The 576,716-nt window shown below is 41.7% G+C and overlaps 6 protein-coding genes across 9 annotated transcripts in view; 3 read left to right on the top strand and 3 right to left on the bottom strand.

The window, feature by feature from the left end:
- Nucleotides 1–18,100: 18,100 nt before the first annotated feature.
- HSPBAP1 (HSPB1 associated protein 1) lies at nucleotides 18,101–57,994 on the bottom strand (the record flags this gene model as incomplete). The annotated part of the gene is made up of 8 exons (XM_079310513.1): nucleotides 18,101–22,463; nucleotides 22,675–22,785; nucleotides 25,728–25,811; nucleotides 33,112–33,283; nucleotides 36,392–36,528; nucleotides 39,973–40,157; nucleotides 45,681–45,866; nucleotides 57,592–57,994. 8 exons carry the CDS (start codon nucleotides 57,992–57,994, stop codon nucleotides 21,903–21,905), a joined length of 1,839 nt encoding a protein of 612 aa, XP_079166639.1. The 3' UTR covers nucleotides 18,101–21,902.
- Nucleotides 57,995–58,107: 113 nt separating this feature from the next.
- Nucleotides 58,108–119,273, top strand: SLC49A4 (solute carrier family 49 member 4; the record flags this gene model as incomplete). Its single annotated transcript, XM_079310514.1, has 9 exons — nucleotides 58,108–58,444; nucleotides 76,413–76,506; nucleotides 88,563–88,825; nucleotides 94,202–94,331; nucleotides 99,356–99,464; nucleotides 100,085–100,152; nucleotides 105,009–105,136; nucleotides 114,463–114,645; nucleotides 117,766–119,273. 9 exons carry the CDS (start codon nucleotides 58,108–58,110, stop codon nucleotides 117,879–117,881), a joined length of 1,428 nt encoding a protein of 475 aa, XP_079166640.1. The 3' UTR covers nucleotides 117,882–119,273.
- A 16,298-nt stretch (nucleotides 119,274–135,571) lies between these two features.
- Nucleotides 135,572–395,595, bottom strand: SEMA5B (semaphorin 5B; the record flags this gene model as incomplete). 4 transcript variants are annotated; one of them, XM_079310512.1, is made up of 25 exons in its annotated part: nucleotides 395,287–395,595; nucleotides 322,801–323,024; nucleotides 313,424–313,484; nucleotides 262,573–262,778; nucleotides 248,016–248,115; nucleotides 234,309–234,354; nucleotides 211,445–211,507; nucleotides 202,268–202,366; nucleotides 201,329–201,542; nucleotides 198,485–198,770; nucleotides 194,149–194,284; nucleotides 190,449–190,656; nucleotides 188,089–188,296; nucleotides 173,593–173,710; nucleotides 167,939–168,120; nucleotides 164,574–164,717; nucleotides 162,949–163,096; nucleotides 161,470–161,695; nucleotides 160,626–160,844; nucleotides 158,570–158,740; nucleotides 157,530–157,679; nucleotides 156,579–156,623; nucleotides 153,264–153,469; nucleotides 137,483–137,552; nucleotides 135,572–137,037 (listed from the first exon to the last, which is right to left on the bottom strand). In XM_079310512.1, the coding sequence occupies exons 4-25, from the start codon at nucleotides 262,724–262,726 to the stop codon at nucleotides 137,030–137,032; spliced, it is 3,201 nt and encodes a 1,066-aa protein (XP_079166638.1). In that variant the 5' UTR covers nucleotides 262,727–262,778; nucleotides 313,424–313,484; nucleotides 322,801–323,024; nucleotides 395,287–395,595. The 4 variants fall into 4 exon arrangements, with proteins under 4 accessions (XP_079166638.1, XP_079166635.1, XP_079166636.1 ...); XM_079310509.1 differs by lacking the exon at nucleotides 137,483–137,552 and having other exon boundaries at nucleotides 136,882–137,037; XM_079310510.1 differs by lacking the exon at nucleotides 137,483–137,552 and having other exon boundaries at nucleotides 136,882–137,037; nucleotides 395,253–395,595.
- A 26,384-nt stretch (nucleotides 395,596–421,979) lies between these two features.
- PDIA5 (protein disulfide isomerase family A member 5) lies at nucleotides 421,980–518,627 on the top strand. Its single transcript, XM_079311026.1, is given in 18 exon segments — nucleotides 421,980–422,151; nucleotides 422,153–422,194; nucleotides 433,602–433,728; nucleotides 436,718–436,805; nucleotides 450,133–450,216; nucleotides 450,970–451,015; nucleotides 456,602–456,694; nucleotides 457,950–458,010; nucleotides 461,575–461,642; nucleotides 466,049–466,140; nucleotides 466,245–466,316; nucleotides 470,672–470,808; nucleotides 487,543–487,613; nucleotides 488,917–489,080; nucleotides 491,325–491,455; nucleotides 506,024–506,094; nucleotides 514,792–514,926; nucleotides 517,370–518,627. Coding segments are annotated over 18 exon segments (1,710 nt in total). The 5' UTR covers nucleotides 421,980–422,004; the 3' UTR covers nucleotides 517,451–518,627.
- A 12,487-nt stretch (nucleotides 518,628–531,114) lies between these two features.
- Nucleotides 531,115–550,793, top strand: SEC22A (SEC22 homolog A, vesicle trafficking protein). The gene is made up of 8 exons (XM_079311028.1): nucleotides 531,115–531,192; nucleotides 534,543–534,775; nucleotides 536,238–536,441; nucleotides 537,431–537,594; nucleotides 538,663–538,857; nucleotides 543,356–543,474; nucleotides 546,434–546,499; nucleotides 549,945–550,793. Exons 3-8 carry the CDS (start codon nucleotides 536,260–536,262, stop codon nucleotides 550,143–550,145), a joined length of 927 nt encoding a protein of 308 aa, XP_079167154.1. The 5' UTR covers nucleotides 531,115–531,192; nucleotides 534,543–534,775; nucleotides 536,238–536,259; the 3' UTR covers nucleotides 550,146–550,793.
- A 4,328-nt stretch (nucleotides 550,794–555,121) lies between these two features.
- ADCY5 (adenylate cyclase 5) overlaps nucleotides 555,122–576,716 on the bottom strand; it is a 200,060-nt gene continuing 178,465 nt past the window's right edge. Inside the window, exons 12-21 of the mRNA XM_079311027.1 lie at nucleotides 575,839–575,926; nucleotides 569,516–569,632; nucleotides 568,622–568,786; nucleotides 566,287–566,462; nucleotides 562,011–562,037; nucleotides 561,072–561,204; nucleotides 559,687–559,950; nucleotides 559,198–559,402; nucleotides 558,376–558,500; nucleotides 555,122–557,026 (exon numbers count right to left, since the gene is read on the bottom strand). Of these exons, the coding sequence (XP_079167153.1) occupies nucleotides 556,898–557,026; nucleotides 558,376–558,500; nucleotides 559,198–559,402; nucleotides 559,687–559,950; nucleotides 561,072–561,204; nucleotides 562,011–562,037; nucleotides 566,287–566,462; nucleotides 568,622–568,786; nucleotides 569,516–569,632; nucleotides 575,839–575,926 (1,429 nt within the window). The 3' untranslated portion in view covers nucleotides 555,122–556,897. The remainder of the gene's footprint in view (nucleotides 557,027–558,375; nucleotides 558,501–559,197; nucleotides 559,403–559,686; nucleotides 559,951–561,071; nucleotides 561,205–562,010; nucleotides 562,038–566,286; nucleotides 566,463–568,621; nucleotides 568,787–569,515; nucleotides 569,633–575,838; nucleotides 575,927–576,716) is intronic.

The raw sequence follows: 576,716 nt of genomic DNA on the forward strand, positions 1-576,716 counted from the left end.
TGCATGTGAAGTTTTTAATTCAGTAGGTGGTGACTCTGATCCAGTATATGGAGTGTGACAGAAGAGTTGATAAATTTGATTCCAAGGGTGATGCATCAACTTCAGTGTGAAGTGCATCAAATTTATCACATGGCACATTGGTTTCAGTGCATGACACCCCAGCAATGGCAGTGCCAGGACAGTTGAGTGCATAACCAGTGGTCCCCCACATCCACCACCTCCTCAGAAGAAAATAGCCCTCACTGTTTGTCTTTCATTTGATCTTTCAGGACTTGAAAAAAACCAGAACGATGCCCCATTAGGTGCTGGTCAAAATATTTGTCTTTAATATAATACATGCACCATGTAAGGGCTTTTGATATCCCATCTGATTTCAGGTCTCAGGAAGATGCTGTGCTCTGGGGAACCTCAGCACCAACCAGCAGATTGGCTTAATTTTAAGTTAATTTTATGACTCAGTATCTTTGCTTTTAGCTCAACATCTGGCTGATCCACACTGCTGAATAGGAATGTGGAGGTTGAGTCCTCTCTGGGAAGAGCTCATTTGGCTCTTCAACATCTGTAACTTCAGACAAATGTTAAAAAAAAAACCCTGGAGTAAACCCTTCTTTCCTCACTCCTCACTGGGGATGCTTTTGGGTTAAGACTTGCTGGCTGAAATACATCCATGTCTTGGTTAGGAGTTCCTAATGCCATTCAAGCAGCAGTTGTTTGGGACTTAGTGCACACAATCTGGAGAGCCCAGGGTGTGCTGGTACTTGTGGTACCCAACTCCTTCCCCATCCTCACACTCCACTACACCAACACCACTGAATCCAGCTGGGCACTGCAGAGCATGGCAAATCACTGAGGCAGCCAAGAAAGACATGAGAGGGCTGATGAGAGGATTTGGTGACAGTCTGAGCAAGAAGTAATTACTTTTCTTCTTCTCTCATCCATTTGCTGCCACAGCCTCTGTGGCAGTGAGGATAAATGCAATGTGTTAGCAGCAGTGAGTGGCAGATTCACTGGGCTGCAATTTATAACATTGTCCTCCCCAAAACCCCACTGAAGAGTATTATGAAGTTAGCTAAATAATGGGGGATAAAATTATGAGAGAGTCACTGTGGAAAAGTGTTTGGAAACCCTCAGAAGAGAGTCTGTTCTTCTCTCCAACTGTCTTGTTGAGCTCTGAGGGAGGGTTAGTGCTCATACACCCGATATTAAATTCAATCCAGTGAGAAGGAGCAGATGTTGGTGTGCCAAGCCTGTCTGTCACCATGTCTAATGCATAAGGATGGCTGAAAAATCTTCCATCAAAATGTTTTGATTTTTCTTGGAGCAAAAATAAACTTCTGCTGGAAAAAAACAACAACGAACCTCCAGGGCAGAAAACTTCTGGCTGAGAAAACTTTGTCTTCAGACTGTTGATAAAGGGTTGCTGCTGTCAGAGGGGATAAAGAGGAGGATGTTTTTCATCAGTCATGTTAATCTGATCTCTCCCTGCATGCAGGCTTGTGCAGACAGATAAAACAGATCCTGATACGCTGATGAGCCAAACTCTATCAGTTTCCAAGGGACTTTGAGCTGTCTGGATGGAGAAGCTGGGGATGGATTTGCTTTGAACTTATTCCCTGGTGAAGGGTGTTAAGCACTGGGAAAGGCACTCAGGTGCATCAGGTTTGCCTGGAGGGAGCTGTTTGCAGACCTGGCCTGTGCTCTGTGCTCCCAACACCTCTATAGCAAACAGGTCATGCTGCTCCTGCTGCTCACAGCCCAGTCCCTCCAGGAAGAGGAAGCTTTAGTCCCAGTCTTCCATTCTCTAGAAGGGTTAAAAATCCCACACAAACATGGTTTAAATGGTTTAAATAGTACAGGGGAAGGGAAACACTAGAAATCACTCCTTTCAATGAGGAGCCTCCATGGAGGAGCCTCCCAGCTGCAGAACGTGTTTAAGCTGGGGAGAGAATTTATTTCTTCATTTATTTGCTTTGTATGGGAGACAAGGCTGCTGGATTAATGTGGAACAATCATTTTAACTGCCTGAAGTCAGTCCTATAAATCAATTGCCCTCTCCAGAGCATTAAACCAGACCCAGGAATCAGCAGGTTTATCACAACTTTCCATGTTACTCTGAGTAGATTCTGGGCCAAAGTCTCAGCTGGTGTAACTTGGCATCACTCTCCAAATCCAGGTGATTTACATTGTCTAAAGCTGCTATGAACTTCTACAAGTTTGACAGTCTCAGGTGCCCTAGTTTTTACTGAAGAGTTCATATGTTGTTTTAAGGTGTTTTAAAATGCATTTGACTGAGAGAGAGCACACAGGTCAAACTGTATATCCCAAACAAATGTGTTTGTCACTTCAAAATTAGTCCAGACCAAAGCACTGGAAGAAAGGAGGTTCCTCTCCAGTAGTATGTACTCCAAAGGCCACTGGTCCCAGTTAGGCCTCCTGGAGGCTCAATTCCCTCCTCTTTCCATTGCTGAGGCTCTCAGCAGATCTGATAGTTTTCCTCCAAACCCTTTGACTATCATCAACAATGAGGCTGCTGGCACTGCAGGCTGATAGGATGGCTCCTGCCTCCTTGGTTCACTCTTGCCCAGTATTTCCATCCATCCATCCATCCATCCATCCATCCATCCATCCATCCATCCATCCATCCATCCATCCATCCACCCATCATCTTCTATTCAGAGTGCAAGATCCTGGGACAGGCACTGTCTTTCCTTTTTCTCTTTCATCCCATTCCTTGAGTGGCAGGTTTTCATTGACTCACAAATACACATAAAGGGAATTTCTGCCCATGATCAAAAGGATATGGTTGAGTTAATCTTGTTCCAAGCTGCTTAAGGGTGAGCCCTCACTTCTGATTTAAGCTGTAGTTTTTAATATCTGATGGCTAAAATGAGGAGTTGGGCACCCATATGGCATCTCCACAACAGGATGGGCATCACCACTGAGGAATCTCTCATGATCAGATGGTCTCTCTGTGCCAGTGGATTTCCTGGAGATATTCAAGACCTGGGTGATTTGCACCATTTTGTCTCTCCCTATTTTCCCACACTGCTCTGCTATTAATTTTTTTTATACAGAGAAGAGGAAAAGAAGATCTGAGGACTCTGGGCAATATTCATCCTCTGCAAACAGACTACAATGCACACTCAGATGGACATGGGCCTGTCCTGGCTTTTGACATGTTTTCTGTGCAGATAAAGCTAAGCTTAGTTTCACCTATAAAATTTCCCATTCACATGAGAGGTTGTTTCAGTTAACTGATAATCCATGATGATGAGTTTTCTGTGAACCTTAGGTCCCAGGAGGTTTGAGGAGAGTGTCTGTCTCTCCCTTTGACATGGGGCATTTGGGAATGGCTGAGTCTCAGGCTGTTTTCTGTACCTCAGCTCTAAATGAATAGAAGTTATGAAATTTGGGAAGTTCCTTATTTGTTTTGAATCAGCTTTCCCCAGTTTCCACCACCAGCATCTGGCTTTGGCATATTTTTAATGTACAGCTTCAGCTTGCACACAGAATTGAAATTTTCACCCACACAGTGCAAGCTTTGTAAATGGTAATTGCATCAACTTAGGATCAATGGAGCAGAATAATATCTGCCCGCTATTAACGGCTTAATAAAATTAATAGTGCAGGCTCTGCCATGAATTACTTTAAAATAGAGATTGTAGGATAGTAATGTAAACAATCATTGATTTTTCTTGGGAGAGTACTGTGAGTTAGATATGACTCTCTTCAGTGTGCAGTTGATACCAGACAATGCAGAAAGTGTATCTGAGTACCTTTAAGGTGGGTGGAGTGGGATAAAGTGAAAGGGCCCCTGTGGCACTGGGAGGTGATGAGATAAATGAAACTAGCCCAAAGCAGATGAAAGCTCAGAGCCTCCTGGCACTCGATATTGCTGCCATCCAACCTGACCCAATTAATAACACATTAGTGCAGGACAGGTCTGTTCAATGGTTCAGGTCTGTTAATTGAAACAGTGTGATTAATGGCATTGGAGGGGATGAGGAATACTTAGAAAAATGACAGGAGTCTGCAACCCTGCAATGCAGTTGATGCATTACTCAGGGGTGAGGGAGATGGGAGGTGGCTTTTGTTCCTGCTGAGATCCTGCCAGCATCCCAGCACTGAGCTCAGTGTCAGTGCCAGAGCTGGAGAGCTGGCAGCTGGGAGAGCCAAATCCCCCCTCAGCCTTGCCCACGGGCACAGGGGAACTGGGTGGGCTCAGGGGCACTGTGGGGTTTCCACGCTGGTCTGGCTGCATCTGGACCTGGGCCACATGAATCTGGAGTGAAGGTTGGGCTGGAGTCCCCCACCTCATGGGGACAGCCCCCACTGCCTCCCCTGGGGGACTGAGGGGCCCTGGCAGCAGCATGGCTCTTTTCCCACTGCTCACACACAGCCTGCATCCGCCTTCCTCCTTCCAGAGGCCAATTTTCCTGTCGATTCCAATTAACCCCAGCACTGACATCTCAAGGACAGCTCTGGAGGCGGCTTTGCAGAGGAACTGCAATTTGGAAATGTCTTGTGGGGTGGAGATGGCACTTTAGAGCCCAGCCTTAATTACATCAAATGGCCAGAAAGAGCTGTGCAGTGGTTTGAGCTATTGCCATTTGCAGAATGATTCTGCTGCAAGATTCCCTTCTGTCCTGTTCTTTTCTTTCCTTTATATCAGTGCCTGTGCTTGAACTCTGGGCTCAGCACAGGGGCAGGTGTGTGTGATGCACACACACACACATGGGGTATTTCCCTGGCAAAAACAAGCTTTCCCTTTCTTCTCCCTGTTAAACATGCACCCTGCAGCTGGTGTGTGTGAGGGAGGGGGCCAGCAGGTTTTTCTTGCAGGGAGGCAGGGCAAGCTAGCACCTCATCCCAAACAATTGCCCTTGACTGTAAGTAGTGAAGCATCATTTCTTCAAAATTTGCTCTGCCCTGGTCCTTTCTGCTGTTTCCATCAAGCCCATGAAAGCTGGGGGATGAGCTCTCCCCCTGTGTTTGGGCCAGTTGTGCTCCCACACCTCCCTCCTGGATGCATGTGTTGCCCTGAGAATTCACACCCTCTTTGAAGTACCGAAATCCATCAGTTTTTGAAGGACAGCCTGCCTAATGGGGACAGTTTGGGCACCTTCATTCCTGGCAGAGGCTGCAAGAGCAGCAGACACTCTGTGTTTGTTTTCCAGTCCTCAAAGGGAAGGGGACAGAACTTCAAGAGCAGCAGCAGCACCAGGGAGAAGCAGGTTCAGAAGGACGAGCCAAAGCACAGCTTTTAACATGGGGAATAATAAATGAAAAGAAAGACCCAGAGCGCTGCAATAAAACATCCCTTAAATCCTTTGTTTTCGTTTTGGATGATAAAGGAAAATCATTAGGGCTCAATTAGTCATGAGAGACAGGGGTCCTTCTGCATTGCACTGGCTGGAGAAACTGCCTCCTGCTCGGGAGCACACCCTCCCCATGCAGAGGGGGATCATTAAATATCAAACACTTTATTTGTGCCATTTGCATTGCTTATTGTGCCCTTGTGCAGGAGGGGAACTCGGCGGCGATAATTGATGTGCAGGGATTTAAAGGAGCCTGGATCTCTTAGAACAGGCAGGGAAGTGAGGGAGAAACTCTGAGTGGTGGCTGCTGGTTCTGCTTCAGCAGCATGGCAGGATAAAAGAGGAAATAGAAAGTGAAGGAGTGGCAGGTGAGTTTAGGTGACCCTGACACGAGGATATAAGGGTTTGGGGTACATTACCTTTCACCTGGGAGAGGAGGAGACCAGGTGGGTGACAGCCACTGCTGGACATGGTGAGACACAACTGGTCTCAACTTGTCACTGGGGTGAACTGGTGCTTCCTCCCTGCTGTGCTGGGGGGAAGCTTTGCTGCAGCAGGCCATGCACGTGAGTACGAGGCCTTTAAATATTTATAATGCAACAGATGATGTTGAGATGCTGGGCAAGAGACAGAGAAGGCTCCCAAAGCTCTCTGCACACTGGCCCTGCTGCAAACTATTGTTTAGTGGCTGCTGGAACTCTTGGCAATGTCAGCATGGGGCTATGGCTTGCACTGAGCAGACAGAGGACACCCCAAGAGGAAATAAACTAAACAGTCCATTAAAAAATCCTCCACATCAGAACAAGCTCCCCAAACCCCTCTCTCTTCCCAGAAGTGACCGTGCTGCACGGAGGCTGTGATTTGTTGTTGTCACCATGGGAAATGTAAAGCACAGCAGCAGAGCATCACTTACTGCTTTATTACCCTCCCTGCTCCCTTCATTTCTTTGCCAAGACTGCAAATAAAAGAGCAGACAAGTGCCCTGTGCCCTGTCCCTGTGCTCAAAAGCAGGGTGGGCAGAGGTGGCAGACAGGCAGAGCCCCAGGGTGTGCCCCAGGGAGGAGCTGCTGCCAGCACAGGGCACAGGGTGGGACAAGCACACAGGGCTGTGCCTGGATTTGGCACACAGAGCCTGTGATGGGGCAGAGAGAGCAGCTCCAAGCAGCTCCCTCAGGGACAGTGACACCCTGGGGACAGGCTCTGGCACAGGGTCACAGCAGGAGCAGGTCGGGCACGGCGTGGGCTCAGGTACCAGAAGGAAGATGTTTGTGCTGCCACAGGCACATGGACAGCTCTGGAAGGAAAAGCCTGACTGAACCTGCCCAGCCTAAAGCAGAAGGGATCTGCTTTGGCTCTGGGACTCAGGGATTTAATTTTCTCCTCTCTGTGCAATTTTCTTCCTCCCTGCAAGCAGAGACTGCAGCAGGCTAAACAAATAAGGGCCTGTAATGTAATCTTAGACATATGCTCTTGAATTCACATTTAGAGTGCAAACCATAATATTTTGGTTTATTATTTAATTACAGGGCTTGTAAATGTAAATGGATTTAGACCTTTAATTTTAGGAAGCTTGAATTACCTTCCATTCCTTGTTTAATATTCAGGTGGAGAATTTCCATGTCTGGCTGCAGCATGTTTGGAGTGTGCAACAGAGCTGGGTGAGCCAGGCATTTTCACCACTCTCTCTTCTCATTTGTAGGAGTTGGGCCAAATTATGTTTTGCTGTAAAGTGTCTAAAATTAATTAAGTGGCAGAGCATAAGGAGTTGGTTTCAGTCCTTTTTCCCCCAGTAGCACTTTGCAAATTGTGATAACCTCCCTGGTGAAAACCAGGAGGAAATTGAGCCCCCACTCACCGATTTTTCTTATGCACCTGAAAAGAAAAATCCTTTATTTTTGGAAATGTTCCCCTATTAACATTTTTTTTTTGCCTAATATTAATTGTGTCAGACAAACCCCTGATGACACAAGGCCTTCCCAACTTGAAATGTGAGCTCTGTTCCTGCCCAGAGCTGGGAGCACAAGTCCCATTCTGAAATTAGTCAAAAGGCTTGAGCACATGTGTGGGACTAGTGCTGGAGTACGCCAAAGAACTGCTCCTGTTCAGGGTCACTGGGGCTTCAAACCACAAAATCTGAGCAGAAACTGCTTTAGAGGGCTTGAGTCTGAGCCCCCTGCTCCTGGGACAGCTCCTGCAGGGGTTGGTGGGGTCACCCCCCAGCAGGAGAGCAGCACACACATGGCCACATGTCCCTGGCCATGCTGCTGGACCTGCCACCAACCAACAGGAATGGTCATTGGGAACTGATTCCTGGCCTAAGGAAGGTGCCAGCAGGAGCACTGCCACCTGGGAATGAAGTGATTATTTGGAAAACTCCATGGCTGGGTGTTTGCATCCCCCTCCCTGCTGAGCTGTTCCAGTCAGGTCTCTTGAAGCCCCTGCTGTGCAGCTCCTCCCCAGGATCCCTGCACTGCTCTGAGGGTTTGGGGTGGGTCCTGGAGGTCCCTGGTGACCCCCTGGTGTCTCCACAATGGGACCCAGGCAGTTTTAGGGATGCTTTGCTTGTACCCCGTGAGAAGGGGTCTGAAAGCAAGGTGCATCCTTTCCTGGTACAACCAGAGGGAGAAAGTCATTAATTTACCTGTTTGGAACTGTATTTAACTGAGGCTCCTCATCCCGTGCAATTGCCATCTCCTAGGCTGCCTCCCAGCACAGTGATGTCTGCAGCAGCTGCTCAGAGCTGACTCCACAGAGACACTGCACATGGACACATCCAAACCTCTTATTTACTGTGCAGGCAGACCCCAGCCAAAATCAGTGAGGGGAGCTGCAATCACATCCATACCTTATCAGACATCTGCCCACTCCCACCTGGCTTTTGAGCAGCAAGTTATGGATAGTGTAACCTCCAGGTCAGCTCTTGTACACAAAACTCCTGCTTGTTCCATGCTGAGTAAATCATTTCTCCATGAGAAGAGTCTGTGGAGGGCCATGCCAAGATCAGTAGCATTCTCTGGATGTACACTCAGAAATAAGAGTGCAACTGTTCTCCCTCATGGACATCATGTTTTAGCAAAGCCTGGTGGTGGGTTTTTTTTTCCTTTGTAATGTCATTTGATTTTAAACTCCATTCAAGGAGTTGTACATTTGGCATCTGGATAGACAATACAACATAAAGTAACAACCATCTAATTCCTATCCATCTGGATCCACCATATAAATAATCAGATCAAAGCACCTGGAGAAGGGAGGTGAGGGGGCTGAGCCCATCAGCAGCAATGTGCTGTAAACAGAATAAGAAGATGTCAGACTCACACCAGGGTCAGTCTTGAGCCCTCACTACAATTCAGTAACATAAACATACTCCCTGTTTGAGTCTGGACTGTTTGCACAGCTGGAGCATAAATATTTAGATTTGCAGGAGAAACGCTTGCTCAGCTGAAATGGCTGTGAGATCTCTGGAGTCAGCAGTGGGGGTGCAGAGAGGGACAGCATTTCCTTGGAAAAAAGAAAATCGATAATAATTAAAGCAGGGAGCTCTGTTTCCAGAGAGAGCCCAGCACTTATGTAAAACTGACTGGGCTCGTGTTCTTGGGGGTGTGAGGCTCCCCACGAGGGTGGGCTGTGACAAAGCTGCACAGGGTCACATCTGGGACCTCATGGACACAGGGGCTGGGCACCTGGGGGGGTGGGGAGGGTGCAGATGTCACTCTGAGGACTGCAGCTCCCCCAGGCACCTGCAGGGAACAATCCAGCATGTGGGACAGCAAGGAGCCTGTGCAGTGCATCTTCTGTGTGTCGGGTGCTCTGTGAGTGAGGGATGCCATTGCCTGGCCAGCAACCATTGCATTGCCATTAATTGCTCTTTTCCCCTTGCATTGTGCTATCATAAAGTTGGCTGTGGACCCAAGATCTTCTTTTGCCCCTCTTGCCAGGGAAAAGGAAGGCTTTCACTGCTCCTCAGTATTACACAGACAGGTAAAGCATCCCTCACCCCAGGGAGGGGAGGGAGAACCAAGTTGGCTCCTTCCCACAGAATCATGACAGCCTCCTTTCTAGAAAAAAATGTTTAAGTGGATTTTTCATCAGGTAAACCCTCACTTTAGGAAAACTATAAGGTATAGTAGTTATTAAAAAGATGATTTCTACTAATGCATCTGCTGTGTCTTCATTATGTCGGGGCATCTCCATGAAGAGATTTGCAGAGGAACCCAGCCATTCATTTCCACACATAATTCCTCAATAGCCCATTTGCTTCAAAGACTTTTATAGACTTTTACTACTACATGAATCCTCAGATACTTATTTTTTTAGGCTCCAGGGGATCCACTGAAAAGAAATTAGTTTTCTGAAGTTTTATGACAAAGGCTTTGCTCTGGATAAAAGCTTCCCTTTATTTCCATCTTCTGTTCTCCACAAAGATGACTTTGGCAGGTCTGTTCCTATGGCTGCCACAGGGTGTGAGACATGGGTAGAATTTAGGTCCCAAAAATAAATAATATATTTCCTTACCCTCACCACTTCCAGTAGTGTGGACATTCTCCTACAGATTTACAAACACACATGAACATCTGGGAGTGGGAGCCCTGCTTGTTTCCATGTTGTTCCCATCACCACCATCCACCTTGTCACAGCTGGACACAGGCCAGCCCCACCAGGGATGGCCAAAAATGCTCTTATAGATCCCCCATGTGCCCCCAATCCTGCCTGAGCAGTGGTGCTGGGGGAACAGCAGTGAGCAGTGGCTGGTAAAACCTGGGGGTAGGTGGGATGTTGGCCCCTAACCAGCAAGATCCCACCTGGACAGAGAGGTGATGGTGAAACTTAATAAGAAACGGGCAAAGCTAGTAATAATAAAAACCTCCCTCACCATTTCCATGATCCTAGTGCAACATTTAAGCTACACAAGGGCAAGGCAAACTCCCAACACTCAAGGAACATTTCATACATCAAGGTTTTTTTTTGGGAAGGAGCCAAGTCTCTTCTCATTTTGCTTTCCTAAGGACTGGGAATTTCCAAAAGCAAATCATATGCCTTGAAAAATAAGCTAATGTGAGTGTGGGGATGTCACACACATCCACTAGCAAAACAGGCATCGAGGGAGTCCAGCAGTCCAGGTGTTCCTGGCTTGTGCAGCTCCAGGATAATGGTGATCTGTGTAAGCAATGGGGTGATCTAGAGCAGTCAATGTGCCTTGTTTAATCAAAATATAAACTGTTGGGTGCAATTCTACTCCTGCTGAAGTCTGTCAAGGTGGCATTTCTCTGCCCCAGCCTTCAATGAGACACTGAGTGAGGTGAGGTGATGGAGATGAGGCCAACAGAGGGTGAGAAGGGAGGATTAGAGGAGAGCAAACATGGCCACACCAGCCAGGCTGCAGAGGGAAAGCCAGAAGGTCACACTGCAGCAGCACTGACACAGCTAAAGGAGATGCTGAGCTGGGCTCATTTGCCATGAGGGCATAAAGAACCAACATGTCCCTCAAAGAAAGGGGTGCAGCCAGCACTGGTTTATAGGGGGATAAACCACACTCCAGGGAGTGAGCAGCCATGTCAGAGGGAGGGGAGGAGGAAAGATGCTGTGGCAGTTTCTGGCTTTCTCCATGGAAGGATGAGCTGGCAGAAGCCACACTGGGTTAGGTGTTAGTCTGCCCTTGCAGTGCCATGGCAATGCACCAAGGATCACTGCTGGAAACTTATGGAGCTCCTTGTGGAGCTTCACATCAAACCAAGCTTCCTCCTCCATCCTGCTGCCTTCTGCCAGGGCTGTGTCCCTCTGCTTGCCCTGTTCCAAACATCCTGACAGCTCCATGAGCAGCAGTGGGACCACAATGAGTCCCATGGAAAACTGGGCAGCCACCTCACCCTCCCCACAGCCACCCAAAGGACATCTCCAGACCTTCACAGCCCGATAGTTCTGCCTCAGAAACTGCAACTGGCAGCAAAACAGGGCAATTAGCTCTAATCACCCTGAATTATCACAAGTCCTCCTCCATCCTGGCTTTTCTGCCTCTCCTCTCCCCAGAACTTTGCTCTCTCATTAATTGAAACAGAACCTTTCTGTCACCACTGATTGCAGCGTCCAACATCAGCTGCCTGGAAGGATAAAAATAAAAGATGGAAAGTGGTACAAATTTTGGTACAAATAAATAGGTGCCAGAAGAGGTAATTTAATTATGCAGTGATTGAATTAGGTAGAAGAAGCTGCATTATGCCCACAAAATATCTGTCCTGATGATGGATTTGAGGCATGGTCCCTGTTTGGGCAAGCAGAGGGGTTTGGCTGGGAGGAGCAGCTCCCATCTGAGCTGTCTGGAGCAGCATGCCATTGGGACCATTGTGGATGCCTCATCCCCCTTCTTGGCAAATTTGGCTGCTGGCAGAGTCAGGCTGGCATTAAAATGCTCTTTTTGTTCACTCCAGATTTTCTGTGCAAGGAGAAATTACTTTAGGGCAGATGAACCTGATGACTGGGCTGTGTCACTCCATTACTGCACCTTCCGTGGAATTAAAAGGAACAAAATGGAGCAATTAATGGACAAAAAGGAAATGCTCACCATGCATGTGTGTTACTGGAAAGAAAAAGGTATGAGGAGCTTATGTGGGAGGGAAAAAAATTGGATTTATAGCCAATAAAGGGTTTCAGGGAGGTCCCAGAGCCAAGTACTCTCAGGATGTGCCACAGCCCCAGCACACCTCTAATTAGGATGAATTTCCCTTCTGCTGGAGTTAATGCATTATATATTGAAATAATTTGTGTTCATTTGTAGCAAATAATTGCTTTAAAATGTTATCATTCATTTGGATTATTTGACTTCTCTATTAATTCTATAAATAATTGTTTAAAAGGTTGTGTTGAGGTTGGTGGAAAGCATTCCTACTGTGTTGTTGATGTGGTGGAGCAGCTCCCTCTGGTAGGACCAGCTGGTGGATGTGTGTTGGCACCAGCAGAGACCCAGCCTGAGCCCTCCCTCCCCAAGAGCTTCCCAGTGCCCCTTGGTGACTAGGAGCACACACCAGATCAATACTGAAAATCATCATGTGCCTCGAACTTAATTGTTAGGAAATGCTCTGATTTCTATGTAAAGCTGTACCTGTCCTTGCTTCCCCTTGCTGTAAATTTTCTGTCCCATGACACCTAAAAGCAAAAGCAATCTTCTTAATCACAGCACTTGTGAGCAAAAGCAGAGGTACAAGGTAAGAGGTGCAGGGCAACGAGCTCCTCTGTTGTGTGCCCTTCAATCTGGCTTGATAAATGGAGATTTTGCTGGGAGATTTTTCATGCATGAGCATTATAAGGGGAGCAAGGCTATTTTCTTTCCCTGCAAGGCGAGACAAAAGAGCTGTGCTTTCCAACTCAGCAACATTAGTCTTTATTTCAATGGGGGAAATTAAATAAATGAATCTGAAAGCGGGAAAGAGGGAAAAGCCTTCAGAGCAGGATTTAAAAGAATTATTTCTGGGGTTCTTCGTGTCCTCCTGCTGTTTCAGCCAAATCCCTAAAGCATTAGGGAAGCACATGGACCCTGTAGGCATCCCACCAGCAGCCCCTGGCTGGGCACCTGATGTTCCAACCCAGCAAGCTGCCAACATTTTTAAAAAGTAACTTGTCAATTAGCAGGTTCTCTCTGAAGAATTTAATCTGGCTAACTTAAAGCATAAGTGAACTTAAAAGCTCACTATATTTAATTTGATCAAGGCTTTGATAACCCCTGGCTGGATGAGTATGTGCTGTGCTCCCAGCAGTGGGGCTGGAAGTGGCTCCCAGCACCCTTTTGCTGTGCTTGGGGCATTTCCCCACCAAGCTCACGTGTTTGCAAGTTAGGAGGATGTTGGTGGGTTCAGTGGCTGCTCTGGGGGCTGGGGTGCTGCCAGCACCTTCCCACTGGTGCTGAGAGGTGTGGGAAGGTGGAGAAGCCAATCCTGGCAGAGGCACTGTCCTGGGCTGGGGCAGGAGGGGCTCAGTGGGGTCAGGGCAGGGCTGGGGGCTCAGCCCCTCCTGTGCCATCACACTGCCCTTCTGTAGAGGAGCCTCTCCTGGGAAGGCATCACACACCTTGCAGCAGGGAGGGATTTCACCCTCCCTTAAATCATGGGAAGATGATTTAAGGAACTGAAAGCTTCAAGCCAGGGCTTCTAACTGAAAAGACACATTGATTTTCTGTAGCTGATGGAATAAAAGAATTACTGTGACAGGAAAAAAACCCCCAAAAAACAAGGAAGCCAGCTTTGTTCAAAAAGCCACCTTGGCACGTGCTGTGCATCAGTGGGATGGGATCCTGGGACAGGATCCTTCTGCAGCCCCACCTGAACAGACAAGTTGCCAAGGATTTGGGTGCCCTGTGGTGGGAGCAGAGGAAAGCTGGGCAATGATGGGGAGCCAGGCTCCTTTTTTTGGGAGTGCAGAGTCTCTACCCCACTGTGGGGTTTGGGGACCAAACTGCATCGTTTAAAAAGGGGCACAAATGCCATGGACTGAGCAGGGGTCCCCTGCTCCTGGCAGGATGCTGGAAGGTTTTGTTCTCTCTGCTGTGGGAGCTGCTCCCTGGGTGTGAATGATTGTTCTCCCCCTCTCCCGTGCCCCAGTCACTCCCCTCCTCGCTTTTCCCCAGGAAAGCCCAAAACAGGAGCTGGGAGGATCTGGCAGTGCTCCCTCCACAAAAGCACTTGTTAATTCTCTGTTCTCCCTTAATTACAGGAGAGCAATAACCATTCCATCATCACTTTACAACGCTTCGCTTTAAATCCACTATTAAGGCAGGAGTGTTGTGGCTCAGACACTTTAATTAACATGAATGATCTCACCTTTGTCCACAGCATCTTTTTACATGTTATTATATCAGGTAATTGTTAAACTATTCACTGGTTTGGAGAGGTCTATGCTTTCATTAAAAAGTCTTGCTTTTTCTGACCCGGCAGATTACCCACATTTTTACACTTAGAATTTTCAGGTGATTTGAGTTAAATCAATCTGCAAGAAAGCAGATGAATTATTTAAAGCACTAGTGGTCTCACACTAGGAAATGGGATTTGGTCAATGCTTCTCCAAATTTTAGAAGTTTCAAGGTGCTCCCAGAGCTGGCTGGGAAATCAAGTCCCTATTGACCAAAGCCATCAAAAGAACGAACTGAATAGTTTAAATTCATTTGAAAACTCCCCACACTTGTGGGGGGGAAAAAAGGCATTCATTAATTTTTAACATACTCTTTCTTGTTTCCTCTCTCACCAGAAAAAAAAGGCTGGGAGAAAAACCAGGGGCTCTTCCCTCAGGAAACAAAAGCCCTTCCAACTTTTTTTAGCTTTTCAGAAATGCTACTCATGGGGTTTCTTTAAGTGAAATTATACTGAAAATGTGGAAGAATTAAATAAAACCCAGCCCAAACCCCCAGCTGATAAGTCTTTTCAGGGCACAGTCTGACATGGATGAAACTTACTTCAGACCAATTGCAACCCCTTGAAAATGTCTGTTCTCTAAAATCAGGGAAAAACTGAAATAATTTTTGTGCAAATAATCAGAACTGGCTAAAGCATCTTTCTTGCACCCTGTGTCAGCCCTGAAGGTGGGAAGTGATTATGCTTCTCTGCTAAAACATGGCCCAGGAGGCTGCAGGAGGCTTGGTCCTTCCCAAGAGCATCTCCAGTCCCTGATTCCAGCATTTGGAGAACGATCAGGGGAGAGCAAGACTGGGATGCAGGCACAGGATGAGACTTTTGCCTCAACTCAAGCACTGGGTAAATCCTGAAGTTTGGTCTCAACACCTGAACCTTCATTTCCTCCTCTTCCTCACCCTGAGTGGCTCCTTAAAAGCAGCAGCAGCAAAGCTGAGTTAGACAAAGGAGAAAATCCCACTGCCATGACTTTCCCCATCAGCAGCAGGAGCATCACCTGTCCCCAGCCCATGGCAATCACAGGTACCACAGCAGCACCTGGGGGCTCTCATGGGCTTGCCCAGCCTCAGCTGGGCACACTCCTGCCCATGGGCATGGAGCCTCTAGCAGCTCAACCCTTCAGCCTCCCTTCACAAGGGGCCTTGCATTGCATCATCCCATTTCTCCAGCCTGGAATCCGTTTGCCCTATCTGCTGGGCTCTGGCTCTTGTTCACATCTCTGTGTGTGGAGGTGTAGAAGGATGCTGGTCCAGCCCTGCAGGACTGCCCCCATGGGGAGGATGGCCCCTGACTCCCAGCTGGACCTGCTGCTCCCCAACAGTGAGTGTTGTGCTCTGGGTGGTGGTGAAGGCAGAGCTGTGTGTGAGCCACATCATTATGCTGGAATCAACCTGGGAAAAGGGCTGGAGGGCACCCTGAATTCAGGGACTGCCTTAATCTTGCCATGTGTCTGACCACCAGAGGCATGCACCTTTCCCAGGGCTGGGGCAGGTCTGCTCACTGCTTTGGAGAAGTGCACCTGAGTCTTGGGAACCATATTGGCTCTCAGGGTTCTTGTGCAGTCCTGCACAAGGACAGCCTCTGGCACTGCTGGGCTGGGGACCACATCTGTGCTCCCAAAGCCACCCCTGAGGGGAGAGAATGGGGAGTGCTCTGCCCCTCAGCCCTGAGGATGTGACTGGGGACAGGGCAGGGAGGCTCCTCTGAGAGCAAGGGCAGCTTGGTGTGGCAGTGATGAGAGTTGTGGTTAACTGGGTTAATTATATTCATGTTGCTAGGAGCACGGTGAATTATGTTAATAGCAGCATCTGGGGAAATTACATCTTCATTAATTGGTCCTGATTGCTGTTTGGCAGATGCGAGATGTTTCTGACTTTAACATGCAGGACAAAATTTATTGTAATCAGCACATGCAGTAACTGCACAAGTACTGTCACCATGCCTTGCTAATTGACCCTCTGAAGAGGAAGGGATGGCAAAGACCTGCAGCCACCTCATCCTTGTTCTCCTGCCCCAGCCAGGACAGGCTTGTCTTCCACTGATTGCTGCTCTAGTGCTGCTTCTGATAGAGCTCTGAGCATTGTTTTGAGTTAGTAATGGTGGTAATATGGTGGACAGACACAGCAGAGCAGTCATGGGGCTGAGGATGCTTCTGCTGGTGTTGTACCCTTGCTCTGGCCCTGGTGTGCCCACAGGGCTCCTTCTCATGGATGTCACCTGGGGCAATCAGGTCTGTCCACATGCTTGGAGTCAAATCGTTGGTGATTTGGAGACCTTTGATCCCATCAGTGCCCAGCAGGAGGGAGAGGAGGCTGACCCAGGCCAGGCTGTCCTAGGGCAGCCCCCCTGGGTGGGAGTGGGGCTGCTGGCCCGTGTGACAGACACCAGCCACAGCCACAGCTGGGTGAGCTTGGGGGGCACTGACCCCTGCAATGTGCAGCCCTCAGTCAGGAAACAAACCCCACTGCAGTGAGCTACCCCACCGTGGCACAGAGCTCCACTCTTCACCATGGCAGAGATGCTGATCCCTTTGGATAAAGCCCCAAAGCCCCAAGCAGATGCAGGGTGATCCATTACCACCTCCCTGGGGGCAGGGGCTGGAGCTCAGCGAGGCACTGAGTCCCTCATAACTTATGAGCTCCTCTGGGAACAGCAATAAGTTGTGTTATGGCCTTGCCTGCTCTGCCTTCTTTTTATACAACACCATCTTTCATTTTAATAGTGGGTTTTCAGCCAGCTTTGTTAGGGCTGCTGCTAATTGGGCTGGATTCATGTGTCCCACCAGAGCACAGGACAAGCCTGGCACTGCTCTGAAGGGAAGGGTTTTACTGCCTGGTGCTTTCAGAGGGCATAGCCCAGGCTTTGGGGAACAGAGGAGGGGACATGACAGGGGTGAGAGAGGAATTCAGGAACAATTTTAACTTTTTACCTATCTTTGAAGCTCATACACCCTCCCTGAGGCGGTGATGGGACAGAGAGTGACTCTACATTATTGAAATATCTCCCAGGGAGATGAAAGCCTGTTTTACAATGGACCTTTCTGATCTGGGAAGATGTGGGGCCACCTCTTTTGCTCTGAAATTGAATTTAAAAGTTCTTCAGTGCTGAAAGTATCAGATTCAGATCTTCACAAAGTTTCACAGGTCATCACAAGGAATGAGAACTGATGGCTGGGACAATTCCACCAGGACTTTGGAAGCAGCAAAGTTTGCACCCTCAAAACTTGGAGCTGTAAGAATCTGTAAAAGGTGCTGATGGGGGAGCCATCTTTTCCACACGACTGCCCCTGTAAATAAATACAAGGACAGGAGAGCTGGGGTGCATGTGAGATTTGGTGCAAAGCAATGTTTCTGGCTTGTGAGACACCAGCTCCAGGGCTCCCCAGGTCCCTCAGCCCAGGGGCACTGGGAGGTCAGAGAGCTCCAGGGTTTCTGCTTGTGTTCTCAGAGCCTCTGGGAGATCACAAAAATCCTCTCCCCACCACTGCTGCACAGCACTTGCCACTCTGTCCTCACTGCCCTACAGTCCTCCCTGGAGCCCTGGGTGCTGTGGTCCTGCCAAACTGGCTGTTCCAAGGTCACCAGAACTTCCAGCTCCCAGTCATCCCCCTAAGATGGACAAACCCCACTAATTAGATGGAGAAATTAATGTTTTGTGGGAGCATCCACTTGGGATGTCTCCAAAAACACAGCTCTGAAATGTGTGCCTCTTTAATCAGAGATGCCACCATCCCACTGGCCCCTCAGCCAGTGTGGCAAAGTGTGTCCCCATCTAGCTGTGGGTCAGACCTCTTTGTCTGGAGGACAGAAGAATGTGGTACAGGAGATCTAGGATCCTTTTTTTCCCCATCTGGATGAACCAGGCCACTTGTTTCCTCATCAGCCATACTGGAAATGTCAGGGAACTCCTGTGAGTGGAAGCCTGCTCATGCCAAACACCAAAGCAGTTCACATTTGTAGCTGAGAAACACAGCAAGGAGCTTACTAGCTGGCAAACAGACTGAATTGTAGCACTGCTTTTATTTTAAAGGGCAATTAGTGCTTTGAAAGGATTCTCTGTGCCTCTTCAATATGCCATGTTTGTTAGTTAAAAGCTCAATTTATGGTTAATGTTATATGATCACATATGTCACAGCTCTGCAGTTGAGCTGCTCTGTGGCATCAAGAAAACTGTGCCACAGCAGAGGTTCTGAAGGAGGCAAATGGGGGCAGTAGCACTGTGAAACTCAGTGGTACCCACAGAAATGTAGTGGGGAGGTTTTCCAGAGAACACTGAAACGCTGGAAGATGTTACTGTTTGGGATTTTCTCCTCCTGCTCACTTGAGAGCTGAGAGTGTCAGACCTGGGTGTGGTTTCTGCAGATTCCCTTTAGTGAGGGTGGTGCTCAGGGCCAGCAGAGGCAATGTCAGACAGTCCAGGAGAGAGAATCCAGGCTGGGCCAAGAGCCACCCTGTAAACCTGGAACTGGGAACACGCAGGGGATCCACCAGCCAAGCAGGACAGCCTGGGTGTGTGTGGGGACATGAATGTGCTGGCCCATCCTGCTGCTTGCACTGGCCCTGGGCTGGAGCAAGGCTTGAGCTTCAGCACCAGGCACTGCAGAGTCCATCTCTTAGTCACTCAGCCAAAGCAGAGATGACAAGCATGTCACCACTGTGACCACCCTAGTGATGGCTCCAGGCTATGATCTCAACTGCTGCCATGCCCACTGCTGACACTGAGTGGGAAATACTTTCTTGGGGGAGAAAGTTTCTATTAACAGTTGCAGAGGGCTAGCACTGGCTTGCTGCTCTTCTTGGAGACAGGCTGTCACAGAGAGATCAGAAATCATTTATTTTTAACGCTATGAATATGTAGAAACTTGTCTGAGCTTCTGCAGGCAGTGGCCATGAATCCAGGGATGGTGGCATTCGGCATCCTGCGAATCAGGTCACAGCCATAAATTTCTCTTTCTGGTGCACAAGCCATTTGCCATACGTGACTTGCTGAATTTGTGGTCATTTCTCTCTCTGCCCCTGCGTGCAGAGTGTATGACTGAGATTTTATATTGCACCTTTGAGACACAAAGTCCTTCTGGTGCTTTTGCCTTGCATCCTAAACAGCCTCACTCGCTCTTCTCCCCGTCCCCTTGGCTTAATGGCTCCTGGCCACAGCCTGGCCCTTAAATCATGGGCTGCACCTGGACAGGCATAAACTGCAACTGTCCCCAGACACAGAGGGTTTGACTGGAGTGCTGAGGGATGTGACTGAACACGGTTCAGCCTTGGGAGAGTGCTGCTCCTACACTGAGCCCCAGATGGGTCCTCTGGCACAGGCACAGAAGGTGATTGGGGCAAGTCCTACAGAGACCCCTGACATGTTCAGTGAGCCTTCCCAAGGACACTCATTTGGAATACAGAGGGATGAAATGTTCAGTGTGGATTTTGTGGAGTGTGTTAAGATGATCTGTGTGTTGGGAGGAAAGCTTAAGCTAAGCAAGTTCACACTGTGGGGACTGGAAGATGATGCTGCCATCCTCCTCCACTTTACTGCCTCTGCTTCTCCTCCCCCACCTCTATCTGTTATAGACATAAAAGCTTTTTTATTGCAAGACTATTTTTGCTCACTGAATTAAAATGAAGCATTTGCAACCCCTCCTTCCCAGTGCAGCTGCTCCCAGCAGCAGTGCTTTCTATCTGGTCCCAGCCCCCTGGTCAGTATGGGAAAGGCAAGCCCAGCAGCAGGACATGAGTAGGGTGTTGCTAAACCCAGCTCTGCTGAGGTGTGCCTGTGCCTCAGGATGGCTCTGCCCTGTTCCACAGCCTGCTCCCTACGAGCCTGGTGAATCACTAAAGGCAGCAGAGGTGACCAAGATGTTTCCTAACTGAATCCCTTCGTAGCAGCAGTACCATCACAAACAGGAACTGTATCAACAGGATTGTTTATTAAATTCTGGTCTGGTTGCAAGGGTGCAACCCCACTGAGACCCTTTGCTGTAGAAACATGAAACAAGAACAGGGGATTTTCTCACGTTGCTGAGAATTGTATCTCATTTGCAGGTTGCCCTTGAGGATCTTGCAAAGGTGTTACCAGGGTCTGAGCCAAATTACCAGGGCAGAGCAGGACACTGGAAACTGCACTTTCATGGGTCAGAGATTATGCCTTTGCTACCAACTCAGAGCCACTCTTCAAAGCCAGGGTCTCCAGCAAACTACACACACAGCTGTTTCCATCAGGGTAGGGTTTCTGTGCTTGTTAAATGTGAACCTTTGAGTCTTTTCAACTTAATCCTCTTCCAAGTGTATTAGGTTTTTGGGGAGATTTTTGAAATAGCAAGGTTTCCTGAATTTCTGATCTATTGGTGCATATCTAAAGCCCTTACCATAATTCATCAGGGCCCTGCCAACATGCAATCTCAATAAAAGCAGAAAAGCACCTTTGCTATCAGGATTTTTCAACAATAAATTAATGGAAGGTGATCCTTGTGAAAACAGCACTAGCTTCATGTATTTAGCAGGGAACACACACTAAGCAGGGGAAATACCAGCTGGAGGGCTGGTGGTGCAAGGTTATGGATATGGGAACAGGTTGATGATAGAAACTGGTTTCTTGGTCTCTAGCAAACACAAGCAAAGAGACATTTTAAAAGCAAAGGTTCCACAGGAGCTGCCCCTGAAGCTGTCTCTGGAAACTGTGGTTCAGGAAAATGCCTCTGTTGCCAGCACAGACAGAAATCAGAGGAGGTGAGAGCATCCTGGGAGATGCCAGCAGCTTTCTTTCCAGGTTTTGTTCAAGCCTCCATGCTCAGCTTCAGAGTTAACAAACCTTCTTGCCCATATTTCATGTTCCCTAACTTTTCAATGAAAGAACAACCCAGCCTTCAAAAACAAATCCAAGGACCACTATCCTTTGAAGAAGGGATGATCTTGTACAGCACTCATTTACAACCAAAAAAAAAAAATACATTTTGATTGTTATGGTAAAGAGAAGGACAGAGGTAAAAAGTCATAGCTGTTTTGCTTTGTTTTCAAGAGATAGGGGACTGTGCACATCTGGTTTTAAAGAAATAACAACAGCAACTTCCCAATGGCCCTTAATCTCCCAGCTTCAAGAGTTTCTGATCTAGCTAAAGGCTACTTTCTTGCTAAGGGCTTTTGTCTCACTCCAATCTAGAGCTTTGTGACAAAACTGATTTAGTGGAAGGGAAGAAGTAGATGCATTAGTGAATGCATTGTCTCTTGGCTGAGGTTTGGGTGTACCTGAATTTATTATTTTTGATGTAATCAACTGCATACTGACCATTTTACTTTAAATGTGGTCAAGGGCTGCAGTCTGCAGTCAGTTAATCTATCTGCTCCCACTCTTGGGCCCCCTCTGCTATGTGACCATGTCCCAGCACTCTCTCTGTTGTCCATCATCAAGCCATATTTGTTTTCCAGCTCAGAGCTGAAGAACACTGTGAAGATCTCACATGCACAGCATGTGTGTGTGCTCTCTCTTGCTCATAACACTGAGCAGCTCCCTGATTAAACACACCTTTCTCTTCCCAGCCATCACCAACCAGCTATTTTTCTTTCAGCTCAATTTCAACCATTAACTTTGTCTATCTGTACCTAAACATTATTTGAAATGGAACATTCAATTATTACAGATCTTAAACATGCAGAACAAGGCTGCTGTTTGATTTCTGTTTCAGAAATGATAAAGCACTCCAGCATCACACTCTCATTCTCTCCAACAGCAGCTGAGCCACTAAGCTGATGACACGAGGATTAACCAGACAGTCTAACAAGTCATTGGTAGAAAGGGCTGTCTGTGAGGTGCATGGACTGCAGTCTGAATCCATTTGATGTGCAGCTGTCTCACAGTCATTACTCATTAGCAATCTCTCCCTCTTGCAGTGTAATTTTCCAAAATGTTCTCCTTCATTTTTATGGAGAAGATCTCCACCATCACTTTCAATGGTGACTGCACCCATCACACTTGTGTTGTGAGATTGTGGTAAAACCTGAATAAGATGAGGCCCAAAAGGTATTTCCTGCAGCTCTTCTGCTTTGGGTGTTGGACAGTCACATTCCTGGGTTAGTAATGTGCAGCTCCCTGGTTCACAGTCATCTTCCCTTCTCTTCCTCTTGCATGAGGTGTTTGTCCTCTGGTTTGCACCAGTGCTGCTGAAATGCTGTGCCTGTCCTGACACACTTGTCTCCTGACACTTGAGGTATGCAGACACTGCTTTATTCAGGTACTGAAGATTGACTTCATGGGATGTTGCCTCAACCTAGGAAAACACCCAGAATACACTCAGTTAAAAGGAGACATGTTTAAATCCAGCCTTGTGTGACTATCTTCCATTAATTACTTTTGCTACATGAAGGGATGGAACTTAAAAGTTCTTTTTCTCAAAGCAGCGTAAAGACTCAGGGGAAGCTAAGCAAAATGTCAGTAATTCTTTGTTATTGCTGCTGTAATGGGAGCAGGAGAGGGCTTACCTCTGTGGGATTTAGCCAGAGATCTCCATCACTGGGATTTTCTGCTGATTTTATGGCGCATACCAGCATCCGAGTTATTGCCTCTTCTACACGGGCTTCATGATCTGCATCCTGCCTCAAGAGAACAGAAGGTTTCAGGAGACAGATTAGCTCATGGGTCTCTGCAGAAAGCTGAAAGTACCCCAGGAAAAACATAGATGGCCTCATTTTGAAAGCCACACTCGTATGTGAAGTCAATGGAAGGTTTCAGGCTCTCTTCCTGGGTAGGGCCCCCAGACAGGTGACAGCACAGGCTTTGGTGTGACTGCTCATCTGAATAAGGATTTGCAAAAAATACTATGTGTGTCTAATCTTTTCCCTTATTAGTGTTTTGTTAATTGAATCTGGTGCTTCAAATTACAATGCAATATTAGCATTTAATTAATGTATGCATTTAAACAGCTCTTTAGGACTAGAAGAGCCATAGAAGTACATAGCACATTTTTATATCTACATATTATATCTAATTTAAGTAATTAAAACACACAGGATGTTATAGCAAGGCAGCAGCTATTTAGGGTCTACACAAGCACAAAACTGAATATTAAGGAAATCTAGGAAATATTTTATGATGTAACAGCAGCTGACAAACTGCTGCACTTTTGAACATCACCAGAAGGAAAAGCATATTTGCTCTGAAAGCTCTTCTGCAAAAGTAAAAACTTACTTAGTAACAGGCTCTTTGTTTCAGGCCTTCACTTCCTGCATCAGCCCCTTGGACAGCTGGATACTAGCTAGGTTAGGACAGCAGAACAAAATTTTACAGGATCTTAGCTTTCTTTCCCATTTGAGTTTCTTGTATGTGGAAGGAAATGGTAGACTCAAACACGATGGTGGTTTGGTTATCTCAATGACAAATAGATGCATAAATTTGCTTTAATTGAGCTGCTTAGATATATTCATTTTGGAGGGAAGATGTAAGATGGTCAACCCACAGCTCTGATCAGTCTAACTGTGGCTCCAAGAAACCTGTCAAGCAAACCACACATCTGGCCACTATGAGTGCTGAAGGCAGCAAATTGTCCTGGAACCCTAAGCAGAATTTGGGATAGAAACAAAGGGAAGTGCTCTTGGCATTTCATGGGGTTGGATGCTTGGCTTTTTAATGGCCTGGTATGAAAAACCCACCAAAATACAGACTTTGGTATCTACATATGGAAATTATTTAAGGTATTGCATTCTTGGTATTCATCCTGGCCTGCTGAGTAACAGGGCTCTACTGATTGCATGACAGTATGTTAGAAAGCAAGGAATACTTTTGGGTAGCTCAGATCCAGCTGAAAACAAATTAAATTTCCACTCTAAACTCTTGCCAATATAATTAATGGTTTCACTGGGACTGTAATTGTTGGTGTGATTCACATCTGTCAATATGAAAGCAGCTGGTAACAGCTGCGAGCAAGAACTGCTTGGTTTGGTAATGCAAATGTTCTTAGAATTGTCTTTTAGAATCCATGTCAGAATTTATTTTACAGATGGATTGCCCAACACCTAACAAACAATGCTACATCATCAGCTGCAGGAATGATTTCTGTAAGGAACTTTCACCTGGGCTGAAATAGCCACATTTGCTCCTGGCAGATACTGATATTTGGGGAGGATGTGTGTCATCTATCAGCAAGACCAGCAAACACTCCTCTGCTTATGATGCCACACAGCCACTGACTCTTGCTGTCATCAAACAGGATCTTGATGACTTCTGCAAGACCTTTATGACAGAAAAGGACATAGAGTTCCACTTTTAGCTCCAATTTTTTTTTTTTTTTTTTTTTACATTGCAACACATAAGAACAGCTAGAAATGCTCAGGCCCCACCTGGGAGCTCCCAGCCAAGCTGATCCCATCACAGCCTGCTCCTCCAGAGGGGAACAACTTGTGAGACCCAGATCAGGGCACAAGTGTGTGGTGACATCAGGGCCTTCCCAAGCCCAGGGCACACAGCCAGTTCCTCTGAATTACCTCAAAGGCTCAAATTCCAGGCAGGCTTAAGTGGCTGCTCTACAGTGTAATTGGTGCTTTCTCTGGCACTGGAAACAGCCTGACTGCACTTAGGGCTATGTAAGAACCTGGCCTGGGCTTTGGTCTGCTCTCCTTGCTAAATACACAAGTTTCATCTCAAAAACTTCTCCATGAGGGAAATACCCAAGTGAGTTCCTCTGCTCTGCTTGGTTTGATGTTGGTATGAGAAATGCATCGTGTGGTCTCAGAATAGCATGTGTTCTTTCCCTTGCAGACTTTCAGTCTAATATAGGTCTTAGAAGTAGGAAAAAATATAAGGCAGTGAGTATTTTAGTGAGGCAGCTTTCACAGGATATTTCAAAAGGTCTTTTTTTTTTCCCTTTTCTTTAGTATTAACCTAGGATTAATAATAATGTCAATCAGAAAACCTCCTGGAGTATTGAGATGATCTAATGGAAGATGTCCCTGCTCCCTGCAGAGTGATTGTATTAGACAACCTTTAAATGTCCCTTCCAATCCAAACTATTCCATGATATCCCTGGAATCATCCCATACATACTGGTTAACATGAGCAAGAAAAATCAAAGCCCGGGGAGAAGAAAATTAATTAAGTACATGAGGAAATCCAACTTCAGCCAAATCAAAACTATCACAGAGGAATGAAAATTCAAAATTCTTCTTCCCCTCCCTTCCTATTCACATTAATCTGATTTAAATTCTAATTTAGCTTTGCACATAAGCTTGTCCTTGAGGTGAAGTTGCTGTATTTTTGTTCTCTACTCTGCACAAAGTTGGCTGGCCCTTAAGAAACTAGGCATGAAAATTTAGCTTGTGTTTAATTGTTTACCTGATTGAAGTAAACTTGAAAGGGGATTTCTGCATGACTGGGACTTCAGATCTGGAACCTTGAAAGGTTCTTCCAAAAAAACTGTATCCATAAGGGCTCTTCCCTTCCCAGCCTCTGAACACAACACACCCAATAGGACTGAACCCGCCAGGCAAGGGACAGAAATCCCTTGGAAGTGCTACATCCCCAGAAGATTAAAGGAAAATACCAGCTCAATCCAAGAGTTTATGCTGACAGTGACAGGATCAATGGATTCCACATAGTGCCACCAGTGCCTTGGAACAAGCAGGACCTGGAATGGGAGACATTACATTAAGGTACAAGCAGAAGCATGAAGAAAGACACAGTTTGTAAATTTAGGTGATGTGGGCTGTAGAGACAGAACTGAGGCAAGGACACAGGTGAGAGGTGGTATTTATTTCTCTCTTTTAAGGAGTCTTTTTTCAAGACTTAAATGCCCACTCTACCAATTCTGTCTGTAAGAAATGGACATGATCCAGAACTACCTTTCATCCCAACTCCTTCCATACAGTCCCAAGCAGGACTATAACCTTTAACTGTTCTAGGTAAGCAAAGTCCAGCAGTACAGAGGGGGTACAGTTGGTGCAGCAGTGCATCAGGGCTTCAGAAAGTCTCAGCCAAGCAGGAATTCTTTTGTGACTCTCTAGCTGAGCAGACATCCCAGTTCCTTTAGGACTGCCAGCTGGTTTCCCTAAAAAACAGGCATCCCTATGCTCACCTAGGTGACTAGGTGACAAAACATAGCTTTAGTTCTGGTAAATATTCATCAGTATTAAATTTGTCACTTTTAGTAGACAGACTTTTAAAAGAAAATGTCATGATTTCTGGGACAATCTAGTTTAGATCAGAGCTTTATAACAATATCAGGATGGTAACTGTGACATAAAATTGATTCCAACCCATGGTTTTTATGGTACATGATACTGATGTTGTTTTGATGATAGAGGACAAGCTTTGCAGATTACTGAACATTAGATTAGCATGGAGCTATCAAGGAAAGCATAAAAGATATTTTTTGGCAAGTTATAAAAATGGTCAGAGACAGATAAAAATATGCACTTCACAATGGGGAAAGTGAAGCAATGATCTGTATCTGACTTGCAGACAATTCTTTCTCTTGGTAGACACAAATTACTTAGAAGAATGTTCTGCTCTCCAGATAGCCCTGTGCTTCATTATATCAAAACATGGCTAATGAGAAAATGTCTGTGGAGGAAACAATGGCACCAGCTCTGCAAACACTTACAGGACACTTGGAACACTCTCATTTTTTGGACAAAATGTTCTCCACAGGCTTCAATTTAAATCAAACAAAAAAAAGGCATGGCTCTCCAAAGGTCAAAAACATTTGGAAATTATTCTTTATTCCAGTACAGCATACAGAACAGAAAAGGAAGTCAATCAGTGGAGGGTCATTATTTTAAAAATATCACTAGTTAGTCCTGACATATAAGTGTATGAAACCCTACAGACTGCAGCCAAAACATGTTTTCTACACTGAACAAGTTTCAGAGTTTTATTTTTATCCAGAAAACATCCACTTTAAATGAACAGTGCAGTTGCATTAGCAGCAATGGGTTTATCTGTAAGGAAGTGTTTGCCAGTTTTGCTGACTGCAAAATCACACAAATCTCCCTACCTCCAAATGCTCATCTGCTGTATAGGGGATCTGACACTGAGCTCTGCTAAAGAATCTGGGTGCCCTCCAAGTGACTGGATGTAATGATGAACCCTGGAAAACTTTGTTTTACAGCAGAAGAAAGCAGAGCTCCTGTGAGCAGCAACAACAGGATCCTTCCTGTGAGACCTGTGTAGGAACAGAGAGCTTCCAACGTGCTGGAGAACTGGATGGAGACACTGGGGAATTGGTGCAGAGGGACTTTGTAGCAAGGAAACACAAGCAAGAGACAAGGGAAGTGTATAAATGTTTCAGGAAGAGATGCTGCCTGGAAAACCAAGAAGGAAATTAGGCATGGAACGTGCTGGCTCCACATGACTCACAAAATGGAGACAGAATTGCTCTGGAGAGAGGAGGCATAGCCAGAAGGAAAATGCAATCCCCCCAACTTGACCTGTGTTTTCAAACCAAAGAGGTGGAACTTGGTCCTTTAGAGACTAATCAGATTTTCCTTGCCAACAAGTTAAGGGTAATAACTGCAGTTGTGTCTTTCTGCAGCTGGCACTGTTTGCTGATGCAGTTTATAGAAGAGCTGCAGAGCTGTGACTCCAATAGGCAAAAGAGGTCCATAAAGACACTTGCTCTCTTTTATTGTTGAAAAAGCTTATGCTGGTTAAAATAAGGATTTATAGCAACAAGAAAATTGAAATTATCAAAAAGCAAAACTACTAAAACTTTAAGGAAGATGAAAAAATGGAAAAAAGTAATTTAAACCAAAAAATACAGCTGGCAAGAGAGCAGAACTAACAAGACAAAACAAAACAACAAAAAACACCCCCAAAATGCCAACAACCCAGAAAAGAAAGAGGTAGGATTCTTCTATGTTTACACACTAGTATTCTTCTAGGTTTTCAAATTAGAAACAAACATACACACAACAAAATGAAAAGGAACAGAAAAACCACCGCTCCCACCTCTAACAATCAATTCCACAACAGAATAAAGCAGACTTCCATATGTTTATGAATATTGGACACAGATTTAGTTACATTCCCGTAAGAAATGTGAAAGTAAGCCACAGTGAAACAACACATACAAATGCAGCAAACATTTTACGGGGAAAATGTAAAGTGCAACAGCAAGACAGAACTACTCCAGACTAAGAGATAATCTTTTGCTAGCCTGCTTTCTACAGAATTTATCTAACTTTATTAGTGCTGGGAAGATACTGATCTAAACAGTAACCAATCAGATAATTTCAATATTTAGGCTAGTGACATCCAAATATAGCAAATGAAGTTAAAGTAGGACAGAAGTCCCAGAAAAGATAAAATGAGATGCTGTAATGGGAGGAAAGAAACCAAAGAAACAGTTGGGAGAGCAAGTGGAGCAATGCTGAAGATTTGTACAGCACAGAGAACAGAGCAGGTTTGAATTCTCAGTGGACATGATTAACTTGATACAGTGCAAAGGTAGGGCAAAGGTGGAATTGCTTCAAAAAGAGAGCATACCCTGAAGTGAAATATTATACCAAGACATTTCTGTTCATTAGAAAAAGATATTTAGGTAAATGCACACAAAAAGGAAGCCAGTGTGATGGGAAGATAAAGACACCGAGCCATGGGGGGACCCAAGGAAATCCCAGAAGTGTTTGCAACCATGGCAATGGAAAATCAAATGAAGTAGGTGCAGGCATAGTGAATTCTGTGGGAACACCACCTGAGGACTCTGTGAGAGCTGCTGCCCCAGCCTATGGCTCATCCCAGCTGGTGCCTGGCTGTCCTGCTGCTTGGAAGGTGCTTCCCATCCTGCCTCCCTCCTCCCTCCTGGTGGCTTCCAAGGAGTGACTGGAGTCAGAAACATGGGCACAGCCCTGGGGAAAAGCACAGTGAAGGGGGAGGGAGTGGGGCAGTGTCAGGCCATGCCCATAGTGACCCAGGTGAAGCTCAGAGAAGAGATGGAGAAGTAGAGTCCAGAACTTGCAGCTTTGACCTTTAGTTTGCCTGGCTTGGGAAGCATTAATGGGGTTCTCCATATGCTGCAGGTTGAGCAGTGTTTTTATCACTAATCCTAGCATAAATTCAGCTCCTGGATTCTTCTTCTTCTGTGATGGAGATGATAGTTCTGGTGTCTTGAGGTTGGGTTGGACTGTCTGACTTCTCTATGGGGTGACTTGGGGCCAGCTCTACATAGGAAAACTCTTAATTCCTTCCCCAGAACAGAATTATCAACCATCTATCATAATGCTGTGGCCAACTCTGAATTCTCTTTTAGTAAAATCACTTAAATCCTTCTCCAACAAAAGTAGTTTTTTTCCCTGTAACCCCTTTTTAAAAAGTCTTTTGTATACTTTCAGTTGGAACATTACACTACCTGTGAATTACTACATTTCTTGACTTACTAAAACACTTTGGTATTAACTATATTTTTTTTGGCAATCTGGACTGTGTGTTCTGCTGTTCTGCACTTTAAGCCCAATCTGATGTTCTTACACCCTTTCTTTAAAGGCAGCACAGGGAAATCCCTCCTTGACTTCATGAAGATTTCTTTTTGCTCAGGCTTAGGTCACAAGTCAGAGGTTTGCCTGTGCTGGTGGCAGTTCTGCTGCTGAGCAGGATCCCATGGTGTGTTAGATTCTGCAGCAGAAGCACAGAAAGAGAAAATACTGCAGCTAAACACAGGGGCTGAGTGACAACTGTATTTGTGGCCACACAAATGTGTTTCTTTAGACTTTGAGAAAGCAGGAAGCAGAAGCAGGGGAGGGGAGCTTCTGAGCAGCAGAGCATGGTAAGAACCAGCAAGCAGTAATGTTCATCTTTTTCTAGAATAGTTTTTTCCCATACAGTGACAGTATTTTTCAAGGCTGGAGGGAGGGCATCCTTCTCAGACTCAATGTGCCTCTTAGACTACTTGAATTAGGCCTTTCCTTGCACTTCTGCACTGGGGCACAGGGCCAGGCCACAGGGCAGGCAAGCACTGCCTCTAACAGCACCTGTCTGGGGTAGCAAGAGAGGGAATGGGATTGCTCATGGCAGCCCAGAGTGGCAGCTGCTTGCTCTCCATACCTTCAGATAAACTCAGGTGCACTTTGTAGTCTCTCTACCATTGTCTAGTTATGTGGATATGGATTAACAGGGAGATGGATTAAGAGCAATTACATTAGTGAGCAGGAAGGAAGCCAGAAGTCAGTGAGGAGTGGGGCAGAGGAAAGAATGATCGATGACTTTATGCTTATACAGCATCTCAGCTTTTTGTAGCCTTTTCAGGTGGCATTCATCTCTCCTATTTTTAATGATCAAAAAAGTTAAGCATCTCTGTGCATAGGCTCCTTCTATAGCCTGTGCTGAAGGACAAGGTGGGATCAATGTTCCTGCAGGACTGTAATTGTGTAAGACAGGAAGGATGAACCACCTTGTTGAGGTTCCAGGAGACACTGATGGCAGACAGGACACCTGTCCTGAACAGGATTTAAGCTGAGGGTGACAGATCCCTAATTCTTTTAACAATTGTCCCAGAACATGGGTAGAAGATACTAGAACAGATATGTTTTGTCCTATTTCTGGTATTTTAGGGAATATTTATATATTTAAGAAAAGCATAAAGGTGTTACTAGAAATGCTGCTCAATACTTAGTCCTCAGCTTTGCAACCATCACATAGGTGACCAGGTCCAAACATTTATAAGGAACCTCTACATTTGTGTGACACAACTTCATGTATACTTCATGGATATAGTGGATATAGTCATGTACTGCTGCAAGCCCTTCAACTGCTCAGCTGCATATTTGAGTAACCTTGACATCTCAATGTTTTTATCATTTATTTCAGAACAGATCATTAATGTATAACCAGAAGTTATGCCTGTTGAGCCAATGGTTAGGTAAAGGATGAAACCTTATAAAACCTTAAGTCTCAGTCAGCTACCAAAATTCATAGCAGAGGTTCACCTCTGAACAGTACAATGGAAGGGAACAAAGGATCTAACTGAAGCACACTCTGTGCACTGGCACAATGTTACATGCAGAATTCTGCTTTCAGGCAGAAAGGGTGTAGAAAAATGGCTGGTAGCAAACATCGACCAGAAGGTGGCATTAGACACATTAAGTTTTTGATATTCAAAGCTGCACTCACCCTCCATGCAGCTGCTCTCCTGAATACCTAAGAACACCTTTGTCTTCAATTTTTCAGTCTTTTATTGTTACAATAATCCAAAATGTTCTGCATACCCTCTGGGAATGAGTGGAGATGCTACATATTATCACAAAATAAAGATGCCTACAAATTCTGCAGTAATTGGGCTAATTCTATGTGAAAACCACTGTTAAGCACATATCAAGACATTATTTAGGAATACTCCCCCTTGTTAATAAAGGAGTTCTTCTAGGTCATTCCTTTCCTCTCCATCAAATGGCAGCAGTTCCCAGCCACCTGCCCCAAAAGCTTCTGGGTGAGATGCTGGCAAGCACCACACAGAAGGCATTGATAAAATGGACAAAGGCAATACCTCACTGCTCCATCATTGCTTCTACACTGCTTTCCCCAACAAAGAAATCCAAAGTATCTCGTTCATGGCAATACAGACAAATTGTATTACTGAGCTGGCTCAAGATCTTTATTCCTAGCAAGATTAATTTGTAATTGCTTTAAACCTAATTAAAATTAAGATCATATTAAAGGTTCACTAGTACACTTGATCATTGCAAAGGAGATTATAAATTCAAATAGTATTGGGGATCAGGGATAACACAGTACTGAATGGATGTGACATTTTTATCAATAGTAAAAATTTGTTCTTTGTGCTTTAAATTACTGCTGCAACCTTACAAAGTGCTGAATGTGAAACTAATGATTTGCTTTAGGAGTTTGAGTACAAGCTAATGTAGTGCAAACAGTAAAGGCTGATCATAGATTCCCCATTTGCATCTGTACCAACTGGAGAATATACACTTCCAGTAGATGGGTATCACTCTTTTTGGAAGCTACTATCCTATCCCACTCTGCCTTCTAAAAATTAACTTAATTAGCAAAAATCCATTCTTTAAATTGATGAAGGCAGCTGGGTTTGCCAGTTAGGGATGGGGGAATGCTCATACAAGTTGTTGAGCTGGCAGGTCAAAAGAGGACAATATCTGGTAGGATTATGGCAGAAGGGCTCCAGAAGCAGCAACTCACTGCCTGAGTTGCACTGTCTGAGCAATGACCATTGCAAAATTCCTTTGGAAGGTCCTGACAGTTTGAGATGCACAGCAGTGCATTACAAGGACATGCATGGCTGAACAAAGGAAAAAGGGAAATTCAGTCTCCAAATACACACCTTGTTGATTAAATAAAGAAGGACACTATTTACAGCAGGAGACTGGGAATCAAGAGTCCTGAGCCTTACTCTCATGCTGCTGCTGCCTGCCTGTGTGACTGTAAGCCAGGCACTTACAGCTGAACCTGCTTAGCAAAGCAGGATTAAAAACATCCTCACAGCCCAATAAAGCACCAGGAAACCTGTGAATGGGTTGCACTCTAAATGCAAGTATCATCATTAAATTATTTACTAAAGCAACATGTGAAGGCTATTCACTACCAAAATATGGGTTCCTTTGCTAGCTCTATATACTCATTAACCAAATGTGTTTTATGGAACATACTGCTGTCAGAGTAGACAGCTCAGAGCTCAAGAAAGTTTTGAAGTAGACAGATTTGAGGTGGTTGCAAGAAAGGTGGTTGTATGGAATCAAGCAGCTGATTGAACAAGCTCTCCAATTGTCTGCAGTTTTTGTACAAAAAAGTCTAGGTTAAATAACTGTCAGCAAAGAAAGCTCCTGGGCTGAGAGAAATCTATAGTCTGAATGAGGAGTGAAGGAAGAGGGAAGTTCTACAATCATTTTGTTAAGATTTCCTAGCCCTTAATCAGCCAGTTAAATAGAATATTAAGTAATGTAAAACTTGTATGTAAGTGGTACCTGTCCTGGATTGAGTGTAACAACATGGGCTGTTGAGTTCCTAAACTCAGGAAAGCGTTTCAGATCAGGGTTGGCAACGTTGACTTTGCTGAATATGCTGGATTCCTCATAAGGGATCCTAGTAGGATAAAGGAAACTGGTGTCACCAGGTGGGAAGAGGTGCCATCTCTTCCTGAAAATAGAGAGAAGATAAAAATGTATTCAGTGCATGTCACTTGCAGCAAAGAACTAAAGGCAGTAGCAAGGTTTTCAATAAAACATAAATCTGCCTCGCTGTGTGAATCTCCTACGCAGTGAGAACACAGACAGTGCTTACAGGCTGTCTCCTGAAAGTGTATTTAAAATATTCCACTTTTTAATTTTTTAACTGAAAAGATTTACAGCTTCTCACCAATCATTTTTTAAAGCAGATAAAATTTAAAAAACCTCTCCCATCTGGTTTCTTTTTCCTCCTTTTTACATGCAGCATTTACAGATGCTCAGAGCATTAAAAATTGCTCTATAAACTAGAGGAAATAGTTTTGTTACAGACAATGTATTTTTGTTCACCAAATGAAAAGCTTTCAGAGTCTGTATTTGTTTTGAAAGGAGGGCATTGTGTGTTTAGGATGACAACAGTAAAAAGATATAGATATTATCTTCTGTTTCCTGCAGTTCTTACATGGCTTAGTAAAAATCACCTTGATGCTCCCATGCCAAAGATGGCATAAATAAAAAACAGATACATCCACAGACATAAGCATCCTTAAATATCTGTATTTTTTTGTGTTATCAGTACCACATGATGAAAATGTGTCTGGTTGTGCATTTAAGATTTTTCTGGTGTGACTAAATGCCAGATAGAGGAGGACAGGGTTGCTCTGCTCATGAGGGCACTCATGTGCCAGGTTGCTCTCTACATGCCCAAAGAAGCAAATGAATGCACCACAGTACAAGACTAAGCAGAGCTGAGACCACCCTTTGTCCTCAGGAGCTAATGTCTGTTTCACTTATACTGACCCAAGAGAAAAAAAAGAATATGCCAGAACTGCTGGTGCCAATTTTATGGGTATTATAAATGAAATATCTTAGCAGGCACACAGGGGATTTAGAAATAGAAGTTTTATATGGCAGTACTTTAGGTGATAGAAAAAACCAGGAGGAATACACAAAGAGAATTGATCACATTTAAGAGGTGCCAGACAAACAGAAGAACATGACCAATGCACTAAGCAATGGAAAAGTACAGGCAGCACTTTACAGCACAGCTGGAGAGCTTGTGTAGCTCTTCTCTTTGTTTTGGACTCTAGCAAGGGCTTTTCTTTGTGTCCTTTCCCTTGGCACTCACTTCTTGAATTTTGTCTACTGCTTCTGGTTGTCAGTTCTAAGTCACAGATCTGAAAATGTGAGCAAAGCAATCAAATGGCACAAAACCAAAAGGGACAGGAACAGAATAGAAAGGAATAGCAGGATAGTCAGAACTACAGATACCAGCATAGATGCAAGTGACACAGGCTGCTGATATTTCTTGGTAATTACCAAAGCAACTGCTGGATGCAAGCATAAAACCACTTGTGAAACTCAAGACTTATTGCAACTTTATTTTGCCCTCTAAGCTGGATCCTCTGAGGGGGCAGAGAATGACTAGGTTAGGAGGCTCAGGGTTAATCCTGCAGACTGACGACAAAGCAATATCATAAAGCAAAAAATTAAGAAGCCTGAGGGATGCAAGGAGGAAATTCAAGATAGCAACAAAGGGCTAAGGAGTTGTCCCTGGCTTTCCTGCAAAGGCAAATCTATTTAAGTTTAGCATAAGCTTATATTCTGTTACAAAGCCTGTCTTGTTTGTGAGTCTCAAAAGGGAATCTTTCTGCTCTGAAGAAGCCCAGGATTCACAAGCTTGTGGAACTTTGCAATCTATTTAAAGGCTTTGCTCTGAAGAGGAAAACAACTTTGTCTTTTCAGGCTGTGCAAAGGCTTTGGATTTCTTTCACTAAGAGGAACAAGGATTTTGGTCTACTTGAGGGGGAGGAAGTGCCTTGGGAAGGTGGACAAAATTGCTACATGATGCTGGAACTCTGCCTTGAGTTCAACATCTGAAGGTAGATATCAAAGAGGCTTGGCAGGTATTGTGACTGCTACATCACTGTATTTATTTAGTACATCCAGTAGTTAAGTGGGCCCTTAGAATTATGGCATTTAAGTCTGGTTTTCATTGAGATTTCTGGTTCTTGAATACACTAAAGTGTCTGGACTTCAACATACAATTCTTACTGATGTGGTCTGAAGTCTACAGGATTGGCTGCAGTGTTGAGGGAGGCTTCTAGAGTGTCTCTGCTGCATATCCACCCAAGGACCTCAAGGCTGTTTATAAATATGAATGAAAACCCTACACAGAGTTACCTTTCTTAGGGATAAGATGATGACTAACTCATTTACCTCAGGCCTTAAAACCAGTCAGCATGTGGCACTGCCCAGCTAAAATGCAACACCTGACTTCCAATCCTGCACCTTAATCACACTACCACCACCACCATGATCTTACTGTTCTATAAAATGGCAGAGTAATTCCACTGAAACTCCCTAGCAAGTTATTCCTTCCCCTCTATACTACCAAACCTAAAAAGTGCATGCAACCTGTTCTGTTACTCTAACACTACTACAGCAGTAATAGATAAAAGCCCAAAACCAAAGAAGAAACAAAAAACCAAATCCCAAAAACAAAACAAACCCCACCACCAACCCTGAGGCCAGTATGCAAGGAAAGGAGAAATAAAAGAATGGAAAAAAAAACCCCAAAAAACATGCAAACAGACAGAAAGGTACAGCAACAGCCACATGCTCCCAAATGAGTTTGGAGCCTCAAATGTCCCTTTCAACTTTGCTCACAGCTGGCTGCTCCCATCATGATGGTCCCCTTTCAAATTAATTCTAGCAGGCTATTAGAGCCTCTTGCACAGACAATATTGTACAAGTCTAAAGTAGTTTATTTCTATTTTGTTTGGGGCCTTTTTAACTCTTTAATCTCCAAATTCCAAATTCCTGAATTCATACTACTAGGAAGATTAAAGTGTTTATAATTGAACCACATGACACACAGTCTAGAAAATAAAATCATTTTAATTCCAGAACACCCTGAAGTTTTGCCATTTCCTGTAGAACGGTTATTATGCTCTTCAGTCATCCAGAACTCAGAATGCTAAAATAATCAGGACCTAGCATTAATACTAAAAGAGTCCAAAACTAACTTTATGCACAATATAACTCCCCTGTATTTGCTGTATGTATGTGCACTTGTTACCTTCCTTGTACTTGCAACACTAAGTTGCAGCCGTAGGAGTCCAAATGGCAGGGGGTGTTTGCTCCTTCAGAACCAATCCACAGTGTGCTCTCTTTTCCACTCCTTCCAGGAAAGCCAAAGTCAGACCACCTAACATCCTACAGCAACAAAAAGGTTTATTTAAGTAAGCTGTTGAACTGATTCACTTCCAATCCTTAGTTTGAGAGTCTCCTGTCTTCTCGTTCCACTCTATTCACTGCAGCTGTTTTGCCTTGGTTGGTCTCTGGAACACACATGGTCTGTTCCCCTTCCTCCAAAATTCTCATCCCCACCTTTCTCATCACTCAAGTTACTCCTTTGCTCTTCAGAAGGGCTGCCCAAATTCTCATGGCCACATGTGGATTCTTTTCCTTTTAAATACTTTTTAATCTTTCTCCACCCTTAACCATCCGCCCAAGCTCAGGATTGCTTTCAGAAAAATTCCAATATAGGGCATCTAAGGAGATAACGAAAGGAAAGAAAAATCCCCATTCCCTTTTCAAACAATTGATAATGTATGTGGAATTTTTGCTCTCTCTTTGCTCCTATTTCAGCTTTCTCCCCACAATCTGGGAACACAGATTTTACCCCATCTGTGACCCAGTGTTGTGCCAGGTTAAGTTCCTGATTATTTAATGGACACATTTGCAACTGCAGAGGCAGTGAACTTAACTTGATGACAGGGTGAGAGAGGGCAGAACAGGTGTGCATGTATTATGAACACAGTTCTGGATCTTTCCAGTCTGTTGATCCTCCCACAAGCAATACCTTGGGGCTGACACTTGGAAAGAGGCACTGTGAGGTATTTTTCTGACAATCCAAGGGTTTTGCAGAATGGTTCTGTGTAGCTTGGATAAAGCTTTTCCATATATCTACAGCTCTCCCTGCCACCTGCAGGGCCTGATCATTTGTTTATTGGAAAGCACTTGAGGAATACTGGCCAGAGATACTGGTACCTTTTGGCTGGAGCCCCAGACTGAGGCTTAAGAAACAGAGATTAAATTTCTGGCTTCCTGATGGTCTTGGGCAAATCGCTTCATCTCTGAGTTTTATTTTTCCCATCTTGAAAAAGAAGATAATGGTATTTGTTCCATTTCAGTAAAACATTTTGGGGCCATTCACATTACCTAACTTTAGGAACCTAATTTAAGCTTGGCTCCTGCTCTAGTCTAAGCACTCTCAATCAAGCCTTGGAAAAGCCTCTCTCTCTCTGCTGTCTATAAAGAGAAAATAGGGGTCTAGGAGTCCTAATTTAAGTATGTAAGCTTGCTGCCTGCAGACAGGTGGATGACTATTCTTTTTTAAGATCTATGGATGAGGAAAACTACAGCTAGACATTATAAGGATGACTTCACCATTACTCTGTATCAGGAAACCCTCAAAATGAGCAATAGCCTTTCCAAAAATTAGGTGTTGCTAAAGATTCTGAATTTCAGACTTATTGATTTTAAAGATATCATTTGAAAAAAAATGCAGAAGTGTAATATAAACATTTGTCAAAGACAGCAAAAGATCAAAACGAAAAAGTTGCTCCTATAGATTTCAGCAGGCATAAAATTTGAAATTCAATACAACTATTTCAGTGAAAAAGTTAAGCGTAACACCATTTCTACACTTTAATCTCACACCTAAATAGTTTTTATATTTTGTTACAATTTAAGTGAAAGGAAAGCACACATAATCAATATTAGATTTAAAAGAACTTTTTGAAAATGCTGCTGCTGTAGTAAATAGTTGAAGCGATTATGGGTAAAATAGTTTTTAACCAATGAACTGAAAAGGAACTGGTAGTATTACTGAAATCTTGTCACAATGGGTTCCTTTTCTACAATAAAAAGCCACAGTTAGAAGAAATGCACTAAAAGGTGCTCCAACCATAACAGATGGCACATTACTTGTGATATATATTTATTTCATTTGCTGCTTATAATGAAGTTAATCTGTACCCGTATGTCACTTTAAAAGGTCTCATTTCTATTTAAACTTCATGCATGTATCTTGCTCCTGATTTATATCTCAAATTCTGTAATGAAATATCAACTGAACAAAAAATGTAAGATGCTAGATATTGCTCATAGATTAGAATAATGGAATCATTACCTTAGCCCACACAACTGTAAATGATAAACAGTGCAATCTAAATTTCAAACAACTTTTAAATGGCCCTATTAATCACTATAAATAACAGTGCAGTTGGCCTTCTTTTCCCCTTCAAATAACCTTATGTAAATCTAAATAAAATCTAGAAATAAAAAAAGGAGTTATCATCAAATTCAACAAGAATGGAAGATAATTTCTACAAAAAACTCCTTTGGCTGGTGTAATAGTGTTTCAAAAGCCATGAGAGGGTGGAACTGATGGATGTATTTCTCTCCCAGGCCTGTGAAAATGGCAGATGACACACACCATATTTGCTTGCATAACACCACCAATTTTTTTCCTTCCCAGATTCTTCCTTTCAAAAAAAATCCATGGCATAACCATTGCATGTGTGTATTCTAAAACTGCAGTACAATCTGTTGTGTGTTAGGTCAGGTGATCAGGTTGTGGCATGATACCTGCACAGAAATGCAACTCCTGGAGCATCAACTTTGTTCTTGAATGGGGGCAAGGCAAATAAAGGGGTAGAAAAATGGTTGTTTCCTTCAAGTGTGAAGGAAGCAGCAGGATATTCAGGGCTTCTGGGCTGCTGTTGGCTTGTGCTGGATACATTTAATGAGCACAGGAAATGTTTTCTGAGGAAATAATTAATTTGAGGGGGATTATCAGTTCATGATCATTGTCACCCCAGTGACACAGTGATTTTACAGAGAATTAATATTCCATTTTCACCTTCCAACGTTTAGAAATGAATGAGGCTTTACTTACTCTATATCTTTTGAAGAAGTACACCTTTTGGATAGCTATCCTTAATTTTGCACTCTTACAATTTGTAAGGAGAAGTAGCAGGAATGTAGATGAAGCAAGACATTGAAACAGGAGATAGATATAGAGAAAATAAAAAGAAATACCTTGGGTAGTTGTCCTACTGTGTATGGTAATTACCACAGATTATGTATTTCCATGGGCAGGTTACTTCCTGCATTTTACTGCCTCCACAGAATCTGTCCTCCTCACAAACAGTTAATCAAATTATATTAAGGGAAGGAGCTGAGCTACTTAAGAAAATGAGCCACAAGTCAAAATGTGGAGCAAAGCCATATTACAGCCTTGTTACTACAAGGAAATACAAGCCATCAATCCTCCCTCCTGAGTGGAGCTGTTAATTTGGGCACCATTTGGGTGCAAGGTGGATCTGACCTAAATGGGAAGGAAAGTGATGCCAACCTGGTAGGGTTTTTTTTTTGTCACTTGGGGTGGTGTTTCTAAATTTATATGGAGACCCAGAATTTTGATGGCTGCCACTTGGCAGATTTCAGTTAGCCTGAGAGCCAATAGCTTTTATTTCAGAATTTTAAAATAAGTAGCCAAAAGACCAGAGAGGGATAGCAGGAGAGGTTTCAGAAACTACATTAGATAATTTGCAATGGTTCAACTAGGAAGAGATAATATTAATGTTTCACCTGGAAAATTTCTGGCTTGTCTTCAAATATCCTGGCAATGTACTTGTAGTCAGCATAAGCCCAGTATTTGGAATAATCATAACAACTGAATGGTCCAGAGAGACAAGAAGGCTGCCCACAACTCCAAGCCAAAAACTCCTCAAGTGTAGCTTCCACATAGCTGCAACTGGTTTCAAACTGGGGAGCTAGAGCAACAAAAGAAAAATCAAATATTACATGAGCATTGAGCATAGAACCAGTAAGAATAATACAATTTCTCTCAGCTCTGGTTAAACACAAGATACAAATCTGACTGGGTAGCTTGACACTGTCAATAAAACGGTTCTCATGACCTAACTCATAAGTAAAGTCTGAGCCTATTGCTTTTTCATTAAGGTTTAATTGAACACCTTGAACTTGCTGTGAGACAAAAGCAGACCAATAGTTAGTGTTGCTCTTCAGCACAGTAACACAATAACTCACCCAATTCGCTAAACAACTTTGCTTCATCTCCCTTCCTAAGTGTGAGTTGCAAATGTGCACATCAAGTATTTCTGTATCCTTTATTTTGTCTCCATAGATTTATGCAGATGGATATGTTGATCTTACCCTTTCCCTAAAGCAATAACCAAACCAGTGTGGCCATGCATAGAAAGTGAGGTGTGGAACCACACACATGCTGCCAATGATGCATCTAAATTCCGTGTACCCTTATTTTTCATTTGGGACTGACAAAAGCATATTGCAGTGTTCCTTGGCAGGCACAGAAAGTGCACACCAGCAGGGTTTTGCTCCCAGCACACTTTGGTCAGGCTGACTGATGCAGCCTTTCAGCTCAAGGTCAGGTCACTTGGAAGATCTATAAGATAACCCACATCACATTATACTTTAATTGCAGTTAATCAGAGATCTTCATTTCCCACCGCCACTAATTATGCCATCTTCAAAGAGACTTATCCAGTGTTAAAAAAAATATTACTTTACTGTAACTACTACTGGGAAAAAATTACTGCAGTCTGCATGAATGACAATGACAGAGCTGCAATTTAATCTTGTGTAACTTGCACAGAGCTGCACAGAAATGGGATCCTTTCACTGTTGTGCAGCAGCAGCTCTTCGTTCTTTACCACTTTCATTTTGTTGCTGCAGCAATTCTCACAGAGTCCCATACAGCTTTTACAAATCTTTATCACTATTATTTTGCTATTTTCCATTGTAGTAGGATAGGTAGTGGTTTCCTTCCCACTTCTATCAAATCATTAACTAAAAATGCCAGAGAAGCCTCATTATTCAGCAGTCTGTAACCTGGGTCTGTGCAGTGGATGGGCTCCCTACCTAAGGACTGCATACAAGACATATAAATCACTTGCACTCCACAAAATCACAACCAAACCCTTTCTATTTGATCCCATACCTGTGCTGCAGTCCCTCTCCTGATACCCAGTTTTTAATGCAATATATATAATTTTACTAAAAGGTGGTCTGACAGAAAAATTTGACAGAAGATACAACCATCACTGAGGGCACTTCAATATCTGTATTACTTTTATGAGAACAAAGAGTGCTTAGAACACTGCCTATTTTCCAAGATAACTCATAAGCAAATGTTTTAAAGGCAAGAAATATGCTTTTTCTACCTCTCAGCATATTTCACTCTGAGTTTCATTAAAAAAAAAAATCCAACTATGAAAGGCAAGACTATCTTATAGAATACAATCTCCTCAGGGCAGGGTTCTTGGTTTGATTTATACCTTGTTCAGTACCAAGGTGTGGTGCTTATGGAAAAATAAATAGTAATAAAAAACATATTTGGGCAATATAGACAGTTTGCTTAGCTCAGTTTGTAGGCTGCAACGAGGGTGAAAATGTTAGCAATGAGCAGCTGAAAGCAAGAAGATTATTAACCAGTTTGCTAATACTTAATGACTTAAAGAGGAGGGTGTTTTGTAACTGACCAATTGCAGATTAAGCCATGCAAGTCTAAAGTAGGCTGCCAGTTCTGTCTGATGACATGGTACCTGAAGGCATAACAGGCCTCCTCTTTCCCCTAATACCAGATTGAAATTGGAGGGAAGGAGTAAGGGGAAAAGTGGGTTTTGAAAAAGCATCTCTCTTCCTTAGTTAAGGTCTAGTTCTGACAGTTGCCAAAATCTGTTCTTCTCAGAGTGTTTGCAATGTGCACTAAGGAAAATGTTAAAAAAAAAGGTGTAATAGCCTTAGAAAACACTTAAAGCTCCATTAAGAATGCAAGTGAAATGTCTTCTGCATTTCTTTAAAGAAAACCAAACCCCCATTCACAGCTGCTGGGGAATTAAACAAATAATCCAAGCAAAGAATAGACATTTCACACTACAACAAAGCACAGGCATACTTACAAACAAAACAACCTGGCCATATACATCCAGCTCCCATAACCACTTTAGATTTCAGCTTTATGCAACATTTAATCAGTATACAATATTTGTAGTGTATTTTCAGCCTCTGATTCAACTACTGATTCTATAGTCACCTTTGCAGTCTCTCTCTACATCAAACCTCAGAGACCTGAATTCTTTTGCCATTCTTAGTGGTAAAATCTCTTGGCAAGATGGTCAAGCTGCAGCCCTTTCCTATCCAACTGCACATCTGACAGCAGCAGCTCTATCCAGCATTAGTAAGCAAAACATCCTCCAGAGATCTTGTGACTCAGAAATGGATCAGCATGACAGTTTTTTGTTCTCTCCAGCTTCTTTACAATAAATTCATTGTTGATTGATTTTACTATGCAACCACCATAAATGGTCAAAACAAGAAATTACTGTATATGGAAGTCAGTTCTCTGTAAGTTTTCTTCTTATTTTGTACTGGTGTGCTCCAGGCAGCCATCAGACACAATGGCTATAATGCTGTATTTTCTCTGTCAGAAGCAAGACTTCTGTAGCTTTGGCCTACATCAGAAAAATAAATCTTTTAGTGTGGCTGGAACCAGATGGGTAGGGATTTCCTGATTAATAGCACCTTCACTGTTCTTGTAATGAACTCTGGTACTCTCTTTGAAGGTATCTTTTGTCAATGCTTAGTCCTCTGACTGTATTTTTTCCCCCTTCTTATGGACACAAACTGTTTAACTTGTGTAATCAGACAGAATACTATCAGACAAAATGCTATCAAACACACAGGTACAAATAATATGCACAAATAATACTGCTAGCTCTCACATTTTTCCATGTTTCAAATGTGCCATCCACATTGATATGCCTCAGGAAGTCACAAACTAGAAAGAAAAGCAAACACAAAATCCATGCAACTCCCACCAAGTTGCCCCATTTTCAATTCTCACTTTTGTACATTAAGGAATCAGCTTGGGAAACCCATCCAGGCTGCAGATGTGGCCTAAAGAAAGATGAGGAGTTGCTGTAGTTAAGAGGTCTCCATTAATTTTGAGTCTTCCAGATGAACTTCACAGCTTAAATAACCTCAGAAACTCTGAAGCTGCCATTTCAGAGTGTCACTAAAATGAGCCTTTAAGCAGAGAGTAGATTTTTTCTTCTAAATTTCCAATTCCATAGTAGGAGTGGTCCCACCTAGTTTTAAGACAATAAACCTCTTGAGAACACGGAAGGAATATTCAGAGAGAGATCAATACAATTTAACTTGCATTCTAAAATACTAATTTTGTTCTCTCTCTAAGCACATGACTGGCTCCATTTCCCCTAGGAAAGTTAGCAGGAACATGAGAGGCCCTCATTAAAAGTAGTTTTAAGCATGCAAGAGTGAGATCAACCATCTTCCAAATGGCAGTGGCACATGGAATGTATTACATTATTTCAGACTCTGAGATGGCTTGGATAATAGCTTCACTAATATATTCTCCCATTGAAATTTTTTTATGGCATCACAGGTGCCATTCAGTTACAATATAACCCCTGAAGGCTATACCCATCTCCTTGAAGCCAATTCTAACCAACATTACCACATAATGGAGGTTCCTGGAGACAAACTGATTGCTGCACAGGGATAAACACCTTAGGAAAAAGCAAAATGCAGATAGATGTTTCAAGATATAAACTGCAATTTAAATCCACTCTGTATCTCTAGTGACTATAAGTTATTGTTAAGTGATGACTCTTATCTACTCAGTTGGTAGCATCAATCTGTGACTTAGCTACATAACACTCCATCAGTCCCATCAGAAACTCTGCCAGTTGGAACATCCATCTGGCTCACTCACAAGAGTGCCTACTAATTAATGGAGAGTAGGACCAAATCTACTCTTATACCTGGCAGGCCTTGAGTGTTACAACTCAGATATATTAACAACGTATCAAGGAAAGTGTCATACATATATATATATATGTATATATATATGTGTGTGTGTGTGTGTGTGTGTATATATGCTACAGCTTCTCTATTGGCAATGGGATGCATTTCACACTTAGTGCAAGAATTAGGTGGTACCACACTGAAGCAAGGTTTTAATTCTACACCTCAGTTTTCCTATCTGTATAAAGTGAGTAAATAATATGTGTTCCCCTCAGAAATGGCACAGAAATCATTCATCCATGCTGGTAAAATGCTTTGAAATGGTAACACACCAAGCATTTTCCCTCTAACACTTTTGTTTCATCATTTCTCTTGCAAAAATTGAACATGAAATAACATGGTCATGATGCTGTGAAGAAAGCAAATTTCACAGTATTAAGTAAGATAGTATGATGCAATCCTACCACTTTCCCTGGAACTGGCAGACCCTCTTCTGGAGTCTGTGCAGACTCTACATTCCAAGAAAGAGGAAGTCCAAGTGGAAAAGATTAGAAAACATAAGAAAGAATAGTTATGTGGGATCTAAAATACCATGACTATTAAATATTTTTAAAGTGGATTTTTCTGGCCTAAGTGTTAAAAAAACAATCCTAAATATAGTCAGGGTACTTTATAGGCAAAAAGGAGAAAGTACATGGCAAAATGTATTTTGGTAAGTTATTGGGAGGGCAAAGGATGTAAAGGGCAGGAAGAAAGCAGTGCATACATAACCTTTCAAGTGGATAGCAGATTGCCACCTTGGAATATGTTTCTCCTGTCTTCCTGCCATGGTATGAAACTCAGTCTGTCCATGGACACACTACTGTGTGGCTACAGACAGAGATGAAGTTGTAGGATTTAAAATCAAGTTGGAAAATTGTCTTTCCCCCACAGCATGTTCCAAGACGTATGACTAAATCTGGAGGGTTAGCAGTGAAATTATTGCACTGGTGTCAAATGATTTCCTTAATGCTTAAATTTCTATCTTGTCCTTCACCATAGGACCTTAAAATACTGAAAATCACCTAAGTCTTAAAAACCTCTAGAGGAAGGTGAGAACTACCACTGCTACAGATAAAAAGCCCAAGCCAGGCTAATTATTGAGCTAATTCCTTAACACAGTCAGGCTAATGAATATGGCAGCTCAGCTCACATGAACAATCTGATCATGTGTAAGACCAGGACCAAACACACACTACAAAGAAAGGAAGGAAAACTGAGAGGCTTGGCTCTTAAATGCTGGTGTTAACCACCAGACCTCCTACTAAGAATAAATACATGAGAAAGAGAAGGGAGAGTTCTACTGCTGGCCAAATCCCATTCCTAAAAACAAAGCCTGCAATAAAAAGCAATACATTAAAGAAAGAACACTTATAATGAAAAGGCAGACAACTGCAGGACCTAAAAAAGAGACTTGTGACATTAATGCCTGTCCACCTCATTCTCACCTAAATCCACAGTTTTCAGACCCAGCCTAAACTGGATTGTCTTTCCCTCCAAGACAGCAGAAAGGTAATTCACATTCCAGTGCAGGGCTGGCCAGTTGCCAACCATGTTACAGAAGACTGCAGGTTGCTGTAGAGACATCACAATTTCCTTGGTTTTCTCAGGAGTAAATGGTTTGACATCTTCACCTATGTAAAGAAAAAAAAACAGATGGAGAGAGATGATTTATCATACATGAAGTGTTACCTACCATCTTCCATGGGACAGAAATCAAGAACTAAGACCTCCTTTGTTTATGACTTATTGTTTTATTATATTTGTAGATTTTTCAAAAATCCAAGTTGTACTGCAAACACTGGAAGAACTAAAAGTTTAAAGTGGTGTATTAGCACATAAAGTGTAAAGAAAAAAATAAAAATACAAGGCACTTGTATTTTTCTATGCTTAGAATTTTCACTTCTATCTTAGGCAATAAGGCACTGTAGCCAAACTGCTTAGAAATAGGCTAACAATAAAATAAACTTGCAAATAACATTCAGAGTTTAGAGAACATAAATTTCATGAGTAACAGTCTTCCTGCATGGGATTCTATCCAAAATTGTAGTGTATTGTCAGAGATAGCAAACCAGCTCCCCATGTGTTCACTTTAAACAAAGGAAGAGTAGCACAACCAACCAGCAGGTATTTTTGAAGTGTTTTAAAATTTCATCAACAGAATTTCAGAAAAAGGAAATTATGCTGATCCAAGAACTAAACTAACCCAAGATTTCCATTTATTCCTTTGCTGTTTAGAGATTTATATGCCCCACTGAAACTGTCAAGCTGAAATGCTGGCAATCTTGAATTAACTCAGCACTATCAGAACAACTTTTCTTCAGGAACATATTCAGTGGTTTTTTTAAAGGAATGGCATCTCCATAGAGTGGAAGAGGTGGATTACAGCTTCAGATCATAAAAAACCCCATTCATTATTTTAACCTCTATTGAAGTTAACTCATGCAGAATTTGTATCTGTGTAATGGCTAAGATTTAACATATTGAATTGATACACATGGCTCCCCGTGACTTCCAGCAGTTTATTTAAAACAAACAAACCAATTCAATTCAATCATTGTATTTAGGGGTCAAATGATGGTCTGGCATACACAATGAGTTAAATAAACACAAACCAAGAAAGTTTCCTTCAGAGATAGCAGAGAGCCACCCACTCACACATGGGGCAACCCTGTGGAGCCAGCTGGGGGAAACAAAAGATGACCCTTTGGGAACAATGTCACTGAGAAAAGCTCTTCAGGATTAATTTAAACGCAACAAAAATCCAAAATAAATCTATGAATGCTGAAGTGGGAATGGCAGCAATAAGAGGTGTCCTGTGCATGCTGTGTGCTGTATCTTGTTGGTAATTTTTGTGAGTCCCTTTACTTTTGGCAGGGTTTGTATTCCCACATAGCTGTGCTTTTTTGTTTTCTAAATTAAGCTAAATTTTCTAAATTATCTTCACACAAAGTCAGTCAGAGGTTTTGGGGCTGGGATTTTCTAGAGTCAATGGGTCTCTTATTCCACAGACTTCCACGAAAACCAAATCCCTCACTTGTCACTCATGAAAACTCCACTGTGACGCTTTAAAACGAAAGACCTCTGGTATTTTATCTTCATGGAACATACATTTTGAAAATGGCTTCTCTTTCCTAAGGCAGATGACAGCAGTGAGCTTGGATTTCAGTTTGTTTTCCACATTTCCTCTCGTACGCAGAGCAACACTCGACAGGATGGTGTTGCTGTGACACAGGGATGTCTCTGACACTTGCCCTTCAGTCTCACACTCCAGCAACTCACACAACCAGGACATAAGGAGGCCTCGTGGGGAGCGTATGTTTTACCATATGGAATTCCCTGCCCCCGGGAGGAGCTCCGGGGCTTCCCAAGGGAGAGGTGAGCACACCTAGGGGGAGGCACAAAGACCATCTGCAGACACAAGGGCACGAGCTGCTGCCAGAGCTGGCTGCAGCCATGGAACAGGGGGAACTCAGCATGTTCCACAGGGACTCTGCTCAAGAGCTAAAGCAAGACTTGGTCCAGATCTGAACACTCTCAAGGGGTTTATAAAACTCCTGTCTTTCACCAGTGCAGTGATAATATTGTATACAGGTGGCTTTCACCATGTGGGAGCTCACAGGCCTTACCTACCTTTCAGATTTTCCAGCTCATAAAAATGAAATTACTTCTGCTTAGGCCATGTTTATCCCTGCATGGATGTCTTTTTGACTACTCAGGGATTTTTTTTTTTGCTTTAAGGGCACTACATTTAAGTATTTTAGAGGATATAGACCCAAATAAATGCAAGAAACTGGTGACACTTTTTTGGAGGATTTTGTAAAGCTGGCTTTTATTGCAAAAGCTTCAGGTTTATCCTGTAACTTCAGTCAACAGTTGGTTTGTGCTACAAAAGCAGAAATTTTACTGGAAGAGACAGGAAGGCTCTTTGAAGCCAACAGTTGATTCTGTGTGGCTTTCTAATGTGATTTCCACATGCACATCATGCTTTTGCAAGGTGTGGTTTGAAGCACAGTGCATACACACTCAGTGGGAACTACAATTAGGCTAAACAGCCTCTCCTCTACTGAATGACTGTCATGTCACCATGTTCAGTTGTAAAATATTCCCCTATAAAATTAACAAAAAATGAAAGAGGACAGTCTGTCTGTATGCCAATAATTCCTATCTTCAAACAGTATTAAAATTTTGTTAAATAAGTATATATCTTCTCCTGATGTAGATAATCACATACAATACATATAATGCACAATGCCATTTAAAATATTTTAGAAAATTTAAAGACTTAAATAAATATAGATTGGGGACTTTTGCAAAGACAAATGCAGATTCTTATTAGATCTGTGTGAAGAATCTGTGTCTTGATTTGCCTTTATGTATTCCTTGGTGAGAACAGAGTCAGCTAAAGATAATTCTTTCCTTTTAACACTTGTCATGCATATTTAAGTGCCTGCTAGAGAAAAGACACATGATAAAAGGTAAACACCATATACCACAGCAAATAGATATTATAATAATTTGGAGAACTTTGCTCAAGACCAACAGAGATTTCTGATGGAACCATATGCTGTAGGAGTGGGAAAAAGTAATTAAAAGAGATATCTGGAGATAGAAGACCTGAAGAGAGATTAGCAGTATTACAGTTTAAAATAATCTTTTCCTCAGTTATTGTTATCATAGTTTCACAAAAACCTTATAAACTGGGCTGTTGCTTCTTGGTATTTTATAGCCTGAGATTGATGGTAATTGAATCCAAGACAAAACCTGAGGTTGTGTAGCATATATAAGCACATACAGTTTGGATAAAGATGTGCACAAGTAAAAGGGGAATAAATAAAATGTGTAGCAAAGAAGAAAAATATCCATTGCACATCTTAGGTATTAAATATCAAATTCCCAGGGGAGATTGGGTAGCAAGAGAGAATAGAAATGCATATTCCCTTGAAAAAGAAAAGCTCTGTGGGAGTCTTCATTTTCTCAGTTGTACTCTGATCCACAAGAGAAAAGGAATACTTCAGCTTAGTTCTTTCTATCAGGCTCAACAAATGCTGGGACTTCACAGCACAAAAGGAAGCAGGAATAATTTGTCTCATGTTTTGATTTTACCCAAGGCATGTACAGAATCCAACCAGGAACTGAAAAAATGAACCAAGTTTTAGCTCAAGTTTTGTAACTGTGGCAGCTTATATAATTGGGAAAAAACATAGGTGTTCTTTAGAAAGGCAACACCTTGCAAAATAGAGATCTCCCAATTAAAAAAAAGAAAGCTCTCCAGTTGTCTTTACACAAAGTATTGTCAAACACTAAGCCTCATCCAGACTTAGCACTGAGAGCAGGTAAAAGAAAAGTAATGAATTGGCCAAGTACTCTCCAGCACAAAGAGAAAATAATTTAATGTTTCTGATTAATGATTTTTCTGAATAACTGAGTGGGATTTGGGAATTAAGAGTTTAGCACAGCAGGCAGTCTAACTAAAAGTGGACTTGATCAAAGTTGTTCAGAACTTAAATGTAGTGTCATTAAAAAGCTAAATGTACTGTCATTCATTTAAAATAATTTAGCAAATTATAAGAGTTCATTAGTGCGTGGCAGTTGGCTTCTGCCAAAACACCCTGCTGCTTAAATATGAGATTTAATTGAGAGGTATTAAAATTATTTTCTAAAATAGGGAGTACAAGGAAATCCTGGTAATGTATTTGGTGCATGCATCATCAAATTGTTTTTCTTGCAAATCTGTAATGCTCCCTTCCTTCTTTTATTAAAAAAAATGTAAAAAATAAAAAAGATATATAAATTTGTAATACATTAGTACAGAGCAGTGAAGTGAGTAAAAAAAAATCACCTAACCTCCAGAATCTCAACTATTCAACAACCAGGAATGGGAAAAGAGAAGGTATGGGGGAGGATGAGCAAGCTCCCCAAACCAAATATAAGTGACTTGGTTTGGAGGTCAGACTTAATGGTTTCACAGTACATTAACTCTGTAAATTAAAAAAACAACTTTGAATAATCTGCATGTGATTACAACACTATGCACTATAATCAGCCTCCTCTGGGCAAACAGAATGCCTCTAAATATACATGAGCAGTTTTCAGGATAGGCTGCACCAACATCTAGGTATTACTTCCTAGCCAGCTACTGCTGTTGCTATTAGTTTTGACTCTGGGAATGCTAATACTGTAAATGCACAGAGCCAGCAGGCAGCTACCCCAGATTTACAGATGTTTTGGTCACTGAAGGAGAGGTGGTCTCTCAGGATAAACCAGTCTGCACAGGTAAGACTGGCACCTGCAGCTCACCCTGGCAGCCAACACACCCTTCCTACCGCAGAGGAGGGCAGCCAAAGAAAGAAGAGGCTAAAAGAAGAATTTGGACTCACTTTCCTGTGCTTCTGTGGCAGGGCTGAGCATCTTACAGTTTTTCTCACAGAAGTCGAAGTGACTTCAGACATGAAATAAGATAGGAGTGGGGCCATGCCCAAACCTTCCGATAAAGAATGGGAATTGCTGCCAGACTCCTTCGGGGAGCAGAGGCTGAGCCCAGCACGCAGCTCAGGGAGGCACTGCTGCTGTAAATGACAGCGCTTCATCGCAAGCATAGGTTGAGGAAATTCTTCCCCTAAATCCCCTGAGGCTCTTCCTTTAAAGCTCCTCCTGAACCCCTGGCAGCTTCTGCCTGATGTGTCCCCTCCATCCTGCAGTGCAGGTTTAGAATGCAGTCGTGCCAGTTTCCAGCTAATGAACGGAACGCCGAATGACCTCAGCTCCTCTGGCCTCCTCCAGCAGAAGAAATGCTTGGAGGAAAATACCCTGGTCTTTGACCAAAAACTTCCACCAGGTATGAAAAGATACATAATTCTTCCTTAAGCTAGGCTGCCAAAATTCCACCCTTCTGTTAGTCTGTGGGGTGTAAATTACACACACCTGCTACTGAGGAAATTCAGTAGCCAAACTATGTCTTCCCAGTAGCCCACTGGCACTGATACACATTTCTGGCATTTCCTAAGAAACAGAAAATTTAATAGAAAATTCAATACTAATACAACATTATAACTGAAGGTAAGGGAACTGGCATGTCAGGAAGTTAATCTGTTTATTTCTAAGAAAGAAAAGAATTTGTCCATAATTTTGTAAACAAATTTATTTGTATTTCTCCTTTCTATTCCATGTCAGTGGTAAATATGAAAGCACTGCTCTTAAATAGATGAATACATGGTGTAAAATTCACTGTCAGAAACTGTAACCAATTGTGACTTTATTTTTGTTCAGTCCTGCAAATTTGACAGACAAGAACTCCAAAATGGCAACAACAAAAGAATCTAAATCTTCTCATTTATAATATTTTCCCATAAGCTATTGTAGTACATATTCAATAGTATTCTCAAAATACATATTTTTTCCTACAAGCTATTGTAATAAATAGTAATTAATACAATGGAGCCTTTTGAATTTGGTCCACAAAGGGGTTGTGATGGCAGTATACATGATCTTGTTCACTATTATATTGCACAGGATAAAAATTATGATTAATGACTGAGACAATTAGAGGTATAATTAATTGTCAGAATGAAATTATACTTTAAAAGAGTAAAAGAAGTTTTTGAATTATATAAATCATGAACTTGAAAGAGACCCATCATGTGAACCTCAAGAGAAGTTTCTGAAATGCACAATAAGGGTATTAGATTCAGGGATTGCCATTATTATAGGAATACTAAAGAAAATGCATAGCTATTATTCCACTGTTTACATCATTCCATTTCTTTCAGCATGGGCAAAACAACCAGAAGTGCCTTTATTTTTACTTCAAATTGCCATTTTTCTTTATAAAGGTTCTCATGCTTCAACATGAATTTTGTAGGTGAAAAAATGTTAACAGAGTATGTTTTGAATCCTGGGGTTCATACAGACTGTAAAAATATTGCTTTGACATGTCATCAAAAATACAGTTGACCAAAACAACCCACAAAAATGTGAACTACCAAGGTTTTCTGATTTAATTTTCGTCCTTAACATCTAGTTCATGTTAGTTCTGTTTCTTAATATAACTATTAAACATAAAATAATTTTTTAGCTGAAAAAGCACAGCCTTCTTACATAGAAGCTCATATTTCACAATTTTGTAATACAACAAACTGCTGCTAGTGATGTCAATATACCTTCAGCATTTTCCCTCCAGAGATTTCCTTTCTCTTTTTCAAATAACAACTGCCTGCAGAGTTTCTTTATTTGTAAACCCCAAGACTAAATATCAGAGAAGATCAAGGACTGCAGGTCCAAGTCTCTACTCAGATCTCCATGAACTCCTGTTATAATCAGCTGCATCTGCATTTTTGGAGACTGAAGGTGACCTTTAATTATGCAATGAACTATGACAGTGCTACTGCTTTGAATTTTGGAAGTTTCTTGCAATAAGCAAAATCTACCAAAACTCAGTATTTTTCAACCTATCAGTAAATATGGAAAACTCCTTTCAGTAGCAGAGCCTCCATATTTTCATATTCTTTTTAAAAATTAACATCCCTCTATTCACCATTGTCTGATAAAATACTAGTATTAGAGGGAATTATGTCTTTTATGTCTGGTGTTCAAAAGCACATGGTACATAGTATTTCAAGATAACCCCCTGAACATTAACAAAATAGTAAAACTGTGCAAGATTAAAGTTGTACTTTTATACCAAGACATCCAAACTACCTTAACATTGCTCTTTTAAAAAATACTTTTACAGAAGCTAAAATCTCATGCTACTGTATAAACTCCCAACAATTTCATTGTGTCTATGATCACAAAGCATAGAATACTTTAAACTTTATTCATATATGTACCTGCTGAAAAAAGCACAGACAAAGAAATAATCAATTCAGCCTCTTCTTTCTATATGGAACTACATTACAGGGTCACATTTCCAAAGAGACAAACAACATTTTGTGAGCTTTATGTCCTCAAAATGGGTTTGATCCCAAACACCTACCCAGACCATCAGGTCTTCAGAAAACTCATTTGCAGAGCTCACAGCATACTTATTGTATGACAGCTGAACATGACTACACCAACAGAAACAAACTCCCTAATGTCTACATTGTTAATTATAGCAGAGAGGTAATTAAGTTACCCCTTGCTGCTTCAATGTAAGACAACAGGAGAACAATGGCACAGTCTGATAAGAAATGAGAAACACACGCACCAGAGACACAATGGACAGAGCAGTACCAGAGCACCCTATCTCTCCTTGCTGGCATTACAGACAACGAGAGCTGCACTGAGGCACTCCTAGCACAAGGAGACAGTGGAGATTTTCACCCTGTAATTCCCAATTCAAGCCTAACGTCCTCCACCATCCCTGAGACAGCTCACTTGCATAATTCTCAGGTTTCTAGGAAGAGAGGAAATCATCAGTCTTTGAACTGAACTTCTTTAACATAACTTCAGGGTGTAAAATACTCCATTGATGTAATTTGTGGTTACTAGCACATGGTGGCCCCAAATAAAATGAGACAATATAGAGGCAGTAGTCTGCTGAAGCTGGAGTTCCAAGATAAACTCCCTAAAATGTCTAAAACATGGAGCCTGAAGGCTAAGTGAGGTAGGGAAGTAGCCAACAAAATTACCTTGATGAAAGACATCATGTAGCTTCCACCTCCCCCTCAAAGAATATGCATTCATCACTTACATGGTCATCATTAAGCAGGTGATGAATGGCAGAACAAGCAGAAATGGAGCCCAAAATGCTGTAAACATGCTCAAAGACCAAGTCAGATATGACTTTTGCATATTTCTTTTGAGAGCTGCAGTAAAGAACCTACAGAGTGGTGTGTAGTGAATCTAGTGACATGTCTTTCATTAGCCAGCCACAAAGGGAACTCCAAAATAAAAAGGAGCTATCCCACATCTCCCTGGAGAATCTTACAATGGGCTTTGGCTCACCACAAAACTGGAATCATCTACACTGCAATGGTCACTCTGCAGTGGGAATATACACAGCCTGCAATCAAAAGGTATAAATGAATTATCACTGAAAAACACTAAAGTTTGAATTTAAGAATAAAACGAATCAGCTTTCATATGCCAAAGATGTGTCTGGTCTGGATTTTTTCTTCTTGTTGAAACTAGAAAAAAGGAAGCACTGTAATACCTGAAGGACGAGGAAATCGTATGATGTTAGAGCTGGAGTTTACATACTTCTCAATAAAGAAGAAACACAAGAAAATCTGCTGAATGAATACACAGATTGGAAGGTGCCCAAACCAAGCCCAAGACAGAGCAGATTTCAACCAACCTGTTCCTGAGCAACTAGAAGAAAAAGATGTCAAAACTAAAGGAAGGAAGAACGGGATTTGCTCACACCTCACGGGCTCACCTTCAGAGGTGTTTTTCAAGATGGGGTGTAAAGAACACACCCATTACAGCTCCCTGCTACACCAGTGCTGTTTTATGGCAGCTCTGAAACTGCACTGTCACAATTCCTGCTGAAGTCTGGAATTGAGGGAAATCCCTGGTAAAGAGAACTTTTTTTAGATTCTGGAAGTAATTTTCAGAATCTGTTAAATATCATATTTCAATCTTTGAGTTCATTTTGGGTTCTGGCCATTTTGTGCCAAAATGCTTCTAACCTTTACAGGGTATGCAATCACTTGCTGCTTGTCACATTGCAAGATACAGGTTGACACAAGAAAGGACAATGCTGTTTATATACACGACATTAGGAGCTGTTGGGAGAGAGTGTAGGGGGACTCTGAAGTTCATCAAATCTCTTTGAAGAATGCCACATAGAGAGCAAATCTGTCAAAACCATGGTGACAGGAACGAGCAAATGGCACTTCCTACTGTGCAAGGAACTGGGGTGGAGCCATGGGGGATGCTCTCCTGCACTGCTGAGCACAATCATTACATGATAGATGTGTTTTAGCTCAACGAGACTCTCCAGATGCCTCACGGCTGTAACAAACCCATCAAAGCCTCAGTTTATATTAATAAGCCAACCTTAAATTGGCACACTGCAGGTGCCAACTTGTAAGCAGATCCACCAGGCCAGCCTCAGGGATGGGAAGAGCATTTGGAAGCAAAAACAGCCTTAGCCATGTAATTTTAGTCTGTCACCACTAGTCTATCAGAGCTCCAGGCGATCCACTCCTCCTAAGATGAATTCCAGAATGTTTTAGGTCAGACATGGGGAGAGAGGCATGAATATGGTCACACAACCAGCTCAGAGCTTGCAGGCTGGAAATGATGCACTTTCCAAAGGACACACTATTGTGCTTAGGCAATTATACCTGCATGGGCATCTGTATCACAGTTTTGGATCTAGGTGTCATTCTGTCCATGCAAGACCTGCTATAGACATGAAAGTTATGGACCAGGAGAGAAAATAACCTTTCTGCTTGACCAAATATATGTGCATTTCATCTGATAATATTCAAATCTCTTTAGCTACATTATAATGAGGTTAAAGCAAGAAAAATTTCCCCACCTCAAATATTACAAATGTCAGTAATGAGAACAGTAAAAATGTCACCACACGGAGAAAAGAGTGAAATTAGCATTTTCAGAGGAGTATTATACCCATGAGTGAAATAATGCAATCAGCTAGCTGCAAGATAAAGCTAATTTGGTTTCTAACAGTTTATCAACAATACACTGCTCCTTTACATTTACAAATTTAACCGATACCATATCCTGCAAACAAGAATAATTCACACAGAATATTACACTGTGTTAATTAAATAGCTGGAATAGAAAAGGTCAGGCCATGACTGAAAGATGCGCATATGGGTTGTGAAAAGATGGAGTGATTTCAAACCAAGCAATTAAAATAAATTATTTAAATCATCATTAAGTCAATAATAAATACACCTAGATATTATTGAGTCTATTTCGACAGCCCCTTTAAGTTTATTGCTGTTTCTTAGAAAGTTCTCTTTCTTTCTTGACCCATGAAAGTCAAAATATCTTGAAACCCATCATAAGATGAAATGTCTTGGATAAGTTATCAGAGTTATCCTGCTCATATTCAAGTTTTCATTTGACCATGTAGATAATAGGAGGCATGAGACAAGTTTTGCAGATAAAAGGACACCACAAAGCCCCATTTGCCTTATTTCTGCATGGGTTTCCTGCCACTAGAACCATGAAACCTCCACAATTACTACAGTTAATTGAAAAATGTTCAAAGAGAGGAGTACTTTTTCACATTGTTTACTTCTGCAAATAGCAGCACTTTGTCTCTGGATGAATGCCAGCAAATCACTTAAATTATAGTAGTAACATACACTTTTTAAATTGAAAGACATTTTGGCATGGGCTAAGCTATGCTGAGGTGGTAAAGTATGAAAAAGACTTAGTAAAATGGGGAATTAATCTTATTTGGAGCCCCAAAAGATCTACCAGAATATACATCAATCACAAGCAAGTCCAAATCTCATCCTATGTTTTTACTGTACTTTTGTCACTGTACACAGCAGCCTCAAATCTGAGTTTGCTGTATGTCCCCCCATTATTTAACTGTGTGCGAATTTTATTTTTCCTGGGACAAATTTTTCTTTTGATTATAGTTCTGCTGATTTCAGTCATCACATACTTCATTTTTACACTATCAGTCTAGGCAACTGAGCTATGTGGACTAAACAAAACGCAATGTCTGTTATGTCCTGAGAAGAATTTCATGGGAGTTTGTGGTTTTGGCTGCAAAATTGCGGGATGATGGCCACGTGTGAAATTCAGCTGCTCACTGCCCATCACCAGTTATGACACTGACACTGGACCTAAAACCAGTCTGTGGGGATGCCACTGTTCAGCTCTCCCCATTTAATTACACGGGCCTTCATCAAGCCGACTTCCAGACTTTGTGACAGAATGCCTAATCAAGCCACACTGAAATATCCCATTTTTTAGGGAAGATGAAGCACTGTGGAGCATATGAGCCATTAATTTTATGACAAGTGCAGATGGTTGATATACGGATAAATTCGCACATAACCTAATCTAATGAATATATACTTCAATCTATTTAAATGATAATACTAATGAGCATGGTGTTGCCCACATAATGATATATTTATTAACCCGAATTATTTTGAAATGGGTTTCAGTGCATTTGTGTCTGAAACCTGCTCTTTTTTTTCCCCTCCCAATTCGGACCGCGGTTGATTCGTTTCCACCAAAGCAGCACGATTTCCTTCTCCCTTTAAAAGGATCGATACCGAGGGATGCCCTGTGCAGCATCTCGGTGCGCGAGGGGCCGAGCGGGAGGAGCAGCTGATGGGGAGCTCGGCGGGCCCGGTCACGGCTCCGCTTCAGCCGCCGCTGCGCCCTCCCCATGCCCGCCCTCGGCCCGGCCCGGGGCCGCGCTGGGGCACCTACCCGGCACGGGGGGACGGCAGCTCGGCGCCCCGGCCATGCTCCGGCGGCTCTGCCTGCGGGGCGGCTCGGCCGGGCCTCGTTCGGCACCGCCTTGGGCGGCGGAAGGGGCAGCGCGGCCCGGGAGCCGCGGCGGGGCGGAGCGTGAGGGCCGGAGCTCCGCGGCCCTGCCGGTGACACGCGGGCGGCTGTGCCTGGGGCCCGCCGCGCTCTGCCCCGGGCTCCTCTCCCCCGCTCCCCGCGGGGAGCCGGCCCGCTGTCTTTCCCGTCCCGCACGCCCCCGCTGCCCGCCGGCGCGGCTCCCTTCCCGCGGGCGGCGGGCCCGGCTCTCCTCCGCGGCGCCGGTTCCCTCCTCCCCTCGCCGGCGGAGGAAGGAGGCGGCCGCCGGCCCTGCCCGACCGCGCATGCGGCAGTGCCGGGCCGGGGCAGCGCTGCCGCGCTCGGGGGCTGAAGTGTGGGTGTCCCTTCCCCCGGCCCCGTCCCCTCCTCCCCCGCGGGCCTCCGGCAGCGCCCCCGCAGATGGGCTTGGGCTGGAGCAGCGCGGAGGAGCGGCGGCCCCTGCTGCCGCCGCCGCCGCAGCCGCCGCCGCCGCAGCCGCGGGGGCCGGCGGGGGCCCCGGCGGGGCGGCTGCCGCCGCTGCTGTCGGGCCGCGTCTACGGGCGGCGGTGGCTGGTGCTGCTGCTGTTCTCGCTGCTGGGCTTCGCGCAGGGCCTGGTGTGGAACACCTGGGGCCCTATCCAGAACTCGGCCCGCCTGGCCTTCGGCTTCAGCGGCTGGGACATCGCCCTGCTCGTCTTTTGGGGGCCCATCGGCTTCGCGCCCTGCTTCTTCTTCATGTGGCTCATGGACAAGAAGGGTGAGCGGGGCCGGGGGCGGCGGGGCCGGGGGTGCGGGACTCCCCGACCCGCTCCTGTGGCTTCCCCGGGCCCGGCGGGGCCGTGTCCGTGTCCGTGTCCCTGCGGCCGGTGAAGGGGACGCTGCCAGACCGGGGACACTCGGGCCCAGTGGCCTCGGCCTTTAAAAGGGTTGACTAATACCCAAAAGGCATCATGACTGCTGTGTTCAGTACTGTGCCCAAACGAAGGCACATCAAAGTCCATTCACGAGGAAGATACTTAAGCTAAGCGGAATTAGGGCATCTGACGTCGCAGGTGAGGTGTGGGTCTGGAGCGCGCTCCAGTCTGTCATTGCTGCCCGGCTGTTTGACCTGGAGCTGTGATTTCAGCTGTGAAACAAACACACGTTTCTGTTTGCTTCGAGTAATGTCATCGCTCAGGGTGGCCATTGCATCCTGAAAGAAGTTCTTCATTTTCAAAAGCGGGCTGGACATGAAGTCTGTGGTTTTCTTTGCGTTGTGCTAGGGAGATACAAAGACAGGAAACACAGAGAAGTTGGGTTTCAGTGTTCAGGCCATTGCATCTTCAAAGCAAACTTACAGAAATGGTGTTTGTCTCGGGAGAGCTTCTCCAAAGTCTGTGTGGTTCCTCTGTGGACACCCAGGGGACCATTCCACTGAGGTCAAGTACCTGTGTTTGCAGATTTCAGCTTTTGGGCCTAAATTCACTGAAGGGATTTCTTTTAATTCCTGTTTAAACAGACCTCTAAACAGGAGATAGGCACCAGTGGACCCTTGTGGCTCCTGATCCTAAGTGCTACTTATTCCATTTATTTAGGAATTAATAGCTCATTTGTGGGAAGGGATGGGAAGAGGAAGGGAAAGTGAAAGCAGGCAGGGAGAGAAGTTGTATGTGAGAAGGCCTGTGTCAAAATTGAAATGATTTTTCCTAAAACTGAAGAGGCACTGGGGAAATAAAATTTACTGGGCTGAAAGTCATTCTCAAAATGAGTCCATGGTGGCTGTACATCCAGTTTTCTCTCAAGTAGTTTAGACTTAAGTTGGCAATATCTGTCTCGACTGATATATCATAGTGTTGTTAATTATCTTAAAATTAAAGTAAGTTATTTTGATTTGTACAGCTAAGGCTGAACTGCTCATGGCATGAAGGACATAAAGGTAAATGTGGACCTGTGCTTAAGGAGCTGAGTCTGTGTTTTTATTTCTACATTTTCTGTGAAGTTGATTCTGAAGAATGCAAGATAAGTCTGGAAAAGTTTTGAAGTAATTCATGGGAAAAGAAACTTTAGTATTTTGTTCTTCTATACTGTGATTAGTAGTGTAGTTGTGGGATTTCTTGGTTTAACGTATTGATTGTTTTGATGAGAGTATGTATACAGATATTCTCATTTTGTTAACTGATTGCTTTGGAGTTTTTTTGGTTTATTTGTTTTGTTTTGTTTGTTTTGGGGGTTTTTATTTGGTTGGTTTTGGTTGGTTTTTTTAAAAATTCCCACATTCATTGGAAGTGCAGATAAACACCCCCTTTGCTCTTGGTCTGTTGCTCTCCTTATTGAGAGAATGTTGGTAGACCTGAACAGAGCATCTCTGCTCATTTGACTGTGTGCATAAGGAGTGCACGTGGGCACTGGAACAAGTTCTTTCCAGATCAGCAGATTTTCTGAGGGCCCTGATTGCTTCCTGATATTTGTTACATGCTGCTTTGTGAGTCTGGGTGATTCCCACAGAGAATGTGGTGCTGTTCACTTTGGAAGTGATGGTTCATCATGGAGCAGAGAGGAGAGCTACTGAGCCTTGAGTCAGCCATGGGGTACACTTCCACTGGAGGCACGCTGAGGGGAGTTACCTGTTCTTTGGAGTCCTTGTGTTCCAGGAGGATCTTGACTCTACTGCTGTGAAGCTGTAAAGTTGGTTGAATCTGATCTTACAAGGGTAGTATTTCACTTGCTGTTACACTGGCTTTATTTTGGAGAAGCTATACCATTTACTCTTTGTCTTCAATCATGTCACTGGAGTTGGCTAGTATAGAAGCTGTCAGGGAAAAATGTATTTGTGAAGTGTCAACATGTAAAACCTGGCAAGTATCAGAAATATGACACTGTAGATGAGGCATGTCAGAATCTGAGAGGAGATTGTGCTGTTAGATAGTCCTATACTTCACAGTCAGAGGTAAATCTAACTGAAAAGTAGCTGCCTGCTGTCACTTAAGTCTGATTTTGTGTTATAATGCTTCAGAAGAAGTTCAGAATTGTTGGTCTTTTTGGTTTTAGTTGTGCATTCACAACACGTAGTTCACAGCATAAATCTGCATTTGTCCTAGACCTGTTAAGCATTTTGTGCACCTACTCCTTGTTTCAGTACTGGTTGTAAAGGTTTGGCCACTTTTTTTTTTTTAATGTTTTTCACTTCTTTACTAATTGGAAGTTGAAAGAATAAATATTTGTGAATAGGCATGTTGCAAGAAGCATTTTTTGGGTTCTGTGATCCAGTTCCATTATAGTTTCTCAGAGAAATGTGGGGCCCTCTGAGAAAAGACAACAGCAGTGTTTTTTTTTAGTGAAAGGTGTACTAAATAAGCTCTGTTCTTCAGTTCTGTACAGAAGGGTTCTAGGAGGGAGGAATTACAATTTTTTTGGCTTTCTAGCCTCAAAAGATTTTTTGGGCTTTATCTTTTTTCTGCTGGCCTGCTGAGGGTCTCTTCTGGATTCTTTCTGAAGGCCTGGTTGCAGGCAACCCAGGCAAGGCAGCTGGGGAATAGCAGGAATACTGGGAAGGGTATGGATGGTGTTGCTTCTGGCTCCCCAGGGAATCCTGCTGGCATCTGTACACCTCCCCAGAGGATGACCCAAAGGGGTCTTGGTGCCAGAAGCAGCATGGCAAAAAGTCTTGGTTGACTTAAGCCTGTGTTCCTATGGAACTATAGGGATATCGTGTTTTTTACAAAGTTGAGGGTGATTTTTCGTCAGGAAGGTAGTGATGGTCTTCACAAGGCTTCACAAAGAATATTCACAAAGAATGTCTTACTTGAATATCTGAACAGACTCAGAGAAGCCATTTTTTGAAGGGTGTTCAACACTGTTTTAAAGGGTCTCTGAGGTGCTGGAGGAAGCCTGGTTTTAGCCTGTCTCTGTAAGGTGTGTGAATTGAAAGCTATTTTGTATTTTTGCTGAGCTCTTGTCCTTCTCAAAAATACATTTATTTTCAGATGCCTAGTGAAGTTCACATATCACAGCTGAAAGTTCTTTGGGGAATGAGCTCTGTTCCTGTTCCTGCCTCCCAACTTCCTCTGGCTGAATGGATTCTTGTGCCAGCCCTTGGGGGTTTGCATGCTCCTTGGCTGGGTGCTGGATAAGGACACTGGTGACATCTGTCATGTTTCTTGGTCCTGTTCTGGGATGAGTGGATGTTGAAAATCAGGAATTATATTTGCATGTCATTTTTGAGTATGTGCCATTTTGAGTGAGTTTGATAACTCGTCTCCATTTATAGGATTAGAGGTGTTGTCTTGGTTGGTTTTGTAGTGAAGAAAGGTGAAAAGATAGAGGGTGCCATGGAGCTACATGTGTCTTATATGGTGCATTTTCTTTAGCAGTAAGATTAGAGAGTTCTTGTTAAAATTCCAATTATCTTTAGAGATTTAATAAGACTGAAATTAAATGGGAAATTACTTCAGTGTGCTATTGGATGGACCCTTGTTGTTTACATGATTAAAATTAGTTACAATTTGTCACATGGTGCTTGAGTGTTTATGTACATTTTGTGCCTTGAGAGTGTTTCATTTCCCGAGAACTGTAAATACAAGCACACATGACTGTTAGGATGTTTATATATCTAACTTAAAATCAAAAGCTTGCATACTTCCCTGGATCTGGTTCACCAAGGGGGTTTTATTAAGCTCCTAGTTACAAGGTGAGACCTAGAAGCAATGTATGTCAGTCTTCATTATGTTCCCATATAAGCAAGAAGAGGCAATGAAGAATGAAATATTTTACAATAGTTTAGATTAAACAAGATGAATAGAATGGTGATACTTTTCATTAATTTTTGGAATACATTGAACAGTTTTATATTGAATTTGAAGATGAGACATATTGTAAAAGTGGAATGTAATCTATTTCTTGGTCCTTTATTATAAAATTATATATGCTTATGTGGATTGCATAGACAATCTAAGTAACTTTATTTTGCTGGAATTAAATTTAAACGGCGATGTTATTCTAGTGATTACATTATGAAGTAGAGAGAAGATTTCAATAATCAGATTTTGTTTTTAATCAAGATTGGCTTGTCCACTGACACCATGAAGGTTTTTGTTTGTAAGAGTAGTTATTCTTTTCCTGAATACCATACTCTTTATTTTATTGCTGTCTCCTAAATCATGCATTATGGTTTCCTTCTCTGAAACATTTCATAGTTCTTTCTCTTCCACCTGGGAATTTAGAGATTAAATCCTTTAATGCAGTCTGACAAAATTGTCATGAATATTGAGTACAAGTACTAAATTGGACCTTACTAATATAAAAGTATCTGAATAACTGTTCTCCATATAGAATAAGCTACACATGATGTGTAATTGTGTTTGGCAGCTTTCATATTTGGAGTTCCTGGATTGTCACTTGGAGCTGTGTGCCTATGCTGGTTTTGCTTTCAGGTGACCTTTGGATATCTCTACTTCACACAGAGGGTCACTGGGACGGAAGGGAGGTGACTCCAAGTGAACTCCAACGAGCAGCAAGAAGCTCTTTCAGATTGAATCAAAGTTAAATGTGAACTTGGGGCTTCAGCTAAGAAAGGAGTTGGGGGAGAATGTCTTGACTCCTAAGAAGTGAAAGGTGCATGTATTTGATGAAAAGGCAAGTGGTTGGTGCACTTTAACCAAATACAAAAGAAGTTTGAAGGAAAATACCTGCGTAACTGCAGTCTGTCTCTCTCATCTGTAGACAGCTACCACATGCTTTTAATGATGCATATATCATTATCTTGTAAGTGATACTGATCCACACCTATGAAACCCTGTGAAAGGGATTAATTTTCCTAAGCTAACAAATCTTGGAAGAAATGAGAGGAAATGTTGCTTTTCATGTGGAGAGATGAAAGAAGCAATTAGCTGAATATAGGTAAATCCCACTAGAGCAGGTGTTTGATCAGCTTGGTTTTACAAAATTTATTTTTATGAGTGCTGGTGTGCATTTTTGTATAGACATACTTTTCCTCTATTTCATCAGAAGAAAAGAAAAAGGAAGACAGAACCAAACTTTGCTTTTTTGTTGCTTAATTTTGTATACTGTGGTTACATGAATGTCCACAGTGTGTTTGTGCAAGTGCTTCTAGAAGTGGAGACTCGTTAGAGAATTAATTGGCCCACCCTCCTTGGGTGCTTTGCATGCTGCAAAAGACCACTTGAGACAGAGTGATTAGCAACACAGAGTGCTTTAATTACCGGTGGTGAGTTTTATTAACATGATGCTGCTGGGGTTCATCATAGCAATGCTAGCTTGATTCTTAGTAGCACTTCCCTGACCTTCTGCTGGGCCAGCTTGAGTTGGAAAGCATCATTCTAGGTTGTAGATAGCTGTCTTCTACTGGAGCTAGATCTTTCTGTTGGGTGGATTCCACCCCAGCTCTGATGGCTGCTGTATTTCCATACATTCTCTTTATGCTGCTGTACTATGCAGCTGCTGTACCCTTTGCACTTTTCACTCAGGTCTTTGCAGATGTGGAGGGGTACTAGGACAGCTGTTTAAATACCATGTATTGAAGCATATCAGGAAGCTGTGTGATTGATTTAAATGAACCTTTCCATGGTGGAAAGTAAAGTAAAGTAACTATGTTTGCATATAGCTCATGTGACAGTAGTAATGGCCATGTTATCTGCAGATAATGCCCCTAGGCTTTGGTACACTGCACATACAAGCACAGTGAGCATGGGGTGGTGGCCATAAACTAAAACACAAGGAAATCCACCTCAGCATGAGAAAGAATTTTAGGTTGTGGGTGGCAGAGCACGGGAACATGATGCCCAGGAAGGTCGTGGAGATGTCTCCTCACTGGAGACACTGAAAATCCATCTGGATGCATTTCTGTGTAACCTGCTCCAGGTGACCCTCAGGGATTGGACTAGAGGGTCTCAAGAGGCCCCTTCCGACTCTAACAATTCTGTGATTCTGTATGTAACTATATACCTTGATGTTGGGAAATTGATGAATAGGGAAATAGTTTACCTCTGTAAAATATGATTCCTTGCTTTTCTTATGCAGCTGCTAACACAAGCAGAATTAAAGCACTGAAACATCCCTGGACTAGGTCAGGACACAGGTCCAGATAGGAAGATATTTTGTCAACAGCAGCTTTTAGAAGTTGACTATAGATGGTGCAATACCAGGGCAGCTGTGCACTCCTATCTTCCTTATTGTATGCTCACATGTTTTTGCTGCTCCTCATAACCTTCTCTTGACCCAAGTTCTTTCTAATATAACTGCTTCTTCTCTATTTCCTAACTAAGCTGAGTTGGGATATTCCTATCTTGTCCTCCTGTTTTCCTCTGTTCTCCACTCCTGTTGGTTGTTGACAAGTAGGAGAGGTTGGATGCAAGAAGCTCAAAGGAGTTAGAAAAGCCTGTGAATAGATGAGAAGAGGGAGAGAAGGGGAGAGTGTGGAGCAAGGTAGTGGGTGAAGTATGGGAGGTATAGATGCAGAAGTAAGATCTGGAGCCAGAGCGCAAGAAATGCTGGGAATGGGAAAGGTGGAAGAACGAGTTGAGTAGAAGGCACAGGGAAATGGATACTGGGAGGGGCAGAAGGAAATGGGACTGAGGTAGGCAGCAGCAAATGGGGAGGGGGCTGATGCCTGCACAGCCGTGTAGGTCAGCAGCATGGCTTGAGTGATGTGTCTTGAGAAGCGCTTTTGAAACCAGGAGCTGGGAATCTCTTGGGACACAATTGACCTTTTTGCATTTTCTTATTTCCAACAAAATCTTGGTGTTCTGCCTGTTCACAGCCAAACCTCTGAACTCTGCCTGGCCCTCTGTTGTCAGCCAGAGGGTGAACTGGCCCTTCCTTCAGCCCTGCCTGCCCTGCGGAGCTCTCGGGGCGCTGCTGACGCACGGGGCCGTGGCTGTTCCTTCTGTGTGGCTTTGGTGGTGAGGATGTCTGGCCTCGTGATGGAGGCACCAAAGGGATGAAGAAAAGGATGTGGCCCCTCTGGCTGGTATCTCTCCCCTTCTGGAAAGCCTTGTGGAATGGGACAAAAAGTGTTAAAATACCATTTTGTTTTGCACTGCCTTGCTGCATTTTAAAAACATTGAAATTTTGGCAGTCTCCTCTTCTGGGAGTTTTGGTAGGGTGGCAGCATAAAGGTAGCTGGTACAAACTTTTATAATATGCACAACAACAATAATTTCTCTATTATCAAAGTCCCCTGGGCTTTCTCATAGATTCTTAATATGGAAGTAGTTAAGTACTCGGGAAAGTTGTATGGCATTCATTTTGCTAGCTCTATGTTTATACTGTATTTATAATTCCAAGCTATTAGTTTAGAATTCTATTAAAGAGAAAAAGAGTAGATCAGCTGTTGTTCTGGAAAAGCTGAATCGATTGCCTTTAAAGAAAACAGAGACTTTTCTTCAAAGAGTTAACATGATATTTATTTTTTTCATCAGAAGAAATTAAGTATGAACAAAGAAAGACCATTTTCACTTGGTAATGCTGAACTAACCCCACTTTACTGTTTTATGAATTCTAGTAAAAGCATTACACGACTGCATAAACAAAATCATTTTTATTCATTATTTTCAGCAGGTGTTGTTTTTACACGTTAGTTTTGTGTTATGTTTTAGGAGTGAGAAACAAGTCTGAAGCAAACAAAAAAAAGAGGTTCATTACTTGTTAATAAAGTTTGGGTATTTTCTGCATTGCTGATGTTTCACCTGTGACTTTTTTTTCCTTCTGGTAAGAAATGCCTTGCTTGTGGGAAAGGAGTCATGTAAAACAGGGGGATTTGCTTGCCTTTTCAGATTGATGAAACAGTGTATAACACAGGTCCTGAAATAATCTTCCCTGTTGTGAAAATCTGTAGTCTGACATTGCAAAAAAAAAAAAAAAAAAATTGGTTTATATAAAACATTTGTTTAAAAACACCCAAACCCCCAAAACCATGGTAAGTGCTGAGAAGAGCAGAAGTAAATTGAAGAAATACAGTGTTTTGGCAGCTGTTCAATTATTTTAGAATTTTTTTCGGAGAGTATGTGAATTCTTCCACTGTCAGCGTGTTATAGCCTTACCTGAGAGCAGACCAAAGACCTGATAAAATTCTTTAAGAAGTTTTTTTTGTTACAATTATATTATTATATATTATAAACAATCTATGCCCAGCACCAGGGAAATTGTTGCTTGCCCTGCCTTTCTCCTGCTGGTGACATTCAGAGCTATTGCATCACTTCCTGCCATAACTCTGGTTTTTTAATGCTTCTCTCATGCACGTACTATTGCAGCTCTGTAGCTATGGTGTAGCTGTAATTGTGCTGCAGGAGCTTCTGATCAGTGCTCCAGCTTCCTCAAAAGCTGTAAATTAAGCTTTCTCATGCAGATTTTTTAGTAGAGAGGATTTTTTAGATGTTTCCTCTTTTTGGAGCTGGAGATCTGTGACTAAGCCAGAGGGAGTGACATATTTTGAAAGTGAGAGGTCTTCTGCTTTTTGCAAAGAATGCTGGTGTTTTTCTAGAATACAGGACATCAAGTATGACCACAGAAACTTTTTACTTTTTTATTTGTTGATGAGAGCCATCCCTTTTGAATACTTGAGAAAGGTGATAGTGTTATAATTTTAATTAATCACATGAACCTAAAGAATTGATCAGGACCCTTAAAAAATACGATGGGTTTAGGACTCATTATGGTACTGCAAAAAATGTCTTTTAGAGTGAACTATGTACCTTAAATAGTGCCTGATGCATTTTAATGTTAAAGTAACACTGAAACTGTTCACGCAGAGAAAATTTGAAAGCTCACTCCAGTGACCTTTCATATAAGTCACAAGACCTGCATGGATATTACATCAGTAAAGCTCTTCCAGCTCTTTATTTCCCCCACTTGCAGCAGGGATAATAAAAAGGAGAAGCCTTGCACTTAGTGTCCTGCTTAGTGGATGCACTAGACAGTATTTAATGTAGCTGCCAATCCTTGCTGCATGGTTGCTTCTTGATACTCTCTTGATGCAAAGAAAAATGCCTCTGTGCTTTTTAAAAAGAAGAATTTCATGCATCATTGAGTGGTGTGAGCAAGTACTATCAAAGTAACAACAGAATATCTTCCCTGGTAGATGTGTGTAAGAGAGATTGTTTTTGCTCTTTGTTGTCACAGGTAAAGCTCTGTAGTTAGTGATAGTTGAGCCTGCTGTGCAATTGGGAGTTCTTGAAAGGAGTGGAAAGAGAAAAGAAAGTGCTTCCCTCCCCTTGTGTGATGGTGTAAGCACTTAAGTTGTTGGTGTTCTTTCAGGAGAGCTACAGTGTAGGCTTCTTGTTGTGTACTTTGTCAACTTGTTAGTGACATGCTTTCTTTAGCTTCAGAATTAGTGAGGAGGTTTAGCCTCCAGCTGCATTACTGGCCATTTTTGTCAATTGCTCTGCATCTCTATGTATACACTAGCACGTGACATTATGTAGATTTAATTTTATCAAATGGCAAAGACAGATTCAATGATTCACCTGAATTTTCATGTTTTATTAGATACTGGTGTTGAGAGTAGAAAGGAACTACCTGTGGTGAGAGAAGAAAGAACAATTCATACAAGTGTTTGTTAATGTCACAGATTTAGGAAGTACTTAAATAGCTCTTTTTTGTTGTATCCCAGCACTGCATTGGTGGTGAGGTACACCTCAGGTGAAGAGAAAACCTGATTTAACAGACTTTCTAATACCAATGGTGAGATTGGCTCATGTTTCCCTGTGTTCATAGCCTGAATAAACAAGGCAGAGGGCAGGGGAAAGAGAGGAAAGGGAAGCAGAAGTGGCCTGCACAATTTCATAAGGCATGTTGAGAGATGCAGGTCCTGCTGCCCCAGGCCAGTGCTCTCTTCTCTCAGAGATGCTCTGCAAGCATTAGGAGGGGTTCATTGCACTTGGATTAGTTGCAGATGAAATGGGTGCTTTTTTCACTAAAATGTATAATAATAATAATTGGCTAAAATAATTGGTCTCCTTTGAGACAAGAAACACATTATTAAAGAATAGAAGATATTCTAATGAAGGGTCTAAAACATTCTAAAATCATCGTTTTGATCTTCAGGCAAATACCATTCAGTTCAGCACTTTGTTTATCTGTTCAGGCAAAATGTCAGTCTCTGGATTGCTGAATAGAATTTACAACACTTGTATAAACTTGCAATGCAGATTTCTGATTTACATATTTTGCCATTTTTTCCCATTGTTGATGTTGAACTGTTAGAATGCTTCAAAATCCTTCTCTGCCATATGGAAGGAAGCTTTGTTACTTGTAAGCTACCTTTTTGTATATATGAAAGCTTAGATTAAGCCTGTTCAGTTCTTAAAAGCAGGACTATTTTATTTATAGTACAGACTTATAAATCGCTGCCCAAACTCTGAAATACTTGCTTTGTATTTGCAGGTGTAATGTCACCAGCTGTGGTTAAATCCGTGGTAGTGGAGCCAATTCTGTAAAGAATTTGGATCATTAAATCTGTAATAACTAAATGTAGAGGAGTAGAGCACTGGAGAATTAAGTGATAGTTTCCTTGACATATTTTAGAGATTGATTATGTGCTTGCCTAATACGCTGGGATAATCTTAAAAACAGTATAGGTCCACTGTTGACATGGGCTTGGCTTCATCCATGGAAATGAGATAAAAGCACCCTGCAGCCTCTTGACGTGGTTGTTTCAGCTTGTTCTTTCTCATAGGTGCATTCAAGTTCTTGGATCTAGAGTAAACAAAAAACTAAGGACTTTAATACACTTTAATAAGTGTTGGGGAGGGGTGTGTGTGTGTAAGAATAAAAATAACTTACAAACAGGAGCAGTATTTACAATACAAACCAGAAGTGAGCTGTGCAATTAGAGTGTGTATTTAAGTGTCTTGGTTTCCTTACAGTTGGAGTGCACATAAAAAAAAGATGCAGCAGCTCAGGAATTGTGGAGTGGTTGTGTGATTGTCGTAATAACTCTCAATTGCATTCTGTTTAGTTTCTTTCTCACAATTATGTTCTGTCAGCTTTCTTTTCTGTTTCTGTGGTTATATGTGTTCAATCATTTCCCTCAGGATGAGTGTCTTCTCTGTGAAACACTTGACAGGCTTAATTTTGTGCTTTGAGTCTCTGAGCTATATTGTGTTTTCTTGCGAAGTTCTTAACCTCAGAATTTGGGAGGGATACTCTCCTTACAAGGGTGCACATGACAGTGTTTATGCAGAGAATGCATGTTCTTCATCTGGGAGGTACACTGGAAAAAAGAAAGCATGTGTATTGGCCCTCATGCTTTCAGTTTGCACACAGCCTTGCTATGTGTCCAACAAGTGCAAGCAGCAGAGATGACCTTATCTGTGGGTCAGATCTGGTTGTTGGCACCCTGATTTGGCAGGGACTTCCCTGTGGGTTCCCCCATCAGTGGTGATGACACTTCTGGGACGTTGGCTCTACTGAAATTCTGACCCCGAGGAGAAAGTTTCTCCAAATCACAGGAACTATTTTACTTCAACTTGTGTTTGTGTACAGAGTTTGCTTTCTCAAATTTAAAATTTTGCAAGGAAATCAATTTATATAGACATATCAAACTCTTGCTGATAGCCTTGCTGTTAACTGGCAGCAATTGCTGATAGATTCTGTTGCAACAGCTGTAAGATACTGTAAAGAGAAATTGCCCCTCTGAAGATCATTACCTCCTACATCTACATTTCAAGAAGTTTCTAGTACATATTTCATATGGGCATCTCAATCTGCCAACTGTTTGTCAGACAGAAATTGGAGCAGTGTCAGCTGGAACCTGCCCTGCAACCCTTCACTGAAAGGTGGAACTGGGCTGTGTTGTGGATTAGTTCAGGAAAAGATCTTGTGCCCTAGACAACACTGAGGGTTGAAATGTTGCTCTGGGTTTAATTTATTTCAGACAGGTTTTGTATGATAGAGTTTGATTCTTACATTTTGATGCCAGAAGGGTGCTGTCACCTGTCTTGCAGAATGTTTAAATTGAGTTAGCTTCATTTTCAATCAGGAAAAAAGTAGTCCAGTCCTAAATCTTTCCAGTTGAGATTGGGATGCTGTCTTGGCAGTGCCACATAAAGCCAGGGGAAGGAATGGAAACACTTGGCTTCAGCTTATTTTAAAAACAGAGGTTTGAAATGGGGCAATAACAGAAGCATCAGCATCAAGTATTCAGGGAGAAAGGGGCTGTGCTTAATAGCACCTAGTGATAGAAGCAGCAAATAATAGCACCAGTGATACCCTGGCCATCAAACTAGGACTAGAGCCTGGTGGTAATGGTGCTGATAACACCATGGTGATGGGCTCAATCACTGTATGGGCCATTCATTGAACAGCTGGATTCAACCCTTTTGGGTCTCTTCCACCTCAGAATTATACTTGAATCTGTAATTTTGGATTAGCTACATATGACCTGGTAGTTGTTCTTTCATGCTTGCAATGTTTGTATTTGATTCTCAGTTTTTATTGATGCTATTCTTGAGATTGTGTTTCTTTTCTTTTGAGTTTCCAAACACAATTTATGCCACTCTGCAATCAAGTGCCTTTGTGGAATCCAAGGCAGTCCCAATATACTGACTTTTCAAGTTTATTCTGTGTGTTTGCAGAAAGACTGGGAGCACATCTCAGCTATGAAGTATTTTTACATCGATGAAAAGGTTGTTTTCTTTTGAAAATTGTATTGCTTGATGCAAGGATGCCTCTTCTGAAAGAGGATTGCCACTTATCCTCCTTAATGACTGTAGTCAATTTGGCAAAGAGCAGGCACAATGCAAGTTTTCTTCACCGTGTTTTAGTACAAAGAAATCTTTTGGGGGTATTTTAATCATGCCAAAAATAATTGATGTTATGAGAGTAAATGTTGCAGTTATTAGTGTTTTGTTAGAATTACGTTAAAAATCCAAAGATTTCTGGAGGATGGTGTGTGTGGGCAGTGCTTTCAGGATTCCCAGATAAAAGGGAGCTGTTTAATTGAGCCTTTTTTTAAATTATAGCTAAATGTATAGGAATATATTAAGAAGGGAGGAAAGCAAATTCATCATATGAAACAGAGAACTGGTATCCAGCAAAGAAACCCATTTAAAAATAATGCTTGACCAGTAAGGAGGACATTTAAACAAGACATAAAAACAATTCTATGTCCAAAGAAAAATTGTGGAAGACCTGGAGCTCAGTACTTTACTTGCTGAACATAAATGTAAAAGTTGTTTTTATAGGTTAATTTCATAGAAGGAAGCATGCAGGGACTGTGGTTTGTTTTGTCAAGAAAGGCAAAACAAGAACTTCTTTGAATTTGCTTTAAATTGGGAGGAAAAGCATGATTTAACAGTGAATTGTTGAAACAGCTGGTGCCATTGGTGAGTTTTTAATTTCTTATTTTTTCTATTTTCTCTGAGCTAGATATATTTTATTCAGAATGATAGAAGTTAAGCAAATGCTCTCAGTTCAGTGTGAGAAGGGGACCATTCACACTTTCAGCCTGGTCTTTAAAAACTGTGAAAAAGTGCAGGAGACTGGTGTCACTTGTTTCTACTCAGAGCCTTGTTGTACTTGGTATTTGTGAGAACTGATTTTAGTATCTGCAGGGGAAGTTAGGAATGTTACTGCATTAAGAGCAGGGTGTATGAGCCGTATGATGGAAATCACTGCTGCTGTGCCAAGGGAAGGGCTGAATCTAGCAGCTTTTCCTCTGACCAAACTTCTGTTTAAAAAAGGAGAAAGGTGAAAACTTCTCTGTTCTGCCCATCCAGCTGGGATTTCCCTTAGGATGCTTCATTGTAGGGGGAAAACCAAACTCAAGCAATGTCTGCCATGTGTGTGATGCTCTGAGCTGGAAGAGGCTGCTGGCAGTGCTCTGTAGCACTGGTGGGGAACTGAGGGAGCTGCTGTGCTGGGCTCTGCTAGGGGATGCACAGGAATGAGTTAATCACATTCTCCTTCTGAATGACAAACTCTAATGTATAAATAGTTGGAATGAGGACAACAGCATCTTTTTGTTAAGTTTCTTATTAAACTGGGCATAATAATTCAGTCATTGGGTTACATGTCAGTAACGTAGGGGGTGAGGGAATGCATTTTCTTTTCATATACCTTGAAAAGCATCTTGAAAGTAAGGCATGCTGGAGGATTTGTGGGAGATCAGCACCCACGTCCTGGCTGCTCTTGCTTGATGTTGCTGTGAGGGAGCTGAAGAGCAGCTGGGTGCCTCTGGCAGCTGCTGCCCCCACTTTCCAGCATGGTGGGGTTCTTCTTGTGCTGTGTTGGGCTGTGGGTGGTGGGGGATTGTGACTTGAGAGTAATAGTGGCCAGAGTTTGGAGACAGTAGTTATGAAAAGAAATATGAAACAGCAAATGCAGCACTGGCTGCTGAAGTCATAAAGCAGATGGTGTTATGAGCCACAGGAGGGTTAAACAGTTGAACAGTATCGACTGTTACACTCATAAATGATAATTAATACGTCTTTTTTATTACTGACTCCACTTCTGCTGCTTGCTTGGACTTTTCTGTTGCTGTCAATGAGGTTTGGCTGTTCTGAGTGTGGCCACAGTTTGCTCAAGAGCCACCTGAGGGGCCCAGAAACCTCCTGCAAGAACAGGATGGGAAGGAGCAGCTAAGGAGACAAGGTGTAAAGAACACAAAACTTCATCCATTGGCAGAAAATCTTGCTTAAAAGAATTTCTTTCCCTTCCATCCATGTCAGAAACCTCTGATAGAAAGGGAGAGTAACTGAATGATGGGTTTTAAGAAGCTGTGCCCTCCTCCCTCCCTCCAATTATAGCTTGCATTTACAGGGTAGAATTAATGAAGTTAATTACATCTACACAAAATCTCTTGGTTGAGTGAATTACTTAGATCTTTTAAAGTAGAGACATAATTTTCTGCAAGATTCACAGGCTGTTTTTTAAGCTTGGTTGGTTACTTTGGTTTATAGTCTCTATGATGCATGGTTGCTATCTTAAGCACTCTGGGGTGCACCTTTTAGAGTAATACAAGATGCCAAATTCAATGTAACAACAACTGCAGCATTCAAAACAAAAATACTGAAATAAATAAAAAGACATTTCTAACAATGATGGAAAAACGTTAAAATGTAAAGCAAAATAACAGGGTGAGGTGCTTAGAGGGTAAAACTATATTGTGTAATTAGCAAAGAAAATGTCTAATATGCTGCTTGTCTCATAGTCTTTTGTTCACTTTGGTGTCATCATTTTCAACATGCAGCATTAACCAAATGATTTTTCAGGGGTGTGTTTGCATGTTATGGTGGAAACAGAAAAAAAGGACAAAGAATAATTTGGGCAATCAAAACATTTTAAAGGGATACCTTACAGTAAATAGTATTCAAGATTAGGACTTCAGAAATGAGAAGATCAGGCATACATGATTGTGAAGCTTTAAGAAATAATTTTACTTTAAAATTATCTAACATGTGAGCTTGACATCAAGAATAAAGCCTGCATTTAGGGCTGGAGGCCAACTTCAGTGTCTAATTAATTTTTCACCAAATTGCATGTTGGGTATTTTTTAAGGAAATTTTTGTCCAGATTTAATGTAAAACTTTTTTTGTTTGTATATATTTTGCTTTAGAGATTTTCTTAAAAATTAAAACTCATAGGAGTTTTTTTATATGGGAGGGCTCATTTTGGGTCTGGTGGTGATTTAAACCTGAATTTCTGTTTCTCATTTACAGCTCTGTCCTGGGCTTGCCCCCAGCTTGTACTTCAAGCAGGGCCCCATGAGCAGCACCTTCCATGCTGTCCTTGTCCTTGCATCTCTTGAAAGGCAGAATGCACTGGGTTTCATGAAATGTAGTTCAAAAAGAGCCTAGTTTACATGGAAAATATGGTGGTGTGTGCATTGCTAGAGCTTTTCAGAAAAATGTCTGTAGCATTTCCTAATGGAAAACTTCAGATTTTTCAGATAAAAGATTTGTATTTCAATTTTCCTTCAATAAAATTCCAGTCCTTACTGCATACAGATTTTTATTATACACAAAAGCAGTGCTAACAGAGATTAATTTCCAAGAAGAAAAAGCAGAAGCGTCTTGTATGCAATCCAGATACACATAATTGCCCCCAGGCCAGCACAGGCAGTATGGTAACATGGAAATGGATGGTGCATGAAGACTCGTGGTGGCCCAGCAAACAGGAACAGGAAGGTCTTGAACAGCCCTATTAAATAAGCATTTGTTTAGGGCTCTCTGAACACGCTTGAAAAACCAGTTTAACAGCAGCATTTGCTGTGAACACAGAGTCAAGGAACTAATTTGGGGGAGGTATTGGGAAATCCTAACCAGGAAAGAAATATTTTTGGCTGATGATGCTTCTCCATGGCATTAGGAATTTGAGGTGTCCTTTGGAGTCACATCACTGCAGCTGGCATTCCTTGTGTTGATGACTGAGCCTTAGCAAAGGAAGTCTCACTTCCATGTTAGAAAACTGTTACTTACTGACTTATTTTTGTGTGGGTTGTTTTGGGCTATGCTGATTGATAGAGGAGCTTGTCTTTGGTTTGGTTTGTGCAGTGTCCAGCGCCAGGAGTTGCATACCCATGAGTGAGGTTCACTAAGAAATGTCACAATATGAGCAAAATTTTGTCTCGCCCAGTAAAATCACATCTTAGTAAGATACGTGGAGACAAAATATTTAATGCAACTATTGCTTGAATTGCATTGATTACAGGAGTCAGAGGGAGCACTCCTCTGAAAATAAGCACTTTTAGAAAGAATCAGTAATTTGTTTGATAGGTGACTTATCACAGGACAGGTTCTTTTACCATCTGTATTTTGGGTAATTACTAGTTTTACCTAAATGTTAGAAGTATTACATGTTTGTAATCATTAATAATTTTTATTATATTGTACTAAGAATGTGAAGGCTCTTTATTTTCTATTTCTTGCTGTGAAATTGTTTCAAAATTTACAACTTCACATATGCAGACTCTCTCTGTGGTTTTTAATTATGAGTATTTATGATTTTGGTGTTTTGGAGCTGTCACTGTTGTCTGCTCCTGATGGAAACACCTTAACAGCAGCAAACAAACTGCTGGCAAAAGGAATTGCAGCACAAAGATAAGGTTGTTTCTGATCTAAGCACTTCTCAGTTGAAAATCGCACGAGGAAAAAACATATTCAAGGAATCAGTCAATTGTGGCTTTTTTCTAATGTATGATATTTACAACCTCTGACAATTTGAGCTGAGAACAGCAAAAATCTGCCCTAATTGCAAGGACTGCAAAAAAATACTTGCACTTTTTTTCCCCTGAATAAATGGTTGTTTCTTTGGGATGAAATGCATATCTGCTTTATGAAAGAAAACAGTAACAGTGCTGTGTCTGTGCTCATTAAATGGTTGGAGAAGAATGAACAAGTCCAGATTTTTCTTTGTGTCTGCCTAGATTTCAGATAACACAGTAAAGCATGTTCCCCAATGCCTCTAATTCTGAAGGGAATATTGTACAGTTTGATGATACTTTTATTACCACTTCTCACTTTGAAGAGTGTCTGTAAAGATTTTGGATACAGTCCTGTATGTTACTATGCCAAGAGTAAGCCTTCGTAATTCTGGAGTGTAAGTGTAGAAAATAACTCCCAATTTCATAATGTGTCTGGAATTTATATCAGCACCAAAGTGCTTATGATTTGAAAGAAATAGGTGTTATTTTTGTGAGACTGCATTTAAATATATATATGTATATTTAAGCAACATTTCTTTTGCAACATTACTGATTTAACTTGTAAAATATTGTTGTTTTTTCATCTTAGGTCTGAGGGTAACAGTGCTACTAACATCATCCCTCATGGTATTGGGAGCTGGCCTGAGATGTGTTCCAGTTTCAGACCTAGAAATTAGGAAGAAGTAAGTGAATTAATTATTTTTAATATACATATTTTATTCCTTCTGCTAATACAATTTTTGCTGCTACTACAAAGAAATGTTAGTACAAATTTTCTGTATGAAGTTGATATACCAAATCTTTTGTGTGTGGCCATGGGTTTACATGCTGCTTTGCTTTTTAAATGGATTTTTCTAGTCCTTCTTCTCCGTAGTATCTGAAGATCAGAAAGCCCTTTACAAGCTTGAGTCAATTTAATCTCACCCCATTCTGCCTAATTAATATTAATCTGCTTTGCAAATAAGGAACCAGAGATTTAGCAAGGTTCAGAAACTGGCCCAAGATCACACAGAGAGCCATACCTCAACCCCCCAAAATAAGTCATTTGTATGCAAATATTAAATAATTAGTTCATTTTCTCATATTGAATGTATGGGATCATGCCGTGAGACAGACGAATTTGTGCAAAATGGATTTTTTCATGTAGTCTCTTCCAGTCCATGTTCCAAAGTAACCTTGTACTTTTTCTGCCATTAAATGGTTGTCTGCTGTACACATGCACTTTAAAAATTTGTGAAAGAAACAGATTCCTTCCTAAAAATCCCACAAGCCAAACAATTTAATTGCTCTGTCAACATATCCTGAATATGGGAATCCTCATTAAGGACTAGTGCTCATTTTGTACAGCCAGGGAATGTGGATCACTTGTTCACTTAACTTTCTTTTGCCTCTTACTGGGAAAGAGGTGGGAGTATGCAGGCATTACTACTCTTTCCTGCTACTTAAAAAAAGCAGTAGCACTGGTTCTTTGCTAGTTATACTTGCATAATATGTAAATGCTAAGAAAAGATCTTACAAATAAAATATTTTATGTGGATTGGGTTTTTCCCCCTTGAATTCTAGTCAGCTTGAATTCTACCACGCAGTTGTGGTATTACTTCAGCAAGTTGTTTGGAATATTTTTTTTTTTTTTTAATCCCCTTAGTATTGCTTAACCTGAAAATCAGGTTGGGAACCTTTTAAGCTGAGAAAGAAAATGTTTGGTGTGAAGTTAAAAGCCAATGACTGAGTACAATGCATAAAACAAAGAAAGAGGTTCAGAGAGAGAACTAGAGAACTGAGAATGTAAAAACCCCATGAATTGTAAAACTAGCTCTGGTAAGTAAACTGAGGGCAGAATGTCAGGTGAGGGGATGCAGCTTCACTAATGTGAGCATATAAGGAAGCACTCAAGGTGCTCCTGGTGTTGGTTGCCCATTGTTGGCCATTTTGACAGGGTGCTCAGAGACTGTGTGAGCAGAGCAGGCTGAACTAACCTTATTGTGCTACCCTTCACAGTGACCCTTCTGAGGAAAATGCACTCTTTGGGTGGCCAGAAAGATTGTCATCCTTTTACCTTCTGTTTACATTTTCTTAAAATGTCAAGGGGCGCTCAACATTCAGTTTGTTCATTCTCATCAGTTTTGGGTTAAATATCAATAGCTTTAAAATGGGACAGGTAGCTTAAATGCCATGAAATGTGTTGTTATATGTAGCTTTTCATTTATGATGTATGCCAGAAGACATGCAAGGATGAAGACTGTAAATACCTGAGAAGGTGAAAATTTCCAGGTGGGATTTAGATGTGTGATATCGTTTCAGGAGTGGGAAGGAGAGTTTCTACAAATTCTTACCACCTTTAGACAAGGTTTTCCAGTGTAGCAGAAAGTGGGCCTAGGAAAACAATGGAATACATAACTAAGGAGAAACTTTCAAGGAGCAAAGAAAGGCTTTGGACTCTATATAGAGTCTGATGAGTGAGTATAAAACATGATGTTAAAATTTATTGAAAACTATATAGGGGAAAAAAAGAGTATGAGCAGAATACTGATGGAAAAGGTTAATAATTTCATATATTCATGCTGTGAAAATATGTATCATCTCCAGCTGAAACTGATAAATTTGCCTACTTATCCTACTCCAAAAAAAGAAATTTTCAAGAGTTGTAGCTCTGCATGAGGAAGAAACTTGATCTTTTACACAGTTTGATTAAAAAATCTACCAAGAATTAATTATGACAAACTGTGTGAAGCAAAAGAATGGTTTTCAGTGAAGTTCCTTAAGACTTTATAAATAATTGTACAGACAGTGTGATGTTATATTCCATAACTTGCATTGTTTCGTGGGTTAAGGCTTAAGGCCAGTTTTCATCCATTATTTGAAGTGTGATACCAAATAAAATAATATTTTTGAGATGAGCATTATTGCTTAATACATTAGCCACAACTGGCTAAGCACCAAATTATGCACTTACTCTAAATGTGTATATGCATTAATACAACAATTTGAATTTGAGAGCCTGTCAGAGGGACAAGATCACATGCAAGCTAATGGGAAGAATTTCAGAGGCCAGTGTAACTGGAATTTCTTTAAATGCTTTTGTGTGTTTGATAGTGTGTTCCTTCAGTCTCTGAGTAATCTGTGGGAATATGCTGAAGATTTCCATGGAGCAATTCTGTGAAAGTTAATATACATAAAATTATAATAATGTTCATAAGGTTTGTAAGGCTTAAATTGGGGGTTTTGTAGTTTGTAGCAGTCTCTGCTCCCTAAGCTCTTGTGATTAGCATTAAGGAGAGCTGCTAAAGCCCACCACCTATCAGAGCAGTCATAGACATAAGGAGATCACTGTTAAGACTGACATTTAATCCTGGCTGCTTTATGCTCCTTATCTCAAACAGACCTGTAATATCCAGGTGTATTCTTAAGCCCCTTTCTAGTCTACTCTTTTTGGTTGTAGCATGCAATATCAGACTAAGACCATCCCCAGTCCTCAGAGTCATGTTTTAAACATGGAGCTTAACCTCTCTTTTCAGTATATTTGATGCATATGAGGGAAAATTCAAATTGCATATTTCAGTGTGTCTCTTGAAGCAGCTATGAATTTTCTATGGTGAGTTTTTCTTCTCTGCTAGTGTGTGGCCTAAAATTTTACTGGAAATCCATGCCAGAACTGCATAAATTCAGTGCAGGCTGAAGTGGGAGTACATGGTGAAAATGTTGAAGTTTGATGGAAGATCCATCCTTTACATGGACTAATAAAGTCACTCTCATGTACCATATGCTTTCTCCTGTTTTCCTCCCCAGCCCAGTAACCTGTGAGCTTAATGAGTCTATCATACAGACAAGCATGTTAAAAAGAATTTTTCTTATGTAGCATGTGCTTATGGGTCTGTCAGATGTGCCATATATATGACAGCAAATTGACCCCAAATTTATTATTCCTTTCTCAGTGTTATGAAAACTTCATTTGCCACACATGTTTATTTAGTTCACAGTTAATATACATTATATAGAACATAAAGGAAAAAAAGATGTTACCAAATTGTACCTTTGAATCTTCTTCCCTTCCCTGGAGGTTGCAAGAACATCACTAATGCTTTTTTGCCTGCATTTTGTCCAGTCCTTTCCTTTCTGGCACCTTCTTGTCACTGAGTAAATAAGTAAATATTTTAATTGGACTCTTTTAGGATTTAGTATTTTATCCTGAACAATAACATTACTGAGAGGCCATTTTTTTGTAGACCAAATCAGAGTTGTTTTTTTCCCTCCACATTGCACTTCATATTTACCTTGCATTCTGTGTTTAGGAATAGATTTGCATACATCTTAGATCTTAAATCTAGACAAAAAGCTGTATGAGCTGAAGCGTGCAAAAATGAAGGAAATAAAATGATGAAATCAGCCCACAGCCATAAATCTTTGGCTTTTAAAACTGACTGTGTGATGTAAGACTTCTTAAAATGTTTTGAAAGACAGGATAATTAAAGACATGGAAGTAAAGGATGTAACATAATTTGTCATTTGTATTGAACACATTAATTAAGCAATTTATTAGAACTTGTTATGCTGTGGGCTGGTAGTGTTTGTCCTTCACATTAGATTTCACAACAGATAAGTAGTTATTGAGGACCTTGAATCATGGCAGTGAGAGGATGCTCCTTGGCAGCAAGTACTATTAAAATGTTTGTTGGGAATCCAGCAAAATAGCAGAGAGAATTACAGTGGAAACAGAGTGGTTGTTTACACAGTTGTTTATAGGAGACACACCATTAGCTGGTAGATCCTGTAAAGGAGTCTTTTTGTTAATATTACCAGTTTTTAGGATTTTGAATATTTATCTTACTCTTAGATATATTGTTGTGAACTCTTTCCTTTACTGTATTTGATGATTCACTCTTAGCACATCTTTGGTTCATTTTGGCTCTATTAGCTAGTTGCAACCTATTTTGTATTTTATTCTTGTTAGACTTTCCCTTTAATAATTCCACCTTTTCCCCTTTTCAGTTTCTGAAAGCCTAAAGAATTAATGGGATCACCTCATTATTTGTCTTTTCTGATCCTAAGACTGCTATTCATCATGCATACTCTTAGGCATGAAAAATGCAAAGGGGCATCTTGGAAGAGGTTATTTCAGTAAAGACATACTAAGATTCCCTTATTCCCTGGTAATACTGAACACACTTCTGTGCTCAAAAAACTCCAAACAACCCAAACTGGAGCATATGTGGGGAAGAGGAATTAAAGTGTTCTAGGGATTGAGAATAGCCTGTTAGGAGAGGATGGTAGACAAATCAGCCTGTAAGAAATAAAGACAGAGTGTGCTGAGTGTTTTGTGCTCCCTACCTCACTGGGGAAGGGAAATGAAAAAAGGATTTAATCTAAAGTGAGGGTCTGGGAGTAGAAAGATAAATAAACATACCTGTTTATGTGCTTTAGCTTAGCAAGCAGAGGGGGAAAACGTTAAGATTGAGCACTTGCCAGGTGCTGATGGTGCTGGTTTGTGCTGCAGTGCTGGGGGAAGCTGAGCTGGGTTAATCCATGGCATCAGAAAAATAGGGGAAAAAAAGAAACAGGTCATTCATAAGTAGGTTTGCTTGGGGAATACTTATTTTTATGCCCCTGTAACTTAACATTTTATCTTTATATTGCTTCTACCAAGAGCTTCATCTTGTACACAGGGTTTATTTTTTAACCTCTGCTCCAAAGCATTTGTTTTAGATTAGAGGTTCTGTGTTCTTAAGTGGTTATTATTTTTTCCAGCTTTGCTTATTTGTTGATGGTAGTGGGGGGTGATTTAGTGTCCCTCTGGCTGCCCAGTGCTCCTGCACGTCCTGTGAGGGACCAGCAGCTCCTGATCAGCACTGCCACTCCAGGGGCAGCCAAAGTGGCTTCTCCTTCAGCTGCATCTGCCTTAGTGGAAAAGGGAGGTGATTTGACAGTTCTGGTCATAAACACTCTTTTCCTTTTGCTCCTGTGCTGGACTTTGGCCATGGCACAGTGTGTGTCATCCACCTGCAGCCAGCGTGGCTGCTGAATTAGCAATTTACAGACCCGTGTGAATTCTTGGGGAACATTAAAAGAAACTCAGGAAGGGCTTGGTATTGCAGCAGTGTTTAGTGGGCAGCACTTCTATGGCCTCAGTTAGTGCAAGCCTGTTCTGGAAGGGTAGGGAATTTATATTCTCTGTGGGATATTTAGCTTCATCTCATATAATGGCAGGTTGTGTCCTTAACTGTAGAACGCTTTTAATTTTTTAATCATACTAAGTTCTTTGCCTTGGTTTGTGACTCATATTATGGTGGCTAATTTCTGTCCTTAAAGAAATCGTATTAATCAAATTTATATTGAAGTTGCTGCATTATAACAAAAACACCCTCTTCCTCTTTCACTCACTTAAGAAAAATTATTAAGGAATATTTAAATAGGTCTTGTTTATCTCATTCCTTAATTTGCTGCTCTCTTGTACCCTCCTACTCTTTTACTAAAAAAATCCTACTTAGGACCTCTTTTGTATTAAATATTCTTAATCAGCTTTCTCCCACAGCAGCCCAAATAGCAGCCAGTCCTGGTGCACTTCCCTGATAATTTTTTTCAGTATGTTTTGCCTCATTAGCCCATAATGTAATTGCCTACTTGATGTTTACAATGTTGTATACTTCGGGTCTGTTCATATTTGATGAGTATGTCCTCTGTTAGTGTTGCTTTAAATATTTATTCTTTTAGTAATGGATTTGTGGAGTTGGTTAGTTAAAAAAACCAGAAAACAGAAGTTTTGATAAAAAAACCCCAGCTTTGACTTTATATGCCCTTATCTTTCAAACCTGGATAAAGTGAAGAACCACCCCCCCACACAAGGCTGTGTGACAAGTGTGATGGCTGCACAATAACACAGTGAGGATGCAAAGGAATTTGTCACCCCAATGCCAGGGGGTCTCACTGTACATCCACCTCATCCCTCTCCTCTGTCAGGATGTCTGATGGACACCTCAGGCTCTTGGCCTGAGATTGCTGCTTCCTCTCCCTGCAAATGCTTGTCTCTCTTGGCAGGCTCTCAGTAATGAGTGCTGGAGTAACTCTGGTTTTCTAGTCTGTTAAATTTAATTCCAACACTCACTATCTTTTAGACCATTGTAAATGTGTTTGCTGTTTTAAGTGTGGGAGAAGAGACATGAGGCTGGGATGCTTGGGATGGAGATGCTCTGGTCCCTTCCAAGTCCACTCCCATAATGATCTGACTGTGTTGAGGCCATGGTTCATGCAGGGGTAAAACATGAGCCTAATTCCTGATGAAAATGGCTAAATGTGCATTTCTAAGTTTTTCTCTTTTCTTTTTCATTCTATTCCTGGAGATAATGTACCAAAGAGTGACTCAGGCTTTCTGCTTGTAATAATATTTCTTACTGATGGGGGAAAAACAGCTTTAAATTATTCCACATATCAGTGGTCGCATGCATCAAAAACAAGCTAAAAAATGCTAATGGCCTCAATCCATGAATATCCAGAAGGCAGAAAGCTTTTGTAGTATAAATATATAATTTAATGAAAATATTGAAAGGAAGTGCATTTCCATGAAATTCATCTATCAGAATGTTATTTTTAATAGATGAATTCGTTGCTTTACCCAGTGGTTTTTTTTCCAGTCTTTTTCCAGACACAGTGTCTTACTGTGCTCTCTTTGGGGTATAAACAAAACATAATTTGCATTGTTTCTCCTCATACTCTGTAGCAGTGAATTGCAGTAAAGCATGAATTTGGCCTCCCTAATTCTCTTTGCCTTAAAAGTGCCTGAAAAAGTTCCACTTACTAGGAGGTTCTTTTGTTGTATTTATTTTTGTGAGTTTAAAGGAGAAGCTCTTTCCCCTTCTGATTTTTTTTTTGGGTTTTTTTTTTTTTTTGGTTTTTTTTGTTTTGTTTTGTTTTGTTTTTTGTTTTTTTTTGTTGTATTTTCATAGAAGTTTGAAAATGATTAAGTGGTCAGTTCTCATGGCAGTGAGTGGGAAAAGCATGGTGGAACTTTTGTGAAAAAGCCTGCACCAGAATCACATCTTCTCAGGGCTCTTCAAATGAGTTCTACTTCCTCCTAAGATGCAAAGGAATGAGTTTTCCAGTCAGCTGGGGTCATTGTGTTTAGAGAGTCAGAGCAACATGCTGGGGTTGAGCTGCCCTGCTCTTCACTGTGTTGTTTGGCAAAGGAAAGGTGAAAATACGTTTTCCACCCTGTGAATCAGTTAAAATACTGATCCAACTTCTCCAGTCTTAGTCTTCCCATAAAAAGTTCACTTAGTGTACCTTAAAACTGAACTTTGGATATGTATTTTAGTATTGTGGGCTTTAAATCCATTGTATCAAAAGTAATTTTAAGTAAGTAGTTCTCCCTCCTGTGTTGCCTTTTTCCCCCCATTGGAGTACAAAAACATTATAATGAGATTTTCTTTAATTTAAAATTCTCCTAAGTCCAGGCATTAGACACACAGTGGTAGGAACACTAAATGTCTGGATTTTTTATGTAGAAATAGCATTTATGTAACACACAGCTTTTAAATAGCTTAACAAATTCACTACCTGATGTGACTGTGACCATGCATGCAAAGTTTCAACTTTTACAAGGATAAAAAGAAAAATAAAGCTGACTGTAAATGGAAGTGCTTTCCCATCTTAACTCTATGGTATTATCAGTCACTAGAACCTTTTTCCTGTGTAATCTCACTTTTTTCATACCCAGTTTGTTCAGTGATATTGTAATTCCAGCATTTATAGCCTTAGTCAGTTTTCTTTGTTGCTGCCTGTTAGGATATTGCAACATTGACTGCAAGAAGTGAATAAGGTAGGTATAACCAGGTCAGTTCTAGTACTAGTAACAAGTCTTCTCAGGGAGGTGATGAAAACTGCATAATTAAATATTTATAACAGGACTTGATGAAAAAATTGGGGAAGAGGTGACAGTATAGTAGAATAAGTTTTTATCCTCTAATTTCTGTATTTGCCCCTTGTATAATATTTTTACAGTTCAGAGGCCAGTTTAGGAACAAAGTGATCATTATTTTGTGCAAAAATATGTGTGTGTGTGTGTATATGTGTATTTTCTTAGATCAATAGATACAGTATGTAAATGTCTAAGTTACTGATTACTGTGATGCTTTGGCATGTGATATTTCACACTACCATTTACTATCAGTCCTCAAATAATTTTTTTTTTCTTTAAGAGAGCTCATAAAGAGCTCATGTTGAATTGCAAGTTACAAGTTTGGCAGGGCACATAAATTCATTAGCAGGGAGGTCAGGTGTACAAAAACCTTGACATATCAAAATGAGTCCTGACCTGGCTACTGAGACAGTTAGAAACAAAATATTTTAGATAGCTATTTACTTCCCCAATTTTGCTTTATTGCTACAGTCATCAATTATTTTGTGAGTTGAGAATGAATTTCTGGTGTAACTTTTTTCCAATTTTCTCTTTCATGATTGTGATTAAAAAGCCTTCTGCTCATGTTATTTTCTGTCATTTGACCTCAATAGCTTTCTACTTTTTGATACATGAAAATAATTAAATGATGATTGGATAAATAACACATCTGAAAGCAGTGCTGGGTAAATAACAGATGAACATTACACTTGGTAGTGTAATGAGACTGAAAAATATTTTTCCATCTGGGTAAGAACCTGAGCTAAAGTTATCTTTTCATCCCTTTCCTCAGGAAAGAGAAAACTTGTGCAGAATGAAATTGGAATAGTGGTGGGGGAAATCCAGTTCTTTGTACCTTTTCAGTAGCAGAAACAATAAGAAAATCAGAGGATAACAGAAGCAAACATGTCTTGGTCTTGGAGCAGTTTTTAGCTCTGATGGTGTATGAGGGGAGACTCACAGGCTGTGAGAGCAAAATCTAGTGCAGTGCTGATAAGATGTTGTAACAAACAGCAAAAAGCCACCAATACTGTTGTGTTCATATTTCTCTGTCAGGTGGAGCAGCTGCTACATACATCTCCCAGAGCAGCAGCCTAGTAAATGCTCTGAATTGCATTTTGAATCTCTCATCCCTGCCTCTCTGGGGAAATGAGTTAAGGACATGCAGAAGAACCATGCAAATAATCTTTTTCTCAGGAAAAAGTAGCTTAATTCAGGCGGTATTGAAAAAGAGATAAAATAGGGTTTAAGCTGTTATCATTTGCAGAGATATTTGAGGTAGTAGTCTGTATATTGATGGCAATTTAGTCTAAAAATGGTGTTTATTAACTCATATATGTGGGACTTGAGAAATTAAACAATATGAAGATAAGAGATGCTCTACCCTGGATGATAATGTCAGGCGTGATAAATGCCATAAATGCAAATCCATGTGAACAGAGCACACCAGCCAGGACAGGGCTGGAGAGAGAGCAGCCAGGAAAACACCAGCAGAAGACACCTTGAGAGGGACAATATTGGCTCACCCTTTGGGGAAAAAAAAAAAAAACAAACCCAAAACCAAATCCAAAACAACAAAGACAAAAAGCTAATATAGAATTAAAATTCTGGATAAAGTTGCTACTTTCTCCCTTGGGATCTGCAAAGTAAAATTAACATTTGTTGTTTTCTTTGAGGAGAGAGATTGATTATAGAGCCTTATTCAGATTATGGACATTGATAGACATAATCTAAATCTGAAGGGCATAGTAAGAATATGTGTGTGTAATTTTAACAATATATAAGTTGGGGGTTTTTGTTTGATAGTTTGTTCAGGGTTTTTTTTTTTTCACAAAACTTTTCTTCTATCAGATGAAGTGCCTACATGACCACAGATGCTGCAGAACTATTGTACTTTTTTCTGATTTTACTGTGTTTTATTTGCCTTTAGGATGACTACAGATAAGCATATTTGAATTGAAACAAACCAGAGTGGTGTCAGAAGTGGTAGTATGGCACCCAAAGCTATAAAGGTTATTTTGTGTGACACAGTTTTCCAAACAAGAACGCAGTTTAAGCTTTAAATTTACTTTGGAGCAGGAGGAAATACTAAAGTAAAATCATTATATGTTGCAGTGGTTACCTCACTTGCTACTGAAATGCAGTTGTTTCCGGGGATGTGCTGTACCTTTTCAAATACCCTGAACATTTTAGAAGTTTGAGAATAACTTACTGTAGTGAAATAAGTAGGATGAAAATACCAAAGTGCACAAGAAGGTTTGTCCAGAGTACACTGGGGAGTAACCACAGGGGATTGATGTAATGTGTCCTCCAGAAAAATACCAGAGCATTGTTTGTATAATAGTTTTCCTTTATTTAAAACTATTTCATTTTGGATTAGTGTGTGTGACAGTTTAACAAGCATTGACAAGGCCTGACCATGCCTTGGTGATGTCCATCTGAAGCACATTGTCAACACCAGTAATGAAATCTGTCATTCCTGTGTGAGGATTTTAAAAAACCTCCTAAATTATTGAATTGCTTATAAGTAAGAATGGATATTATTTGTCACAGCTCAGAAAGAGTTTCCTTTAGATATATAATAGTGCTTCTTTTTTTGTATATTTTTATAAATTTGGTTAAAAATTTTATTTTCAATCCACTGAGAATCAGTAGCATCATTCCTTTCTATTACAGTCTATCTTGTTAATTCAGTAAAGAGTCTGTAGGCTTTTTTTTTGCATATTGCGTTCCTTTGTGTGCTTTAAAAAACTCCTGCTACACTGTATATTATTCAGCCATTTGTGGCTTGAAGCATTGCCTAAATGCTGGCTTATGTTTCCCCATTTTCAGGCCGTAGCTTTTTATGTCTCACAACTCAAGTCTTGCAGCAATAACACCGAGTTCCTGCTATGGTTAGAAAAACACCACCCATTTGAAAATATCATCTGTCACCACTTTATTGCACAATGAATAGATTTACTTTGGAGGGTTGAAATATCTCATGTGACTCTCTAGCTGTTTTTTAGACGTGAAGTTTTTATATAAATTCCAAAATAGTTTTGCCTTCCATGGCCGATTACTTTTTGGAAAAATCAAAGTGCAAGATTTCTGACTGAATTCCACATGTAGGAGAGCCTTCAAAAAGTCCTTTTTGTATTTGTTCATTGTAGTAATATTAAGCCAAACTTTGCAGAGATTTCACTGCTTGGAAGTACTATCTCTGTTCTGTCACCAGCCTTATCTGTTAAATCCCAACGAGTGTGAAAAACGAGAAAAATCTGGATTTACTTGGCTGTTTGAGCAGTATGCTGAGAATGGGCAGATTGCTGGAGAAGATGACACTCTTGGAAACCCTAACAGCCCAGCCTTCTCATCTGCAGGCACATGGAGCTCCTCTGAGTGTGTAAATAAAAATAAATAATGCAGTGAAAAAATATGCAGAGTATTTTGCTGAAGTGTTTCAATTTTGGATGTGCCATAACTAATTTAAATCTTAGGTTGGGATTTATGCAGGCAGGAGGGTCAGGTTTGCAATGTTTGTAATTTAAAGCTTTTCTGCTGCTACACCTTTTCTACTTTTATATCCTGTCATGATACATTTTTGCTGCAAAGAAGGTCCCTTTTATTCCCTTTCCTGCTTTGAAGAGAACATTTGCTTCTCCTTTTGTATGAGTTAATGAGATCAGAGTAGCTCCGGATCCTTTAAATCAATCTAATTTGGCTTCTTTCAGTATACAGAATATCCTTCTTTTGCACTGCCTTTCTTTGTGCGGTATCTCCATCTCCAGCGCTTGGTCTCTCAGGTGCCGTTTTGCTGGAAGAAGCCGGTGAGGCGATGGTCACCCACAGGGCGGTGTGTGTTGTGTCTTTCAGGCTGATTCACGGCGGGCAGCTGCTGAACGGCCTGGCGGGTCCCACGGTGATGAACGCGGCTCCCTTCCTCTCCACCACCTGGTTTTCTCCGGACGAGCGCGCCACGGCCACGGCCATCGCCTCGCTGCTCAACTACCTGGGCTGTGCCGCCGCCTTCCTGGTGGGGCCGCTGGTGGTGCCGCCTCCCAACGGCACGGCCCAGCTGCTGTGGCTGGGCAGCGCCCCGCGCATCAAGGACCGCATCGAGGCCGTGCTCTATGCAGGTGCGCCCGCTCCGGAGAACACCCTGCGTGCTTGGTGCTTGAGAACCACTACCCTCTAGCGGCTGCTTTGCACGCTCTGGCTGAGGGAAAATCATTCACTCAAGAGCCTTAATTTTTTTTTTGCTTTTGTGTAAGAAAAATTTTAAAAGTAGCCTTTTGTAAAGACTGACTCGAAAAGAAGTAATTTGGTTGCTTGTATCGGCCGGTCTTGGGAGAAATATCTTATTAGAGTTTTTCCTGAGCTTCAAACCTGCTTTTCACTTATTGAATTTTCATTAAAAATATGTTTCCGTGACAGGTTTGGTTTCTTCTACTCTTTCTGTAAGGATGGAAATTCAATAGTCTTTTAGTATTAAATTCTCTTTTGCATTAACTGAGGCTTAATTTATGACCTGCACGTGCCTTTCAAATGTGATTACATCATTAGTATTTCAGAATCTACAGAATCAGAAACGCTGAAATTAAAACACAATAGATCTTATTTTTAGCTAAAACCACGTAATTCCTACTGGTGAGCAATTTCAATGAAGTGGCAGCAGTTTAATGGAAAAAATCACTGATATAAAATTCTCCTGATAAAACTTGCATTTTATGTCCTTGCTCTTTTTATTGCAATGGCTTCTGTGCCTCTTCCTGTCACTTAGAAAAATTAGCAGCAAACTTTAAGGAAACAGAATTGGTTAAGTGGTTTAAGTGTCTACATTTTGATTTTTAGTGGATATAAATTGGTACAGCATTAAGAGTTGCACATCTTACAGGGGTTTTACCCTCTTATAATTGCATCCTCTGAAATTCAGCCAGGATTGAGTCCTAAGTGTTCCAGAAGTCCTAACATATATACAGTGTGTAGTTTATATGGAGGTTTAGGGGATTGAGTTAGCTGTTTGTGATCATTTATTTCTGGACATTATTCTTGTGGAAATTTGTCAAGTTAATATTATTGTTGGGTGAGGGCCACTTTAATGTTTGTTTCAAAGAAAGTGTAATAGAATTTGGATCATGACTTTGGCAAGTATTTTTGAGTAACCTACTTTTTACCGGATTCAGATGAAACAACAAGGAAATTCAGGCTTGGCTAAGACTTTTTCACAAGTAGATATGGTGTAAGGCTCTGAAAATCGTGTGGCAGATGGACATGGCTAGTGTGAAAGAAGGAAAAATGAAAGCAAGTCAGGTTTTTTCCTGAGGAGCAGTAGATAAAGAGAGGAAGAACCCTAGCAATTACAGCAGTGCTTTAGCTCTCCCTCTGCAGATTTTCCATGGAGAGGGAAGAATTCATCTGCCTAAGGAAATGCCATGTTGTGCTTGAAACCACTGTTTTGAGTCTGGTAGCACTAGAAATGTTGCCTTCAGCAGTGCATTCGACTCACATTCTCTTCTGTTCTCTTTCTGGAGGTTTTCCTAAGCATTTTCCTCAGAAATGGGGATGGATGTTGCCACCAAGGTTCAGATCTTGCCTGCCTCACATCTCAGCATGGCTCTTTCTACCTTTCTGAGTTGGCAAGGATGTGGGAGCACCCTCGTGGTTTCTTTGTGCTGGTGTTTGTGTCCTATGGGATGTGTATTTTCAGGAGCTGCAAACCCTGTAGCTGTTCAGACAATGACAGAGAGCTTCTTTGTGAATATTGCTGGCCTGCAGTGAATCACAGTAATGATGGAAAACCTCCAACTGGTTTAAAATGGCAAAGAACTGTCAAAGAGGAGTTTGCTTTGAATCCCTTATGGGATTTGTTCTGTCTCAGCTTAGCCCTGTTTCCCTGAAGAGCTGAATGCACAAGGTTCCTTCAGACTGTTCCCTGTACTCTCTTGTGCCCCATGGGCTCCAGAGGTGGGAAGGACAGCTGCTTCATGGTGGGTTGACAGTGAACAGACAGCTCTGTTCACCTATGGGGCAAAAAATACCTGGTAGGTATGGTAGGCTACTATCTGTCCACTTTAACAGCTGTGCAGAAAACTAGGCTCAAACTAACTTCACAGATCAGTAGTAAAGGTTTTGCAGAATGTAGAAGAACAAGAAGCTGGATCCAAATGTCCCACTTCTTCAGTGTGGTCAGGTGTGGTATGATTTGTCCTTCCAGATACTATGGGAAAGCCGGTTTCACAGGGTAGGCACTCTGCATTTCTAATGAGCTTGTTGCTTTTGTTGAGCTAGCGTTAAATAAGCAGCCTCCAAAAGTTAGATGATGTCTTTTAAAAGACAGTAACTATGTGAATTGTTAACTTGGGATCAGTAGTGTGCCAAGAGTGTGCAAATTTTCCAAAGACTTAAGCTCAAACATGATTACGAAGCAATTGCTTATAAGCCCATTCTGAAATTGCTCTGTTAACTCCAGTCTCTTCTGTTTTTTAATAAATTGCTGTTCCTTTATCTCAAACACGGACTAAGAGCTCAGCTGAATTACCACAGCCTCTTTCTGTGTCGTCTGTGTCGCTGCACATTCTGGGTCACAGCTCAAGTAATATGAATGTAGCAAGCCAGGATTGCAATGTACTACCTGAATCATGTTAGAAAGCATGAATTATTCTGGACTGCAGCCAGAGCTTTTAGCCTTGTGCTTTCTTAAATATCCATGTAAAATCATTATTTGTTTAAAAAAAAAGTGTGTGTGTGTGTGTAAGGGGCCCTCATGCCCCCTGGAATGTTCCCACAAAATAAGGTGGGGAGGAAGGGTTTTGGGATTGAACAGGTTGTTGTGCTGTGAGTAGCCTGTCTGAAGGAAAAATACTTTGTTATCAAGGCTTGTGACTCTATAAACATATTTTTCTTTTTTTTTTTTTTTTTTTTTTTTTTTTTTTTTTTTTGTCTGTTTGGGGTTTACACAAGTATCAGGGTGCCTGCTTCCTAGGCTAAGATTCAGGCATCTCTCACGTCACAAGTCCCTGTGGTGTGGTGCCCAGCTTTTATGAAGCATTCCAGTTTCACTCCTCAACAAATACAGATATGTTCATGTCTGTGTCTCTGCACACTAATTTATGAGTTGCCCCATTCCATGTGCTTTGCTCTGTATTAGAGCATCCATCACTTTTGAGAAGCTGGCAGATTCTAAAGAAGAGCCTCTCTCTTGTGGCTGCAGTTCCCTCGCTTTCAGCATTGACCTAGTTCTTACCTTCTAAATTTTGCTTCCTTATACTCACTACTTACTGACCAGGAAAAGTTTTAGATTGTACTCCTCTTCCTCTAGTCTGGTAAAGGATGGAGATAAGAGTGTGGGTTTCCTATTGAGGAAGGGTTTCAATATGTAAGGAATCAGATGTGTTTGGCAGTACCTGGATTTTTGATAGAGGGGTATTGTTTATGAAGCTAAGATGGCACTAAAACCTCATCTTCCTCAACAGAAGGAGATACTTTTGTTTCCACAGTGAATTTGTCACTTTTCATTTGTGCATGAGAGCAGAGCTATCTCAGCAAATTTTTTAGCCTGCAAAGTATAAGACTGGGAAACACTGATGAGTTGCAAGAAGGTACTATTACAAGGTTAGCTTGCTGAACTTAGTAATTAAAAAAAAAAAAAAAAAAAAAAAAAAAAAAAAAAAAAAAAAGAAAGAGGGTTACTATACTGCTCCTAGTACAGCAATTTGACTGGTAGAAATCTTGAGACAGTGCATAGATGAGGCTCCAGATGGGCACCTATTATGAAATGTTTGTATGATTTAAAAAAATTACTGGTGTGTTTTATTGTTCAGAAAAAAATGTGACCTTTCCCCTTACAGTATTGCAGTATAACAGCGTTAAATAATGAGTACCTTGGCCAAAATTTATAGGATTGTGTGATCACATTCTTGATTGGCTATACCTGTCTGTAGTCTTAAATCTTCCTTAATATGTGCTTAAAATGTGTGTATGCATGTAATACATGTGCCTGTAAACCTATATGTGGAATAGAGGCAGGAGGGGGGATAAACAGCTTTTACTAAAGAGCTCTGTAGAATCATCCAGTAGTGACAGAGCATCTCATCATTTCTTAGGTCTGGGATGATCAGTTACAGCCAGTTCTTTATTCAGTACTCGTGTTCTCCAAAACAATATGCACAAAGATAGAAGTTAATCTATTTTCTGAAGAGCAAAGGAGTGAAAAGGTCTGGTTAAAGTGCCCTTGGCCCTCAAAACATGCAGTTACACCACAGCAGGAAAAGGGACACCACATAATTCAAAATGAGTCCTTTAGTATTTGATCATGAAAAACGGCATTGTCACACTCCCAAAATGCCTTTTTTCCCATATGCCAAATAGAAGCATTCATTTCCCTTCTCCATCTCCATTTGATCCATTTAGACTCTGAGTGTTATTTACTTTTCAGTTTCCTGAATTTATTTTCTTCTAGTTTAGCAGAAGACCTGGCGAAGTGCCATGTTCATATTGATTTATTAAAAAAGAGAAGAAGAAAGAAAATTAAGGCAACTGAGTATCTAGCTCTGCTGGAATTTATTTGTGGTGTCAGTGAACACTTCTTTGTTATAACATCACAAATTCTTTTAAGATAACACACTTCAGCTATACATTTTTCTCTCTATCAGCAAAGAATCTTGTTTTCAAAGGGGATAGGAGAAATACCAGGATTGAGGACTGTGGAGAACATGATATATATACACTGTAAAACAAATTAATTAGACTGACTATGGGTAGAGTTGTTTCTTTTCAGAATGTCTGCTCATGGGACTTACTGTTTTCTGTGAAGTGCTCATCACTTTTCAAGCTCAGGTCCAAACTTCTGCTATGAAATTTTTCAAAGGTTTGGAGTACCTGCTGCTAAACAAGCAGAGCATCCACAAACAGCTATATTCTTTCTTTTTTCCCCCCTCTTACCTGCACTTTTTCTATTCATGAGCCATGGCTGCTTCTGCACTTTGCTCTTTATATTCTGTTGCCATGTAGTACTGTTTGTGTTGGAACTGCTGCCTTGCTTGACCTTTTGTTTGCCTTCATCATCTTGTGCAATGAATAATTGTTATTCCATGCCCTGGGGCTCCCGAGTCCCATCTGTTTAAAGTCTCTAGCATGCTGTTACCTGCACTGAGTTACTTCCATCGCAAGGAAACGTGGCCAAATCCTCATATTGCAGTTCTCTCTGAAGAGAAAAAGCAAAAGCTTTCCTTTTGCTTCACTGAGTTCCCTGTGTGTGAGCCTGACTCTCTGCAGCACCTATCACTGGAATGGACTGCCAGTCTCATTGATTCTCCATCTCAATTTGAAATCTTGTTTGGGGAAGGAGAAAGAAATTTCTCGTTCAAGTTACGGAATTCTGTTGTCAGGAGCAGTCAAGCACTTGTGGTGGGATTTATGTCTCAGAGGCTGGCTGATAACAGCACAGTAGTGAAATAAGTCTTTCAACGCTAACATCTGTTCTTGGTTTTGTTTTTCTTTGCCCTCTTGTTTAGAATTTGGAATGGTTTCCCTGATATTTTCTGCAGCGTTGGCCTACTTCCCCTCGCGCCCTCCATTCCCCCCCAGCGTGGCTGCAGCGAGCCAGCGGCTCAGCTACAGGAGAAGTTTTTGCAGACTCTTAAGGTAGGACCTCTTTGGGTTTCCACTTCAAAGCAGATCAGTGCCTAAGTAAATAAAAACAAGTGTGCTTTAATCTTCTCATTGAGCAAACAAGTTGGTTTTAAACAAAATAAAATTAAATATTAATGTCAAGACATAAAAGGATGTTAACTGCTAAAGAGCAGACATTAAATTTTAAACCACTCTGTGTATCTCTAGTCTTCATGCCAGTCCTTCAGCAATAGCAGTGCTTTAGTCATCCTGTTAGCATGGCTTTTCTTATGCAGTGCTTCTGTTACATCAGATTATACAAGATAGCTAAAAGTGAGCAGTGAGAAAACAGTGAACAACACTGGGCAAAACTAACTTCTAAGTTGGTTTCTTCTGTGCTTATTACATTGGAATGAATTTGGGGTTTACTTGTCTCTTGAAGGCTTATTCTGCTGCTTTCATTCAGCCATGGAAGCAAAACATGAACCATTCTAAAACTATCATATGACCAATTAAATCTCATTAATTGTACATCAAAATATGAAGTGGGAATAGAAAAAGTGTCTCCAGGTGTGTTTCTGGATAGGCTCAAAGGTAAGCTAGCTTCCTTTGAATTTTTAGGTTAAAAAGAAGAGGTTATAAAGAAAGTGACAGTATTGCAGCTTCTCCCTCTTGGGTTCTTTTAGTGAGACACAATCTCACTTCTCCCCAGTGTTTTTATGGTGTCTTGTGTAATGGAAATATGATCTCAGAGGAGCAGCTAAAGCAAGTGTAATATTAATGGTGAATAATTGTGAGGGCCCATGCCCTGTAGATGATACTGCACAGAGGAGCTTCCCAGGGCAAAGGAGAGCTGCTCCCCTGGTACAGAATAGGACTGACTTCACTGGGAGGCTTCTGACTCTTGCTGTAATTGTTTGTTGAGTGATGTAGGAGCTGAATCTGCATATAAAGGGCTGCTTGAAGCTTGGTAACTGTGCAGCTTTAGACATTTAGTTACTACAGACCTATTGTGGGCTGTACTTTCAATAATTGTATTTAGAGGCAGCAAAAACAACTCATCCCTTGCTTTCACTGGGTTTTCTTTTCTTTTGTTTTTGAAGGCTTTATTGTTGTTGTTGTTATTTGGGGGAGTAAATAGTTGGCAAAATGCTTAATCCTGTGTGTTCATCCTTGAGCAGAGTGGCACTCAGGAGGTGTGAGTACAGCTGCGTGGTTAGTCTGCAAAGTGACCTAATCAGGGTATTAAAAAATAGCAGTTCCCTTAAGGACACTTAGCACACACAATAATGCTGTTCTGCACCCAAGCTAATGTGCTGTTAGACCCTGCCTGAGGCCTTGTTGTAAAAATGTTGCTGTTGAACAGAAATTCAAACAGCAACTGGCTCCTCAGGTGAAATATAAAATTTCAGTTGACAGTGCTCCATTTGGGAGTTTTATAACCATTAGATTCCATGTTCAAAGTGTTGTAAACAGTGGACCTGAGATACTGGTAAGGTCAGGGTGTAAACAGCAAAGCTGGCTTACTATTAAGAATAACCAGTGAAACTTAAAAAAACAAACTGGGCTCTTAAATAATGAGTCTAGTTTACAGTGTCTCCAAGAACCAAGAGGGCTTTTTTAAAATGTGGACAGGTAGATAATTATATCTCTCATCCCTCAGGTCTTGCATTCTTCCATGCTTCCCTTTATCAAAGGCACTTCATTCCTCTGTACATGAACCAATCAACAGTTCATCATTAAACCCACTTATCTTGGGGAGCTGTTCAGTAACAATCTGTCTTGCAAGGGAGTTTTATAAAAGAAATGCATGATATCTGCCATGCTTCAAGAGAAATCCATCATCTGGTTCATTAGGCTTCTGAGCTCTGTTGTCTGCCTAATCTAGGCTTTATCTTGGCTCAGAGAGTCTTTCTTTAGACTTGGTGGTGTAGAGTGAAGGTAACCAGCAGATGAGTACCTGGAAATCATGACTTCCTTTTATTGTAGATTACCCTTTGGTGTAAGAACTGTGTGTAAGGCATTTAGGATGTGTGTGAGCTGGTGGGGTGATCCAGCTATGCACCAGATACACTCAGGAGAACTGAGATGTTCATCATTTCCCTGTCTTCTCTGCCAGGCTGCAGTTTTATTACATCAAAATAAAGCAACATAGCATAACTTTACCATTCAAGTCACTGACCTTTTTTGTTTGAACACCAAGGGGATCTATCACATCCTTGCAACTCCCACACTCCTTCATGCCTTCGGGTCCTTGGGCAATCATCTACATGAGCTGCTTCTTGCAGAGTTATTACACCATCAGCAGAGGTCAGCCATCCCCTGTGGGCCCTTTTTGGGGGACGTTCTTAGGAACTTGGTTCTTCCTTCTGATTTGGAGGATTCCTCCTTCTGACAGATTGTAACAATTAGTTGATGTCTGATTATCTCCTGATACCAACTCTGCCTGCAGTGGGAGACAACAGATTGGTCATGGTTTGGGAGCTAAGCCCAAATCTTTTAACAGTCTATCACACACTGACAAGTGTAGTTTGAATTTTCATTAGAAAATTTATGGTGCTCTGTCTCAGTTTATTGGGTAAAGCAAATATGACTTGTTTTTATTTCCCCAGTTCAGGAAACTTCATTTCATTCAGGAAAATTTCACAAACTTCAATGGAAAAAAATCCTAATACAAGTAAATAGTTGTTAAGTCTTAAAACCTGTGATTTTGTTTTGTGATTTTTGTTTTGAAGTAACTTTTAGCCAGTTACATGGCTTTTATATTTTCTAGGGACTATGTAAGCAATTTGGAAATTTTGTATCAGGGGTTTTGTGCATCATTATTGCTTTAATGACACTTTCATCAACATCACCATCCAGTAATGGAATCTGTGCAGAATGTGCCTGATGTTAATAGGCACTGTCAAAGTTACTCTGAAAATGATGACAGACTTTGATGGGGCTCCCCTCTGAACCAGCCTGTCTTACAGATTCTAGTGGTGTTAGGTTTCTGAAAAAAACAGAAGAAAAAATCAATCCATATTCCAGCAGAATGGTATAACAGAGAGGCTAATGCTGATATCCTGTCATTGCTGATAGGATGGAAAACAGTGTGGGTTCAACAGCTGATGGTGTGACAGACAGCACATTTTTCTGCTTTCAGTGGAGCAATTGCAAAATTGCAAAACTGTACACAAGTGAGTGGAGCCATGAAAAGTGGAGCTGCTCCTAAAGATGCGTGTTTTGAATGGCTTTAGCCAGTATGAGTGAGGAATTGCTGGGCAAGGGGGCAGAATGACACCTGGTGATCAGTGTCTCTGTCACTGCCATGCTCCCTTTTCATGGTCACCTTCCTTGTTGTGGAGACTAGGCAGGGGAGCAGGCTCTGTCCCTGGAGGTTGTCATCATGCAGAGCTGGTACTGTGGAATTGGTTCTAGGGGTTGGATGTGGCACAGAGCAGCTATCCCACATCACAGTTGCTTGAGTTACAGAAAACAAATACACCACAGGAAATGCTGATCAAGTAAAGGACAAAGTTCTCCCTCAAAAGTAGCTCTTTAATGAAATTGAGGTCCAGGTGGCCAAAGATTTTGAATATTCAGCAGGTGTTATTTCAGAACACTGCATTCAGACTTGTTTCCTCTTAGCAATCTACAGTATGGCTCTATAAGGTCCATGCAAAATTCCCTTTTATTATGTTGCAATGCTTTCACATGGATAGTATTAAATAGCATCAAATGCCAAGGTGATACAAGGTAGATTGGGATAAGAGTATGTCATTCTTAAGAAAGAAAAAAGAAGTTGTCAGGCAGACAGTAGCATTCAGAGAAATACATATCTAATGTATAAAAGAGCTGAAAGTTGGAGAGTTGTTTTTCTTTGCATTAAAAGATAAATCTGACGAGTGATATGGAAAGCAGAGGATATGTTCATGGGATGGAAATGTGTTATTCAAGAAGAGGATGTGTGAAAAAGAACAGTGCAAAAAGCACTGGCTGGTGTGTGGTGTGTGGAGCATCTAAGGGAGTAAAACAGTGTAAGCTGCAAACTTACAAATGTTTTGGAGAGTAATTGAATCTCTCTCTCCCTCTTGGCTTTCGTAACTGTGTGCTATCAAATTGCCACTGCTTGCCAAGAAGCTGGTACTGATCAGGATCAATTTTATGTAAATTGTTTGAGACTAGAGGGAGCCACGTTTGGGTTTACACAGATATCCCATGGAATAACTAACCTTGGAATCACCCTGAAATCTTTTTAATATCTTTTAAAATATCGCTGTTTCAGATTCCAAAGTACATTTTCTTTCTCATTTAAAACATTTTTGAGGAAAACTTGGATGTCTCTTAGTAAGTTGCTTTCACTTATGGTGAGTGGAGGAAATTGTTGGTTGTTTAGCTCTATACATTGAAGATGATGATGCAGCTTTGACTGTTTCACCTTCACTGAATACTAAAGGTTAGATAACTGGGGGGAAAAGCAAACATGTTGACTATGTAGAGTATTATATCTGTCTCTGGTTTTTGCCATTTCAAATTGTCAAAATTTTCCACTCTTGCAAATGTATCTGCCTCATTTCCAGACATTTCCTTGCTTTTCACCAAAATAGAGGATTAAAACAGGTTTAGGATATTTTGATTTTTTTAATTACAGTTCAAGAGGGATGAATCTCTGATTTTATTTTTGAAATAAGTTTTTAATCTTTTAAATTGGAGCTTATTATTCCTAACATACACTTAAGCAAAGTAGGTTGCCCATGCCAATCACACGGAAGAATTCCTTGCAGAAATGAGAAACATATGAGTCCAGCATAAATCTTACAGAAATCTTTGAACTATGTAGAGAAATTGGCTTTTTCTATTACCACAGTGCTAAGGTAGTACCATATCAGCCATGAGAAATTCAGTGACGTGGCTGGATACCTTTCTTGTTTTCCCTGCCTTACTCCTCCTTCAGACCTTTGCTGTTTTTCTTGTTGAGCAGAATATAGATTCTAGGATGTGATCTACTCCCCTAGCTAATCTTGGTGCAGTTTTTAACACAAGCTGAGGCTAATGGCAATGTTTTATCTTCACAGCAATTTCCGATTCCTGATGATTGCTTTAGCCTATGCGATACCACTGGGTGTTTTCTCTGGCTGGTCTGGTGTTCTGGACTTGATACTAACACCCATTCATGTAAGCCAGGTAAGTATCTGCTGACTGATAATCAGCAGCTATTTTGTAAGTGGCATGTTTTTATTTTGCACTAGCATGCAGTTTTATCAGGTTTTTATGTTTAAAATGCTATTAATACATATGTACCACTTTACTCCCTGAAATTTAAAACTAAATGAACTGTAGCTTTGGCATCTCAAACTGTCACAATTCTCCCTGCTGACTCCATCCATGGTGTTTTCAGAACTGTACATACCTTTTGACAAGAAGGAAGAAGGAGGTAAACAAATGGAAGTATTGTTGGCTGCTGCATCTCTAGTGAAAGAAAATAATGTATGCCTGGTGGAAAAGATGAAGTGGAGAGAAGATGATTTCTAAGCTTTTGATAGAGTATTAGAAAAAACCAGAGGCCATTACTCAGATTCCATAAAGAGAGGTCACATTTAGGGCATAGACTACTTAGTCATACTTTCTTGTGGTGAATTTATTTTGTTTCTTAGGAAAAGCCTTGCACTTCAGACTATTGTAGAGAGCTGTTGTTAGCAGTTTGGAGCTCCTGCACAACATTTGTTTTAAAAGTAACACAATCTTATTTTCTCAGCTTTAACATATTTCTTTGTGTTTTGTTTTGGTTTTTTTTCCCCTGCCAGGTGGATGCAGGCTGGATTGGATTTTGGTCTGTAGTTGGAGGTTGTGTTGTTGGCATAGCAATGGCAAGGTAGGAATAATTGCAGGTCCTTCTCTGTTTCTTCAACTGTGATTATCATTCGGTTTATCCTCTTAACAAGAACAGAACTTATTTTCTCTCATCTTCAGAAACTTGAAATGGAGAATTCCTTTTGAGGTTAGTTATAATGTGTTTCTAGTAAAGTAATAATTTGTACCATATTGCTGAGGATTGAGAACTCCACATGCATATACCTGCACTTGGAAGTGAGACTCTTGCTCCTGACAATGGCATCCTGTATGCTGCTTTTGAAGACAGCTCTGATCAATTCAGCTGCCTGATAAGAGGGAGAACCTCATTGTAGCACATTTGGAAAGCATTGAAGGAATTATTGTCTGTCTCCTTCCATAAACACTTTTGGGCATATTGATTCCCAAAGGGATATAGGGAATGTTACACAGGCAGCCTACTACAATAATATTATGCTCCTCCACAGAGGAATTAGTCTGGGCTCGTTTTGGGCAGGTTGCTGGATTCCTGCATAGCCTAACTATTTTCTCCTGTATCCTATGGGCTACAGTATGGGTGTATGTATGGTTTTTATAAATCAGACACAGCTGTCTCTGGCTGTTGTGAATGGTGATGACACGGGGAGTGGAACAACAAGAAATGGATTGCCCTTCCAAAAGGCTGCTCCTTCTCCATTGATGTCCTCTTTAGGAAAAGGGATAGTGGGAGGGAAGAAAAGTTATCACATGTTCCCCTTGCTTTGGGATAATATCTAAGCATTGTCCTGGCTTCTCTGTGTCCACTCTTTGGACTCCAGTTCTGCAGTGAATTTACCACATATGCCAAAATCTGCAACTGTTGCATTGTCGCGGTGTTGTGGATGAAGAGTGATCTTTTTAGGACTCTCTTTTCTTTCTTTTTGAAGCTCTCTTTTTTTTCACTTGCTGTGCTTCATCAGTGTACACAATGCATAAAGAAATGTGAGGTTTCACATCCTGACATTTTGCAGGCTGCCTAGCAACTGCAGCAGGGAGAGGAAAAAAACTCCTGACCTAGGGAAAAGAAACAAGCTCTTCTCTCCCATCTACTCCAGATGCAGGCCAAAGGACTTCATCTAGCCAAACAAAGTTCATGCCCTGGTTTCCTCTAAAAAGAGTTGCTTTTGATTAGCCAATCTCAGATGCAATGTTTTCTCTGTAAGAGAATAGATGTTTAAAAGCAACTGCTGTAAATGACACAGATGCCATAGGTTGCATTTTGAAGCAGGTAGACTGCCAGTTTAATATTTTTCATCATGAATTAATCTCTAGTATATTTGCAACACTTCAGTAGTAGAGCTTAGAAGCTCACTTAACTTTATTAGGAGAGAATCTGCAGATTCTATACCAGCATGCAAATCTCAGTCTTTATGGTAGATTAATTTATTTAATGTATTGCCTGGGTTAAGTTTTAGGAAATGCTGGCAGTCCCTTTAACTACATCAAAATTGATTTCAAACCTTGTCAAATACGTGTATTTTGTAGCATTTAGTAAATTGAAGAGATACCAACAGTCTCTCTCCAAATATGTCTTTGTGATTTGGGCGATGCACAGTTCAGATGGGAGGGTTTGCATACAGAAAGGGAGGGAGGAGGTGATTTGTCACTTCTGATGGATGACTCTCCCTCCTAGGCCTATTCAGCATTTATCTGTGTAGGGTTGAATCAATGACGAGTCTGACTGTAATCTGCTGAAAGTTGTAATTAGGAAAATTAAGTAATGATTCTTGTCAAAGCTGACAAGTTGATATATTTCAGTGTCAGAACTGTGATTTGCCAAGCAAGCAGCTCTCTCCCTTAACCACCTCTCAAGAAGCTGTTAGTTTTAGGGTGTTTTTTTTTTCTTTTTTCTTCTGCTATTTTGTCAAAGCAAAATTGGTGCATCTTAGGAATTTGTTCCTTCCATTTTTATCAATGCAAATTCTGTAATTTAGAATTTTTAACAACCTGAGCCTTGTCCGGGAGCATTAGGTCTTGTACATCACAGTAGGTGTTAAATCATCTGTATTTAAAGTAATGCCCAGTTTGGAAATTTGTTTATGTATCTCATTTTCAGAATGGTGCAAGTTTTCCTCAGCATTATACATAAATCCTTCTACTCTCCACCCACTGCTGTCCTGATAGCCATGAACTTACATGTTTAGCTAATGTGTTTGATACATTTTTATAATTGAAAAGCCTGGCCTATTTTGGGCAGCTGGTAGGTGCTGTACCCTTTGCTGGCAGCTTTCAAATGCTACTAGTTTGAAGAAAAGCAGTGTCAAAGAGCAGCATTCATATAATTGCATGGAAACATAAATCTATTCCCTTTTCTCAGATTTTTTTAAAACTTTTTTTCCCCACATTTGCCAAGGATCATAGATATTTCTTAGGTTTTGTCCTCTGCGGCTCAATTTCAGTTCCTGCTTCTAACCTTCAGTGTAGTCAAAATGCTGAAACTTTATGGCATGGTGCTAATTTCCTTAGCAACAGACAGTGTTGTCAGCAGTGTGGGTTTGTGATTTTAACTGTAGGATACAGCCTGGGGCTGCATCTGCTGGGAGGCTGGAGACTGTTACCAGCAGTAGGCTCAGAGGTCTGTGTCTGGCAAAGTACACACCTTCTCTCCTGTTGTGCCTGCTTTTTTAGCAGCTGCACACAGTCTCTTACATGCTAGATGATGAAGAAGGATTTATACAGAACAAAGGTTTGAAATCAGGTACAGAGCCTGAGGATAAAAGTAATTTCTCATATTTTTTGATTGAAGCAAGTATTATGAAGAGTAGACTAGATCTACAGTTCTTTATTGTCCCCTAACTGGACAAGAAACAGAAGTCCTTCAATTACCAAGTTTAGGCTAGGTTATTATGTAATTTTTTTTTTTCTATTATTTCTATTGCTGGCTGAATCCAGTAGCTGAATAAACCTTTATTTTGGGGTACATTTGATCCTTTTGGAGTTCTGTGATATCTGAGAGCTCTTTGGAGCACACTGCTACCCAGACTGGGATATTTGTGTCAGGAAGAGTTGCAGGTGCTTGGTAAAGGTAGGTATATTCTCCATTCAGCTGTCATGAATGGCCTAGATGCATATCAACCTCCCATCCCCACATACCCTGGTAGTGGGATAGAGGCCAAGGATCCCCTAGAGATCAGCCCCAGACCTGTAGTCCCTGAATGTCCCTCCCAGAAGGCTGATATTTCTCACATTGTTTCATTGGACAGGATCTATGTCACTGCCCTTGCCTGTAAGGACAGTGATGCTGTCTGCCAGCAGGCAAAGCAGGAGTCTCTATGGAATAAGCTGGAAGTTTACACTTTGAGATGCTTCTGCAAAGCTTTTAAAATTGCTGATTTTGACCCTAGTGATCCCACAGAATAATTAAAGAAACTGGCAAACCAGTGAGGCAATCCTGACTCCTCAATTGGGTTGTCAGAAAAAAAATCCAGTAATAGTTGACCTCTGGCTATTGGAGATGAATGCATAAGCCACTTGAACACTGCAGTCATAAACTTCTCAGATTATATGCAGCATTGATCTCCCACTACTGCTTATTGAATTACTGCTAAATTCACTGTGGAATTTAGGCATGGGGAGAATCAAAATACAAGGAAAGAAGTTGGTTAGGGGGAGCGGAGAGTGTTTGCCTGCATTACTCCTGCATCTCTTACGGTATATTTGGAAGTTCTCAGAATGTTGGTAGCATTTCCTTTTTTATCAAGTAAGTATAAGGTATCTGGCTATAGAGTGATCTTTGTCAGGGCAGAGAAGACAGCTGATGGACAGACAAATTCCATCATGGACCAGTCTAGGTGGATTATGCTGCCATTAGCCTGATCAAGGTAGGAGCCTGTGGGGGCAGAAGATATGCTTTAGAAATACATACCTAACCTGTCCGTCCCAAAATCACATCTCTAAGCAGGAGATTATAGACAATTACTGACGAATAAATGACATTGCCTTTTCTAATATATCTTTCCCAGTAGTTAGGTTGACATCCCTTTTGAAAAGAGCAGTCGCACTGATAATTATGCTGCACGAACACTGCTCAAAAGCATTCTGTCTCCTTGAAAGAAAAAGGGGAAAAAAAAGATGAAAAATGCAATTGTACCATCAGGTGGTATAAAGATCATAATTCCCTCTATATAACAGCCAGACTGCCCAAGGACTTTTGAGGCTATCCTCTCCCAGTCTGTCAGCAGGGTCTGGTAGAAGAGAAGTAGCACCAAGCTTGTGGTTTCTGGAACTTTTCAACCCAAAACAGCCACTGGCAGAGTGACCCCCTGTGTAACCCCTGAGTGACCTTCCTTGCCTAAGCCACCACGAGCTGCATCACCAATGCATCCAAGGGTTCAGAAGCTGTTCCTTGTCATCTTCAACTAGGGATTCTTTCGAATTTTTTGGAGTTTTTCCATTTCCCACAGGAATGAATCTTGACACTTAACTGTGCCTTGAATGAAACACGGCAGCCTCCTCATATGCTAATGGAGCTCTGTGTCTGCCAAGGGAGACTGGCAAATGCTGACAAAACAGCGATGGAAGTAGTGGTGAGATATTGTGTCCAACAAATGCAGAAGAAAAAAAAAAACTTTGCTCCAGTGTTTTCATTTGATGCATTGAGAATTGCTTGAGAATTGTTCTAGTTTGGTTGTTACTTCGTGACAGCTAAAAAATTCATGGCTTTTCAGTTTGACAGCTAGAAATATCACTGTTCTATAAAAATACCTTTTTTCTATTTCTGAAAATGAGAAATGACTTTTAAATTGTTTTTATAGTCTCCAAAATGTTTAATGAGAATATGCTGAATTAATTGTCAAGCATCACATTTAAATAATATGAAAATCAGCATTTGTACTGTTCTGATGTGTGCTTTTATTTTAGATTTGCAGATTTTATCAGGGGCATGCTGAAGTTCATACTGCTGCTGCTTTTATCTGGAGCAACATTAGCATCAACCTGGTTCACTCTCACCTGTCTAACTACTGTCACTCATCTGCCTTTAACCACAGGTATTGACAATTATTTTAATTTCTACTCTTTATAATTGATATTACAGGGAAATATTTGCAGTCTTCACTATCTTATTACCTGGTTTAGTATCTTTAGTAATACAGTACTTTCACTAAGACAAAGAATTGTTTAGAAAGTCTATTGAACCTGAAATATCTTCACTGGCTTGGAATAACTTCATCACAAGATTTAAAACTTGAGAAATCCAATACTGAGAACCCCAAATACACATTTGAATATGATTTGGGGACTAAGTGTTTTTCTCTTTTGAATCCTTTGGAATAACTGAAGTGAGAAATGAATCAAGAAAAATCAGATGAATGAGAATAGTGTTGCATATAAGCAACAATGACATGTCTGGGAATTTAGGAGTTTGAAACTTATATTAGTTATTGGAAACACATGGTGCATTTCAAATCAAGGTGACCCATAGTGTTTCAGCCATCTAAATCTGTCCCTGCACAGTGCTGTCCTCTTTTTTTGCACCTGCATGCAGGTTCAGGGAACTCTTCCAGCCCAAAATTAACTCAGCCTGCACCTCAAAAGGACAGGGAAAAAAAAGCTGTTGGCAGGAGTGGGGGTAAAAGCTCGGAGTTCTAGTTGGGCTGCAAGCAGGCTGTACCTTCAGTTGAAATCTAGCACTGCTTAGTTCTTAAAAATCTGTCCTTCACCTTATTATCTGCACCAGTGGACTGATCCACCTGTGATACCAAGACCTTCAACAGAGCAGCAAGTTACAGTAAAACCTGAGCCATCAAGGTTCAAAAATATATTTATTGAGTAAAGAATCCTATAAATCTATTTTAAATAAAGTGCCATCTTTGTCACAAGCAGTTTATGCATTCTAGGAGAAATGAAAACTTTTTTTGCTCATTTTTAATAAACGAGTTTGGTGGGGAAAGTGGTATATAGAGTAGTGTTTTACTCAAATGAAGTTTGAGTTTCAGTAAGTGTCCTTGGTGCACTGCAAATGTCACAACTATAAACGAAAGTGGGTACAGCAAATTGAAATACATGATCAATTCAGGAGCAACACCATCTGGATAGATAGGTCAAATTTGTGCTTTATCTTGAAATTTCAGTGCTTTCAAAAATTCTGTTTAAATAAAACATAATTTAATCAATAAACAAATCAAATTTCATGATGGCTGTTGTCAGACTAAATGACTACACATTTCCATCAAATCTAAAATAAAAGCAATAAAAGCTTTTTCCCCGTGCTTGCCTGTTTCATCACTACAAGCCTGCAGTAATGTAAATTTTTACAGTAACTCTATCCTCTAAATTGATGCAACAAGCCAAACACATAAATGACCCTTCAAGTCTATGCATAAGAATGAAGCAGAGACGTTTCAAGAGGGGAAAGTCATTATGTACGTACTCGCCAGTGCTCCAAAACAAAACTGATGGAGCTCTCTGATTTTATTTTATTGGGATTTTTTGTAAAGAATTTGGCATGCAACATGGGTTCTATATTTGTTTGTAGCATGTAGGTGCATTGTGCTGGTCTTTTTGGAAAGGTGTCAGGACATAAAAGTAGGTAAGGTATTTGAGGTTTGATGTATAGTCTCCTAAACTACCATCCCTTGATTCAAATAAAGGGATTGGGTTGTACTTTTTATGCAATTACCATTTATCTTAAAATGGATGATTCCTTAGATTGTTGTAATTTATATATCAGTGTTTTCTGTCAGTGCTTCTCTTATATATGTCACTGTAAATACTGAGCCCTTTTTAAAATACAAGCTTGTTTTGAATAGAAGTGCCTGTAATGTGGTGCATTCCTCAAAACAATAAAAAAGGTAATCTAAAGCATCAGAGTGCAGCCAGAAAATAAGATCTCTTTTTTCTTTTGTTTAAATTTCATAGATATGTGGTGGGGGAAGGTTTGTATCAGGCATTTCTCATTAAAGTTCTTAGGAAATAGATGTAATGTGCGTGTTCAATTTAGTTCCTTGTACACAGAAAAGCAGTGCTATATCTTTATGAAATATGCTGTTATGGATGAAAACACACAAGCTATTTAAGCTAATTTATAGGACTTCATGCTAGATTATTCCTCAATGTAATGATGCAACATGATGATGACCTCTGCATTCACAGTAATTGGGAGAAACGGTACATTTGAATTGATTTGGATGAACTTCCTTTTTTTCTTCTCCTTTTAATTAAAAGTTTGAGATGTAGAGTGTATTGGAGTACAAATCTAGGAGGTCAAATGCAGGCTGTGGGCTACCAGCTTTTGGAAGTGATTAGTGGTAGCTGGTAAAGGTAGAAGTCACTCTGCATATCAGTGGGCAGGTGTTGACAGTGGACTTCCAAGTAGTTATTCTCTGTGCTTTTTGTAGCAATGGAAGATGTGCAAAACAAAACCAGACATCATTGTGGGGCTTTTCCCCATTCATCTTTTAAAATTTTAAGAAAAAATCTCTTAAATATTTGTTTTTAAAATAAAAGCAAACCAAACCCCTCTTTTAACGGATGTTCTTTGTATCAGTTTTAATAATATCTGGTTTAAATAATGAGGAAGGGAAGGTATTTGAAAAAATGGTCACAGCAAAATATATTTTCCTCACCTTGTTTGTATAATATTCTCCTAATTCCTTTCAAATAGGCACAACATAATTTAAAGATATTTCCTACAAAATGTAATTACTTAGAATGGAGACCTTTAATGCAGATATTAAAAATCAATGACTGCATTTGTGGTTTTAAATTGTACTGTTTAGCATTGTTTGTGTTGAGTAATGCCTGCGCTGCTTTGTATTTGCATAATACCCTCAATTTTTCCTCCTGCCATGGAGAAAGACAAGTTTTGTGTCATTTGCTGACTTCTTAATTTATATTCAAAAGACTTTTTAAAAACTGCATTCAGAGTTGTATATATGAATTATAACAGTCAGTGTGGGGTGAAAAAGAAAGCAAGGCAATAATGATACAGTGCCAGCTACTGTATCATCTGTCTGAAACACCTCTCATCAGCTAATCACAGCTGTCCAAAAACCTTGATTCTGGAATTCATTTATATTTTATGCAAGCCTGAATTTTATTTTAAGAAATTTTAATTTTAATGTATATTACTTGCATTTCAGTTTCAAAGACAATTTTATGTACACATTGAGCATTAAAATAGGTTTCTCCATTGAATTCCCAGTGCAGCTGCTGATCTGTTTCTCTTTGCCAAGTTCATTGTTAGTTTGCTTTGTACTGAACTTCATTATGTGAATTTATGTACAATGGATACTTCGACCCAAAGTAATTGTGTAAGGCATTGTATTGCCAGTTTCAGTATCTTGCCATTTTGTATTGCTGGTAGGATCTCTGGATACAAATAGTAGCATTTTCCAAAAATTGATATGCAACACTAGTTGCTCGCAGCTCAGATTGAATGTTTTCAGTGTAGCATATCAAGAATATTCTAATATTTATGAGCACATGCAGCAGAAGTTTGCTTTACAAAATCTTTTCTAGTGCTGCATGGCACTAGACACTGAATACAGAGGCAACTCCACAAGTTGATGACTATATTTAGGTTAAGCAGCCCACACTTTTATTTTCAGGTTCAGCAGATTGGATATTATAAACACGTGTCTCTCTGTCCTCATTTACAAAGCACAGAAAAAAAGAGGTGTTAATAATATAGGAGTGATTGGTTTATTATTTGTTTAATTTCTTTACTGTAAACAAGATGTGCTTGCTAAGTGTGTAAGGCTGGGAAGCCCAGAGGATAAAACAGTGGCCTGAAAACATTAACCTGCTTAGGGCTGTGGGCAAAACATTACCCTGACTCCTGCTGTGCTTTGCCCACTCATACAATGGGAATAATGACCTTTGTTTTACTGACATCTTCTTTAACATCACAGATAGAAAAGTATTTGAAGAAGAACTAATTTAGGGGGTTAGTTTATGTTAAAAAACAGTGTTCAATAGTATACAATACTTGAAATTAGGGAAGAGCATTTCAGGGATGAGCATCTATTAATCTGGGCACTTTAAATATCCATTGATAGCAAACCTCAATTATTGTGTCATTTCCAGCCCTCTCCTCTTTCATTTCTTGAGGCTTACTCAGTAATTTTTTCACTTCTTAGTTCTCCAACTGCTCTGCTTTCAAAGCAGTTCCACTTGCTTTTCTCATGAGAAGAATGTCAACTAAATCAAAGTTGATCAGATTTTTACTTTCAAAACTATATCATGAGATAGCAATTTGATCAGTGCATGCTGGAATGGAAATCCAGGCAGTGAAACATATTGGTCTTATAAATGTGCACTACAGAGACATCTTTCTTCTATTGTGTTTTTTCATTCCCATAAGTGAATTGCAGTAAAATTTACCGTCTTACCTTAAGGGAGTCACATTTCTCATGGAAGAATTAAAGGTTACTTCTTCCATGACTTTTCTTACCACGACCAGTAGCAAGAGTTAGATCATAGGAAGATTTCATTCTACTTTAATGGACTTCAGATTTTGGCTGAAACTAACTTGAATTGTTCAAATTGGTCATGGGGATACTGAAGCACTAAAGTCAACAAAGCCTGCATTCACATGAGGCATTATCCTTTCACTTTACTGTTTGGGCTGTGGTTATAATGGGCAATAACAAAGTGCCCTAGATCTCCATATGTTTTGCCTTAAATTGTGTGCTGCTCCCAAGAGAATATATTCCATTGTATTTACTCTCCTGTTTATCTGTATAAAATTTGTGTGAGTTTTGGCTGAGAGTGTCTCAGAAGAGAACTGTTACAAAATGTACAGAGTTCAAGAGATTCTGGCAGAGGACTTTGGAAGGAGATACTGTACCACTTGCTTGCACTTGATACAGCATTTCCTGTGCAATTTGACCTGAAAACTATTTTTTTAAAAATTGTAGTATTTCATATTCTTTGTTAAAAGTCAGCCAAGATACATGTGCCAATGATTGATAAGAACTGGTCATATCAGCTGAGGTCCTTCCATCAATTTCATTTGGGTTTGGATCAGGCTCTGTAGTTATACATTTAGTGATTGTATAATTTAAGAGTAAATTGCTAAACATGTTGCAGAACATCCTGGAAAATTCTGGGAAATTTTATGTCAGAGATAGTTGAGTCTCCTGCTGCATTGCAAGCTCATCTGAGGACACCAAGAGAAGGCTGTTATTGAAATCACTTCCCTGCTTGAATTCCTATCTTCCCTCCCCCTCCCTTTTTTTTTTTTTTTTTTTTTTTTTTTTTTTTTTTTTTTTTTTTTGTATTAGTAGAAAGCTTTTGCCACAGCTTGTGGCTGAGAGGAGAGAAAGTCTTTTTCTGGGATATGGGCATGTGTTTGCCATCCAGTCACTGAAGGCCTGTAGGAGATAAGCCAGATAAACCTTCCTTCTTTCCACTTTTTCTCTTCTTTCTGCTAAGGTGCTGTATCACCATCAGTCCCAAGTCTTTGAACTGGTAACATCTCCTGTGCTATTACCAAGGCAGGTTTATTCCTGTGCTATTACCAAGGCAGGTTTATTCCCTGCTTCCTTCCTGGCCAGCACAGTGAATGCTGAGGGAATAGCAAGGGTTACATCACACCTCAAGCATGAACATGACGTGATGAAACATGGCTTGGGCCTCCTGCTGCAGCAGCTCCTGGCCAGTTTCTCAAACAGCTGTGCTTTGGATGGGTTTTTTGCCTTTGCTGATCTTTTTGGAGTGATCAATCTGAGAAATAGCTGCTTAATGCACAAACATATTTTAAACCATTTCAATTAATGTCGTATTTTAAGAAACCTATCCCAGTTCCATTGTTGATGTCCATAACTGCCATTGTCTTGGATATGCAACTTTGCATGTAAATTCACAGGTAATTAAATAATTCCTTTTCCTAAGAAAAAGTGATTTTTTTTTTTTGTAGCAGTAGCACGACACACTTCTCCAGTGTATGCCTATCCAAGTTAGTTGTTATTCTTTAGGACATGTTAGCTTCTTGGTGAATCATCTCTCTTTTTTTTTTTTTTTTTTTTTTTTTGTTTTTGTCAGTGCTTTCAGATCCTGGTATTCATTTCCAATGACTGTCATTAAGATTGTCTTAATTGAAAGAACATTTGCTGTAACTTCAGCAGCTGTTCTTCTGCAGTATAAAATCATGGTAATTGTTTGTGTTCATTCAGCACAAGGTCTCTGTGATGGAAAGCAAATGGTCCCTGTTAATAGATAGATGGTATCTCCCTACTATGCTGTCACTCACAAGTTGGAATATGAGATACACTATTTAGTATGAGAAATAAAAAACAAAAACTTCTGATCTCTGAATTTACTTGTTTCTGCAACTTGTTTTTCTAAAACTGCATATCTTTTCTTTGAGTTCCTGCCTCTTGACCATTGATTAGTGACTCAGTTACCAAGTTACTGGAATAAGCTCATTTGTATAAGGATAACCCTGGGTGATTTAGAGATGCACGAAATAAAAAGCAGTTTCCCATCACTACAATATATACCATTTAAAGAAGACTTTCAGATGTGCACATTTCTCTCATTTTCAGAGCTGCTTCTTGTGGTTTCCCAGTTGAAAGCTATCATTTCCATTTGATCTTAGAACTTAAATTGGCATCTACTGGATCCTATATTCTGTCTGGCCTTTTGCTGTGGTATTTCTGCTTATTAATTCCTAAGATGTGCCTACCTGTATCTGTACACACAGACCTTGTTTTATCAGTGATCTCAGAGTTTTACCTGTGATCTCAGCTGAGGTGCTGTCACTGGTATTCAGCTGGCAGCTCTTGGTGTGCACACAAGGCAGGCAATACTTTGGGGCAGCCAAGGGGTGATGCTGAAGCTGCTTTGCTGCTCTCAGTGTGGAAGTGTGAGGTGTGTTTGTGTGAGTGTCATGACAAGGAAAGGTGAGTTACTGCCCTTGTTCAATTGTGCTCTGGTCATCTTAATACCTTTCAGTGAGTGGTGAGCAATGATGTAATTCAACTGGCTTATTTTAAACTAGCAAATCTGGTTTAAAGGCTTCTGCTCCTTTATGGAAACCTTGGCACCTGCTGTGTTAAACAAAATCTGAAGTCTTTAAATGGCTGCTAATTTTTGCCTTCATCTCAGTGACTCTAGGTTTCTGACAATTATATGTCTAGACATTTTCTGTGTTCAGAGGCATGATTTCCCAAGATGTTTTAGGCCTCTTGTAGAGGTGTTGCTTCTGACACTGTTCACTGCTCCACTTTCAATGGTCCTGTTATGGCTTTCAGCAGCTTCTCAACTATTTCCACTGTTTGAGTTTCTGATACAGAATTAGAGCTGGGTGCCACCTTCTCTTCTTTGGAAGAGGTTCTGAAAATGTTCTCTAGAAGTTACAAGTCTATCTTACAGACATCTTCAGCTGAGTGTGATAAGGGGCAGATGTTCATTTCTCTTAAGAGATTCTTCTATTTCATTTATGTGTTGGTCTCTCAAGCCAATACAAAAATTTCAAACCACTGAGTGTGATATTCTGGCTACAATCAGCAGCAGTTAGAGAGAGTTAGAGCATTATGCAGCAGTGTTTGAAGTAAATGGGAGTTCAAAGAGTGGCTCATGAAACTTTAAATACTGGTGAGGAATTCCAGAAAAAATCTATGGATCTTTTAACTAGGGAATCAGGTCTTCAGTGTTAGCTAGAGGAGTGCATTAGGAAGAACATCCTAATACTACATGGGGTTTTTTCTTTCCTCTCTGACAACTCCTGGACATGTCTTGCATCAATTTGTTTGCTTTATTCTGCAGTTTATGACAGGAAAATTCAAGAGTAGGAAAAGCTACCATGTTTGGTTGTTTTTTTTTTTTTTTCAGAGGGTTGGTTTATTTGATTTTCTTAACAGCTCAGAGTACTATGGTGTATTCAAAACAGCAGGGCCAGCTCTCCCTCCTTTTTCCTGCCCAGACAAGTCCTCTGTTGAGAAAGAAATGTCCTAGTGCCTTGGAAACAAACCACATGAAGTGGAGGACATGATAGATAGCCCTTTCTGTTTCTTAATGCCTTTATTTCTTTTACTATGACTTTTTCTGTTTTAAAAAGCTGTTTTTTAATTTTTTGTTAAGCTGAACACTTCCTGCTTCTTAACAGTTCTCAGTTGAAAGCTTGAGCAGTGCTTAACAAAAGATGAAGCAGAGCTATTTCCATTCTCTCCTTTCTAAGACAAAAGAGTGAAAATTAAACTGAAATGTGTACACATATATTTATATGAAAAAAATTCTAAGGATTTTGTACCATATAATCTTTTCACTGCAGTGAAAAGACTATAAATAATTTACCTGTGACTTAATAACACTTTTGAATCTGAAATTTTTTTCTTTAGGTTTTCTTTGTATTTTGGTGGAACCTAAGAAATTATTCCATAGTTTTCTGGTTATTTAAACCCTTCTGATAATTTTCTTCTTCTTTTTATTTGGTCAGTAACCTCAAGCTAATGAGGTTGCAAGTCAGGAAATCTTCTCTGTCCAAGACAGCACTAAGAAAAAACTTACTTAAATTTCTAAATATATACTAAATTTTTGTTAAGTTTTATGAAGTTGATTTTTTGTCCAGAAATAGCTATAATATGTTTATTAAATGATAATATAGGTATTGAAAGCTTCTGTATTAAGAACTGTGAAATATTTGGCAGAAATTGTAGAACAAAATAGCTGAGGCTGCTGAAGAAATGTCACAATTTTCTCTTGGTTTGTCCAAGGAAAACAATTTGTTGTACAGCAGCAAATAATCTGCATTATCAAATCTGTCCCGTTCCTGTCAGGAGCTGGGTGCCCTTCATTTCCTTTTGAAGCCAGGAGGGATTCAACATGTTACAGCTCAGGCTGTGCTGAATACTAATGTCTTGATAGCTGGTAGATCATTAGTATTTATTTGTAAAATGGAAGCAAAATTAGTTTTGACCTTTAGAGCTAAGTCAAAAGATTAATCCATGTCCATTTCCAGTTTGGTGCATTAATTGCTCCCTATCCTAATTGTGTGTAGGACAGTATTTTCTGTTTGTTTCAGAGGTAAATCAAACTGTAGGTGATGCTTTGCATTCATAATTTTGTTGTTTGTTTTACTTACAAGTGAAGTCCAAATCACTGAATGTATCTTCATGGATTCTGTTTAAATAGATAAATAAATCAATCAGTATTTCTGATTTTTTTAATTTTTTTTTTTTTTTTTTTTTTCACAAATCAACACATGCATTCTTCCTAAAGCTAGTGGAGTGTGATGTTGGTTTTGATACACAGAGGATAAAAATAAGATTATGCATATTTTGGTCATTCAGATATTAGTATTCTTGGCAGCTCTGAATAGGGGGGAGAAACACCATCATGAAATTAATAACTGTTTTTGTTTCTGTCATAGCTACACTGTACACATCCTGCATTTTGCTGGGTATATTCCTCAACAGCAGCGTACCAATATTCTTTGAGCTCTTTGTGGAGACAGTCTACCCCGTTCCAGAAGGAATAAGCTGTGGAGTTGTCACCTTTTTGAGTAATGTGTTCATGGGAGTGCTTTTGTTTTTCCTCACATTTTACCATACAGGTAAGAAATATAAGCCACTTGAAAGATTTAATTCTCCTTAAGGACATACCTTTGTCAGTAAAAGGAAGGATTTGCACATACAATTTCTGTTAATAACCAAATGTTTGAATCTAATCAAGGGAAGCAAGGAAGGAGAATTTTAATTATTCTTTTCTATATGCATGCTTATAAAAATGAAATCTCTTAGATACAAGATAATTCTACTTGAATTTGCTGTAGCTAGACACCACCAAGGTACACAGTGTCACCATATTTTATAAAGGCCTGGGCAATGTGGCCATTAATAATGTTTGTACTGTGGGTGCTCAGAACCACAGTAAAGCTCACCAGACCTCATGCTCTTGGGTAGAACTGTGCTGCCCAGGAGGGGCAGGGCAGAAATTCCCCATTTAAAGCCAGCTGTTCAGTGGGTCAGAGATCTGAGCACTGCTTAAAGACAGAATAGGCTTTCCTCTGGGTAATCCCATGGCCTAATCCAGTTCAACAGGATTTCACTTCATGGTTTTGTCAATTTATTCAGACTTTCTTGTCTCTCAAGTATTATTTGCGTCCTCCTAACTTATAATCATAACTAACAACTTGGTGTTTAGTAGACTATAATACATATTATTACTCTAAGTGTACAATAAGAACCCAGCATGCTTTCAAAGGGAAGTGATCCTTATTAATGCCTTTCTTTGTATTTTATCATTATGGTAAACATTTGCTTCGTGGTGTTACACTTGTAAACCTTTAGAAAATGTGAGTTTTAATGTATTATTCCTTCCTAAGATTTGTATTTTATAGCTAAGAGGAGAGTGACAAATTTGAGATTGAATTCTGCTAGAAGTTATCAAGGTTTCAACCTGGGGCAATTTTTCAGCATGGTTTGTCTTTCTGCCAGGAAATTGTAGACAGGCTGACAACCGTGTTCCAAATTGTGGCTTGTGAACACAAATGGAGAGAAATAATTTAATTTTTTCATACTGGTGCTGAATCATTGTAAAATCTGAATGTCATGTGGGCTAGCCTTGGGTGGTGTGAGAGCTAGTCTTTACATTTTAAAGTATGCTTTTGATAATTGATTGGAACTCTGTTCACACATACTATTGTTTCTGACATCTGTACCTGAGCCAGATGACACAGAATATTCTGAAAATTTTTTCAGAGTTTGGCATTACATAATAAATGAGGATGGGGATATGGTGTCTCACTTCTGATGAAAGAACTACAGTAAAATAGACTCATTCCCCCATAAATAGGGTATTTGGGACCATTTTTTGTCTCTCATATTTCTTTCCCTATGAGATATCAGTAAATGCAGGTTAGGATAAATCTGAAATTGATATACCCATACACTTAAAATATTTTCCCTATTTCTTCAAAAGCAAAGAAAATAAAGTAATTTGTGCATAGGAAAATCCATTCTTTGATAGAAAGTAGGAAAGAGTGTGTGGTCACTGGGGGGGATCATTGCCGGGGTGCTATTGGCTTCTCTGATTTAAAAAATCCATTAGAAGGTAGATAATGATCTTAATCATTTGCTTTCATTTGATTCAAATACATCCTCTAATGACATTTAAGAAGCTTACAGATAAATCAGAACTCAGTCAAATTCTGAGTCTTGTTCCCTTGGATTTTCCTTTCAAGCCAAATAATCTTCAGTAGTTTTCATTCCAATTTCTCTTTTTCTCTTTGTACTGATACTGCAAATTCTGTAAAGGACCCAAACCCTGGAAGCTTTCCAGTGCACTGAAGATTTTGGTTCAGCCAGCAGAGTGGGGGTGCAAACCTTCCTAAAGCTCAGCCTTGCTGCTCATGCTGTGCCCCAAAGCTGCAGCCTCTGGATGAGGTTTTGCCTTTTCTGCAGGGACTTCCAAGGGAAACCAAAAGGAACCTGAGCTTTGGCTTCACATGAGTGATGCATTCCCTGCATCACCAGTGCTGTCACAAATTCCAGATTAAAAAAGACATGAAGGATTCCCAAGTTAAATTTCATTTTTTAGGATATTTTAGTTAAAGTCTGTTTAATCCAATTAAGGAAGAATGTTATAAGGAAAATAATAGCAAAGCATTTGCCTGTTGAATTCTGGCATCACATAACACCACAACAGTCTTCTCCAAGCCTAGGAAAATTTTACTATGATTTTAATAATATTACTGCCTTAACAAATCCATAAAGATTTTTGGTGAATCAGGGAGAGTGTTGTTGAAAGTTACTGGTTTTGGAAGGTTGATTTTGCAGGATTTCTGACTGGTGTCCTTTGCATTGTTCAAAATAAATCATACTTTTTCTTTCAGCAATATAAATTACAGATTTAAGAAAGTAGCAGTGATGAAGCCTTGATTTTGATTAACTCAGACCTGGAGGGAGAGCTTAGATTCTGTAAAATTAAATTAATAATAATAAGAGAAAATACTACTACTAATAATAATAACAATGGAAATTTAAAAAAAAAATAAGTAAAATTAATATTTCTTTAGTAAATTAACACATTAAAAAAGAAAATTGTGTTGTACTTGTTTGAAAAAAAATGTTAATCCATCTGATAATATTAGTCAAATCTCAGATTAAAGGGTTTCTTGAGTCCAGAACACAGGCTTTTAAGAGCAGCACATTAGCTGTTTCAGAGCAGCTGAAAAGAGGCTTCTGAGAACCTGTTTTTGCAATGACTTTTAAATTGAATTGATCGTATTATGCACAAGTTTCTTCTGAGGAATTGGTTTTCCCTCCTTATACGATGTAGCAGTTTGATTCAAAATCAAACCCAGTTTCTTCCTATGCTTTTAATTTTAGTTCTCAATCCATAGAAATCAAGGGACTAATGAGCAGAGTCTTTGGAAGTGGTTTATTCTCCATTAGCAATGATAGATTTTATTTTTTCCCCTGTTCTCTACATTGGCAGGTTGAGTAAGAAGGATTTACATTAGCTGGAGGCATTGGTTATAAATATATAAATATGGATAATTAAGGTGTCCATGGAGAAGGCTCACAGACCATGTTAACCACTGATCGATCAAGAGCTGTCAGGATTCTGTCAGAACACAGCAATTTCCTTCAAAGCTGCCATCAGTCCAAGCTTTGGTCACTCCAAGCACAGAGCACGTTTGGTAACTGAGTGGGTCTGTTGTGCTTCACAGAGTTTTCCTGGTTCAACTGGTGCCTGCCAGGGTCGTGTCTGCTGAGCCTGCTGCTCATCCTGTGCTTCCGCGAGTCCTACGACAGACTCTACCTCGACGTCGTCGTCTCCGTGTGATCACCCCGCACTGCTGAGGGCTTGGAAGAGACTGAAGTCGGCTTTGCAGTCTGCACATCTGCCTGGATTTGCACAGCTGAACAGCAGAAAAACAAAGAAATTTCAAGACTTAATCGTGGCTTTATTTAGAGAGGGTGAGGGCTGGGCTGTTCTTACGTTCAAGACCATCTTGATTTGCCATAAATGTGGAACTGGAGTGGTGATGGTGACACCGAAATGCACAAAGAGAATCTCTCTGCTGTCCAGGTCCCTGTGCCAGGGCTGGGGCTCTCTGTTGAGGAGGCTCTTGATGTAGCAGTGAGATGTGTGTGTGTGTGTGTGTGTGTGTGTGTGTGTGTGTGTGTGTGCCTGTGTGCTGACTCACGGTTATACACACCAAGGTACCAGTAATCTTCAGAGTCTTCTATCAGAATAAAAATAGGGAATAATCTTAACAAAAGGAAAAAAAAAAATCTTTCATTCAAGATATCTTTAAAATCACTAGTCATTTATATAGTGAATGTCCATTAAACAGTTAAGCTAAAATGATTTGGTGTTTGTACACTACATTTACATTCTAATAAAGTGAGTTCTGATACAAGACGCTGGTACCAGGGTTTTTACCATTCTAAATATCCCAAATAATCCTTGCAGTGTTTTTAGAGGTGTTTGTTACCACCCTGGAGCACAAGTAAACAATAGCTTTAGCTGCCACTGAATCCCAAACTACACCCACAGTCATCTCTGAAATGCCACCATGGTTCCATATCTCCTGAATATGGAGCATCTGTGGTGTACTGGAGTGTCACTCTAGGTAAATGTTGCTGTTCTAAAGGCCACCACTGTGTCACCTTCCCATCCTCCATCTCCAGTACTGCCTTTTTTACTGTTTGTGCCACTGAATACTGTGGGTGTGGATGTCTAAGTCCTGCTAGTTCTCTCCTGATACTCTAAGTGTGTGTGGTTTTTAGGATTAGTTTATGACTGAGGGTGCCTAAACAATACTGCTTGTAACCCAAGTCTTGAGAAATCACTGTTTCCTAAAATAACCCTTTCTAGATGGGGAGGTGCATTGATGGCGAAATGACAATGAGTTTGACAATGAGGAGTAACTCATGAGTTCTGGCATAATATGGGAAATTAATGCCAGCTCTTTTTATCAGTACTAATCTGTGGTCATTCTGGCCCTTACTTGAACTTAAGTATTAAAGACACTTTAAATAGTTTTTTAACTCAATTTTTAAACCTTCTAATGATTTCTTAATTATATTCTTAGATTTCAGTTCAGCATAATTTGAAATGTTTCTGTATGTGTGTGTGTGTTCTGTGCTTTGTGTTACAGGGGTGTGTGTGTGTATGGGGGCGTGCTTATTTATATCAATGTATACACAAATAAAACTTATATATATAAGAGATACATATATATATATAAGTTGTGCAAGGGTCTGTGTTTCCCTAGGTTTACTGCAGGTGATCCTGTCTGGGGAAGGTGATGTGCCCTTGTTTGTAACCTAGCCAGTCACTGCCATGAGTGGGACAGGGATTCTTTTCAGGGGTGAATGATTTCCTGCCCTGGCAGTTCTATGGCAGGGGGTGGGTGCACGTGTTGAAGGAGGCTCTGCATCTCTAGAAGCTGAATCAAGAACCCTCTGCTCCTGTGTGGGGCTCTTCTTTGCCCCTGGGATGACACTGACCTGGTAAGCTCACAAACCCAGAACTACCTTTCAGATATGGATCTGTTCCTCCTGCCTGCTCTCCTTTTGCAGAGAGAATACACCTCTAAGACTTAACTCAGGAGTGTATCTGTGCAGTAAAATAAAACAAGCTGTTCCCTGCTTTTATGCTTTCAGAGCAATTGATGTACTTACTGTAGTAACTGAAAATGGATTTAGCTCAGCTCTAAATGATCTTTCCTGTCTTGAAGCAGGCTCTTTGTGGTAGTGGAGCTTACCTGCATAGGGAAAATGAAATCAGTCCAACCAGCACATTCAGATCCACTGGCATCATCCCTTACTTTTAGATGAGTGGTGGTAACTGTCCAGCTTCTTTTTACTATGTTTTAGTGCCTGGATTAGTTTCAATATCCAGTAGCTGCTGCTACCTATTGTCTTCTGAAACCAAGGATTGCTTGCCAAGATTCTGGAGTTGCATTGTCATGGCAGAACTGCAAGCTTGGATGTCTCTTCAGAGCTCTGTTTCTGCAATTTACTGTAGCTATATAAAGATTAAAATTGCTCAGCTCAGGCACTGTCCTGAGTGACAGAAATTTCTAATAATTTCACTGTTTTAACAGGGAGAAACATTTTGAACAGAATTCAGACTATAACCTATTCTTCCTCTGTTCCAGAAGGCATCAAACAATTCAAAATACTTGTCACTGCTTCCAGATGCAGGCATTCCATAGTCAGGGGAGAAGAGTGAACCTCTTGTTTCAAACCCTGTTGATTGTTTTTCTGAGTCAGTGTGAATGACTGTGATTCTTGATGCTTTGGTAGCTGATTCTCTCTGGTGGGTTGACTGTGGGTGGGACGCCACGTGCCCACCAAAGCCACTCTGTCATTGCTCTCCTCAGCTGGGCAGGGGACACAAAATATAATGGAAAGCTCATGAGTTGAGGTAAGAACAGGGAGAGATCACTCACCAGTTATCATCATGGACAAGACAGACTCAATTTGGGGAAACTAGTTTAATTTACTAACAGTCATATCACAGTAGGATAATGAGAAATAAAACCTTGATCTTGAAAACACTTTACCCCAATCCCTCCCTTCTTTCCAGCCTTAGCTTTACTTGTGGTTTTCTCTCCCTTCTCCCCTCAGTAGCACAGGAGGAAAGGAATGGGGGCTGTGGCCAGACCATCCCCTGAGGACTCCTCACCTTCTTCCACTGCTCCAGCATGGGGTCCCTCCCAGGGGAGACAATCCTCCACGAGTTTCACCAGCGTGGGCACAGACCTTTGGGAACAATCCTGCTAGCAAACCTGCTCCAGCCTGGGCTCCTCTCTGCATTGTGCCACAGGTCCTGCCAGGACTCTGCTCCAGCAGGTTTCCCACAGCCCACAGATCCTTTGGGCATCCAGCTGCATGGCATGGGGCTCTCTCTCCCCAGGCTGCAGGTGGGTCTCTGCTCCCCATGGGCTGCAGGGACACAGCTGCCTCACCATGCTCTGCATCACAGGCTGCAGGGGAATCTCTGCTCCAGTGCCTGGAGCAGCTCCTGCCCCTCCTCTCTGCACTGACCTGGGTACCTGCAGAGCTACTCCTCTCTCCTGCAATGGCTGAGGTGTTATCACCATGGCTGAAGGGCTCAGCCTTGGCCAGTGCCCCATTTGGAGCCTGGCTGCTGTTGGCTCTGTCACTCACGGGGAAGCTCCCAGCTGCTTCTCACGGACACCAGCCCTGCAGCCCCTCACTGCAGCATGGTCTGAACTGCAGCCACCAGTGCCTGCACCAAAGCAGGACCCTTCCCCAGGGCTGGGCAGCCCAGCCAGGCCCCACTGAAACCTGCACTGGGTTCACAGGCAGCACTGCAGTCAGGGCTCAACCTGAGTTCCCAGCAACTCTGATGGAAATCTGCCCAAGTGAAAGTCAAAGGATTGCTCCCAAATCACTTGAAGTTGTGCAGGACATGGCTGCATTCCACACACACAGTCTTCAGGCTTAGGATTTTATTCATTAGCAAGTCTGGCTCAGGATGGAGGTGAGGATTTTAAATGTGTTTGCTGAGATTTCTGAAAAACACTTTATCCCCATCTGTGCCCCACAGCAGCATCTATCTGTGGAGGAGCAGTCAATTTCATGTGAGTAACACAGCTAAACCCATAGAAATATTTTTTTGGATAAGCATTATCGCTTGGTCCACCCTTGTTTGGATTTAGCAAGAGTCCAAGCTGCCAGGCTACCTGCAAGTTTGAGTTTGAAGTGCAGGGAGAGCCCTTAGCAGGCAGATGAAATTAGCAGTAGTGCAGAACAGGCTCAAAACAGTTAATGTTTTTCTTAGTAGTGGAAGTTCAAAGTCTCTCTCACTTGGAGCAGTCACAGCATTGGCTGCTGTGTGGTCTGTCACCTGCCAGCAGAGGAAGGTGCCCTGAGAAGCCCTGGAATTTCCTTCTCTTGGTGGCCCGTAAGTTGATGACCCTGAAGGATGTCTTCCCCAGCAGGGCCGAGCCCCTGAACACAGGTAATTGTGGTTTGTACTGGGAATGCTGGCAAGGAGCTCCATAGTAGCTGCTCTCTCCCAATTGTCCATTTTAACCTCCTCAGGTTTGTTTGGCTCAGTGACACCCTTGGTGCAGCTTCCAGAGCTGCTGGCTCTCCTCCTCCTGAGCTCTGGAGCTGTGCAAGCTCCTGTGCTGCTCATGGGAGCCTCAGGACTAGGAAATGTAGGCTCCACTTGGAGCAGTTCCTGCCTCTGGTCACTGCTGTTACCCATTAACTCTGGAATCCTCTGGTGTGGAGAAGAGCTTCCTTGCCTCCAGAGGAATTTTACAGGGAAGGCTTGGCTGACCATGTACTTAATGTACATAGAGATTTTTAGAAAATCATGCCAGTTGGAAGAAAGTGCAGACCCAAAGGATTCTGCACATATTGTGAACAGATGATCTGTTACAAGCAGACTGTAATTTACCTGAAACCTATGATTTTAGCTCCCACACCTAGAGAGGCCAAGCAGATGGGCACTGTGTGTGTCAGGTGTTCAAGCTCACAGCATCACAGTTATTCCCAGTCATCTGACAGAGCTGAAATGAGTGAGAGTGGGATGACTTGAATCTTGGAGTGGGTTGGAAAATCCCAGACTCTGTCAGTGTTTGTAGTGGTAACTTGGGGAGAGCAACAGGTTAGATTGAGTAACAAAAAGTGCCCAGTTCCAGGGGGCATTTCAGCACCAAAATATTGCATTGGACTGATCAAGTCCATACAAAATTTGAAATTTTGTGGTGACAGGGATGTTAATGCTGGGCTTGTTCTACAGTACACTGAGCAAGTGACTGCATGGCCTTGCAGCATAAACAAGCTGCATGGATAAACGTGCATGTATTGGCTGTTAAAAGAAAGGGAAATGGGATTTAATTGTCAGGAGTGACTGAAATATGAACGGGAATTACATAGTTTGCACAGTGGATAAAACTGCTCTGTAATGGTGTGACAGCAGGGCTCTAATTTCTTCTGTTGGGTCACTTGCAAATTAGTAAGTGTCTTTGACAAAGGCATTTTTCTGTTTCATTAGTTTTGAGGAGGTTCCTTTTATACTAAGTACAGACCATTGTAATAACTTGTGGGAACCTACACCAGTTCTGGGGATTGATTTGGTATTTGATGTTGGTGCTGCCATTCTCAGGGTTGTTAAAGCACCACATGGGAAGAGCAGGGATGTGAGGTGTGCAAGGAGCTTGCAGTTGTGCAAGGGCAGATGCCAACCCTGCCAAAACACACAATAATTTTGTCACCTTCCATGTGTCCCAGCATTCCAGCTGTGGGGGGACAAGAGGGAAATCCTGCCTTGTGGCTGCTGCCTCCTTTCCACCAGAGACAGCCAGGCAGCCTCCAGGCTTGCTGCTTCACATGAGGGGATCATAACCATCACCAGACTCCATTCACTCCCCTGCTGCCAGGTGGGTTGTGGGTGCACAGGAATATCTGCCTTGATTCCTGCAGGACTGTCACTTCAGCTGGCAGAGAATTGCCCCAGAGCAGGCACAGCCCTAGTGAAGTCAGAAGAAGATGTCAATCTGCTTGCAATTTTTGCAGTTTGTGCTTCAAGCCAGATGAAACTAATAAATAAAGAAAGAAATGTAACTCTGTCCAAAGTTTTGACAAGTAAAAGCAAATATTTGCACAGATGTGCTGGCTCCTGCCAATTACTTGGGACTGCAATGTTTTTGGATCAATTCATGCCCCCCACAGCCCTGTTTCTTTGCTGTTTCTTTGCTGCTCAGCCCCAGCAGCACCGTGGGAAGCTTCGAGCCCTGGTGGAGGGCAGGGACTGCAGCACAGGGAGAAGGGAAGTGCTGAGCCATGGTGCCTGCGAGGGGGATGTTGGGCACCTGGGTCTTTGCACAGGAGGGCTGTCTACTTCAGCCCAGTTGTTTCAGAGCCTCATTTTTCCCTTCCTCAAGGATGAGGTTTTGACCTTCATTTTCTGTTTGTGATGGGATTTGTGCTGCAGGGACAGGGGCAGCCATGGTGGTGGCACACGATGTAGAGTTGCTGGTTTTCCAAGGTGCAGCAGGGAAGGCAGGGGGGACTTGCTCTCTGCAGCAACAGCTTCTCTCTGCATGCTCTCTCTCCCCACTGGCTTCCTCCATGTGATTTATCTGCTTGCTGCATCTGGACAGACTCACTGCACTCACTTTGCACTGCTACAAGAAGACAATGCCACCAGAAAAACCTTTATTCTTTATGGGAGGATTTTCCCTTCAGGCTGAGGCCAGTTCTCCAACTTCAGTCTATGTATTTGTCAAAGCCACAACAACCCCAAGCCCATGTTTTCCTTCAGAGAGGGGATGTGCAGGTTTGTGTGGGACAAGTCAGAGGGCTTGGGGAAGGGCTGCTTGGGGCTTGGGGTGCCCACTCATGCCAGGGAGGGGGATGCTCCCCAGCAGGGACACCCTGAATGTGCAATATAAACTAGAGCTGTGTTCCCTGCCCCATTTCTGCCCCCAGCTCCCCTGTGTGCTCTGACCTTTCTGCTGTCACCTGGGCTGAGCCAGCCCAGCAGAGCTGCAGGATGTCCCCACGGGCAGCCTGCCATCAGCTCCTGCTCCCGTGGGACAGTGATGCATTTTCCAGACATATTTATTTTCTCTGCCTATGATATTTGCTAGATTAAAATCTCTTTTTCCCCTACCATGTTTAATGTCTTCCGCTGTGCATTTTAGAAAGAAGTACTTGATAAGGTCATAGAAACAGCTTTTAATTATGGGATACACCTAGCAATTGGGGTTTTTTTAATTGCATGAACATATGGAGAAGGAAGAGGGTTTTACATGTTGGAGAGCATCTTTGTAAACTATCCTCGACTTGTAAGACTGTTCAGTTTTACTGCAGTTGTTTGTATGCATTTTACTTTTGTAATTTTTTAAGTGATTTGATAGAATTTTATTTTAGGGCAAATTCTACATTTTGTATGCGATACTCCAATGTGGTGTATTTTTATTTTTGAGAAAATAATGTTGAAACCACTAAATATTTGTCAATGTAACATATCCACTGTGTAATTTCTATTTAAAACTGGACTCTGACCATGAAGTGCGTGTTATTTTACGTACTGGTTGTTGCACATTAAAGAGATTACTCAGTTTGCTGCCATCACTGTTCATCACTTCCAAGAAAGCACAAGGGAGTCGTTTATTTCTGCCATAATGCTGCCAAAACCCACTGCAGATACTGCTATGAAATGGGGGTTGTTTAGTCTAAATGAATGTAGCCTCATCCAATCTCCTGACCCAGCCAATGAAAGATTCCCATGGCTTTTAGTGAGGTTTGGGGTGGCACTGCTGGTGTGCTCCGAGGGAGGGGAAGGGGCTGGCAGTGGTGCAGCCTCTGCAGCCCCACCACACCATCAAACTCTGATTTCACACCCTGATTCCTCCAGGCTCAGGGCTCAGGATGCTGCAGGCCAGCTAAAGACCCTTGGTAATAACCTTCCTTGTGTTTATCCTGCACTTAATTGAAGTGGGTCCAACCCAGCATCTCTTGATCTATGTTTATTTTCTAGGACCAGCTCTTCAAGAACACCCTGACTACTTACCAGGGCAAGTTTAAAATAGCCTTACATCCTATTAGTGCTGGGAAGAAATCTGTCAACTCTCATGTCGTGGAATATCTGGGCCCCACTATTCTTAGCAACAGTCTCTTTCCAGGCTATATATGGGAGCTTAAAGTGCCTCTAATGATACAGTTCCCAGTTGTATTTATCTTTGCAGTGTTACAGAAATCTCCATCCTTAGGGGGATGAGAACTGAGGCTCTGTCTCAGAGCCCTGATGTAGTTTTGTGTGTTGGTGAAGTCCCTGTGCTCGTTCTCTCTCAGGCTTTTTTTCCATTTTCTGTTTCATCTTTGCTGTTGTTGAAGTCTGCTGTTTCCCTGGCACATAAATGACATTTATTCTGCTTTCCTGAGAGAGTGCTGGGTGCTGGCATCTCCCTCTTCAGCTGTGCTGCAGCTGGGCTGGAGCCAACTGGTTGAAAGCTCTTGGTGCAGTGCCCAGATGTGCCCAGATGTGGGTGAGCTCTCACAGAGCCCCTCATGTCTAAGGGCCGTGGGACCAGCAGAGGCTGGGGAAAAGGTTGGGGCCACTTGTAAATGCTGGATCTGTTTGTTTTGGCATCTTTGGGCTGCAGCCCAGCACCAAGGATGCTGGTGCTGGGAAACATGAGCAGCAGCCCTCAAGGCAGGTGGAGCTGCCTTTACCCTCTGGCCATGGGCCATGAGAACTGAGGAGCTGCAGGGCTTCACCTGCTCCAGGAGCATGATTTGGGCCCTCATCAGGGACTTGGGACCCAAGGCATTCACCTTTACCTTGGCACATGCCATGATGTTACTCTGTACCCATCACCACGTGAACACAAATTTCCAACAAGGGATTTTTTTTCAATTTTTTTGTTTTGTTTTGTTTTGTTTTTCCACAGCCTGAGTTTGAGCTGACAGAGGGGACAGTCCAGAGTGTGCACCATGCCAGGATTCCTCATGCCAGCTGCCAGGAGCAGCACACTCTCCCAGTGCAGGCCAGCCACCCACTGAAGTTATCCTTGGCCAAGGGCTGCAAAAAACACCTTAACTCTTCAGGAGTCAAATGAGCCTGGGAGCAGAGCCCCACAGCCCCAGGAGGCTCTGCAGGTCCCATGGCCACAGTGAGGTGTCTCTGGGAACTTTCTTGCTTTGCTCCATTTCTTAGCTCTGTATCTGCAGGCAGGTCCAGGGCTGGAGAAGCTCTGCCAGAGCCTATGGCAAGCACTGGAGCTCATCCCACCCTTTACACCCAGTGTATTAGAGATGGTTTTATCCTGGCTGGGGTGGGGTGTGGGGCGTGCAGAAGTGATGCTGAGCACAACTTTGTACCTGTTCACTCCAGCCCCTCCTTGGCTCCAGCAGCTCCTGGCACAGTGGGGCCTGCCAGGGGCTGAGTGCTCCCCAGGACAGGCAGCTCTGCCAGGAAGGGAGGTTCATCTCCTCCAGAGCCAAAGGAGTGATGGATCAGCAGAAGACAGCAGAAATTGCCAGGAGGCTTTCAGGCAGAAAGCAAAGCTCGAGGACAGGCTGATGTAAGTCAGCATGTAAACTGGGGACAACATAAAAATAATTCCAGCCAAGCTCCTAGGAAGAAACCTATGAAAAAAAACCAAACTGTTGTTGCTAAGAAATGTGAAAACAGAAAACAATAATGTGGCTCCTGGCAGGGTAATAAAAGTGCATCAGCGTTGTGCCTGCTCTCTCGTACCGATCACTTGCTCGTGACAGTAAATTAAGTACTGCCAAAATGGACACAGTTTTCTCTGTGGCCATTGATGCTTCACATCATGGAAATATCAAATGTTTCTGATGGCTGTTCATTACCCTGTGCTTGAGAGGGGAGCAATCCTTTGCTGGCTCCATTATTTCTATGACAGCAAGGAAATGACTATGGGAGGTTTAAAAACGAAGGAATACAGCAAAGTTAGATGGATGGAACCTCAGCAGCCTGTTGCTGTTCACCATGGTGGATGCTAACCCTGACTCTGGACACACCTCTCTGTCTCCAGAGTGATGGAAAGCCATGACTACTTTTTGCTTCCAGTTAATTGCCAGCTCACAAACTGTGAAGTTTGACCTTGAGAATTTCCAGAGATGTTATTTTGAAGGGTGACAATGCTGCAGCACAGCTGCTCAGCCAGAAGGCACTTTCCACAGCTCCCCCACAGCCAGGAGGAGCTTTAAGTGGTTGCTGGATTCCAGATCTGCCACAGCTGGTGTGAGGACCCAAAGAGTTGCACCTTCCATATTCTGAAGAGATCCACACCATGGAGCTGACAGATGAGTGTGGCTGGTGTGCAGCATGACAAGGTTTCCTTGTCATCTCAGTAGTTTTAAAATGCAAGGCAGCTGCCCTTACACATGTTGGAGTTGCTGTGAGGTGTCAACACAAGGCCAGTCGGAACAAAAAAAAGGTGATAAAACTCTGGGTCACAAAATAAACCTGGCCTGTGATCACACCAGGGCAAGCAGGAAAAGGTGAGAGCCTGCCCAGCTGCCAAGAGCCAGCTTTGCATTTCTGTCACAGCTCCAAAATCACCTTCACCCACTTCAGTCCTTACCCCAGAGGAGAATGGTTTGGTTTAGAGATATTGTCAGCAGGTTGAAAGGTTGAAATCTCACCAAGACAGGGGATGTGTGCATGTTGTTGGGCTTTTCCCTTTGGGCACAGCTGAACTCTGTCACCTTCTTGATTAATTTGAACCTCCCTTTTTTTTTTTTTTTTTTAAACAGAAAGTGCAATGACAACTCCATCGTTCTTTGTTTTTTTACGAATGAACACAACAAACCATGTCAAAATGCATTTCAACTGTTAGCAAAACAGTTTATGATAAGTCTCTAAAGCTTTTGGTAACTGTGTGTGGTCCCCTGGCTGTGCCCTCGAGGGAGAAGCACAGGAGGTACCCAGGGGAGCAGAGTTTTGCAGTGGAGGGTTAACTGTCTCACACACTGAGGTGCTTGCTCTGCTTGCTCTGTGCTGATTTCTTCAGGATTGAGCTGATTTTGGCCAACACAGGGAATGTGGCTGAGCTTGGGGACTGTCCCCCTGCCTGGTTGCAGCAGCACAACCACAGGGGCTCTCACAGAGGAGTGAAATGGGAAATCCAGGAGTCAGAGCCAGGCCAAGTGACCACATTGTGATGGGGGACACTGGTGCCTGGGGGACACTGGTGGGGGGTGGCAGAAGGGGATTCACCTGAGGCTCCTTTTACTGCTGCAGCCTGACTGCTCTCCAAGGAGTGTGTCTGTCTGCACCAGGCTCTGCCTGGCCACTGCTCCTGGCAGCACACGAGGCTCATGTCTGAGAGAGTCAACAGCCTGGCTAAAATCAGGCTGCAGGATATTTCTTATTTCCATGCTATCTGCACCATGTGGTGCCTGCTCAGAGGAGGAAATTAGCTGGTTCTGCACAATGCCCAAGCACATCTGCTCAGCTGCTCTGTGGTGGTTACAGCTCATCCATCCAAGTCCCTGCTCCAGCATTTCCATGAGCAGGGGCTGGGCTGGGCTGCTCTTCCCTGCCCTCCTCACCTCCACAGCACCCAGTGTTGGCTGTGCCCTTGCCCCAGCAATCATGGACATTTCCATCCCTTAACAGAGAGGAAAACACCAGCAAACAGGCTTCATGTGGAGGGAAGGGACAGGTTTGTCACTGCAGCATCTGGCCCAGCATGTCCCCAAAGCCCCTCTTGCAGGAACTGGGAGAAAACAGGGAGTCCAGACCTGAGTCATGATGAAACTTCTGCTTTTTCCTGCATTTTTTTATATTGAACCTCTGAGCACTACCAGAGGCAGGTTGGAGGGGTCAGTGGGGCTGCAGCTGTTGCTGTGGCCCCCCCAGACAGCTCCACAGCCTGGCCTGGGTCCCTGCTTTGCCCATGCTGCTGGGGGTGCTCCCACACCTCATGGGGAACCCACAGGGTAACAAAACTCTCTCTGTTTTCTACACAATTAGGAATTAAAGAGAGAAAACGGTGCAGTTGAGATGCACAGTGAAGGTGAAGAACAAAATTTATTGAGGCTACAAGTGAAACTGTTATGTTAATGAATCAAATTAGCAAGTAGAAAAAAAAAAGTGGTGGTAGACAGATTTAAGGGAAATTGGAAATTGGTTCCAACGTAATACTTTGCTCTAATTGTATGCAGAGGTGTCTTGATGCAAAACAAAACTGTTCAAAAATGACCTCCCTGTGTTATCGTGCAAACTAACTGGGAAAAAAAAAAATCCATCTTATTCACAGTAAGTTTGTTTTTACTGATCTTGTGCCTCTCAATTACTTTTTAATGGTCTGCATTGAAAAGAAATTCCTGTATGCACACTTGAGAATATGAAAACACCCAAATGATAGCTTATGATTTAGTAGGATTAAAGTATTATGTATGCAGGTGTAGCATGTTTCAGGTTATTAGCAATCCAATCTATTTTTTACGACATTATGGTGTAATTTTCTGTATGGAACTTCAATATAAGTCTTAAGCTGTATCGGAACATAAACTAAAATGTTCCTGACTCTGTCACTTTTCATGGTCTTTACTTTGATTAATAAATGCAACAAGAGCTATAACGTTCTTCAACACGAGGCTACGATCATCCTTCAATCAAAACGTGTCCCTCAGCTTTTTATAACTTTTTGCATCAATATGTAGGGCTTGAGCAGCAGCAGCAGCAGCAGCAGTGACAGGATTTCATTGCAGCTGAGCATGTACAGCTGAAAGGCTCTGCAGAGGATGAATGTCTTTCTGCTGGCTTGGCACAGAGAGCAGTTGTGCCCTTGGGGGCTCAGTGTCACCTGCGCAGAGCTGAGTAGCAGAAGGGAGACATTTACTGCAGATCTGGAAAATTTCATATTCAACCTTCCCTCAGTGGGCACCTCACTCAGAAACACCTTTTCTGAAAGGTACCCCAGGTTTGGTGTGGAGTTTGTGATGTGGAGAAGGGAGCCTCACATTCAGTAACACAATTTGGTGTCCACAGAGGCTACAGCTCTTGACAAATGTAATCCAGACCTGGGCCTCACGATGTGGCCAAAGTGCAGACAGGGGGGAAGGATGGATGTTGCAATTCCCCATCCCCACTCAGGCAGCTGAGTGGATTTTGCATGGGCACTGGCCACCAAGATCAGGAGGAAGCCCCTCCTCATTCCTGCTGGCCCATCCTGCCAGCACTGTCAGGAGCCCCAGCCCCGCCACGTGTTGGCACCCAGGAGAAATAACTCACAGTCTTGTCAGGTTGGTCTGTTTTATTTCTGAATTATTCTTTACATTGTACAATATATAAAAATACAGAGTACCCAAAAAAAATTCACAGTGTCTAAGGCAGTGATTATAGTCTAGGTCACCTTTATGCTAAAGTACCATCAAGTTCGATTGCATAGGAAAGGTGATGTGCCTTCACAACAGAGTCCAATAATACTCTCCAGTCGTTTTGGGGCAAGCATTCTGTGTTACTTAATTGTTTCCCGTGTACCCAAGATCCAATATTGCATCTGTCACTCTCCCACCTCAACCACAGGCTAAATCCTGTCATTTCCATCTCACATACCATGCGTCCTCCCTAAAGCTTCCTCTGTGGGAATGCTCCTAATTAAGCACATGGCTTTTAGGTGTGGGCAGGTCTGGATGCTGTCTAAGGAGGGGTGTGGAAAGAGAGCACACTGCTGTGCAGCTGGCTGGCTTTCACATTGTTTGACATTTTGGTACTAATAACATTTTTGCTCCAGTTATTAATGGCCCATCCACACTGACCTCTGCTTGACTCTGTGGCCTGAGAATCAGCAGCATCCTGCCGACAGAGGCGTCAGAACCAGAGTGCAGTGTAAATCCTTCTCGTGGCCAGATTTGTTTAAAACCAAATCATGGCTGGGGTGTGCAGGAAGCCAAATACTGCTCCTATAGCACTGAATCCTCTTGAATAGCAGGGGGGAGTTTGCAGCTGAGGCTGGAGGCAGAATGGAAAAGGAACAGGTTCAAGACCCAAACTTACACTGAATGCTCTTGAGCACTTAAGTTTGTGGAAATAGTGGGTTGCTGGTTTTGCTCCTCCAGCCAGGATTAATACAGACATTAATTTTTCCCAAAGGTTCTAAAGAAGGTATTTCCAGACAGAACAGCTGAGACTGGGTAAGCCCCACAAGGACCCAGCTCCAGAGGGATTTCTGCCCAGTTTTGAAGGCTCTGGCAACCAGGCAAAACAAAGTTGGACAGAAAGCTCTCTCAGCTACCCCAAACTGCTCTTGAAGCCACCTGAAGCTTCCTTCTAAAAAGCTTAAGGGAAAGATTCATGTGTTGGGAGTTCAGGCCTTGATCAAGAAGGCATTTAAGTGATTTGTTGGAGAAGAAGGAATGCTTCACACCTGGTTTGTTGGGTATTTCTCTGCCATGCCAGACAGCTCTGAGGGTGCTGTGCCCTGCCTGTGTCAGGGCTGGCTCCTGGGGCAGAGCCTTGGCCACTGACACAGAAAGCTCCAGAGACACCCATGGCACCAGGTGCCTCCTGCCTGGTGGGTTTTTTTGGACCCTTCTGAGAAACAAAAGGCATGGGTTCACAGGGCTTCTTTTCCTACATTTCAGATAAAGCCTCCTGGTGTGACTGTAAGGCAAGGCTTGTAAAGCTGATCAATAACTCAGAAGGCAGTTACTGACTGCTTTAACACAGAAGATGACATTTTCCCTGTTCTAACAGATGATGTCTTTTGCTCTAATGGTACAAGACTTGTTACTCCTACTTGCTATTTTTAATTTTCTTTGCACAATTACTCCCTACTTATAATTACAAAAACAATAGAGTGATACACATGAGAAATTTAGGAGGCTTATTATGAAAATATAAACAGTATAAAGTATATCTTTCTTAATAACTCTTAACCAGAATGATTTAGGGGAGAATCAGCATTTCTAACTAGAAAAATCAATTTATTTTTCAATTAAAAAATTATATTTCATTTACCTCAAAAGCGGGTTTTTAAACCTAATGAAAAGGGTACTAGATTTTTATAGGGCTTTTTCTTCAGTTTGTCCCTGTGGAATTTGAATACCAGAACTGCCTTTCTTATTGTAAGTTTCCTCTGCAGGCATTTTGCTAAATATATATATTGCGTGTGTATATATTATAAATATATACTGTATCTATCCACTGATAGATGTATACACTGTTACAAAAAGAAGAGTAAGTTGTTACACAAACTTTACATTTACATTTTTATATATATATTTATATTTATATATATATATATATAAAACTCTCCCCCACTACATTTGGTACAAAGAATAAATCAATCTCAATGAACAGCAGTTTTCTCTCCAGGTGGGATGAACAGCAGATTATCACCAGAGGCATCAAATTGTCTGTGTCAGACACGGGCTCCATTCCTCTCTCTGTTTATTGCAAAGCAAACTCTTCATTTTCTGAACACAAGGCAGTAGGAACAGTGGTGGTTAGACAATAAATGTTATTCTCCTATAGTATCTGTACAGGTCACACATTTAAGAGCAGCCCTGGCCCATTTGCTGAACATTCAAGTGAACCTTGGGAGCAACAGCACCTCTTATGTGAGGGTTGATCCTCGAGTGGTTTGTCTGTCAGTGAGCTGAGTCACTGGCAACTGCTCCAGGAGTGGCACAACATCCCTGGAAAACAGCACCAGGCACACCCCCCTGCTGGAAGAAAGGCAGCTTCCATGGAAAAAGAGAGCATGGCCTAATTACAGATGTTTCCACTACATACTTGGCTGCAAGATTTCCATCATATTTCACGTCCTGTACACCTGAATCCTATCCAAAGGGCTTGCAGAGACACAGTGTCTCCAGACCTACAGAGGAACCACCCAGGGTTCCTTTTCTCTGTCTTAGAAGTAAAGGGAAAAAGAATTATACATACAGCATAATGAACTTTCTGGAAAGCAATGCTCCCAAAGGAAATGCATTTCCACTCCCATTTAAGATGGTGTTAGGAATAGGAAAATTTAGCAAGTTTAGCATCCAGCTGCAGGAGCAACTCAGACTTTTACAGATGTCACAGACCTGATGCTCAAGGTGCCAAATCACCTGGACTGCAAGAATATCCCTGCACATGGTGTCATTAACCTGCCACACATTAGAGAGCTCATAAAAAAATGCAACTCTCACACAGCATTAACACTGTCCTCAAAGAACTGCACTCTCCTGCAAACATTAATTGAGTAATACAGTGTTCTGATTTCTTTTTTTCACTCTCTCCTGGATTCTGCTTTCTGCTCGAATGGAGACTACAGCCCCTTGCTGTGATTGCCAATTATATGAAAAAGGGCTGAATCCATTTGGATGGCTGATAAGAAGGAATGTCTTGATGAAACTATATCCACATGCACCACCCTCAAAGCATCTGCCCTCCAATAGCCTACAAAATATCCACCTCCTGAGCACAATGGCAGTAATCACCCATCTTGGTGACTTGAACATTTAAATAATTTCATACGGTACTCTGAGAAAAAGAAATCAGTTTACATCATGTTATTATGTGAAGGCAAAAATGGAAAAAAAATTAAAAGGGGAGAGGGGAAGAGAGAAAGGAAAAACAGAAAATTGAGATAATTGCAAGGTTTGACTTGCTTGCATCCCCTCGAACTCCAGCTGCAATCTTGCCACGTGCATGGTAATTGCAGAGTGTGTTAATACAGGGAATCTTCTGATGGGGAAGCTCAGAGACAGCTTTGATTTTACAATGGCTGGAATGATCTTGGGAGCCAGTGTTTTCTCCTGAATCACATAAATTAAAGCTGGGAAATCCCATCTTGATAGTCTAATGTAATAATTTCCAACCCTTGGGCTACATACTTGTTAGAACTACTTTAAGTCAGGATTTTAAATATTGCTGAGGGGCATCTGGAAATTCAGTGAGACAGGGTGAACTCGTTATGGCACAAGGCACACAGTCATCACTCCTCAGATGGGATTTAGGGAAGAGCCTCCCTGAAGGCTGCCTGCCACCAGCACTATCCTGCTTCCCTGGTGATCCTGCTCTGTCCCAGCTGCTCTTGCCTGCCTGTGCTGCTGGGGGTTCAGGGCTGCTGAACCACTGTGCCAACTTGGAGCACAGCAGGTGCTTCAGACAGGCTGCTAGGTCTGCATCAGCTCCTGACTCTGCTGTTTAAAATCTCTTTAAGGGCATCTCCCCTCTGCCCATCTATTTCACCTGGTGAGACCAGGGCAGAAACAGGATGAGCTGCTAAATAAGCAAAGCAGCTGCTGAAAATGATGGGCACTGCTGAGCCTAAGGTGCCCTCGTGGCAGTGCTAATAACCCCACTTTATTACAAATATCCCTACAGTTTTCAATCACTGCAAACTGAAGTCAAACAAAGTAATTTAAAAATGGGAGGCTATTTTATTCTTGCCCTCTGGTCAAACCGCTGTAACACACAGGCTTGCAGAGTCACGCTGGCTCTTCCTTGCAGGAAAAGCAATATACTTGTCACGAGCAATAGAGGCTTTCTTCATTTCCTACCAGCTGCCTACGTGAAAGAGCTGAGTACACGGCCCAAGCTGGGCTTCCAAACAAGCAACTGCAAAGGAACAGCACTGAGAAACAACCGGTGTCAGCTCACAGCGAAATCCGAAACCAAGCGGGGACAGACAGGACAGGGACAGACCGAGCCGGGGCACAGCACTGCCCGGGGAAGGTGCAGACACAAAGCCAAGCTCAGCACCACGTGGAGCTCATGCGGATTTCAGGGTGTACTTTTATCTCATGCTCAGTATTGCGACATTCTAAAATACTTAGCGTCAGGAGTTCATCATAAATATTTAGAAACACTGAATGATAACAGCGGTGAACTTGCTCACGTTGCTAACACACTGGATGTAGTTGTACATTAAGCACCAGCAATAAGTTTCCTTTTTGCCAAACAGTTATGTCAGACAAACATCTGGCTGTAGACAACATGGCTTCTGCATCAGACTAATACAGTTCTTATAGACACAGTCACACACATACACAAAATTACATTTCAAGGCTGGATATACTGTTTAATAATGCTACCACTCCAATTTACTTCAATAGCTGCAGCAGCATTTGTTTGTTGGGTTGTTTTTTCTCAGAAAAATTAAAGAAATATTGGCAAACAATGCACATTACTCAGCTGTGTTACTATTTCAGAGAGTACTGACTGGAAGACACTATAAGAATGTGCAGTAAACTTTCTGGGTCATGTCAGACTATGGAAACATTCCTTAAAAAATACTTTCCTCCTGCAAAGTCAGAATCACTCATTTTTTGAAAGTATATGAACCCAATAATAAAACAAGAGGAAATATTAGCCCAAAGCATGGTGATTTCCCACAAGAAGAGCATGGCCTCTAAAGTTGCCTCTCATGGCAGACACAATCAGGATCAAAGCTAGAACAAAAAGAGTTAACACTGTCTAGGAAAAAAAGAAAAGAGAAGAAAGAAAAAAAGCCCATGGCTCTTGTGCGGCAATCATCACATCTCTTTTTCCAGTGATATAAACATCTTTGTTTGTTAGGCACTCCAAGTTCATGTCTCCAATGTTATTCCAACATTTACTTTTCTCAATGTCTCACTGCCTGTATAATTTTCTTTTAATTAAGATTGGAAACATTCTGGAAAGCTTCTTTGGATAATGCACTTCGTTTGTGTGTTGTTTCTCATCAGCTGAACTGCATATTACCAAAGAAGGCTGCAGAGAGTATTTCCTGTAATATGAAAAGATTCTGTTGAAGATACAGGGAACACTGCCCTAGAAAGTTACTACTTTTTCTTTTTCTCAGAAACATAAAAAAAAAATCAAAAAATAAAAAAAAAAGGAAAAACAAAATGTTCTTTGTGTTGTTGGCATGATGGAGTCCTGTTCGGCCTGTCCCATGAGCTGGGTGTTATCCAGTGCACCACTGTTGTCCTGGCTCAGGAAGGATGCATCCAGCCCTGCTCCAGGAGCCACCTCTTGCCGTGCTTGGAGTGCTCCATGTGTTGTGTGTGGCTGCTCAATGGCCACCAAGCCCAGCACACAGCCCCTTCCTCAACAACTGCTGCCTTGGACAGCCATGAACAGTTGCAGTAGAAGAGCCATCTCCAGACAAACATCCACAAAAGCTCTGCAGAATGGTCCATTTGAATTTTTGTCCTTGTAAGGAGATGTGCTGTTTACAAGAAACACAATTAACCAAATGAAAAAAAAAAAAAGACCCTACTGTACAATATTTACATCTAGAAGCTGGGCCGGTATTTGGTCCGTAAAATCAATTAAAAAAAAAAAAATCATATAGGAAGTTATCCAGTCCCATAGGATCTGTCCATCATCAGCTGTTGGTAAAGGTCCTTCCAGGGGAGGCCTCGGGCCTGTAATCATATTTATTCAGTGTACTGGGATAATAGGTTGTTGTGTACACATTGGTTTGCTGCAGCGGGTAGAAGTTGGTCCTGTCGTCTGGAATCAAGTTGTTCTTGTTAAGTGTCTGTAAAAGAGAAGAGGAGATGACAGGCATGGCCACAGTGCCACACAATTTCTTTTTTACTCCTTTCTACCTGCAGGCACCTCCCTCTCACCTGCCTTCTCCAGCACGGACTCTGCCACCACCTTCCCTCCGGCTGGGAGAGCAAGCCGGCACCTCGCGCTCGCCACGGGCTGGGCTCGGGGACCACAGCTCTGCCAGTGTCCCTCACTGCCCTGAGCCCAGCCACTGCTGGGATGGACCCCGAGCCAGGGAGGCTCCTGGTGGAGGGCGTGCTGTCAGAACACCACTGTCACACAAAGCCATGCTGGGCCTACCAAGGCTGGCATTAATGGCAGCGCTCAGTTCTAACCTCGTCCAAAACGCTCCTGGTACAGCCGGTGGCTGCCTCTCAAACCAGGTGCCAAAGGGCAGCTTTTCCTCTTTGGAAGAGCAGGTGTGCATTTACCTGATCTCCATCTCCATTGGTAGATATCCAGGTTTGGACCCCCCGATATTAAGTGTGTCACTTCTGTAAGCTACAGTATAAGTAACAAATCATGGTCACTTTTGGAAAATCTAAAATTACTTCAAAAAATTTAACAACCACGTAACAATTGTCGGAAACAATAACATAAAAAAATGAGAATGACAAATGCCCGTTTTACCAAAAAAAAATTTAGAAAACATTTTTTTCCTCCCTCCCCTCTTCCCACCAACAAGCAGATGTCCCCCTCTCCCCAGATTAAAGCCCATTGCTATGCCAGCTGTTACCTATGTACAAGGATAAAATCACACATTGTGTGTGAATGTGCAGTAATTCTATGGAACTTTCTCCTACCTCACAGTCATCTGATTTCTGTGAATTTGTCTGAGATACCTTTATCACAGTTTTTTTCACCAAATCCCTGGCTTAAATTTCTTATGCCTATCTCTGGTCTAAGTCACTCCAAAGTGCACCTCTAATGGCTGCTGTGCAGGGAACTCACTCCTTTGATCTGGGAGTGAACACTAGGCATGCTGCTGCAGCATCCTTATCTTCAGGGAACATTTAATTAACAGCACATTTAAAGAGAGTGTGAGCATCTCTCCTGTCAGGAGCAGAGATGGAGAGGTCTAATGAGCCAGCTAGTCCTGGGCCCTAATAGTTGTTCTGGGCCCTAATGGTTGTTCAGGCATGATCTGATGCTCCTGTAGTGATGAACCACTTCGCCTCAGTTCCCCCTTGAGACAAACACCTCATGCCTGACCCAGCTCAGGGCAAGGTGAGAACTAATTAACTAATGCTCGAGTCCATGAACTACCCAGCTCCTTCAGCTTTACTCGACTTGTTGAACTTCAGGCAAAGTGGCTCTGTCAGCAAGGTGAGAAATCTCTGTTCTGCCTGAGAGCAGGTGCAGATGGAGATTTCTGGGGAAGGAAATTTCTCTGTAGCCCCCAGCCCCAGCAGCAGCAGGGTGACCTGACAGCAGTGGGTCAGATAGGGAGCAGGGTCTCACCCTGTGCAGGTGCCCACTGCAGAGTCAGGGTTTATCCACATCCCAGCTGTGACCACTGAAAGCACCAGCTACCCTGGGCTCAAAGACAAGACCACAGGCAGTATGTTTATCTCCCTACTTCTTTGTAATCAAATCACTTTACTGCATGGGGAGGGGGAGAGGAGGAGGAAGAAAAGAAAATGTTTTCTTCTAATCAGCAGATTGACAGCTATGGCTACCCTGGGAGCTAATGACTCCCAGTTTCATACAAGATGTTAGGAGGAAAAGCTGTTCTGTGACAAAGCTACAACAGCTAAGAAAGTTCCCTAAGTTTTTCAGAAATGAGCACTGCCTGAAATACCTCATACATGAAAACTGAAGGAGACCCAGCCCCTCCTGGTCTGACTGCAACCCCCTCCTGCATGGAGTCCCTCAATTGATCCCACAGCACAACACCTGTAGGAACCAAGGAGGGAATTTGTATAGGCATGTTCTAAGGGACGAACATTTTCAAGAAATGAGAATCTGTGCCTTTCAATATGAAAGTAAAAAAGGAAACATCATGCTTTCCTCCCAGTCACCCCAAGAAATATTAAAGTAGTGTGGCCAACAGTCTGCTGCTTTGTGCTGGAGGCTGGGAAACAAGGAAATCAGCCTCAGCCCTCCAGTGCTTGCTATGCTTCCCTGGGAAATCCAATTAACTGCTCTGTGCTTCCGTGTCTTCTGACCCAGCTTGAGAAAAACAAGTTTGAGATTCCCTGTAAAAAGGCACTTTACTAAGTGCTACCAGTATTTGGGAGAGTTGCTCTCTGGTGAGCCTCACAGGTGTTCACACTGGCTGGACAGGATGGCTGCTGTTTCCTACTGATGTTCCTAGTCCAGGACACCCACTGCTGGCACTGTAACCCCATGGCCACAGCAGGGAGGAAGATGAAGAGGCTGAGTCCTACTGCCACAGCCTCTCTGGACTCTCTGGTCCAGCCCTCAGGCCTTATCCTGACCTGCAACAGTTCAGAACCATCTTGATCTGAGGACAAAGACCTCAGGATTCAACTTCTTTGGCTTTGAGATGGAAAATCTGTATGAGTTTTAACATGTTCCACAGTATTTAAAACCAGCCCATTACAATACATTTAGCAATTAATTAAGATGATTTTCATTTTTCCTTCTCTCTCATGTTCATATCATACTTACTTAGGAAAAACCCCACAACTGGTCATTTGCTCTTCTTGGTTTTATTTTTGATGGAGGGCTTATATCTTAGGGAAATACCTCATAAAATGGTTTAGTGGAATTTACAATGCAATTAGCTGCAATGAATTTGTCTCTGGAAATGCTGTGATGGCAGTACTGTCCTAAATCAGCATGATCAATGTGCACTGCCTTAGCATTTCCCCCCACAAACTTATTGTCTGTCTCATTTTAATAAACAGATGATTAGGTTTCTTGGCACTAGAAATTGGTTGATATTTTGTAGAAGGGAAATTAGGCAGCAGTGAAATTTAGAGATGTACACAGACACACTCATGCATTCCCTGCAGGAGAAGATGTTGCATTTAGTCTCTCATGGTCAATTCCTGTGCTGCTTTACTCAGAGTTTTAACCCTCAGCCTGTATCTTACTCTTTTTGTCTGCTTCCTCCCATATCAAACACTACTGACTGTCCTTGCCAGCAACTACAACCTTTTACAACTGTCTGCTCAGTAAGCAGAAAGAACCAAAAGCATGATCAATACTTACTGCTGAAAATGACTTGTGGCAAAATCTCTGTGCCATGCACACGATGGATTCCAAACACCAAGGAAAATGCATTTCAGGCCCTCAATTTGGTCCTATCCTGACTTGAGAAGAAAGAAGCTTCTGGTATTTGTGCAAGCATAATATTCCACAGAAAAAGTGAGGCCAAACTAGCTAATATGAAAACCTGTGGAATGTGCTCCATTCAACTAACAATTGCTTCTTTTACTTGGTCCCTCCCTTACAGTATGAGCCATGCCATCCTGGAACAGCTGATATAATTTGTTTCTTTTGGTCTGTTGACCACTAACCTCAATTCAAAGGCCTGTTAGCAGAAGGAAAACCACCAGCATGCTCTAACCTAGCCAAGTAAATCACTCAAAAGCAGACCCAACTTTTAACTGCTTTCTGTAAACAACACTTTACTGGGATGCATTGGCATATTATTAATAAAATTTTAAAGAATCTCTGATCCAGAAACTCTGCTTTGTCAAGCAGGGACGTTTTAGATGGACTAAGATGGTTATGTCTTTAACAGAATAACATTAAAAGAGCAGCAGCTTGCTCCATTATATTGATCTGTCAGCTTACCAAGAGATTCAGTCTTGCTGTTGGTGAATTGCATGTCCATGCCAATCACAACAGAATCCTGAGTATTTCAATATCTATGGAATTATATGAACAATCTGATCACTCATGCCAGTTTGTTGGCAGTTGGAAGTGGAGGAGTCTGAGGGGAAGGGTCACAGATCCCTGCCCTGTTTGGGGCTCTGCCCCAGCTCACACCAGAGGCACCCACAGGCTGCTTCTCCCAGGTACAGCACAGTGTTAAACACGACCCTGTCGTACCATATGCATACATTTAACTTTGTTCAGCTTTCTACATTGATATTTTTAGCCTAAGTCATCATTCAAATTTTCCATTTGCTCCTTTTTCTCCAGCAAGGCCTTGCCACTACTTCCCCAAATTCTGCCTCTGCTCCAAATCATTAAGTCATTATCCACTGACCTACTTGCTTACATTCTCCCAGATGTATCAAAACATCTTTACATGTAACAGGATGGGACTTCCAGTACTACTCCCAACTCCCATCCTACAGCTGCAAGTACAAGCTGTGTAAACATTTCTTACACACATGAACTGAGCAAATGTTTCAATTTTCAATATACAGTCTTGAAAATTTCAAAACTTGATTTAAAAAGTAGATGGGCATCTCCCCACCCCTAATTAAAAGGAAGTCCATATATTTTTGAGAAGCTAAAGTGAAAATTATAAAAGCACCTGATACTCGTACAACTAATACCAAAATTAGGGCCATAATGTAGTTCCCACAGGGTAACATATGATGGCAAGATTTCCTTAATCTGCTCATGTAGAAAGCACTCAGCTTTTCAGAGCTCAGCACTCTCTCTGAGCTCCAGATCTTCCTTTCTATTTTGGGCTTGTGGAGGAAGAGTCAGCAAGTTTCCCAGGAATTTTGTAGGTTAATCTTCACCAGCTATGTAGCACCACAATCCCAGTGAAGTCAGTGAGCAATGACAACTTCCCCCAACCTCACAGTTTCTCCACTATTTCTTTGTGAACAGGTATAATTTCACTTCTACTTCCCACCCATGTCACTTTCCTCCTTTAAAAAGGTAAAAAAGAAAAAAAAGTTGGGTCACCTTCCCTGGGCAGCATCAAACCCATCGTATTTTTCAATGTTTATGGTTACCACCACTTCACTCTCTGAAGAGGCTGAATAATGCAGTGCACACATTTCCATGGCTCATCAGAGATGTGCTGCCTGTGCCAGAGCTGCACACGTTTAAGTTTCTACCTTGAAAATCTGTAATGTTGAATGTCCCAGTGTACTACAGAGAAAAACTTCCCCCTTTCTTCACCACAGAGTGAGTGCAGGCATGAAGGAACCAGGGGTAACAACTCCAATCACTGCTAACCCTGGTCATCCACTGTGAACACAGGAAAAGGTCTAAAATCAGGGGCCAGGGAGCAGCCAGCAACTTCATAGCCAGCCCATTCCTCTTAGGATTCCAGATGAAGCCCATGTGCATCCCTCATCCTTCCGCTGCAGAAATCAGGGACAACACTCCTGCTGAACTCAGTCACACAATTATCCCTGAAAAAAGTGAGGCAGCCTTTCCAACTTTCCATGGAACAGCATCCAACAGACCTCCTGTAGCAAAGTGGGATGGCCTTTACGCCCCCTCATTCCCCAGGAAAATGGAGGGATAAGGGAATTGTGCAATGATGCAATGAAACCAAGATCCAACATTTAGGTTCTTTTGTGCTCCTTTTAAGCCATTTGCTTCTTGCAGTGAAATCAGATTGAGCAAAATGCCTTTTTGATGCAGATCAGCTGTTTCATGGAGCTAGCCATGCCTTGTTGTTAAAGGATGTTACTTTTTGCATTGTAGGAGCATTAGCCAAATGACTCAGGGTTGTGAAAATATATTAATTTTATGAAACATTTCCAAAAGCTTGTACATCTCTGGAAGCACCAGGGCAGAGACCTCTGAATTATAATTAACCAGTAATTTTGGGAATAATTAGCATAATAATCACGTTTCAACAAAATAAAACATACAACTAAAATAACCTCTTTTGGCAATAACTGACACCAAGAAAATACATGACGTCTGGCCCACCCACATGCTCCCTTTCTTCTGATCAACTGGATGCCACAACACTGCTGTGCCTCTTGAGCTAAGAATTACAAATAACCCTGGAAAGATGGAAAGTTGCCAGGAAGACCTTATGAGACCCGTGTATTTACTCCAAGCTAGGAGTGATTTTTAAGACTTGAATGTTTTCTCTTTCTGATTTTTCTTTAAAATTTGTTTAGTGTCTTACGCCAAGCAAAGTATCTCACCTGATGCTTTTATAAAACCTCTTAAGCTCTGCCTACATGAAATCAAAGGAAGCAGTGGCCAGGGTTTATATATTGAGTTTTTTCCTGATGAATTCAATAAGGCTGTTTGCAGGATTTACAGTGAAGTGTAGATGTACAGATGAGAAACCTATTTTCTATATAAGGAGGTTATTCATCTCAAAAAGAGATACAAAAAAAGTCCCACAGGCACTCTAAACTTATGATTGCATGTTCTTTTTGGATGGAAACTTACCATATTTTTAGACTGGAGAGTCTTTGTTCACTATTATTGGTAAATAAATTAAACAATCCCCAAATGACAGCAGCATCTGTAGATGTGCTCAGGTTGACAATAGAACTAACATCCAATTATCAGAAAATGAATAGCTGAAGTTATCTATGGCTGTTTGAAAATAGCTATTTTATCCTTGCACTTAGGAGGGAGTGAAGTTATATTACTGCCATTGTAAACTTATAAAACCCTTCAGAGTTGGCAACATAAAGGACCATTGTCAGAAGGATGCTTGGGCACATCTCTGACTTCAAGCACATGAGTAAGACAGCAGAACAAACTGCATGCAATAGTAAGGCAAACCAAAGTATTTTTCTGAACTGGAAACTGAAGTCTGAGGAGGTCATGGAAATCTTCCCACTGGCAAGGGCAGGTGTCTAGCCTGAAGCTTGTGATTAGTCCTGGATAGCCTATGATTTGGTGATGGCAACACCCATGACAGGGTGCCCAGACACAAAAGAGGAATTCAAGGCTGCCCCAGCTGCTTCCCAATATAGCTGGTGCACAGGATATAGCAGACATGATCTCAGCTGTGTGGGAAGGTGTAAACTGTCTCCTTGCTGCACTCCTGTGCCTTGGTGAATGCCCCACGCACACAGAGTGTTACTAGAGAGGATCAGCACCTCAGCTACAGCACCTGAGCCTGCTCATGCTCCAGTACTCAAATTCACCAGAGACATAATCATGGCCCTGTAAATCTGGCATTAATAGTCACTCTGGGTGCAGATGATGGTTGGGAGCACTGGGCTCTGCTGGGTTCAGCTGATGGTGACTAGTCTGGGGCTATCTGGGGGGGCAGCTCCCACTGCCTTGCTGTGCTCATACTGGAGCAAGCAGCCTGGAGCTTTTGGATGGCCTCAGAGCTGCTTCTTCTGGTGAATCACCAGCACAAGTCGTGCAGCTTCATGCCAGCCCACAGTGCTGCATTTAAACTGAGAATTGCAAAGGTGTAACTGCAGTGGTAAAAAAAAGAAGTAGTAAAAATAAAAATGAAAGTAAAAACTGGGCCCAATTTGCCATCTGCTAACTTCATTCAGTCTCTTATAGTCTTACTGCTTTCCAAATTCTCCTACTCTCTAAATAGCTGCTTTTTTATTATTTTCCCCAGGATTGCTTTGTTTTCTCCCCATGTTGCCTTTCACCTTGTTATTTCCTCTCTACATTTGTAACCTCCTCAGGTCATTTTCCATTATTTCTATACCAGTGGCTGTTTTCTGGACACACCTCCCAGTTTAATATCTTCTGCTCATTTAATTAACACACTGACTGCACTCTCTCCAAGCTCGTTAATGAAGATATTAAAAAAAGCCAAACCTTGCATTACTGCTTGCAGTGCCCCAAACAACTCCTCCCCATAGCCCTGTTTGTTCCCATCAACAATTGCCCGATCTTCACAGTCCATTAGCCAGGTTTCAATCTCTACAGCAGCCTTCCTGTCCAAGCCAATTTCTATTTACACATCACAAGATTATTTAAGACACCGATGCCACCCTCTTTTCTGTAAATGTATGGAGAAGTGAAGCTACATTTTTAACCAGCTGAGAATCTGCAGCTCAAACTCTGTGCAAAAAGTGATTATGTTTGATTTCTCCCTGCTCAGCATTAAGTCTTGGCTCAGCTGTCAACTCAGCTGAACCACCTTTCATTTCATCAGGATATGTGATATGTTGCCTCTCAAATATTAATTCAGATCTTCCTGCATATTAATACTGACACATATTTGTTTCAATGAGTTTCCACTGCTGTAACTGAAAGCACAGTCAAGTCAATCCCATTTGTTTCTCCTGGTTTCACTCTCTATTTGGCCCTGACTGCCAAATTTTACAGACAGAGCAGGATTTAACACCCCATTGATGTGCTTGGTTGAATGGGGAAGGTCCAGGCTTTCTCTAGCCCATATGCTCACAGATGTTTTGTCTTATCCCCAAATCCAACTGACATTTCCCACACAGACTTACTGGAGCTACTTGTGTGACTTTAGTGCATTGGACTTCTGTAGCTTAACAGTGACTCAATTAGCAGGGCAGAAATTGGCCTGCTTTCTCACTAACACTTTTGTATTACCTCTGCAATTCAGGGCACTGGGGGTTTGCCTAAGGTCCATGATATTTATAAAGGTAATTGGAGTTGTTCATTAGCTGGTTCTCAGAGACTCTGGGATACAGTCCATCTAGATTCCTTCATCCACAGATTTTCAGTTCTTTCCTTTATTCACATGCTTTGTGCCAAATCTCAGGATGATATTAGAGCTGACTTAATGAGGATTCCCCCAGCTGTCAAAGAGCGTGGGCAGAGTTACTCCTACTTCCCCTATGCCAAACCTCTCATGCACATATAAATGATGCACCAAGGAAAGTGGCCGTGGCTGTAGTGTTGCCCCAGCCTGTGCAGCCCATGCTGTGACAGCAGCCAGTGCATCCTGAGCAGCCCTGAGCTCTCAATGACTCTTCAGGAGTGGATGGTCATGGTCCAGAAAAAAAAAAAGAAGCTCAGGTATTTAATCTGTCCTCACTCAGAGCTGCCAAACACTCTGGAAACTGAGTCATGAATATTCATTCTAGTTATGAATACTGACACAGCTATCTTTATTTTGTATGCGTATAACTCAATTTCTTTATAACTCTACTTAAGAATCCATTATTTGCAAGTGGAACTATTCAAGAAGAATAGCAAGGCAGCTTGTCTCCAAGCGTAGCACAAAGGTTATATGTTTTCTTTTATTTATTGTTTGTCTAATATTACCCTCTCCCTTTACTTTAGCTCCCTGCCTCTTTCATGGCTCCCTTTAAAGTCTTCTGCAAACACATAACTAATTCCTCCTGCACATCTTGGTGGCACTGAGGATTTCCTGATTCAGCTAATACACATAACACTTCTAGCCAGAGATTTGAGCAACCAAAGGAGAGAAGCACCTGGACCATGGGAGAACCATTAACTTCTAGAAAATGAGGGAAGGGTATATTTGAAATATTCCTCTGCTGACCAGTAGAGGGAAGTCATGTAAGTAAGCAGCAGCAAGTCCAGTGCAATTTTATTATGCCCATTCCTGTAGTTCTTCAATTAATTGTTCTTCCAGCACAGCTGAGTGGGTGCAGACATGTACATGCCAACCTCAGAGAAATTAGGAAAGGGGAAAACTGCAAGAAAAAGGTAGTATCAGTCATTAGATCAATTAGTGTAGCTGGAAAAATCAGATAAGCTTTAGAAGACATCTGTCTGTCTTCAGTTCCGAAGCAGCAGCTCACATGTTCAAAAACCTGCCAGATTTTCCAGCTACACTCATTGATCTAATTAAAAACAAACCAAAACTTGTCTGCCTACAAACACATTATCACAGCTGCAGTAATACAACTCCAAAGAAAGGCTCATGTGAGAATCCATGATGATCAAGCCTGTGAGAAGGCAGAGCATGGATCATATCCCTAACCTGGCTGTAGAGGAGATTTGCCTGGTTCTAAAGAGGGAGCAGAGAATGCTCCATCTATAAAGAGAAAAACATGACAGGATTACTATGAAGCACCTACCCACAGTGCATAAACTTTTTAATATGGCTTAAAAACAAAAAGTCATCCCAAATGCCAGACTCTCTTAAAAATGGTGGGGAAAAGGGAACAGTGAGGATTCCCACCCTATAGGGAACAGCAAGGGTTTGCATGAAAAGCAGATGGAACGGGGACTCAGTTCCTATTGGGGGACTGATGTGAGCAGCTGCTTAGTATCCCAGAGGGATCAGGAGCAAGGCAACACTCAGATCTGAACTGGCAGTCTCCCCTACTCTTAAATACTTCATCCGTGCGAGTGCAGTATCTGTGACTCACACACAGCAACCCGCTGAGCCCCGGCTGCCACGGGGTGGGGACAGCCCAGGAGAGGCACCATCATCCCAGGACAGCCACACCTCCAGGCATGCTTGACTGCTCAATTTGACTCGAGCCAATGATATAAAGGGAGAAAAGACACTAATAGATTTTGACTGAGACGCACCACTTAATCCTTTTTTCCCCATCAGTAAGCTCTCTTGCTTTCCCTTCATAGTAGGCATTATGCAAATCAAGAGTCCCCTGAAGTGATATTTGCAACTGCGGGATCATACAAGAAAGGGCACAATGCTTCTTTGCCAATTCAACCCCCTGCCCCTACTATTCTATTTCAAATAATACTATACTCATGGTAAGTACTAAAAATACGTACTCTGCCATTCAAGCACTTAATGTTCTTAAATGCCACTTTGTTCAAGGGAAATAGCCTTTGTTAAACATGAAATTCACTGGGAACAGAATTTATATTTCAATCTGATTTACTATATATATGTGTGTGTTTATATATATGTGTATACATATATCTGGCTTTTTTCCCCCAGCTGATTACAACAGCTAACACCATGCAGCTAAAGCAAATACTTGGGGGAGACTGTTGATAACTTCTTGATAACATTGGGTATCATCAACTACTGCTTTATATGTGCACTTTACAGCCACTTCCTGGGGCTTGAACGATGCACAGTGAAAGGGTCACTGGGAAAAGAAAAAAGCTTATATCACAGTGCTATCAATGTATGTGCAGTGATCACAAAAAATAAATGGGTTAGCCAATTTTAGTTGAAGTAGCAACACATCAAATTAAGTGGCAGGACATTGAAACACAAAGTTTTCCGTGGAGAAGCAAACATCCTCACAGACCAAAGGCTGACTTTGACAAACATTCCTCTAGGGCACTTGACAGCAGTTTAAATAGCTTTAACTTAAACCACTGGCTGCCTCCTCTCTATAAAAAAGGTGTGATTTTCAGCAGCAATGAAAATGACCATCACCAAAAGAGAGACATTTGAAATCCATACAGAGATTCACTTTCCTATACCCTAAGCTCTACTTCGTTTTCACAGAATAAAATCACAGAAGGACCCACAAGGATCATCCACTCCATCTCTCAAGAGAATGGCCCTTACAGAATAACCTTAGCATTATTAGTACCATGCTTGAACCAACTGAACTAATCTTCTTTTTGCTAATTTTTTCAAGGTTGAAAGCCATACCAAACACCCAGCTTGTTGTTTTATTCAGAAGGATTCATCTTCCAAAGACAAAATTGGTTTCTGTGTCTCAGCTCTCCATGTTAGTATTTTATTGCCATGAATTATTTGGCATTAGTAATGAAGTGTGGATCACAGGGCCCGGAGTCCTTCACAGGGGGTTTCTGCTCTGCACTCTGTCATTTGTTTCCCAACAGCATTGTTCTCATTTCATTAGAAAATATTCATTGCAGCTTTTAATTTATACAGAGTCCAAGTGATGTATTCCCCCCCATTTTCTGATAACTGCATCTATATTTGCTGTATAATTTCAGGCAAGTGGAGGACTCACAGTTCTACTGAAGTTAACATGTATTGTTCTAATGTCCTAGAAAATTCAGATATCAAGCGATACATCAAACACTTCAGTTTCCCTCTTTCATTGCCATATCCTGCAATCTCACTCAGTTCTCACCTCATCTGTTCCCACAATAAATTTAATGCTTGACATAAATGACTGTTTTGCTTCAGTTTTTGGCCCTCAGTTCCTACAACAGCAGTGCTGGTGCCAGAGAAGATGCAATGCTCAGGTGCTTCCTCAGCTTATTTGACACATCACTACAGAGTTTTACTGCATGACTCATGACTGAAGCTGTGTTGAAGGAAGGAAGGACAGAGGGAGCTCTGCCCAGCACAATCACAAAGAAAATCTGCAGAATCATCATGAAAACCATCCTGCAAACTCACATTTCTCACTGATCCCATCTGGCCTGATCCAAAGGCCATTGAATTTTGGATTTGGACCAATATGCAGAGGTCTTTGTCCAAATCCCGTGTAGAATAAAATGCTGGCTTTCTTTACTGGCAGAGGATTTAGCAATAGGAAGAAGTTCAGTCCAAACCCTTTCTCCATGTGCGGCTGTTCCAAGAGATCCTAATTCACAAGGGCTCAATCTTGACCCTACATCCTCCTGCTTCTACTGCAGGATCATCTGGCTTTCCATCAGCACAGCTCTGGTAAGTAACTCACTCAAGGCATGGAGCAGCTGTAGCAAGATGCTCAAAAGGGAATCTCCTTGCTGCTTTGATAGTCAGTTATTATCTAATCAGCATGGCACTACTGGGAAGGTTGTAGGTGGTTCTGTAACCCGTCATGCCAAAATGTGAAGAGCAGATAATTTTTATTTCATTATGCTTTTGTTCTGCACAGTCTTCAATATTGTCAGAGTGTTGTTTGAACTTCAACCAATTAATGAAACATGAACTGCTTATTAGGTGACCCAAAAGGTCTCTCCCCTACGAACTGTGAATACCAAATCAAAATCAACGTGTTGCTGGTAAATGCATATGCATGAAATCTTTCAAGACATCCTGGCTAAAATAGCTAATAATAACCTCACATCATTCTTGAGAAAACAGTACAGGAAGGGAAAAGGAGCCAACAAAAATAAAACATGCTTCTGCAAAACACTGCCTGTGCAAGTTAGCATCAGCTACATGATCAATAGGTCACCATTATGTATGGTATTTACATCTGATCTGCATTACTGCACTGCTGTGCTGAAATGGCCAACAAGGCTCATATCAGCTAGCACTTCCTTCATTAAAATCTGCCTTCATACAAAATTTACCTTGATTTATGAGTTTGCATTCAGTACTGTACATTTGAATTTAACACTGCCAAAGTTTCTACAGTGTTCACCTGCTGGTTGCAAAGCTGAGAAATTTCAAGATGAAAACAAACTAAAGATGGTTGCAGAAGGCTTATTATTATCAAAGAATGGAAAATAATAGACTTGTGCATATGGCCAGCCTTCTGCTACCATCATGTCACTGTATATTATCATTTTCTGTTACTGAAAAGTAGTGTACACACCCTCTACTTCTTTAATCCTGGATTTATTAACTCTTTCACACAGACATGCACACACATTCAAACCTAAAATTATTCTTTTGGTTTCAATGAAAAATGTGGAGGGTGGTTTTCTTGGTATCTGCTGAATAGAAATTTATTTGGGTTTAGAATCTGGAATCTCAGGTGCTTCCTCTTTCTTTCACAGGCACACATTTGATATTCAGATAGGTCCATATCCAAGCTCAGTCGAGCCCTCCTTTTCAGAAAGGCAAAGTTTAGCTTCTCCATCATTTTAATGTTAATTGTGTGGCATCACAATAAAACCACACATGCTCCTTGAAGGCACAAAAAACTCCCTCCTGACCCTTAAAAAATCTGTCAGTTATTCCTAAATATAAACTCGGCTAATAACAAGTTTCATAAGTAATTACACAGCACAGAGCACACAGAGCCTTTCCTTTTACTTCATTAATGCTATATGCTTCAAGGGAACACTGAGGACTGACAGATTTGTAGTATGAAATGAGAAATTTTCAGCCAAGAGCTTAGAAAAGGAGGGGCAATAGAGAAGGTGAGCAGAAGGAAATACTAAACAGGAATGGAGAAAAGGAGGCTTCAATAGACTTGACAAATAGATTTTACCCTTTCTGTAAATTTCTTTGCCTCGTTCACCACTCTGAAGTGTATGACTTTGAGTTCTTCTCAGCAAGTAGCCCCTTGCTCCTAAACATTTAGCTTTGGTCTGTCCAATGACTGCAGATTTATGCACTTGAACTCTTTCACTTCCTAACATTCTGTAAATAAGCCCCATCTGGTCTATCTCTCCTTGTGTCCAAGTCTCTTCTCCCCCCAAAGCAAGTCATACAGTCTCAGTTAGCTAATGCCTTCCTTTAAATAAAACAGACTTTTCAAAACTTGATCTAATGCCTAAGCTCTTTATGTCCCTCGAAAGAAGACTCTAACAGCTGCTCACTGTTACTACACACTAGATCAAGTATTCAGAGATGGATCTATCAAAAAGGTCAACTCCCTCCTGACACTACATTAACTAATCTGCTGCTATTTTAAACTTTGCTTAGCTTTGTTATTACTTCTACTTCACTACACCACTTGACATAGACATAGTGTATTTCATAACCCATTTACCCGATTGATCAAGATCGTTCTGTGAACAACCTCATCCTTCTAAATTTTAACCACTCTGCCTATTTCAGCATCACCTGATAACACATGGTAGCACAATATAAATCATGAAGAAAATGTTAGCACAAATCCACCTCTCTAACTACCTGCTTTTGGCCACAAAAATAAATTTGTCTCTTTTCTTTATTGCTTGCTATATAAGAAACAAGGGAATACTCTTGCTCATTTCTTTATTCCTGCAAGCCTTTTTAATCTGGGTCTTCCTATTGACTTTGCCACAGCAGCTCCCATAACTGAAAAGATTACAGGGAAGTTTGATGCTTTCAAGATCAAGTCCCTGTTCTTTACCTGTCTTAATAATTTATTACTGAACCTGTATATGCAGAGTGTGTAGAATAATACATCCCGTGAAACTTTGATAGAAGTCTCTGAAAATCCCGATATGTCTGCTGCTTCCCTCCTATCTAGATCAATATTTATTTAATTTAAAAAAGGAATCCAATTTGCTTGACATGATTTACTTTCCACAAATCTATGCTGACTTGCATTATGATGCTGGACTCTTATTAAACTGTATGCAACTGTAGCCTTAAGCTTGCTAGCAAATGTGTTTTTGAGACTGTATTTATAGGCAGCAGGATCCTCTGAGAGGTTGCAATGCCCAACAAGGATTTCACCACATTCTTATTACCATACTGGTCAGTTATTTGCCAGCTCAAACTGACTTCCTTTAAAACAGCAAAACACTGACCCTTTTCAAATTATTTGATGCAAACTCTTATTTCTGATGTGCATTCACACTGCAGATCATAGCTATGTATCAGGAGTCGTCCTGTGCCCAGCATTACACAATTCCTATGCAGAAATAGTCCCCAACACCCAGGGAGTTTACACTGTGGCAACAGTCCCACCACTGATCTTATTGTTGGGTCTCAGTGAGAAGCTGGGCCAGACCAGCAGAAGCAGACTATCAAAATGTCAACAGCACGTAGCTGTAGGAAGAACGAGCAGCTGCAGGGCTCCCTTCTGGTTTGTGTTCATGTCCCAAATAACCCTCCATGCTGTCCCAGTGACCCTGGCTGTTCCTCCTGTGGTGACATGAAGCCCCTCCACCCCTGCCACTGCTCACTGCTGTGATCTCACGCTTCACCAGGAGACTGAAGCACAAATCCAAAGAAGTGCTGCTGTCTCAGGGTATTGTCTGCAGCACCCTGGGTCCTATCTGCTCTGATAATGGACAGTGCTCACTTTGGCAAGTCAACATGCCAGCAGCACATACCACTTCAGCACTCATCTTGTAAGGCTTCAGCTTCCCACTCTGCTACTGTCACTGAATTCTGCACAGCTGCCTGGGGTAAGTTCTGTCCAGTACTGATAGAAGGGGGCAGAACCCTCTCTGCTTTCTCATTCACTCCAATTTGGCAGTTACCAAAGAATTTCCAAAATCTCATCCTACCAATGCACATTTTCCCAGCTATTTGTGCAATGAAGTTTCCATTTTTATTCTTCCTCCCCTCCATTTCCTCTTACCACGCACTAACAATGCACTGAACTGAGCTCTCACTGATTTTTTTTTAGAGGACAATTTGTATACATTCAATAGTCAGAATGGGCTGGAGTATCTTGGTATGTACTTGCCAGGCTGGCATTCATCAGGACTGTGAAACAGAACAAAATCCCACTGCAGTAATGAGGCTTTTTAACCCCTTTGTGACAGCACAGCTAAATGCCCTTTCAACCCCATGTATAATGCCATCAGCTGGGCACAGAAACACAGACCTACCCAGTTCCAACCATGACATGAATACAGAATTTATTTAGGCAGTATCAAGCTGTTTGTGGCATTTCTCCTCAAGTACCCTACCTTGAACTCCATAGGGGTGTACTTCTCATTCTTGGGGGTTGTATTGCCCTTGTAATGGAGATGGTTGGGAGTGGTTGGGTGGATGACAGTGGACTCCTGGGACTGCCTCTGGCAGCGCTGGCAGTACACGTAAATCACAAACGTTAACAGGCTGGAGCCGAAGAAACAGGACACCCCAGTGGCAATCAGATGGATGAGACTAAAACCTGCAAGGGAAATGACAAGAGATGCTATTTTTAAAAAACAGCCCTTTTCCCTCCCCTGACAAGACCACAGGTGCAAATCAGAGCAGTGACATCTCGGGATCAACATTAATAAGCTGTTGAAGCCAGAGCCTTGCGTTCTAACATAAACTGACATAATCTCCCTGCAAATCGGTCTCCCCACTGCAGCTCTGCCTTGTGCAGTTTAACAGGTTCATGCATTGTTTTCTCAAAGCTCCCTCCCTGTCTATCCTCTCTCCCCTCTATTGATATTGAAACTAAACATTATGTTAAGCTGACAGCTAAAGAAATGAGCCATACAAACAATGCACATTAATGGATTCCAAAGCATGTGCGTGTCATGGAAATAAGGGGATAAAAATGCTCAGTGTTTCTCTGAAGGGGAAAGAAGGGAGGGAAAAGCCCTTTTTGTTGGCTGCCCAAAATGCCTATGGGACTGTGTGTGGGGTGGGGGAGATACACATTCCTCCCCCTTGTAATCCAAGTGTACTCAGCATTCTTGCTTATTCATGGGATGCCATTGCCTTGGTCATGTCTGCGCTACCTCTGAGGTGTATTTGTAGTGCTAACAGTGAAATAGGGGTTCTCTGGGGAATGGGAAAGATAAAGTGGACAAAGGAAAGGGGGGCAGTGCTTGCAAAACACTGTTGGCTTTCTCTGCAAATTGCAGAGATAGGAAATCAGTTGCAAGCAGGATAGCTACAATGCAAGCACTTCAAACAGAAAAGCTCTTGGACTATGAAAGCCTCCTGCAGAGATCTCTCCATGTGGGATTGCACAGCACCCTTCAAGTCCAGCACTGACCTCTGGAAGGAACTGCAGCTGGGCATCCCACACACTGGGAAGTGCCCAACTCACAGCTCTGAGTGGTGGGGACGACAAAGTCCAACAGCACTCCTCATTCCTGCCTCACCTCCCTGAGTCTCACCCCCCAGGGTAAAACCCAGCACCACCAGATCGACAACAGAACCAAAAGAAGTGACCCTTAGAGCCACCAAGTTATCAAAGCAACCAGAGGCATTATGGGATGGCTGTATTTTGCTATGTGCAGGGGGACTATCCAGAAAAGAAACAGCTATTTGACTCCAAATGCTTCTGCCTCTCCTCTGCCTTTGCTCTGTCATCTTTCAAATAGGAATGACAGAGCCCCTAGAGCCTGGGGGGACCCCCTGCCTGCTGGCCCCAGGCAGCTGTCCCAGGGGTCATTCACATCCCCTCAGTGGCGACTGCAGTGGTAAATTTCCCATAATATTAAACAGCCAATTCATTTGGACAGACTGCTGCTTGACTTGACTGTGTGCAGGGAAATGGGGCTACTCAGAGAGTGGCTTTAAATGAGGCTCATTCTTAGTCTGATCACGGTGTGCAGTTTTTTGGTGCCATCTTATATTTTAAGTGATATGCTTTTCAAATAGCAGATTCTGCCCATTAGTCAATGGCTCTTGTCTAATCTTTAGTTAAAAAATATTATACTGATTTTAAAAAGAACAAAACCAATAGAGTTCTACAGCAAAGTAATGCACTTCAATCATAATTACAATATGGAACATTTATTAAACTGATGAGATATATTTATTTTTCAAACCACAATATAAAATTCCATTGCAAGATTGCCATTTTCTATTGTTTTGGATGATGGTCCGAAAAAAACCCAGCAGAAATACTAAAATTTCCTACTAAATATCACAAGACTTTTAAAAAAATAGTTTTCCTTTTTAAAAATCTCTTCCTGTTTTTGCATCACTCATGAGACCTAAAACATAGAATATGCAACTGTGTTCAGTAAAGCCACATGACATGCTGCTCCTGCCCAGCTTTGCTTATACTGCAGTGAATGTTTCATTTCACTGCCACATTTGCAAGTCACAACATAAAGCTCTCTTCTATTTCACTCTCACCTTTAAAACACCCATCTGATTTTTCAAATGAGTTTTGGCTGAATCTTAGGGGGAAAAAACCCATATTATTTTGTTTGTAGCATGTGAGTCCCCAGGGGGGGAAGCTTTCTGGTTCATCACTTTGAAAATATAGATTTTCTGAGACGCATCAACAGAATTTCTATTGATTGGCTTCTTTGCCAAATATTGTAGAACATTACATTAACAAATAATATTAGCTATGGCAAAATGTAGATAGCAACAGCAAATACAGTGGTAGTGGAAAAAGAAGGAGATAAGGGCACAGTGCTTAACAGTAGAGTGCAAGCTATGGCAAAGGGTCCAGGCATCAAAGCAGAACCATTGCACCCTCTGAGGGAGAAGGAGTGATGCAGGAAGCCAAATGTTACATGGCAGGGGCTGAAATCTTAATTCCATTGATTGCCCTCAGTTGCAAACTGAGAAGCCACATTTCCATGCCACAGGTGGCATGCCTGTTTTTGCCATGATCACTACAGAGAGAAATTTTGGCAGCCTGAAGATCATTTAGATTTCAGGAAAGCAGGGATGTGATGCTAGCAGGAATTGGCACGGCCATTAGTATGAAACTAGCATTTTAAAACGTTAAAGGAAGCTGCCATTTTCTTCAGTCTGCATTTTTATTATATGGGCTCCCAGGGCAGTGGAAAAGTGACACTAATGACTGGATCTTTCCAAGTTACATGCAGAAAAGAGACATAGTTTCTGTGAGAGGTGAAAACTTGAATGAAAGGAAGTGCTTGGAGGACAAGTATAAACCTCTAATCTCATCCTTTATCAGCAAAGGATCTAAGAGACGTTGTTCACTGAAATCTTTATAGGTAATTTAAAAACACCTGCCTCCAAACAGCTGCAGGCTTACAGTGGTGAATGGGGAATAAACCTTTCTTCCATCTGAACCATTTACCCTGGAGGTAGAGAGACACAAGCAATTGCTCTGTGTTAATTAATGACCCTCAGTGGCCAACCAAACTTCCAAACAAATAAAAATCTTGGAGCTGACAAGTGGACATGCAATACATTCCTCCAGTCTTACTCAGACAGCAAGACTCCAGTGGAATTAAGGCTATCAGTGGGATATGAGCTACATAGATTAATGGTTTGGTTGATATTACACAGGGAGAAAAGAAGTCAGGTTAAGATAAAAATAAGATATATAGTTAGTTGTAACCTACCTCCACAGTTCGTGCTCTCATCGATGCTGGAGGCTGGCAGGATCACTAAACAAAGAAAAGAAGATTGGAGAAAGTTGTCATTTTGCCATCCCTTTACTTCTTCAAGTAATTAAACCTTCTGTGCTCCAGACACGAGAAGGTGTTTGTATGTTCTGCAGGAAGCTGAGTCTCTTTCTAAATTGAATTATAAGCTCATGGTTTGAAACACATGCAACGAAACCTCTCCAAAGATCTTATAATTCCAGTACTGTTACCTGATCACTCTTTAGCTTCTTCAATTTAGGGAAAAGATGGTAGCTGAGAAAACCATGAAAAAGAATACCATTTTGCCTAGAGATGTCAGATTTTTAAGTCAGTGCACTGTAATCCAAAAAAAGAACATGTGGAAAGCCATTATTAGGTCTAGACCTAGATCAGATATTTGCGTGAGAGATTCAATTTCCAGAAAGCACAGGATGGAATATGCTGATGACCATCTGTCACCAACAGTGTCGCTCTGTTAGACCCCGGATTAATCTCCCACCTTCACACCCCAATTTTCTGCATCTGCCTCACCTTAATTCTTCACTCTTTTGGGATGCTTTTTGGATACCTGAAATCAACGACCTTCTGTTGCCCATATGCAATACTGAGAACAGAGACAATTTTTATAGCCCAGCCTAAGACAAACTATATAAGTTTAAAAGCTTCAGTTCAGGTGAAGCAATACTAGTTATTTGTTACAGATCAAAGGAACTCTGTTTAAAAGAAATGTTAATCTGCTCAAGGAAGAGCCATTTACCCTGTGCCTGCCACAAGGGAAGATATACCGTTTGTCCATTTCCTTGTTTTTTCTAGAAGCATCCAAGCCAAGTTTATAATAGAGAAAATCTCAGCCTAGTTTGGCATTCCAGGCACGAGCTGCTGTCCCGAACTGTCCCACCCTCTCCTCCTGGATGAGCTGGTACGTACCAGGAATTTCATTGTACAGGCAGTCCTGGAACTGAGTGCTGTTCCCGAGGCACTGGGAGGGGTCGGGGCTGTGCACCTCGCAGTAGCGGCTGCGGTACTGGATCCCCTCCTCACTGCACAGGCTCCACTCCGACCACTCTGACCAGCCACCTGGAATCCAGGGCAGGAAAACACACACAGCGTCACCAAGCAGGAAAAGGAGGCTTTGTAGATACCAGACTTCTCCCATGCTCAAGGATCCTGGCCTGGGCTTCTCTCACATATCTATTCCACGGGTCCTTAGTGCATTTAATTTTCTCAGTGCAAGCATCACACTCTACTTGTCAGGTTGTAGTTTTCTTAATATGGACTAAACCAAGCCTCGGTGGAGCACTGAACAGAACAAAGTTGTCTTACAAGCTCCTGTATCATCACTCTGGTTAAAGATCGACAAGGAGCAGGGTGGGGCACTGTTGCACCAGGACCTCCAAGCTTTGATGTGGCCTCCCAGGGAAACCTCAAGCAGCCAGCACAAATTAGAGCACTCACAGAGTTTTGCTGAGGTTCCTAAAGGTGTCACCTAAAGAACTGACTCCTAAAGGAGTCACCCTGCACTGGATCATAAATACGCAAAGGTAGCTCAAAATCAGCACAGATCTAAACTCTATCCTCTGAGCTGTAGCACGTGCTGATCTGTTTTCTGTGAAACAAAAAGGAAGGACTGTCCCTTCAGACAGATTGCTGCCTTATGTCTCCATTTGTTTGTTGGGTCAGCTTCCACATTGAAGAACCAAGCTCCTGCTTTTTCAGTTACTTGAAAGGGATCAACCATTAGCAAAATTTTCCAGCACCAAAATGCCAGGGCAAGGCCAGTGAACAGGCAGAGAAAGGGGTTGCACTGCACTTAACACTGGGTTGTCTCCTTATCCGCTGGCTCAACACACATCGAATACATGACCAAAAATCTTGTAACTGGTGGTGTTTCTGATTTGCTTTTTAAACATTTTGCAGCTGTGCCTTGCAGCACGAAGGCAGCTGGAGCAGGGATGAGGAGCAGCTACCTTGGCAGGGGTGTGTGTTGCAGAGGGCCTCCTCGGTGTGCAGCCCGATGCAGATGTCCTCCCCGCTGGACGGAGCTGGGTTGGTGCAGGTCCGTGTGCGCTGGTAGTGCCCACCCCCACAGGTGGCTGAGCAGTGAGACCAGGGAGTCCAGCAGGACCACGAGCCTTTCACTGCAGGACATTCAAAAGCAAGCACAGGCAGGTTATTGGTTACTCCTCTCACTGTGACAAAGCTGGAGAGCCCCCATGTCTCACCTTGCACATCCACCCTCCCCATACTAGCTAGCAGTTTCCTACGCCCCAGGACATTTGGGCCTGACAACAAGAACTTCACATCAAGAGAGGGTACAAATCCACTTCACTCTATGGATGCAGAATGAAATCTATGCAGAAAAAGACTCTGCATCACAAAGTGCCAAAACCAGAAACTATTCTTTGTTGTAATCATTACCATTCACTGAAATATTCTAATCCATTCTATTCCTTTCCTTTTTATAAAACAGCATTGCTGCTATTATTATTATTATTATTATTATTGTTATTATTATTATTATCATTATTATTATTATTACTACTACTACTACAATGACTCCTAAGTTGTCTCCTGAAACTTCATAGCAACAGCAGATTTACTTGGGGAAAAAGCGCTGTAGCACTGAAGTGGAGCTTATATGGCACCTTTCTGTGGGAGGCCCAAGACCTCTAGTTCCAGCCTTCAGGAAACAAAACTCAGCAGCTTTATTTATTGACCCTGCTCATTGCAGGGGCATTGGACTAGATGACCTTTAAAGGTCCCTTCCAACCCAAACCACTCTGTGATCTAAGTGTAACCCCATAAGAGGTCAATAATAAAACTAGGGAGGAATTTGGGATCCCTAAATCCTTTCCCCCCGCCCCACCCACTAAACTGCCTGTTTTGCAGGTCCACATGCCATTAATTCAGAAGATAATAACCTGATGACTTAGAGCAAAATAAACCCAGGATTTGTGTATACACACTGAGTGAGGCAGGGAGGGAGGGAAACACAGAGAAATAGTAATCATGCACTCAGAACAGATTGTAAAACATCAGTGTCCGAGGGGAGAAAACAGCACAGAAAAAGGGCACAGACATTAGTGAAAAGCCACTGAGAGCTTCCAAAATAGTACTAATAGCTGCCTTTATAGTGCTAGAGTTATTTCCTTTTTATAGGCCATAGAGTGCAATATTTGACACTCCTGCTACGCTCTTGCTTCACATTCTGATCATATCTGCATTTGAATTTTATCTTTGTATTGAATTTTAGAATCATAATGGTACTACTATAATAGAGCATTTTCAAGTGTAGGCCACAAACTGTATTGCCAGAGGTAGATAATTGCTGGAAAGAGGCAAGGTAATTTGTGTAAGATCACTTAAATTTAGCTTAGACAGTTATTACAGAGCAAGGAGAAGGATAAGTGAGACAGAATACAGTAGTCAATGGTCTATTACTACTATTCTGGACCAGGAGTGCAACATAAACATGAGGACAAACTCGAAAACCAGGAAACCAGGCAAGAATACTCCCTGCTGGCTGTGCAGGAAATGGTAACTGATGTCAAGAGTAGATGCCCATCGCAAGAACAATACGTAAGCAGGAGAGGGGGAAGAAATAAGTGTTCACAAGAAGAACTGCCACATCAAGCATCTCTATACAGTATTAAGCCACATTTATTAAGCCTGTCTCCTCATCACAGAGCAGATGCACCGTGGTGCCCTCCACTGGACGGAGCATCAAACCTTCCTCAAGCTAAGGATTGCTACAAGCCACCATGCTACTTTCTGTAGAGGATGTGGCTGTATTACCCTCTGAGCCAGGTGAAATCTAAGTCAGCACTAAAGATAACTTATGTGGGTCATTACAATAGCTTTAAAAACATAAGGAAAATCCCCCAAATTAAAAACTAACCAAAAAAAAAAAAAAAAAGGCAGCTTAGAAATACTGATTTTGTGATTGTTGTTGTTGTTGTTGCTCTACGGTTAAGATTTGGGAAAACACCTCTGAATTTCATGCGGGAAGATGATCATGGTTACCTGGGCAGGGGTGAGGATTGCAGTCTTGGTACTCCATCGCTGACCCCACACAGGGCAAGCCACCATTTTTAGGTTCAGGGTTTGTGCATGTTCTCTTCCTAATCCTAAAGCCCAGCTCACAGTCCCTGGAGCAGGAAGACCAGGCCCCCCAAAAGGACCAGCCCCCATTGATAATCCGGGCAGAGGTCTTACCAGTCTTGAGGAGGTCATCAACAAGAGCTTCAAGGAAAACAAAAAAGACACCATAAGATCACAAATTAATAATTTGTTGGGCTTTAAAAAGGGGTCATTATTCAGCTCATTAATATAATCAGGATCTATGTACCCTGCAGAATAGCTTCTGTTGAAAGCCCTTGGCAAGAGTTTTTTTTTTTCACAGAGCTACAGCTAAGCAAGACAGAAAAAGAAATTTGGACCCGTAAAAACTGAGTCTGCTGGTAACCTTGATAAATTACCTTCCTGGGCAGCAAATTGTGACAGTCCAGGCTGTGCCCTCAAGATGCTGCCTTGTATCACAGCAGTCCTGCAGGGAGCAACCTGAGACACACTGCACAAGGGGAGCTCCAGGGAGAAAGAAATGACACACCCTCCTGAGAAGAGCTCTTCTCTTCCTTACACCCTCATTACTCGCCTGTTGTCTTTGGGGCAGCCTAGCAGGAGCAAGAACAAATCTATACACTGCCATAAGCACAGAGCTCCCCATTGTGTGTCTGTGCCACAGGGCTCTCCCCATCCCTGCCACTCTGCAGTGACACCAGTCACACGTGTCAACACTACCGCAGGCACTTCTTGTTGTGAGAGCACCCCCGTTGCCCCCGACCCAGGTCCCCGGGGCAGCACGTACAGTCGGTGTCGCACAGCGCGGAGCCGTCGCTGGGGCAGAAGCGGCTCTCGGTTTTCCTCCTGCCGAGCTGCAGCTCGTGCGGGTCGGGGAGCTGCGCTCGGCAGGTGTAGCGGAACCGCTGCTCCTGGCGGGCGCCGCTCTGCGTGATGTTCACGGGCATCCACGGCGTCCAGGGCGTGTTCCTGCGCACCTCCGGGCAGCTCTCCGGATTGCACGTCTTATATTCCTGCCAGGAAGGAAAAGCACTCCCTCCTTACTTATTAAACAGCGGCAGCCGAACTGGCAGAGGCTTGTTTGCACTTCAGAAAATAAGGGATCTCTCTGGATCTCAAACAATCCCCATGCACCTTGTCTGACCTCACAGGAACGAGTCAGTGCTGGGCACAGCACAAAATGTGGTGACTCTGGAGGCACTGGTGGTGCATAGGTGGACCTCAAGGGTAAACTGTGCTTCCTATTTTTATGCTCAGGTTTGTGTTTCTTTGCTGACTCAAAGTCCTATGGGGCTTCAACAGCTTGGTTCATTATGGGCAGGAGAATAATTCAGGCAACAGATAATAATGACAGTAAATAAGTTTTCTGCTCTGACCCTGAGATGCTGTTCTCAGGTCAGCCTAGAGGAGCCTCAAGAGGACAAAATGTCAGTAAGGTTTATTCCATGAAAGTTTATAATTTTATTTTTAATATGGGTTTAGAGTCGATCTTTTTACAGCTAATTTTGTTCGGTTGGCTTTTCAAACTCTGTAGTGAAGGTTATGAACCATTTGCCATCCTAGGTCTAGAGCAGCCATTAAGCACAGACAATATTCTGGCTGGCTGGGAATGAGGATTTGAGGCTTTTAGAATTCTCATCACTAATGGGAGGAATTCCAGTGACAAACATTTGTGTTCTTGATTTAAAATAACTCAATAAACAAGTCTTTTCTGGAAGAGGGGAAGAAAAGTAATGCTTCAGGACTTCAGGATTCTAGTGTAAATTCCAAACAGCTTGTGAAGAAATGGGAGGTTCCAGATCAAGTCTGGTTACACTGAAATGAAACCCCACAAAATCAATTAAAATGGCTGTATGAAACAGCTGCCAGAACAGGAAAGGGGAAGTAAGAGACCAAATGGGGTGTTGGATCTGTTGTTTACCCAAGTATGACAGTGCAACTCATTTCTGATGTGTGTGTGGCCTCCTTGACTCTACAGGATCATCCTTAGGAGTGGGACAGAAGGAAGGAACATATACAGAGTTTTCAGGCAAAGGACTTGATATCAGACTACAGAGGCCTAAGGAAGAACTTTGCAGTCTGTCCCTGAATTTGCCACCCCTCTGTTTCCAAATTCATTTCAGCATCCATTGCAGCAAAAACTTAGGACAGCATTTTCTTCTTGTTTGAGAAATAAAACCACAATGGAGAGGAAAGCTAAATACCCCATTCCTTGATGCTACTGTCAATAGGTGCCTCTCGTGCAATGTCAGTAAATAATACATACCACAGCACAGCCTGGACATGTGTTTCCATTTTCACAGGATCTCTGTCTTGAGTGAATCCCTCCTCCACAATTCATGCTACATTTATTCCAAGGTCCCCATGAAGACCAAAAAATCGGTAATGGACAGGGACTGTTCTCATTACAGAATCTGAAAGAAGAAAGTGCATTGCTCAAAAATCTCCATGTCAGCACATCTGAGGGATGAAACGGTGTGGGACACAAGACTGCACACTGCATTTGGGTGCAACTGAAGCATGCACAGAGAGCCAGCAGAGGCTGACAGAACGTCAGTGTAGCAATATTCCTGTCCATGGAGGGAAATGAAGCCTTTGTAATAAATGGGTGTGGTTAATCAGGCTGAGCTTGGTGAGACCGTTGGAGTAAATGGTTGAGATCAGGTTTTCTGAAGTGCCCTGTCTCAAAACTTTTCCACAAATACTGAGTCCACAAAAGAGCTCATAAATTGAAGCCCAAGTGTGACAAAGAGAGTGGACAGTAAATATTCTAAATAATATTCTAAATGGGATGGCTGGTGGGAGCACAACTCAACAGTGATCTGTCACTAATGGCAGGTGCTAAACATTTGACAATCTTCTCTTCACACAATCTGGCTTTTACTGCTGCCTGGACCCTAACAAGCTAGAGTTTGGAACTGGATCCTATATGCATCTAGAAGCAGGCCCTAAGTGAATGCTAGTTCATGTTCTCTGTCAAAAGTAACTGTAATTTTGTTCAGATTTTTAATCAATATTGTTATCAAATTTAATCACATAGAACAACAACTGACTCAGAGGTAGTCTTTAAACCCAAAAAAGACCATTGTGAATGAACACAAACCAAACCAAACGTTAAAATGTCTTGAAACATGGAAGGTAAATGAATTGCTCTTTTTATTCTGAGAAATGCAGAGACATATGTCTTAGTGACCACCCAAGGGACAGGCAACAGCTTTTTGCCATGTAGAGGTGGCCTTTAATGAAATGTCATGCCTGGAAAGAAGCTGGGATGCCTTGAAGCGTGTATTTCATGAGGGGCCAAGCTTGAAGAAGCGTTATAGTGCAGATGGCTCTGTAGGTTCAGAAAGCACTGGGTTTTAGTAATTTTGTGTGAAATTTTCATAGTTTAGAGCGGAAAAAAGATATTTTTCTGATATCATGTTCTGCAAAACTCACGTCTGAATCTGTGACTTAAGCTGTATTTTGCCTTAAACTGCTTTTGGAGTTTCAGCACAAGTAACAGAGACTTGGGAATGGTGCAACTGGCAGTGAAAGCTGCACATACTCAGCTGCCACTCCAGGGATGGATCAGAATGGAGTAACTGTGTCCATAAACTCTACAGTGCCAACAGCAGGCACAGCTTCTCCCTTTGGGGAGGTCAGCCCTTGGTGTGGGACAGGAATTCTTGTGAAGTTCTGAAGGGTCCTGTTTGGGAGTGAGGGCAGCTCTGAAGTGTCTGATGTTCACAGGCTCATGGTTAGAGTGTCCATGCACACAGATACTGCATCCCTCCTGGGCTCTGGGACTGCTTCTGCTCTGTGCACTGAGCCCAATCTGCCTTCCCAGCCACCACTTCCAGCTGCCAGCACTGCAGCCACAGAAATGAGCACATCGTGGGCAGCCCTTACCTCTCCTCCCTGCTCTGTCCAACGCAGACCCTGCCCCCGTAGCGCGGGGCGGGATTGCTGCAGGATCGCTGCCGCACCTGGAAGCCGATCCCACAGGACGTGCTGCATGGGGCCCAGGAAGACCACGGTGTCCAAGCACCATTTCTAGCAAGAAGGGGGAGAGAGAACACAGTATGGGAGAAGTGTTGAACTCATGGGAGAATGGATTACTCGTTTCAATCAGTCTTTGTATCAGGGGAGTTTATAAAAGGGAGTTTCAAAGGTGCAAGTGGTCTAACTATCCACCCTTTGAAGTCTCTAAGAATTAGAAAGGAGGACAACTAAGCCAGTGCTGAATGATTTTGAGAATGACTCCTAGGATTTATTGGACAATAGAGTAGTTGGGTAATTTTTATTGACTATTCCCCCACCACCTTCCCCATGTATCACAGCCCTGCTCTTCTGACCCAATGGCTGATCCCAAAATTGTATATCCTGAACTGATCCCAAAATTGTATATCCTGAACTCTTCTGCACAAAGACTTCCGATTTTGAGGATCATGAATGCCACTTGTGCTGGAGGATGTAAAAAACCCACCCTGTGCTAATTCAGTAGGTACTGATGCTTTAAATCTTTCACAGCGACATCACTGCCAGCTTCCATGTTTTCATCACAAACCTCATAATATTTTGTGTTTTCCTAAAGCCTTCAGCATTGAATCCTATTAAGTGGAAATCTCAAATTTCATTAAAAATAACAATAATTGCTTCTAGCTTTCATGGCAGCCTGCAGACGTCACTGTAGTGTGACCTCAAATCTGTAGAAACCAGAGGCAATTAAGAGCTCAGAGGCAGGATCAAGTTTCATGGTTTAATGAGTGATCACATCTCTGCTGAACAGTGGTAACACAGCCTGAAGCCAGTGTGTTGTAAAACCCCCTAGTTCACACCTCAGTGCTGGAGACATTGGCAAAGCTCCTGTGCGAGGCTGAACACATGCAGGTGCCTAAAATGTGTGCTTACTCAGAAGCCAACATTTTCATCTTTAAAATCTTGCATCTATTTAAGCTCACTTTCCTCTGATTTGGCAGCACTGGACCTTGAAGCAGGAGAGGAGGAACCATATCTCATCTATTCTGTGCTGCAAGTTTCATTTCATATGGAGCCAGTGGTAATGCTCTGTCTTATAAAACTGCCTAATCTTGACACTTCAGTGCCTTAAGCCAAAAAAATATCTTTTCTGGGGTGTGTTTTTATATAAAGAAAAACCTTTCTAAAAAGTCTAGTCAAAAAACAACTCAGGTGCTCTCTGACTCTTGAAAGCTAAGCTTGAAAACAGATGTTAATTTTCAAAGCATTTACTGAACAAATAACACTGCTGGCAAGAAATATATTCTGGCATACCACCAATCAGGGCAGAGGATGAAAGTTAAAACCCACATTGCCCTTCACAGTTTTTGTATTTTTTATCAACTCTTGCCTGTTCTTGGCAGCTTTATTTCAGAACTCTGTTAGATCTTTCCCCCTTCCTCTTCTTGTTCTCTCATCTCTCTCCCTCTCTCCCTTCCCATCTCCCACCATAAACAAGGTCAAAGAACAAGAAATCCACTCACATAAAAATCCTACTATTCCATATTATTCTGCTATGTTTTAAACCACCTACTACCTCCCCACTCTTTAAGCCAAAAGAATGATTATATGTTAAAACATGAAAAGAAAAAAAAAAATCAAATGGAAGGTTGCTGTTACTGCTGCAAAAAGGGCAAGTAATTTCTACTAAAGATATCCTCAAAACCCCAACAATTCTCGACATCTATTTGTGTTCCAGGATTTGTAACAGAAGTAAAGACACCTTCCACTTTCAGATCTCCAGCTTTTTAATAGAACTCATCTTTAAACATCCTACTCCCTCTTTGCAGAAAGAAATCTCAATGACATATGAAGTCAATTAAAGGAAATTTGAGGGCTGAAGCGGATGTAGGATGACCAGATGTCCCTATTTTTCAAACCATGCTGTTTTTGTATGTCTTAAGATTGAATAATCTGTTTTTCATCCCCTTCTTAGAAGCTGTTCCTGCCTCTTTTGCCATCAGAGCAGTGCTGAGAAATCCATCCCACTGGCATGTTTTCCATTTGCCACTGACAGAAAAAGCCTGCTTGGGAAGGCTTTGCTCAGCCCACGGTGGCAGCACAGGGGCAGGAATGACTGCACACCTTTTGGGCAACACAGCCACTGAAAGGAGAGATGCCAATTGAAACATGAGTCTTGCTGAATTTTTGGTGCAAAGGCCAGCACTGATCTCCAGGGATGAGTCAAGAGGCAGCTGTCCTTAATGGAATGAATGTTTATGGAGAAGATAAAGTAGATAAAAACAGTATTGACCCAATATTTACCAAAATCCTGGCTGCCTCCACCCTGATTAAATAGCGGTTACACTACTGCATCATGTTCCCTTGAGTCATGACATGATGTAGGCTGAGGGTGGTGGGGTACCACAGACACGAACACCATGGCTATGTTTGGGCACCCTACAGGAGGACATTCAGCTTCCATAGTGCCAAAGCTGAGTTCCAGGCTCCTGTGGCAGGCAGCCCTTGAGCCTGAGCTGAGCTGCCTATGCTGTTCCTGTGCTGTTCCTGTGCTGTTCTGTGCTATTCTGTGCTGTTCTGTGCTGTCCTGTGCTATTCTGTGCTGTTCCTGTGCTGTTCCTGTGCTGTTCTGTGCTATTCTGTGCTGTTCTGTGCTGTTCCTGTGCTATTCTGTGCTGTTCTGTGCTGTTCCTGTGCTGTTCTGTGCTGTTCTGTGCTGTTCCTGTGCTATTCTGTGCTGTTCCTGTGCTGTTCTGTGCTGTTCCAGCACCGTCCCAGCTGCCAGAGGATGGCTCTGCTCTCACCTGCCCAGCAGACAGCCTGTGCTGCAGACAGGTCACACACTCACAGAGCAAGGCAAACAAGCCTTGCCTGGAGCTAGGCTCAGCCCTGTCCTTACAAGTGTTGCTCTGAAGGAGCTCTGCTTGGTTTTGGCAATGTGGCCTTGGAACCAAAAGTCTGAACAGTTATGAGCTTATTGATTTTTTTAGTCTGCTGTTCAGCTGTCTGACAACTACCTCTGCCTTACCTCCTCTGATAGGTCACTACTCACTGTACAGCTGAGGGAAACCAAGGCATAGTGTAGTGTACATTAATTTGGGGTGCTCATCTTCCAAGAGCCTTGGCTGAGGGCCCTTCACTCAGAGTCCTTGGGTTTCTTCATTTTATCCTGACTTCAAGCTGGACCTCACACACCTCACTTTGGCTGGGATACAATGACCTGGTCACAGGAAAGAGCTAAGCTGTGGACAGACACAACTCTTGTTTCCTTAGGAAGCACAAAGACGCTGAGGTACCTTGAACAATTTGCGACCTCAATCCTGGCCCCTTCACAGCTGCGACCTCCACAGCGAGGACGAGGGCTGTCACACGAACGAGACCTACACATGCAGGAGCCTGTGCTGTCCCCATCTGAATGCTCACACAGTTGCCATGGGGACCAAGGCCCCAGTCTTCCATTTGTTGTCAGGTTTTTCACCTAATTTTAAGAGGAGAAAAAGTCATTAATAGCAAGTTTACATTTCTGGAGACAGGCCCACGAGAGAAATGCCAAGCAAAGCTGCCGGGGGGATTAGGATGCATCTTAGATGGGAGCTGTCTGTGCTTGCAAGCAGGATTCAAACAGAGGGTTGTTTTCAGACAATGCCACATCAATATTTACCCTCCAAATTCCACACCACATACCTAACATGTGCACACAGGCACTGAGCCGACCCAGCCAGCACCACACCAGGAGGGAGCATCCATCTGCCACACTCACAACCACCAGCCACACTCCCTGTTCCACACTGCACAGCTTCAGCTCTCAAGCAACACCATGGCCAGTACTGACTGACCCCACTCCATCATATCCCAGCCTCTGCAGGGCTGCCTGCAGAGTATTTTCCAAGTTAATGTTCATATAACCATAGTGACCAGCTGAGGCTGGGGTCTCACTGATTTTGGCCCTGTCCAAACCTGCAGTAAGAACTGTTTCCCTTTCTAAACTGGGCTGTGGCCATGGCCATGTGGATGAAGAACAAAAAGTAAAGGACATGATGGTGACTAGCATTAATACTGAGGATCACACAGTCACCTAAAGAGCACAAATTCATCTCAAGACAATTAATAGACCAGACCATGCTGCTATCTGTTCCCTCTGCCCTTTGCTTCATGCCTGCACAGCCCTGAACACGTTGGGACTTGACAGCTGTACAGTATAAGGAAGGAAAAATACAGTAGTCCTGGCAGACCAAGAGCTCAAGAAACAGAACTATTTCAGGGCAGGTGTAGACAGGGTGTCAGATCTTGCTGTCCTGTGCCCTGTTTTAACCAGTGCTTCCAAGGTAGCCCTAAGCCAAGGTCTGGGGACCAGGTTGCTGGGGCCCTTGCCTCCAAGGCTGTCTGTAGACAATGTGTGCAACCTGCTTCTCCTGGAGTCGCTCCTGGCCACTACTGCCTTCTTGTGCCCACATCACCATTACTGCAAAATCCTGCAGCCCAAAACCATGCCTTGAAGGATTCCCTGAACATCCCTGTCCTGGCATCCCCTCTGCTGCTGATTTGAGAAACACAATGCAGAAAGGGATTAGTGCTGGTCCTGCCTGTGTACAGCTACTCCCTGGTAGCAGCACAGCACCATGATGCACTTCTGCCCTGGTGGCTCCCTCTGTGTTCCCCATCCCATCCCAAAGTGCCAGGCCTTGCAGGCAGATGGCACAGATGGTGCCTGTGGGGTGACCCATGCAATGCTGGGGTGCTCAGCAGCTTTGCTAAAGCCTCTGGCAAAGGCAACACTGGGTTTGGCCTCATTGCACACAATGAAAGGTGAAGGAAGGAAGAGGCTGAGCCCCTGGCAAGCAGCCCTGGCCCCAAATCTGAGCCAGCTAGGCTGACAAACCCCACGGTGCCATGCTTCACTGAGCTCTGCTGCCAGCAGGATCAGTCTCCTGGGCTGTCCCAGAGGGGGAGTGATTGTTCCTGCTTTACAGACAAGTGAATTGAGGCACAGAGGGGCTGTGAGCCTGCTCAGGAGCCATACAGACAGCCAACCACAGCCATGGGAAGAGTGCTTTCCAGCACTCATCCTCTGAAACATGCTGCTCTCTGCTTATTCTCCACGACTGGCACTACATTCAACCCTCACAATGTACCTCTGGTGGGTTGTCATCTTCCCCTCTCACCCATCTACAGCAGCATCAAAAATATTCAGCAGTGGCATGGAAGCAATTTAGATCTGATACTGCACTCATCAGGCTGCAGCTGGAGGTTTCAGGCATCTGCTGTAAGCCTTTGTTTGCCATAGATTATCATGTAGTTGTAAAAATTTGCTCTGGGCTGCAGGTTTCAAGGCAAGATGCCCACAGAGGAGATGACTGAGTTTTGTTGTTGTTGAATTTGCTGTTTTAAACATTGTTTAAAAATCAATGCAGTTGGGTTTCTAGAAGTTGGAGGGCGGGGGTGTCAAAATAAGTACTTTGAGATATTTAATACTAGATTTTTATCTCCTTTTTCCTCCTTCCTTACCAAAGTCATAATCCAAGTATTGGATCATTTCTATTAATTTTTGAGCCAGAAAGCCTTGCTGATTCCAGCAGGGAGTTCTGTTCAGAAATCAATGGTATTATATGGCCCGTGGCATTAATTAAAAAAAAAAAAAAAAAAAAAGCTAACAAATAATTATTGGCTCATAAGTGATACTGGGAAACAAACCAAAAATTAAACAAATAAGCAACCATAACAAAAATGCTGAGATTTATAAACATGTCACACTGTGAGTGTGGGAAGTTTTTACACTTAAGAAATTACATATGGATTATTATTCCATCTTTAAATTCACAAAAATATCTTCAAAAGAGCAAACTTGGAAAGTGGGATAAAAACCCATATGCACTGATCTTTTTCAGGAATACCTTTACAAGGTAAATCCTTTGAAGCCTATACAGTGCCCATCAGACAGGGACATCTTTAAGAACACATCTAATGAAATTCCCTTCTCTCACCTGACAACATTGCCAATTCTGGAATTCTTGTCCTTTATAAACTGCCATACTCACACCAAAGGCCTCATCTTTTTTCTTTCTTCCTTGTAGAATCTAAAAGCTCAAGTGCAGGATCTAAAAATTCAGACTGACCACTCCTAATCCCTGCTGCCAGGATATTTTCCATGCAAGAGTGGAAGCATTCCTTGTTCTTTCAATTAATCTATTCTTTATCTTAGGATTCAGATATCAACTGCTTTCAATTTTGCCAAGTTTTATTTACTTAATCTGGAAGTTTCCATGTTAACTGTTTGATGAAAGCTGAAATTTTTTGCAAAGTTTCCAGTCAAACTGCTTAAATCATTTATAAAATCAAATCTAGAGGAAAAGACTGTCCATAAGTAGTAATATTTTCCTTGAAACCAACTAGTGTTCAGAGCAAGGAACTGAACTTTATGTCACTATAACACCTTTTTGCAATTCCCATGAAAAGACATTCAAAACTGTTTGGGGTATTAAAATCCTTGGGACATGGTAAAAATTCATTTTTCAGAGATTCATGGATTTTAATCTCAGCACCCAAAGATTTTTCTGTGCACTGGAGATGCTTCAGTGTGGGCTACAGCAGGATCAGCCTGGGCACTGCAGCTCTGAGCAGCTGAGTCCCCATGAATCGACAGCAGGATACAAGACACCCTAAAACAGAGTGGGGAAACTGCCACTGATTAGTACAAAAATGAGGCAGCATGGAACAGATGCAATATGACTAAGATAGGGCTTTGCTGGAAACACAGAGTGGGACTGGGATGAAAACCTGGAAGGAAGATCATTGTTTGGCTCAGGATAAGGAGGGCAGTACACTTTACTGGGAATACTCAATTCCTGACTTGCCAACCACCCTCAGCAGTGACACCATGAGCTTGGCTCATAGTTTATTAGCTAAAGCTAAAGTTCCTTTCCTGCCAGTGGCTCATGTTGGCATCAGGAAGATACCACAAAATAGGATGTGTCTGTTTTTCTAAAATCAAACTTCACCTCACTCCCTTCTCCCAAGAAAGCACATACAATCCTGTATCAGAGTCTGATAAAGCATGGGCACTGAGCAGTGTAGCTTTTGGAATTTGTGTGCTACCATTTTTCAATGTTAAAATGGTTTACATTGCAACCTCAGTAATGAGCCCTTAGAAGATTCTGGATGTTTTCTAGTAATATATAGTAATATATAGTAACCATTACCCAATGTATTATGTTAACACTGCATGATTAAGCCTCTATCTAAAGTCCCTTAATATTAAAACTGGAGAGTGGGAATCTGTGCCACGATGTAGTGCTGTACAAAGATGTTCAGACTAGCTCTGAACAAGCCTGTTTGCACAAGAGCAGCAGTCAAGTTGTGTTAGTGTTGTGGTTGACTCATGCAAATGCCTGGCCCATGTAGGATATAATTCAATAATATGCCAGTTCTGGCTTTAAAAGTTGCTGAATGCCAGTCTCTCAGCTGTGCCAGGACATCTGTTTGTGGGCTAGGCTGCAGAAGAACTCACTGACACTAGCTGGGTTAGGAAAAGTTTATTTGGGAGGGGTGCTTTTAATCTACACCATTTCACACTTGACTGTGATCTCACATACAGCTGTACCAGCACAGCTGAGTGCCTGGTGCTCAGCCCAGAAAAGTAGGGTGGGAAAAGCCAGGACTTCTTATGACAGTAACTCATCCAACTAAACTCACAGACAGGTCTTTTGCAGGAATGAAGTTTGGCATTGGGTCAGTTACATTCCCCTTCCCTTTCAGTGCTCATCTGCACATGCTATTCTAGACCCTTGCTTCTGTTGACCATGACCTTTGTCCTGCACTGAATACAAGGAAATACTTGGATATTGCTGATGTGGGTGCTTAAATGAGCCATCCCACTCCACACCAGTGTGAATTCATTCCAGTGAGTGGCAGGGGTTAAAGAAAAAGAAAACATTTGCATGTGGATTTTAAACAGCTTGGCAGCCTGTCAGTCAAAGAGCACAAGGCTGATATATGTAACAGAATAGGAACATCTACACAGAAAATAATCTACAATGGAATGTTAAAAGAAATGTAAAACTAGCACACCAAGAACAGCCAGAACTCCTGAATATTCTGTGCTGGATTTTTATGACCTTGAAACAATGATCTGGAGTAGTTTGTTCCCTAGTGTGCACCACAGCAGACATGCTCAAACTAGAGGATTAACACCTCACACACCTATCAACAGACACAGGCATTAAGCAGGACGAGATAACAGCGTGGGCAATCAAGAAGCACTGCATCCCAGTTCAGCACAGGAGGGTTATAAACACACAAGCCTCTGAATCCAGCAGTGAAAAACTTAAGCCTGCCAAGCTGAGGATGGATTGAAGTAATGACTAATATTTCCTGGGAAAATATCTGAGGAGTAAGGAAGATAAGAGGAATAAACATCCCAGCACCTCCAGACAGAAACAGCATACTGAAGATATAACCCATGCAGTACTCTCTTCCTATCTACTGGACTTAGCAGTATTAACATGCTAATTGACATTAGATAATAACAATGAACATTAATGACAATTTCTCCTCCACCCTCAATTTATTTAACAAGACTGGCTTTTCCTCCCCAGCCAGCTTGCAGGTAGAGTTCAAGCAGCAGAAATTATACTCAGCCAGACAGCTTCTGGGAATCACAGCCAGGAACTGGATATTGTTGTCAGAAAAGGGTGGATGGCTGGGAAAGGAGCTGGAGAGTCAACTCCAACTGATTCAAGAAGAGACACTTCTTTTCTACATGCATCTCTTGAAGACCAGGGCCAGGAAAAAAGGCCATCTCCTTCCAATGAAGTGCTGAGATTTGCTCTCAGGTCTGCTGGAGTCAGATTAGAACAGCCAGACCTCTTCAGACTGTCACACACTCACCTTCTCTTCTCCCTTCTACACATACATACATCAATATATATCAAATATTTTCACTCCTTCCACTTACTGGGCACTCAGTAATATTTTGGATCCAGAGGCTCATGTTGGAGCTGTCCTCAATGGTGGTGCATTGCTTCTGCTTGCTATCCCAGCCACAGTAAGGGTCTCTGGCTCCCAGGCATTCCCTGCATGTGCAAAGACAAAAGATTAAAGCCCTTTAAGAGTGTCTAGCTCTAAAGACACATTTTCAAATACAGTCCTCGTATATGACAGCTGTCAACCACACGGAGGCTCAGCAGAAGAAACAATTTCTTTAAACAGAGGTTTACCTGCTTGGAAGGGGGGGAAAATGAATCAGAGGGTGATAGGACACAAAGCAAATATCACTCATAGAAGCTGTAGATTAAAAATCAGTTCACTCTTCTCCAAGGCCTAGGGAAAGAAAATTACTTTACAAATTTTAGTCAAAGAACACTTGTCATTGAGATATCTTTGTGCCTCCATGTAATCACACAGCAGGCCAAATCTCACACAAAGCAACCTCTGTGACTATGTTTTCTGACACTGTGTCCATCCAAAGGGGTTAGACAAGCAGAATTAGCCAATGGACCGGTAATAAAGGCTTTCTATTAGTCGTGGTCTTTGCTGGAACAATGGTTTCATTTATAATCCCAGCATCAAGATGTCAGTTTAGAAAAGTCACAGCAGAACATTATTTCTAAGCTTTTGACTGCTTTGAACACTGCCGTATTCATTTTTCTCCTGAATCCATATTTACAGGCTGAGTGTGTGTTCCCAACATGTGAGCTGCTAAAGAAAAATATCTAGGGCTACTGGTGCCACTAAACAGAGAAGATCAGTCACAGAAGTAGTCTGTACCAATAAAATTCAGCTGTATTGGTGGTTCCCACAAGTTGCTTTCAAATCATTAATTTTCATTAAGAAAACATAAAGGTACAAGCCACATCATGCATGTATTAGTGAAAGACAAAGAGAGGACTAAACCTAAAAAGATTCACAACACTATTTTTAATCTCTGTGATCCATTCTTTTCTATCACACACAAGGCTGATAAGATCTTTCAAAAAATCCCAAATGACTTGAAAACTGCCAATTAGACAGCAGCAAGGGACTGAGGAAAAAGATTCAGTTCAAGAAATTAAACAGGAGAGTAATAAAATGTGTTCTAAGGCAAGGTATCAGTATGATTAGTGACACATCAAAAAAACCCCTCCCTCAAATGCAATGAGATGTGAACTGTTCCCTCCCACAAATCTTTGAAATCCTATTAGCCTGTAATCAGCTGCAAATGAAAAAGCAAGTCCCTCACCCACAGCCGAGAATAATCTATTAGTCTGTACTGACTCCACAGTGATTTGTCCCAAAGCAAACCCCATATTGTTTTAATGTCTAGCATCCATTGCTTTATATATATATATATATATATATGTATGTATACACAGACACATTTGTATTTTAATTATGAGCATCCAGTTTCCTCTGCTAAAGATTTCACACACAGAGTTGTAAGGAAACATGACTTCTTTTTCATGCTTTAGGAAGGTAGTTACAATGACTGTCTCTACTGTATTTTTCCTTCAGTTGCTCCAGCACACTCAGGGAAAAGGCAAAGATGATTTTATGCTAGCCCCAGGCAACAGAACATCAAATATTTACCTTGAAAATGGCTTGGAATCCTCAGTCCAAGGACACAGAAGGGACATGTGCTGCTTTGCTTGTTACTTTGGCTAAAGAGCCCTGTCCTGCTGTTCTGGCAACCCACACCACCCTCACCCATGAAGTGGGGCTGCTGCCACATCCAGAGCTGCCTTTGCTGTCCCACAGCCCATCCAACACAGAGCAGACCCTGGGGCATCTGCCCACTCTCTTGACAACTTGGCACCAGGAGGAAATTGGGCAGTTTCTCAAAAGCAGAAAGAGAGAAGCAATAGAGAGGGGGGAGGGGGATGAGGCCCTGTTTTCATCAGAGAGCCTTTTGGTCAGGCTTTCAGACCCTGACACTGCATACACTATTGTTTCCAATTGCATGAAGCCATTTCACTGGGCACCCAGAGAGCTGAGAGAGGTCATTGTGATTCATAACAGGGAAGGCTGATGCGAGCATCACCCTATTATGATACACATTTTCTCTGAATTTAATTTATAGGAAAACATGTGCTGCATAAATTCAGGAAATAATCTCCATATGTTCTGTGCTGCATCCCTCAGCCACTCTGCAGGCTGTAGCACACCCCAGTTGGGCACTGACCACTTTGCTGGCACTACGATAATGTATGTCATGGAGCTAATGTGCTGCTCTTGGCCAGCTCTGGGTTCCTAACAGAGCACTCACTGAATCACAGCTCCCCTGCCTCTGCTGTGACCCCCATGAGGAACTGAGCTGCACCAGCAGGCTCTGCTGATGGGCTCTGGGAAATGCCTGGTGTGGCACAGACCCTAGGGATGGGCTCTGGGCACGGCACAGACCCTGGGGATGGGCTCTGGGCATGGCACAGACCCTGGGGATGGGCTCTGGGAAATGCCTGGTGTGGCACAGACCCTGGGGATGGGCTCTGGGCATGGCACAGACCCTGGTGATGGGCTCTGGTTTATGGCACAGACCCTGGGGATGGGCTCTGGGCATGGCACAGACCCTGGGGATGGGCTCTGGGTACGGCACAGACCCTGGGGATGGGCTCTGGTTTATGGCACAGACCCTGGGGATGGGCTCTGGGAAATGCCTGGTGTGGCACAGACCCTGGTGATGGGCTCTGATTTATGGCACAGACCCTGGGGATGGGCTCTGGGCATGGCACAGACCCTGGGGATGGGCTCTGGTTTATGGCACAGACCCTGGGGATGGGCTCTGGGAAGTGCCTGGCACAGCATTGTTGGCTGGGAGCTGCAGCCAGCCTCACACTCTGCATCTGGGGTGTAACGAGTTCCTACCCAGCCTGGGCTCTGCTGGGCTGTCAAAACACACACACTGTAATTTAACAACCATCACAGCCCAGGACTTCTCATCTCATGGCAGGCCCTCAAAACCATTTGAACTCTAAAAACAAAATAGCTGTGCTGTCTGCCTCCCTTCAGGACTCAGAGCACACTCCTCTGCCTCAACTCTGGTGAGAAACCTATTATATCAGCTGACAGCAGTGCACTTAGGGGTGAGGAGAAATGTATTTACTCTCACAAAATTTAGCCCATTTTTTCTCTTTTTTTAAGCAGGAAAAACATTACAATATATGTAACGCAAGAAAATGACATTTCTAGCAAACGCTTCCAGTGAACACTTCAAAAGTCACTTTAATTTATATCCTTACAGTATCTTTAGAATATATATATGCCTATTTATGTCATTAAAAGATATAACCACATCAGCAAACACATACCAAAAGATAAATATTTGCAAGCACACATGCATACCCTAATCAAAAGGCTTCAGAAGTACACTGTCATTCTTAGTAGATCAGGCACCATGGTGTGGAAAATGCAAAGATATCATAGCATTTCCCCGTGCTCATAAGACAAAATAAATTGAAACGTTTACATGTAAATACCATTTTGTATTATGATACTGCTGAAAAATCTCACAGAGGCCACAGGGCCTGCAGTCTGGCAGGACTGTATGTAAATACTGTGAAATAAGGAACAAAGGAAAGGAGTTTACATACAACAATGAAATTCTGATTTTTCAAAGGCAATGGGACTTCTGCCATGGGCTCGGTTGCCCAGATTTTATCTTGTACATAAAGGGAACATTTCATTTAAGTCTCCTCAGTAGCAGGCTGGGAATACCTCAAGGAACTAATGACACACTATCCTGTTGTCTCCCACCACAATTCCCCACCCATTATCCCAGAAGACTACCTGAGCATAACAGGTTAACACCGACTCTCTTACTGCTAATGACTTAGCTAATGAAATCCTACAAACTGTGATGCTTGTGAAAGTAAAATGATGATGATGATGATACCACAACCTCAGTCTCCCTCCAGCCAATTAGTAATCTCACACTCAGCAAGGACTTGGAACATCCTGATAGGTATCTAAAAGGTTGGATTTATTTTGATAGGGCATTACTATCAATAGTGATGCATTTTAATTCATTGCCTCACAATAAATGTCTTGTGTGAGGCATAAAGGCATACACTGAAAAGTTCAATTGAAAAACAATTCCATTTGTGTTTCCTCTTCAAGGTGGTTTTTTTTTTTCCCCTTCAGTTCCTCATCTTCACTTACTAAGGTCATTTGCATGAAAATAAGATCTTGCTCATAAGAGCTCACCTGCTGCCTGCTGTTGGGAGCTGTAAACCTCCCAGTTGTTGGCTGGTGCAATCATTTCTACAGCAGTGATCTGGGATAACACAAAGGATTAAGACTGCAAGAGGGACACTCCACAACCCACTAAAGTCAATGGAAATTCTTACCTATGACTCAAAACAGTTTTTGCATGGTCTTTGACACCTGGTGTGCTGAGCCTTCACTAATGATATGTGCTGTAAAAAGGCTTCCAGTGTGCTGATGCTGGCCAAGATCCCTTTTTTGTAATGTCCTGAATGACATCTTCTTTCAGAATTTTCATTAAAGCTTAAACATCTGTATTTCAAAAGTTTTTCATTCCCGCTTTAATTTGTTCTGGGTCTAGACAACCTCATCTTTTGGTCATTTTCCCCTGAGAGTTAAAACTTTAGACTGTATAATAAATGAATCATCGAATCAATGGAACCAGACCCAAGAGGTTAGGCTTTGACAGACCAAAGGAAAGAAGGAATTACTATAGTCTCTTCCCATTCTTACTACCAGACAGAAGACACATAAAAATGCCATTTTGTACCAAGAGCCACAAAACTAATTTGAAATATTCACAACGAAGAACTCTGCTCCTTTCATCCTCCAGGCATGCTTAGTTTCTCATTTTCATTTCCTCCCTTTCATTTAACTTTTTATCACTCCTTTTTTATGAGTAACAGCAAATAGGAATGGAATGGCAGGACATGATGATGTGCAGAGGCAGGACTCTGGACCCAAAGGCTGAGAAGTTGCTTCCCAAATTGTGTTTGCTCACATAACCCTGTCACTGCACCAGGAGACAGTTTTGCATTTTTGCTCATGAGCTTGAAACCTGCAGAGAAGGTCCCATTTGTCAAGAGACATAAGAACTGCCTCTGTAGCTGGTCCTTTAGACCCCATGGGCATCACCAGTCAGTCCATCAGAGGCACATCCCCTGGTGCAGTCAAACATTTATAACCCTGATCCTGCAAAGCACTAAGCAATGCTCAGCATCCCTGCTCAGCATCTCAGGAGCGTGGGCAGCACACGAGTGCCCCTTGCTCTTTTGGGGAATATGACTTCCAATAAGAAATCCAATTCCACACTGGTTTGTTGCACTCTTGGAATGGTTACTTGCAAGGGAATAGCCCTTTGCAAGCAAAAATAAAGGGGTTTTAGCAGTGTTAGTTGTTAGCATGAGGCTATGTTTGGCAGACAGGCATTTTCTGACAAGGTCCCATTGCTAGCAACCTGCAGAGGGGATGAACTAAAGAAATAACCATATTAGCTTCCAGCCAACTGAATTATAATTACTGATAATCTCAATAGCCCATGCAAGGAAGAGTGGACCTCTGTCTTCCCTAAAGCCAGATGGCATGAAAAGAGAAGAATGAGAATCAAAAGGATGATTGTGGTTTAAGAAAATAAGATTCTAAAAATAATTCTAACAATCCCTCTAATTTTGATACCTTTAAAAACTCAAACTGCAGAAATGAGTTAGTGATCTGTACAAATCCATTATCTTTCCCCATGATCAGAGAAGCCAAGTGGAACTGAGCTGCTTTAGTCAGATGCTGGTCAAGTAGCAGCTCCATTTCTCAGTTGGTGAAAATAACATATTCCATGAGATAGTGTGCCCTTGCCTCAAGACCAGTAGCCACATACTAGATAAGGAATTCACAGGGCTATTTGTGGAGCAGGGTCGTGCTTGGGAAGAGCACACTACAGCTCACAGGTACCACCACTGTGAGGGGTGCAGTTGATGTTAATCTGGACAGACAAGGTTTGGTATTTTGGCACACGATTTTGGATGCAGAGGCAGAGAAGATGAAGTGTGCATGTGTCATTTATCACCCACACATGCTTAGCATCAGTGATTGCTGCTTTGCACATGATTTGTTTTGAATGCATAAATTAAGCCATGGTGTAAAACAACCTCCAAAATTGAAGTCCGTTTATGAGTCAAACACATGTTACTTATTAGAAAAAAAAGCAGTGCACCAGCAGAGGATTTTCACAGGCAGTTTCATCTCATTTTCTTTTCCACATCAGGGGCTTGGGCTTGCTAGAGTTCACCTTCTGGGCTCCCATTTTCAATATCATTTTAATCGATTGAGGTTTATAGATTATGACCTCGCACAAGCTACACAACTATTCAATTTCTTACTTTCTGACATCCCATTCCATCATCTTCTAGCAACAGTGACTTCTTTATTGGATAGGAATTTATTTTTATTTTTAAAGCTGTGAAATAAAACAACATTCCATTTATTCAAACATGAAGATTAATGCAGTCTCTGATTAAATCTGGATTTATGTTTACATTAGTAAAACAGATTAGTAACAAAAAAAAAAAAAAAAAGTGTTCCTTCACTAACACTTTTAGAAACTGTTGTCACTGTGCCAAACAAAACTGACCTCTAATAATAACAAAAGTACAGAGGGTCTCTGACTACTAGTGACAGGATCATTCATCCACAAGAAAACTCAGATACTATTGAAATCCTAATGAAAGGAATAGCCAGAAGGAATTCCTGAATGTGGGGCATGTTTGTCTGGGTTGTGAAGCACCACCGTTTCCAAGCCTGAGCAGGCTTTGGAGCCTTCAGAAGACATGATCCCAGGGCTGCACATGGGAGGAGGCAGAGGGGACCAGGCATCCTTTTGGAAAGGCAGCTTGGGCAGATCAGTGCACTCGAGTGTTACTCCTCCCTGTCTCTGCCCTGTGTCAGTCCGTGTCTGGGGGCAGCTGTCAGATTTCAGACCTGCTCTGCTTCTGCTCCGTGGCTGCACATCTGAGACCTCACTGTGAGCATGGCAAATTGCTGCAGTTTGGTGGTGTGGGTGGAGACAAGGAAAGAGTGGCTTAGGAAGGAGCAAATCCACTGCAAGGGATGCAGACAGGCACTTCATGTAGTCTCTGCAAGATGCTGATGATTTAAGAACACAAGTTACGCTAAAATGGGAACTTTGGATGGGAAAGAAAATTGCTAAGGCAGAAAACTTAGAAAGCAGTGTGAACGATGATAAAGAAACCTGAAAATAGCCTACAGTTGTCACCTAGGCTGCACAAAGTAATCCATATTCAAGCAGCTCCTTTGTGAAAGTTGGATTTTGTTAAGATCTGGGTAATTATTTTTTGCTCAACAAGATGCAGATTAAACTAGATAGAGCCTTTGTAGATTAATGTATCTTGGAAAAGTCAAATAAATATTAGACCATGCATTACAGTCTGAAGATCAAACACATCTCCCTTCTAATGCAGGGATATTTTAACACTGTATAAGGGGCAAAATGGTCCTGCTACATCATCAATGTCCATTCCTCTTTTTAACAAGAGAATATCACTTAAGTAAATGGATATTCTCAAAATCCAGCTTTGCCTCTTGCAAACTGGAGTGTTCCCATAGTTCTACAATACTTGGGTATTTCAATAGAAGATACCAAACTGTACAATGTTATAGTTTTCTATAACCCATACATATTTTATGTATTTATATGTACTTAAATTTTAAACTTGAACCAGCAAAACCAAATTTGCTCTGACTTCAGATACTTCCTCTTCCCCAAACAGGTAAAACAGCACATCTCCTGATAAAAAGTTAATGATGCACCTGTAGCAATACATTAATTCTATATTAACATTTGACACATTTGTATTTTACCCTGCAAATTCTGCCTGAAGCTTGAGACATGAAGAAAATCAGCCACAGCAGCAGTAAGACTGCAGACCCTTTCATCAGGAGCCACATTACTGAATGTGACCATTGCTTAGAATACAAATCTTATGACATAATAGTAGCAAATGGCAAGAATTGACAGATGCAATGGGTATATGCCCTGGGGCTTGCTGGTAGCTTTAGTTATTAATCTTGTTTGTATAACAATAGCATCAATGTCATCCTAACATAACATATTCCAAGAAAACTACATGCTTTCCTGTCAGTTGCCGCTGTGTTGAAAGTAATTCACACAGCCCACCTAGCAGGCATCAGATGGTAATGACTTTTAGACAGCATTGATCTGAGCTGGCCTAAAGCCAACCTCCTAGAGGTAAAAGGATCCATACACTAAACTGTTCCTAAGTCATGTTGGCAGGATGCTTTAAAAATAGGGAGCAAACAAAAGCCTTGGCATGTTCAACCAATGTCCTCCCTCCTGGCAAACCCAAAATGAATTGGCAACCTAGTCATGATGGGAAGGAGAAAAAAGGAAGTGAGTCCTGAAATCAGCTGATTTTGTTTGGCTTTTTCTGAAGTGAGCCTAGAAGTGTACAGGCTGTTTAAAATTAATGTAATGCACATCATTGGTTTGAGCATTTAGTAGGAATGAGAAAACCTAAAATAATTCATCTGGTTGGGAGCAGAGCCCCTTCCTATTTTGTATCTTCTCTCTTTTTCAGCAACACATGCACCAGAAATCTCAGCACAGGCTTATTCCTCAAACCCAGCCTCTTGCTGGTTTCCCTGCTGGCCCTGCACTGCATTTCTCTCCTCACTGTTATTTGTGATTCCTTCATACTTAAATGCCATCTACAAAGTATGCTATTTTCTTTCTTCCATGCCATTAAAGATAATGTCAAATAAGATGAAACTGAAAACCAATCTCTCTGGCATCTTACAGGAAACATGCCCCAGCTCACTACCTCACTGCTTATCCTTGTCTGCTTTTTATTTTCAATTTCAGACACATCCCTTTCACAGACCATTCAAGTCAACTCTCCAACTGCTGCTCTGAAAGCCACACTGCTTAGACCTTACCATCCCTTCAAATCTTAGAGGTCCATATCCTGCAAATAGTATGGATGCACTTAACTTTACATATATAAACAGCTACATTAAAGAAAATGGGAGTAATTGCCTGCTACAGCAGATGCAAATGTGTTGTCAGGCTAGAGAAAATGGTATAATTTTGTACTTCTATTTAAAGAACACAGATCCATTTCATCTACAAACTTCATTCTTTCCAAGAGCTTTAGTGATCATGGTTCTGTTTGATGTCTTCATTCTCCGTCAGTGGGAGTCTCACTATTTTCTTAAATGCAACTAGAATGTCAAACCAGATGTTTAAGTGATTTATTCTGATGTATTATTGGATACTGTAGATGACAAAACATTGGGCTGAGCACTCTCCTTTCTGCCTATGAAGTCTTCCAAAGCTTTGCAGCATTACTCGTGATACAATAATTAGCTAATTCCCTTAATTGTGGAGAGGCCATATCAGCCAGAACAGATGGAAATTAATGATTAAGCTTTATCACAACATTTTTGTAGTCTGCTACCTTTCCTTTTGCCTCTATTTTTAAATGGATATTCAATGTGCTGAATTTTTTTTAAAACTTTCAGGGAAAAGCTCTTCAAATCAAAATCTGGGCCAGATTTTCAACAGCCTCAGCTAAGAAAAAGGTGTTGGATTTTCAAGATCTTTGATGAACAATCTGGCCATCAGTGTTACCTCAGCGACCTGCTGGATGCTGGGCTCCACTGAACAAGTGTCTCTGTTGTTCCCTCCCCTATTTGTTGAAACATTTTTCTTTTTACCCAACAATAGTTCATTGTTTGTCCTTCAAGGAACTCTCATCGTTCTGATGAAGAAGTCAGAGGATTTCCAGCCCGTATTCAATTAAATCCTTCCCCAAATCTAGAAAATTTTTAGACGTCGTCCCAGTCTGTATTATTTCTCAAAATAAATTCCCCAATATTTCCCTCCTGAAATACAGTAATAGGTTTTAGAATCCTGCATTCAAGTGCTTCACTCCTTTGTTACAGAGGATTTTCTATCATATAAGGCTTTTTTAAAAAAAGAAGAACATAACATTCAGCTCCACAGCAATCCTCTATATGATATCTCAACTCCGTCAAAGGTGGACTTGGTACAGTGATTGTGCTTGGAGCTATAGCTCCACTTTGGAGAGAGACAGAGGGCAGAAAACTCTCTGCTGTTTTAGTGTAGTTGCTGACCCTTTTCTACCAAAAACTCCCTGGAGCCATTTCAGGACTTACTCACCTATATGTACTTAGTTTGTCTGATCACTGGCCCAGAGCTATTTAGAGGTGAGCTGTGCTTCTCTCACAGATATCAAGTCAGCAAATAAGAGTCCTTGTCAGCTGAGTCATTTCTGTCAGCTTTGCATTAAGTACCATGGCTGGAGGGGATGTGCAGCAGAATTTAGGCCAAGCAAGAGGGCAAAAACCATCACACAGCAGCAAATTCCTTGCAATCAGGTCAAAAAGCAGGCAAGGACTCAGGTAAGAACATCTCATAGCTGTGTGCAAGAGGAGCTGGCTCTGGAAGCAGCAGGATCCACCCTGGCATGAAGGTAACCTGAGGAGGCACTGACAGCCTGGGAGATGCACACAGCACAGCAGGGAGAGCACAGGCAAGGCAAACTATCCCCAGAACCACGGTGTACATCCAGAATTGCAACTTGCATCATGTTAACTGCAAGTTTTATGCAGAAAAAAATTATGGAAGGAGAAAAAGGAAGGAAGGAAAGAATATCAAGATAAAGTGCATTAAAATAAACTGCTCAGGACAGGGACAGGAGAAGGGGTGGGTATTCAAGAGACCATCTGGTCTTATTTCCAAACATTTTCTTTTCCTCCTTTAAATGTGCAGTCAAAATCTTTGGCCCACCTCAGGGTTTCTGTATGCTCAGAGGCCCATGGTTCTGATGCTGCAAAGAGTCAACAAAAAGAGATCATAAACTATACCCTGTAACAACCAGCTTCATTTTCCTATCTGTCTGAATGCAATTCTAAAAATTAATAACTGCACCTCAGCCTTTGGAAAAATTACTGAACTATGCCTTACAGATACATCCCACCTGAAAATAATGCTGCAGATCTGAGGTCCTCAGCTCTCTGAAATTCAGATTTGGGATTTTGTTCAGGCACATTTTAAAGATACCGTGGTGTCAGTGATAAAGCTGCAGTACTGGTTCTTCAAATATTCCTCACCAAAGCTTGGGGGCAACTTGAGGTAAAAAAAAAAAAAAATCGAAGCTCATTTGAAAATTGCAGGGAAGTTACAAAGATTTCAAAGCCATGCAAAATTCAGCAGCAAGCACAGCCAAACTACCACCCAGCAAAGCAGCCTTCAGAACATTCTGCATATTCAAAGGGCTTGTAGGCTTTGCTCGTGTTGGACATTTTCCTAGGAATCTCCAGTGAGTGGAGTACAACACTCAAGAGAGCAGGAAAGACAAACAGCAGGAACACAAAGGCACAAGAGAAGGTCCCTGCAGCCAAGTCCAGCCTGTAAATTCGGGCAGCTGACATTACAGATGTCCTCCCGCTGTCCTGTTGCTGAGAGTGGCTGTGCTGAAAGGACGGACTGAGACAGGTCAGTGGGCACACACAAAACGCCGCTCAGACACCCACTGCATCAAGACCAGGGGCTGAGTTACCGGCACCATTTAAGAGATTAAATCGGTGCCGTGTCAGTAAACAAACAGTAAAGGAGGTGGCAGGGATCCTTATCCCTTTCCATCTCTTCCGTTCGCTGCTGTTTTTCCCTTTGCCCCAGTTCTCAGCCTCAGTACCGAGCCCCGATGTTTTAGAGCAGCAGAGCAGCAAAGATCTCTGCTCGGGATCAATGCTAGGGTCAATTTTCTCTCGATACACGATTGCCTGTTCCAGGCAGGAGGGGGAAGGCAAGTTGAAGGCAACAGCTCTGTATCAGCAATTACAAACCCACATCAGCCCCCAGGGTCTAGAAGGCTGAAAAGTTCCTGATAACAGAAGGCAGAGCCAACAACTAACAATGTGGTATTCCTGCCTGGGAGGCACGAATTCTCTCCATCACCTCCAAGCTTCCCGAGTCGCCCCACCAAAACAATTACATTATAAAAGCTGCTGAAACCAGAGCTTTTTGAGGAGGCCAGTCACGAAGTCACAGCACAACAAAAAAGTAAGCTGGGAGTGTTGTAGGGGCGGGAGCCCTTCTTCCCATAGTGGCTGAATATTGGCGTGTATTAAATATAGACACAACAATAAGCAATAAATCACAGCCCAGGAGAAGTGCCAGGTGGAATGCACTGAAGGAAATTAAAATATCCTTCTTGATACTGTTCAGGATTGAAAGAAACACAAAGGAGGTCAAATTGACTTATCACCTACATAGCCGGGATGCTAAGGGGAGAAAAGGTTTCAACACCTGCAGATGAAAAAAACTTGCAGTTGAATAATTTCCTAGGAATAAACCCAAAAGCAAAACAAAAACCCAGAAAAATCCCCAAGCCCCCCCAAAACAATCAAACAAACAAACAAAAAACCCCAACCCCACAACAAAAACAAACAAACAAAAAACTCCCCAAAAAACCAGCTTAGCCTAAAATGTTATAATAGTATCATAAACATCCTCTCAAACAAATAAATAAATTATGGAATTTCTTGGCTTTCCTACATTTTCTTCTTTCTTCCTTCCTTTTTCCAAATTCACAGTCCCTCCACAAGACTCATGTACAGGGCAAAGGATTATTTGCAATGTACACAATGGTCAGCACTCAAATTCAGCAAATTCTGCCCTCCCACATCACATCCCACCATGCCATCAGGAGATCCTATCTCATGAACCATGCTATTGCCTTATGGCTGGGTTTTGCTGATTTCTATCATGAAAGTAGCCCAGCAGAGGCAAAATTTAAGTCTTCCTACCCTGAAAAACTCAGCTGTTTTCTTGTTTCACTCAAAATTGCCTCCAGAAAGTTTGTTTTAGGAAAAAAAAAAAAAACAGCACTGGTACACAAAGTTCACAGTAATTTCAGCCAGGACTCAGGATCATACAGTTCATGAAACTGAGGCTGCTTTGGTCACCAGCAGACAAGGGAAGCTCTGTGAGGATTGGTTTTTGTTTTGCTGGGATAAGCTTATACAAGGCTGCTCTGCAGCCTCCAGGACCTAAATATGGTGGTACCCCACCCATCTGCTCTCCAGTCACTGTTTTTTTCATGCTGGCCCCATTTTGAGGCAATGCAACAAAACTCCAACATTTGAATTTTAATGGAAGTGTCATACAAAGTACTTGGGCAGGATGAAAACTGGACAGCATCTATAAATTACTGGAAAGCTGAACTCGAGATTAGAGAAGGAAAGGAAGAACTCATTTATCTTGAAACTGGATCATATATATGTATACAGACATAAATATTCTCAGACTGAGACTACACAGGACAGCCTGAAAAGGACAGCTGTTATGTTCTACCTTTTAAAATCTCTGCTTTTAAGGGCTAAGGACAGGATGGCATTTTCCAGCTGTGGTTTTCTCTTACTAAACACTTGTGTGTCTGTCTGTTTTAGACACACGTGGATTTAGTACAAGCTGATAGACAAACTCTACTTGTTGAAAATAAGATTATGATGACATTTTCTTTATCAGTTTTTTTGGCAAGAGAAGAGGGACATCTTGCAGTAGGCCATGGAAGAGGGAATCCGTTTAAATGTTGCTAACAAAATCCTTCCTCTTGTCTAGCACAGAGGACATCAGTTTCACACAAAACTCTCACAGAGAAAAGCAAGGCAAAAGCATGAGAAGAGAAGGAAAAGTATTTTCAAGAGATGTAAACAAGCAAATACCCACAGCACACAGTGAGATTATTTGAGCATCTGTCTCAAACAGTTGCTATCACACTTTTTCACCTGCTTAAATGATGGAGAGGCACCATTTGGATGCAAAAACCTTCTACAGTTCTGTGTGGAAAACTGCTCTGGAGCCAAGGCAGACAATTAGGAAAAGTCATTTTTCCTACTCTCCCTAGAAGGTACAATCAAGGCACAGAATCTATCCAGGTGTAAGAGGTGTCACAAATAGTTGAGATGAACTATTGATTTCCAAAAGCAATAACAAGTTGCCACACAGCCCAGCCCTGCCTCATCATATGTTTGAGAGGTGATCACTCAGATAAGCAAGGAAAGGTTGGCTGCAACCCAAACTCAGAAACCTTCAGCCATACCACCAATATGAACCACCAGGAAAACACATGGACTTAATAAAGCCAACACTATAATATGAAATTAAAAAAAAAAAAAGTAAATATTGTTAGCCCTTCCTTAGTAAACATCTGATTAATTTCTGAGGAGGACCAATTAACATTTACAAAACAAAATTAAAAATTGCTTGTCCTCCTTGCTCCTGGCATGCATGCATCTATCAGGAGATGCACTTCAGCAGTGTTTTTTTGTTTCTCACTGATGAAACAAAAATCTAAACTGAATCAGACTGGAACATGCTACCCTGGTGCTTTTTTCTTTAACCAGAAGTGGGATATATTAGAGCTGTAAATTTACTTACCCTTCTGTTCTGTACATGGAGCATCTCTCCAAAGGAATTTTTAGCACTCCATTATTTAGACCCACAAAGAGTGACCTGTCACTGTGTAGGATTTGGAGACTCTTGATTGCTTCCTGTTGTCCATCAGGGAGGATCTGCATTTCCTCTAAATAACAACTCCTCAGACTCCTGTTAGTGGTAGAAAGGGCCTTCAAGATGGTGCCATACTCTAATAGAAAAAGAAACAAGGCACAAATAAATCTTGGAGGCAATGACTTCATTTCATACCTGCCTAAAGAGTGAAATATTAATGTTATCTTTACAGAGCTTGTTTAACCTAGTCCTGGGTGACCTGCTGCCCATGTAGAAAGCTTCAACCACATCATTACAATCCTCAGCAGAAACCATCTGAGAATGCACTTAAATGGGAATTCAGAAGGATGTGAACCATCTGGACAGTGAGTACCTGGCAGTTTTTCCCAGTTGGAGCACTGAGGCAGAGAAGTCTGGTCCCATTAGCAGTGAGTTACAGAGCAAGGTGACCCAGGATGGCAGGAATAATTTCTGGTGCCTGGAGTCTGTATTTCTATTGGTTTATGGAGCAGATCAGTGTGATTTGATGTCATGACAAATGGTAACAGATGTAGCAGCCCTGCTGGAAATCTCTGAGGTCTCCATAATGACTGCATGGGTCACAGACCTAATTGATCCTCTTCCTGGAAGAAGCCAGTTTGACAAGGGGATGTTACAGCATGAGGTGTGCATACACAGAAACATACATGTTTGTGCTCACAGTGCTCTTGCCTAAACAATTTAAAGATCTGCTAAGATGTGGGAGATTAATGCACACCACTTTTCATTGAAATCTCCTGAGATGTCTGTCCACCTGATTGTTCCTGATACTTAATCCTTCTGTTCCAGTAACTTCTGCATTGGTGCCAAAGCCCAGCAATTTATAGTGGTGAGATTGGCTGCTACGTGAAGTTTTCCTTTCACTTACATGCGAAACAAGACTTAATTTTGGGCCCAGTCTCAGGACTGGGTTTGTGTTCAGGGCTGCCTCTGGGCAGAGCTGACCCTGAGATCAGCTCAGGTGGTTAGGGCATGTTGCTGGTATGGGCACTGAAGCATTTCACAGGCTTAAACATTTCCAGCAGATCTTACTCTTCAGCCACCACTAACCAAGGACACAAAGCAAACATGAGTAAACAGTTAAGGTTATGGCATTGGACCTTTCTACACTAGTGATACAAGGCAGGAAGTATTCAAACTTTCTATATGGCTTTGTAGCTTGAACTCCTCACTTGAAATATCAAGATATCATATTGGCAGAACCATGCTGTATTTCCATTTAAGTACAATCTTCTCATCATAATCAATGTTCATGGAGTTCCCATACTGGGAGTGTTGCTAGAACATATGAATAATAAACCAAGATGATCACTTTTGAAATAGGTGGTGGTAAAAGTTAGATAAATTATGACACAGTCTTAAAAGTCCATTCTCCTGAACACGAGAATGAGGCAATGACTCTGCATTCAGATGTGAGATTAAATTAACACTTATGGAAGCAATCCATCTTATTCTAAAGTCAAAGCTTCTGCAGTAGAGGATAACAACATTATACCCATGAGGCTGGCCATATGGTCTGATTAATCAAACTATTTAATTTAACCTCTATCATTAGTATGAATATGGGCTAAGACAACAATTTGTAACATTTTGTCCTTCTTCAGCATCTTCACTTATCCAAGATACTTGTGCTTTTCAGAAAAGGCAACATGTCCTGCTAATTAGAAGATGGAAGTCAAAATCAAGAGACTAAATCATACACTTAATTCTACCACTGTCTTGCTATGCTCCCACAAAAAAGCACTTGCCTTAGCTTCCCTATCTGCTTTAAACTTCAGTGCATGCCCATTCCTGAAAGCACTGGGAGTCACACTCCAGTAGGGATGTGGAAGTGCAGAGAAAGACATAATTAAATCCCTGGGCAGGCCTGGGGGTTATTAATGCTTATTCAGAGACAGGTCTGTCATAGCACCGAGGCAACTGACGTGCATGAAGCCACAGAGAATTCCAGCGACCTCTGCTCTTCCCTGTGGTTATTTATTAGCCTGATTAGTTGAAACATATTTTTATAGGGAGGGAGAAAAGTATTATTGTTCTTTTCAAACACAATAGAGATTTATAGTTTGATCACTTGGGACTCTGCCTCAAGTCCTTCATCCTGCTTTGAATTTACTCAGACAAACAACTTCCATGAGGTTTTGTACCAAAATCATGTTGAATGACAACTGTGTAAGGACTTCACAACTGTGGTCTCAGGGCTTCTAGGTCTACAAGCAATGAGGAGGAACTGCTTCAAGCCCTGTTCTTACCTGTTCCAATATACATAACATGGTAGAGAGTGTCCTTCCCCTGAACAATATCCACCACCAGTTTGGAGAAGCGGACGCTGTCCTGAGTCACGTAGGGGTCCACAGTCACCGGCTGCACCACGTCGTTCATCAGGAACAGGCGCTGCGCGTCCTGCAGGACTCTCTCCGTCAGGTTCTCGTTGGGGCTGTCATCGTTCAGCGTCCCACACTGCGTACACAAGACTCAGTTTCACAATTTCTCCCCAGCCCAGCATGGAAACTCATGTCCTGTTGGTTTCCTGGGGAGGTGGGTCTGTGGGAGGGTCACAGGATCAGGCATGTAGCCTGATCATATGTCTTTAGCCTACATTTGGCCAGTAGCCCACTCTTTTGAAAACTTTTCTCCTGGATGGTCCACTGACCAGCAATGTCGAGCTTCATTCCCTTGTGATACCCTCAACCAGCACAGCAGAAGGGCAAAAGGTCTTAACAAACAGTGGAGAAAAAGAAAGAATTAATACTAGCTGTGGGGAGATTTAAAGATAGCAGCGGAGAAAAAGTTTTTGTGGTGATAAATCCTTGAAACATTTCTGACAATCTTCGGACTCTACCTGCCATCTCAGTCTGTACAATGAACAAAACCTGGAGTTTAAATAACCTGAAAATGGACTAGTTTTGCATCAAAGAACCAAACTTGCCACACTCCTTTTCTCTGATGTTTTCCCCTGTGGACAGGCCCCCCAGCTGCCTCTGAAGCAGGGCAGGTTAACAATGAACACCACACCCCACACTCTTCTCTCCTGACAACAAAAGGCAGATAAAGCCATGACTACTCATCCTCCAGCACTGAGGGAGGCACTGAAACGGGACTCAATTCCTTGTCCAGTGAGAACAGGGGAGAAAAAGAGCTCATCTGATGTCTTTTAAACACTGCAAGTCCTACCAGATGGATAATGCATTTTGAGGCCTGAGTTTCCATCTTAAATTAATCACTAGAACTCAGTATTTTCAAAAGTCAGTGCTAGTTTTTTGGTCCATGCCATTAGCCGGGGTTGGATCTCACTCTTCCCCACAGTATCATGTATGGAGGGCAGAAAATGTACTACTCCAAAAGATGGCAGGGTGACTGGTTATTTATCTTTTCAAGACCATGGGAGACAGTGGTACAATTAATTCTGCCAAGTCCCATATTCAGTCTATGAACAACTTCACTACTCACTAAATGAAACTCACACCTGAGCAATTTCACTAGAAATAAAATCCCACACATTTCTTTTTCTTCATTTTGGGTCCAGGTGTTTTGGCTTTCCTTGAAGAAAAGTCAGAATAGTGAGAAATAGGATGTTGATTTACAGCAGTTGAGCTGCAGTGTACAAATTTCCCATGTGCACACTCTTGACATGCATCACAGCAACTCTTGGTGGTACTGCTGTTTTTCTGTGTGCACCATGCAGCCCTTCTCCTACTATGTACTAAAATGGGTTGTCAGGGATTTAACACACATTCACACAGTAAATATGGATTCCAGTGGCTGGGGTACTAAGCCTTACACAAGAGGTTGTGTGAACTAGAACACAGTTATGTTAATTCTCACATAACCTATGATCATGGTCACTTTTTAATCAAAACATCTTCCTGAACACCCGGACAAAGGAAACATCAGTGGGTTTTTAATGTGCCCTCAGGTGGGTTTGAATGCTTTTTTTCTATTGCAATGGCTTTTTTTTTTTTTTTTTTAGTTCATGACTCATCCCACATTCTAAAGATTACATCCTTAGATCTCTCTCTTTTGTTGTATCCTCTACTCCTGGTTCACACCACTGTCTTCCTTTGGACACTTTTCTTCCCATTCACTTTCCCTTCTAGAGCATCACCTAAAAGGAGTCCCAGTGGCAGGAATGTCATTGTTGGTTTTGTTTTCTGTTCTCAGCATGTCACGGATAATTCTTTTGGTCTATTGGCAACTCATGTGCTGACACAGCATCCCTCTGGTTTGCTTTAATGTTGTTTTGCTCTAATTTCCTGATTATCTGTACTGTCCTGGTCCTCTGCATCCTTCAGTATTTCTCCCTCCTCTCTGAAAGAAAAAAAACTTCTGGCACGCTTCCCTCATCTTTCTTTGTGAACACTGAGGCAAAAAAATTAATTTAATGTTTTTGCAATATCTGCCTCTTCTGTCACTAAATTACCCTTGTCGTCTCCTTAAGGTTCCTCACTGACCTCTTGTTCCTTCTGTACTTGAAAAACATCTTAATCTCTTCTTGCAATCTTCCTTTTGTCTACCACATACCTCTTTCCTTATTTTCCTCTCAACCTTTTCTTTCATCTTGATGTTGCAATCTTTACACTCCACATTTTATCTGATACTTTTCACTACTTGGAAATGCCTTCCAAAGTCCTTTACTATTCCTTTCCAAAGTCCTGGGTTAACCTAGCAAGGGACAGAAAGCTCTTGATTCTCAGTTTGCCTTAATATTCCCTTTAAATTAAAAAAAAAAAAAAAAAAAGAAAAACATCCAAGAACAACAAAAACCTGTCATGACTGGACATTCAGTGAGGCTTTGTGTCTTGGTTTTGAGTGCATCAAGCTGAGAGGGTGATCAAGAGGCCAAGCCTGTTCCCCCTTGCATGGGCAGGAGTCCTCAGTCAGGTGCCAAGAGGGAATTCAGGAAGAGAAATCAGGTTCCTCAGCAGGAAGATGAGGCTGTCCCTGCCTGCAGCAGAGACCTGTCTCCCATCTGCTCTTGCTGTGATTTCAGGCGACTGTAGAGTTCTTTTTGGAAGCTCCTTCACCAGTTTGAAGGCAGATGGCACTTGCAGGCAGCCTCAGCACATTTGCCATAAGAAAGGAGAGCCAGATTCAGAAAATCAGGCTGAAGGAATTTGCCATGGGGAAGCAAGGACAGGAAGACAAGTCCATGCTCCCCAGGATTGCCCTGCTGAGAAGGGGCTGAGCAGTAAAATGAGCTGATGCTTTGGAAGGTTTGACGGGGCTGTCACACACATACTCTGCCCCACACTGACTGGATCTGGTGATAAAGCAACTGAAGCTGTTTTATAATTTTCAAAATTGCTGTAACTGATAATCCTGGAAAGTTGCTAATTTATAAACTCCAAGGTTTTTAAAAAGGAGAAGGAACCCCTGTGGCAATCCTCATGTGTCTCCTTACACCAGTTACTGTGGCAACATGTCCATGGCTTCTGGCTGAGCTACCACATGTTAGAAAGTCATCCATCTTCCACTGGTAGCCTTAGAGGCCCTATCAAGTGATGGAAAATTCATCACTTCCTTACAGACTCACAGTGGTTAATTACCTTTCTTGTTTAAAAATATAGATTGTCTTCATTCTAGTTTGACTTTGTCCAGCTTCAGCTTTCAGTCCTTCCCAGTTCTAGCAGGGATATGTCTTATGTCCTCTTGTGAGAATCACATCCTCACATAACATGTTACAGAGTACACATCAGTGATAAGTGCAACAGAGATTTAAACAATCCCTTATAATTAAAAACCCAGAACTTTCTTATTATTCCTTAAACCATTCAATTATTGCCATGAATTCTGTGGCAAGGAGTTTCACAGGCTAAAACACTCATAAATGTGGAGAAGTACAATTTATCTGTAGTGTGGGTCTACCTGGAAAAATGAGCCCTACACAAATGAACCCACTGAAGTAACAGAATATCAAAGGGACTGCAGTAAACTGAAAGGCAAGAGCAGTACCTGGAAATTAGGGATGGGGTTTAACGTTGGCAGCCAGGCTGATCTTGGGTTTTCTTGGTAGCGGAAGGGGCCATTAAATGCCTGAGTAATGGCACTCAGATTGAAGGCACACACTGCTGAGGCAGCTATGCTGTTTCTGGAAAAGGGGAGGGGAAAAAAAAATCAATTTAATCATTAGAACATTGACATTTTCATCATAACAGACATCAAACTCCACTCAAATAAAATACATGTAAATTGCTAGGTAGATGTACAGTGATACCAATCTCACAGGGAGTAAAAATAAATATATAAATAAAGTGTAAAATGCAGATGGCTTGCGTGACAATTTTGAGAATTAATTTTAAGTTTGATTTTAAAATGTCAGAGATTTAAGGGCCACAGAAGCAGTTCTGACAAGAAAGATGAATACAGTTTAATTTGCATGGATTATTTGTGTCTGGTTTTGTTTTTATTTTTTTAATGACCCATCTACTTTTATTGATTACAAACCAACAAATTTTTGATCTCTTGTTGTTTCTCAAGGTGAAATTATGTTTCTACAGGTTTTTGAAATCTTCAGCTATAAAATATATCACCTAATATATATTTATATACATGCAGTGGAAGGGAAAAGGTGACAGTGACAAACCAGCTGGTTCTGACAGCAGCTCAGCAGGCAGGAAGATCATGGTAATTCATGAAAACCTCTGTTTTCAATGACCACAGTTCACTTCTGTGTGCTCCCAGGTGGGAACAGATCTGTCTGGGGCAGGCTGTTCACCAAGCACACCCAGCCAGGAGAGGCACAGCACAGTGAGGGAAATGCTGCTGTGGGAAGGACTCTTTGTGTGTTTTAAGGGTGCTGGGCTGCCCAGTCACACTGCACACAGATCAGTTGGTTTTGCTGTTCCATTTTGGTCCTGGAGAACCCATTTCTGCAGGGTCTTGAGCCAGCTCCTCTCCTCCTGTCTCAGGAGTGTTGGAGGGCACTAACTACATGGTGACCTCAACAAAACTGACCCAAGGGACATTTGATAAGTGATGACCTGAAATTCAAACCTGCTCCCAGTTCTTCCCTTCCCTCACTCCTTTTTCTTTTTTTTTTTTTTTTAAAGAAAAACTGCAAAGTTTAGAGAAAAAGATATCAAAATAAAACTAAAAATAGGGCCAGCATGAGAGACTGATTTGTCATGGTGCCTTTTAAATAACCCAAGCCCTGCTGTATGTATCTTTCTGCTAATTAAGGCAATTTGAATTCCCTGAAAAGAACTTTTTTTTTTTTTTTTTTTTAACTAAACCAATAATTACACTCTCTTGCACACACAAAAAAAGCCTTTCTAGGCTGGAAAGCAGAAGAACAGATTCTTTCACAGCATATTTCTTCCTAGCAATATAACATCAGGAAGAACTTCCTGCTTTGCTTTCCTATTCTCTGCTCCCCCCTGCCCCTTGCATCCCCAGAATGATGGAGTAGCTCACTTTGAACATGTCAAAGCAACGCCAGGCAAACCTTTCTCCACTTTTGTCTGAACACTGCTGATGCAGTGCATGCTCACAGACAGCAGCTCTTAAGACAAACCTAATGATGGATGACAAGTGAATGCCTTGAGGCACACACAGGAAAAAAAAGACAATGAGGGAGAAAATGAAAAAGGAAAAGAAAGAATAAAATTCCACTAGGCTAATGAAAATACTCAAGAAAAAAAAAAAAAAAGAACATTTTTAGGGTCCTACTAAGGGCTTCATAGTTTAGCCTTTTCTCTTTGCTGGAAAGGAGAAAGGAAAGAGGTTTTCCATTAAATCTGTGGACCATTTTCTTTTCCATCTGTGGCCTGGCATATTTCCCATCCCTCCTTATGAAAAGTTTGACCCCAGTCTCAAGCCAGTGACATCAACTGGTACAGCTGGCCCCTGTGTTTTGGCGTGAAGTGCAATTTCCTTTATTCCCACCTCCTACCTCCTGTGACTAACTAGCTGGTTTAAAGAATGGGTTAAGTTCAAAGAGGTTTTAACATTGTCTCTATTACCTCCCAGAAAATTTTAATAAAAACATCCTAAATATTTCATCAGCAGCTTCCCCCAAAAGCTCTCTTTCCCACTGATTCAGCTGGTATAACATAACATGAAGCAATAAATCTATACATGGGTATTACCACCACCACTAATTCCCCTTTGTTATAAGATGACCCTAAATTCATTAGGCGTGAACCTTTTAAAGTAAAAAGTACATGTAAACAACAGCAACAAAAAAAAAATCATAGTTTTGTGTTGCATTGGCATTTTATCACAAAGAAACTCAGAATGGTGCATAAATTAACCCTCTTTGGTATGCAGATCTCATACAGCATGATATAAGTCCCAGTGAAAGTTAAAAGAATAATTACCATTATTTCTCTAGTTGGATGACAAATTGGAACATTTTCTCTTTGAACTTTTAAAAGAACACCATGTTGTAGACCCAAAATGCTATTTGATCTAACTTCAGCTGTTATCAATTACTAATTTCTTCAATTACACAAATGTTGCATATTATATTATCTTCAGAAGATACAAGGGAGATTTTACATCCCTGCTCAAGTGTACCCAGAGGAGACAGGCAACACTTATCACACATCATGTTAAACTTGGGAGAAGAGAACAGTCCCAGCCAGACCTAGTCTGTATCCCACTTGATTGTCCAAAAACATCACCAATTTGATAAATAAATACAGTTATTAATGGTTTTCTCATTTCCAACTTCCATTCTTGGCTGGATGAATGGACAAATGGATAGATAAAACATCACTGTGGGTACAGAAGTCCTCTCCAACTGCAAAAACAAAAAAGGGTCAGCTCAAGTGCTCAAAGCAGTAGCCAGATTTCCTTTTAATGTTCAGGAAGTTTGGCTAATATCCTCTAAATGTTTTTAAAGAATGACTCATGTGGCTTTCAATCTGAGGAAAGATCTTCCCCTAGTCCACAGTCAAGGTACAGTGCTCAATCATGTTTAATTTTTCTAGTTGCTTCTCTGCTGGCTCACTTTTGTGTGACACTGGCAATGGTGTTAGAGAAACAAAACATGGAAGAGGGATGAGGGTGGCCAAAACTTACCTATTTCTTGGAATTTACAGAGGGGGAAGAACATTCAGGCCCTGTTGACTCACAGTGAGGCTCCCAACATCGCTTTAGCTCAAGAAGTTGGGGCTGATGCTTTGTGATTTTGAGGGCTGAAGTTCAAGCCCTGTCACAGCAGCAGGTGACACATTAAAACAGGAGGGTTTGTACTGCAGTGGGGCTTCCCTGCTTTGGTTTTCTGTGGACTCCCTGGGAACAGGCCCCTATTCATACTGGACAGTACAGCAGTGCACACAAAAGCCCCAAAGAAACTGGCTGCCCTGCATGAGGAAGGCACTTAGAGCATTTGCCATATGGAGTAACTACTCAGATTTTCATTCTCTAGTTTACACGTCAGGCTAACACCCCCCTGGAGAACATGTATTATTGAAACTCAATACCATGCAGACTGGTTATAGCTTGAAACTTATCATCCTAGCCTTAGGCATCAGAGAAAAAGTTATTTGAGTTTTCCTGACTTAAAAATATACATTATGAGTTTTTTAATATATTTTTTAATTAACTCCTCTTCTCCTTTCTGCTTTCACAGCTATACTAAATCATTCCAATTACAAGTTTTTTCAATATCAAGCCAAGAAGAGGTGATTATGAAGTATCAGCAATCATACCTTCCCCTCAGAGTTCCAATGCTGCTTTTGATTTGTGGACCCCAAACAGTCTGGCAGAGGTAAAGTCCCCCCAGCCTTGGAAATGCTAAATGCCTCATGACCTTGCTATTACAGTGTTGTTCAAAAATAGATGTTGTTTTCAATCTAGGCTGTTGTGATCCTATATGCCTCATTCTTCTCCTTCCAGCCCCTTTTTCCCAACTGTATGCACCTGTCCATCTCATGGGCCACCTCCAGTGTTCACACAATTGTGTCAGATTGTCCAGGCAATTAGCCTGGCTGGAAATTAATGCATTTCTGTTGGGTCATTTTTAGACCATCTCTCTAAACTACACAAGTTGCACTGTCCCTACAAAAGTCTGAAGTCTGTCAATGCCCAGGTTGGTATCAAATTAAGTTACCCTAAAACTGCACAGTCACCTTTTATGGACTCCAGGAATCTGTGAACTATGGATTAAAAACACTGTCCTAGAGGCTCTGTTGTCATGATGGATAACACAGACCTATCTATTCTTTCACATTTACCAAACAATCTTTCAAAAATGATTGCTCAGACTGTCTCAGAAATCAATACATTGTCAGTCTCAGACTGCTGGGGATAAAGGAAGGGCAGGAGAGACAGTGCAACTTACACATTAGTAGTGAAGACACCGTAGATCAGATCTTGCTCAGGAAGGTAGAAGGTGCTTTGCAATTCATTGTAATAGAAAGGGATTTCTCCAGCACGGGAGCAGTTCAGTCTGGCCTTCATGAAAGTTGTCCATGTGTCCTCCAGCAAAAATCTCCCTCCAATATCATTTTTGCAGACTCTTGCCACACGAGAATACACTGTTTTCCCACAGTCATGTTCCACTGCATTCTCACGGAAGAAGAAGTAGGTGAACAAGCCGATGTCGTAGGCAGCAATAAAGTTAGGCTCTGAAAAACAAACATTTGTAGAGGTTTATATAGGTTAGAAATCAATCCATGCTCACTGACTTGCTCGATGCATTGCACTGCCAGCTCCATTTATGCAGCCTGTCAAAGCTGGGACCACAGGGAGTTTGGAGTCAGCAGAGGACATAAAACAGTAGATGGGAATAATGATATATGAGGATATAGGTCTAGTACCTATTTCAGATTTTGGAAAGGTCTCATTGTTTCTCCATTTTATTGGCAAAGCTGCTACTGATTTCAGTGAAAGCAGAGTTCAACACTTTGCATATGCATGACTATTCTCTGTACCTATACTCATATTACAAGATAAAGCCTTCCCATTGGGCTGCTTCACCTATTCACTTTTGAAGTGGACCTTATGATGTGTTAAATATGCTGCATGCATCCGCCCAATTCCCCAGGCAGCTGCACTGAAAACATTAAAGCTACTCTCCCAGCACTGTCACATCTGGCTTTTATCATGAAACCTTTCCAATTTCTAGGCACAAAAGATTATCTTATGCCCATAAAATAAAACAATGCCAGAGACTGACAGTAGTGAAATGTATTCTCCTTAATGCTTTTTCTACCAAAATTTTCAGTGTTATTTTCACAAGAATTGAAAAGAACCTTGAGTTTAGTAGGTTTAGTAATAAATATTTTAATTGAAGATATAACAAAGCTTTAAAGCATATAGTCTTTCATCCTGAAAGTTTCTTTGGTAAAAGGAAAAGTTTGGCCAATGAATAATATTTCACCAATCAACCAACCAAACAAAACCACCTTCCCCAAACTTGTTGGTTTTATAGGGTGTTTTTACAATGTTCATTTCTCAGTAGTCCTCAAAGGAAGATGAAAAAAGGGAAGTACAGAATTCCTTTAAAGCTGCAGCCCAGGAGTGAAAGGAGAACAGAGAAAGGCAGGCATTGCTGCTGCAAGGCAAATTTGGGAGGCAGATGATGGTACAGAGGGAAGGGCATTGAAAATCATCTCCTGTCAAACTCTCTCCTTCAAACTTACCATGAGCCTTAAAGGAGCATTGTGATCCCCAGTCTGACCTTCTGTCTAACACAAACCAGAGCATTTCACCCTGTAATTCCACCATCAGATCCTGTAACTAACAGGACAATTAGATCACATCTTTTGAAGGAGATCTGATCTTAGTGGACATTATCACCTGGCTTTACATCAATCACTTCCCTCAGTGACTTGTTCCAATGCCAAAGACTGACCCAGCTGCAACCTGGACTTCTTTTCCCATTTGACATTATCTGGTTTCAGCTTCCAGGTTCTTCTCATGACTTGTCTGCTAGATTAAAGAACTTTATCCTTTCCAAAATCTTCTCCTGATGTAAGTACTTCCACATCATGAACAACACACCTTTTATCTCCTTTACAGAAAGATAAATAAATTGAGCTCCTTAAGTCTCTCACTGTGACGCAGGCTTTCCAAATTTCAAATCACTGAATGGCTCTTCTCTGAATCACCTTCAGGTTTTCTGTTTCTCATTGTAAAGTGACGAGAACAGGAAAAAATTGCTCTGATGTCATGAATGCTGCACAAGGTTATAAATCCAAGAGTCACATTAGTTTTTCCAGTCACATACAAGAACTTCAGTTATTGTCTTTCTTAAACTCCCCTGTGTGTTCCAATGTGGCTTCCTTCTGAATCTTGCATTTATGCACAGACAAGAGGAACATTTCCAATGAGTGTATATGGGCTATGATTCTTCTTGGTCCTAATTTGCAGTCTTTCCTCATGACATCCTTTTCCTTTCACTCCAGGTCTTCATACTGACTTCAGTATGCCTGCAGAAGCCTAGTTCAGTCTTATAAAGCTCCAAAGAGTGCACACGCCCACTGCTCTTATCTTTAATTGAAAGGTCCTGAAATCTAATAGAAAAATTTCAAATATCTGGTCAATTTACCTGGGTAAAAGGAGATAGGGAGAATATTGGGATCTCCATCAGTACAGTCTGCTTAGACTAAAAGTGTTTTGTCCCAGTTGGAAGGTGTGGACTCAGTGCAGGGATTACTGGTTGAAATTCTGTAGCTTGCTTGATGCAGGGTATTATCACACTGGGGCAAGAGCTGCTTTTAATAACTATAAATCCATATCAGCATGGACTCACATGGAACATAATGTGCTGTGAAATTTTTGGAGTGATCATGTACTGAAACCATGCATCTTCAGCTGAGTCAGTGTAAGTAAAGAGCCTATCACTCTGCAGAACTGGGTCAACAATATGATGTTTTAGGTTGATTTTGGTCTTCAAATCTTTGAGTGGTTTTCTTGTTAAAATAATGTATTTGGTCATCTCACAAGACAGAGACCCATATAGACGTTAGGTAGCCTGTAAGACCCACTTTCTATATTCTAAATCAACTTTTCTGAAATAATTCCAGGCTCTTTTAAAATGTTTTCTAAGCCGATTATTGCTTCAGAAGCCCTTCCCCATCATAACTCTGGATCTCAATACAAAAAGAGAGAGCAAGATTTATAAGCCTGTCAAGCTGACTTTAATGCATCTCGTGCTCAGATGTGACCCACATGACTTTACCATTGAGCCATTTGGAGTTGTATTGTGCTGTCCTCAGTGGGGGAACGTTTCCAAGGCTGCGGTAAATGGCAGGATCCCGTCCAGAAAAATCAATCACAGTCGCAGCGTAGAGTTCTCCTCGTGATGTGATCACAGCTGTCGAGTTGTGCCGAGGGTCGTATGGGCACCGAGCCACTCCATTAATTCTGTCAATGATTTTGCTGAGATTTCCTACCTGTATTTAAAAGGAGAGGGAAGAAAATTTAAAGAGCATCTGTCTTTCTTAATGGTATAAAGGATTTGGTTTGCCCATGAGTGCCTATGAGCAAATCCTTGATTTTTAAAAATCAGGTAGCTATGAGAATGTAATCTTAGTGATGACTGAAAATGGATCTTTACAGCCAACATTTTCCAATGTAAGAAGTTGTGTCTGAGCCTCACTGATCCTATTGCTTTGTACAAAAGGTGATTCCCCAGCCAATAAAGCCCAAGACCTTGGTGTAATCAGGTGCTCCTGGTGCAAGCACAGGTTTTTAATCTTCTGTAGACACTTCCTGAATGCATACTGGCCTTAAAAAACATACAAATAAACATTTCTCTGGACCTGCTCCTGCCTCCCTTGAATCCAAGGGGAGTTTTGCCATTTATTTTAAAGAAACTTTAAAATGTTCAGCTCAGGAGGTACCCACAGCTAAGCTTGTCTATATTCCCCATTTTCAGTGCCATACCCAAGGTTTACATGAGCAGTATTTTGTCCAGACCAAACTTACCCATAGCATGAACTTTGCTTCCCAACTGCAGACACATTAATTGCCCCAAAGCAGCCCAAAGAAGAAAACCAACACAATTTCAGTGAGCTACATTTATAACATATTTTGTGCAGCAATGATAGCCTGCCAAATGACTTCCCCAGAGCATGCATCCAACCCTCTCCATCACTGCAAAAGAGGCAAAACAGACCTGTCGACTGGAACACACGGGTGAAAAGGCATTGGTACCACAGGTAAAAACCTTCTTGCCATAAACAATCAGCACTCGGACATAGTTCTGGCACTCTTCCTACAGGGAGACAAGACAGAGACAAAGGATTTTTGAAAATGTTAGGACAGTAAAAAAATACCTGTATTGCAACAGGAATGCCCCTTCCTTAGCTCTAACTTGGGCTGTTTGCTGCCTCAAGCAGTGCACAGCTGTAGGGAGCCAGAAGTCTACGTGAGCAAGCCAAATTTGCTGGTTTTTTCTTTAACTGTAGCCCTGCACAGATGTGGAATATGATGTTATCCATCAGGTCAATTTTGTCACAGCTACAAGGGGATCTTTCTGTGCTCTACTTAGATTGGAGGAGAAATTCGCCCTCTTTCCATGATGATACTTCTGACCTATTTTCCCAGTAATGCTGCAGCTTTCAAAACATTAGCCAGACACCAACTCCAGTGAAGGACAGCAGGTCTGTCTGCACTATAATTCAAACCACTGCCAGCAGGAAAACAGCAGGAACTTTTCTTTAATAGACCAGGCTGGTCAGAGAATCTCGTGCTTCCACAAGCTCTTACTTCCTGCCTCCCAGAGGATTGTGTGCTCAGGATTTTCCATGGTAGAAGGAGTTTCTCTTTCGAGCCAGGTCAGTAGAAACAGCAAGTTCCCAGTCCCAGTTGCTTGACCACTTGCTGGTACCAATAGGCAACTCCCTCCACATGAGGTGTGGGGGTCCTGCTGTCCCACGCTGTGCTGGGGTGGCAGCACAAGGCTGCAGTTGCTGTTTTGTTCAGAAAATCACCTTCATGTTATTAGAGAGAGAGATGGTTTGTCTTTCTCCCCACAGCCTCATATCCAGAGACCTGTGGAGTGCAGATCAGGCTAACTGAGCATCTCTTGGAGGAGGCCACATAAGGCAGGAACTTGCTCACAATACACACTGGAAAAGGAAGGTGAGAGACTAGTGTGCAATTCCCAGAGGCAATGCAAGAGGCTGCAGAGCCACCTGCCCCAAGGATCACCCAAAGAGCCCCAGTGAGCCACGTGCACCAGCCTGCCTGCCCTGGACCACCTCAGAGGAGAGGACATGAGCAATGACTGGCACCCACTGGACTCCAAGGGAAGAAAGTCTATTATATTATAACATAAACAGAAAAAGGAAACTTGTTAAAAAAATAGCAACCTCAGCTGGGTTAACCAGGCTGCTTTGCTTTCTTCCCTCTAATAGATCATCATTTGCCACTAAGTTGAGCCTACAGCTGCAGACACCACTTCTCCCTCCTGTAAGCAGCAATCATTCAGCAAGCTCCTATCTCACAGCACTCCATGCTGTTGATCATTTCCCTGAAGACTTCATTTGCAAGATTCAGCAGTGTAAAAACACCCCCTATCATCTGGAAAGGAAGGGGCTTGCTCAGCTGGATTACACACAATCTTATTTCATTTGCTGTACAGAAAGGATTCAACCCTGCCAGTGTTAGCCATAGATGGCAGTTGCATGGACATGGTATGTGATCCTCACTTTTGAATGGCACAGACTGCACTCCAGAGCCAGCCCAGGAGCACTTGCCCAGCCTGGAAAGAGGCTACTGAGACACACAGAGCACATGCTGCCAGTCTTGAAGGGCAGCAGGAATCAGATACCCAATGCCTGGCACCCAAAAATGAGAGCTTAGATTCATAGCTGGGTCAACTCTTTTTATTTCAGAAGCAGATCAGTCACAGTGACTATGCATCAGTCTATCAAACAGGACCTTGAGCAGCACTGTCCCACCTGCTGTGTGCTGAGAATAGTGGTCTCATTGCTTCCTTTTAAAAGACAAAGGGCTTGCCAGCCTCTCTGCTCTCCCCTGTCATTGCTGCATGGTGCTGGGAGCCCTGTCAGTTCCTTCCTGCCCTAGAGATGTCTGCATTTCATGACTGGGTTAGGTAATTCCTCTTTCTGTAGAGTACAGTTATTCAATCCCACATAATTTTAGGACCACTATATATTTGACTGCAAAGTACTAAAATTTCTTGAACGAATGCTGTTAAAAAAAAGTATTAGGTCGTCTCCCAAGAGAGTGTTGTTTTCAGAATATGATTGATTTGCCATCTAACCTACAGAATGCAGTTCAAATTTCACACAATAAGAGAGTACCCACCTGATCTCCCTCCACTGCCACCATTCTCTGCTTTGTGCAAGGTGTGGACACAGCTTATGACCTAAAACAGCTAAAACCAGTTATGTTGCTGGACCCTTTCCTGCCTAGTTACAGAATTACATTCCTTACCAAAGTCCTATCTAGTAAAAATCTGAAATCCTAATTTGGAGAATTTCTTTTATTTGGACAGAGCTGCACTACATATTATCAAATTTCAATTTCTATAAAAATCTTCCCAGCTGATAAGATAGCACACAAAAAGAATTTCTGTGAAAGGTCATGTGCTGCAGTCTACTGGCAGTGATGAATCTGTTGCACACTTTTACTCCATTTTTACTGCTTAAAAAATAATGCTGCTAGGTGTGGGCCATGTGCACATGTAGTTGTTCCTATGAGTTAACTGAGCAGGTATTTTCCCTAGACTTGCCTTACTGATGATGGTAGCACCACTCCATGCTCCTGGAGGAAGAACAATGATATGCACATTTCACTGGTCTCAAAGCAATTTAGACACTTTAAGTAAAGCTCTGAAACAGACACACATTGTCTGCACTGCTATCTCAGCTGGGGGAATAGAAACAATGCTAAACTTGCTGTGGTGACACACTGGGCTAGAGGACACACACAAAGGTCCAACCACCAGACCACATTTCCAACCTGCCTGGCCCAAAGCAGAATACAGTGCTCACCCTGTGTTTCTTATTGCTGTACCCATGGCCATTCACATCAGACTGTGAAGCTTCCAGCAAAAGCAAAGAAACAAAACCACTTAAATGCTCCAGTTTGCAGAATTTTTCTCAAGACAGGGAGATTTAATTAGATCCTCTTAGTACCCCATTCTCAAAATAAATAGCAAGAAACAGCCTCCTCTCTATGTTCTTTAAACCAGCCTAGATTTGCTCTGAAAAGTCATTCAATACAGTGCTCTCTGCACAAGTCATAGCTGAGGCAACTGGTCAGAAAAACGATATCACAAATCCCTACAGAAAATAGGAGCTATTTAATGCAGTTTCTTCCATGTGTCTGGAAAACTCTAGGCACACAGGAAGCAAAAATCAGATGGGCTGTAACATAAGCAGAAAATTTGGCAAGTTTGAACCCACCTCTGTCCAGACAAGTCAATATTTGGATCCTGCTCTCACATTATGGAGCAGACAGTTAAATCTGTGCATGATCAGTCTGCAAATCTCATCACCAGAAGATATTACCGGGATCAAGAGATTAGGGTTTTAAATAAAGGGGGAAGACTGCACATTTATGTGGTTAACAACAATAACTCAGTTATATTAGTTAGGATTATTATTAAATATATGGCAGAGCTGATAAAAACCTGTGGCTCACCACCAAAGAATTAAGCATATTTCTGATTTTCCTATGAATTGTATGTTACACTCTTTGAGATTCTTGGTCCTTTCCCCAAACTACCTGGTACTCATCCCTTTATTGAGACAGGGCCATAAAGTTAGAAGGTATCACTTTTCTCCTAATGACCCTTGTTTTCCTAGAAAAGGACCCGACTCCTAATGCTCAACACTACAGGCCACAGGATCTCAGAGTCAGAACAAGCTGAACTGAAGCCCCTTCCTCAGTTTAAGCCTATTCTCATTTATTTAATTTTTTGTAGCATTCAGAATTACTGTTCATGCATTGTCTGTGAATGCTGTATGTCCACGACTGTGGACAGGACCAGGTCTCATTCTAGCTCACAGAGACATCAGGTTGCTTTGAGAGCACAGTTCAAACCTGAGGAGCAAGAGTGGTGCCCTGTCACTGCCTTCATTCGTGTGGACAGATCAGCAAAGGGAGGGGCTGACCTCCTGCAGCTTCCATTTGAGGTGAAATTCAGAAAGTTTCAGGCTGCTGCACATAAGACAACTGTAGATACTTCTTAGTTGTTTATTCATCTCTTAACACCAGAGTTCTAAAATGTTATAAACCCTTAATCTCATTGTACAGATCCATTTTTCTTTGAAAGCATAGCTATATATAGGCACTACTTTAATGGCTTTCTAGTTTAAATAAACTACTCAAGCCCTGTTGTCAGAGATCTCCTTTTTAATTACTGGTTTACACTATTTCATCACATACTGATATATTTTACAGTTATACACTATATGAGAAAAATAGTTGTTGCAGACAATCTGCTATGCTCAGTAGAGAAACACAGACTCCTGGAGCACAACCTGGAGTTCAGAGAATCAGACAGCAGAACTCCAAGTTATCCCTTCTGTGACATTTTTGAATGCAGCAAACATTTATTTATCAGTTGCAGTTTCTCCCAATTTATTAAAAATTAATCAAGACTCAATTTGGTTCTTGAGCACTGCTGTTGATACACTCTCACATATCTGTATTTACTTCTTTGGACAAGCAATTCTGTTGCTCAGTTTAAGCCAAGGCCCCAAACAAACTACCCTTCTCCTCTGAGTGGAACAGATAGCAAAGAGAATTGCTAATGATTTTTCCAGCCAAATGTTCTTTAATAGACTTCTAATCAAATTTATTTGGGGGCTGATTCTGCATTGATAGACTAGAAGAAGCAATTGGAATGTAGGTTCAGGTATCTAGGAACAGTTACAAAAGGGATAAAAATAGTTGATGGCCTCCCAGTTATTTCTGTTTCCCTTGGGATTTCTATGGTGCCTCATCTACCTGGATTCCTATTATTCTTAAGTGGTGTGGAGTTTCCCTGTTCCACCAGATAAGCAAATAAGCATCCTCTGTGTGACACATAGCCACTGGAAGGCCTGAAATAGCTCATTTCTCCTTTAGCTCAGCAATTTCTATGCACCAGTCCCACTCCACTGGGCTGAGGCCTTGGGCTAGGATTTCCCTGTAACCTTGTGCATCCACAGGAACAGGACACCATACCAAAATTAAAAAAAAAAAAAAGAAGCTATACTGACAATGCAGTGGGACAACCCAGCTGGATGCCTATCAGATATTACTCTCACTTCTTTCTTGCTCCAAAATGTTATTAGTGCATCATCTTCCTCCTGCTACACAAAGCTCTTAGGGCAGATTGTAAGAGCAGCCATTTTTCACTCTCATTTTCACAAATGGTTTCTTTACACAGTTTAAAATGATGGTGTGCTGCTTTTGGACCATTAACAAATAATGTGGTGCTTAGACAGAAAAAAAACCAAAGTTGTAATGTTTAAAAAGCCACAATTTTCCATGTTAGGCAAAATTCCTTAGATGTGGTGTATAGTGACTGTTATGCAGAGACAAACCAATTACAAACTAGGAACTGAGCAACTCCTAATGAAATTAAATATACCTCTTCCCCTTCTGCTCTATCCATCATTCATTTTAACTACAACCTCTGGATGATTTCATTTGGAAGATACAAACAAAGGCAACATAACACTGACTTTGTTCTCTGCACTGTCTCAGTAATGTGGATGTTTTCCAGGGGACAGTTTAAAGATATTGATCATGCTACACTTTGTAAATGCTGCAAAAATAAGAATGATTACTTGTGGAAGCCAGTGTGGCTCTCCAGAGACATGGCAAGCAAAGCATGTACATTTCTTTGGAGAAATCATAAGTTTTTAGTTGATAAAAATAACATCAATGAAAGAGACTTTTCTGAGGTGTTTGTTTTAATTCTGCATGATATATTGCAGAGAGTTAATCTTAAAATCAGGTTCAAGAACTTGTACATTATGTGATTAAAATCTGATAAATTACCGTAAAGAAAAAAATCCTCAAAGTGAAATCACTCGTAAACTTGATGTTTTAGTGGAGCCCCAGCTGGGGTGGTACGAGCCCAGTATCAATATTTTTCTTAACAACATTTCATCTAAAGATGGCAAAAGTTGCAACTCTCATTGGGGCCAATGCTTTACTATATATATATATACTTATAGTGATATGTGCCAGGATGGTTGGTGAGCTGGACCTGACAAAAAAAAAGTATATTTTTAAAAGATATTATGCATTAAAGAAAGAGGAACAAAAGAGCTTCATGTATAAGCATGGAGATTACATCCCAAGAATAGTAACTGTGAAAAGGATTTAGTGGTCACAGTGGCCAGGCAATTCTGCTTGATCTCTTGTGGCAGAGGAGCTTACAAAACTGCCATGTATATGAACAGAGGAGGATGGAAGGCTGTTTTAATCACACTCAGGCATTAGAGAGATTGACAAGGGAATACAGGTGAAAAATTGGAGTGTGCAGAAAACAGACAAAATGTATTCAAGGGCAGTAGAAAAATGACTTAGAGAAAGAGGCTTGGAGAACTCATCTTTTTACTTTATCAAAAATCCAAAGTACTGCATTGAAAGGAGCATATAAGTGCCTCTGTAAAATATAAACATTGGTAACTAGAGGGCTCTTTAATCTAACAGAGAAGGGCAAAATGAAACCCACCCACTCCAAACTGAAGCCAGATCCAAATCAAAAATAAAGTACATGTCACCAGGGAAGGTGATCCACCATTAGAACAATCCAGCAAAGCACAGGGAGCACATTTACTTCAAGCCTTCTGTGCAAAACTTCCCATCTTTTTCAAGAAGGTACAGCAGACAAACACGGGTAATGAGCTCAATTTAGGAATAAGCAAGTGAAATTCATGGCCAGAGGTGTTAGAAAAAATGGTACCTTTTAGCCTTGTATCTGAGACCCAGATTTTTCATCTGCCTCTTCTCTAGATAATAGGCACTCAAATGGGAAGTAAGTATTATATCATAATAATTACAATTCTGTGATATGCATTTTGTGGCTTTTATTTTTGTGCTTCTTATTTTTCTTAGGGTACAGCTCTGTGCATTTTAGGAAAAGAGTTTCTAAGCAGCAGGAAGAATCTTACTTAGATACTCAACAGGCACAATAAAAAAAAAGCATTTTAATGCATGAGCCAGTTTTGAAAGCGTCACCTAAGATACATACATTATTAAATGGGCAAGTAAAATGCACCAGTCATATAACTTAGGCAAACTGCACTGTGAATTAATGTAAGATCCAAAGGTTCTCCTTATTTCTAGCCCCTATCACCACAATATCTAGGTGCCTGACAATCCATGACATATTTGTCATCAAATCATCTGAGCTGGGTAGAAAGCTGCCATTAGTCAAGTTTTGGCAAAGCAGAGCTGATGCAGACAGAGCTCTGCACATTGTACCACCATTGCACAGCTCACAGTAGTGCTGCCCTCATCTGCTGCATCTGCAAGGGCAGAGAGCCTGGGTCAGATCTGGGCTTAGCTGGAGCAGAGCACTTTATCAGCTGCCAACACTGACCTTGGTGTTTTTGAGCTGGTGCTGAGTCATTCTCAGCAGTGTAAGTAACAATGAATGTACAGGGGGACTCAGCTGTGAACACACGGGTTAGAATAGATACAGACCTGGGAGATCAGTGTTAGCTTAGCTACTGCAGAATCCTTCTGCCATTGTAGCTTCCTGTCTTCTTGTAGAGTCTTAGTCAACAGCTTTGTTTGCCATTAATTGTATGTCAAAAAGTGCCTAACAATCTGCTTAACTGCTGTTCCTCCAAACTCCACTCATGGTTACCACACCTACTAAACTATTTCAAACTCCATGTCATACTCAGCATAAACCCAGCTGTACTCATGAAAATTTTTTGCAAACCCTTTGCAGTGTGAAAAGGCAGCAGTGAAGATATTCATACCATTGCTTACTTTTGGCATAACTAACAAAGACAGATTGAAATTACCCTAGAATTTGTTCAGTCACATGTATGGCTTTATCCAGGGGTTCATAAAATATTTCTGGGTTATAAATACAAATTCTTCATGAACAACAGGATACAACTTAAATCTCACAGACTTTACAATGGAAGAAAAGAGGAAAACCTTTCTTTGCACATCTGAAGTGCAAATACCAGAAATTCAAAAATTCCTCATGTCTTGGATTTTGGAGTATTTAAATTTTGTCCTACTTGTTCTCATTGCTGGCCATGTTTGGTGTTTGCCCATCCCAACCCATTTTGCCTCCGTGCTGATTTCCTGCATTATGTAGTTTCTACTTGAAACTCTTAACAGGTGTTCTAGGATACCCACACACCTGTTCTCTACAGCTACATAAAGCAAATTGTTGCCTATCTGGCTAATTTTTTTTTTTTTGGTGTATGTACAAGTTGATACAGTAAACACTTTATTATATAAAAATAATATTGTCAATGAAAGATCAGATAATACTGTGTTTAAAGCAAACTGGAATGTGGCATATTCCAGTATTTTGGGCCAGCCACACAATCACTCTGCTCGATTGTCTGTGTCTAAGCAAAGACTGTGCTTATTCTGTCTTATCTTTTGTCCAGCTCCTCTGGTTTGGACTGAGAATTCTTTGCAATGTTGTATTAAAGATAATGGACACCCTCTCAGTTGAGGACTAAAGATTTTTGAAAAGCACAAATATCACATTTGAAAAATCAAAAATTTCCTGCTTTTAGATAGGTGCCTTCATTTTAGCTTCTCAGAAGAAGGGTGGAAAGGCTCCATGGCTGGATCAGTAATGCCTGCAAACTCTGAACTTGGGTGACCAGCCTGTGCAAGTTCAAGCAATTCCTACTTCAAAGTGCAGTTTAACAGAGTACACCTGCCTCCCAAGCAGCTCTGTGATATTCAACCTGAACAGATTGCAGTGTGTGAGCAGATTCAATTCTCACCTTCCAGGGAATTGTACAACTATGCACTCCAACTGCAAGCAAACACTGAATCCCATTGCTGAGGACATGGGCTAAGCCACCTGCCTAGCCTCACACCCCTCTGCAGGATGCTACCCCTGGCTTGCCACCACTCCACTCCCTGATGTGTCACAAATTGTGTCCTCTCCAGCAGTGAAATCACCTTTCAATTTCATGCAGAGCAAGTGTAATAACTTGGACAGGGGGCCTTTGAAGTGGCTTGCTTGGTGATGCTTATACCCATGTGGCAGTACAGCTAAACTGCTGCAAATTTGCAAGCTCGAACTGGTGTCAGACATTCTCTGTGTGGATTTCATATGTTGCAAATACATTTACCCATAACATCATTGTAACAAAGCAAAACTTACCTCTGTTTTCCCCTTACTTTGACAGGACCTCCTGGTGTCCTCATCTGAACCCCATGCTGTTGCCTGAAAAACCAAAATGCCAAGTCACACAAGAATGCCACCAACCACCATGTCTGGAGACTCCCAAAACAAAAGCAAGCATCTCCAGCCAATTTACACAGCCCAATTTAAAAGCAGCATTGTGACAGTAAACATGTATCTAACTCCCACTGTGCTCACAGTGCACACAAATGATAAATAGATGAGAAGTTCAGAGACGGTGGCAACTGGAATGTTCACAGAGGACAGACTTTAATTTACATGTAAATATAACTTCTGATCATCATTCAGCTGGAAGGTCCATGACATAAGCCCCACACACCAAGTCATCACCTTCTTTCTAAAGAGGATAATGCTATATAAACCCCCAGCTTTCCCTGCCAAGAAGAAAAATTCCTTTCAGCAAAGTCCAGCAGTTCTGCACAAATCTGTTGGTCATCTTAAATTTACCCCCAAGATTATCACCTTCTAAGTAACCCTGCACTGAATTAAGCTGGATCAGAACTGGGAGCTGACAGATGAAACCCAGATAGATGGGAGCAGGGGAAAAAGGCTGATGGTGATTTGTGATGTCAGACAAGTGGGGTCAGGTCCTGAGGTAGAGTAAAACACATTAGGGCTGAGAGTACTATTGACTGGAGGCTGAGAGCATGTGGGGTCCCCAGCATCTCTAAATGCTTCAGAATGAAGAGGCCCCTTCCTTCACAAGAAAAGTCAAGGCCAGAAAAGCTGCATTAGAGAGAACTTTTAGATTTAAAATATTTAGCAACATATCCAACTATTCAGTGCCCTTCCCAGTATTCCTCTCTTCAGCACTTTTTAAAAATAGTCCTAACAAATTCAAGCAGGTATTGTTAGCTGGAGGTGAAAATACATATAAATATCCATACTATACATAACACATCATTCTGAGTACCAGAAAAACAGCTCTGTTTCACAGAGAAAGGCCAGGCTCACAAAGCTCAGATAAAGATCCAAAACTCCCTTAACAGAGCCAGGTTTTCTTTATTTTTATTTTCCTCAGTCCATTACCAACAAAGGAAATAGCTTCAAAGTTTGGTGTGGATCTGAACTCTTCTTGAACTTCTCACTACAGCCAATATGCTTTTTAAAACCCAGGCTGCCGTAGAAATTCTCCTCTTGACTCATGATAAATCCTTTTTTTTTTCAGGAGAAAGTTGGGAAACCACTAAAAAGAGAGGATGAATTTTCCTACTCCCAGCTTAGGTCCATGAAGACACTCATTCAGAATTGCAAGAAATGCAACCAGCCAGGAAATGCATTTATATACAACATTTGGGGAAGGGATATTTCTATTGCATTCAGAACGGGTGAAAAAAAAGCACTTCTCCATTAGCTGAGCATTCAATTCAATTTGGCTTGAAATAACAACTTCATGAGCACAGGCAAAGATCTGGTGAGAGAAAAGCACAGGTCTTTCCCTGGAAGCCACTTGGGAAATACCTCCCGTGTACTGCAGGCCAATCCAGGGTGCAAGCCAAAAGCCAGGTGCAAGCCTCAGAAGTGTTTTTGTGGGAGATAGGATAAGTCCTTGCTGAAAAGGACCATTCAGTCATATCCTGAGAGGGAATGTCACTGCATGACAGAGCTTACATTGTAAGCCATCACAGGAAAGCAAGGAATTTTGCCTGCTGACTACCAGGAGCCATTGACATCAGCAAAGCAACTGCACAGGATTGTGATCTGCAATCCCAGCTCTAGCCCATCCTCATTAAAACGGTGTCTTCCTATCTTCAGTCAAATTTTGACAATTTTAATTTAGTAAGTAAAAAAAAAAAAGAGAGATATTCAGAAAAGACATCACTTATTTTGGGGCCCTTCTTCCCATTTTAAAACCAGAGACAGAGAACTTTCCATTATATAGCACAGTTCACCTTAACAGTGCTTGACAGGAGAAAATGAAAACAAAAATTTTTGGTTCTTCAGCAATCAATGCTGCTTCCCTGCAAATACTCTGGGTCATCTGGGATTGCAGCAGTGCAATACAGAAGAATTCAGCTTCCCAGGGGTCACCCAGCTCTTCCTGCCAGACACCTGCACCACAGAACTTCCAGGCATGTTGCAAACATAGCTCCATCAGAGCACTGCTCTCCTCCAGCTATGTTCTAATGTGCCTAAGTGTTTTCTTTTATTAGGCACACAGCCCTTCAGCCCTCTGCAGCACTACCTTGATGAGTAGTGATAAAGAAGATCTTGGTGATGGCCCAAATTACAGCAACATGTTGTTTGTGACTACACCATTAGTCAGGGTGCACTTCATTAGAGCTAAGAGAATAATTAAGCAATATGGCAATCCAGAGCATGTTTTACAAGTCCCACACATGCCTTTGGCAGGACAGGGAGGAGATAGCTTGAGGGCTGAGTAACTCCAATGACCTCTGGTGACTCAAAGAAAATATTTGTGACCCTGCAAAGCAGAACATCTTGACAATAATAAAAGTATAATTGCAAAGCAAAGCAGCTAATGTGCACTTAAATATTTGTACTGCAAGGTCCACTGACCTACAGACTAGAGCAGACCTTGTGCAGGACTCCCAGAGCCATGGGCTAGGCTCAGAGCTCTGGGCTTTCACATGAGCTCTCCAGCATTGTTTGGTTTCTTTACTTGACTGATCAGCTGTCTGTTCAGGTCAAAATGTCCCACCCTTGTCACCTCTGTTGCCTTGGGCTACTCTGTGCAAACTCCCTGTGGGATGCTGGTGTTCTGTGTCCCCTCTTTGGTGTATCCAACCCAAGCCCCTCCTCCAAAGATGTTCTTTCTCTGCCTTAGATCCATTCTGCCCCAGGATCAAACTACTGGACATTTGACTGAGCGTTTTTCAGAAAGATCTCTCTCTCTGGGGTGCATCTTTGTGCACCCATATATTTGTCAGTGAGGCACAGACCTACTTAACACACTTGCATAACACCACAGCACTGTAAGACATGCTTTGTACTTTGGCTTCCTTACCTGATCATAGTGCTTCTCAAAATCCAGGTTCTTGAACAATGGCTTAGGTACATCCCCTCCCTTTCCTTATCTCCCTCAATAAATCGATTTTTTTTTTTTTTTTTTTTTTTTTTTTTACTGCTTTAACTGCCTCTGCACACTTGGATGAGGTACAAACTGTATCCACCAGATGTTTTTGGTCACTCTGTTGGGATATCATCCTGAATTTATGATTAATTTTCTCAATTGTCTGAAACATTTCAGTTTCCCAGCCCCAGAAAACACATCTGGGATGATTTTTATACCTTCTGCTACATGTGTCAGTCAAAAGCAGTACACATCTCTGAACTCATATGCAATAAAACAATTTTCATGGCATGGGTTGTGCAAGATAGCCTGGATGACAACGTGACAAATCTGGGAGCAGGGCTATATCCAAATACAGGACAATATGTACTAGCCATGAGCTTAAGCAATCAAGCAAACAGCTTTTTATTCTGTCAGGGTGTCAGCAATTCCTCCCATTACATCCCTATAGAGACAACTTCAGCTTCTCACGCTATCTCCTTACAAACTCTAAAGTATTTTTTCCTTCATGCATTTCCAGAAATGCAGTTTCTAACAGTGTTTCCAGCCACTTTGAGGACCTCCTCTATAACCACATGGCCCATTTGCAGGATGGGGGTACCCAGAGTCATGTGCCATGTGAAGGGAACAGCTCAGGGCTGCAGTTGTTGTGCAAGATGAGCCATGCAAACCATGGGCAGGAATGCCCAGACACTGTGCAGAGACACCACAGGACAAACAACTTTGTCCCTGAACTGAAAATGCTAAAAAATGTGCCTTCCTTTAGCCTATTTGCAAGGACAGCTGGTCCTTCACATCTCTGTTTCTTGACTTCTATGCAGGCAGATTTTCTCAATTATTAAAAAAAAATTAAAAATTACATGTTTGTGTATTAATTCTGCATTTTAAGAAGTCCAATGGAGACAATAACAGAGAAGTGTTTGTGTGTACAATCACATGTAGCCAGTGTGACACTGCCCAACCAGGAATTAACAGGAGGGGCCACAATAGTTAAGCCTGTTCAGTGCATATCTGGATATTCAGAGGTCACACCCACACACAGAAAGAAAGAGTTAATGTCTCTCCCAGTAAATTATAAGCATCACAGTTTGCTACCAGTTCTGACTGCAGATGAACAGTGCTCTAGAGTTCTAGCTCATCATGTGCTGTCACATCAGTTATTCAGCATGCACTGCTGAGAGAAGCTTTCTAGATACATTTATTTAATTACCTGCACATCCCAGCATTGGCTTCCAAAGCACCTGCCTGTCACTAACAAGTCCTGTTATCAATAGTTATGTGCATCCTTAACTGTTAATGTGCAAATTTCTTAGACTTCTATGGACCAGCTTTTACACTCAGGTCAGCAATTTATACTTCAAAACCACAATATGAATTTATATATTAAGCATACACTAATCCCTGCACTGTATTGCACAATAGAGGTTGCAGGTTTTCATGCAAAACCAAAACATTGCTTTAAAACTGGGAAAGTTAAGACTGGAGGAGAATGTTACATGCATATTTATCAATTAAATCCATTGTTAATTAGACCTATCTAACGTGTTTTATTACAAACCAGTCCAACTGCTACTAACCTCACTTCCATGAAGCAAGTGCCCCATGCAAACCACATGCAAACCTGCAGATAGACCCACAACCACATTGTTCTCTCTTATTAGGGGAAAAATGTGTAATAGCAGAATGCACATTGTATATGCTTGAAAAGAAACAAAAATCCCTCAAGTACACGCTTACTAGAAAAAAAATAACAAACTCAACAAACAAAACCACCACAAACCAAACAAGCAAATCAGGTACTGATTCTGTGAGATGCCAGCTTTTTCTAGAAGGTACTGTGCTCCTCAGGTTTCTGCTACTGTCAGCAGGTGCAGAAGCAAAAGCAGCACCTTGTGTCCCAGGCTCAGGTGTGCAGGAATTGCTGACACAGGAGTTTCCATTTCCATCATCCCTCTGCAGTGCCCACAGGAGACTCCTCAGCCTGCCCATGGAATTGGAGGTGATTTTGGTTCCCTGTTTCTGCTGCGAGGGCACCCCGAGCAGAGCCTGCCAGTCACATCTCCCTTTGCTCAGTTATGCATGAGGAAGGAGGGCAGGAGGTGCTGTGCTGTGACAGCTATTGTGCACTAGAGACCTGAGCTGGCAGAGTTATTCCTTTCCCAGTGTATTTATTTACATCTTCCTTTCCTGTAACTGTACAAGGTGCTAGTATGTTCAGAAAAATGTACCTCTGGAAAAAAAAAAAATCTAAAACTTGCTTCCTAGATTCCATATACAGGCCAAAAATCTCTTCATCTCTTTATTACATTCATAAATTTTTTTTTGGATCAGCTCATTTCGCAGCAAGGTATGGAAGCTTTTCTTCAAGTCTGCAGAGAGAAGAACATGGAAGGAATATGTTTCTGCCCTGCATTTAGTATCTGCCAACTCAGTGCAAATAAAGCACATATTTAAACACCCTACTGGATTAAATTTAGCTTAATCACATTCTTAGGGGCTTTGCTAAATTGGGGTGCAGAGTCATCACTGCAATGACTGCTCAGAAGCTGGTTCATTCCCTTACAAGATGCCAGCCTCAATCTTCCCATCCACACTGATGAACAGATTTCAGGCCTCTAAAATATCACCCAGAGATTCTTGGTGATAATGACAAATCCATTACACAAGTGTTTCATTATGTTTCCCTATACTTTGTAGTGTCCACATAACATAGAAGCATGTAGATCTACCCTGCTCTGGGCAAATGCTGCAGCATTTAAAAGACATTGATAAGTGCTGGGTCTTACAGCATTTAGAAGAAAAAAATCTTTCAAAGAAGTTCTACAGGCTGGATGCAGAAAATCCATGAAGAGGTTCTTCCATCTATGATGTTTACAGTGAAAACATTTCTACAACACTTTAGCAATTTGTTCCCTATTTAATCCTCCACAACTTTTCCATAAATATTTGCTGTTAGAGTCTAAAAGTGAAAAGTTAAATTCTTTTTCTGAAGCATTGTTTTTTGTCTCTTGAGGACAAGGAATATTTACACTGTTCCATAAATAATAACTTTTTGAAATCTAACTTCCTTATAATAATGAATGGTAGCTTAATACCCTAGAGGCCATTTCTGAAGTTCCAACACTGGTAATTTATTAAAACTGCGATAAGCATGTCTGATAAAAAGATAACTAATGCTGGAAGAACAGAATGCCAAACTTCAATAATTAGTTCTGCTTCACACTGCAGTATCCAAATTGCAGATCACTGCTGCGTGCAGTGACAGGTATGAGGAATGATCATGGAATTCAGTCAATGCATTGTGGGGAGAGGAGGGGGTTTGGATGAAGGGAATTGCATTGTGTGTTATCAAATTATTAATTGATTTCCCTTAAGTTATCTCAGATCCTTCAAGATGTGGTAAAATTCAAGCTATTTGCTCCCTTTAAACCTGTAGTGCCAAACAACAGACTGGCCCAGACATATGGCTCTGCTGGAGTGGCTGGACAGTAACTCAGCTGGGAAGCACCTCAGATGTAACACTTGGAAGGTGAAGGTTGGCAAACAAGCAAGTGAAAAAAAAAAAAAATCAATCAGTAGGTTTCAATTCCTGTACCCTTAATCTCTGAATCAGACCCTCTCTCTACAAATAAATGTCAGCATCTCACTGTACAGGGACTTCTTTTGGCCTGGTACACAATCATTGACTCTGTTCATGCCAGAGAAGAAGTGGATGCTTTATACTGGCATAGTAAGGATGGAATAATCCATCAAGAGAAGGACATGTTCATTTTAAGAATGGATATTTCATTTAGTTCCAAATAGTACCATCTTTGGATATTCATGATTCTCTAATAGACTGTTCTCACATCCTTGCAAAAGGAAATGCAGTAGTCTGAGATACATTCCTCTGCCCTGGTTCACCTATTGCACAAAAAATAATTGTGTCCATCAGCATTCAACCAATTGAAAGGGAGGAGCATTTTCAGAACACTGACTTTGTTTTCTTTGGTTTCATTCTTAAGCCTTGTTGATTTAGAGTAGTCTGTCTCCTGACTTAATGTTTCCAGGCACAACTGGACAGAGCACCACTCTAACACCTGCCAGAACAGGGCCCCAGACTCCAGATAAAGGAGTTCTGCTCTTTTGATCAAGTTATCCCAGCCCAAATGAGGTCCTGTAACTCAGCTGAGTCACAGTCACTCACCCTGTTCATGGTTCTCCTGTATCTGACATGCAAGGTAAAATGCTTCACAGTTTTCCTCCTGTGCACAGCTCTGCAGCAAGTGGGTAAACTCCTGTATCACAGTTGTCTGTGCCTAAAGGCACAATCTGCTCTCAACTGCAAATGTTATTCTTTCAGAGAAAGTTCTTAGCTGCTGTGAATTCTTCTTTGGTGGTCAATGCTACTGATTTTCTCTCTTCCTCAGCCTCAAAATCTCTTGTTATTTACTTGTATTATACAAGCACGTAGAAGAGTGAACTGAGATTGTGACCCCATATTTCTAGGCAATATACAAACATGGTGTGGGAGAAAATTTCTGCCTGAGAGCACTTACAATCTAAACAGAAAACACAGGCACATGGGAGGAAGGGAAAACTAGATGCACAGAGAGGTCAACTGACTAGGAAAAGCCACCAAACATGTCAGAGGCAGAGATGAGCACTGACCTTTGCTCTCTTGAGGACTAAAAACTTTCCTGTCTAGCACAAATCAGTTCTTAGACAGCACTTTTTTTGCTAGTGTCACAAAATACATCCACTGAATCAGCAGTGCATGAGGGAGTGGGGTTAGAGATTAGAACAATGGGCAAGATTCCATGCATCCTGTCCTTTTCTTTCTGACATCTTGGGGCATGGCCACAGTCTCATCTACAAAAAGAAATTTAAGTTTTTGTGCCTTCAACTTCCATTTGCCCTGCACGAGATTTCATTAAACAACATAAGGTCTGTAATTCTGACACTCCCCCCCGTCTGCAGTCAGGTAGGAATTTACAACTCCAGACTATGCATTCCCTTATCTGAAAGGAGCATTGTGTGAGGCTTAAAAGATCATGGTTTCTATAGTACACCCAAATGGAAGCACTGTACAAGTCCAAGATCTTATTCTTAAAGATTGTCAAAAGATTTAGTAAAGAACATTTGCCACCAAGCATTAAAACTAAAATAGTGTTTTCTAAGATAAACAACAGTCATGTACAGGTTACAGCTTTTTTCAGCTCTTCAGGAATTTTAATGTACAAAGAACATGTTACAATGGAGCAGCCGGCTGAGTCTTAGGTGCTGTCAAATTAAAGTTCATATCTGAAGCAAGCAGATTGTCTTGCCACTGCTTTAAGTGTATTTTCAGTAACTCTGCTGTAAAACATTTGTAACTCGATACTGAATCCCATACAGAGAAGAATTTGAGCTTTTTAAGATAATGGAACTTTGTCATCCAAATTTGCAGTTTTCCTAGGACCTGTGAGCCTCCAAGGCAGCACTCCTGGTGCAAGCCTGTGTAGGTACAGCCTTGTCAAAATGCATTATAAGTAAAGTGCAATAATAAATGGGGCATCAGGTAGCAGTGGACAGCAGAGCACTGAGAGACAGCAGAGCACAACTGCACAGAAGGGAAAGGTCACAGCTCACCAGCCACATAACTCATTGTGACGTTTTCGTAACCAGAAGAGTTTTATTATATCAGGGATGGGATTCTTCCGAGACCCAAAGGGGACACATGGGAGAAAGCAAGAAAAGAATGTACATTAACCAAGGGCAAGAGAAATGCTGGCTTAATGGGCTGATTCAGAGGGGGGTAAACCTCTTTCTGACAGTGATAAGAAAGTTTGTGTAAGACCCTTAAAGTAAATACAAGCACTAATGCAATGCCACAAGGATATGTCCAAAGAGAGGAGAAACAGTGCAAGGGTGCAAAGATGCTGCAGAGCTGTCCATAATGATACAGAAAGGAGCACACACTCTGCTCTGCTGCATGTAGAGCTTTGACAGTTACATATTTACACAGCACTGTTAGATGAGCATGCCAACACGATGCTTTGGAAGGAAGATACAGCTCTGAAGAAGAGAGATAAAGATGGCACTGCGTTTCTGTTTCCACTATCTAGTGTTTGTATTTTTATCATTCTATGTAAAGAAAAATGTCAGTCTGTGACAATGATTTCATTTAGCTGGTGATCTACTTCCTTTTGCTTGGAAGTGCTTAACAGTGCAATGATTTAGATGCAAGTTCTATATGGGAATGCTTATCTTTTTTTTGAAAGCTATTGCTTTTAGGCATGAAAAAGCATGGATGGGGCCAAATACAAATTGACAGTCTCAGTAAACTGGGATGATAGTGAAAAAAGACCTTGAAGCTCTCACCTATAGCCAGTTTAGAATGAATGACAATATCTGGAACTGGAGAACAGCAGAGGGGATGTTGGGGAAGATGACAATGTTTTTCCTATTAGTGAAGATCGAAAGCATACAGAAACTGAGATGAGACTTTCAGCACACTGGGTAATTAACTGCCACAGTAGAATTTGGTTTCTTGCCATGTCACATTCAGTTTACAGCTTAGGATAACAAACATTTACAAAATGTACTGGAGATTACAGAGACATAAGATTATATGTTAAATCAATAAAATAACTAAATAAAGAGGTTAAACTATGCTGAGGGGAAAATAATTAAAGAAAAATTTCACTGCAGTCAAGCACAGGTCAGGAATATAAGTACAGCTGATGTACAGGCAGGTGCAGTTGCCACTGGCCAGGTGGATATCACATTGCACTATTTCTCATAGCACCAGCACCCTTTATTCTGTAAAGAACAGGCTCTGTTTTGGGGTTTTTTTCTTCAGTTGATACAAACAAGACACAACAAGCCATTTCTACGAAGTGAGCCAACAAATGTATCACAGCAATGGTTTCCCTTGATATAGTGGAGGCAATTCTTCTTTCCAGGCCCCTCTACCGCCAAAAGATGTCCATCTCCACCCCTTTATGTTCTTTGGCAGATTCGCCATTCAGAACCAAATCCCTCCTTCTTCTCTGTGGGCTCTACTGATAGATGTGACAAGACTTCTAAGCAGCCTCCTCTTACTATTTTGCACAATGATTTCTGGAGTAGGAGGTTCAAAACCCCCTCCAATGGACCAGCCCATATTCAGTACAAAATCAATTTACCATGGCTATAGTCTCCTTTGTATTTCTGCATCAGGCAAAGCGATTTTGTTCTCCTTCATTTCTCTGCTCTGGGTTTCCTTGCCATTGTAACTCTTTGAAGCTCACTGTTTATGGAGAGATGTTAAGGGTTCCTCACTATACATTTTTTGCAATCCCTCCCCCTCTGCTTATGGACAAATGCTATACAGTCAAGTGAGTGCAATTTTGTGCACCTGCATTAAGGGTTCAGCTATGAAACGCAGTCTTTCCATATATGCTTCAAACTGAAAATGTAATCACTGAAACATGTGAAATGTCTGTGTGTTACCAGCTTTCTAAAATGGGAGAGTCTTGCATTATTTATTCCTCTCCAGGTTACATCATTGAATATACTTGTTCAGCATCTATTTGTTTGTTTTGAGAAGAAGCTAAAATAAGTTTGAGGAACTGTCCAATTTGGATCTGATTCTTAAAACAATTAGGCTAAGATTCAGGAATCAAAATCAGCACTTCCTGCAGTATTAGAGAGACTAATGAAGAACTAAGATGACATTTTCACTGTTCTGTGCCTCCTGTTTTTCTTTAGGGAAATCACATCTATTGCATTGGGGGCTGCTAATACTCTTTCAGATGACAAACACTGCAATATATTCTCATTAAAATTGTGTAAGAGGTTGAACATGGTTTGAGTCTTGCTTTGGCTTGGAAAAAAAAAAAGAGGGCAGTGCACAATTTAACAAATAAATGTCCATGTGATTTATTTTATCCTATCAAAATTCTTTTCTGGTTGTGCTCTTACGCTTGGTGTAGTACAACCAAAAGGGAAAAAAAGGCACTGGAAATCTTTAATTAAGTGAAAGCTGCATTATTGAGACCAAACGAAAGCTCTGAGACTACTTTAATGAGCCAAGGCCAGTCTTGTGCAAGCCAGAGAGACTGGAAAAGATTTGCAAGGCAGGCTGAAGACAGAGATCCTGCCTGAACCACAGGAACTTAAGTGAAACCAGATTCTACCTCTTGTGCTTCCCCAGTTTAAAGTAAAAGTTTTTGAGCTTCAATAATATGGGCAAAAAATTCTAAACCCTCAACTAAACAGGAGTCTTTGTACTTTCCCTATTCAGTTCAGCAGATGTGTATGATAATTTCCATTTGTTTTTTAGCACACCTAGAAAAAAGATCCAGACCCTGTTCCTACCATGATTTTGACGTGTACTGCAGAAGTACATGGACAACTCAACTGCAGACTGCTATGTATTTCTGTTGGAAATTAAAAGGCAATTCTGCCCCAGCGGGCTTAAGTCCTAGTATAGAGATGAAACCCAACACGTGGCTGCAAAAAACAGGTAGAAAGAATGAGAGGGACCAGTGAGACAACTGATATTTGCAGTCAGGGAGTTCACATGGTGCACAGGCAAGTGTGGTGTAAGCTTCCCAGGAAGGTTTGTTGGCAACACATATAGATTTTGACCTTTAGACTCTCTGGCTTCTATGGGGTTTGGTGCTCAGCATCACAAACTGCCAGAAAAAGGCCATTTTTGATAAATCACTAATAACCAAGAATAAGTAGGACTTCCAGAAATTACCAGGCTGGGCTGGAAGAGAAAATCAGCAATGAAAAGTCCTCCATGTTTCACAAAAGAGATTTCAGTATTTTTTATTGTTCTATAGCTACATTGTGCATTATATCTCTGCTTTCCTCCACCAGGTACCTAATGCTCTTGATAAGCTAATTACAGCCTTCTGCTTATTTCATGTCAAGCTTAACTCCCAGTCTGAGCCTAGCCTGCAGTTCTGGCATGTATTTTCCTTAATCTAAGACCATCTGTGCTCCATCAGAAAGGAACACTTAAATACAGAGAAAGTGAAGAACCAAAAGTGTAGAATTCCCTGTGTCCTGCCTCCAACTCCTCTCCCCAGCATTTCCAATTAAGTGTGAAGCCAACATCCATCCAGCCCTAAATATTCTGGAAGGCTTAGACGAGGCTACACTTATCCACACATGCAGCAATACTTTTCAGTGGACAGTGGGGAAATGACAAGGCAAAAAGGACCTGAATCTCAATTTCTTCATATCAAGAGCTTCATAATTCAAATACCACCACATCCCCAGCAATATATGCAGTGGTTGAATCCAGCACTTGATCAGTGTAAACCAAATACTTGTCTCAGAGAAGAAGGAGTCAGTTTGGGAAAAAAAAGCAATGGGGGTTGATTTATCAAGAACCCAATTGATATTTCTCAAGTCTATTTTTTATTGGAAGTGCACTACAATTTAAATCAAAACTGGACTGCAGCGTTAGGGATGATGGCTCTCTGCCACTCCTGCCCACCACCAAAATTTCAAGTGTTTCCCAGTCTGACTGTCCCCACCCAGTGGGACACAGCCCCCCGCTGCTGCCACTGCCACTGGCCAGAACCTGACCACTGTGCACGGCATTGATCCTCCCTTCTTCCTCCTAAGGCTGGGAAACAGATGCCTTCAGACTCCCTGCTTGGTCTGTCACAGTTTGCCTTGCTTCTGCCTCCTCTTTTCCAACACCAGACGTCAGCACCTGATGCTGTAGTAAGCTCTGCCAAGCTTCATCTTGACAAGGAATGTATTTGCTCCTTCTCCTACAAAGATGGCTCTGGTGCAGTGTCTTTTATTCCTTCCCCCCAGATCCTCTGTTCTGTTCTCCAGTCTTCACTCTCCTGCCAACCCAGGATTTATTTTTCAATTTCCTTCCGTTTGAGTCCTGCCCTTACATTCCCACTTCCACCTGGCTCTTCCCTCCCCTCCTCTCCAGCACATTTGCATTTAACCTCCATGAAGGTCAAAGATTCCATAAATGAGTTTTGAAAATATGCCTTTTAATTAAGATGAGGGAATACAAAATTATTCTACAACAGGCTTAATGCAGCATACTTCTTTGTGCTTCTTCCACCTAACTCCTTCCTGGTGATTTTCAAAGCTTTCACATTTATCTTCTATTGAAAAAGATTTTTTTTTCTTTTTTTGCCCTGTTCTTAAAGCCTCAATAACTGATCTCACAGCAAAAGCTACTAAATTTGTAACAATTATATTAGCCACATACATTTTTTTCTCCTGTCACTGTGTTTACCACTATTATATTTATGAACCATTGATCATTCCTTTCTGCCCCATATATCAAAATTCTCTCCTCTTAGGCAACTGCAGTGTCTCTTAATATTCTCAGGCTAAGTTAGGATTTTTTTCACATTCTTAATAAAGCTTAAATCACTTCTCTCTGGGTGACCTTGCAGCCTATTCAAATGGCTGCAGCCCTGATAGCCCTTTTATCTTACTTATAAGTAAGTAAAATACTCTTTTTTCTAAAACCTCAACTTTGCTTTGTCTCCTGTCTGAAGTAAATAATTAATAATTAAAATAGTATAGAATTCTTGACAGAAAAGTGTTTCTGACAGAAACATATTTTTATTAACCCTCCTCCACATTCCTTCCAAGCTGTTCTCTTTTTTTACATAAATTTGCAGGTTTATTCATATTCTAAGTATTTTTAACTGAGGGGATACACTTGTATAGCATTCTTACCCTAGCAGACCCCAACTACTCTTTTTCTACATTCACAGGTATTTTCATCCAAAATGTTTAGAAAACAAGTAGTGAAAAAGGGGTGCATTTTAAACACATGGACATGCTGGAATTGCCTAACTGCTCACCTAAAAAGCAGAGGTGAAGATAACAACTGCTTAATACTACATCTACTATGAATCAGAACATGACAATTTTGTAGGCTCACAGTTATGGCAAATTTCCTATATTTACAAGTGCATGTAACCACATATAACATTTAGATCTTAAGCAGAAAGCCACATATTTCACAGCACTTCAAAAGGACAAAGTGTCATTATCTCAGTTTCCCATCTGGAGGAAGGAGAGCTCAGACTGGGGATAGCTGGAAACCACCTTACCTCTTTACAGCTGGCTGTAAGTGAAGCAGCCAGCCCATGCCATCCAAACTCTCCTTACAGAGAATGGAGAAAAATATGACATTTTTCTGCATATACCCTTCTCCCAACTCACCACACTTTGTTTCCTCTGTCTCACAATAATCTCCACTTGGTCATGTTAGTGACAAAAATGTAACAGATACCTATAACCACAGTGTGGTATCTTCTAGATGAAAGAAGCATTTCAGTGACAGCAGAATAACTTCAGATCACTGTTCCTATTAACTGCTCAAGCTGCAGTGGCACCCAGCAACTCATTTATGCCACATAGCCACATTCCCTCACCCTCCCCCAGTGGTGTAACCCATCCTTCCTTTCCCATTCCCTACCCAGTAGCAGGCAACCCACAGCAGCTGTTGCCTGATCTTGTTCAGCTGAAGGTTTGCTGCTGATCATCCTCCAGCCCTGAAGAAAAGTTTCTGAGGATGCAAACTTCCCATCTGTCTCCAATCAGGGTGGCTGGAGATGCCACAGGCATAGTCAAGGTTGTGTCCATTTACCCATCTGTCCTCTTAGTGCGTGGGTTGGGCTCTCCTTGAGCTCAGCCTGTGGAAGGCAGGTGAAACCTTGGAGGCCAAAGCTCTTTGAGGCTTTCAAAGGATTCAGGGATTCAGCTGCACCTGCCATGCTGAGACAGGATCAATATCCTGTGGGAGTGATGAGCAAACTGTTCCCATGTCAGCTCCCCAGTTCTGAGTGTCTGCTAACAGCTGTGCAGGCCACGACTGTGACTGCTCCACAGCTCCAATAATCCCCTCCTATTAGTCATTCAGAACTGCTGCTCTCAAAAGAAGCTGTAAAACACACATCAGCTAAACTGTTACCAACAGACAAAAGCAGGATTATTTACCTAGGGAAAAATACACACAGTAATATGAAATGTGTTTACTATAAAATATTTTTTTTCTTTTTTGCAAAGAGCTCAAGAGTTGGTTTTAGAGGAAACGTGAGGTCATTTGTGGGCCCTTGAGAGATGCAAATCAATAAATGGTGATTTTTTTAATGCTCTCATTATAAATGACTGGATGCTAACAGGGTCAAACTTAATCCTGTGCAGAGAGCCAGTGCAAGGGACATGAATCATTTAGATCTCTCTTAAGCTCCACTTTGAGAACAAAATGTAGATATTCCTCCGTATTCTCATTCTTTAAAAAGTGCCAACCTGCTGCTTTTTTTTTTTTTTTTTTTTTTTGCAGTAATTGGCCCCCATACTCCATGGTTCATCTTGTAAGATGCCCAATGTGCTCCTTTGTGTTTTCAAAGACTCCTCTCATTTCTGTCCTGCCAGCATGTGCGGCTCAGCTGCCGCCAGGGATGGTGGGGACGCCGGTCGGTGCTGCCTGCCACGAGAGGCTGGTTTGCCTCTCAGAACAGCTGCAGGGTTCTGCTGCTTCTTGACAGCAGCCACATATGAGTGAGTTTGTCAGAGCAGGGGACAGCCACAAGCACATGCAGATCCCCCAAAGCCTCCTGGAGCTGCTGGAGTGGAAAGCAGCCCACAGGACAAAAAGGCTAAACATGCAAACCAAAATATATTTTGCAATGATAAAGAAGCAACACTGGTGACAGGAAATAAGAAGTCCAAGGAATGTATTTTTTTTTTTCCCTCTTCCCTTTCTTAAGTATGTCTAATGGTCCAGACTGTAAGTTGCAAGAAATAAGAGCATTAGTCTTCATTGCCTACACATAAAATTCCTGACAGGGTTTTATCAAATAAAGAGTCCAATATGCTACTGTTATCAGTAAGTGACTTCAGCAGCTAATTAAATTCTCAGTTTCTAAATCCTACTCATAATGTCTGCTGACAAAGACCAAAACCCCTGTAGTAATTTTTGCTTTTAGGTGAGGTAAGGCTGGGAAGGAGGGAATGACAACTAACAAATTACCCAGGGAAGAAAGCTGGCAATTCACAGCTGACATCCATCATGTAAACCTCACTTTACTGTAGGAGCATAACAGGGTAGTTCCCCTCTGGTTGGAAATCAGCTCCATGGTTTCACTGACTCCAGGAAGGCTGCCCTGCTTAAAGTACAAACCCAAACAGGTACAGCTCCTGGACCTCCTCTATAGGGGTGCTGTACTCTAAGTATGTGATCCTCCCATGTATGGGTACATATATAACAACAGATATGTAAATATATATCCAAAATAACTTCCTACACCTAAATACTCGCTTTAGAGAGCAATTAAATTGATCATGACTAGACCATAGACTCTGAGCCAGTTTAGCAGACCTATGAATGTGCATATTGAAACATTTTTACTCACTAGAGCATGCAGTATGTTCTTAACTCAGAGAATTCTCAAAGGAAAACTGACATTTATTTAAAGCTAAACCTGGGCTTAAAAGCTTTGCTGGTTATAAATGGACTCATGAGCTGGGTTCTCTCTGACAGAGGGGATGTTCAGAAATCACTCAACACTATGGACTCTGAGAAGAGATTTGCTTTCTCTGCTCTCTGAATTTCAGCTGATGAGTATCAGCACAAGTTTGGTTCCCAGCTCAGATGCTGGAGCTCATCACAGAGTACAGTTCCCTGCAGTGAGGAGCTGGAGAAGTGTGTCCTTGAAGGATGAGATGTGGCCTTCAGACATGGTCACCTCCAGTCTGACATGCATTATTTTTGTCCCTCATCTCGCACTCCATGTAGAAATTTCTCTCTTACATAAATCTTGGGAAGGACAACCTTCACCTGAAAGCTGCAATCTGGCTCCTGACCAGTTGTTTGAAGGAAGGGAATATTCAGGGAGTAGATTTTATTCAGGGACCTGAAACCATAAGAATAAATAGCTGAATTTACCAGAAAGTTTTTCCAGCCAATATAAGCTTTATTATAGAATAGCTTTAAACCTCTAGGCTGAGAGTGAGAGGTTTTAGGTGCAGCTTTGGAAGGTGATTTATGAATAGATTTATATGTTAATCTGTTAATAAAAAATGTTTCATACTGATAAAATATGTGACAATCAGGACTCAGCTATGAGCCACATATTAAAGACTGCATCTGCTCTAGTAGAGGTCTTTTGATTATGTTTTTAAATGAGGGAACTGCATTGAGCTGAAAATAAAGAAATAAATGTTGTATCTAGAAATATGTGCCACATAATTCAAACGTGTATCTGGGAATCTGCAAGAAACAAATAATAAACTGCTTCTGGAAAGTGAAGCTTATTCCTGAACATTTCAAAATAGAATTCCTGTCAGGCAACTCAATGGTACATAAAGATAGGCAAAGTATTCTTACTCTTTCCCAAAATTACTTCCTAAACTGGGTTTTAAATTGGATGATAATCTTCACATTCCAACTAGATTGAAAAAATAAATACCTTCAGCAAAGTTGGGCCAGCCCAGCCCTGGGCTTGCATTATCAATGCCTTATTTTCTCATGATCTTTGAAAGGATATTTTGAAAAATAGGAACAGCTCTGGCTCAAGGATGTTTCTGCAAGGAAATCTGAAATACAATACTTTTACCTCTCTTTTACTGGCAAACCCCACAGCACTTTATGAAGGAGTGCTGCAGCCCTAATTCACATGTTAAACACTAGGCAGACAAATTGGGCAGATTAACTTTGCCTCAGGCATCCAATGGCAGAGCCAGCAGCACGAATTTGGCCCTCCAAGCCCCATCTGGTGCCTATCCAACAACTCTTGGGGATGTAAGATTTATCTAACATTTCCAAGTTTTCTGATGAGTGCCAGGGCTTTATGAACATATTGTGAATCCTTAATATTTCTCAGTGAAGTGTTTTCACAAGGAAAGATTGTTTGAGTGACAATGTAAACTATATTACTCACTGTTCCCTGTTGATTTTGTTTGTCATCTTTTATTCAGCTATACAGAGAAAAACCAAGTTCAGCTCTGCCACCTCTCCTCACACTTCTATACACTTACAGAGCATGTTTCTCATCAGCAGACATAAATATGGCACTACTGAGCCCTAAATAAGTAGAAAATAATGCATTTAATACTTGGTTTGATTCAAAGTGCAAAAGACAAAACCTGCTGCATTTGTTGCTATGTGACATATTGAGGACTGATAGGCAAGTTTTATTAACTACACTTTGTTGATACATGTTGATTTACCAGTGATTATGCCACAGAATTAAAGATCACTTCAGGGAGTAGCAGGGAGGGAAGTGTGTCTTCAGGAGCAGCTGTGCAGTTTAAGAGTTTCATCTCTGTAGCAGGGATGTTGCTGCTTCTTAGAGTGAGGGAAGAAAAGCTGGAATAAAACCATCCCTATCAGAAATGCACTGGATAGGTGGCTGCAGTTTATCTGCTACAGGACACTATGGAAATGTTTTCTCTATTTCAGGTTTGAAAAAAATGCTCATTCCAAGACCCCAACAACATCATCAGGAATAAATTTATTTCAGTAAGGTTCAGATCATGATTTAAGAGCTGATACTGCCTCAGTATATTGATAAATTACTTTAAGCTTGATTTCAAGTCTTATGCCTCAGTGGGACTGAGAAGTTCAAGCTTTGCCCTAGTGACTGTGTAGCACTATCCAAAGTGTCCCTGTGAATATAGGGGATCTTATTTGGAAATGTGGAGCCAAATTGCAGAAGCAAATGAAGTTGTGTGTTCCATAGCATTTTTGTGTTTTGCAGTGGGGTAGCAGTAGGTCTGTAATTGTAAACCCAGGTGGCACTGGACAGTGTGGAACTCCACAGACAATCCTTCCTAATTCAGGTTTATGACTACTGAGGAACTAACATGCTCTTCCTCTGCACTTAATCCACACTTCAATTTTTGTCCTTAGGAAAAAAGTATTAAATTATCAATTAAAACATAGTTCTTTCATATAATTGTCAATGAAAGCATAAAAACATCTCAACTTTTTCCCCTTTCTTAGGTGAAATAAGTCGTCTTCCAAATAGTTTTGCAATAGATGCACTTGTTTATTCTTTCATAGTCTGCTAAAATACAGTACAAACTCTTGAAGTATTTTAAATATTTAAAATACTACTAGCCTGACATACCAGCACACAAACTTCACAGGGTTGCTTAATTTTTTAAGAGATCTTCCGTTACAACAAACAACTGAAACCAAAATATTTTATGAAATTCTAACATTTTCTATTTCATTTACCAGATGAGAGTCCAGAAGGACACCTTAGATGCACAGAAAAGGGAAAAGGAAAAGAAAAAAGAGGAAAGGAGAATGAAAAGGAAAGGGGAAGAGGAAAGGAAAGGGAAAAGGGAAAAAGGATGCACCAAACAAACAAGGACAATTGTTTGAGATGAGAGAAATGCACATGTAAATTCTCTCTTTTGATGCTTCAGAAAACAACTTGACCCAGAGTATTTGCATGCCAATTAACTGCATCTATTTCATTCTCCTTCAGATTTTACAAAAATGTCAAAGAGGCTTGTTTTCATCTCAGTGCAAAAAGGTTGAAAATCTTTGTATCTCAAAAAGGTTGGAAAAATAATTTCCTTCTCAGTTTAATTGAGAACTAAGAATCCAGGTAAAATCACAGTGAGCAGGGGGTAGGCACTATGCTGTGATTTATGAAATGCCAGCCAAATAGCCTGCTTTTAACACACACCCCAGAATAGCAATCCTTGCTAAGAAATCCCAATCAGTACTGTGAATTTTAAAAATTTGCTTAAAGGCTTATGTTTTTAAAATGACCCTTCCACCTACTCTATTAATTACCAACTCCAGTATAAAACTGACTTTTCTATGGCCTCGCCATGAAAGTTGCAGATTAGGAGCTAGCCTTGTTTCAGATCCATGCATAAATTGAACAGCATGCTCTCCAAGTGCACATCATTTAAAAGAAATGCTCTATAAAATGTCTATATAACAAGAGTTTACAATGCATGTAAGACAATAATTTAAAGACAGACATGAAACAGATTTTGTTTAAAAGAGATGCTAAAGATTTAGGAGACAATATCCATTTTAAAACTGTGCTTCTTGTCTGCTGCAAGATTTTGAATGCTACATGCTGAAGTTTCCAATATTAACAGGTGCTTTTGGATAGCCCACCTCAAGATGCTGATTTTCAGTCATTCTTTAACAAGGTGCTTCAGGTTTGGCAAGAAAAAGTAGTAGACAAAATTACAAATGATCCCCCAAATACCTGAGCCATAACTTCCTCATGGATATTCAAGATCAGCCAAAAACGTTTCTCACAAAAGTAATAACCACCACCAAAGTTCTCACGCAACTAAAACTCATTTGGTGAAAAGCTTCACAGGTTCCAAATGGAATTTCTGAAACACATTTTGGCAACAAAGAGAGGAAGATGAAAAATCTCTGAGAAGTTAGGACATTTGGTTCTGTGGCACAGGAAATGAGCGTGTTCTGTTTCAGTTTTTGCTCCACTCCAATCACTAGTTCTCATGTAAAAGATTAGTGCCTTGGAGAAACAACCTCAGCAGAACCAGCAGAAAATTCTAAGTGGGGAGGAAACATCAACACACAGTAGAGCAGATGAGATATAAGAATGGAAAAGAATTCACCCTTTATTATAAAGTGGCCCAAGAGCTGACACATCCCAAAATTGACCTATTTTCCTTTGCTCCCCTGAAATCAAAATTCTTCTGTAGGGTAATGCTGTCTTTTTTACACATTTTTTAATCAATAACTTCACAGCTAATACTAAATTTTGTCTTTTAGTTTACTGCAATTCCAAGACAGTGACTTCCTATCTAAACTTCGTGGCATGCCTCTTTCCCACAGGAACTGTGCAGCCTCAGGATACAGCACAAGAACACTTAGGAAAAAGCAGCTTTATACTTCATGGAACCATGCTTAGGGGGTACATTCCTCCCACTGCCAGGCTTTGTCCCACAGCCAACAACGTATCCTGATGTCTCCATAGACCATGCTCCTCGTGTTTCTGCCCTCACCTCATGGCAGTACAAGGGAGCAGATACCTGTCAACACAAACCTGCACTGTAAAGCAGATTTAGCACCACTAGCAGGATGACAAGAAGCTGCATGAGCAGAAATAAATCAGAATACAATCTCAAGATGAAAAACTATCTCGATTCAGGCATGCCAAGATCCACACTGTATTTTATTTTACAAGTAAAGGGGAGATACAAAATAATGCAAATTAACATTGTGATTATTTCTTGAACTGCACTCTCACCCCTATAGAACTAAATGCAAGTTCCTTGCATTTCTTGCCTCACTTTCTGATTTGACCTTTAAAATGATGCACGGCTAAGGAAAGGTGGTGCCTTTAAATGGCATCATGAGCTTTATGGAGACAAGCCAAGCAGCTACTTAGGCAACCATTAGGTCGGGAAACAATCACTTCCATCATTCCCAACACGTGTGTCAACATAATTCCATGCTCTCTTTGTCATGCAAAAAGTCTTGGCAGAGTAACCGGATACACCCAGAAAGCAGGAGCGAACTAAGCTCATTATGTTAACCGGAGATCCCACAGCAGCCTCCAGTGCCATAGCAGGAGACTTCCCATGTTTTGCAGAGTAGAAAAGGAAACTCACTGCACTGAAGAGGGCCAAGCCTGGCTTCAGAAGTGTATGAGGGAGATTCACAATTGGGTTTTGTGGAAGGGGATCCCTGACAAAGCAGCAGAGGCTGTCAGGCAGTGTGATAGCAGGCGTTGCAGGAGCTATGACACCTCTCATAACTATGGAGACTTCCCTCTGCTCTGTGCTCACTGGAAACCTTCCAGCCATGCTAATATGGCTCTGCAAAAGGGAAGGCACTGCCAAATGGGAGTAGCAGCTTCTCTAACTCTTTATTGTTGTCATTGGTAACTCTGGACTTTGTTTTCCTTTTAAAGGAAGATTCAATGCATTTTACAACCATTAAATATCTTTTCTTCTCTCCAGCTCTACTTGTAACTCCTACTAACAGCAAAAGGCTTGTGCACATCACAGAATGGCTGGCAGTACTACTCTCATGGCTTCTTTGTGTGGTCAGGTACAGGAGCAAGGCCTCTCAGTCTGTCTGAAAAAATGCTGAATACTTCTTTGGTGATCTAGCAACTACAGAAGATGGGAAGTATCCCAGAGCATAAGTGTTAGTTTATTTAAAGATAAGCAACTGCTGTTTTCATTAACAATTTTTGCTGCATCCTTCAATTCCAGATTCAGTGCAATGAAATTAAAGTCCTAATAGTGCTGGATATTTTCAAGCCTTTTCAAGCTTCAGCTGCTTTACCTTGGTAAAGGCAATAGTAACACATATTTTTCAGCCCCTTTTGTCTCTTGAAAGCCTGCAAGTCCAGTCTTGGTTTTAGTAATGCATTCAGCAAAACACAGCTCCTCAACAATTCACGTTCACAAAGGCCTACAAGGGCTAAAATGAGGATGGATGTGAATAGTAAAACCTTCTCCAGAATGCTGCTGACATCTCTTAAGAGAGCCAAGGATTTCTATTGATTGTTGTGTTTAAGCTGTATCAGTCACACACGCTTTCTTCCTTAAGATGCCATATTTTTGGCAGATACCATTACCACCCAAATACTCGAGAACCAAAACCAGAGAGCACCATCCAAGTGGGCAAGTGTAGCAGAACCCTTCCCCCAGCACTATTGCTGGAGTGGGAATAAGCATCTGGTTCTTTGTATTCTTCCTGCTCCACCACTTTGGGCAAATTTGCACTATATAAACTTCTGAAAATGTACATCAAATATTACAGAACTTTCATTAATAAGTCAAATAAAATAAGAGAGTAAAAAGTGAACATACCTGAATAAGAGAAATGTTGTGTAGACTAAGTCTGAAGAGGTAGTTCCTGCATGAACAAGCAGAAAAATTACAAAGTATTAGGCTACCAAGGAAGGAAAAGTTATTAAAGCAAGTAATAATTTTGGTCATTCATGTCTCCTAACAAAAGGTTTTCGTGGATTACTCTCCACAGAATACAAAAGCAGTTATAAGCCTGTTCACTGACTTATTCATCAGTGTCTTTGTGAACCTGGTAGGAAAGTTCTGAACAGGTCCTAGTATTAAATATTCCAGAATCCATGATGGAGAACCACAATCAAATCCCAACCACAAAGGGCCATTTGCAAACTCTCAGCAGGCTTTAGTTGAAGTCCGTATGGGCTCTAGTCATGTTTTTCACTGAATTCTGAGAAAACTGGGATTGGACAGAAGCCAGCTGGAGCAGAGCTGACTTCCTAGTAGGCTCCCCCAAGCCTGTTCTTGTGGGAATTCCCATTCAGGACTTTGTGGAAGAGAAGAGAGTAGATACTTCTCAGTGGAATCTCTCTGCACAGAAAATCAGCAGGGAAATCAAGTCAGTGACTGTAGATATTCCCAATCCTCCTGTCATTGTCTCTTCACACACAAAGCAAGGGAATTCCTGACAGAAGTCACTGTAGCATGAGATACCACACATCAGCTGGGCTCCTGTCACCCTTCTTCTGAATGTTCACATCCCATCACAAATAGGAGGCTAGGAGGCAACACATAGTTGCATAAACATAGATAAGGCTTAGTTAACAGGATTTATCTCACTTATCTCAGGATCTATTTTTATTTGCTAAGACAATGCAGTTACCAGGAATCAGCTGATATATTAACCCATACAGACTGGATTGTAATGCAACTCCAAAACATGAGATATCATGGAACAAGCCTTCTGCTGGGAAAGGCCTCCAATCTTACAATACCCTCAGGAAAAAAGTTCTCATAACTAGGGACTTGAAGTTTCTCTCCTGTTGTTAAGCATGCTATTTAAATGCATTGATTTTGGAAGTCATATAATGCAGATTTCAGCTCCTTGTTCTAGGCTTGCAAAAAGCTGGACAGTTTGACTAGGTAATAAGTTTCAATATTAGGGTTTGGGTTTCTTTTTATCCTTGATAGCGCTGCAGAGCAAATTCAACCAAAATATCTTTAATGAAAGAGACATATCCAAAGGACACAATTTTCATTGCACTCAGCCAAAACAGATGCAGACAGGGATAGTGTCCATTTCAATAAAATCTGTCTTTTCTCCCAGTCACTGCTGTGTAGCACCTGGACAAAGCCACTCAGGTGGCTGAGACCTAAACCAGGCAGCAACACAGTGATCTTCCAAAAGCTTTATACCAGCCTTAGCTCTCTAAGTCTGACCTTGAGGCTTTCTTACAGAAAAGAGGGTTTCCCTATGTCTTTTATCAGCTTGCCTCACCTGGTGTCTGTACAGGTACTGGCAGTTTCTTTTTATTTGTTTGATCCTTCTCACATCTCACCAGCAGCAATACAAACACCTGTAGGTAAACCAGGCTATCAGAGACACCTCCCAACTCCAGCTGGCCTGCCCAGCTAGAACTGACTAATCCTTAATTAATAACATGCTCTTTTAACCATACTTGTTCTGTAAAGCTGTACCAGGAGTAAAATGCCAAAGGGAAATATCTGCTGAATCAGACAGTGCCATTTTTATGAATTGCATTTTAACTGCAATTTCAAGAATGAGCAAGGTCTCTGAATGACAGGCATGGTTTATTGTAGCTAGAATTGCCCGATTTGTGTCCTTTTTTTCTGCTTGTGTTTGAAGTTATGTCTGTTTAATACCTTGCTGAACTATAATTTAGAGCAGCTGAAGGAGTATGATTAAGAAGTATGTAAGAACACTGAGATCTCCACATGAATGCATGAGGTACCTTCTTGGTCTTTTTTTCTGTCTTTTTCTTTCCCTCCCATCTTCTCTTGTAAGTGAATTCCTTTCTCTCATAAATTAAACCCACCAGACTAGGCCAGAAGAGCAATTGCCTGGTGCAGCCAGGATATTCCAATATCCTCCTTCTTCTGTGAGAAAACCTGGTGCACAAATTTGGAGGGATAGGACAACCTTCTTAATTGCTGTCCTAAAAGGTCACACAATTTCACAGTATTAAACCCAAGCTTTGTTTTACCACAGATTTGGCTGCATTTCAGCCATCTCCAGAGGAAGTGACTACACTCCTCTGAATACTCTGGGACAAATGACATTATGACTCAAACTACTAATTATTATTACAACTAACCTTGTTTTTCATAAACATCAGTGCCTTTCTGAAAATCCCATGTTAAACAGTAATACCCTGAAGTTTCAGGCAAGGCTGTGGCTTTGTTGCATTGAGAAACAGAGTGGATTGATGATGGTTCCTCTGGACACTGATTCCCCACCAATGCCTGTTCAAACAACCTTAGGGCACCTCCTTTCTCTGTCACCTCTGATTGCAGTGGGATATTATTCCCTAGCTCAGATATACAAAGTAAGCTGCTGTAAAGACTGTCCTGCTCTATAAAACCTAGGCTTAAAGAATTTGCCATCTGAATACATACAGAAGAGAGAAAAAGATACATACTTCTAATTTAAATTTAAAGCACTGATTGAGCAATTTAGCCAACATCACAGAAATATCTGCAGCACAGCCAGGAGATGATCTCCTGGACTGTTAGTTTATGCCCTAGTAAGGGGAATAACTTGCACCAAAAGTTAGGGCACAGCATGTAAACCTGTGCTGAAGTGTCATTTAGACTCATGAGGAGATATTGAATTACTTTCTTAACTGGGAACTCTATTCTGTGTGCATGTGAACAGAGTCAAACTGCAGCAGAAATCCTTTAAATGAAAGTATTTGTTAATTGGCTTCATAATTTGTATTTGGCTGCTTGTAAAATGATTAAGTGCTCACTGTGCCTGGTACCACAAAACACACATACCAGAGCAGCAAGAGAGCAGCTGAGATGTGATTCAGGGAGGTATGTGGAAGAATATACCCACTTAAATCTGTTTGCCATGACATTTCCAAGTCAAATCTGCTTATTAAGTATTTATTTCATGTAGCCAATAGCACCTTGGGTGAACTCTGTAATATGGTGCCCATGCACTTGTTCATGCATTGACTGGCCTTGAAACAATTTACTTTGAAGGCAGAGCACCTTGGCTGTGATGTCACTGACAAACAGAGATACAAGACAAATTTAAACCTTTCCATTGGGAAGCCACATAACAAGAGTGCCTGAATAATAACAGGGACCCTTCTTCTTAGGAGCTGTGAATGGATAAGCATTGCAACATGCTTCAGTCACTCAAGCAGACCTCTTGTCAGTGCCTCTTTTCAGGCACCACATCTGTCAGCACTGTGCTGGCTGATTTAAAGGTGCTTCCTCCTAATTAAGAAAGAGCAGCTTTTCAGTTCTGCTGTGGTGGATCAGGAGGAATATCCCTGCAGTTGATGGACTGATCATGTATAAATAAAAGGCTATCCTAGCCTCAGGGTTTTTTTTTTTTGCTATTCAAATGAATGAGGCTTGTTCACATTTCCTAACTCCTCTTACACAAAGAAGGTAAGAAAACCTCTCTATATTTTGGAATAATCCCTGCTGTCAAATTTGGAGCCATGAGAGCCCACATGCTGACCCCCACCAGAACCTCTTGGGACTTGGACCCGCACACAGAAACCAACAATATGTTGCCTTAACTCAGCTGGTCTCTATCACTACATGTTACACCTGCTCATTTGTTGCTCCTTCCCTGCACCTCATAGTAGGTGTAAGAAGTCCCCTCTTTCCTCCTTACAGGGTAGGCTGTCTTAAGCTCCCTCTCTTTCTAGGCAATTTTTCTGCAAGTAGAAACAAAGCCAACAGAAGCTGATAACAATGTTTGATCATGCATAAAAAGTACATGTTGGGAGAATGTTGTGGTTTAACCCCAGCCAGTAACTAACTACCATGCAACCACTCACTCACTCCCACCCTCCTCAGTGAAACGGTAAAACCCACAGGCTGAGATAAGAACTATTTAATAATTGAAACAAAGTCAATTGTTGTTGTTGTTGTTACAACAATAATAATGAGAAAGAGGACTAAAGCCCAAGAAACACAGGTGCAGACAATAAAATTGCTCACTCCCCCCTGCCCATCCCCTAGAAGCAACTGGCCTCTCCTGGCCAACTGCCCCCAGTTAAAGTATTCAAGCATGATGTTCCAGGGTATGGGACATCCTTCTGGATAGTTCAAACTATCCTGGCCACCCTCCTGGCCTCTTGTGCATCTGCTCCCTGGCAGAGCATGGGAAACTGGAAAGTCCTTGACTTAGCATAAGCACTGCTTAGCAAAAACGAAAACATCAGTGTCTTATCAACATTATTCTTATACTGAATCCAAACCACAGCCCTGTACCAGCTATGAAGAAGAAAGTTAACACTATTCCAACCAAAACCAGGACAGGGAAATCTGAAGAGAACTGAGTGAAGAGTTACTGTCTCTTTTGGGGACTAATACTGCACTGCTCCAGTGATGCAACAAGCCTGGTGAGATACAGGAGCCTCAGGCTCATGGTGCTCTGACAAGAGGATCCTTGTGTAAATAAAATAAAATAAAATAAAATAGAATATTTCAGTAGAGAAATGCTTCCTCATGTCCAGTCAGAACCTTCTTTGTCACAGTTTTGAGCCATTCCAAAGCATCCTATATCAGGATGTCAGGAAGAAAAGATCTGCATCTCCCTCTCACTTCCCCTCCTCAGAGTGGGATTGTGCTGCAGTCAGGGTCCAGGTCTGCAAGAAGGTCTCACAACTGTCACAAAGTATATAATGAGAAAAATAATTAGCAGAATGGGGTCCTTTGGGTGATATGAACCAAGACACAGAATTATGTATATGACAGCTAATGCTCCCTTCTGGCACTCCTGGAAGCCACGTGCTGGGGCTGAGCCTCGGGCTAGGAGCCAGCAGCTCCTGTCAGCTCTTCCTATCTTTGCTCCTGGAGGCCTTAGATATATTTTGTACTTCCACACTACATGACAAACGCAGCTTAGTCATGCTTCACAACTCCCTAGGAGCTGGTTAGTATCATTCTCCCCCTTATACTAATGGAGAAAATGAGCCAGAGAAAGGTTAAATGACCTTCTCCAAAGCACACAGCAAGCCAGTGATGGAATCAAGATCAGACCCCAGGACTATTGGCTACCAAATCTCATGCTAGATTAACACACAGTGCCTCTACACAGGTCCAGCTGTGGCTGAACTTTTCAGATGGTTATCCACATTTCGGAACTAGCCAACCATACCACAAAACCCAGCTCCTGAAGGATGATTCTGGCCTTTGCTTTCAAAGCAGTTAATTACACGCCTGGTCCAGACTGTGATGTGACAATCCATTTGCAAATGTTACTCCAGTGGTTCATTGGAAGCGCCTGGCAAACACTTGCTGGAGAAAAGGTGGAGGATCAGCAGCTACCCTACAAGCTGGATCCTCATTCACCAGTAATTTTGTTTCTATTGAAGAAAAACTTGTCCAATACATCATTCTTCCTCAAAAATCAATAGATGTACAACAGAGAACCAAACTAAATGGCAGACAGTAATATGATGCAGTTGCTGTATGAAGAATTGCTTTTCCCAATGCAACTTTTCTCGGTTATAAATTCAGACAGAGCTAGAGAAACAACCTCTTAGTAGAGGATCCTTATGCAGGCAGCATATCATTCGTATTAAACAGCTTCCAAATTAAGCCAGGGGCTCAGCTACTGTTTCTGTGTTGCACTGAAGCCCAGTTAGTACTTCTCTGTGGAAATAAGGATGAAATTCCTCTATATTGCATTCAGTGGAGAACTACCATCAGCTTTAATGGTGCAGGCACATCAAGCTCCTCTTGATGTTGTATATTCAGGGCCAACTCTAGGAAGAGTCAAAAGAGGCAGACACAGCTGCAGACCAGGCAGGACAACAGCAAAGCTGAGGCAGACTTGGGCTGTGCCAACATGCAGAAATCTAGATGGATGGATGATGCTGGGGAAAGGAGAAGCAGAAAGGAGATTGGCCTTTGGATTGACAGCCTTGTCCCCTCTTCCATCAGTTTGCAAAAGTAATAGCAAGCTGGCTCTGATGTCTCTGGCTGTTTTCTTTCCCCAGGGCAGGAGAGGCAAAGCCTCACTGCAGAGTGATTCCAAATCCTTGGGTGTTATAGTATTTGCTATGCTCCTGAGACACTTCAAAGAATGGGGATTAGAATTTTTTTTTTAATATTGTTTGAACAAGATTATCAAATTAGGGTAAATTTCCTTTTTTGTTTTGTTTTATTTTCTTTCCTCTTTTTCACTAGACGAGTTTCTTTAAAACCTCAGAGATGAAAACTGAGCAGAAATTTTCAAAACTCGTGTAGTTTCATTTTTATTTTTCTGGAAGAGTGACTCCATCTCTCAGACCATCACATATTATCCCACACACCACCTCAAGTCTTTTTTGATATGTGGCTGACAGCTCCTCTCTTCCTCTCTCATCCAGCTGCAGTCACAGAGCACTTAGAGCACCTTGATATGGCCCCAAGATACACAGAGACCTTTGCTCTTCTATTTGCCCATCACTTTCAGTAAGTCACAACATAAAATTATTCTTCTTCTTATGCACTGACTATTGTTCAAATCTTCCCTGGCAGCCTCCCCACCTGCTTATTTAGGCTGATAAACATCCTCAGTTCTCTGGATATATTCAACATGACTTGTGTGTAAATACTGATAGACTTGGCTGGTAAGATTAAGTTATTGCCCAAAATCCCTTCTCTTTGCTGGATTTTTATACTTTTGCAGTGGCACAAAACAGTAGGCTTAGCACCTAAACATCTGGACATAAAGTGATATGCAAACCACTGTGGTGAGCTGTGCCATATGAAACTGACGTATCATTACCTTAACCAGAGCAAGAGAAAGTATTCTCAGTAATGCAGAGGAAAATTGCTCTGCAGCTCCATTCTGTGCTGCTGTTAAACACATTATGTCCAAGTCTCCAAGGCTTTTGCCAAAGTATCCTGACCTTGTGTTTGCACCCATCCCACTCTCAGAAATACAATCTTCAAACTTAATTATTCTCAGTGCGTTAGTAAAGCAAGTGAGCCTCTCATGGGTGGCTGCTTTCGTGATAGGGTATCACCAATTTTCATTTTATCTGGAATATGAGATATTTTTCTAGTGAGGCCTGCAATTTGCTGTGTAAAGATGCTTCCTATCAGTGTGTGCTGCACGAAGATTGCCTTTCACGCAGCACTGGCTGTGCAGGCACTGGCTGTGAAAGTGCTCAGCCCCACTACAATGCTGAGGTCACTTGCTGAGAGGTGGATGGTGCTGCCTTGCAGGCAATTTGAAGGACCAACTGTTTTCCCTGCTGACAAAGATGACAGACCAGAGACTGCCACTGCCTCACCCTCTTCTCCACATATAACACTAATGTGCAAAACTGCCCCTTTGGTCTCCTACAGCTGCAGCTGCTTCTGCACATTGATCCCTTCAAACAACCTGACAGTGCTGCAGTATAGCATTTTATTTGATTTATTTATTCTGAGTTAACTAAAATTCACATTCTTAAAAATGCACAAATTTTAACTAAGAAAAGAAAAAAAATTACACTTTGAACAAATTTTGGGTCAGGCTCTAAACCTCCCAGAATCCCATAATTAAAAAATACCCTGTCCTTTATCTTTCCACACTTTTCTCCTTCTCCCCAAGGGGCATAAATCAGGGACTGCATAGATTTAGGGTATTCCAAATTCACACTGGTTGCAGACCAGCAGAAGAAAGTAAACCCTATAGGTAAAAAACCAGATACCCCAGTGAGGCTTCACCCTCCACACTTTATACAAGAGCTGAGCTGACCTCACCTGGCAGAGTACCAGAGAGGAAAATCTCCCTTTGAACTATTCCAGGCTCAATCAGAGAGGTTAAAACTTGCACTTCAAATCACACTTTTGTTCCCTTTGTAAAGAAACTGTGCACCCCAACTATGGATTTAACAAGCTGCAGTGTCTAATCACAGCTCTCTCACCTTCACCACATTCCTTACATCACAGGTCAAGCAACGTCTTTAAAAAGCCCCGTGGTCCTTTGAAAGTTTCTGTTAATCTCAGAGCCTGATTTGGGGGTTTTCCCCCTCACATTGTAATATTATCAGCCTCTCTCCAGTATATGATACATGGATGCAACTCTAATTAGAGCATTATTTTGTCTGATAGGAAAAATCACAGTGAGCAAGGAAGGCATTTGTTTCTCTCTGTTTCTCTGTACTAGCGCTTCAGCTGCCCACCCATGATCTGGATAGAATTAAAAACATTATCATGCCCTTTGCTTGCTCACGTCCTCATTAAAACCTCAGCTGGCAAGGTAATTTCTCAGCCCAGTGTGGCTTAGCAGGAGGTAAAACTGGCTCAAGACTGTGTAAAAATAGTGCCAAGTCACCAGAAATGGTCCAGTCCATTTTTTTCAGAAAAGTATTGAGAAAAATCCTGTAGTCAGATGCTAACAGGGACAAATGCCACACTACTGCTGGCTGTTTCAGGGCAAACCTGTGAACTGCATAACTGTCAGCTGTGCCCATGTGGTTGTGCCCAATGTTAACTTATTTGCATAGTCTCTCTGTGCTATATGAGACTTGACTTTTTTGGTCAAGCCCCAGGCTGAAGCCCCACTTTGCCAGTGTAAATGCATGGGACTCACAGGCTTTCAAGAACATTTTGCATCTTCTTTGGAGAAACAAGGCTGAGAGCACATGATTAAAATACCAAATGGAAATAAAAGAGTAAAGGGTCCAAATTACACCTCTGCTATGGATTTTCTGAGCCCAGAAAAGACCTTTGCTATGTCCACATTAGTCAAGTGCAGACTGAGGTTGTGCAAACCTTGACTGGTATCTTCAGAATGCAGGAGTAGCTGTGTTAGACACAGTATTACTTTTCAGATATGCTATATATTCACATGCCTCAACATCACAGCCTTTTCACAGGCCAGGGTGGCTCTTAATCCCTCTAGGCCTCGGATTTCCATCTGTAGTGTGAAATTAATAGTGCTTTCTTGCCTCACTGAAGCCCTGTGAGAATAAATGTTGGTGAGGGGCCCTGATCATTTAGCAACAGAAAGTATTGCTGGCAGATTCTATACTCTGTGGATCTGTGGCACTACTCTGACCCAACTGCTGCCACTGAATTTCCTGTTTTGCAAAATGCTTTTTGCCTAGACAACATTATCTATGGAGACTTAAAGGTTTAGTGGCAGCCCAGATGTGGACAGGATTGAAGGTGCCCAAGGGTAACAGTGATATTTTCTGACAAGCACAGGTTTTGAGCATTTTACTGCAGTGCTCTGGAGCTTTCTGCCAAACAGGCAGGAGCCTACATTCAGCCACAAATCTGCATGTAACCTGGTGCCTGACAGACTAATCTATCATACACCAGAGACTTTCAATAAACTCAGGGTGCCAAACCTGCTGGTTGAGGGTCCTAGAATATATTTACAATTTGCCATATTTCTGCAAGCTCTAACTTGAACTCTTTTGGGACATCAGTCATTCTACCCAGCCTTCAGTTTCTAAGCCTGCATGATCCAGACCATTTTTTAATGCTTACACAGCCAGAAGCATAATAGTCAGAAAAGGGTGTGCCTAGGCTGATGTTCTTCTCCTAAAACAACCCTTGAAAATTCATACAGCACCTTCCCTGCTCCCCAAACTAACCATATTGATGCTCCATCCTTGGAAGTGTTCAAGGCCAGGTTAAGTGTGGCCCTGAGAAACCTGACCTAGAGGGTGGCATATTTGTCCATGATGGGAAGGTTGGAATTAGATGCTTTTTAATGTCCCTACCAACCCAAACCTTTCTATGATTCTACAAAATCTCCTCCCTTGCACCTACCTACTTGGCAGTAAGAGGCACATTCAGAACAGCTCTAAATCAAGTATGAATATCACCTCTGTCAAGCATCAAGACTTGCATCACCAGCAGCTTAGTAGTTTTACATTTATTGCAGAGAAGTCTGGCAGTCCATAATGATGAGTACTTTACTTGCCAGTTCTGAGTCCCCTGGTGCAGCTTTTGCTCCCTACTCTCTACCTCTGGGCTCTTGTTAGTAACAGCCAGTTGTGACAAGGGCTCCTGAGCTGCACTTCCCTGTGCAACAGCCATGGGGGATGATCCTTTCCCATCTCCTGATGGAGCTGACAGTCCTCTTGGCAGGCAGAACTGTGAGGGTTTCTGGCCATGATGCTTTCTGGTTGGTTTTCCTCAGTATTACCTCCACTCACTGTGAATAGCTGACCCTCGCAGCCATTTGCCTCTTGCATCCACAGCCCCATCAGGCTTATGCCCCAAGCTCACACCCCTGTAGTTTCCTTCTGGGAAAAATAAAATGTTTCCCTTAGTACTTCTGAGACACTCTCTGTAGAGTCATTTGTTTGGGTGCCATCCTCCTGTTGCCCAAGCTGTTTCCCTTCAGCTTGCTGCTGTGCCAGATTGTGACGTGGTGTCTCAACCACCCTCCTGTACACCTTTTATGTTGTCCTCGCCAGGGAGCTTTTGTGAAGCATGATTTTTTTGGCCTGTCTCCAAATAGGGTCTTTCACATCATCACTTCTTCACTGGCTTCTGTCTGTGCCCAGCCAGTAATGACAGTCTCAAGGAATAAGGCTCTTTGAGGAGGTGCAATGCCACAGCTACACCATGTCCCTCCTCCACAAAACTCACCCTGCCTACAGCACAGGTGAGACAGCAGAGCACTGCTTCTCCAACAGACAGGTGAAATCACTGTGACCATATCTTCAATTTTTTTCTCACTAATAATGAGTTTATAGGATTATAGTTTTCCCTCACATTAAAATAAGATCAAATAGCAATCACTTGTGCTCAAGAGCTGAAAAAAGCAGCAAATATTTCAAAACAATCACAGAAGAAAAACAGGACATTAAAATACTAACACTATATCCAAAACAAAAACAAAACACATGAACTGTGAGTCAAAATGAAGGCTATGAATTTTTGAAATGTGTGGTTTTATACTTAATGAAATGTGACTCATAATATGGGTAGTGTAGATTTACAATGTTCTAAACTATTCATATCCTTTCTCAAAAGCGTTTGGATTTTACAAATGATGTGACAAGTAAATAGGTTGCTTAGAAACCATGGTGGGCTTTTGAAACTAATTCTTTTGTCTCTGGGATTTTAACTTGGCAGGTGTTTGGTACAGCAGAGTTATCAAACTCCTCTGGTTTACTCTCAGACAGCACCAGTCATTCAAGGAGGGCTCTTAGATAAAGATAAAGCTTGAAAATCTGAGGCTCATGTTATTCCAGCTCCCTGTCTGCATGGCATGCCCTCAATACCTCTTACAGTTTCAGTCACGCTGTGTCCAATTCCTGAAACCAAAAACTCTTGTGAACCCCTGGGTTTTCTAGGAAGTATTTTCTATGAAGCTTTAAAACACAGGATGAACTAAGCCAAAAAGATGCTGTGGTGAGGTCATACTGCTTTTAAATAGAGACAGACAGAAGTAGTCTGAAATAATTTATAACGCTATCATCGAAGAGAATGATGTTAACCAGGAAATTGAGAAGTGGGAGTACTTATAAACGCCACCCTGATCCCAAACTCCTTCCACAACCCCAGAATAGCTGGCATTACTACTAATATGATCTACAGCAGCACATTTAAACATGGTTAACATTTAAATTTAGGTTTCATAAATTACACCCTGCAGAGATGGATAGAGACAGCTCCTATCTCTTTGAGGTATTGTTTCATTTGCAAATTCAAGCAGATGGTGCACGAGCAACTAATGACTCAAAAAATCACCCCTAAAAATAGTCCAGAACAAGGTGTGGATTTATCAGGGAAGGAGGGAATAGAAAAGGCTTTACTTCCCCTTCCCATTTCTCAGGCACAGATCCCAGAGCTCAGTGCACCTGAAGCTGTGCAGGACCCCATCCACACCCCATTTTCAAGAACCTATCCCCACCACAGGGTGGAGCTGGGATGAGGAAATGCTCTCAGCACTCCTCACTTTCTCCACACCAAGCATGTGTATCCAATTGAAAAAACCCCAAAAATACCCTGGGAAATTATATCTTCATTAAATGTACCCTGAACTGCTCAGCATAGCCATGTGGCACTGAAACTTTCAGTCTCCCAGTCAGGTGGGTAGTGCTTCATGAAAACTGACTTTTCCAAGAAAATTCTATAAATACTTGTCACTGCTTCCTCATGAGGCAGTACCATGCAATAGAGTGTGCCTCCACTGGGAAGCCAGCTTTGCTGTCACTGCCCTGTTTGTGCTGATGTTGTACCCCTGTCTAACCACGCTCACACAAACTCTCAGGGAGGCAGAGTCCCTCCAGGACGTGCTGTGGGCTTTGAGGAGGGGTGAGGGACTGTGTGGGGGAAACCTGCCATGCAGCCCAATTATGTGACCACTAATTCCTCAGAGCACAGTGCCTGTGCAATGCCTGACAGAAGGCACTGTTCACAGCCATTCCCAAAGTAATGCTGTTCTGAGGTATTAAATATTAATAATTTCTGGTTAAAGATCCCAGCACCAGTAAAGCCACAGCTTAAAAAGTAAAATGTTTTTTTATGAAAAGCAAGAGGGCCTCTGGCAATTTGAACAGCTACAGGAAGGTGTTACTATTTACTGCACATATATAGGCAGAAAATGTATATTAAAATCACACTTCAGTTGTTTCTGTGAAGCATAAACCTCTTCTTCTTCTACACATCTTGCTCTTTTCTCTTGCTCATTTCTCTGCTCATGTCCCTGTCCTCTACTGCTGAATACACTGGGAAGAAAGCACTCTCCCTCCATTTTTGTCAGGGACTGATACCACAGTGCTATCTGATTATAAATTTTATACTTTAACTGATTTGTCAAACCAATGCTTAGTTGGTTTTTTTTTTTTTTTTTTTTGCTTTTCTTATCCATTTATTATGCAATAAAAAATGGTTGCTCTTGGGGCTCATGATTCAACCACTTCTTACATTTCTTACATATATTATTTCACTGTAGCATAGCTCTTTTCTCCATTACAAATGAAGCTCTAAATTTGTAAGATCTTGCCTTTGCTTATCTTGTGTGTTTCCCTCCTCCTCTTGTGACATCCTAAATAAAAATAATGTTTAAAAATAAAGGAAAATATATGATAACTATATACAATGGGCCAGAACAAAGAGTTGCAGCAGAATGCAGTGGGTGAGGATCTGATTACATCAGCCAGATGAAGTACACAGGTTCTGAAGTGGACTCTAAGAGACGAGAAAGCCACCATTCATATTGGCTCTATCATTTACACAAAGGTGTGTAGATGAACCTGATTCTGAGTGAAAGTCTTGCCATGGCAAATAAACCATAAAGTCAAGTTCTGTGCTGGCAAAGGGATGATGCAGAATGATTTACTGTAGCTCTTCTAACATTCACAATACTGACTGAGATGCCAGCATTCTGCTTCATTAACCAGTCATTTTGATTGCATCTTTTTTCTTTTTAATTCTAGTAATTTTCTCTTCTTTGCAATTATACTGAATGTCTAAATCCCTCTACATAAATTACAGCTTTCTTTTTGAGGGGGAAACTGGCCACATAAGCTGGAAACACTCTCCTCTGAAGCCAGAACCTGAAGGGAAAGAGCTTGAGCAGCAACCCTAGACTAATCAAAAGATTATCTTTACCTTGCTCCCACAATGAGCTGGTTCCTGTTGGCATCCAGTGCAAGCTGAGAAAAGTCATGCACACCTGGATAGGTGAAATTCGACACCCAGGGCTTCAGATCTGCAATGAAAACAAGAAAGGAAAAAACAATAAAGCTGCTCCAGAAGCAGTGAGTTCACCCGGACATGCACTAATGGATTTCCTACTGAGTTATCTGTCAGGGGAAGGCTAATTAATAACCTCTTCAAAGGGTTTCTATTTATTCTGATTCTCAGCAGAATGTGCAAAAGACCCACACATAAACACAAGGCCCTCTCAGCAGTTATTTTCACATCCAGGATGGAATGTCAGCATTGGTTTCAGAGACAACAGTAGCTCAATTTTGAGTCTGTTAAAACTGAGGAAACATCTTCAGTCAGGATTAAGTGGTGTAAAGAGAAACTGCTGCCTGCCAGAAAGGGAAGGTTGATCAAGAAACTGATCAAGAACCAAGTTAGAGTACTGGTGATCTGCACTCAAGACCTGGCTGCTTCAATGACCTGGCTGCTTCAATAACAGATTTTGCCTTCTCTTTCAGGTCTTGTCTTCTAGGTTTCACTTTACCTAGCATTTCACAGCTTATCAGCTAAATCTTTTCTTCATTTTCAGATGGTGGGATGTTGGATGTCATCACAGCATCCCTGTGGCTGAGCAATTGCACTCAACACTGGCTTTATCAACTGCCTCAGATTTGCACATCTAGGCAACTGTCCAAAATGCAAACACACAGGTTAAATGCAAAACAATAGATCTGGCTATGCTTTGCTTGAAGAGACAAAGCTCTTCCAGAAGTTACATCTGTTAATATCAACTGAGCAATCTAGGGCAGGAAGTCCTGTTGTAATTAGAAAAAAGAAACCCCCCCCCCAAAAAAAAAAAAAAAACCAAACCCCACAACAACAACAACAAAAACGGTTTTTTAAAAAAAAAGGTGAATTACTATTTTTGAATGCTAGGGCATTCACAGCATCCTATCTTTCAATACCACTACCAATTTTGACCTTATGTATATTACACATCACAGAATTTCAATCTCTCACACCTTTATTGCACAAAATAACTGGAAATAGATTCAAATGTATCTTTCAGAAAGTCATCCAGCTTTCCTGTGAGGACTTCTCTTGAGAATTTATTCTGTTAACTACTCTAGCTGTAAAATATATGAAGAATTCCAAATATCTCAGGGGGCAAGCCACAGATGAGACCAAATCAGTATGACTGTAATCCCTCTGTGAGCTGTTGACAAGTGCCCTGCCTCATTCAAGGACTGGTGTTGAAGTTCCAGGAGGCTCAGTATGGAAGGTAATATCTTCTGGTTTTGTGCCAACAGGATACCAATACACAGGCCAATGACCTGATGACTCAACAATAATGATGTAGTTCAGACCAGTACAAAAGAGCTCAGAAAAAACATGTTCCACTGTCATTTTATATCCCCAATGATAAATTGAGAAGCCTCACTGAAGGGAGTCATGTTTGAACACTTTGTTGCAGGGATTTGTTTCCCTTTCCACAGGGGCGAGAGGACAATGCTAATGAGGAATCTCACTAAGGCCTGTGGTGTCTTGGCATGTTTCACAGGATTACAGTGTGCAATGGTTTAAAACCTTTGACATAGGGATATTTGTTGAGCAATTTCAAGTCCTTTCTCCCTCCAGGGATTGCTGAACCTTAATCAAGCCTTTAAGTTATTGAAACCTTAGGAAAACACAAATAGAAAGTCCCTGAAGTCTACATGGCTTGCCTCTCTTTCCAAAGCAAGACCTTGTCATGGAGCTTCTTCTGCCTCTGCCCTGAACACCACCATGTCTCATAACAGCTCCTACAATCCCTCACCACAGAGCTGGACACCATCTGGCCTGGCCCCATGCCCTCCCTGACTGGACACTGCCAGGGCCCCTCCAACAGGGACACCTCCATCCTCACAGTAATAAAAACTCTGCTGCTGGGAGCTGGAGGGTTCCAGCCCTGCTCAGCATTCCTGTCACACTGTGTAACCACACACAACACGTGTACCTCCTCTGCTCTTCAATGAAAAGGCATGAGTTAAGGAATAACTCCTCTAACCTTCAAGCATCTCCACCTCCTACACTCCTCTGGGACCCTTAATGATGTACCAGCACCGGGGAGGCACTGCAGCTTCACCTCTGGCATTCTCCTAACTAATGGGGATCTGACTTCTTTTCCTGTAGCTCTTTAGCTGCAGAGACATTTCTGAGCCAAGCAGCAGAACCAGGAACAATAACACCTTTCAGGCAGGTTAGCTGGCTGACATGCTGCAGATCTTCTGGCATTTCTGCTGGTGATGGGGGTAGGATTAGAGGATTGCTATATAATGATGATACCTTTTAAGGATCCTGCTTTTAGGCCATAATTCCTCTTGTCATTTTACCTCCTCTTCTACCGACTCTTTCCTACTAACTAAGCCACTATTAGAGTGCAGTGGCAGGAAGAATATTTCTTCATCTGCTGCTCTAAGCAAAAGCTCATCACTTCAGGGAGGTATACTCATTAGTGCTTCCTTTTAATGGCAAGCTCTGACAAACTACAGGTAAAAATAATTTTTTAAAAATTAAAGTCAGTAGTTTGCTTGAATCTTTCCAAGTTGGCTCAAATGTCAATCAAGCCCAAGAAATAACAGGCAGTGTCTTGATTTCTATTAGTACTGCAGGTGGTACAACTTATAAAGAAACCCTTCCCAGTTATTAAATTAAAGGCTGAAAGGCATGCATCCTCATAGCAAAATTAAGCTTTTATAGGCATGTAGTTGGAGATTATTAAACCCAGCATGGTCCCAGATAAGAATGTATAAATGCAAGTTGTCAGAATTCATGCCAAATGGCACATTTTCCTTCCCAAACCTCTTTCTTCCTGTTAAGAGAGAATGCAACTGCAACCAAGAATCAGGACATGGGTCTTTTTTCATTCAACACATTCAAATTTACTGCTCAGACCACAGGCATCCCTAAAAACATTTTCAGCTTCACTCTGAAACTAGCTCAGTACAAGGTAAGTGCTGCCCTAGGCCCACCCCATATTAGCTGAGGTTTACACATATGGACCCAATGAACTCCAGAGATTGCTTGTATTTGACCTTCTTCTGAAGGCTGATTTTTCCAGTGCTGACTCTTTAATTTGGCTGGAAACCTTCAGTGCTGGGGTGTGTTTACACTTGCAAAAGTATCTGTTTAAAAACAGTATGAAAAATTAAAACCCAAAGCTCTGGCTTTGCATGTCGGCAGCAGGAGATGGAAAACTAGGAACCACATGGCTTAGGGGCAAAATGTTCATCAAGGCTCCTTTGTGGTTCTTGTCTCTAATCATTTCCAGGGGGTTAAAGATCCATGCTCTCACTTCCTCACATGAAAACCAATGAACAAAAGTTTAATAGTTTCCAACACCATCCATCTCCAGGTATCTGATTCAGAAACTCTAAAGCTCTGCGAGTCCCTCTACAGCTCAAGGTGGTTCAGGTATTCACTGCAAAGAAGATAAAGCTTTGAAGGAAATGTAAGTCTGAGGCACAGCTGTGCTGAGCTATTATGCAAGCCTGAAACAAGGTGAAAAGAGGCCCTCTGCCATTTCAAAGGGTGGTCCCTGCAGCCTCTAGCACACTGCTCTGACTTCCTGAGAGCAGGGGGCTGGGACCAGGATTACTCAGCTTCACAAAAGACAGCAAGTCAGACTGCAGGAGATGGGTTTAAGGGTCTGATCCAAAAACTTCTGAAATCATTGGCAGTTTTCCACTGAGTTTGATGGGTTTTGGATCAGCTTCTAAAGATATGGTAAACCTGTAATACTTGAGTCTTCATCTCCTGAAAAACAACTGCTCCCCACCTCACCCTTACTCAGTGTGTTTTGGAGGAAGGAAATGTGTAAACACTTCCCTGTTTGAAGGACAGCATTCACTGCTTCATCTCACTTAAGCCCACTTGTGGCTCCCATCCCCAGCAGGCTGTAACAGCTTTATGTGTCCAGCACACATCACACAGGAGCAGAGGTTAAATGCCCATGCCTTGAAATTGCAAAGCCATTGTAGGTGCATGGAGTATGGCTACCCACAGTGCTATTCAAGAACAGCTCTTGTAAAATAATTCTCAGCAAGGATTTTCTATTTGAAGCAAAAGAAACTAAACTGAACAGGACCAAGGATTCTTTATGTAAAATGAGGGTATACCCACAAGAACAGACTAACCATGCTCCTATCCTAGGACTGCACAGAAAAGCTTCAAAGAGATAATAAAAATACCTTAAGAGAGATAAATTCAGAGGGTCCCCATTCCAGAAAAGATAACCTGAATCCCACACCTTATGTAAGGCTCTGTAAAACAGGCTGATTCAGTAAAAGTTTGTGCAATGAAGTAGAGCATACACAGCACTTTGGGCCTGTCAGAGTCAATGGCAATAAAGAAGTACCTGTTCTGTAGATACTCAGACCTACTTTTGTGCAGTACTAACTTGAGCAGACATTGAATGCTTCCCTTACTGCCTCAGCATGGTCTCTTCTAAGTACTCTTAACTTAGCTGACTAGTTCAGGACATGCTTAATTACTGTGTGTGAGTGTTGGAGAACTCCTGGCAAGGCCCAGATGACAGCCATTACTTGTGTAACTTGTACAGTATCCTCCCCTTTTAGTTTGCTTCAGCCTTGGCACAGGGCAGATTATATACAATGACTGGCAGATACTCCAGTTTGCAAGTACTCAACCACTCAGTTTTATTTCAGACCACCCACTAGGCTGGAGAACTCTCAGTGTTGGATTTCAACCATGATCAAGAGATGCAAATCATACTGTAAAACAAAGAAAGGCCTCAGGCTCTCTTGTTGGTATAGACTGATAAAATGTCCCCTTTTCAGGATCAGGCCTACCATCTCTGACCATCCTCTGCTTCAATTATCCTCAGTATTCAGAGATTTTCCATGAAGTGGACAGTTGCCTGCTAAGACTGAGCCCATAGTTTCCATTCTGTGTGGGCCCCTGACCAGACCCATGAGAGGCAAGGCAAACAAGGCTGTAACCAAAGCTGAGAAAACTAATGATTACCCAGCCATGCTATCACCTGTCTTCTCAAATGCTGCAAGTGTGGACATTTCCAAGAATGCACAGAAGTTACAGTGAAATTACAGCATTATCTTTATTGGACTGACAATGAATCATATTTTAATATCAGCTTCATTTTAATTTTTAGCTCTCAGCTGTAGGCCACACCACAGGCTAGTGTAATAGACTTTGGACATTAACTTTTAGTCCTGCTCCATGCTGAGTTTTAAGAGTAGCCTCCACAACAGAAAACCACTCCACAATTTAGCAAATTTATCAGGGGAGGGAGAAATCTTTTGCTGCACGGGCAGAGCTGAGCAAACAAATGTGTCAGCACTCAGAGCTCAACTTTACTTATGAGGCCAAAAAACTCAATCTGGCTTTACCCCAGAAGTCCTCCTACACATACATATCACCCTGCTGTCTTGTCTTCCAATCACCACCTCCACTTCATTACTTGTATTCTTTCTTTCTTTCCTTCTTTAAACCTGATCCATTGAAATCTTTAATTGTACATTAAATATGTCCTCATCCCAACTGCTGCAATTTCCAGTGTCATTGTCTTCTCAAATCTCTGATCTCCACTCACAGCTCTGAGGACTTAGAAGGCTGTTGACAGAATACCTGCCCTCCTCCAAAATAGGCCAAACCAGCAGTTTCCTTCTCTCTCCCCTCAATACCTAAACCCAACTCAGATGTTCTTCCAGCTGTCTCAATTTCATGGTTGCAATCAGTTTACCCTTCTGACCCCATACTCACCTCTCCTCCCATTCCTGCTTTCTTTCTTAGCAGTCTTCACCTTCTAGATATGTTTCTACCTCATTTCCTGCCCACTCAAAAAAAATTTCCTGTCTTGACCAACTACAAAGCTCCTTCTCAGATGAAAGAACAATGAAATAATCCATGAATGGCCTGTGAGTCACTGTGATAGCAGCTTGTAGTGAGCCATTCTTTTTCTATGAGATCCGAGAAGCAAGAGCTGCTCTAATGTCCCTCTCCAATCTGTTCCAGAATATGTGGACAGGAGATGACTGGAAAAAGAAAGAATAAAATTTTTTCTTTTGGTCTTGTAAAAGAAGGAATAGTCCTATCCCTCAACTACCATGGAACAGAACAGGACAGAAAAAAAGGCTCTGTATTTTACCATCCTGAAGGAAAAAAATCCCCAAACCAAAGACTCAGGTCTTGCCTCCACAGAGCCATAAGAATCACAACAAATATAGTAACATTTAAAGATATGGATGATTTTATGCCTCTTTTCTTAATGTCTACAGCTCCTCTCTGAACTGAACTTGCTGAGCATCTTCCACCCAAGAGGGAAATGACAGCTGGAGATGTAGGCATGGTCCCAAGAGCCCAATAGCACTGACACAGGAGTTCTCTCTCTTGAGCAAATCATAAACTATTTAATGTCTCAGTGGTTCCAATTGTTAAATGAATTTAGGGATACTGGCTGGTGCATCAAGGCATAATTATCTGCAATGCACATGATCTACAGGAGGCACTAAGTATTGCATATTGCATACCAAGCATTTTGATTCTTTATTTTCTAAATGTTAATTGTTTCTTCAAAACAAGTGTTGCTAAATTGCTTCAATATGAAGAATAAAGAACTTAGTCCAAACCAAATTTCTGAAAAAGTACAATTATAACTGCTTGTTTATTTACTTTTTTTTTATTAATATGGAGCAGCTGGCAAGACACACCAATATATGAGGAAGAACTCAGGGATTCAATCTCAGCATGAACTAGTGCTCACTTCCAGTATGGAACACTGTGCTGGTCAGTTGTTCTGGGGCCACTTCAAGGAAGGATATTGAAGGACTGCAATTCACATTCCCAATACAGCACATTTCTGCAGTATGCAGCAGTTCTGTTCCATCAGAGAGGTCAGTCTCATCCCTCCCTGATTCACTTTTTTGCACAAATTCCTAATTTGCATATGGTGGAGTTGGCAGAAGTTTCATCCAGACCTGACCCAGGGCAAAGCTGGGAGACTCCCAGGAGCCAGGAGACTTTCACTTGGTAAGTCCCCAGGCCTCAGGCTAGGACTGGGAAAGAAGTCCTGTAACTTGAGAGAGGGTCTTCCCTCTTCAACATGTTTCCTATAGCTCAGGCCCACCAAGACCTCAGTCTCCAGCTACAGAAAACCATTTAGGTTGGAAAATACCAGTAAGATCATCAAGTCCAGCCATCGAGTTCATTAACTCAGAACTGCCAAGTCCAGCACTGAACTACACCCCTAAGAGCCACATCTACTCTTCTTTTAAGTACCCCCAGGGATGGTGACTCAAATACACCATTTGCCACTCTCCTTGGCCAATAAAGAGCAAGAAAGGATGCCACAGTGCTGCAAGAGTGCTGGATATGGATGTGTGTCCATGAGATATAAGCACGTCCATTTGCCCTGCTTGAGATTTACAGGACCAAAGGTGTGTGTCTACATAGCACAGGATTCATGGAAAGAATGGATTTGGCTTTCCTCAGCTGGCTGTCAGCTGGGACCACCCTAACACTTCCTCCCCTCCTCAACAACCTTTCCTGTAGCCCCTCACAGCACTGCAGTGTCACAGCCCTGCACCCCACCACCAGCTGGTGAAACATGGCTAAGCAGTGCCACACACAGCCCCACAGAGAGCCAACCCAAAGACTTCTTGTTCTCCTGAGGATGTTGCAGAGTGCTTAATTATTGTGATCTGCTGTTTACTGAGACAAGCCATGCAGCTGTCACGCAATCTCCCTCACTTAGAAAGATAAAGTGAGTTCTCATGCATCACTTGCAGCTTCCTATGACATTCTGATCAGTATAATCCCTCTTTTCAGACAAGAAAGCAAGCTGCATCCTGGCTCCTGCAACCACTGCAGTCTGATGGGGGAAAAAACCAACTCCCCTTTGTCATCATTCAAGGATCCTTCAGTCTGCCTCCTCCACATCAGGAGGCAAGTTTTTTTCACTCTCCTTACATTACATGTCTAAATCAGCCACTTGTGGCAGCAGAGGTGGTGCAATACTCAGAAAACCATTTTCCCTGGTGAGAAGGTAGGAGAAGGCAGAGAAAGCAGGGCTAAACTCTCCTTGAATTTTTCCTGCAGGTAACCAGATTTGCTACAGAAAAAGAAGTGTCTGATTGTAGTGAACATCTGAAGCAGATGGTGGTCCTCTTGGCTGGCTAACCAAAGACTGAATTGGAGATGCCCAGTTTGTGCTCTGTAGCTGCCAGGTTTACAAGGATTCCTGCCTTCTGCAGACAAAGCTCCCACCATGAGGCTGATACAGCAAAGGAGGGCACAGGCTGTAAATTCCTGAAAGACTTTTGAAATTAGGTTGTTCTCATAAGAATCAGTGTTTTAAATTGGAAACTGGCTAATAATAAACAACCCCATTGACTTCAAGAAAAGTACATATTCAGAACCCGACTGAGCTATCTGTGGCCTTTCCAGGGCGAATCCTGTATGATAAAACAAGAATATTTCTTATGAGATTGCTAATAAAGTGAACTTTATCAAAGCATAATGTCATCCTTGAATGGAAGATTTTAGGAGAATGTGATATATTAACACTCACCAGAAGCAGATGTGCTAAATAAATGAGGTCTGCTGTACCACTGCTGCAACACAAACTTGTTCAGTTAGGGAACTATATTAAGTAAGATTTGAAATTGAAAATTAGGTCTCTCCAAAGGATGTCTTTGTTTGCACTGAACCACAGAAAAAGAAGATAAGCACTTTACTTTAGATTTCCTCTCTGTTCCCTTTCTCTGATGTGTGCCCGAGACCTGAATGAAAGGCTGCCCACCTCTATGTCCTAGATCCAGCCCCTGTGCCAAAGACAGGACCATGCACATGCTGCTGTTAGCCTCACTTACACCTCTGGAGAATGACAATCAGCTACTCTGCTGCTCACATGGGTTTTTTATGGCCTTGGTCCATGCACAATGGTGACCTGAGTACCTGTTCCTCCACGTTGTGAGTCTGCCTCACTCAGTCCTGCTGCTGAGGATGTGTCCCTCTCATCAGCACCACCACTCATGGTCAGAGGCTGCTCCTTCACTTGAGCTGTTGAACTTTAAAGTTTTTGCCTTCCCTCACTCCCATATGTAAGCTACTTGATCACTTCACTTCCTGAAGCTTCACTGCAAAGTCTTACTTTTCTCTCCTGCTTGTCATGCAATTATTTGTGATGTGACTTGTACACCATTAATGAGGAAGTCTTAAAGAACTAGCGCCATTACTCTTATTATTATGGAATGAAAAATATCTTGAGAGTGGTTGGGTGTAATTTTCAGAAGTTTTGCCTGAGAGCAATTATTTCTCTAACTACTGTATGTTTATGGCTTTATCAGTCATAATTTTCAGAGAAATTCTAAATCAAATCTAAAGAAGAAAGTTCTAGTTTCTGTTTGCCACAGTTCTATTTCTCAAGATTAAAAGGAAAATTGCTACAAGCTTTGCTTCCTAATGCAAACAAAATCCATACTGAAATGCACTGAATGTCAAATATTTTGAAGCACCCGCAGGATGCCCCAGTTTCCATTTGAAATTCCATCATCAGGTAATGTTTGGACTCCATGTATGGAGAACCAAGAGCAGCAAGGCTATGAGCTACAATACAAATCTCCCATAATGTGTTGTGCCTTCCCTTAATGCTTACATAGATACACCTCTAATACTTCACCTCACATACTTCATCCTTCATTAACTAAAATGTGATTTGGATTGTCAAAATTTCACTTGCTCAAGAAAAGTCTAAGTCTTGACCAGAATTTCCTATGGGGCTTTCCCAGATGGCCTTTGGAGTTGATGAATGCTAATGGACTTTTTTTCCTATCAGTATACAGTAAAGAGAATAATGTATTAGTGACCAATTCAACAATACTGGGGGTGTTTGGTGAAATGTCAAGAACTTTCTAAACAAATAAATCATACCTTATTATCCTTCAGCCCACAAAGTTAAAACAGCTTTTGCTTTCAATACAAGAAAACATTCAGCTGCTCCCCACAGATTTCAATGTTTGAAGCTGGCCACATTTCAATAAAATGTTGTTTAAAAAATAAAATATTGAGAAAATACTTAGCAAACTATGTTCAAGTCACCTGAATCACATTTATCTGGTAGGAGGTAATAATTATTGAGTCTGAAGTAAAACCTCAGATGTAAACACTACCAAACTAAATCACTTTGAAAACCTGAGGCAACAGACAGAGAACTTGTCTGCATCTAGGGGAGACTGAGGATTAGACAATGGATAAAATGCCACACATTGAGAACTCACACCAGCCATGATGATACAGTCTGCAAAGCTAAGATTTGCAGTTCTGAGAAGATCTAAGTAATTTATCCAAGTCTACCTCTGTCCTATGCCTCAGCATGGGATCAGCTGAGGTGTTTTTATGGATGAATAAAGGCTGCAATTATTAAAGCAGGGACAAATTATGTTTTTCCATCTTAGCCTGACTGCCATGACCCAGGGGGAAAAGCCCTGAGAGACACAACAGAGAAAAACCTGGGGAGTATTTGCAGTTTTTCTAGAGCATACTGATTTAATGGATGAAATTAATGAGATATAAATAATGGTAGGAACTGCAAGCAGAAACCTGTCTACAACTCATTTCCAGTGAAGTTGTGAACATCCAAATGATTCATGGAACACAGATAAGTCTGCAAACTTTTAAGCACTTCCTTGGTAAACAAGATGAAGCCAAACACTCTGTAGCCATTACAAACATGAATGTATGTCCCTTATGGCTCTGGCTCTTGAAATTACAAACCTTGTATAGAATTGGCATGGTTTTCCCAAGAGGCACATCACAAAGGAGCTCCAAATATCTTTAAGGAATAGCAAAAGTGCTTTATGTCCAAGAAGGAGCTGTACAACAGTGAAGCACACTGCTGGCAAGCAGGACAGCATGACACAGGCACAGCCCAATTGCAAATGCAGGCACTGATCTATTGGCAGTAAGATCCATACAGAAAAAATGAGAAATATGAACATGATTGACAAGAAGTAGAAACAAATTCTCTGGTGTTTGGCTTACCAGAGTGGACCACAGGGGAGCTGTGCCGGATGACAAACTGTTTTGTGAAATGGGCCTTGGATGCATGTGTACATGCATGTATAAATAAAAAGGGATGCACTAAGAATACACTTGACTTGTTTCACTAAATTCTCAACTCACTGGAAAACAAACAAGCATGCAACATCCTTAATGTAGCTACCCACTACAAATAGGTAGTAAGACACTGGAAACAGCCTCCTGGGAAGTAGAAGATCATTTTCTTATTGATCTAACAAGGGAAATCAAACTTTAACTGGATTTTCTATGAGCAGGGAGTAGAACAATCTAATTATGAACGGCCCAAACTGGGTATGCTATTATTGCTGGTGAACTGTACAATGAGCACCATTTATAAGCCCTAGGGAAACTGGGGCACTGTTGTGTTAGTTTGGTACTGTGCAAACACACAGCACGATGTCTGCAGCACAAAATTCCCATCATGTCCCTCAGGATCTCCATGCAGGCTGTGAGGATAAACTATTCAGCTCATGGCCTCTCCATAGCCCACATCTCTCCTGGCAGAGCAAATGTTATCTTTAGCATTCAGAGTATATATATTTAGAACCAGAATTTAGGTCCCTTGAATTGTCTGGACCATTTTCTCTATGTCACAAGTAATGGCATAAATAATTTTGGGAATGGAGTTTGTAAAGAAACAGGCATTTCTTCAGATCTGGACACAGCTAAAGTAAAAGCATTTTACATATACAGTCTTCTTTCTGCTTGAATAGGACATGTACTGGATTCTATCTTTCTTACCCACTCTCATAGCAAGACAAAGAGATGCCAATTCAAACAGATGATTGGCTAGTGTGGATGAGATACAATAAGAACAACAAAAAAATTACATAATTTCTCAGGAAATATGGGAAAAATAGTCAGAAATTTTACTTGGCTTCTTCTACAAGGATTTTGTCCAGTCAACTGAATGTTAAGAATATAATCTAAGGGTAAAATATAATAAAAAGAGACTGAGCACAAACAAAATGGGAACTGAAGACCAGAGAACACAAAACATGCTACGGAAACCCATTTGTGATGGGAAGCCTGGTTAGCAAGGCTGTGAAAAAGAAGTTATTCAACCCCTTTGTAACATAAACTGTTTTGTTAACCTGGCAGTAAATTAATACACTCTGTATGACTGAATGGTCAGAGGCCTTATTATGATTATGGCCCATCCACAGAAAATTGCTGGTGTAACATAATCCTTTCCCCTGGCAGCAGGAGCATCAGAAGGGCTCTGCTGGGGTCACTCTTTCAGTCATTACACACTCCCATTGTGTACCAGGTTGTGATTCATGACTCAATGCATCTGGAGACACACAGAAAGCCCCTGGGCCACACTGTTAAGCAGAGACATCCTCAAAGCAATCTGGGAACAAGATATAAAATTTAGATTCCCCTACTTGTCTACCATTGCAGCCTAAACCTGTGTGTGCCAGCATCAGAACTGGGTACAGCTTAAAGAGAAATCAGATTTTAAACTGAGGTGTGGTTTTGGACATGTCAGCCCTCTTCACCAGACCTTAAAAGTTATGTGCAGTGGACAAAAGGTGTCTTTAATTTAATTCCTGTGTATTTTCTTTTTCTGCTGAGCTTTGCAGCAGAAAATACAAGATTAAACTGTATCATGAACAATCACAAGGAAACGGGTACTGTGAAAAACATAACTCTGAATCTAACTCGGGTTTAAGAAACTCAAATGATAATCTGGGTCATTTTCTTGATGCATCTGCAATTTTAATCTTTCTTTCTTTTGCACAATTGTCAGGTTCTAATTAACTCACCAGTTTTTGCCCTCTATCATTGAAGGGAGGAAGGGAACAAGAACAGTGAAAGAGGAGGACAGATTTTCTTTTTCCTGTGAAATATTCATGCCTTATTAAAACAAAGCAAACTGGCAGATTATGAGTGTGTTTACACAGCCATCAATTCTGCAGAGTAGCACTCATATTGACTGCCAAGAAATGCCCACCAATTCCTCAACTTCAGAGATTGGGGGTTTTAATATTCCCTGCAGAATGATTTACCTCAGTGCAGGATTGCACAGACACATCCTCTGTAAACTCAAAGTTTGGTGTTCCTGGTTAATAGAGAGAGCAACACTTTTTCTCTTTTCCGTACCTATAATACTCTCATTATTTTTTTATCTACTGAATTGAATTTCACTGTTTTTTAACAGCAAGGGCTTCTCCTTTTGGCCCTCTCTAGTTAAAACAAATGGTTAGATTTATTTAGCAATTAAAATCTAGGCTTATCTACCAGAGCAAGGTTACAACCAGTGCCATATCATGTAGGCTTAAAGATTCTGCTAATTTATTTTAATCCACTTAAACCTTTAAGGCATGGATAATGGAAAACAGACAAGAAATCTCTTAAACTTTCCAAATTAAGAGACAAGAGTTTCCTCCTCTGTGAAGAATAGTAAAGCTCTCTAGAAGAACCCTGAAAGGTCAGCAAGGAAGCCTTTGACTGCTTTCTTCCTGGAAACCCTATCTCAAAGGTCACAAAACCACAACTAAATTGCCTTTAGCAAAGAACCTAACTAGAGACACATTGCAAGGTACTCAATTACATCCTTTAGCAAAGAATGTAACTGGAGATGCATTGCAAAGTCTTAAATGGGAACCAAAATCGATATTCCAACATTTTGGAGGAAAACGTTTTTAACAAGGAGACTCAGCAGCTGCTGATGCTGGCACACTGAGTTAAACACAGTAGTCTGGAGCAAATTTTCAAATAATAATGGTACCAGTATAAAGATCTAGCTGATGTGTGGATAAGTAGAAAGATTATCCAGACAACAACTGAGGAGTACATGACATGTTTGTTCATTGGAAATCTGACTGGGATAAGGACAAGAGAAATCCCACGCTTCAAAAGAGCAGGGAAAGAATTGGCCATTGCAACACAAAGGCCCCCTCTCACATTCAAGTTAAATGCTCAGATGAACGACAGAAGAACTACTAGCCCAGGTGACAAACACATAATAAAACCTAACCAAACCAGGAATGCTACAAACAAAAGCAGAGCCACTCCCTGCAATTTTAAATCAACTCACTTCTCTTGCATTCAAACGTATCCAAATTCTCTATCACATTTCACTTATTAAGTGTCTGGCTCCAGCAAGACAGGTGGGGCAATATTGAAACCAGTTAGAGAAAAGGAAACTGAAACACAGTTTCAGCATAGCACAAGATTACAGGCAGCCTGTAACAGAGTAGAAAATTGAGATTCTTAGACCAGTAGTCCCAAAACTGCCTGAATTAAGTGACTGCTGTGAAACCTCAGAATTCAAACACTGTAAAGCATCAAAGGGAAAATGATTTGTCAGGCCACTTCCCCTGGCCTGTGGATCACAATTGTAAGGAAAAACAGCACACACTAAACCTAAATGGATCATCCAATTGGAATCTGAAACAGGAATAGAAGCTCTTACCTTCAAAAGCAATTGTGGGGTGTTCTTTCCTAACACATTGCTGATCTTCAGCTTCAGTGTATTCAGGTACATTCTGTGATGCTGAGAGATGAAAAGCAAGAAGAAAAAGGCTTGGCAATGACAGGGAAATGGCCTTTAATCTTGAAACAATCATGACTGAAGGGCGGCTGCAGATCTAGCTTCCAAGACAGGCCCACGGAGGATACCTGAAATACAAATAATTCCACTTTCAGAGAGGCTCCACTTTCAGAAAGGCAAATGCTTATCCAGAGTGTGTAGCATGGGGAAGGATGGAGCTCCCCTTTCCTAGCAACTCCACCTGTGCTCAAGTACATAAGGTAATGTTCCACAAACAGCACAAAAAACCAAACCAAAACAGAACAAAACAACAAAAAGCCAAACAAAAATTTAAAAAACCCCCCACACCCCAATTTACAACCATAAAGAAGGGAAATGCACAGATCCCTAAATACCTCTCTCTGTGTACCCTTAGGTGCACCTTATAAAGAACCTGGTGTGCCTTGGCTGCCACTGACAACATGAAATTTCAAATATCCCAGGTGTAAATCTTTGTCCCAGTGTGGAGACCTCCCTCCTCAATTTCATAATGTGCCCATAGTAAATTTCATGCTAAATTCAAGAGATTGCTAAGGAAAGGCCAATATCAGTCAACACAAAAGCACACTGGCAATGAACAGTGTTCTCACATGTGATCCATGCATCTGACCACTGCTGCTTTAAATGTCTTGAAACAAAACAACTTGGTATAAAGGTCTTTCCAGGAAAGTGCTAATTGGGGTAACATAAAAATTAGAATAATTTAAAGGGGGAAATAGTGACGAGTCTATTGCCTTCATTATTATGGGATGCTATAGGTCCCAGTCACAAGAGCTGAGGCACAGCTAAAGAGGAGGAGCATTCACTCTCAGGTGAGGAGAAAGGAAAGTCATGCCTTTCCTAGGTGAGCAATTTTAGCAACAGTAGCAGTAAAGACACAGCTCTAAAAATTCCCCCAGGCTGCCAGGCCTGAGGCAGAGGATGGAGGATTAATTAACCCATGCCACAAGCTCCCCAAGATGATGCTGCAGCTTAAGAAAATCTGCATTGCCAATTTTAGTCTTACTGATGTCCATAGTATATTTTCCTATGCAACTTTGTTCAATTACTGCAAGCACATATTTTCAAACAAATACAGTCTCCTACCTTTAAATCCTATCTAGTGATAAAGCTGATTCTGATTAAATTCACACATAATGAGATTTTCAATTCCTGAAGGTGTCATTCATAAAGTTAGTGCAAACAGTCAACACCTGCAGTCTGATGCCTCTATATTTTTGTTTGGAGTCTCTAAAACACTTTCAGTGACCTGAAATGGGCCAGCTGACTCATGTAGGTAACATGAGGCACTGATGCACAATGATAGACTTGTGGAATGGAGCAAACTCCAATATAGAGGAAAATATTGTGACATCAAGGAGCTGGAAGAAACTTGTAAAGGTCTTTGGGCATCACAAGAGCAATAAGGGACTGCTTACACCAGAAATGGGACACAGTTGGTTTGAAAAATAGATCCTATATTTTATTCTTAACTGTATTTCTCTGTGATTTCAAACACGCATAAAGATGAGCTGCCAGTGCATCCATTCTGCATGTCCTCAGCAGCAGCTCCACACCTCTGACTGAAATAGCATTGGCATTCAGGGCTCAGGGTAGTTCTAGGGACTTGGTTTCCCAACCAGTGTGAGTGAGACATTACAACATTTCACATTTTTTCCATCCCCACATACATGCAGATTTTATACAGTGATATTTAAAATCCCTACCCAGCTCTCCAAAAGAGGTTCTACAGCACTTTACTACAGAGGGTGGCTGTTTTTAAAAACACAGCAAATACAATGTTAAATTTAAAAAATGGGGCTGGCAGAATGAAGAGATGTGAAATCATTTAAAGCTAAGGCCAGCACAGCATTTAGTCATTAAGCACAAGCATACTGCAGGGTGTACACCACTGACTACTGTGGCACCTCATGATGGACATGTTGCACAAGCCACACTGTAATAATTATTGATGATGAAGCTTCACATTATATTTTTGGCCACTGCATTAAATGATCTTTTTTTTTCCCAGTAAAGATTCAGAAATGAAGCACAGCACAGAGATGTGAAGGCCAGGGAGATGCATTTTGTATAGCTTTCAGATACACTTAAAGTCAAAGCCAAACTTTCCTTAGATAGGAGATGGTTGTTGTGGGAAATGCACAAAAGGCAAAAGGACTTTTTCACTGTCAGATATCCTTGCTGGAAACTGGAAAAGACAGTTATAGAAATCTCACTTCATGCACGCTCTGCTACTCCCAGTGCAGCCATTACTGGATAATCCTAGAAAGAAGGTACTAAACTAGACAGACTTCTAGTCTGAGCCAATATGGCCATTTTCATGTACTAATCATCCAAACAATGATCTCAAGCTAGATGAAAAAAAAATCTTAAAGCAAAGACACATGATAGGGTCCTATGCTCCTCTACAGCCCTATGTGGTGTGCAATCAGCAGATGAGTAATTCAAGTTTCACACTCTTTATGGTCATGAAATGATAAAAAGTTGCATACAGGAAAGCTTCATAACATCCCACAGCCTATTCTGTGCCAAAGCAGAGTACATTTACTAGTGTTTTGTCTGGACTAGTTGCAAAATGTGCCAAGTATCTGGATTTCTGCCACTTTTCCTGGGAGATTTTGCCACAGTCCAAGAGACTTCAGTGTTCCTTAGAGAGCTGTAACCAGTATTTGGGGTAGAGTTCCATCTTCTTTTCCTTATTGAAATAGGGAAATTCAAAGTGTGCATGAAAATAATGGTTTCAAGCTTGAAATGGGAAGCAATAAATTACCAAACCAAGGTGAAAAAGGAACATTACCAAAAACTCATATCCTTCACTGTGTTCTCTACCTCCTACATCCAATTGCATTCATCAAATGTGTGGAGCTCTTGTGTGCTGGAAAGTTGAGGAAAATCAGTGTCATGTGCAACCCTGAGTTGGTGTCTTCCTGGAGTCTGAGTCAGTGGGAAAATTCCAGCTTGATCAAGGGCAACAGAAGTCAGAGCCCTAGGGCTGGACAATATTGAGACAGTGGATAACACTGAAAAACCTTAGTCCTTCAACCTATTCCTTCCTAGGATGCCTTGTTCACTTTTTTCTCAGTATTTTAAGACTCTAACATAGTAATTCCCAGCTGCTGCAAATTTATTTCCAGAAAGAGCCCCACACTCCTAATATGAAGCAGTGCCCTGTGCCAGCACAGGTCAGCTGTATGCCAAGAGCAAGCTCGTAACTGCCTGGGAGAGTTCAGCAGTTATGAACTGTTTTAATGAAATGAAATGTTTTAATTTTACTGGAGGTGGCCAAATCCAAGCCTGCAATTTTGCCCAAGCTGCAGATTCTCACTGTGAAGCCTGGAGTATGACCAGTGCTTAGGGCCAGTCCCCATCCAGACTGCTAAAACGCTGCACACCCCAAGCACAGCCCAGACTAGTTGTGCTTTGCAGTGCTGGAACTTGCCCTAGCCTTAAGCCATTTAGATACAGTTAAATGCTATAAAAAGAGCTGTTCTTATTAGACTGTCTGCTCAGAATGGCTTAGGGCTCAAGAAATCAGCTGTCAAGGTTTCAGCGTAGATGAGAGACAAGAGCTCAAATCCCTGGTTAAACTGAAATCTCAGACAGGACAGATCGTTTCAATTCTTTATTTGCTCATCTTGATGCATCTTTACCACCCTAGCTATTTCCCTTCCTGGCCCAATGCAGACACGTTAAAAAGAGATAAAAAATATCCAAAAATAGTATCTGTCCAAGTTTATCTGTCTTGTCTCTCATGAAAGCCTGTCTTCTGAGCCTCTGCACAGCCCCAAGGGCCAGTGATGGGGCATCTTCCTCCCCTTTGCTACTCCACACAGTGAATTCCTACAGCCCTCTGATAGAAAAAGGTTAAAAAATTCAGGCTTCACTGGATTTGGTGAAATTTGCACCACAGTCAGGTATTTTGTAGAACACCACTTCTGCCACCATTTTCTTGTCTCTTAAATCAGGCTTTCTCAGCTCATGCAGTGGCAGTGGCAGTGGATGGGCAAAGAGCTGCTCCAGCTGAGAAAGGCAGGAGGTCTGCACACTCACAGTGTCTCCAAAGCTGAGATTTGCAACCTCAGTGCCCATGTCAGCACAAACCCACTCTGCCTGCCCATCTCCCAGCCAGGACATTCCATGGCAGCCTGAGAGGGTCAGGGTGTAATTCTGCTTTGCCTCGTGGCTTCACCCCAGAGCAAGGGCAGCATTCAGGGGATCACCCACAGTCCCTCCCTTATTTATTGTCAGGGCATGAGTCTTTTCCAACTCACCCTGTATTGTATCATTGCAACTCCATTGATTTCACAGGAACTAATCCTGATTTACAGAGGGTAACTCAGATCAGGCCCCTTTTGACTAAAGCTTTGTGTCTAAAAGAAAAATACCTTCAATCAATCTTCGGGGCTTTAAAACAAAGCACACGTTAAAAATGGCTGTACCAGGAATTCATATCCTGCTTTCCTCTGACTGTAACTATCATTTTGACTTAATAAAATGTGACAGTGAAGTTAAAGGATAAAAGAAAATGCTTCATCTTTCATTTTAAAGGAAAGAGATGCCTTTAAAAAAGACTAAAAAAAGGAACCTCCTGCAAAAGCTTTAATTCTTCTGTTCAGGGTCTTTTGTGATTGCCAGTGTTATGGTTTTATTCGACTGGGATAGCAGAGGGAAGAGGAGCAATGGAAAGATGTGGACATTTAAATATTCAAAAAAGTACAGGAAGAATAAGGCAAATAAATATAAATATTGTAAAGCAAGACAGCTCTGAAATGTGGCTATGACAGGCTGGCACAGGCAGCTCTGCCCTAGAAAACAGAGCTCCAAGGCCAACTAAACTATGGTCCTTTGTTCATCCACTACTCCTCACTCTTCTCTCCTCTCCAGCTGGAATCCATCCCACTCAACTGGCTCCAAGGGCCATTCCACAAAATCAAAGATTGAAGAAAAAGCAAAGCTTTTCCCTCTGCCCCTGGCCACATGCACACACTCAGTCCTCAGCTGTGCCCATGCTGGGGACAAGGATCTGTCTTACAGCCAAAACACAGCATGCTGCACTTGCATGTCCAGAGGTCAAATCTCATATGCACTGTTAGACTGGACTTGTGGGTACTGAGCTTTTCTCACTTGTTTACTTTGTGAGGCAAATCTATGGAAACAGTCAAACTATGGTTGAGATGAGAATCTGTGAAGAGATCTTGTTTTGCTGTAATTAAATCACCTTACAGTCTTCTGTAGAATTGGTGAGCTCACTTTGGATTTCATGGCAGTTTATCTGCCACAGCTCTGCTCTGGTTGCCACCAGCCTCCTGTGTACCCACCTTGTTCAGGGCTCCCATGGCCTCAACTGAACACCATCTATGAGTCCTACACTGAATGTGCTCTCACCACCCCCCAGGAAGACAAACCCACATTTTCATACATATAATCCAGGGGTTATCCCCAAACCCCTCCCTGCAATTCAGCAGCAGGGTGCATCTCAAGAGTGTGCAGGCAATATCACAGCTCCTGCCTCACAGAGTCTACAGGGCACCACCTGCAGTATCATAGTAGGTTTTGTATCAAAAATAAAACAATCAAGATTTTGTAACACAGGTCAGTTCATTGAAATGCTTCTGTTATCTAGATCTATATAAATAATTCAGGTAACTCTTTGCAAGGGAGAAATCAGTATTTCCTAATATACTGTTTGGTTCATGGCTCATGAAGCCTGTAGTGGAGCTGAATAGTAATAGTCTATATTTTGATGATCTTAGGACTACATTACACAAAAGATTGACAGTGTACTTGGGGGCACTTTATTTCTAGGGTTCTTTCTGATTGCTGATCAAAGCCACCCAGGACTGGTAAAGGTCCAAAACCAAGTCCACAAAATGCAATGGGATATTCATTTGGAACTGGTAGCAGAGACAAAACTCTTAATAATGTTTTGTCACAATATGAATGGGTTGTTGTCAGGCAACTTCTCCATGGACTGGTGTAGGCCCTCAGTAAGCCATCAGCCACAACTTGGTTATTTGGGCTTAGCAGTGCCCCAGGGTCCTGGAAACAGAACTGTTTCCTCACCTGTAGAGGAAGCTCTCCAAAACAAGACCCTATTATGGAAAGCTTCCATTAAAGAAAGCTGATTCAACAATAAAAGTCTGTGTAACCGTGCAAAATATACTGTACTTCTGGGTTCCTGCCAAATCCAGTTGGCATAAATAAATACCTGCTCTTCTGACACTCAGACTTGCTTTTGAGTAGTGCTAACCTGACCACACATTGAGTGTGTCCCCAAGTGCTTCAAGAGGCTCCCCAGAGAGCTCTAGATCTTTTTTTTTTTTTTTTTACTGGCTACACTTAATATAAAGACATGAGAGGCTTTGTTAGTATTTGTTTGGGGTATGAATTTAGCACTTGCAAAAAGGTGCCTTGAAGTCTGAAGTCCTCTGTTTATTCAAAGATTATATTTGGCAATGAAGGCTCCCACCCATTTATCTCCCTGGTGGTATGTTGCCACTGTTTTCTAGAAAAGAGCCTCTACAAGGGGGATGGAAATATCTTCTATTTACTGTTCACAGAATGGCCTCTCTGAGAGATGTCAAAGTTTTGTCAAAGAACTACCAAATTTTTGGTAATTCCCACACCTGGACTGCCTATGGAATTATTTTTATGTGCTCCATCTGTGAAACACAAAGATGAAAGCAAAGCCTAACACAACAGCAGAATGTAATGGATGCTATGGTACTTAACACAACTGCATCTCAAACATGACATTTACTGGAGCCTAGGTTTAGAATCAGGAGCTCCTGATTCCCAGCTAAAGCCTCTGGATGACCAGTCAAAAAGAGGAAGAGTGTAACTCAGCCCAACAGAGGAGCCACCCCAGGGCTCAGGGGACAGCAGCAACAGCAGGAATAAATATTCCAGAGGCCATTCCTGCAGCAGGGCTCAGCACCCTTTGAAGTGCAGTCACCTTTCTCACTGAACATGCCATTTGGAATCCTCTGCATGAGGCTGTAAATCCGAGGTACCAAAATCCTGTTTGTGTGCTGATCAGCTACATAATGCAAGTGCAGCAGATTCAGCATCACACTTACTGCAAATTGTCACCTGGCTTCAAGAGTTCTTTCTGGCCCGAGGTTTGGTACTCAACCAGTGATGCCTTAAGCCTGTAGCTGTTACAGAAACACCAACACAGCAGCTTTTCTTTAACTTGCTCCCCTGCACAATGTAGTTGGTTTGTAAATGTGTGAATTCACAGAACCATAGTCCCCAAGACCTCACAGCACAGCCACTATCATTCCCACACCTTCCAACACATTGACCCATTGGACACAATCTTCTATTTGCAGTGATTTCCAGACATGGTGCTCCCAGACCTCCCCACTGCATCTGTGATGCTACAACTCCGGACACTGAGGCAGGACATGGATTTGTCACTCAGTCACTCAGTATTTGTAGATAGCTTTAGACAGAGACAGAAAGAAGATAATTCCATCTGACTTTCCAAAATGCTTTTGGTATGGACTTATGTTTTGTCTCACAGTTTAATATGAAACCCATATGTGTTATTCAATTTTTGACTCACTAGAATATTAACCATTGTTTTACCAACACTATTTTTTTATTCAACTCTAATTATAGGGTCTATTGCAGACATCCCATGGGATGTTTAGCAAGGAAGTTAGTGTCAATAGTTCCAAATTATATTAGACCTAATACAGGTTGGTAACTCAGAAAGTTTCTCTCTTCAACACTGTTACAGCAATCTGGGAACAAGTGCCCGGATTATGCCCTGTAGATAAGCAATCCTGATAAACTATGTAGCAGTCAACTGCATGCCCCTCTGTCCACAGAGCTGGGAAAACAACAGAAAGAATATTTTTTTTTTTAGAAAACCCAAACCACTTAGTTTTCCTCTGACCTAAAGTAATCCCACAATTCAAGTGTCCAGAAGACAAGAACCAAGCCATGAAATCATCACACCAACGAACTCCAGCCTTAGAGTCAACCATAACATATAAACTGGCCTTTCCAGAGGTTGCTTTTCCTGTTTAAAACCTCTGACACTACCTCCACCTTCTGCCACCCACTCTTTTCTACTCCATCCAACAAATGCTCTTGCATCACTGACACAGCCCCACATGCCAGGGTCAAGGCAGTTGCTGCACTTTGCAAACCCAACTCATTCCTCCCAGCAGCTCCTTCCTCCACTGCTATGTTGGCAAAACAGGATGAGAGAACTTTTTCTTTTAATGCTTGGCCATGCAGGAGAGAGAAACCAGAGCTCGTTTTGTCAGATTTGTGATTACCTGGTGCCACATAACATATACTCATGGTCTAATTGTAACTCCAGGAGAAGAAGCATAAAGCATCCCTGTAGCACAACTCCAAGTTTCAGCTTGTTTGGAAACAAGAATATGTTTTGCTGCATTGTCTTCTTGGCACAGCACAGCATCATTTATCATACAGAAACCTTTGGCTAGAAAGCATTCAGCCAGCCTATATATGCCCCAAATGTGAACAGACAAAACAATAATTGTCAGCTAGACTCTTTTTCTCCTGCCATGCTCAGCTTTTCTCATACTTCTTGCAGCAGCAGGCACCTGTTGAGCTCTGTTAGCTTTTCTCCTCATTGGAGAAGCAGGGTTGCTTCGGTCTGCCTCAATTCTTGCACTCCACTTGAGATTCTGAAAAATGGGGCTGTTCTTCCCAGATCCTCCTGGCTGCAGGGCAGCACTGAAGGGAAGCACTGCAGAACATACACAGCTCACAAATGACAGGCTATTACCAACTGCTGAGTATAAACAAAATGGGACTGAATCCTCATCTGCTGAAAACAACAGTGACATCAATTTTCCCCTGAAACTATATATAGTGATGAAAAATTTCTGAAAACAAAAGACAGAACTGAATTTCCCCCTCCTTCCACACATGGTATGCAACTTCTCTGATACCAGGAGCATGGTACTGTGTTACCTGCTAACTGAAGCTCATCAGCCTCAGAACACAGGCATTACTATGCTGGGTCACAGAGACATGCTTTTAGAGCTTTTCTCAAAAAGAGTATTTAGGCAAAGTCAAGCAGGACAGCTGACCTTCAAAAAGGCCTTGGCTGCTTTCTTTTAATGAACTGCAGTTGTAAATTTCTCTGTCTGCAGATTTACTTTAGCTAAAAAGCACTGAGTCCCCCTCCAGTATTGGGACTCCCTAAATTCCCAAAGACATCACAGTGATCCAGAATTTAATGCAAATTCAATGATCTAAAACTTAGCTAAGAAATTCCATGCTGGAATAGAAGGGAAGAATATCTGAGACTGAAAGCTGCAATCCTCCTCTGCACTTATGTTTTTGACCATCATATGTCCAGCCAAGACTGAGTATTTAAATATTTTCCAACCAGGCAGGAAAAGTGGCCTGCCAGAGGACACCCCAGCCCTGGGGTGTTAGCTCTTTGCCTCAGAAATGCTTTAAAATACCCAAAAAATCCTTCAAACAAAAACCTCATCTTCATCTTCCAGAGGCAGGGTCTGAGCAAGCATTTGGGAGCTGATATAATTTTAATACACTCTGAGGCCAGCCTTCTTAGAGAAGATGAATTATTTGTAATGAATTCCAATCACATGGTGCTCCAGCCCCCACACCTTCATCCTGCATGTATAACCAAATTAGTTTAGGAGATGTAAGTTATTCAGGGACTTAGCTGTTCAGTCTGGCCTTGGAGGAGTTGCTCTCATTATGGCTTTTATGCAAATTCTGTCCTCCAAATCTCTTCTGAATCAATTATTACTAGATTAATTTAAACATGTCCACCTGGGGTGCCTGTATATCATGTGCCTCATGTTAAAAAGTAAAAAGGATGATAATGAATTCAGGAGGTGACTGAAACAGATTCCTGCTTTGTGGAAATGTGACCTTTTTGCATAATGTCATGAAAAAAAGAAGTTCCTTCAAGAAACATGGCAGATAGGGTCGTTCATTGGATCAGATGGGCTTTCAATCACTCTTTGCAAATTAGCATGATACAATAAAAAATTAATAAGAAATTTAAAAAAATATCACTTTAATGCTCCAGACTATTAAAGTCTTTGATGGACTACTAATTGAAATGTAATGCTTAATTTTAAGCAATGCCATTTTATTAATGGCAAAAACTTAAATTAATGTCATTAACCAATGTTAATATTACAAATCCCCTGAGGGATAACAAAGCAATTATGTTATTCACAGAACTGAAAGGGGAAAAAGATGTAATCTGTACATGACTGCACTATGGCAGAAGACACTGCTTCCATCTGAATTTCTTCTGCTGAGAAAGGGGGTTTGTTTGTTTTTTTGAGCAAAGAGGAGGGAGAGGAAGAGAAGAACTTGTTCTAAGTTAATTACTGCTGATTTTCAAACACTTAATAGCTAGGAAATTATTCTGTTACTCAAACACCATGCTGTGGGGACCCTGGAAAAATAATTTGGGAACAAAAAATTGATTACAAACCCTCCTTCTTGGAGGTCTCCCCTGTGTGTGCTGGGATCCTAACACATGCATTAACAGCCTTCACCTGGTGGAAAAGTCTGATGAAAATATGCAGCCCCACACCTGGCAGCAAATGGCTTCATGAAGCTGTGCTGGTTTGTATCTACCAGGGATCACCAAGGACAAAACCTTCTGCACTACTGAGTGCCCTCAATTTCATGTGAGGGCAGGGGCTTTTATTTTATATACTTTAGCAAGTTCAGCATCTTGTCAGATCCACTGCTCATACAACAGGGGAGATGGGGTTAGACTTAATTAAAGAACCAAAACCAATACTCTTGCTAACTGGCAGAAGTCACATCACCCAGAGGGAGTAAGAACTTTGTATGGTGCTGGTATAATACTGCACTTACTCCAGAATAACCATGTTTGACATAAACCCTTGATTAACTATTTTTTTATTGTCTAGCTGATAATTCAGAGACAATGGGGAGAATCAGCAAGCCAGAGCATGAAGAATTCCCCAAGGAGCTACAAACCTTTTTATTGCAAAGAATCCCAAAGGCTTTTGTATTTTATTTACAAAAAGTGAAAGTATTGCAATGCACCCAACATACCATTGTCAAAATTCAAATGCCTCTTTCAGTGTGCACTTTTCAATGCAACCAGTCAAATGTGTTACAAATTCACAAACAGTATTAACCCATGGGAAGAGATACAAGAATTAATTTCCTCTGTTGCATGTAACATGACAATGCTCTGGTGTAAACCAACACTGAGGATGCTCAGGAGATTCTTCTGAGACTGTCCTGCCAAGCATTTTTTTAAAAATCAAGTTTCTTCACAAAAAAACCCAAAGTATTGACACTAATTACTACCAGACTTCCTATTTATATTGCACAGGGTGTAAAACCTCAATATCTACTCAAAATAAATCAACTGAAAATAAAACAAGGTCTATCAGGGGTTTGAGAATCTATGCCTAAACACAGCTGGATGTAGTAACAGAGATTATTGGTGTCTTTCTTTGTAGCCCAAGCACAGAACACCTAGGAGCCTCTTTATGTTTCTGTTCAGGATATAAATACAGCTGTAAAACGCAATGAGATTTGGGAATTTTACTTAAATTGATGTATTACCTAGCAATCGTATTATAAATGGCAGAATGAGCAAGGGGAAGAATTACTTAAAGGTTTCCACTCTGCTTATCAACGAGGTCCTGCACATGGCAGGCTTCAGTCCATGGAGCAGGTCATGCTTGACAGCATGATAGCTTTTCTCTTGCAAATTTGCAAATTATTGCATTTTCATCTCCCAGCAATGGTTCCTCTCTTACCTCCTGTTTCCCCATCTCCTCAAAGAACAATATTAAACCTCCTGTGTAGTTTCTCCATTCTGTCACTCCCATTTTCTCTTCCATCTCCCAACTCCTGATTTGAAAACGAGGGAGGGGAAGCCACTGAAGACACCAAGGTCAAGGCAGAGTGAGACAAAGTCAAATTCATGCAATGGTTTAACAGCACGCGCCATCTCACCATTACAGAGACACGAGACGTTATGGATTGCAGCTTAATGGATGGCAATAGAGGATGATGGGGAGAGGAGAAGAGAGAAATGTTCCTTCTGGGCTGAGACTTGCTGATTAAAGTGCATGAGTGGGCAGGGGACAGCGTTTGTGTTCATAAAGCTGAGTCTTACCTCTCGATATTAATGGATACCATTGTCGCCAGACGCAATGTTTTGTTATTGCGTGATTAATTGAGAGTCACACGCAATGACATATTACAGGCAGGATAAAGCTGTCACTGGGAAGCAATTCTTCACAGCAATTCCTGCCAGTCTCTACAGTCTGAAATTGCATACCTCGTTACAGACGACCCCTCAAGCACAAATGCATTACATATCTTTATATAAATAACAGTGACTAACAAGGGCAGTCTGAGGTAATCTCTGTGGGATATGAAATAGGGAAAAAGGTAAGGCAAAGAAATTGCCTTCAAATATTAGTAAGCTTGTCTGTGCTAATCCCCATCAAATGAACCATTTCTCTTTTTCTTTAAAATAAAAACTGTTCCTGCTGTAGACACAGAAAGTGTGATAAAAGGACATGTTGTGACATAAATGACAACTAGAAGCCTTACTTCTTCAAAAGGCCACTAGTTCTAAATCTTAAAAACTTATCTTGATCAAGACTAATTAAACTTCGACACAGTCGCTTTATCACTTACTTAGGTCAGTAAGTATCAGTAACTGGTCCAGCTCAGTTTTTTTAAGCCACTAGATCAAAGACTCTTTTACATTTCTTTTGGCAGCAACAAGAATATATCAAATAATTAATTTTCTCCATGCATTTTATTTCGCTCAGAATAACTGCATTCAAAATACAATGCAGGAAAAAAAATTGACGTTGCTCAAGGGAAAGGACACAGCCCAGGGGAATACAGGTGCCCAGGAAAAACAGCTTGTATCATTTATGTTCTGTGTATGACAAATTCCTGGCTGAATTGCCAGGAGTGGCACACAGTTGCCTAATCTCCAGATGGCATTCAGCATTTCTCATACCAATGGTCAGATCTCCTGCAGTGCTCTTTTCTTCCTGTCTGATTGGAGCCAATGCCCCACAATTCGAGTGAGCAATATTTTAAAGACTCACCATCAGATAGGATGGCATCATCTAAATCCAACAGTGCCTTCTCTTTGGCAACCTCTTCATTAGAGTTCATTTCACACCACCACTGAGACACTGTTTTAAGCCATTTCAAGCTAAACCACTTGGACTTTCTGTTACCAACCACTTATTAACTTAGGAAAAGTCATGCAAAGGTGTTTACCTGCTTGGAAGATGTTCTCTACCTCCTCAGAAGACAGGCTCTTGCAGTCTCTCCTAAATCTGCCACTGACAGGACCCAAGAGAAATGGGGATAGGAAAGCACAAAGCCTGAGCTGTCCTGTGGCCCGGAGGCAAATAGCAATCTCTGTTTCCACCTAACCCAACCAGAGCCCTGCAAGAGAGTAAATCTGTGTCCACTGGCCTTTTTAACAGCCCCTTAATGACCGTTAACTTTTTTCAGCCAGCCATTGATTCTAATGGCATGTGCATTCACACACAATAATACCTCAGACGGCCTTCATTAATTTACCATGCATAATTTCTCTGAAAGCTTTTGCCAATAGAATACCCCTAAACTGACTCACTAACTCATGAAGATAAAGCACTTTCTGTGTGAAACCATTATGCAGATGCACAGCATTCTCCTCAAATAAGTTAAAAAGTAAGTATTGTTCGATGTCTACCCATTTTTTGGACACAGCAAAGTACCAGGGCTTGAAAATGTAAAGCTGCTGCTGGAGTATCTGGTGTGACAATGAATATGTAAGATACTCCAGGCTGAAGAAAGAACAACAAGAAAAAAGGCAAATTATATGAAAAAGCCTTTCTGCTGTGGAGTTCCTGAAATCTTTTACAAATTTCAACAATGGGAAGTCCTAAAAGTGAAAGGCTGTTAAAATACTGAAGGAAAATGCAGCAATATGGATATTCACAGGCCTTGGTCCATTCATCCTGACAGAGGGTGGGGGAAGATCCAGCAAAGGGAGTGTATTAGAAACAAACCATCCCAGAGAACAAGGGTTTAGAGCTGTCAGGAGCTACAGTGCTGCTGTTAGCCTTGCAGTAAATTATGGAGCTGTCAGCATTTTCCCATTATAAATCTCTCAAGCCTCCTCTTATGTACACTGATGTAAGATTCAGACCTCAGTCCCATGGTGGCAATGATACTGCAGACAAAAGCATCACAGACCCCCTTTGGAAATATAAGACCCATAAATATAACCTGTGGTCTTAGAAACTCTAGAAGATGTTTGTCTTAGTGATTAAAAAAAAGCCTGTTTTTTTGTTTTTGTTTTGGTTTTGGTTTTTTTACTTGCAATTAGTTTGTCTTTAAACAAAGTCAGACGATGAGAAGAGAAGAGCTGATTGAAAAGGTGATCAGGAATAGATTCCTCTTTTGCACTACACTCAAGTCTTTTATCAATTTTCAAGTCTCTCATCCTTTTCTGGAGGATTGATCACAGAGCCCATGAACACTGCAACTCCACTTCCAAGGTTATAGGTGCTGTCCTGACTAATGTAAAAAAACCACCTTCCACAGATAGTCACTTGTGAGGCTCTGTAATAATAAATGTGGAGGTAAAATAAAGATTAAAATAAAATTAGATCTGAAATTTTAATCTGTCTCCAATTCATGAGTTGTGGGACTCAGGGTTTTGGTTTCTCATCAGTGAGAAGTGAACTACTTGCAGGGAGTTCAGAAGCCACAGAGCAGGTGGATTAGGGGCAGAACTCTTCAAAAATTCTTCATTAATAGCAAGACTTATATTTTTAAGAAATTGGATTTTTTGTTGTTATTTCAGGATATAGACTGCAAAAGAGGGTCTACGTACTTCCATTAAAAAAAATTAAAAAAAAAAAAGAAGACTGAGAGTATATGTGTGAGAAATATGCTCACATGGAGATACTTGTTAAAGTGAAAACTACCAGGAGGGTTTTAGCAACATAGATTTAGTACAAAGGATATAAGCCATTATCAGCATAAATATAATGAAAACTAAGGGAAAACACCTCTGCCTGGAGTTAGTATCGTTAAAGACCATTAATATTGCCATTAATTGTACACGTTTAACTACAGCTCTGCCTGGAACCGTAACATCACAACACACCAACAAATTGTCTAGGGAGTAACAGACTGCTTCAAAAGTCTCTAAATACGTGTTTACAGATGATAGGGGGAAAATTGATTTCTCATACCTCACACTCCCCACTCCCCTCCTTATTTCATTCTACATTTACCTTGCTCCAAGCACCAAGCTCTTCCTCCATGCTCCTGAGGCCAGCCCAGGATGCTGAGCCTGGCCTGTCAAACCAGGCAGACTTGGGCAGGGTTACAGCTCTCCAGGTACTCAGGGGCCAGCAGTAAATCTCAGCACTATATACATGCCTGGACTAGGCATCAAGGAGTGCATATGCTGGAGGATTTGGGACTGCAAGCAGTCTGTCTGCTGCAGATAAAGCAATGACTCAAACACAAGGCAGGAGACACTCGAGGCTCCCAGTGCGTGCGACAGCCCAGCAGAGTTACAGCCACCCCCAGCCCTCCATTCAGCACAAATAGCAAACCACTCCTCACGTTTTGCTAACCCTTTAGCAGTGTTTCCATCCCTTCTCTTGGCTTGTGTGTTATAGGAAAAAAAAATTCCAAATTTTTACTTTTTTTAAACTGTATAGAGTTTTTTACTAGAATCTTGCAGTGTATCTGCTTATAAAGTAACCAGCGTAGCACTCTGCTTCAGAGAGAATATACAACAGCAGAATAAAATTCTATCCATATGTCCGAAGTACAAGAGGTTCACAGTAGAGCTGGCAAATGGTGTAATTAATCCTGACTGCATTTCAGCAAAGACAAATCTAAAAATAATGTACAATTTCTCTCTTTGTGAATTACCACTTGAGAAAACTCCCTGCCTGTATATACCCAAAGCAATTTTTGCAGATTGTTTACAATAAATCAAATTTGGGACAGTGCTTGACTGATGAAATTTCAAACACCATTTCTTTATTCTTTGGGTGCTCCTTTTATAATGTCAAGTTAACAGAAAAAACACAGCGGATACACAGACGCCAGACACATTCAAAGGTTTCCATCTGGGCTTTAATTACTATCACAGTTGCCTCACTAAATTGAATACGTTCCTCCTCCTCCTAAGGGCTTTGCCTTGTATCTGATTTAGCTTACTTTGCCTCGATGAACAAAATCTGGTATAATCATTTTCTATGATGCCCCAGAGGAGCATCATCCCATGTATAAACTTGTTGCCCCATAAGTCAGTTTTTTACATTTCTCTCTTCAGACATTATCCTGAACTGTACTGATATATTTTTTTTTCCTTCAGGAAATTATTTTGGAAAAGTCCTAAAGCAGATTTTCTCCAAAAGCTACATTTAGATTACATTAAATCACTGATGTTATTGTAAAATTTTAAAAGAGGCAACAATGTCCAAACCACTTCTTCCAAATGCAGAAGACAAACAAACCCCCCTTTCTTCCTCTCCACAGAGCATCACCTGCTCCTGACCCCACTGACCAGTTCATTATTGCTTTCAGATGGTAATTAGTGAGGCCAGACAGCCTGAGCTTTGCCATTTCTCCTGACCTGTTAGGCTTAGCCTCCCTCAGTTATTATCAGTGTTTTTCTCTAGGTGTTCTCAGAAAGCAGAAAAGTGTGTGCCATCTGTTTAAGCTCTCCTGATTTGAATGCTTAAATAAAAACACATAACATCATCTACAAAAATGCCATTGTTGGGTTCTGCAGCAAGCTCTGAACCCTTTAGAATTAACTGCAGACCTACTTGCTGGCTTCCAATAAGGTCATTCTTTCAGTAATCAGAGGTGGTCCCAGGAGGTGGTACATAAATAGCCTATATTGAAGCCTAAATTAGGCTAACTCAGAACTTCCTGTACTCTTCACTGCAAATAAAGCAAATATTTATAGACTTGCAATCTTTGAGGTTCCTACCTAAGAATTTACATCAGAGCAGCTCTTCTTGCTCATGGTAAATCTGAATCCTAGCAAATGTCCTAAAACTCATATTCCTCAGTGTATTAATTTTATTTGACACTCCCTTCACTACTCTTTAGATGTATTAAAAGAGAAAATAAAATGAAATATTCAAAAAGAAGATGAAAACAAACTTTGAAAGAAAACGTCCCTCTGTTAAAATCTTGTTAAGTCATATTGCTACAGACATTGAACATCTGGCTTCTTTTCTGGGCTGTGCCACCAATTCTCTCCGTAGCCTCAGGCAAGTCCTTTCAGCTCTAAGTCTCCATTTTTGATTTTTTTTTCAAGGAAGTAAGAGTTTTCCTTAAGTGTCCCCTCTGCTTTCTGTCTTGACTATCCAGACCCATGCATAATTTTAAAGAAGGTGATTAACATTTCTCACTGGATACACCTAATCAGTCAGTAGACACTTCTCCAAAGGATGGAGAATCAGGACTGTAAACACTTCAGGGTAAAGACCATGTCCTAACATTTATGAACTCTTCTGTTTTTTAGAGTACTTAGAGAAGGCTAATGTTATTCTGCAGGAGTTTCTGGAAGCAGCTGGCTGGGTTTCTGCTGGAATCATCACTTTAAACATTGTTGGGATGTCATTGTTTTATTCAGAGGTGTCAGAACGCCTAGAGCTTTGGCCAGACATCTTCTCTCATTAGTAATTTTCACACAAGTCTAAATAAATGTGTTTGTACTGTGCCCAACGCAATCCAGCTCCTGTGTGCCACATTAACATAGCTAATAAATAAAAAATCCTATTCATGATATTCTTACACCAAGCCAGCAGTAGAAAATGACCACTCATCAGGGAAGTGGGAAGCATTAGTGGCTGGGGTAGATGGTGTTAGCAAACAGGCTCCAGCTGGAAGAGCAAGCAACTTTATCAATTATTTTCAATAGCAAACTGCATTTCCTTGCCCCTCTACCCCTCATAGAGAAGGTCTGGTGAAAAACATTGGACCCATTTATCCTTAGCAAACTCTTGAGCCAGCAAGCCCCTTTGTTACATTTTGGCCTGGAAACTGAGATCTGAGTGATCAATGTTGTTGGGCTGCTGCCTCTACACAGTGCAGGAAGAATGATACCAATGGCCAGGGAAGAATACTCCTTCCTCAATAGCTGCCACCAGCATGCTAGATGCTTGTCAAAAACACAACATCCACCCTAAAAGTGCTGTCAAAGAGCTCTCAAGCACCACTGGAACACAACATTAACACACAGGAGAATGTCTCTGAATATATCAGTGGAACTCCATGCCTTGTGTCTGGACTGCACTGAGCTGTGGTGCAGCTTCCTTACACCTCCTTACCACTATCAATCTATCTGACCTGGAATGATAAAATTATCTCATTTCATAAGAAAGTGTTTTAGGAACACAGACTTGACTTTAGAGACAAGCACAGTCAATTATCATAGCATGTATATACATTTTCCCCCAGAAAAATAGAATTTGAGACCAATCAGATTATTTATTTCTTCCAGGTAGCATGATTAATGATTTTTCTATTTCACAGAATAAACATATCTGAACAAGCATTCCAGAACCACAGTATCCCATTGAACTCCCCCCAGCCTGTAGGCTTACAGAGCAAAGCTTCCCATCTTTTTCAGCCTGAAAATGAATTCCTGTCCTTTTAGGACTGGGTACTACCAATACAAATAATCCCATATCATCTTAGTCAGATGCACTGAGGCTTTGATAGAAACAATTTCAGGAACAGTCTGCAGAAACTCCTCCTCTCTCAGCCCCAGTTCAGAGCTCTTTATTTCCACTGCCTTTTCTTCACCTCTCTTTTTCCTCTGATGAGCCCAGCACCAAGGCTCAGACAATGACATTTTTTCCAGAGCAATGAGCTAATGTTACTCCCAACAAAGTTCAAGAGAGTTACAACAATATTCATGGCCAAGACCCCTTGCCTATGAAGACACTTGACAGTGGAGAAAGATGATGCCTTCATAACCACCAGGCTTGCAAAAATCCAGAACAAGAAATCATTTGCCTGTGCTCATAAAGAATAATACTTTGCTGTGATTTTAAAAATTGAGCTACTGAAATCTAGGAGTGCTAAAGGAAAAACAGCCTTCTATGAATCCTGGGTGGTTCACTATGAAGATTACAGTTGCCCTAGAAACCTCATAAACTGGAGTGGCAGATAACTGAAGTAGATGAGATCTGTCAGAAAAAGTTTGGCACCATCAAACCAATGCTTTGAAAGCATAAAAATGACTAATTGTCTGTGTTTTCTTTGCCACATCAGACAAAAGGCTTTCCTGGCAGTGAGGGACAGCTTTCTGAGCTGTGTTTTGCTATTCACTCAACTGCTTAAATTTTGAGTGTAATATTTAAAGCTTGTTTAAAAAAAATTAAAAGCTTCTTTTATTCAAATGAAAGATAAGTAAGTGATGGGTTTGTGTTCTTTCCCCCTGAGTTCAGATAACCTTCTGAAAAAGACTGGTGTCCTGCTGATCCTAAACCTTGCTCAACACCACCATAAAGATGACACCTAACTTAATCCACATCTTATTTTATGAACAGGAGATTATCAAGGAAAAAAATTTGACGTCTGACCTGCGATGCATTGATGCACCAACCTTACTTTGAACAGATTCTGAGTTGCCATATCAAATTTACAGAATCATAGAATCATCTGTTAGGTTGGATAAGAGATCCAAGTCCAACTGTTAACTCAGCACTGTCATCACAATACTCAGGACAAGGCCACCACTAAACCATGTCCCCACATGCCACATCTACAGGTCTTTTAAACACCTCTAGAGATAAAGACTCAACCAATTTCCTGGGGAGCCTGTTCCAGTGCTTGACAACCCTTCCAGAGAAGAAATGTTTTCCCAATATCCAATCTAAAATCTCAACCTCCCTGGCACAACTTCAGGCTCCTGTCTCTTGTCCTATCACTTGCAGCTGGGGAGAAGCTGCCCACCCTCACCTTAGCAAAGCTTCCTTTCAGGTAGTATAGAGAGAGCAAGGTCCCCCACAAACCTCCTTTTATCCAGGCTAAAGAATCGAAGTTTGCTCAACCACTCCTGATAAAACTTGTTCTCTAGATTAACTACTTGAGGTAATGACTTTTGCCAAACCCACTAGTCCTGATTTCACATCTACAGTAAATAAATAACAACATTGAAAAAGAGAAGGTTGAGTTCAAAAGAAAAAAACTCTTTGTTATAAAGTATTTAGACTTCTGTTTCCTTATTTGGCTCTATGTTTCTCGTTCCTTTTCCCTCCCTTTAACTGGTCAGTTGCCAATAGTGAAGAAGAGATAAGCAACAAAAATTGATTATAAGCAATAAAAGGAATTTTAAACTTTCTTAAGGACTGAGCCAGAGCAGGAGGGAAAACTTAGGAACTCTGGATTTGCTACATTCTTCTTCATGGGTCCTGAGCAATGCCAGTGTATCTGTGCAAGCAGCACACAAGCAAACAGCACAGCTGTTTGCATTCTCTCTGTGCACAGGGAAGCAATTTTCCCCTTTCATTTATTATTCACAACTTGCTGCAGCCATTCTGCAAATTCAGTACATCTCCTTTAATGCAACAATGAGATTGAGATGCAGATTCTTTCCTTTCTGTTATTTGTAGTTTTGTTTTTTTCCTTGAATACTGAGAATGCTGGATATGGGCTTTCTTTCTACTTAAATTTCTCTTTTCAATTTGGAGATGATTTAAACTATGCAGAATGCAGACAGGCAACAAGTAAGGATTTCCTGCTCTGATCCATGCCTTCTCCTCTAGTCAAGCCTGCAAAAATAAACCTTGAATCCTCAACATGGACACACTACTTAGAATTTAGAGAAGAGATAGTCCCAACTCTCCAAAAATGGTTTGGAAATTGAATGGCTTCAGGGGAAATGCTGTCTCCTTTTCCTCTGTACACTAATTAGTACAAACCATAGTCAACTGCTTTGCAAAAAACGAAAACATTTAGCACTAATAGCCATTACCATTAGTAATTCTCTGCTTTGAAAAAAGCCCTTGACTGCAACCCCCAATATTTATTCTCACTTGATGTTAAGATGACAGATTTGCCAACCAGCTTGGGAGGTGAAATAGCACCAGCAGGCCACCTGCTCCCTTGAAGTTTAGCTTTAATAATGCAATGCAATATCATAAGATGAAGTCATCTGATGCAATTGATGCAAGAGAAAAATGTAGATTTTTTTTCACTCTTTCTGAAAGTTATGATTTAGACACCAAAATAATCTGTACTGTTGTGCTCCTACACATCCAAACTGAACAGAGCAAAGTTAGATCCATCCCTGGTGTGAGCTTTGGCACAGGGCCAAAAAGTCAAGAGCATAGATTTCTTCCCACAGTGCAGGGTTGGCAGACACCCTGCATTTCTTCTCCAGATAAAGTGGAATATCTTTGTTTTGCTTTGAGAAGTTAATCATTTTATCATTGAGGCTACATAACATACTGCATAGGAGTGTCTCTGGACAGCATCCATGCTGTGGCTCAGCATGGCTGGTTACCTGTTCACTCACTACAGCATCACTGCAGTTTCTACACTGTCAGGGCTGTGTGACACAAATCAGATTTCATTTCAATACTGCACTGATGCCATACCCTGAACATGAAACACCAATTCTCACATGTTAGGAGCCAGACTGCACAGCTGTAACTCAGCCCAAGATCACTGACAAGAGCAAAAGTGCACCATGAACACCAGCAGATCACCTGGTCCAGATCTGATGTTTAGGGGCAGGATTGCCCAGCAAAAACTCTGAATTTGAATCTAACACATTTTGGGCAGCTCTTCTAACCTTTTCGAACACTAACTTGCTTTTTGATTATGTGGTGCTTAGATTGTCTGCTCACCTTACCAAAACATCTTAGTTACTTAGATTTGTGAAATGCATCAAGATTTTAGGGTGAAAAAGGCTGTGGGGAGTCAGAGCACTGCTGCAGATGTGACCAAATGTGCTGTACACTGTGGGGAATGTTACAGTTCTGTCAACATAGGAATGCTAGCAGACTTCTGCCCTTTGTAGCTTGATATGATTGGCATGATATAAAGAACTAAGTTTCAGAGCAAAATTCAGTAGTATAAGCCCTATCATCCCAACCTGGCTACCTACATGATTTACATAGATTATTGCAGTAGTCCACCTGCAACATTCACAGTTCTAGTGAAGATTATCACTTCTGTTTAAGAGATACCAGGTAAGTCCCTTGTTTCCACTGATGAGAGATCATTTCAGGAAAAATTGTGAAGTTTTAGACTATCTGCATTCTAACCCAGAATACAGGGGACCCTGCTAAAAAAATGTGTAAGCCTGGGTTCTTCACCATCAGTTAGGCTGCAATGAAAGCCCCTCTTTTCATACACAGGCTGATATATTCAATGTGAGGGTCTTGACAGTGAGATCAACTCCAGGTTTAAATCAGAAAGCAGGAAATCCCCCTGTAATTTCAATAATGCTACTTCACTGAATAAATACTTACACCAAATTCAGGTTAACCCAAATGCCATCTGCACTGGCTGGTATGACATGCAGTGGGTAAGGGTTTCTCTTCCAGGAGCAGGTGCCTGCAGAGCTCCTTTTCTACCTTTTCAGAGGAACTGCTCATTTATAGAGTTGCAAATACACCTGAGTGTCATCTAAGGCAGAGCCTCTATCAGAACAGAACATTACCAGTTACAGGGGCTCATGTTGTTCTTCCTCCCCCATTGAACAGGCTGCTAAGTGAACAAAATCAATTTGATCTCACACATCTAACTAGCATATTAGAAAAAAATTTCAAGAGCAGCTGCTGCCTACCTACAACTCTCTAATTCCAGCCCAAACAATCTGTTTCCCAGTTGTGGGAGAGCAATCCACAAAAGGACCCAACAATCAGAGTCAGCAGAGAGGCGACGTTGTGCCTCCATCTCTAGCATGCAGCTAATTACAAAGCACAATTATTATAATTAATGCTAGTGGATGTGGCCAAGTCTCTCTGCAACTGCTGTGGGGAATTTCTACCCCTACTTCAACCAAAAAACCATCTGTCAGACAGGAAAAGACAAAATAAAACCCCTCCTTGCCAAAGATTCTCAGTAAAATGTTTTATTGCTGCTAACCTGGCAGTAACAGGGAGATCACACAAGTTTCATATAGGAACCACACTGAGAAGTGAAAATCCCTGACTTCATATCCTCTGCCCCATCACATAAACAGTCCACTGATTTATGTAGCAGGAGGCTGTTGCTGGAGAGGTTCAGGGGTGGGTAAGTTACACACTCCTGTTTGTCATGAGCTGGTTTGTTTTGTATAGAGGCAGAGATCAGCCAGAGAAATGGACATTAACAATGGACTGGAAATGGTGCTGCTGCAGAGCTCTGTCAAGGTAGTGAGTTACACAAATGCCACTTGATACTGACCATTTGCACATTTACATTTTCTCATCCTTGTACCTCAGTGACCACTTGAAAGGCAATAGGAATAAGGACAATCTATGAAAGTAGATATATCATGTTCCTGACTTATGACATGCACATACTGTTAAGAGAAAAATTTAGCTATGCACGAAATTTGTTGACTATGGCAGGCTTCTTTCTGTGTAACACACAAAATCCACACAATTGTCTGTCATGGTGATCTGATTTCTTCTGAGCAGATCTCCTCTTGCTGCAGTGCTGCAGGTGAGCTCTTGTCAAAAAATATCCATAGAGTTATCTCTTTATCACTTGATTCAGGCTAGGCACTGGCACACAAGGTAAGAAATTTGGTGATGGTACTCAGACATACCTGAACCCATTGAGACTGTCACAGACTTAAGCACTTGTTGTGTAATTCTTATTGGCACACAAAAATAATAGCTCATGAAGTTTCAATATTACCTTCTTCTGGAAGTACAATCATGTTCTGCAGTCTCACCAGCTCAAGTGAGATGCCTCTCACATTTTAGGGCTGATCTACCTTGGATCCCTAAGCCAGGTACACATATATTCCCACTATCTTCAAAATGTGTCCTACAGGTATCATTAACAATTTAGGCACGGCAGGATGGAGCACAGCTACCCATCTTGCCTGGGAATATCTGAGCCATAATGCTGCTGGAAAGACTCAAACTCACAGCACATAGCTACAGGTTGACACTGCCTGGTAGGCAGGCTCCAAGGACATGAAAAGGCAGAACTAGAGTCTGCTGAAGAAAGGGATACCTGCAGATGAATCCATAGCCTTTCACTTCCACCAAGTTATTACAAGATCAAAGAGGATGAGAATTGGGCAAACATAGCTGGAACTCCTGGTTCAACTCCTACCTCTGCAAGAGGTAACTTACCCAATTTAATGCAGACAGATATGTATGGGCAACTTAGTAGTATGTGCAAAAGCATCTGAGGATATATTTCTATTCATCCCTGTTGCTGAAATAATTATTGAAATAGATTTCTGCTCTGTGCAGTGCCTCGTGGGTCAGAGTTAAGGTGTCTTTGCAGGGTATTTCTGTACAGGTACACTGAATTATGTACATGTATTGATCTGAGCTGAATGAAGATTTGTTCTTCTAAGTTCTTGTCGATGTGCCACTATGGAACATTTGACATAAATTAGTTAAAAACTGTTTAGTAGTCTTCACACATAGGCCAATGGTGAATACAACTGTAAAACTAAAACCATTACACAGGAAAGCTGTTTAAAGCTAGAATGTACACATGTAGGTTTGTGACATACTAAAGAAAGATGCAATATTACTATTTAATCTAAACACTTTCAGAGTCATGACAATTATGTATTTTCAGCTCCTTTAAAATGTTTGCCTTATTTCCCATCAATATTTAATTCTTCTCTTGTTAATCGTTAGCTCTAGAAGAGAATAAAAGGCTCCAAAGGAATAAGGAAAGCAATTAATAACTTTAAAGAAAAATCATCTATGGCTTCCAGCTAAGTAAACCAAGCTTCTTTATGATATAATGTAGGTAAGACAATGTTTATTCTAAGGATTTAATTGTAAAAGTGTTCCCAAAAATCTGACTTGTCCTTTTACATTTGAAATAACTCTTGCTCAGACTAGTAAGAGAAAATAATCTTCTGTGCTTTAAAAAGAAACCAACCAAAATCTGAAGCAGTTTTCTCACCATGCTAGGGGTTCAAATGTTGGTATATGCTTTTTTAATATCTAAAATTACTTCTGTTTCCATATTGATTCTGGAACATCAATGAGGAAACAATCTTTGTATCAACAGTGGGAATCCCCTGAACTACCTGAGCCTGGCAAGAGGAGAAAAATAGAGATGTCCAAGTCAAGGAAAGTAGTTTAGTGTAATAACTAAGCACATGGTGCAGCAATTGTTGTTAAACCCACCTCCCTGCCAGATAACATACTCATAAATCCATCAGCACCAGGTCACTGCTGCATCCCTCTGGGGTGCAAATGTAATTGAAACCTCATCACCACTTAAGAGCTGTTGTTTTTCTATGTTTAGGAGGCTAGAGAGGCTAGACTCAACTGCACTAATAGATTAGATCAGGCTGGCATTTATACCACCACTGTCTGACTGAAAATCTCCTTGTAAGTCTACAGACAAATGTTTTGCTTCTGATTTGCACCAACTTGCTGTACACACACCCAAACTGCTCGGCTGTGAGAGTCAGGGGTGGCAAGCCTTTGGAAAAGAATCAGTTAAAGGTGCTTAAATCTGCTACTTAACTACATTATGTCTCATCAGTCAGATTTGATTCTACTTCCCACTGGTGTTTTTCTTTATCCCTCTATCCTCTTTCCATTATTTCTGTTCAAAGGAATAAAGACAGTAGATGAAATGTTAAAATGATTTAGGATTTTCAGCTGTAAGAAGAGTGTATAAGCAACATTAAGAGTCTGATTTCAGTGTAAGATAGGATATTTGGATAAATCAGATATCTCAGAGCAATTCAGCAGCTTGGAATTGCTGGTTAAAGAAATATCTGCTATTCTCTCCCTAGAATGGTGAAATGCTATTCATGTAAGCTGACTTAGGTATCTTCTTTTAATTTATTTCTCTGTTCTTTCCTTTTCATATAATTTTTGAAGGTTGCCTTTCTAATTCTTTTAAGCATAATTTTGTACCAGGTGCTGCAGACTCTAATGGAACTGCAAGACTGCAGCACAGTGTGGACAAAAGAGAGCCAGGTGTCATTTAGCTACATCTGGAAGGGAAGGCAGCTGACACACAGACATTAGCACAGGTTTCCACCAAATCCAGGCACTTCAGCACAGGCTGACTTCTGCATTACTGCTGCCTTATTCACGTGGATCTCTGAATGGCAAAGTTCTCAGAAGACCAGAATGAAAGAGTTCAGTGTTGAGGGCAATAGGCATTGTATTGACCCTGTGCTGATGGAGCTTTCTACAGTGGAGTATTTGTACTCAGACACTGGAGATGTGCTGAAGCTTTAAAATATGAGAAAAATCCAAGCCCACAAAGTCAAGTTGATTTCTACCTGAGAAGACAAGAGGTGGAATGGTGGTGCCTGCAAGCCTGCCTGGGCAGCAAGGTCTGCCTGTCCCTGAGGGCACAGGTGGGAAATTGCTTTTTACACCGTGGGCCAATGTACTCCACAACTGGCAGTGCTTCTCAGTTTCACTCTGCTGATGGATGAAAATTGATTTGCCCACATAACCATGGCTAAATCTGCTGCAATTCTGCAGCTTGTGTGGGACTTACTCCAACAAATGCTTCCTTAAAATTGCGGGAGTGAGGTCTCACCACCACAATCTGTCACCCATACCTACAAAATCAGCCAGCTGTGCCTGGCTCCCTGACATTGCACAGACAGAGAGCAAGAAACACACAAATCTTATTTGGATGTTCTTTTTAATAATGTTTTACATAGCTGAGTATAATTCTTTGGGATATTTAATTTTCCTTTGCTACAGGGAACCACCTGCTAGAATGATATGGCTCAGAGTCCCAAGGCTGGTTGATGTCAGGCTTGGCAATGCTCAGGTCTGACTTGCAGGAAGGATATTTTGGGCTGATGTAGACATCCTATACATTGAGATGTTATAGCCAAGTTGTCTGTATCAGTTCTGTCTTAATTCCCTCTTCAATAGGTGGGAATTAAGAAATTACAGGAAATCAAGTGACCCCAATTTCCTACATGGTTATTATTCTATCAAAACTGAGTGATCACTCTGCTGACTCAAATACATGAAGAAAGCAAAATCACAGTCACTCAAATTATAAAAAAACAGCTAACAATGAAAGCAGACTGTGGTTAATTAAGTAATGAGGAACAAAAGCACACCTATTTTTCATTTGAGTTCTATGTAATTCAGATGCTCACAAGTCTTCACTGCTCCATGATAGACCATAGGAACTCATTAGCAAAGCTTATTTTAATTCTGAGAAAATTACTGTAATATTTGCCTATGGACTTGCATAAGTAATTTACTTAATTTATCCAGTTGAAGGAAAGGACTAAACTGTATGGACTGTAAGTGATAAATGTAATGAAAATTGAGCCTTTCCACTGCACTATTTACATTTATCCTGACCTTCCCTGGTTCCACACTTGGCCAAGCCACACTGGTCCAGCTGCCTGTGCTTCCATCACTGCTCTGCTCTGTAACATCAGCATCTCCCTCCTAACATCCCTGTATGCACAACATAAACATGCTCCAGGACACCAGCCAGCTCTGATGGCTGTGAGTCAGAGGAAACTCCTTTATGGGACCATGGAACTTCTCACATCTTCCCTAATGCATGTGACATGGATACTGCCACTGGCAGCACACTGGAGAGAGAATGACTGCCAGTTTTATCTGCATCTGTCAAAAAGCACTGCTTAAAACTCCTCAGTTGTTGAGCCAGTAGCCTTCTGGAGTCTTGTAGGAATGTACCACCCACAAGAACAATATGGTGTGTCAAATAACCAATGTCCTGCTGAATGAAAGTTATCTTCAGTAAGGTATTAAAAATAATGCTGGATACCAGACACAGTTATTACATTAACTTTTTCATCTGCACAGAATTTGCATCATTCACAAAAAAAGGACCTGGTGCTACACAACCAAAGTAACTCTGGAGAACAGACTGTCTTATTCTGCCCTGTGTATAATATGCAAAATTACCAGCCAGTTTCCTAACCCAGCCCCTTCAATGCTACTGCATCCCTTCAAAAAAAGCAGGAGGAAAATTATTTTCTCCTCTACATAAAAGGAGAAGTTTGCAGTGGTCAGAGACAGAGAAAAAAAATGTTCTAACCTGGAAACTGGCTGGGTTTCTTGTGTAAACATTAATCAGAAATAAATAAGAAATATCAAGGTATGCATTGCACTATTGGCCTGGACCATGCTCCCGTGTTCATTACTGCCAAACCTACTCACTAAAATAGGAAATGCTCCAAAGAGGAGGATCTCAGTGCCAGAAGAAGAAGTCAAGGCAAAAAGGGTAAAAAACAAGCATAAAGAAAATGCAAGAGCTTGAAAAAACTGGTTATTTAGTCCTGGGAATATGGAGAGAATGAAGCAGAGCACATTCAGGGTCTGTGAAGAAAGAGCTTTGGTGACTTCCCCTTTCTTTCCAGTCATTCAGTCCTGACAGGCAGGGACAAATTGAATAAAAATCAAAACCACTGAAGGAAAAGGAGAAACAAGACTTTTCATTAGTTTTCATATCTGACAATGTGGTGGGAATCCCTGGAGGAGCAGTGCAGCAAGCAATAGCCTGGACACAGAGCCCACAGACTGGGGTGAAAGTCATTTAGGGGCAGGGCAGAGCAGAGCAGGCAACCACACAGGCAAAACCAAAAGATCAGACAAATAGGCAAGTTCTAGGATTTTAAAAATCAACCAGCTGTTTTATTGGGAATCAATCTTGCTCCCTTAGGAAAGAAATAAGATAATGGAAAGACTTAGAGTCAGTAAAGAGCCCTTCACCTGAATTCTGTACAGAAGGACAGCACTGACTCAGAATAAAAATGGCCAAACCCAAGCTGAGACAGAATAAAAGCAGACAGCACATTTCTGTATTACCACTGAAATGAATAGTCTTAATTCATGTGATCAATTTGTCTGCCTCTCAGACACAGAATTTCTCTTTAATATCACTCTCTGTTTCAAATCAGATAATTTTCCTCCTTTCTTTGCAAAAACCCAGGTTCTACCTTTCTACTGCTTCAATCAAGCCTTTTCCCATCACTTTTCTAGGTCAATTCCTCCATATCACCACTCATCCTGATCTTCTCATAGCTTTCCATCCAACAGCAATATTGAGCCAATGCTCCTTTGGAATTAACCATAAAACAATAAAGCAAGCAAAACAGGGACTTCCAGATGCCTGAAGATACATCCTTCTTCTTTTCCTCTTCCTTGCCTGCTTCCACACTCTCTCCTATCTGCTGAACCTCTACCACATGTCCACTTGGTGCATCTCTTTTTCAGGTTGGAGAGTCTTGGTCTGTTTTGCTCATTTACAGACAGACCTGGTGACCTCACTTGTTTTCTTACAATTGACGTCAGTAATTTTCCTCCTGAAGATCAAGCCTGAAGGCTGAAACAGGCACTCCCAAGCCTCCCTGATTAGGGTTTGTCCATGAGTAGCCAAGACCCCACTGTACATGATGCCCTACAAACCCCTCCAGCCTAGCTCAGCTCCAGGAGCAACAGCATCCATCAGAAATACATCAAAACTACCAGTATGTCCTGAAAGAGTCAAAGGAAAGATGATAAAGGGTTTATGCTCAAGATTCCTTCCCATGTATTATTCTGGCTCTCCTCACAGCAGGCACAAGTCAGGAGAGATCTCCTTCCAAGACCTGATCTCATTAAACTGCAACAGAATTTTACTGAACATTCACTCAGTTTTCTGCGCTTTTTGCCCTTTTTGGCAGGAAAAGGTGCTTTTGATAGCTCATCTGTTTAACAAGGAAATTCCTCAGAGGGTCTTTGCTGAGAATGTACAAAAATCCACTGACAGCTGCTGTGATGGTTGCTCATTTTTGGGTTAACACACAGACAGGAAGCAGTTGAGGAAAGGTACAATTTATTAAAAACAGGCTCAGTTCCAAAACTCACATTACAGTACAACACATGGCACAGAGACAACACACTCCCACTGCAGCTACCTGCACAGACAGGCAAGCCCAGATTCCCAGGTTTGTGTGAGCCTGGTGCAGGAGCTGCAGTTACACCCAGGGAGAGTAGGACCCACACCATTTGCAGTCCTTCAGAACTAGAACATTGCCATAAATTCCTTTCTTGAAAGACACGTCCTGCTTTTCCACATGGTGCAAAGTGAGGCCAAACTTTTGCATTTCTTTTTACATCTTTAAAGCAGCTGTCAGATAGCAAGTTCTCTCTCTGAAGGACACACATGGTCCCTCTCACCACAGCATCAGTGTAACTCTTAATTATCTTTACTGCATCTTTGGGAAAGATCTCCTCCAACTTACAGGAGGGGAAACTGAATCAGAAAGCCACTCAGTGATTTTGCTTGGTGCTCCCCACTGTAGAACAGGACAATGGTCACTCAGAATGCCCCCAGTACTTATCTCACTGGAAAAACAGTGAAATAAGTGTACATTGTCCCATCCACTCCAGCACTGGAGGTGAGGTTTTGCCCCTCTCCCCAGCCTGGTGGCTACAGCCTCCCTCCACCAGCTCCCTCTTCCCTTCTGCTCTTCTTCTACCTCCATGGAGGCTGCTTGGCTTTGGTGGGATAATTTCTTTATGTTCAAATCCATTAACCCCATGGGGACTCACGCTGAGGGTGCTGTGAAATGCACATCTCCCTTTTGGCAGAGAGAGGTGCCCTGCCAGGCACTAGCTCACACTAGCACAAGGTTTGTGCTCCAGACACACAGACTCCCATTCTCCTCAAGTACCAACAAAGAAAACCTCTGAAGCAGGTTCACCTACACAAAACAGGAACATAATGGTCACTTCCAGAAAAATTGTTGCTATAAAAAAAAAAAAGATTTTGCCATTCACTTCAGAAATTCCCACTACCAGGTGGTGACTATTTTACTCTCTTCACAAAAGCACAGAAACTCCAACATCCACCTCTCCCTGCCCATGTCAGCAGGCTCGCTGAGATGTTTTCATGTACACCCACATTTGTCTTTCCTCACATGATATTACAGAAACATTTCAGTTTGCTCTTTTCATACACTACATTCCAAAGCATTTCTGTCAACAGGGAGCTGCATCCCTGCCATAAGCTCATGTGTGTAGTCAACTGGTAGGCAGCCATCAAATCCCACATACAGCCAGAGGCTGTTGATAAGATGAGGATCAGCACAAAGCAATGACACACTGCAAGGACACAGACATACATGTACCTCTCCTGCAAAGACTTTTTGCCCACTTGAAGCCCCACATAAGGCCCTGATGTGTAAAATAAAGTATCAATGAAATTCCATGGAGGTTCACGCACAGATTTCCCCCCTAGCAGCTGGGGGGGGGTGCAGATCTTGGTGCTGATCCTCATCAGCAGGTACCACAAGCACCATGGGCACTGGAAATCAACATTAATATGTAGATGGAAGATTTGGGTACAGCTGACATGAAAGTCTGAGCTTCTGAGCATTTGGGAACTGAGTCCTGGCTGCTGCATTGAACAAAGAGCTTCAGCAGGGCTCTGAACCATGCATGGGAGAAGAGAAGCAGTGCTTGCCTGGAAGTGGTGGTGCTTTGCATTTATTCACAATTAGAAAATTCAGCAGTGGCTGAATGGATTTATATCTGAAGTATCAAAAAGAATATTTTTTCTGCTTCTAGAGAAAATAGCATCCCAAGCTCTAATTTTTATTAAAGCAACTGTAGAAAGCAGTCTAGAATGAAATTGCCATCTGAATCTTAATTATACCTTCATATTGAAACACCGTAGCGAATTACATGTAAGATTAAAAAAAAGGAGTGATATTAACATATAATGAGCCTCATCAATTACTATGGATCAGGAAAAGTAGCCCTCATATTATGGAAATGGTTTAATTTGCATGACTGGATGATTCAGATTCTTCTTGGTCATTCATTCAAATCTCCCCAGAAGACACAGCCACAGAGAAATGTCCCATAGCAGACTTAGCCTCAAATAACTAAATTAAATACACTGCTAGTTACCCTCTCATTTTGCAGCAGGGAAATTGAAGAGATTTCCTATGATAAGTCCAGGGAGGAACACAGATCTTTAGCCATTACTGAGCTAACTGTATATGTATATAAAATTAGTATGATTTTTATAGTGCAACAGTATGTAAAATGACTTGCATATTTAACTTTTCTTGAACAGAGGCTCAGCTCCATGATGGAAACAAGTAAAGCAAGGGATGAACTTAAGGATAAAGATCAGTGTTCACACCATTTGAAGAGGAGCCCAATAACTAATAAAACACCCAGACAACAAACAAACTATACTCAGAACTAAGGTTGTGTGTGCACTGGGGTTTAGTCCCAGCTTAGCCACTGGAGACAGTAGTTTAGAGACCTGGGAATACAATAGCACATACAGGGGAGCCACATTGAGATGTTTCCTTCAATTTTGTCAGTCTTGGATTTTCTTGGCCAACCTTGGGAGTTTTCCACAGCTATAATTACATTGGTTTATATGGAGAAACAGCTGGATGATAGGCACAAAGATGCAAGTCAGGAGCTGCTTGGCAGTACTTTGGACACCTCCATTTATCCTGTCTACTTTAATATTCCAGCTCAAAGAGTCACATTATTTCCCTGTTTTGCAAGGACATTGGGGCAATCCATTTAATACAGTTGAGCAGATTAAGATGTTGAATGAGTATCGATCACTAAGCTCATTCTGACTTTAGTTCCCTATACATGCATGGGCCAATCTTCAAGGCACTTCTGATGATCAGCACTGACCGATTACATTTAATGAAAACTGGTTTAGAAACACATTTGCGTCAGGTATCCTTCATTCATTTCCAGATTCAATCAGCGAAGGAGAGGGGGAAAGTTTGTTTCCTTTTCTGCAGATTAAAGGCTGTGTCTGCTTTGAAAATTAATCACTTTCTGCTGTCATAAAGTCCTCCAAGAAGCAAACTGATGGATTGGCATCAGGCTAAGTGCAATAAACAGATATCCACATGCCTGCAAGCTTGTAAAGATTAAGGATGGAAAAGGAGTTTTTGAGGTACACAGAGATACCATTGTGAGTAATGACTTGAGGAAACAAAGGCAAAATCTTAATTTGAAAATGCACTGTGGGGTGTTTATTAGAGAATGGAGCAGAGATAAACTTCCAGAGGAAGTTCTGAAAATTTCATCACTTGCAACTGGATAGAAATGAACCAGACAAAGTACCTGAGAACATACTACCAGGTGCACTCATTTTGGCAGGCAGATCATTTAGGTAACTTAAAAAAGCTCCTTTTCTATCTGATATTCCAGGAGGGCCCATAGATTTCATTACAAACCCCTGGTCCACCAAGGCTCTCAGTGGGCCTGGGCTGTTAGGAAGAGAAGAGGGGAGGAAGGACCAACATGACCTTGGGCACAAACATTTTTCAGGAGCACAACCCAGTCATGCCCCATGCCCCCCTCTTCTTCCAACCCCACGCCTCAGTCACCATGCACAGAAAAGAGCCTGCAGGCATTTATTGCCTTTAAAAACTATCTATCTGACAAGTGGCTGCCAGGCCCTGTCCTGGCTTTAAATCAGAGAGACAGCAGGGCAGTCAAAACACCCCTTGTGGTCCACAGGCATCCTTGTGCTCCCACCAAGTCACCAGTGTCCCAGTCATGCCCTTGTTGTGGGCAGCATGGTAACAAGGAATGGATAATGACTCCAATTAGAAGGTGTGAATGTCATTCCACTCCCCCTGCTCTCTTCCAGGTCACTGTGAATGTGTTTGAAAACTACTGGCACAGCAATTTAAAGATAATTCAGATTTAATTTGCACTCTGTCATCTCTGTTTTTTTCTATAGGCTTTAATAGTTTAATTTAACAGTCTTAAACACTGTCTATATTACCGAGACATAATGTGTTTTTGAGATTTGAGCAGCTGCATGGCACAAAATAATATTTCACATTTATATTGTGCCTTTCATGCCGAAGATGCTGAAAAATGCCTTGATTACTATATCCACAGAAGAATCAACTCATCCATCACTGAAACGCAGTCACTTCTAGGCTGGAAACCTCATCAGTCTTTAATAATTTAAGCAAAATAGAGCAGAATATTCCACTCTATGGCAAGGCAAGTTGAGCAGGCAAAATTAAGTTATCCAAATCTGCAGTTGGGCAGGGCTGTCTCATACACTCACCCTAATGACAGGAAGTTTTTTATGACTCTCAGATATCTAATCAAAAGGCAGTACCTGCAGGAGCAGCTTCCCTTACGCCAGCATGGTTTATTACTGGTCAAGGGAAGGAAGGCTCTATTGTCTGCTGCCTGCCTCGGCTCTGCCTCTCCCTCTGCCATCTCCCCTCTGGGTCAGTAAGTCCCAATCTGATGCCTGTCAGAGCAGACCCTTCATAAGACTCTTCTTCATAATGAAGCAGTGAAATGATTTCCAAAGTTCCTCACTCCAGCACTGTCGAGGCCGGATCCTTCAAGCCAGTGACAAAGCACCCACTGATGTTACTGTGCTCTAAATCAAGCCCTGATGAAGCCCAGCCCTGCTCTGCCCTCCAGCCCCATGCCTGCTCCCATCACCAGCAGCCTAATTCCCAACTGAACAGGTGCCTGTTCACCTTTCCTGTCCCTGTGAGTGCCTTGCTCAATCTTTCAGCAATGGCACAGGAGAGCTCTCTTACAGACAGAGATGGAAAACATCTGGTGATGAAATTGGCTCTCACCCCCTTCAGATGCCCCACAACTCCTCCTCTGACCAGAGCAAATCCAGCCTCCTCTGGATGTCATGTTCTCCAGGCCCTGGCAGCCATGGAAGGTGGTGCTTTCCCATGTAGTATCCTAACTAAAGCTTTGTCCCACTGGCATATTTTTGTGACAGTGATCCAGGGACCAAGTAAAGCAACAAAGAAGTGGGTGGGTGGAGAACAAATGTGCCAAGCTTAATAAAGATTCTCTCTATTTCCAAGAGCATTATCATCCATGTTCATAATTTATTAAAAGGCTTTCATTTATGAAGCCTTTAAAGCCCAGTTTAATAACCTGCAATCATTACTTGAATCACAAAATTTGCTTTTTATTATATTGTGTAAATGAAGCACTGTAGCATTTAATGTAAATTATTTTTTCTTCCTCCTCTTTTATCAATGTTTTCAAAACCATTATGATCAGGTGTTCTTCTAAACCTTCCCTAAAAATGCTCTGCACTGTATCTGTGTACCCCAAGTAACACTGTTCCTGGGATTTGAGTACAGCAATGAAAGAATAAAGATAATAAACCTGCCTTTCCTGTGTGCCTGCTGCCTCTGAGGTTTCTAACCGGATTGTTCAGATCATTCTCTCTCCCTAGGGAGAGGCTTGAGGTCCCCTTATATCCAGGAGATATAAAAAGGAATTTGTTTATTATTAATATACTGTCTTCAGGAGGCCTTTTTTTAAAAAAAAATCAGAGTATAAATTCAGGATGGAATTTATATATGTGCAGACTGAGAACACTGCACTGTCAATGGAGTGGTCTGGAGTTATGGGTGAAGGCATGGTAACAAACCAGCAGTAAGATTCTGCAGCTGGGGACTTTTCAAGAATCACAGCCATTTCAGGCCAGTCAGAAAGACATTTTTCGTTTAGGACTTCCCAGGGACTGTGCCTTACTGAGCTACCAGGATGGCAGCAGGCACAGCCACCTGCCTGCCGAGATGGCACAGAAATGCTTCTCAGCCCCAAGTCGAGTGCAAGCTCTCCCCAGTGTGCACAGGCACATCCTGTAACCAAATCATGCCTCTCTAGCCCCACTGGGACTTAGGGCAGCACGTCTCTTCATGAGGCTAGTCTTTCACAGAGACAAAATGAAACCATTAAAACACCTGGAGCAAAACCAGAAGGAAAAATAAAACAGGAAGAAAATTAAACACTGGAAACTGGTCAAAACTGCAAAGCTGAGAGATGTGGATCCAAAATTTGGAGCAATTCTAATCAGGGGTTTGGTTCTGGCTCATCTGTAATTGAAATGAAGTAAAAATCTGCCTGAGACAGTCAACAATCTCAGCTGTTTCCGAGATCTGGCTTTCATTAATTTCATTAACATCTAAAATGCATTCTTATTGCTTGTTCTTATGCTGAAGAGTAAGTGAAAGAACAACACACCAGGAACCAGTTTATCTTTGTTTTCATAGAGGAGCAGATGCAGTCTCAGTCTCAGGGGCACACAGACCCCTTGCATGGAAAATGACAGCAAGAGTTGTGCAAGTGTGGAAATCTTTAGCCTGAAAATTAAATAAATTGGAGCTAGTACTTCAATCAGTCCCTCATGCACTTTGGGGAGCTGCACTGATATTATTCAGTATTAATCAGTATAACAATCTCAAGCTACCCCTTTGCCAGCCTTGCTCCAGAGAAAGTCAAAAGGTCAGAACTGGTATGGAGCCCTCCCAAGAGCCTGTGCTTTGTGAATCCAGATGTGGGGATCCTGCAGAAGGCTCACACCCTTCCTGATTGCCATGGAAGGATAAATATCACAGATCAAGTTCCTGGGCAGAGGGATGGACTGAACACGCTGTGGTTGTGTGTGTGACCCAGGGTAAAGTGGCATTTCCACCCTTCCCTTCAATTCATATGTTTAAGAACAGGGTGAAAATGGGAATTGAGAAGCTGGTTCCTCATGCCTCTGAGACAAAGCTGCAGCTGCTGATGAGATGAATTTCCCGTGTGCTCCCCACTCCTCTGCAGGTGTAAACACCTCAGCCCATGTTGTGGAAGGGCAGTGTGAGAGGGCTGTGCCACCTGCCAGCCCTGCCAGAAACCCTGCACTCACAAAAACCAAATCCAGCAGTGCTGTGGGGCACAAACCACTGCTTGGGAGGGGCAAGGAAACCACTTTCAACCTCTGCAGGGTATCAGGGCTCAGAAACTCTGGGCAAACTTTTAGTCACATTTCCCTTGGTCTCAACCATTTTGCCATTTGCAACTCTCCTCTAATGTGACACAAATCACCAACAGGGTGAGTAGAGAGTGCTACAACATATATGGGCCTCAGATTCCATATCCTGGCATTTCAAAATTCATGGCATAAATTAACTGTTCAGCTCTGTGATGATGCTGATTTGCTTCACTTGGCATAAGCAGATATTTTGCTACAAGAGAGATGATACTTTTCTGAGACCTGTCATCCTTGGGTTTTCAAATCCACTGGCATGTTTAATAGCAAAAATATGAAAGGCAAAAATAGTCTCGTACAGATAAAGACCTCCGTGTCTCAAATGACAATTCAGATTAATTAAGCCAACTCACATATATTATATTCCACCCATAAAACTTAATATCAGCTAAAAATTCCCATCAAATGCAAATTTTCTTTAGTGATTTATTTATGCAATTGTGAGACAGAGAAAGCACACAAAGCAGTGGGAGCTGCAGGCTGAAGTAAACAGTGCTGTCAGAATATGCAAAACAAGGGAAGAACACCAAAAAAAAAAAGAGAGAGAAGGAAGGGACAAACATTTTCTAGCTGGAAAGTTATTGAATGTTTGGAGCCAAAGGGGAGTGGAAAGCTTGGAAAGGAATTTCTACACGTAACCTACGGACTCTACCCTATTTCCATGCCCAGCATCTCTCCCATTTAGCAAACAAATGAAAAATCTTTTTTGGGGGTAGATCTGTGTTTTGAAAGGTCATTGCCCAAAAGCAGCAGCGCAGCGGGCAGGAGGGAGCTGTGCAGTCGGTGGGATTCGGCGTGTCCCACACTCGGAGCGCTGGCAGTGAGGTAATCCCTCAGGAATGTGTGTGCGGTTGGATGGCTGTGAAAAGAGAACGGTCAGCTACCAAAGCTCTGTGCTGAATATTCACGTCACACACACACACAATCATTTTTCTTGTTAAGTATTGAGAAGAATGGGAACATTATAAATGCAGTATCTTCTCTGGCTACAAGTTTAGCTGCTTTAAAAAGATCTCATTCCCTGCTTCTCCGCTCCACCAGCTGTGCTCCACCTCCATTCCCAAACCAAATCTGCACGCACTAAACTCTATAAGACATTTAAAAAAAAAAAACAGGGGAAAAATCAGATACAGCTGAACCAAAGCTGAAGAGTAAAAAGTTTAAAAGGTGATGATGCAGAAAGCTGTTAAAAGCATATCAAAGTCACTTGTCTATCTAAAAACGACTCTTTATTGAGCATATGGGGTTCCATGCCACATGATTGGGTTATATCCATATTCCAAGCAAGTGCTTTCCTGTCTACATGCTGAGGAGTCATTTTACCAACAACAGATGAGTTTGCTTTGCCAGTACCAAGTAGTATTGATAGTGCTGGTTGTTGACAATATCTTTATTTGCTTGAGGCACTTAGCAATTTGTTGCAGGGAGACAGAGTAAGTGTTAATCAGGCATCCCAGCCCAAAATCAAGAACACCATGGCAAGTTTCCCACTTATTTTAGTTTTTTATCAAACCCTAAGCAGGAAAAAAAAATGCAATATAATGCTTTCAGTCACTTTTCTGATCATTTGCCAATAAGGCTAGACAGATAATCTTCTCTTTTTTCTTTTCTTTTTTTTTTCCTTCCTTTCTTCCTGCTTCAAATGGGCCTGCATTGGCATTTATCTGTCCATTTCCATATGTACTTGGTCACCCTCTGCTTAGTTCAGGGGGCTAGGGCTTACAGTTTGCCTGCACAGAAGCAAGATAACAGCACCTCACAGAAGTAATTTTCAAATTAATAGTATCTACAAAAAAAAGAGAGACCAATCACATGCCTCTTTTGAAAAAAAATATTTTTTCTGTTTTCTAAGAAAAGTTGCAGATACTTGAATTCACAGGACTACATTAAGTTTCTAGGTCAGTAAATTTCTGATTTTGAGTTGATTAGCTTGAATGGCACATTTACATGCCAATCTCTTTTCTGTCAGGAAACAAAATACTTTAAGCATGCAATTCTTAACCTACTCTAGTACCTTTAAACTTACTATTTAACAAAACAAAATAAAGAAGGGTGGTGAAAAGTTGCCAATCCACTTCAAAGCTTCTTCTATATTTGTGTGTAAGCTAAGTCCAAAAAGGATTAATGAATGTACTCAGAGAGATGAAAACTCACTGGGAACAAACTTTCTAGAATTAAGCAGCAAAAGACTCAAACAGATGCACTGTACCAGGGGCCAGAATGCAAATTTACTTCAAATGTTTTAGAAATTTTAACTTCAACTTCTAAACACGCATATAGAAATGTCTTTACAGCTGTAACTAATTTCAGCACAGAGGTCTTCAACAACGTGGCACTGGGGAAGGTCCTGGATGGTGTCTGGTTCTGTTTATTTCCAGCTGAGGATTGCCCCACAGTGTAACTTCTCTCCCTCAGGAGACACTAACTCTTCACAGATACTAACTGACCAAGCTTTAAAATCCAACTGTTTCCATTAGCTCAAAGCCCTCAACTTCACCAGTGGGAAAACTGAGATAGAGTGCTCCCAGGGGGCCCTAAGGTACAATTCCTTGTCTGCAGGGGAATTGAAGTCCCCAGTGAGACCACATCTTAACACTATCCACAGGTACTTCACAACAGGATGTGAAATGCCCACTTTATACAAGGAGGACAACTTTTTCAGTCTCCATTGATGAAGTTCATTAACTCACATGGACCAAAGGAGCTTTCTGGGCTTCTATCTCTTCCACCACGACTACAGCAAAGTCTGCTCATGCTTCACTTACAGTGGGTGCCTCCACTGAAATTTCTGCAAACAGTGCATTTCCCATGCAACATATCCAGGAAGCTGATTATCTGCATGAAATCATTTCCATAATTTTGAAACTGTCCAATTTCCACATGTTTGGAAGGAAAGAACCAGGGGCAATGGTTAAAAAATTACACTACGAAAAAGTTACTTTCCTTTCAACTATTGTATCAAGTTCATTAATACCTTCTGCTGTTGGTGAAATGATCCCCCATTAACATTAAAATTTATTATTGCTGCTCCATTAATGAGACCACAAAAGATGGAAATGAGGCCTATAAATATGCTAAGAGTTAAAGTCACGAATTGTAACAGCGTGCGCGCTTTATGAGTAATGTTTCAGTACCACTGGCATTCAAAACAGCATGGAAGGATGGCTCTGCTGCATAAGCATCTGGCTTAACAAACACCACCCCAAAAGGTCCAAACAGAAAACCACAATTCCTGAAACTGCAGGTTAAAATATCGGCAGAGTCAAATCAGTCTTGACCCCAGCCACTGAGTTCCATGCGGTTCATTGCTAAAATGCTTTTGCAGAAGGACTGACTTTCTCAGTGAAGGTCACTGGGACTCTTAAATTTCAACAAGCAAATCCTGCAGGAGGAAGGACTTGTTTCCATGTCCTTTGTTTTAAAAAACCCCTTTATTCCATGTTAAATGTCTGCTTACTGGCACCACACCCAGTACTGGGGGATATTGATCTCTTGATAGTGCATCACATCTTCCAGGAAAAAGTGCAGGCTGCAAACAGAGAATTCCAGTCTTGGTAACCACATTAAGATTAATTTGAGCAATAAATTTATTTCCAGGTAGCCTTTTAGATCCACCAGGCTCCCAGAGTTCCTCTGTTGATATTTTCTCCAACAAACAGTGAATATCCTCCACGGGTCAAGAAACATCCTTATGCAAATGGCATTACTGCAACTTGCATTTTCAATTATTAATATTCCACTCTCCATCTTACTAATGCTTTCAGAAAAGGAGGAAAGCAGAAGCTTGTTCCCCTGGGAACAAAACCACAAAATGTGATACCTTGCTGAGTTAGGAAAGGAACGATCTTTTCAGCACAGGGGTGTCATATGCTAGCAACATTTTTGTTTCTGCATTTCATTCCTCTCTACTGACTAAAAATTATTCTACCCCATTTTTGAGCATAGCTGACAGCACTAGGCTCATGCTAAATGAAATGTGTAGCACTATCACTAGCACTATCATCTTGCAAGGAACAAAATTATAATGATCAGATTATTTTTTCTGATTTATTTTCCAGGAATCTCAGATTTCATGACAGGGACTGGCTTTGCTCTGAGGTCCTGCAATGTCAGTGAGAAGAGGACATTGCAGTCCATGCTGCTTTTAAGCATTAACATAAGAAATGGTCTAAATTAGCCAGTATGCCACAGTAGCAATAGCAAGTTTGGAAAAAACCTGAGACACCTTCAGTAAGATGAAATGAAACAAAAACATGAAAAGCAAACTATTTGATGAGAGCACAGGCTATTTCAATAAATCTAGTTATTTGATAAGCAGACTACCACTGTCAGCCTTTTATCATCTGTGAAAATGCATGATGGATCTTCTCTGTTTTCTTACAATTTCAGACCTTCCCCTTCTGATCAACATCAGCATTTTGCTCCAGTGCCTCTAAGGACATGGATTGCTAACAACCAGCCAGATTCCACCTTTCAGGAAGACTCTAAAGACTGACAACACAGGCATGGCTCAGTGCTGTGTACATATGGCACACAGACTGGGTAGTTCAAGGCTGTTAAATGTTCAACTTTTTCTGAGTTTGCCTAAAGGGAATGAAAACGGCTCCTGCTGAGAGTGTATGCACATAAAGCTGTTACAAACATTTAATTTTAGCTTCTCTGAAACAGAATTAGTTTGTGCATTCTGCACTACCAGTTCCTACTGCTGCTGCTTAGATGAGGTGGTTTTGGAGGGTTATTAATTCCCATATTAATAGTCAGCCTCCCCACAATGCTGAAATACAGGGTTCTGAGTTTTTTCAGTCTTACTTTCCCACACTTCTTTCAATTCTTCCATAATAAGCACATAAAGTCATTATTTGAATGAAAAGGACTTCAGTCCAACGCAGGCTCACAATACTTTATCTAGCTTTGTGATTCAACTACACATTTTACCTTCTATGTAAAAAAAAAAAAAAAAAAAAAAAAAAAAAAAAAGAAAAAAAAAGAAACATAACTTGCTACAAAAAAAAAAAAAAAAAGCTGGAAAATAATTTTAAATGTACAGCAGGTTCCAGGGAAACTGCTGAAACAGCAACATCCTGTGTGCACTGTTTGTTTGTGCTGAACCAGTTAAGAGAAAAAGGCTCAGATATGATTTTTAAACTAGGCTGGTGAAAAATGTTTCACTCTCCAACAGAGTTGATTTCAAAGGATTATTTCTCTGCTACACTCTGAGAGAGCAATGCTGCCAGATGTCACGAAACTAAAATGCTTTATCTAAATCATAAGATATTGCCTGAAATCATGTGCACTTTACATACCATGCAGCCTCTTTCTGTCCTTTTGCTGAAGTTTAGGTATAAAGCTTAGAGGTATGACTGAAACAGACCCAGAAAACTCTATGGAGATTGAAACTGCTTGAATTGGAGCAAAGCAGAAGTTACTCCATCAAAGTCAGCTCTTTAGTACTGAAGTATATCTCATTTATGCTGGCTAAGGATCTAACTCTGCTATCTACAGATTGAAAGATGCTAAAAAGGGGACAATTTTTATATGCTCTACCAAATATAAAATATGTGAGTGAAACACAGGCAAAGATTGATCTCACCCTACTTTATTCACCTGAGCTAAGATAGGCTGCAAGCCTTGGAAGGTCAGCAGGAGGAGATCAGCAGTCCCAAAGATCAGCTCTTGTCACCCCTGGGAACACCCTTCTGGTGAGTCACCCTCTGGAGATGCTCCTCTCCTTCCTCCACTACACAACAAAACTGGATTATCACAGACTGTCCCAATCAGTTGTAACAAGACAGTCTGATGGCTGTGTGAAATACTTATCCTTCCCTTTTTTTCCCCCACTATTTTTGTGTCAGCATAAATCTACTGACTTCTGCAAGGTTATTCATACTCAAATTCATCTAGACATAATACTCTCCATAAAGCCATATTCACCTGGTTTGAAATGCTGAGTTCAGTTGTCCTAACTTCTCTAGAAAAGGTGCCCAAAATGCAAGAGACTCACAGATCACCCTTTATATAAGGCCTTTCACTCTTTTCCTCCAGGTTTTACCTCAACAAGAAGTTTGCTTTGACACTAGACGACTCTACCACAAAACAACTGAGAAATATAAAATACTGTAACAGCCACAGGATGAATTGTCCTGGATGTGAAGCAAAACTAGATATTGTTCACACTTCACTGCATCACTTACAGTGAATTTTGCTGAAGTTTTTCAGAGTTAATAAGCTGCCTGCTTCTCTTTCAGTGCTAAACAGTGTCAAGTCTGTACAGAGAATTACAGAAACAGTATCTGATCTAAAGCTAGAAACTAAAGAGCTTATTTCCCCCCTCATCTGGTGAAGAATCCAGTAAGCCTCTTAGGCATGTAGTTGAAACCACAGTAAGGACAGTATAACCATTCCTAGAATTGAAAGATCAGGAAGAATGTAAGAAACAAGAGGCAAACAAGTTGTTAAATACAGTATGTTTGGGGAGAGCTTTAATCAAAGGTGATGTGTTGGGTCAGTCCTTCAGCAGACACCACAGCACTCACTTCATACAGGGAACAGCCTGGGACTGTGCCTAGTCTTGACTCAGCTAGGGCTGATTCCACCTTTGGTAATCTATCTGTTCCTCATCTACAAAATGGTGATAACTCCTTATGAATAAAGGTCAGCATATGGGAGCTAAGCCTTATCCTTCCTGTCTTCAGGCAGGCAACACCCTGAGGAAATCAGTGTGGGATTTCTCAGAGGACAGAGCCCAAAACTGTGGGACAAAGCCTGCATAAGGAGAAAGGGGTGACCCAAGTACTGTGCCCTTCACATATCTCCTGAGTGGTGCAAAAGTATTTCCCAAGTTTGTTGCTGCAATGCAAAGTTGAGAGATATTGCTCTCTACAAACACAGTAATTTTATCAGAGGACATCAAAACAAGTTTTGCCTTTGTTTTGCCCTTCATAACTTAAAAAGGCATCTCCTGAATAAACAAATTCCCTTCTTGTTTCATTGTCTCCAAACATACTGCTTCCACCTGGAGCCAGCCTCTGCAGCAGCTATCATGTTGCTCCAATATGGTAAATGGCCTTTTTTCCCTTCCCCCTCCTCTCCCCTTTCCTACCTGGGGAACTCAGATACCTGCAGAAAATCTTGAACAGAGAAAAACAGAATAAAATGTTGGCTTCTGTGGCCCAGAAATAAGAACTGAAAAAAAAGTGAAACCTTATGCCTTGTCCCCAGTGGCTCAGGGACTTGGAGCCAAATCAAGGCCATGAAAACAGAATATTGCTCTTTGTTTACAATAAATAAATAAATAAATAAAGGACTACTCACTCCTGCCCTTTGGGATATATTTTCTAAGGAGGAAGAAAATCCCTGTGGAGTTTATTATGTGTAGAAGGGATGTGTGCCTCCCAGGGAAAAGCAGTGGGGGTAGTTTTTCCCTTGGTGATTTCTTTCCCATCTTTATATCACTTTTTTATTAATTTTTGCAAGTCTCACTCCCCTCCCTTCTGCAATAAGTGAAGCCACACAAAGGAACGTGCAGGTAATTCAGCCACTCAAAACTACACAGCATCTCCTTTCCTGTATAAACAATCAGTGTGTGGCCTGGGTTTCATTTGCAACTGTAAATGAAACAGGCCTACAACTGTGTTCATAATCCTCCTTAATTGAATTTCTGTGACAAAACCCAGACAAAATTATTACCTTCAAGTTAACAGTTTGTGCGAAGTAGCCAAGGGTTCCTGGGAAGCTTTAAAACAAATTCAGGACAAAACTGGATACCACAAAGCAGCTATTTGGTGTTGGTACCATTTGTTTGAAGTGGGGGAGGTTTCCCTGGAGGAACAAAGTCATTTTAATATGAAGGACAGGCCAGGAATTCAACACAAGCCAAGAAAAAAGTGAGAATTAAATAAGCAGTGGACGAGGTTGGATATAAACCAGCACATGCTGCTCACACTAAAGCTACTGGAAGGAGGTGTTGGGCTGTCCTGGCTGTTTAAAGGGCAGCATCATTCACAACTTGGTGTGGCTCATGGGACAGTTTCAGAAATCCACAAGGACTTTAAGCAACTGTTAGGTTTGTGTTGAAGTTCACACCCCTTTGAAAGGGTATCTCCTTTAAAGTTCTCATGTAATCATTTCCTTCAACTAGATCAGTTCTACAGTAAACACGCAGAGTCTTAGTAATGATGTCAGGCTGCTGGTAAAATATCTAAACTTACTTTTAAAATGTGAGAACCACTGCTAAATGAAAGCAATGATGCAAAAAGGTCACTGTCCTGCAGGGCACTCCCACAGTTTGCAGAAGAAAAGAACTAAAACCTTTCCTGTCACCCAAATTTAGTATTTGTTTTTCTTTTAGATGATTCAGATATTTTCTGACAAATTGGGCAAAGTTGATGTGAACAGAGATGTCTGTTTGCAACAGCTAATTTTGTGTGAAATTGCCATGTACTTGGACAAGCATTCTGTATTTTACCCCAAAGTACCATGTTTAAGTCATCTCTGTATCAAGTGGTAACTAAAGCAAACTAGCAAAGTTATTAGGGATCAAAGCAGACTCTTTATGCTTCAGTTTACAGAGTTTGCAGAGCAGGGAAAACCATGTCATCCCAAGGCAGTGCCTGCCTGGTTTCCACCCCGTATCTCATAGAAGTTAATATCCTTTGCATTTTAAGCAGAAGGAAAGGCTACAAGGGAATGGGGAAGGCTGAGGTAATGGAAATAGAAATCTTACAATTCCTCAGCATGCATCCATGTCATGTGTGTTACCCAGCCCTCTTTGCAGGCAGAACTGATGGAAAATTTAGGGATAGAGGAGGCTGGCGAGGCCTCATGTTTAAATTTCCTCCAAGTAAAATATTGCTATAGGTGATTATATGAGTATTCCTGTTCAGAGACAGGCAGGCAGACACCAGAATTCATTTCCACAGACCTCTGTGGCACTGCAGGATAGTGGGTCTCTGTCCCCACTCTCACTTGCAAGGCACAGCTGACATAATGAGGGACCTCAGAAGAGTTTCCAGAAGACATGTCCACTCCCAGAGATCCAGAGGGGTGACAATCAGGTGCCACTGCTTTCTTCAGTGTCTCTGCTGTGCCAAACATTTCGGCAGTTGCATTAATACCTAGCTTTGAGAGATGGCTCATTAGCCCTTGGGTCCTGTGCCACTTTATGCAACCTTTTCAGAACAACTCTTTTATAGTTTGTGTGCTCTGTTTTTCATCAGGCCACAAGTTAAACACACTGAACAACACCAGGGAAAGAAATAAACACTGAGTCAGAAATAAATAAATGCATAAGGACATGCCTAATATCCCCACACACACACATTCACAATCAGGGCTAGAGATCAATGTTTTCAGGAAAAGGCATGGGGGAAAAAATTAGCACAGTGCTTTGTCATTGGTGGCAAAGGAAATAAAAAGGAACATTCAAAAGGGTGATGAAATGTTTCAAGAAAAAGCAATATATTTTTATCTACCTGTAAAATCCATTGGCAATGATTTTTCTGGTTAATTGGTTTCATTTTATTAAACTAAAGACGTATTTGTAAAATCCAGACATATTTAAGCATAAGTCTAAGTTCTTCAACCAAAAGCCAATACACCATTTCAAAAAAAGAAAATTCAGCAATACAAACAATTTTCCATTAGCTTGAAATCACAGCACTCATATTGAGAAGAGAAATGAATAGAGCACTTGACTCCTCTAAAATGCACTATGAAAAAATCACATAACTCATTTACCCCAAAACTGCTGTCCTCTTTCTCCCTGGCCCTGTGAAAATGGATGAATATTTTGGCCCAATTATGCAGTGATTTATAAACCAACATTCTCCTATCTTTCCTTGCACTTGTCATGTTCGACTTTTTCCCCTTTATTAGACCACTCTTCTTCCCATTAAATAGTCCCTCTGTCTCTCTTGCCAAAGAACTGCCAATGATTTTACAGAAGAATAGACTCTGCTTTACCAATGGAAAAGAACCTCTAATGTACCATGGACACAGCACAGTGAAGCATGGTAATTTGCCTGTGTTAATGATGCTACTTCACAATGATCAGGAAAACAAAAATCTCTAATAGCTAAATGATATCCAGTCCTTCTGCAGCCTGTTGAATTCAAAATCAGTGGGAGCAAAACCCAGCATCCTTTAGGAGATGAGCTAAAAGTGGTTGCAGTGTTTCTTTTCTTTCCCCCCAAATTCCTGATCGACATTGAATCACTAAAATACCTTATTTAGTGCTGGGAGCAGGACAAAAAAAACCCAAACCAAGTGTTACAAAATGTTTTAGCAGCTCAAAAGCAAGTGGAGAAAAATTAATGAACATATATGTAAATATTTTTGGACATACCTCACACTGGCATGATTTTAAAAATCATGTAAAATAAAGCAGGACTAAAATATAATTCATAGTTTTTCCTTTTTTAATGTGAAAAGTGGAAGTATTTACTGTGGGAAGGACAGAGTGGTGATCCGTGTGTGTCACTGCTTACTTCTGAAGATGATCCAGTTCCACAAAGCTCTGAGCTCTTGAGTGCTAAATCATCCCCGAGAAACATCTTCAGCCACAGTTCTCATCAGAAAGCTCCTCAGAGTTCCCTAGGCTGCCTGGCTGGGCAGAGCACTGATTGCTTTGGCCAGTCAAAGAGTCATAGCTCCAAACATCAATCTTCAAATACGGCACATTAAGCTACTCTGTGGGAGAAACTCTGCTCTCATATTTGGCCAAACACAACAGGCAGAACAGCACTGGCTTTGATGACATTATTTGGAGTGCACAAGAAGCAACCAGGGATCATAAACAATCATATGGTGCATGTTTGGTAATCCTTTGGCACTGTTGAAAGGTTGGAGAATAGACTCAAGCACAGGTTTATGAAAAAAAAGATGAACAATATTTGCAATATTGCTTATATTAAGAAAGGGCTTCTATGATATTTTCCAAGGGCAGAGGGAGTGATTTGTCATCCAGCTGCAGTTATGTAGATTTTGTAGCTGTCTGATTGGCACACTCCACACGTTCCTTGTCCAAAACTTTCTGGTACAGCTGTGCAAAACAGGAGCAGGACTTGAATTCAAGAGTGGCTAAGAATATAGGACCAAGCCATTTCAATTTCATCTCCATATAATTTCACAGACTCACACAGAATCACAGAATCATTTAGGCTGAAAAAGACCTCTGAGTCCAACCTCTGACTGACCTCCAACTTGTCAACCAGACTATGGCACTGAGAGACACATCCAGTCTTTTCTTCAGGGATGGTGACTCCACCAACTCTATGGGCAGCCCCTTCCAATGCTATCCTCATCCAGGCATTTTTCAATCCATGATGTTCATTACTTAATAAACCCTGAGGTAAGACCCTCTCTCCATTATGAGACAGCTTTGAGTGCTTAGGGTGTTGTTGGGGATGGAAAGTGAGGGGGAAGTAAGACTATTTACTGTAGAGCTCTACACTTGATTCTCTTGTGCTTACCACAGGAAAAGTTTGTCAATGCAGGCTGAAATATGCACCTGAAGACTCTCTAAATACCTATTTATTCAATCTGGAGTAGCACTCAAGGGGAGTACTAAAATCTACAAGACAAATGCCACACACCATGTATTAAAAATTCTCCAAATGTTGTATTATTAAGTCTTTTTTACTGGCATGCCTGGTTCAACTAAAATACATGTTCTAAAAATCCCACAAGATGGGTGTTTCAACAGCTGGCTCAATGTTTGATTTGCAGAAAATGTGTCTATAGCACAAGCAACCAAGCCTTGGGAGAGATACAAGCAAAGGAGCAGTGACGTGCCTTAAACACCAAACGATTCACTGTAATTTTAAATATCAACATTTTCTGAATGAAGAGTTTTGATATCTTTCATCTTGTGTTTTGCAGACTTTGCCAAGTTGAGACCATAATACTTGCAAGCAAATTATCAGCAAAACCATGGCTGACTCTACAGATGCCTGATATTTGAGACCTGCCCAGGCAATCTCGCTGTGCAGTCAAGGGGCTAAGGAAAGACTCCAGCTGTGGCCCAGCAGAAATGCTTCTCCAGTGGGGCATTCAATCTCCCAACCAGGTCTTGCTCAAAGCTGCTTGGCAGTGTGCAGAAGGCATGCTGTCTTCCAGGGGCTGAATGCAAAACAAACCTCACCCATGGGGCAAAATTCACAGCTCCAGCAGAACTAGCAGAGATGCTCTTTCAGAGGGGCCAGGGAAGGAAACCAGAGCAGCTCTCACTGCTGGCAATGAACAGTCATGCTCTCATCCTGCCAGAAGAGCACAGCACCACCCCCATCCTTGGGGCAGCAGAAACCCTGCAAGCAAAGCCAGAGGCAGGGACAGAGCAGGTTCACAGGCCACAGCCACCTTTTTCTGTGGGCAAGGACACTCCTGTGCTGCAAAGCCTTGGGCCCCTCAGTGATCACATCAAGGGAGCTGCAGATCATCCCTCCTCTGCCCTTATCTAAAGCAACAGCAACACAGTAAAATGCCAAGCAGAAAGGCTGGAGGAGCTCCCACAGAAAAGTTTATTTCTTAGTGTCTCTTTTGATATCAAACTCCTTGTGTGAATGTTCATCCACAGGGTTGCCAACACCTGGAGATGGTGCAAGGTGCTTGTCATAGCAACTTAAGCATTATCCGTGATTATCCCTCTAGATTTTGCAAGATGCACAGGCAAAATCATTGCACCCATTAATTTTAAAGTAGTGGTATCTCTTTTGCTTGCTACTTGCCAGGTAAATATAGCTACCAAAGTGTGCAGCTATTAAATGCCAACCACAGCTCCTATCACCCTTTTTTGTTCTTCACCTTCCTTTCACTGTGCATTTTCCTCAAATCTTTCTTGCTTGATTTTCTTGAGAAAAATGGCCTCCTTTATTGATTAAATTACAAATTCCAATGCCGGATGATTGAGTTATATGATAACACCTGATGAAAGACAATTGAAATAAAGGAAAATTAGCACTCTCTTTATTACAAAAGATTTGGATGTTGAGTAGCTGACTGAATTAAATGGAGATTGAGCAGATCTGAGAGAATTGATTAGGAAAAACAATGCAGAACTCAGAAAAGAGATACCAAAATTAGCACCTTACTAATTTACCTTAGAAAAAGATGGAAAAAGTTGAGAAGGAGAAGGAAACTACATCCTTTTCGTGCATTCACAACCAGGAATTGCCCAAAAAGTTTACACTGTGATAAGACTCCTAAGATACTGAACTCTGACATCAAGTTACCAAAGGCCAACAAACACATGACTAGGTCAACAGCCTCTAGGGTTCATTTGTTCAGCTTCTAGGCCTTTTTAATTAGTACCACAAGCAAAGCAATGTTCTTGGCCTTTGTGCTGTGCCTGGTAACCAACAGCATTCCAGCTTTTGGCAATGTATCATTGCATTTTTTTCACTGCTCATAGATGCTAATGGGTGATTTTTAATTTTGTCTGCTTGTAACATTTCCTGCAATACTGACAGATGTCTTGGGCTTTCTTCCTGCAGATTAGGCAACCATTATTGGAGTTCTTAGATTAAAAAAGAAGCTGATAAAGCAAAGCATCTGAAATGGCACAATTGACTTTGAAACCAAGTCTTCTCTCAGTGATTTCCCTGCAAGCTTGTAGTTAGACAGAGTCTAGCAAAGATGAATACTAGCAAAGTTCTGGAAAGAGTGTAAACACAGCTCTTAAACAAGGGCCACAAACATGATATTATTTACTTACAGCTTCTGCATTACTGAAGTGTCATATTTGAAGTCATGCTCCAGGGAAAATCTTAAGTGACCTGTGAAAAGACCAGAAAATTAGTCTTCAGTAGATATTTCTAATTGCATCTTATACCAGATAGGGGAGAATTTTGACATTATTTGAATCACCATTGAATTATATGAAATCAAATGTAGTGAAAGTATTATTTAAGTTTAACCACAAAGCAATATAAAAATTTTCCTTAATGCTCACCTGAAGGTTGCTTCAAAAGTACCTTCAGCTGCAATTATTTGCTTTCTGCAAAAAATCCTAGCCCACAACCCAGACTGGGTAGCAGTAAATGTGGAAACAATAAATATTTTAACACAATCTGATTGATAAATTTTGCAGCCCTGTTTGAACTTTTTGTAATCCTAAATGCTTCATCCTCACAGAAGAGACAAGAAATCACTCTTGTCCCAGTTTCCAAGTGGGAGATCTGCACCAGTGAGAAATGTAGGCTGTGCACACATATCTTCCTCCTCATTGCAATACTTTCTTTGGGAACTCTCCTGTCCCCACCATCCATCACTGTGCCTCATCATTCACTCCTGCTGGAGCTCATTGCACCTTCCATTCTGCCAGTTGAACTACAGATGCACCCAGGTTAGTCAAGAATTATTTGAGCTGCTCCAGTCAAAGCAGGAGCTGCAGACAGATGATGTGTGAGTGCAGCCCACACGATTTGCCCCCAGTATCACAGCAGGTGTGGCAGGGCAGAGAGCCTGCACATGGTTTTGAGCCATAAACCCCCTCTTTGGAACACCAAAAGCAAAGCTCAGAATGAACAAATTTGCTCAAGAAACCCACATCTAAAATGTTATTCTTGCTGTTTTCACCTTTATGTCTTAACCAAACCCCAAAACAGTCTCATGAAAGTAAAAAGGCAAAAAAATTATGACAAATTCTAACAAATTCTATATTATTTTGTACTAATTTATCCTTTAATAATGGCAGCACCACAAAGCCTACCCCGTGCCTGAACTCTGCATTGAGCACAGTGCAGACACTGGCTGTGGTAGTCTCTGCTCCCTGAAACTCACCAGCAGGAGATCAAAGAGCAAAAAGTGTAGGCAGGGAAAAGACAGAGACAGCAAAAACTGGAGGACGCCTCTGTACAACGGCTGGTGAGCACAAATCCCACTCAGCCAGTAAGAAATTAATCACTGCAAAGAGATTCTGACCCTGCTACCTATTATGCTCGACAGACAAACTCAGTGAAATAATTTATCTTATTTACATTGTTTCCATTAGAGCAATGTTCTGTGCATTCACAAACCAGATGGGTTTTTCCTCACTGTGCTCCTGAGAAGGAGCACATGCTGCTAATGCTACATCATAGACAAGGAATGGAGATACTAAAAAGACAAAATGCTTTTTCCAGGGGAACTAGTATCTGATCTGACAAAATTCTATGTAATGCCAGAGGGCTTCTGTAGGTTAAGGTGCTGCACTCAGGGACAGGCCATCAGGTTTTAGCCATAGACTTCTTTAGAAGTCTAGCTTTAGACTTCTTACCACCCTGGTAATTATTTTTTGAACAATGGCTTCTATACTGTATGAATCAAGAAAAGTGAAAGGGAAAAAGGGAAAGGGAGGGTAAAAAGGGAAAGTAGGAAAAAAAAACACTATAAAGGAAAGTCATGATAAATGCAGCACCCTCTGAAAAAAACCAAACTGCAGAAACAGAGGAACCAGTCATGCAGTTCACTGAGAGGACTGAAGCAATTGTTTTCATCAAGAAACCTCATTCATCACATTTCCATAACCCAGAAAAGGCTCTCACAGTCCCCTCTTTCAACATATGAAGACTAACACACATCCAGACTCTCACATTTCCTTCCTTCTGCTATCACTTTCCTCATGGAAGAAATCATAGGAAAGGGATGAAGATGTGAACATTTCTGCAGCTGTTCTTCTAGGGCAGAATCCTGAAGGTGGGACATCCAGAGAAACCCAGGGGTGACAGAGCACCCTCCAAAAGGACCCAGTCTTCACTGTAAGATAATTCCTGCTTTTTTAAAATGACAGTGGAAATACTTCTTCAGTGATATCCCAGGAACCAGATCAAAGCCCATCACATCAGCTTGTGAGCAAACAAGATCCATCTGTTAGCTCAAACCTCCAGGACAGGCAGGTATATATTTCTATAAAGTAAGCCACTGGACAGCACAAACTCTAGGTTTCATCAGCAGAATTCTGGTCTGCACACTGCCTCTCTAAACATAATAGCTCCCTTTTGGCTAGAGAATAGAGGATTCTCAAATGAACCCATTGATCTGCAAGACACTGAGCCTTCTCCTGAAATATCTTCTCAGACATTTGAATTTCCTGCCAGGTTACAGCATGAAACCTTTCTCATCTCTCCATTAAAGCAGCAGATAGACAGATGGGATAGTCTTCATCTTTCAGGACTCTTGAAGTTCATTTCCCATCAATTTTAACAGGAATGCCCAGAGCTCCTGTTAAGTTTAACAGAACCAAACCTATAGATCATGCTCAATCAAAGCCAGGAACATCCCAAGCCTGGTAGTCCCTCCACAGGGCTGCCATCAATTAAAAAGAATCAGCATAATATAAATAACAGTATAATGGCCAAACTTCCCCCTCCACACACATTTTTGAAAATAATTTTTGAAAACTGTTCAAGCATTGCAGATAAAAAGCTCAGTAAGTGCTGTTAGTGGAGGTGGAGCTGTACCAGAACCATCACTGTCTCTAAATGTCTTCTCTTCATTAATGGGTTTTTTCTCTCTTTATCATCAGTCAAAGGTAACAAGGTGTCATTGCCCTTCTGCAAACTGTGAAAAATCCAACAGCAGATGGATTACACATCTCACCCAAAGTCCCTTGGGACACCCACATTTGTACAGAGAACTGATCCCAAAATGCCACATACTCAGTGCCCTGCCCTTCCCTCCAGCCCAGCCTAATTCTCTGAATTTCATGATGATTTAAAAATCTATTTAAAGCCCCTACATTTTTGGGTGTGTGCAAGGAATTAAGGCTGAGCCAAAAAATTTGAATTGAGCAGCTCTGGTTGAGATTCCTCATAAGAGTGGAATACAGAGCTGGGAGGGCTTAATCTGACGTGGGGAAAAGGTGGCATGTGTCAACCAAGTTATGATGTGAATCCCCAGTGCCAGTGTTCTCTTCCCAGTCAATCTGCCCTGTAACACCCCAATGGTACCCACAGCCCAGCACAGCTTTCCCAAGCCTGCTCCTTGCTTGCAGAGCAAGTGCTGCTATGAAACAGGAGACAAACAGATAGAGAGGAAGAGCTACTGATACCTCTTGCAGTTTCCCAGTGCAAATGGAGTGACCAGGCACAGTGACATTCTGAAGTGAAGGGAGCCAGGAGAGCTGATATGGTTCACAGACACACAGCCATGGTTTACCACTCAAACCATGCTAAGCTCTTTAGGTAAGCTTTGTTATTACAGATGGTATTGCTTGCCCTAGATCTGGTGTCCAAAACGGGGTTGCTCTGTAATCCTTCAGAGGCTGCTTATAAATCAGAGAATGCTTCACCTCTTGACACATGGCACGAATAGATGATAATATAAATGATGCAGTGTTTTAACCTTTACAGGCATTTGCTTAGGTTACTGTAGACAAAAATGAGGTCAGGAGCTGTGGTCACGAGCCTTAATCTCAAAGACCCTCAGCCCAGAGTGATCTGGAGCCCTCTGCCTTGTACAGTGCCATGCCCATGGCTGAGGGTGCAAAGGGGGGAATGGGCTCTCCTGTCCCAGCCCTGCTCAGCTGCACCCACTATGCCCCCTGCACCTCCCAGGACCCTTCCACGCCACTTTGACTAGTAAGAAACAGCAACTGCAGTAACATAATTGCTGTGGAAATTATTTTGAAGGCATCAACCCCTAAATGCAGAGAGTAAACAAAATCTGCTTTTGTATGAGCTCTTCCACTTTTCTCAGGCATCTGAGGGATGTCCTTTATAAACCATGAGATAAGAGCAGACTGGCTGTTCAGACTGCATATCTGCCTGGTTCCTTAGATACCAACGAAAGCCCAAAGGCACCGCTTGGCATCTCGTCCCCTTCTTACAAACTCTTTCAGAAAGTTACAGCTGATTTTGACACAAAGATGATCAGAAATGGGGAGCTATTTGTGCCATTCTGGGGAACATGCCAAACCCTGTATTAACACCCCCAACCCTGTTAAAAACAAAATAAAGCAAAAAAACCCCCCACAACCAAACCTGCAAAAAACAACCCTCCTGTTTGCTACTGATTAGGCAGCCGAATTAAAACTGATGAAGTGATTGGACAGGATCCAAAGCTGTTTATCTGCACATAAATCACAGACATGCTTTACTCAGCCAGTATGGATTTACTGAGCTGGAGGAAAGACCTCGTACTCAGAATGCTGATTATTACAGCAATTAAAATATCAGTGAAGCAAACATTTTGGGTGGAAAGCTGTTAGGGGCTACTGGAGAAATCATTCCATTAAATATGAATTCAATCAGGTTTCAAATTCTTTAAAAAGGGATTTTTAATAGAGGGTTTCATTTTTCTGATTAAGTATATGTTGTTAGAAAAATCAAATTCAAAAGGAGGAAAGACACAAAATAACTAGCTGGACATGCCAAAGGAGATTAGAAAGGAAGGCTGATACATATTTTATGATCGCAAGGGAATAAAAAAAAATAAATTGAGAGACGTACTGTCAAATAAGACACAGTGTTAATAGCTAAAGTATATGGCAGTAAGAACTGCTGTTCCCGCAGCTATTAATGTAAAACTGAAAATTTGGAGCAGGCTGCATTAAAGGAAAATAAATCACACTTTTTTTTTTTTTTTTAATATATAAAAAATAAATCCCTACCTCCATCATTCACTCTTTGCATCCCAACCCCACGACACCAAGGCTGTCATTTCAGCAAGCTACAACTTCCAGGCAAGTGAGACAAGTGATAATTTCTTCCTATTCATCATTGCTAATTTATTTATGTAATTTTTCTACTTATGAGAATCATTGGCCTGGAGACTATTTCCTCTTTCCCCTTGGAGTCCTGAGAAACTATTTAACATGGGAAATAGTTAAGGGGGGTAAAGAGGGGCGAGTGTCATGTAGCCAAGTTACGCATCCCAGCTGGAATTTGGGATGATGTCTTGCAGTTCTACCTCCTTCAGCCAAGTTCTGCACAGGAAGCAGCAACGTGCCAAGGGTGCAGTGAAATCCACTGGAGCCAGTGAATAGCACTTGACTCCATTAACACACTCCTGCTATGGATCCCTTCACAAAACCCTCAGACACCTTGCAACCAGTCTGCTCATGAGGCAACCAACAACTTGCACAGGGGAAAGGTTCAGAAGCCAAGAGGATTCCCCTCTCAGATTCAGAGAGTGTACTCATGAGAGATGTATATCCAGAACTCTTCCAGAAAAGGCAAACACTGCTGATATGTAAGGCTTATGTGGAACACTGGCCATGGAAGATCATGGTGTCACTAGTGAGATAAGGGGCAAATTGCTGTGAGGAACTTTACAAGGCCCCTGGAAGAGAACTCACTCCTTGCCCAGAGGCTCCTCTCCAAGCCTGGGATGGGTCCAGAGGTAAAACAGAGGAGCAAACCCCATCAGTTTATGCAGTTTTTGCCCATATACAACAACCTGTTTCAGCTAGGAAGGACTAGGAAAACATTTCTAAAATTTGTAGATTAAAATTTTGTAATGCATGCATAACAAGTCTGATTGTTATTTCAAAGCTATTAGTAGCAAGAATAATTTCACCTAGCGTAGAAATAACTCTATGATAACTTTCTGGAGTAAGAGATAACTTTTGAGGAAAGTAGCTGACAAATTACTTAACAAATTTGTCAGCTACTTTTCAGCCATCAAGATAAAAGGCTTTATATGTTGTATGATTTTTTTATGTATATATATAAGAAACTTTTATTGGACTGTTGATAAAAGCCTGAGCTACAAAGGAACTTTTTCCCCCAGCTGAGAAAAGGCAAGCTGCTAGACAAATCAGTTCAATCTCTGCCTTTCAAACAATATAAAGCAGTATAACTTTCACGAGTAACACCTCATCTGTTTTTTTTCTCCAGACTGCCTATCAGGAATCAAGCAGTAAGTAAACATTTGAAAAGTGTTCCTCTGAGAGCAAAGGTTTAGATTTGAGTCACAGGATCCATTGAAAAGAAAAATTGCTTCTGTGCATTGGGACAGTGCCTTCCCTTCTGAAAAGTTTCTAAAAAAGAGCAAATTGAGATAATCTTTTTACAAGGTATAACCCATATGGAAATTCATTATTGTTTCCCTTAAAAAAAAAATCAAGGTAGTTCAGAAAGTGAGAATGGAATCGCTATTTTAAAAAGGTTAAAAATACGTAGCAGATTTCCTAACAACTATAGCCAGTAAAGGCATGGTTAAAGTGCTTTATCATGGTCTAAAGTGAAGCTCTGATTGATGAGAACATGAGATAAACAAAAGAGGTAAAGACATAATAGATCCCTAAATCACCAAGAGTATTTAATCCAGAAGTGGGGGTATATATACCCAGTGATTGTTGATTAAATATTTTAAGGATCTATTCTTCTCCCAGCACAAAACACTCTCTAGAGTGGCTTCAGCACTGCAGCTCCCTGAAGGTTGCATTACTGCTCATTAGCCCCATGCAATCACCACTGTGGGCTGCAGAGCTGAAAGGAATCATTGTTCTTGCTGTACAAAAGCTAAACTGAACCTCCAGAGAAGGTGAATTATTTGCAAAGGATTTTACAGCCAACCAGTGGCACAGCAGGGGGAAGGGGGGAACCCCAACTTATGAGCCAGTTTGTCCCAGACACTATTCCTCATTGCTTGCAAGATCACCCTGGAGTTAGGCATTAGTTCCATTCCTGCCTTTTCCTATGACTATTAACTTAAGCCTGTCACCAAAAGCATGTACATATGCACAGAAGGTCACAGAGGCAGGGCTGGTATAGCACTCAAATTCAATACTTAGCTCTAGGTTCTTTCAAGACATGTGAAAGATAAACCCTTTCCTTCAGTGGATTTAAACTGAAGATGAAAGTTTGATTCTAAAAGACCTAAACTAGACCTAAAGCTGCTTGAAAATAGTTTTTTGTCATAGCCAACATTTGTCCTGGATTCAGTCTGATTACAGACTGCTAAGTGTGGCAGGCACCTGAGGACAGACCATAGTCCCACAGCAGAACACACTGGATACACAGGAAAGGTAGGGTAAGTCAGAGCCAGACAGACTGTCCTGGATGGTCACTCCAAGCTGTAGGCTTTTCTTTAACACTGATTCATTTAGGTGATTAGATGAATCAAAAATTTAGAGGAAGCTGTTGTTCATTATCTATTTTTCCCCTTTGGCTATTCCAAGAGATGTTTTAAGGGAAAGATATTTTTAACATATAGTTATGGTTCTCATTAGCACCAAATCCATGAATATGAATAGAATTCAAGGAGAGATAGGAAATGACTGCAAACATCTTTAGTTAAAGAAAATTTCTATTCCTTCTCCAAAGTGTACAGCTGCACCATTCTGGTGCAGAATGTACCACTCTGAGCAAGGAAGATCAAAGAATTAAAAGCCACTCAGCCAAGTTTACCTTTTGCATTGTTTCTTAGCCAGACCCAGGATACAGAGAGCAGCTCTACTCAACAAATTTCCAACATGACTCTTGCCTGATTAAAGTTTGATCTGTTGACATTGACCCATCCAGTCTTTCAGTTTTGCCAGGCCTTTGAAAGAAGAGATGAGAGGGGATCAAACCTGTGCTGCCAGTCCTGTCGGCTGCTCGACTTCCCACCAGCTCATGGGGCAGGACACTGGTGAAACAGCCAAAGGACCAGTGCTTTTACTGGCCAGCAGCACCCAGCTTGCAGCAGCCATGCCACAAACCAAAGTACTGGAAGTCCAAGTAAATTTTAAGATCAAACTCACAGGGCTTTTAGGATCCCTGATATGCACTCAAACAGCTCTCAATAAAATAACATTCCTCTGCCCCTAGACTGCCCAGGGTACAGGAGAGAGTTGCTTGAGCAAGCCTCTGGAGCATAAGGAGCACATGACTATCCCTTTTTCCTCTATGCACTGTGGCACTCAGTCCCTCTGGATGTGTATTTTTGTCCAGCAGCAGAATTAAGCCAAATGATCCCATTCTCCCTTGTGAGATGACCATGTCTATGTTCAGTATAGCAGCCTGCAAAAGAACAGTATATCTGGGATTTCTGGGGCTTTCTGAACACGTCTCTGCAGACTGCTGCCTGCTAATGGCACCACTTGATTGATTGATTCCTGCAGCCTCCTTCACATCTCCTCTCTTTCACAGGACTCCCAGCCTGGGAACTGTCTGCAGGACTGAAACTGACACTTCCCCTGGAAAAACATTTTCTGGACCCATATGTCTTTGCCAGACAGACCAAAGGGAAATGAATCGATACGATCGGACCATTTTGGTCATTCTGGAAACAACCTCCTCTGTGTTGTGTCCATCATTCTACAAAATCAGAGAGAAACATTTTATATTTCTGTCAAAATAAAAAAAATAATTTTCAATAAGTAGTTTAAAAATGCCTTTTCATTTTCCAAACTGAAACTACAACCTTTCCAAAGTGGAAACTCTTCCTAGTTTCAGACAGCACAAAATGAGCACAAACTATAAATAGTACCTTCTTGTAGTGCTCCTATGGAAAATCTGTTAAGTTTTTGTGGGATATATTCTAGGACCAAATGAATCAACTTCTACTCAGCATTCCCCTGCTTATACTATATCACATCTATCTGTCCTGAGTAACTGAGAAGTAGGTTCTTGGGTAACAATGAACTCTGGCAAAACATACCAACACTGTTTTGGATTTGAAGCAGTAAATAACCAGGGCCGGCAGCAGTGACCCATCTTTTTACTTAACTGTGATTTCCCTGCCCATTATACAGCAGCTAAAATGTTTGCATCAACTCCCTATACTGCAGCAAGCACACCTTTTTTTTTTCTTTTAATATTCAAATGATTAGAGGAACCTACATGCTTTATAGACAGTCTGAAATTTAAGGCTCCCAACAAAGTCAAGAGAGAAAGTCCCATTGAGTCTAATGACAGCAGAGTTAAGACATTGAGCCACTGGAAAATGCTACATCTCATGTCAGTCATTCTCTGCCGTTTCCAAAATCACAAACAGGCTGTGGCAGACTCAGGAACAGTGGCCAAGTCTTCCAGCTTCAGATTTGTGCTCTAACTACATGACATATCCTCTCATCACTGGAGCAGGAGACAGAATGATCAGAGACCAAAACCCTTCACACTGAGCAATTTGAAAATATCACGTTTCAGCCCAACAGAGATGTGTGTCATTCCATCAGTAACTCACCAGCCCAGAGGACAAATCCAAGACAAACGTCCCAGCTGCAGTCCAAGGTCAGAGTCCCAAAAGGTAAACCCGTCAAGAATGGGTGATGTAAATGCTCCCTCTCAGAGACAGTCCCACTGCAGTCTTCTCTGAATCCCTTGCACTCTGGAAACTTCCTTCTCTGGCATGCCTCTTTGGAATTCTTCCTTCTAATTTTCACATAAGCTTGTTTGTGGATGATTTATCTATTAAAAAAAAAAAAAAAAAAAAGGATGTTTTTGCTTCATTATAAAAGAAGTGTGTCTGCATTTGGCTGATACAAATAATGGTGTTATAAAGTCCTCTTTGAGGAAGGATCTCTCTACTTCACATCCTTCCTCTTTCCTGAGTTATGTGACAAAGATCCTGGGAAAATAGCTCATAAACTTCATGGTAACAACCACCTCCCCTTCTCCCTTTTCCCTCCTCACAACATATTTGGAAACAATTTAAATTATCTTGTTCTGGGTCTGAGCACTGAGTCTGATATGTCATAATTTTTGAAGGGCCTTCTTTTAATCCATCACTAACCAGGACACAGAAACTCTATTCAGTGTAAATGTGACTCAATTTAATTTTCCCACAGAGCATTTGTTTTTACATTCTGGTATACACAAGTGAGTAAATATTACTTGGTAAGCTAGAATTTCATGAAACCCAACTAAAATGAGGGCTCCAGATCACTAGAAGCAGCATAAACATATGGTGAAAACTTTGTAATCGTCCCCAAGACTACAGAGGCATCCTGTGAGGCAGCCAGGAAAGGAACTGAAGTCAATTTTCTGAGTCCCTGTGTAGAGCCTTAAACATAAGCCATCTTTCCTCCATATCTCTGTTCTCAGAAAACACATATTTTCTCAGTTTCTGCCTAGCTAGCAAATATCAAAAGCTAGCAGTTTTCTGTCTCCAGTATCAACTCAGTTACAACAATTTTAATTGCAATTGGTTTCCTAAGTCATCGTCTCCTCTCACAGTAATTTTTGCTGAAAATGTACCTCCTGTCATTGCATGGGCTCCATTCTAATCAAGCTACACTGTTCTCTCCACACTTTTGGCACTGCATTTAAAATTCAAAGTGCCAAATCCCTCTGTGAACTACTCAGATGCAGCACTTATATATGCCTATCAAATTCAGAGAGAAGTCAAATTCTGACCCTAAGTAAGCTAATATATGAAAACATGACAGTGCTTCTTTGGCTAGAGGAAAAAAGAGATTACTTATAAATCCTTTACTTAATTCTTTGTGTCTCTATTACAAAACAAGCAATTATAAACCTCCTCAGATTTTTCTAAAGAGTACAAGCAAACCTATCAAAATGAGATGCACATGCCAGCATCATAAATGCTTTTCCAAACAGAAATGTTAATCACAGTTGCAGCATCGCTTCAGGTCAGTGCAGTCCTGTAGTAATTACAAGTGCTAAGAGCAGAGCAAAGACCAGATTCAGAGCAGAACCCATCCTTTTTTACCTAAAAAGAAAATACATTTCAAAGAGAACCCAAGAAAGAGCGAAGGAAACTTCAGAAAAGTAATGAAATCCCTAAGCCTGCCACTATATGCAGAGCTAATGATGTCTCTATTAGTGAGCTGAAGAGGAATGGCACAAAGGATGGAGACTCTGCCAGACACTGACAAGCCAAGACAAAATGAAGAGTTATAAAAAAAGACTTGTTTTCCCCTGGTGATGAACTACTCTGTTCAACTACCTAGGACAGACACAGGATTTAACAAAAAAAATGTGACTGACACCTCCTGAAAGGAGGGAAGATATTTTAAGTCACTCCTTAGTTGAACAATACAGGAAAGCCTTCCCTCATCCCACAAAGCATTGCCCATTGTACACAGGGATAAAGATGAGACCACCTGGCATTTGCACCCTAAGGAGCGACTAAATTTCACAGCATAAAAAACTAAAGCTTAAGTCAGTTACGTGGCTGGGTCCAGTACATGCCACATATCAGCTGATAAACACTGGGCATGTGCTATATAGGTGCAAAAAATGTTCTGACAGAACACTGTGGAAGCGTTATCTTTCTATGATCCTGGAACACTACTAGTATAACTTTCATAGGTTATTGTTGAACTGCTTCAGTGCCTCATATGAGAGGTGCATTAAACCTGTGCTTGTCCCCAGCCACAACTATTGAGTTCCTGCACCCAAATTTCTTGCACTGACTCCTGATAATTCACATTTACTTTCCTCAGCCTTTACAGCTTCTTTCTTTGATGTTTAGTGCCAATGCAACTGCTGCCATCACTTCCATAGAACATCTCAAACACTTTGTTACTAATTTTCACCGAAAACAGAGAAGGTCTGAAAGCAATTGGGATGGCAAGTCCTTCAAGCAACATACAAACTTTTGATGGCAACAGAGACTTAGAAGCAAACTTGAAATCTCACAGCTGGAGAGAGGAGTTTGCAGCTAAAGTGACTTGTACATCCAGCAAGGGATGCTGGAGAACCAAGAGACAGCAGAGATTGCAAGAATGGACTCATTTGTACTGCAGAGCAAATAAAGTCTACAGCAGTACAGATGATTTCCTACAAGTGTTTATGTGTTTGCATTGGGGAAAGAAACTTGACTAGCAACCAGGTTTCCATCTGAAACTTTCTGGTAGCTGGAAACTGCTAATTTTGCCCTTCTCCAATGAAAATCTCAAAGCTCAAAGAAGATCTCTATAAAGCAATGTTTTTACAGGAATAAATTAATCTTCCAGCAAGCTTTCCAACACCCACATCCATAGTAGCATGAAACAACCAGTGCTGTTATTTAGGCTAACCTAGTTTCCTTGCTAAAAGCAACAATACTGTATTTCTCTTTAGGACACCTCCCATTTTCATTTCTGGTAATTACAGAATAAAATCTACTGTCTTCTCCACTTCCATTGCTATTGACAGACACCAATGCCTAAAGACTTATTCCAGTGTACAGTCAGATACCTAGCAAGCTCTTCCCATTGGATTATTCCATTAATTTTCCAAATGACATGAGATCACAGTTTTACATTAATTTCCTGATAATTATCAAGATCCTGGAAAAATTGCATTTAATTTTTGACAGTTCAAATCCTTATAAGAGTTCTGTTTCTTAAACACAGTAATCATCAGCTGTTTTGGACAATAGGAGCCACCTCCACACACTGAATGTCACCCTTTCATTTTCAGACATTGCAAAACTCATCAGTTGGCACTCATTAACTATTAGCTGAGATTCCTATGCAACCTCATCAATCAGGTACTTTGTGCCTATCAACATGTTTAAAATAAAGCCAGAACTATCAGCTGTATATCTGTGCTACAAAAAGATAGAGTTTTGTTAATAATTTATCTTCATTGTATCAGAATCATTGATTTAAATATCAGTATCAATTCTTGCACTGTTCACCAGTTCCAGTAAATTTGCATTGGAAATACATTTGGTTCATTCACTTTTACTCAAATGTGAGGTTCTGCCAGTATGCATGTGTAGTCTCTTTTCCATAAAGCCTTCCTGGCAATACAGATACTAGGCTGATTTCAGAAATGCTCCTAAAATGTGCTGCAAGCAGGCAGGAGCCCAAGAGCCCATTTGGAACAGCAAGTTCCTCAGGTGGGGAATTAAGATCACCCATTGTGTAACAGCAGCCATGAGGTCAGCTCAGCTTCAAGGAAACAGTAGGAGTGGAATACAAGAGTAGGATTTCCAACAGGTACCTCAGAGGTGTCCACTGTCCTCAAAACAGTGAAGAGTGAAGTACCCAAACCCCCACAACCCCATGAAAAGTCCCCCCCAGCCTGACAAGTCTGACCAGGCACAAAAATTATGAGGCTGTGAATCTCCATCACCTGTATAACCATAGCATACTTAAGGTTCTGTTTCATATTATGAAGATACAAAATATCCAATTATTTTCTTCAGTGTTAGAGAAACAAGAAGGATTCTACAATGTGCCTTTATTCAAACACGGATTATTAATGCAACTAATGGTCATGATGGTCAAGGCTGACAAAACACCCCTGGACTTGCCACTGAGCCCCCAGTATCAGGCAGGAAAGACTGAACCCCACACTCGCTGATTTCAGAAAATAGACTATTTCTACCCAGTTTGTCAGAACTACCTCATTAAGCAAATGATTTCCCTTTCTGCCTGCCCCTAACCATCTAAAAGTTTAGCCTCATTTTCAATTTGAATTTGTCCTTTATTAAATTGAATTCACTGTTCTTTGTGTTATTACTTGTGTTATGTATCATTTCCTTTTCCTGCTATTAAATGACCCTTAAGATGATCATCCTGCCATTAAGCATTTCTCTATATGAAACTGGCTAAATTCATTCCTGTTTCTGTATCTCCTTCAATGGCACAGTCTTCCTTTGGAGTCTGGTTTCTGACATTAAGAGCATGATCTTGGTACATGATGCTACAGGTGTGATCTTAGCAGCAGCATAATGACACATTTGTAAATTCTCTTAGCCAACAAAGCTGTTTTCCAATCTTCACTAAAATAAGTGGTGTTTTGATAACTTCCATCAACAAATACTTCTTTTCCTGACTGCTTTCATTTTGCATCACTCATCTCAGGATAGATTTGCTGATTCAGACTAGACACTTCCCTTGTGGCACCATAAACATCTATACATGGAATTAAAAACCCATTTGGTCCAGAACTGCCCAAGCTTTTTGAGAGCTGGCAACCAGGTTCAGTGGTGTGAGAGGCACTGGCTCATGCTGTCAAATAAGAATGAAGTTAAGAACTCTTATTCCTAAATCTTGAGCTGTGGGATTCAGGATTTATTGTGGAGTTAGGCATCTAACACCAGCACGGTTAGTGCAGTTGTGAGTTTCAACTGAACTGTCTGTCCCTTCATTTACACATTCTTTTAACTCAGCTGTTTTTCACATGCATTCTACCTTCCCACTGTTCAAGTACAGTTTGACACAGTCCTTTCCTTGCTTTGGGATCCTTTCCTGTGCCAAAACCCATTTTTGAAAGATATTTCTAAGCTACCCTAACAGGCTCAGCCTCTCATATTTCAAATAATTGATGGACAGAAGTAATAAAACTTGTCTGATCAGTTTAAGTACAGACATCCCTCCCAGATACTTACTGCATGTGCACACAATCACACATGCTTCTTCACCTGTAGGATCAAACCTCTTGAAATTCTTCCATTAACTTGCAAATAGCTTATAACCCAACCATAGACCCACCTAGAAGACTTCTAACAGGACCTACATTCTGCCCACCAAAGCTGTTAGTTTCTAAGGCTTTTCTTTTTTTAAATATGGATATGGACAGAGATATAATTGAACACTTATATGTGCCTAGATATATATACATATGTATGTTTGTTTGTATATTTATGTATGTGTGTATATATGTATATGTCTATATATTTATGTATGTATGTGCATAGTTACACAGACACTTATTTGTAATTTTGGCCTCAAATGCCCCCAAAGTGCAAAACACTTGAATATTATTCTTCCAGTAGGGTTGTGGCAGCATGATGAAAATCTCTCAGCTCTTAATTAATCAAAGACTCTTAAACTCATGGGATTATAAATGGCCAGAAGTAGAAATCTATTGAATGTAAGAAATGTACTTTAGATAAGCAGCAAGGAACAAAATACAAGATGGCCCAGTGTTACTTGGCCTGAAAAAGTTTTACTTTCCCTGGATCAGGAGCAGAGCTTTTAGTGTTCCTTCTTTACTTTTAATGAAACTTTACCACAGAATCTACCCTGTACCATGACCTGGGATTCATAAAAACAATGCAACAGCCTATATATTTTTCTGATTGTATTTTCCAGAGCCAATTTCACACAGACTGTTTATAAGTCACTCACCAGAAAGCAGAAAAAAAGAAAAGAATGTTTTCCATCTCTTTACTGAAAAGCAAAAAGCCTCAAACCAAACAAAATTGTACACAGCTGTGTGACACCAGCAGCAACTTTTATGATACCATATGCCCTGCTGAAAGGTGTTTCACTCAGCTGATGTAGCCTTACTGAAAGGTTAATAAAGAAGCATGATCTTTGGCTAATAAAGGCTGAGTCTGTTATAAAGGAGATAGAATTCAATTTGCAATGAGAAAGAGGGGAGGAAAACAGAAAGGCAGGAGAAATCTTTGCTGAGGGCACTGTTGGCAGGCCATGATTTGCAATGCTGGGACAAGGGGCCTTTTAGGGGTTTCACTATGACAGCACATAGGGCAAGCAGAGCCAGGACCTGCTCCAAAGCCCCCTGCAAGGTTCCTTCCCTGGAGTCACACTGCAAACCCAGAGCTTGTGTTCCAGCTTCAGGATAAGAGAATCCAACATCTCAGTCCTCATCTGCTTCTGTATCTGACACTATTTAACACTGATGGACTGTGTCACAATTAAAAATATTTGAGGGGGTTGCCAGCCTGGGGGGTCTTTTTTCATCAGGATGCAAAAGAAAGTCTGAGATGCACACCACTTTAGAAGCACACACATGGAATTGAGATGCACCATCCCCGACTGATGGGGCTGGGCCACCCACAGGCACCAAACATCCTCCAGAGAAAAGAGGGATGCTCACCTGCTCTTCCTACCTCTGCTCAGAAAGTGGGACTCAAAGGTGATTTTTACTGAAGCAAGCCTTCCTTTCACATTTGCAGACATGTCTGCAGAGCCTAGCAGGCTTTCTCCAGCCTCCCAGGAAAGCATTTCCAGCACCCCCTGTCCCAAGACCCTCTGTTCCCCCCACACACTCTCAAATCCCATCAAGGTAAACAAGTGATAAGACTTCAGGATTAGGTCTACTGACCTCAGAAGGAATTTTGCTCAAACAAGCATTAAGCCTGGAAGGATTTTGTCCTTACTGAGAGGCTTCTAAAGGTTTCCCACATAAGAGTTTCAGGAAAATGACTTGTGGAATTTACATCCCGCTTTGCTCCCTCAGACATTTTGGCAGCTTATCCTGGAGGACACCGGAGCTGGCACTCAGACAAGACGTCAGCTCACAGCCTAACAAATTATTGATTCTCTTCTCACTTTGAAGCAAAGCAACAACAAACTCCTAAATGCACTGCATCCTTCAATATCTTCAATTCTCCCTCCAGAGAAATACCCATCTGTAACACTGGCAGTAAGGGGTGTTGCCATCTCAGGGGTCAGAGCTCTGTGCTTATGTATTTTGTTCTCAATGACCAGATGATATTTCTGCACAGAGCAACTTTCAAATCCACACTGAGAGGCAGCAAGATATATATACAAATGTTTGAGTGCACATATATGAAATAGATTGAATTTGGAGTGCAGAAGGTGTCCAACAGAAAATGGGGTTAAGAGTTTGTTTTCCCCAGTATTACATTTTTAAGAGATAAACAGAATTTTCCATGCGTCATACACTTAATGATCTCCAGACTGAGGACACAAAAGGATCTTGACATTGGCTTGAAAAAACAAAATGGTCAAAATTATCATGACAAATTGAGGTACTTCATCATAAAAGGCACATCACCACATGAGCATCAGTTTTTTGAAATTCCTGTTATTTCTCTGTGACTAATAGCTGCACGACCCATGCTTTTTTATTTTCCTCCAGCTCTCTTCACTGTCCACTCACTAGGGATGTAGGTTCTCCCTTGACTCTGCAAGGGCTGTGCCTTTTCCTGCTGCTGGTATCCCAACTCTGCACCCCTAAATGCCAAAACCAGCATGCAGCCACCAAGAAGTGCTGGTGACTCAGCACTAGACTCAGGTCATGAGCACACTGAAGAGTAACTACTTCTACCTCTCTAAGTGTAGTTGTGGAAGCAGCTTTCCCTTGGTGTCAAGGGCTAGAAATGAGGCTATCTGATGGAATCCATCATGGAATGGGATTATACAGGAAAGGCCAGGAACCAGCTCAAGAACTGCAGCATGCAGTCGTTCGATCCATCTCGTGTGCGATGCCTCCCACCAGCTCACATTAGGACTACAAGGGGTCCCTTGGGCAAATTCTCACAACTTAGAATGCAGATGAATCCAGCAGCTCATCTATTCTTCATTGAAATGCTTCTCCTGCACCTGAAATCAATATGGTCTTCATGCAAATTTTTACTACATGTGCTGCATGGATTCTAAACATTCATTCAGTCGACACACCGAAATAGCTCAGAAAATGGTATTAAGCTTAGCAAGTCAATGATCTACAGTTTTATATCTCCCTAACCACATATTTATAAACAACACTATCAACCTTGTTAAGGCTACTGTGTGAAGCTCTTATACCATTTTTAAATACATTTTTTGCAAACACTACTTTTATCAAAAACATTAAATAGCAATGTATTTTTTTTTTGCTCCAGGCACTCTTTTCTGATTAGGATTGATACAACAGAGATTTCAAATGTGCAAAATATTATGTACCACAAATACTTTTCATTGTCCCTGTGAATTGCAGTATGTCCCAATTTCAAGAATCTGCTCTGCTTTAGATAACGTTGCCAAGTTACTAAAAAAAAAAAAAACACCAGCAGTGGACTGTTTGCTTCCCAGGGTCATAATAAAGTATCCTGGTGATACTGAAACATCAAGATGTAAACAATAAAGAGACAGAAGGATCTTGATCCATGTGGCCAAGTCTAAAAAAAACCTAATTTCTAAAGCAAAGCAGTATTTTGACCATGGGATAGTACTGGTATAGGTATCTTAAGAACTAGGTGCCAATCTTAGCATTGCTCAGGTGAATTTGCAAACTGAATTCATATGTTGGGCTCACAGCAGAAGAGAGACCTCAAGAGATGCAGATTCCTGTACACTGAAGAGGCTGGAATAATCACTCCTTGCCCCAAGGCAGAGAAATAGGAGAGCATTTATTTTCAATATTTAAATCAACTAATGCTGCAGGATATCTTGTCATAAATACAAACATACATAAAAACAGGCAGAGGACAGCACTGAGACAGACACCTATCCTGCATGGTTTTGCAGCCTTAAAATACCCTGGATAGAAATCAAATGAGAGCCACCATTTGCTACAGCAACATTTTTTAGGAGATGGACTGATAGCAAGACAAGGCAGATTGTGAATCTTTTATTGGGCTAATATATAAGCTGTAGCACATGAACCTTCCAGCCAAAAGAAGTCTTCAGGGGGTTGGCAGCAGAAAGAACATTTCTGGCCTGAAAGCATCTCTATGTTGTGAGCCAACACAAAGTCTCCATCTCTGCCCATTTTATCTCAAGCAGCTGAAAATATTTTTTTGCAGCCTGTTTGTGACAGTGACAATGACAACCTGCACAAACCCAGCAGGCCCAACAGAAAAGTCCTTACTGCTTAAGTGCTCTGTTTGGTCTCTGTCCATCCAGGCTATTTATAGAGCAGTCACAGGGACTCTCACAGCCCAATCATGCTGACAGGCAAGTTTTGCAAGAAGTACAGTCACAAAATTAACAATTCTCAGTGAAAACACACAAATCCTTTCTTCTGTCACTAGTACCTGGGTGTCCCTGGAAGTGACCATCACAAATCTCTTGCAATTACAGTGTAACTTAAGGAAGGAAAAATGCTCTTGTCAAGGTGTTTCTCAGAGACCAAGGGATGTGGCCAGGAGTGACTTCCAACTCTTTTGATAAGGTTTCCATACAAACATAAGGGCCACTTAGCAGAGATTTGAACAAGGTGTTTCCAAAATAAAAGACTGAGGGGGTGTTGGTTGAGTTAAAAAGCTAGGCTCTGAAATTTGGCACTGCAATAATTCAGACCCTGCAGAGACAATCATAGAAGCCAAAAAGAAAAACAACTTTATTGTTGTTCACATAATACTACAAAATTTGTGAAGCACAGAGAGTTTAAGCAATCTGGCCACCAGGATCAGAAACTTAACTGTGATCTCTTGCATCTGCAAAACACCTTTAGCAGCAGAAAATGGGATAGATTTTTCAAGTGTCTAGGAAGCATGAGTACTGAAATAGGGTTTTCCAGCAGCAGAAAGGCTGAAGTGGGTCAGAAAATCTTTGGAAACCTTTTTTCCTTGAGCCAAAACAATTTGTGGTATCATATCAGTTCTGCTAAAATTGTGTCTTAAAGGCAAAACAAGCAAGAAAACTGGGAAAGTTATGAAAAGGGGAAAATCAGACATGAAAAAGCTTTAAGAAGCATAAAACATCCTGAAATAAGGTTTTGCTTCTGCATGTTCTGTATTATGCATCTGAAGATAAACATTCCTTAAAACAAAGCATTTCTGTGAACTCCATACAAAGCTTCCTCCCTCCCTCACCTCAGAATTTCCTTTCCAGTTTTGAAATTTTCTGTTTGATCTTACTCAGAATAAGTGCAAATATTAAAATCCTACACAAAACATAGCTTTTTTCCATACCATAACTTACATCTAAAACTCCATTCTTCTTTGTAAGGACAATATACGTGAGCAGCTCACAAACTGTTCTGTTCCTCTTCATTAGGCATCTAAATATTTTTTTTTAAATACAAATCCAGCTAGTTAGGAAGACATGAAGCCAGGTAGCCCTAAGCATACACCAGACTGCATTTTCAGACAAGTTAGAGGCATAAGGCTATGAATAATCTAACCCCAGCTATCCCAACAAACAGGAAAAATAATGAAAGCAAAAGGGAAAGGGAAAGAATTCAAACAAGCAGTGTATGTATGATAACAGTACTGGAGCATCACTGTAGTGTAGCCAGGCTGTGGCAGGAGATAACATTCACTCCCCAGAGAAACCTTTAGGTTTATGACAAATCAAGGATGATGCTCAACAGCCATTTGATGAGCTCTGCAACAGCTGCTGAGGTCGGCATGCCACTGCAACACAGCTGGAAATGCACAGTGCCACAGCATTAACTGGATAATGACTCAGGCCTTGCCAAGCAGAGTATCAGAAACTTTTTCTGATGAGTTATTTGTGTCCATAATCAGCTGTGAAACTCTTTGGGAAAGAAGTTCTCTGAAAAAGAGGATTTATCTGCAAAGCAAGCCACTGTTGTTAATAAAGTTGTCTGGCCTCAAAGCCTCAACAAAGCAGATTTAAAACCATGTTGCAGGCTTAGGGCAATTAAATGTTTTCCCAGTGATGGAAGTTTAAGGAGTATTTAAAAGACAGAAAACATGGTAAATGAATGAAAATAAATGAATATGAAATGAAAATAAATGAATCAATTGATGGACCTTTGTCTATGAAATGGAAAATGTGCTGGGGGAGCAGAAGAACTACGATACACCCATCACAGTAGGATCAAGGATGAAAAATTTTACATCATTGGAGGGCCATTTTTGACTTGGAAAAAAATCCTAATAGTGCAATCACATCTTGATTGTAAGACATCATGCACTCTGATACAGGCTGGCACCAGCCTTCCCAGTGAGCAGAATCCAGGGAACAAATTGTGGCACAGGCAGTTCTAGTTCCCTCAGTCTTGCCAGAGAAAAGCTGTATCCACTTCACTGCAAGAAACGTTTAGCATCAGGCTGTGTGCAGCCACCCTACAGGGAAAACAAGGGGCAGAACCAACCTTGCTGTTTCCCTTCACTCTGTCATGGTGAAATGAATCAGTGTAGGAGGAAATATTGTGGACAACACAGTGGGGGATTAGATTCTACTCCCCTGTGCACAGGGAGAGGTCAGGCTAACCCAGCTCTTCTAGTTTTGCTTTTTTTGTGCACAGTACAAGAAACTCCTGGCACAGCTGTCAGCCATAGGATCTCTCTGGCCAGTTACAGGAATGTCTCTCAGCTGCTGGTGGAACAGTGCCACAGTTGTCATCACCATTCCTGGACCCAGAGTCATCTTCAGCTGCCCATGTTCTTGGTGAGCCCATGAATCACTGCCCACAAAGAGGCAACAAGGGAGGGTATGGCAGGTGAGGATGCAGAAAGAAGGCAGGGGGTACATTCCTGTCTTTGCCTAAGTTCATGAAAAATCAGCCTCAGTCCAGACTTAAGACATTCACACATTGCCACACTGACCAGTTTTTTCCCATCCCTTACAGGTCAAAGGCCTTAAAGAATGTAAATTAAATAACAATCATTGCCTTCTCCTTTATTATACTAATGCCTAGAGCATGGAAAACAGGGCAGGGAGAACCTAGCAGAATCTTACTTTGATTTACATCAAATGTCATTTGTACTTTTCACTGGCTGCCTGAGGAGGAAGAAATCCATAAAATGAAAAGGGGGGTCTTTATCACCACCAAAAGAAGAGAAATGCAAGAAAAGAGCAGATGGGAGAGAGGAAAAGGAAGTATTTCAGAGGAGTTTATAGTATTTCATGGGTTCAGATATGCTGGAGAAGGAGAGGTTTCTACAGCCAACAGCAGAGGCCATGGTACTTTTCCAGAGGTTTCTACTACTCAGAAGATGAGTCCTAGGAACTGTTCCATAATAGACTTTTGGGGATGATAGCAGTGAGAGCACTGGTTTTGCAAACATTAGATGGAAAGGACTCATTTTAATGGATCTCAGCTTGTTTGACTTGTACTGAGGGTAGGGACAGAGCCAACAGAGCCTACAAAAACAAACAGAGCATTTGCTACAGATGCCTGTTCATGTAGCTGTATCAGTGAGTAATTTAAAGTTTGTTGGTGCAGAAGGTCCCCCAAACAGGAGCTATAATGCTGAGAAAAGCTGTATTCCCCATATTTTCCTTGGACAACCTGGCAGCAACTGCACAGAGCACAAACTCCTCTTACTCTCCTGACATGACAATCTAGGTGTGTCTCACTGAGCTCTCGACAGAAATCATGGGAAACAAGCAGAACAAAACATTCAGCCTGGTTGGACTGTCTCTAGCAGTCTCAGTGGTAATCAGGCCTTTTATACCCTTGTTCATGATGAACCACCAGGAGAAATCATCATTGTCAATGTTCCGTTTTATCCCAAATCTTGCACTGGCTGGTCATTTCTTTAAAACAGTGGTTTCTATAGTTACACAAAAGTGAGTCCTGCTCCTGCTTCCCAAGGAAATGAGACCAAACATGCAGTATAACTTTCTCTTTTTCCTTCTAACTTGAAAACTCATGGACCAGCTTTTATCCAGAGCAGAGTGGAGGCTTCCAGGATAAGTAAGTTCTCACAAATTTCATGAACTCAAGCTCTGGAGAGGATATAGCTCCAGGAAAGGCTGAAATGTGAACTGAGGAAGACACAGCTCTGCCTGGCTACAGAAGCAAAACCAACAAACAAAATTCCACCACGTTAATTTCAGAGAAATTACCTTTCTGAACACAAGGTTTTAAAACCATTTGTTTCTAAGGATCATTGAATTAATAGTCATGAAAAAAGTTATTTTATTTACCATCATTAATTCAGCTTCTTTGAACTGCTAAAGATATGTGCACATGAATGGTAAACTGAATGTGTCCTACAAGTGCCACATCAAGATGATGCTATGGAAAGGCACTTACAATACCCTTTGTTCCCTCACTAAATCTGCCCTGGGGATAAATCCAACCCATACCGATGGGATTTAGCCAAAACTCACTGCAGACCACAGCAGAGATAAAGCTGGCATTTCTGATATTGCCTTAACTAGGGTGATTTAAGACACCAGTATTTCAGGCTTCCTGAGCAGGTCAACCATTCAGCTCTCATTTACATTGTCACTGATGGAGGAGCACCCACAGAGAATTAGAGCTCTGAAAATATCTCCATGCAGACAGGGCCAAAGAGGCCTCCTCCTCATGGTGATTTACTTCACGGCAGCAATGAAAATTCCTGTCTGGAACCAAGTGCCTGACTGCAAACTTACCACAGCTCCAGGGCTAGCAGAGTCAAAAGGTCACATTATTTATTTGTTGCTCTTCCAAGATCACTTTCCCATGAACTAGATGGATTCTCAAATGCCTTCTATTTCACACAAGATTGTGATTAATCTAAGTCTTGGTTCAATTTGAGACTAGCAGTGTTTTCTTCAAAAAACTCTGTCTTAAAATTCACTCCTTGGATTCTTAGCAGTTTTAAAATTGGACAATTAGTTTTAAACTAGAATATATAAAGGTCTTCTTTTGCTAAGCAAGTGCAATGACTGCAGAAAATAAATTGCTCTAATTCTCAGTGTAATTCTTCGACCAGCAGAGGAAGAATTCCGTGTTCAGGATCTTCAGCTGCTCTCTTTTACCCCTCTCTGTGTTAAGACATGGAACAGGTCTCTTCTGCTCCCAGCGCTGCTACCCACCCTGTGTGCTGTTGAATGTAAAACTCAAATTTCATGTGTGTTTTCTCAGCTAATAAAAGTGCTTCTCTGTCTCTGAAGTATGGTATTATTTAATTTTTATGTAATATATTAGAGCATGATTTTATATGATCTCTCATAAATTTTTCTTCTTCATAAAGCTGCAGCTCCTGGAGCCGTGTTGTTATACAGGTTTCTCACTACAACAAAATTTTTTTTAAAGAAAAAAAATTAAAAATTAAAAATAAAAAATAAAGAAGCAGCTTTTAGTGTTTTGGGCAAGAAAAAGGAGTTTGCAAAGGTGAAAATACCATAGGTTCAAAAACCAGAAGAGCCCTAGCAAGTCATTTTACAGCAGTTTAAGACATCACCATCCCCAGATGTCTGCTTCAACCATTTGCTAGAAGTTTCCATTGCTCGAGGCAATGGGCAGAGCAGAACATGTGTCTGCACTTAAGCACAACAGCTTAGAGCCAGAGATCTCAGTTCACAGCCATCAGCCCCAGGTTTGAGCTGAAGGGGAGGTTTTGCACAGAGCTGGAGGCAGCACAAGCTTATCTGCCCTTCTGCCTACTCTGCTGTGAAACAGGTCAGGGCTGGGCAGACAGTGGAGCCACATCTCTGGTCCCAGGTTCATTTACCCACATTTCCAGGGGAGTATCTGTGCATCAGGAACCATCGACAGCAGTCATCCAGTGGTCCAATTGCTCTGCAAAACGAGCTTGGGGATATAGATGTTGGCTACACATAACTTAGCCAACTCATGACCTTGAGGATTTACTCCCCCCCCCAAATACAACACTTAATTCTGAGATTGCCTTTCCACCCAAAACACTCATCAAAACATTAATAAGGCATGAGGTCTTATATGCTAAAATGGGCACATCCCCACTGGGAAAACAGCCATCGCAGAAGTCTCAAGGCTAGCAGAAAACTGGCTTTCCAAGAGCCTGGAGTTATGTGGGACAAACTAAACGATGCTACTCAGCAACTGTTTCCCAGAGAAATACAGCAAGGGCCATGACAAGGCCAAGAAAGACTAAAAATATCAGAGTTTAGCCCACGCTCTACATATTGTTCCATTTAATGTGCTGTAATTAAGGCTTTCTGTCCACACAGAGAGAAGAATGAAGTGCAACACCGTCACACAACTGGGAACAGTGATGCCTAAGAGACTCAAAGACAAGGAGATAGTGCTGCTGCTCAGATAGACACCAGAGTCTCAGGGATAACAGCAAATCGAGGGGAATGCCTCAGAAGGAAAAGAACTCTTCACAGGGTAATGGTAAGCTGGAGTAAAAATTCAGCAGTTTAGATGGATCCCAGAAATTTGGAAATATAAATTTCTCTGAGTTATGTCTATGAATTGTACTTATCTGAGACTGCAAAGCATCTGTTTAAAGCAGGCTCTAATTTGAGACATTTTCCCCTTTGATAATATGACAACATCAAATTCCAAAGTACTAAAAGCCAGACAAAAATCAAGATCTGAGATGCTGCAAGATATGACATTTTTCATATAACAGCAAGCCAGTCTGATACTCTCATGGATCCCAGCATGCTGTTAATATGTGAAGCTTTAATGCCATTGTTAATAGTTAAAGGATGGCAGTTATGTTTCAGGAGACAAAAATAATTTTCAAACTTTGAAGTGCCTTTAAACAAACGTTACTGAAACCTCTCCTTGTGGTCCTTGAATTCCCATTGCGTAGACACTATACCCTTCATGTAACCCCTGGCTGCTGATTAATGAAACTTGGCAAAGGGTGGCAAAGCCATGCCAAAGGCAGCACAAAATCCCAAATTTCCTCAAATCCCAGGGGTGAAAATGCACATACAACAACAGCACCCTCCAATCATTTCCTGACTTCACTTAGCCAGGAGTTTGAGATAAGAGTGCTCAAATAGGCAGTGCTTTTCCCTCTGTGTTCCTGACAATGGCTGCACATTCAAAGCAATCACAGCCATCTCCTGTGTACAATTACAGCCTTTCACAGTCTCACCTTGTCTAACTCCCCACCACGGACCACAGGTCTAGTCAGACACTACGTGCACTTGCAGTAAGTTTTCATGTAGTTGCCTGGATCTCTGGCTCCTGTAGGAACTCTGCTGTCTGCAAAGTTAACAGGCATGAAAAAGTTGGATACAATTCTCACGTAAGCTAAAACTGAGCTTTTCAGATCATTAGCGTTCATAGCACTTAATCATGCTACTGCAAGAATTACTAACCCTTTAGGTTCTGCAGGTACTGGAAAGGCCAAACATCCAGATTGGCTGTGTGTTCATGCTCTACATCACATCTCAGTTTTTCTGCTTTGTTTTATTTATGACTAAAAAGCAATAATCCACATGCCATGTGGTCAGATAATCTATACTCCAGTATACTCTAGCTGCAGTTTGCTCACTCTGCAGCAAGATTGAAAAGACAATATTCAGCAAGCAGCAGCATCCCAACCCAGGAAAACCCATCGAGACAAGCCTGCACACAGCCTGAAAAGTCAGTGCTAAAAAATGACCCGTGCAGATTTCCCACCCTGTGCAAAGCCACTATTCTTCAGATCAACAATGGGGTGTGAGGGCAAATGCTTGCTATATTAGAGCAACCAACTTTCATGCTGTTCGGCCATTTGTAGGCACAAATTCTTTCAAGGAGGAATCTTGGCTGCAAGTAATTGAATTTTTTTTTTTTTGGTCAATTAACAGACATTTCACAAAATGTATCCTACCTGTCATATATCATAATATGTACTATGTGTCATCATAAATCCATGATTCTGCCAAAGCTGCACTTCAGTCCTACTGCTCAAAATTTGTCAACTCTTCATGCCTGTTGGAAGTTTGCATTGCATGTGGTAGAAGGTAAGTGTTGTGCATGCATTGAGGCAGCAGAAAACCTGTTGAAGACATACTAACAACATGTCTGGAGGTAGCAGTGCAAAAATCCCAATCTCAGTTTTGCTTTTGATTTCCTCCTGTGACCCCAGTTAAGCATCTGTGTGCCAACTTTCCCACCTGTGCAAGATGCCAGTTCCTGGAGTTCTTGTGAAGATTACCTTCTATAAGGCTCTTAGAAGAATTAAAACAAAGTATTTCTCTTGTGGTTGCACAGATGTCCATGTGGAAGAGTCTTGGGCTTCTCAACATAAACACAACCAAGAGCTTCTGTAGCACTGCAACCATGTTTTACAGAAACAACCAAAACTTGTATTTAGAGAGAAGAATGAAAGACTTCTGGGAATAATTTTTAGCCAGCACCTAAGACGCTGCTTCTGGGAGATTGTGCTCTGCAGAACTTTACAGAATGACTTAAGAATACTCAAAATTCCAGTATAAAAGAGTAAGACTAGGAAAGCTAAAAAAGAAGACTGGGGTGACAAAATGCAGAGAGAAAGTATCAGACAGGGACTATAAAATAAATGCAAAGAGTTAAATGTCTAGGGAAGGCAGGGCAAGATAGGAAACAATATCCCAGGTATGAAAACCAGAAAAAGCCAGGATATAAAAAATCCTTACATATCAGTGAGTGAACAGCATCTCCTCTGGGAAAAGGTCTGGGAGAATTAATTCAACAGTGAAGTGGGAAAAGATAATGACGAAAGCACTGGTGTGACACTTACAGACTGCTGGAAGTCATGGTGAAAGAGCTAATGAAGTGCACATTTATTTATTTACCACTGAGCAAGCCCCCCACCATCACAGAGCCTGAGCAGATGAGTTTGCTGACCATCTCATCACAAGCCATGGCTGAACACCAGGGAATTCACAGGGACACACAGAGCAGGTGATGACAAAAGGTTGAGGCTGGGTGATGGGAAGAGAAAGAGGGAACTGTATGTACTCTTTTCTCCCCATGGAGCTCCACACAGTCCTTGCCAGAACAACTCCATGGCTACCAATGCACCAGGCTAAAAAGCAGCAGCACAGAGCCAGGGGCCACATCCAGACCCACTGTTTCTTGGTTGTCACATACTCAGCACCTGGGCACGGCAGGAAGTTGGTCATGCAGTACCACACAAACCCAGCTCCATGTGGCCAGATGTCAGGAAACACCAATCATTCAGATGGCTGGATAACAATACATGGCACTGACAGAATACCTGTGATTACCAAAGCACTTTGTGACTATGAACGCAACCTCTGTCACTAGGAGACAAATTAATATTTGTCCTCATTATACAGGAATGAACTGAGACAGAGAAAGGTTATGTGCTTTGTTCTACACAGCAAAAGTGAACAGCAGAGCAAGGAAGATGATGACTGACAGACAGTCACCAAATTTCCTCCACACTCCTGGTTTTCCTCTGCTCCTGGCTGTGGCAGACTGCAATGCATTTGTACTGGAAGCTATGGGGAGAAAGCACAAAACACAGAGCTGGGACTGGCATTCATATTGGTAACAAGTCTATCCAGCTTTGTGATGGCAAACTGTAGACAAGGAGAGGCAAAAGCTTTTGCAAAATGCTACCATTTCAGAACCAATCCCTGAATATTAGGAGCTGGGAGAAGATATTCGCAAAGAACCATTTATTGCATGCACACACTCCACAAAGCAGCCAATTTTTACCACTGTCAGACCTAGCAGATGCACAGCTCAAGCAGGAATCCAAATGCAGGCAGATTTTCCTAAAATTCCCACCAAAATCAGAAAAGAGACAGAAGTGCAGAGTGGACTTGTTACTAGCTGATATATATGAAGAGGGAATTTGAAACAATTCAGTTCCTGGCTGACATATCCTGCTTAGGGGCTATTTTCAAAAAGAGAATAAAAATATTTCCTCCATGGATCTGGACTTCTCTCCCTTCCTGTAATACTTTTGCTACGCTTGCCAGATTGGAAACTGCTTCTAGCCAAAATGTCCCCACCAGAAACAGAACAGAAACTGAGGTGTCTGCTAATAGATATCACCTAATAACAGAGAAAAGAGTTATTTCACCTGCAGTCCATGTTGGTATTTCTGACAGACCTAGTGAGCCATGCATCCAGAAGGTGAATTCATAAACCCTGGTTTGAACTTCTGACATCTCCTTCACTGCTGAGCATCAGCCTCGCTGTGGGCTAACACGAGGTGCCTCATTTACCTTGCCTTTGTACCCTGTGAATTCACTGAGCCTGTGGTGCCTGCAGGCAGCTTCTGAGCTGCACACTCAGAACTATTTCAAACCCAGCCCCCAGGCTGAGCTGGTTACACTGCCAGCAGTGCAGCAGGTCTAAGCATAAGTCACTGCTGCAGGTGAAGTGAGCTGATTGTCACTCATTTCTCACCCTGGAACCCCTTTGCATGCCCAGTCCAGCCTCTCTGGCAGTGGAATGTCATGCCTTCGCAGATCTTGTCTCTTCTCCCATCTCTGAATTAGGCTCAGCTCCCCCTCTAGCTCCCCAAGGCACACTGTACTTCATGGCTTTCAGCCACACAGAGAATTTAGACTGCCCAGAACTTGTAGGGTCAGGAATCTTGGCCATCTCTATGTACAGCTAATGAAAAGGAAAGGAGCAACACTAGGTCTGGAGACTGCTCTGGAAAGGAACTACTCAGAAGCACAGCTGCTCCTTCCCCACATGACAGTGGCAGCAGGCAGGGACCTACAGCCCCCTCAGACTGTCCATTTTGATCTGCTCACACTCCATATCTTTTTTGAATTAGTATAACTTACTGCAGAAAGCAAGCAGCAAAAGAAGATCCCAACCCAACAGATAAAGATTTCAATGAAAGAAGATTTCAAATGTCAGGGTGCATATTAAGGGACAGAGAAGAACACACAGGTGACTGCTACATTAAAAGTCAGCATTTGCAAACTCAGGGTGGCTGAGTTTACTTTCTTGCAGTCTCTCCTCTTCCCCTCCCACACTTCATGGGAGAGCCTGACAACCTATAAAATCCAAGTGCCAAGAAACAGCAGTTTTGTAATCATTCGTGCAAGTCAGCCTTACAATGCTGGACAGGAGGAACTCCCAGAGCACCTGAGAAGCAAAAATGTCTCAACCTTCACATCTAGAGCAAACTCCAGAAAATTCCCAGGAATTTCCCCTGCTGAAAACCAGCCCCCAGCACCAGGATCCCACAGGGCAGCTGCTCCAACCTCCAGCCCTCCTTGTGGTCCCCCACAAAAGGGAAGGAAATCTCAGGGAAATACCACTGGGCCAGCTCAGAGTGTGGAGGCAACCCTGTGAAAATCAGCAGGGAAGTGGCTCTGCAGCTGCCATTGGGGTTTTGCTCACCGTGGTTCCCAGGGCAGACGAAGAAGCTGTGGGAAGAAAAGTTCCCTGATGGCTAATGTGTCTCTAGGCAAGACAAAATCCACCTCGTTCCATGGAGCAAAAGTGAAATGTGGGCTCCATGGAGCCTCACATGGCAGTGAGAATGCTGCTTCAGCATGGACACTCTGACCTCTTTTCCAAGCATATGAAAACTATTGCGCCTTATCGGCTCTCCTCTGCTGGAAACCTCCCGCAATCCCATGCTGGGGACTTAGAAAGAGGTCAGGGAGGGAGAATTTTACATGCTGAATCATTCCCAGACAAATCGTTTCCTTATTATACATGGCAGCCTCCCACGGACAGACTGCCAGAGGGCTCTCTGAAATCGTATTAGGTGCCTTTCCCTTGCTTCTCTTTATCCCCCCATCATCTTTCTCTCACTTGAAACGTTATAGCTTGCAGTCCCACCGGAGAGGGTCTGGGGGTCATGAGCACGCAAACAGTCCGAGGGGCCCAAGGAAGGGAACAGCACAAGGGCCTGCTGTGAGCTGCTCCAGGCTCAGCCACTCCCGCACAGGGCGGCCGTGTTCCCGGCTCGCGCTCCCGGATCACACTCCCAGCTCACTCTTTGCTCACACTCCCAGCTCACTCTTTGCTCACTCTCTCTCCCTCTCCCAGCTCACTCCCTCAGCTCACTCTGCTCACTCTCCCAGCTCACACTCCCAACTCATACTCCCAGTGCCTCTCCCAGCTCACACTCACAGCTCACTCTTTGCTCACTCTCACAGCTCACTCTCAGCTCACTCTCTGCTTACTCTCTGCTCACTCTCTCAGTCCCTCTCTCAGCTCACTCTCTGCTCACTTTCCCAGCTCACTCTCTGCTCACTTTCCCAGCTCCCTCTCCCCGCCTTTTGCGGGATTTGCAGCCAGATGTCAGGATGCAGCGAGCCCAGGGGCAGAGCTGCCCTTCAGACACACGAGGCCTTCGCTGTGGCGCGCTGCCAGCCGCGCCTGCAGGTCAGGTGTGCACGCTCTTGCCACGTCTACCCACAGCCCGGGCTCTGGATACAGACCAGGAGCCACAAAAGTGTATTTCAGAGAGCATCAAAGGCGAGTTTGTTAATAAGTGCCGAGGAGGCACTTAGCTCTGTGCCAAGGCTCAGGTTGCAGCCTCCGGGCTGGAGCTGACTTGCACCCAGCCAGAAGTGTGGAGAGATGAGGCAATTCCCCTCAGCAAACTGCACGGGCTGTGTGGGGGATGCTGTGCAGGGCTCCGGCTGGCAGGGCTGTGTAGGGGATGCTGTGCAGGGCTCCGGCTACCAGGGCTGTGTGGGGGATGCTGTGCTGGGCTCCGGCTGCCAGGGCTGTGTGGGGGATGCTGTGCAGGGCTCCGGCTGGCAGGGCTGTGTAGGGGATGCTGTGCAGGGCTCCGGCTACCAGGGCTGTGTGGGGGATGCTGTGCTGGGCTCCGGCTGCCAGGGCTGTGTGGGGGATGCTGTGCTGGGCTCCGGCTGCCAGGGCTGTGTAAGGGATGCTGTGCTGGGCTCCGGCTGCCAGGGCTGTGTAGGGGATGCTGTGCAGGGCTCCGGCTGCCAGGGCTGTGTAAGGGATGCTGTGCTGGGCTCCGGCTGGCAGGGCTGTGTGGGGGATGCTGTGCTGGGCTCCGGCTGCCAGGGCTGTGTAGGGGATGCTGTGCAGGGCTCCGGCTGCCAGGGCTGTGTAAGGGATGCTGTGCTGGGCTCCGGCTGGCAGGGCTGTGTGGGGGATGCTGTGCTGGGCTCCGGCTGGCAGGGCTGTGTGGGGGATGCTGTGCTGGGCTCCGGCTGCCAGGGCTGTGTAAGGGATGCTGTGCTGGGCTCTGGCTGGCAGGGCTGTGTAGGGGATGCTGTGCAGGGCTCCGGCTGGCAGGGCTGTGTGGGGGATGCTGTGCTGGGCTCTGGCTGGCAGGGCTGTGTAAGGGATGCTGTGCAGGGCTCCGGCTGGCAGGGCTGTGTGGGGGATGCTGTGCTGGGCTCTGGCTGCCAGGGCTGTGTAAGGGATGCTGTGCTGGGCTCTGGCTGGCAGGGCTGTGTAGGGGATGCTGTGCTGGGCTCCGGCTGGCAGGGCTGTGTGGGGGATGCTGTGCAGGGCTCCGGCTGGCAGGGCTGCATCCCGCGCCTCCTGTGCTGCCGCTGCCCGGAGGGGAGGACGGGCAGCGCCCGAGCACAGCTGTGGCCGAGCCCCTCTGTGAGGCCTGGCCAGAAAAACAAGGTGCTCAAACTTCACACGGGCCGTGTCTGAAGTCAGCACAGTGTCTCGACGGCATTGCAGCAGCATTATTGTGCACAGCTGGGGGTAAATTATTCCTTATGTAACTTTTACTAACATAGCAACTTCCCTTGTAAATCACACTGCTCGGGCCCCAGCCACTGCAGGGACATTGCCAACCGAGGCTGTGATAGAAGTAATGCCAGATCCGAATCAAACACAAAAACCCTTCTGAGGTTACTCAAAACGCGCTCGAGGGCTTTTCAGCGGGGCTGGGTCTGCCGGCTCACAACACGTGCTTGGGCCACTTCTGGTTTGTTCTCAGATTGCTCTGCAGAGGAGGGCTTGGGCTGTCCCACAGCATCACAAGGTTTCCATTTATTCCAGCAGAACTGAATAGAGCTTCTCATGCTGCCTCTCCACTCAAATGCTTTGGAGCCACAAGAATCACTAACATATCAGGAAAAACAGAAATCTCCTCTATACACTCACAATTTCCTAAAAATTGTATCATCAAACCTGGCCAGTAGCCATCTCTCTGTTGTTGTTTGTTTTCTCCTACCCTCTGTGCACTCCTTTATCCTAGGGAGCAGCTGCCCTGCAGAGCTCTCTTCTGTTTCAGGAAGGTTCAGCAGTGAGTTACAGGCAGCCCCACAGTGTTTTATCAGATACAACATGGTGCAAGGTCTATCTAAAATGCAGCCACTGGGATTTGTGGAGAACTGTTTCAGGCTCCATCCTGGAAGTGACTTGTGACCGTAAGAACTCGGTCTCTTGGTGTTGTTCCCAGCATGAGGCTGAACTCAAATGGTGTCTGTCCATTTTAGCCTTTAGGTTCCTCTGAACCTTAACAGATGTGCTGTGAACCCCAGGTAAGTAAAGCAAGTCCCAGGACTGGGAAATGAAACAAAAACTGCAAGTAGAATTTTATTGCATAGAAACTGCTCTGGAATCTGGACCCACAGGAATTTGCCCAGCACACACGTAGTTTCTCCTATCAGCAGAGCACCTCGTTATCCCTTGTGACTGACATGGCACTGCAGCTTCACAGAGTCCTCATCTCCAGCACACTCAACACAGAAACATTCAGCTCAGCTGTGAGAGTTCTCCCCAGAGAGGCATTCCTGCAGGCACCTTTGAGGCACAGTTCTTACAAATCTGGCAAGCACCAGCTCTCCACCCTCTGATTCCATCTGTCCAAGGCCTGAGCAAGCTCAGGGTGGCCTGGGGTTTTGTTCCATTTTTTCTGCAGCCCACGGAACCCTACTGTCCCATTAGTGCATTTAGGCAAAAGGAACTGAGACCACAATTGCCCTGAGTGGCTCATATGCAAGACAAGAAAGGAAAAGGCTGGGGAAGAATTATCCCTACACCTGCAGTACTGGAAGGACATGAAGATTAACCAGTTTGCTTGGGGTTACACAGGCAGTCTGTGGCAAAGGCAAGAATTAAACCAGAATCCTTCAAGTCCTGTGCTAGTGCCCTTACCACAAGCCTTTCCTCTCTGCCTCTAATGAGTGTCTTCACCTTTCAAGGGCAAAGCAGGGAAAGTGGCAGTGCTGCTTTGTTCTCTTCCTGCAGCATAAGCAGAAAATGAGAGTTACAGCACAGCCAGGTGGGACTGAAAACAGAGCACTTGGAGCAGCAATGTCAAGTGGATAAACTTTTTTGACAATTAATGAAGATGTGCTACAGCCAGAGACCTCCTTTCCCCCAGCTGCAAACTGCTTCCCACTCCTGAAGTGTTTGGATCACTTCCTCATTCCTTCTCTGTAGCATATCTGGCAGAGCTATGAGATGTGGACATTTGAGCAAGCAAAGCTGATTTACCTTCACTTGCTTTGCTTCTCACCAGTGCCTGCATCCCCTCAGAACATCTGCTTTGTGTTTTATAGCAGGTTTAATTGGGAGCAATGCTGAATGCTTAGTAACTGGCTCTTTCTTTGAGTTCCACAGTCAGGCTCCAACACTATTTTTTATTTCCAACTGAGCAACTCTGCCAGGGCAAAAACCTGAAAGCACAACAGAGGCAAGTAACTGCTGACACTCTGCAAGTGTTTTGAGAGAGAGTGCCCACACGGTCCTTTTCCTCTTGGTATCCTCCTTGAGCAGTGGGACAGAAAGAAGATGCATTTGATCTTCCTAAATTGTGAGGCTATAGTGATTTGTGACTACATCTCTTCTTCAGCAGAATGGGCCAACCATATTTTTAAAATCAGTCTTGAAACATCAAATTAAGAAAATCAGGCCATATAATCATAGCAGAGACTGACCTATGCATCCCTGAGTAGTTTTTGTCAAGGCCAGATACTTCAGATGACCACTATTCACTCTCTCTGCTGACAGAATTAAGCTGCCCTATCTGGATGTTTCTCAAATGTAAACCTTATATCAAAATTACATGAACAAGCCAACCTTAATAGTCTGGAATTGAAATTTCTATGATTTCTGATTTGATTTCCATCCTGAAATATAGATAAAGGTGACTGATAGACCAGTGCAGGCATGGCACAGGGCAGTCATAGCATTCATTTTTAAAATCCTGAAAGTCCTGATAATAAAATAAATAAGCCAATTTCTCTGTGAAGTGGTGGAGAAACAAAGCAATTGGCATCCGGCATTCTCCGCCCAGCCTCAGACTGCCTTTCTATAGAAAATAGGTTGTTTCCAAACAAAACCACTTTCCAAGCCTGCCACAACAGCCCTGCATCACGCTTTTTAAAATTTCTGCATGCATTCAAGCCTCCCTATGCATTTTGGTGAAAATCCTATACTCTCCATGGTATAACTGAACTTGAAGCCAATCAAGTTTTCAAACTTTGTTTCAAGATCCCAGCTTCATACAATACCAGGGCTCCAGGCAAGAACCACCCCAGATGTAAGCCAGCCAGATCTAAGGCTGGTTTATGACCCTTTATACAAGCCCAAGCACAGCAGAAATGATGAACTTTGATATTAAAACAGGGAAACAATCATGGCAGTGAACATCTGAAATGCTGTCAGAGTCATCAGTACAGTTTTTCATATGTCACTATGTCATTACATCACAGTTCAATGGACAGGAGATGGGTCGATGACCAAGCCTAATTCCAGTCCTAACATTCTCTCTTTGGACTGAATTCATCTTCATTTAATGAGCTGCAGTTTTAATGATTTACTTCCAAGTATGCCAAGTCTCTATTTGTTTTTTTATGTGGCTTGAGGCATATGTTAAATAGGATCATAATATTTACTTACCTCACCAAAGTGGTGGGAGATTTAAGGCACCAACTTGCACTCTAATGCAATACAAAAAGATAATGTCTGAAGCAGTTTCAGGCACCATCCCAGCCCCAACCCCCATTCTGTTTTTAAGGCTCAAAAAAAAAAAAATTTTTTTGTGGTGTTCTTTCTATTTGGTTCTGGACAGAAAAGTAATGAACTAAAGGTAAAAGCATTAGAATCCAAAAAGCCCCAATTTCCAATACTGCAAATTCACAGCAAAAGCAAGCTGGAGGGAATGCAGCTAATTTCTTTTTCTTGTTCTTGTGTGATTCAAGCCAGTTAATAAAAAAATTAAAACTTTGTCAATCACAATTTTGACCAGAAAAAGAGGACAAAAAGAAATCCATGGAATTTTCCTTTCCTTGTTCCATGAGCAGCATTTAGTACAGTAATCAGGTAGGTAGGGTTTTAAAGAGTCAGTTGAAAAATCAAAAAGGCAAAACTGATTTCTTAGTTGACAACAACTCTTCAATTGTGTTTGCAAAACATTTTGAAGATGTAAATGATTACTGTAAGTGTTAAAACTTTATTCCTGACTTTACTGGGAGAGAGCTTCAGCACAGGTGAACCACTGGAGAGGAACAAAACAAACTGGCTGGTTGTTCTGAAAAACTTTAACCCAAGAAGTGTCCACAACATGCTCTGACCCTGCACATGGTGGATCTTTTATGGAGACTGTGATTTCAAGTAGTAAACTTAAGGCACAGCTATGAGAAGTAGGCTTAACTCTTACACAACCATTTTCATCCTCATACTTAAAAGCAGTATTTACATATTTACCCAGAACTCTGCATTACTAGATCTGTCTTCCATGATGGGACATAGATGGGGAACACACAAGAGTTAAGGCTGTAACTGGATGACTCAAGCTCAATATTGTGGGTACATCACTGTGCTGCCCTTCCTGGTCACACCAGAGAGTGCAAATGTGCAGGAAGACCTGGCCAAATCACTTAATGAGACCAAGCTCTACAGGAAAAACTAAGGAAGTGCCATCTGCTCAACAAGGAGACGAGACTAGGAGGACCATGCCTCATCAACCACTTTGACTTGGATGGGAAAGACATGTCTGATTCTGCCTGGACCAATCCCTCTCTGGGTGTTTATGGATCCTTTCACCTATATCCACCCATCTCAGCTGTTTGCTTATTCTTTAATATCTCCAGTAAAACATTAACATAGGAGCACTCAGAACAGAAGTCAATCAAACAGGAAGCATTCACTCCTCTCCATGCCTTCCCAAATACAAGCAGCTTTTTTCCAGTGCTCAATCAACATCCCAAACACTCCTCCTTTTCTTTAGGAAACACCTGAGCAAAAAGGTGTGTCTAACAGACTGCTCTCAAGTCCAGCAAATCCCTTGGAAGTAGGTCATGGCTAAGCTGTCCTGTCTAATAGTTGATCCCTTTTTCCATCCTTGGGCGAAGATAGGACTCATGGGAGACCCAGCAGGCAGTGCTTTGTAGACCAGAAGCTCTGGTTTCATTTTCAGATCTGGGTTGTTGACCTGTGGTGCACTGGCACAGGTCTGTCAGCCTCTGCCTCCCAAAGTGCATTCACTATATAAACAGCAAGCCCTTGGGAGAGATATCGCTGCTGTCTAAATGAGGGAGGACAGGCTGTGACTACATCAGGCAATTTAGAAACAGTGTTAAAGTGCAGGAAGGCTGGGAGAGCTACCAATGCCTTTTTAGCTTCCTGTCCTGGAAAATCTGCAACCATCTGAAGCCATTTCCCAGGACATGTTTGTAGCTGCCTATTGTAACAGATCCCTGGCTTCTGCCAGACCTTCCTGGGTGTTAACCAAAACAGCATAAATACTAGAAACCTGAGAGCTATCTTGCAAGACCAAATAATTTCCATGTGTAACTCAACGGAGTATTTGAACCCAAGGCTATTGAAATGAATGGCTGATATCAGACATCCGCTACATGACCTGCATCACTCTCCCACACTGCTTTGACCTCAGCTGAAATCATTTGCAATTTTACTTCTTCTGCAGTGGCAGGGATTAATGATTGATCATGGACCTTCACCATGAATCTCTGGGCTTCTGTCAGCCAGTGTCACAAACTTAACATTATCTAATTGTAAGTTTTCCCATTTAATTGCAATATACACCTGCTCAATGTCCCTCTGTGTGTGAAAAAGCATCATACTTCATTTAAAAAGCCCTCATTTAAATTCAACAGCTAGCTGCACAGATTTAACCATTAAACTGATTTATGTTGCATAAAAGATCAAACCAGATCGCACCTTGTGGCCAAATAACCATAAAAGGTTTCTGTAAAGATCATTAATTCACCTCCCTGGGCAGTTAGTTTAGCAGTAAATATGACTTAGATGACTTTATCCAGTTAACCTTAATCAATTTTTTATTATGATTAGTCACCCTAAATAACAGAAATGTGAGAGGGGAAGGTGCTACAGTTCAGACCCTGGTAATGAACAGGCTGCTGGTGTGCTGACCCCAGATTCCCACACTCTGGGAAATACGAATCCATCCTCTGCCTGCACATCAGGGGACCTCAGCCAACCTGTACTGGGGAGAGCATCTCAGAGGCTGGGCTTTGCCTGATCCTTTTCAGTGGCCTGCAGGTGGGCAGCTCCCACCATTGCAACTCAAGAAAGACAAGAAGGGGCAGAGAGGGACAGAAGGCAAGAATATCCCATTCACCTCATGCTATGAGGAAAGCTGGCCCAGTCATCCACACAGCAGCTTGAAACCTGGCAAGGTTTAATTTGGCAGACCTTGCTCTGTCACAGATTTCCACAGTGACCTTGGCCAAGGTATTTCATCTTACTGTATCTCAGCTCCCCAGCTGCTAGGCAGAGATGACAGTGCTTCCATCTCTCACAGGAGTGGTCTTTAAGTTTGTGAGGCATTCAAACATCACAGCTCTGGGAGCCATAAAATCTCTTTAAGTAGGTAGATCCATCACTCTGGATGCTCTGTTCTCCTCTCACCCTGCATGGCTCCATTGACTTCAACCCATTTAACCTGTCATGGAGGACATGAAATCAGATTCAGGCCCTTGATCTGGCAAAGGGATTGCCTCTTCCTCAGAGCCACTGTGATAACCAGTAGAATGGGACCCAGTGGTGTCTATAGCAACCTAAGTGATCATCAAACTAAAGGAAATAGGTTCATATCTTGGCTACCAAAGTTATTCACACCTGAGCAAAGCACATTATACTGACAGCCCAGCACTCCCTATGCAAACTGGTACCGACGGCCTCTCACACCAGTTTGGAAATAGAGGGAGGAGAAGACGAGAAGGGGCTTGAATAGTAACATTCATACTCGTATAGGTCAGCATTAAATTCACACAGTCAGTGGAACAACATTGGTGCAAGGAAGAAAACAGGACTCAAGGTGTTTGGGTGTCTGCCCCCAGCCTCCTGTGGGGCAGAGCCTTGCTCCTGTCACAGCTGCACTTGGTATGCAGTCAGCACATCAGCAAATCATCACTCCCTGCGTGAAAGGGCTCATTCTGTCTGTGTGCATTTCTCTGTCTGTGTGTTCGCTTCCATCAGCGCAAGGAAAGCACTTGATCCTTCATTTTTATGCTCAGCCACGTGCTTTTCCAGCCTTCCCACATTGTGTACACAAGGAAGAATGCATAACACTTCTCTTTGCAATACCCACAGATCTCCATCTCCCAGAGAAAGGACTCCAAACTCACACCTGTATTCAGCATGAAGTGCAGGACACTTTCTCATAAACTCAGTTCCTACTTCAGTATTTGAACAGAAAATAAGGGTGTCATCAAAACCCGTCAGTAAGGACCTTTTCACTGACCCTAGCAGGCTTTAGTTGAGATTCTCTGTGTTCAATTATTTCAGTCATTATCACTAAACAAGAGGCTGAAGCATACCTGCAACCTTCAAAGATGCTAATGTGGAACACAGGACATGGGAACAGACAATGTAATTCACTTGGCAAATGCAACATGCTAATAGAGATCCCTTCCTCCAATGTCAATGTTTTTTCCATGAACTTGGTTGCATGATCGTCTGTTCTTGGATGTAAGTTTAGCTTGCTACAAGTGAAGAAGGGGGATTATGGATTTGCACAGCATACAGGAAATCTCTGTTCATATTAAAATAGCCTGCACTCTTTGGATGTGGCTTTAGGATGATGGCCAAAGCAATATTGTGGAAACTATGTAGTCTATCCCCATTTTTAGGGACATTTCCAAATCCACAGAAATTAGGGCACCAATAAAGTCTAAAATTGAAATCTGATAGATTTTAAGAAAAGTAGGGCCTCACTTTTAAGCATTTAAGAAGCATTTACTTAAAATTCAGCATATGTCTAGGGGTCATCAATTTCAGTGACATCTATTCATGGGTCCAAGTTCTGTCTTGATCTGGGATCTGAAAACTTCAACATTAGAAAGAAAGTGCACAGATGACTTTTCATTTTTATGATTAAAGGCAGATCACATCAATTTCATATCAACAAGGAGTCTTTATTTATAGAATATGATATTAAATCTGGATTCCTTTCAAATACTGCAAGTATTTTGTTACATTATGCATCCAGGTGCTACATGTGATTTTGACAGACAGGCTCATCTGAGAGGTGCCAATTAACAAACACTCTCAGAAGCAGAACGTGACAAAAGTCACAACATCATCAGAGAAGGAATGTGTTTTCTCTCACAGGAGGAGATACCAGTGAGGAAAAACTTCATTCATCTCCTCCAACAATATATGAAGAGTTCCCTTCAATTACCCTATTACTCCTTTCCTGACTATAAAGAGACATAATGAAGAAATGAATATATTACATTTCTATTTAACATAATACATCTCCATCATTACTAACGACTCAGAGAGAGTTAAAACTCAATGAAAAGATTGTTGATTTTTTATCATCATGTTTGCTTTTAAGCTCACTGGAGTGCTTAAGCAAGCCTGTGAGTTCCACATTTGTTCCTAATTTGCTCTGAAGGCAGGGGGCCAGCAGCAGGGCAAAACAGGCAGTGTCTGGCACTTCTGCTTATTTTCAGATAGAGTTTAAGGCAGGAGTACAGACCTGGAGGGTGTTTTAAAATACTGATCTTGAATTTCTACAGTACTTTCCTTGGGAGGATATAATGGTGTCTTATACACTATGGCCACATTTCTATGCTGAATTTATTGAGGCTTCATGTATGAAAAAGCAGATGAATTTGAGGAGGATTGGAGTTAGAGATCACTGTGGCCACTGCTTAATGGACGCTTGCTGTGAAATGGTACAGAGAAGAAAATCCTAAAAGAATTCTTATTCTACTATATCTGCCAAGAAATAACCATGCAAAATGGAACAAGGACCTCTTCACTTTTGAAAAATGCTAAGTGATAATTAATGATTTCAAATGTCAGAAACTTTATTTAATATCTTCTCAGGGGGACTAGTGACACCATCCTTGACCAATTCATCAGGAACCACTTTCTCATCCATGTCATCATTTGCCAACACATTTAAAGAGTCTTTCTTTAGGACCAGACCTGTTTAAATATAATTTCCTATACAAGATCTGGCAAGGGCACAACATGCCTGAGGCTGTGACTACACACTGCTGAGAGGTGGGGCTTTCTGTCCTGCTGGTAAATGAAAATGGCCCAACTCACCCCTTCCAGACATGTCTTTTAGACAAGACCTGTCGCTGACTCACATCCTGCCAAAGAAGTAACAATCTCACACAAGAACCTTCTCTGACCCTCAAGTTGCTTCCTACTGGGTGTGTACAACCCAAACCTCACCTGCAGCATGAAGTAGGGAGGTGCTTGTTTATGCTGCTCAACTCACTAAGCAAGAAGCTTGGCAATGCAAGCTTGTTTTTTCATATTTCATCTGTATCTTAATGCAATGGAAAGACAAGATTTATAGCAATAAAGCCATCAATGTGTTTTCAAGTTACTTGTGCAAGATGGTTAGTTTTTCTTGTGATCTCAAGTGAATTGCCTTTAAAACTTTCCTATTTCTGAGAGAAAGTAAAAGATCCCATTTTGCTGGCCAACAACTTTAATTCCTTGTTTTGTCAACCTCAGACAAGGGTAGCAGGTTAATTGCTGTTTTTATTGGTATAATGAATGCCAATTATAAGGTGTGTTTTAAATTCCTATGTTCTAGCTATATGAAAAACAACAGATCACATGTACCCTCTACATGCTGCTAACCAAAGTAACAAGAAGCTGGAATATCCCAAGTAACAGAAAACAACAAGAACAACACAATGAAAATCATAAAGACACCTCACTACTGTCAGTCAGCATGCATCCTCAAACAAAGCTGAAATGCTCTGCCTGATCAGTACCAGTTCCCCAGATCTCATTAGGCTGAGCTTACATGCTCAGACTTCACAGAGGTCCTTTACAAGCAAATCCTTCTGGATCTGAGGGCCATAGGGGCTGCAGCCACAGAGCTCTCTGAGTGCTCTGCTGGTTTGGACCCAGCCCCAGCCATGTTTACTAGTTCAGCTGTGCCAGAACCATTCCTGACTCCCTGTTCATGTGGTGGTTACAGCACAGGTAACTTCCCTCTCCCATGGGAAGCACAAGTGTCTTGTGGGCCACCCTGACCACACCTGCAACATGATTATGGCCTAAAAGAGTTCTCAGAGCTACAGACTAGTTTAAGAAGCTTACTACTAATGGACTTGGCAGACAAGAAAAAGTGTAGGATTTAACATTTTTCTTCTTTCTTTCAATGTGGAAAGACTTTGCAGATGCAATTAACCTTGTGTGGTCATCTCTTTCCACCACTTCAGGCAGCTACATAACATTCTTATTCAAATTGCTCCTTTGGTGCAAAGTTTCTCTTCAGAGAGTTTTTTTCCAATTTTCCCTGCCTCTCAAGTGGTCTTAAAGAAAGGACTTGGTCAGCTAGACTTCAAATGACCCTTGAATGCTGGGCTTACTTTCACAGCAGGATGCTTCACCTGCTTCATCAAATAAGTCTCAAGCTGACAGGTTTGTTGATTGGGAAAGCAAAGTCTCAAACTGAGGGTAAAGGGTATGTCACAAATATTAGTGTAAGTATGGTGAAGACCCTATATCCTTGCAGAGAACAGTGTTTGCCCTAGGCTAAAGTCTGTGCTAATATTTTAAATTTATATCACATCTTCTCAGCTGATCTTACGGGAAAAAGGCCAATTGGATTTTATAGCTCAACAGCTAATAGGATTCTACAGGATTTGATAAAGAAAGAAACTGCTGTTATAGGTTTAAATATCCTGTAACAAGGAATATAGAGCTGTGTTAAATTTCAATATTTTTTAAAATATTTGCACTGAAAATAGAGCTGCAAATCCATGCTATGTGTTAATAGTTTAAAATTAAATACCTGAATGCCTAGCTGCTGCTGAACCACATACTGAGAAAAATAAGTTATCCTATAATTTTATGGCCTGAATCTCTGACATCTGCAATATCTTCCACTCCAGGTGTTCTCTTTGCTTCAGAAATTTGGATTCAGAGAAAGAAAATTGGGACTCTGCAAAAGCTTCATCCAGAAACAAGGTAGATCAAAATGAATTCAGGCACTGCTGCTTACAGAAATATCCATTGTGGTGTATGGCACACTAATAGACCCTGGGCTGATAGCACCAGTTATTCCCTCTCCTGAGGGACAGAGCCTCTCCTGAGCCCAGAGCAACATCTGGGCTCCCCCCAGACATGTGTGAGCCTCCTTTTTTTAGTACCACTGGTGCCTGCAGACAGGGATATGGCAGCCTGAGCTTCTCCCCCAACACAGAGAGCTCCCAGGGCAGTCAGCACTGCAGCTGGCCAGAGGCAAGTGCTAGCACCATCAGACACTCTTGAGCTTGTTTTTTACTAGACTGTTTTTGAGGAGAACTGAACTGAATAAGCAGAGAAGAATCATTAAAAATTTGTGTGCACGCCCAAGGGTGGAATTGACTAAGGAGGAAACAAAATCTTGAAGGGAAGCATTGAGGGACTTTAGTCTCAGGTGGACAAGACAGTGAAGCATGGATTGAGCCCATCTGATATTGACAGCTGTCTACAAATATGACCCATAAGAAGGTAGGTCACTCCTGATGAGCTGATTGGGACAAAAAAAGCTGCCCTGAAAACCCGACTGTGCCAGAGAAGAGCCAAATAAGTGTATGATAAAGACCATACCTGATCCTTGGGAGATCTGACGTGTTAGACTCAGGAACCAGAAGCCATTTACAGTGGCAACAAAAAAATAAACTCTCAACTATAACCTTGGAAGCAACAGGCTTGCTGAGCCAAGCATCATCTTCCAGATAACAATCTAATGAGAAATCTCTCCCCAGCTCCCTTTCTTCCTCTCTCCTCTGTGTGTACATCACTTTGATGTACTGCTGCAAGGGATGGCCAGGTGCAATGTGTTTTAGTGAGTAATATGCATATAGCTTTGTAAGTATTTTAAGACTTCAGAGGAACCTGGGTTCAATGTTTTATGTCTGTAAGTGTCAGCTCCTGATAGGGAAGTTCAGCAGCTGCTGGCAGAGTACATCTCCTCACTTGGAAGGAACTGTATCTCCCCTCTTCTGCTTTCAGGCACCTGAGTGGAGAAGCTGAGGTGCAGGACAACCCTGCATCTTTCTACAAGAAAAGGCTGAGCAGGGAGCTGGCTCTTGGGGAGGGAAGGTAGTTGAATGTGAGTTTGTAAGGGATTCGATCATTTGAAGTCTCTCTGAACCTGCAGAGTTCTGCCTGTGAATTGAGGACTGAACAGGGAAGGGTCTGGGGATTTTTCATGTGTTGGCTTCTATAAACTGGGCCACCAGGCACACATGTACTTCTCCATTACTCAGCTTCCAAACTGAAGCCAGATTGTTATCCTGGCTGTGACTCCTTTGCACAAGTCCAGCCACACTCTATGAAGCCTGTTTGGATGATTCCCTTCTCTTCACCGTGCAAAGATGAGTCTGTTTAAACCTGCCTCCATCCTCAAGAGTAGGTGTCTGGTGTGCACTGCTGGGCAGACACCCAAGACAGCTCTCAACAAACTACACCAAGCCTTGAGAGAAACATAATCACTTTCTGTTTGGCACCTGGGAGCAATGTAACCACACTGCCAAGCTGATGGAACCTGCTTCCAAGACAGACTAATTAACCCAAAAAGGCATCACCCTGGTGTCATCACCTGGCTCCGGATTGCTAAACAGGCACCTCCCAGGCTCACCTGGGCATTTCCGAGAAATGTTCAGCCCGACCTGCGCTGGTTGCGTGGCAAACCATCTGCTGCTGCTGCCCACAGCTGGAACTCCTGCTCCCCACCTGCCCTGAGGCACACACCCAGCGAGGAGATGAGCTGAATCCACAGACACTGAGACAGTGCAGAAAGGTAACAGTAACACAGGTGTCACAGGACCTCATTTGAACACACCCAGTTGCTCAGTGCTCATGACTGTCCTGCTCACTGGAGCTACTCTCCTGTGTCAACACTTCCACTCCCTTGACTCTCAGTAAGTGCAGACAGAAGTGTCTCAAAGCCAAGAGCCAGCCCCACACAGCACACACAGAGGTTCAAGAAACATTCATTCCCTTCTTCCTCTGCCAGGGAATCAGTGGATGCTGGATTCCATGTACAGGTTTTGCCTCTCAGCACACAGACAAGGAGCAATTTCCAATATACACGCTCATTACGCTCCAGCGGAGCAGACGATAAAGGAAAGGTAAGCAGCAGCCAGAGGACTGTCTGCACACAGCAGCCAATCGTGGGAAGCTGTCCTCATCTTGCAAAATTGACTCAGACACTTCCAGAAATTCACATCAGATACCCAGCTTCTCTGAAAGATAATAAATACGTCTGACCCAATAATCCAAGTGTTATCTGTGTTTCAACTACCAAATCAAACAATACAGCTACACACCTGATGTAATTTTAATAACATAACACCACAAAGAGCAATGGAGCAAAATAGCAAAAGCAGACAAGGGAACATTGATTTTCAGATTGCATTCCACTATAAACATCAAACTGCTGGTGGTTTATCTGAAATATAAGCAGACCTAAGCAGAGAAAAAGAGGCTGAAGTTCATGTATTTAGGCTGAAGAGCGCTTAATGTGCCAACCCCAGTGGATCCTGCAGGCAAGCTGGCTCTGCCAGCCATAAACAGGAATTTTTCATTCAGGATCAATGCAACTTCAGCTACAGTTGTACTAATTGTAGTAGCTGGATATTGACAATGTTCGTGTACGTGTTATGCATTGCAGCTTCCTGCCTACAGGGGAAGAATTTAAACTTCTTTGAGCACAGATGATTATACCTTACCTTAAAGCCTTCACCAAACTCCTTATGCTCATAGTACATGAGTTTTAAAACCCTGAAGGCATTCAGCTCTCATTGGCTGCCTGTAGTCCCAGGAATTTTTTCAAGTACAGCCTCTGGGGAACTTGTCCATAGCAGAAGGAGGCTCACTGCTGGCTTTTGCTGTCATTTACTTGGTTATCAACTACATATAACTTCCCTGAAATCAGATTAATTATTCCTTTGTACAACCAGGAAATAAAAAGCAAAATTTTGTACACTGTACTTTGCCTTTAATTACAGTCAGATAAGGGATCTCAGTTTCCTTTCAGAACCTACTTTCCACCTTTAAATATATATGTGAGCACACATATCATGTTTCTTTGGCTAAACCTTTGTCCCTTAATATCTCAATCCCTCTCCTCATCCAGAAGACATAAGCTTCCAAGCCATACACCAAATGACACATTTAGGCAAAAGGGACTTAAAACTTTAACCACCATCTCTACAGGTGTGTTGAACAAACCTGTATTCCTAAATCTAACACTGGCATGAGCTAGGAAATGTGGATTTGTCTTCTGGTGAAGATGAGCTCAAACAATATAACTTAAAAAAGGGAAGAAGAATGAAGAAGACATTAGCCCTGGATGCAGGGAGAGCTTTCTAAGGATGAATTCTCTATACACTGATGAAGTGCATGTTGCATAGATTCTGCCCTGAGCATCTGCAGCTGCCTGCTGTCAGAGGCAGACACCAGGAGAAATGGGGCTGTGGAGTGCTATGTCTAGTGAATGACACAGAGGAGAACTTCTAAACTCTGATGGTTTTGATGGCTGTCAGTATTGATCCTGTGCTACTGCAACCAAGGGGCAACATTTCTTCTTTACTGGAACACTGAACAAACATCAAGGGCCTCCTTCTGTCTGGGCCAGTAAAATCTGCAACCTGATCTCAGCAAAAAGCCAATACTTATAGCAAAGTATTACTTTAATGCTTGGATTTCCCAAAAAGTGCAGTTGTTACAGAACAGAGGTGGCTGGATTGAGCAGGTATAGCCTCCAAGGAGATGACAGTGGTTGAATATTCTCTTCCTTCCTTGGCAGTCTGAGGAGGACTCCCTACTGATTTCATCAGCAACAGGATCATCAAAACAGATGATTCACTTACCTAACTGATAAAAACATCATATTGGCATTCATACCACACTGGTCCAACCATAACATTTCCTGGCTCTTTCAGAGCTTTTCAAACACCACAGAGACTCAGTGAACATTACTTCACCATAACTGCTTCTCTGAAACATGTACCAGTATGCAAATACTTAAAATTATGAATTTACACAAGGAAAGATGCTTCTGTCAGTTTTTCTTTGGCAGAAATACAGAGCTGGTCGCATTTTGGAAGGTATTTAAAACCTGATATTTTTCAAAGAACAAGAGCCTCTACAAAATAAATAAAGCACAGAGCTTGATTCTCTACTGGATACCTCCAGTTTTCCACTGGTACAACAAATATCAAACAAATGGCCAAGAATGACTTCTGGTGTGGAAAACACGTTTTTCTGTGGGAGATTTAGAGAACTCAATCATGTTAGCTTATCAAAGAGCAGGTTAAGAGAAGATTTGATCACAGTCTGTAAGTACCTGCACAGTATCTGGTCCTAGGCAGTTCTTTAATCTGACACATCAAAGCACTAGAAGGTGAAATTTGACAAACAAACTGGAAAAAGCAGACATTTTACTCTTTACCCACTCCTTCAACACAGGACATGCCATAGGCTGTCAATTTCTTAGATGTAAAAGTTTTAATTTCTCCCTAGCATAGTTAAGTTCTAACACAGTCATATATAATTGGATTAAATTCCAGCATTAGCATGTGAAATTCTGTGTTCTGAAATTTTACAGAAAACCAGGCTAGACAATCAGAGGCTGTTCTGCTTAAAAATGAAAAATAAATACATAATAGTTATGAAAAATATATGAAAAATAAAGTTACAAAAACTTGCAATGTAGTAACAACACTATCTGATTACTTTTTGACATTTAGAATACATCTTTGCAAAACATCCCCAAAACTATGTGATTATGAAACTGCAGGTAAAATTCTTTTCCAACTATTTGTAAGGAAGTTGGGTCCCTTGCTCCTTACACTCCTGCAATTTATTTTGAGGTAAAGTGAGGAGTTTTGGACTTTTTTGGGTGTATTTCTTGCTAATTTCTCCCTATAAAATTAATATTGAGGCATCTTCACAATTCCCACACATGGAAAAAGAACATTCATAACCAGGAAGATCATCAGTTTCCAGCCTGGAATGCAGCTCAGCTGACCTTTTCTTTTTTCAGCCATTGCAGTTTCTTAGCTTCTACAAATGGATATTTACTCTTCTTTCTTTATTTCCTTTTTTTGTTTGTTTTTTTTTTTTTTTTTTTTTTTTTGGAAATGTTCCATTCACAGTATGCTAGGGGATTTCACTCAAAGTAACACATGCGCCACAGATTAGCAGGCTCTTAAAAATATGCTTGTTTTCTCTTTATGGGCCTGGTCTATTAAAAAGAAGTTAACAGAAAGACACCCATTACTTCTGTGGGTATTGGACTGGGGCCTAAATTATTGCTAGTGCTGAACATGCACAGTCAGAAAGCATTTCAGAAAACATGCGCTTTTGAGTATAAAGCGGATTTCCCTGAGATCCCTTCCAAACTCCAGCGACTAGCTCTGGAGAAGACATCTGCTCTCCCACAGAGCTTCTCCCTCTAATGATGGGCAGGATCAGGCAACCCCTGAGTACTCACAGTGGGGTTTTATATCACTTATCTCAGGCTTTTTGCCCTTCACACACACCACAGCTCTTTTATGCACCAGGTTCTCCACTTCCCATCCTGCCCTGGCAGCTTCTCCTCTCTAGGCCGTCCATGGGAATAATGCTGGCAGCTCACAAAACCCAAATTGTTAGTGAAGCATCAACTTTGATATGGTCACATTCTCCTGTGGCTGGACCATGCCTCATATACATACCACGTGTATATGTTCACCAAATGCATCTTGTGAGCTGAGGCGAAATGTCTCAATGCATCCAACTATTGCATGTGATATACAAAGGATACTTTTCAGAATCCTGCACATTTCCCTGGCAAAACCATCAGTGGGCTCACCAATACATTACAGATTGCTAATTACACCCCATCAAGTTACCTGACACTACTCAGCAGCACTGAGTTAAATATGCTTCCATGGGAAACACCAGAAAGCTAAACCTCTCCACAGCTGGCTTAGAAAAGATTAGTTTACAGAGACGTCTGTTCCTTGTCAAAAAATTCCTTCCATTTCTTTCTTTCATGTTATATATGGACAGATCATTATTGACTTGAAATTGCAGAATCCATTTCTTCCCCTTAAGAAAATCCATGGTAAGTCTTACTGGGTTAAACCAGTAATTTAAAAAACTAAATGAAAACAGGCAGAAACAGGTTTCTGAAGATAAACATAGGTTTAAAAAAACAGTTTTAGTTTTAAATGGAAGCAGAAATGCATGCATAGAGAGATTATTTTTTTCCTAAGTGAAACCAGAATTGGAAATCCAGTTGTGAGCAATCTGGACTGCTCAGCCACTCCCACTTATTCAAGTTACCTCTCCATTTCCCTGCTACTGCAATGCTCACTTATTGCCTCTTGTCTTTAATTAGGCATCCATCCCACAAACTGTTTATGACAGCAGTGTCCCATTAACTACAACAGGGCCTGGTGTCTATCAAGCTGCACAGAACACTTGCCCCTCTGTTCAGGGCTTGGTGTGACTTACATTGCCTTTTGAAAAGCATCCCATACACTGAAGACCCACTCCTAACAGAGACCCCTCAGGCAAGAAAGAACAGGAGCTTGCTTGGATATTAGTACAAAAATTTAAAATTACAAATTGTTTTCTAGCACCAGGCAGTTTCTTTATTATTACAGCTCTCCCATTACTTTCCTTAACTGGTTTTAAATCTCTCCAGAAGGAGATAAGTCTTTATTTAAAAACAGGGAAACTGCATAGGAAAAACTGATGGCAGAGTCAGAATCAGAACCTCAGCTCCCCGCTCCTAGGCCAGCACCACATACACTAAGCCACACTTACCTTTCAGGAAGCTGCTACAATCAACCCCTTTAACTGTTGCATTAACACATGTGCAGGGTTAATTTTAAATGCCTCCTACCTAGGGACACAGAGCAAGTTAGCTTGTGCATAAAATAGGCTCATATGCATTTCTGATTTGATGTCTACAGTATCCTGCATTTTCACAGTAAAGCAGAAGAAAAAGCTTCATTATACTATCTGCTTCCACCACACTGCAGAAATGGCAGAGTATAAAGACATGCATGGGGAAGTCAGGAATTGATTCACACACATGTCCTATCTGTTCCAGTTCTGGCTGCATTAACAGCGAGGCTCCTGTGAGTTGTCTCTGCCGGGTGTGCTCAATGTCAGTTTAGAGAAGGGAAAACTATTCATGTCCAGCTCCTAAAGAAGCTCCTGCCTTACCTACAGTGTTGTGACACTGCTGAAAATGCCAGAGTGGAGTTACAGAGTTTAAAGCTAAACTCATCAATATGGAGAGGGGAGACAGACATCTCTCAAATCTGCACACTCACCAGGTCTCCTTTTCCCTGACAATTTTGATTCAGCCCATCTCAAAGGTACACTCTTGAGCACTGCAGCATTTGAGCTCTGCCTTCCTCACAGCATGTGAGCTGTCTGACCCCATGGCCCTGAGGTGATAGGAGTGACAAGTGACATCTGACAAAGAGTGACAAGAAAGAACACTTGCAGAGCTAAGATACGCCAGACAGGACCCTGGAACATGGAGCTGGACTCTTAGCTGGAATAATAACACTTGGGTCCACAGGTATTAACTGCTTGAATTTGATCATACCCTCAGCTCTTGAGGAACAGATTGTGACCAAAGCCAAAAAAAGAGACCTGGCTAAGGAATGCAAAGAAAGTAGGAGCTGCCTTTAATAAGGGACATATTCAGTTGGTCCTCACAGTCCAGGTGTCTACAATGTACTTCTTTATATTCTGGTTTTATTAAAAAAGAATCAAAAAACAACAGTTAATTTTGTCAAATATTGGCAGGTGGATCATTCATCTAGAGACAAAAATGCATCCCAGAAAGCTACAAAACTGCTTGCAGACCTACTGCTTCCCAGGAAAGGAGTCAGAACAAACAAGGAACTCAATGTGAGCTACCATTGCAGTGGGATCAGTAAAGCAGTACATGAACAACAAATGGAGAGCTGAAGCAGAAAGGTCATTTAACTTGAGTTGAAACAGTATATATTCTACCCCAGGTCATCTGCACCAAAGCAGCAGGGTGCATTTGCACCACCTAATGAGCTGCTGACTTAAGAGGGCAGTAACACCAACACAGCTGGAGCCTGAAGAGAATATGGGAACACAGATTTGACATTTAAAAGCTGGAGAAAACAGAGTGAAAATGGTGAAGACAGCTCTGTATTTTCTGACCTGTCTCAGGAGAGTGGAAGATGGGAAGCGGCATTATCATGGGAATGTCCTCTACATTTCTGAGCAATTTGAGAGAACGTGCTTCTAGCTTTAGCACTTGCAGACTCTTTGCTTCCTCTCCTCCAGCAATTAACACAGGACACAGGCATTAACGTGCCTGACACACAGGATCACCCATCAGGAAGCAGTGTGCTGTGCTGGCCCTGCTCTCCAAGCACAGGCCCTTGGGGAGCTGAAGGATGCACTGCGAGCTGCACCTCCAACAGGGACTCACAGAGGTGCCAGCACTCCCCAGCAAATGGATGGCAGATGGCTCTCAGGGATTAGGAGAGCTCTCTGTAGACATGCAGCCAGTACAGATGTGACCAGTACATGACCATGCTCCTCACTGCTGGAAGTATTTTCTCATACAACACCAAAATTTTTCATGTCTCTGACTCAGCAATGGTTAAATACATACATCCAAAGTACCTGCTATAAAGCAGAAAGACTATCAGCTTTCTTTCAACCATGGAGCCATCCCTCTGTGGCCTGGAAAACCCACAGTGATGGCACAAAATAAAAGCCTGTCAGAATGGCTCGATGTAAGCATGTGCAAATGCATCCAGGATCCATACACATTCCATGGGGGGAGGGCAGGCTAAGCCCCCTCACAGTGTGTGCATCCCAAGGGGAGGCTCTGCAGTGCTACCAAAGAGAATACATGAGGTGTCTCTTTGCCCAGACAAACACAATAGTCAGATTCAAGTATTCTCTGTGCATGGCTAAGAAACAAAATGCTAACACACTAAACAGCATTCTAATGAAAGGGTCCCATCCCTGAAGACCTGACAGTTCGATTTATATGGGACAATCTTGTCTGCATAACTGAAAAAAAGGATGGCCTACCTAAAATGTTCAGAATTGCCAAAATATTATTTCACTTGCCATGTGATTTTCCATGTCCTTCTCTTCTGCTTGGCCTTGGTCTGTTGTCTGATAGTACAGAAGGTAAAAGAGGAATTTATATTGGAAGCCTCCAACATACCATATTCTAAAAACATTCCAGGTAAATGAGAGGAAACAAAGCTTTTCTTAAAAATGCTGCTTTCTCCACACTCAGAAGACGAGAGCCCATTGAGGCTAGAGGAAGGTATTAATTGAAAATGCAGCTCAATGAGCTAAATGGTGGTATCTAGAATTAAATACCACAACACAGACAATCCAGGGTCAGTACTGGTGACTGACCCCTGCTCAGTCCCTCAGACACAGCTGCAGCCCTGGTTGTTCTGCTTATCATCTTGAAAATGGATTTTAAAAATGGAGTTCTAAGTAGGCAATGTGATTGGTGCCTGTGCTACAGCTAGTTGAAAAGGAACCAACAATTTTGGTCTCCTATAACAATACCACTCTGTGGATCTCACTTCAGATTCAACAATTTTTGCTAGACTAACAGGAATAAGCTAAGACAGCCACTCCCCTGGTAGTGTCAATTAAAAACCTGTTGAAATCCAAAAACCTGTCCCACAGTCATAGGCTTAGAATCCAACATTTCAGCTTGGACTCATCTGTAGTTTAAATCACCAAGGGAGAAAATTCCTCATTTGATTGAAACCACTCACGTACAGAGCTCTCCTTCCTGATCGAAGAAAAGTGATTATCTGCTTTTTTTTCTTTGAGAAGGAAAATGACTGTTCCTAAAAAAGAGCTCACAAATGCCAATGTCCATTTGCTATAGAGTTCTGAATTACATTTCACAGCTCCAGATAAAAATTAATGACCTCTGCAGTGTGGAGAATGCTCCAACTGGGATCACTTTTTCTTTTATTCCTAATGCCTTACAGCACAAACACTGAGCAAAATGTCCTCACAGATATAATTGTGTTATATCACGATACTAGACAGACACTGTGCTGAGACCAGACAGTAATTTACTCACTGAGGTTCTGATCCAGTTTCATTGAAATCAATGTAAAGGTTTCCTCCGACTTGAATGGCTATTGACTGGATCAATCTTTTTCTCTTCATAGCTGAAAACAGCAATTTCCCATTATTGTTCTGTGACCTTGCTTTCTCATTAAACTTCACTCAAGGGATTCATAAGATACAGAGTACTGCATATGGAAGACAACTCAAGAGATTTATTTTACTGGTCACGTTCAAATAAAGTAGTGACAAGCAGGAGAACATACTTCTTTTCCTAGCATGCAGTCTGCTGGCCATCATGAGAATGTCAAGTTTGACTTTAAAGGTAAGGTAAAATCTTACACATAATACCCAGACCTCATCCTCTACAAAGCCATGAAAATACATGCAGTGGGGTAAGTTAAGGACGAGTTGAACTGCAGCATTGCTGGGTTTCTTTGAATTGGACACTTCAATGCCTGTTACAAAAGTTTGGCTGTTTGTGCTCCTTTATTGAACTCTGCTGGGTCATCCAGTCTCTTGCTCTCATACACAACCATACTATTGATCCTTCTCATAAACAACCATGATCCCCACTAAACACACTCTCCCTTTCAGAAGATGGGAGGGAAAACTGCCTCTCACTTCCCTAGTGGCAAGAGCATTACAGTTCTCAGTCTGAACTCACAATCCAATGGATACACACCTAATCCTGTGCCAGCCTAGTCCTCTAGCTTAAACTGCTCTTTCCTTCCCTGATATTAACATTTGTGGTATATTTGTGAACATTTATATCTCCTTTCCACCTCAGCTCTGCTGGGCCAAGCAAACCAGGTTGTTTTCATTTTCTCTCTAATGATGGCTCTTTACTGCATAGAATACTTTGTACTTTGCAGTACTTTAAAATATTTGCACAAGTTCAGAAAAATTATTATCTTTTACAGACAGATTACGTTATGATGATCTTCTGAATTACTCAGGATACAGACTATCACCTGCATTTTGGACATAATTTAAGGTTAAACTAGGTCATATATTTATTAAGCAAAGAAAAAATCCACAATACTCTAATGCATCAGGTATCTAATGTGCTCAGGTACCAAAATGGTCAAAAACTCAGTGAAGGATATTCAGAGGGTAGAGCAGTAAAAACCAGGGGCCATGAAAAATGCTGCATTGTTTTAACAAATACATGTTCTATGATATGCTGAGCATCACAAAGTGCTTGCAAAGTTAAACTGTTTTTTTATCCTACATTTATAACAATATCAAGCTTTTCTTTACAAGGGAAACTCTTAGAAACAGTTTCACTTGTTTTTATTTCAATGCAAATATTTAAAATCATTTCAGGAATACAAAGGGAAGACAGTAACAAAGAAAACAGAGCTGGAAAGGGAAATTTATTAAAGATGAAAGTCAAACTAGCTTTGAGGTTTTGATCCAAACCAAAAAACATATGGAAAACATAATGGCAACATTGGGCCTTACATTCTATTTTGAAAACAATAATGTAGTGTAACAAAAGGTCTTCATGCAACAGAGTATGTTCATCCCTTGGCCATAGATCTTCAGCTGGTGCATGCAGAAACCTCCTATCAGGATCCAAGTCATCCTTGGACCGACCCTTCCAAAAAGAGCTGAGGCATCCCTGGGCATCTCACCCTGCTTTATTTCAGTGACTCCAGTCATCTGCCCTAGGGCTCACTCCTACAGCAAAGCACCTCCTTCCACTTGGATTGCTTTGAAGCAAGTGGAACTATTTGCAGATGAGGTACTAATTTCGCATGAGCAAACACAGCAACCTGTGGCTTAGCTTTAAGAGGTCCTGAGCCCCCACAGCTTCCATTGGCTGCCTCTGAAGCTCAGAGTCTTCAAAAGCAGAGCCAGCATATCCTCAGGGCCTGATATTTCCTCAGCCTCAGAGGCACTGAAAACTAAAGTACAAGGGTTATCAAAGGAGTGTGTGAAAAGGTACTAGATTGTATACTGTACATTAATACTAAATGTGTATCTGTCTAGTGCTCCTTGCAGCTGGTCTGCCAGTGAGACACCCACCAGGACAGTTCCACAATTGGAAAAGCAGATGGGCTGTGATATTTCCATTACAAAGAACCAAACAAGGTCTTGCTGCCCACAAGTCCATGGACATATGCTTCCCCAGGACTGATGATTTATGAGCTAAAAAATGGCAAGGCACTGCATAAATCTGTGAAGGTGTTCTAGTCCAAAAAAGATCTGTGAACACTGGTTTTTCCATCACTGGCCATGTAAACACTGCTGCAATAAGGAATATGAGTATTGTTAAGTCTGAATCTACATTTTTGCTGTAATGTCTGGATTTAATTTCCAATAAGTCTGCACATTACAAGAACATTTTTTTTTTCCAGTTTTCTTTGGCTCTATTTTCCAGGACCTTGTATTTTGTTACAAGGGAAAGAAAACAATCCATAATTTTTTTAAAAACAGTATATTCTATATATACAGCATGAGACACATCTTTAAAAATATGAACCAATCAATCACTTCTTTCTCTGCACCTTCAAAGGCTTTTACAAATGTTGCAGTTATTGCCCTATCTTTATTTCTGAAAACAATTGTGCTTTAAGATCTGGCCATCCCTTCTTGCTATCAGCTTCATTAAAAGCTTCATTAAATGAACTGCTTCACTTTGTACTGAAACAAATTAGGAATACTTACATGATCAGTCAGCTGAGCAGCAGATAATGAACAGCTGAGAGACAGTAACAACCTAAATCAGTACAGCTGTTTAAAACACATGGACATGACTATCTTTCAAAATTTACCATATCCTGGTGAAATAGATGAATACTCTAATAGACACACTCCTTCCACACCTAGATTTCCTAATTACACTTGTGTGGCAAAAATCAGTTTATCCTCACTGCAACCACTTCTCAGCTGATCTCACCCCAGATGTTGGCAGCAGCACTGGGCAGGTTCTCTTTTTATCTGAACTCCCTCCAGCAAATTCCTCTTAACCAGCACTGTAAATGTGTTTTAGTCTAAAAACAGCTCTAAGGCTGATTTTATTATAGTCCATAAAGCACTTGCATTTGCACAAAAAAAAAAAAAAAAAAAAAAAAAAACCAAAAAAAAAAAAAAAAAAAAAAACAGAAAAAAAAAAAAAACCACCACCAAAAAAACCAAACCACTAAACACAAAAAATCCAACCCAAAAAAAATCACCTTAGACAAAGAACTATGACTGAGGAAGTCCTGGCAGTTTCATGAATGCTTCTGTAAATATGCTTTGGCATGAACATCTGCAAAACCGGCTCATTTAAGCCCCCCATTTTTAGTGAACACTTCTCCCATTCACTCAGATTGATGACAGATTTGCATGTGGCTGGGTACATTGCATTACACCAGCGGCCACCAGCAAATGAGAGCCATGCAAAACCACAATGGGCTACTCTCAAGCAACCCTAGAATGGAGATATGTCTCCATAAAAGTCTATATGAACACTTACTTTAAGTAACAAACAAATTTATCAAGTTGCAAATTCCTGTGTGAAGACAAAAACCAGAGCTATGCTTGCTGAAAGCAGTTGCTGTGATTTAGATAAGGGATCTCCAATCACAAAGAAGCTCCCTGTTTAGCACAAGCCACTGATTTACAGATGCAGTGGCCCAAGCAACACATTGCATTTTCTAAAAGGGTCGTGGCACCCGTGCCACTACCCAAACAGGCAATATAAGCTCTCATCACACACAAAAACAGATTCTCTGTATGTATGCACAGATTCATATGATAATCTTTAACACAAATCCACCCCAGAGACACAGGTGAATACGAAAAAGTCTGAAACAAACTCCTACTTATTTCTAATCCAGGGAATCAGACTAAAATTCCTCAGCAGGGTTTGGGTATTCTATTTGTTTTATTTTGTTTTGCAGAAGGATAAAATCTGTACTCTGTACTCCCAGGATGAGATGCTGTATGCCAAATGTCAGCATGGAGCACATTTTTACAGCCAGCTTCTAAACCCATGAATAAAGAAAAGGGCTTAGCGGAAATACTGACAGAAGTTTAACCACAGTGGGCCAAAGTTAGCCCTGTGTAGGTGCAGGCAACTCCACTGATGTCAATGGACTTACACCAAGGCTGGAGTTGGCCCAGTGCCTCCAGCTGGCACAGCTAAAATGTGAGGAGTGACACAGAAAGATGGCAGCCTGGAGGGACTGGATGCTTCCCTCTGAACCTGGCAGGATTCATGTTCATCAGAATGGATTGCATCAATTCCTTCATGAATGAGCACCTGCAGATTCACCCACGATCAGCTCTAAGGAAACTCAACGATGCCAGTTTTTCATGGGGCAGTGATTATGGATTACAGTGCTCCCAGTAAACTGTAAAGCCTGAGGGATGATAATGTGCCCCTCACTGGCAGAAACCTCCCTCAGGCCTCCTTTTGCACACAGTGCTGTGCTTTGTTTTTTCCCTAAGAGAAAGACCACACAGGGATTTTGACATCCTGTAAATGGAAAGCTGTAGTTGGTTTCTAAACGTGATGAATCCGATCCTGAGGGCCTTAGCTTCAGCAGGGAATGAATGAGCAAGCTCAGGAAAAACAATGGTGCATTATCAAATTAATTTCACAGCACAGATCACGTGAGGTTCCCCAGAGTCCCTCCAATGCCAAAACACAATCCAATTGTGTAGATCAGCGGCATAACTGCTGTCATCAAGGGTAAATTAACTGGCCAGACTCATCCCCTGGTGTAACCTCACTTGAATTACTGAATAGGACAGTGGGATCCTGCAATAGGCAATTTTAATATGGAATTTGACTAATTTCAGGTTTTACCAGTAAGCAGAATTTCCAGTCTTTGTCTAGATTAGCAAACAGTAATATTGCATAAAATCCTGCTTTATTGAAGAGCACCATATAGGCATAAATTTTGTCCATTTGGAGTTGCACTGCTTTGAAGTAAATCATGCTTGCTTTAGTTTCATTAATGGAATGACAGTGGGTCACAGTAGGTGACCTCCAAATCCTACACACACAGGGAAGCATAAATACCCTTACACAGCCTGACTGAAAGTGATTTAGGCTACAGTCCTGCAAAGAATTCTGCATAGGCACATCTAGAAATGTATCTTGCTGAAAAGCTGCCCTGAGCAAAGCAGCTTTGTTTTAGCATATGCTGAGTACCTTGAAGTGTGCACACACTAAATAGTCCAGCACAGCACAAGATCTTGCAACACTGTGGAAACCAACATGACAGGTATGTTGGGGATTTAACTGAAGACATTCAGAGTTAAGTTATCTGCTACCATGAGCGTAAAGATGAAAACTTTCTGACTGCAACTTCTGTAGCTTCATTATAGACTAAGTCCCCGCAGATGAGGCAGACACTCAGCAAGAGCTACAATATGACTTGCAGCCCCAGTTCTATATCTCATGTGTTCTTAATTCAGCAGTGTGATCTACAGAAAAGGTGATGCTGATCCACAGTTCAAAATATATAGTGATAGAGAATAGTGATATCATGCATGACATAAGAGGTATGAATCAAGAAGTTAAATAAAGCAAAGGACAAGATCTGGTACTTAAAACGCAGCAAGGATATCGTGGATATAACTGGCTAGAAAAAGAAAGACCTGGGTTTATAAGGGCATTCACAAGCCACCTGAGCCATTACTATACTGTAGCTTTCCTATGTCTTCTTACCTGATCAATTCAAAACACATTCTACTTACAACTAATAAAACAATCTGGCTAAAATTTAAGAGAAGATTACAAGATATGAGGGCAGAATGATTGGAGAGGAGTAGCAGCTGAGAAAGAAAAGACTTCAACAATAGGAGTGTTAATAAAAAAGTAAATAAAAAATACAACAACTACAATCTAAGCAATAGCAATGCCTAGACAATAAAGAAACAGTAAATCTTGTGGTAGCATGTTACCACTTGTCAGATTAACATAAAAAATTGACTCCATGAGTGCTCCCAGCCCATTGCAAATGAGCAAAGCATGTTAACCTAAATAAATAACCTCTAGCAAGATTTCAGAGATGAGCAGCTGGAGTGATAACATCTTACTCTAGGTTGACTCCAACTATAACACATTTGATGGCAGCCTCCCCTGTGCAGAGCCATCAAAGAGTAGCTCATTACACTGTGGCTATGATGTAAGTAGTTACACCAGTGTACTGCAGGCAGCTGCAGCAATAAGCCTTCCCTGACACTTATAAATTCTATATGATTTATGTATTTGGAGGTGTAAAGCATAATTTTCATGACGTATTTAGAAAGCTTTAATTAATTTTGTGATTGATGCTCTAAAACTCCTGAGTGAAGTTAAGACTTTTTAAAATTGTTAAATTATATTTGGGAATTAACACGAGCAGAGCTGAGTAATCACCACTTCATGTTCATGTATAGTTCATTCAGTTCAATTAAGTTCTGGTATATAATGAAGAAGAGAAAGCAGCCAAACAAAATCCTAATGCAAGAATCTGGGTGACAACTAGTGCAGTTTACAAAAGAGTAAGAAAAATAATAGACTTTCTTTAATCCTTTAAAAGAAAACAAGTCTAAGAATTATTAAGAAGCCAGGGTATATACTGCTCATGGTAGAATTATCTCATGCTCAGAGTGATGAAGTATTTAATGAACTATCCTCAAAAGACATTCCATCCTGCCCAGTAATACAGTTACAGGTATCTGTTTGACTGTATATCATACAGATGCACAAATATTTTAGGAGAAAAGAGAAAGAACACCATAACCAGTTGAAATGCAATGGAGAATTGCAAGCAGACTCAAATACAGGATATCTTCCTGGTTGTAGGGAATACCTTGAATGTTTCCTCTCGGAAAAACACTTATTCCTTGTATATCTTCTGGTTTTACCTTACTAACTACCAGTATGGTAGGAGAGAATCAGTGAAAAAATAATAACAATATCACTGGCATCAAGGATTAAAAGAGATCAACTGAATTTTTAGGGAAAAAATACATATTATTTTTTGCTGTGTCTCACAAGCTGGTTGATGAGTTTACTTGTAACAAATCTGAGGAGGGTAATTTAAAAGAGAGGAGTTGGTTGATAGACCAAGTGTGAATATGAATCCAGATTATCCAAACTCATCAATCCTAATTCTTTGTATGGAGAAATTTCTGCACAGCCCCTCTCTCTTGATGTAAAAGCTCAAGAAAATGAATCAATATATTATTTTTGTTATTTGCCACACACATTCTCCCCCATTGTGTCTCCCATGGTCCCCTTGGTGCCGTTGCTTAGTGCCTATTCACACACAAGCCCAACACACATTTCTCTGGAGATTTATTCTCCTCTGTATCTCACCATGGCACCAAGAATATAAATTGATCCAATTTGCCACCTGTCAGGACTCAGGGACTCAAAAGCAAAGAGCGCTGAGGTATGAAATGGACGGATACTGACCATGATAAAACAGTTCAGATTATCAGAATTACTTCATCCCTTACAGATAATGACTCCAGCAACATCCTACCCTTTGGCAGAGGAACTCAACACACGAATAATAATTATCAGCCTCGGTTCTGCACTGAAGATCTGGTTGTACCTGACTCTTCTCAACTTGTGAGAACCCAGACAATCCCACCCCAGGTAGAGATCTGCAGAATGCCAGTCACGTCCTCTGTGCTGTGACAGAATCAGCCACTGCTTGTTTGCTGAGCTATCAGCAGAGCTGCTGGCACCAGGACCCCGAGTGCTTCTGCTTTCTCTGCACCCATCCTGACAGATGCAACTGCTGTTGATCTATCAGTGAGCTCTCCACCTTCCAGAAGCCCACATCAGAAAGACAAAACCTTTTACACATCCATCTTTCTCAATTTGCCAGGCACACCAAGAGGAGAGCACCAAGCAGTGCTAACTGACTGGAGAGCAGATGAACACAGTAACATTGTGCTGCACAGGCAGCACAGTCAATTCCTGCAGCAGACACTCATTTGATCAAAAGTGATTCTGCTGGCAATTTACTTTTCTTGATCCCACTGAAAAAGTGTTTTAATCTCTGTTTTAAACTTGACTTCTACTTGCTGCCCTGAGGAAAATCAAGGCCAGATAAATGATTTTCAAAGACAAGACAGTTTCTTTTCTTCCAGATTCAGAAAATGATTTTGTCTTGATGAATAATACAGGCTTTAGTCGTTTAACTCACTCTGAGCTACAAAGCACCTCTGCTCTCTCCAGGTAACCAAGGACACATGCATTTTTAACACACCTGTCTCAAAATGAGTTTGCAGGGCAGGCAATCAAAAATCTACCCTGTAACCTGGATAATGAGATGTAGAGCCATTTGAAACCACTCAACATGCAGCCCCATTCTGTCACTTCTCAGATTCATTTTATTAAGGATGGCTATATTGTAAAGCATTTCTCTGTTGGGGGTGGGGGGAAGAAAAGAAGTTTGGCACAACCAGTATTTTTTTGTAGCTAAGTGTACTTCCAGAGATTCACAGAAACCTGAAATCTCACCAGAAGACAGAGAAAAACACCACTGGTATTCCACAACATCAAAGCACAGATAATTCAAATAGAGAAGTTTCCTTTGAATTTGCTGGATCTAATATCAATATTGCCTTGACATGTCCTTTTCTTTTTCTTTTCTAATTCCCTACTTGCATCCACACACCAAACTTCTCCTCTCCCTATTCTAAACACTTGTGCTTTTGACACTACATCCCAGCACATTTCTACATCATCCAACATCTCCGCTGCTTGGTTCCTGAGCAAGGCAAATAATCCAGCCCCACATCAAAACAATAGGTAGGAGCAATCTGAAAACTTCACAGGTTTCTGTAATGGAAGACAGCAAGGAACAAGCAAGGCCTTATTGCCAAACAGCAAGGAAAATTAACGAGGCTTTGAAATGCCCAACTGGCAGCGATAGTGCGTTAAAAGAATGTAAAAGAGGAGAAAGGACCATCTGCCTGCCAACTATGAGCACTCTCTGGCTGGTGCTAAAAACTCCACTGACTGCTGGGCTTGAAATTCAGGTATTAAAGTTTAAGAGATGTATTCAAGACTTTTATGAAATGAATGTGATTTACACCAAAAAACACAGCCAGTGATGCTTGTTATCCTCTCTTACTTTTACTAGTCTTCTTCTTCTAAATGGATTTTCTGGATCTTCAACCACCAGTAAAGTTTCAGGCTTAAATAAAGGATTCTTTTTAAATTACAATGAATCACAAAATATATGAAACAGGGCTTGATATGTAATTCCAGATTGCTTGGTCACTGAACTGAAATAAAAGAAAATGGTGGCCTAATCATCAGGCTGAGGGATGGCAAAGATAACCTAAAAAGAAGTATTTCCTCTGAAATCTCTCAGATTCAGGTCTGGTAAAGGCAAAAGGAAAAGGCTTCTCTAGGATTTGGTGGTAGCTGAGCCTATCTTGAAGATAAGGCACTATTTGACACAATAGTGATTAACAAAGGACAGCCTGGAGTTTCAGCTGAGCATTTAGTGGTGGACTGGAAGATGTACATCTCCACAGTGAAACTTGTAGTAGTATTAAACTGCAATTCATAAGAATGAAGCTTACTGATCACTCACATAAAGTATGGTAACAGCAGAGCCATCCACAAACACTGGAAAAGTGTAAAAATCTAGAAAAAGTTAACTGGCAAAATGTGCAAAAAATTAAGGAAAGTTTAGGCAGGTTGTTAGACAGAGCTCACTACTGGTCAATGATATGCCTTCCCTAGGGAAGCAATAGGTGCTTAGTTATTTAAAGTCAACACAAGAGAATGACTTGTTGGGAACAATCCCACATTAGTAAGAGATAAAGTGGATAGGCTGCCAGCCTTTTCCAATTCTAGTTAACTTATGATTTACTAATAATTCTTCTTTGGGTTAAAAGGTTAAGTACCCCACTATTCTTACTGGTCTCTATAAATGCATGTTACCCAACAGACAGAGAGTAAAAGATCTCCCTGTACAATGTGGTGTACTGTCACCTTGCAACTACTGAAATATCATGCAGTGAAGTCTTTTCACCACAGAGATTTTATTTGCCAAATGATGATCAGGATCACTTTAACTAGACCTCCTTCCACTTTGCACAACAACAGAGCAGTTGCATCTTGTCTCTCTGAGTCGAGTCTGAGTGTGCCTGGAAGTTATGCCTGGATGAAGGAGCAGGTTGTGATTAAGATCTACTGAGATACCTGGAGCAATTCCGGGCTCTGGCTACAAACACTGTCTGCATTCCTAGCAGCCAATGCACTTACAGCTAAGGCTCCAAACTTCAACACACCTTGCATCAGCCCTAGACTAGGTGGACTAAGAGCCCACATACATCTCACACTGCTCCTGGAAGATGACACAAAACAAAAGACAAAGTGAGCAGCTTTATGTACAGACAGGACAAAAGATGTGCTAAGAGCTGGAAGTGCTGGAGAAGCCAGTTATTTCAGGTAAGCAGCAAGGAGAGACATTTGGAAAAGGAAGTTTCCCCATCTGGGGAAAACAAAGAAACTTGTTGTCACTCTAGAATTAAAAGACTGTGTGGGTTACCAGAGATCAAGTAAACAGTGTAAAGGAAAGAAACAAAAGGAGGAGCTTTTGCAAAGATTCAGCTATCAGCCATGAATTGCCATGTTCAAAGGGAGACTCTGGGATTCAGAAAAGAAGCCAGCAAAGAAAGGAGCAGAGATTGTATAAGGACACTTTTTATTCACCCTGATTTTTGATGCCTATTCTACATGAAAGGACAGAACTAGTGGCTTAGGAATTCTCTGAAAATCCTATTTCTCTTATGTCACACATACCTGGAGAAACAAATTGTTGCCCACAATGAGCTGGGATCTAGAAATACAAGGATACAGAACTGAAAAAGAGCACATGAGAAACCAAGCTTTACTCCCTGTTCATGTATGATGGTGGTTAAAAGCACAAAATTAAAATGCCTGTGGTAACACATTCCTGGCTTAGCCAGGCTGAGGTGAGGCCTCCCGACTAGGAAGAGCTGCAGGGCACACAAAAGCACCAGATGTTTGCCTGCTGAATGACTAATCGTGCCCTCACCCTCAGTAAAGTGTTCCAGTGGCATGAAGAGACACATTCTTGGCTTCATAAACAGCTAACGTTAGCATTCAGGAGAAAATGTCATTAAAAGTCTGTACTTCAGCCCAAGGTTGGATAGCTGAAAACTGCTCCTTCCCTTACCTCCCCAAGCAGCCCCCCAGACAGATGGGGAGGGTTCCTGGGGAAACACAAACAGCTGTAATCACTGGATTAGGTACAGCTCTGAGGATGAAAGCAAAGGACAATATCCAAGCAGTGCAGCCTGCAGGGAATGGGCAGAGGAGGGAAGGGCCTTGCCCTGTTGGAAGGGCAGAAATCCCATCAGCAGCAGACAGGAGCCTGCCCATTTCTGACAATGCAGAGGGGAATTGGGAAAGGAACAGAGGTTACAGGGCAAACAGCATGAGAAAGGTTGGAGCTCAGCCCGTTTGCATCCAAAAGAGCCACATAATTTAAAGAGCCTGTAAGAGAGGCAATTCAACTGAAGTTTGCTTGCTCTTAGGGGCAATTTCTGACAGAAAAATGACAGAGACCTGCCCTCCTGCATTCAGCAGAACAGATCCACAACCTCTAAGGAGAAGCTAACACAGCAACACTTCCATGCATCAGGAACTTTAGCCTGAGAAACACTATCCTCAAATCCCTGACCAAAGAGGGCAGCCAGAGCCAAAAGGCTCTTTCTGAGAAGCAGTGACTGGGATTATCCTTCTCAGACTGGTTTCAACCAACAGCAACACCCTAGAATTCCTTCTCTCTCTGGCAGATATTACACCCCAGTAGAAGAGGACAAGTACAAGGATTTGTTGTTACATGAGTCCTTCCTGATGGGAACAGGATGCCAACCAAGCATGCTTTAGATTTTTTTACTAAAACTACCTGTCAGACTGCCAAAGGTATTAAATAACAAATCTGCTTATTTTCAACCATGACCACAGTTCAGTGCAGCCAAGTGAAAACAGTCCTTGCAGGTGGACAGCATATAAAGTGCTACACCCAGGCCCTGGAGAGGACACCCTGCCCTTAACGATGTGTATTCCAGCTGTACTGCACAGATGTTCAGTCCCTGTTCCAATTTAAAAAATACTGACTTTGGTAGACTCACTAGTTTAAAGGTAAAATATGCTATTGGCTCTAACTTCAATTGTACAACATTGATCTATTCTACCTTCTATTAAAATACAATCTTGGTAGCCATCCATGTCGGATGCAGTAATGAAAACCAAACTGCTTCTACAGACCACAAGCCATTCTAAATGAGAGGAGCTGTTAACTGGGCATGCATGAAGGAGTGAAATGAAAAAACTCTGAAATAGTAAAGACATGCACAGTCCCCAAGAATACTTGGTTCAGATTAGAAGACAAGTATCTTCAAAAGACAGCCTGACTCAAAGACAGTGGAAGGATTTTTAAGACACTCTCTCCCTTTTATGTCAGAGGTCTTTGGATCAGGTCCATAGCTGGAAGTTCATAGCCATTCCATAGGTTTTAAATTCAGGAGGTACAAATACAGAAACTTCTTGAGTAACTTGGGTAGTCCATAAAGACAATTTGCTCTCAGCATTTCAGAACACATCATAGCTGGTGCCAACTAATCAAGCTGATGGAAACTTCAGTGGCCGTTGGATGTACATTTGGAGAGGAGAGAATGGGGAGCATCTTCATTTGCAGCCCACTTCAAAGTGAAGTTATCTAGGGAATCATAGGAACATGGAATACAGACAAGAGAACTTTGGCAACTCCTTAGTAATATCTTAGTCCTGAAAGGAAGCTCAACAATTAAAGCTAGCGTGCGAGCCTTAATGCACAGGAGAGGCCTGGCTTTCAGTTTGAATGCTGAGGTTTGGAGGCTCATAGCCAGCAGCAGCCACAGAGTCAGCAGCTTGTTTCCAGTTCATGAACTCCATGTGCAAGCTGGATTTCCACTTCGGGAAGAGGTGAAGGGAAATAATTCAAGTTATCATGCCTTTAGGGTCTATGTTTTTTTAATTTTTTTTTTTCCACCCAGGCTGGCACATGTCACTAGGAGCACAGCCAACACTAGACACTCAGTGTGTCAAAGTGACTCACTGCTGATCACTGCTTGTTACTGGGAGCACAGATGAGGAGCAATCTAAGAACTGGAAATGCAAACTTCTTGCATCAAAGGAAGTAAGGGTGGCTAAGACCAGCTGTTCTGCAAATAATTTGGGGAATTAAGTGAAAGAGTTAGCAACAGCTAACTGGTGGGAATCTACTTTTTCTGAAAGCACTGCTCCAGCAGGGCAGGTTTCAGAGATAATGCTGCCAGTTTGAACTAGAACATCTTGTTTTTAATAGCATATATCTGTCCTTTCTGCTGTTTTGATGAAAGAAAGGGTCATTTCAAATGGAAATCACCAATTGGGAGCTATGCTGCAAACTGTTTGCTTCCTATGCATATAACTAATATACAGGAATTAAAAACCATTTAAAATACATAACACTTTTCAGGTAATCTTCTAAAACAATCTCTGACTAATTCTTACAACTCTTGAAAATGCTGTCTTCTTCTTTTTTTTTTTTTTTTTTTAAGCATTATTACTACAGCAGAGAAACCTTATATTCTGATACTGACTTCCCAGTATTTGCCCAAGGCATTGAGTGAGCTGCTGGTAGAGAAGAGTTTAGAAGCTGAAACTCACCAATTCCCAGTTTTGTATTTAAGCAATCACAGCACACGTCTCTCTTTCTCAGTCAATTCATGTCCCTTTCTAACTGCTACCACAGACCAAAGCAGGTGACATTTATACAGAATTACTTGAATGCAACCAATATTAATGCTTGTGATTCTATAGGTGGCTCAGACTAAGTGTGCCCAGAGCTTTACAAATCCCAGATACCAAAGTCTTATAGTATCTCTGTGAAGTACTATTTGCTTTTTATGGGGGCTGAATAATGAACCATGGAGTGCTCATGGGAAACGTTCATATTCACTGAGTAAGCATGTGACATGACTTGATGCTAGACATGAAGTCCAGGTCATTCCCAGGTATTTCAAGTATTCTCTGAGTCTTCAACCAATGTTTAGCTCAAGAGTCCATTTTGCCCTTCCTTCCATTCAGTTTTCAGCCAGAAATGTTCTCTGTAAGAGGCACAGAGAAGATGTAAGAAGACCATGTGTTCTGAACAACCTCATTAAGGGCAGACATCCACATAGAAAAATTTTGTAGGGTGAAGGGACCAGTCACAGGAGACTACTGTTTTGTTCTCTAAACAAATTTTGGGGCTGTGTGCAGTGTAACGTGCATACCATTTAACCTTTTAACACTGTTAGTTGTAGGTGCCAATAAACTCAACAAGGGAACATTTGAAATCAGTCTCACCTAACTGTAAAATCGATGCTACCTGTCACAGCACAGTAAAATGCTGCAGCTCCAGCTCTACTGTATGGCTGCACCCCACTGCATGAAAACACACACAATGCTCTCTATGATGCTGCAGTCCTGTTAAAACAATTTTCATTAAATGCCTCAAAGAGCTAAAGAGATTGCTATCTGAAAACACAGGGAAAGCATTTAAACCACAAGGTGCTTGGATTTCAGATGGATTCCCACTGCTCTTTGAGTTAGTCAGGCAGAGGTTCCACATGAGTGGCACTGCACAAGTTGCTATCCACGGAGTAACTTCTCATCCCCAAAGAACTTTTGATCTCAATGAACAAAACAGACTAAATGTACTCTAGTGCTCATTCACAGTGGAAAGTTGAGGCAGAGAGCACTCATCAGACATCCTCCTGGAGCTGGTCTAAACTTCCTGTCCCAGCAATGTCTGACCTCTGCATCAATCAGAACTTCCTGTAAAAAGGAAATTATTGCCCAATAATCCAGGATGTAAATCTAAATTGCAATAGGTAATTCCTGTTAACTACCCAAGTGGATACTGTATTGCACAGTCAGAGCATCTTCTTGTGGTTGAGAGGATTACATTAAATCACATAAAGTCACTTTCTAGTTACCATTGTACCTCAGGCAGGGGATGCAACCACTGCACAGGTAGGCACACCTGTGATAGCTGACAAGGCACAGGCTGTATTAGCACCACCAACATCCAGGTACTTACTTGGGCACTTGACACCTTTGCTGTCAAACTAGAGCCCTGAGGGCCATGAACAACATTGACCTTTCAGAGCTAATGAACACAGATAAATACAACTGTAAACCTAAAGATGCCAAATTTTTTTAAGTGATGTATTTGCTCCTTCACAGTCCATCATCTGACCAGATTCAGCTCCATCTAAAAGCTCCAGTGAGGAATAAAGAAGACAGAAACTGTCAGGACTTTTGTAAGTACATGTGTGAGTGATAATGGTTTTATGAATTTAACCCATCCAAAGACAAGTAGGTGCCAAGAACTCTTTCCAATAACATGGTATCATCAACATCCCACTGCCCCTCTCAGCTCAGATATTCCAAAGTCTCCTCCAAATGCCTACTCCATTCCCTGCAATCCTGAAGAAAAGCCAGGAAGAGGCTCAGTACATGTGACATGCTGCACTCAAACAGCAGGAAGAGTGTTTTGGCTGCTGACTCCACAGTAAACCCTTTCTTTTCATTAAGGGTATATCCAAACAGCATTTTACTGGAAGACACAGTCTTCTGCTCAGACTCAAGACTGAGTCATTTACAAGCCCTGTTCACCTGCATCTTTAATTGGGGATCTCATTTGGCTATGGCCTCTTACCTCTCTTTCCCACATAAGAAACTCCAGCTCAGAAGAGGAAGTGCTTTAAACTCTGGTTAATTAGCTCAGCAAGAGAAAGTCAGAGCTCCAAATCTGCCCTCCCCTATCAGAAACTCCTTACCCTGCATTTAAGAAACATGAAGATGCTGACAACTCTTAAACACTCCTCCCACAGGAAATATATTTCTCCCATAACTTCTGGGAATTACTCCTATACAGTCTCAACATAAAAAAGTTATGGGAAACAGTGACACCCACACACAGGCACACCTTCCCAGAGACAAGCACAGAGGCACTGAGGACAGGCACATGGTTTTTGTGCTATTTTTTGTGCTAGACATACAGCTTTCAACCTCCTAGATGAGTTGTGCAGTGAAGACAAGGATATGCATTTGGGACTAAATTGTCCTGTTCTGGCACAACATGTCCAGGAAAGTGGAACCTGCACCTCTCTCTCAGCTCTGCCACTGAATACACACCCCAGTCATAAGCCACTGAACCCCAGCAGCCAAATTTGACAATGAGGTGCCCTGCCAGACAGGTATGATTCTGAGATCCCTAGTGTCTCTAACTCTCTATGATTTCCATCTGTTTTGAGCTTTTAGGACCCTGAGACCAGAAATGCACTAATGAGGCTGTACCTCATTAGTCTGTATGAAAAGCCATGTCCCTCTTCTGTTCTACACAAGTAGCATACAGCCACATACATTTTAGTACAGCTACCTCTATTAATACAACATGGGGATGCTGCATATGTGCCCTAGTCTCTCTCTCTCTTCCTTTCACTTTATCCTTCCCTAAAATGGAAATAAATAATACCCAAAAAGCATGGCAAAGCACTCTGTAATCCCCAAATGACGAGTTCTGTAGGTGTGAAGTATTCGTAAGAAGTATTTCTTTTCAAACTGCAAAAAAGCAGGTTGCTGTGTTTCCTAGCCATGTTTAGCAGACCTCTCTGCTGTGCATATCTGAAGCACACATCAGGGAAAGAAATGCTGTGATAATCAACTCCAAATCCCACAATCTATTTGTTCTAGTAATTAAAGAAATATTTACTTAGGAAGCAGATTTACACAGGACAAATAGTTTCTAAGAACAAATATGATTTAATTATATGTAAGTGCAAGAAGCATGCTACCTATTAAGTAGATTAATTTATGCTCACTAAAAATACAGACAAAATTGGTGCTTGGCTAATAATTTTCTATGTTGGAGAAAATAAATGGTAAGGAAGTGTTCACAGAGTTGTTGGCTTTAGAAGCTTGAGTGTGATCAGTACTTTTTCAGAATAAGTCCTCTACATAAAATAGCTTCATTTACTCACAGCATTTTATAAATAAATTGTATTCTGAATTGTCAGAATTTTGTTCATTAATGACACTGAGGATAAAAAAAAACCTTTATTTTTTAACACTTACCATAAGTATTCATAACATATTCTTCAACAGCATTCGGCCTTGCTTTATAGGAAAAAAAAATTTCCCAGAATGTACAGAGACTATTTCAAGGCCCTTTTTAACATAAAGAATCCATCATATTTCTGCTGTCAAACAAGAAGAAATGTCTGTGGCTGCAGGACTGCCTTTCACTGCCAGCCTCTATGAGCTTAGACAAGAGACTTGACTTTTCTTTGTCTCATCTTCTTTCCTGGTAAAAATCAATTTGTTCACTTAAGACTCGTAAAGGACAATGAAATGGGTGTGTTATATTACAGCTGGATAAGTCACAAAATACTAATGATGGCTGTTTTTGTAAATTCTTCTTCTTGTCCTCTGCATGTGCTACTAAATATAGAGAAGCAAGACAGTTCAATTGGTTCTTGTCTTTGTTCTTATGACTGCCTTTCATTTTCTGCAGAAGCTTCATCTCTTTTCAACATCCTTGAAAACCAATAAGAATTTACTGGCATCCCACCACAGTTTAATGTGCTATTACCACCTGGTTTTATCCCAACCAGAAATATGGCTTTTCACATTTGTTCCTGTGTTTGCTAGTAAGCAGAATACTTCAATTTTCAAAGATACAGACTTTAGCCTACAAGTAAAGTTTTTAGCAGTCTTGATGAAATGGAATATCACCAGCCTTGTGTGTGAAAATTCAGACATTAATACATTTTAAGAGCATTTCCAGATCCTACCATGGTTTAGCTACTGCTGAGTTCAGCTGAGCATGTGTTCAGCTAAATGATGGAGGTTTGGTTGATGCTTTTTGAGCTAGGAGAAGGACTAGACAATGTGTTACAGTCTGTTCTATGAAAGTCTGGCCACCAATATATTAAATTAGTGTCTGACTTTATCAGATGCAGCTCAGCATTTCCTTATAATCTTTAAGTCTTAGCCTTTAGAAAATAACAAAAAGAAATTTAGAAGGATATAGGAGAAAGGAAACACAACCTTTGAACTCCACTGTGAAATGGAGGGGCTAGCAAAACAAAAAGAGCTTTGTAGTACTTTGGAAATTAAGACCAGACCATTTCTATCAAATAAATGCTGTTGTAGCTGAAACAACACAGATTGCAGACACATTTGTAGATTTCTGTTTTACAGAGAAGCTGAAGTTTTTGGTGAAAGATCTTCCTACATCAATCTGCTTTGAAGTGCTTCCTACAATCATGATAATCTGTTCCAGAAAACGGTCATAATAGAAAACACTATTTCAATGCAGTCTACAAAGCACATTTCTAAAAAAGCTTTCAGTTACACCTTAATTGTAAATATGCCACCAAGCCACTCACTTCTTCACTGGGGAGAGTTGGCTGTGGTAAGCACACATTTCCTGATCTCCTGCCTTCTAATCATGTCTATCAAGTCTTTGTGACTGACAGACATGTTAGCTCTGCTATTCAAAACAAATAAGAGATGCTTAAATTATACTGCTGTATTTTAAAGAGGCACTGTCAGGTTGAAAACATGGGGTCATCTCCTGCAGTTCTGACTCAGGTAGCATGCCAGTTCCAAAACCAAATATTCATTGGATAAGAATTGCAAAATATAAACTTTTGGGGTTTTTTAAGATGAAAAAATCCAATTTTAACTTGCAAAAAGGGAATTCTTCCTACTGATGTCCCTTGTTGCAGGGTCAGGCTCTTCTCCCCACAACAAATATCTTAGACCATTAGAAGTACATGTATTAGATTATTTCCAATTCTTTAAACTATTAATTTAAACTCCTGTTTCTCTCAGGTAGAAGTCTGCCATGGAAATAATCCCACTGGCTCACTGAAGCACTTCAGTAGTTCATTTGGTCTATTTGTGAAGAGAAGTCTTACTCATCTCAAGTTAAATCTTCAGAAGTTTGGTTTTTCTTTTCCTTTCTGCAGTTGAATCAGTTTGGAAAAGGAAAAAAAGGAAGCCTCATTATTTTACTCCTGTTTCTAATCAATTACTTCTGCATCTTATGCTCAAACATGTGGAAGCCTAAAATTCAGCAGAAACAGAGATCATGCTGTTTCAAGATTTTGTTTTCATTGAGACTAAAAATGCTTCTATTGGTGCTGAGTTTTGTAACTGCATAATGGGGCAGACCTCATTTTAGAGAGTGCCTCCAGACCAATATCATCCCTGTGCAATCTGGTTCCATAGGTACAAACTTGCCTTTGATTTTTTTGGGCTCACATTACAGTCCTCAGCCAAGCACAACCGCAGCTCTTCACTGAGACTGCACTCATCTATCTGTGAATAGAATTGGGCTCTTGAACTTTTCATGGATGTCCAAGCCCTCTGAGAGCTTTGTAAATGGATAGCAGAGTAGGCTGCCAGAAAACAAAGGGTTTTCATTAAATGATAACATCTTTCCAAACTAAAATCAGAAATTGTACTACTTATGGGAAGATTCGAGCCCTCTCAAACCACAAGTACCATAGTCAAGGTTAGTGCAACCCAACCCAATACTACTACAACTTCTGCAAATAATTTAGCTGTTTGCCTTGTGCTAGCAATCAAGAACTCAGGCCAGTAAAGACTCATCCACAGGTCATTTTACTGAAATTAGTGACACTCTGAATTTGTACATATTGCAAAAGTGATGTTGATTCTGCAGCCTCAGATCTTACACTTGCAAGGATGGAGTATCTTCCTTACCAGAAATTCTGCCTGAACTCTGCCCTCAGTTAGTTTAAAGTGTCTCTTTTCACCTTTCCTGTATCACAGTGCTCCTGAATGAGTCTGGTTATGCCCAGGCAAAGTGCAGACAGATGTTTTGATATTTCCCTGCAGAGAGCTCCCCTGACACAGCACTGCTCTGATTTACGAGCAGTGCTCCTGCTGCAGTCCCCAGTCAGCTCCAAGCCATCCTCCTCTGCCAGTAAAAACCTGCTGTTGCCTTTAACCACTGCAGCCACTCCTGTTCTTCACCAGGCATGTAACACACCAGGTTCCTCATACCAAGAGATTCCTACACCACTATCCTTTTTTCTGCAATTCAGCTTCACATTCCTTATCACATGCTGTCTATCTGCTCAGTTTTGCTGTAAAACCTTTGCTGTTTGAGTTCTCCCAAAATTTGTAGCTGTCAGTACGACTGTCTTCTTTGGCCAGTACCATCCTTAGAAATTTCAGGGAAGAGCCATCAAGCAATAAGGATCAAAAAACATCAGAAATTCCAGTATCATATTGAAATATTACAGAAAAAAAATAAGAGATTACTTGACTGCAAATCAAAGTACTTCCACAGCAGGAAAACGTGATTCTCCTATTTGGATAAGAGCTAACAGGACCAAGAGCCTAGCAACTAAGGGGCAACAACTGGAAGAGCTGCAAAATTTTAAACACTTAACCAAGAATTGAAGGATGTTTTCTCCCTTCATAAATGTTTAAATCAAAATTGAATATTCGTTTAAAACAATTGACCAGCTTGAACAAGAATTGGCTGGAGGAAGTTCTGTGTCTCCAGGGAAGGCAGAAAAAATGACTGGAAGCACCTTTCTGGAGTCCATCACTGTGGGAGGAAGGACCAGATGGTGAAGAATCTCAGGAATCAGAAGTAAAATACAAACTAAAGGGTAAAATGTTAAAAACCCTGTTCACATGTATTCTCTCACAGGTCAATGAACTCCATTTGAATAAAGACCAAATGGCCAAAGACTGCTTGCCCAAAGCACATCATCCTCAAATCTGCCCATGAGTTTTCAATGCAAAATTAAATTTAGACTTGTCAGGCTTGATGTGCTTTGTTTTGATGAAACCAGGAATGAAATATAGCACTGGCAGTAATCTTATCAAGTCATCTTAAGTAATTTAGCATTTTGGATGCCTCACCTTAAGATTTTTGGCAAAAAAAGGATGTCATTGTAACTTCAGCCTCCTTAAAATTAACTCACACCAGCTATTCTCAGTAGTACCATCATTATCTGTGAAACTGTGCTCAAATGAAGAATCAATAAATAAATATGAATAAGAAATGTGGGGGGGAAATGAAGTGCTATTAGCATTCCAGGAGTATAATAAACTCATAATTCTCTGAGGCAAAACAGTGAAGCCAGGATTTGCAAAGCTACCATATACAAGGAGGTGTGCAAAACTCATTCCAAATATAAGCTGGTTTAATATTTCAAAGGCTCATTAGAGGGAACACATAGCATTAGCAAAATCATGGTTTGTATTCCTGATGTACAGTCCTAGACAAATACCAAATCTAGTAAATTACTCTCTCGGGAACAATTTCTGTTGGTTAAGGTGGGGAAATGTTAAATTTTAAAGATGTTAATCACTTGGTTTTGTTTTATTTCAACATGGATGTATAGATGCATGTCTGGTATGCATATGAAAATGCAAAATACACAAACAACCCCTAATGTTGGGACTGACAGTGCACATGCAAGCAGGCTACTTATTTTCTCCAACCACAGTCACACTAAGTTGCACTGAACTGTTTAGATGAGTAAAGGATTTGCACCATCAAGTTGCCTACTAGCAAGGCTGAGCATGGAGATAAATGCATAGCCTTCTAAGGCACAAGTTCAGGGCTCTGATGCAGGAAAGCAACAAGATGAAACATTTCGTAAGATTTAACTACACTTAAGAATTATGTAATTGACTAAGTGTTTTCAGGGCTTGTAACCTTCCCTCTGCCACTAACATACTCTGTGAGCTCAAGCAAGTCCCATTAGACCAGCTTTTCAAGACCTCGAAGTTTAATTTGTGCAGATTCCAGTCGCTGCCAACCCTACCTGGTGCCCATCTGCATCATTATTCATGATATCTTTAACAGATGAACAAAATTCTCCAGGACACAGTCCTTTTATGCCTCACTTTCTGTCTCTGATGATTATTACTTCTGACTACTAAGCATGGATGTTAAAATGGAAATAAGGCTAAGATGTACTATTATATCACTTGATTATCCTCACAAAGCAGGAACTGTGAAATTTTTCATATTATGTGTTACCTCACCTCATCCTTTGTCAGCATTGGAACAGCACACAGTCACAGTGCATATTCCTATTTTGCTCATGTTGAGCAAGTATGTATCTTTATCCTACCACAAGCCACTAATGATATTCTTCCCCCTGTTGTCTTATTTTAAGTAGGTGGTTACAAGCTGCAATTACAACTAAAAGATAAGCTCTTTTAGACCAGAGGAGCACATTGGATACAGTCAAAAACTGAGTCTCAGCTTTGTGCTTCTGATGAACATGCCCTTCATATGTGGAATGGAACCCAAAAAGGTCAGAGAATGAAATATTAAGTGTTTTATAAATATAGACTGATTGCCCTGTCCAAACCATGTGTTTGAAAATCTCCTCCTGGCAGACAATCATCTTCAATCAGGAAAGGAACATGAGGCAGGGCAGGGGGATCTGTAATCACTCTAAGAAACTTCTGAGACCTAGCCAATTCTTCCTTCCATGTGTTATATATACATACAGGTTCCAAAAGCATCTCCTTCTGCATTCTTCAATTTACTATATTACCCTGTTGAACTGAGTTATCCAGAGTGAACTTCCTACCCTTTCCTTTCCTGCTTTATTTTTCCCCCTTTGATGTGCTGTAAATCAGCACCATAGGAGATAAATAAGCAACCTTTAGCTGAAACAGCAGGCTAAACAACTTCCACGTGGCCAAGTAACACAGCAAAGCAATTAAACCTGCCCAACAGGCCATCTGTAGTCAAATTCCTCTTCCCTTAAGAGGCTGGCCCCAAAGTATTCCCAGATTTAGTTCCTAATGCTACCTCTGAGTTGTGCAGATGATTCCACAGCACCCACTCAAAAACCCCTTTGAAGTTACTATGAATCCACACATCTGGGTAAGCTTGCTGTCCCTGATTCTACTGCAAGAATGAGGATGTGGCCACGGTCTCATGGAAGTTTGTTTCCTGTCCTTCAGGATCTGCTTCTTTCCCACAAAACTAGTCATAATTGTCACAGCCATATTTTTGAATTATCAATTTGATCTCTGAGTCAGGACACTTTCATACCACGTATGAAATTTTTATTCTGTTACCCTTTCAAATAAAATTGAAGCTGTTTTTTCATTTTCACTCTACATCAGTAACCTGCACAGGGTTTGCACAACGTTTGCACTTGAAATGAAAAATACTACTTTTAAAATGACAAACACTGAACATAGGACATTGGTTACTACTAAAAAAAACTCTCTGTGTGTGTGGAAAAGCATAATTCATTCACTGATACATGTACCCACATTTTCTCCGTGGAATTTCACAAATTCACATGCACTTCCAGCACTAAATTTTGCATTTCAATCTGGGCATTAGCTATAAAAGATGTGTAAAATCGTATGTAGTCAGACAGAAGCTGTTCCCTACTGGCTACATAATAAGCACCTTAGGTGGCTCCAGGGTATAAAATTATTCCAAAAGGGGTGTGGAAAAACTTACACTGCATAAATTGATTCCAGATCCACCTGTTCCAGGTGCCAGGAAACATATTTTGTTAAAGCCATCTGGTTGTCTTAAAAGCTAACAGTTTTTGAAGACTATGGCACAAACAATCTGCAAAATTCACAAACTTCTTAAGCCACAAACCCTTAAACTGCAAGTGGCTTATAGATCATCTATGCAGGACTTAGCTGGTCTGCTCTGCAGGACTGCAGATGGACTCTGCTTAACATCTGAGATTATCTGGCATCAGGGTACATCCTCCATAGCACAGAGGCTTCAAGGCTGCTGGAGTATCCATTTGCCATCACCAGATCCTAGCATGATATTCCCAGTTACAGAATGGGTTTGCCTCATGGGCCTGAAGTTATGATGAAGCTTTTGAGTGCAGCAAAATATTTGGCAGAAATAAAACTGATGACTGTGACTTTTCTCTGCAGGTGGCAATGTCCCGGCTGGTCATGTGTTGCTGCATCATGGAGAAAATCAAAACTTTGAAACTGGCACTCTGCAATTTATTTAACTTGCAGCAAGAGCCTAATAGGGAGTATGTTATCTAGACTAACAAGCCCATAAGCATTTTGCTACAGAGGTCAGACACTGCTGCAGTTTGTGTTTATCAGGGTCTGGCTGTGCCGGGTGCTGTTTCCCGGAGACACATTAACAACAATGAAGAACATGCAGCACCTCGTAGGATCAAGCTCCTTCACAGCAGCTTCTGGGAAGAAAATATTCTGTGCTCTCTCCACAAATGACCCTTTTCTGAACACCAATGAAATTACATATAAGATTTATAAACTCTCAAGGTGTTCACAATTGATTTGGGGATTAAAACTAGTAATCAGCATGTTTATTTATTGTCTCATTTAGAGCTCACTAGAAAGTAAATAAAGACACACCAGTCCTTAACCAGCACAGTGCTTTGGTACATGTTTAATTATAAGCACATGAATAGCCCTGCCACCAATTCAGAGTCATACTTTCTAACTTGGTAACATCCTTCACATGCAAATTACCTCCCCAAGTTATTACACTCAGAAACAAAACAAACCCACTTGGTACGTAGATACATTTTTGATAACAGTAATACTTCTGAACTATTACTATTGATTGTACTCATCTTCAGAAAATCACCTTGAGTGATTTTTTTTTGTGAACCTTAAACAAATGTTGCTTTATCTGAATTCTGAAGCAGAGGTAACTTTAGAGTCGCGGCGCTGTAGTCAAGGAGACCCTGCGTGCTGAAAGTCACAGTTGTGCTGTCAGAGCTCTGCTGCACTTTACTCACATGGTTTCAGCCTGGGGTAAGAAATAGTGGCTTTCATGCAGTAAATTTTTTTTTTGGACAACAATAAGAACAGTGGGGAAATAAATACTAAGGTTAACTGTGCTTGAAGAATAATCTCCAGCAAGCAAAGCACTGTCCACACGAGTTGCAGGCTCAAAGAGCTGTCAAAGTCTCACACTTGGCTTCCACTGAAACTAATGAAAATTTTCACCATGGACAGAGATGGGATGAATCCTGATACTGGGCACACTGGACAAGTCAGCAGTCTAACAGCAAGAAAAACAATCCCTACAATAAAACTATCAGACACAGTGCCTTCAGTGAGTTGATTTTTGTTTCCTTAATAACAGAACAATGACAAAGAGATGTTGACTTGATCCTCAGAAGCAACAACACTCGGACACAGCCCATTTCAAGGCACAGCAGGGGTAGTACAATATGCCACGGTTTGTCTCCTGGACTAAATCTCAAGGATCCAACCCAAAATTGTGGCAGTTCACCTTCACAGTTTCAGTCTGTAAAAGGTAAGTCCATCATTTAAGACTGATTTGGTGATTTCAGAGTGATTTGGTACTTACACAAATGCTACACAACGAACACTGATGAATTTTACCCCTAGAGAGCCATTCTGAATTGTCTCTACCACTCTCTGCAGGTAATTAAATTTCCCTTTTTCAGTTTTATACCAGAAATGATCTCATGGGCATGATCTGCAGCAAGACAAATCCAGTTAAAGACTTCACACTGGACTGCACCTAAACTCTGAATCTCAGCACTATCTTATCAGTGGGACATCTTCACATTAAAACAACTGACTCCCTACTCCTAAGCACATCTCCTCTCTTGAGATTGCCCCTGCTGCTGCAGCTCTTGCCATGAAGGCAGAGAACAACACTTAGGAGACCTGACAAAGCTGGAGTTCAGTGCACAGCTTTCCAATGACCGACCCTCAGTAAAATTGCCTGTGGCTCCCAGTAAAAAATGAACTAATAAATGCTAATCTAATAATCCAGGCATGTAGATAAATGAAAGGTGAAAAGGCTTTTAAATGCATTCTAAAACCAATATTTTATGAGATGGATCAATATATTTCTCTAGGCTGGAAACAAACAAATCCTCAAAGGAAGTTAAATTTAGAGAAGAAATTGTTTGGCTTTCTTATGGCAAACAGTGATGACAATTCCTTGCAGGGCATTTATACTAACAGCACTCCAAAGCTAGGGCTTCACCATGCTTTCCTTAAAACCAGTACAGTAAAAACAGGGCAAGATTACTGCTGTCAGCCTACTAAGTGTGAACAAAACTACCTTTACAATCATACAGCATTGTCCTTAATTTCCAATTGTTCACCAGCACATGCAAGTGATGCAACCACAAAGCAACACAATTACAGCTTAGATCTTTCATCTTTTAGACAGCCAATTAACCTCTCTGATATCTTTGCAAGGAATCACCTGAACATGGGCTCCCGGATAGCACCCTGCATTCCCAGATCCCGGCTGACAGAGCACGCACGGGCCGGCGCTCCGACAGGGAGGCAGATCGCTCCCTGGCACTGTTGGATACTGCCCCCTTTTGCCGAGCAGCAAGGCAACAGCCTGAGCTGCACACTGAAACTTTGACCGGCATCTATTTGTTTTCGGGAAGATATATTCATGCAGATGGTCTTATTTAACCCTAGTATGTCTGTTCGCATGATTGCGCGCCCTGACTAAAATAGAAATCTATTGTTCGAGCCATGTTTAATATCAGAGTGAGCCTGCTCCCCAGGAACTTTCCCTCTAACAGGGCCCTATCATGTCTCAGCCCAAGTCAAGCAGCACTTTTACAACTGGCTACAAAGTAAGAAGAGTCTTTATAGTTTGGGGGTATGTTCCCCCAGGTCAGCTGTCAGCCTGGAGAATAAAGGGCAATCACAGTGGATGACCAAAATCATTTTGTTTGGGAACTTTTTTCATCTTACTGCAAAGCAACTAAAATTCCATGGCATCACTTGTATCAAGCTTCTCTTGGGCTACAACATTCCTACTGAACCCACCCCCATGCCATCATTTCCAGTCAATGGGAACTGATCAAGGCCAGTTTGCTAAAAGTCATTTTCTATGCAGAACCTCATCCCCCGCATATCTCTGTTCATGCCTTTTGTCCTCTGGGGTTGTGCTTTTTCACTAGCTGGAGTTTGCACATTTTCTCCTCCCTGGTTGCCCCAGCTTTTTGCAGGAAGGGAGGGAGGTCACAGAGGGCAGCCACTGCCAATTCCATCAGCCTAACGGGCTGGGAGGATGAACAAAGCAAATATCTATATTCTGAAGAGTGGGATCTCTCTCTCCCCCATGACTTCAGGATTAGCATGTCCCTGGCAGGAGAGGACAAAAACTTAGCCTCTTTGATGAAAGAAAACAAGATAGAGAGAAAAACAGAACAACTTTCCTAGACTTCACTGAAAATGCAAGAAGCATAACATAAAATACGGATTCCCTACTATTGCCTAGTGCCGAGTCTTATCATCTAATCCAATCAGAAAAGTTTTAGTGCAAAAGGAGAAAAAAATGAAAGATATAGATGATTCAAGTGTCTGTTTAAAAATTAAATATCTGTTAAAAATCTGGATAAATACCAGCAGGATTTTTCTTATCCACTGCCATTTTGTCTGCAGTTATGACCAGTTTTCTACCTTGGGTGCTTACAAATCAGATATATAATCACAGCTGTGCAAGTACTTTTCTGTATGAGTAGTTTGTTCCAGCTACCCTCACTCCTCCTCCTTGCCTTCACTCACCTGGGATATCTCTACTGATCTCAAGCAGCAGTAAGAATCAAAGCCCATTACAACTTCTAGTTTAGTTGGTTTCTATTTTGTTCAAAGTGCAGTCAGCTTGGGGTCTTAGCCTACCACTGAACCCATCCAGAGGCAAAGACATCAAACTTCTTGCAGCTCAGACTATAATTGAGGAAAAGAAGTATTTTCTGTAATGAGAGGGAGCACTTGCACAGCAACAAAAAAGGGACTTTACTATAGTTCCTAACCAATATATCTATACATAAATAGTTTGAATAAAAAAGAAATAGGGGAACAAAATAAATGTAAACCCCAACCAAAAACAGATAAATAAATTAGGGGAAAATAAAAACCCAGCAAAACAGAACCTGGCATCTACCATGTTTGGAGACCTTTTTTAAGGACAGGAAATTATCTAAGAGTCCAAACTGAGCCAACAGAGGACAGTGAACCTTTAGGACATAGATACTCCTCGATACTTAATGCTCCACCTAAAAGCCCGTGAAAAGAACAGGTTCAGGACCGACTTGGCAAGCACACCTTTTGTTTGTTTCCTCTGAGGCGTAACAGTAAGCGTGCTCCTGGTCAGCACCAGGAGCAGATGGTAGTGCTGGAAAACACAGCTCTCCAACTTTGGTGTGGATATTGGAGCTGGATGGACAAAGGTTGTTTCTGGAAATCCTATCCCCCCCTCCCCCCCCACACACTCCCCATAAGTTTCTAACAATGCGTGGAGCTAAGGAGCAGCACAAGGCTCTGTGCTTCCCTCTCCCTCTCCCCTTCGCTTTTGATCTCCATCAGGACGTGAGCTGAAATTTAATGGGCCACCCCTACTACAAAGACAAATTACCATCTGAAAAACAAAAATCATTAATATCCCTTGGTCTAAGCTATCCGGCTTCCCACCACTGCACCCCTTTGCTCCCGCCACAGCCCCCCTCAGCGGGTTTAGGAAGAGCTGGGAAGGTGGCGGGGAGAGGAGGGAAAAAAACACCTCCACTGCCACCTCCGAGCTAGCGTGCTCTCCAGCGCTGCCGGACTGCGAACACAGCGACAAAAAGAAAGCCCCTCCGGCTCCCCGGCGGGCAGTGGGACGGCGCGCCGAGCGCCTGGCACAAACAGCCCCACGCCCCGCAGGTCGCCCCCGGCCCCCCATCACCGGGCGCTGCGCCGGGGGCGGCGGAGACGCGCAGCAGCCCGAGGGTTGCCACCTCCCCGGATCCCCTTGCCAGCGCCGCCCGCTCGCCCCGACCCCGCCAAGTTGGGAAGTTTGCGCGCCCCCCGGCTCGTCCCGCCGCCCGCCCCCCGGGCCGCCGCCGCGCTGCGCTTACGGGGCGGCCGCCGGGCTCCCGGCGCGGGGCTCACCGGCACATCGCGCTCCGGCTGCCGCAGGAGCGGCTGGGCTCGGCTGGGCTCGGCTGGGCTCGGCTCGGCTCGGCTCGGCGGGGCTGGGCTCGGCTCGGCGCGGCTGGGCTCGGCTCGGGGCGAGCAGGGAGCGGAGCGGCGGTTCTGCCCAGCCCGGCGCTCAGGGAGTGCCGCCTCGGGCCATACGAGCGCCGGCGGGCAGCGTCCCCGCGGTGCGGCCGGAGTTGGGACCGAAGTCCTCCCGGGCGCTCCGCTGTCTCTTCCAGGCGGCTCCTATCAGCACGGCTTCAACTCTTTCCATCGGAGACCGAGGGGAGGAGGAGAAGGAGGCGGAGGAGGAGGAGGTAGGGAAGGAGGAGGGAGCTAGGGGCTGGCAGCCCCAACTCGCACTGATGTCAACTAATATATTCAAAGTTCAACAGGGCATTTCTTTAGCAAGCGAATCGCCCTCGCCGCCCTCCTCGCTGGTCGCAGCCGGCCTCCCCGGGCCGGTGGGGGGTCCCGCGGAGCACAGCGGCGCTCCCCGGCCAGACCCTGCGGAGGGGGGCGGCGGGGCCGGCCCGGAGAGGAGGTGGTCGGGGATGGGGGATGGCACACTTTCCAGGCGGGCAGGTTCAAGTGCCGCCGCTGTGGGGAGGGCTGGGGGTGGAGGTGAGGCACCAGACAAGAGCGAAAATAATCCACCGAGCGGCGGAGTGATGTTTGTGTTTAAATCCAGCCTCTTCCCTCCCTGCTGGAAGGGGCAGGGCCGGCTCGTTGCTGTGGCTGTGATGGGAGAGGGGCGCGGGGAAGCGGCTGCGCTGCGGGCTCGGAGCGGCGCCGCGGGGCTCCGGGCTCCCTTGCCGCCCGGACACACCGCCCGGCCGGAGCTCGCACCGAGCCCTGCACCGAGCCCGAGCGGAGTCGCGGTCCCCTGCCCGTGACTGAGCCCTTCACTCGAGCCCGGGGCTCTGGCCGCGTCTCTCCGTCGCAATCTCCCCTTATTTGCCGGAGGCTAATGGGGTCAAGACGAACCCGGGGAGGGAAGCGGCAGTTCTTTCACGCCGAAACGCAGACAGCGGCGGAAAATCCGAGATGAGGAGCGTACGGTGCGCGGAGCGCACGGGAGAAGCAGCGCTGTCGCCCCGCGGCCCCACCGCTGCCCGGGGAATCGCTGCGAGGCCGGGGGGGCTGCATCAGACGTGGCTTTGGAAAGGCTGATGTGCCGCGCTGTCCCCACGGTGATGCGCAGCGCCTGAACGCCCTTAGAGGCAATCGCATAAATCCATAGGATGGACCCTGCTGATGGACAAGCAGCCCGGCAGTCAAAGGATGAAAGCACATCTGGGCTGGTCTAGTGACATTTAAAAATCGCCAGATAAGAGCCTCAGTTATTTATCAGCTGAATCCCCAGATAGAATGGCCTGCTCTGATGCCGTTGCATATGTATGGGTGCATACATAATGAGGCTGGGTTTTTTCCCTTCCGTAAACTGATCCTGTCATTCATGTTGACAGTATGTTATAGCTATATAAAAACAGTGTAATTGTATGATGGCTCATCAGTGCTATGACAGCCAATTGTGGTGGCAGTGGGTGTGCTCCCAATTCACATCTCAGAGAAGTAACTGCATAGATCCGCTGAGATGATCATTATACAACATGCAATTGTTTGCCTGTTCTTAATTTCTCAGCTCTTCCTTAATTAAGGAACTATATCACTACATCTGCTCATGCAGTTATGCAATTTTTGATACCTTGAGTGAAGCAGTAAATTTTTTATATGCAGAACATTTTTTATATGCTTTTCATTTTAAAACTCACTCTGAAAAGCACAGGACAGGTAAAGGATACAAAACAGTTGCAATTTAGCTATGTATTCTGCTCAAAACAAACTCTCGAAGAAGACTTGGGTAAGGCACAGTCTGAAAAGTGCTGAGCCAAATGTCCCATTCACAATGGCATCATATTTGTGCCTCTGTTTTCCTCCCTATCTTTCCTAAAACTGAAAAAACCTACCCTTCTAGCTGATTTTTTTTTTTTTTTTTTTTTTGGTAATAGTATCTTCTTAGAATATTGTCTTAATTTACATGTGAATAGTGAGGAACTGTCCCTCTATTTCTTTAATATACAGGACAATATCTTTCAATTTAGTGAATTGAATTTTAAATAATGACATACAACAGCCTGATTGGATGGAGCAGAACACAGTGAAGGCTGTGCTCTATGCTGGGACACTGTCTTCTTTTTAAGTTTTGCTGTAGAGCAAGTCACTTGGTTATCTAAGCCTCAGGGATAGATCACCTCACCAAATGCCACAACTACACGTGTAATTTCTAGAATACAGCTTAACTTTTCCTCCTCCTAAGACTTCCAGATGTGGCACTGAGCAGTGAACAATACAGGGCTTAAGACCATATAAATGTCTGTCAACATTTAAAGATATAATGGATACTACTTTTCTATTACAGAAAATATTGTTTGTCCTAAAATCTTATAGCATTTTCCTGCTACTATTTTGCTGCTTCCCCCACAAGGTTGGGAGTAGTTCTGCTGGTTGCGTGTGTGTGTCTTTATGCATTGGTCAAAGACTTACTAATAAAACATGAACATAAATAAAAGTTTTGTAATGTTTCCCTGGTCAGGTGTCATGTCCTGACACCTTAATGCCTTTATACAGTATGTATCTGGGAAATCACTGTCCGGACAGAGAAACTACTCAAATCCTTTTAGTAAAGGGCTTGTGACGCAAAGCGGTACAATTACAATTCTACAAAAAAGAGAAATGTCATGGGAAAAGTCAGGGTGTTGCATGTGAAGCGATCTGTATCAAACAATTTGTTTCCAGTCTCCAAAGGAAAGGATGTACCGGGTTCCTATTCTGGGCTTGGCGGAGCCGAGGTCATGGCAAGACTCATCACAGTCGCTCGCAGAGGTGTTGAACTGTAACCCTGTCCGGAGCTGGAGGGACGCCCTTTCCGCAGGGGAAGAGCGGGCGCTCGGCAGCGCGGAGCTGTCACCGCCAGGGGCTGCTGCTGCCTCCCGGAGCGCCGGGACACTCGAGAGCCGCGGTCCGCACGCTGCCAGCCGGGGGACCCGCTCCCCGTGAATCCGGGACCCGCTCCCCGCGATTCCGGGACCCGCTCCCCGTCATTCCGGACCCGCTCCCCGTCATTCCGGGACCCGCTCCCCGCGATTCCGGGACCCGTTCCCCGTGATTCCTGACCCGCTCCCCGTGATTCCGGGACCCGCTCCCCGTGATTCCAGGACCCGTTCCCCGCGATTCCGGGACCCGCTCCCCGCGATTCCGGGACCCGCTCCCCGTGATTCCGGACCCGCTCCCCGTGATTCCTGACCCGCTCCCCGTGATTCCGGACCCGCTCCCCGTGATTCCAGGACCCGCTCCCCGCGATTCCGGGACCCGCTCCCCGCGATTCCGGGACCTGCTCCCCGCGATTCCGGGACCCGCTCCCCGTGATTCCGGACCCGCTCCCCGTGATTCCGGACCCGCTCCCCGTGGTTCCGGACCCGCTCCCCGTGATTCCGGACCCGCTCCCCGTGAATCCGGACCCGCTCCCCGTGATTCCGGGACCCGCTCCCCGTGATTCCGGACCCGCTCCCCGTGATTCTGGGACCCGCTCCCCGTGATTCCGGACCCGCTCCCCGTGATTCCGGACCCGCTCCCCGTGATTCTGGGACCCGCTCCCCGTGATTCCGGACCCGCTCCCCGTGGTTCCGGACCCGCTCCCCGTGATTCCGGACCCGCTCCCCGTCATTCCGGACCCGCTCCCCGTGATTCCGGGACCCGCTCCCCGTGATTCCGGACCCGCTCCCCGTGGTTCCGGACCCGCTCCCCGTCATTCCGGGACCCGCTCCCCGTCATTCCGGACCCGCTCCCGTGTGGGTTCCGCAGCGCTCGTGTGAGCAGCCTGCCAGGGCAGCGGCGCGTCTGGCACAGGCGTACAGGGAACACTGTAGAACTCCCACTGCTTGCAGTCTGCTGCCTTCAAACTCAGCGTGCAGAGCACGGACGAGGAGAGGGTTCAAGAGAGCGGAAAGAGTGCAGGGTGGTGCAGGGAAGAGGAACAGGGCTCGGATGGGAGCGCTTTGTGCTACAGGGCAGAAGGAGGCAGGATAACCGGCACAGCTGGGCTCTGGTGGGGACGAGGACCTGCAAGTGTAGAACAGAGCTCTCTGGGGAAAGAAGAGACCAAACCCAGGCTTTTTGAGAGTCGGGTCACACTAAGACAGTCCCCCCAACTGCAGATAGAATGGTATTTTTGCAGTCTAACCAGAGCGGTCTGTTAGCCTGGATTTGCACACAGATCAGTCTGTTTATGACTGAACTGACTGCACAGAGCTGCTTGAGCTTAAGCTGTTTTGGGCATTCAGATAAGCTTTCCTGGGGGATGTTTTAGAGGGTGATCTAGAGGAATATCAACCCTGGCCTCATTGACTGGAGGCTAGGCAACAAAATTGACCTGCACTTGATGTCTGGATCATGACTTCTCACTAGTAGCAATCTCATTAGAAAATTATTTCTGCTGTAGATACCCAGACCACTTCACACAGACTGACAATGCATATATCAGTGGCAAAAATTGTAAACTGTGCTGGAATTTAGAACTGGACACATATGTTCAAACAATCACTAACTGGCCTACTGCAAGTTTTATTTCCCCATAACAATGCAAGGGAAGAAATAGCTGCCATGAAAAAAAATCAGCCAAAATATATGCAGCAGACTATTTCTATGCTGATCCAAATGCCTGACCCCAAGTGGAGCCCAAACACCTTTCTAGTGCAGTTTCCTCAAAAGAGAAAAAATACATTTCTAAACACAGTATCAGCAAATATTCAGAAGCAATGGCATGCAGCAATAGCAATAGTAAGCATTATCCTGAATACTGAGATCTAGATCTGAAGCCAATGGCAATTAGCCATAAAATATTCAGATATATGGCTTTTTTCCTGAATTTAAAATAGATTGCTAAATAGCCACAGTTGTGGTTTCCGGGCTCAGTCTGGTGGTGACAGTAACATTTTAATTTTTACTAAAGATAAGTCAAATTTAAATCCATGACACTAACTAAAAGTCAGATGACCTTAATGCAAGAGAATACAAATGAGCTCCCTGGAGAAAAGACACTGTGATGAAACAAATAGAATAATATATAGGGATGACTTGACACTGTCACCGGAATGACAGTATTTAACTTCTTTGGAAAAAAATGAAATGAGCTTAAATTGGGACAACTGCTTTATTTTCAGAGAATTGCATCTGAAGCCTACAGACAAGTGTTATACAGTTATTTCCCCCCTGAAGCCAGGGGCCAATCTTCATATGTCAGTCGACATGACAAAGTCAGCAAATGTCATCACACTTCATAAAGGCAGGCCTGAGTATTCCCACTGAGTCTCACAAAAGTAGAAAGTTCCCTCTTTGCAGACAAAGACTTGTGAAGCATAAAGGTTGTGTTAACACAATGATACACTAGGAGGAAGGGAATGTTAAACTGAGACACTTCTTGTTGCCCAGTAAGTATCCAGACTGAGGTAAGATATACAGCACCTAGCAGTAACCTATTTGTTGGCAAATAAAAAGAGCAGTGAAAAATTAGTTTTTTAACAACACCATTAGGAGGTTTAACACTACATCAAAACTTGCTTTCCCCCTCCTCTAACTCCAGCTCTGAGCCTAGTGGCTGTGTTTATTGTATATTACTTTTGCCTTGAAACTAGAAGTGTAAAACCTAGCATTGAAAAACTTTATGGTGCTCCTAGACACATATTATCTGAGGGACTGGAAACTCCTTGGTAAATACAAGTGGGATTTTTATTTTTTTTTCCCTGGGAAGTAGAGGTACCTTTACAATTAGCTTTAACCTTTATTTAAAGTCAAGTTGTTTAGCGCATCAGACATCTCACTAAACACTCTCTAGAAAAACCACATTTTAATTGAAAGTGAATTCAGGACTGTTGACAGCTTATCTGCTGACTTCATATCCTACCTTAGGCAATTCAGCTGAAAGATGAGCTCAACACTGCAAGTTCCCATTACAGCCTTTGCAGTATCTTGTCCTATTTTAAATTTCCTTTAAAAAGCTAAATTGAAAAGCTTTACAGGGACCTACTTATACAACAGACTGTTATGTCCAGCAAGCTGAAAAGTCTGAGTCAAAATGTGAGTAGGTTTTGAAGGTATTAATATTCCTTCCTCCATTTGCTTACATGATGACCAATGTCTTGATAATACAACTTGCAGTGACTGGTTTGGAAAATGCAATTCTCAGTGTAGTGGGAATGTGAACACGCTGATAAAACTGAATATCTGTTCTGCAGATTGTAGTTCTGTTGTAGTATTTAAAAATCATGACCTGGAAAGCCATTCTGAAGATTTAAGTTCACAGTGCTCAGTTAATACAACAGCCTTCCATACTTGCATGTTTTTAATGAACTTAACTAAAAAACATACTGTATCTACTCAGTCTGTGATATTCAGATGCTTGTAATTCAAATCAGAACTAATCAACTTTCAAATCTCCTCCTTTCAAATCTCTTCGACTGCAAGGCTGTTTAGACAAAAATATCAGGAGCAAAAATATTTTCAAAATAAAACTTTTTTAGTCTTCTCAATCAAAATATAACATGCTTTCAAACACATATTTCTATCCTTAGGCAGAGGCCAACTAGTTTAGATTTCAGCCCTCCATTTTGCAGGTTTTCAGATGAGCACTGACAATAAGGGCTTAGAGCAGAAACTGTATTGTAGCTTCACCTACAGTAGTTGTGACAAAGTCACCAAGACTTTCATCTCTTAAGAAAGAGGCCCATTGGAACTGATGCAGACAGATCAATGACTTTTGGGAAAATGTGGTTCCAAACCTGTAGACAGGTTAAGCTATAATTTCACAGCTTGAGACACTTCCCAACAATAAAACTGAAATGCTACAAAAAGCTCTTCCTGCTTCTTTACGGAAATGTAGCATATTACAATATGCCATGTCCCTCTTAAACTGCAGTGTCCCCCTTTGTGACTTTGCAATGCAATGGAAGGCCCAGAATCAGGGAAGAGCTGGAGGTCTCCCACAAAAATCCCTCTCTGCCCTTTTCACTGTTTGATTCAGTGAGGCAAGGTGGCTCCTCACCCACACAAAGAGAAGGGTGGAGAAAGGAATTCTGTGATGAAGGAGAATCTTGGGTTGAGGGCCTAGGTTGAGAAGTAATATGTTAAACATGAATATTCCTTGTTATTTTATAATTGGTAAACCTAATCACCAGGAAGAGGCTGAGCTGAATATTTCTACAGTGTGTAGTCTGTTTTTGTTAGAGAAAAAAGTTGGAAGAGATAGACACCTTTTCTCTTGCAGTATTCAGCAAAGAGATTGTGGCATACTGCAAACCTTGCAGTAACAGCAAGCCAAGCACACTGTCACATCAGGCTGCACTTCCTAACAGAGACTGCTTGCTTCCCTTCACCAGGAATGTCAATAAAGGAAAACGGTTGCAGCACAGTAGGTTAGTGCACGGACAGAAGCTACTTTGTATTTTCAATAATTAAAAACACTGTAACTTCTTCTCCAAAACATCACATCCTTCCTTCAGCTTGGCCATCACAACGTATATAGTGGTGGCACCTCAATTATAAGGCACAACACAATAGCAAGCAAGAGCTTCATAGTGCCTTCTGAAGGTACCTGGTACAGCCACACAGAGCAGGTGGTTGGAATGGATCAGGTACTGAGTCAGGTATTGAGTCCCAGGTATTAAGCAGCACACTGTTATTCTACTCAGATAATCCCAGTCATTCCTTTATATGTACGTAATGATATATTACTGACTATCTATTTTCCATTTATTTTGCATGCAAAGTTGTTAATCAGAAATACCTTTACTAGATTAAAACACATTTGCATGTGTCTAATGAAAATGCAATCTCTCCTTCTCTATTTTAATTAGTGTAACATATACTGCAAAGTATATTGTATACTCAGTCTAGTCTAGTGGCCAAAAATATTACATGAATTCTGGTCAACAATTATCAAGAATTCTATTCCTGCCAGATAAGCTGAAAATTATCACTCGCTGACTAAGTCAATATGTTACCCTGCTGCTATGCCATATGGCCCTGGATGCTGAGACACAACACAACCTCATCAAGTGACACCCAAACTGGAGGAGTGGAACATGGGAGAGAGCAGGGTTGCCATTCAAAAGGACCTCAACAAACCAGAGAAGCAAGCCAGCAGGAACCTCCTGAGGTTCAACAAAACTAGATGAAGTTGTGCTCTGGGGTCAGAAGTGCCCCCTGTGCCAGGGCAGGCTGAGGGCTGAGCAAACAGCCCCACAGCTGGAGTTTGGGGCTCACACATCAACAGCTGCTCACAGCCTGGAGAGACTCCAGGGAAGGGCTGCTGAGGCAATGAGGGAACCACAGCACATGAGTGCAAAGAGAGGCAGAGGCCACTGCCTTGCTTAGGCTGGAGACAAGAAGCCCAGGACAGAATGTAGCTACAGTCTTCCACTACTTTAATCTGTTGGAGAAGACAGACATCACATTTCTCAGGGGTGCACAGCAGAAGACCAAAAGGCAACAGTCACAAGCTGCAACAAGGGAAATACTAATTGGAAAGAGAAACAAATCATCTCAGTGGGACTAGAGCATCACAGAAATGGGCCCAAAGGGGCTGTTCATTCATCACCCTTGGAGATTTTCAAAACTTCTCAAGGCTTGGAGCAATTTGATCTGATTTTGAAGATAGTCCTGCTTTGAGCAGAAGCTTGGAATGCAGAACTCCAGATGTGCCTTCCAACCTAAAGTTTTCTATGAATTTATCTCACAAAATGCAGTTCCATAAGATACTACGTATCCTTTCCACCAGCCAGAAAAGGTGCTCAAGTCTTGTCAGGGGTCAATGGAAATGGCTTATTACAGCAGTGACCTATCAAAATCTCAGCTCTGATTTGATTTGGTATATAATCAGGTTAAGTGCACTCAATTATTATATTGCCTGTATATTACATTCAGATTATCATAACATGATGAAATATACAAACCTTGACTCTGCTCTCCTTTTCTTCAAAAATGTGAGATTCAACAGTGATAATGAAGGAAGAAAAGACAAAAGATACAAACTTTTCTGCCCTGAACAATATAGTGGAACTGCTACATGTCATATAAATATTATCACGGATCTATGATGCAATCATTTCTACAGTCAACAGGCTCATAAAATTCCTTCCTCATCAAAACACATAGGGTTACTCATACAAGTAAAGGGTTGTAGGCATGCAAATTAATTTGTAGTAAAATGGTTAAAGTTCTAAATCATGTATTAAATTACTTCTATTGTACAAGTTTAACTTCATTTTCTAAGCTAGTCACATGCAACAGAGATGCAATAATGTAGGTATTCCAGCTGCAGAGTGATTAGCTTCCAGTGCCTTCTAAAACTGGATTTGTAAGTCAGATCATTGGAAAGATCAGTGGTTTGTTTCCTGGATGTCATGAGACCAGAGAGGTGGAATATTGGCAGAAGATTAGGTTTATTTTTTGTGTATGTGTTTGAAATATTTAAACAGACTAGGATAGAAATCAACTTACAGGGTTATAAACCCTGATCCAGCAAAGCAAAAAAGTCATAAGCAAGCCTATCTCAGGTGTACAAGGAACACAAATATAGATTTATCCTTGAACAGAGGCCCAAAGTCCCATTAAAGTTCAGGGAAGGACAGTGAGCACTTGCTTAAGGATAGGCATATGCTTAAATTCATAATGACCCGTGGTATTTTTACTTGTATATCCCTGAGTATAAAACAGGGAGCTTCCACCATCTTTGTTAACATTGCAGGCATTTCTGCACTCCTTGTTTCTACATAGAACTATACTGCTGGCACTTTTGATTTTGCCCCAGAAGAAAAATAGCATTCCAATATGAATTGTGAGCCTGGGTCTGATTAAATCAGAGAAGTTAGCCACCTATTTCTGTAGGGGTCATATTTGGCTGTAAACATTTATTCTAATGAATAAATATATTTGGACCTTTAAGATGCTTTGGTTGAATTGTAGCAACTTCTGAACAGCCTGATTGGGACCAATATATAAGCAGTCAGACTGAGATGCCAGTCAGTACCTTTGTCTCCCTCAGGATCTTTTTCCTTTATTGTTTGTAGGTTTACCTGTTAATCTCATCACAGTTACAGGCTCTGACTCAAGAGCTGTCATTAATCACTGCCTAAGAACACTGCACCAGGTAAGCAAATGCATCAGATGCTGAGCTGAAGCAGCAGTCCACACTTCACACTGTCATTTGCTCCTGACATAACAAGGGAAAAGATTATCCAGCCTAAGCACCAATAATGTTCTACTGCACGATTTGAAACAAGCTTTGGAAATTGGTGCCACATTGCTACAAACAATGGTGCTGAGGGTTCATGAGGTGCAGTGGTCAGCACTAAAACACCATCCTCTAACTCACTGCATGCCCTGTCTTACACCCACTTGTACTCATTCAGGGGTGATCAAATGATGAGCCTGAATAAGTGTTAGAATTTAGGTTCTCTCAGCTCTCAAGTTTGAAAGCTAAGTCTGAATAATCACATTTTTTGACAGAGTCAGACACATTTTATGAGAGTTCACATTCAATTTAATCCAGATTTTCACCTGTGTTCCCTAATTCTTCCTCTGAACAGCAAGAGGAAGTAAGGCAAGATCTTTGCATAGGTGTTCAAGTATTTAGAAATTCAGTTTCCAGGCAATCAGCAAATGCAGCAGTTCTCAAACTCCAATCTACTAAGACCACTGCTGCCAGAGTAGTAAAGCATCTGTCAGTCTCAGGGCTGTGATATTTTGCTGCTACTTGGAGCTCAGGTCATGACTAATTTAAGATTTCCAAAAGCTTTTTCAGTTTCCCCCCCCCCCCCCCTTTGTCCTGATGCTTGATGGTTTTGTTTTGTTTTGGGTTTGTTTCTTGTTTGCTTGGGTTGGGTTTTTTTGTTGTTGTTGTTGGGTTTTTTTGTGTGTACACTTTTTTGGTTTTTTGACCAGTTAGACTCTGAAATAAGCATATTTATTTGAGTTGTTTCTGTATCAGGTATCTGGCAAAAATCCAGCTATGAGCAAACTTTCAGCTGCTGCTGAAAACAAGAGGAGAGGAGAGAACCAACACGCTGAGTGACCTGGAGAGAAAATTATATGTCTGCTTGCAACAGAAATAAAGTCCCCAGTAACAAGTGTAAATTCCTAACACTTCTGCCAAGAGAATGCTGAATGACAGGGTGCAGCAAAGCAGATGCATAACTCCTCTTGAAGGAAGCTCAGTTTCATATTGTTGCCAATATTCACTCCAATTATGCTTAGCTATTTTTATGGAACTCCAGTTTATGCTAGGAAGTATTGAGAAAAAGGCTGTGACACTGGAAGGAAAAACAGAATCCATGAAAGATCTGAGGCGCAGATTGTGGTGATACAGTATTTGAAAATTAGTAAATTCATGCATTACTGTTCATGTGGTTTCAGCAAGAGATAATATTCTTCCCACACAATGTTCAAACTGTTCATTAGTGGATCTTGCAGCAGCTGCTGTTTTGCAGCCAAGGAATGACTGCACTTTAGTGGCAGGCAAAGGATCCCAACAGCTCCCAAAGTGCTGGGGCATTTTGCTACATGGAGTTAAAAGTATATAAAGAAATATGTTTCTAATTTATTACCTTTTACACAGATGTGTGCTTTATGGGAAAAGCTCAATACAACTAATGCAAATTTTACTTTAAGACTCACTCAGGAATTCTTTAAGGTCAACTTGTAGTCTGTATGTTTTGAAAAAAACCCATATTACTGCTAAACTGGGAATGGCAGCAGGGCAGCTGGTACGAATGGCACCTTTCTTCCCATGTTCCCATATTATAACTTTTCCAAACTGATATGTGAGTTGCCACTGGATTCCATGTCCCACTTATTGTTTGCTGTGCTGATACACTGGCACATCCAGAGGTGATTTTTCATGTGTCATCAGAATTGGATTTGTTTTGTAAATACAAGAGATTATTACCTAAGTGATGGAGGATTCCTGTCTCCTATGCATACAAGAATAAAAAGGGAGGGCAGGAGAGAGAGAACAAACCACTATGCACCAGATAAAAGAGCAGGAAACCTGAATTAATTTGTGGAAGCAATAACATTTTTGTCAGTTATTCCTCTTTCCTGAAGGATGGAACCTCACTGATTGAAAGATGCTCAGGTCAGATATGCTTTCAATTGTCAGCAGATAAATCCAAAATCACATCCCCTGTTGTTTTCCAGGGCTGCACCCAGTCTAGAGTATAGGAATTCTCATATGTTATCAACTTGGCAATCTGCTCAGATCAGTATGCTCTCTAATTGTAGTCTAAGAGGGCAGTGCCATAATCTGGTACATTTTTCCTGCTTTAAATCTCAAGTTAATCTCTTGAGAGACTCAATACTTCTCTGGAGCACATGCTTTAAAATCTCTCTAAAATCTGACATAAATAATGCCAAAGCTGGGCAATCTTGCTATAACATAACTGACCAAACCCTCTTCAATCATTTTAAGGTCTTGACCTCAGTGGCTTCCTGTGACAGTATGTTCAATGCTCAGCAAAAGTGCTTATTTTTACCAGATGCTTCCTTCTGCGGAGTTCTCTGCTGTTTAATTTAATTTCTTGCCCAGTTGTGCAGTAGCTTCCAGCCCATTGCCAGGGCCCTGAGTGCACTTTTAGACCTGAATGCCCTAATTGGCCCTGGAGCCCTCAGTTCCCAGACATGATGCAGCAGCACCAGTTTCCAGCTGCCCATGGGTCCTATGGAGCTGATCCCCATGCCCAGGGAGCTGGAGCTGCCCTGCATCCTCCACTGCTCTGATCCTTGGAAAGGGATGTCCTGTCACCTCCAGAACCCAGGGAGCTGCCAGTTCTTATGGCTCTCTAACACATGTTCCCTGTGAAGCAGCACAACAAAGTTTGTGTTCTCCTTCCTCTCCCCAAATATGTGTAATGAATTGACAGGGAAACCTGCCATGCATAAACCCAGCCCTGGGACATTGCCAGTGGCTGCTCTGCCAAGCAGGGCCAGTGCCCTCAGGACCTCTGGAGTCCAGGGGTTCCTTTCAGACCTTCAGCAGCACCTTCCCCAAAACCATTCTGTCCCTTCACAACTGAGGAAATCACCTCTGGGTCAGGCAAGCAGTGACAGGGTCCCAATGGTCCCAGGAGACCTCCTGCCACACTCAGGAGGGACAGTCTGAAGTTTCCCCTGAAAAACTCAGGAAATCCTTTGAGGGATGACTCCCCCTGAGGAGAGACTCCCCCTGAGACTCCCCCAGAGGGGCAGCTCCAGCCAGGTCTGCTCATCCCATCTGTGGGCCAGCACAAACAACATCTCTACGTCCTTCCCTTCAACTTTTAGCCACGATTTGGCTGAGATGCTGAGGACCTGGGAGAGTACTGGGATTGTCCCTCACTCAGAAGAACGGCTTTTGCTCTCCAAAGCCCAGATATGCTCTCAAATGGCAGTACATCAAGTCTTCATGGAAGGTTTTTGTGGTGCAGAATGGTAAAATGATTTATTTTACTCAGGGAACAGACCCACAGAGAGGGGAAATGTTCATGTCACAAGATGTGAATCCAGCCCTTCCCAGTCATGCACTAAAGTTATAGCTACAAGCTCATCCTTACTCTTTGGTGACATCTCTCCAGCTAAATGTGTTTTCTCTGGTCTAATCCACTACATTTTGCTCTGTGCCAAGGTTGTCAGCTCATTGTAACAGCTCCGGTTCAGGTTTTTGTTCTCTTTTTAAATAACAGTGAAACAAATTCATCTGTGAGCTGTGGATTAATAGCTGGCATGGATTTGGGCCAAAGTATTTGAATGCATTCATGAAATTTCACTTCATCCTTGGTGTCTTTTCCTCAAGAATAATTTAAATTTTCAATTCATTCTTTTATCTTAGTTGTGTTTCACTTGCTTGTAAATACACATAATACATGCTGATTTTGTTTGCATATTGTTTGTCTTTCTTGGGAAAATAGATAAATAATTAATTGATGAATAAGAGGCAAACTGGTGTTGGAGTTATGCCAGATCTAACCTTGGGTCTTCTCTGTTTCTTTATTGTCTTTGAGAGAAAGAGAAATGAAACAAAGAAACAAGAACACTTAAACCATGAGATAAATTACAAGCTGTAAAGAGGAGCATTTAAGAGAACTTCCTTTCCAAGAGCATTTTTGGCTTATTTGATACAGTGTTGTTGTCAGGTGTATTGGGGTTGTTTTGAATGGAGAATGATAAACAAATGTTGTTTGTATGATAATTAAATGCAGCTGTCTACAGCTACCAGTCAGGATCAAGTTCAGATTATTTCAGCAGCAGAAGCACAAATTCCTAAACTGAGGGGGGAACTCCTTCATCTAGAAATGAGTAACAGGCTATTACAGTCTCTGCAGCCAGCTGTAAAAGGGAAACATCCAGTACACTGCAATTATGCCATGCATCATAACCTCTGTGGTTATGTGCAGAGTAAATGTAGATTGATCATTATTAACTTCCAATTTTTCTGAAGAATCAGCCTAAGTGCCTCACATAAAAGAAAATAAACTCATTAGAAGATGATGAAATATGAAAAAAGTCTTGGTTTCTTTTTTTTTCCCTTAAGTAGGTCTCCTCTATTGTGTCATTGTGGATCCTTGGTTAGCACTGCCTGGAAAATGGGCAGTTAAGGAGACCTTCTTTTATACACAACAGCCTGAAATGGCAGGGAAAAAGAAAAATATTTTGTTTCCTAAACATAGCTGCTCTGCCTCCTGGGAACTGTAGTCCAGGCATTGCAAAATTATATTCTTCATTGTAGGTTGGGTTCCCTGTAATAAATAAGTAGATCAACATATCCTCCTCTTCCACTTTATTTGTACAGGGAAATGGTGCAGCACAGCAGTCCACAACACACCAAAGGGATAACACAGCCTAAAAAGAACAGTGTAAGGCACTCAAAATAAATATATGAAAGATTCAGTAATGTTACAAAATTGCAATAGTAGGATTATTATCACTGCTTCAGCTGCATTTTTTTTCTGCAGAGAACAAGCACCATTGACCAGAAGCATTTTTAATTAACATAGTTCTATAAAAAGCTCAGCTCTTCACCTAAACCAGACTAGAACTGTACTTTTCTTGGTCAGATTTCCTGTTGATAAATTGAGCAGACACTGCTTCTGTCTGCTCCTTTCTCAGCCCCCTGTGAATCAGATTAAATGAAGGGGCTGCTCCCTCCAATTCTCATATATGAATTGCAGTGCTGAGATGCCTTTATGATCATGATCATGCCTTCTAGCACAGATTGCTTCTCCAAAAGCTTGATGGAAACAGCCCTCTTAGAGAGAGAAAGCAATTTCTTCCTCAGAAAAAGTCTGTAGGAGGAAACAGCCTTCTCTAGATTCTGGCACAGTAGGTTAAGTATCATTTAGCAGGCATACAGAAAAAGGCATGCCTGACTGTTTCCTGACACACAAATCCCATCTTAAATAGGCATTCTGTGGAGTGGGACTTTGTGGGGGGCTGTTGTTTCTGGACAATTCAGTGGAACTCAGTATATATTGTGTTGGCTGTCCCAGAAACTGGCGTAATACTGAAAATGAAGCAACAAGAATGAATCAAATCTACTGGAAACAGCAATGTGCTAGGAGAAAGAAATGTAATCCAGTAATGATAATGCTAGCCTGTAGTTTTACAGACTTCAGTGTCCTGATATGCCACAGATTTCCTACATCTATCTTTTAAACCTGTAACTGCTAAGGGATTAACACCTTCTGATGCTACTTTTATCAATAACAGAAATACTTTCAAATAGTTCTGGATCCAAAATTAGAATGTACAATAGTCTTTTTATAAGTTTAGATTAGTGCAATGCTCCTAGATTGTAGATTCCTACATCACTGTTATTTTAAATTTGATAGAATGAGTGAATCTAAAGTGTGTTCATGTCCAGTTTTAAAAATTTAAATACGATTTGGAATTTTGAATGCAGAGATCTCAGCCTACCTAATGTCCCAGCAACAGGGCTTGAGAACTGGCCAACTAATCACAACCCTTACTTAAAAACAAGCTAAAAAGATAAAGATACAGAAGAAATTGATAGGAAAGAAAAAATATCCGGTAGAAAGAGCAACAGGACAGGCACTTGTCTCTCCACTCTGGTGACTGATGACAGGAACTGAGGAACAGCATGAAACTGTGTCCAGGAAGGTTTAGGTTGGATATTAGAAAAATCCTTCACCCAGAGGTTGGTTGGGCACTGAGACAGGCTCCCCAGGGCAGTGGTGACAGCACTGGCAGAGTTCAAGAAGTGTTTGGCCAATGTTCTCAGGAACATGGTGTGACTCTTGGGGTGTCCTGTGTAGAGCCAGAAGATGGTCTGTGATGATCCTTGTGGGTCCCTTCCAACTCAGGATATTATTCTGTGGTTCTGTGATTCTGTGATTCCATGATTCAATGAACAGGAACTCAGTGCTTGTTCAGGTTTAAGCCAGAGCTGGCAAAAGTCAAAAATGAGTCACCAAGGTCTCCCTCTGGAGCCTGATCTGCTCCAGCAGTGCACTGGTGGAATTCAGCACTCAGGTGATGCAGGAAGTAGCCATTAAAAAAATCTCACTTTTCTTTCATGATCATCTTAATTCTTCTGCAGTCTTGGTTTTTTAATGGCCCTTCTAAAGATTTGAATAGCTGATCCCTCTATTAAAAGTGAAGAGATGTGAGATTAATGCAGCACATTCTATTCTAGTTATGTTTCCCTTTTCCTTACCACAAATGATGTTAGCAGTACAATTAGACTTTTTTGTTTGGATTAATCCAAGCCTTTTCCTGTTTTTTTTTAAAGAAATCATTGTTACCTTAAGCAACTTTGCATATTGGGCATAGGAAATAGTCACAATCAACTTTTTCATCTATGTTTGTATGGCAGCTAACAAAAGAGAGCCATGCTCCATTTTTCTGTCTCTGCAGAGCTATCACAATGTAAATAATTAATAATAACAGTTGTTCAACACTTGAATAGGAGTCTGTTGTTTGTAAACAAAGAACATTAATTTTCCCTGCATTTCTTACTACATAAAACATAAAGTTACTCCAAAGAAAGGTAGCTGTCTTACTCATACACTTTCCTCAGAACTCATACAAATTCCTCAGAACTCCACAACATATCAAAAGTGAAAGGTCAAATGGATTTTCAAAATTATTTAAAATATTTTTACTAGCAATGTGGGCAAATAAATGTGATGTTTATGTTAACAAATTTGCCTGCCAAAATGCAATTATAAACCAAATAGGCCTTGTGGTAGTATTGTCAACATGATAAGCAAAAAACAATGAACAGATTTAAAAAGAAGGAAATTTAAAAGGGCATCTTACTACAGTATGTAAATCCAATTACAAAAGCAAAACTGTATCAGAAGTCAGCTGTATTTTCCCCACACAACATGCCTTAAGAAAGGAACCTGAGTTGGCATTGCAGAAAAATTAACTTATTTTGCTGAATTTCAATATGTAATCTTTCTTTCATGTATTGTAATATTTAAGCATTAACAGGAAAAAGCCAAAAGATTTTGATTCAAGCTGTGGGTTTGTAATTCCAGAAGATTTGAGTCATGATTTTCCATTGCACAAGGCATATCATCCCTCTTGTGGTACAAACACTGAGTGTTTTGATTTATGTCATCCAAATATATCCATGTTCCTTATCACAGAATTATATTATATCTATATGCCAATTAAAGCAAAGGTCCTTGCACTTAAAATCGTCCTGTAGGTACACAGTATTAAAAGCAAGTTCAGTTAAAAGTTTGGAATTTATGCATACATAACCAATCAGATAGTAATGTGACAGGGAAAAGCACAAATTCAAGGTAAGGAAGGTGGAAGATAAGGTGATAAGGAAGAATTCATAGATGACACGTAGTTGAATATTTCCATTTCTGTATTTTTCTGACCACCTCAGGACTGAATCAAGAGGAAAGGGAAAATAAATATTACTTGCAACACACCAGTGTGAAGGGCTTCTAATCAGATCAGAACAGAACACTATGGTGCAAGATGTTATCTACAGAAAAAGGGATTCCTCTTCCAAAGAAATGACAGCAAAATAAAAGTGCTTATATATATCTTAGAGCTCTTGTCTTGAGGTTTGCTAGAACATAAATGTTTGGTAATTCTTCATTTAGGCAAATTCACTGAATCCCACATTGCTCATGTTCTCCTCAGAGCAGGCATTAAGCATAACCTAATCAAGAAAATACTTGGTGCCCCTTTACTTCTGGAGACTCTGCACACTCAGTCCAACAAACCCTCAGCTAACAGAGGAGCTGCAGCCCAGCTGCAGTGACAGTAACTCCCTGTCACTTTCAGCACTAAAGTACATGTCACCCTTTTCCATGGGACTCAGAGAAGCCGTATGCAAAGTGAGATAAAAGCTTACACATGGGCATTCATGGAGGAGTAGATCTTCTGTTAGTGACAGGCAGAAGCTTTTGGGTACTTGGCCTCTTAAGAGCTATTTTGACAGTGCTGGGAGCAGTGTGTCCAGCTGACTTAGAGCAGGGCCTGCAAATCTGGAAACAGGGTTGGCCCAGGAAATTTGAAAAAATGGGTGGTGTGGTTCTGTTTTCTTCACTGTCATGGTAAGACTCCATTTCTAAATGATGCTTAGTTCCTTGCACATTCTGTCTTTCCACAGTAACGTCACAGACATGTGCCCTGTCATTGTCTCCCATGTGAGTTGCCCAGATATATTGTTTTCATAAATTTGGAGAACTATGGTGCACTTCAAATCTGCACCATTTTTCACCGTCAGCCTGTATTTCTTATGTCACATTCACTGCATTGCCTTGCACTTTTAGTGCTACCATTTGCTGCCTGTCATTGACAAGAGCCTTCAGCAGGTGCTCACTTTTCCTGCTGGATAACTGGCAAAAGTGAAAAAAAACTGTCTCTTTCAGCTAAGTTCCTTCTGCAGCATGTGTGGAGATATGAGCTTGAGGTGACCTCAGCTCAGCCTTGTTCTATTCTTTTATACTAGTTCAGCTGGACAATGCCTTTGTGGAGACTCCGTACTGTCACCCTCTAATATTTCACAGGCATTAGTGGCTGGTTTATGACCATGCTATCCTTTCTCATATTGTTTTTACGTATATTGCTTTTTTTTTTCTGGGTTGCTGCCAAGACACGACTTGCTTAAAAAATAAACCAAACCCAGATCCTGGCTTATGTCACCCTAATAACCTCAAATCTGTGGTTTTGTCTCTAGGGTGTACAGTTCATGACATCAAGCCACTTCATAAAATTGAACTTTGGTTTTAATGGCTCATGGATTTTGCTCCAAAACCCCTGAAATTAACTAACTTCCCACTGACTAAAATTGTCTTCAGATTCATCCTTTGAGTTATCCTGGAGTCACTTGGTAAGATCTTATAGTTCCCGTGAAAAGAAAAATGCATTAAGTCTTGTAGCAGATTTCACCAGCAGTTCTCCAAACATTTTGCTTGCAAGGAGAAGTATCATTATCCCAGTTTTATAGGTCCTTAACACATTTTTGCATAGGCTTGACAGAATGTTTTTTGAACACATTCTTGTCTTGTCACTGCTCGTTTCCTCTAAAACTGTTTGCTTAGATAAACAGGCATCTGTTAATATTTGACCATGCTTTTTGTCCCACAGTCCCTTTCCTTTTTCAGTGTACAGGGTAGAGGGTGCTCAGTAGGTGCACAGCTTTTCATATTTTAACTTTCATGATCCATGTGTGTCCCTTGCCTCCCTTCTTGTATGCTCCTCAGACTTCCCTTTGGTGTGAGTTATACCTCTGTGTTTTGTTTATCATTTAAGAGCTCAAGTGCTTCATGCCTGTCTTTCCATTACATCGTAGAACAAAACAGGATGTCTTTCCACTTCATAGATAGGGAATATGTGGTTGAGTTTCCTATTTTGAGTGTACAGCTTAGCAGTCAAAGGTCTCCTATTTCAGAATAGTCAGCTGTACAGAGCATTAAGTACTCACTGCACTGCTTCTATTCAATTCAGTTTCTCTTACGACTGCTCAGCATTTCTACAAATCTGTTCAGATACCAAGTTGGATACTCAGAAACAGAGATATGAACATCTAGAGATAATGTGGGGAAATTTTCATTTAAGCAATTTGCCCAATGTTACAGAGGTCACATTGCATTAATGATAAGACCATCTTCCTTTCAGTTATCTCCTGCCTTTAATTATACATCTCCCAACTATTGCAACAAACAGCTTAGGCAATCTGTGAGGAAAAAATAATTGTGTCATTAAAAACCCCATTCCACCAACTGCGTTCATGGGAGGCTACTACAATTTTTCAAGCATTCTTAATCTAGCATCTCCTGACTTTTTGAGTGACTTTGTTCCCTCTGAACAGTGTGCATGTGATCTCCCATTTTTTTTAAAGCAATCCAGACAAAAAAGATTTCCATTTTGAAGGTGATGTTCTATCTTTGACATCAGTAAAATTCCACATCACCATCCTGTTTGTTGAGACACCAGAATTAACTCATAGAAATAGCAAATTGCCATCTGCAGATAAGAGTGTGTTGAGGCACATACTGATTGAGAGCACAAATCTGGAAATCTAATGGCTCTGGGGGAGGGTGTGCCTACAGCTTCTGCTGTCCTGCTAGCTCCCTTCTTGTTACCTTAAGTTTCATCCACCAATTTTGAAAATTCAGTTGTGTTTTCCTCATTCAATCCATGATTCAGTCCTAGACTCTGTTCCCAGTGTCCTTGTGCAATCACAGACTCCTCAATCATCCATGAGTTTTGCCCAGCATTCTTGCCTGCATCTCTACAGTCTCTTAGAGCTGCCCTTCACACTGGTTCCTGATCCTGTTCCTTTGCTCACCCTGATCTCCATCCCACTCTGCTTCTGGTTTAGTGGTGTCCACTACTACTCTCTTCTACCTCTTTTCCATTGGCACTCTGCCTTTTACTCTTTCTGGGTTTTTTTCCTTTTCTCTTCAGTACTTTTTCTTTCTGCTTCTTTTGTTTCCCTGTTGATTCTCAGCTGTTTTTTCTCTTTTTTTTAACTGACTTTCCTCTCTGACAGCTAGGGATTGAGCCAAAGCCTGCTGAAGTCAATCCATTACATTCAAAGAGTTTAGGATCAAGGTCTTATTCCTGCTTGCTTCTCTGCTTCTTCTACAATTTTTTTCCTATGCAGCATTCTCTGTGGTGTTTTCCTTCTAAAAGATGGGTTACTGCAATATGCAGGGAAGGAAGAAGGTTTATAGAGAAAATCCTAAGGACCTAGTAAATTCCTTACAGGATTGCTAAATTGCTACTCTGAGCGCACAGCTGCAGAAAGCCAAGGGATTTGATCATAAGATTAGGGGAGTTTTCATGCTTGCTTCATCACAGCACAGATTCTTTCATATGGCTCTGAGTAGGGGTCTTTGCAAAGACAAGGTCTTCCAGGAAGAAAATCCCTCATTAAACTTTGCCATATTACATGTGGTAGCTGCTGACTGCATAGTCATACACTTAATTTAGTCTGCTGATCTCAAGCTCAAACAGCCAGTATTTAATCACACAAACTGACTCCAGGAAACCTGAAAATGGAAGGGAAAACCCAGTATTGATTAGATATTTTCTAATATAAAATCATGTAAATCCACACAAGGCATCTCTAATACATACCATGTATATGTGTGCACGTGTGTGTACACGTGTAAAAAAAGTAGATTTAAAAATGTTATCTACGTATGGAGAGGGAAAAGTACTGAATAGGTGTATATTGCATGCATAGGTTATATTCTCATAGGATAGATGTATGAAAAATATTTTAGTAGAACATAGTCTGCAGTAAATATGTGCTGATGGTTGAATGTTAATACATTTGCACATAATATGAAGACAGATGCACAAATACTGTGAATGGATACAGCTCCACTAAATACTGAGGCCAGTAGTGCAAACATTGTTTTACACCAAACAGTATTTTGATTGTATATTTATAGTCCTGTGTTTATATTTGGTCCTTCATCTGAATTAATATTTTGTCCACCCAAACCAGAGGCATAATAACTCTACTTGCAAGAGAAGCCCCACCTAATTCTCTGCTACCAGCTGTTGGTGTAAGGCTACCCTGATGAACATGGCAGACTCAATCCTGTTATATGAACTTGCATATTGAAGTCAAACATTTTGCCAGCAGAATAATGACCTATATTGTTCAAAAATAACCAGTCAGAGCCTTGTTACTAGAGTATGTAGGTCAGCACCATCCGGGGGTATTAGCTAAACTCCACTTATGCACCTATTTTTGATTTATAGGTGGAGATGTCAGTCCCCACAGATCACATGATGTGTAAATCCTCATGCAGGAACCCTGTGGTTGGACTCTGCATTGAATCCAGATCTCTGCCCTCTTCACAAGCTCATTGTTCAACACTTTCCTGATGATACAGTAGAGGTAAAGCAGCCTAAATATTTTATAAAGCTTCTGCAAATCTCTGGAAAACTCTTGACCAGAGTATCTGGGGAACATGCAGCACTGCGGCAGTCAGTGCACAACAGCCAGACTCCAATGGTTGTTTTAATCTTGTTTAACTATTGTCTCAGCAGGTAACTGTGAGACATAAATTATCTACTACCTGCCAGCAAGGTGCCTGTACTGTAGAAGGTTTTTATTTTACTCAGGAACACATTATATCCAGCTTTGGAGGCTCAGTCAAAGAAATGACAATGGTGTTAACAGTAGGGCATCTTAAATGTAAAGGGGCCTGCAGACCTTAGACTTAGACTTAGAGAAAGCAATAAAAACTGTAATGGAAAGTATGTAGAAGGAAATATTTGGAAAATATCTGTACTCAACTTTTAACTGACTCCTGCAGTACTGACTGTTTTTCTCCTTTCATACATAAAGAGCATCTGTCTACCTGTGGTCCAAAAGTACTTTTATTCTAGAATGAAGGAAACAACAGCCATAAAGTACAAAAGTAAAATTCCCATGAAAACACACTGCATGTGTGTATTTTTTCCTTCGTGCTGTTCAAGGTCTGTACAAAAAGTCCAGAGGCCTTTTAGATCTAATAGAGGCCCAGAGTTCTATGCTGCATAGAACACCATTACAGAGCATTGCTATTGAATAATTCCAACTAAACTCCATCCCAACTTGCCTCCATGCATTCCCATTGACCTCAGTGAGTCAACCAGGTGAAAAGCATAAATATGTCACAGCTTGAATAACAGCAGTCTTCTGAGACTCATGATGTATTTTAAAATAGTGTTTAAAAGAGTTCATGCAACAATATGAAACTAGAATGTGTTGTCTAAGAAACAATCCTTTATGTAGCAGCTGCACCTTTGTATCCATGATTATGGTGTGCTAATGGCATTCTGTGGAACTTGCTAGCTGATGTGTATGGATATGCTGCATCTGCAGCCCTACTGTCAGGTGCTGAGGAGGCTGCAGGAGTGGAAAGCTGCCTTCAGGCTCTCCCCTCTGACAGACATCAGCTGGAGAAAAGCAGTGTACAGCTGTGCCTCTTCTCTGAGACCACTCCCACATAAAGTCCTACAGGGGCTGGTCCTGTCTCTTTTCCTTTTCATCATGTGCTGAAGAGCTGTAGGAAAGGTCATGAGGAGCCCAGGGCTATGATACCATCAATCTGTTGATGGCAACCAGCTCTGTATGTCTCTTTTCAGCTGATGCAATCAGTGCCACGACACAGATGTCACAAAACTTACAGGAGATAAGCCTGCAGATCAAAATCAGTTGGCTGAAGCTGAACTAAAGAAGGAAGAGATGTAGCTGGAAGGAAGGAAGAGAACTTTGTGTAGTTAAGGCAGAGAGCAAATCACGCTTCCATTCTGGGAAACTGACATGTAGTTTTATGTCCCAGCAGAGCCTGTGTTGCCCCTGGATTCCGTATGGCTTGAAATTTGACTTGTATCTTTTTCTGTCTGCTCTGCTATCACTTTTTGTGGTAAAGGTGACTCATTTTACCTTTTGTTAGAAGCCGATAGAGACTTGTTCAGGTTAAAAAGAGAACAAAGAATAAAGCTTGTCAAAAAAAGCAGAAACATAGAAGAAATGTAGAAGGTGTAATTCCTTACAGACATTCTTACTGTCAGTCCAGTTTTGTATTTTATTCTTGGTAAAAGAGGTGTTTGAATGTAGATAGTCAAGTAAGGATTAGCAGACCCAGTCCAGGCTTTGGAAATGAACATGATCTGAAACTGTCTGGTTTTATAGCCTTGAGCAAATCATATAATCTCTCTACTACCGTTTTCTGATCTATAATCCAAGGGTAGTAATGCTTTCTTCTCAGTAGTGAATAAATGAATGCTTTCATAGTGTTTTGCAGCACCATATACAAATATTACAATTACAGAGAAGCAAGCAACATATGATATTAATGTCAAACAGATACAGGGTAAACTTGGGATGCTGGATAACAGTGCACTGAGATACAATTGTAATGAGTTCATTAGTAATGCACGGCTGGATTGATTAAGTAGTTGCCACTGTGTAAAGCCTTGTCTAGAGCTGATACTTGATATATTATTTTGACCTGTGACAGATGCTCAATGATCTTGTCTCTTAAGTTTTGGCAGTGCCTGTCATGTCAATACAAATTATTGAGCTGAACTGAATGTAAGAAGCTGTAGTTGCCACGTGGATACCTTTTTTATATTCTCCTGTATATAAAAACTGCAGCTTCCCAAACTGGATTTTTTATATAACCTTTCAGAAGCTCAGTTTGAAATAGCTTGTCTTCTTTTTTTCTTTCTTCCTGAGAATGTTTCCTCTTGCCATCATGATAAAAATGTACTGCTGTGACAAAACAACCATGTTCCCATGATTTTATCCTTTCCTATCACAATGGCAGCACATCCTGTATGGTTATGACACGGCACAGAAAATTCTACCACACTGAGGTTACTTTTACATTGCCTGATAATGGTAACTGTGATGTGAAGCATCAGAAGATGTAACATTTTTCTACACAAAAGAGTCACAGGAGGACTCAAACAGTCTTTGAGGATCTGGATATCCAGCTGAGATTAGAGGTCTGGATGTGTCACGGTAGTTGCATGCAGAAGCTTTTCAGCTGTAGGCTGGGGATTTGAAGATGAACAGCATCTAGAAGAGGTTACCTATTCCTGGAAGTTTTGATAGCTTATTTGAACTGGGATTCAAGCGGAGATCCAGACCCTTTTGCTAGCAGGCTGATTATCACAGACGGGGAAGTTGGCACCAGCAGTGGTGGTAACTAGTGCAGCACACCCATCTGTTCATCCATGCATCCCAGTGCAGTCAGTGAGGACTGCAGGTGAGAAGTAGCAATGTGGATAGCATATATGTTAGGGGTACAGAAATTTGACATAAAGGATGTTTTGTTTTGGGCCCTTCAATTGTGAAGTGAAAAGATTCACGCTTTTTCCTTCCCTAGGTTTCCCTTCAGCCATCCATCCCTTCTAATCACAAACTCCTTTTGATGGCTCCTGGGCTGTGCCTCACGTGTGCTTTCACTGGCATTTTAGTGAGAGCTGAGGATTGCTAATCTTGTTTTAAGGCAGGCTAACTGAGGCCTTTTGCGGATGGGAAGCGAGGCATAGCACTGTGAAATGATTTGCTAAAGATTATCCAGCTGTGACTGAGAAAGTATGCTCTGATTCTGCTGCAAAAGATGCCACAAAAGTATAAATGTTAATAGTAATAACTTTCTCTATGTGTGTTTCTGCTTTTCAAAATTATATCTCCACCAGGGGACTTGTTAATGTCAACGTCATTCAGTTTTCATGATCACCACTTGAAGTGATCAGTCAGCTGTGTGGATCTACAAATTGCTCCCTCGCAGCCATCCTCTTAGTCTAATGCTCGGGTGACAGTCAGCTGCAAGGATCAGGCTCGAAGATGCCTTTGATTTCCCTTTGATGTTTCTGAGCCAAGGGAGAATTTCACGCAGCCACTGGGTAGTAGGTGAAGATCCCTTCTGTTTGTGGGAAGCCAATTATAACGCGGCTGACCTGCCTTGACCTTAAGATTACTGGCAGGACATCTGGGATGCCCTTGCGAGGCAGAGCTGGCTCACTGGATGTGCCAGACTCGGGGCACAGACCCATTTGTTCATCTGGATGCAGCAACATTCCAATACCGTGATTATAATGGAGGCTGCACAAATTGATCCTGGTCAGACTCAGTGCATTTATTTATTTTCTTGCACTCTGGCATCATTGCCGACAATAGGGTTCACCTCTGGGATTTAATGAGTGGGAGCAATTTACAAGGACAACAGGTCCTAGTTTCTAATCCCTTCTACCAGTTAACTCTCTCTCCCCCCTTCCGTTATTTTTTTGTTCCATTATTCACTTCTTATTCCAGATCAGCTGGAATAAGATCAGCTAAAGCTTTTAAAACCCCTGACAAACAAGCATCACAAAGAGGCTGTGTGCCAGAAGCCTCTTTGGAGTAAGGCACACGCCTGGAGAGAGGTGGAGGCAGAAAGAACCGCGGACGGGAGGCCAGTGGGACGTGAGAGAAAAGCTGGAACTTTTTAACCTCTTTTGAAGCAGTCGGCACGGGGATTGCTGTGTAACTGCCATCAGCATTTCGGCGGCGATCGGGCGCTTATTTCCCCGCGCGGGATGGCCGCGAGCCGCCCCGTCCCTGAGGGGATGAGCATCCCCAGCGCGGGCCGGACTACAGCCCCCGTCATGCCGCGCGGCGGGCGGGCGGCGGCGGCGAGCGCGCCTGCGCCGCCAGACGTGGCAGCAGCCGCAGCGGCGGCGGGTCCGGAGCGGCTCCGGCGCGGCGGAGGGATGGCAGTGCCGGGGCAGGGCGCGGGGGCTGCGCGGCGCCGCGGGGCGGCTCCCGCCGCTCTCGCTGCTGCTGCTCGGCCTGGCGGTGAGTGCCGGCGGGAGGCGGGGGGGCGGCGCGGGGCGTCCCCCGTGCCCGGGCCGGGGCGGGAGCGGGGGCAAGGCGCGGCCGGCGGAGTTGGGCGAAAGTTGGGAGTGGGACGGGCCCCCGGGGCCGGGCGCGGCGGCTCCTCCGCCGCCCGCACCCACCGCCGCCGCGGGCGGGCTCGGCTCGGCTCGGCACGGCGTGGCCGGGCTCCGGCAGCGCTGCTCCCGTGTGTTTTCCCAGCGCTCAGCCCGTGTGCTGCTATCCTGCTTCCCCTTTCCCTTTCTCTGTGTCTCCCGGAGCACCGCCCGGAGAGAGCGCTCCCCGAGCGGCTGCTGCCCCCGGCTGCCCCCGCCCCGGCGGCTCCGACCGGCGGCGCTTCGCTCCCAAGTTTCGTGAGAAAAGCGGTGCGGTGGCAGAGGGTTTGCAGAGGGTTTCCCCGGCGGGGCTGTGCCGCAGCGCGCTCGGCTTTGCGCTCCTGAGTGCGGGACCCCCGCCCCGGGCACCGCGCCCTGCGCCCCTCGCATGTGGCGCTCTCCATCCCGCGCTCCGGAGCGGCCGTGCTGCGCTGACACTGCACTGGCTGGAGCACTGCTTACCTCAGGGAGCCTCACTGACTTCCAGAAATATTTCAAAGTCTGATTTTTCTTTTCTTTTTCTTTTTTTTTTTCTCTTTTTTTTTTTTTTTTTTTTTTATTTTTATAATCTACAGAATTTAGCATAATAGCTCAAAAGACTGACAAAGACATGCTTTAAAACACTACTTTATTGTCATGAACTACAGTTCATCCTTCTGCCCTGACAAATGAAGCTAATAATTAATGAAAAATTGCGTTAATTTTTTTATGCATGAGTGATCTGAAATGTATTTGGAAATGCATAACCGTGGAGTGCTCATCTAGTTCATACAAATCAAGTGTGGAATTGCTAATTGCCCTGTGCTTCTGTACTAATATTAGAATTGCCTTTGTGGGACAGACAGATTCAGCCCTGTCTGATGGAGCCTTTTGCCCCTGGCAGGGCCAGAGCTCTCGGTTCATTCAGGAGGGAGAAGAAATGCTGTGTGTTCTGAAGACGTTTTGCTTTGTTTTAAGCTTGGTCTAGAATCACAGATCTCTGCTATCAACACTTTGTCGGTTTCAAGTGAAACTGACATCAGGCTGAATTCTTCACTAAATGCTGGAGAGGTCTTAGTGTGGATTTTTTTCCTTTGTGGCTCATCTTTAATATATGCAGTAGTCTTCTCAGTGATATTTGTGGCAGTGCATTCCTCAGATTGAGCATATGCTGTGGACCAAGTGGAGTTACAAGTGGACAGACTTTTCCATCCCTTCAAAATAGCTATGCACATGGAGTTATTTCTGGTATTTCCTACTATATTCACTGTGACTGTCAGACCTTATCTTACTGTAACATTCATTTTATATTAATCTAAATATTTTCCTGTGGTTTTTCTCTGTAGATTAAGAGATGTTATCCCCATCTTTCTTCATATAAATCTGTTGTTCCTAATTATTCTGGTTGCCCTCTTTGACCTCTTGTGTTGTAGAGTGTCTTTGAGATGAGCAGAGGGGGCCTGCTCTTACCAGTGAAACTATACAAAGCCATTTTAATTTATCCACATTATTCTCTCTTACCTTTCTTAATTTGCCTCAGCAGTTTATTTGCTCTGTGATGCTTCATGCTGAGCAGATGTCTTCATTGAGCTGTTGATTCAGCTAATTCTTTCCCCTTTGCTGTGTACAAGTAGTTTAAATTATTTCTTCCAATTTGCATTATCTTGCACTTGAAGGTGTGATTTTTCATCTTGAAATATGTAATTCGCTGTACTCCAGGATTGAAAAACTAGCCTACAGCTGTGACATAGCAAAACCAGCTTTTAATTTCTTTTTTTTAATCAATGTGAGGGTTTTAAATCAGGTGGTTCTCAGTTTATAAAGTCAAACTAAAGGTAATACCAGCTGCTTGGTAGGTCAATGCAAAACATTTTTTCCTTCAGGCCAGTCCTTTTTCATGTACCCAAATGTGTTTTGGTTTTTTTTTGTTAGTTTTTCTGGAAGTGCTGACTACTTGCAGTGCAACCTGGAACAGCAGCTAGAGTTGTGCATACATAGCACTTCTGAAAAAGAGGGCTCATTTTCTGACCCAAAATTGGAGGTGGCTTTTGTGAATTGAAATCCTTATCTCTGTAAGACTTCCTACATATGTAAAAGGGAACCTACAAAGCTGAAGAAAACATTTCAGAATCTTCTAATATAAGCTATTAATTTGTTACCTTCAGCATCACTGTGGGCACTGTGGGTGTGTGACACACACACATGAGGAAGATGGTGAAGTGATCTCTGCCTGCTGTAAAGTTTTATTTCTTGAATGAATTGCAGAGCCATGAGGAAGTTGTGGGTTCCCTCTTTGGTTTATCAAGTGGTTGACTTTATTTCATGCTCAAAGGGCTGAATTTACTGTTCAAGGCACTGGGAAGGAGTTTCACACCAAGGTGGATTAGCATTTCCTCTGATGTATCTGGTGCTGTGCTTTCCCTAGCAGAAGGCAGCCACTGCTTCTAGCAGGATTACACATCTGGGTCTGTTTGCTTTGTAAACACCGGTGAATATTATCTCATGCCAGTGTGGCAAAGATCAGTTTGTCTTCTGAGTGTTGGCTTAATGACAGAGAAACTGAGTCGAGAGTCCGGCTGACTGAGCACCCTTGGGAAGCAGACTTTGTGACTTGGTGCCACTCAAACCCAGAGCCTTCAAAGAAGGGCTTGAAAGGAACATTTCAGGCTTCCAGCTCCTCAAGTACCTCCTTAATCCTTGCCAGCAGGGTCACAGGAATGCACTAGTGAGCACTGACACTGGCTTGTGCATCCAGGCCTGCAGGGAGGGCTCGGGCATGGTTCCCTCTGTGCTGCAGGTAGCCCTGCAGCGTGGCAGCAGAGCCTGGCCTCTGATGAGCTTGCAGGCAGGGTGTGAGTGCTGCTTCACCACTGCAGTGCTCAGGTGCTGTTTCCTGTTGAGGCATTTGGGCTCGAATTCAGGGGTGCCTCTTCCCATCCAGTTGTTGTTTGTACTTCAGGAATCTCTTTGGGCAGTGTTTCCTGGCAGTCAGAGGGAGGGTATTGCAGAGACAAATTCCTTACTTGCTGTCCCCCTGCTGTATTCATACTTTGTCCATTCCCTCTTCAAAATGTGGATTTGTAAAACCCTGATGTGGGCTATGCTGTGTGCCCTTAGATGCCCTTCCCAAATCAAACCTAGACTTTGTTACTCCACTCCATGTCTTGTGGAGGGATGTTTCCAATCCATTGTTTTTGATGCCACAGCACCCGTTTAGCTCAGAGGCCCTGGGATGTTGATGCAAGTGTGGTGTGATCATCAGAACTGGTGTTTCTGCCCAGGGGTGAGTTCATGGTGTCCTGAGTAATTGGTGGTGGAAAAGGTGCTTGTTCCGTTGTTGGCCATTTCTTTTGCCTTTTGGTGATGGAGTTCCTTAAATTCCTCTGTTTCAATAAAATGGAGGTAGTGAGGTATTTCTTCAGAGCTGTGGCTGCAGGTCTGTGAATGGAAAAATTCTGACTGTGGTTGCAATTGCATTGCACTAACTAGCACTGCCTTAAATTTCTTTATCCAGGCAGGGTCACTTTGGAAGTAAGTTGTTGTTTACCTTGTTCCTGCCACCTTTTCAAGCTTGTTAATGGCAAAAAATTGTGATAGCAGAGCAAGTGTTTAGTTTTGGCACTGTGCTAGCTGTGAGTGGCTGGTAGCATTGGTGGAGGGAGCTGTGAATTGCATGCTTGTAGAACACAGATGACAAAGGTAATGTAATTTGTGACTGTCCTGATGATATGCTGTCCATCGTCTTTGGGTTTAGAGTCATACAGCCTGTTTGCCAGGTGACTGCAAATAGACTTTCTCTCCCCCTCCTCACTTCTTCTGGATATAGCACACCATGACTGTGTGGTTGTGCTGCTCTAGGATCAGCTCTGTGCTGGTGTGTTCTGGTGCTGCCTTCCTTTTGCCTCTTGCAGATCAGTTCCTTTCTGTGTGAATATAGCTCAAGCTATTAAAATTAAAGTTAGTCTCCTATCACCTGGCAGAAAAATGTGAGGATTAATTAGTTAACATTCGTGCAATGCTTTGAAGATAACAAGTGCCATATAAAGTGCTAGAGATTTTCAGGTGTCTTTTTTTGGCCTCTATTCCTTATAAATCCCATTAATAGTGTTTTTGTCTTCTTTTTATAGTACCTCCTACATGCTTCTTGAGTAGGTGGTATTTCTTTAAACTTCTAGAAAACCCAGTTTTTAGTGGGATATTATGTGGCATATGCTTTGCTCACGCCCTTAACTTCTGTAGTCAAATGTGCTCGTTCAGAAGTAATATCTGAAATATTGTTTCATCAACAGCTTGTTTAATATATGCATGGTGCTGTGCCTGGCTTGAAGAGAAAGAGCTTCACATTCATAATAAGGGGAAAGTTCTTTGTCAACGTTAGTAATTGACCCTATTATAGGCAGTTGTTAATTAGTAAATAGTTGCACAGGTTTTCCTTTACAGAGCATTTGAAACCCAGTGATAAACCATACAATTAATTTGCTACTCAGAGCCCTTAAGAAGATCCTTTAGTATAGACTATTATGCCTGTAGCTTAACCCCCACTGTTTAAGAACAATATGAACAGTAGAGTCTAGTCAAATCTTGACGTCTCCATGGTATTTTTTGCTACCTTCTATATTTGGAAAGTGAACATAGCAAGCACCGCGTTAAGTGGAATGTCTTATTTGTAGCATTCTTCAGACTAAGTTAAAGAGTACTAAGACACTCTGTGTCAGGGGTTTAATTTGCCTTCCTTTGAAAACAAAAGGAAATAGGACACTTGCCTCTTTGCAGATATGACCCTCCACAATTTGTCTTTGCAGTGCTTCGGTTTTTAAATTTCTGGAATGGCTTGAGGTGAGAGTTAACTGATCTGGGTTATGTATGCAGTAAGAATGTGCTCTTACACAGAGCTTTTGGGAATGAACAAAACCCAGGAAGTGTCCAGTGGGCATGACTGCAAATGTCAATCTGTTGGGCAAACCCAAGGTCTTCAAATGCTGTTGGTCCTGCAGTGCAGCAGTTGTTGATTTTCCCGTGTGTCTGCTGGATTCCTCACCTGGCCATCCTATGCTGCTGTAGGTGTGGGAGTAGCTGCTGCCCACTCAGACCATAGGTGGCTTTTTGCATTAGTCGCAGACATCACTGAGCAGCCCATCAGTGAGGTGTGAGAGTCCTCAGCGGGTTGCATTTTGTGAACCCCTTCAGAGGCAATTGGCAGAAGATGTTTTTGTGATTCCTGTGGGATTGCAGAGACTATTGCAGGGACCAGTTCAGCTGTGACCCCTGAAGTCTGAGACCCAAGTGCTACTACCCTTTCTTTTCCCCACTCCACAAAGTAATTTTTTTGCCAGGTTTCCTTGATATACCTTTGGGTAACAGAGCTAACCTGTCTCCTCCCATCTGATTTGATTAAAATGTTTCTAGAGCTATTTTAGATATTAATCATGAACGAAGAAAGGGGACTGTCCTACTTATCACTATCCATCTTGGAAGGCATTTGTTACAAATGGCTCAGTGATCAAAGCAGCACAACCCTGAATGTAAATAGCAGCAGAGGGAGGGCTCCTGAGTGAAAAGCAAGCAATTATTGCACAAGGTCAAGAGTGGTTTGTATGATGAACAAAGAAGATAAAACATCTGCAGTCAAATTGTGATTCTTGTAAACAAGGGGACTTTGGATTTGAACATCTTGTATTTTTTGGTGGGCAGGAACTGGGGGGAAGGAAGCAATGGGTCAGTTTCTCTCTTGTGCGTGCATGGAGATGATTTAGATCTGGTATTGTTAGTACATGCACAGTGTCTGTGCCACAGTACCTGGCTGTGTCACCAGCTGATCTGCAGATTTACAAACCTCTGTCACCACAGTACTGAGGTGGCCCTTCAAGTCAGCCTTCTGAAGTTAAGTGCACAGTCCCTCACAGCTCACAGGGCTCCTTTTGGGAGCAGAGTGGGAAAGAAAGGGTGAGATACTGTCTTGTTGGGATTTCTCCAGCCCCCCCATTTTAATGTGTCAGATGAGACCCTTGTTCAGAACATGGGCTACTCCACTCCTGTAGAAGTTAATAATGAAATTAAATTCAGTCATCTCCATTACTGCTTAGAATTTTGAGGCAGGTTTCCTCTTCAGCTAGACTCTTATAAAATGCCTTGTCAGACACAATCTGTTTCATAGGCACAGGGTTGCTGATTGATCATATTTACAGTGGGTTGAGTGCTGTTGTCCCAAAATGAGAATGACACCAGTGGGTGGCTAAGCTAAGGCAGAAATCTGAGTCAATGTCTTCCTGAAAAAGTGGAGTTTAGAAATTTTGGTCAAGTGTGAGGCTGCATCCCTGCCAAGCAGCAGTTGTGCTAGTCTGTTGTCACAGCCCCAGCTATTCTTGATGAATAGTGTGCAAATTGGCTGCCTAATTATACGTGTGTTAGTGCGTGCATAAAAAACGCATGTTGACATATGGGTTCAGGCACCTAAGCACTGTTTCAGCTGCATATCCATTTATATTTTTTATGCATTATTCGTGTCCAGGGAAGTATATATTTCAGGCTCTCGAGTTGGAATTGGGAGAAATAGCGAATAGTTTTTCTGTCCGGCGTATAATGCTATTCTTCTGATAGAAATCAAAATTAAATAAGGAAGATCTATTTTCTTGTTTTTAAAACTGTGTTTTCATCGCCCTTGATGTAAAATAAATGCATAAGTATTTATTATATCCTCCAGATATGCTGCTTATCTTTAGCAAAAGACCATGCTGCCACGAAGGTTTTGTGGGGAGCAACTCATAAATTGAATTGGGTTCTGTGGGAGCAGTAGTTAAGCATTTATCACATTTAATTTGAATAATAAATGTAATATATGAAAATACATTCTTGTGGCTGTTTGAAAGATATTCCCTTTTTTAATTTTAAAATGAGATTCAGAGAAGAGTAGAAACTTGAGAAATAAACTCTGCTTTCTCAGATCCTTGATGATTTTGAGAAAACATGGCCTGAGGGATGACCACATTTTTCAATAGTGTCAGTCCTGGAAGTATAATTAGCAAATAGTTATTTGCCTATAACGATTTGCCTCTGGGTTTCTAAAAGCTCAGATCTTCCTTGGGTACCAATTCTAAGGGAGCAGGGTTGTGGAGTGTTTACTGCTCTTTAACACGTGCATATGTTTTGCAGCTCTGCAAGAAATTGCTGGAGAGTGGGAGAAAAAGAAAAAGAAAAACCTTTTTGACTGGTCAGACTTCTGCCACCAAACTTGCAAGATCATGTATTTAAACCCATACTTTGAAGAACAGAGACAGCTAGAACACATGAGGCTTTTGTACCTTGTACTTGAATAGCTGTGTCTCAGCAGTTTTGAATTGACTGTCTTGAGGATTTGGGTTCACTTACATTTTACTTGAGAATCTTTTATGTATCTCAGACACTGCAGTCACATGACTGATGTGTGACCTACGCCATAAAAATTCTGTGAAAATAAATTCAGATTGTGATTTTGAGCTGGGGATATCTGCAGACTAGAATTACTATGAGATTTGCATTTCATAGTCTGCCACGTGTAGTCTGTCATTTTTTGAAGGACTCCACCAAAGTTTCCTGCATCTGAGAACCCCAGGTGACAGTCGTGTCACTGAGCCAGTCATGGATGAGGACATGTTACAATAGGGAACTGTGCAAACACAGCATGAAAAGAGACCTTCCCTCAGTTTTTTGCACATTGGTCCTATTATGCCTTTTACCTTAACAGGTGGGTAGCTTCTTGAGAAAAATACTTTGAGCATTTCTTAACTTTTCTGCAGTGGTGGTTGTGAATAGATTTTAAAGCTTTAGGATGCTCAAGTGACAAGAGAGTTTAGCTGTTTCTTATTTATAGATTTCCATATGTGTGAATGTAGCACTTCCTGACGCATATGAGAAGAGGCTTCTTGCCCAGGAGGGACTGTCACCTTTCTTGACCTCTTCTTTTTTTAATATGCGCTCATCTCCTCTTGTGCCCTGGATTTAAACTAGAAGCAGTGTGCTTGATTGGGCAGTGCCTGACTTATGAGCTCTCCTGCAAAATGTCTGGAGTAAATCTACCTGAGTCATGTCTTACAAATAAATTCATATAGCACAGTACATGCAAATTAGGTTCATCTTTACTGCTGCTTTACCTATGGGCTGTGCAGGAGCATGAGTTTGGTTCTCTGTGGAAGAATGTAACTGCTTCCATAGAATTCTTTTTTCCCATCCTCTTCATTTTACATTGTTGCCAGATCTAGTGGCTATAGCCCTGGTGAGGCTGTAGCTGCTGGTACAGCCATCACTGCTGTGACTCTAGAGCAGGGCAAAGCAGCCTGTGTTTGGGACTGGCAGAATTGACTCCTTGATTTCCCTTGCCTTCAACAGACCTGGTAGGTTCTTCTGGAGGTTTAACCATAAACCAGCCTCTCGTTTATTCCTGGGTAGGGTCTTGATTAATTTCAGCAGGAGAAAGCTGGAGAGTGCGGAACTACTTGATTCTTATCAATTTGCAAATATCATAAAGTGCAAACCTGAATTGGGGCTGGTGAATTTCTCTGCTCAGCCAATAACCTCCCAGTGTTGCTGCGGCTGCCTTAGATGTGCAGGCAGGGCATTTCTGTCCAACTCCATACCTTTGGCTTGGACCTTTTGGGTTTTATAACCAGGAAATGTTGCAGCATTAATCTTAATTAAAAGGAGATGATGATTTATTCAGCTGGGCTGATTAGTGTGCATGTATGCACAATGCCTTTCCCAGTGGATTTTGGGCTAAACCCTAGGAACAGAGAACTGTTCAGTAGTAAAACTGCAGGAACATGAGTAACATGTATTGATCTGATACCTGCAGAGAAATTGGGCAAAGAAGCAGTGGATATATGCAATGTGACATGCATCTCCCTCCTTGTGCCTGCTGTTCCACCAGCGCAGAGAGTTTTCTGTTAGTGGCAACTCCGACAAGGCAGTAGTTTAAGCTGTCATTGTTTTCAGAATCCAATTTTCAAGAGGTTTACAGCTCTGCCATTATAAGGAAAGAAAGACAAAAATGAAAAGAGAAAATTCCTGAAGTTGGCAAAACAGCCTTTCTAGCTGAAAAAGACATGGAATGCCTATACTTAAAACCATAAAATGGTGTGAATTGGAAGAGAGCTCAAAGATCATCTCATTCTAACACCTCTCTTCTGAGCTATTGGTAAACACTTTAAACAAAGCTTACAGTATCATTTGGTGTCATGTTGTACTGGGGTGAAAGTGGCTTTGATGGGGTTTTGTAGTCCAATTGCTTCTTTTTGATAGAGAGTTCACAGACTAAAGTATCCTAAATGGAGTCCAGTTTTCTAAACCAAACTAGCAACCTGTACTTTCACTTTTTTTCCTGTGTTCAGCCTTAGTTGCAGTTAGACTTATTTTTTGTCTTCTGTAACTCGAGGCATAAATAAAACTATAACACTTGAATAGTTACAAAAACTGAGGTGAAGGGAAGAGCTTTTAAAAAAATACTTAGCATTAAAGAGATCTGCCTATAATGTTGGATTAATTTCTCCTGTGCAGCCCCTGATAGTGATGGTTTTGGGCAATGCTTTTCATGTCTGTGTCACCTCATTTAGCCCAACTATATTTGCCTGCTTTGATTGGCATCTCCATGTATTCATCTCAGAAAATAGGCAAGTGATTCACATACATCAGCCTGGAGTAGGAAGGTGGAGCTCTGGACATTTGGGTTTAGAAGAATGTGAGTCTTTTGGTCAAATTAAAGCATCAAGGACATTTATGCTGAAGGTAGAGGCTGACTTGCAAATGTGCTCACTTCCTTCTCACAATCTGACCATCTTGTCAGCAGGGTCCAGTATTGGGATTCCTGCCTGCAGAGTGGGTCTTGTTCACTCTTAGATTTTATGTTATAGATGTGTTTTCTAATAACTTCTAAGTTCTCAAACATTCTGGTTGTTGAGGGTGATCTCCATCTCAGCTCAGCATCTCTCCTTTACCTCATGTGTCCCAAGATTCCTCTCATTCCTGTCTCTCTGCCACATGTGAAGACTTCTGCCATTTATACAGCCTGCTTCATAGGTGCAGGTTTTGTTTCTGAGCCTCTGTGGTGCTTGGAAATAGCTGAATTTGAATGAAGTGCATGCCTGGGGCTGTGTGTTCTGACTTCATTGGTTTAGTCCCTCCTTTAAATGCTGCACGATGTAACACATGGGATGCAAGAACAGCCTTTTTTACTTCTCCACATCCACAGTCAACACATTTTCCAGCCTGGTTGGAATAAGGCACGATCAAAATCAGTTTTGTAATTAAGGAAATGTTGAACCTCTTGTATGTGTTAGGCAAATGAACTAAAGCTTTCAGCCATGCAATTAAGTGTTAAGGTTTTTCTGTAAGGTGAATGGAAACTAGATAATTTCTCCAGCTAAGCTTCCCTTAATCATTCCATTAGCATTAATTCAGTACAGTGCAGAAGGGAAGCAGCATAGCCTGATGGATAAGATTATTATTGTATTATTGTTGAAGATACTGCAGTAAGAATAAGCAGTAAAGGCCCCAGCAGAGGTTATGGTCATATTTGATAGGAGTTTTACTTTGACAGACAAACTCTGCTCTGGAAATGTTGTGATTTAAATAGACTGGAAGATACAGTGGAAAATGACTTGTTTGCATAGATCCAGAACTGAGATGCAGAGAGATTAAATGCTGTGTCTTCCATGTGGTGAGTGGAAGCTGAACAAGACTCTGTGTGGCACTGGGAAACGTGAGCCCTGCTCCACTTTGGAAGGGTGGGTGGGAGAGGGTTGTGCTTAGTGCTGTAATGTAGATGCTGGATTACTGGCATTTTCTGTTCCCATTTCCTACATCTGCTCCCTGTCAGTGTGAGTTATTTTAACTTCATGGCTCTCAGTGTCTTCTGTAGGGTATCAAAGTACTGGATTGAGTTTGCAGCATATTCAGAGATGTAGGGACAAGAGTGCTCTCAAAGTAGCAGTTTTTTGCTTTATATTAAAGTATATTAAATTTACATAGGAATTGTTATCTGATTATGTGACTTGGGAGCAAACTTCTAAAGGGGGTGGCATCTTAAGTAGAACAGAGTTTCTTGATGTGTTCACCTTTCCATTTAAGGATTCTTGTTAGGAATGTATTGGCCCAGTTTCAATAAATCACCTACCTGGCATTTTTTCTTTTGGTTTTGCTGGTCAAATCAATGTGATAGCCTATTCAAGGCAGCATATCTCAAGATTATAAAAAAACATCACAGCAGTTTGTTAAAGCAGGTTCTCTTTGACTTGTGACTGATGTTTTTGGCTCTCTTGTTTTCCTAGGCATTCTTGCCAGTGTTTGTGTACTCATTGAAGGTGTCTCCACTCATAGAAAAAATAAATGATCACAAAGATTTTAAGAAGCTTCTCAGGACACGGAATAATGTACTAGTGCTCTATTCCAAATCTGGTAAGTTTTTTTTTTTTTTTTTTTAATGTCACAGCTCTTTGTGCCCAGCAAGGTGTCTACCAAGGGGCTTCTATGTGATTGCAAGGGCTTCTTTGGGATTGGTGTGTTTTGTTTTAATTCAGAGGCTCGTGATGTTTAAAGATTGCAGTCATCTTAATTCAGTCTTCTAATTGCTCTGTCTCATTGGCAGAAATGTACTTTATTTTGGCTTTGTCTCCAGAACTGGCTCCCTGTAATAAGAGCTTTCTGGTGTGTTTATCACAGTAGTTTGTGAGTTTCGATTTCCTGGTGACACTGAAAGGTGTAATAAATAGTTACAGTACTGAAATCAATCCATCTTTGCTTCTGACAGTTTTGAGTGTCCCGTGGTTGTCTTTCAGCTTTAATTAACAAAATATAAAAATAAAAAAAGAACAGTTGTGTAAGATGGAAAATGACTCATTTCACATTATGCCACCTGTCCCCTTGAATCTTTTTGTTGCTCTCTCTGTCATTCAGGCTCACCTTTCTGGCTGTTTACTTACCTGTTTGCTCTTCTTCTGCTCCTGCTGTACCTTTTCTCTTTTCTTGCCTTGCTTTTTGTGGAAGGTGTTCTGTGTAACACCATGTAAAATCAAGAAACTATCTTTAAACTCCATACACAAGTGCAGAATGCTTTTGTGAATGTGGAAGTCATTGGACAGCAAGAAGTAAAATGTGCCATTCAGATGATTTTCCTTAGTGCTGTATTGTTTTTGTTGTTGCTTCCTTCTTCTTCCTGTAGGAAGACAGGACAAGATAATGCCTTGTTTGGATGTTGAGTCCTCCTTTTCTGAGGTGTTGCAAAGATCTTGTGTCAATCAAACACAGTGATGGTGGAGTTGCTCTGGGTTCATAGTGTTCAAACTGGAGCAGTGTATGGTGACCAATATCCTCCTCCCCCTGCCCCCATGCATCAGAGAATTTTGCAGACAAAGATGTGCTGGTGCTGGAGTAATTAACCTTATTTGCTAAAGATATGCTTATTCTGAAACAGTTAAAATTATATACGTGGCTTATTTTTTTCTTAAAACACTTGTGTTTTGCTATAGTGGGGAACTTTGAGAACTCAAACTTCGCAAAATGGTTTTGTAGTAACAGGTTCAAAGTGAAAATCATAAAAGAGTTTCTAATGCTTTTTGATTTTTGAAAGGAACACTTTAGATAAAAAGACATCTGTATTATTCAGCTTCTTAAAAGGAAAATTTTCTTTTTACGCTTAATATTTTAAGTGGTGGTTGCTTTCATTTTTAGCAGCACAACCAGAACACTTCAGCTGTGACAGTCATCTAATAAATGTTGCCCTATGGGCATTGTTCAAAAGCCATGTTATGGAGATTTCTTTTTTTCTGTTTTTGTTATTCAATTGGATGGTTTTAGCAGTCTAAAGCATTGCATGCAGGGCTGACTGTGAAATTAATGTTTCTTTCTGGAACAGTGATCCTTGCACAATTAGAAATCTTTTGCTCAACAGTCACCCAGAAAGAGGGAAGGGTAAAAAAGTGATGGGAATTTGGAGGTGCAATTTCAATCCCAGATACACATCTCCCAGATGTGATGAGATGTTGGCTGGCATCTGGTCATACTGCTGGAACAAAGGCTTTACTTCCCAGCTGAGCAGAACTAGATGTCACTTTCTATTGCAATCAGAAAATTCATTAGTTTTGGGAGGTGTCATAATTTGTTGGAGATGTTTAGTTCCCCCTACCAGCTGGGTGTCCTACCTGGGCTACTCAGCTACTGAGTGTTCTGGGACAGGTGAGTCCCTGAATGCTTATTTTTAAAAGTGTATTTGTCAAACTCTTCCACTAAGTACATGCAAAGAATTCCCCCACCTGCATAACCCCCTGTGTTAGTGAGAGGTGGCAATTGCATGCTCTGAGTATCAGGGGTATGAGAGTTTCTTTAGTGCTGATATGTGTGGGTTGGTGTGGGATGGCATCAGGCCCAAGCAAAGTCTGTCAAATACAACGAGGCTGTTTCTGGCTCAGGAGATCATTGAGGTAAAAATTGTGAAGGTTTAGAGATTATTTGATGAGTTATCCCTACATACTGGCTCTACTTGTCTACTCTGACATCCACAGGCACTCACTTCCTCAAATGTTGAAGACAAGATCTTTGTCTACAGAAGCATTCTGTCTATCCCAATATCACCATTCTTACAGATACTTGAAGTAATTGTGGTGATCTCGAAGAGTCTCTGGGTTTCTATTTTCTGTTTATTGAGGAAGGAAACAACTCCTGATAGATTTTTTTTTTTTTTTTTTTTTTTTTTTTTTTTTTAGGGAATGAATACTTACTTGTACTGCTATATTTTTCTCACATCTGTTTATTTTTAATACCATTTATAAGACTCCTTTGGAATGGTAGTGTTTTGCAAAGTCTATGCATGTGGCATGGCATTATAAAAATCTCTGTTGGGTATTTATAATACAACCAGTACTTGGAAGGACCGTCTCTGGATTCTGCTCATGACTGTTGGTTTGGGTATTTCCCAGGGTTATTATGAGTATAAAGTCTGTTATTTTCTGTGTATGGCTGGGGTAGAATTAGGGAGGCAGAGATGCCTTGCCCTTACAGCTAATAAAAGTCCTAAATAAAAGCGCTCTAATTAGCAGACTGTAGTATAAACTGGTTCATGCCCAGCCACAGGGAAAAAGGCAGTGTTGGGATGGAAGCTGTAGGAGAGGACTCAGTATAGGTCCATAAATATAACTCAGGGAGTGTGTCTGGAAATACCAATTTCAGTGTGTTCTTTAAGGGGGTAGAGGGAAGGAACCACCCAGCTTTAGCTGCAGGCAGCTTTCCTTCTAGTTTGCAGAAGATCTTACTGGTCCCTGTTCCACTGGTTTCTTCAAATGAGACAAAATGTTCTTCAAGTGCTTCTGAACATAGAAATGCAACATTGTGTTGTTTTGTGTGGAGTAGTAATGCTGTTGGTTTAGTTTTATAATTTCATTTTGTCTTCCAGCCACTGCTGCTGAAAGCTCGCTCAGATTGCTGTCCAGCGTGGCCCAGGAGGTGAAAGGACGTGCTACCATAAGCTGGATAGACTGTGGGTATGTGTCCTGCTCTTTTCCTTCTTATTTTCCTTTTCCCCTTTTGGATTTTATTGCTATCTTAGCTTTTTTGATGTCTTTGAAACTTTTTGCCTTTAACTGGACCCACATAATTCTGTGTCGTTTCTTTTTTAGGGAGCTTATATCTTACCATCTCCTCTTCCTTTGAATAAGTGGAGGGGAATAATTTTTTTCCTTATGGCTATTGTTACTTCTCTGACAGCATGTTTTTCAGCCTGAAGCAGAGACTCCAGCTAACATTGCCTTTTATAGGGGACACACAGGGTGCAAGCTTTTTTCCCAAGCCAGAGGAGGAAGAATCTCACATGTGCCTCAGCTGGAGGGCAATGCAATTCTGCTCTGATAGCAAATGTTGTGTGAGCAGTAGGACTGTTTGCTTGGTTTTGAAGCATCCACCCATTTGTGTTTCTCAATAAAATGTGCTTTCTTTTAAAGACCTTCCTCTGTACTGGCATAAGTTCCTGGCAATTTTTAATGTGAGGGCAGAGAAGCTTGTTTTTGTAAGTGGTTGTGTGTGGGGGGGAGGAATCAACAGGTGTGTACTTTCTGCTTTGCAGATGTGAAAATCTCCACTGTGGTTCAACTCAATAACAGTTTGCTTGTGGTTTTAGCTGTGTGTCATAGTGCCTCTGCAGCTTTGAGGGGTTTGCCTGCAGGTGGCAAGTTCCCCTTCCTGCACTGCAGAGGAGCAGCTTGCTGCCTACCTGTGTGTTTAGGTGGATTGCCATGGTATGAACAGATTGTACACTGTGCACAAATGTAATTCAGCTGTGCACATCATGTGGCTCCCTTAAAATTACACTTTTGAAGCTAACTCTCATCCATCAAACAGTGAGCCAGAATAGGTCATTGGTAAATGCAAGTTAACGTGGGTTTGTTGTTGTTAACCTGCCCTGCTGCCCCCTGCCACCAGCAGGTATCTCCTGTGGAGCCTCTGCCTTCTGTTTATGTTCTGCTGGGCTTGTCCAAGTGCACACACTTTGATCTCTGCCCAGCTGCTGGGGACAGAGTTCCAAGTCACCTGCTGGCAGAAGGCAGGGCTGTTCCTCAGAGGCCAGTGAAACCTGCTGAAAAGCCAGTTGATAAATTGTGTTGACTCTGGCAAGGCAAAGGTTGTAAGGAGATCTGGCATACCTCTGAAATCTGTGAAAACCAGTCTCCATTGCTAACAAATGCACTGGACATTGCTGTCAACCATGAGAGTTCACAAATAGGATACTGACCCAGCCTCTTGATTTCATCTTCTAGTCAGCTTCAGTTTCTGGTTGTGGACTGGCTGCTGCCTTTTTGTGTCTTTTGTTTTAGTCTACCTCTGTCTTGGGGGACTTACTGCTTGCTCTGTGTGTGTGTATGTGGTATATACAAATGCTGGATGTTGAGGCTGTTCAGCTGGCCCTTCAAAATGCTGCTGTAATACAACTAAACAATAACTCCCTTCAGGATTTATTTCAGTTGTGGATTGGAGAAGGAAAGTTTCGTTGTTTAGGACTTCAGTTTGAAATCCAGGGAAGTTTTTGCACTTAGTTCAAACAGGTCAGTCTCCACTCCTGAGTTTGCAAGTGATGCTCTACTCTTGAGTTTGTAAGTAATGGTGATGGGCAGGGAAATGTGTTACTCAGTTTTGCTGTAAAATAAACTTCAATTAATCAAACTCTAATATACTCTCATTTTCCAAATGTTGATGTCTAGACCAAACTTTGTTATGGAAGATACTTGCAAGAAATGTATTTTCAAATCTGTCCCGTGCAGTGCTTTAATACTTTTCATAGGAAGCTTGGTACTTGCAGTGCCTTTCCTCTCACTGATGGGGAAATACTGAAAGGTGAGTTAATCTCAGACAGTGAAGCAGCGTGGTGAAAGTCATGCTGTAAGGGGTTGGGAGACCTGAGAACAGATTGGTAGGTTCCCAAAATTCTTTTCAACACCAGAAATGCTACAATCAGATTACCATTTGCCAAGTGGCAGGCAGTGACCAGGATGTTGTAACCTGGCAATAGGTGTAATTCTCTCTTTGAGGGTAAAGCAGAGCTGTCTTTCATGTCTTCTTTGGGAAGAACCTGGGCATTTTTCAGAGATGGACTTCTGTCCCTTCTGTCACTCCTGCTAAGGGATACTTTAACAGAGTTTGTAAACTGGCTTCATGGGGCAAGGTGAGCTGGAAAACTGGCTTGTTGTAAAGGAGGTCTTGGTGGATGCAAAAGGAAACCCTAAAGAAATAGTTTAGGCCTAAACCAAGTTTTGTAGTTTGCTTGTTAAGCTTTTCAAGCATTCTGAAATCAATCTAGTAGTGTTGAGGTAACTTTTAAACTTTTTTTTTCTTTTTTTTTTCATGAAAGGTTTTTTCCTTTGCTTACTGCTTTTTTTTAAAAATTGTGTGCAGGTGGCTGTGAACCACTGCCCACCTTGCTGCAGTGACAATACCAGAGATTGCAGTAGTGCTGTCTGCCCCACAGAGGGCCAGTTGTAGGGTGTGGACACCTGAGTCCTACCAGAGTGGCTCAAGCCATTCTGCAGCAAGTATGCTGGGAGGCTTATTTGCAAGTCTTCATGTTGAAACAAACAGCACACAGATGCAGGGATATTTACAGCACAGGCTCAATTTGTTTTACAAATACTGACAAGAAATGTCTTGTTTGGCAGCAATATTTAGCGGGAGATTTTGGCTTTGCTCTTCACATCCTGCTGTACTGGGCTTCTTTGCCTTCAGATCCAAGCCTTGGCAAGGCTGGCAAACATGCAGAGTTGTGGTTTGTGCTCTGCTTCCCTGTGGCGATGATGGCAGTCTATTTATTTTCTTTTTTTTTTTTTTAATTGATGGTGCTTTTTTTGTTACTTGTCAAGCAAGAACATTCTGCTGCATGGACAGAGATCAGTGTGAATTGCTGAGTCTCGGCAGCATGTTCTGTATTTCATGTGGTGGAGGTTTGTGGCTGCACGTGTGGCATTCAGGACTTGCTGGATGCTGGTTTGCATGGAAACAGTGCTCCTTGGCTTCTGTTGTATCTGTGGTATAAGGCAGAGATTAGCTTTGAGCTTTCAGTGCCAGGTTGACTGGTCTCAGGGGGAGAGGGAAGTTAGTTTTTCAGCATGATGTAGGAAAATAATTTGGTTTCTTACTGAGACAGTGTCGAGTAGAGGAGGTTGCCACTCAGTTTGCCACTTTGAAGCAGGGTAGCAGAGATCCCTGGAGTGCTGGGGCTTGGGAAGTGTAGGGAATGGCATGTGCTTGCCTTTCCTGCACAGTGGGGCTCACTTGTGCCAGGTGCTGTGCTGGAGTGTGAGCCCCTGCATGTGGCATTGTAGATAAGGTCCTTGTTCAGCAGAGCTCAGTCAGTCCTGCTGGAAGATCGACCCTCCTTCTAGAGATGAGGGGGCAGCTGGAGAATTGCTCACAGCACTGAAGTGGTCACTGTTTGCTGCTGTGTGCTGAGATAGCATGTGTGGCTCTGTACACAGTTAAACATGAAGCTATTTCAATTGTGAATTAAAGACTCCACAGTGATGTGACAAAAATGTTTTATTTTAGCCTTTCCATGTTTTAATTAAGAAGTCCTTGCTGAGGCTTTTGACATTGAATGTGGTGGTGTGAGAGATGAGAATACTGACCTAATTACACCTGGTGAGATGATTGGTATTGGAGATGGAGCACATCATTGCAGATTGCTAAATCTTCAGTGTTCCAGAGAGATGGATCAGGCAACTTGGGAACTAGTGCTCTGGGATTTGTGTCTGGGAAGATGCCACATTAATGGGAGCTGGAAGTCACAGCTTTTGTTTCTGACTCTGCTAATGAGTCACTACTTGTTACTTTGTGCAGTTACAAGAGGTATATCTGTTTTCCAAGCAACTGGGTAAATATTGCCTGATTCATTAGTCAATGTTTATAAAGAGTGTGGAGAACTTTGAAAAGAAAAATGCTGCAGCAGCATGAATGGGTGCTCTGTAGGGTATTCAGGTGAAATTGGAATGGGCATGTAACAAAGCAGGAGGTTGGGCTGTTTGTTGAATTTTTTTTTTTTTTTGTTGTAGGCTGATGAAAACTTGGAAAATTGAAGGGCATCATAGGGAGTTGAAAGCTTAGGATATCTGCAAAAAAGCAGAAAATGATGTGATATTTTCTTTCTTGGAGACTGGCGGCTTCTAACTCTGGCATCAGGTTGGGTTTGTGCTGCAGAGCCTCTGCATCTCCCTGATCTCTCAAAACCTCTATTTTTTAAGGCCTGGTATAACAGGAGGAAAGCACTGATGTGGTCAAGTAAAATAGGAGTTTTGTTAAAAATAGAAACTCTTGTCAAATCCTTGTGGTGGCAAGTAAAAGGTACAAAGTGATGTGCCTGGGAACACAGTAAGATGGAATTACCTTTTGAGTGAAAGACAAAATTGCTGCTGCTTGTATTTAAAGGAGACAAAGCTCTAGTCTCAGTTTGTGATGTCCCAAGGTGTGGTTTTGAAGAACAGTCATTACAAAGTTATTCTCTAGCCTTGTTAAGTGAATTTTGTGATAGACCACAGTGTGGCCAAGGACTGATGTTACTTGGAAGAGTGCAACCAGTTTGGGTGAAGTGGAAAGAAGGTGAAGTGCCTTTGTTGATGAGGAAAAAAATGTGTTTGACAGGTTGTAAAGCCCATTGTGGTCAGGTGCAGCTTTGAAGAGGTTGAAAGTAGCTCTCTCCATCATGAATATGATTTAGGGAACACTCCTGTGTTTTCCAGTTACTGAATTGTCTCGAGTTTTTATTGACTTTAACTCGTGCCCAATTGTGGATTGGTATTTTTAAAAAAACACCCATTTCTTTGGCTCTGGGTAATTATTCTCTGCTCAAACTTGCATGGTTCCCTTTACTGTAGGTCCCAAACATAAACAAAGCTGTGTGATTTCCATCTGCTGTCATAGCGCGTGTGCTTGGCTTTAGCACATCAGACTGCTAGGAAGAGGAAATGCCATCTGGTTAAAATGTCTGACTAATTTTTGTTTGGTTTTAATCCCACTTTTTCTGCTTTTGTGTGTCATTCTTTTAGTCCCTTTTGTGTGTCATGTGCATCATTCTTGTAGTCCCTATCCCCAATAATTACTTGTTATTGTAGCAGTCCCATGACACTTAACATAAAGGTAAGACCATAATTTGGCTGGCAAAACTGTACATTCAAACCTGCAGAGCTAAACATGCTGGTTCATAAGAGAGCCAAATGTAATGAGTATTTGTCTTTCTGGGTTTTCTGTAATATCCCTATTTTTCTGTCTTTTAGATGAGGTCTTCCCAAATTTCCAATTTCCAAATGCTTAGATACAGAAAGGCTTTACCTATTCACACAGTCATAAATGAATGTGTTTAATGCCTTGACATAGCAGGGAGGAATTTCAGAAATAAGACTGGCAGTATGGATGGTGTTAAGAGTAATTTTGCTCTCTAGTTTTTACCTTCATCCTGTAAAGCCACTCAGAAGTAGGATTTATTTAAGAGAATAAGTCGACTCATCTTTCGTACTTGCAGCTGAATTCTAAAGCTGATGAAAAGCTTTGAAATTGCAAATAAAACTGACCAAACCTAATTGAGAGAGAAAAAAGGAAGAAAGTCTCCTCTTGCCTTGGTACAGCCCTTTCCATCCAAGCAGATTTTTGGTGCCTGGGATTTCTGCATCTTTCTACAGAAGCCTTGAAGGTGAAAGGCAGCTCAGGAGAGGATGGCTCATGGTGCCAGCCTGGGGGAGGCAGCAGGAGCTCTGTTTGCAGCTGGTCCAGGGGAGGTAAGGCAGATGTCCCTCAGGAACACTTTGCAAATGAGTTATACTGCCAATGTGGTTCTTGTGTGAGTGCCATTGATAAGGGCAAACTGCATTTACAACATAGATTTTCAATGCCTGCCTCCTGTCTCTGTCATAACCTGTCTCTGTGGTTAATGCTCATTCACATTAAAGCCTTTTTATTTTACTGTAAGAGTAACCATGCAGGAAGTGTTGTGCCAATCTGAAAAAAATCCTTTTTAAAGTAAGCTCTCAGTTCCTAATTTAAACCCATTCAATTTGGTGTATTGCATTAATTCAGAAACACAGGACAATTAACTAAATCCATAGTAATGGTTGGGTTTATGAGCCTGAGCTCACGTCTGTTTCATCCTAAACTTGAGTATTCCGTGGGTTTTGCCTAGAGTTGTTCATTAACCATTTCTTCAATGTTGCTGATTTTCAGACCAAAATTAAGAGTAAGAGAGCTCAGATTCAATGTAAAAGAAGTCATCTCTGTTTTTCTGCACCCAGTAATTAATTTAAAACATCCTCTAGCAGCCATCCTCTCCTGGCCCATGGTGCACCTAGAGATGATAAATGGGTGTACACAGGGCTGCAGCATCAGTGTGCCCATGGGTGACATGTTCAAAACCTGCATTTTGGGGTTCTTAGATTCAAGTGAACTCTGTCTTTGAGTAGTAGTCATCTTGTGTCCCAGTCAGGACACTGTTCCCCTGTGCCATGTTGTGGGATGAGAAAAACTGTTGCTTTGCAAAGAATTTGACTGTTTGGTGGTGTTAGAACTTCCTTCAAAGCCTTTGGTGATCTTGTGAATGTGTTTACCTTATGTGGGCTGCCAAGTGCCTCTTGCTAATTTATATTTCCATGGAAAGTAGTGTTCATTATAACTTCTTGACTTTCTGCAGAGGCTGGAGCTTATAATTTTTCCCTTAATTGTTTTAGTTTGACGATATGATGATACATGCTACCTCTTTGTCTTGGTTTTCTTTCTTCTTTTTGCCTTGCTTTTGCTTGCAATAAGAATTAATCTCATGGGTTTTAATTTTCAAAAAATACTTCTTTGTAATCTTATTCCTCTAGATCCCTGGCCTCTCTAATTGACTAATGGGCACAGGGAGTCGTTTATATTGGGTGACAAGTGGTACTGGGTCTCCACAGCACATGGATTATTCTGTTTGCATTCCTGGCACGTTCCAGGGGAGTGTTTGGAGCAGAAGGCTGCAATCATCTGCAAGATGATTGCAATCCCCCCTTGAAGTGGGGATTTTTGCTGCATTCTAGGGGGTAAAATCAGGCCCTAAATTCACATGAAACTCTGTTCTGTTCATCTGCTAATCCTTATCTTTAATTCCTTCCAGCAGTACATTTTCTGGTTTTGGCTTTCACACTCCCCCATCCCTTAAAAGATTCAAGCTTTTCATGTGCCGCACTGTTTGACTGGTTCATTTGTTCTGTGCTGTGGAAACCTGTTGCTATTGTTACTTGTTCTAGAAGATAATTTCCATCAGGAACCCATAATGATTGCAAAACGCTGCTTTGTTTTTCAAGACAAATCTTGTGTTTAAGCTTTCTGTGCTCATTACTTCTGCATCCGTTTCTCCTGGGTCCTGTTCCTATTTTGGTGCCTGCAGGTCCTTAAACCCCACTCAGGAGCAGAGTATCTAAGTGCCTTTCTGCACTGATGGCTGAGTATGGGTTTTTTGTTCAAGTAGGTGTAAGCCATTACCATTTAGCTCTTTGGAGAAGTGCAAGCCAGCCTGATGGTTTGAGAGGTGATTTTTTTTCCCTAGGATTTTTTTTGTGTTTCTGATTTGAGATTGGTCTCGAGAGAGTGATGTGGGAAGGAATGGGATCATTGTAGAAAATGAGGAACCTTACAAATGTGACACACTGTTAGCAGCAGTAATTGTGGCAGCTGCAGCCCAAGATGGGAGGGACAACTGAGGATGATGGGGAGGCAAGCAATGCCTGCAGTCTGAGGAGAGTTTTCCTACATCTATCTGTTTTTGTTTGGTCAGCAAAGTACACAAACTGCTGTGTTGTAAATGGATCACACAGTCTTTTGTTGGAGGGTGGAATCAATAACTACAAGGAGCGCAAGTCAAAATCCCATATTGTCCCCAACAATGGCTGATGAATTCCCTTTTTTATTTCAAAACCTTTTAAGAGCACATCTGACTACAACTGACTGTTAATGACTTCCTCTTTCAGATTAGGTTTCCAAGTGCAAGTGTCTTTCATACTTTTAGGAGGCCTGAGGAAATTTTTGCTGCTAACACTTCTTTTGCTGCTTTTCTGGGGTCACAAGCTCAATTAGTTGTTTGGCAGGATCTCAACTCCATGCTTTCCCAGGATGTTCATCAGTCTGTTGTCTGGAGACTGTATTCTATGGAAGGTAGCCAGAGGGTATTGCAGAGGCTGTGCATTGGGCTGGGAAACTCTGATAATTTACTTCTGATAGCTGGACTGAAATTGCAGTTGACCGTCCCTGAAGTTGTAACTGGAGTTCTCTCTGATGGTTTTCACTGTAACATAAAAGAATGAAAGCACCTGAACAAAGACAAGAGTGAGAGAACGTGCTGGTAACAAGATGACAACTTTGACTGGTACCTTCCAAAGCTGTTCCAGTCTTGGGAGACTTGCTTTATAGGCAGTCTTGCTTCCTCTTTGCTGTATTCCCTTGCTCTTGGAGCCTGCTCTTTCTCCTTACCTGCTCAGTTTTGTCTCTTCCAGCTGTTGGGACAGTCACTGATGTAACAGAGCCTCCATTGCATTAGAGTCTACAGGAACAACTGTGATATAAGGATAGCTTATGTGGATTGTTGAGCTCTGTTTCAGAGGGCAAGACGTACAGATAAGAGAAAATCTGTTTGAAAATTGTGAAGTCTGTGGTTTGCATGTGGTTACATAATATACTGATAGAGGAATGAGATAGTTTTTGTGCAGGCACATTTACTGACCTGGTTACTTAAATTGGTCCTGTCAACGCTTTTATTAATTACTTTTCTTGTGCCTGGAAACTCGGTAGGTATGGGTGAAAAAGAAAGCTGGGTGGACTCTGCATTGCAAAGTATTAGGGGATATGCCAGGGCAGTGGCATGGAAGTGATGTGGCCACACAGCATGTGCACACTCTGCTGTTCCAGCTGGAGACATGGATGTTTTGGGATGGCATTTTTGTCATTGCTGGAGAGGGGATTGGACAGTCATTCCAGATCCTTCCTCTGCAGAGATGTGGTTCTGGGGCTGTTTTCCTGTCCTCATGAGAGGCCAATAAGCAGCATTACATAATAAGGGAAATAATGAGGAAGTTGCAAAAGATGTTATTTGAGCTCATGAAAGAGAATGGTGCTGAGGATGTTTGGTCTTACAATGTTCCTTTGGGATCTGATTGAATTTGCCCCAAGGAGGGGGTTTTGCACTTCTACGTTCATACACCATTTTTTTACTTGAGATCCATCAGCTTGGACTTGGTTTAGATTTAGAAATTATGTGGACTTAACTGCAGCAAAACTCCTGGGTCTTACTTTGTGTTCCTTCTGTCTAGCTTTATCTTCTGTTCTTTCTGTCTCCAAATTACCTTGACACATTGCTGCCAACAGTGTTTTTCTGTGTTGCTCCTTCTGCCGCTGTGGTCTGCCATCAGTATCTCTCACTGGTTCTCCATCCTTGTGGCCATGAGTGTCCAGATGTGTGGGCAGTCCTGGACAGGCAGAGCAGTGCCACTGCTAAGGGGTGGCTGTGACACGTCCCCTTCAGGAGCTGGCTGCACTGGTGCTGAGCCAAAGGAGGCCAGGTCTCCATGAATCCCTCGCCACCCTCCTGCCCTGGTAACAGCTGGCAGCTTCTGCTGAGGGATTATTCATGCATGCTAACACTGACAGGGGACCCCAGAGGTTTACAGGGAGTGCTCCAGTTGGGCTTCCTGCCAGCTCCATCTTAGCCCCCAGTGACAGAAACGTGTCCCAGTAGAGGAGATGGGGACATGAATGCAAAGGAGTGAAGTGTGCACGCAATCTTTGCAATGCACCCTACCTTTGTTCTTATACAGAATTATTCCCTAGGTCAGCTTGGATCATTCATTTCATTCTTCTTTTTACCAAGCTGTCATGTCTTCACTTCTCCAGCAAAGGTTTGATTTTGTGGAAGGGGAGGAACAGAGAGCATGCCTGTGAGATTGGAAGGAAACTGTGCCATTGCGCCACTTAAGGTTTGACCTTATTACCACAGACAGCTGCTGGTTAGGTCCTTGTGGCATTGAAAATAGGTTGATGTTTTGGATGATTTTCCAGGGAGATAATGCTGGATTATTGTAGGACTGCCTGCAAGGATCCCTTTGGCAGTAGCACAGCAGGGACCTGCCAGGGTTCAAATTGCTGTGGACAGAAATGGCAAGAAGCAGCCAAGGATGGCTGCAGGGGACACATTACTGACCTCATCCTCAAGGCAGTATTTCCCGAGCCTGGTGCCTTGTTGGGAATGGCTTGGTCTGAGTTGGTAGAATGCTGATTTTGGGGGTAGTTTCTGGCTTCTTAGGTTGTGGTTTGTTTTTGTTTTTTGGGTTTTTTTTTTCCTCTTTTCCTTTTATTTCCTGTTTTGGGTGGGGTTTTTTTTGGTTATTTTTACTTTTAGTCATTATAACAAACTCTTACACTGCCTCTTCAAGTGATATAATTAAATTGCAAGAACTGGAGTCCTAATTACCCTCTCCCATGTGAGAGTTGAGGAGCTCATCTTCAGAGAGAGGCTGTTGGCTGAGATTCAAAAGATACAAATCTCAGAGTAGGCTGCATCTGTGTTGATATTTACTCTTATTAAGAATAATGGTCATTACCATGTGATATCAGAGCAGGTTGCTCTTTGCAGGTTATTTTTGTCTGTCTGTAAGTAGGCAGAAGGAAAAGCAGACGGGTCCATCTCTGCCATTTATGTACATCTCCTTTTCTGCTTTTTCCAAATAATTGTTAGCATAGCATCTGAGCTGGTGAGTCTGGCATGTGCAAAAATCTGCACTTGATGCATGAAAAAATTGCTGATACATATTTAGACATTTCCTATTCTTGGAATTTGCTCCTCTCCTATCCCGTGCATCAGTGCAGATAGCTTGCATAAACAGGCTTAACTCTCAATGCAGTGGTGCAGAGAATCTGCCCACTACATGGTAGGAGACATATTGGAGCAAACTGCTGCTTTCTTTCCTCTGATAATGGCTGTGCATTCAGGCAGCTGTGTGAATCTCTGCAAATGGAGAAATCCTGAAAGCAGGGCACACTTAGATCCAGTGAAATAGCTATTCTTATCTTTTTTTTTTTAATAGAAATTCATGCAAACAGAAAATGAATTGCTAGGAGTTGAAGTGGTGGGAGTGGCTAGCTGCTTACTCACAGGTATAGCTCAGTAATAATGCTTTGTAGCTTTTTTTTCTACTATAAACCTTGCAGTGTATTAGTATCCAGTCAGATCTCTAAATGACACATTAGGGGAAATTACTCTTTCTTCCCCATGTGGTTAGAAGTTGCACCGAATAGGTGGTAGAAATAGGCACAGGATTCTCTTGATACTCAGTTTAGTCCTCTGCTTATGCCAGAACAATGGACTGCACATCTTGGGGCATCACCTGTTTCTGAGGTTTCAGCATTACACTTGCTCACATCAAGCACCTAACATTCATCTTGGAAAAGCTGAGATAGCCACACATACACCTGTACACTGGAAATGTTTGGGAAGGTCTGGAGGAGCATTTCTGAATGTTGACTGTTGTGTGGGCTGACTATAGTTAACTGCCTGGCACTCAGCTGCAGCAGGGCCACAAGACCTTCTCCATGCCTCTGAATCTGCCTGGGGTAAGACAAAAGAATGATCTGAAACTCATGTCTTCTCTGGAGATTCCTTGACCTTCCAGTCATTAAGGTTTAGCCCATGGGACCATTGAAGAACTGAAGGGAAGAGAAGACAAAATGTTTCTGACCCTGGTTTGATGCTGCTGCAGGTTTTTTGTATAAACTCCATGTGGTAAACACATTTTTTTTGGCATAACTCCAAATCCAGGCTGTTTGTTCCATAGTCTAGTTTTGTTACAGGGAGATGTGTTCACATTATTCAGTTCTCAAGCTCAGATCTCCAGCCTCCCAGAGAAGCAAAAAGTGTTCATGAGCTACAGGATGTGAAAATGCAAAACTGTCATGAATTCAGTAAGACTCTTCAGAAATACTTCTTTTCAATAGAGATTACAAGTGCTCCTTCCTGATGCGGTAGTTGTGTGCTTTGTTAGTTCCTGAAATACTCATTTCTATCTTCAGCATAATATTCTGATTTTGCTGCATGTGTCCATGGCACATTCCTCCTTATTTCCATGTACCATAAGCATTTGGGAAGCTTCCACTAAGGTGCATTCTCACTTGCAGCTCACTGTGAACTTGGTGTTTGTTGTTCTCCACATTTGTAGAAAGGCAGCTGGAGAACATTGGGAGAATTAGCACCAGAGCTGGCAGCAGCACTTAATTTGGTGGGGCTCTTGCAAGCCTTGCATCTTGTTGTCTCTAATCAGTTTAAACTTGATGGGTTTTCAGTGTTTTCATTTTCTAAATTGATTTATCTGCGTAAAAGGTACAAGTTGTCCTCTGCTGGGAACAAGTTTCCAAGCTGTTTATTCTTGCTGTTTGTCAATGCAGAGAACAGCCTTGTCAATGTGAATCATCTTCTTTTCTCTTTTGCTCATCTCCCCAGATCTTTGACCAACTTCTTATTCACTTCAGTCTCCTTATGGCTCCACTCCTGCACTTTTTAGGAGAGCAGCTGGGCTGTGAAGACCCTTTACCTGCCCACTGAAACAAATGTATTTGCAGTTCTCTCCCATGACCATTCTCTCTTCTTCAAGTCAGCCTAATCTGGTGCTGGAAGCAATTAAATCTCATTCAGTTTGAAGACCACCTCCAGCAGGTCTGTCTGCTGATACCTCCCTCCTTCTTTAAGAGCTGGTTTTCCTCTATTTTCCAGGTGTGGCTCCAGGTCACATCTTTTATACATAGAATGAATGGGGTTGCTGGGCTTAGGGCTCCAGAATTTCAATTGGTTTTTGTTATTTGCAGGACCATTTTAAGGCGAAGTGCTTGTGATTTGGACTTGGACATTCCACAGACATGGGGTTTTTTATTATCTTCTGCTCTTTCCTTTTGAATCTTTTCACAAACAGTGCCCTTTGACCCTGACACAGTAGCATGATCTTACTGAAATTTGACTTTCTAAATTTTATGTTAATCTCATGGACAGAAGATCTGCTGAGGTCCTTGGACATGCTGGAATGAGCTGCTTCTCTACTGGTTAGGGCTTGGCTTTGGAATGTGAATTTAACACAGTTCACTGTGTCCTGACCAAGCAAACAGAGAAATTAAATTGACTAATGGAGCTTTTCACAATGCTTGTCCCACAAACTTAGCTAAACAGCTTCCAAATTACTTGTAGTTTGAATTAATTGCTGATGAGGAAGCACAGCAATGAATTCTCAGAACTGAATGCATTTGATTTTCTTTTTGGTAACCTTTCTTCCAATATGTTTTTTGCAGTGATACCGAAAGCCGAAAATTATGCAAGAAGATGAAGGTAGATCCTAATTCAAAGGAGAAGGGAGTGGATTTACTCCATTATAAGTGAGTGCTGGGCTGGGATTTGTAGGTCATAATTGTTGATGCCCCCATTAAGGGTGTTTATTCTTCTTTCAGCACCATGCTGCTGCAGCATTAAGATGACTTATTTTTTTATCTTATGAAGTTAATTGCTGTTTCTTCAATTTGCAAGCATGTGTTATGACAGAAGTTGAGTTAAATTTAGTTTGTTGTTGAACAGAGAACACTAAAAGCACAAGCAGGGCCAGGGAGAGATGTCCAATAGACTAAAATTGCCCAGTGCATGGACCTGATGCCTGAGAAGCTCTCTTGCTTTCTGTCACTTCCCTGCTGGTATGTGCCTTGGACAAGTTGCTTCACCTCTCTCTGCTTTTCTGACTTGAGATAGTCCTTCATAATGTGAGTGGAGACAGGCAAGTGTTGGGAGAGAGCAAGAGATTTTTCTTCCTGAAAATAATAGGAGTGGGAGTACTGTTATGTACACCAGGCAGCTGCATCTCCATCTCCAAAGATCATGCCTTAGTAAATAATCTTGTTAAAGTGTCGGGAGGAAATTGTTTACTGGGAAACTGTTTTCTTTACATTGGTTTGAACCCTCCTTTTTCCTTCCTCTTGTTCCTCCCCACCCCCCCTTAAATTACTGTACTGTAAATTCTACTTAGTTCTGTGGCTTCAGCAGGATAATGTTCTGGTTAGCAAGGAGTCAGGAAGAGCAGCTGTATGAATTCCAGTAATGTTACTGTAAGTTAACTCTATTCCCCACTCCTCGTTTAACAGGGATGGTGCATTTCATACTGCATATAACAGAGCGGTTACATTGAAGGTAAATTCCAATATTCCATTATTATTCTTCTGGTTTTGCTAGATGGGGGTGAGACATTTGTGGATTAAAAACTGGTTTTGATATTTTTTCATGCTGAAGGCATGAAAGGGATGGGATTAATCTTCATAAACAGCTGTCAGAATGGCCTAAAGGTTTTTGTGTGCATACATGTCTGTCAACCACAGATCCAGGAAAATTGTTTATTATTTAAAAGATTGAACCCATGTTGAACTGAATGGTAAATTGTAAGTTAACTTTCACACTGGTAACAACTAAGGATTTTCTTGTTTTGATTATAAGGTGCTCTTTGTGGTAGTATAACTAAAAGTATTAGCTGATACTGCATTTTGATTAGGAGTTCTCTGAGGTTCTTAGATTGTGTGTTTATAAACTTTAAAGAGAGCTGAGTGGCCTTATCTTTTATCAGATTGTGAAAGCACAGCTCCTGTGAAAGTGCTTTGAATGCATCAGGTATAAAATGACCTTTCTTCTTTTCTGGCAAATCTTGATATAAAGCAACGGAAGGCAACACTCTGGGCAAGGGAAGACAGAAGGCATGAGACATGATACAAATGTGTAGATCCAGATGATTGTGGAAATGTTGAACTAAAAGCACAGTAGGCAGACCAGAAGTGTGCAGTTTTCCTTTGCAGAGCCCTGGTGAAGTGCTGGGAGTATCCTGATGTGAGGAGCCCAGGAATGATTTTGCTTCCAGAAATCACTTCTGTCCAGCTCTGATGCCCAGTTCCTGTTTCTCCTCCTCCTCCAGCAAGTCTGGGCTTTGCATAATCATTGGTCTTCTGAAGGCTTAATGGCATCATTCCAGGTTGATTTAATTCCATGTACTTCCCCTTTCTGGCTTGTTCAGGGCATTGCCCTGGGATGGAGGAAAGCCTGTGTGAGATGCTGTGTGAACCTGACTCTCCCAGAGTGGCTGTTCCTAAGTGCACTTGCTCTGCACCTTGCTCTTACAGCCAGAGTTGGAGAGTGTGTGATGGGGGACTGTCTTGGAAGTGTGCCCTGACTTGATTTCATTCAGTCTTCACTTAAGGCTGTGATGCAGGATTTGTTTGAGATGGGGAAGGTAGAACTGTGTATCTTCCCATCTCCTCTAGCAGAAATCTTGGCTAGCATTAGGAAGGGCAATGTTAAATACCCTGCCTGAGACAGCTTCTGTACTTAGTGAGGAATTGCAGCTGGTGATTGTTTTTTCGTGGTGGATGATGGGTTAAGGGAGACTTGCTAGTTGCCTAAATTTGGGTGATTTGAGCAATACATGATGCATCTCTCCTGCCCTCCATAAAGTGCTGCAACCAGGAATTAGTGCTGTGACTCTTCCTTACAGATCAGATCAAGTGGAAAGCACCTGCAGTGCTCCAGGGAGCATTGAGCTGAGAGGCAATCATAGCCCAACAGGAACCAGATCGTTTATTCCTTCAGCTGCTTTGTGATGAGCATTTCACCCTTCCCTTTTGCCCTGCCTGCTGAGAAGAAAGCAGCATCCCATGGACAGGGATGTGAGGTTCCATTGGGGGTGGAAGAGAGATTTTGAAGCTCCCTCACTCTAGAGGCTGGAGTCTTTCTCAATTAAACTGCCCCTGTGAAACCAGCCTCTAATAATTTACAGGTTGGGCAGTGGATCACATCTGGGTAGTGATCAAATAATTCAGCTGTTTGCTTGTTCTGCTCCTCCCAGCTGCCTGGATATTTTCTGCATTTCTCCCTCTGTTCCACTTCTCCCTGTGTTCTTCTGTTGAGCCCAGTGACCTTTGTTTCTCTCTCTCAGCTGTGTTTGTCAGGAGTCTCCCAGTACATCCAAACAGAGAGCAGCAGAGCAACACAATTACAGAGGGTATCATACTCATTTTCTGGACAGGTGGACACACTGAAGAACAGGGAGATTAAAGGATTTGTTTCACATCATTCAGCAAACTTGTGGCAATAAAACTTGGATCTTCTTTCCAGACATCCAGTAGACATATTAATATATGTATGACATTTTGGAGAATGATGGACACAGCTCTGAAAAACTGTGAAAGGATTTTTTTAGAGTAATCAGCAGTTCCATAGATGTGGCTGATCCAGCTGATAGTGTACTCAGGTTTTTAGAAAAGCTTTTCATTTTTTAAAGTAACTAAATCCTTATGTAATTAGCAGAGATGCCCTTGTGGTTTCACTCTTAGAAAAATGAGAAATAAAGGATAGCATAGTCTTCACAGTAGGGGGAAGTTACTTGGCAGTCAGAACCTCCTGCTGCTGAGACCTTTGTTAAGATCTGAGCAGTTTGGGGTATCTAAGAAAGGGAGATGGAAGGCAAGATAACAAAATTCAGTGATGCAAAATTACTAGGAATAGTTTAAAAAATATGTTTCCAATTCTTTGCTGAAGGGCTTAGGTTCACATAATACTAAAAAGGACAGCTGGAGGAAATTCCAATAGATATTTCTGTAACTGTGAGTAGCTTAAAAAAGGAAGTGATTGCTTCTTTTTTCTCCAAATTTGAGGGTGAACAGTGGCATTTTGGGATGGCTGATTTGGAATAAATAACTGCAATGTTAGAAAAAAGTATTGGAACTAGTAGCTACATATTGTGAAAGCCAAGAATTTAGGAGTTTGAAAAACAGTTTTAGATAGTCATAAGAGATAGATCCATTGATGGGTAGAAAGCACAGAGGTCCATATCCAACAGCTGGTGCAGAGTCTGTAAACAAAATTTCTTTTTGCCAGAAATTGAGAGCATGTGTCAGTGTAAGCTAAGTAAGAACTATAATAGTAGTCTGTCTTCTCCTCAAGTAGCTGTAGTCATCTGCTGTTGATGACCTAAGCTTAGATCAGTCTTTGATCTTTCCTGGAATGTCTATTCACATGTTGCTTTAGCCACATCATGTCTAATTCTCAGGAGAGCTACAATGCCAGTATCCAGGCTGTGTTTATTACAGGATGAAACCTTTTCTGGAGTATAAAGTACAGGGCGAGTTTTACCCTTCTTCTAAAATGAAGAAAAGTCACTGAAGTGCTGATCTGCTTGAACTAGCAAAGGATAAATTGGTCCTGCTCTAAATTCTGCATCCTTTTCAAATTGGCTGTTGTAAGGAGTGTATATGTGAAATCGAGGCAAGTCTTGCTATTAGCATCCTTACTGCATGATACTTCAAAGGAGTCAAAAGCAGAAGAATGTGTTTATATGTTTTCTTTCAGGTTAAAACCTAGATCCTTGTATATGTTTATGTATCAGCTCTCCTGTTAAAACTTGCTTGTTTTTAGCAGCATGTGCTGGATGAAGCATGTCCTGTACCTTGCTGAATCAAGGTTTAAGGTTCAAAGCTGACACAGATGGTTACAGCCCATGATGCTTCTGTCCATGCTGTGGGGTCAAAACAGGTCCTGACCATAGCACTGCAGAGCTGGAGTGCAGCTGGTTCTACAACACCAGGGTTGCTGTGCCCTGGACCTTGCTGTGCCCTGTAACACAGCAGCCTGGGGACACTGCTTTTCTGTGACTGGAGAATGCTGTGGTTTGTTTGGGTGTTGTTCTTCCCTGTTCAGAGTAAGAGAATTCTTTTTGCTGCATGAAGAATTGCAGGCAAGACAACGTACTGCCTGCTCCTGCCAGAAGACATTAAACATCTAATTTTTTTCTGTCTTGGCTGAGAGGGAGAGGCTGGATGAATTAAATCTCTTTAATCCCCCATCCGCTAACCACATCTGTTTCTACATGACTGAATTTGGCATGCAGGAATTCTTGAAACTAGCAGAGTCAATTACATTCATTAGCCATTCAAAATGTTGCCCCTCTCTCTTCCTCTCCAGTGTATAGTTGAGGTCTGTGCATGCTGAGGGTCAGCAGAACTTGGTGCAGCTGTCCTGAAGGTAGAACATCTCTGCTGTTTTGTCCTCATCTTTCCTTCCCCCATGTATTATTCTTAGAATGTCATTTGGGTCGTTAATGCCTCTAAGTCTTCAGCTTTTTACATTGTAACTCCATTGTAAATTACTTGATTTTATATATTTTTATCCTAATGAGCTCCTTTCCCTGATAATGCCACAGGAAAACAAATTTCTTCTGGAAGTGTTTGTCATCCTCCCCCGTTAGATCCTTTTTACTGTGTACATTAAGTGTTTTGGTTGCTGACTGGTGACTGATACATGCTGCCTCTTGTGATAAGACAAATCTTTTCAATGTTAGCTGTGCAAGCAGACAGAAACATAAATGCAATAAATGGATCCTGCTGTAAGCTCTGAATCCTCCCAAGCCTTGCAGTACCTACTGAGAGGCAGAAAAATGAGCTAAACTTCCCTCTGTTGATAAGCTGTTGGGATGTTGTACCACAGCAGCCCCACCAAAGGCAGACAGGCAGCAAAAATGTCTCTGAGATGGTTCCAGTGATGGGTCATGTTGCCAGGTGTGCAGCCAGCCTGCTCCTGAGAAAGTGGAGTACACACCCAGACTTTGAAATAAGCAGTCTTGGTGTGTGTTAGTATAGCTCAGTGCTGGGGAGCTTCATCCACTCACACTCCCACTGAAGGAAACTTCTCAGGGACCTCAGTGTGTTTCTGCTGTGGCAGAGATCCTGTATGGGAACAGACACAAACCTACAAGCAATGCCATAGAGAAAGCAGTGGGGTTGTTCTAAATGATGAATGAACATGGAATACCACGTGTTATGTTCCCTAGAACACAGACATTTGAGGACAAAAGTGATCAAGCCTATGTTTGCAGGTACAGCTGGAAATAGGGAGTAGTGTGACTGCCAGAATCCATGGAAAGTATCTTACTCATTTAAGAGGACTGGAGTTTCCTTCAGGCTCAGGTTGAAATCAGAGCTCTCAGAGTATATTACCTTATGATAAAGAGAGTATATCTGTGGTCTGCCAAAAGGCATTTTTGGTTGCATGTCAGATAAAGCAGTTACAAAGTATGTGTACACATATGTACTCAGCTTGATGACTGTGGGACAACCCTGCAGAATCCTAGGGTTTTGTATTTCCCACTTCTCCTGTCACATTTGCTTCTTATTCTCATACTTGAAAATGCATTCAATGTATTTTTTAGGTAGGTGGGTCACACAGGGAACTGTTGGTGGATTATTCTTCTTTTGACCAAATGGGCAGTTTGACCTGTGTGTTCATTTGCTTTTGCTCACAGCAAGTATCAGTGTGCCCTCCAGCTAGTCCTGTTACTGAAATACAGTGAAGGGCATGAGAGCCTGACCTCCACATAAAGAGGAGTCTTTCCTGCTAATCCAGGGACTTGCTGTGGAAGGTCTAGTACCATTGAAAGAGCTCTCTGAAGGACCCTTGAAGCTATTCTCTGTGTGCTGATTCACTTCCACTCTGTTTTTCCCCGTTTTATAGTGGGAGTGGGAACTGATAAGTTGGAATGCCACTTATGATGAAGGTACCATGTATTACTTGGCTCTGCAACGGGAGATTTGTGCTAATCTGCATTAGGGCAGATGAATATGTGAGCAGAAAAGCAAAGGTATTAATTGGATGGGGTTTATATCACAGCATGGATTTGAGATTGGACGTCTCATGATTTCTATTTGTGTTTCTTTAAAAGCTTTTTTCCCCTGTTTATTACAGTCTATGGTGGCCTTTCTCAAGGATCCAGAAGGTGCTCCACTGTGGGAGGAAGATCCTGAAGCCAAAGATATTGTGCATGTTGACAGTGAAAAGGTACATTAGCTGGATAGATGTTTTGTTGTTTTATGAATATATGGGGTGAAGGGAGTGTGTATCTTTGTATTAACTCTTAGTGAAACATCCTTATCTTGTTTTCTTTGGAAGGGAAGTTTAAAGCCCCAGCCTGTTTGAAGTGATTTGACAAATTTTGTGGGTTGTGATAACTGTAAAGTCCTGTGCTTCTCACCCTCCTCTGCCCTGCATGTGGCCATGACCTCAGGCTGCCAGCTACACAGCCAGTGTCAGAGCTGGTGGATGGTGTGGGGGCACAGCCCTCTTTGTCTCAGGGAAGTGGGGCAGCTTGCCAGGTGCAGTGACTGTAGAATGCAAGGAGGAGGTAAAATGCTGCTCTTCAGACTGCAGGTTGTCATTAAACCTTGGGTTCCCTCATGTGCCTGAGGTTAGGAAATGGGGAGCAAGAAGAAACAAAACCCAGATCTTGAGGGATTTAACTTGGTAACTGTCCTCTCAGTGTTAAGTGGGGAAACAGCAAATGTGTTGAAACTAACTTAAAACTCCAGTGCCACCACAGTTACTCATTATGTTCTTTCTAATATAATCAGTCTGGTCTTTTATATTAGTTTTCTAGTCTATAGATTTTTTAAACTTTAATTGATTGGACTCTAGCTGGTATTTTGTAAAAGGCTTTTTCAATTTTCTGGCTTTCATTTTTAATATTAGAAATGGTTATTCTGACATTCAGTTTTTGTAGGAAGATTAATTTTTAATGTTCACCCTCTGTACTCTATTACAAGGCTTCCAGGGGTTGCATTCAATTTGAAAACTTCATCTAGTTTTTCTATCATGCTGGTACTGAAAAATCCTTTTTGTATGGCATCTCATAGGTTTTGCAAGGTTTCATAGTGTGAAAACTGAACTTGTTTTGTTTTCTATTGAGTCTGACTTTTTGAATTGCGATATGGATTTTGGATGTGTCAATGAAGTAGGAGTTTGCAGATAGAGATTTTGCAGTGAGAATGAACTAAACCATAGAATTTCCACGTATTAACAGTGAAGATACTGGTGTAGGATATTCAGCAGATAGGTGAATGTATAATAAATTTTGTCATCTTTCAAGTTAATCAAGGAAAAAAAAATTAGACCTGTCTGTTAGAAAAGATGAGCCCTTTTCAGATAAATGAGCCTGTGTTTTATGAATATTAATATTAGTTTTTTTGAAGTTGTAGTATAGATAATAAGGGTCATTGAGAATAAGTGTGTTTTTTATTTTCCTTGATTCATTCACTAGGAATTGAGAAGGCTTCTTAAGAAGGAAGACAAGCCCCTACTGATGATGTTCTATGCCCCATGTAAGTATCCCAGCATGTCCTGTCACCTCTTTCCCCCTTCTTCACTGGGAGATGTCCAAGTCTGACTAGAAGCTTCACCTGTGCTTCACTGATGATGCTACCTTGTGCCACCTTTATCATTCAGCTCCTTGTGTAGTTCTGCCTGTTTGTCCTCAGATTTTCCCTGGTTGTCCATCGCTTCTATCCCAGTCTGCTCTTTTTCTCTTGTGATGATGGCTCTTGCTCAGTATTCTTTAAAGCAGCTGCTTTCTATAATTTTATTACCTGTTGTCCTTTCTAGATTTGTGCTGCACAGAACAGAAACACTGTGCTGCAGGCAGAGGGAACAGTGCAGTTGTCAGGAGCAGGGCCATTGTTCCTGCTACATCCCAGAGACACCCTGCACGTTCCTGCCTACATTGGTAGAGGTACCTCAAATGCAAGTGGGGTGTCAGGAAGAGGAGGGCACACTGGAGTCTCTCCATTTCTTTTGTGACCTTGACCTTGTATTGCTGCTGTCTTGTCATTGCATTGGCTCCTTGTTGCTTAATGTTGTAGATTTACAGCTGCCTTTTTGTGTTTCCTGGTGACTGCTGTGTGAGAGGCTTTCCAACTCTTCTAAGCAAGACTGTGTTGCACTTGAGTTGTTGCTCAGTTCAGGAAGCAGAGAAGCCATGAGAAGGGAATAAATGTGTGGCCTAAACTAGGAAAGCCTCCCAGCAGTGCCCTGATAGGGAAGTTGATGTTAGGTACTACAAGCAATTTGCTGGCTGATTCTCTTTAAAACGTGTGTCCCATGGCAGTATTATCTGGTGTTCCTCAGTGTATTTTATCTTCTGATTACTGCCTGAAACACCAGTCTACCTTTTCATTCTCATCTGAGCACTGCCAAGATGGCCAGAATTGCCCAAGACATAGTTTGATGCATCACAAAGAGGATGATTTTCTTGTAATGAAATGACTTGTGTCTCTCTGCCTCCAGCCTCTGCAGTGCTGTGGTCCTGTGTGGCCTGGTGTGGTGTGTGGCTGTTCCAGCACTGCTGCCCTGGCTCAGTGGGAGATGATGCAGCTGCTCTGCTGTGAATGGTCCCTTCAGGGAGATCTGGGCTGTGCACTGCTTTCACACTTTACCTGTATCAGGAATAATTGTTTTCCACAACTGAGCCTCTTTCTGAAATGTGCCTTATCTAACCCTTCATTCTCTTTGAACCATTCCCCCAGAAACCCTCCTCCTTCCAGTTTCTTTTCTTTGAAGTGGCAAAACACCTGCTAGTTTTCAGTGCTGTAATACTTGTGCTGTGAAGGAAGTCTACTTGTGAGGTTTTTTTCTTCCTCTGATTTCTCAGTTTGTAACTCCCTCATCTTTTATTTAACACACAAGACCTTCTGAATTGGTTGTTGTCCAAATTTTTTCTTGCTCCTTATACTGGAGACAGAATGCATCCAGGAGTTGCAATAAAAGATGGGCTTTGAGCAGCTGAAATTATTGGTTATATACAGGTGTTACCTTGCATAGCTGGGAGCAGCAAATCAAGACTGGTCACTAAAAGAAATTCAGCTTTTCCTTACTTGTGAGGGAGGTCTTTGGCATGAGAGGACATCAGAGGCTTTGTCTGGGAGGCTGTGGGGAAGACAGCTGCCTTATTTCTCTGCTTTGTTGGAAGCAGGGGCTTTAGATTCATTGTGGCAGATTGATAGGAAATGGGCTCTTTCATTATGTACTAGTGCAGAGGGAGATGACTACAACTACAGACTTAGATGTAGTTACTTCAATATTTCAGGAATGCTTGGTCTGGGTAAAACAACTCAAACCAAAGGCTTGCTTTCCTCAGAAGATATTACCTGCCATTTGCAGACCTTTCACTGTACTTTCAGGCCTGTATTAGAAAGTTAGACAGCACTAAAGAAGAAATATTAGGCATGCTTGAAAGGATTCAGATTTATTTGTAGTTAAGTCTGTCAAAGAAGAAGACTCCTGCAGGAGAGTATCTGGATTTGACAACAAGAAGAAGCTGTTTATAAACATTATTGAAAACAAGGCTTTAAAAATGAAGGTCTTAACTAGTGGAAAGACTGATCTATATTTGATTAAGCTCCCCTTTTTGGGACAAAATACAAGAAGAAAGAACAGAAGAAAATGAGGTTTTTTTGAGGTTCTGCTTTCATACGTGTTGAGGGGTATATGTGGCTTGGCAGCATCCTGAACAATATAACCCAGAAATATGAGGACAGGAGAGAGTGTACTGAAGTGGGTTTGGGAGCAGCAAGTTTGAGGCAGCAGCAGAGCTGGGAAGAGGAGGATGATAGAGGTGATGGCTGGGTGAAGGAGGCTGGTGTGTGAGCCTGTGCTCTGAAGGTACTCCAGGGAGCAGTAAGAGGGTAAAGAGGGAAAGAGGGAAATCTGCTGCAGAATGTAGGGGCCTGAAGCTCCTGAGGAGAGAAGAAATAGAGGATTTAGAAGATCATGTCTGTCAGCTCACATCTTTTGATGTCTGTCCAGTGGTTTGCATGAAGCTACAAGGCCTCAGTGGGCCTTAAATGAGTGTTCTGTACCCACTAAGAAATTGTCATTTTCACCAGCACTAATTCAACAACCTCATTGTCAACTTGAGCAGTGAGATCAAAGATGGAAAAACCACAGAAACAAGAACTCTCCTTTGTCAGATTAAAGGATGTTCTTTTCCAGGCATGCTGATGTGATCCTAAATAAGTGGCTACAGAAATCTGTTCCTCCTTTCTGGAAGATATTTTCAAAACTCTCTGTTAACCAGAACAGAAGTGTTGACTACTGTGCTATGGTGGACTGAGAGTTTCCACAATAAGTATCTGGAGTGCTTGGCTCCAGCTACCTTTCTTCCATGCTGTCTGCACTCCCACCCCTTCCCATCTGAATGCACAGATTTTACTTGGCAGGGGTGAAAGCTGCTGTTTTCAAGGTGATTTACTGCTAATCTCCTTAGCACTGCAGAGCATCATCAAACAGCTCTCAGCACACTCCAACTGCACATTGGTGGTCTTCCTCACTCACTCTGTCTTTTCCACAGCACATTATTGTATCTTACAAGGGCTGTTGATTCTGAGCTATGTCTGCTCAATTAACAGAGCACTGTCTGTGTAATGTGTTTAAGAAATGCATCTCAAATTAATTTCAAAGCCTTGTTAAGCTGGGATGAATCTGAAGTACCTCCCCCTGTCCCTTCAAAGACCAGAAATGCACAAAACTTTTTGTTTTGAGTTCAAAATTATGACATCTTCTGTTGACTTCTGATATGTGTGTTTCATCTTGTATTCCCCTCTGGGCTCAGTTTAGAGCCTGAGGAATATAATATGGTTTTACTCTCTTCATACTAGGATGAGAAATGAATATGAAAATGAAGAGCATGAAAAATGTGCAAAAACAGAGGCTTGTAACAAGTAACATCCTTAGAAACTATTAATTGAATAATGATACAGTGAAGCTGATAAAGAACTTTTGTTTAAATTTTAAAATATAAATATTACTTCATATGCTTTGGAACATAGATACTGTAGAAGAGGCTGAATAGAGTTGTTGGCCTGTTACTTACACAATTTGTTTTTTATCAGGGTGTGGTGTTTGTAAGAGAATGATGCCATCTTATCAGCAGGCAGCCACAGAGCTCAAGGGTAAATATGTAAGTGAGACAATAAGATTTATATGACATTTCAAAAATCATGTTAACACTTTTTTTTAAAGTATTTTAAACTGACAAATATTTATCAAAATCAAAATTATCAATTTTTAAGCAAGTTGAAACAAAACAGAAATAAATTTCTTTGTTCCAGATCTCTTCAGGATTCTCTGTTGATTTTTGTTCTTCTAAAACTTTAGACAATGAGATGTGAACTCCATTGCCCTTTAGATCCACTGCAGGTTTTTACATGGAGATACTCTGACACTATATGGATTTACATTTAGTCTCTAATTTGTGAGTTTGTTGACCTTTGGGGCTCATTTCAGTAAAGAAAAGAAAGTTTGCCTTAATGGGTTTGATCAGCTCTTTGGCCTGGTATTTCATAGCAGGGTCAGGGATGGATGCCCTTATTGCAGTTATTAACACACTTTTTCAGTGGATAATCACAGTGTTATGGGAGGGAAATCCCCCTCCCATAAGCTACTGGTCACCCTCTGGTCCAGCCACTCAACATTAGTAGAATCTTATATTTAACTATAGCTTTGTCAAAGTTAGCATTGATGCCACATTGGTATGAAAGTTGATTTTGGCTCTAATAGAGCACAGCATTCACAATAATTAAGTTACCCTTTGTACCTATAAGGTGTATTGATCTCTGTAAGCAAGTCAAAGGCACTTGTCTGGTTGAGGTTTTATAATGTGCTTAATGTACGATTTATATGATGCCAGTAGTACATAAAGGACAAAGAAACAGGATTGTTGTTTCATGGCTCTAGCAGGATTTGGTCTGATCCTACCTGTTGGATCATTCACTGTTGTGTTTACAGGTTTCCTTGTGAGGAAAAGATGAAGCACTGCAGTTCATTGCCAGGGCAGCACTGGCCATTCCTTCTCATGACCATTGAGTGCTGTCAGACTGCCTCACATTCTCCAAACTAGTTGTTTTCAGAAATGTTTTCTCTAAATCCTTGTTTGCTTAGGGCTGAAATGAGTGAGAGTTATTCTATTATTTATTTAGGACATGGCACAAGCCTTAAAAGATATTTTCAAGGGTGTTTTTGTCCAGCCAGGCAGCAGTGTAAGGCCAGCTCCCCTCAGAGGAGCATGCAGCCTTTGGGGAGCACTGCTGCCCTGCATGGGAGCACATTGTGGGGTGGGGGTGAGAGGGATTAGGCATGTAACGCATAACCTATAGAGACTGTGCCAGAGAGAAGGCATGCTGCAGAGCACTCTGTCCTTCTGCAGTTATCCCTTCCTTGTCCATGTGCATTTATTGAATTCAGACCAAAGAATTTAAACTCTAGATCTATTCTGGTTTGAGTATTTCCTTCCTCACTTGGAAATAATTTCTGCAGATCCGGGCTAATCCTGCACAGCTGAGTGACAGGGCTGAGACACAGTTTTTTGCACTGGAGTGTTGTAGTGGAGGATCAGTTCAGAGGAAAGTCCAGTTATGCCACTGCCACCCATGCTTTTCACAAAAAATCAGTCTGGTTGTCAAAATTTGACCCAATTAGCTTCCTGAGTGGGATGTATACACAGCTCGCCATTTTTAAAGTTCACTGTGCTGTACCCATCAGAAATTATTCATGGAGTGCCTTGGAGTGATGTTGACCTCCAGATCAGACTTCACTGCAAAGTTTGAGTGGTTTGGATGAGCTGAAAGTTTGGCCTTTTAATCTGACCTGTCATTATTAGCTGTGCCAGGCTCAAAAGTGATTATTGCTGTTCTAGAGCAGGAAAATTAAGTATAGTATTGCCTATTGAAGAGGTCATAGATGTGAAAGGGTGAACTGTGCCTGTCACTGTGTTCCCTTGGGACTGGTTGTTTCTTGTCCCAGTGCTATTACTGAGGGGAAGGCAGGTGGCATTTTTAGTTTATATTATGGTTATATCTTACAATTCCATTGCACCCAGTGAAGAAGGCAAAAAGTGCTCCAAATCAAAAGTGGACTTATTTTATCCTTGGCAGGAAAGATTCCTGTGGTTTAGAGGGTTGGCTGGGCTCTGATGAGTGATTATAACTATGGCCCCAGAGCAGGGGGGAAACTGGATATTAGCAAACCATTCATCATCTCCCTAATGCCCACAAACTTTGTGAGTGTGCCAGAATGTTCTACTCAGTAAAGACCAACTTCAAAATATGCTGAAGTGCTTTCCTCTTTCAGTGCTTGTTGGTTTGGGTTTTTTGGGGGTTTTTTTGTTTGTTTGTTTATTTGTTTTTTCCCTTTTGAAATTTTTTGGTTCTATAAAGTACCAGTTTTGGAGAAGTCCCATCAAGAAAACTGAGAATCAAGGTAGGGGGTCACAACTAAACAGGAATAGTCAGAAGCTCCAAATTCTTGGGCAGCTAGGAAAGCTTCAGAGTTGGTTTAGATTATAGGTAGCTTGTTGGAGAGCAGATAAGTGTTGAAATATATCAAGTGTCACTGCAGAGGTGAAAGGAATAAACTGATCTTTGTTTCTGCAATGGCTATTACAAGAGGTAATGGACCTAAATTGAAATTGGGGTCACTCAGTCGTTTGCTAAAAGCAAATTTGCCAAATGACTGGCAGGAGGCTACTGACTTTGGGCAGTAGGTGTATTTTGATGGTCTCTGGCAGCCTGAAATTTCATAAATCTGTGATTATTGGCCAGCTAAAGCTGTTACTCTTGTCATTAAAACAAATCCCATTGTAATAAGCTTTTTGCTAAATACGCTTCATATAATGTCATGAGCAGCAGAATGAATCCAAGTTATTGACTTTTATCAATCACCATTAGATGGACATTGTGAAATTGTCTAACATGGCCAGGAATGCCCATTTAAATCCTAGGAAATACTCTGAAAGTTCACAGCAAATGTGGAATCTGGTAGGCTGGTGTTAATTAAGGAATTAGTTAACAAAACTGGTTCTTGCTTTTGAAAAGCAACCATTCTATCTTGATCCTATTGCCTTTACCTGCCTTTAGGTAGTGTCATGGAGAATAAGGAGAGGGGAGAATTGAGTCTAGGTAATCTCATGTGAATTAAGTCAATCTGGTTGTTTGAGCTACAAGGAAAATTCAGAGTGGAAGATTAGGCCAGCAAATATAAACCTCACTTCTGTACTCTCCTCTGTTCAATTTATCCTTTCTTAGGATAAGGAAGAGAAAACAAAGTATCTTTTTGTGACTTTCCAGCACATTCTTAGGAACAGTTGACCTTCAAATGGGGATTTTCTGCTTTAAGATTTATTTCATGCTGGCTCTGAGCACATTTGGTTGGACTGTGCAGTTTGCTGCAGTCAGGAACGTGGTATTAAATTCTGATGTGGTATTTCAGCTAGAAGGAGAAAATCCTGTTTTTGGAGAGTGAAGGAGGAGGAGGTTGAATTAAGACCCTGCTGTTAAAATGATTTAAGCCATCAATGCCATTAAACTAAGTTAATCAGGAAGTGGTATCTCAGCAACTTGCTGGGTCCAAGTTTGACAGCAGAATGACCTCTGTGTGAATTGCACACCCACAAAAACTTGGAATCAATCCCATCTTCCAGTTTTCATATCAGAAATATTTGGAAGACATTTGGACAGGGCACAGTCACAGGAGCCCTGAACCTGAAGCTTAAGGACTCTTGAGATGGAGGACAGGTTGGGACAGAGGAAAGGTGAGAGTTTTTGTTTTATGTGCCAGTCTGAAAAGCTACTGTGCTTCTGTGCCTCTCTTTTGAAGACTGTAGGACAAGGTTAATTCTTAACTCTCATTATACTCTGCCCTACCTAAGTTAACGTATTTAAAGCATATAAATGCCATGTGCTATTTCCTGAGCTCATGGAAATAGGGCACGTTTTATTTTCACATCAAAGTCATGCTGATTTCACCTTGCCATTCAGTAAGTGCATTTTTGAACTGGGATAATGGCAGTGCTTGTGGTTGGTTAGATATTGATAAGTTGGTTAGACATAGACAAATTCATTGCTGGACTGAAAACTAGAGAGCTGACCATAGAATTTCTAGTGTCCTGTTTAATGTTTTAACTAAGAACTCTCTTTTTTCCTACTTGAAGAGGAATAAAAAAATCTAGTTGTAGCTTAAAATCCAAATATGCAAAAACAGCACAAGTGCTGCAATTGAGAGAGATTCCCTTTAGTAAGTTGTTAGTGGGCAAATAAACAGAAGCAGAGATGCTTCCATAGCAATGAGGAGGTGATACAGTGACTGGTGTGAGTTTTCTCTGGATTAAACTCAAGTATTGTTCTGTTCCCCCTTGCACAAAATCAGAAAAGCTTCAGTGCCTTTTACAGAGAGCCCCTTGCTTGACAGCTATATGAATGAAATCAGAATCTGCCCAGATTGAAGTGGGTTTTACTTAAATCTTCAATCAAATGGTGTGATGTTCCTTCTGTATTGTATCAGAATCAGTAAGATTATGCTCTGTTTTTCCAGGTTCTTGCGGGGATGAATGTTTACTCTGCTGAATTTGAAAGGATAAAGGAGGAATTCAATGTCCGGGGATATCCTACAATCTGCTATTTTGAGTCGGTTATATTTTGCTATTATTTTAGAAATCACGCACTCTTATATAGTTGTGTGTTTTTATCTTTTGGGGCAAGGACTGAACCTTGTTTTGTTGCTTTAACAGGAAAGGAAAATTCCTGTTCAACTTTGAGAACTTTGGTGCTACCGCCGCAGACATCGCAGAGTGGCTGAAAAAGTAAGGCACTGAACTTCATGCACTCCACCTTTTATGTACTCTCCATTATTTACAGAATGTAATGGTTTAGGAACAGGCATCTCTCCCTCCTTTCCTCTGCTCAAAAGAGCAAACAAAACTACCCCGCTGAGAGAGATTGACTAATGTTTGGTTTTTAGCATGCATGCCTTGCATTTCACTATTGCATTTTGTCTGTAATAAGAGGCTGACTGTGGACTAAAATAAATGCAGATACACAAATCTCAGCTTTGTTAAAAATGCCAGTTTAAATTTCCAGTGATCTTGGGTGCTTGAACTTAATACCTTGCAAAAGGTTTGACTTCTGTTGTGTTATTAAAAATGTATATACCAAATGTGCTGTTCTTGTTGGTTCATCAGCCTTTAGCTGAAGCCTTTAAAGTGTCTTGCAGTGACAAACTGAGGATCAAGGCACCCTGGATAGGTACCCATTTTTACAACATCTGTGTTTGCTGTCATGATGTGAAAGTGTAGAAAGCACCTTGTTCTACTTAAAGAGCTATTTGCAGTTATAAACATTTTGGGAGCTGGATGAGCCTATGGGACCAGCAGTTCAGAGACACACAGGAAAAGTGTGTGTGTATAGCTGTTCTTCAACTGGTGCAATTCCTCACATGGTCAGTGAAACTGATGGAGCAGCTGGAGAGAGCTGAGATAATCTGGTGATGGAGAAATCCCATTTGCAGTGAGCCCAGGCTCTTGAGCATGGTGTCTTTTTTGTAACTCTCCCTTGTTTGCTGCAGTCGTGGAAACAATCCTGAAATGAAGCTAATGAGAGGAAACAAACACATAGAAAAGAACAGACTGTTGCAAGCTATTTGTTGTAATAGTATAGCTTAGCAAAATTGGCTCAGAATAAATGTATTTTTCTGTAGAGTGGAGCTGTGCTGGGGATGTGCATATGATTGCAGGTAGCCCAGGGTCTCCAGCAGCAGTAGGCTGAGTGCTTCAGGATATGGAACCCACAAGATGAAGTGAGAGCAGCATCCTGTTAGCATCAGGAGCTACAAACACTGCAAGCAGTACTGCCCAGTGGCTCAAACAGGAGGAATTCAGCCAGAGTCACTAAGTTTGTGTAGTCAATTAAGCCTTCCAATGTGAGTGATCAAAATGGGAACTCCAGCAACTTGAAGGAGGTGATCAGCCCTTGGAGCAAGGATATGGCTTCATCACCTGCACTTTGTTATGCTTTTCAATTCTGCAAGGATGTGGTTATCTCTTGGCTACCATATGGGAAACATTAGCTGTTTGGGGTGGCTTTTTTTTTCCTCTGTCTGCCCACATAATATCCAGATAATCCCTGCAATATGCAGTACCTTTATATCAGTGCTGTGACAGCAAGTGAACACAGCTACTGGAAGCAAAGCAGAACAGCTGCAAGCTCTTTCCAATGATAATCTCTGCTAACAAGCCACTGTGGACTTTGGCTGATACTTCAGCAGTCCAGAGCTAAAGACAGCTGTTTGTCCTCACTTAGTGCATGCTTATTAGTTGCCCAAAAGATGATCTGAGCAGTAGCCTTGTGCCCCTGTTTTGTGTAATAAGTACAACTTTTAAGGAAACCACATTTAGTAGTTATGCATACTGATATTTTGCCAGTAACTGATGCTTAAATTATGATAAATTATTAATAAAACCACATATAGGGTAAGCATGCTACATATATAATACCATACTATTCTGAGGAATCTGCAGTACAGATAGTCAAAACAGTATGGCAAGGGCTTTAGGAAAGCCAAGGAGTGCAATGAGATATCTGCAGGGTGTACTGGCTTTCAGAATAGCATAATACTAAAATATTGAAAGGTTGCTTTTGTACAAAATGTTACTCCAAGGACCAGGGCATGCCAGGGCTGTAGCAGGGAATGCCAATGCATTTTTATACTGTGCATGCATGTGCTGTCATTGTAGAGTCTTGAAAGCAAATCCAACAGACATTGAGACATAAGAAATAACCCATTTTGTGTGGACAATAAGTACATGCTGTAGAAAAGCAGCTGTTTTCCCTCTTCCTCTTTTTTTTTTTTCCCTCTAAATATTACTGGTAAAGTGCTTAAAGTGAGTGATCTTAGGCTCATTTGTGGGGGAGAATGTGATATAACTTAATGAAAGTTAGAATTACTTAAATAATTGTCCATGCATTTTTCTCTCAGGACAAGAACTAATAGTTTGGAGGGCTCCAACATCTTTTTTGGGGTTTTCTTTGTTTTTTTTTTTTTTTTTTTTTTTTAGTACTTACTTGAGGTGCTTCTTTCTTACACTGAAGTGTGCTAATGCTTCAGTCTCACAGATACTTCATCTTTATCTTCATAATAGGCACTGGCTACTCTGTTATGGAGATTCAGATGTTTTCCTGAGATGATAAAGATGAACCATCATACAGCCTTAATCTCTACACAGTAGAGATGCTATCTTGTACATACCACTTTTTTGTTAAATCTGATACACAGCTATCTCAGCCTGAGTGGTAGGGAAGCCCAGCAGCTTCTTGCTGCCTTCAATAGCTGCTTCATTTGTCTTGCTGTTTTTATAGATTCCCCTCAGGCCCTTCCTTAGCATCAGCTACTCCGTTAAATCAAGAACTTGTTCTGTGCTCTTGACTGAATTGGCTTTTGATAACTCTTCTGGACTTCTGTCATCCTAATCAGGTGTTGGGTGTGCCTTGTCTCAGTGTTAAGTGACATTTTAAATTTTGCTTGGTGCTTTCTACAGGCCTTGAGGTGTTTATTACCACCTCCTGTGTAGGCTCATTAGCATGCACAGTATTTTAAAATATGAATTTACCATTTGAATAAACATCCCATGCCCTGCTTTACTAATTCCTGACTGAAATAGGTCATGCCAGGCCCTTCTAAACACCATGTTCTCCCAGTGCTTTGTAGGCACTGTGTCCATGTTCATCATGCTCTGCCTACTCCACCCAGCTCCCAAACCCATTAAGTGTCATGGTGTTTGCTGGAAAGCCTTTACTCTGCCAGGATACCTGGAGATCATTGCTCTCTGGGCTGCCTGGCCAGGTGCAGCTCTGACCTTTTACTCTGATGTTTGCTTCTTGGTTTATCACAGAAGCAGCAGAAGAGGTGTGCATCACAGTTCTGCATGGATTGCTTAATGTTTTTGGATCACACCCATTGTGTACATCAACAGAATTTGCTGTTTGAATCTGTGTATCTCTACTGCTTTTTTTATCAAACTAGGCTTTCAGCCTGGAAATGAGTAAGGCAGGATAAACGAGTTATCATCTGTTTGCCATTCCTTGTTCCAGGCAGCTAACACAATAATGTTTTAATCAAAAACAGTAAAACTGCTTTCAGCAGAGATGGGGTCACATCCAGACCTGTACTTTGCCAAAGAATTTGGGGAATTTTGGGGGGTGTTTTGAACTCATTACTGCAGTTGACAAAAATAGCTTCAAAGTCTGGCTCCCAATGTTCGTATGTTTGGGTGTCTTTTCTGTGAACACTGTTTTAATAAATAAAATGTTAATTAGCATAGTTTAGTTCACAGCTGCCAAATTCTCCCCTTAATATACATTAAAAAAGCCAAAACCAATTGTTTATTGGGATGATGAGCTCCTGAGGAGCTTAGTTCAGTTTCCAGACTTGCCACTGTGTCTTTGTGCAGTCTCTGTGGCTCTGCCCCATCAAAGACAGTTGACCTCAGGTACAATCATAGTGAAGTTGGTAGAACACATCACTCTCCTTTTAGGTGAAGCATGTAGCTGAGTATCTCTGCTGAGTTAGGCCTGCAAGCCCACTGCAGAGTGAGGGCATAGTGATGCTTCCATGGCTCACAGCAGCTGTTGAGGGTAAAACCATGTATTCCTGGGGAAATGGTGTGTGCAGCTGGCTCATGGTCCCAACACTGCTCCTCCTTTCTCTGCTGGCCCTAATCATGCTGTCAGTATCCAAGGTGACGGGTTAAATTGGCTGTTTCTGCTCACTGCTTTCTTCTTTCATTTGCAATGGCTCCTGTGAACTACAAAGTGGGAATGCTGTGAGAAAGGGAGCATCCTGCTGAGGAGGGTAAAAGAGTAATAGAAAATGCATTTGATTTCTATAATGTAATAACCAAGCAGTCTGGTTATCTCCTTGCTCCATCCCCTTCCATTGCTGATCTGTCCTCAGGAGCTTCTTGCAGATATTTTTGTTCCTCCTCCAGGTTTATCTGTGTTTCAGTGCCTGTGAGTTCTGGATGGGTAAAATTATGGAAGCTGTTCAGTAGGGCTGGTGTGGCAGACATGTGAACATCTGCACAAAGTGGTTCCTTACAGTTTGACTTGCCAAGATGACTGCTTAGTACCAGAGAGCTGCCTTTAAGCTGTGTTTGTCTTGTAGCCCACAGGCACCTCAGCCACAGGCTCCAGAGACTCCCTGGGCAGATGAAGAAAATGTAGTTTATCACCTGACCGATGAGGACTTCGACAAGTTTATAAAGGATCATTCATCTGTGCTAGTGATGTTCCATGCACCATGTGAGTTTGTTTTCTCTTCTGTACTCTGAGCCAAGTGCTTGCTAACAAAATCAGTGATGTTTTTCCGTGGAAGTTTCACAGAACCATGAACTAAAAAATCCAGGCTTTTCTTGTTTGTGATCATTGTTAAATACACAGGGCATGAAATGTTCGTGAAGTTGCTGACTTCACATTAGGATGAAGATGTGCCTCTGGAAGAGGGACACTTTGTAGGCTGAGTCAAAACAAAACTGAGGAGTGTAATGATGCTTAAATAGTCTGGGTACCCATCACTTTACAGCATGACTTGCCATTTTCAACTTCTCTTCAGTATTGTTTGCTTTCAAAGCAGAACTCTGGTTGATTGAACACCTAACTCAACTTGAGAACCCTGAGCTCCTGGGTTCTTGTCCATGGCTGTAGTTATGTCATTTTTGAGCATTTTCACTCCTCTGCTGCAGTGTCTCTGGCAATATAAGGGGTGATTGTCATTATATATTGTACTGAACTATGCCAAAACTAGGCCTAAGTTTAGAAAGACCCCAGGACTTTTGATAACTAATGCAGAGTTGGTGGTGATTCTACTTACTGTTCTTCTGAGAATGCAGAACTGATCTTTTTCATGCCTTAAGGTTTTAGCTTGACAAATAAAATGTGGTAGGCTGCCTTCAGGATGCTGTTCCAGCCACACTGCACTCCTGTTTGCTGTTGGGAGGAAGAGTGCATTAACCTCTTAGTTCACTGTGGATATAACTTGTTTCTGCTACATATCTGGTTCTTCCAATTGTTTGTGTCTGTGATGGACAGTTCAGGCTTGAATCAGCTGTGTGACACACAGCTTCTGTCTCCTCTTGCTGCTGTGCTGGCAGCAATACTTGGGTGAGATGTTCATTTTCAAGGGCATAGATTTAAAGGTTAGGACTCTGGAGGCAGACTGTGTGCTCACAGCTGAGGGTCTTGGCACAGAGGCTGAAATCCTGCTTCCCTTTAAGCCTGCAGGATTTAGCTCCAAAATGCCTTTTTTGAATGTCTGCTCATAAGACTCATTTGAAAAGCATACCGTAATGAATTTCCTCTGCCTGATGAAATGTCTAAGAATTTGGTCCACTGAAGCAGGGGACTGACTGCTGTTTTGTCACTGAATTATTTGTACTAATGAAAGTGGGACCGGAGATGAGCTCCTGGTCTGAAACCCAAAACACAAGCAGCAGAACTGATGAGGCTGGTTTGCTCAGGAGTTATCCTTCGTTACCCAAATCCTTCCTTCCCAGATTTCCCTGCACCCTGGTGTGCAAGTGACAGCATGGGCTGCTGCTCCTTGGCAGCTGTGTGCCTGCTGAGCAGCTGCTGCCAAGCACAAATGTAACTCCTACATTTCCCTGCTTTCCCTGTCTCTGCACAATGGCATGGGAGAAGGCTCTCCTCTCTCTTAGCATGTTCACAGATATTTAGTAGTACTTTAAAGCTTTGCCTTTTTTTGAGTTTGAGGGCAAAGGGGTATGGTCATGTATTTAGGAGGAGGAAGGGGGAAGAAATCAACACTTGGCCCTGCAAAACTTACTCCTTTGGGAAGCCAGGTTGAAAACAGATGAACACATACAACTGCAATCAAATTTTATAGTAAGTTCAAGTTAGTTTTAAATCTCAGTAGGATTCTGTTCAGCTTTTAGTGGCTTTTTTAGTATTTTCAAGAACACAGGTAACACAGTTTTAGGAGTAGCAATATTGCATTACCTATTTTGAGAGTAGGGGTGCTTCCAGACAGGTATGTTTTGTACTAAGGGACATTCTGCACTAAGGTAGAGCAGTACTTTGGCAAATGCTGTTTTAAAAGTAAATCAAATGCCTTAGTTGGGCTGTCATAATCTTCTGATAACATTTTCCAGCTGCCCAGAATTGGAGTAAGGAGTGTTTCTTGCCAGAGTAACTCCATTTTAAATGCAGCTCGAATATTTGGGGCATTTTATTTACATTCAGGTAGTAATGGTGTGCCTACGTGCAGAATCCAGCTCGTACATGTGTAAAAGATCTGTGTTGGTAAGAATCCTCTCTGGGCATCCTCAGCACAGAGTATGAGGCTTGCAAACTAATTAATGACAGACAACTATCATAAACAGTTATCTCCATGATTAAAAGCTCTTCTCTTAACACTTCTTAAATGTGCTAATGGTGTCACCTTATGAATATTAGGAGATAAATTATTCCAGTAAAAGAAGTAAAACCAGCAAGCGTCTTACTTGTTTTTACCTTGGTAGCTCAGACTGAGGAAGTTTTTTTCTAAAAATTATGTACTAATAAAAAAAAAATATTTGAAACATCTATAAAATAGGCTCATAACACAGGATATACTTCTGTGTAACTAAGAATAATCAAGGGGATTTCAGCACTGGCCTGGAATTAGCAAGTACTTAAACTCCTGTGTCACCACGCAGCATACACGTGACTTGGAGTTTTTCTGGCACACTGTTGTGGTTTAGCCTCAGCCATAGCTCAGTCCCACATAGTTGCTCATGGTGGGATGGGGGAGATTTTGAAAGGTAAAGCCAAGAAAAGTCATGGATTTGTGGGATAAAGGTAGTTTAATATGAAAAGCAAAAGCCATGTACAGGCAAGGAATTTGTTCAGTACTTTGCATTGACTGGCAGGTCTTGACCATTCCCTGGAAAGCAGAGCTTTGTCACACATAATGCTGACTTGGGAAGACAGACTCCATCACTCCAAATGTCCCCCCTCTACCTCTTTCCCCAGTTCTATATGCTAAGGATGACACCATATGGTCTGGGATATCCCTGTGGTCATTTGGGGTCAGCTGTCCTGACTCTGTCTCCTGACATCTTCTTGTGCACCCCCAGCCTCCTTTTGGTGGGATGGGATGAGGGGTAGAAGAGGTCTGGATTTTGTAAGCACTGCTCATCCCTAGCTAAAACATCCCTGTGTTATTGACACTGTTCCCAGTACAAATCCAACTCATGGCTCAATACCAGCTACTGTGAAGAAAATGAACTCTATCCCAGCCCAAACCATCACACATACATGTGGAGCTCTTTTACTAGAAGAGAATTATTTCAGTGATGCTTTAATTGCATATTCAGATGGTCAGTGTATTAATAGATTGTAGTATGAAAAGATGTGTGGGGTTTTTATCTGCTCCCTGCAGATAAACCAAACACATCCTAGGAAAATACCTGTGAGCTGCACCATTAGGCACTGTGATGGATGTGGCCAGTTGGGTCTCCATGCCTGTGGCTATTAATGATCATCCCTGAGGACCACACTGTAATTACTTACAATCAGTTGCACTTACTAACCCAGTCAAAGACTAAGCAGCATTTTAAGTGCTGCCTAGCATAAGTAAGTTCAAGGAGAGCAGCTAATGTGTTTTAAACACATCAAGAAGGTCTGCAGCATGCAACTTGCCCCTCTTGGGATCAGAAACACCATACCTTCTGTGCAGTAATTTATCACAACCATTAAACAGAAGATGTGCTGCTGCTGGTTGTTACTGCCAGCCCTGGGTAATGTGGGTGAGTAGGCAGGGTAAGTTCAACCTGCTTTCCTTTCACAGGTCACTGGGGACACAGATTTCTAACCTTCTGAAACTCCTTTGTAAAGCCCTTAAGAGGATGTTCAATAAATCTGAATATTTAGCATAGATAAACAGTGACCCAGCCAGTCAGGCTCTGAAGGCACTCTCCTCCCCAGCCATCTGTGAAGGGTGTGCAGTGTTGTGTTCCTTACTTAAGTATTTTACTGAAATTTCATGATTTCTGAGCTTAGTGAGCTTAGTGTTGTCCTGCATATACTCAGGCTGGAGTCTTGCAGACATCTGAAGTGTTTTTTCAATGTGTTGTTGTACCCAAAAACTGGATTCTCCTGCGCTGTACAAAAGAACAAAGAAAGGGCCCTCTCTCCCAAAGGATTTGGTGTTTTTACTTGGATTGATAGTATTTGGTAACATGAGATAGCAGTTATGTTAGCAGGCCTGTTTCTGAGTCTATAACAAAGGAGTTATTGCACCAACAAAAGTTATATAAATAACAGAACTAATGGCACTGTTGCTGCCTATGATAAGCTTGTGTTAGCAATGAGAATAAAGACTCCATGTCTGTATGTGCTTCTTGATATCTGTGCCTACAGCTGATCGATTTATTTAGATGCCCAAGATGACAGCTGGGTTCTGAATGTCTCTAAATATGGGTTATGCTGCCAGTCAAGTGTTGTTAAATGCTTTAGTGTCGTGGGCACTCACTGGGACTTAAAATGCTCCTGAGTCCCTTCATCACAAAAAAAAGCCCTGTTTGTGTTTTCAGTTTCCCCATCAAATTGTTTGCTGAGTCAAATGCAATTTTTAAGATAATTCTGTCCAAAATATTTGCCAAATTAGTGAGGATTGCAGTTTTTCTGACTCTGTTTTGTTGAAGGAATAAACCCCCTACACATTTATCCTTTCTACATTTTCCCTCAGCATTTTTCTCCAACTCACGTCTCAGTCACAAAATAAACCCAACCAAGTCACTGATAAGTCAATTCAAATGCCACCAAAAGGTGTTTAAAGTCCAGGATTAAAATTCAAGTCAACTCAGAAGTAGTTTCTGGAATTGTCTGCTGTTCACACACAGGAGTTACTTTTCATTATGTTTTGCTAACACAAGTGACACTGCTAATGTTTTAAAGGATACCTGTTCTTGCAGCCTCATGCAGAATGATGTCCTGGTTGCTGTGAGCTGTAGCCTCCCCCTGTACCTTCAGCAGGCTCAGTCTGAGGAGTCACAGATGCTGGCTGGTGGTTGTAGTCAGTCACCCCTGATGTTTGCTTGGGGCTGCTTTGCCCTCTCTCATAGCCCATCAGCCAGAGCAAAGGTTGTGGGACAGTACTGATGCCAGAGGTAACAGAGGAGAAAAAAAGTGCTTAGGCTGTACTGTTAGTGTGAATGTGCATTTGCTTTTTAAAGGATTAAACTATTTTTCTGCAACATTTCTTCCTTGTACGTGACCTTAAATTCAGGTTAAATCTGTCTTCTTCCCAGTCCTCTTCACAGGGCTCCTTCAGAGACTTTATAAGCTGATTGCAGGACTTAAGGTTAGAAAAAATGTCAATATCCTTAGTAGGATATTGGAGTCATTGTAGTTTTTCCTCCATTGATAAAGAGGGAAAACAGGAAAAATGCAGCCTAATAGACCTTTGCTTTCTTCCTCCCAGTGGAAGGGAGTGCAAAAATAAACCTTGAAATGATAAAGTGCACCACAGTTTTCATGTGTTGTTGAAATGTCCATGAAATTCCTTTCCTGTCCTCGGATATTTTCTCTCCCTCTATAAACCAACCCAATAAATTATGCAGTTGCTGCTTTCCAAAGTCAGCTATTCAGCTGTTCAGGTTTTTAATTGCACAGGGAGTGGTTTTATCAATTTGGCTTTGAAAAACAGCTTTTCACACCCTTCCCTCCTTCCCTCCTCCCTCCAGTCCATTTAAACCCAAGGTTTTAAGCGACTTTGTGGACTCATTATTAAGAATCCCAACCAATTAACCCAGTACAAGAAAGGAGGTCTCAGATTCTAACCAAGTAGTGAACTTGGCTCTGTCCCTGCCAGTGCACCATCACTGGTTTCAGTGGCCTCTTTTTGTTTTTTACAGCTGCACGTGGTGAGATTGGGATATAGGAATCCATTGCTCACTTTAAATATGAAGCAAAGTGAACCCAAAATGTGTGCACAAAATCAAATCTATTTATTTCAAAATATGGTTTGCATCTAGAAATAAGTAAGTCTCCCTTTCAGATCCCCACTGGTTCCTTTTGAAAGCAATCTGTGTTGCTGTGAGCTCTAATTGGGATGTCTGTTGGCAGCATCAACAGAAAGGCCACAAGTTGAAAAGGCTGAAGAATAATCTACTCTGCAGCCTGAAAAAAATGGCCTTTCTAGCACAGGTCAGCAGCAACCTAACATTGGCAGCCTGTGATAAATAAAGAAATTAAATTATTTATAAATAAATAAAGTTTTTCCATGCTAATTTATGATTCAATCAAAGATATTTTTTTTAAATGTCAACCAACACAGTCATTCCAGTAGAGGTTAAAGGCTTGTGGGTTATCCAAACATCCAGCAGCAGTGAATGTGGATGGAAACATCCTTTAATTTTCATTTGTCCCTGTCATATATGACATTTGTGATTTGATTGTGTTCAGTGGCTACATGGATAGCCTTTGGCATCTGCCTTCAGATGTAGAGCCTGAGGGATAAAGGATACCTAAGGCAGTAGGTAACTGGGAAGCTGGTTTTGGTGCACTTGGCAGGTCTGGATTACTGGAAGGTTGTAGTGTGTAAGGCAGGTTGTACATCTGGAGTCTGGTCAGATGCCTGTCCCCATGATGCAGGTGCTTGTTCTAGGCCATAGAAGATACACAGGGAGACATTTATGTGTCAGGGTGTTTGCTGTGGGCTCAGTCCTGTTCATACCAGATACCAGACCCTGGGGAAATGTTCTTGTTTCAGAGTACTTTGAGAAAGCTTTGAACAAGTCAAACTTTCTGGACTGTTATGTGGGTCACAGGCAGCCTGGCTCTGGTGGGATTTTGCTGGAGCAGTGCAGATGTCAGGGTGGGCTGTTGCAGTGCCCACATCACCAAAAACTGAATTGCTGTGTAAGGGCACTCGATGATGAATGTTGCTGTTTAAGAGTCTGGACAGATTGTTGAAGAGAAAAGATTTGCTTCAATTTCAGAATTGTGTTTCCTGATTCTCTGTCCCACAGGCTCCTAATTTTAATGTTGCCTTAGTGTATTTTTAATGGAATGTATGATAAAATGCTTCCCTGTACAAGCATAAATTGTGCCAACTTTCTGTGCATTGTATGGTTGTACTTGTCAGCTGAACATTCCTGGCAGGCTTCTGGAGCAGATACATTCTGCACATAAACCAGTCAGAAATGGTACTTTCCTGGCTTCAGAGTTTGCTTCCACTGAAAAGAGCAAGTTCTGACTGTTGACTTCAGGGAGAGGAGGTCTGGGACACCTAGACTAGTTCTTTATTATTTAAAAGCATGGAAGTCTACAAGATGTTGCTTCATACTACATGTATTTGAATGTCACAAAAAAAATCTTAGGGAGTGTAAATAGTTGAGTGTAGTGACCTGCCAGTGCAGTGACCTGTCTCATTAAACTAATTACAGAAATTATTTTCAGGGAGATTTAATCATGCATTAAAGCAGAAGTTCTTGGAAAGGCAGTAAACCAGTAAAATTAAGAACCTGGCATGGATTTTTCTTTTAATGACAATACCACTCATGTTTCTCAAGGATCTAAAGATAAAAATCAATATTGGTTTTTAGTGGTACTTAATATAAATAGAAATGTGAAGAGTATAAGAATCCTGGTAATTATCTTGTGCAGTAAAACTTGATAGGGTACCTAATGGAAGGGGTGAAGACAGTAATGACTGATACCGTTGTCTCTTTTTTGTCAATCTTCTGATACTGAAGCACACAGTATGGGATTACTGTTTCTTTGAAGCAGTGTGTGCTCTTTGAGCAGGACATGGTCATAAAAAAGGATGATCCAGTGATAAAAGCAATAGCCTTGGCCTGGAGATGTAAAAGTTTAGTTCTTTGCCTTGCTTTGATTTGTACAGTCACAACCCAAGTCACTAAATATTTGTCTCGGTGTCCAACCTGTGAAGTGAAGATAACATTTCACCTTGCTATGGGAGTTTTATCTGGCAAGTCATGGCCAGACTGCAAGCTGCTCCAGGAATTGAGATATGGAAGGTGTAAGAGCACTGCAGAGTCTTGATTGGCGTGGTGGAGGCAGCTGTTCCCTGGCCTGTGGCAGACATCAGCGTTTGGCCCCAAGTTTAGGAAACTCCATCTGCCCCTGGGTGAGCACAGAGCTCAGACAAGATTATCATGGCTGGAGCTGATGAGTCCCAACCTGATTACAGCTCGTGCCAGGACTAAAAGGGAGGAGCCTTGTCTTGATCTGGTTCAGTGTACAACAGAGGGAGTGGCAAATTTGGGGTGTTTAGGGCTCCTCTCCCTTCAGGCTCCCTTTGCTCTATGGCACGATGCTGTCCTGGGGACACAGCATGTGCATTGGATAACTTAACTTGGTAGCAGTCGTGGGTGTTGAGCAGAATGCAGGGTAGAAGTAAAGAAAGAAGGAAAGGAGACAAAATGTGGATATTTTGGGGTTGTGAAATTTGAGAGGTTTGTTAGAAATGCATTGCTGTATGCACACCTCCAATTGGGAGCAGTTACTTTCTCTATTAAAGAAGACATTTGCAAAGGCTATACTAATCAGAAAAAAAAGCTTCATGTGAATGTGTGGCAGGTGGTGTGAAGGGAACATTAGTTTCTTTGGGGATTTGCTGCCTCATTTCTCACATTACTATTGCCTTCCCTCTCTCCTAAGGAGTCTTCACCAACTGACTCAGCATGTTACATAGGAGCAGCTCTGGAGCACCTAGGAGCAGCTGAGAGGTGACAGCTGAAGAAAGACTGGCCTCATTCTCTGGCTATTTGTTGTAGGTTATGTAGGTGTTCAGAGGGCTCTTTTAGAGGACTTAGGTAGTATTAGCTATTAAAAATCCACATATGAGTGTGTGAATTGGGTGACTGTCCTCCTGGCAAGCATGACCCCAGTGTACATATAAGCCCTTAATGCTCTTGTGATGAGTTCTGATAGCAGTGAAGCATAAGTTATTTTTATAGGTTTACTTTGCTTGCCTCTAATGATGGGGTAACAGTAGGAATTAGCTTTAAGAATTAGATTCCAGGTTTATTTTTTTTTAAATAAATTATTTTCCTTGCTTGGATAAGCTCAATATACTGTGCAGGGCTCTCATTTTGAAAGTGCAGTACAGTACCTCTGCTGCTTGAGTCATTACCAGTGGAGTTTTCATTGTCAGGTTTATCTTCCTAAATACATTATGGCTTCAACTTTTACTCTGTGAAAGGTAGAAAACTTACATAGAGGGCAAATAGTGAACAGAGACACCTAGGATGAAAGATTGCTTGCCTGCCTGTCTGCTCCTTGTGCCCTTTCAGATGGTGAGTTGGCAAGTGATGCAGTTTTTTTGAGTTACTAATAAATGAATCCATTGCTTGGAACTAGGACGTTGTGCTGATGGTGGAGCTGTGTCTTCTGGGGTTCTGACTGCTTAGGGTTGGCAGCTGTGCCAGCTCACTTCTCCTAAACAGATTAATAGATCTTAGCTGGTAGCCACTAGGCTGTGACTTTGGACAAAAACTGCATTCTGCATAGTATCTCCTCTTGATACTTGACTTTTCCAGGTATCTTCACAGTAATATTCAATGTCACCATTCCTTTTAACCCCCCTGCCCCATGAGCTTGAGTTCATTGGGATGTACCTTTCTTAGGAAGATCTCTTTGCATGGCATCCATTTTGCTCATGTCTTATACAAACTGCATACTAGGAAATAATTTGCAGGTTATGCTGTTTTTGTGTGCTCAACATTCAAAGCTCTTTCATCTCACCTGTGTTCTCTGGCATTTTCATTGCTAAATCCACAGCATAAAGTCTTCCACAGTGGGATAAGATAGTGTGAGGGAAAGCAGTGCAACTTCTCTCCTCAAGGTAAAATTTTGTTGTTCACCTGGCAATGGAGAAGGGGGGGGTGAGATAATTCTGCCTTGATTGAGAAGGAAACCTTCTGCTGGTATTTTTTATAAACTCTCAACAATTTCACCTTAAGGCAGCCATGCTGTTGTCTCACATTTCAATAGGGGAAGATTAATTTTCAACACCTACTCAGGGCCATGTTCCTTAGAGCTGGTGTAGGAAGTGTAATTCCTATCTCTCAATGCCAGATGATCCACCTTTCTTCACTTCTTTTCCCTCCCAAGAGGGATGGTAGGAGGCACCATCATCTCCCAAGGCTGATTTCTATCAGCTGCAGCAGAGTCCTGAGTGAGAGGGTATAGATCTGCAGTTTTGGTGTGTACATGCACTGTAATCTCCAATAGCCAGAAGCTGAAACCACCTTTGGATTGAAAATAAGGAGCCATGTGATTTTTTGTTTTAGTTTATTTTACATAAAGATGATGATTAACTTTGAAGTTGTTCTTGGATGTGTGCTGGAGTCTGTGCTGTGGAGATGGGGTATATTTTTTCAAAGGCAGCTTTCAGGAGTCTGGCTCAGCCCCCTGTGAGCTCAGAAGCAGAGGGCACACACTGAGGGCAAAATAAAGCAGAGATCTCTCTTCCTGCCTGACTCCCAGGAATCCCTGGGAGGCAGCAGCCTCTGGCTGATGTTAACCTTGGAGAATATTCACCCTTTCCCCTGAGCCTGAGCCAGAAGAAGATACACTCCAGTGTGACCAGAACTAAAGGCAGAAGCATCTGTTGTGCAGTTTACCAGAGCTGCTGTCTTTTAAATCCCATGGAGGCAGCCTGCATGACCTGCTCCATGTTTCTCCCCCATGCTGAGCCTTCCCCTGCCAAGGGCTGTTTCTGGCTAAAGGTGGCCTTTCTGCCAGAGCTGTGAACAGGCATAGATGCAGACAGCATTCCTGGAGGATGCTTTTATTTAAGCTCTCTTCCCAGTTTGATCTGATTTATGTAATGCATCCAACTATCATTTTTGAAAATAAGTTAATAGTTTTAATTCATACTACAACTGTCTTCTCTTGAATGGTTTTAGTGATGCTGGGACCATAGAAAAGACAAGATGGTGTCTGGGTTTGGATCACTACCACCTCAGCAAGTCATATGGACAGGAGAAGGGGTGACCAATTTGTAATGATTTTGTGCCCCAGCACACAACTTCCCACTGAAGGGCTCCTGGAAGCAGGCAGAGACTTTCTTCTGTGTGCCCATTCTGGGACTGGATTTGCACAGCTCACTGCACACACAGATTGCCTGCACTGTGAGCTGCTGGTGGTGCCAGAGAGGTGGTGATAATGGCAGGGCTGGGTCACTGCAGTGCTCTGGGGTGAACTGTGCAGCCCACACAGCAGCCAGGCATGTCTGCAATAATCCAAACTGCTTAAGTATTTTCCTTCTAATTCTGTATTTCTAGTTCCTCAGAGTCTTTTCCAGACTGACCTTTCATAGGCTTTGTCTTTTGTAAAGCCGTAAAGCTGTTTGCTTGTCAATGATCTCTAATCAGTGTCATGCCTGGTGGAATCAAACCTTGCTTTAAAAACACTGTATTGGGAGTGGGGTGTCTGGATTTGTGTATGTGTACACACATTTCTAGCTGTTGGAAATCTGAATTCAGTGTCATATTAAAGATGTTGAAGATGTGCCTCTTAGAAGAAAGCATTGTCTTGAAATGTCATTGTCTTTAAGTATCTGGAATTTTACCTGGGTATGCAGTACTGCTGGTGACAAGATGAATGGTTTGGTGGGAGTCAGTACCCAGAAGAAAATGGTTGTGCAAAATTATTTGAGCTCCTGATCCTTCCTAAGGTGATTCCATTGTTTTGTTTTGGTTTGCTTTTTGTTTGTTTGGGAGTATTTTTATGCATAGGAGATCGTGCCATGACCTGACTGCTGTGACCATTGTGACTATTAGGTGAACGTGCAACTAACACAATTGCAAAATCATACCTGTGATTACAGGGAGAAACAGCTGCTTTTGTCATCCTCCCTCCCTGCCAAATTTGTGGATGATTTTCCATGAGATGTCTGCAATGCAGATGGCTAAATTATGCAAGGGAGTCTGCAGCTGTTGTAGTTTTATGCTCCCCTACACAGGTGAAGGAACTATAAACTGCCTCATCTCAGACCTGAGAGATCCTCTTTAACATGATGCAATGAAGTCTTTGCTTGTTACAGACTTCCCTGGCAGAAGAGAATACATTTGTGTTCTTGCATGGGTGATCAGAGGGCTGGGATTTGTGTGTCCTTGCTGTGGCTGCAAGCACTGTGTCTCCCCTGTTCCATGTAGATACTCCTGCTTTGATATGTATATGTAGGGATACAAGTTCAAAGTTAACATGTTAACTTGTAAGAATTGGCTATTCTGCTGTTTTCAGAGGGCACTGGTCCTCTGGGATTAAGAATGTAAAAACCAGTGGTGTTATTCCCAGGTGTTAAATTTTAGAGTGAAGGTGCATCCGAATTTTTTTACTTACCTTTTTTTTTATTTTATTTTCTTGAAGTTATCTGTAAATCTACCAGAGTATTCTGAACTGCCAGTGGCCCACTTGCTGAAAGCAGGACATGTTTTGTGCTTCAAATTCATTTTCTCATCAGGCTAATGGAGATATTTTTGGTATACAGCTATAGATGGATATAGAGCTGGCATGATATGATAAATAGCTGGTACATGATAACAGTATTCAAGCAGGCAGTTGATGACAGAAATGTAATGATTCTTTAAAATCTTTATTTGCAATTTAGTTTACCTCTGGGGTTCTTGATGTCAGAAATTGCTTCTTCACAACTGCCTGGATGTTGTCTTTTATCTCTTGCTTGTCACGCAACACTTCAGATCCTCAGACAATGTTGTCTTGAAATGAGAAGACATGGCCAAAAGCATGGCTTTTATTTATATAATCATAATAACCTGAAAGAGGCAAACAGTGAATGACAGGGAGAAACAGAGATTTGTATTCTTGGGACATCACTGAGACAGTATATGCAGGAGCTTAGCTGGAGCTGCTTGACTGGTTTTCTGCCTGTAAAACTTGGTTTTAACAGTAGAAGTACTTGTATTAGTTCATTTCTGAGAAGGTTTGAAGCAACTGTGTTGCAAGTCTTTACCAAGGTGCCAAACAGGGTACTATAAACAAGTACAGGTATTTCTGTGGAAAAAGAGTTGCTTGGTACATTTGTTAGCCTTTCCTTTGTCATGTGCTGCTCACCCTTTCACTTCAGCATTGCTCTGTCCATACTTGGCCTTTGCCTCTACATTTGCACATGGTCACACTCTACAGAGGACAGAGTGCTGGGCAAATGTTGTCCTCTGCCCTGCATTGGGATCCTGGAGGGAGGTGAGTTGTCTGCACTGAGCTGAGGTGGAGACCTTTGATCACCATTGTCTGGGGTGCAGCTGAGCTAAGCTGTGTGACAGTGACTGCACCAAAGGAAGGAGCTGCTTATCTGCCCATCTGTGCAAATGGAAAGATTGATTATAAACTGGGAAAGCAGAGTTCTTGCTTCATTTAGACATCTGTTTTGGAAATGGTTAGCAAGGGTGCATACCAGATGTCCTAGCACTGATTGTTTAAGTTTTGACTTCTTTTCCCTGTCTTGTAACACTTCCTTTTTGCTTATCTGTGTGCTCTTTCTATCCAAGCCTTGGTCCTGGCAGCCTGGGGCTCCTTTTGTTCAAGAGGAGCAGGATGAGGTGTGAGAGGTCAGAGGAGTTGTCCTGAGCTGGTGAGCAGAACCAGGCACTGAACCTGGACTGGTTTCTGTGCTGGATGGAGAGTAACTCTCTTGCACCTCCAGAGCAGCTGCTTGTCTTCTGCAAGAAAAGACTTGAGGCTGTGGGAGTCCTCTTGGATAGACACCTACAAGACCCTTGGGTGTTGCCATGACCCACAGAGGCTCAGAGGATCTTGGGGTAGGCACAGGACAGGACATCTTGTGTTGGCTGCAGATTTTCTTCTCTCCTGGGATTGAACGAGTCTCTTCCCTTCCTTAGTCTTTTAGATTTAATGCCAGTAAACACTTAACAGGACAGTGCATCTTCTAGAAGCACATCTGTCACAGATGCCCACTGCAGGCCTGTGGGCTCCTTCCATTGTCCCAGCAGCACACAGGAGCATCTGGGCTCAGGACCTGTAGGGTTGTTGTTATTTTCCCCACTCATTTTATGAACAGAAGCATCTAAAACTAGAGGAGCTTAGCACACAGGGATGAAGCTGCTGCTGAACAACCTAATGTAGCAATCAAGGAGAGGCAGTGACCTTGGAATTCATTTAAATAACTTTCCATTGGCCTCAAAAATTTAATGGCAGTCTTCACAAGATTATTCAAAGATAGGACAAATAATAAAAGGAGAGATTAATTGATATGAAGTTTGTAGGTCTGACTTGTAATTTGTGTCTCCCCTTTTCTGCTATGGCAGGTGAAAGTAGGCTGTAGCTTGCAATAGCAAAATTATCATGAAGACAGCCAGAAAAGCATCACTTATTGTGGTAGAAGCTTTTAAAATTTGTTGTCCCTCTCTTGGGTTCAGTTTAATGTTGTGACTTTTTTCCAGGCTGATACATCATGCTGTCCTCTGTCAGGGGTAGAACAAGCATTCGTGATAAAGATTTGAAGACTTCAGTTTCCATTTAAGTGCCTTTTAAAGATCTGATGTTGCTTGCCTTTATTTTAAGCCTGAGTGAGTTAGCTTTGTGGCAGTCAGTAGTGCTGTGTCTGTGTGATGTTCATGAAAGAACTTGAAACAGTGACATTTCATGGTCTGGATATCTTGATGCAAAACATTACTTACGTGAATTTCAGATGCTTTGGATATTTTTTTATTTCCTGGGTAAAATGTCCCTGCATTATTGGTTTGGGTTTTTTCCTCCTCTGCATAGCTTTGTGAAAACTGGTTCTTTAATGCCTTTGGTTGATCAGATCTAATTAATGATTGTAATATAATTGGAATATAGTGTAGATTATGTGGATACTGTAGCTAGAGCAGAGTATGAACCTTGCTGTGGCTAAGGGACACACTGTGTAAAACCCACCAAGGTGAAGTTAGCCCTGCAGAAAATCATTGTTTGTACAAATTTAAGCTACCTAATTCAGGTAAGTTCTCAGGTATCTGAACTGGGAGTTGAGATGCCTTTTGGTTAAAGTGAGGAAGGGCACAAAATGAATAAAGTTCCCTGCTCCTAAAAGGAGAAATAAATCAACTCGGGCAGGTGTCAGAGGGATCTGTCAGCCCCTTACACAAAACCATATGCCTGCAAGTTTTCTGTGGGTGGCAAATAAATCATTTTGCCAGCCTCTTTTGTGCTTTTAACCAAGATAAGCAGTGCTGAGACAGTAACTCTTCCTCAGCCTGTCCCAGCTTCTTCCTAAATCCACCTGTAAAGATGTTACATCAGCTTCCCAGCATTCTCACACGACAGCATAAAATTAAGGCAAAGCTTTCTCCACCAGCTGAGCTCCCCTTGTTCTGCTGCTCCTACCACATTATTGGTTTTTGCTTAAAAGAATGACATGGGGTTCTTTAGTGCTGTGGTCTCTTTACAGATGATTAAGTGGTATGGACTGTAGCTGGTGTTTGAACAGGAATTGGTCTGAGATCAGCTGCTTTGGTATTTGCTGTAATTCTTAGGTGGGATTTGCAGTTGCTGTTCAAATGTGTTCACCCTGTTCTATAAACATACCCTGCAAGTGTTCCATGGTGTGCTGTGGTGGCTGAAGCTCTGTTTGCTCTGGTGAAGTTACTTACACCTGGATGTCTTATTGCTTCTTGGCTGCAAGCACTCTTTCACTTGTGCTATATAAAACACGCTTGTCTGCTTGAGTTCAGGCCTAGGTTTGTGTCTGCTGGCTTCAGCAGTCATCCCATTAGAGGAAAACAAAGCAGCACGGAGATTCAGAGTCTTTGGTTTATTTTCTTTCGGACAATGGTGTAAAAATAGCCTCAGCCCTGTTACCCGAACACCTCAGAGTCGGCTTTTGCTGGCATGCATTGAAACACATTTCTAGCTGTATCTTCTGATGCAACTTTCAAAAGCTCAGCAAAGTCTGGGCTTTCAAGTGCCCATTCCAACAATAACAGCTCAGGGAAGCGAGCTGGCAGCAGCTGCAGGCAGGAGGGAGAGGTGCAGCAGGGCAGTGCACGGGGATCGCAGCGCGCCGGGGCCGTGCCGGTGCAGCATCCCCACTGCCTGCACCTGCAGGCAGACCTGAGCTCAGCATGCTGGGTGTTCACCCCAGCACCCATCCCTGTGCACTGTCCCCAAGGGGCTGCCGTTGTGCCAGTGCCTTGGGGACAGGGAAAGGGCTGGCACTGATGCCCAGCATCTCACTGGAGGTGCCAGTGTAACTTCACATCGCGGCAGGACCCTCGCCTGGGCCTGAAAGTTCAGCCTGCCTGCAAGCAACTGCACCAGCTGAAAGCAGTTTAATTTACACCCAAATAATTTATTCTAAGTCTGCCTTTCTCACTCATGCATTCATTTTACTTTATTGTAATGTCAGCACTTAGCAGTGAAGTAATGGCAGATCTCTGGAGAACTTCACACAAGCGAGAAAGCACCATTATCTTGGTTTTACAGATCCTGCTTATGGTGGGAACATATGTGGTGGTGTAATTACACTGATGTGATTAAATCAGTGCAAATCCTTGCTAGAGGGCTATGCTGTGCCACTGTAAAGCGGGGCTTATTATCAGTGCAGTTGAATCCAAATTATATTACTCTATTAAGCTGTGCTAGTGTAAGCCTCCACTGAAAGTCACAAAGTCACGTGAGGAGCTATGTTGGTTCTTTTTAAAGCAGATAAAGATTTGGAAACTGAAATGGGTGAGGTTGTGTCTTGCCCAAGAGCATGCTCGAAGCAATGAGTTAGACAATTGTTTATAGTACTTTTTGTAAGGAAATAGGTGTGGGTATGAAAGTGGGAGTATATTATTATTATTATAATAGATTAGGTTCTTCGAACTATTGTGACCATTTTTGGAAAAAAATCTGTATCATAGGAAAGCTTTACAAATAGGTAAAATGCATACAAAATTCTAGTAAATCTTTACCACATGTTTTTGGATTTTGATAATGGCTGGATGGGTCAATGAATAACCGTGGTGTATACAACTTAATTGTATTTTTTATTTTTGGCAGGGTGTGGGCACTGTAAAAAAATGAAGCCAGAATATGAGAAGGCTGCAGAGTTTCTCCATGTAACCAGTGATGTAAGCTAATTTCCTTTATTATATCCTTCAAATAATCAGTAATAAATAACTAGAGTAATAAAAGTGACTTTTCTCCCTACAACAAATTCAGCTGTTCTCATCCTCCCACAGGACCCTTCAAAATGCTCTTCCAAAGTACAGTCTCATCGCTAATGCATGAGCCCTGCCAAAGTCTGAGAAAGAACATTCTGTCTTGAAGGAAAACAAAATCAAAAAATGTTTATGTATTCTGCTGTAGGCCTTATACATAATATGATCAAATCCAAAAATGGATTTTTCTTCCCCTTACTTAAAGGCATTGAATGTGAAGAAACATAGGCTTTTATTTATGAATTAGATTTGGAAAAAAACAAAAGGGGTTGATCCCTGTTTCAAATACCCTGTTTTTAATGGTTGCACCGCTCCATTAGCTTCATCATAAGTGCTCCATCAGCATGGCTGGAGAGGAGGGTTCCAATAATACAAGTATTAGTGTTATTGATTCAGTCTCATGCTGTGTATGCCATGCAGGGGGAGAAGTAGAATTGGTCTCCCCCATACTTTAAGCATCTTCTCTGGAGACATCTAGAGTTCCTTTACTGCTGTTGGAGAGGGAGGAGATGAGACAAACAAAGATCCAATGAATCCCACTCTACAAATGGCTGTTCTTCTGTGTGTCTAAAGGTGGTCCACAAAAAGATGCCCACAAGTTAGGGAAAGATGAATTTGCCTTAAAGTAAAGTTATTTTTTAGCAGTGCTTGTTTTTTCTGGGAGAAACAGGGATTTGTGGGAGGAAATGCAATTTCTGGGAATGGCTCTTAAGCATTATAAAATGAATTATATAAAGGGAATCCATCAGAAATGGGAGAGGAACAGGTAAGATTCTGGTAACATTTAGTCTATAGTACGTCCCTTTCTTCTTTTGCATCAGTCCTCTGTGTCTTTCTGTATGTCTGTACACAAAATCACAGAATTAATCAGGTTAGAAAAGACCCTGAAATCAAGTCCAACCCATGACCAAGCATCACCATGTCAACACAGCACTAAGTGCCACATCCAGTCTTTCCTTAAACACCTCCAGGGATAATGACTCCACCCTCTCCCTGGGCAGCACATTCCAATGTCTAATCACCTTTTATGTGAAAAAAATTCTTACTCATGTGCAACCTAAGCCTCACCTGGCACAGCTTAAGAAAGACTGTCTTCTTGTCCTAGAGGCAGCAAAGGCACTTAGACCCTGAGTGATTGCCCCCAAGCCCACTGTGTCCTGCTGAAGGGGTGTGTGCATGTGGCTGGATTTACAGGAGGTGATCTCTGTTTCAGAGCCCAGGTGTCCTTGCAGCAGTCGATGCCACCGTCAACAAGGCACTGGCAGAAAGATACCACATCTCAGGGTTTCCCACTTTGAAGTACTTTAAGGATGGAGAGGAGAAATACACTCTGCCACACCTCAGAACGAAGAAGAAGATCATTGACTGGCTTCAGAAGTAAGTTTGAGGGTTTTAAGATAGTATTTGTGTTTCTGGTTAGTGACTCCTGCAGGTGGCTTTGGTGAGGAACTAAACAGAGCTTTAACACTGCCTAAATCCCTTGCTAACAAAATTACACTGAATTCCAGTATTCAAACCCACAGAAACATGTATGTTAATTATGATTTCTAATACACCAAATCCTTTATTTGCTGTGGGATTTTTCAGAGCTGCCCTGGTACTTCTTTCCCAAAATAAATATTTTTCAAATATACCTTAAGCCTTTCCCTGGAGAAGGAATAGCAATGGCTCTGAAAAATAAACAGAACATTTGTTGTTCCCTCTTTATACAAAGCAGCAGATCTCAGTGTTAGTAGCTGAATTTTTACAGTTGTACTTTTCTTTTTCCAGCATTTTAGAGCCAATGCTAGAATTCCACCCCTGTGGGGCTGAAGGAAAGCCAGTGAGATCAACAAAACCAGCACCTCTGAGTGCACTAACCAACTTTTCTTGAGAGATGTGCTGAAATATTCAGAATTAAGTTTGGTATGAAAATTGTCACAATAATTCCATTTCAAATTGAATTGCTGGTACAATTCTCTCTTTAAGTATGCATTATGTATGCATGTATGTAAAAGTATGCATATATATATATATAAAATATGCATTTTCTTTAGGTACTGTAAGCCTAATGTATTTTCTGCATTAGTCAAGGGGAAGAAAACCTGGCAGAGTTTTGTGAATATTTTAATCATTTAACTATTACATGCAGTTGGCATGAGGAATGTAATCTTTATTTTCCCCTCATATTTGGTGGGGGAGGAGGTTTTGTGGGTTTTTTGGTCTTTCTCTCTTTCTCTCCTCTCCCCCTCTCCCTCTTCACAGCTCTGACTGCTTCAAAGCAGGTATTAGATATGGTCTGTCAGTATTATTGTAGCATGTTGAGGAGCTTTATCTGTATTTTACTTTTAGACATGGTACTCCCTTGGCCTCCCTGCCCACTCAAGCTCCAGGCTGCTGTATCTGCATTCTATATGAAGTCATTGTCCTCGTTTCACTGCTTTGCTCAACTCTTTTGAGCACTGTGTAATTTGTAGTGAGTTAAACAGGCTGATGCTGCCTGTACATATTGGTAGGTGAATAAGCAGTGAAGAACAAGGAAGTGATGTTAATTCTTCTAGATCCTGTTGTGACTCTTGAAGACTTTCATAACCTCTGTAACTGTAATCAATGATAGCTCACAACAGCTGTGTTCATGGAGGGGTTCAGCTAAAGGACACACTGTGTAACTCTTCTAACTCTTTATCTGAAACACATCTAAGTCTCTCTAAAAACTGGAAAATGAGTAACAGTGGAAATACAACAAATGCCCATCAAGTGACCTTGAGAAGGACTTTAAAAATTGAGGTTTTTTCCACTTGGTTTTTATGTACCTGATACAACTTAAAATGGTGTCATTCAAAGTGTCAGGAAAGTCTGAAAAGCTAATTTATTACCAAGGCGACATATGAAGGTCTTTATACCGTGGCACCATTCTGATGATTTTATGTAAGTAATCACTGTTTAAGATACAGCAGGAATGAATTTAATGAGTCTGAGAGAGGTCTGTGAGCTAGTGAATAGCAGCATTTTTGTTAGAGGCACTCTAGGTGTGCAGGATTGCTCTGATCTAGCCAGTATGTGCAGTCATAATTGAAACCTGACATTCTCTTTACCAAAGTAAAATATTCTGGTTCAGTCACCCCCAGTATTCCAAGTAGAATGATGCTCATTTTTGGATCCTGGCTTTAATATCTGAATTCTAGAGAAGGTCATGAAATTCTTTACAGAAGTTTGCATGATAGTGGTAAAGAGTACAAAAAGGATGTTTGAATGGAAGATGCTGTTCTATATCAGTTGCCTTTTGATTCCACCTGCTTGCTGTTCTTCTCAGTTCATGCCTGTGGATGATGCAGTGATATGTATCAATATTTTTTTCACCTAGATGTTGGTTGCAATGTAAGAAGTCTTTATTCAACATTTCTACTCTTATGCCTGGCTACAGTCATTTAAATTATATTTTTGTTGAGCTCCAGAAATTAACCTGCATATTTTTTGCTGTTGTCTGGTGTTGGAAATACTGAATATGTCTTTCTACTGCACAGGCACCCTGAAGGATTTTTCCTATCAGTTCCCTCATGCTAATTATGACCAGGATGATGCTGTCTCTTTATCTGCTTCCACAAACATTTTCAAACCAATTTCATTGTCTTTCTTTTCTAGTCCTGAAGCACCACCTCCACCTGAGCCTGCATGGGAAGAGAAACAGACTAGTGTTATCCACCTTGCTGGAGAAGACTTCAGGGAGTCCTTGAAGAAGAAGAAGCACACCCTTGTCATGTTCTATGCACCATGTGAGTAAATAAGCTCTCTAAGAGGATGAGTTTTGTAAGTCCTACATTTACTATGAAATCCTGAATTAATTCCCTCACTGTCCCCAGACTTTTCAGGGTAAAGAGCTGATTCTGAATATAAGTGCATGAGAGAATCATTGGCACCATCATTTGTAACTTTATAAATGGAAACAAAACAGTATATAATGGTTATATTATTTAATGCAGACACCAAAGCAGGCAGCAATGCAAAAACAAAGCAGATTTATTTTTCCTCTGCTGCATTTTATGGTCTATATAACAAAATGTGATCCTTTGTAGTAGCACAGTGGACATGCAGAGCCTGATTCATTAATGCAGCCCTTCAGTAGTGAAATCAGTACAGTGGTGTAGGAGGAGTCAGTCCACAAGGTAGAGAACAAATTTTGATGGAATAAATTTTGTCAGTAATAAATCTGCATTTAAGTCTCCACTGGGACTAGGGGTATAACTTCCTCCTCCCAGATTGTTTTGCATGCATCACATAATCACTTTGTTTTTGAAGCTCCTGAGAATATTTCTAGAGAAGTCAAGAATCAGTACTTTTATAAATAAGGTGAATGAGAGGAACTTCTTCAGTTTTCCTGTGCTGCCCCAGAGACAGGCAGACTAGGTACAAGTTCTTAACTTTTGAGGGGTTTATCAAAGGGAGAAGATAATCCAGGCATTTAATATTAGATACTATTAATGTGCCTTTATGGCACCATGAATCAGTGCCCCAGATGCAAAAACAATTTCTTCCATATCACATGGCCAGCAATTAATGGGTAACTTTCAGATAAACAGTTACCAACTTCCCACTAAATCTTCCCATTAAATTAAAGGTATTTTCCATAAAGAGAGAAAAAAGTCCTTAATGTTTAATCAGGCAGCCCCTTATTTTGCTTTTCTGTTAGAGAATTAAACATGAATGCTTTGGGGCTCATATGAAGGAATGTGGGAGAAAGCAGGGGTGCAATTCATGAGGGAGATTTCTGGAAGGTTGTAAAATAAAATGGAAGGGGACATAATCCCTTCTCCAGTCCAGTTCCCACCATCTATTGACTAGAAATTGCCTGTGTGCCAGGAATTTCTGATTCAGGGACCTCAGCTAGTTAAGAGGAAATGTATTTTAAAATCAAATGATTGCACATGAAATGGTAAGATTTAGGAAGCATGAGGGAACTTGTTTGATAGGCTAATTTTTTGCTGTTTGATTTCCACCCTTACAGGAGGGGTGTGTAAAGATCAGCCTGGCCCTTTCTGTGTGAGCAGGCTGTAAAAGCAAGGCTTGCATGATGTAAAACTGTTGGGTCCTCTGAGGCTGCACTTCAGACACATTTTTGCACTGTTTTTGACACAGTGCTGCTGAGACCCCCTATACACAGGGCAGAGGTGTTAACTGAGCCCTGTCTGGCCTTCCTGTGGCTCCTAAGGCAGCACTGCTGCTGTGCTGTCAGTACCTGTGTCAGGCACAGTTTCTGATTTGTCACATTTGTTCTCTCTAAATGTGAAAGTGTCTGTGAGCAAAGCACAAAGCAGGCACACACAGGGACTGAAACTAGCCTGCACTTTGTTGGATGCAGAGGGAAGTACCAGATGAGTACTTTAAATATCCATTTTCTATGAAATAACCATTAATGCAGTAGAATAATTACAATGATTCAAACCACTGTATTTTTTCAGCTTTTGTGCAGTGATAATGTGCTTCCTGATACATTTGATAGATTAGCTTTTGTTTACCATCTTCTCAATCTTGAGACTTCTTGGAGCTTCCATTGCCAATTAATCTTAACTTGCTTATTTTAGTGCTGAAGAGACACTGCTAAAATTTCAAGGTTCCATTACCTCAGATAATTTTCTTTTTCTATTCAAATCCACATCTTGGGTCAGAGCAGACTCACAGTATGCTACTCCATTCACTTGTGACTCCGTGGCAGTATTTGTTACACTTACACATATGCTGAGATATTTTAGGATTCGGGGGGTGTGTATACATGCATATATAAAGTATGTTTATATATAAATATTTATGCTAAGAAATGTATCTCTCATCTGCCATTAGAATTTAAAGCAGAAAGTTGAGTATTCTGACCTTTGTCAAGCTTTCAGCTGGAGTGACAAACCTTTAGGCAAAGGCCACAGATATATATCTTAGATGCAAATTAAAATGAGATCTGCCTTTTCTGTGGCAGCATCCAGTCCAAATTACTTAGTATGTAAAGGAGAACCACCAGTCTGCTGCTGTGCCAATAACTCAGGGCTGAGCTGAGCAGGGCTTTAATGGTACTGAACAGTGCTTCACAGTGATTTAGCTCTGGAGGAGAAGGCTGCTGCATCCACATGGAAAAGATAGGGAACTTATTACTCTCTCTCCTGGAATATGGTGAAGCATAAAGGTTATTCCTCATGCCTGTGGAATATTTAAGGACTGAGAATCAGAATCTCAACTGTGGGAATTTCTGGGGGGAAATGTCCACTCCTGCAGACTTGATACCACAGAGGTCTTGATTTCACATTCCCTTTCCTGCCTGGGATCATCTGTGAGCTGTAATTGAGCTGTAATGACTGGTTTGGGGCAGGAGGCAGGAAGAGGGGCAGGTTCCCAATACTGACTTGGGAAAAAGTGCCTGCTGCAGAAAACCCAGTGCTGCTTGTGCCAGTCATGACCTGGACCAGATCTCCATTCTTTGGGTAGGTCTGTACCATGCCACACAGGCTGGAGTATGGGCTGGCATGTGGTGGAGAACTCAAGGACAGAACCTGGGGCAGGCTGCTGGCATCTGTGCTGCACAGCACCTGGCCCAGCTCTTCTCTGGACCCTTGTGCAGCTCTTGTGAAGATGTAATTGTCATCCCACTCATGTACCTTTAGGTTCAAAATGCCTAAAATAAGAGGAAGACAATGGTACCATCTGCAGAAGGGAAGTATGAAGGCTCAGGTGTGTGTGGGGACTGCTGTGGGGGGTTGGAGGAGTATTTAAAAGCAGTAGGATTAATGCACCAGCATTTGAGAAGCTTTTGGGGAGAATTCATGGGTTTTGTGTCCTTAGAGTACTTGATTCCATCAGCTACTTCAGGTTTACTTTCATAACTGTTTGGCTTTGTCCAGAAATGGGGAGAGGAGGCAACTAGTCTGAGTATGGTTTGGTGTGCACATGGAGCCTGGTACATGGATGGTCAGGATTTGGGGGCTACAGTCTGTATTGGGAAGTGAGCCAAATGGACAGGAGCAGGTAGACTGCAGTGCTGGACCAGCCAGGCTTGGGAGGGCAGTGGCTGCAGGTCTGTGCTCTACACCCAGAGCTTGGTTTAACACTTGCAGCCCTAAAAGGTGTCCTGGGCTGACACGTTTGCATCAGTGCCTCTTCTGGGATCAGTGCCCTGACTTTTCTTTCTTCTTTCTCTTATGCCTTCCCTGTTCATGTAGCTTATCTGGATGTGCTTTATCTGCATTTTTGCTTTTATGTGCTCTCTCTACTCTGTTATTCCAGATAATTGAGATTTGACTTTGACAGTGCATTAAATTTTAACCTCCTACTACTGTAGCACTGAAAACTGTGCAAAATAGAAGCAGTTGGTTGTGATTAGTTGTCAGAATCACAAAGGGTAACAAAAATTCCAGTAAATAATGTCTTTATGGTTTGAGGTGTTTTTGCTGCATTACTCAAACAGAATCAAGGGGGAAAAAAGAATGATTGCAGCAAAGTGAGACTCTTCTCTGCAGTGCCCAGGGACAGGACAAGAAGCAAAGGGCTCAAATTGAAACACAGGAAAGTTTGTTTAAACATCTAGAGGAAGTGGTGGTTTTCTTACTGTGGTTGTGGTTGAATATTTGAACAAGTTGACCCAAGAGGCTCCATCCTTGGAGATATTCAAAACCCAACTGGAGACAATGCTGGGCAACCTGCTGTAGTTGACCATGGTTTTGAGCAAGGGAGTTAGACTAGATCTCTAGAAGCTCCTTCCAACACAGCAATGCTGTATTTCTAGGGATAGTTATACTGGAGTTTGAGATACACAGTGGGATTTGTATTTGGTTTGAGTTTTGGTTTTGTGGATTGTGGTTTGGGTTATTTTTCCCCTTCTCAATAAGTTCTGATTTTCTCTAAACAGGAAATGCTTAATAATATAACACCCCCTCCTAATTCCTGCACAGAAACAGAAAATGTCCACTTTCAAGTTCCAAAAATGTCATTTTTTGGTTGAGATTGCTGCTTCCAAAGAGACTACAAATGAATCAATTGTGTCAGAAAGGAATTATATATAATAGACCAGTCATTAACAAGTCCAAATAATGGGGGGAGGGTACTCTGTTTTTAGATCAGTCACTTTTAATGGCAGGACTCAGCACTTATCAAATTCATTCAGTTTTTACTTTTAGTGTCAAAACACAAGTTAATAAGCACTTCTCAAAAATAAAGATTTTCAGCAGCAATAGGAAGTGGTTGTGGGGAAGTGCTCTCTTTTAATGGTTCATAGGGGGGTTCAATGGTTCATTGGCAGTTGCCAATGTTATTGACTTGCCAAATGGCCTCAATTTGTGGCACTCAACAGGGTTCACAGAATGGGTATTTTTAATAATTGCTTTGCTGGGAGCTGATTTCCGGTTCTGTGTTCAGCAGTGAAACTTTCACTTCACTGGAAATTAATTTCATCTGCTGGAAAAAGTTATTTTCTGGTGAAGCCTAACCCACAGGGCTTAACCAGAGAACACACAGAAGTAAACCATCCTGAGGATGATTTTAATGAGGTATTTTTGGGTGGAGCAAGTGGCAAGAGGCTGTGCAGTTAAAAGACATCAGCCTCCTTGGTTCTTCACTTAAACTTTTTTGTAAGGTTTTTATTTCAGGGCTGGAAGAAGTGAATGAAGGTGCCTAATTTGTGTTGCATCTGATAAAGTCCCAGCAGACTTTGGGATGTTTTTGGAGCTGTTAGAAGGGTGTGTCTTGATCTGAGGTGTTTGTGGGAGGTAGCACCTGGGTATTGTTCTGATGTAAAATGAATAGAGTAAAGCAGTAATATTGTCTTTATTGCTGTGGATGGGTCAACTCCTGGCCACCATTATGAAGAAAGTGGGAAATCAGACAGGACTTTCCTCAGCAGTAAGAAATCAGACAAGGATCTGACTAGATGACTTGTGCCCATCCCTGTGTGTTTCATCAGGAGCACATAAAATGCTGAGAGCCAAACAAACCTGCATTCATTTTACCCACAAAGTTTGTTCAAAATATTAATTTTTCTGTATCCTGGTGTGCTCCTTCTCTGTGTTTTCACAACAAAAACTGCTTGGTTTCTTCTGTCCAAGTTACACATCAAGGAATATCCAATGACAAAAAGCACTTGGCTGAGAGTCCTTGCCAGAGTGGGTCACGCTGTGAGCACAGACAGTCCACATGGCTTTTGTTGTTAATGCTGACAGCCAGGAGGGCAGTGTGCTCCTCCCACCCTGGCACACAAGCTGTCACTGAAAAGCTGTTCTGAAGGAAGCAGTAGTGTTTCCTTTTCATCCTTCCTGTTTTTTGGAGCAAGCTTGGACAAAGCTGGTTGTGCCATGTCTCATCCTTTGCACAGGCAGTTTTGGGGAGTTAATGCTGTGCTTTGGTTAAGATGCATTGCTTAAAAAAAACCATGGCAAATTCTATAGGCTGTGAGGCCTCAGCCTGTGGCTGCTAGGCCTGAGATGAGCTGTCTGGGTCTCTGCTGGGTCACTCAGCAGACTTGGGTGATGTGGTTCTGTGTGAAGTATGCACAGAGGGGGAGAATATACTCAACAGTTGAGTTTATGAGTTCAGATGTGCGTAGCAAAGCACAGAGATGTATTTAGTGTCCCATGATGGCCTCAGATTGGCTCCCACCAAGAGGTTTTCCTGTCACTTGCAAGCACATCTTGTTAAGTTTTGATTAGGAGGCTGTATCAAAGAGCCTGAGCAAAATGTGTGTGTTTGTAAATGAAGCTTAAGCTATCAAAAAATTATTAAAAATATGCTGAACAGAAGAATCCCTTTCAAGGCAAAAAATCCTTGCAGGAAGGATTTTCTGGATGTTGACTGAGGCAGAGGCGAGATCTGCACCCTCTGATAATGAGGCTTTACATCCTGTGTGGGCTGGCACTGCAGAATTTTGATATGTTAGCTCTGCCACTAACTGCATTCTCTCCTGCATCAGTGATGCTCTTGTTACAAGTGCATGAGGTGTGTTCCTATCAGTGTAAATAGTGCTGATGCCACAGAGCCCCTTAACAGGCTGGGTTTGATAAAGGATGAATTTATAGACTGGTCTCTGCAATCAGGCTGGCAGAACTGCTCTTAGCCCTGATGTTTGTGCTGAGGAGAATAATTAGTGCCAAGAGAACAAGTCTGAACTGCTCTCAAGTCAGAAGTTGAGGTGCTTCCCTAGGCTGTGCATAACTGTCACAAAGTGCTCACAGTGACTGTGGTGGAATGGTGACATTAAACTAAAAGTTCTTGAGGTGATTCACGTTTGTAACCCTAAAATGATGCTGGCTTGATTAATTTTTTCTGCCAAACTTTGTTTGAGCTGCACAGGCCAGTGACACAGTGGAAATGCAGGACTGCTGGAAGTGATGCTCAGGTTTGTTCTGGATGTAGCTGTTGACCCTTATACCCTTTCTGTCCAGAGGTGACTTGCTGTACAGCTTTCCACCTCAAAGGATTGTTTGTTGCCAAATGCAAGTGCTGGTATGTTATCTGTGATTCACTGCAGTCAGTCATATCATTGCTTTGTGGAATTTTGTGACAAGTCTTTTTACTTTCCTCACTTTACAGTTTGACCTGTTCTGATGACTTTGTTCCTATTGTTCATGTCTCATGGCTATGGTTTCCCAATAATTTGGGTTTTGTATGTTTTGTCTCTTTTGTATACCTTCAAGGTATTACAAAATAAGAGTTCAGATAGCTTGGGAAGAAACTCAACAAAATCCACCAGCAGACTGTGAAATTTGGAGTAGTTTGCCTGTTTTTAATAGTAGCCTGACAAGCCGTGGTTGACCTGATGCTTAATGAAAACCTCGTAACATTTTTCAAATCAAAGGACATGTCATCCTCTTTCAATTACTAATGTCTTGTGCCTTAGAGATATGATTATACTATGGTGTCAGGTCAGGTCATCAAATGAGCTTTGAGTCCAGATATGCAATAAAAACACCCTCCAGTTCTCTACTGGTAAAACAAAATGAATTAACCTTTCAGTTACATCCCAAATGCCTTTTTCAAATCTGCCTGTGGATTCAATAACTCCTGTAACCACACGAATTGCATTGGTTTAAGCAGTATGCCCCTTTTCAGCTCTTATCTGTGCAATTACTGTCTGTGGCCTGTCTTTCCTTGATTGACCAAGTAATATTCTTGTTTTAATTCTAGTTAATCGCTTGGAACTCTTGAAGTGGAAACAGGCTTTGCTTGACTCTGTGGTGTAGCAGCTCCCGGGCTGGCTTTGATAGTGTGCAGAGTGGCTGCTTGCACTTGCTTAGGATTGCAGTCATTTAAAAACCAATAACAGAGGGCACTATCTACCCCTGTTATTTAAACGGTGATGATTTCAAGCAGAGATGGGGAATTGGAAAATCATTCTCTGCTCTGCACTTTGCACGCTGAGGGCTCCATCCTGCCACGTGCTGAGCCCTCTGAGGCCCTGATGGTTTCACAGCTGAACAAATGGAGTCAGCACCTTGCAGCCTGACTCCCTGTCAGGCAGGATTGTGAGTCACTTAACCTCTTCCTGACTCTATTTAACCTTGGATGTAATGACAGAGGGGGATAATCACGTCTGTCTCTCTTAGGGGCAATTTGAAGCGTAATTAATTGATATTAGTTAAAGCATTTGAGATCACCCGTTGAGAAGCACTAAAGGAAGTGGGGGGCTGAGGGGGGAGCAGAGCCCTTTCTCATGCTGAGGGTAAAGCACTGCACAAATGCCACAGTCTTGCAAATCACTGGGCTTTCAGAGCCCCTCTAAGGAGTTGGCCAGGACTTTGGTACAAAAGTACTGACAGTTTAAGTTAGTGTATTTAATATGAAAGCAGTCTACATTATAATGTGTGCATGTTTAAACTATCTCCTTGAAAAAAAATCTCATGTAAAATATATGCACATCCCTTTGCTACTTTATTTATCAAGGTTTTATTATGTACAAGATGCTAAAAAAATGCACAGCAACAACACGGGTAGGGGTATAAATCATTGCATATTAATGATGGGCAGAAGGTATAAGGCAGTGCTTTCTGAGGTCAGAATGCCTGATCTGTGCTGCTGTAGTGTTGTGGTTGGGATGCTCAGGTTAGGGTTGGTAGGGGCTGTTGTCCTTGCCTGGCCCAGGCAGTGCTGGCCTCCTGCAGCTCTGGCCACTCGGAGGTGGTGACACGAGGACAGCCAGTCCATGTCACTGCTGTAGCAGTCTCAGCTCAAGGACAGCTGTCTTCTGATCAGGTAGAGAGCCCTGTGTGAAAGCATCTCTTTCAGAAAACCATTTCCTTTCAGACTAAAAATCACTAGTGATGGGAAAATGTGAATTTCCATCTAAATTTGACTGGCTTCAGCACGCAGCCAGCTCTGAAGCTTACTCAACCTTTGGCACCTTGAATAGCTCGTTATAATGAAATTTAGAGACTGACTTTTCTCAATTTCTATCACTTCTTAATCTTTGGATTTAAGCTGTTGACACACTAAGCTTCCTGACTCTCTTTGCCATGAAACACATCTTTCAGTTCTGTTGTTTTACTTATGGGTCCTCTCAACCCCCTCCAGTTTGAACTCATGGTTGATTTGTGGGCCAGAACTGCAAACAGCATTTCAGAAATGCCAGGCATAGAGGCCCTCTCTACATCTGCTTACTATTTTAATCTATATATTCAGTGAAGTTCCTTTTGACAGCTCCATTATTTTTTTTTCAAAACTATATTGCTAGAATTGTTTGGATTTCTTTCCTTCTTCTTTCTTAGGTTTTGGGGTTAGGGTTTGAGGTTAGGGTTAGGGTTTGGGGTTAGAGTTAGGGATTCAGGTTTGGGTTTGAGGTTAGGTTTTGGGGTTGGTGTTAGGGTTAGGATTTGGGGTTAAAGTTAGGGGTTAGGGTTCGGGTCTGGGTTAGAGTTAGGGTTTGGGGTTAGGGTTAAGGGGTTGGGTTAGGATTACCCTAAATGTATTAGAAGGAAAAGAAATCCAAACAATCCTGGCAATATAGTTTTGAAAAAAAAATAATGGAGTTGTCCAAAGGAACTTCACTGAAGACAAAAATTAGAATAGTAAACAGATGTAGAGAGGGCCTCTATGCTTGGCATTTCTGAAATGCTGTTTGCAATTCTGGGCCCACAAATCAACCAAACTGGAGGGTGTTGAGAGGACCCATAAGGAAAACAACAGGGGCTTCCCCCAGGGGTCAGGGCCTCATCCACTTGAGGGCAGAGTTTGAATTTCTTTTCCTTCTAATACATTTAAAGCCCCTTATACACTTAAAGTATCATTATTACCTCTGCTGACTGTAGATACTGCTTTGATGTGCATTTGCTTCCTTTATCTATTTTGTACAAATTGTTAGCTTTTGATTTATATTCATTAAAAAACAACTTCACCTTTCTTCTGTGTGCTATGCTAATACAGCTTCCACTCTTCTAAGGAAACTGAATTAACCTTGTACTCTTCAGCTGTAGAGAGTTTATATTATATCACTGGGCTTTGTTGTTTCAAATTAAACCAAGCATGAAGTAACTTAGCTGAAAGGATGTTTTTTCGATATTTAAGCAAATAGAAACCTCTGTTTTTGGAAAGAGGACTTGATTCCTTTAGGCAGTTCTGAAAATTTGCCACAATTTTATTTTAAATATAATGAGGTGACTGTTGTACAACAGGGTGCATCTGTTTCATGCACTACTCTTGAGACATCTTTAGAATTGCCATCTGGTCCTAATACCCTTGTACACTGAAGTTCTAAGAATCTCTTAAGTTTTACTTGTCCCTCACTGTCATCTCTAAACAATTAATTGGTTAAAAGAAAAAGAAGCCCTCTTCAATGAAAAGTCCTCCATTTGAATGTAATGAAGAGATGTAGGTTATTCCTTTGGTTGTTCCACTGCTTTGAAATCCTCTTTGCATCCCTTCTGCATCTCATGGGATCCTGCAATTATGGAAAATGTTTTCGCAGGGTATTGTTATGTTTGAAAATTTATCAAATTGCTACCACATCATATCAGTTTTGTGTCATTCTTACCTTACCTGAAAAATGGGTTTACATTATTTTTTCCTAGGTCTGCTTTTTGTTTAAAAAACAAAAATTCAGTTCACAAGGTGATGCGAGCACTTAGTTAAGTTTTTCTATTTCCCCATATCTTTGTTTTACATCATGTAACAAATGTGTTGTGGCATTGTTTTGGAAATCACATCTAGCTCAACCTTGCAGTTCTTTACTTCTTCACTGTCCTCAAAGCAGTGTTTCCACAAGAATGAAGTTCCAGCCCCTTTCTGTACCCAAACCAATGCTGGCTCCTTGAGTCTTTCCTCAGAGATACCCTGAGAAATGCTGTACCTTGGGGTTGTTCCTGCTATCAGTAAATGCAGTCCATGGAAAATAAGGTGGGTTATATATTTTCCATCACTTCATCTCCCTAAAGACCCACTAGCTTTCCTTTAAATGCCTCTCTAATTAGAGGAGATTTAATCTGACTCCCTCTCCCCTCAGTGATAATGGCTCTGAGTGAAGCTGCTTGCTTGCCTGCTTGATTTCCCTCATCTGCTGTTCATCAGCCATTCCTCTTGGATTTTTCCCACAGAAACCATATTTCTCCATGTTGAGAACTGCTTGGTATTCAAGGTGAGGAATGTGATGGTACCTGCTCTAACTGTACCACACCTAGCAACTTTACAACATGGTAATGGTGGAGAAAAATCTTGTGGAAAATACTGGGTTTGTGTAAATTTTTAAATTTCAAGTACAAAGGCAGAGAGAACTTCAGAAGTCCTCAGTTGCAGATGTTTTCACATGGATCCAGGGATCTGTGATTTAAGCAGGCAGCTCTCATGCCCCAGCAGGTGCCACCATGGACTGTGTGGGGGTCCTCCAGAGAGCCAGTTCTGAGCACAGAGCTGAGTGCCTGGCCAGAGCTCAATTAAAGCTGTTTTGTTTGCTGATTGTGAACAGGGAATGGCCTCAGCACATGCTGCTGCACGTGCCTGAGATGGCAAGTTCTCTTTCTTCCTACCAGGTGATGCAACTGTGTTTCTGCATTAGGAAATAAAGTTATCTTGAGATATAGGAATGATTAGAGGTTTTGAGTGCCAGTACTGGGATCCTGTGGAAAGGCTGGATGTTTCAGGAGCAGCTTTCTTTCACATTTCTCAAGCCAGGCACAGGAAATTACTGTTAAGTTCACATCTGCTCTTAACCCTGTTGAGATCAAATTTGACACTGTTGTAAAAATGAAAAAAGAAAATTGTTAAAGCAAAGCCCTGCATCTGTGTTAGAAGACTTGGCTCCCAGAAGTGCTGCTTTTAATGTTGTTCAGTTAAAATTCCACTTCTTGTCCTTGCAGGAAGTCTGTGTGCTTACCAGAGAATCCAAATTATTCAACTAAAATGAATTTTCCCACTTGTTTAATCCATACTGACTGAGAAGGGGCAGGACCTCTTGGTTCTTGACACCTTACCCACACCTTCATATACCACTGGTTTAATCTCTTTCCATTGCAGCCCATCTGAAAAGTCCTTTGTAAGGAGGCTGCACACTTCCTATCCTCGTGTACTGTGCTCAGTACATTTCCTTTCCTTGCACTTTGGAATCTAGAAGATAGTGTTAGCACTTAAAATAAACGTGTGATAGTGGGTGTGAAGAGGGAATGGGGAGAACAAGTTTTCCGTCTGTCAAAATGAAGACATCAACCTCTGCTTTTATTTTTTTTGGCATGTGTGCTTTAAATAGAATGACTGGGTTGGGTGACTTCCAAGTGTTTGCTGCATTTGGCAATCCTTCTAAGTTGTAACAGATGAAGTTCTGCTGTTCCATATGATGTGCTCCTTCCCCCTTTTTCAGTGACTCCTTGAAGCTCCTTGGGAATTCAGTGTAGCATTCACATCTGTTCTGTGGATGGATGTCCAAGGCTAACAAAATGCCTACTGGACTTGGAGGCAGCTCTGCCAAAAGCCATATGGTTGTGTTTTAGTTTTGTGAGCACAGTGCAGTAAAGAAAGGAGGTTGGGCCAAGAGAGAAGTGAAGGGAGGAGGGATGGAGCTTCAGATGGGTGAATGAAGGTAACTTCTCATGGTTTGGTATAGGATTTGGTATTTTTGTGTGGAAGTATATGCTTGTTACTTGTGGAATGTGGCTCATGAAGAGCTCTCACCTGCAACAACTTCACTAGGAGCTTTGAGAGAGGCCTTACTGTCCTGAAATAGCTTTTATTGAGGATTTAAAAGATGAAATCTGCATTTGAAGCTCAAGATCATAAGCAAAAAATGGAACCTGAAGATTTAAGTTTTTAGAAGCCTTTATGTTTTAGTGTAACAGTTGGAAGTGCTTTCCAGAAAAACTGCAGCATATAGTTAAGAACAAGTGTTCCTGTTTTAGAGGTGCCTGATTTTTATCCATTTTTTGTTTCTGAAATTCTTTTTAGATGTTGTCACCAGTTCTGATTTATTTGTGTAGAACAGTGTTAACAAATCAACTGAGGCAGTCCCCCCACAGTACAGGAAATTATCCAAGATTTGTTAAGAGGCAGGCTTGACCTGCAGGCTCTTCAGTATCAGGCAGACAGGCCAGACAAGTGGAAAGAGAGAAAATGGGTCACCAAAGTGGGCTGATGTACATGGGAGCAGCCTGAAACCATAGCCTCCTCCTCCTCTTTCTTCTCTTCTTCCTCCTCCTCCTTTTCTTTCTTGACCATTTTCTCCCAGGCAAGCACTGAACTGCTCAGCAAGGTTAATAGTTTGCAAGCTGTAGAACACTGCACTATCTCCCACTGAAGCACAGCAGCCATCGTGCTGCAGAAAGAGTTTGAAGCCATTAAGATGGATTTACAGAAGTGCCTCAGTTTCCCAGGAAACTACTGGAATCTACTGGATAGACTCTCAGTGTATTTACACAGGTGTGTCACTGCAGTGCTTTCAGAATCCTCTTCTGAAGAAAGAAATGCTCTAAAATTCAAAGCAGTGCATATAAGCAAATAAATCACATTTTGGTGAAGCTGGAAGGGGTATTCAGCCTTTCCTTTCTGGAAAGGGGTGTACAGAGTTTATGCACAGATACTGTTTTTCTTGTCAGCTGAAAGAGTGAGTGTAGCTTAGGAGGGTGGCTGCAAGTCTCCTAAGAGGGCATTTGTTCAGCCCTGATTTTAAAGTAACACAGACACTTGTTCATCATGTAAAATACTGGTAAACAACAGTAGCATAAGCTGTAATTGGTGCTTGTGAGCAGCTCATTTGTGATTTTTGTGCTCCTACCCAGAAATAATAGCAAGATGAACTCCTTTGCCAGCATTAAACAGGTTTGACTGAAGTGCATCCATTTCTTTTTAATATGTATCTAAGCAAAAAATAGTGTACTGAGCCTTTGCTTGGGATCAGCCTCTGTGCTGGGTTTGAAAAAACAGTAATTTATTAAACATACACAGGTATTGTCCTTCTCAAAGCCTTACTTAGTATAGTAATGATGTTTTGAGATTAGTTTAGATTATTCATATACAATGATTTGTAGACATTGCTTCTGAATTACAAGCACTCATTGAATCAAGAGAACAGTTCTAATTTCCCTTCTGTGACTTCTGAAATGTTTGAGTAAAATTAGTGTGTATTTAAGCAAGAGGTTCAGCTGGACTTTTGTTCAATGCTGCAGTGGTACAAAGAAGTATCAGCTCATCTCCCATACAAAGCTCTGGGTTCCTGTGTGCTGTGTCTGTAAAACTCTTCAGGGGTGGTGAAGAGCAGGAAGGTCTCCAGGAAGGTCAGCAGCAGTTCATCCTAACCTGGGACTGGACATCTGCTCTCTGTCCATGAAAGATACCTGGCCTATTGGACTTGCTTCTCTTCCTCTCCCTTATGTTCTCAGTGGCTTGGCTTTAACACAGGCCATTTCCAAACACTTATAAATGCTCCAAGCAATTTCCTTTCCAACTTCCAGCCTCCTTCTGTTCCCTGTGCTGTCTTTATTCCCATGCCCAAATGCAGCTGGTATCTGTGGCAGCAGCAGTAATAACCTACCTGGCAATGACAGGAGGTACAGAGCAGGGCAGTGGTCTGTCTGTGGCTGGTGCACTTGAAGTGCCTTAGGGGACTGGTGATGGAGAGGAGCCCCTGCACCATGTCCCCTATTATGGGATGTTGTGTAATTGTAAATCTACACCTAAACTCCTTGAAGTCACAGGCATTTTAAACATGTGCTTGCTTTCACATAGTTAAGACATGGTCTACACATGCTTTGTCCTGCTCATTCCAGAACTGGAGAGCTCCTGTCTAGAGTGATTTTTGATTCAAATTTTGCACTGATTCACCTTGTGTCTTGAGTTTGTCCCAATATCTTTCCTACAACTAAAGTTTATGATGTCTTTTTTTTTTTTTTTCCTGTGTCAAACAGGGTGTCCTCACTGTAAAAATGCCATTCCACATTTCACAACTGCTGCTGAAGTCTTTAAAGAGGATCGCAAGGTAACTTGCTGTTAATTATTTCTGTGATTTTTAAGAATGTTTTCCATAATTTATAATTTATAGGCTTTGCTTATTGATAAGGTAATAGGTTTGTAGGTAAAATTGCTGTTACACTAAAAGAAATGTATCTGCATCATAGGGGTTGTATCTTTTATGGCCAAATGAATTTACACTTCCATCCTGTTCTGTTTTCCCTAATTTGCTCTCTTTTATGTTTAAGTCTTTGTGTAAGTTACTTACACAAGTGAAACACAATTCTTCCTCATTGAGGGATTAAATGAAGATAATTCATATCATCTCTGTTCTCCTTCAGCTTTTGTCAGGTGTTGGGTACATGTAGAAAAGCCACAAGTTGTGTGACAGTCCCAAAGACTCAATCATATAACTAACAAATCCTTGCTTGCATAGCACAAAGTGTATCATTGTAACTTGGCTGACTTGAGCACAGGATGCTCTTCTAGGACCTGATGCTTCAGCCTTCAAAATGCATCCAATGGCTGAATCACACTGGGCAATTTCCTTGCATCAGTTGAACCTTTTTTTTTTTAACTGAGCACATCCAGATCTAGGATTTAGAAAACAAAACAAAAAAACCAAAAAAAACCACCTTGAGCCCCTGGTGTTTATTATCTTTCAGTGAACTGAATTTCATTCTGATCTCTGAATTTGTTCCAACTTCACAATCACTTTGTGTTTAGGTATGGCAAGAAAAAGATTTGGAAATTTAATATGGAAATTGCTCTCTACATCTTCCTCAGGAGGGGAAGCAGAGAGGGAGATACTGAGCTCTTCTCCCTGAAATCCAGTGACAGGACATGTGGAATAATTCAAAGCTGTGCCAGGGGAGGTTCTGACTGTACAGTAAGAGACACTTCTTTACTTCAAGGAGATGATCAGTCCCTGGAACAAGCTTCCTTAGAGAGGTGGTGAATGCCCTGAGCCCATCAGTGATTAAGCAACATTTGGACAACATCTTAACAACAGGCTTTAACTTTTGCTCAGCTCTGAATTGGTCAGACAGCTGACTAGATAACCCTTGTAGGTCGCATCCAGCTGAAATAGTTTATCATATTCTATGTTCTAAATGAAGAGGTAATTTTGTAGCAGTTGTACTCCATAACAGAAGATTTTTTGTATTTTTTTTCCTTTTCCTCTCATCTGTTCTGTAACTCAAAATGCATCAGATTGACAAGATACAAATCATTCTTGTATCACTGACTGCATAAATTAGGAGTCCATCACTTCTGCCCTCTGGCACACAGAAGATTCATAGGCATGCAGCTTTTAGTTCTCCCACTGCTGTAAATTAGTTTGCTCAGATGCCTTTTGGTTACTTCTTTGTTTCCAAGATCTCTGAGAAAGTATCCTTTTTTTCCCACTTTTCTGGTAGTTCCCAACGAAGCCTCTCTTTCCTAAACTCATTAAAATTTCAGTCAGAGGAGGTGAAACAAATGCACCAAACAACGTGAAAATTGCTTATTAGAGCCCCAGGATGCATTAACAAGCAATCTGAATCATGGCACAGTTAGTTGGACAAGGTGGTGGTGGGAAATGCTGGCCTGGGAAGCTTTTCCTTCAGACTGCAGGTTATGAAAGAATTCCAAGAGCAGAGCAGTGATTGACGGTTGCAACTCTTGACTTCAGTTTAAGGTTGAAGTGGGGAGATATAAAATGTAATGAGTTGGAACAGGAGAGCCAGTAGGGAATATTAAGGCTGGTACAGTTTTAAAGAGGTGTGTGCAGTTAGGGAGAATGATGTTATTCCACCCCAATGACTTATGAAAGTGCCAGGGGATTGATTATGGTGGGAGCCCCTATTTAATTGTGTGCAGCTGAAACCTGCCAAGGTGCTTCCTGCTGCCAGTTTGTGTCATTGTGGAAATGAAAACAAACCTGGATTAGACTTTAGAAGGGCACATTATTGCTGTTCCCACAAGCAGTACAGGTCATATTCCCATGTTTAAAACTGGACTGAGCCTTCAAACTAATTTGTAGTTCTGTAGGGTTTCAAACTTTGGTAAAAATCACTGCTTAAGAGAAAGGAAGTAATTATTCTTTCAAAAACAGGGCAAGATTATGAAGTTTCATTTTAAGTAGTAGATTCTTTTCACTACTTTATTTCTATAGTAGTGTCCTTTTTTTTCCCTGGAGAAAACTTTTTCACTTAACAGAGTATTTTAGCATTTATACTGTATCTCTCTCTTTAAAGAAGGGTCTTTTAATTAAACATTTAATCCTGCAGAAGCCAAAGAAGAATCAAAAACATTCCAGCCTTGAATTGGTTATAAATGGTATCTTAAAAGGTATCCTTTGGGAGACTTTGAATCTTTACATTGGAATTTTGAAGATGAGCAGAGCTTGAAGCTGTTAAGTACGTGTCTGTGGCTCTGCAGATTGACTGCAGGGGGTGTTTTGGTGCAGAACCCCCTCCCCTGGGGCTGTGGGTAATGCTCTGTACTTTTTCATCATCTGCACTGCTGGAGCTGGAGTTAAAAATGCACTGCTCAGAACATTGGCCCCGAATGTCAGCTCTCATTGGCCACATCACTGCTGGTGATTTTAGCCAGAATCCCCAGCCTGCTCTGGCCTGGGGCAGTCCTGGGGCTGCTGCAAAACACGGGCTGAGATCCACAAACCAGAGCCTCCAGTCTTTCCATCTTCCTGGAGAAACTCAGTGCCAGTAGGACCAGATCAGTGGAGAGGCTACTCCAGTGGCAGTGAGCGTATTGTTTCAGTTATTTAAAAGGAAAAAAAAGGTGGGGGAAGCCATCTGGAGCATTCTCAGCTTGGGGCACTGTGGCCTTAGCACACAGCCTTTGGCCAGTGCCCCACAGCTCCAGTCTGGCAGTGACCAGTGCACGTCAGAAAATGCAAATGTGAGGGTTGTCACTTAGCTGAACAGATTGAAGAGCAGGAAGGCATGTTCAGAAACTGCTCCACATTCTCTCTTGAAAACTAAATCTAAAAAATCTGCATTCTGCCTTTTGGCTGATCCTAAAGCTCAGCTTGAAGGAACTGATTTGTGATGTTCCAGCTTGGGTTTGATGAAGGAAAGCTCTTGAACTCTTCAAGGCCTCTCAGTAACAAATCTCTGGCACTAGTGCACATGTGCTGCTCTTTGACCAATCTTCCCATTTTCACAGGAGACTGTTCCTGTACAAGTGCATTGACCCAAATCAGATCACCACAGCTGGGTTTTAGTGAGTTCCCACGGAAACAGTGTGGCAGCAATTGCTGGAAAGGTGCAGCAAATGGGGTGAGCTGGGGTGTTACTGGGTCAGTCAGCAGTGAAACTGGTGGGTCCCCAATGTATATTGTGAATCACAGTTTAAAATATAATGTAATGTAATATAATATAAATATACCAACCACATGATTGTACAGTTATGCAAATGAGTTAATATTTTAGTTTGGCAAGGAATTTGGTCCTTGTTTGCTTAAAAAGCATGTGCTGGATTTCTTTCTAATTAGAATGATTAAATACAGTGATTTTAGCACTGTACATCATGTTGTACTAATGGATGTCCCTTTGCAAACTAGGCCTGCTTTGAGAACAGCTGATGAACTGTAATGATGTCATGCCACATCTGGGGAACTAATAATGAATGTCCCATTTGCAAGGCCTTTCACTTTGAGAACAGTAGCTGAATTGCAAGCTTTAGCAGACCAGTCCCTAACTGCTCTTAGGATCAAGGACAGGTGATATAAATAGAAACCTGTGGAGTAATCATAAGGAAGAATGCACATCTGTCTTATTTATAGGTGCTTTTAAGACATTTGGCAACAATAGACTTTTTTACTAGTAATCAGGTAATTGTCATTTGGAATTGATTGTACTTTCAAAATGTTGTTTGGAAGCATTTATTTCCAGGCTGCAATTTTGGTTTTACTTCTTTTAAGCTTATCAAATATCATTCCTCTCTCAAATCAATATTCAGTTAGCTATTCACTTCCATTTTCATAACAAAAGTCAATATTAGCTCTAGCAGAGATTTATTTTCTTGAATCAATAAACCAGTGTGTGGCAGTACATATTTTAACAGGAGAACAGCTAGGATTGCAGGGGGTTATTTTTACTATATCATCATGTGGTGACTGGGAGGCAAACTGTTAAAAAGAAAGCTTTAAGAACAGAAAGGAGTTACCTGGAAGGTCAAGGGATCCTGCTTTCAATTTTCCACACATTTGTTTGAACCATTGAATGTAATTGTGTTTCTTACCTGTAAGATCCCTCTAGAGCAAAAAGTTGCTTCATAATTCTGTTGGAAGGGAACTGTGATTTCTGATGTATGATTAGATTATACTTCCAGTGCTTTTTCCTTCTAACACTTAGTAACAAAGTAAGGCATCACCCTTCTGTTACAGTTGGAGCACCTGGAGATCAGCAGTCACATTTTCAGCATAGCTCCACTTCTACTGAAGCACTTAAATGAAAAGTTCTGATTCTTGCAACAGCTCAGCTTTTGTGATCAGTCCTCCTCATAAAAAAATGCCATGCTCTATTTCCTCAGAGCTCTTCAAGCTGCTCATACACTGCTCTCAGTCTATTGCTATCCTGAGTTAAGTTTGCAACTCGGTAGTTGCACTCCTAGTTTTTTGATAGAACCATGAAACGTGTGATTTGTTTTTCAAGTAAAGATATTTTTCAGTCCTAGATGTTTCTAGACTCATATTAACCTATTACTGACTATGAAGAAATGCATACTTATTTGGTGGGTTATTGTTGTTGCTTTTTTTATCATTATTGTGCATTACTGTAAATACTCACCTGATACTATTAATTATTATAGAGTGCCTACCAGTTGTGAGGATCTTCTTGTAAAATTAAGAAAGTTGGATGTGCTCCAAGAAACTTCCTTTGGGGTCCACAGTCTCTCATTGATTATCTTTTCAAATGATAACATTTTTATTCCTGCTACAGCTACTGAACAGGCTGGTCATAGACCTGAACAGCATAGGCCCTGGAGAAAGGACTTGTTTATAATGATGTATTGTCAATACCTAAGGCAGCAGAGCTTTGGGTTATAGAGAATCCATAATCCTGTGGAGTTTTGTGCATGTTGCAGATATAGCACTTACAGCTGAAAAGTTTTTTCAGTGGATTTTCCCCTCTGGTTAGAAGAAAGCTCAAGAAATTAAATTTTAGCCCTAACAATCAAAATCTCCATAAAATCAATCTTGCCTTCTGAAAGCTGTTACACTGGATTATTCCATAATACACACAGACACACACACAGACACATAAATGTTAGACCAGTGTTAGTAGAGTTTCTTTCTCTCACATATTTTTTGAGGCCTTTTGCCTCTTGATGAGAGGGAATTGGTGAGAGATTATGCCAAGTGTCTTGGCTCCTAGACACCTATTATGGATGTCTTATGCTTAATATTTCTGCAGTTTCTGGTTGATTAACTTATGGGTTTGCAGGTCAAAGCATGTAAGTCTTGCTAAGCTGTGCTCTCCAGTGCACTTCTGTGTAACTTGTTGCTGGTAGTCAAATATGCAGATCAGTTCTGAGTGGAATATTCTCCAAAAGTCTTTAACCACATTTTGAGAGAGTTTTTTTAGTTTGTTATTTTTCCTGACTCAGTTTCCTCTTTAGTGAAGCAGCAAAGCTGACTGTTGCTAAGAGAGTTGAGAAGGAAGGGAAACTTTCCCTACAGTGTATCACTGCTCACTTGAGCCAGCATTCTGTATCTTTTTACATGCAGCCTTTCAGTAGAGCCATGCAGGAATTCCCACTCCATGAAAACAAACAGAAAAGAAGCAAAGGGCATCAGTGCTGTTTGCTGAAATTCTGGTGTGTGTCAGAGTTCAGCTGATGGAATGGAGATGAGAATTGGTCCTCAGTCCAGAAGTGTGTTTTGCTACAAAGTGATGTTTTCCAGCATCACTGTGCTCTTAGTGCACTATATTTGATCTTCCGCTGTGAGACAGACAAGACAATTAGGACTGTGATGCTATGATAATGAGTGCACAGAGATGGTAGCAACCTCTATATTTAGGCTGCCTTAACATTTCCACTCTAAAGTAATCACTCAAGCTCTCCTAAGTACTCTTACTCAGCTACTGTTGGCAGCAGGCATTGAAATGCAGCCTCAGATACAGTCTTGGGAATTAGATGTTCTCTATGAAATTTTGCTCACGTCTGTATGAGCTACAAGGCTTTTGAAAATCACCATTCCTCTTCTCTCACTGGCTGTAAAAATAACCAAATGTGTGTGTTCTGAAGAGCTGGGCTCAAAATGATGTTTGCAGTGCTGGGGCTGTGTGGGAGCTTGCATTTGGGGCATTGCAGAGAGGACAGACCATGCACATGTCCCTCAAATGCTATTGCAGATGTGCCATTAGACCTGTTGGATTAGACACAGCACTGGGCTCATGTGGCCATGGACAGACATGGACTGGGATTTTTGTGTGTACAGCTAATGCACAGATGGACCAGCTTAGGTTTCCATGTGCTGTGGAGGAGAGCTGTGTCTCAAAGACAATACTGAGCCACTTCTAACATCCATCACTCATCTGTTCTGAGGCAATGGGTGAAGATGTTCTGAGCCAGGTTAACAGTGACTTATAGCATTGCATTCCTGCACTGCAGCCTCTCCTCACTGGGGGCTGTTCTCACAAAAGCCTTTTGTAAATGAAATTGGATGCTTTGCTCCAGCCAGTACCAGTTTAGGTTTTTCCAGAGGTACAGATCTTCCCTCTTCCTTCCAGTGTACTAAAAACTGATTTTCTTAATCTCCAAGATCCTGAGAACAGATGGGCCATCAGTCACAACAGTTTAATGTCTCAAACCAGCTACTAGGATCTGGATCAGCACAGGCATACCTTCCCCTTTTTCTGGCTGTAAAGATTATTTTATTTATTCTTCTAATTTTTAGGAAATCAGAACTTCTAGTATTCTTTCTACTTTTATGTTGTGTCATGAAATAAATGTTTGTCTCCATTCTAAGTTTTCTTTACACAGAGGTAGCCAATAGAGCTCTAAATTTTGGCTGGCTGCTAAGGTCAGGAAGGCAGAAATACTTAGATTAAACTCTTCTGCAGTTTATTATTTGTAACCTTTCATTAAAATTGGCTCTGAATGTGTAGGAGTCTTTGTGTTTACAAAAAGAAAAAAAAAGGGATCATGCATGTTTTTAACAGCTCTCAAGAGTCCTGGTTCTGTAATAGCCTTATTAATGTTTTAAATCAGAAACCAGATATTTAAGATAAGAACACTGTTCACTTTATCTAGTTCTTTCCACTAGAAGACAGACCAAGCAAGATTGGTCTTGTCAGACTTTTGTCTTGTCAGACTTTCAAAGCCAAAACAAAACAAGCAAATTAACTGAAGTTGGCTTTGACAATCTCTTTAGTTGCTGCTAGGATAATGAGATCAGGTTTTCTCATTTTGACAGTGTCACCATGAAACAGGGGGGCTTTGTGGAATATTAAGTGATCTTTTAATTATGAAAGAGCAGTTCAACTGCAACCCTAGAGTCATGCAAGCAAAAGGTTTGAAGGAGGCTTGTGGGATGGAAATTTCAAATTAAGATGTGTCTGCTATGAAATTAGCACTTGATAAATTGTAACCTACAGAAAAGTTGCAAAAAGTCATTCCTCTGATTTGGTTTCTTTACATAGGTTGTACTTTAATGTGCTTGCCCTTCAGCAGGGCCTGGCTCAGGCTGTGAATGCAGAGCTTATGTGAGCAGCCTATATTCAGAGCCCAAACTGCTGCTCACAAGAACAGTCAGGGTGAAATCACAGCACAGGGCTCAGTTGCTTTGAGTAGAAACCTATGAATTATATTTTGTTTCAGCATCAGAGCTCTTAAGGGCAGCCCCTCCTCAATACTTCACAGAGTCAGGACTCAAATGTTTGGAGCTGCTGCTCTGGGGCTTTGAGGAATCAGGCAGGGACTGAGGGTGTTGCTCCACTGTCAATAGGCTGAAACCATGACATGTTCTTTCCTGCTCAGGGTTTGTCTGTGTGACAGTAGCATCTAGAGATTTCAGAAGGAATTAAAGCCCACTTTGCTAATGGCTGCATATAATGTACAGTCCTGGAAGAAGACAGGAAAGGAAATGCAAACCCAGGCTGAGATTGTAAGCAAGCAACCTTTTTCTCTATGTGCAATGCTTGGTAGATGATGCTCTGGCCTGTCACCCATCCCCATTTGACCTTGGAAGAACTGCATGGAGTTCAGAAAAGCTATCTGGAGTAGAAATCATTAATCTGTGAATGGGCTGCATAAGTGACCGGCCATGTTTGGTAACTTTTCTGAGCACTATGCCACAGGAACAAGGTTAGGTTAGGTGGTTGTTACCATCACCAAAGCCACTGTCACTGTTCATCACTTAAAACCAAAGTGGAGGAAAAATGTTGCAGCATGACAGAGCTGTGACCTCTGTGCCTGGATTTAGTTTTATTAATCCAGCCTCTGTGTTTCCTGTTTGGAGTGTGATGCAGAGCTCAGTGGGAAGGCTGCAAAGGTGATTATCTGCTCTATGAGCCAAATGTGCCATGCAACTGCACAGGCCAGGTGATGACCATCCTCTGCTCTCCCTCCACAGCTGAGCCCTTACAGAAGCCATTGCATGTTTGGCAGAAGGCTTGGGTCTTTCTCAGTGCTCAGGCTAACCTGCAGCAGCATCAACATGAAATGGGTTTTTGCTTTGTCTTCTGCCTCAGTGTGATCTCCTGTGTTTCAGATTGCCTACGCTGCAGTGGACTGTGCCAAAGGACAGAATCATGACCTGTGTAAGCAGGAGGGGGTCGATGGCTACCCCACCTTCAACTATTACAACTACGGGAAATTTGTGGAAAAATATACCGGAGATCGAGGGGTAAGTGAAAGCAAGAGTCATCACCTGGTACAGGGAGGAAAGTCTCCTCTGCCTGTCCTGCCTTGCAAATGAAATCTGCAGAGTGAATTTTTACCATGCCTCTGTTGCTGTCTTACATGGATGAATCATAGTGTACCACACCCCTGTACATCTCTGCATTAGGAACACTCTGGGTCTATTTTTAGGAACATGAGAAGAGGAGAAAGGATTAGGTTTGGTAATATTCTTTGTATATTTTATTCTTTAAGCTGAAGTTTGTGAGGGAATTTGGACTGAGTGAAAGGGAAGGGTTTATTGCATGTGCTGCTGGCAGAAATGCCAGAAAATACAGGACTTAACTCCTGTCAGTTCTGGATTGCATGGACACTGCAAATGTGTTACAGGTCTACCAGCCTGCCAAATGGTGACAGACCATTGGTTTTATAGCCAGGACAAAGCTGTCCTTTGGAGACTAGAGGAAAGTAAATATCTCATTTGCCCTGAATCAGATTCACTCCTGGCACTCAGGATGTGAAGATAAATTGTGCCATCTACCCCTGGGCTGAAGTTTCATTCTTTTGTCCTGCTGTGGCCAGCTAATTATATGCTATGAGTGCAAGAAATAGGGGCAGAAATGGCATAATGCCTTCAGTGGTTGTAAAGTGCCTGAAAATAAGGAAGCAATTCAATTATTTGTGGGCTGCCTTTGTTGTAACCTCCTAGAGGGAGTTTATTCCTCAGCAGTCATTGATTGCCTGGGGTCTGCAAGAAAAACTTGGGTTCTTTGAGCCATGCAGTGATTTTGAAAAAAGATTTTTGCCTAAAAGTTAATGCTGCTGTTAGAGCTCAGAAAATTGCATAGAAGCATGAATTAAAAAGCCAGATTCTGAGGTTCTCTATTAGTCAAGATCTTGGGGACATCTTCATGGAGCTTTGCCTCCCAGTTTTCTTCAGCATACTTGGACTCCACTGATTATCATTTCATGGTGCTGATCCAGCCGTTGTTATAGATACCATGTTTAGTTCCAATTCTGGATCTTTTCTTAAAAGATAGGTGCAGTAGCCAACAATTGAAGTAAGATTTCAGCTGCAGTTTTTGCATCTCTAACCCATTCTTAGAGAAACAATATATGAAAGGAAGGCTCCATGGTGGCTGGTAAAAAGAATTTATATCCAATACAGGAGTGCTCTGAGGCCACAGAAGTTAGGAGATATTTATCCATATGCTGGAAAGTGGACTAGCAAATCCTCTATAATGCAGCCAGCCCTTTCTTGGGTAAAAATTACCCAACAGGAACATCCCAGTCTCTCTGCTGGTGGCTGCTCAGTTCTCCTTCCCCTCTGGGGACCTGCAGGCTTCCACTTGTGCAGCATTGAACTGGGGTTTGTTATCTCTTACCATGGTAATGCTGGAGGCAGTGCTTAGCACAGTGCCTGTCATGGGGCTGTTGATTACCAGATGTCTCCAGGTGACAAGTGGCTGAAGCCTGTCACTGCATTTATTTTCAGTGGAAGAATAGTGAATAGTTTTAGAAAAGCTTTTTGTGGTTCAGCCTTCTAAAAGCTTTCCAGCCTTGTGGTTTGCTTTGGGTTTATTTTGTTTTGTTGTTACACAACACTGTTTTAAGTACTTGCTTCTATTAGTTCCTGTCTACCATTTGTATTTTCGCTCTTCATCACCAGTTTTCAGTGTTGTGTTCTGTGATTTTTTAAATGCAAAAATGGTCAGATTAGGTGGGAGCAATGTCACTTGCCCAGAAAACCTCAGTGTTGGGGTACCAGTAGACAGTGTATTGCAACACAGGTGTTCACACTTCCACCCATCTGAGCCTTCTGAAATGCCTGAGAGCTATGTTCACAGCTTTCCTTGGAAAAGGAAACTGCTGGCATTCAACAGCCTTAAATCATAAGTTGTTGAAATGCAGAGGTTGGCATCTAGACAACCAGGTTTGAGATTTTTGATAATAATTTTAATAGTAGCTTGAAAAAATGTGATTTGTATCATTGGAATGTTTGGAGAAGGAGGAAAATCATGATCTAAACTATTAGAAGATGAGTGGCATGTGTGTGTACAGTCAACAAAAAATCCAGTCATTGCTTTTAAAATGACAAAAAAAAGCATACAAAGGCAGCTTGAAAATGCCTTCTGAGTGTTTTCAGCAAAAAGGCATCAATGGCACTCCTAGTGACAGATTTTACCTTGTCCTGTGAGTTTCAAAGACTTTTTCTCTGTATCCCATCTCATCAAAGTTTGACATGTGGGATGTGCATGGATATTTTCCCCTTGCAGTGGAGCAGCACTGGACTAGAGCATGGCATTTCTATTCTGCTGTGGGGTACAGAAAATAAAAAACTACTCCTTAGTTTATATTCTGCTGGGATACAGAAACTCAAAGTGTTCTTGATGCACTGTTTTGCTTTGTTGGTAAAAATATGACCCATATTTTTCTTCCTTCAAAACCAGGAGTCTGGATTCACCACTTTCATGCGAACCCTGAGAGAAAGAGATCATGAAAGAGTAGGAAAGAAGAAGGATGAATTGTAGTTTCTGCCTCAAAAGAAGCTTTCCGCTGCACTGTGAATGGTTCCAGGTCTTTTGTTGATGCACCTGAGACTTCACATATTCTCAAGACAGAGACTTTTTTTATAAACAGCCATGGCCATTTTGTACAATTTTGAAATAAAGTGAAACCACTTGATTTTTAAAAGGAAAATAAATTAGAATGTTGCCATAATGTTTTAAAGAAAACTTAGCATTTTCTCTCATGTTGGGAGACTATGCCCACTGACACTCCTATGCAATATTTTTGTAGTCTGTAGTGTGTCTGTAGGTGATGTTGTTTGTTAGGGTGAAATTTTTGTTCCGGTATTGCAGTACATGTAAAAAAAAAAGGGGGGGGAAGGGATATGGTTTGGTTTGGGTTTATTATGTTTTGTTATGTTTTAAATCAGTGCAGGAAAATGGGATTTATAAGACAGATTTATTCAAATGAAGTTTTACATTCTTGTGAAATAGTTACATGTTCTTGAATGAGATTTGGGGGGAACAATTTTAAGGTGCTCAGGGATAAATAAGGTATCTGAGTTAATGAAGACAATAACATTGACCAGTCTAGATCTGTTAATTTCATTTAAACCTCTCTGGTCTTGAAATCTGAACTGTTTACATACCTTTATAAAACATATTGAGTTAATTAAGCCATGCATTAAAAATCATCAGAGCATGGGTGAAATCAGACTAAACCCTCCTTCCTTGGCATCAATATTGTCAATGTATCTGTAAGTTATGGCAGGAATGACTATCTTATGGGGGCACATGGTTACTCTTATAGGGTACACAGTTTCCCTTCAAGTTATGATTGGGTCATATCAAATATGTCTTGTAAAGTGTTATGTTCAACTGTTTTGAGAAATGCATAATACTAAATGCATAATACTTCTGGTAATGCAGTAATTGTGTGCGTTACCTGTTCACATTCCAAAAGTTTATCTGCATTTGTAGGAGGGATTTTTCCTTTTTGCTCCTTAAGGAGTTGCACAATCTCTCTGACAGTCATCACTGTAAAACCTGTATCAGCAGCAGTTGAAATGTGTTACACTTTTGATGCTTCAACAGAAAAACGTTGATCTGGAGGTACTTCTGTCTTCACAGGAGGGGAGAGGGAGGGGCAGGAAGTTGTGATTCACTTTGAACTAAAAATAAATTTTAAAAAGGACAAGTATTTTTATCATTAATGAGCCTTGTTCAGCTTCTTCCCCACTGAGTGAATGACCACAGCTGGTGGTGGCTTAGGAAGAGGCACATGTGGGATGAGTTCCCACTGGGACATCCCAGCCTTGGGGGTGCTGGGCAGCACTGCAGGTGTTGGTGCTGTGAGGGTCAAACTGCCTCTGCCCTGGCAGTCCAGGGGGCACAGAACAGCTTCTCACAGCAGGGAGCTGTGGCCTGGGTCTGAAACGTTCCTCCTGCCTGTCTCGTTTTCTTCTAGTTCAGATCAGGCTGTGCTGAGGGGCTGCTCAGGAGGTGAATGGCATCTTACCTCCCTCCTGGCTGTTTTTTCCTTCTCTCTTGCCTAATTAATGGCACTGTATGTTTGGCACGGTGAAGCTGCTGAAGCCATTAATGAGTATTGTGGAATACCAGTAGCCTGATTGGCCTTGTATAGTAGCCAGCTTGTTAACCATTACATCAATTGGAATGGCCATGGACCTGTGCCAAGTGTCTTCCCTTATTGGGCCCTGATGAGCCTCTTTGCCCAAAAAAATCAGTTTCCTGATAGTACATAATATCATAGTATAAAAGTAGCTTAATTTATGAACTCTTACTCTGTTTTTTCCCTTTCAATTGGCAGAGTTATGTTGTGTACAGCACTTTTGCAGGAGATCATGATAATTCTTTATTTCAAGCTCTCCTCACACAAGTAGCAGGCACTCCACCCTGCATTTAGTAAACAATACATATTGATACCATTTGATCTCACAAAAGAATTCTTCTGCTTTTAGCAAATTATCAAATATGATCAGTCCAGAACTTGTGTCTCTTTTGATCTCGGAGTCAAAGCACTGACTCGAATGAACTAACTAGCTGGCACTAACAAAATACAGCCTCCAGAAAATGTTGAGCATTTCTGTGCATAGGCTGTGCCTATGTTTGTGCTAATTGGTGTGAAATGTAGATTTCTTCAAAAATAAGAAAGAAAAAAATGATAGCTTGCCAATGGTGACTTCACTAGTCAGGATCATTCTGAATTATAGGCTTTAGTCAATGTTTAGGATAAGACAATTGCACTCTGTGCTTCAGACCAGTAATTCCTTACAGCTGGTTACACCATAATAAAAACAGGAATTCTCATTTTTCCCTTCAGTCTTTTGTCAGTTGCTTCTTGGGCTTGGGCATTCATTTTTTCTTGGCTAAAAAAAAAATGTGTTGTGCATGTGTTAATGCACAAATATAAAATATTTTAGAATAATTTACCTTCTGTTACAGGGTCATGACTCATCTGGTTTATGGTCTGAATGGTTTTTGAAAATACAGTTTTGAACACCATAAATGATTACATCAAATGGCTGACAAAAGCTTTAGTTACTGTGAACTAGAGTGTACCAGGAGCTTGGAGCTTTGCTTTCAAGCCTTTTTAATTAGTAGGCCAGGTCTGGGTATCAGTGACACTGGTGTAGTTCTGTTGCCTCCAGGAAAACCAAAGTTGGTGTTTGTATTTGCTAGTGAAGTCAGTTTATGTTTATATTCACATCAGTCACATTAAAATTGAACTCTGTAGTTATTTTCTACAGACTGTAAATGAAAAATATATGTAAGAGTTCTTATTTTCTGTATTTAAATGGTCATCTCACACATTCAGACTGCCCGCAGTAGATGCGTAGCCCAGGCGTTCATAATCACACAGGAATTTCTGCTGTGGTTAAAAGTGACTAATCTGGGCTTTCCAGTCATGAATCATTTATCAGCAAGAAACTTAATTGCTGATAACAAATGGTTTGCAGTGAATCAGAGATTGTGCTCTTGCAATTATGGGTTTGGTCTTTCAGTCTTTTAAAGGTGTGATTCAAAGGTCTTGGACATTCGCTACATAGTTAACCCTAAGCAGATTAAATCTTGTCGAGGAAGGGTAAAATGTGTACACAGCAGAGAGGCTGAGCAAGGTTTGTGCATCACTTTGTTCCCCAGTGTTGGCTTAAACAAGATATAAATAGCCCACAGGGCTGCTTCAGTCCTGCTGTGTGGTTGGACCAAGAGATGAGGGGCAGCAGGGCCAAGCATTTTGTGCATACTGGAAACTGGAGAGGAAATCGTTTTCCCAACCAATGAAAGAGATGTTGGATTTGTTACAGCCAGGAAAAGGAGGGGAAAGTTTCCAGGAGAGTGAGTGCTCTGGGATATGGCAAACATAAGTTGGGAGTCCCAAGATGAGCATAAGCCCCTGCAACCTCAGAGGATGATTTAGCTCTACTGTAATCCATCTATCTCTGACCCAGTAACTATGTCCTTACTTGCTCAAACCAGAGCAACTCCAAGAGAGACTGGAAGAGACCTGCTTTCCAATTTGAGTCAAGAAAAGCAGCCTAACAAATCTCCCATTTCCTCTTTCCTCCCCCTGTAAAATTGCATATTGGATCTGACAGTCACGTTGACCCCCAAGATGCTCCTAAATAGTTGCAATGGGTGAAAAAGCCTTGGGAATTTTTCTAAACTCTCACTAAGACCAAATTAAATCCCCAAATCTTGCTAACTTAAAATCCTTTTGATAGGCATCTGCAAAGATAGATTGATGTTACTAGTGAAAAAAGATTAGAGAGGTAAGGTCTATGTTGTTGCAGCATTTAAATTGGGAGTAAAAAAAAAAGCAGATAAAACTCCCATCATGAGTAAGCTCTAAGAGAATGCTTCAGAGAGTCTTGTTTCAGATGAAATTGCTTTATGGGTGATTTTGATTTTAGAGGTGAACTGCTTTTCAAAAGAAAAGTCAAGACCTGGCAACATCGCCTACAGATGTTTTGTCTGTTTGCCTTTTAAAAACTAAAAATCAGAATCACTCTCCATATTCTTGAAAGTGCTATATTACAAGAAAGAAATGTTGCCTACATGGATTTCCTAGAATAACACTGAACCCCTGCCAACTGCATTTTACAAACTATGAAACAAGCTATTTGCTCCAAACGACACTCGGGGGAGTGGGGACTGCTGCCCACGTGCACCTCGTTTTAATTTAATAGCTTACTTTAGTGTGATTGGTCTGTAATGGAACACTGGGACTGCAGGAGTAAATTCAGAAAACTGAGAGGTGGGGGGAAATTCAGCTTTTGTCAGCAGGTGTTGAGCACTGTAGCCAAAAGCTGGCATTTCCTTTGCCTTTGGCAGCCCAGCATCCCTGAGTGTTCCATGGCTCTGCAGGAACCACGGGAGTGCAGCCCTTTGGCTAATCCAGTTGTGTACATTACTGCTCTGTGCTGGAACTGATTGGAAACCAGAATTTTTCCCATTAGTTTCTTTGACTGGTCATAAGAAGATGCTATGTTTTCTCTGCACATCTTGCTTTTATTTACAGAGTGAGGAAGTAGGATACCTGGGTGTCTACAAAGGAAATGAAGCCAAATGCTATTTTTTCTGCTGGCAGCCAGGATTCCTGGGGACTGACCATTGCTGATGAAATACTCCCTGCAAAGAGCTGTTGACTGACTTATTTTCTGCAAGGTTTTGGAAGGTACTGTGTTATGCAATATTGCAAAAAATCTCAGTATCCTAGGAAGCAATTTCCAGCCTCTGGTTTCCGAGGAGTTAAGCTGAAGTGTAAACTCTATTCATCAGCCCAGTGTAGTTGGTTTTGAGATACAAAAAAAGATGGTTTGTTAGCCCAAAATTTAGGAAATCACAGCTGTAATGCAGCCCCATAGGATGTCTGGGTGTTTCCACACAGCTGCCCTGGTCCTTGGTTTGTAAGATTCCTGTCCCTGGAAGTCATGTCTCTCTGCCCAGAGCACTCACACTGCTGCTGGGAGACAGCGCTCCTTAAAGAATAGTTATTCTGTTTGCTTAGAAAGCATAATAGTGCTAATTATTCTCATTAGCTTTGAGCCACTAATAAATTATCTTTCCTATTGCTCTTCCATCACTCAGTAATGAGAACCATTTAGCCAGATTTTGCAGATACTGCTTGCTCCCTCTCTACAGCATGATTCCCTGCAAGCATTCATCATAGGAAAAGAGCTACGTGAACAAAATCTTTTCAAATTAGTCTCTGGTGCCCCAGTTAAGTGGGTGTCTACATTGCAGGCATGCAGAAGAGCCTTCTTCATTAATATGTGCAATTCTGCGTGAGCTGATTAGCTCTTGCAGCTCATTTGATAGCAAATGTGTAAATCCGTCACACTCAAATGCCAAATATGTGCACAGCTAAATTATGGAGAAGTAAGAAACTGCAAGAGTTGGGAGTCTTTATTTGGAAAAAGAGGTCCTTATCCCATGCATTAAATTTGAGCTCTGGGTTTATCTCGAGCATTTGTCACTCCTCTGCTTTGTCATTTCACTGCTAGCAAAATGAATAATTCTTTGTGTCGTGTTGCTGGTCCTTTCAGGATGCGTGGGTGTTTAATTTGGTGCCCAGCATTTGTAACAGACACCTGGTATCCAGCCTGAGTTCCCATAAGACAATAGTCACAGCACAATGCCATCTTCCTTGTGCAGGACAGGAAACCAAATGAATCATATACAACTATGTATTATTAATCATGCAGTTACCATCACTTCTCTTGTTCTTTTTTGTTTGTAAAAATCTCATGAAGAAAAGGAGGTGGATGAAGTTCATTTTTTTTTAACTCCATGTTTTTTAGCCAGGGCAGTGCTGCATAGTGTAATTAATGTCGTGGTGCATCTGCCAGCACAAGGGAAGCACTAATGAGTGTCACCTGTCAGCAGGAGGGCTTGGTCTGCTGTTGCAATACAAGTGCCCTCGGCCAGTTATTCTGGGACCAAAGAAGGAAACTGGCCCTAAGAGCTCCTAATTTATGCATGTTTTTCCTCCTCTCCATGCCAAGTAGCTGCAGAGCCAGCCCAGCCTCGGGGCCTGGACACACCAGCTCAGGGCAGCCAAGCACCCTCTGTTTTATTTTCTCTCAGCACACAGAGAAATCGCAGTGTGAACCCAGCCTGATCTCCAACATATTTTGGCATTACCTTCTGGGCATACAGGCTTGGGAGGAAAAAGCTTCCCACTTCCCCAAAGTTCTGGCGTGGGAAGCTGTCTTTCTCCAAGCTGAGCATAAACTCTTCAGGGAGCATTTCCTAGGAAAATGTGCTGCACAGTAATGGATCTCTGATCCTGTAGCCTCCAGGCTGATGCTGACGGGATGCTTATTATTGTACCCCACCCCACAAGCATGGAATAGGATGAGCACATCCAACATTTCCTACTGCATCCCCAAATATACTGAGACCTCTCCAAGGGTGTGGGGTTTGCTTACCAAGAAGAGAGCTCTGTGTTGGTCTCACCTGCAGTGGGTGCAGTCCTTCCCAGGGGCAATATGGATAAGAGCTCTTTCCTTTCCCGTTTCACTGAGGGACAAGCATCCTTTGAAGCAGATTTTCCCTGATCCAGTGGGAGGTGAATGGGGCCACAGGAGAGCTGCTGCAGAATTGCAGAGATGCTGCACAATGCTGCCCAGTTCCTTGCAATTCCCTTTGGACTCTGGGGTCCACCATGCCTTCCACCTGCAGTACAACACAAAAGCATTGTCACTGCTTACCTTAAACTTAACTCTCTGCCAAAGCTTTCCTTAGGCAAAAGAGCAGCACAAGAGGAGGGACTGCAGAAATCAGAGACACAGAATTCACCGTGGAATAAAGTCATATCTCTTTGGCAAGGTACTGTAGTATGAGGTGCATTAGGTGTATTTTGGATGGATGTATAATCTTAATTGTTGTGTATTGTTTGTGTTGTAGTCCCAAGATCCAGGTCCTCATTATTCTAGATGCTGTACAAATATATAAGAGTCTGTCATGCATGGAAAGGCTTTTATTATGTAAATAGTCACGTTGGGAAAAAAGAAGTAGTGTTATCTCTGTTCTACAGATGAGGCAGTGAGACGAAAAAATACCCAACAAAGCATTTTGCCCAAGGACACACAAAGTCTGTGGGTCAGCAGTGGACTTGAAATTCAAGCCTTGATTTCCTTTCTTACTAGCTCTTCTTTCAAATGTGTGTACTGCCCACAACATAATTAAAATTAAGCACAAAGAAGACAACACTCAGTGCAATTTATCTCTATCTGAAACAATCATCCAGCACCTCTCAGCCAAATCCTCCCCAACTCTTCTGTTTTTTCAAAACATGTATTTCTGTCACACCCAACGCCAGTGATCACCACACAAGTCACTGTTCATGTTGTCCTCTGATTTTCTGCAACACGTATCAGTTAACTATAAAGCTGTTCAAGAAAAGACCCTGCTGCATGTGGGGCTGTCTCAGTTGAACCAGCCTGCCAAATTTGTATTCCAATCCTTTGAAAAAGTGATACTGACACTATTTAGAGTTTAAAAAAGGGTGCATATACGTTTCTGCTGGAAATACAGAGTCAACCAATCTATAACTGCTCCTCAACACTATCTGCTAGTCAAAATTATTTATTGATGTAAATAACTAATCTGTATCAAAGACAAATAAAACATAGATTTTTTAGAGAAAAATCACAATGTATTTTGTGTACAGCAATATTTTATGTCAGGATTTGGAAAGAATGTGGGAGGAAAGAATTGTAAAAGTCATGACAGTCACTGGAAAACAGAATAAAATGGAACGGGTATTTACCAAGGCTAGATAATATCAAATTAATTCAATAGGTTCCTTTGATAGAGTAATTAATTAGCTAGACAAAGAAGGGAAATCAGGCTGTCTGGACTTGAATAAAATAGCCAATGAGGAGCTGTGTATAAATTTGTATCTCCAGCATGGAGAAGTCTGGGGTTTATAGAGGAGCGTGGTGTTGGAAGATGAGAAGTTGAACTGTATTGGAAGGGAATTATTCAGAGCTCCTAAACTGTAAGTCTAAAGACTGATTGTTATTATTTTAGTCAGTGACCTATTTGGAAAACAGAGGTGTCTGAACATAAAAATACATCGAAGTCACCAAGTTAGGAGGTATCATTAGTATAGGGAAAGCTCAGAATATTGCACAGCAAAAGCTGAATATCCTTGAAGAGCGAGGCCACAGAAGTAGTGTGGGAGGTAGCAGCAGACAAAATTCTGCAGGAAACCTCCAATGACACTGAAAGATTTTGTGTTTCAGTGCAGCATGGGCATGGAAAAGGCAACTGAAACTCTAAAATGCAGTAGGAGATACATTTCTAGCAAAGCAAGGGAAGAATGAACATCCTTGAATAAGATTTAATAAGATTTTGTTTGGAATAAAATGTATTATTGTATCAAAGAAATCTGGGTTCTTAATGAAATGGGTACAGCAAAGGGCTGTTAAGGGGAGACTGGAGAACCTTTCATGAGAGGACAGCATGTATAAGGGGCTTGTTTAGCCTAGCAGTTGAAAAGTGAGATGTGGTTTGATTACTTTCTGTAAATACATCAGGAAGGGGAATATTAAGGGTAGGCCATCAGCATGTATGAGCAAGTGGATATAAATTGGCCATGAATAATTTAGACTATCAATCAGGTGTTCTTTATCCACCTGCATAGTGAGGATATAAAAATTATAGGGATGAAACCATACCTAGTTTTTTGTGAAGCTCACAAAATATATTACATGGCCCACGTGATCCAGTTGCCTGCAGTACCTGGGGACTGGATTTGATAATCCAGAAAGTCCTGCCCATCCTGTCTCTTAGTGGGTGTCTATTACAGTGAGCCACCACCTCCATCTTATAATGTTATTAGATATTACAGTACCTATAATCCCTTCAGTCCTAAGAAACCTTTCTATGCTTCTGAATTAAATTTCAAATAGAACAACCTAACTGTGGATTACAAAGCCATATGTGTTTTGTTTCTTACTCATTAAATTTGTTGTGGTGATTACCGTAAACAAAGACATTTCATTAGGGACTGAGAATTCTTACACTATAAATTATAGTGTTTATGGTACAACTGTACTGACAAATAATTATTTTTTTATTTATTGTAATTGTTCAAATGGCTCCTAATGAAATTTTTGGCCTCATGAAGTGATCAGCTTGGAATGACTTTCCTTTCTATGAAAATATTTAAATACAAACAAAGTCTGCCAATGTGTTCAATTACAGTCATGCAAGGAACTAAAGGGATTATGTGTACCAGGAGTATATACATGTGGCTTTTCAGATCAGCTGCTTCTACCAGAAAGGGAATAAAGTAAGCAGAAAAGCCCCAAAGAGAGCCCACCACTGTTGGAATGGCTTGGGACATGATCAACAGAAAACTCACTAGTGTTATTTCCATAAGCCCATAATGCTTATGGCCCTGTAAATAAAAATACATTAACAACACATTGCTTTTCAAACTAATTGAGATGCAGTGTGAAGATTACTTTTCAGAAATAGGATGTTCTTTATGCAGGAGATCATACTGGCCCCTGCTGCAACAAGAGCCATTGGGATAATGCTGTATTTTGTTCTCACATCTGCATTTATTACCAGTGAGAGACTTTCTGTGACATTCTGAGGTTCCTTCAGTCTTGCAAAGCCCTTGAGAGTTAAATACCAGTGTTCCAGGAAAGAAACTTGTGGGCCCAGCACAGGACCTTAAGACTGAATCAGCAGAGGAAGTTTTTAAAAAAGAAAAGCAGGGAAATAAACTGCATATTCTGCCGATCATTTTTATGACCTTGCTCACCCTTCTGCTGATGCTGTGTTAGAACAGTTCGTTCCAGTGAGTATAATCCTTGCTCTTGCAGTTATGGACACAGGTTTCTATAAAACCTCTAAGATCAAATGCAATTTTTTTGAGTGCAAAATTGTTAGAAAGTCATGGGCTTTTAGCCAGTGCCATGATTTCAGGAGCTTGATTTGGAGTGTAAAGGCCTCATGATGCAGCTGGGCTGCATTCCATGTGAATTCACTAATTCCACATACCTGTTTTTTTGTGGGAATTGACATTACTATCCAAGAAACAGGAAGCATATTAAAGGTTGTTAGTCTGGCTTTTAGCTAAAGCCCCAGCTTGAATAATACCTCCAGCTTCAAGCTTTAAGACAGATACAAGAAAAAAAAATGGTACAGAGAAAGGAGCAAAAGAACAAGAAACATGTAGTAAACAGAAGGGGGGGGGGTTGCCTTTTGGGTTTAAAATAAAAGAGATTAAGGCTTTAGGTTTAATTAGTAAAAATCAGAGAAGGCTTTTATTTTCCCCATAAAAACAGTTACACAGTGGATCAGTAATCTGATATATTTCACAGTTTAATTTGCTGCAAAAAACCCTGAAGTTTAATTTTCCTTTCAGAACTTTACTTTTGTGCTGCTCCTGTGACTCCATCACTGATGAGCACAACTACTGCCAGCTCCTCAAGCTGGATATTTTCCCTTGGGGAAACTTGATTTAAAAGTCATGTTTAAATGCAGTGGACAGAGCCTAAGGGTTTGTTTTCCCTACCTTTAGCAAACCGAAGGTGAGGTGTATAAATGCAGCTGGACATGTCTGCTCCCTGCAGTGACTGAGGAGAAACAGCAACAAAGAGCTTCTTCACAGAGAGCAATTTCCAGATCACTGCACTTTTGTGAGGTGAATCCTGTCCCAACTCATCTCTGAGCATTTGCTGCTGGGCTTTGCTTTCAGCTGGCTCATGAGACACTTAGCAAGTGCATTGCCTTCTCTGTTTTGCTGGTTCAGAGGCACCTCGATGGCATTTCTGGGGGTTTGGCACCGTGGGCACTCCTTTGTCACCCGTCCTTCCCACCCTGCTCTCTCTTCAGCCTCTGATACTGTCCACACCTCTTTGTCTCCTCATCTCTTTTCCTCATTCTGAAACACCTCATTCCTCCACTTTGGCTTTCCTTTGCACTGACTGGATTTACTTCTGATAAATCAGTTTTATCTCTGGCTGCAGCTCTCACTAATGCATTCAGTGCACGCTGCCCCTTTGACAATGTTTTACGGCTTCCGTGTCTTAGGGGAGTCAATGGGACAAGAAAAAGACACAATTTAAAGTGTAACTGGCTTGTTAGCCATGCAAATTCCTGAATAACAGATATGATTTAAGTTCACCATGAGAGCTGGGAGTGTTGGAGCTGTAGCCTCACTTCTGACTCTGCCACTACCTCCCTCAAGTGACCTTGTGTGATTTATTTAACCTCTTGGGGCCAGGTTCACCTGAAAATAATGTGTTTTTTTCCCCTAGGAATCTTAACTAATAAATGTATATACTTGAAACCCTGTTTATGTAAATGCAAAATGCTTATCTTTTTTTCTTTAAAACATTTACGAAAGGTTAAGAGAATTTTAGGGTTGAAAGATAAACAGTTCAGAAGAACTACAAAAATTAAAATTACACATGTATGCACTTATCACAAACCTTTAGACAGCCTCTAATTAAGTAATCACTAGTTCTCTGCATTATAGTAGATGCTATCATAAGCTGTTAAACTGTGCAGCAGCTTGTAATATTGTGCACTCTGTTTATACAGGATAAGGACCCTCTGGAAATTATTCAGATTACTGTATCATCATCTGAACGTGTGCTTCACTTCTGCATAGTGAGTCAGGATTGAGATGTTGCCATGCTCCACTCTACAAAAGCCTGACTGGGAGCAGTTTTTTTCTTGACATGATAAGATACTGCCTTGCAGATGCCAAGTTGTGTATTCAAACACACAGATGTTCCATCCCTTGCAGACCTGTTCGTGGTGCACATCCTTGGCAGTTCCTGCCAATAGCCAGCTTCCACTGAGACAAGGATGCTCAGGAAAGGCTCTCCAGAACATCACATTTTCTTGATCTTTTATGTTCAGAGAAAAATAACCTCACCAAACAAGTGACCTCTCCTGCTGTGGCCCCTCTGCTCCTTCCTTCCTCTCTCATATCTCCATGCCAGCTCCATCTTCTGAACCCTCTCTTCACTACTTTCCTGTCTTGAGTCTGCTCTAAAAACAATTTTTCCTTTTTGTCAGTTTTCCCTCTGTTACTCAGCCTCAGATCTACAGTCAGTCCCCTTGCTGTGGCCTTGCCTGACTCAGAGAGCTCGAGCCCTTGGCTTGGCTGAACTTTACTTGAAGCACAGAGAAGCAAGCAGGGAGGCTGGAAGGGTGAGATTAATCTCCAGCAATAGTAATTTCCTCCTTCTAAGATCCAAGAGATTTTTCCTCACCTGCATCACTGGAATAGGGAGTGAAGCGATGCCCCTCTGATATCCAGGGTTGCCATAGGGATCCACTTAAAATTGCTTGGAGAAGGCAGAGTTGAGGTGGCAGAGCATTGACTTTCTCCAGCACTATCTTCCTGATCCCCTTGCTCCTGAGTACAGCTCAGCAGAGTCTCAGAGTCCAGCGGGTGAGATGTTTTACCTCCATCCCAACGCTGCCAGCTACAGGCACTTGGATAGTGAAGTAGTAACAGATGGAAGGAGAAATTAAAAGGTATTAGCGAGGAAATAAACTGCTTTCATTTGAGATTTGAGCCAACAGACTAAAACTGTGTGATTTGGTACGAAAAGAGTGAAGTCAAAGTGTGATACAAGGAGAAAATTATCCTTGTATCCATAAAGTACTTTCAAAATAGGAACCTCACTTTAGTTTACTAATGAGGTTTGCAAACTTTCACATTGGTATTGTCACTTATTGTTGAAACATGCCCAGTTGATTTGTTGGGAAATGAGTGAGATTAGCCTAGGATCTGGTCTCATCTCAGTGCACTTTAGCTGGTGGCTATTCTGTCCCCGTCACACATGTGCCTGCAGCCACGCTCGCTGCCCCAGCAGAGGATCCCAAACACACCTGGTTATTCACACAGTGCCAGGCATATGCCAAGGGCCGTGGGAGCCATTAAACCTGGAGGACAGCAGCCAGCGACCGTCAGAAGCTATTAGACGGGAGAACCCGCAGAGCAGAGCTCCGAGAGCTCAGCTGTGCTGACAGCAGAGCGATTTATCCTGGGGAGGCTCGGGGTGACCTCACCGCTCCCCACAGCTCCCGGGACCAGGCGGGAGCGGATCTTCCCCGGGCACAGCACAAGGGGACAGTCGGAAGATGGACCAGGGAGGTTCAGATTGGTCATTAGGAAGCACTTCTTCACAGAATGGGTGATTTGACATCGCACTGGGCTGCCCGGGGATGTGGTGGAGTCACCCTCCTAGGAGGTGTTTAAGTAAAGACTGGATGTGGCACTCGGTGCCCTGGTCTGGCTGACATGGAAGTATTGGGTCATAGATTAGTCCCGACGATCCCGGAGATATTTTCCAACCTGACTGATTCTATTATAAATTCAGCCTCATACAAGGCTGTGCGAGACAGCGCAGGCGGTGGCTCGGCTGCTCCCGCCCGGGCGGTGAGAGACACCCACGCCCGGCAGTCTGGTCGTCGCATCCCAGCCACGCAAAAACAGCATCCCCTTCACACACAGCGGTCCCGGACCCGCTCCGCAGCCTCCAGGCAGCTGCTCACTCCCCGCGGGCCGCCGGCGGGGCTCGCCGGGACCCCTGAGGGCGGCCGGGACCCTGAGGGAGGGAAGGCGGCCCGGAGCCCCTCAGGGCGGGCCCGCCCCGCAGCGGCGCGGCCGCCACGCGCGAGGGCGCTGCGGCGCGAGGACGTGTCCGCTCCCACAATGCCCGGCGGGAGCCGCGCGCCGCCGCCCCGCTGCCCAGGTACGGCTCGCGCCCCCCGCGCGCGGCCGGCGCCGTGAGGGGCGCGGGCGGGGCGGGACCCGCGGCCGGAGCCGCCGCCCGGCCCTGCCCGCCCGGCCCTGCCGCGCCGCCGCCTCGCTTCGCCTCCCCTCTCCTCTCCTCTCCTCCCGCCTGCACGCCCCGCCGGCCCCGGGCCCGGCCGCGGAGCCTCGGGGCCGGCTGCGTTCTCTCCTCAGCTGCGATCGGCGCGGGGCCGCTGCTGTCCCGGGGGGTGGTGGCGGCGGCAGCGCCGCTGCCGCGGGCAGGGCGGGCGCGGGAGGCTGTGAGGGCCGCTCGGGGCTCCTGGCAAGCGCCGCTCGGTAGCAGGAGCCCGCTGTGTGTAGGGGTCTCCGCCGCTCTCCAGGCTCTGCAGGAGGCTGGGTGAAGTTTGGTGACCTGGAGCGGTGCAGGTTCGCCTGAGTCAGTGCTGACCGCTGAGTCAGCGCTTTGCTGCGGCTGCAGATGGTCGTGTCGGAGCTGCCACGTAAGTAGGTGGTAGGTGAAAGGATCAAGCTCCCGAAATCTGGGATCCAACTCGTTCCGTTCCCTTAGTTTTTCATAGTTGTTTGGACGTTAGGAGAAATTTCTTCAGAAGGGGTGATTATACATTGAATTGGGATGCCAGGGAGGTGATGGAGTCACTGGGCCTGGAGCTGCCCATTAAGGAAAGACTGGACGTGGCGCTTAGTGATGGATGGTGACTTGGTTGTGTGCAGTCACAAGTTGGATTCGAAGATCTCAGAGGTCTTTTCCAACCTCATTGATTCTGTGAGTCTTGGTTCTGCTTCTGAGGTCTCTTTCCCCCTGGCTTTATTGGAGAGGATTATATTGGCTGGTGATTTAGGATTATTCCTTGTCTCAGCATATCAGTGATGTCAAAGTGGCTTTATTTTTTGTGTCCTGTAGTGCTCCAGTTTGTAACACGAATTTCTGAAGTATGATGTAGAGTGAAAAAATTAGAGCTCCTTCCTGTGTAATGCAGCTGTCACAACCCTCAGAAGAGGGGACGATAAATTGTCCCAACAAGTTTTGTCTTTATTCTGTGTCAGACAGGAGTGCAGCTTGCACATGCTTCCCAATTTTATATTTTATGGAAAGTTTTTATGAGAGGCAGACATCCCAGCAGGAAATGTTGTGATTAGGTTGGCTGAAGGCTATCAAGTTCAGGAGGGTTTGCTATTACACTAGGTCTATTTAGAATTTTGAGAAAGATAGATTTTTTTAAAGGTGAGGTATCCTGAGCAAATCATAGTCACAAGTCACTTTCAGACACTTGTTAAAAGTGTTACAAGACCATGTCAGGTGGATTTAAAACAATTAACTGTCAGATCACATGTTAGATGACAAATTTGTTGCAAAAAGCTGGAATGTTCCAGTTTCTGTTTTCAGTGTTTCTAGGACTTTTCTAGATGCTGCTTCAGGATCAAGTACCATCATAACAGCAATAAACAACATGATAATTTAATATGTCTTCAAAAAAAAAAAAAAAGTACAGTGAAACAGGCTCTGGTTTCCATCACCTAAGGTTTCTCGTTTATGGGAGGAAATGAAATCAGGCACGTGTGCCAATTCCTGGTTGTGAAACTGGACGCTGACATGTGCATGAGGAATTGGACAGCTCTTGGGAAGGGGAGAAACAGAGGAATAGCCACCCTGCTGACTCTTGTGTCTGTGGCCAGCTTTCTCCATTCTCCTCTTTTCCATGAGTTCTGCCAGTCCTCATTTGCAGGGAGGGCTGTGAAGGGGAAATCAACAACGCTGGGACAGAAGTGAACACTAAGGGAAACAATGGTGCAAGCATGGAGTGATGCGTCTGTGATGTACTCTCCCGATTGGTGTTCGTGTGGGGGTCAGAATCCCTCTTAGCAAAGGCTTGTGCTTTGGTTTTAATAGCCCTGGTAGTTTTTCTGTGGACTTTTGCCACTTGCCTCTTAAATTCATTCAACATTATAGCCTGTGACAAGGGGTTCCACTGTCTGGTGACATGTTTTGGACCCTCTGTGAGCCAAACACCTGCTGGTTGGATTTGGTATTCCTCAGTTCTGTCACGGAATGAGACAGCGAACCCAATCTGTTTATTTCCTTGCGCCTATAAGATATTTACAGACCATTTCTAGTGGAAGTGCAGTCTTTTGTCATTTTCAGGTGGTTGAGTGATACAGAATTTTTGGAGGAAAACATATGAAGTATGTAACGATTTGGTGAATTACTTTATGCAACTTTGAATAGATGTTTAAAAAAGACATTTAGAGGTAGCTCTAAAAGCACTGCCTTACCTTTCTTTGATCTTTAAATATATAAGTGCATATCAAATTTACCACTTGGCTCCTTTCATAAAGCTGTATTGTTTTGAGAGCTGGGTAAAGTAGATTTAGTAAACTTTTTTCTTTGTTAATACATTTTGAGTAAGGGCTGAATGTTCTGTTACAGTGTGTGTATTATACATCTCTTGACATATGTATGATCTTCCAGCCAAAGTAATTTTCTTTTATTAGCTTTGGTTTTTAGATAGCTTTCTGATTCTGCTGTTAGGAGGCTGAGAAAAAAGTTCATATTCTCACTGAGTGGATTTTTAAGATGATGGTAACAAAACCTAACTGGTGTAAGATCTTCAGCTCAACACAATTTCTACCTTGTTTGATTTCATAGTATATTAAGGGAATTGGCAGGTTTCAATAGAGGCTTGTATTCTATTATAGAGCCTGCATTTCTCTGAATATAAGTAGGAACCTCAAAGAAAATTTTGTTCCAAGATTTATGCAAGTCTTTATTTACATACAGAATAGACTTAAAGTTGAAGAATACCCCTGAAGATGTCTTTTTTGTTTTGTTGTGTCTGCATACCTGCTGTTGTTAGTGGTATTTATGTTCTTTGTCGTCCCTTGTAGGAGCAAAGCAACTATGATGAGATTGAACATTGATAATCTTAATACTTTGGAATTAGAGCTGTGGTTGTGCTGTGTTTTGTTCCTGACATGTTCTGAGCAGAGGAGAATATGGATTAATCAATCACAGTGGATGAGGGGAATGATGTGGTTCAGAGTCAGAGGTTGTGTAAACCTGAGTTACTCCTGTACTGTGCAGGTAGATAGCATGTATTCCCATTTTAAATTCCTGAAGTGATGAGACTTCCTGGACTTCACTTAAAGAACACAGAAACATTTTAATATCTCTATTATCCTACTTGCCTTTTTCTTTTATTATCTTTTCAGTAACCTCCCTTGGCTATGTTCAGCCTTTCTAATATGTATGGTCTCACAAAGAGAGCTGAAGCTTGTTGTTATCCAGGAAATACATTTATTAACTTTTTCTTTTTGTTCTTATCTCATCAGATAGCTCAACATGAACTTTAACCGTCAAGATAATTTAAAAAGTGAACAGAATAAAATCTCTTCTTCTGAGTGCTGGCTGCAGGATTCTGAGGTTCTCCAGCAGTACAGTTCCTATTCACTGCCTTTTCCTGAAACAGGGCATGGAGCTACGTTCCTTTCTTCATGTTAGGTGCTAAGGAAGTTACTTGTTTCATCAAGGGAAATGCAGATCCCTGAAATTGCATTTTGTGCAAGTAAGTTAATGAAGGGGTATTTAAACTTTGCTATTGCATCATTGTTCTTTTGTTTGTATTGATACAGCTCCCAAAAGTCCCTGTTAGTATTGAGTTCTGGGTGGAAGAGACAGTTACTGTCAGGGAACCAGTACAGTTTAAAGTTCCTCTGCAATTCTGTTGTGCTCTTGAGCTGCTGCACTGGTTATATAATTAGCAGCATAATTAAGAAAATGAATCCATGTGCATTCCATGGGAATTGTCCTTCTGGGAACACGTGAACTCGGAGCTTGGTAAAAGTTTCTAGAACTGTGGGTTTACTTTCTTGATTGCTCCATGCCAGCAGGCTGATCTAGAGGAAGTCCTGGAGTTGGTGGTGTTTTCTGGTTTTGTGTCCAGCTGATGGAAGTACTTTGTTCAGGAGGGAATTCTATAATGAATTGCAGAAATAAGAAGGGCACCTGATAAAAGCCCCAAGGTGTTCAGCAGAGTGCTGAACAGTGGCTTCCACTGCTGTTACAGCTTTGAGGAGAGTCTGATGTGCTGTACAAGTAAAATACAAGGGTATTAATTTGGAATTTATTCAGCTAATGGGATGGATCTCAAAGGAGGTTGAAGTTTGACTGCTGATGAAGCTGAATTTACTAAACTGAAAATGACAACACATTTTTAGTACTTTATTATATATTTCTTCTACTCTGAGGAGTAAATAACCTTGAAAAGCCTGAATATTGTTGATTATTCATTAAGTATCCTGATGGATATGTAATCTTTGGGGAGTGGTAACTAGAGAAGATGAGACTTGAGGTAAAAATAGCTATTTCCTCTCTTTGAAGAGGTAGTGTCTTTTGGGTAAAATTTGGATTTCTGACTTGTGAGAATGCAGTCATTCATCTGCTGAGGCTTGTAAAGCACCCTTAACGTCATAGTTTGAAAGGTGCTGTAAACATGTCAGTATCACACACAAAAGCATATTTCAGCTGTATCCAGAAATCTGTTTTCTTTTGCAGTTTGTGACTGTATGGGACTTGAGTAGCATCATCTGAGGGAGGCAAAAATATTTTTTCATAGTGTCTGAAGTGATAGGTGTAGTATATGGTAGGAGTCTGCAGAGCAGTTTTAAGAGCTGAGGAAGTGTTTGCTTTTGGCTTCATATAAATTCTAGCAGTTCGCCCACTTGTAGGAGAACTAATTTGTGTACTGATGCTTAGCAGAGAAGTAATCCTTTCAATACTTGTCTTTCCAAACTTTTGAATGTTTTGATTGAATGTAAGGGTTGAAGAACTGTTTTGTGGCTTGTGTAGAGTAGTAGGTCCTGTTCAGTTAAGATTCTAGTCTGAGTTATAGTTGAAAATCCTGACTGTGCCCCAGTTGATCCCTGAACCCACTGTACAGCTTAAGAAGTTTGATTAATCACAGTTGATTCTGTTGTTTCTGCTTTTACCTTTAATTCTGATTCCTCCTGATTTGTGTTTTGTTGCAGGTTATTGTTAACTCTTTTGGCAATGTCTATGATTTTATCTGCCTCTGTGGTCCGTGTGAGGGATGGACTTCCACTTTCTGCATCTACTGATTATGACCAGAGCATGGGAATGCAAGAATGTAGAAAATATTTTAAAATGCTCTCAAAAAAACTTTCTCAGCTTCCTGATAGATGTACTCTGAAAACTGGACAGTATAATATAAAGTAAGGCTTTTCATTTAAGTATTTGCAACATCCTAGGTAGTGTCTCTCTGTAAGTGTAGATGTTAACTGTTCACATTATAAATGCTTCATCAAACTAAGATTAATTCTTGGCACTATTTATGTATCAGAAATTTAAAGCCAAGAAATTGTAGAAAGATTTGAACCTCTCAGACTTTCATGGAAGTTCCTTTATGATGCACAAAGTCATAGGGCATCATCATGGGAAGTGTGCCTTTACACTGAAAATAGGTTTGGATTAGATATTCAGAAGAAATTCTCTATAATTTCAAGATATAAGGCTGAAGTAGATTTTACTGCTTTTGTCTTTGATTACTTTTAATACTGTAAGTTATTCAGCAAGATTTTAAAGGAATTTGAATGTATCATGAAAACCAGAACTCTAATGAATTGCCTAAATATAATGGAATATGTATATTGAAATATACATATTCCTTTTCTGATTTTGTATTTGTATTTGGTTGTCCTTGCAACTGTCTTCGGAGAATTATTAATTCTGCATTCTACAGAACAAGTTTTATTTCTTCCCATGTTCTAGAAAGAGCCAACAGCCCTCCCCCCATTCTGAAGATAAGGTTTTGCATTTTTGGGCTGCATTGGATCACATATTGTACATTTGAGATGGATGAGAAGCTGTTATGGGACAAACCTGCTGTGTTTCTGCACCCTAAAAGCTTTGTTATTTTCTGTTTCACAAGTGTGTGCATACACACACATATAGAGACATACATACATATATGTGTAAAACAGCTTCTCCTATGATTATACAATGTGGTGCTCAAGTAAAACATTGCCTAAAAGTAACTTGTTTTTCTTCTAGAGTGCTGTTGGACTTTTCAGTAAACATTTATTCCATTTCTACCCCAGATAAGTTTTTGTTTTTATGGTTATAGAATATGAGATCAGACTAGAAAAGCAGTTAATTCACTGAATTTGAATTTGAAATTTTGAATATGTTTTCTCAATTCTAGTTTTATAAGTTCTCTGGGAGTAAGCTATATGATGTTGTGCACTGAAAATTATCCCAGTGTCCTGGCTTTCTGTTTCCTGGATGAGCTTCAGAAGGAGTTCATCACTACCTACAATATGATGAAGACAAACACTGCTATCAGACCATACTGTTTTATAGAGTTTGGTAAGGATTTGACTTTTTTTCCCCTTCATTTTCATACTAAGACAGATGAGTGTTTGCATGGATGCAATTTAATGCACACACAAAAAAATATCCAAAGCAGTTTATAGCTCTGTTTCAGGTGGGTTTAAAATCTGATTTAACTTGTGTTAGAGTCTGTGGGGAAATACTTCTGGGGGCATTAAATTAGATTACTAGAGTTTTATTCAAACTTATTTCTGTTCGTTCCAGTAGGTTTTGGTTAAGCCTTATGTGAGCAACTCTGGAGTTCATCTTCTGGTTAATAATACCAGGAGTTGTTTGACTTCATGCCTGTCAAAATACTTAACCTGTGAAGTTATTGAGTTTCATGAACTTCTCAAGTAAAATATTGCAGTTTCATGTTAGCTCTTAGCTGTGCTACCTCTTGTTCAGTACATGAAAGGGGGAAATTTTTAGTTGTTTATGATGTAGTGGAGCATTTAATATTCAGACTCCAAATGCAGTTCATCTCATATATACCAGATAACAGCTGTTTTGAATTTCATTAATATATGTTGCTTTAATACTATCTGTGTAATTAGATATTCTTATGAAACACATTAGAGCAAAAAACTGCAGTTTTAAAAACACAGGGAAGATATTCCAGTTGGTTAATTCCTGTCTATAATTTCATCAGTTATTGACAATTTCTGTTAAACATTATTGCCCTCCTTGTGAAGCTTTCTATGAACACTTTTTTTCTTCCACAACATATTTTTTCAATAAGGATTTTTACTAAACTAACAGAAAAGCTAGAATAAGCGAAGTAAATCCATTCTATTAGAAATGCATTCAGTCTCATGCAATGAAAAGTCATTAGTTTCTTCAGTAATTACATAATTAGATTTTTAGAGCTTAATTTTTTTAACTGCAGAATTAAATAACCCATGATATATTAGGCACAAAACAGAAATAGTTTTTAAAATCCAAGATAAATGCAAATATCTCAAACAATATATTTAAGTTTGTGAACTGAAAAGCTGCATGGTCTTGGATTATGTAATTAACAAAGTCCATAGAAAAATACCTTTTCATTTTAAATTTGCACAGATAATTTCATTCAGAGGACCAAGCAGAGATACAACAACACACGTTCTTTGTCAACAAAGATGAATCTTGCTGATATGCAGACAGAAATCAAACTGAGACCACCGTATCAAATTTCTGTGTCAGAACTTGGTTCAGCCAATGGCTTTTCTCATGTACCTGTGGGGGTATATAAGGGTACTGGTAAGATATCTGCAGGTAAGTTCCAGACTTTTGTTGTATCCTTAAATGGGGCAGATGCAGCAAATTTTTCTTTTTTCTTTAAAGAAAAAGCTTTTTTTTTTCATGTTTCTAAAACATAAAGCTGATATGATCTTATGTGTATTTTAGCTCAGATGCCTCTTGCCTTTGTCTCTTGCTCCAAAGGCTTACCTTCCCAAGGCACTCAGAGGAAAAAATGTCTCTGTTCAATGGACTTTACTGTAGGAAAAAAAGCCATGCAAAAGAAGATGAGCACTTAACAAGATGATTTTTATTTTTTGACCTTTTAAGATTTCTGAAAATTTTTGATATTTATGCCCAGTAAGATTCAGTGTTGACATAAGCTGAGAGCAGTGTCAGGAGTTAGAGCAGTTGGAGAGAGAAGCATCTCTTTAGGAAGCCTCTGCAGTGGTGAAAATCCAAAGAGCTGTACTGGCTAAAAGATGCACTGTCTAAAATGAGTTCCTTGTGTACAACGTTAAGAATTGCAATTTTGTGTAAAATGGCCAAGTTAATTTAAGTAGTCATTAATTTTTTTAAACTTCAATTTACTTCATGTAGGAGGTAAATGTGGAATTCTGGGGTTGAGCTGGGTTAGAGGTTTGTGCTGTTCTATGAATCTTTAGAATGGGTTTGAGGCCCAGCTTCAGACATTTCCCAGTGGGACAGAAACAAAATGTCAAATCCTTGCACTGATACATGGACTCCACATGAGATGCTGATGTCATCTGATTTCAGTCCTCCAAGTTTAGTGAAGGAAAATCATAACTGGAATGGAATGGAAGTGTTGATTAATATATCTCCCTTTTTTCCCCCAGAAGTACTTCTGTCAATAAATTATTCTGAGCAGAAATGCACTGATGCTGTTCACTTTACAGTGTCAGAGTACAATCATAAATCATAGAATTGCAATTGTAAATCCAAACACCTCCTACAATGTTGTAATAAATGAGATTTTGTGCAGTTTATGTATATGTATATATTAGTAGGATCTCTTTGCCAGTATGTTATCCTTATTATGTACTTACTCATAAGGATTACTCTAGAAGATTGAAAACTGCTTTCTATGGAAAATGAAAACCAAACAAAATCAGTAGGATGCCCTGTTTGTACTCTGGGGCTCTGATTCTGAGAATTCCAGGTGCTATGAGACAGTGTAGAAATAGCTTATAATCTCTGTATTTGCAATTTAACAGTATTGGAGTTAGAGTCAGGAAAATTAATAGAGGAAAAGGGTGAAGATGTTTAAAAGAGTGAAATCTTCTAAGTAGCACTGTACATACCTTTGTCATTTTTTGCATGTATGGGCTCTTTTTAAAGGTATGTAATGCTGTGATACCACTCTTCTGTCACTTTTGATTCTTATTTTGTTGTTTATTATTGATGTTCTCATGTAATCCTGCTTTGTGGAAAGAGTTATGGTGGCAGAAGGGGCAGCTGGTTAACTCTGAAAATTGTCTAGATTCAAATTTCCTGCAATTCGAAAAAGAAAAAGCAATAATCATGAGAGAACTTAGCCTGTGACGAAATTGGCTGTTTTTAAAAAAGTTGTTCATGTAGTGGGAGAATTTTTGTAACTTTTTTGAGTAAGTGTTGGAAGGTAATACAGACCTAAATTAAAAAGTGTAGGGATCATTTTCCTTTGAACTGAAGAAGATTCAGCAATAATTGGCAGGTGATCTTCTATTTTTTTTTTTACTTACCTCTCCACAACTTCTTACAGAAACAATTCTGCTGTCCTGTTCTTTCCATGTCATTTTCCTTCTGTTTCTCTTTCAGTTGCTTTTAACTTTCTTCTTCCTCTGAATTCTGTAGATCCGTGTTCAGTTATCCACTTCCTTCCTTGAGTTGCTGTAGAAACTCACCATCAAAGGGCTGTACATTATGAGAGGCTGGCACTTTGCTACTTCTTCAGCTCTTCACATTTTAGATGCTATTGAATAAGAGTGTCTTTTTTAGAAAGTCTGCTAATGGTTTTGTAGTTCTTTACATTCATCACTTCTCTCCACCCTTGAAAAGAACTTTCTCTGGATGTTTGCTGCCCACTCATTTGGCTGGACTTCCAAGTTTCTCCTTTGCTCCAAGGACAGATTTCTCACAAAAAGATGTTTTGCCTAGTGGAATTTCCTGAATATGCTCTACTGTTAAAAAAAGTAGGACTTTCTGGAGTGAACTGTGTTAAATGAAGTTGGAGAGCATCCAGAGGTGGGAAGTTAGGTGGATGCAAATCTTGTTTTGTTGTGCAGAATGGCAGAGAGGGGGGGGTGAAGCAGCAGCTCTCCCTTGCTCCCACTGTGGCTGGGTGTGGAGCCAGGGTGTGGAGCCCAGGCCTGAGTGCTGGCAGTGCTTGCAGCAGCAGCCCTTTGCCCTCCCAGAGCTCTGCAGTGCAGTGAGGAATAGGGGTGATTCTGCATGTGGGAAGCATAAAGTGTGCAGATTATGGATAGAATCTTCCTGCAAAGGTACATGTAGGTGTTGGCAGGCATTAGAAATAGGGTCACAGTGTGCTAATGTGGGATCTTTCAAGTTAGGATGAAATTACTATTTTCTGAGCTTTTTTTCAGTGAGGAAATATTTGTCAGATAAAAGTTACTTTTTGCTTGATGGCATACTCCATGCTTTTGATATTTGGTTTTTGGATTTTTGTTTTATATTTTAGTTTTAAATAAGCATTCTTACAAGTAATGTAGTTTCTCATGTCATGTAAATTTCATGAATTTTTATTTAAGTGTCAACATTAAATTCAGAATTTGTGCTTCATTTGAACTAATAATTTTTGATATGGCACTTAATCATATTTCTAGGATTGATGGATGTACCAGTTCGAAGTCAATTGCCCTTCACTCTGCCTTCTCTGACATTTCTTCTTCATTCTTTTGGTTTTGACTTCATCTTTTTGTATATAAATGACTCTTGTTACTCTGATTCTAACACTAAAATTTATTAAGCCCTGGAGAGTTTAATGACATTAGTAATGGTACATAATGCCCTTTATATTTTTATTTTTTTCATATTTTAATAAGAGAGAAGTTACTGTTTTATGACCCTTCATACACTGTGTTGATTTAGCTGACCAGCTGCTAAAATGCTGTTTTAGCACATGATGATTTTAAGTTACCCAATACATGAGAAAAAGGAGATTTTCTGGAGAGCTGCAAGTGTAGAGCAGTGAACTAATTTTATCTACCAGTTAATAGAATGTAATTACTTTTGGCTAAAAACAGTCATATACACCCTCAGCTTTTTGCCACTCTAGATGAGATGGTTTTAAAAAGCCAAAACAAAACAACCAGTTGGGAATAATTGAAAAAGAGTGGTTTGGTATGCAAATAGCACATCTAGTTTATCTAACCTTAACTGAGTGATTGCTGGGAGTAATGTGCAGTTAGAAAGGCAGTGAGCTCTCAAACATGGGTTATGCTTTTGTTTAAGAAAAAGAACTCATCCTGTATTTTATTTTTGTGTTATTGGACACTCTTAATTAGACTGCCCTGCCTGCTTATCAATGTGAAATAGCTTTTGTTGGGGTTTTTTAGGTTCTGTAACTTCATAAGCTGTTTGAAAAACCTTTTTCCTGGATCTGTGCAATACAAACAACCGGGATTGACATCCCCTCTCTCTATTAATGTTACAGTTCATTAACCTCATTGTTCACATCTTCACACTTGGTTGATTTGAACAGAATGATTTGAGTACAGCTCAGTAGTCCCATTGTTGTCCCAGTGTTGCCCAGACTGTTAAGAGTTTTGCATTGTTTTTTCACATTTGCTTTCTGTTACTCATTATGGAAAGGGACAGTAATGAGGAACATACATAACTGTTACATACTTGTGACCCTAGAGAAGCTTGAAAGAGCTTGGAAAGTGCATGGAAGGAAACAGTGTTTTAATTTTAATGTGTTTTACTTGTAAGAGGCTAAGCACAATCTGGAAGGTTCATATAAGATTGTAATACAGATCCCAGCTGAGTTTCAGAGCTCTTCATGTGTGTCTTTGGTAGCATTTGCTGTGTTTTTAAGGAAGGGGACTGTGATAACTTTGCCTCAGTGTTCTGTTCAGCAAACAAGCTAAATCAGTCTCACTAATGGGTTAGTGTTAGAGAAGAGTGCAGGTTGTGGGAGAAGCTCTTGTACATGACTTATTAACTGGTTACTAATTATGGACAGATTTCACTAGCAAGTGAATCTTTTACTATTAATTTCCTGACATGTTTGAGCAGCCATCAGTACTATACTAAATAAATTAAATGTATTGAGATAACAACTAAATAGAACAAGACATTTATATATGTGAACTGGAGGAAAGTTTACTTTTTGTTAAACCTTGTGCTGAAAAATTTACAATGTTTTGTCATTTTGGAAAGGAGAAATGACATTTTGTGGTTTGCTTCAGTGATCTCTTGAGCTAGAAGACACTGACAAATGAGATTATTATTTTACCAAATTTCTGAAAGCATTGCTTTGACCTTTGATATCTTTTTTGGATCTGCTTTGCAGCTCCTCATCAGCGTCTGGAACCTGTGACTCTGCCAGGGATTGTCTCATTTGTCCTTAGTCTGTTATGTGGAGCTTTGAATTTAATCCGTGGCTTCCATGCCATAGAAAGCCTTCTGCAGGTATTGTACATGTTTATGAATTTAAAAGTTATGCATCATAGCTGTCACAGTTTTCATTTTAGAAGATGCTGTATGAGCTTTGTGAGGTCAGGCCACTGTTACAAAACCTGCATTGTTTGTGATCTGTGCATCCTCCTTGAGCTGCCTCATTCATCGAGGCTGTGAGTTTCAACAGCAGTGGAAGGTGGGTGGCCAACTCCTTCCCTTGTACCTTGGTAGCAGTGAGGATGTGAACATAATGTTCTATTTGCTAAATTTATGCCAGGGTATGAGGTGTTCAATTTCTATAGATGCTATTTAAAAGCACAGCTTTGAAAATCTGGGCAGTTTTATTGAAAAGTCCACAGAGCGGGAATCTTTAAACAGGTTTTGTAAAATTGTATTTTAGAGAACTTTTGTATTTGATAAATCTTATTTCTCATTGTGTATTGAAAGGATCAGTGTCAGAAGATTGCCAAGTGATTTCTTCTAAACTCCCCTCACCAAACAACCTCCCCCAAACATATTTTTTTGTTCTGTAAAATCTCTACTATGACTCTTCTTGTAGCCTTTCAGCTTCTTTCTGTTCCATTTCTTGTGCTGGTTGTTTTCCCACAATTGCTGCAGTGTCACTAATAATGGTTTGTGCTTTCAAGCAATTCAGGTGAATATGCTGGTAGTACTTGGCAAGCATGCACAGAAATTTCACGTGTGTTGCCTCAAAAGACCCGAAGACTTCCTTACCATTTAATGGCTGTTATTGTGAGGATAGACATAAAATAGAAATAGATAGAAACTAAAAACCCCATGGAAGTTTTCTGAGACAAAATGGTAATTCTCTTGCTTGGCTGGTAGATAGTCATTTTATTCAACATGTCTGGACTTCATAGAGTCATTTAGGTTGGAAAGGACCAGAGTCCAACTGTAACCCAGCTCTGCCAGGTTCACTAAGCCATGTGCCCAAGTGCCACATCTACAAGGCTTTTAAATTCCTTCTGGGAGTGGTGACTCAGCCACTTCCCTGGGCAGCTTGACAGCCCTTTCAGGGAAGAAATGTTTTCCCTTGTGCAACATGAGGCTGTTTGCTCTCATCTTACCCCTTGTTACCTGGAAGAAGAGACCAATCCCCACCTTGCTACAATTTCCTTTCAGGTAGTTTCAGAGAGCAAGCCTCCCAAGCCTCCTCTTCTCCAGGATAAACAGCTCCAGTTTCCTCAGCTGCATTTTAAGTCTTGGTCTTTAGGCATTTCAGCAGCCAACTGCAATACTTTTGATACCTAATGGATTTGGTTTTTTTTTTAGGGAAATAAGGTAAAGAAGAATATCTGTATTCCAGTTATATTACATAGTGTTGTAAGATATGTAAAGACTGAATAAACAGAACTGTTGAATCTCAGGATTTTGTGTAGACTAGTGGACAGATGAACAAGGTTAATGAAAATGTTCCATGCTAGGTCCTTCTTTTTGAGTTATCTTTGGTTTGTTTTTTAAAGAAGGAACGAGTGAGCCTACATCTCTACTCTATGCCCAGTTAGGTTTTTCTGTGTTATGCACAATTTCCTCAGTTTATAAATAGGAATGATTTTAAAGTATGCTTTAGTACAATTAGTACTGAGCAGATTTCTGTCAGTTAGTGTGATGTTGCTAAAACTTATTTTGTTACCTTCCTGCCACTGATTTTTTAAAAAGAACACCAATGTTAGATTAATCTATTTAAGTGATGACAGGATATCCAGTTAATTTTATTCTCTGTTATTGCATCTGGAGGTAATAGATTGCAGTACAGATGGAAGATAATTTTTGTGTCTGACAAACGAGGCACACTAAAAATCCATTAAAATTTCTCTCAATTTACTTTATTATGGAAAAATCCACAGGGTTTAGGGAGAACGGATCCAAAACACAATTAATGGAACGTGTTCTGAGGAGTCATTCAAAAGCATCCTCCCTGAATTACTGTTTGCTTTATAATCAGTGGTTTTATTTGGGTGTTAATAAAATCCTGTTACAATCTGTAAGTGTACTCCACAAAATATGCAGTGGCACTGGGGCAAAGAGTTACACACTGGGTAGAAGTTACTGCATTGTGTAGGTGATTTTTATGTGCACACATGCAACGTTTTTCCTGGCCAGCTTCACACTGAACATATTCTCAGCAGGCACAAGTTGTACTTGTGAATGGGCCACCATCTTATCTTCTCAAGTCATATTTGCTCTCAAGGACAAACATTTGCATGAGTGCCCACTGTTTTCCAAGGAAAGTTTTTGGTGATTGTAGGTGTTTGCTAGAAATGCAGTTAGAATTGTCATCGAGCATGGAAATTTACTCTGCTCAGCCCCGTAGGAACTGTAGCAACCCGTTTGAATAAGTTGAAGGATTTGTTTTGTTTTCTAAACACAGAGTAGAAAAATCTGTCACTTCAGGTAAATTCTTCCATCTTTCCTTCAAGGGAACCTTATTTTCCAGGTCTCTCTGATAAATTCCTGTGCTGCTGTTTGCTCTCACTGCATGAGCACAGTGTCCTTCATTATTCTCTGTGCAGAGTTTTACCCCACCCTAGTGGCCAGTTCGGGTGCTTTCCTGTTACTTCGTTTCCATTTTGTGAAGCCTTATGCACGCAGAATTCTATGAAGTTGCTGTTAAACGTAGTTACCAGTGCTTAGACTTGAATTTTCAAAGGCATCTCGAGAAGATAAATGTCCAGTGCTAGAGTTGAACTTCCTTAAAGCTTTTGAAAATCTTTTCAAGAGTTGTTTGTTTGAATAAACATTTTGGTCAGACTCCAGATCATGATTTTTTTTGCAGACATGTAAGTAAGCACTGATTAGTCCTAATTCTTGGTTAATGTGGTAAAGGAATTGCTTTACATCCCTGTGTGAAACTGTTTTAAAATGCAATAATTCATAACTTTCATAGTGTAAATGCCTGGTGTTTCACTTGTTTTGTTGTAAAACATGGCTTTTTGTTTTATTCTTGCAGAATGAAGGTGAAGATTTCAGCTATGTTATTGCATTTTTTCTTGGAACGGCAGCCTGTTTGTACCAGGTGTGTTTTTCTGTTTGCATAATTCAGTAGAGTTTAGAAACATTACCCAGTCATGCATAAGTGTCATCATGTTTTCTTAAATGTCACAGATACTTGAATAGGGTGATTATAAAAAATATTTTGTGCTCTGGTTTTTTTTTTCATTAATTCTAAATTATTGTGTAGAAGTAGATTGATACATAGAGCTTACGTTTGCTGGCATTTTTTCTCCAGCTGGATGATTAAGACATTTAATTAAGACATTTATTTCTAAAGTCACAAGCAGTGGAGGTTATATTGTTTTCTTGATATAATAGTTTCATAGTTCAAGTAGACTTAACCATCTGAATAAACAGATTACTGCTTCTTTCCTTTGGGCAGATTTGAAGTAAATGCAGTAATACCTAAATACTGCACCCGGGAATTTTCTTCACTTTGTACTTTAAAATTCATCTCCTTTCTTTTCAAAGCTTGTGGCCACTTTTCACTGTTTTTCTTTTCCTGCCTGACACTTCCTGTTGCTTTTCTTGTTTGTCAGTTTCTCATTTCTGCATCTGAATTTGACTTTCCTTTATAATATATAGCAAGGTGCCCACCGACATCTGTCATTCAGTGACACTGCTGTGACATTAACCTGTGTCTATGTCTCTCATGCTCAGTTGCTGTTATTGTAGCTACTTTGACTTTTAATCTTAGACTTGTAGAGTATGCAGTTTTTTCTTGTTTCTGTCTGCCAGTGTTTGATACTGTGTCAGACAATAATACCAGAAAATGCCTTTCTATCAGTGTTTTATCCAGGTTATCTGTAATCTTCATTCTCTTCAATTTATCTCTAGCAAAATGTCACAATGTGACTTGTGTTCTCCAACGCTCCTTGACTTTCCATCAACTTCTGCCTTAAATAATTTAGATTGGTGTTAATTTTCCATGCCAACAGTCTGTTCCATATCAGATGAAGTAGAGCTCCTCCATTCTTTTTTCATGTAAAAAATAGACTTTTTCTCTGCTCTCTCATACTTAAAACCTTATTCTTTATAGAGTATTCATGTCTGTCCATTGAGACATGAGGATGTGTGTCTTTCCTCTACTGATTGCCTTGAACAGAGCTGTCTGAAAGAAAGAATCCCTGCAACTTGGAATATAAGCCTTTTATTAATATTCCAAATACATCTGTTGAAACTCTGTTTCCCACCCTCTGGTAACACCCCTGCAATATGTAGATTGGTCAGTTTTCAGAACTGAAGGATGTTGGTTCTCTGGCATGTTCTGATGTTCTTTGGCTACAGTTGGCTCAGGACATGAATTCCCTGTGTTGCATGACAGCACATTTCACTTGTCACTCACTCACCAGGCATCCATCATGCTATATTGTTGTTCTGTTAATAACAACACAGCAGTGTGTCTCTAGTTCCCAAGAAATATTTATAACTCAGGTGTGCAGGCAAAAGAACAGGACCCACATGAAATATAAAGTTTTAGGCTTACTGATATATCTAGTGTTGCTTCATAGTTTCTAGTCTTTTATGAAGAAGAAAAAGTAACAACTGACTCAGTTGTTCCAGAAGTGTAAAGTGTCAGAAGCTGGGCCTTCAGTCATCTCTTAAGATTAATTAAAAAAAAAAAAAATCTAAACTAAAAAATCAAAATCTTCTCTGAAGTAGCACAGAGGAGCCTTCTCCATAAAAGCATGCTCTGTATAACACTTGCATAATAACACTTCCCTTTAGTAGTAGAAAAACAGCCCTCAGAAGTTTCATAACAGTACTTGTTACAGTAAGCTGTTAAAACTGTGGTGTTTTGGCCTTTTCATCTGTTCTGTAAGGGGCAAATCCAGTAGTTCAGAGCTAGACCAATGAAAGATATACTTCAGAATTTGTGAAAAACAGTTCTTCAGTGAAATTCACAATCACGTGGCATCATGTTACAGTAACATTTTTAAACTACTGTTTTCAAGCCTTTATTAATCATTTTGATGAAGTATATCCTGACTCTTATTTTAATCTTGGAAGTAGTCACACTTGTTCATACATTGTCAGTGGAATTGACAACACTAGGAAATTATCTGAATTCTTATTGCTGAGATACCAGTAGCAACTAATTGCTCTTTTAGATATGATTTGTGAAGTTGTCAGCACAAGTAGGTTGCATTTAGTCTGCTCAAAATGGCCAAGATTCAGAACACTTCTGTCTAGATTGTGAAACATGTAGATTATTATTCATCTGGGCTTTTACTTTGCTTTGGAGGAAGGATGTAAAAATCTTACTCATAGTGCCAGTCCTCACCTCTCTGACAATATTTAGATATCAAGACAATACAAGTAGCTTTGCTGCTCTCAGCCACTTACAGTGGAAATTCATGTTTTATAACAAAGTGGTAGAGTTCAAAGAGAATATAAAGTAACCTCAATAAATTGCATTGTTCAGTTGCCCTTTTTTGAGGAACATGAAAAATGAAAAGAAAATTAAGTAGAGTTTTTTTGGCTGATAAAACATGGCAAATGCCTGGGAAGAACAGAAATGGCACTTAGATAATCTGATAATGGATGGTGTTAAATCTGTGTGACCATAGTAATAAATCTACTAGGAACAGATTGGAGTAGAAAGTAAGCATAAATACTAATGTTATCTACCTTAAAGCTCAGAAAAAAATTTCCTTCAGCAGAAATGACCTGAATCCTGGGAAGGGACAAATGATTTTTTAAAACTTTGTAGCAGTTAAGGGAGTACTTCAAACAATAGAGAAAATAAAAATAATCTCTGGGTAAAAGCTGTGTCTTTTTAGAGATAAAAACTGAGGCAAAAGACTTGAACAGATTTCCATTTACAGTAGGAAGAAGGCTGAGTAGGGAAGTGTGGGCAGTCCTGACAGACTGTTACACACAGTGTGCAGAACATTGCCTGAAATGTGGTAGAATTGCAGGAGAGTAGTTGTCTCTCTCCAAATGAGATCAGTCCTGCAGCAACTGAAGCAGGGCAGTGGGTGTGGGCTCTGCATCTGCCAGGTAACCCTCAGCATCACCCCTGGCAGGTGGCTGAGGGATTGCCTTGTGCTGAGCTCTGGGGTGCTGGTATTGTCCCTGTCCTTCCCATTACCTTCCTGAAGAAGGCAGTGGATGTTCCTTCTCCACTGCATGAGTAGAACAGTTTATTTTGACCAGAGATTGCCAGGAACATCCACTGTCTTTTGCCATGGGCCACTCATTGCAGGCTGTAATTAATTATTATGAGAGAGTTGTTGTCAGAGTTTAATGCAAGCAAAATGTAACCTTGTATTGGTATCAGGTACTTTTCATCCTTCTATGACTGCTGGATTGATACTGTTCTTCCATGCTTGTTTCAGACTTTCCTTGGTTTGGGCTGTAATTTTTCAGTGACAAGATAGTTTTTTCAGTAGAAGTTAACCAGATAACTTCAGTAGAAGTTATTTTCCATGAAGTAACCTGATTTCTTTTTTATTTCCTGACAGTGTTACCTGTTTGTGTACTACACAGGCTGGAGGAATGCCAAATCCTTCCTGACTTTTGGGTTGATCTGCCTGTGTAACATGTACCTGTATGAACTGCGCAACCTGTGGCAGCTCTTCTTCCATGTGACTGTGGGAGCTTTTTCTACCTTACAGATCCGACTGCGACAGCCCCAGGGAAAGTCCCCTGATTACAATGTCTGACAAGTCCTGGAACATTGAGACCAAGTCTTGTTCCAGTAGTTACTCTCAGGAATGTAAAGCTGTTCTCCAAAAGAAGAAGCTGTCTGAATGGGGCTTTTTTTTTTTTTTTTCTTTTTTTTTTTTTTTTAATAAATCAGTGTAAGATGCCTATGGACATTTTACACTTGGTGGTTGAACCTTTTTTTTTATTTTTTATTTTTTTTTATTTTCTTGAAAAGGACACAAAAGAATGTGGGACTAGAGGAGGAAAGTGATGCATATCCATGCAGTGAAATGTATGTGGGATAGGACTGGTGGCATAAAAAAGCTTCATTCATACATTCATGGAGATAATCTGATGTGGAATTATCTGATGGTATCACATTATCTGATGGTAATGTGGAAGCACATTTTTACGTTAATGGAGGAATGTGTAGAGTATGTTCTGCATATTGTGCCAGCTTTTCACTTCCGAGGTCAGTTTTGCCTTTGTGAGGCAGTAGGGAATAGGCTAAACAAATAATAATAATGCTATTGCATATTAGCAAACTAGCTGTGGAATATGTAAGATACTAAATTTTGGAATGTTTTGTTTCGCATTGATATATATATGAATGTTTTCTTAATTAAAATGTAACCTGGAAACTCAGTTTCTGGGGATTGGCTTCACCCATGGTGCTCTGTCTTGTGCTGTAAGTTCTTTTTATGTGTTTTCATTATGGTTTTCTTCTAATTATTCTTTGAAATTGATTTATATAGATAAGGTTCATTTTTTGTAATTATTCAAAAAGTTCTGCCACTAAACCCAGGATTCTTGCGTGCTTCATGTGTTTGGACTCTGGAAGGGTTGAAAGAGAACGGATTGGTGAGTAAATGGAGTGACTTGTACTTGTTGGAATACTGTTCTTCTTTTTATATATTCTTCCTTACTTTCAGAAATGGATGAATAATTAGCTCAAACCTGAGACAGACAACTGGTGACAGGAAAATAATAAATCAGTCTGATTAGCTTAAACAAGAAATACAGGGATTGTGTTTATTCTTTGGGCTTTATGGCTTGGGTGTTTTTGTGCTGTGATCTAAGTTGAGAGAACAATCTTATGCTCCTAAAGCTGGTGAATCAACCAGCAAACCCCAACCAACCATAAAGGACCACCTTCACTTACACTAGGGTTTTATTTTTATATGACAGTTATTTATGATGTTTAATAATGTACAAATAGATGTAGGTTTTTATCTACAAGTTGTAATCCAGCCTTAATAGGGCAGAGAGGTTGCAATTCTCTTGTGTTGCTGGATTTGAGAATTGACAAGAGCTTTGCTTTGCCATGAAATGTTGGCCCAGGCAAATTTTCTTGGGCATTTCATACCAAAATGTTTTTTAAAATAAGTTACTTAGTGTCAGATTTTATGACCGAGGAATAAAGGAACTGAGTATCTTACTTTTTTTTTTTTTTAATAGATGGAGTGTTAGTTAAGAAAATTGTGCATAATACAACCAAGAAGAATGAGAATGAAACTGCAGTGGGAAGTAGTGGGGCTCAGATTGCTGTCTGAGGTGAAGCCTTTGGAGAGCCCTTGGTGTGCAGGCTCCAGGGTTGGTGCTTTGCAGTTAATTCTCTTCCCTCCCCACTTAGAGACAGGGAAGAAGAAGGTGTTGATGAGCATGAGCAGCAAGAATTGCTTGTATTAGCATCCAGTGCACTCTTCTGTAAAGGTGAAGAGCAGTCCTTTACCATTTAAAATCAGTGATTAAAAATAGAGCTATTATGTTTTAAGTATAAAACCAGGTTTTATTTTTCTTATAGTGTCTAGAAGAACCCTTATACCCGTGTATATACCATTTCTTCCGTTTATATGTTAGCAGTTTTCTCTGAGGCACTGTCCCTTCCTGCTATTCCCAAAGATCACTTTTAAGGAATGAAAATTTCCTTTGTCATAGAATCTGGAGCCATTATTCCATTCCAGTTATGCTGGCATTAAACTAATTGCTGATTAGCAGGTATAATGAACAAATGCAACTGCCAGTGTAACAGAAAACAGTTGGGGTTTTGTTTGCTTGTTTTTATAGCACTGATAAAAATCCCATTTCACAATGAAAAGTTAATGAGCATGACTGTTCTTCATTATGTGGTATTACTAGGTGCTAAAAACATGGCTTCTTAGCATGTTTGAGTTTGACTGTAATATTAAAACTTGCTGACATTTTGGTGTGAGATTAGAACTAAGATACAGCAGGCCATGTTGAAGGGGAAAATTTATTAAAAATTCCCAGGATTTCCTTTTTGCTTACACAAACTCAACACTCAGGCAGGGGCTTCCCTGCTGATTTTACTAGGTACTTGAGTTACCAAGTTAGGAAGACGAATTTAGGAAAGCTGATTGCTCTCTTGATCAGCAGGCTTTACTTCAGTGTGAAGTGCAGATGGCCATTTGTGGTTGCTCGATTGTTCTGTGGGATTTAGTAGAAGCAGAGCCTGTTTCATGCCGTATTTATAAAGGAAGACCTCCTGAGGGTTGAAATGGATTCATCCAACACCCACAACAAAATGTTTATCTTTCAATAAGGTGCCACTGTATTTGCCTTCAGGAAGGAATGACCAAAGGCTCGTGACTTACACAAGGTAGCTGTATATAGTGCCATTTCCAGTAGATGGCAATAGTTATTTCCATCTGAAATTCTGTTGGAAGATCTCTGGGGCCAGCTGCTTACAGGGGAGCTCACTGCAGCTGGTGTCCCCTGGAGGTTTTTACAGGAATGCTCGGAGTCAGTGCCGGGCTCCTGGGTGACTCCCAGCAGCATCCCCGCCCCTTTCCCAGGGGAGTCAGGGCACAGGGCTGGCCCAGCCCTGCAGCCACCTCACCTCACCTGCACTGCAGGCAGAGCAGGGCAGGCAGGGACCGACAGGTGCTCAGGGACAGAAAACATGTAACTGCTTTCTACAGGAAACTGGCTGACTCCCAGAAGGGCAGGAAAATGCTGTTCCTGCCCTCCATCCTGCCTGAAATTCAGTCCTCCCCACACCTCCCCAGAGCCTAGTTGTTCCTTCATTTGCAAGGACAGAGTGGGTCAAGATCATGGAAACTTGAGATTTTTCAGCTTCAAACAGCTGAGCTGCCTTTTTCCCAGCAACATCCCAAGCTTGCTCTCTGACAGCTCCTGAACTTCAGTCTAGAAGTGATGGTGCCCTGAGGAGCAATTGGGAAACTTAACAGAATGAAAATATTTGCCTCTGGGTATGCTTTTTGGCCAGATGCTGGTGTCTGGATGTTGTGTAAAACATAAACAGTCAGGCCGGAGATATTTGCAGTGCAGGACACAAATATAAGAAATTCAGTGTGTCCCAAATGTATCATTTTATTAAGTGCAGGCAGATACTTGATGTAGCCAGATCTGTGTTGGGGAGAAGTGGCCGAACACCTTAAAATTCATCAAAATGCTTTCTGGGTGGGAAAAAGATGCATTTGGGGAAAACTATTCAGCCAGTCTGTGTGCAGGAATTGAAATGAAAGAACACAGCACTGGAAACTCCTGTCTTCCCTCCCCTGGGAAATACCCTTCTCCAGATAGTTAAAAAAGTTGCTTACATTAGGCAATGTCCTGCACTGCTCTTTGTATGGTTATTTACGAGAGCATACAAAGTATTAAATAGTTCTCTGACAATTTTCATAAAGACTTTAAATACTTCATGGCTTTTTGTTCCTGCAGCTGTGCTCTCAGTGCACTCATAAAATCCCTCCTAACCTATAACATTGTAGGGCATTTGGTTTTTAGCTGCCTGTGTAATGTCTTCTCAACTAAGAGAAATCAGCTGGAAGCTGCAGGGTTTTGTTTCTCAGCTCTACCTGAAGCTCTGTTAATTGGTACAATCACGTGTAGTGTTTACTTTTACCTGTAAAGATGGAAAATGTTACACTGGCAGCAGTGCTGCCTCCTTCCAGTGTCCTTGAGAGGACAAGTACCGAGGTACCTGGGGAATTCTTTGGCAAAGGTGATGTGCTTTTAAAAATACAACTTTTTTTTTTTTTTTTTTTTTTTTTTTTTTTTAATAGGATGCACACACAAATTTAAGCTGTTCAGTTATGCCAGTATATTTTTGTCAGCTGCCCTGAGATGATTCCAAGGGCATTTGGGGGCACAAGAAGGACCCAGGGGATGTTTGCTGGGCAGCCAAACCCCTGGGGCTCCATAAAAGGACAGTGCAAAGGAGCAGAGCATCCATCAGTGCCAGACAACACCTGGAGGTTTCTATTTGCAGATCCAGTGTCTCCTATGCAACTTAAGTCTCATCCCACTAGCCAGATGCAGCTAAAATAAAACAGAGACACTTTACCAGTGAAACAGTGTTTAATATAGTTAAATTACTTAAATAGATTTCAATTTCCATGGGAAATCATAACTGTATCCATTTTTGCAAGATCCAGAGTAAAGAGTGTGTGAATACCCCTTGAAATGATCATGACACACTGTCAACAATCACAGCTAGAGATACTGGGGACTTGAAATTTCATTGACAACACAACTTCATAAGATGAATCAAAAGTTAAGAAGACTGCAGACTTTTGGAAAGCAGAAAGCAAACCTAAAACCAAGTGTATGGCATGAAAGTAATGAAAGTCGGTGAGGGACAAAGGGGATGGGAGGTGGAGGAGGGGAGAAAGGCATAACAGAGTGATGCAACTGAAGTATTTTGCAAACCAGGAAAGATGTAAAGGAGCAAAAGTATAGTACAAGGGCAGACTTGGCAGTTTTACAGAAGTCAATATACTATACTTTTCAGAGATGTTTCCTAGTGGAAGGGAGAAGGAAAGGGGCGATGCCATTTAAGCTTATGTTTAAATGGCTTAATGCTCGGGTCATGCTTAGCAATAGAGCAAAATTAATTAAGACAGATCCATGGATTTTCACTTATTGTCATTGTCGAGTAGGAAAAAGAAATCACCACCACCATAGTGCAATCATTATGCTGTGAGTACTACAATAATTCTGCCCTGAGAAGAGTGGAAAACAAGTTTATTAAATGTCAAAAGACTGGAGGAATTTTTAGTGCGAGCCAAATTCAATATCAAAACTTTCCCCTCATAGAATATAAAAAATATAGCTTTTTAAAATTATTTTCTTTTTTTAATAAAATATCAAGGGATTTTTCTTTCATAGTTAGAAAAGGTACATAAATGATAACAGTGAACTATTCAGAAACCCCCCCACTAGTGATAAAGATGCCCAACACAGTATCAATGGCACTATTTTAAGGTCCACCACCTCATATACACACTTGCCATCATAATCTTTTTGAAGATCACCTAATTCCTGAAAATTGAAAATCTGTGAATCAGTTTAAATAAGTGCTTACTACAGGAAAGTCAACTGGATGCTGCAGCACATAGTTCCTTGTAATGTCACATGGCAGTTACAATGTCAGACAACTCTCAGATCAGCAGGATTCTATTAAGACCATCTAGGAAAAATGATTTCTTAAAAATAAAAGTTCAAATGAGCTTTTTTCCTTTTCTCATAAGAGCTCCTGTTAAGAGTTAGTTAGAAGATTTGGTTAGAGCTCTTTTTGACATGTTTGATACCATCTCAGAAGCTAAAACTCAAAGGTCCTGTTTCCATTGGGAAGCCGCCACCCTCTGCTGAAATGCTGCACGAACAATTCTGTGACTAGTGTGAGTTTTTCCTCTTCTTTGGGGTTGTAGATTTTTCTGGATATTCATTTTAAAATGCATCTGATTCAGCCTGGAAACTCACCTGTTTGTTGTTGGTTGATTGTATAGTGATAATCTGAAAACTGCCAAGTCTGTGTTCAGAGTATTACACAGAAAAAAATTACACAAAAGTCTACAGGTTATATACACCTCCCCCCACACCTCAGTGTGGACAGCCTGCCTTCTAATTTATATATAATTTACAAAATATAGAATTTGGTATATCTGTTAGATCTCCATGTTCTCGATATTACAAAATAAAAAATACAAAAAAACCCACAACAAATTTCAGGGGAGTTCTCCCCACAAAGTGTCTCTTGTTTACATCTAGTCTTTCCCATGTAAACTGATAGATACCAAAGAAGAGCACAGACGACTTTTTAATAAATATGGTTGTAGAGCCATCTTCCTTTATCCTGATCTTCCTCTTCATCAGGTGTGCCAGCCCCACTCAGAAGAGCAGTCATTTAGCCATGGAGAAGAATGGAAAAGAGGGGGCCAAGGCTATAATGTCTTTTCACACTAAAACATTACCAATGCCCTTCTAAAAAGGCCTTTTTTGTGTGCTGCAACAGTGGGTGTCAGTTTTGAAAGCCCATTCAAAACAGCTAATAAAAGCACAGTGGTACACTTCAAATAGCTGGCAGTATGGGATGGAAACATTATGGAAGTGCAAATCCATTCCAAAATAATGCTTTGTAGTGAATCATACATTCCTTCAACCAAGTAAATGTTGTGTTGCATCAATAAATACTTAAATAGCTTCTTATGCCATCCTGTGGTAGCAGCCTTTTTAAAAATGCTGAATTCATGTCTTAGCTGTGAACTCTGTAGTGCACATCTTTGGTCAGCTTAGCACTCAGCCAGGAACAACTCCAAGGTGGTTTCTTTCTCTTGCCTTTCTTGATGGGTGGCCAAAGAATTTGCTGATACCAGCTCTAAAGTCATGGGGTTGAAATTTCAACTGCACCGCATGTTCAGCTTCACTGCCAAAAAATGATTCTTCTCCAATTCACAATCCTGGGTAATGCAAAATCCGTCTTTGTGTGGCGCTGCAGTCGGTGCTAACTAATTGGAGGCCCTTCATTTAGAAAGTAGGTGGTCATTTCTCCTTTGCCTTTGACCTTTATGACCCCTCGATACTCCAGCTGGTAGTTGTTGGCTGCTAAAACCTGGTACATGTCCGTGGTTACCTGCAGAATAAACAAGAGTAAACAGATGCTTGCCTTGTCTTCCACACAGTTTTTCCATCTGCTTTTTGGAGTAATTCATGCACAGAATAAAGTAGGATCAACTGTTTTGATCCTAAGTCAATCAACATTTGCACATCAAACACTAACCAAAAGGTTGGTATAAAGTTGCTGAACAAACACAGCCATTAGAATCTGAGAAAGTAGATGTCACAGACAGTTCACAACTGGGGAAACTGCATTTTTTGAGGAGGTCTGGATAAAGCATAACAAATTTTTAAAAGACACCAGTCAGTTCAGTCTGCTCAGATGCATTCATTGTATTACTGGAGTGGCAGTAGGGAAATAGGTCAAACTCACTAAAATATCCTCAAAAATTACCTAGAAGTTACAAAGTGGATGTACAGCTTAGGAGTCGAGTTGTTTTTATGAAGGAGAAGGTAGTGGGCAATGGGAGAGAACTGATCGAATGGAATACTCTAGCCAGCATCCAAATTGTCTCTGCAGAGGCCAGTTAAAAATAATCACTTGTGCTGCAGAACAACAGAAGTTTAAAGACCAGATTTCCTGGGGTATTTATTCATTACAAGGTATTTTTTCACCCATTTTCAGGTGGCTTTACAGACCATCTTGTAGGGAAGCTTGAAGAGTGATGGATAAATATCGATCCAGTTAGCTGACAGGCAAGGAAACAGCATGGCTGCCCCTCTTGGGCTTTACATCAGCTGCTCTATTTTTGTAACCCTTCAGTATTTTCCCAAGGAATGACATTCAGTTACTGTGGACATTGGCTCAGCAAAAGCGGGACAGTGGAATTGAATCACTCACTGGAAAGGTCACATCTGAAGGCCGAGGAGATGTGTGATTGTCAGACAGGTCCCATTAACCCCTAAGCAATTCTCTTTCTTTGTGGTGTATCCCCATGCTGCTGATTCCTGGACCCTTGCTGGCCTCATGTCACACATGGCACAGTGAGCAGCAGAGTGAATTACAGAAATACATGGCTGAATCAGGCCCTTGGAAGATGGAGCAACCACCACACACAGCTGAGCAGCATGTGAGCAGGGATCAGACAGGAGTGTGCTCTGTGCTAATGAGGCACACAGGGAAGGAAGCTCAGCTCAGCACTTCCACCCAGAACTAAAGTGCAAATGAAGGTTGGAATGTTGGTCACGATTAAAAGACAAAACTTGCTGGTACCACCAGCATTCCCTAAGTGACCTTTCAGTGCTATGTAGGTAAATGTATGGATTAAAGGAGTAAACTGAACCCACAATTTAAATTCTAATTAAGTTTCAGTATGTGTAAGTGACACAGGGCTGGCAGTGTAATTTTTCCAGGGACTGCCTTACCTGAATCCTGTCAGGCACTCCTGTGCTGTCCATTCTGCTGGCTACATTCACTGTGTTGCCCCAGATGTCGTACTGGGGTTTGCGGGCTCCTATCACCCCAGCTACAACAGGACCAATATTGAGTCCTGGAAGGAGAGGAGAAATACACTTACATCCATTTGCTTGAGGGAGGTTAATTTTCACACAGTAAAAACCCATCCTAAGGCTCACTGGTGCTTTACCCTGTCATGTAAAGCTATGGCCAAACTGTGGGGAAAAAAAAATGTTAAAACATAATTTGGCTTCTTCAATCCATTATGCCCAACTGACTGGCAGGTTGGGCTGGATCTGCTCAATCCACAGCTACTTTCCAGTGCCAGATAATGGGATGAAGTTTGTTTGCCAGTTGGCTAACAAGCAAACTGCTCACTTGAAGTCAGCACATACCTGCAGCAATGCTGAGGGCCTGCAAGGTAGCAGCCCAGAACCTTCCAGAACAAACACCACACTTGGCATCCTCAAATTTCTTATCCCCTTTCTGTCGCTTTTTATTCCTTGACTTGAAAGACAATTTAATATCCAAGAATGCCAGAATGGGAAGCACAGGGGCAAAATGAGCCCAAGGTCAACCACCATGTAAGACCATGCTGTGGTAGGAGCTACACTGCTTCTAATTCCCTAGGGAGCTTCAGTGATGCTGCTGTACCCTAAAAAACTACTGTGATGTTTCACAACATCACTGTACAGCTAATGTAACATCTAAGGTGTTTTTTACAGTCCATAAAATCCCCAGCTCAGAATGACCACTACCTACATGGAATCCTGTGAGCACAAGGACATTACCTATCTTCATCTGGAAGTTGTTGAATGAATGCTCATTAATGTATTTCATTTGGTCCATTAACCTCATGGCAAAGTCTGCCAGAGCTTTGATGTGTGTCTTGCCTTCCTTGTCGTAAGTGGAGTCGTTGAGGCCTGAGGCAGCCATGTAGGTGCTGCCAATGGTCTTGATCTTCTCCAGCTGCCGGAATTGGTCTTCACTTATGATCTGTGGCACGAGAGCAAAAGAAGCAAATAAACCTTCACAAACACACAGATGCTGGCAATGCCTATGCCACATGTCCTGCCTTGCTGCAAGCATTACTAAGTAGTGGACAGAGGGAGTAAGACAGAGGAAGAAAGGGGATTAGATATTCAAAAGAGTGACAAAGGAATAGAAGGAATTTCAGTGTGGAAAAAAAATAAAACTGAAGACTCCTAGAGTAAGGAGAAATGAACCATGGATTTGATGTTTTCACTTCATTTTGTTCACCCAGATTTTCTGTGACTTACTTCATCAAAATCAGCAATGATCTCATTGAGCAGCCTCAGACACTCCACCCCTTCATTGTTGGCTTCCAGCTCCACGTAGAACTCGGAGAAGTTGCTGATGGAGGCGAACATGACAGCCACACACTCACAGGACTGGTAGTAGAGCTCATCGTTGCGCCGCTCCTGAGCCAGGAAATGGGCGGCCACGTCCTTGGGCAGGATGTTGTGGAGGAGGCGTCGGTTGTAGGCCTGCAGCTCCTCCATTTCCTCCTTCTCTTCAGTGGCCTGGTTTAGGGGGAGACACAGTGATGCACTTACTCTTTTGGTAGCTGCTCTGGGGAGGCAAAAAACCTGAAAATTTATTTGCAGTGAGGGTAGAAATAGAATGGGGAGAACTGCAAAGGAGAGGAGAACTAAGGAGATGCAGAAACTTGGGTATTGCAGTGAAAAATGTTCCATCTCTTCTCTTCTTCATGTATGGAAAAGCAGGCAGAGAATAATGGCAGAATCCAGCATTGTATTTCTGAGCCCTGCACCGGGTAACCACTCAGCTCTCCCCTTCCACTGTTTTACCTCTTATAACTCAGGATCACAATGTTTATCTGCTTTACAAGGAGCGTTAATTAATTGTTGCTTCCTCAGTGCTTTGTACTCAAACCACAAAGACCTATAATTAGAATGATGTCCTGCCACCCGGAAGGCAGAAAAGCTAAATAAAACCTGCAGTCCTGCAGCCCCCCAGCCATGAGTGCTGGCCAGAGCCCAGGCCTGTCCTGCTTGCTTGGGAATCACGTACAGGGCCCCAACAGCACTCATGGACACAAGCAGTGGAAACATTAACAGTGCAGCCAGGGACAGGAGCATAGTGTGCCTTTATCCACAGTGTGTTGGTTACCCAGTGCTGCTGCCTTGGGGCTAATGAAGGCTGGACATGGAGCCAGTTCCCACTGCTTAACAGGAAACTGAATGCAAATGCAAATGTGAATCTTTCACACCCTTGAACACAGCAAACTAAAGCTCACTGAGCTCTGGGAAATAATTCAGCAGTGAATATGAGCTTCCTATATTTATAAATTGTGTTACATTACATGTTCCTGCAGCAGTAATCTCAGTTGCTCAAAGTCATTAATCTCAAAATTCAGATCTGTAACCCTTTACCATGGGGACCATCCAAGGTGCATTTACAAGGAAAAAAGGGTTGAAGAAAATAGTTGGGATGAGATACACAGAGTATGCAAAGTACCAAAGAAGAGCAGAGCATTATTAGTATGCCCAGTTATAAAACAGATTCAGATTAAATTCAAAGGCACTTTATCACATTCCTCAACTTGACAGCGAAGAGCTCAGCCATTTTATATTAATGCCAAAGACCACATGTGATCCTCCCACAGCCAACACCCACTCACCTGAAGTTTCCAGAGGAAATCAAGCCTTGCAGTGGATTCCACTTGCTGGGCATGCAAGTACAGTGCCAGGACAAAGACAGTAATGATGACAGGGGTCACAATCTTCAGTGCCACTCGTGTCGTCACTGGGGGGCTGCAGCCAAGGAAAGGGCAAAAATTCACTGGAAGAGCACAGCCTTGCCATGCCCCACACTTCCCATTTAAGGCTAAATTGCCTCTCAGGAAAAGGCTTTTTTTTTTCCTTTCCCCTCAAGGACTGTGTTGGTAAAGGGACAAATAGCACCTGCAAAAAGCTGGAGATCCTGGCACACTGGTGCCAGTTTCTAAAGGAGGACTTGGAAATTGGAAAAGTAATCCAACTTCTCTGAAAAGTCTGTCATTGATAGAGGGGCCACTCTTCAGAGAATGGCCACACATGCTAAGGGTGACAACACTGAAGTGCTGACAGCCCCCCAGACTGTGCTCATCCTGTCTTCTACACTGGCTTCCCTGGGCTCCTGAGTCTGGAGCTGCTCTAACTCATGGCTTCTCTGATTTGTCACTTCTTTATGGGCTTTGTCATGTAAGTGCTTGGTAAGCTGGAAAGAGCACTAAGGCACATTCACACCTCCTCTGACAAGCAGGCAAACAAAAACTGTTAAATATGAATTACAGAGGTATACAGTATGAAAATATTTTGATAAAACCTTTAAATTGTATTACAAATAAGCTCTGAGCTGACATACAGTCCCACAGGAAACAGGATGCTCTGATAGTAGCTATACATACAAAAGGGCAACACTCATTCCACTCAGGGCATCTGCACTGTGTTGTTCCAGCTCACAGCAATGCATAAACACCAGACACTACTGGTCAGTCAGTGTGGTGATATTGCACCTTGTGAACAGAAAATACCCACCAACAAAAATCTATAAAATATTTAATGCCAAAGTGACTCACCATGAGGATGTATCATTTCCAGACATGCTGAAAAAAAAAAAAAAGAAAAGCATGAACACAAGGTCAGCGGAGTGTTTGGCTCCCTGCAGCTCTTGCCCTTGTGCACATCATTGCACAGCACCTCTGCAGTGTGGCACCTCTAACACTGTGTGGGGCTACAGCTCTTTTGAAGCAGAAAAGTACTAAAAGATGGGAGGGGGAGGAGGAAAACAGGCTTCTGAGCTACACTCAAAACTCCAGAGTGATCGTGTCACATGGTTAATGTGGGTAAAATATCTAAGAAACATTAAGAGTGAGAGAATAATTGGGGATTTTAATGCCAGTGTGGGATGCTTGGCAAATGCCTGTGCATCCATCACTACTTCATTAGGTCAGACTACAAAATTTGACCTAAGGAAGAAAGCTTTGGGCTTTTTTATCTTGTGAGGGATAGCTCCTTTCTTCTCCTTTTATTGTGGCATGGAGATGTGTTTAATTCCTTTAACTCTAATCCTGCTCCCTTCTTCTGCACATTCCTCACTGCCAGCTTGTGCCCAGCTCTGTGTACCACATACGAGGGCACTGAAGAAAACCCTTTAGCACATTGCTATTTCTATTGACCATTTGCAAAGTAGCCACGTGTATCAGAGCTGCTGGGGGAGATGGAGGGTGTGCTTTTTGACACTGAAAGTATGGAATGGAGCTTTCTGGTATCAGCTGTCTGAGCTCCTGATTGATTGCTTAATGCTGCTGGCTTTGTTCTTGAGTGTGGGTGGAGTATTAGGTAGCTGAGAACCATGCACAAGCATCTTTTAAAACACTATCTAAATGGAAGGAAAGAGATCAGTGTTTAAATTACTATAGTGTCATTGATGCAATTAAAACTTTGCAGGCTACAAATGTGATATTAGCCTGAGAACGTGATGGATCTCTAGAGAGCTTCAGGCCACAGTTTTTATGGGGTTGGAGGGAACCTTGCTACACAATCAGACATCTAAATGATCAAAATCAAAATAGGCAAGGGAACCTAACAGGGCATAACATCAAAAATAAAAGCATAGCAACTCTCTAACCTTGTTTGTTCCAAGACATTTTCTGCAGTTCTGAGCATGGCATTTTTTCTGACATGGATTTTGCAACCCACTGTTGTCTTGCACACAATCTGTGGCATGGCTCTTGGCTGGCTCCAGCACTGAACACATGTGCTGGGACACAAGACATGGTTTGGAAAGCCTGGGGACTCCCACATTAAAGGCTGGATCTAGCTGGAGACTCTTCCCACATGCAGCATGATTCCCCTGCTTCCCTAAATTGCCAAGGATGGCCATGGATGACTGACTGCTCCCCTTGTCACTCTCTCTTATGATGGCAGCATGGCAGATCTGATCCTTAGTACTGAGGCTGCTGCTCACTGTGGGTGTCACTCTTGCTCTAAAACCTTCATCAGAGACTGTGAAGTGCAGCAAACCCAGTATTTGCAGTAACTCTCTGGAAAAGTGAAGATGCCCAGTGCAAGCAGTATGGGTGTTACATTGGTAGGTTGTTCCCCCATGGAACAGAGACTCCCAGTAGCAGATGGTTCTTTAATTACTGGAAGGGAACACAGAGAGAAGCTTGCTAACTACACTCCTGCTCAAGTGAAGTGCACATTTGTAGCAGGAAAAGCAGTTCATTTTAGAGACAGCTCCCATTGGACCAAAGCATCTCACTTTTCCCAGCCACAGTGGCAAGGACAGAGAGCTGGAACAGAGATGATGAACAAATCACAGGGTAAAGCTCTTTGGGCTTCCCTGTGCAGGAACTCAGTTTAGAAGATCACACTGGCCCGTCTTTAAGCCAATGCATTAGTTTCATCCTCTGCACAGGAGAAAGGTAACAATAGCCCTGTGCACTCCATGTGTCACAGGCTGCAGTCAAGTCTAGCAACTCCCCACGTGCTGAAATCAGCCTTTCAGCTGCCTCCATGCTGGGCTGGTTTGTACACACAAGTGTGAAGTGACATCTGCATCACTTCTAATTAGTCAGAGTACCATACTGGCTGCAGAGCAGACACTAATTATGCAGCTACAATGGGCACCCAATTAAAGCAGTATGAGGTCATGGTGGCTTTTCTGGTTTTTAGTATCAGCTGGACAATAAGGTCCATCTCTGAACACTGTGCTACACACTGAGCTCCCATTTCCCACAACACACAAATGGCCTTCCAGGCACTGGGGCAATAAACAGCCATCCATGGAGCTCTTTGGACAAAACAAATTGTCCTGGATTCCACTGGAATAGAGTGAAATTTCTTCCTAGTTGGTGCAGTGTTTTGGATTAAATAGGAGAATTATGTTGATAACACACTGATGTATTAGCTGTTGCTAAGTAGTGTTTATACTAAGTCAAGGACTTTCCAGCTCCTCAACTGCCCCAGGGAGCAGGCTGGAGGGACACAAGAGGCTGGGAGGGGACACATCCAGGACAGCTGACCCCAGCTGGCCAAAGGAATATTCCACACCATATGGCATCACACTCTCTATGGGAACTGGGGGGAAATCTGGCCTGCTCAGGAAATCCTGCTGCTCAGGAACTGGCTGGGCATTGGCTGGCAAGTGGTGAGAACTGTATTGTGCATCACTTGTTTTGTCTATTCTAATAAAATAATAATAGTAGTAGTAGTAATAATAATAATAATAGTAATAAATAATAATAATGATGATAATAATGAGTTTTCTCACCTATCCCCTTCCATCTCTCTCCCCCATCCCTGCACAGGGCAGTGAGTGAGTGGCTGTGTGGGGCTGGGCTGCAGCTGGGGCTGAACCACCACACAAATCCCATTTAGTGAGAGATAATACAGCATCACAGAAAGCTATTTCTGGGAAAACATTCTAACCTTCTCCACTTTATTACTGACATTCTGATTGTGAAGTGATGTAAATTATACTTCCAAGTGCTGTAATTTCGCTTAGTGCTTGAATTGCAAGAATGAAATTATATTTGAGATATAAAATGCTTTTATTTGACTAATTGTGTTAGAAAACACTAAATAGCTTCTGCTGATGGAACACCTAATATCTGAAAAAAGGGAAGAAAACCTCATTCTCCCTATACCTCCCCACAGAAAACTCCATGGGGTTTCCTGCCTAATTTCACTCACTTGAGTTAACAAAATAATTTAAGTGATTACTGCCAGTGGCAGCAAAATCTACACTTCCATTAAGTGGCAATGCCAGCAAATGCTATATTTCCATTAATTATTACTGGGCAGAAAGAAATGCTGAAATCATGGAATAGTCATGTGAAGAAGAAGAGTAACCAGATGCATTAGGCTTGGAGGGCTGATGGCTAATGGCCATCCTGAAATCTGAGCAACTGCAGAAGGTATTTGATACCACACTGGGAAGGGCCATGGGAATCTTCTCAAATACCCTGCTGTCCAAGGCAGGAACAGCCACAGCTATCAGCCTTGACAAACAGCTCACCTAAACTGGCATCATTGGATTCACTCACATTTAAGTACAATTGTTGCCTACAAGGGGAAATCACCAAAACAAGGAGTTAACACAACAATGCAATTCCCAGCAAGAAACAAAACTTGTGGAGGAGGACAGGCCTGTGGATGTGCCAGACTTCCCTCCCTGGTGTGGGGACCTCCAGGAGATGGGGAACCAGCACAGCAGTGCAAGGAGGCTGCACCAGGATTAATGAGTTACCTGATGACAAGGCAGCTTCTGTAAGCAAAAGGGCAACTCTCCACTCCCACCCTTCTGCTGGGAATTGTGCTGAGCCCAGACATGATACTGGCTTTTCAAACAAGCAGCAACTGGCAGGAGACCACTGGCCAAATATCAAGCACCACCATTCCACCACCCCAAGCTGGGTTTGATATAATGTGGTGGCTCACATCACATCCCTGAGCCAGCTAAAGTTTGTTGGAGGATTTTTTTTTTCCTTATTTGAGAAATGACATTTCTATATTGGGAGTGTAATACCAGAATTAAGAATGACTAACTACAGCTCCCCATTTCTGGAAAAAAGGAAATACAGATCCACTCTGATTCCAGTTATATTCTGTTATTAATAGATAGTTCATTAGTCAAGTCCCACATTAAAAAGATTTAAAGGGAACTGTATTCTCTTCAGAGGCAGAGAGCAGCACTGGCAGAGCTTTAGCTTCCAGCCATGCCTTCTCTGGTATCCTGCACTTCCATTGCTTGCACCACAGCCTTGGCACTCCCATCCACCAAATGCCACACTGAAACCACTGTGTGAAAGAAATCAGGTGAAGATTTCTGAAGTGAAAGGCACTTACTAGGTGTTGGCTGTAACCAGGAGATCTGCATTGTCAAAAAGGTTGACTCCTGGCACTTCCACAATGAGAACATATATAAATTCAATGATTAACATAAGGATCAATTTTCCAATACAGCTGATCTGAAGGAACACAGAGCAGGCCAGAAGACTCAATAAGACACTGTAGGTAAAGTACTGTATAAAGAGAAAAATGGGGGAAAAAACCAGAAAAGAGATAAATGTCAGCTGGATAAATCAAAACTGAAAATAAACTAAACACAGGGATAGAAAGGGATTGGTAGTTATGTAGTTGAACTGACCAAACATATAAACCTAGGGCTGCCTGTGGAATTCTCCCACATTACAGAAGTTAAAACTGAATGAATGAAGAGGAAACTGTGGCATTTTTCTCCAGGCATTATGTGCTTCACTCTCAAGAGGTATGGGAATCACAGCTGCTCAGCCAAGGTTGTGACATAGCTTTGCCCTGGACACAGTTACTAAAGTAGCAAAAGAGAATCACCCAGTTATGCTGCATTAAGTTGTGCTTAAGGCCAAATTCTAGACTCAGATTTGCATATCTGTACAACACATAGGACCAAGGGTATTGGCAGTTCACCCTCCTGGACAGATGCCCACTTGAGGCCACTGGGAAAGCACTGTCCCCTCTGATGTGACACACTGGCTCCATCAGCAAGGTACAGGCTGGACAAAGTCCCCATGCCCATCCCATAATAACCCCATGATACTTGGGCCAGCCAGCAGCTGCAGAGGTGCATGTGTGGCTGTGGAGCACCTCTGGCACACCTGGGTGCAGGAGCTGAGTGTTCAGCATGCCAGTGCTCCCCTGTGTGACTGCAGGTCATTTTTGGCTCCTGGGAAAGACAGCAGGGATGCAAAGTGAAGAGAGGCATGTTATCCAGCTCACCACCTCCTGCCATCAAATCTGTGGAGATTTAAGCTTCCACTCTGTCTGGACAGGCCTATTTCTGGCAAAAACCCCATATCATGTGCCTAAGGCAATGAATCCTTTCAGTTACAAGCAAGTCCTAGTTGAAGTAGAAATATGCTTATGTTCTGAGCTCATTTATATTAAACTAGAAAAAATAACTTGTACAGCTTGTACTTGACTCCTCAGTCTTGACTGAGGGTGGGATTCCATTGTCTCCTGTGTGGACACTGGGAGGAACAGCAAACATCTGTAGCAGATCCACATGTGCCTTGCAGAGTGCAGGTGAGAGACTCCTCACTTGTTAGCCCACTGAACAAAAGGACCTGGCTCAAGCTGCCAGAGCAACTTCACTGTGCAGAATGGCTATTCCATTGCTTAAAATTCCTATCTGTACTGGGCCAGCACTCCATATAAATTCATGGTGGGCACAGACTGTTTCTCCACTGTGCCAGATTCTGCTCCTGGGTCTTTCTGCAGACTAAAGCCTCTCACAGGTTTAAAGTCACAGTAATAGTAGTCTCAGAAACCTCACTGAATCACATAGGGACCATGTTTCTATTAAGTTAAAAGGAAATATGTCCAGTAGGATACCAGGATTTTCAGTACCACTTTGGACATCTGGATGGTAACACATCCACCATAAATCTATCAGTTCCCCATAAACCCAGATGACCTTGACATAAATTCTACCTCCATCCTAGACAGAGTTGTTTTTCCTTTTCAATTTCCAGTAAACAACACATGTAACAGCTGTGACCTAAAAACTCAGAGAAAGCTATGCAAAAAGATTTTTTTTTTCCTTTGTGAAGTATTCCACCGTGTGAAAAACATATTTGGGCTGGGGGTTTGGTTGGGTTTTTTTTCCATTAGAAGCATTTAATTTTTTTCTAAATGAGATGTCATGAAGACACAGGAATTGCATTGCAAATTGAAGCAGACCATAGTCTGGGCTGCTGACCTGTCTGAGTCCAGACCTTGGGAAAGAATATATAAGCCAAGTTTTTCATCAGGGCATAAAACAATGGAGGGAAGCATCAAATCTATGACTAGACATTGATTTTCAGAGAACTGATTTTTAGGTAAAACTGGGCACCCACAAACTCCTTTAAAATGACTTGCAGTTCTGCACGCCATTAAGGACCTCATGGAGAGGGACATTTACCCTGCTACTAATCCAACTATTTTAAAAGCCTACTAATTATTCAGCCCTGAAGGAGCTTAAACATTAATGTGGATTCATGATAATAACTTCAGACACTTTAGTCTGCACATAGTAGCCTGTGTCAGTCCTGTAATGTCAGTCAAGAACCACCTTGCTTTCCTCTGAATCCCTGAGATTTATCACACAGGTTTTATGGCCTTTCCAGACTGACCTCTGAAACCCATTTTTTTCAAGCAATACCTCTGGAAAGTTGCAGTTGGGCAAAGGACTGTCACAGAATCCCTGCAAGGTGCCCAGGCTGTAGTTGGAAGTCAGGTTGCTGATAAGGCAAATGTCCACCCGGTCAGGAGTGATGTTGTACTCAGCAGCCATGCAGCTGGCAAGATCCACAGTGCTGCACATGAACTGGAAAACAAAGATGGTATTAGGCTCCACAGCATAGATAAAGAGAAGAAAACAAAATAGCTTATACCAGTTTAAAAGCCCCTTGGAAATGATTGTAGCAATGTGCAAAATATGCAATATTAAATCAGCTTATGTTTTACTGCATGTGCAGTAGCTATGGTTTTTTTCCTCCCCCAAAATATTAATTAACAAAATCCAGGCCCCAGGGAGCAGCCCATGTCTCTGTGAGCCTGAACTCTGCAGTGGTGTTTGCAATCACAGCCAGACCACCTCAGTCCCAAAAGTGCAACTCAGAGCAGAGTCATCACCGTGCCCATGACTCTGCACCAGGAGCAGGAGGCAGCACCATGCAGGGCTGGCACAAAGCCCAGGGAACTCTCATGGCCCCACAGTATGGGGGGAGTTTAAGAGCTCATCAGCCTCGTGCCAGCCCTTCCTGCAGGGACACACATCAGGTTGCCTCCTGCACTTGCAGCAGTAGCATTTTTAGAGAATCACAAAAGGACCTGGGCACAAATCAGTGCCAGGCATATAATGGGCTCCAGGGATGGAGCTGTTGGGCTCCCATTTATTTTCTGTGCCCAAAAAGCCAAGGGCACCGACCTCAGATGCTGTCAGCCCTAGGCAGCATCATGCTAAATTCAGTGGTTTTAAGGGTCACAATGCTGCAGAGCACCAATAAGAAAACAATGCAGAACTGAATGGATCAAAAGGAAATAATGGACATACCATGTTGACAAAGGCAGACAGAAAAACCAGGATAATGGCAAAGACCCCAACTAAGGTACTATTGGTCCTGGACTGTACAATCTTCTTAGAAAGAGTCTGGAGAGGAACTGGGAAAAGCTGAATGAAAGAAAAAAAAAAATTAAATAGAAACATAAAATCCTTGTTTGTTTTACAGATTACAACCTGCATTTGAGCTGCCTGCATCCTTCAGCACAGTCTGTGTGGATTCTGCAGAGGCTGGAGGATGCTGATGGGGATGGCAGCTCTGGGACAAGGGCAGCAGAGACATGAATGCCTCGTGGCAGCAGGCCCAGCTGGCTCTCCAAATCTACTTAGCCCTTCCTAATGGGAGTGATGGCTCCCGAGCCCAGATAGCATGGCTTGCAGGGCTGTGCTCATCCTGTCGTGAGAAGCAAACCACAAGCCATCTGTAGCTGAAATAGCCAGCAGCCTGAGCCTGCAAATTACTGGAGCAAAAATTCAAAAAGGCAGCAATGAAAACACACTTTTGTCATGTCCCTTTGATCACCAAGGCGTATGGTGGGACTGTGTCCCTGGTGCCATTTCACACACAGACTGTTAAACTGCCCTGTGATCTGCCAGACCCCCGGCAAAAGGCGCTGCAGACATCAGCTGGCAGGGCTGCTCTGTGACACTGCTCCCTGCTCGTGGAGATAAAACCCCTCGAGTGAGGGCACTCAGGGAGCTGTTCATCCTGGCTGGCTCCCTGCTGGCAGGGCCAGGAGCTCCCTGCTGCTGCCTGCTGGTGCAGGTGCTGCAGGGCATTCCGGGTGGGAGCAGTCTGTGTGTTGGAGCAGAGGCTGCCCTGGTGCCCCTGGGTCACCTCCCTGCATTGCTCTGGCTGCAAGAGTGTCCAGGAGAAGCCAAGGCAGCCCTGTCCCTTCATGTGCCACTGCTGTGCCAGTGGAAGCTCAGGGCTGGAGCAGGAATGATGGAAGCCCTGACACACTCCCATGGGAGACTGTTCTCCCAGTGCCCTGCCCCACTCCACCATGCCAGCACACAGGGCTCTGCCCAGGACTGCCCAAGCCTTCTCCAGAGCCCAGCTCTCCCTTCCCTTACTCACTGCACAAATTACCAAACCACTAGAGTGTATTTTTAGAGGCACAAAGAAACAGCAGCACAGCGCCATGGCACTGCAATTTAACTATGACTAATGTTTCTATTAAAAGTCTTGCTTTTGCCTTTTATCCTTCACTCTTACATCTTTGGATATGCAACATTTTGTCAGTGCTGTGCTTCCCACACAGCAGCCCTACAGTGTAATTACTGAGAGCTGCAGTGGCTGATTAGCTGGGGACTTTTTACAGAGCCAGGCAGAGGTTGTGGCAAGAGTTTTGAAAGAGGTGATTTCACCTGCTACCTGCACATGCTCCAGGTGAGAGGACAAGGCTCTGTGGGGGACTGGAGAAAAGGGGAAAGTGGTGTAACTTATTTGCACTGAATGAGGATTAATTGAAATGTATTGAAAGTTATGCAATCCTTCAGGCTCAGTGGCAGCCACTATAAAACAAAGGAAAACACCTTTCTCTCAGAAATAAACCCTGATGACATAGAAATCCTTGGCTTTGTTGATAAGCCAAGAACCAAAATCTTTGCCCTACCTTGTCCAGCTGCTTCCACAGAGATGTCAGCTAGCAGATCCCTACTAGAATAGGGATATGGAAAATCCAGTGGGGCTTTCCTCTGCTCTAGCCCCCACAGGATTTGGAAGAAGAAGGAGGATCTCTACTGCATTTAGACAGTTTCTCACTAGATTAGAGCAGGACAGGTTTTCCTGCCACTTCTTTGTTTAGGCCTCAAGGCCAAGCTCCACAAAGGTATTCAGGGATCTAACCTCCATCTGTAATCTGTGGGAAATCAGGCACCTAAATTAAACTTTGGAGTTTTTTGTTGTGGATCTTGGCTCAAGGCCCTGCTGCCAACAATCCCAAAAAAGCCTGACTTTGAACCAAGCCTGAGATATCAAGCAAAGCAATCAAGTGGAAGACACTAAAATTCTAATGAAAACATGTTTTCTTTGTATTAATCTTGGTTCTCATTACTTTGCAAACTAGAAAAAATTTTAGGTCAGTAAACAAGTACAGCTGGAAAAAGTCCTGAAGAAGAAAGAAATGCCAAAACCCAGAGGGGGTCAGGGCTGCAGTTGAGAGTGCAACAACACAGTCATGCCATGCATCTGAGGAACCTGTGCCTTTTAACACTCATGGGGGCCCTGTCACATAAATCACTCTCTCCCCATTTCACAGAGGCAGATGGAGACCAGGAACACCTGCAGCTTGAAGGACTTCTCTGACAGACATGGGGAGCCTATCTCAGGTCTGATAATTCAGCTTGCAGTGCTTCCTCCATCCACAAGTCAGGGGTATAGCACAAAAGTACAAAAAATGAAGATGACTTTCCCTCCCATTTTCAAAAAAAACCCCACAAAAATAAGACCTCTCCTCTTAAAAGAAGCAGAATATCAGGACATTACAGTACAGTGAAAACCCAAGCAGCCCTGCTGGTTGGTCCATTGGTTTGCAGTGCCCAAAGTGACACTCAAATCAAGTGAAGAACAGATCTGATGAAATGGCAGCTCCCAGCTGCATCTGCACTACTGAGAAGGGGCTGAGAGAAAGGATGTGATGCATCTGGGCAGCTGAGATCCACGTTTGGGCAGCCACAAAAGTGTGAGGTCACTCACTAGCACTCTTGAAATCCCTATGTAAAGAAAAATAACCACAATGGGAAAAAAAGAAAATTGGATTGCCCAGTTGATTCCAGTTCACTCTGAATTGAAATGCATTAAGTGCAGGGGAAGAAAGGGCACTGCTGTGCAGATGAAAGTACAAGTTTAAGAAGTGATCCAACAAGTAGTATGTTACACTGAAAATAATCCATAACCTCCAGGCATTTGCATGACAAAATTACTCCAAATGAAGCCCATTCTTTGGAACAACAGCTGATCTAGGACAGAAGAGAAATATTTCTTCTTTTAGTCTTCTTAACATCTAGTGTGGGTATGGAAAACTACTTAGATAATTGCTGTTATGTTGTAAGATGAGGTCTTTAAGGTCTGATTTTTCAATTTGTAATAAAAGCCTTTGAGTCATTCTGAAGTACATTAAGATGCTGGAGTAAAAGACAACATCTCCAGGCAACTTGATGCTGAAAGTCCATTTATGTAACTTATTTCACAGTGATTATTAGTCTATTAAAAAGTATGGTTTTCAGAGGGTTTTATTTTTCCTGACTGAGACAAAAAACTCAAATGCTTTAGGAGCATCTAGACCAGCTTTTGGGGGCAAAGAAAGTGATTGGCAAGCAACACCTATGTAGAGCTACAGCAAAGCTTATTTTCTCATAAAGGATAACTTGAAATTTCTCTCCTGTGTGCTCCCAGAGCCATGCAAGAAGTTGAATTCCACACAGCTTTGCAGTACCAGAAGTTAAGGGATTTGAAGAAAAGAACACAAACTTGGTAAACTAGTAGCAAAACAGATGTCTGTCAGCAGAGTATTTGAGAAGGGACCCTGGTTCCCATGACCTCAAACTCTGCTGGGAAGGGACACCACCTCACAGTGGCCAAGTCTTCATGGAGCATCAAAGCAAAGAACTGGAACTCTCTTGTTTATTACAGCTGAAGAAACTTGGAAAGCCAAGCTGGCTGTGCTGGCAGTTCCAGGATCAGCTTCTAGTCCGTGGAGAATTTCATAGTGGAAGATAATAATGACAGCAAAAGAAAATAAAACATGATCAAGCTGTTCAGAAAGAGCCTGCTGGCCATTGTCAAAGCCAGAGATGGAGAGGCCAAAACAGGGAGGGAAAATCTCACATGAAAGCTGGAAAGAGGAAGAAAAAAGAGACACTTATCATGTAAAAGCACAGCAAACAGGCAAAAGTTATGCTCATGCTGATGTCCTGGGGTGGACACCTGCTTTCCAACTTTGTGTGGAATGAACCACTGGTATTTAAAACACATGTTCCCCTCTCCCACATCTGAGAGTGAAACAAAGCAAACAATGCTGACATTGCTGCCTTCAGGGACTTCAACTGAAAGATCTGCAAAATTGCCTTCCTTCTGCAGGTGTGTAGAAATGTTTCCTGGAGCAATGTGGAGTACAGAAATAAAGTAACACCCCTTATCCAAGGGCTGGGTAAACCCATTGCTTAAAAATCAAAGACTTGAAACACCAAGATCCTGGATGACAGAAGTGGGCTGCAGCTATTAGGAGCTGACAAGCTAGAAGTACTTGTTCCCTAAACAAGCATCTCATAATCAGGTGTTGTCAGCAGAGGCTGATTTGGAGCACTAAGAAGGGGTAATCAAAAAGGAACTGGAGCTAGAAGGCCCAGTATTTTAAATATTTGCAATCTCTGCACAGAAGCCACACTGGATGTTACACATGAGCATGTTGTGGGGATAAAAACTCACTGCTGGAAATGTCAGGGGCTTCAGAAAATCCCATTAAATTCTGATGTTATTCTGAATTTCCTCTGATGTCTTGTGCATCTTCTATGCACTGAGGCAAAGCCAGGCACCACTGAACAGACCTCTTCTACAGGAATTTGGAAGATGAGGACAAAGAAAGCAAGAATGAAATCTGCCTACCATCCCAGGGACTGAAAATCCTGTGTGCCTTTTAAATTAATCAGTAATTAAGACCAGTAGTAATTTTAACCAAAAAGCCCAAGCCAAAGTCAGAGGATTTGAATGATGACAGAAGAATGAGTGCTGCTGTCAGAATGTGGCAGTGGCTGTAAATGCCAGAGGGTGACAAACAGCTCTGAGCCTTGGAATCTGGCTGGTAGCAGGTCAGGGCTGCTCCAGAGCTCCAGGCTGCCCTGCTCTCATCCCAGCAGATCCTGTGAGCTGGGCTGGCCCTGCTTGCCTGGCAGAGATCTGCAGTGTCAGGAGGCACCACAGCTCAGCACTGAGTTCCCAAGTTCTCTGTGGCTGTGACCAAAACCTTGTCCCTTTGGTGGTTAATTAACTGCTAATCACATTAGCTGCTGATACCTGTTTACAAATGGATGACTTTTAGTGGCATCCTCAAGTGCAATGGACACTCCAAATACAGCCAGGCAGTTGTACCATTCCCCAGCTCAAGGCACCCAAGCCTTCCTATCAGCAGTGTTGTTTCTGACTCCACTTCTCACTGCAGGAGTTTTTCTCCCTAAATTTGCCCTAAACCATGACACTGGTAAACAAGCAAGACCAATAGGATGCTACACTTACAAACTAGGCTCCCTTTAATGTTCTCATAAGGCCAAAGGAAACCTTGTGAGTCGTTAAGTTCAAATAGAAGTTAAAACTTCTTTCATTGGGAATCGTCTGCTACTCTTATTATATAAGAAGGCAAAGTTTAATTTCCAAATCTAACTCTAAAAAAATCAAAAAGACATGTAAGGTGCAAGTCTGTCAAGAGCACCCACATTCAACTGTTGAAAATGGCACAGAGAAGATAATTAAAGTGAGACAAGTCATCTGCCTGACATTATCCATTATCCCACTATTTTTTCTGCAGGAAACATAATGCTACTGAGCTGTTTTATTCCAGGCACTGAGGAACAAAGCTGAGCTTGGGCTGAAGAACCTGAATCTGAGTGTGTTCCATGTTCAGACACTTCTAGACTAGAAGGATCCCTAAAACTGAAACACATCAATGCTTTAAATAGGAACACCTTTGAGTGAAATAGATGAGCACAGCACCCTTCCCACAATGCTCACTGCCAATTTACCACTGGCTGACAAGAAGAATTAATATGTTTTTGGACTTCACACAATGTATTTCTTTTCTGATCAAAGCCAGCCACAAGAAAGGGCCCAGCAAATGTTGGAAGCTCTGTACACTCATCTGAGACAGGCTGATAAAATTCTATATGTTTATGGCTTTTACTTCCCTCCAGGACATTTTTCCTTGATTATATTCTGCTTCTGATTATCTGCCTACCCAAACACACATATGCAGCAGGGGCCAGTACACAGGCAGCTCACAGGCAGGAAGTTTACAGGGAGGAAATGAATGGTCAGGGTTTGGTCCCACATTGGAAAATGTGTTCTTATATCAATATGAGAGTGTCTGCAGGGGACTTAATAGACATGCAGATCCACGGAGTGATTACTTCTTGCTGAGCTACAGAGATGCCAACCCTAACATCTGTTTGCAGTTCATTCTGCCTTATCAAAGGCTTTTTCTGTAACCCTTATCACATAGTGTGGAAAGGATGGCTAACAAAACACACTCTGTTAGCTGAAGAAGCAGATTGTTGATCTGGTTATCCTAAGCAGAGGACTACAAAGAAACCACAGTACTCACCTTTACACAGGAGTAAATGACTGAAACAAACACCACTGTGGTCAGGATCAGGAAACAGGTCAGGTAAAAACCCAGCATAAATGTAGAGCTGAAATCAAGGAGAGGTTTGGTTGGTTTGGTTTTGTTTTTAAATGCACATTATATAGAATAGCTACAGGTCTGCTCTCCAGAACACATTTGTGCAAGCTATGGCACACTGCAGAGGCTTTCCAATTAGAATAGCAGTAGGAGACACGAGGTGCCTTGAATACCAACAGATACTCTGGCCTACTTAGAATTATTCAGACAGGCTGCAGGACAGAGAATGCTGCATCTTTTACAGCAATCACCTTCCTGCTGGGGGGACAGAGGTGGGACTGAAAAACATTTCATGCACTAGAGGAGGTGACAGAACAACCTGTTGTGGCAGGTCAGCCCCAGCTGGCTGCGGGCAGGGCACCCCTGGGAAGGAAGGCAGGCTGAGCTGGCTGGGAATAACCTCAGTGGGAATGGCTTCCCATTCCATACAGGGAATGCCTGTGCAGCACCACTCTCTGTGCTCTGCCTCGTGCATGGGATGTGAGCAACCTCAGCACAAGGACAGGCAGGGATAAAGCCTTATCTGGGCCAGCTCGAGGGGTTCCTGCTCCTCCCAGCTTTGAAGCACAAAGAGGATTCCAGGGCCAACTTTGTACTGTGAATTTTCATCTGTTTTCCTCACAAAGATATTCAACACCAATTTCCTGGTGCTTGGTCTCAGTGTGACAGGATTGGCCCCCTCCCAGGAGCCAGCCTTGTTCATGATCTAAAGGAAGTATTCTTGCAATGTGACATTGAGGGCAACAACACCAAAGCCAGCTGGTCTCTGCGTTCTCTCATGACTACTAAGATAATTGTAC

The sequence above is a fragment of the Erithacus rubecula genome (genome assembly GCF_903797595.1).
Source record: "Erithacus rubecula genome assembly, chromosome: 8".
NCBI classification, from domain to species: domain Eukaryota; kingdom Metazoa; phylum Chordata; class Aves; order Passeriformes; family Muscicapidae; genus Erithacus; species Erithacus rubecula.

Excerpts from the sequence above, each read along its gene's own strand:
- SEC22A (XM_079311028.1), top strand. The coding sequence starts at position 536,260 with ATGTCTATGATTTTATCTGCCTCTGTGGTCCGTGTGAGGGATGGACTT. Across the intron at positions 537,595-538,662 it reads ATACTGTTTTATAGAGTTTG|ATAATTTCATTCAGAGGACC; the intron begins GTAAGGATTTGA and ends AAATTTGCACAG. Across the intron at positions 538,858-543,355 it reads TACTGGTAAGATATCTGCAG|CTCCTCATCAGCGTCTGGAA; the intron begins GTAAGTTCCAGA and ends TCTGCTTTGCAG.